This window comes from Lycorma delicatula, chromosome 3 (genome assembly GCF_047948215.1).
Source record: "Lycorma delicatula isolate Av1 chromosome 3, ASM4794821v1, whole genome shotgun sequence".
Lineage (NCBI taxonomy): Eukaryota > Metazoa > Arthropoda > Insecta > Hemiptera > Fulgoridae > Lycorma > Lycorma delicatula.
The window spans coordinates 222,666,416-223,243,131 of NC_134457.1; the positions used below are offsets into that span (position 1 = coordinate 222,666,416).

At 32.4% G+C, this 576,716-nt stretch overlaps 4 protein-coding genes across 9 annotated transcripts; 3 read left to right on the top strand and 1 right to left on the bottom strand.

The window, feature by feature from the left end:
- Positions 1-3,363: 3,363 nt before the first annotated feature.
- Positions 3,364-96,939, top strand: LOC142322467 (low-density lipoprotein receptor-related protein 2-like). 5 transcript variants are annotated; one of them, XM_075361579.1, is made up of 13 exons: positions 3,364-3,553; positions 25,040-25,147; positions 27,253-27,404; positions 75,400-75,584; positions 78,030-78,289; positions 78,751-78,925; positions 79,048-79,294; positions 79,525-79,746; positions 81,391-81,710; positions 90,145-90,452; positions 92,397-92,657; positions 94,884-95,079; positions 96,757-96,939. In XM_075361579.1, exons 2-11 carry the CDS (start codon positions 25,092-25,094, stop codon positions 92,401-92,403), a joined length of 1,932 nt encoding a protein of 643 aa, XP_075217694.1. In that variant the 5' UTR covers positions 3,364-3,553; positions 25,040-25,091; the 3' UTR covers positions 92,404-92,657; positions 94,884-95,079; positions 96,757-96,939. The 5 variants fall into 5 exon arrangements, with proteins under 5 accessions (XP_075217694.1, XP_075217696.1, XP_075217695.1 ...); XM_075361581.1 differs by lacking the exons at positions 3,364-3,553; positions 25,040-25,147; positions 75,400-75,584 and adding an exon at positions 24,187-24,301; XM_075361580.1 differs by lacking the exons at positions 3,364-3,553; positions 75,400-75,584.
- Positions 96,940-116,974: 20,035 nt separating this feature from the next.
- On the top strand, positions 116,975-460,347 carry LOC142322469 (uncharacterized). Of its 2 annotated transcripts, XM_075361584.1 has the most exons (6): positions 116,975-117,303; positions 415,228-415,288; positions 438,474-438,545; positions 444,351-444,487; positions 450,329-450,449; positions 459,696-460,347. In XM_075361584.1, exons 1-6 carry the CDS (start codon positions 117,165-117,167, stop codon positions 459,793-459,795), a joined length of 630 nt encoding a protein of 209 aa, XP_075217699.1. In that variant the 5' UTR covers positions 116,975-117,164; the 3' UTR covers positions 459,796-460,347. The 2 variants fall into 2 exon arrangements, with proteins under 2 accessions (XP_075217699.1, XP_075217701.1); XM_075361586.1 differs by lacking the exon at positions 438,474-438,545.
- Positions 460,348-476,448: 16,101 nt separating this feature from the next.
- LOC142322470 (uncharacterized) lies at positions 476,449-533,421 on the top strand. The gene is made up of 13 exons (XM_075361587.1): positions 476,449-476,507; positions 484,902-487,306; positions 489,385-489,580; positions 492,828-493,040; positions 502,647-502,778; positions 503,845-504,079; positions 510,710-510,909; positions 511,438-511,550; positions 516,897-517,075; positions 520,620-520,757; positions 523,852-523,980; positions 527,289-527,400; positions 532,996-533,421. Exons 2-13 carry the CDS (start codon positions 484,927-484,929, stop codon positions 533,085-533,087), a joined length of 4,119 nt encoding a protein of 1,372 aa, XP_075217702.1. The 5' UTR covers positions 476,449-476,507; positions 484,902-484,926; the 3' UTR covers positions 533,088-533,421.
- Positions 533,422-544,298: 10,877 nt separating this feature from the next.
- LOC142322471 (neuronal acetylcholine receptor subunit alpha-7-like) lies at positions 544,299-570,900 on the bottom strand. The gene is made up of 9 exons (XM_075361588.1): positions 570,816-570,900; positions 567,763-567,926; positions 566,313-566,357; positions 564,481-564,590; positions 556,812-557,013; positions 554,370-554,550; positions 551,264-551,416; positions 547,119-547,288; positions 544,299-546,032 (listed from the first exon to the last, which is right to left on the bottom strand). Exons 1-9 carry the CDS (start codon positions 570,865-570,867, stop codon positions 545,868-545,870), a joined length of 1,242 nt encoding a protein of 413 aa, XP_075217703.1. The 5' UTR covers positions 570,868-570,900; the 3' UTR covers positions 544,299-545,867.
- Positions 570,901-576,716: the final 5,816 nt, after the last annotated feature.

The window sequence follows — 576,716 nt, forward strand, 5'->3', positions numbered from 1 at the left end:
AAAAATTACAGCATATATTTAGCATAACACCGATTATGTAAAATCAATGAGTGCGCCTAAGAAGTTCTGTTCCTATCCCGATGTAATTAAGTATAAAGTTGTTTTCGTCTAGACGGTAAAATTATTTCAGACGGTGACAGGACAACAGACCTGTATTAAATCTACAAATATTTTGCACTGATAATGCATTATACAATTAATATCAAGAAAGGTTAAGGATGGAAATACATCGATAAAAAAATAACTCTTATAATACCGGATAAATCAAAGAAAATAGAGGTAAAACTTTAATTAGAGCGACATATAAAATAAAATCGGTTGCGGTGAGTCTATATTAGTTCTTAGAAATATTAAATATCTGCATAGATGATCGGTAGATTAAATAAAATTCAAAAAAATAAACAGCTAAAAGGCATTGAGCGCATATTACACAGCGATGAAAAAAACGAATTAAAAAATCATTGAAAACGGAATATTATTTTTTTCTGTAAAAGAGAATATTTTAATTAAATTAACGGGGAAAAAGATTTAACTAGATCTTATTAAGAACAACAGCAGAAAAATAATTAACTCCTTTCTTGTACTCCAAAGAACAAGTAAACTGTTCTATAGCCCGATTCGATAAAATACAGGTAATTTTGTTTTTTTTTCTCTTTAGAATAAGTGACTACCGAATAGTGTGATGTTAAATAAAAATACAAGGATAAATTAGAATTGATCGTACAACGGTAAAGATGTTTGTTACTTACGAGCGCAAAATAAAGAGCACACGGGATACATGTGTTTCTTGAAAGCCTTTCATTTTGATGAAAAAGGAATGAAATAAATTTTAATCGATACATTTAGGTGATTTTTCTTACTCGTCACATTATTTTTTTTACAGAAAATTCTGCGAAGAGGGTTAAAATTAACGATAACATTTTGAGGCAGATTATCAATAGGCGGTTAAGAAAAGCAAAAGAACTAAGGGGGTTTCCTACGTTCTATAATTTGGAGTAGGGACTACATTTCTATGGATGTTATAACAGAGAAATAAAGAATATCTGATGTCAGTAATGTGTGACCGTAATCGGTTTTAAGTAATTCCTTTATTATCGTAATAGCTATGACGATTTAACAATAAGTCATAAATCTGCGGTAGAGGGACGGCCGAGAAGGTTAATCTTAACACAAATTTTGAGTTAGGAGATTACCTCCTTTATAACTAATTACCTAAAAGGAGGAGAAAATACACCTCGTATTGTTTGCTTTCATAAGACTATATTTACATTAAATATATTTCCTAGATAGGCTTGACGTTAAGATTAATTATAATTTTTACGTTCGAAGAACCAGACATGGACACTAACATCACAACGCAGTGATGTTTACTAACCCACCGAATCGGTCTAGTGGTGAACGCGTCTTCCTAAATCAGCCGATTTGGAAGTCGAGAGTTCCAGCGTTCAAGTCCTAGTAAAATCAGTTACTTTTATACGGATTTGAATACTAGATCGTGGATACCGGTGTTCTTTTGCGGTTGAATTTCAATTAACCACGCATCTCAGGAACGGTCGAATTGAGACTGTACAAATACCTCATTTACAGATACATATCTCTCTGAAGTAATACCTGGACGGTAATTCCCGGAGGCTAAACAGGAAAAAGAAAGAAAAAGATGGGTTACCCGAAAATGTTCGGTATTTATAACGAATCCTACGATTAGCCGGAGGATGTTGAAATTTTAGATTAGGGCTGTTGTAACATTAATTGTGGACCACACTTTTCGATTGCGATCGAAATTAAAATAATATTTTAATTTATGAAATGTTTGGATCTTAAAGGAAAGGCTCATCGATTCCAATCAAACTTCATACGTTTTTTTTATTTTAATTTTTTATTTATTTTTTTAACTTTCATTTTTTTTAGGTTAAATATATTGCTTTAATATATTAACCCATTATTTAAAAAAAAAAAAAAATTACAATAATAAATACAATAAATTACAATTCAATAATAATATATATATATATATGGAAAAAAAAATCAGAAGTTATTAGTGAAATAAAATTTTATGGAATTATAAAAACGTGTATATCTCATAGATTTGGTGAAGTATCTGATTATTTAATATTAATTGAAAATTATAATTTATAATCGTATTATTTTTGGATTTTCTACTTTAATTTCTGTTTAATTTTATTTACATTAATTAAAGTTAATTACAGACTGACTGAAAAATAGACCCTCATAAGAACAACAACATATACACTGAGACATGCATGCCCGATCTTTAATAAGGTGCAAAAAATTTGTATCTTTTAGTTCATTACTCTTCTGATATTGTCGCACAATATTCTTGCCAAGTCGGAGCTGATCGTCATTTCGTTTATTTGTTTTTTGTTGGCGATCGTTTAATCGCTCTTTGATTTCATATAATTCGTTATATTATACTTAAAAATTTACGGGCGATGTATTGTATATAGATATTTTGAAATAAAATTAATAGAAAAATGAAGAACGGCAAAGTTAAGATCGTCCAAGGTGAAACGATAATCGACAGAAAAATATCATTATCGGCCATAATGATGTACCGCAACGAAAACTAACAGAAAATTTTGAAGAAATGAAGCTTCAGTACATCGGTAACAAACACGCGGATGAAAAATCGCTCGATCAGGAGAGAGAGTTAATAGATACTAGGTCGATAAGGGGAAAAGCACAGATCAGGAATATTCTAACATCAGGGTATGGAGTAGGGAAAATTAGTAATCTCAGTTAATTTTTAAAATTTCAAAATACGATTTTGAGTTCTAAAAATTCAAAAAATAAACGATATATGGGATGTATCTTATTTAGAAAAAGGAGGGCTAAGAGAGTAGGATTATCGACTGTATGAATAATATGTAACTGATATTTTATGCGACTGGAATAGTATCAACAAAAATTAGAATAAGGAAAAACAAGTTTTTTTTGTCTTCAGTCATTTGACCGGTTTGATGCAGTTCTCCAAGATTCCCTATCTAGTCTAGTGCTAACAAAAAGTAATGGAAATATTTATGCTCATTTGAAATAATATCGATCGAGAAATAAATTGTGAAGATTTTATTATTTAATCTAGCGATACAAATAAGAATTGTAAATATGTTTCTTTAGATGTTAATGAAAATTTAATTAAACGGATATAACAGAGATGCAGTATTTTTTGTCAAGTGTGCCGCAAAAGGAAAAAATAAAAATTATTAGATTTTGTGGTCAAGGACACACGTCGCAGACAGCAGTTTTGTCGATTTCGCAATACCGGCTAGAATTTGTCAACAAATGTGAACTTACCAACGAATTACACACGCAAGATTATTGTTAATAATAATATGGGTGGGGAAGACGATGTTACCAATCTATCGAGCATTTGTGTTCGTGAGTACGTAAGCGTCGGTTGTGCAGTGTAAATGTTTTGTTATCGATAAATCATTGCGCTAAGCTCTTTACAAGATTTACGTTATATAAATATTTTATTTAATTCTTACTTACGGTTCGCGGCTGTTTCTGGATTGCCGGAATATAATAAAAAAAGGTAAAATTAGATTTTATTATTTTTGTATTTGCGAATGTAATTGTATTCGATGCAGAGTGTAATATTTTCTGTTTAGTCTTCTGTTCTTGTAGCGTAAATGTTATTTACCGTATTGTTTTCCTTTATTATAGTTGACGCGTAAACTCTTCTTGCGATTCTGGTATATAATTATAAATTTAACAAACTTTAAATAGCGTTTAAGCGGTTTATTATGTTTTCCTTTTATCTTACGTAACCGCTACCCGATCAGACCATCAGGAAACGATAACGAAAAGACTTTAAGGAATAGGAACCTATCTTATCGACCCCAATAATAGTAAAATTTTATATAGAAATAACCCACTACTTTACGCAAGAAAGAGTTGCAGGAATCCAGATTTTTAGACGTTAGCGAATTAAATTTTTATAAGGCTCGTATTTATGTATTGTATTGTAATCAGCAGCTCCCGGGTATTTTTGGGTGAAGGAGGAGTTAGTATTTAGCATATGCAAGCGTATTCCTGGAATAGTAGTAATTCTAACAGATATTACGTTAAAGTCTAGGTTTTTTATTTTTATATAATTCTTGCACTAACTACATAGCAGTGACTGAGATGCGCAGAGCAGCATGGCGCATCACGTGTCCCCTCTGCACCAATAGCAACAGAGTAGGGAAGCGCAGCTGGCCTGGCAGCACACACACACACACACACACACACTTAACGAGAAAGATGGCGTCATCGAAGTAGCTATACGTCATTTATTATAAACATTTAAATGGCTATTAAAAATTAATATTAAAATTAAAAACCGTAAAATTCTACAATAAATCACAGAATCGTCCTAAAATTGATCAAATCACTTGAAAATGTTCACAGAAATATACTCTATGTCCTAATACTAATCGAGTAAATATTTAATTAATAAATATTTAATAAAAACAGAAAACTGAGGGACGCGAAAACACGTGGTTTTAATACGGCCCTCTTACCTAAAATATATCCTTCTTTACACGTGAAAAAGATATTGTTTTAAACGGTTAATTACTTAAGAGTTAAAAACTACATGAAGTTAATAAACGAACCCGTAATTTAAATGTAAATCGGAAAAACAAATAAAATAAATTCGCGTGATGTACACATTATTAAATATATAATCAACTTTTTAATTTAACCCTTAACTGGGCCCGCAAAGGGTAATCTTACCCACGAGTGCGTGGGGTCGCTTTCTTTCATTAATTAAAATTTTATTGGGGGCTATAACTCTGGAACCGATGAAAACAAGTACCGCTTACGATATATCGTAGAAAACCTCTCGATCAGAGCTTATTACTGCAGTTAAGAAAAAGTCCAAAATCCAATTTTTTTAAATATTGGCTTTTTTTTCGACGCTTTTGGTTCATCCGATTGTAATCAAAAGGGGAGGTGCACAACTAGATGTTTTACAACAGTTTTAAATCCAAAATTCCAACATTCTACGGCCAATCGTTTTTGAGCTACGCGAGGTAATTACGTACGCACATACATATGTACAGACGTTACGCAAAAACAAGTGAAAATGGATATTTCCGTTGAAATCTGAAAACCGAAATTATTCGCGATTACAATACTTCCTTTTACGTAAAAATAAAAGTTGTAAATTATAAGTAAAAAATAACTAAAACACTTTAAGGAATATATCTTATCGATCCTAATAAAGGTAAAATTATATAAATAAATAACCCACAGTATGCGATAAAAATCGCGGGCATCCAAAATTATATAATGAACTAAGTTTTGATTAGTCTCGACGCACAGAATTTTATATAAGTTTAAAAACATTAGATTTAGATAAAATTAATTTGTCACCTGTTAAAAAGAAAAAAAAAATTATTACTACTGAAATATCTATTAGAATTTTGTTATCGCTTGTAATTTTAGTAATCGTTAATTGTGTAATGTAATGTAGAATATTTAAATAAAGATCACTCGCTACCAGAAGAACGTTTATATTATTTTTAAAAAAATGTATTTTCAACGGAAAATGTTAACACACTTAAAAAGCGCGTAACATTTTTTAATAATAAATAATAGAATCCGTATTTATAATTTTTCAGATTTTTCTTTCAGCGGTAAATCTATTGGTTCTCTGATGTGTGTAATTTTCACGCGAATAAATAACAACAAACAGACTTCGATTTTTCAAAAGGGGTGAAGAAAGGTAAAAAAAAAAAAAAAAATTGCCCCTGCCTCCGGTTAATTTACTAAAAAAACATAAATAAAAATAATAAATTTAATGAGATACGTTGTACTGGCATCTCCAAGATTAAAAGAACCGAGCCAGGTTGAAACATAAAGTTCGATTGTTTTATAAATATTTCCGTTTGATATGCAGATTTCTTTAATTTCTAAGGCGCTATAAACATTTTATAAAAACTCGGAATTCGCAAGCAAAGAAATCTACTTTTTTGCACCGCTCAAATTTATTCGTTATTACGGGCAATTTTTCTTGAAATAGATAAAAAAGAAATTACGCCTTCCAAAAATTTACTAAGCATTTTTCAAAAAATAACATTTCAACGGATATAACATTTATTTTATTACGCAAAAATAACAAAAAAACTTAAAATATGAATCCGATTTACCTATCTTAAAATAATAATCGCAATCTTGACGGGTAATTTACAAATAATATCTCATTTTTCATCAAAACTATTACTTACAACCAGCTCGAACAATATTTATCGTTAAAATTACGGCTTGTAAACATTACAATTACTTTCTATTTTAACTTTAACTTCATTGTAATTACGGCAGCTATCCTATTAATTTTGTTCGTAATTCTAACCTAATTTTATTTTCCGAATTTAGAAATAATTGCAAATAAAATTACTGTTTACTCGCAGACGATAATAAACCGATGAAAACTTTACTAATATGACACGATGGTTGATAAATTGAGAAAATGAAGACGGAAATGATCATAATTTTATAAGGAATACGTTACCGTTCGTAATTTCAAAGAAAAATCTGTTGTTTAATTGAAATCCATCCAAATCGTTTTCGGTAAACCGACCGGGTGTTGCGTGCTGAACGGATTTTGATGTCGGTTTTGCTTGCATTGTTTTATAAAGGTGTGATATTTGTTTGATACGTTTACGACCGTCGCCTATCAGTTTTACGTACCTGTAGTTTACAGAAATAAAAACGCCACTAACTCAAAGATGGAAATCTTCTTTTAATTTACGGTTATTATCAAAACGATATCCACCTTTCCTTTTCCTGATTGGAATGAGTTAATCGATCTGTGGATGTATTATGGATTTATTCTACCGAATGTTTTTTAAATCCCGTTAAAAAACGTAATAAATCTTTTAAAATGTTTAAAATTTCTACATCCGTTTATTGAATATAACGGAATAAGTAACGAAACGTTAATTATGTTTTAAGCACGATCTGAAGCAGAGTCCAAAAATTTTAAGAAACTACGTTAACTGAATAAATTATCGTAAAATACGGTAAAAAATAAGAAATTATGTATTACTCGTATTTTAAAAGTTATTATGCATATAATTTCTTAAAAATATTGTTGCCTTTCTAGTATTATTATGGGGATTAAAAATTCCACAGTAGGAATAAATGTACATTTTTAACGTGGATAACCTATATATATATATATGTCTGATACGAGATAGTAATAGCGTATATAAGTAATTTAAGTGTTTATTGTGGCGATTTTGAAACCGGGATAAAGTTGTACATATTTATTATGCAGCATTTGTATGCTTTTTATATTTACCAAATGTATAAAAAATATTTTGTTCTTGTGAAATAGTTTTCTCATTTTCGAGGTTTATTTATTAAATCGCTCGCTAATTTACGTAACTTATATTGGATTTTACTATAAGTTTCATTAATTTTTTATACTGTATTCACTTCTCTGTACAGCGTTTAAAAACAGCTGTCAAAAATGGGAAAATAGAATACGGGTAGAGTTGAAATTTAATAAAAATAAAATGTTGATACCAGTATTTTTAATAATATTCATTTTTTTTTCTATTTCCGCAGGGGGAGGAAAAAGCTCTGCCAGCCGCCGTCAGGCCAGCACTAATGGCAGTGCGGGGTTCTCCCCCGCTAAAAATCCTGCCCCCCTATCCTGCAGGGCCCGGATCTAAGCCATATGATATGTACAGTCCCTGCATGATCACACAGGCACTCTACTATCCGAATCCGTATGACCGGAAGGCGTCCCCAGGGGGCGATCGAGGAGCGACGACTCCCGAAAACATCTATGTCCAGACAGGAGCCGGGTAAATTCGTAGCCTGTGTTACCGTGCTTTCGCTCCGCCCAGTTCCTGACGTCGCTTAATAATATTCTCAGTATGTACTGTTTTGATACGGCGTAAACAGTTTAACAAATATGTAACGTTAGAATTATAAGTAAATATGAAAAATTAAGTAATTTCAGCGATTAACATTTCTAGACCGATAACGGAAAAGTCTATTTCGTCGAAATATAGTTCAAATATAATTTAGGCAGACCAACAGGTAGGTCCTTTCGCCAACCGCGCGAGAAACCGAAAAAAGGATATTTTTATCCCTTTATAGGGGATTGAATAATACCGGAAAATATGTTCGCTAGGAAACATTTCTGCCCTTTGAATAAAATTTTGAGATACAGGACCTTAAGGTCCACATCTCCTTGCCTCCTACACCTATCGTGACAAATTAATCGCCGTCACGTACAAAAAATCATCGTGCCGATTTCATCCAAATCGGTCCATCCGATCGAGAGATACCCGGTTTCTGGAATTCTTCATCGCTGAAATCGTGTCGTTTGGTTAGAAACAGACATGAACGGTAGCGGTTCGTAGCTAAATTTAACGAAGTCGATTTTCTTAGCCTTTTCAAGGCCGCGGTTAAAGTTTTCTGTAAAATAAAAGAACCGAAAACAAGAATGAATCGATAGCAGAAAGCAGGATAATAATCTAATTCTACACTTTATTACATTCAAGAATACGGCCCACCGTTTCTAAGCATATTACGCTTAAAAGGCCTATTCGGTTTAATCGAATAAATAATAAAATGTCAACAGATAATATTTTTTTAGTAATATTAGGCGATAAAATCTCCGCTTAAAAACACTTTACTCCAACGGCGGTTAATTTCAATTTCTATGTACGCAGAAACAAATTCGTTATTAGTTTTTACTAATTATCTTCTCTTTAGCCCTTCTGATTTGGCGATCAAAGTGCCCTTGCTTTCAGCAGTCTTCTGATCGCTACTGAAAAGACAAATAAACACTTTCGCATTCCTTCCGCAGATGATCGAATTAGAGAAGCGAACGAAAAAGGAAGTTTCCGTAAACACGTGGCGTAAAAGAAAACTATTTTCCGCCGGCACGCCAGGGTGGGCTCTGCGGGAGCGACTGTGTTTTCTCTTCCTGGCAGTTTCCTATGTGCGCATGCGCACAACAGCTAAACACAACGCCGCTGGAACTGTGAAGCGCACAATTCCGTACAAAGATTTTCGTATCTTTTTCATAAACTGGGGGATGGCTACTGACATTAAGCTTAAGGATTATTATATATTGTACAAGTATAAAGAAAGAATTTAAGAAAAAAGGACTCGTTATATTAAATGTTATCGATAATATTAAGCGAAAACAGGTAATGCTGCAGTCCACAGTGCCTATACGCGAGCCGCCGCTGGTCATAAAACACAAAGATTTTCAAAAATCCAGACACGCAAAATTTGAGCCGTATTATTAAGTTTTTATATTTAAAAAAAAAGCCATAAGGAAATTATATTCATTATTTATGAATATTTTCTTAAAAAATAATTCGCAATAGACGTAAGATTTAAATCATAATGCGTTTCTGAAATACGATAATCACAAGGACAAGAATTTTTTTGTCTTGAAATATCAATTCCCGGGCGTTTAACTTTAATATGACGAGATAGATTACTAGTCGTCGCACCGGCATAAGGTATTGATATACGGCAAAGATTACACAAAGCTTTTCCAGGGCTTGCTTCAGAAATTCAAGTCCAGATGCGACTTCTTTTTCTGCAGCTATAACGTTTATACCTTTAAAAACAAATTATTCTTTTATAAAAATACTTATAAAATATCTACTTATGTACGATTTAAAAAATAGAATACCGATAAATCATTTAGAAAAAATCGGTTTCTGAATATATAAACTGAAAAAAAAAAAAATAGTTAAGTTTCAGTACGTCGATGAAACATTTTGTTTCCATGTTAAACTATAAAGCCTTTTTTTCTTAATATTTGTACTTCATTAAAAATAATACTTCATTTTTCGGATCAAGTTACGAGAATATATCCGATAAATAGATATATAAACACATAAAAACAAGTTGTAATATTAAACGTATTTCCATCTGTCCTTAAATAAGAAAAATAAATTTGTTGAAATTTTTTCTCTCAGGATGAAAGCTTTTTAATACACAAACAAAAAAAAAATCTTAATCTTTTACTAAATATATTGTAATGTAAATCGAAACTAATAATTTTTATTTTCCATAGCTGTACGTAGAACAATCCAAAAATTCAGTTTAAATATCTCTTTTAACCGTTATCTTTTATTTATTTAACTTATAGCCCTTTTAAATCGAATAAATAGCAAGCTCGTTTTCATTTTCACAAGGGTTGTTATTTAATTGATACGACGTAAAGTAGCAGCAAACGAAAAATCTGTCATAATAGAATGAAGTTAACATTAAAACTATTCTAATGAGATATTTATGAAGGGGCTGATTGAGGTCGCTGAAGGAAAAATATTTAACGATTATAATCGACTACGTATAATATAATCTTTTCTTTTTCTTCTTTACAATCTTTTATAATCTTTGCTGATGATATAATTAACGGTAACTCCGGTAAAGATTCCTTGGTACTAATTATAATATCGTTACGTGTAACAAATTTCAAACTTAATTGACCCACCGGGTTGGTCTAGCGGTGAACGCGTCTTCCCAAATCAGCTGATTTGGAAGTCCAGAGTTCCAGCGTTCAAGTCCTAGTAAAGCCAGCTATTTTTACACGGATTTGAATACTAGATCGTGGATACCGGTGTTCTTTGGCGGTTGGATTTTCAATTAAACAACACATCTCAGAGTGGTCGAACTGAGACTGTACAATACACACTTCATTTACACTCATACATATCATCCTCTGAAGAATTATCTAAACGATAGTTACCGGAGGCAAATAGGAAAAAGAAAACTTTTATTCAAACTTAATTAAACGGTCAGTAAGCGAAGTGATATTCGGGGCGATAGAATGATAAAGATGTATACTCGTGGAAAAATTTGCTAAATTTGTATATCTTAACTGCAACAACATATGTGTTAATAAACCGGGAATCTTTGGCAGAAATTAAAATTTGAACCGAACAATCTCGAGCGATTTTCCTAAGGATGAAAACACTTATGCGGTCATTATCTCGAACCGTTACCGTCGAATGCGAACGGTTCGTCTTCTTGGTTTTCAGTGCTGTTATGTCACAGAGACATGGACGGTCAAAACGCTTAAATATTGAACAATTTTAAATGCAGGTCGGCAAACGATTATGATATGATAATGGCAAAATTTTACATCTCATATTACACGACAAAATCTTTGATAAATATGGTCTTGATGAAGAATTTTTATCACTTAAAAATTCGAGAAAATTTTCGTCTTGTTGAGAGGTTTTATTCTAGAGGCGGTATCGATGACAGCCATTGTATGATTTTTAATTATCATAAGAAAAAAGTAATTTAAAAGAAATAATGTGTATAAATGCACTCCATTTAGAATTACGTTTAAAACGATATGTTTAATGATGGATAAACGTAATAAAATATTTTTTTATAGTAAGAAATGTTTTAATAAATAAAAAAATTGTTCAATAGAACCCTAAAAAAGTAAATAAAATTTACGCGTCATAATGTTTCAAACAAATACATAAAATTAAACGAAGTAATAATAATACTTATAATAATAATAATAATATTTTAATTATTTATATAATTTAAAAATATATATTTACCCGTCGATTTCCGTGGTGGAGTGGTAGCATCTCGGTTTTTTATCCGGAGATCCCGGGTTCGAATTCCCGTCAGGCATGGCATTTTTTATACGCTACTAAATTCCATTTCCATATTCCTATACATAAGCTTCTCTATAAATCGTCGAAGTAAATTAATTCATGAAATAAAAAAATAAGTAATTTAAATAAATAAAAATAAAAAAAGAAAGAAATTTTATCTGTAATAGTAATGCATATATCTTAAAAAAATCCGTTTTATAATGTTATTTTATAAAAAGGTAGTCAGTCGGTAAATATATCTCGAGTAACCGACCCAGAGTTAAACACAAGATGTAAAAACAGATGTATGTAGACAGCTACGGGCTTGAACGAATGTACGCGGAAATTAACGAACGCCGGTTTGAAGAATTTAACCTTCCTAAACGCTTGTTGGTCTGTCAAAACATTACTGTACGTTTTATTAAATCTTGCTTTCGTTTGAAACATTATAAATTGGTATTATTATATTTATTATAATGTGAAATATTATTCAGGTATTCAGGAATATGTTTAAGAGTAGTATTACTATTAATAACCTTTATTTATCCACATGTTGATTACAATTAGTAATACTAGATGAAATGTTTCTTACAAATAAATATTAGTACATAAAATAACTTTTTCTATACTGTCATCCACATTTCATTTTAGTTATATTTGTAAATCTTGTAAAATATTTTAGTGTAACTGTTCATTTTAAAAAAATCTTGTACTAAGCTTTTAATATTTTCTTAACTTACACTTTAAGTATAAATATAGTCTATGTAACGTACATTTCCTATTATAATGCAATTCTTAAATATATTCTAATGTATAATTTACTCTTTTCTCTGTTCAACGAGTAAATAATAAGCAACCCTCCATGACCCAGTGATATGTATGACATGTAAATGAGGTGACTTAGGCTGACAATTCCCGAGACCTGTGGTTAATTGAATTTCAACCGTCAAGTATTCTGGTATTTACTATCTACATAGCACATTTCAGTCAGTCGGTATCAGATTTCAATAATACTTGTTATATATATATACACACACACACACATATAAAAACATGATGTAAGTCATCCATAATGAACGCCCATTAAAAACTACTGAAGATCGTGACGGGAAACACAAGTAAACCAAACAACACGAACGAAGATGCGATCTTCGTTCGTGTTGTTTGGTTATATATATATATATGTGTGTGTGTGTGTGTTTGTGTGTGCGCGCGTGTGTTATGCTACCATTTGTTCCTGATGCGTTCATACTGTTATATGTTTTATAAGTCCGATTCTTTGAGAGAATAAACACGTATAAAATTCACTGGAGCGAATATTTGTCAGATAAATGTATTTCTCTTATTTCATATATATATTACATACACACAAATACACACTCATACTCACAGTGCAAAAAAAATAATCCTTGTTCCATGAAATTAAAAGGAAATTTTAAATAATAATGCTCTTTAAACATTAATAACCAATTTTTTTATTTGGGCTGAACATAAACCACAAGATAAAATTAATCTTGTTTTAATGAATGAGTATAAAAATTGTAATAAATTTACAAATTAATACCATTAAATGATTAAAAAAAAAAAAAATTAAAAATTTATGATTAATGTAAAAATATTATTAATTTTTAACTACATAGAATCTGATGTTGACAACACATGATTTTTTGTACGCCTATTAAATTACACTTACACTTTTTTTAAATGTAAATACGTAAAATTTTATCTCATTAATAATTGTAGATATTTTATCTTTTTTTTTGCTATTGATTTATTATTCATCGTAATTTTTTTTTTATAATGAAAGGTTAATAATTATTAATAAATTTAAAAAAAAATAAAAAAATGTAGATGAAAAAGGAAATTTTAACCGATGTCCTTTCCTCTTTCAAATATTTCATTAATTAAAATTTTTTTTGGCTATAACTGGAACAAATGAAAATAAATACCATTTATGATATCTTGTTGAAATCCTTTCAATGTGGGCTTATTACTGCAGTTAGAAACTAGATTTTGGTCTTTTTTGGACACTTTTGGTACAGTGGATTGCAATCAAAAGGGGAGGTGCACAACGAGATGTTATAACAGTCCTAAACACAAAATTTTAACGTCCTACGGCTAATCTTTTTTGACTTATGCCAAATACTTAAGTACATACGTACGTACAGACGTCACGCCCAAAGTAGTCAAATTGGATTCAGGGATGGTCAAAATGGATATTTCAGTTGAAATCTGAATATCGTAATTTTTCGCGATCACAATACTTTCTTACTTCATACAAGGAAGTAAAAATGAACTAAAATTAAAACGTGAATTAAGAAACTATTTTTTTATGCATTTTGAATTATTTATTTATTAACAAAATGGATCACTTTTTACGTTTTTTTTATTTTTAAGATAAATTCTCTCTAATGATCATCTTATAAGTTTTTTCGGAAATTTTTATTAAATGACTTTTTATTATAATTTTTTTAATTTAAAAATACACAGAATATATGTATAAACCGATCGAATATATTTTTCATTCTATTTTCCTGGCATAGATCTAAAGGTATACTGCAAGAAGGAAAAGTATGATAATCAGTCAAAAAGGGGTATGGTCTTTTTTTTAATTTCTCGAAGTTTTACGTCTGAGGAATCCCAAAAAAGAAAAGATAAAGTGTTTTGATGGTGGGGGGGAAGTAAATTTCGTACTTATGAACGTATGAAAAAATCATACTATTCCATTGATAGTTGCTTTTCAAAAAAGAACCCGGATGCCGGTTCAAAATTTGGATGATTTGTTTGCGCTTTAATATGAGGTACATAGTAGCAGATCGTTTGGTTTCGCTATTACAAAGAGACGGTTCGCGATTGTTTACTAATTTAACTTACTGAATTTGAACCGCAGTTCTGCTATGTCAAACGTTAGACTATGCCAAACAACTTCCTGATAGCCGAGCATGATGACTCAATCCGCCACTGTTACCATCTATCTATAAAATGTTTATATTTCATTTATTTATTTATTTTTTTCGATCGATGAAATAATTCACCGCAAAATCTTACAAAGAAACTTCTAAAGCGGGAACGTGAAAATGGAAATTTGTAGCGTATGAAATATACCGTATCTGGCCGGGATTAGAACCCGGTACTCTGAATGAAAGGCCGAGACGCTACCGCTCAGCTACGGAAATCGAGTAATTAATTTTATTTTTCACTTTTAAGTCGGTTCAGCTATTAATTACGTTTTGATTGTTTTGTTATACGTTTACCATAACTAGGCGGGAATTCAACCCACGTCTTTCAGCGTAACAGGGGGAGAAGTTCTTTTCCCGTTGTTGCAATTTTCATTCGTTTTACTTATTTAATTTTAAATATTTAGTGATATGCGATATCAAATTTCTATTCGCGCGCGTGCGATTGTTTTAACGTGCACTTTTGTATTAATAAAAAGTCACCTGATTTGAGGTTTGTCCGAAATGGAACGTTAAATAAACGGTAACTATCAGTTCTATTTTATTTATCGTAAATACAGGGTGATTTAGGAAGAAAGGGAAATAATTTGGGAACCGATTCTAGATCTTGAAATAAAGGAAAAAGTTCACGTACAAACATATGTCCGAAAACGCTTCTTTGTAAAGTTACGGCTAGCGTAAATTTCGCTCGGATTTCAGTTCCCCTGTGAAATAAGTCATACTGAAATTTTTAAGGCGTTATATAAGGGCTAAAATTGATGGTTTCTTATGTTTGTTGACCTGTAAAATAGAATTTAAAAAAACAGTACTATCATCCCTTATTTTCACGATATCCAGCGTAGAACAGAAAAGTTCAGTGACGAAAAACACGTTTTTTTAGGTTTGAAGTAGAATAACTCTGTTAAACAAACTTGTAGAGTTTAACTTAAATTCTATTATACCGTATTTAAAAATCTAGTAGTTTCTGAGAGTCTGTTTTTCACGCAAAAAACTACTAAACCGACTTTTCTGAAATGTTACGTAACCTGGAAGGACCATATGATTACTGTCATCACGAATGTTTCACCGTTTCAAAATTGTGGGGGATTAACTAACTTACGGTAACAACCGGATTAGGTCCTTTTCGTTTCTTGCCCTTCCGTCCATAAGTTTGCAAGTTTCTTGCATGGAAATATCTCAAATAGTAGGAAATATGTTTTTACCCGTACGGAGGACAGGTAACCGACTATAACTACCATTTTTAAAATGGAAACCGACTTTTTTGAAACCCGTATACTTCAAATTTTTAAAAGTTTCGAATCCTGTACTGACCAAACTGTGGCTCTGCAGAGATTACAATAAGTGACATTTTTAAAAATTGAAGAGATTTTGATTGTTATTTGTCACAAGAATGATAATGAACGCAGTAGCGCTAGACGGGAAGTATTCGGTGTAGTGACCGGTTAGTATTGTAGATGAAAAAAGCCAGTAGCGTAATATTCGTTGAAATAATTACATAATGATTAAAAGAGATCATATAAAAAGAAAATAGAGAAAAAAAATGTTAGAGGTAATTATTATTTATTAAAATTTTTGGAGGTAGCTTTGAGATGAATCGCTGGAAAACATTGTCGTTGTGGATATACACTATATTTTTGTAATATATGTTTTATATTTGTAAAAAATGTTCCAAGCGATGATACTGACTGTCTCACCTGAATTTGCGTCAGGTGTCGCAAGAACTTTGACAGCAACGTTTTGCACATTGTTGTCAAGGGCATTGATTTCTGTCGAACGTTCGCCTTCAGTTCATCGATACTGAGGGTTGTAACATTTGATAAGAAGTTTATTAAGTAAGTAATTATATATATATATAATTGAATGTTTGTCTGTCTGTGTGTCTCTTAAGCCTTTCTAAACCGTTCATCCGATAGCATGAAAATTTAGGGAACGGTTGGACGCATGCCAGGGAAGGTTTCTGAATTAGTTTGGACCCGCTAGGTAGCGCTTTGGTCGAGATATTTTGAAAAATTGTATTTATGGTCCGATTTGCCTCGTATTCAGAATACGTGTTACTTAAATGGAAAGAATTATCTCCGCAAAAAATGGTCCCGCTAGTTGGCGCCGGGGTTGAGATATTTAGAAAAATTATATTTATGGACCGATTTGGTTCGTATTCAGAATATGAATATTAGTTACGTGAAAATAAATATTTTTGCAAAAACTGTACCCGCTAGGTGGGGCCGGTGTCGACATATTTACGAAACAAACAAATATTCAAATAGACTTTTTTATTCTACATATATATATATATATATATATAAAACGCATGTTCGTATGTGTGTCCGCTAAAGATAAAAAAACTAATGGACTGATTTACGCGCGGGAAAACGGGGAAAAGGTGGAAAGAGAAAAGGGGAAAACGGGAAAGGCTAAAAAGGAAACTGGGTGAGCGATGATGGAGAAGAGCGAAAGGGAGAAGTTGGAAAGGGAAAAGGGGAAGGAGAATAAGTGAAAGGTAAAATTTGTGAAGTTCAGATTTTTAATTTTTTTATCAAATTTTCAATTGTGTATCAAATCTATCAAATTCTCTCTCTCTCTCTCTCTCTCTCTCTCTCTCTCTCTATATATATATATATATATATATATATATATATATATATATAGCAATAGCGAAGCATTGCCGGGTCTACTGGTATTTTAATAAAAATTAAAAAGCAAAAATTGTAATTATGGAGTAACAGATTTCATTTGCTCGCGGTGTGTGTGTGCGTGCGAAATCTTGCATTACTGATAAAGACATTACACAAGATTGAACATTAGATTTGATTAAATAATATAAAGCTTCATGAACCCCATCTGTATCACCGTATCTAGTTTTGAAGGTATATTTATTTATTGTAATACTTCATTTGTGCTAGATTTAAAAAAAAAATAAATAAATGAAAAATAAATATTTCAAGAGTTAATGATAAAATAATACCATAACATAATTTATAAAATTGTATAGTTTATACGTTGACAGAGGACTTTTGCTAAGAGGAATTTTAGAGGTAAATCTTTTTTTATTTAATTTTTTTGGGATGAGGCATAAGTAAAAACTTCTGTCAGTCTAACTAATGCGACGAGGGGGAGAGAGGGACGGGGTTTTTAACACACGCAGGTGGCTTCCTTCTATCTGATTGGCTACCGTCAGACAGTACTGGTCAAGCGTTGTACAATTCAAATACAACCGTAAACATGTGTACATGTGTGTGTGCGTACGTATGAGTATTGCTGTGCGAGTAACACGTTAATATAGACGTTTTCTTATAAAGACATTTCTTATATAGACGTTCGATATAATTAAATTAAATCAAGATTTGTCGATTATTTTATATTTATTACATTTTATTTAAAATAATAATTAATCTCCCTTAATATTTATAATTTTTTTTTTTTTAAATATTACGATAAAGTTTATCTGTTTTGTAAAGTAATTTAAAAAAAAAAAAAGATTCTTATTTAACTTATTAAAAATAAATCCATTAAAATAAAAAAAAAATAGATTGTAATAAAATCTTTACGGGAAGGAAACGAAGCTATATAAATATATTACTAGGATGAAAAATTATGATGCAAGTGTTATCGCACATAAAAAAAATATAACAAGACGGTCAGGAACCGCTTTGCTGGCCGTTCCGGTGTTACTAGAGAGCCTCCTAAAATTTTTAAATTTACCATCTGTTAAAAACAATAATTACAATTACTGTTTTAAGATGCTTTTTTTCTAAACGGCAATTGCAATTATTATTTTTAAACATTGCATATCTTAGGTTAAGCTGAGAGCGGATGATACTCGGTCCGGTCACAGTCTTTCAATAGATTTCAATGCCTCGGCACAAAATGAAGAAAAGCCAAAAACTGTGACGCTACATTAAAGACTTCACAATTTATCATTAAAGCTAAACCGTCTAGATGAAAACCCTTTTTTTTATTTATTTTATCGCTACGTTGCTTAGATAGGGAGATATACAGCGTTAAAGACAAAAGTGGCCTTTTACCTTTAAAATGGAACATTTCCGTTTAGCAAAATCGAAAAAAAGAAATTAAATGTAAAATTTTAAGATTTAAACTATTTTATTGCAGTTCACTTCTTTCTTTTTCCTGTTTAGCCTCCGGTAACTACTTTTCAGATAATACTTCAGAGGATGAATGAGGATGATATGTATGAGTGTACATCAAGTGTATGTAGTCTTTTACAGTCTCAGTTCGACCGTTCCTGAGATGTGTTAATTGAAACCCGACCACCAAAGAACACCGGTATCTACGATCCGGTATCCAAATCCGTGTAAAAATAACTTACTTTAGTAGGATTTGAACGCTAGAACTCTCGATTTCCAAATCAGCTGATTTGGGAAGACGCGTTCACCGCTAGACCAACCCGGTGGGTTATTGCAGTCGCTGATAAACTTTATTTCCCCTATGGGCTCGATCAAACGCGGAGAAATACTTTAAAATTTTTTTTAATGTTTTTTCTCGCCGATCTTTTTTTTAATTTGATTATTTTTTTAAATCTGAAGTATACGGTCAAGAAGATTATTCAAGCTTTAATTTTTTATTTATTCGCCTTTTTAGACCCGTCGGTTGCAAAATTAAAGTAGTTTGATCAGAATCATTTTTTATCGTGACACATAGGTGTCCTTCTAATTTTTACTCCTTGTACGAAGTAAAGGAAGTATAACGATCAGAACAAATTTCGGTTTTCATATTTCAACGGAAATATTCATTTTGACTAGTTTCGGCGTGACGTCTGTACGCACGTATGTATCTCGAATAACTCAAAAACGATTAGCTGTAGGATGTTGAAGTTTTGGATTTAGGACTGTTGTAACGTCTAGTTATCTACCTCCTCTTTTGATTGCAATCGACTGGACCAAAAGCGTTCAAAAAACGCAAGATCAATAAAATTTGGATTTTGGACTTTTTCTTAACTGCAGTAAAAAGTCCTCATCGATAGCTTTTCGATGATATATGATAAGTGGTATACGATAAATAATCTGGCCGGGATTCAAACCCGGGACCTCCGAATAAATGGCTGAGACGCACTATTACTCCGACATGTGACCGAAGGAGTGGTATAATTTAAATTTTATATAGATCCGCACTTCTGTATTCCCTCTAATATCCCTCAATTTAATATATGAAACCGATTTTACTTTTAATATTTTATATTTTATACTTTATTTATTTATTATTTTATATTTTTACTTTTAATATCTTTTTTTTTGTCTTTAGTCATTTGACTGGTTCGATGCAGCTCTCCAAGATTCTCTATTTATAGCCAGTCGTTTCAATTTCTTTTACATATTCCAAACGTCGCCTGCCTGCACAATTTTTCCCATCTACCTTTCCCTCCAATTTTAAAACGACTATTCCAGCAAGCCTTAATGTGGCCTATAAGTCTATCTCTTCTTTTAACTATGTTTTCCAAGTATGTCGGTTTGTTTTTCTTTAATCTTCCTTCTACTATTAATCTGAGGCCTAAAATCGCTTCCCTTGTCCCTATAATTTTTCTGAAACCAAATTGGTCTTCTCCTAACACTTCTTCCATTCTCTTCTGAATTCTTCTGTACAGAATTCTAGTTAAGATTTTTGATGCGCGGCTAGTTAAGCTAATTGTTCTGTGTTCTTCACATTTATCTGCTCCTCCTTTCTTCGGTATCGTGACTACAACACTCTTTTTGAAGTCTGACGTAACTTACCCTTTTTCCTAAATATTACCCACCGGTTTAATATTAACCTATTAAAATGTGCTATTTGAGGAATGTTCAAATTGTACAATTTTAATATAGGTGTGGAACAGAAAAGTCTATTGAAAAAAAAATTGTTTAAAATTTTAATAACAAATCATTTTTATTTGTCTTTTTTTATCCGGTATTGATTTACATGTTATTTAAAACCCTCCAACTAGTAAAAAGATAGACATCGACGACAAAATGTTGTCAATTATATTTTTTCATCGTCAAATGAAAACGCGTAATGAAAATTAATAGATTTCATTTTATATTTAATTATTTTACGCCATTAACATTACATAATTACAATAGCAATGTTATATCTTTGCAGACGGTGATTAATTAAAAATAAAACCCCATATTAAAAAGCGAATTGAATTATCTTTTTCATCGTGGTACTTTCTTTTCGTTTTACTGGCCTACTGATTCTGAACTAAACTAGTACTTACGGTAATTAATTATGAATGTAATATTAATATTGTAATTTAAATGAACGAATTAAACGCTTTACTTTCTGAATATTTTCGTATTTTTTTATCATCTATTGCACTTTAAAATACCGGTATGTACTCGATTTTTTTTTTAGCTTTTCGGTCCGGAAAATCGTGGCGCGGGGTACTCGAATAAATACGGTATATATTTTTATATTATAATAAAATTAAAAGATAAATACTGTGAATAATAACAAATAAACAGGAAGAGGAAGGTCCGATAAGGTATGACATCAAATAATGGGAGGGGCATTGACTTAACGTTATACAAGGAAACTGGGAGAGGGGTGAGGGAAAACGGTGAAAGGAAAAAGTTGGAAAGGGAAAAGGGGAAGGAGAATAAGTGAAAGGTAAAATTTGTCAAGTTCAGTTTTTTAATTTGTTTTATCAAATTTTCAATTGCGTTCATTTAAACTCTCTCTCTATCAATATCTCTCTCTCTCTCTCTCTCTCTCTCTCTCTCTCTCTCTCTCTCTCTCTCTCTCTCTCTCTCTCTCTCTCTCTCTATAAAAGCATTGCCGCTTCTGCTAGTATCAAATAAGTATGAACAGTGGTCACGTACAAGTAATTTGTTATATAGTTTTTTTTATATGCTATTGACCTTGAAAACATTACATATAATAGCGTCTGTATTTTTGTTTTGACTACACTGCCAGTTTTAACTGAAATTTCTTTTTTGTTTAGCAAGCGGCAGTGTAATTATATAGAGTTTTACTTTACAGTACGTATTATCTTATATACATAACTCTTGTACGAACAAATACAAAAAAAATTCAATAAGAAATCCTTTTTTCAGGCTTACTAGGAATTATAGAATGAGAAATGAAATATTTTCCTGTCTTCACAAAAGACGAATATATATTTTATATATCGATATACCGATTCAAAATGTTTATTACGATCGCCAAATGGATTGTCTAATTATTAAACATCATTACATTCGTAAATATTACTCTTAATAAGTAATATTAGTTTATAAGATATTTTGCGTACAGTCATTAGAAGAAATAGAAATGATATGTAAAACAAATTAATAAACGAGTTTTGCGCAAAATCCTTTAAATAAAAGAATCACATTAAATCACTCTACAACCCTTCAAATCGTTTATTTAGACTAAATAATTTTCCGTTCACATAAGTTATAAAAAAAACTTTTCTCAGGATTACCAGAGGAATTTCCTCTACAAAATAGATGAATCTATCTATCTATGGATAGGAGGTAATATCTATGGACAGCAGTAGTCCCACTACTTCCTATCTTATCAAATCTATTTAGATTATAAGTAACTCAACTCGTTCGTTTAAGACAGAACAGTGGAAATATTGCTGAAATATGAGTACGATTTCCATTTGTCAACTCAAAAAATATAATCAAAATAACAAATTCATTTCTTTATGATAAATTAAACTATCCTTTTTAAATGAATACGATTCATCGTAGAATTGAAGAATTCTGCGATAAAAATTAATTTCAATTTGCTCCTTCGAACGAAGGAGACACTTTCTCCTTCGTTCTCGCTCCTGTCCACCGTTTTGTTATTCTTATATCAAAAATTTATCTCAGGTTCGGATAGGCGAATCGCATTAACATTTGTTAAGCATCTTTGTAATGGAGGTTTTACAATATTTCGAAGCGCTCCTATGAAGAGGCCGCAGCATACCGTTTGGGAATCGCTGGTCGATAAGGTTTCGGTTATTATCAGTAATACGAAATTGGGAAATTATCTTCGATTAGTTTTCCTTATCGAGAAACAATTATTTCCATTTAGAAAGATTTTCTAGCAGTTTTAGCATTAGTTGCCCTTACATTCGATGCGTATAAAAGAAACTTCTTCTACTAAAATAACAGTTTGTTCAAAATATTATCGTGCTTTATATTTTCAACCGTGTTTAAATTTCCGTCTGTATTTTGTCCGAACTTGATTCAAAACAGTTCGGTCAATTCTGTATTATTTTAAAAATAGTTTTAAAAAAAATATTTTTTAATAAATCGGACAAAAATTTCAAATCTTGGCCTCACGTAATTATTTCTATCTGTAGCGATATCATTTCTGCTTCTATTTTTATCTTATTTTTATTTTCTCTGAAACAAATAAATTAGACGATCGAATCAATTTTATTAGAATTCCTTTTTTTCATTATAAGAAGACCGTATCGCTGAATCGTAAAATTAGACTGCATGATATAAGATCGGTTACAGTTTATTTTAAATTTTATAGATTAATTTAAAAGTAGTTTTTTTTTTGTTTTAAATGGAAGAGTAGCCTCGGATAAAATATCAGAACGTTTTACTCTTAGAAAAAAAAAACATTAATATAACATTGAGGTATATTATTTAAACAGGAGGTATTTTCTTTACCGGTTTCCACATTGTGGAGGTAATGAAAAAAATGCTTAGTTAATTTTCAAGGGCAAAAAGTGTGTTATATAAGATATACGTGCAATGAAAGCAGAGGAGAAAAAGGATACATCGGTTAGACATGGAGAGGGAAGAGGGAAGAATTGCTGCGTGTTGGTTTAACTTTTAACCGTTTTACAGTTTCAATTCTGCTACGATATAGAATAGGACTTTTTATTACTCAGTTTTAAAAGTATAACACACACACACACACACACACACACACACACACACACACACACACACACACACACACACACACACACACACACACACACACACACACACACACACACACACACACACACACACACACACACACACACACACACACACACACACACACACACACTTTAGGAAAAATTAACTATAATAATTTGTATATTTTGTGAATGCATTTTTAAATATTAAGAATTCAAGATTAAGTTGTACGGAAGATAGTGATTAAAGTTTTTAACCTAGAAAAACAAAACCAAGTTTGTTTTTATTAAGATTTATTGAACGGCAGTTTAATGAGTGAAATTCAAAAATTTATTAAACCTCATGATTAATAAATCAAAAAATTTACAGATTCTTACTTTTACTGTGCTAGTAAATAATTGTTATAATTATGCCCAAGCTAAATTCAACGATATTTTTAATTAGCTGACAACTAATACATTATTACTTATCGATCTTGTTTTTGTTTGATATTAAACATTTTTAGCTGACTTAAAATAATCTTAATTCGAGGAATAATTTGTTGTAAACACATCATAATTAAAAATGTATATACATTTTTCAATCTCTTAATAAGATTTAGAAACAATTTTATTCTGTTTATTTATTAACTATCATAAATATTTTTTGAACAAACAGTGGCAAAACGTTTGTGTTTCACGCTATACAATTTTTTTTTATTATTATTAAATTTCTTATATGTAAAATTATTAATAATTTTTTTTAAAGTATTTATGATGCCATCTACCGACTCAATTTCACTTTCGTCGTTAACGTTTTGGTGTATGTACGTGGGTTTATAATGATGAACTTTTTTTATAGAATATTCTAGAAAAATAACTGTTGAACACAATTTAGGACGTTATTTAAAGTAAGTAATAACTTTATTACTCTTTATTTAGTAAAAAAATAATGCATTTTACATTAGCTTGATTAACCAATATGGCGGCGTTATTTTTATAAAATTAGATTTTATATAGGAACTGCAATGCATTTTAGATCCATGAGAATATAGTGGATGCATTACTTTCATATAACCCCCTTTAAATAATTTAAGTGAAGCTGTTAAAATTAAGTTATACAGTTTTTAATGTATTAAATATATTCATATCTGCCCTATTTTATTGTTGTGCAAAAAATATTGCTCCTATTTTATGTTTTGTATTCCAAAAATACGAAGATAAGATCACCATCGGTGTAGTTTTCTCAAAGTGTAATGTAATGAGATAAACAGATTAAAGGTATCACTTGTATGATTGAATGTCACACATATTTCAGTGGATTCCAGTATTTCGATGTTAAACAAAGCAAAGGTAAATCCTTCCTAAATTTCTATACTGTGTCTTGTACAGAAAACTCATTACTTCTTTGAGACTGGTTGTGTCAGTTACCTCATATCAGGTAATAGTTATGGTGCACATTTAGCTATTTCATGGTAACTTAAACTGAAAGAAACCTGATGTATAATTAAAATTCTCATTTTCACCAACATGTAAAATTTTACTCAGATTTTGTAACCGGTCTATAATTGTCATAAGTTAATAATCGAATACAAAAATATTTATTGTATCGCTTCCAATGTATTCATTAGTTTTATTTAAAATTACAGGTTTTGGACGCTAAGAGCACTAATGTTGATATGAAATTGAGAGACAACAGAGATGGTACATATACATGCAGTTACACACCAAAATCTGGAGGAAGACATGCTGTACAGGTAATACAGTTATGATCTTTTTTGTTTAGATATCGACTAAGACATTCCAAAAAAAATAGTATCATAGTATACAGTTACCTGATCAAAAAGAACTGCAATTTACATTACTACATTTTTTAAGATTATTGAAGTGGAACTTTGCTATATTCTTGCCTAGGACAGTCAGTGATGATAAGTTTTTAAAAAAAAATTGTTATAGAATTTGATTCGGTGTGTCGTTACAGCAGATTGAACAGGAACTGGTTTATTAAGCACGGCTTCATTCATTTTCGTTTAAATTAGTTCACATACTTTTATTTTGAAAATGTTGCTCCTTCAGATGTTATAGGTGTTGCAAAATGATTATAACAGGATTCAATTCCACGATTTGGTTTCAGGTTTGCATTAAAGAATTCATAGTATATTTTAATAAATAATTTCTGAGCACTTACCCTACTGCTATACTAGTATTTTTTTATGTTTTATTGGTGAATATGAAATTGTTTTCATATTATAAATTAAAGTGAATTAGTGCAATTCAATGAAATTAAAATATTTTAATTGATCGTGACAGAAATCATATTTGGTGTGTATAGTTTTTAACCGATAAATGTTAACTTTTATTATTTAAAAAATGTATTGCCATTATTTGAGTAAGTGGTGCCCACCAAAGTTCTTGCAATAATAATAATAATAATAATTTATTTATTTGTTTGTTCGTATTTTTTGTGTAATAGGACAGCTAACTATAGTCTTTGTGTGTTACACAATAGTACATAAAAAAATTTAAAAAATCAATATACATTAAATATAAATTAAAAATTTCAATATAAATTAAAAATACAAAATTTAATCATTAGTTCATAATAATTATTAGTCATTGGTTCATAATCATAGCTCATATAATTATTAGTTCATAAAAATAAGAGTAATACTGGTGTTTTAATTATGTTACACAATTATATTATTATCTTTGTCTTATTAGTGTCTTTGCATAAATACAAGATTACAGATAAACATGTACACATAATTAAAAATACACATAATTCAGGAAACAAAATTAAATAATATAGTTTAATAACAATAATAACATTAGTTATAAATTCAAAAGTTTACATCTTAACTCCTTCATCCAATTACATTTAATTAGAATTTCAGTTACTTATACAGCACTGTCAATATATACATATATATACATACACATATACATAGATACATATATACATATATATATATACACACACACACACACACACACACACACACACACACACACACACACACACACACAAAATTGAAGAGGATATTACAGCTTTATTGACCAGGGAAAGTAGATAGCTGCATCCCTTACTTATTAAGAATAGTAATAGTATAGTAGCTATTTTATGGCTCATACCAGGATCCAGGATGTCTTGTAAATTAGAATTGAAGTACTAACCAAGGCAGGTAATAGAAATAAGCAATTGATGGTGTTAAAATAGCTTGTACAGTTTAGCCTTGATCTTTCAAATATCACATGAAAAGGGAAGCAATCAATAACTCAGTTGTAACTCTTAACCCAGAAATAACTTACAGAAAATTACATTAAAAGATTTTAGATAAGGTAATAAATTACACCCCTTTACAACTAATGGTTGTATAAATCCTGGACTGTCTCAAGGAGTAGCATCCTCAAAATTGAAGGATGTGAAATAAGAATAAAATTTCAATAGCTGAAGCCTCATTTAATAATCTAGTTCCCATAGTTAAACAGACTTAAACAATGTTAAGTACAGTTTCACTGCGTGTTACTGGAATCTATAATTGACAAAAAACTGCTGAAATAATTAAACTGAGGATATATAAATGTAATAAAATTTAATTATTATAATCAGTGAGTTAAACTATGAGAAAGTCATAATTATTCCAATTTAATCTAAATTTTTTTTCAAGAAGTGAAAAACACCTGAAGGTAGTATGATCTCTGATAATTTTTATTATCAGAATTTGCAGTTACAGAAAAAATACTATTTTACTGTAGGAGGTACATTTAGGTTCTAGTCTAAAATAATATAATCAAATGAAATAAAATAAATAAAATAGTTAATTTTTTATGTATAATACATTATTAAGTTCTTCTGTTACAGGTGTCTGGTGGATTCTGGTGCAATTGGAAAAGTAGAAGATCGTAAAGTGACATGTACTATAACCAATCCATCTCGGTCTCTCACAGAAAACCATATTACTTCACTTGCTGATGGAACATACCGAATCGGTTGTTATACACCATTTGAAGAAGGTATTGGTTCTACTATATTAAGTGAATTTTTTAACAGTTATAAAAATTAGTTAATGTTCAAGGTTTTCTAAAAGGGTGAAGTTAACTGAATAATATAACCAGTCTATTGTTAGGTTTGTCTACATTTAAATAATAGAATGAAATAGATAAAAAAGAGTAAATTAATGAAATTAGGTATTTAAAAAAAAACTTGAGAACCGTTTCCATTAATTGGCAGTATTTTCTGTAAATGTAAGTGTTAGATTAACTTTTCGTTGGATTTCTTAGAATATATTAGTACAAGTTCAGGAATGCATTTGTTAGCATGAATTATTGTTTACTGTTTTTACTTTACTTTTGATTTCATTATCTCTTCTTTTTTTTTAAATCAAAATTTCAAATTTATTTCAATCGCCTTTCTCTTTTTGGTTTTAATTTTTATTGTTTTATTGTTTACATAATGCATTTAATTAGAGTAATATTCACAATATTATTTATTTAATTAACTGCATATTCTGATGTACATAATAAACATTTCTGATTGAAGCATAGGTGTGTAAAAAGGTATGCTTACATTATTTATATAATTTTAAAAATGCTGCCTGTTAATAGAAAAGATTCAAAGTTGTCATTACAACTTTTCAAAACCACCATTAAATGAGTAAAAAATTGTTTCTGAAATTTCTACTGTCATCATAAGGGTTCAAGAGAAACCATAAAAATATGTAACTTTGTATACATGACAATTTTTATTTGCAAAGATTTATTTGTGTGATTGTTAAATAAGTTCCTTTCTGAAGTGTTTTTATTGCTAATTTTTATAAAATCATATTTATTCTGTCATTCATTGTAGAGGAACATAATTGTGTTTTTAAAGAGAAAAAAAAACATCCATTAATTTTGTGTTTTAGTAACACTTTTCTTTACATGGAGAGAAAAGTCAAATTTTCTGTTGTTTTAAGTTTGTTATTTTTGAATATTTTACTTATGTTAGATAAGGCGTGCAAGGTGATTTTTATTTGCTGTGGCCATACAATTTACACATGCACAGGGACATGAGGAAGTGATCTGTGTATTTGTTACAATAATTTGATAAATTCATTTTGTTATGTGTGCTAAATCAATTTATTATATTTGTCAACTTCTTGATGTCCTTGGAAGGTCAGAAGAGTTTCTGAAAGTGTTATGATGAAAGTGTCCATTCAGTGTAAATTTGTCTTGGCTTGCCATTAAAATTGTTTTGTTTGGAACTACCATATTTAAAGTTATCAACTGTTTAAAATTTATCTCCTTCAAGAAAAACAATGAAAAATTTGTTGTTCTTTCCACGGATTATCTAATAAAAATAAATCTGTGGTGACTGAGCTCTTTTATAATCTAAATTCGTATGAAAAATTATGTTAGAATCTCTTTTTTTTTAGTTACTCTCACTTACCCTCCTTTGTTACTCTTTTTACTCAACTCATGTCAAAAATTTTAGATTTCCTAACTCTTCATATTTAAGTAATAACATTGGGGAATAAAAAGTAATTTTTTTTTGTCCCTAGGAAGAAAAATATGTATTTCTAATAGTATTTTTTCTATTGAATTTAAATCTGATATCGGTTTTTTCCCATTACACAAGGTTTCTGAGAGACAGGCATCTATAATTTCAAACATTTTAATACTTTTTGCATTCTTAATTACACAATATTCAAATATTTGACTCATCTAGAAAGTAAGAAATGATGATTTTCTGCTATATTTTGATTGTGCAGCATTCCTCTTGATGGTCCAACAATAATCGGCCAGCATATTAGGATTCCATTTTCCTTGATACATCTTTTCCATAGCTGAAATCTGATGAAAGTGTGCCTCATTCTCATTGCTCACTGTGCCAAGATTTTCTGGGAAGAAATCTAGGTGTAAGTGCAGGAAGTGTGCCTTTACGTACATAGTATAACCCAAATTTTTAAAAGATCATTGACAGTATCACAGTAATTTTCCTCCTTTCGATTTCCCAAAAAACTCTTGAGTAACATTTTTGAATGTTTGCCAATCTGTTTTCTCTGGTGGATTCAATATTTCCTCAAACTTTTCATCATGCATTAGTGGTCATATTTGTGGACCCACAAATATTCCTCCTTTAATTTTTACATCACTAATTTTAGAAAACTTCTGTTTTAAGTACATGAAAACACGAGTATTGTCCATGTCCTTGACAAAATTCTTCATTAATCTTAGTTTGATGTGTAACGTAGGTAGATGCACATTTTTAAGATTACACAATGGGTCATGTTTCACATCTTTCTGTTCAGGAATGAGTGATTCGCGTTTAGGCCACTTTTTTCTAAGGAAATGGTTTTGTCTGTCCCTACTATCCCATCTACACAAAAAAAAACAGCAGTACTTTGTGTAACCGAGCTGCAAACCAAGAATAAGTGCAATTACCTTCAAATCACCACAAATATTCCATTCATACTCTGAATATTGAAGCTTTTCAAATATAAATTTAAAGTTTTCATATGTTTCTTTCATACTAGCAGAGTTAGCCGCAGATACTATGGGAATTTGTTGCCATTATGCAGAAACAACTTTTAAACTAACTCTAGAGTATTCGGTGAACAAGTGCCATTCTGTTTGTTTATGTTCATTACAAAGTGTCTCCATAAGAAAAGAAATGTCATTATAAAACACTAAGCCATTTTCTTCAGAAAAATAGTCTTTAAATTCAGAATAACGATTACGATAAGTACATATCTTTGTATTCTTTTGAAGAAGATTCCGTCCTTTTAGCTGGGAAGCAAGCATTTCAGACTGTTTTTTTGGATAATTTTAAATCTCGTATGAGATCGTTAAGATTCTCTTGAGTCAGCAAATGAGGCTCGGATGAACTGCTTTGTTCAAAAATTGTATCACCAGAATCTGTTTTTTTTCTTCCTTACTTCCATCAGACTTTGAGCTCACTTCATCTAATGTCACATGCTCTGGAGGCTTTAGTACGGGCAATTCTTTCCAGTGTGGAACTGGTCTTATTGCAGATTGCAAGTTAGGGTACACCACTGTATGTTTTGATTTTGACGTAATCCCTTTAATATTTATTAAGCAGAAATAACAGTCCGAATAGTGATCTTTGGGTTCTCCAAGAAACAGGGGTAAAAATTTGGTTGTAATTAATTTATTGATGAAGTACAAAGAATAGCTATATCCAGGTCCTTTGCAAAATTTTGCCACTTAAACTCAACAAAATATGAATGGAATAGATAATAAGTCGGGATCTTTCCTTTTAACACAAAATGTTTAATTTTAGTAATTTAATGTTGATGCTAATATGTTTTTTATTTTAATGTAAATTACAGTCTTACATATACCTCTGCTTGCTTTGCTTGCTCCGAGTCTTATCTTTTTGTAATCTGTTTGGAAGTATTATATCGTGCCCGAATCGCTTTGTTTTCAGTCATTTGACTGGTTTGATGCAGCTCTCCAAGATTCCCTATCTAGTGCTAGTCTTTTCATATCTGTATACCCCCTACATCTTGCATCCCTAACAATTTGTTTTACATATTCCAAACGTGGCCTGCCTACACAATTTTTTCCTTCCAATATTAAAGCTGCTATTCTAGGATGCCTTAGTATGTGGCCCATAAGTCTGTCTCTTCTTTTAGCTATATTTTTCCAAATGCTTGTTTCTTCATCTATTTGCCGCAATAGGTCTTCATTTGTCACTTTATCCAACCATCTGATTTTTAACATTCTCCTATAGCACCGCATTTCAAAAGCTTCTAATCTTTTCTTCTCAGATATTCCGATTGTCCAAGTTTCACTTCCATATAAAGCGACACTCCAAACATAGACTTTCAAAAATCTTTTCCTCACATTTAAATTAATTCTTGATGTAAATGAATTATATTTCTTACTGAAGGTTCGTTTAGCTTGTGCTATTCGGCATTTTATATCGCTCCTGCTTCATCCATCTTTAGTAATTCTACTTCCCAAATAACAAAATTCTTCTACCTCCATAATCCTTTCTCCTCCTATTTTCACATTCAGGGGTCCATCTTTGTTATTTATACTAGATTTAATTACTTTCGTTTTGTTCTTGTTTATTTTCACGCGATAGTTCTTGCGTAGGACTTCATCTATGCCGTTCATTGTTTCTTCGAAATCCTTTTTACTCTCGGCTAGAATTTCTATATCATCAGCAAATCGTAGCATCTTTATCTTTTCACCTTGTACTGTTACTCCAAATCTAAATTGTTCTTTTACATCAATAACTGCTAGTTCCACGTAAAGATTAAAAAGTAACGGAGATAGGGAACATCCTTGTCGGACTCCCTTTCTTATTACAGCTTCTTATGTTCTTCAATTATTACTGTTGTTGTTTGGTTCCTGTAAATGTTAGCAACTGTTCTTCTATCTCTGTGTTTGAACCCTAATTTTTTTAAAATGCCGAACATTTTATTCCAGTCTACGTTATCGAATGCCTTTTCTAGGTCTATAAACGCCAAGTATGTCGGTTTGTTTTACTTTAATCTTCCTTCCACTATTAATCTGAGGCCTAAAATTGCTTCTCTTGTCCATATACTTTTACTTTTTCTGAAACCAAATTGGTCTTCTCCTAACACTTCCTCCACTCTCCTCTCAATTCTTCTGTATAGAATTCTAGTTAAGATTTTTGATGCGTGACTAGTTAAACTAATTGTTCTGTATTCTTCACATTTATCTGCCTCTGCTTTCTTTGGTATCATAACTTTGATACCAAAGTCTTTTTGAAGTCTTACGGAACTTTCCTTTTTTATAAATATTACACACCAGTTTGTACAATCTATCAATCGCTTCTTCACCTGCACTGCGCAGTAATTCTACAGGTATTCCGTATCAGTAATTATCTACTTATATCCTACATGAAGAAGCTAATGGATTACTAGTAAAATTGATACGCACTGTGTAGAAAAGATGTAGATACATTCTTTCGAGTGGAATCGTTTGCAGTCCTCTTTAGATGATCCTTTCTTCCTGCTAGTGATCTCTAGGTTTTGGCTGAATGCCTGCTAGGTCCGGCTTAAGATTATGGTAATCTTTAGAAATATTATGTCCTTGAATTTGAGTGATTTTCTCCCAAGTGTCTGCATAAAAAGCTAACCTACAGCTGAAGAATGGTAATGAGTACTATCAGACCTCGTATTTCATAATAAAAATATGAGTACAATATTTACGTTACGAATGTATTAATTGCTAGCATAACCAAAACATAGTAAGTTGAAAAAAGGATTTATTATCATCGTCACATATAGTACTGTTTTTTTCTTTTGTTGCAGGTAACACAACGTTCATTTAATTATTAAAAAAAAGAAGAACTACAATGGAAGTGTCCTTCCATATATTGTGGTAAAACCTTTATTTTTTTATTATTTTATAAAATTTTTCATCAAAGCAAGTTTTATATGTAATGGTGGAAGGTAGACGTTCTTTAGATTTACAAAATTCACAAATAATATTTTTCTGCTCAGCTCTTGGGCCGGTTTTTTAGTTTTAATGTAATAGTTTTTCTGTTTCTATTGTCCTGCTTGTGTAATAAACCAAAGTACTTTGTATAACTGATAGATGCAGCCTTAAGAAAAAATTGCTATCACCCTTAGGTCTCTACATATACGCCCATGAATAACTTTCATCTGTATCAACACAAGTAAAAATTTCATACTGTCATATGTCTTCTTCATTTGTGCTAAAGAGGAAAGGAGAATTGATGTTTTCTTATTTCCAATGTGAAGGAGGATGGTTTTCAAACATTTTCAGAGGGATCTATATGCAGTCTGAATTCTGAAGGATTGTGACGCTGCTATAGTAAATCCAGTGAGGAATTTAAATCATTGGAGAACACTTTTATCGTGTAAGGAGAACAGGTGCCGAAATTCTTGCTGCTTAGTAAAGGAAAACATATTTGAGTGCCACTGTATTAAAGGTTAAAGCTTTCTAATTTTGAAGTCAGGAACTCTGAGATTACATTTAAAACAAATTAACATGACGAAACAGATCATTAAGGTTCTGGTTCAGTAATTTGTGAGATTCAGTGCTCTCATCTTGGGAATTTGGATCCTGTTCTTTTTCGTTAATTTCTAAGTCACTATGTCTTCATCACCAACATTTTCTTCTAAACTGCACGTTTCTGGTAGAATTGGAAAAGTTAACGCCTCTTCATTTGGAATAGGCTCTCATAACTGAAGGAAGAGTATAATATGAAACAGATTTCTTAAATTTACTTGTAATGCCTTTGCATTATGCAAGAGTAAACAGTGTGCGAGTGGTCCTAAACGATCTTTTCATACCCACAACAAAAGGCGTATATTGTGGCTTCCCACTTATTCAGCTATTTAGTAAAGTTACACAAAAACTATAGCAAATAAGAGGTCCGAGAAGCCCCACGCCCCACCAAAATGCGTTAATGACTCCCGGCCCCTCCAGCGGCAAAATAAATATAACCGCACTCCCGAAGGAGAGTTCCGGTACGGATTTCTTGTCACAAGTGACAATTAAGGATGTCCTACTGGAAATTCTAGCAATATTCCCCGCCTGTGCCAAGCAAATTCTCTGAAGGACGTGGTATTCAGGCCATCATAGAGTGTGACATGCTATCTAGGTACGGTTAGGCAAACTCTCAGACTGCTACAGTCGAACGCCAATTCAGTAGTAGGCAAGACGGCAGAACGTTGCCGCCAGGCCGAGTGTCTACTAATAGACGTGATACTGTTGTCCGGGTCGTTACTGTACGCGAACAAACAACTGACTATTCTAAATTACTTTACGTATAGTACGGATAGGCCAGTACGACCCGGACCTTTTCACAGACAGCAGCGCATCTCCAAACAGAGCCGCACGGTTAGACAAATAGTCTCGCACTACGGCCTGCAGGGCACAGGACCGTTGCGGTCCTCCGACCAACAGAGGATAGAACTCCAATACAAAGAAAGAAATGACCCCAACATGCCAAAAAAAAAATTGCCAAACACATCCACAGTCGGCGCCTTCCACTTCGGCAAGTGCACTCAAGATGGAATCCTCAGTGAATCCCCCTTCATGAAGCCATACTGGCCTCAACTAAAAAGACATCTAACATCGATGCATTCCCGGAGCCGTTCCACGGATAGCCTCTCGGGGGGCTTGCCGATGGCCATCTCGAGACTGATGACTGTCGACCTAACTAGAGTCGTTTCCTGGTTTTGGGAGCACCGTCACCAAACCCATCTTCCTGCAAGTCGGATAGCCGCTCCGACTGGGGCGCCTTGAGAGCTGCCTGCCGGGCGGCTCTCTTGTGACGGGCGGCGGGTGGTGGAGGGTGTCCGGGGCTCGTTGGTCAGTGCCCGGTCCTTTCTCGGTGCCATTCGGGAGGGCACTCGGTCTGTGGTCACAAGATCTGCGGCTTGCTCGCTCGTGATGGGGTCTCGCCCGCCCTGGCCCCGACTACTGCTTCATCTTCCGGAGCGCCTGGAGGCAGATTGTCCGGGTTCTCCTGGTGAGTCGCCACGAATGTTGGCGTGTGGTCACGACCGCCTGGCCCGCGCCGAGGGCTGGACGGTGCGCGCAATTGCATGGGCTTGGCGGCTGCCTTACAGGGGTTGTAACGTCGCATGGAACACAGTGAGCAGGTGGAATTGATGGCTGAAAAATTCAGCTGGTCCATCAAGACTGGCTGCGATAGGGTCCTACGGCGGCCAAGGCTAATGGACGGTCCCATCATCGTAGTCAGTCCGCTGATTAGAGAGTGCCTGTAGCCGTCATGACCTTCGCTTTTGGGAGGCCGTCTGTTGATCGCAGACGGCGGCCCGGAAAAAGATGGTAGTCCTCTGACCTAAGCGTGCTGGGCGCAAGGGTAGATCGTAGGTAGGCCCAAGCGTAGCCCCCTAACGGGGATTATCGTTGATGACGTGCGCGCTGAGGTCCTACGTATCTATCGGCGCGTCCGCAGTGAAGACGTAGCGTGCTGGGTGCAAGGGTAGATCGTAGGTAGGCCCAAGCGTAGCCTCCTAACGGGGATTATCGTTGATGACGTGCGCGCTGAGGTCCTACGTATCTACCGGCGCGTCCGCAGTGAAGACCTACGAGCCATCAAGGAAATCACACTCGTGTTTCGGAGAGATTCCATGCGCGAGTTGCAGCGCAACCCCTGGCAGCTCGCGAAATCGTGTTATGGGCCCAAGCCATTGCACGTGCAATCCGGTTTTCGCTCGAGTTTGGTAGTCGAGACGATACGTTGACATCTGAGGCGACTTACCGGGCGTTCCTGGATGCTCTGTTTCCGGATGCTCGGAAAGATGGTGTGGTGGTCGGCGTCGGGGAGGGTGGGACGCCGTCCCTGGCGTGCGGGTTGTGGGTCCCGTGATTGTGGACCGTCTGTTTTCGCGAATGGCGCTGGGGGTGGCCGGGTGTTGGCTGGCTTGACCCGGTTGTCTTCTGTCGCCTTTTGCTTGTCATGGGGAGCTCTTGGCGGGCGGTTCTCTGGGTGCCTTGGTTTGGGCTTCTTTCCGCTTGTCGGGAAGTGGCTTTGGTGAGGGTGCTTTTGGAGCCGGGAAGGGGTTCTGGTTCGGTCGGCAGTTGTCGGCTTCTTGATGGTTTTTGGCGGGTTGCTTCGGGGGGCTGGTTGTGGGGCGGCTCTGGGGATGCATCGATGTGAGATGTCTTTTTAGTCGAAGCCAGTATGGCTTCATGAAGGTGGATTCACCGAGGATTGCATCTTGAATGCACATGCCGAAGTGGAAGGCGCCGACTGTGGATGTGTTTGGCAATTTTTTTTGACATTGAGGCGTCATTTCCTTCTTTGTATTGGAGTTGTATCCTCTATCGGTAGGAGGACCGCAATGGTACTGTGCCCTGCAGGCCGTAGTTTGAGACTATTTGTCTAACTATTTGTCAGGCTCTGTTTGGAGATGCGCTGCTCTCTGTGGAAGGTCCTCATCGTGGGAATCCCGCAAGGTTTCGTTCTCGGTTCTCTGCTCTGTAGTTTGGTATTTGACGGATTTCTTTGGCTGACATTCCCGAAAAGGTTCGCGGCTCGTGCTTTCGCCGATGACTGTCTCCTGTTGGTTCGTGGTGGTTTGCGGCCGCGGCTTGCGGAACGGGAGCGGGCTGCTTTGACGACCGGTTAGGGCTGGATGGGTGTGTAGAATTTTGGGATTTCTGTGCCCAAAACGAAGTTTTTGGCACAGAAATCTCAAAATCTTGTAGACTGTGGTGAACCATCACTTCGGGATAGACGAAACCAGCTTTTATTATCTTATTTTGCTCGTCTCAAAGGACAGCAAAATCACCCGGCTTTTGACTCGTTCTTTAGAAATCCTAATTTAAGAAAGTACGAGGACCATCCACATTGTACTGCATCAGTAGGCGTTCGTACCCGACGTCTACTGCAGCATATAAATGTTGACACACCGTCATTCTTTCCAACGTATCGTTGCTCATATCCACCGCGGGGAATAAACCTTATAAATTTTACTTTTCACCTTACGACATACAATAAACAATCAACACTACCTATTGTCTTCCAGCAAATATTTCAGTGTGTTCTCTCCAAGATGAACCCAGACGCGGTGGTATACATTGATGGATGGAAACAAAACGATACAGTTGATTGTGCATTTGTTGTCAATGAAAGAACTTATATGTGTTGGTTCTGTGTTCTGATTTTGTTATCCGAGTAGGGAGTCTTTTACACTCCCTATCGGAATTTCTCAAATTTTATTTGTTTTTTTTTTTTTAAGTTGTAAGATTTTAGTGATATTAGTTGTAAGTAATTCTGTAAATATAATAGTTTTAAGTTTTATTTCACCGTTTTAATTTTTGCTTTTAACTCGGTTTTAATTTTTTATTATATAATTTTATATTAGTTTTAAGTTTTATTTAATTTTACTATTTTAGTTTTTAACCTAGTTCTAAGTTTTATGTTAGCGGTTTTATATTTTTTTATTTTTGTCTTTTTGTTATTCGAGAATGGGCGTTTTGCACCCATCTCGGACCTTGTTAAATTATATTTACTTTTGTGTTTACCCGTGATATTAGTTTTAAGTTTTACTACCTCCGTTAGATTAGTTTTTAATTTATTTTATTTTTTTCATAAAAAAATGATAACACATAGACGTTTTTTGCCCTCAAAAAACAAAACAAAATTAATGCCTCTTTGAGAGGACGAAACAAGTGGTAATCAGAAGGGGCAAGATCAGGACTGTACGTAGGATGAGCCGGTACTTCAAAGTTGAGTTTCTGGAGCGTTTCATCAGTGCGGGCAGCAGTATGTGGACGGGCATTGTCGTGCAACAACACAAAAACTTTCGACAGCAGTCCTCGGCGTTTGCTTCGAATCGCAGGCTTCAGCTTGACAGTAAGCATCTCACTGTAACGCGCGCTGTTTATTATCGTGCCCCTTTCCTCATAATGTTCCAGTACTGGGGTCTTGTGAGTCTCAAAAAACCGTAAGCATCAGTTTTACTGCGGGCGGTTGGGTCTTGAACTTTTTTTTTGCGGGGCGAATTTGGATGTTTCCATTCCATACTCTGCCGTTTACTCTCCGCCTCGTAACGATGTTTCCGCGTTTCGTCACCGGTGACGATTCTGTCTAAGAAGATCGTTCGTTACCGAACGAAATGTTTTTGGCAGATGTACAAGCGCGTTTGTTTATGCGACTGTGCGAGTTATTTTGGGGCCCGTCTTGCACAGACTTCATGAAACCCAAGTCTGCTGTGGACGATTTCATAGGCAGAACCGTGACTGATTTGCAGACGAGGTGTCACTTCATCGATAGTTACTCGTCCGTCTAAGAAAACCGTGTCGCGTGCACGCTCAATGTTTTCCTCATTTGTGGCGGTAAACGGTCGTCCGCTCCTTTGTCGTGCGTACCACTTGTGCGACCGTTTCACAAATTGCCCTGATGTTTGCTATGTTAGAGAACAAGATGAGGATAAAGGTTAAAGGTAGGCAAAACAAAATTAATCTTTTCTAATAACTGTTATTTAATTTGAGAGCTAGAAAATTTTGCAAATACATCTACGTAGCGATATCCCGTGTCATACTTTATAAAAGATTTGCATTCGGTAGTGTAAACGTTAATCGTGGAAAGGTGAGTTAAAAAAAGAATAACTTAAAAAAATTGTTTATTACTTTCTTAAATTATCGTATTTTAAATTACAGGTACAAACTATTGAAGCATATCTCTAAGCGAGGATGTAGAAAGTAATTTAATACAATTAATTGATCGGAATCTCTTCCTCGTGTTATTTATTTTAAAAACCTGACAAAGTAAAGTACTTCAATGAGATTTCCTGATTCTGGAAGACAATGATAATTAAGTCGTATATAATATCCGATTTCAAAATTTGTTATTCTTTTGAAGATATTACGGAATATGAAATAAGAAGACTTTTGTTTACGATTAAATAATTTAAGTTGTAACAAAACCTTTTTTACTTAAAAAAATGTTGATATACAATGTAAAAAAATCATTATTACAAAATGATTTGTCTGTTGGCGGAGGCTGCATTAAATTTTCATATTGATTCTCTCTGCTCAGTAATTTTTTACCGGATAATTAAAGTTTTAATTTTATTGCAGATTTATTTAGAATAATCTTTTATTATTTATTTTACAATAACTGTGGTGTGTTTATCGCACAGAAATGATTTTAAATTATAGCTGTAGGATATACCCTCTTATGTAGAATACGTAACTTGCTTTCAGAGTCGTAAAGTTTAATTGTTGTATTCCAGATAAATCTATTACACTACGCTAGTTGTGTTGTTAGTTTATCGCCCCGAGTGTTTTACCAGAATAGTTCCTTTTGCTTTGTTCGCTTCGTTCAAGCTCTTCTAACTAAATCGCTGACTTCTGACGTTCTCTTCAGTCTGCACGAATAAGTCAGCCGCTTAGTCGGTTTAAGTCGTACTTGTATTAGGATTCCTCCACATACCGCACCGTACCGGGTCTGATTTTAGTACGTTCTAGTTGGAGTATTAATGTTTATGTGTATGCGTATAATTACTCTTACGTTATAAGAAAGTTCTTTATACACGAGTAAGTATATTCCAAAGGGAAAATATTACTACCGATCAAAAATTCACCTTCTCCTCGAGTTTCGTATCGGCTATCCTCAATTATCCACCTCCCAGTCTGTCCAACCTCATAAGCCCACGATTTGTATTACATTTATTGCCGCACGTATTAACAAAATTTGTAACTAAAGTTCACGTTGATTCTTGTCTCGAGTTTAGGATATTTCTAGCCAACAAGTCGGTGCAGTTATGATTATTACGTTAGACTTTAACAAGCGCGCTCGTACTTGTTCGATTACATCGTCGTTCTTCAGGTACTGTTATTTGGATCGTTTGGTATTTAATCTATAAATTACATCGGCACATCGTAGTTAATAGAGGAGTGTTGTGCTATAATTGTCACCGTTGTAGTAATTACAATTCGGCTTCGTTATTAATCTTCTTGCGAACGCGTTAGAATTATTTGTTTTATCAAAAGATAAAATGAATCGTGCTTCTATGTTTCAACCGTTTTAGTATTTTGTAATCGGCGGCAAGACGTGCGTTAAATATTTCTAATGACAGAAACGGTAGCAGTGTAAGAGCAGGCGGTGCCGAACCTATATACAAATGCGGCCCGATACACGGTTGTAGGACTCTAACTAAGCTTTCATCAAATTTTACTATTTGTTCGTGGATCTACGAAATTCTACGAGGCATTCTGGGAACACGAATTAAGTATTCATAACAACCCAGCTGTCAAATGGAGAAATTAGAAGAAGTGTGCGCCGAAAAATGAAAAAATCAATTCGTGTAATCGGTGGCCCGGGTCTGACAGTAGAAATCGACGAGTCTAAATTCGTAAGGAGGAAGAATAACGTCGGCAGAGTCCTTCAGAAGCAACGGGGTTTGAAGGGCTGTCCCGTGTGGCTGGGGTATATTACATTTCGCACTAGACAATCGTTCTGGAGATAGGTTATTGCAGAGTGTAGTGTACCAGATCGAATAATAATTTGTGATCGGTGGGTAGCATACAACGGGATATATATTTTGAACACGGTTAATGTGCAACCCATCGGGTCGGTCTAGCGGTTAACGCGTCTTCCCAAATCAGCTGATTTGGAAGTCGAGAGTTACAGCGTTCAAGTCCTAGTAAAGCCAGATATTTTTACACGGATTTGAATACTAGAACGTGGATACCGGGGTTCTTTGGCGGTTGGATTTTCAATTAAACACACATCTCAGAGTGGTCGAACTGAGACTGTACAATACACACTTCATTTACACTCATACATATCATCCTCTGAAGTATTATCTAAACGGTAGTTACCGGAGGCTAAACAGGAAAAGAAAGAAAGAAAGAAAGGTGAAAAATCCGCAGACCACCATCGATAAACCCGGTGTCACAGGTGTTGTATACATTCGTTCGTTGTGAATCGGCTTGTCGGTTTGCTTAGCATTTCTCCCGCCACCTCCTCATTCGGTCACCCTAAAGCATAAGACCGATTGTCTGTGCCACAAACTGCTACTGAGCCGCGAAACAGTTTAGCGACCGGTGTCATAACTAGCTCGCAGAACTAACCTAAAAGCGTGAGCGGAATAAGCGTGATACTATACACCACTCGCTTGCGTTTCCCACCGCCCACTTGTCATACATCGCTGTAGTGGGTAGGCGCACCCCGTCAACTACTAAAACATATATGACTAATCAGTAATTGATTTATCTTGTTAAAGGCAGCGATTCGCTGCCACGCCTAGGTCGTTGAATGTCAGCAAGTACCTGTCCACCGTTAAAGCGCATGGAGCCTTATTCTGGCTGGTAGCCAGCCGTATCTCTCGGTTAGCTTCCTACAGCAGCGCGATAGGAGTCTTTTCGCTTAGGTAAACTACTGATGTCGGTTGAATAAAGCTACCGCATCAAGGAACTCCCACACGGTCCGACAATGCGGCTCTCGCCACATTGACTTGCCGCTTGTGAGTGGCCGATTTTCCCCTTGACCTCTAAGTTCCGTGGTGGCCTGAGTTCTGGCCCTCCCCAAGAGCTGGGCGATCGAATATCACGTGTTCGTTCGATCGGACCTCCCCGCAGTTGCACAGTTCATCAGCTGCCAGGTGGAGCCGAAACAAATATCGGTTTAAATTTACATTGTTGGAAAGCACACGGGCTCCCGTCGCCCTTAAAAACGAAGGAGAGGCAAACCATCCCCCCAGATCCTGTATAAATCTATACAAGGACCTTCCTTTAGTCGTGGCGTGCCATTCTTGTTTCTATCGTGAAGCTGTAAAGCCTCCTCCGCAGGCGGGAGACGGGCAACTAATCGAAATTTAGAACCGGTGTATTGAGATCGATCCGCTCAGGTACAGGCCCGGCTCGAAACCGTATCTCGGATACCTTAGCCTCACTGCCTCTTCGCAATTTCCACGTGGCCGCCCGAACTTTCACCACTAATTCGGTTGGGAGAGCCTTTCCCGATGCAATGGTAGCCTCGTAGGAGGTTGTTTTAAAAACACCAGTGCGTACAATTAAGGTTCTGCGCTGGGCACTCCTTAAATTTTGAATTAGTGCTCGACTTCTTTCCACCTACGCGCCCAAACGGACGCGGCGTAAGAGGTCAAACCTTTGAAGACAGATCGGTACGCTATGTACAAATGACGGCCCGATAGTCCGTAATCCTTCCGAGCAATCCTCCTAAGCTTGTGCATCACAGAGACGGCGTCCGCTGCTACTTGCCTAATGTGATCGCTAAAACAGCAACTTCTCATCGAACAAAACACGTAGGTACTTATCGACTGGAACTCGACTGAGTACAAGCCTTTATACTTATACGGGGGTTACGATTGTATGATAATTTGTCTGCACCCTTGTAAGCATAAACTTCGTCTCAAGCACAGAAATCCTGAAATTTTGAATGTACATTCAGCCCTCTGCGAGTGACAAAGCCGCCTGCGCTCGGTTTTCTAGCTGCGGTCGTGAATTACCACGAACTAATAGGAGGCAGTCATCGGCGAGAGCCTGGGCCGTGACTCCTTCCGGGAATGTCAGTCCCAAAAATCGGTCGAATACCAGGTTCTACAGCAAGTGACCGAAAACGGAGCCCTGATGGCTTCCCCTGGTGACGGACTTTTCCACAACTAGGTGCGCATCTTTAAACAGAGCCGTACGGTTAGACAAATAGTCTGTTACCACGGCTTGCAGGGATTCGGATACATTGCGGCGTTCCAAAGCATAGAGGACAGAACGCCAACACAAGGAAGGAAATGCCGCCTCTATATAAATAAAAATAGCCAAAACATATTTGCAGTCGGCGCTTTCCACCTCGGCAAGAGCATTTAAGATGCAGTCCTCGGTGCCAACCCCTTTAATGAAACCGTATCGGCCTCGATTTAGAAAACAGCTTATATCGATGCTTTCCTCGAGCCGTTCCGCAACTCGCCGAGAACCGGCAAGAGGCTGATGGGTCGATAACTGCCGACCTCACTAGGATCCTTTCCAGGTTTCAGGAGTACCCTTACCAAGGCCACCTTTCAAGCAGCTTAGGCAACCCGTGAACAGTCTGCCAAGCGGTTCTCTTATGACAGGCAGTAGATGGTAAAAAATACCCGGGTCAAGTCGGTAAATAAGTACTGCATAGTACTTATTTAATTTTTTTTACGGTTACTGTTAAGCAACCAAAAAATGTAGTTTTAGATTTTAATTAATTTTTTCTTTCCCGTCTGTATAGCAGCTATAGCTATATAGAAGCGAAAGTATAATAATCGGTCAACACAGGGCATATCCGGTTCTCACCGAGTCTTGACGAACTGACCCCTAAGGATACCAGGAAACCGAAAGATGGCATCGAAACTTCCGCAAAACCGAAATTTCTGCGATAAAATGTGCGCATATATGTGTATGCATGTTGGTGTGTAAATCGCCTTATATCTCCAGAAATACTTGACCGATTTTCACCAAACTTGACTATAAAATTATTATAGAAGGGACATCGGCGCTATTAAATTTTCAATTAAGAAGGTCAGCGGATGGGGGATACAGGGGGAAAAACGAAATCGTCTCCCGATTTTGCATAATTAAAATTATATATATTTTTTTAATAATTTTGTGAATATCAATAAACAATTTTGTAAAAAAAGTTTTTGCTAAATTACCACCACCTCTAAAAATAGTTTTCGGTGCGGCCTATAAATCACCTTATACTCGTAACTCCAGAACGGATTTTTATTTTTTATTCTGAAGTTATTGAAAGCAGTACAAGGGGTGATTTTCGTTGCAGGTTTTTGTCGATAATTTTGTGAATATAAATAAACAAACAACTGTTGTAAAAAAAATTTCAAAATTTCACCCCCACCCGTAAAAATGATTTTAATTTTGAAGAGTTATAGACGGTAGTATAAGGGGTGATTTTCGTTGCATTCTTTTAAGTTAATTTGTGAACGATTATAAAAGAAACATCTTTCGTGTAAAACCGTTTTCTAAATTGCACACTTCACTCCAAAAAATATTATAATATATATTATATAAAAAAAAATAATATATATTATATTATAAAAAATATTATATAATAATATTTTGAAACGTTGTAGAAGGCAAAGCAGCGGGTCTTTTTCGTCGTAGTTATTTCCGTTTGAATCTCGTCGGATCCACAAATTTGTTCCCCATCAAAGTGCGGTTCTTGCCCTGCCGACTTCCACCCTTAGACACTCTACATCCCGCTTACGGCCGGACTACTGCTGTAGTCGTTAACGTGTTGTGACGTCACAGGCGAGCGGTGGAATTAAATAAACGAGTAACGTTTAAGGAGTAAAAATTTATTTAAAGTGGCCGCTAGTACGGTCACAACTGCGCGAATGAAATACGGTATGCGCGCGCGCTTTAATTGGAGTAATTGAATTAAATAAAGAAATAATACTGTATTTAAATAAAACGATAAATAGTTTCAATTAAGTTGCGTGTGTGTATGTGTGCGTAAACTGTGCGTCAGAAAAAATCGCGTAACGGAAAAATCCTACAACTGTGTCGTCAGCTTTTTTCTTTTTGTAAACTGTTCTTATTAATTTTCTTGTTTTAAAGTTTATTTAATAACGGTTTAACGTAAATATTTTTTGCAATAATTTTTTGCGCGGTTTAATTTTTCTCCAGATATTTTTTCTATCGTATAACATTTATTTTTTAAACCGAATTAAAAAGAATATTAGATGCAATCTTTTCAGAGGGAAGCCTCTTTTAATTTTTTTTTTCCTTAGGCGTAAATTAAGTTTAGAAAGGAACAGATATTTATGTTGTAAGTTTCGTTTAAGTAAGTTTTTTTCATCGATTTGACTTCAAGATTACCGGCTGTATTTTTAAAAAATCTAAATCGTAAATATTTAAGGTAAGAAGATTTGTTATTCTAAATAATTTAAACTTAGGATTTCTCTGGTGCAGAATATTATTATAGATAAATAATTTATCTGTTGTATTAATATACAAAAATACCGATTTTAATTTACCGGTTTCCGTTAGAGGATCGATTAAAGTCGTCAAGTAAAACCGGATACGATTAATTAAACGCTTAAACTTTGAAGATCATGGATATTGCCATTTTTAGGTCGATTAATATCGACCTTCTAATATAACCGTAAGGGGTGAGTACTGTAAAAGGCTTTTTAATTGTCTAAGCTAAGTAAACTTTCAAAAATTTGGAGCTAAAATGCTTTACGCAACCTAAGTACTTATTACGTAAAAAATTAATATTAATTTTTAAAGTAATTATTGGATAAGTAGGTTTCTTCTAGTATTAAAATAATAACGATAATGATAAAATATTTATTATTTTTGTTTTTATAGTTAATAATTCACCGAACTAAATTAATGATTTTAATTTAATCTTTCTCTCTCACTCTCTCTCTGTTTATATATATATAAGCTAGGAATTGACTTTTTCCGGGGGGGGGGGAGGGGGTTGATGATAATTTTAAAATACTAATTATAATGAAAATCATTTTATATCAAAACCGTTTTTTATACTTTATTCCTTTTGAAAAATACAAAACATACGCTTAGATTTAATACATCATTTTCTACGCGTATAAGAATCGTAACGTTGTATTTAATTTTTTTCATAATCCGCATTTATCCTTCGCACTCCCGCATTTACACTCCAACAAAAGTTATGAATTATTAGAAAGCTAGTCTTCGATTTTTCTTTCTCGTCGTAATATCTAAAACTTCATCAGGATTAACAGTAATATCTTGACGCACCGACAAAAAAACTAACGAAATTAATCTTCCATCCCCCTACTTGTTACTCGCAGGCGTTTTGACTTTCTTCAATGTGGAGAACGAACGTTCATTAGTACACGTTTTGACCGGAAGAGTCGCTAAAACTTGTAAGAGATAACGGATATTCAGCAAATATTCTTTATTGCACCGATCCTATACTTCAATCGCTTCTAGATCGCATTTTAAATCTAACGACTATCTCATCGCACCAAATAAGATACTCCGCTTGGAGGATAAATTCAGAACGTTTATTATTACAAACGTCGCTAAAAGTTTTAATTCATCCGCTTTTCCAGGACTAGCTGAACCCGACAAAATAAGTCGTAAACTTTTTCGAGATTCTTGGAACCCCGTCCAGCCGCCTACACAGTGTTGTTGCATTTTTATCTTGCCCGAAATCCCCGGTGAATTACTTTTATTAGTATTACGTCAGAGCCATCGCGGCGCTCACAGTCGAGTAACGGCGTTATTCTTCTAGAGTTGACTAACAGCGGGTTGAAGTACGTAGGGGGCCGGCCTCCGTGGCGCGAGTGGTAACGTCTCGGCCTTTCATCCGGAGGTCCCGGGTTTGAATCCCGGTCAGGCATGGCATTTTCACACGCTACAAAGATTTCATCTCGTTCTCTGAAGCAATACCTAACGTTGGTCCCGGCGGTTAAAAAAAATAAATAAATAAAAAACAGAAAGTACATAGGAGGGGATTAACGAGTAGGCAGATAATTACGTACCGGAGTCGAGTATGGATACTCAGCCTGAGTGGACGTGTATTTCTTGCTCTGCGTTTTATGCGTTTTTGGTTTGGTTTTTTTTTTTATTGCGTTTTTTATTGCGGCTTTTTTATTGGACAAGTAGTGAATCATTTCGAGGTAAGGATAACGGACAATTTTGGTGACCGGACTGTGCTGTAATTACGTTTTTTTTTTCTCTGTCGTAACGTTTTTCTCCATAAGAGCCGATGTTAAATTGGCTGTTGAGGCTAGTGAAAATAAGTTAAGACAATAGACAAGTAATCTTATCTATAATTACTTTATATTATTAATAACAATAGCTTACAGTGATAAGCTATTGTGGCTTGAACAGAGTTAAATTTATTTCTTTTGTTTGCGTTATCTCTTGATAAGAGACCTATAAATATAATATTAAGCTTTTTTATTATATTAAGACTGTGCGTATAAGACTATACACAAGTATACTTGTGTATAGTAGTGAGTAAACTATTTACATTTAACTGCATTTGTGTGTGTGTTATTAACATGCAGTGTGTTAGTATATAAATATTTAATTTATAAGTTACTGGAATAGAAGTCAAGTTTAATCTTGTTATATATAGACGTAGTTTTACTGAATTTGCTTCTAGTAAGTGACCCCCTGACCCCCGTATTGGACCCCCTCCGATTATAGTGAGTGGGGTATCAAGTTAATTGGGATTGAGTTGAGAGTTAGATTTTTAACATTTTATAATTTTATCTGCTTTTGCTGAATTGTAAGACGGCTGACAAATGTTTTAAACCTAAAAAAACACTGGCTCGTTCCCCTGTTAGGATGGAAGTATCGCAGCAGGAACAGTCTGTGAGCCGATTGGAGAGCGTGTCTCCGCAGACTACACCTAGTGTACGGACAGTCCCACTTCCACAAAGAGACAAGAGAAGGGAGGCCCCTGGCGATAAGCCTCAAAAACTTAAACTAGAGGAGATTGAAGCTAGCACAGATAGTGATTCTATCGAGGGCACAGACTTTGATCAGTCGATGAAAGAAGTTGGAAATTTAGTGAAATTAGTGCGTGGAAGCACTAATACTAAGAAAGAAATTAAAGAATGCGCTTTTAAGATTCTTGAATTAGCTAAAGACTTAGGAACCTCGGTGAGGGCTCTTTATGAGCTCTCACATCCGAAGCGATGTAATGAGATTCCGACTCAGACTGAATTGCCACACCAAAGTCAAGTAGTGGACATAATGGCGGATATAACATCGGACGATGATCTGATACGCCTCCTACATAGGAAATGGCCTATTGATTTATTGCAGCGTCTTGTACAACTAGAGGAATATCCACAGGAGGGTGACACGTGTCATTTTCATGACGTTGTGGAAAATAAAAGCGTTCAAGAATCTAGGAGGTACCAAGCGAAACCAGGTGAAATAAAGCAAGATATCTCTACTATAATGTGTAGTGATGGTTCTACGATTCAATTTACGCGATATACAATATTTTATGACTCATCGGAGCATGAGGAGCCATTACTCAAGACGATATTAGCTGCCTTGAAAAGAGTTGTAAGTAGTTCTGCAGTGCCGACTTTCGTTCTTCCTGGAGGCAAATTCGGGACAAGGTTACGCAATATTATATTGTACTTGCTTCGTCAACAGGAGGGAAACATTAAGATTTATGTCCGACCAGGAGAAGGACGTGAAGAAGTAAAACAGGTCTTAAGAACTACACCCGCGGTAACTGATAGCGGTACTGTTATTGTTAAAGCGCAGGGAAGATCCTACGCGGATTTATTACGGACTGTCAAGTCTTCGGTGTCACAAGAAGAAGTGGGTGATATTTTGTCACTAAAGAAATGTGTAAATGATGATTTATATATTCGGGTCCAAGGTTCAAAGAAAGCTGCCGAGCTGAAAACGTTATTGAAAACCAAGGCGGCTGATCTTAAAATTGATCTCAGGTCACGTGAAAGCAGGCGGACGGTGGTACATGTTAAGGGCATAGCCATGGATACAACAGAAGAAGAAATAACCGCTGCGTTATCGCGAGTACTCGGTGAGGACGAAGACTTTAAATTATCGTCAATAAGACAAGCTTACGGTGAAACTAAAAACGTCACCGTAATCACAAACTTCCGGGCCGCAAAAAAATTAACGGAAAGACGGGTTCGCATCGGCCGGGTTCATTGTGGAGCGTACATAAGAGAACCGGAAGAAAGATGTTTTAGATGTTGGTCTTTCGGCCACGTCTCTGCGACCTGCAAGGGTGTGGACCGTTCGAAACTGTGCTACGGGTGTGAAAAAGCGGGTCATCACAGAGCACAATGTAAAGACCTGACAACGTGCATGCTATGTGGTAAGGAGGGCTACAGGACCGGTCGGTGTACTGTTGCAAAATAAGATTTCTACAAATCAATTGCAATAGGAGCCGACAGTCATTGGCTTTATCGTGGGACACCGCTTTGACGGAGCGCTCAGACATCATTTTTGTGTCGGAACCTCCTTATGATCTTACTTCTGGAACAGGATGGCTAGTGGATGCGACGACAGCAGCTATTGGTTTTCCGGTGTCTGGGATCCCTATAATTAGCAGTGGCAGCAGTGACGGTTTTATATGGGCCGACCTCGGTGAAATCGTAGTATTTTCTTGCTACAATTCTCCAAATGCGGGAATAGATAATTTTGTAGTATTCCTAGAAAATCTTGCAGGAGAGGTTATGAGGCATAGAGGTCGTAAAGTCTTAATCGCTGGAGACTTGAACGCTGAAGTCTTAAACGCCAAAAGTCCCGAATTTGCGGGAACTGTAAACAGTCTAAGAGGGCGTCACCTGACTGAGTATGTTAATACACTAGGGCTGACTTGTATAAACGGTGAAGATAAGACGTTCCGTAGACGAATGTCGTGTTCGGCAATAGATTTAGCCTTTACGAGTACTGATATTAACGACTTCTTTGATTGGAGGATTATTAATAAAGAGAGTTTATCGGACCATCTATTTATAGCATTTGAGTCCCGATCCAGGGAAATTCGTGTAATGTCGGGAAGGCTGATCGTCTCCAAAAAAGGATGCTTACGGTTTAGGGAAAGAATAATCCTAAGACTTGCTGGCGATATGTCCCCCAAAGACTTTGTGGAACAAGTTCAAAAGGAATGCGGAAAAGCGGGGGTCTTAGTTTATCCCCGGAGGCAGCAACATGCTTACTGGTGGTCGCCTGATTTGGAACAACTACGGAAGGCGGCATGGAAAGCAAGAAGAGCCTACCAAAGATCGGGTAGGCAGAATGCTAGATTAAGGGATGCTGCGCGTGAGGTATACGTGGAAGCAAGGAATGCATATAATGCATCAATTAAAAGGGCTAAAGCCAGTTGCTGGAAGCGACTGTGTCAAGATATAGATGCTGATCCATGGGGCAGGGGTTTTAAAATTGTTACCAACAAGTTAGGGAAGAGATTACCTGCCTTAACAGACGATAAGATCCATCGTGTTGTTAAGGAATTATTTCCTCAGCAAGCGGATCCTGTTCGGGAAGAGATTGTGGATAATAGCTTTGAACTTCTTGACGCTAGTGAGCTATTAATGGCGGTGAAAAGACTGAAGCTACATAAGGGACTCGGGCCAGATGGCATTCCAGCCGAGATAATCAGAATATTAGCAGAGAGGATGCCTGCAGAGCTTCTTAATATCATGAATAAGATCCTGAGAGATGGTTGTACTCCAATGCAATGGAAAGAGTCCAGGTTGGCCCTTATCAAGAAACCGGGGACCGATGACTTACAAGCAGCATATAGACCTATATGCATGATCAATAACATCTGCAAACTCCTAGAGAGATTGTTGGAATTGCGGCTGAAAAATGCGATTGAAGAACACGGTGGCCTTTCTAACGCACAATTTGGTTTCCGTAAGGGGCGTTCTACGGTGGGTGCTGTTAAGACAGTTATGCGTCTGGTGGACGAAGCGGCATCGGGTACTTGGCGCACCAGGAAGATACCGATTGTGATATTGCTTGATGCGAGCAATGCTTTTAATTCGCTGAAATGGGATGCGATCCTACAAGCGTTGAGAGATAAGGATATTCCTGGATACCTAAGAAGAATTATCCAGAATTACCTGCAGGATAGGTTTGTTGTTTGTCACCAGGGTAGATCCTGCTTCCGCTTCAAAGTGACGTGTGGAGTGCCTCAAGGCTCTGTCTTGGGGCCACTCCTTTGGAATCTGGTCTATGACGGAATTCTCGGGCTGAGTTATCCTCTGGGTGTTTTCCCAGTGGCTTTTGCTGACGACCTGGCCTTGGTTGTTACTGGAAAAACTGAAGTAGAGGTATCGGAGAAGGCAAACGCAGCGATACGAATGGCAGAAGTCTGGATGTCTACTAAAGGCTTAAAACTTTCGCACGGTAAAACAAAATACGTAGTCACGACAGGTCGTAGGAGAATATCTGACATCCTAATTCGAGTAGGGAGTAATCTTGTCCAGCAACAGACTTCAGCCAAATATTTAGGGATCTGGCTTGACAAGAGGAGGAGTTTTACGGCACACGTGAATGAAATACGTAAACGAGCTGAATGCACGGTCAAAAATCTTAGCAGATTACTCGGTAATATGACAGGATCCAGAACTGCGAAGCGTAAGATTTACGCTCGCGTAGTTAATTCCATCTTACTTTACGGTATACAAGTCTGGGAAAGAGCTCTGCGTGCCGACAAGAACAGAAGAGCCCTTGAAGGAATTCAACGGCGCACGGGCTAAAGAGTGATATGCGCATATTCTTCAGTCTCCACCGAGGCAGTACTCGTAATCGCAGGAGTTCCTCCGCTTAAACAACTGGCGGAGATGCGAGTGAGTATAGCACGCGGACAACCTTGTAAAGAAGCATATGAAGAGATGCTGCGTAATCGGCAACATCGTTGGGATGTAGCCGACACGGGACGATGGACACATCGTTTGATACCTTTGATCCGACCGTGGATAGAAAGGAAGTTCGGGGACATAAATTACTGGATAACGCATTTTTTTACAGGGCATGGGTCGTTCAGGTCCTATTTATGTGCGAGACTAAGGGTAGATAACAACAACTGTCCTTACTGTGGGGCTTACGATTCCCCTGAACGTGTAGTATTTGAATGTAACCGTTGGACTGAAAGCAGGCAATCCTGTGTAAGACGTATAGGGCCATTATCTACGGAGAATGCGGTGGATAAAATGCTACTTAACGAGGATAACTTTAATGTGATCTCGTCGTTTATAACCGCAGTTATAAAGAAGAAAGATGAGGAAGCTCGTCAAGAAGAAACCGCTCGCTGATGACGGCTTGTCGTAGGTGGAATTTCCACCTACGAAATAAAAGAGCTAACCGGTGAACTGACCTGCCGTGCCGGACATACAGCCGGCGGACGGGGAGGCGAGCTAGAGTAAAGGACACTCGTCTGGCCCGAGTCAAACTTGATTGTAGATCTTGTAGATTTTGAGATGATATACATTACGAAAATGTAAAACGCTAAAAATAAATTTTTTGAACACGACTTACTAGATTTTAACTCCCGATCGATAAAGTCTAATAATTGTCGAGCGATGATAATTTCGGCGGGGTCTATATCCGCGTTAGCCCCCCGCTCGCTAAGCGGGTGATATATATATTGGACTACATCGTGGAAAATATCTTTATAATTCTTTTATGCGTTTATTAAAATATTCAGAATATTGAATTTTCCTACGGATGGTTTTTTTCTAAGAAAAACTGAATTTATATTTTGCACGTATAACCTAAGACGATTTGTGGATAAAAAGTAAATATTTTATATAAATTTATTACTCGTTGTCTCATTATTACTTATGTTTTGTCTCATTGACCTTTTTTATTATATAAAGAGAAATTCACGTGCCGGTCAAAGTGTGTTTTATTTGTTTTGTAAAATTTATTTACAGTTTTAGAATTTTAATTCCCAACTGTTGTAGTATATGAAAACGAAACTATTTCTCCTGGTAAAAAGTTACCCCTTTCGGTTTATGTAACCCTATACTTTTTGAGGTCGTGGAGATCAAAAATACTAAAATTATTGTTAAGAAAAACTTTGGGCGTGGATTTACGTATGTGTTTGGCCACTATTTGACTTAAGTATCAGGTGATGGTTTACCGCGCTCTCATTGAATTTTATGTGCTTGGGCATTAAAGGGGTTCATTCAAGTAAATTTTTGAAAAAAATTACGGTTAGGGAAATGGTGCAATTCAAAGAGGGTTGAACCTATTGAGAAAATTCTCCAATTTTTTTTCACGTAATTAAATGTTCTTTTTCTTACACTTACGTCCTATTTTAATAACAATTTTTTGATATGACCAACCCTTACGGCAAGGGATGTCCAAAATGTTGCTGAAATTGTAAGATGGGTCTTGTCGTTTACTAAACGCGTGAAACGTTTGTTCACTTGCAACTATTGTCGTATCGATTAAATTTGAAGTTTTTCTTAACTTTAAGGTGGAAATCTTTTTTATCTTCTACTTAGCACCGGTGGAATCTAGATTCCACCGGTGCTAAGTAGAAGATAAAAAAGATAGATAGAGATTTTTTTGCTACTTTTCTGTAAACCGATTTAAGCGATTTCAAGAAAAGCGACTAAAGTTAACAATAATAAAATTTTTTGTACTCCTCCTTTTGATGTTCGCGCCAAATCGGAAGAGTGAGATGTTAGTGTAGTAATTATATTAAATTTGAACGAGATCAACTAGTGGAATTTAACGAATAATTGAGGTAGGTATTATTTAATTTTTTTTTTTACTACGTGATTTCGAAGCCAGGATTTCTTATTTCAATTTCAAAATTTTTATTTATATTAACGGTTAAGGTTGTCGGATAACTACAAAATACGCTTCCTGCATAAAAGAAAACGATACCGTTCGCCGGTAAAGTAAAAGCTATGAAACCTATGTATGTTATTAGGAATGTGAAAAGTATTTCACAGAAACTACGTAAAATGGAGTTGTACAGAACTTGAGGTGAAGTTCCCGGCGATGCGTGAATATTTATTATTACTTGTCACGTACGTTTTTATAAAGGATAAGTCGATAGTTTTCTTTGTCGATTATTTTTAAAACATAGTTTATTCGTTTCGGGTACAGGTTATACTAAATATTTTTACAAATATTCTTAAAGTTTGGCTTGAAACTATTTTGAACGGGAAAATTACTTAGGAATACAATAATGCTGTGCAACAACGGTAATGAGCGACATTAAAAGATATTTTCAGATCATCTGTGTAGAATATGTTGTATATAATTTCAAAATTGTTTTCTTTCATTAAAAAAAAAATACTAACGACAACCAAATTATCAAAACGGGTGAATCAGGTGATGCGCAAAGGTCGACCGAAGGTTGTTTATTAAATTTATATTCCTAAAGTCAAGAAATACATACTTTTAGTAAAATTGAATAAAATAGCTTAAAAGAGATGAACCTCTGACGGCGCCCTCTACAGTTGCATTTAAATTTACAAACATACCAACACCTAAATTTACATTAAGGGAAATAATAATAATAGTAAATTAAATGTAACCGGTACAACGTCTTTGTTTTTGATATTTATTATTAATAAAATTTAATTTTATTTCCTGTCACACAAATCTGAAACCCGGTGACGCCATTCTGCCCGCTTCATCGCTATTGTCTAGTAGTTTTAATGCCTAATGATTTGTCAAATTTCCCTATGTAATGAACGTTGTAACCGCAGCAGCCTCCGCGAGTATTAGGATATTTCACCGTCTTTCAGACCGTTCAATGTTAGAGATGCGTTCCAGAACTTTGTTTTGATACCGTTATGACGTATTTAGTTTATCGTTGCTGGTAGTTGCCCAAAACCGAATGCTTATTGACTAAATATAAATATAAAATATTAGTTGTATAAAACGCGAACCTTATACCGAGCGATATGTAAGTACGGAAAGAGCTTTATACAGCGCATCTGAGAGGTATTTGGAAGCAGAAAGAATCGGTGTACTACATAGTTAAAAAAAAAATTCATTACATTGGGTTTTTAATCTTTGTCCGCCATCTTGGATCCGCTGTATTGAATCAAACTTAATTTATTTTTAAATAGGAAGGTGGACGGACATATGACACGTGATATCGATTTAAAATTTGACAAGAAAAACAACGGTGAAACCCATTTTTCTGTTAATGCCTTCCGTTATCGAGTTATAACTATTCAAAGTTGCAACGACGGAAAAATCATGCTAACAATGAAACGAGGTAAAACGCGCTGCACGAACAATTTTATTGTATATTTATAACGCATACAGTAACGATTTTAAACATCGCTATAATAATGAAAATAATAAACGACGATTAATAATTAACAACACGACAAATTAAACCGATTTACTTTAAATATTACAGTATTTATATTGAAATTTTAAATAAATGTTTCCGATCATTACTTGCTAATGAAATACATTTTGAAAGCGTACCGTTCTACAATAAATGTTCAATACTCCCTCTGCTGCTTGGCAGTGTGCTAACCTCAAGTAATATTTCCGTTTATAACTTCTATCGTGTCTAGCGGTTCGCGAGCAGATTTGTTAATTATTTTTCTTTTCGATTCGTGAATGTCTGCAGGTGTTGTTTTGTAAACGTTATGTTTCAGGTACCCCTTAAAAAAATAATCCGAGTAGACAGGTCTGGAGGGCCATTCTGCGGCTCGTCTAGTACCTATCCAGCAATTTGGAAATTGCTTATTTAAAATTTACTGTGCCCTTAGATAATAACGAGGTGGTGCCGCGTCTGAAACCGTACGTTATTATTTAATTCTTGTCTGACGTTTCCCGGATATTTGGCAAACTCCTATCGGCTAATAAATTGCAGTTAGCATCTCTTGTAAGATTGTCATCTAAAATAAAAGGTCCTACAATACAATGCCCGACGATTCCCGTCCAAACGTTCACTTTCTGAGGGCGGTATGTATGAAGTACCAACATCCATCTGGGATATTATCGCTCTAATATCGACAGTTTTCCTTATTCATATGGCCGTTTAACATAAAAGTCGCTTTATTAATAAATATTATTTAATTTTAGATTTTAGATTTGGAGTAACAGCACAAGGTGAAAAGATAAAGATGATATAGTAATTTTTTTTTTTTTTTTTTTTAGGGCGAAAAACACTTGCGCGTTATCATCGCCCGGAATCTTTTTTTTTATATAAAAAATAAAAGGATTTAAAACTATTCTAAAAGATGAATAAAACTTACGACTAATATCACAGGTAAAAACTAATATAAAATCAAGAGTAAATAGAATTTTACAAAGTCCAAGATGGGTGTAAAGGGCCCATTCTTGGATAACTAAAAACCATAAAGGGTCTAATATAAAACTTAAAACTAGGTTAAAAACTAAAATAACAAAATTAAGTAAAACTTAAAACTAGTTTAAAAATAAAAATTAAAAAGGAGAAATAAAGCGTAAAACTAACATTACTAAAATCTTACAACTAATATCACAGAGAGTCTTTAAAATATAAAAAAAATAACTATATAAAATTTAACAAATTCCGATATGGAGTGTAAAAGGCTCCTAATCGGATAAAAAAATCAAAAACTCAGAAAAAAAGAAACTTATTAAAAACTCTTACCGCATTAAAAAATATACGCAACGATATTAAATTTTTTGCATTAACCCAGCACTACCAAGAAATAAAAACAACCGGGTTAAAATTTCATTATCATTGCACAAGACACCACGGATGTTTCTGGGTAGATTAAATTTACGACGCAACGCCGCATAACATATGCAATCCACGAGTATATGGTGCACAGTCATGGGGCAGTTGCATCGTGCGCATAGGGGTGCTTGTCCTCTTATCATCAGGTAATCGTGTGTGATCCTCGTGTGTCCTATCCGCAATCGACAAAGGACTACTTCCTCACGCCGAGTTTTTCTGTATGAGGAGTCCCATGGTAACACAGAATCTTTAATCTGTCGGAGTTTATTATCAACGGTAGCCGTCCAGTCACCTTGCCACCGCGCTCTCAGTGATTGTTTTACACGATTAATAAAATCAGACGTAGCAATTCGGTTGGTGACAGGAGGCTGATTACATGCTTCTTTGGCAGCAGAATCTGCATGTTCATTACCTGGAATCCCTACGTGGCTAGGGACCCGGCAAAAACTAAATTCTGTGTTGCGATTATTCAACTCGGCGATTGCGTTATAAATTTCAATGACGATAGGATGTTTAGAATAAAAATTTTTTAAGGCATGGAGAGCGCTACACGAGTCACTGCAAATAAGAATTTTTCTATATTTAGGGTTAATGATGTTTAGAGCCTTATTTATAGCGTATAGTTCAGCGGTAAACACACTCGTAATACCGGGGAGACCAAACATATAAGTTCTTTCATTGACAACAAAAGCACACCCGACTGTATCGTTTTGTTTAGAACCATCAGTGTATACAACCGCGTCTGGTTTCATCTTGGAGAGAACACACTGAAACATCTGCTGAAAGACGATAGATGGTGTTGATTGTTTATTGTATTTAGTCAGGTCAAAATTAAAATTTATGAGGTTTATTCTCCATGGAGGATATGAGCAAGGGTACATAGGAAAGAATGATGGTGTGTCAACATTTATATGCTGCAGCAGACGCCAGGTACGGACACCTACAGGTGCAGTACGACGTGGATGATCCTCATACTTTCCTAGATTAGGATTTCTAAAGACCGACTCAAGAACCGGGTGATTTGGCTGTCCTCTGAGACGAGCAAAATAAGATAATAAGAGCTGGTCTCGTCTATCCCAAAGTGATGGTTCGCCACAGTCTACAAGTAAGCTTGCGACAGGACTTGATCTAAACGCGCCTGTGGCAAGCCGAAGGAAAGCATGATGTACACTATCCAGCATTTTAAGCACGGTTTGACGAGCTGATGAGTAGGCCACACAACCGTAATCTAAACGGGAGCGAACAAAGGAATAGTAAAAACGTATCGTACATGATCTATCGGCTCCCCGGTTGGTGTTAGTAAGGACTCGCATCATATCTAGAAGTTTGGAACATTTTGTTTTCAATTCTTTTAAATGTTTGACCCAAGTAAGACGGCTATCAAAAAATAAACCTAAAAACTTGACGTAAGTAGAGATAGTAATAGTCTCTCCGTTCAGAAAAATTTGCGGAATAGAAGGGTTTCGTAGCCGAGAAAAAACTACACATTTTGTTTTTTCGGATGAAAATGTGAAACCGGTAATCCTGGACCAAGCTTCAAGGTGATATATAGTGTTCTGCAGTAGTCTCTCTGCTGTAGGTGCCGAACGGCTTGCAATGTAGATAGCAAAGTCGTCAGCAAATAGAGAGCATGAGACAGGAGCCTGCACACATTTGTAATATCGTTTATGGCTACAGAAAATAAGGTGGCACTTAATACACTACCTTGGGGCACTCCATTCTCCAAGATGACACTATCTGAGAGCGAATCATCCACACGAACACGAGCCGTTCGGTGATTTAAGAATCCCCGGATAAAAGCAAGCATATTGCCCTTGATTCCCCATTCTTTGAGAGTGTTAAGAATACCACGTCGCCAGGCTGTGTCATACGCCTTTTTTATATCGAAGAAGATAGCGACGAGGTGCTGCCGATTTAGGAAAGCGTTTTGTATGGCTGTTTCTAGTGACAGTAAATGGTCAATAGAAGATCGTCCTTGTCGAAAACCACACTGTTCTGGAAATAGAAAGCCATGTTTCTCCAAGTACCATGTAAGTCTGCGGTTTACCATTCTTTCCATTATTTTACACAAAACGCTTGTTAATGAAATAAGGCGATAGCTTGAGGGGTTCGTCTGGTCTTTACCAGGTTTTAGTACTGGTATAATAAATGCTTCTGACCAGCCGGGTGGGAAGACTTGTTCGGAGAATAAACCGTTGAAAATATTCAAAAGTTGTTGTAGTACCGAATTAGGAAGGTGTGAAAGCATGAAAAGGCGAATTTGTTCCGGTCCAGGGGAAGTATCCCGTGAACTTTTAAGTGCATGTAACAATTCTTTAAATACGAATGGAGTGTTTAATTCACCAACCGAATCACCAATGTTTAACGATAATACTTCTACTTGTATCTTGTACCGTTGAAAATCGTTATTATATGATGAGGTGAGAGACACCGAGCGGAAAGATTTTGCTAGACTATTTGCCACTTCCGAGGATGATGAAAGGAGTTCTCCTTCATCAATAAGACCGAGAATAGAGTGTTTCGGTGATCCGAAAATTGCACGAATTTTCTTCCATACAGTAGACGTGGAAGTAGTGCGTGAGATAGTGCTCACGTATTTCGTCCATGAATTCCTCTTAGCGTCCAAGAATACTCGACGGCACACCGCTCTAGCCCTGCGGTATAAATTTAGATGTTCTGTTGTAGGCCTACGATTAAATTTACGTAGTGCCTGCCGTCGATTCCTAATAGCATTTTTGCAATCATCGTTCCACCATGGAACGAAAGGACGTCTAGGATTACCCGATGTTTGTGGGATATATCTGTTGGCATTCTCAAGTATCATGGACGTAAAAGAAGAATATTGGTCGAGGATGTTCGCTCCATCGTCATACTGAGATTGGAATGCTTTACGGTATCCGTTCCAATCTGCCTTTTCAACAATCCATCTCCGTGGCCTTCTTTTAATCTCGCAGTCTACACCGAAACTAATAATAATTGATCTATGATCACTGCCGTGAAAGTCATCACAAACAGACCAATTAAAATGAGGGAGTACATTCGGTGAGCATATGGAAAGATCAAGGTTAGATACAGTACCAGTTGATAAGGACATGGATGTATGTGATCCATTATTCAGTAGGCAAAGGTCAAAATCTTGTCTCAATCTGTTTATCATATTTCCTCGAGTGGAGCAGAAGGTTGAGCCCCAGGAAATATGATGGGCATTGAAGTCTCCTACTAACGATGGAGATGGTATTTGTGTGAGGAGATTTGAGACATCTAAAGCACTGAACTCAGTGTTCGGTGAGAGATACAGATTGCAGATATGCAATTTGAAGGGAATAGAGACCTTTACTGCAATAGCAGGAATGACAGTGGTTAGTTGAATTCTTGTAGCTGACACCCCATTCTTCATGAAAATCGCTACTCCACCACTCTCCCTACTGTCTACTAGGCAGTCGTATCTCTCGCAGAAGTATCCTCTAAGTGTAATTCGGTCATGTTGTAGAAGGTGAGTTTCTTGGAAACACATGATTAGTGGATCATGTGTGTGCGCTAGTACTCTAATATCTTCAATGCGGGACCGAATACCTCTAACATTCCACCGAATAATGTTCATAAGTGTAAAAAATAAATAAAAAAATAAATTTCGGGAATTATATAAAAATTAGTTGTACGTGATTCGGTTTTTCTTTTTTGTATTTTTTATTTTAAAGAACTCCGATGCCCTAGGGTCGGGTGGTTCTTCAACCATATCCTCCAGTATATGAGGTGATGGTGGAGGAGATTTATTTGAATGGGATGTTGTAGTTGACATCCCAGAAGAGATAGTTATATTGGTTCCCTTTATGGGGAGCTTATTAGGTGGCTTACTGCCAGCTGTGATAGTCGCTATTCGTGGCGGTACGACTTTGGGAATAGGAACTTTCGTGTGTATCATACTGTTTGATTCACTAGCTGCGACGGAGGACTTTTTATTCATTTTTGTCAGCTCTGAGATAGTGGCTGTAAGTGAAGCTACTTGATCAGATAGCATCTGAACAAGTTTTTTAAGGTCATTGCAGGATCCGCACTGCTGATTATTAGCATTTGTAGGAATTTGTTTAGATGTAGCGGTGGTAAAAGATACGTCTGGTTTAACCAGGTTCCGTAAATTGTTTATCTTTTTATATTCTCTACGTGCAGCCGGAAAAGATAGTTTTTGCTCCGTACAGATTTTGAGAATTGCCTTTTCTTCTTTAAAAGTTGGGCAATCTCGGGAGCGGGCTGTATGTGGACCACTGCAGTTTGCGCATTTTTCACTTTCTTCACAGTTAGTGTCATTGTGACCTTCTTTAGCACATCGAGCACAGATCTCAGTTTTTGTACAAGATGTTGTAGTATGACCAAATCCTTGGCATCTGAAACATCGCCGTGGGTTGGGTATGAATGGTCGTACCCGAACCGAGAGGTAATCTTCTCTGGTGGAACAGGGAGATTGAATATTAATATAAGAGACGGTGTCGGTTCTTCTGATCCGTTCTACCGTTTCATTATACGTTTCACTTCAACAACATCTTGGTGGCAAAGCTCATCAACTATTTCCGAGATATCTATATCTAGAAGGTCTCTACAAAAAATTATACCCCGGCTCGTATTTAACGTTTTGTGGCATTCTGCACTGATATTTATACCACCCATATTACGGAGACGTAAGATAGATCGACTCTGTTCATCGTTGAATGTTTCAACCAGAATCGATCCGTCTCGTAATTTCCTGATATTCTTCGGGGAGCCACTTGCACCTGTTATGGTTTTCTTAATTAAGAAAGGTGAAACCTTTTGAAGGGAGCCACCTTCCTGACTATTTCTGAGAACAACGAATCTAATATTTTTATATTTCGATTCTAAGAAATTCTCTTCAGTAGGACTTTTATCCTCGTCGACGAAGCTGATCGAGGTCTCTTCGCAAGACTTAATTTGGTGGTTTTTTCAGATGGACACCAACCATCATTGTTTGTTGTTGGATCAGAAATTTTGGTCCCACGAGTACCGGCGAAAAATGGACCACTCCAGCAGAGCGCACGCGTACTGGAGCTAGAGCTAAATACAACTGGGTTCGCCCTGGTGCCCAGAGGACATCGTTCGAGACTCACTACGTAGAGCCATTCACCCATCGGCACGATTTGTTCCCACCTTGGGTTACGGTTGCGTTTCGTAAGATGTCGCAACACCACCGAGTGTAAATGTAAGAAATATCAGTGTAGGTTGTTGTTGTGTAATTGTGTATGTGTGTATGTTGTAATTTATGTAGTGTTCTTGGTGTAGTATATGTGTATAATGTAAAGTGTTCCGCAGCTCATTGTATAGTGGGAAGAAAAGCTGCGGAGGCTAGGCCCGTGGGGACGCCAACCCCCAAAGTCTTAAAGAATAAGACTCCCCGTCGGGGCGGATTCGTTCTTGGTTTATTTAGGTATTGTTTTTATAATTAGTTTCAGCGGTGTAAATAAGTCCACTAAATGAAAGTGAAATGCTCCAACTCGTATTACCAAACCGTATTTGCAGAACCGATTAATGAATTTTATCTTTTATATATATTGGTTTTCTATATAGTTTTTATAGAGATCCCATTTCGGTTTCAATTTATCATTATTCCAAGATATTTTATTTCGTTTATCTTCTCTAACGTGGAAGTATTACATATGTTATTACCTAAGAAATTAATGTAATTAATACGCAATTTTAGAGGTTTATTTAAATTTGGTCGCCTTGTCTTAATAAAGACTAAGCGTGATAAATTTTGTTTTCTTCACGTTCAATCCCAAACTACTACCGTTCGACTAATCCGTTATCGTTAATCGACTATTCTTAGCCGAAGAGTAAACTTTCTTTTATAAATATCCTGAAAAAATTACCACCAAAACGAAATAATTATACCGTTTTATACATCAAGATTTAGAAGATCGTTTACATATATTTTGAAGAAAATAAGTGACAGTACAGTTCCCTGTGGTAAATCGTAATATAATTTAACTACATGTGAACGGAATCAGAATTTATTTTTAAGATATGCGACCTTAATATCCTTATACCATAATATCCTAGTTCGGTGATTGCCAAACTGTGCGCCGCGACGCTCCGAGGAGCCACAGCCTCTTAAAAGGGGCGCCGCGAAATATTGTAAAAGCTTCATAATTAATTGAATCGAGACATCTAAAATTATTAATTTAATGTTAATAAGGTAAAAAAAAAATAATGAAAATTCAGAAGTTTTATTTATTTTTATCCCTTACTTACGAGTAGTCGTACTTTTACTTAGGGGTAGGGCATCGTGGAAAAATGTTAATCGAAAAAGGGTGCCGCGACTCCGAAAAGTTTGGGAACCACTGTCCTAGTTTATTCAGTAATTTTGGGTGAAATATAGTATATTTATTAGATCCAGATTATAATCAAAATCATATATAAAAATTATGGAGAATAGAGTACCGGCTTACAGTAGATGTTATCGTTTATCATAAAGAACGCTTTATATCCTGGATTATAATATTTTCCTGTAGCATGCGTTTCAACCGGTCGACGCAAAATCAAACCATCTCGGAAGAAGTTCTTCAATATCCAAAGTAATAATTAACGAAACGGGTGTCTGAAACCTGAGCAAAACCTTGAACATTACTCCGAGTAGTTGGTTTTTTTATTGTGGTTTCTCTTAGGTTCGATTGTTTTTTCCTCGCTACGCATCACAGTTTTTTTTTTTTTACTCTTAATCCCTTCTTTCTCATTATCGATTCTACGTTTGTTTTGAACCGATTAGATTCTTTATAATGAAACGAGTACATCGAAATCTGAAAGTCTAACGGATTCTTGAAATCTGTTCGGGAGGTTTTACAAAGATTCCGTTTCTTGTCTGCTTACTCTACAGCAAATTTAAACGCTAAAGTCCCCGTCAAATAAATCCGGATCCCGTAACCACGTTGTTTTTTTTTGAATTTTCTTTCCATATCTACGAAACTCTATAATTAAAAAAGATTATTATTATATTGCTGCAATATTTGTAAATAATTTTTTATAGAATTCATAAAATTTAAATAAGGATATTTCGAACAAACATTTAATAAAAAATTTAACATTACTATTTCCTTATACGAAGTAAAGGAAGTATTGTGATCGCGAAAAATTTCGGTTTTCAGATTTCAACGATAATATCAGTTTTGACCATCTCTGAAACCATTTTGACTAGTTTCAGCGTGACGTCTGTACGTACATATATGTATCCCGCATAGCTCAAAAACGATTAGCCGTAGGATGTTGAAATTTCTGAAGTGAAAACTTCTTTAGGCGCGTTGGGTCAGACTTTTTTGTACATACGATTTACAGGGGAACGTGGAAAAAAAATCGGTGATTGGTAATCAAAATCTGTAACGTAATTAAAGACGCTAAGCGCATATATATGAAAGAGAAAAAGGCATAGAGTGAGAATATATATACGCATATATGAGTGTAGAGTACAGAGTGATTTTTTGGTCCTGTTACCCGATTTTAAATGTAATTTAAGAAAGGGAAATTTAGGTGGAATAAAAAATGTATTTGTAACTTACAAAAGAGATTTAATAAAAAGCTATTACTTACATAATTGTTAAAGAATATGCTCAAAATGCCCACCGCTTGCGGTTATACACGCACGGACTCTTTTCAGCATATTCGGAAATATTCGTGATTAAGTTCTTAATATTGACTTTAAGTTCATCGATAGTGTGAGGATTGTTTTTGAAGGCCTTGGACTTAATATAGCCCCACAAAAGTAGCCAGATGTGAAGTCTGGAGACCTTGGAGGCCATAAGTCCATGCTTATTATTCGATCATCAAAGAACTGTTGCAGAAAACCCACGGTTTCTCGGACGTGTGGCATGTAGCGCCGTCTTGCTGAAACCAGCAATACCGTTCTTGAGGTTCCAGGAGGGACAAAAATTGGCGCACAATATTCCTGTATACTTCACCGTTTACTGTCTGTTCGAAGAATACGGGCCCGACTATACGATGACGAGATATCGCACACCACACACCGATTTTTTCAGGATGCAAAGATTTGTCTTGTAAAGCGTTAGGATTTTCACCCGCCCAAATTTGACAGTTTTGACTGTTCGCATAACCGTCGAAGTGGATCCAAGCTTCATCGCTAAAGAACACTGCGTTTAAAAATTCGATTCCGTTATCGTTTACGAGAGACCTAAACCGACGGCAATATTGCAATCGCTTAAAATCTGGAGGCTGAAAATCTTGGACTAATCGTGCGCGATACGGATACAATTTCAATTTTTTAGCGGCTTTCTGAACACTCAAATATGACAAACCGACTTGCGTGGAAAGTTTTCGTAAACTTTTCCGTGGATAATTGAGCGATCTTGTTTTCACTTTCTCTAAAACGTCATCTGTCAAGCGAGTCGGTCGACCGCTACGTTTTCTGTCGCAAACACTACCTGTCTCTCGAAATCGGTTTGCTAGCTTAGAAATTGACATTTTTTCTGGCGGAGGAACACCGACAAATTTAATTTGAAATGATTCTTTTACACTCGCGTACGATTTCGTAACAAAATATCGTTCGAGAATGAAAACTCGTTGTTCTGTGGTAAAAGACATTCTGTTCGTAACACGACCGGAAACGGTACAAAAGTTTACACAGCTCAAGGAGAATCAACTCACACTGCCGTATCTATACCGGCTGCCGTATCTATATGGTACCAACTTCGTGTCGCAAAACAAAGTTTCCCTTTCTTAGAAAAAAATTTCCAGCCATTAACAATTGGGTAACAGGACTAAAAAATCACTCTGTATAATACAGTCTGTACTATCTTCTAACTAAACAGTCTAAACTCTCCCCCCAAACTGACTGTTGTAGAAATGTTTGGTAGTATAAACTATATTATAAATTAACAAATTGCGTTCAGCTTGAACTGATCACAGCTTACTGTATTATTTTCGTAGTTTTCGTTTTATTTTTTTTATTTTAAAAATACAAATTATCGTAATGTTTTTGTAAGGTTATTATTTTTTTTGTTTTGGAAATTTACATTTATTTTTGTCAGCTATAATAATTATTATTTGAAAATTGAAATGCATGTTCAGTTTTGTATATATATATTTTTTTAAATAACCCGTTTTTGGAGTTGTCTTTATTTATTATGAATGTGAAATACAGAATGTTCAGGGAAACGGGAAATTTTGAAATTTGTGTTTGTATGCCCGGGAAAGTGTCAGCACCGAATAACTTATGTATAAGCCGGCTTAAACTATCTTGCTATTTACGTATCATGGATACTTGTAGCGGTGTGCGACGTGATTATTCCATCAAAGCTTTTTGTAAAAATAATGGTTTGAAGGCACTCCTAGAGAATTTTGACGACAGTTTAATTTACGACACCGCTATCTTGTACCTTCAGTACGTGCAATTAACACATATGGATAAGCGATTTTGAGGAAATCGATTTAAAAACCCTCCACTCAGACAGTAATGAAACTGTGTGAGTTGCTGTCGTAAGAAGTTCACCGTCTTTAAAGTCGCACGGTTAAACCTTTTGAAGAATACTGACGTAGGACTTAATTTACCATCCGTACAGATCTCGGATCATTCTGGAACTGAAACCAGATGATCACGTAATGCCCCATCGTTTCTATAACCTAACGTCTTTGTTAATTAAAAAAGATCCCTTTCGGCACGCCGGAAGGCGGAGGTAGATTTCACAGGTGCTAAGTAAGGGATAAAAAAGATTTCAACCTAAGGTTAAGAAAAACTTCAGTTTAGTCAATACGACAACGGTTGCATGAGAAAAAAGTTTCACATGTTTAGCGTACGACAAGCGTCATCTTTTACAATACCGGTAACATTTTGGTCATTCCTTGCCGTAAGGGTTTATTTTTCCTGTTTTCAAAAAAGTTAAATATTTGTGTCGTTAATTTACTTTTTCCCATTCTATAAAGATGAATGTATAATTTTAATCTTTTTTTCCTCAAAAGATGATCAATTCTCTCCTAGTTTTTGCAAAGATTTTCCCCTTTTTCCTCTAGAATTTAAATTAGTAGAATTTGAAAATCGTGAAAGTAATACAGAGTTACTAATATCTTACGAAAAAAGAGTATCGATTTCCAAGTCAAATATATTCTGGATTTCTTTCTCTAGAATCGGACCTTGAATTTTTCGTAGTATCTTTGCTTTCCACTTTTCCAATTTTTTTGTTGGTTGTAAAGAAATTCAAGCATTCGTGTGCATATGAAGGGTATGCGGGTAAAATTACTGTCTTATATAGCCTAATTCTAATACTTGATATTTTTTTTTTATTATAAATTTGTGCCGTTACACGATTTGATTTTTACATTTTTTGTAATCTTGTTTACACGCTTTCTATTTCCAGAAAATTAAGAGCGATTACTTCACTACGATGTAAAACAAATTGTTAGGGATGTAGGATGTAGAGGGTATACTGAAATGAAACGACTGGCGCTAGATAGGGAATCTCGGAGAGCTGCATCAAACCGGTCAAATGACTGAACACAAAAAAAAACTTCACTACGGTATTTAAATTTAGACGTTTTAATATTTTTATTAGAAGATAATTTAATTATACCGATTGAGCTTTTGTTGTTGGAAATCCACTCCATTTTTTCATGTGATATTAGTTATCCTATTTTACTTTCACATTTTTATAATTCTAATAGTTTATTTTTTCATTCTTTTGAGTTGTTTTCAAAGATTACTAAATCATCCTCAAAAGCGAAATGATCGGTCGACAGAAATTTATTTTTAGTACCAAATTTTACAGAATCGTAGATGTTTAACTGTTTGAGCTTCTTAATTCTTAATCCATTCTCTTATAACCTTTTCCAAAGTACAATTAAACAATATCGGGGAGAGACCATTTCCCTAACGTACACCAGTTGTAATTTCAAAAGGATCAGAAACCGCTCCTAGAAATTTTATTTGAAAAAAGGTTCTTCTAAACGTTTCTTTAATAACGTTTACGGTTTTTTTGATCGAATTTAAATTCTTAGAGAATTTTGAAAAGCGATTCTCCGTGAATTAAATCGTAAACTTTTTTAAAGTCGACAAAAATTGCTCAAAATATATTTTACCTTTTTTGTAGTATTGATCATTTTAATATATTAGCAGTTACAAATAAATAAAACCACATACTGTACTATATATATATATATATATATATTTGTGTGTGTGTATTTAACAGATAAGAAATGGTGACGTTACGTTGAATGTAATTTGAAGTAATATCCCTCCAATCAAAGACAATCCGATGGAAAATTACGGTTGAGTCACCATATGGCTGGTAAAGTCACCTTATTTTTTACAACATAAATAAAAACAACCCCTTGTGTACATTTGGAAATGTAAGAAACTTTATTAAATTTTTAAAACAAACAAAAAAATACGTAAAACATTCTTGTATAAAATTATTTTCCCGTGAGTATATTACAATATACTCGTAATAAAAAATATTTCTTTACAATATTACAGCACTGAAGTAAAAAAAGGCTTTTTTAAGCATTCTATTTTTTTTGTTTTATATAAATGTATGAGAAATAGTTAAAAATATTACTATTAAGAGAAACCACAGTGTGGCTGATTTCGCATTAGGACTGGGATTATCAATCCAAGTTTTTTATTATTATTGTTCTCCGCTGTGTAAGAATGTCGTCATCAGCGGTCGCCAGTCTGCTGTCTGTGTGCGTTGGGTGTGGTATTCTCTGTCGTGTGTTGTGAACATTGCTTTTTGTTATACAATGAATTATTATTTATTGTAAACATCTTTTTCCTAATAATCTTTTGTTAATAATTATTAATAAAACAATATATCTGAATTAAAAAAGAAAAGTTAAAAAAGGAATGAAGTCAAATTCGAACCGATGTGTATTACCCTTGTAATTTCAAAATATTTCATTAACTAAAATGAAATATTTTGCTAAAAAATATCACTTATGACATATCCTTGAAAAGCTCCCGATGTGCACTTATTACTGCAGTTAAGAAAAAGTCCAAAATCCAAATTGCTTGCTTTTTGCGCTTTTTTGGGTCAAGTCGATTGCAATCAAAAGGATTGGAGCACAACTGCATGTTACAACAGTCCTAAATCCAAAATTTTAACACGCTAAGGCTAATCGTTTTTAGTTACACGAGGTATGTTTGTACTTACATACGTACATACATTCGTACGCAGAGACGTCACGTAGAAACTACTCAAAATGGTTTCACGGTTGACCAAAATGGATATTTCCGTTGAAATCTGAAAACCGCATTTTTCACGATTACAATACGTCCTTTACTTCATACAAGGAAGTAATAAAAAAGCCGGCGAATAGTCGGCATCGCTAGAAAATTTTGCAGTGCAATCATTTTAAGCTCTATTTGTACCTCAGGGAATGGTAAACGTAATCAAATAATATTTATAGTCGGAGGGATTATCGATTTTTAACAGATTATTAAACTATTATCATCAGTAGATATAATGAAATTAATACAAAATAAATATATACAAATTCGAAAACATAATAAAATAAAAATTACAAACAAATGAGCTGACGATTTCCATTCACAAATTAAACAAATATTGAAAAACAGAAATCACGTACACGCATAATAATAATTATTATTATATAATAAATATTATTACTGCGTTTTTTCTTTGCAACTTATATTCTGGTTTTGAACAAATAGAATACAGATAGACAGTCTGAAGTCGAAGGAAAAGCTTTACTTGCACATACGTTAGAAGTCGTAACTGTAATAATCGTAAGCATACTACAAACATGAAATGACCGTTCTTAAATAATAAGCATCCCGTGCCAGGCTTAATAAAGATAACGAATGAAGCGATTTCCCTATGTCTTCTTCATTTAACCAAATACACTGTTATATATTAGCATGTCGTCTTTGAATCGACCCACCGGATCGGTGTAGCGGTGAACTCGTCACGCCAAATCAGCTCTTGATATCTAAGTCGAAAATTCTAAGTTTCAAATCATAGTAAAGGTTACTTTTATATAGTTTTAAATACTATATAGATCGTGGATTCTACTTTCCTTTGGCGGTTGGGTTTCAATTAATCACATATCTCAGGAACGGTCGACCTCTCTCTCTTTTACTGTTTAGCCTTCGGAACCACCGTAAGGTAATGAGGATGACATGTATGAACGTGTAAATGAAGTGTAGTCTCGAACAGTCTCAGTTCGACCGTTCCCGAGATGTGCGGTTAATTTAAATCCGACCACCAAAGATATAAAAAAACGTTTAACGGCATATTCCTTGGACCTTCCTAATGATTTCGTGGGATCATCCGAAAAAGGTAATTTTACAACGAATTTGCCGTCTGACTGGCGTTTTACGTTTGATATATAGTGTTGCTCGCATGCTTGTTCGGCAAGGGATTTGTCATCGTTATTTGAAATCTCTTCGGTTTTCCAGAATGAATAAATAAGATCGTGCAAATTCTCATCTGAAGCATTACAAGTCGTGGTAAGAGCCAGAGACGTTTTCTGTAATGCGTGGTTGGACGCGATCTTGCCACTCGCGATCAAGCCAAAAACTGAATTTTGTAAAGTAGGTTAATCCTTTCCTAGTTTAAATCGGCCGTCTCTCAGAATATCGAAAAACATGCTTGCACCCAGAAGTACGTCGATTCGTTTAGATTGAAAGAACCCGTCATCGGCTAACTGAATGTCATTAGTTACGTTTAAGTTTAAGTTGAAGGAGGAAGTCGGCAAATCGTTAACAATTTTCCTTAAAACCGACAGAGATATATCTTCCTCGTAAATCGTTTAATCTTGATTTAATTGTAGCGTTTACAAAGGCATTTGTTGACGTTCCCGTATTTCCGATTCCGGCGACTGATGCCAGGGTTTTACATTGTTTGAGACCTAAAGCTGATACTAGTGACCGACTAATAAAATTTGATTGACTACCGCTATCTAAAAGTGCGCGACAAGGGTAAGCAACGCCCTGAGAGTCCTTAATAAGGATAATGGCGGTAGCTAGAATAACTTCATCACCGCTATTGGAAAAGGCGGATACAGACTGTTGCGGAGTGGAAGACTCTTTAACATCAGTCTTAGGTAACTCATTTGTTGAAGCTTGAGAACGTGAAGAATACTGTGATGACGCTTATCGCAAAGTTTGCAACAACGGGGACTCTTACATCGCAGAGTCTTGTGTCCTGACCTTAGACAATTTATACGTAGCTTGAGTTCGCGAACCTTTAAGTATCTTTGAGACGAGTTAAGATTAGTGAGCCGTTTACAGGTAAAAGTTGTATGATTGTCATTACAGATTGCACATTTAGATTTGGAAATTTTGATATTGCTAACATGACGTGAAATATTATTTACATTTCGATTAATATGCGGTTTAGACTGGAAATTTTTATAGGACGGGCCTTTGGTGTTTATCGTTCGATTTTCTTCCCGGACTTCTTGGATCGTTGTTTGTTTGTATAAGAATCGCATTAAATTTTCAAAAGAATACGGTTTGGATTCGCAGTCAGAAGACTTATCTTCGTCATCATTATAGCTTAGTATATTCTTAGCGTGATACGCCTCCCAGCGATCTCTAGTTTCGGGGTCTAATTTATTTGTAATTAAAAATACTAAAAGCATACTCCATTGATGGATAGTTGGTTCAACTAAGTTTTTTAAGGCAGTCAAATGGTTATTAATAGTATTGTATAAGTTTTTTAGCGCGGTAGATTGAGGTTTGTCAAGTCGTTTGAAAGTTAATATCCCTTGTATATGAGCTTTTATTATTAATCTAGTATTTTTAAATCGCTGCTTAAGAAGTGTCCACGCTGATTCATAATTACCGGCAGAAACCTTTATTTCCTTAATAGTGTTTAAAGCTTCGGCTTTTAAGCAAGAGCGTAGATAATAACATTTTTGAATATCTGTTAAATTGGAGGAATTATGAATCGTAGACTCGAAAACGTCGTGAAAGTCAATCCGGTCTTCATATTTTCCAGAAAATGAAGGCAAGGAAATTTCAGGGAATTTAATGTTAGTCGTGTTCGATTGTTCAGTAGTAGAAGGAGATGGGTTGGGGAAGAGAGGGTGAGGATTGATTTGCAAGGATGTTGTTAATCTTAGATTCGATTTCATAGTAATTATCTTATAAAGATGCCAAATCGTTTTCTTCAATTTCGTATTCAGCGTCCGTGCAGATCGTCCTAATTTAAAGTAGTCAAATAATTAATCAATAATTTGATAAAATTCAGACACAAGCAAATTAACTTTAAATAGTGGAATATAAAATAATAAATAATATTCGTTATCATTATAAAGAAAAAAATACAAGAACTCAAATTTCATAGATTAAACAACAATAATTAACGCGTGATAGAAATACGCTGACACTATTAAAAATGACGGAACAGTCAGACAAGCTGGCGCCGAGAGAAAATGTTATCGAAAACAAACCCAAACAACTTATTTTAAAAAACACATACGATAAGCTCTACGATAGTGCAAAATAAATTTACTATAGCCTGTAATAACTACAAGATTCGATCATAACCTTGAATTTAAATACTAACAAAATCAAAACATAAGAATGAAATCGAACTGAACATTTACTGAAAATATGTTTAACTAGTTGTAAATATTGTTACATAAAAAGTTTATTTTTATTAATGCTCGATCCACAAGGTAAACAGGTGTAACTGTTTATTAACAATACTAAAAGCTAAAGTATAAAGGATACGTTGTGGAAAGATGATAGCTGAATGAATGAACGCTAAAAGACACAGACGAATCAGGAAGACACTCGTGTAAAATGTTGAAACGACCATATCATGCGTGCGTATTAAAAGTCGATACAGATGGTTTCAGCTGATCTCATATGCATAATTGCTAGTTTAAATTGGTAGATCGTTAAAGTTTACGGTGTTAAAATGTTTAATAAAATAATGTACAATACTCACAGTCATAAGTTTGTCACAAAATATTTGTAAATCGCTCCATAATATAAGGTTTCGCTGCATACGATGAAGCTTTCGTTTAGTAATCGCTATTTCACTCGATTTGTTTAACGCTTAAAATATTGTTTAATAAATTCACTTATCAGGATTAATTAAGTTTAAAAGACCTTTTTTTACAATAGTCACGTTTAATTGTCACTGATAATCAAACTGAACGTTTGAAAGTATCACGTCGGGGTCACCAAAAAATGTTAGTAAATTGGCAATATGGAATAAGATCCGCAGTTTACGTTCGTTATTAATATAACAAAAAGCTTGAGATAACGTAAAACGTTTCGTTAAACCGATTATTGTTTTACATTTATTTGTCATAAAAATGAAATCGTGCGACAATAATGAATTTATGGAAAGTGTTACAGTATCTTCAAATATTGCTTGCCTGTATTTTGAATCGTTCCGATATACATAAATACTGATAATACTACAAAATAATGCATTTTTTTTTGTCTTCAGTCATTTGACTGGTTTGATGCAGCTCTCCGACATTCCGTATCTAGAACTAGTTGTTTCATTTCGGTATACCCCCTACATCCGAAATCCCTAACAATTTGTTTTACATACTCCAAACGTTGCCTGCCTGTACAATTTTTTCCTTCTACTTGTCCCTCCAATTTAAGGCGACTATTCCAGGACGCCTTAATATGTGGCCTATAAGTCTGTCTCTTATTTTAGCTATATTTTTCCAAATGCTTCTTTCTTCTTCGATTTGCCGCAACACCTCTTCATTTGTCACTTTATCCACTCACCTGATTTTTAACATTCTCCTATAGTACCGCATTTCATAAGCTTCTAATATTTTCTTCTCAGATACTCCGATCGTCCAAGTTTCACTTCCATATAAAGCGACACTCCAAACAGTTACTTTCAAAAGTCCTTTCCTGACGTTTAAATTAATTTTTAATGTAAACAAATTATATTTCTGACTGAAGGCTCGTTTCGCCTGTGCTACTCGGCATTTTATGTCGCTCCTGCTTCGTCCATCTTTAGTAATTCTACTTCCCAAATAACAAAATTCTTCTACCTCCGTAATCTTTTCTCCTCCTATTTTCACATTCAGTTGTCCATCTTCGTTATTTCTGCTACATTTCATTACTTTTGTTTTGTTCTTGTTTATTTTCACGCGATAGTTCATGCGTAGGACTTCATCCGTGCCGTTCATTGTTTATTCTAAATCCTTTTTCTCTCGGTTAGAATTACTATATCATCGGCAAATAGTAGCATCTTTATCTTTTCACCTTGTACTGTTACTGTAAATTGTTCTTTAACATCATTAACTGTTAGTTCTATGTAAAGATTAAAAAGTGACGGAGATAGGGAACATCCTTGTCGAACTCCCTTTCTTATTACGACTTCTTTCTTATGTTCTTCGATTATTACTGTTGCTGTTTGGTTCCTGTAAATGTTAGCAATTGTTCTTCTATCTCTGTATTTGAACCGTAATTTTTTTAAAACGCTGAACATTTTACTCCAGTCTACGTTATCGAATGCCTTTTCTAGGTCTATAAATGCCAAGTATGTCTGTTTTTTTTCTTTAATCTTCCTTCTACTATTAATCTGAGGCCTAAAATATCTTCCTTTGTCCCTATACTTTTCGTGGAACCAAATCGGTCTTATGCTAACACTTCTTCCACTCTCCTCTCAATTCTTCTGTACAGAATTATAGTTAAGAATTTTGATGCACGACTAGTTAAACTAATTGTTCGGTATTCTTCACATTTATCTGCTCCTGCTTTCTTTGGTATCATGACTATAACCCTTTTTTTGAAGGTTGACGGAACTTCCGTCAAAATAATGAAATAATTGCCGATATTAACAGAATTTTTCCCCTTAATGGAGTTTTCTCATTTATCAATAATCTGTTACCCATTGCTAATACTGTAGTAAAAATGTCAGCCGCTGTATTACATTTACTCATATTTGAATATTAAAAAAACTTACTTTGCCTGAAAACGATAAAAAAAAAAGACAACGATTTATATATTAAATTTATATCAGTAAACGTTTTAATAATATTCTAAATGTATAATAAAATCGGATAATATTAATGAGGTTTCATATAAAATTCTTTATACGAATATAAAAAACAATATTCGGGGAATTTAATTTTTAAATAAATTATATCGGGTATTCCATTTTTGTTTAAATTAGAGATATTTAGTTTTTAAATAAAAACTGTTTATTTAAAGAGTTACTTAAAAGTTACTTTACAAATATTTGTGAGTAGATGTGATAGATATGATGATATACGCCATCGTTCTTATTCCCTTTAATTGTAACTAAACTATACAATTGCATTCTCAATGTATTAAGATTCTCAAAACGTAGTCACCTACGACACTTACAAATCTTTCTTTGTTTGAGAACGGAGAGATTTACAAAACAGATAATTATAAAAAAGAAGAAAAATGATTTTTGACCGTATAATTTCAAGTTTCAGAAAATTGTTGGCTGATTAATACATAATTCATAAAGGTTATGACTGAAAGAGCCATTAGGTCTTACATATATTTCAGAGATATATTTATTTATTTTATATATGTATATATATCTGAGCGTCGTTACTTAACGGTAATAATTTTGGAAACGTAAATAGGAAAATGTACGTTTAAAGTTGAAAATTAAATTTGTGGGTTACGTACTCGCAGGATGATGAACGAAAGAAGTTTTAAAGATTTGAAAGCGATTAATAACGTGACAAATAGAATTTTATTTGCGGGTGGTGTAACAAATTGTATTAGATTTTGAAGTAAAATATTAGATATTTAATTTTTAAGTAAAAATTATCGTATTTAATTTGGGATATTGAATTTTTAAATAAAATATGAAAACGCTTGATTTTATCGTAAAAATTATAATAAGTATTAGTAGGTGCGAATCTATTATCTTTGTTATTTAATCGATAGAATTATTTATATATTACGATTAAGCCGCGGAATCCTAACGATTTTTAAAGAAAAATAATGTTTGCGTTCTGCCTCCCTTCATTTATTCCAAAGTAGCGTAAAAAGATTTCGGCACAACGATTTGAACTCTCTTTTTTTTTGTCTTCAGTCATTTGACTGGTTTGATGCAGCTCTCCAAGATTCCCTATCTAGTGCTAGTCGTTTCATTTCAGTATACCCTCTACATCCTACATCCCTAACAATTTGTTTTACATACTCCAAACGTGGCCTGCCTACACAATTTTTCCCTTCTACCTGTCCTTCCAATATTAAAGCGACTATTCCAGGATGCCTTAGTATGTGGCCTATAAGTCTGTCTCTTCTTTTAACTATATTTTTCCAAACGCTTCTTTCTTCATCTATTTGCCGCAATACCTCTTCATTTGTCACTTTATCCACCCGTATTTATATTTTTGTTTTTACAGAGGAGGTTTCTTTCTTAGTGTTAGTAAAGGAAACACAGATTAGTGATGTTAGCCTATTACCTGGTGATAAAACTTGTGGCTACATGGTGGCTATTGTTGGTATTGAAAATGGTATTCAGATTGATTTTGATCGTAAAACTGAAACATTGTTTTGGGTTGAAGGCAAAGAAGAAGATAGTGAAAATGTATGTCAAGATTAAATATTTTATTAATTGTACTTATCATTTAATCATATATTTTTCTTCTTTATTTTATTATATTTTTATTTTAAAAAGTCGTTAAAAAATGTTAAGTATTTCGTCGAAAATAAATTTTTATGTCTAATTTTAAATTAACATGTATTTTGTAATTGGCTGAATAAGTTAATCATTAATCTTGAAAGAAATCAGTACTTCTTGATTATGTAATTTATCATTGATTATGATTTATTTATTATTTTTATTTATAAAAATTGACCTACAGTTGAAGTTTGGAGGCTGGTTCTGAGTTCAAGTCTCAATTGAAATGGCCTTTTTTTACATGCTGTGCACACTATAATATACATTCTGTAAATTATATAAGCCATCAAGGAATATATGTTTTGGCTTTTAAAATTATCACCAAATTATTCCCACCTAATCTCATAAATGCACATAAATAATAAAAAAATGCATTTCATAAATGCATATAATAATAAGCGTAAAATGAGCATAAAAGACAACAAAAAGTACTTAATGCTAGTATTATGTCTTGTTTAGTATTTTAACTCATGTAATATAAGTGCTTGTTTAATTCTAAGAATCAAAAATAGATTTCTGTATAATAAGTTTTATTGAAGGGTGACTACCATTTATTTACTGTTGTACATTTTTTTACAACCTAACAGTAATACTGATATATCAGTATATTTTTACACAGAAGTCATGTATTTATATTTCTGTGCTAAATAATTACTCCTGTCTGGAAACCTACTAATCATCAAATGAGGAAGGATTAATTTTTTTAAATGTAATTATTTTGATGTATAGAATTACATTTCTGTAATATAATTTACATTACGCATGATGCACTACTTGTAAAGAGCCCATATCTTTTTGACTGTTCACAAGATATAATTTTTTTTTCTTATGACTTTGGGCATCCTTTTTTTGTTTGTATTCTAATTGAGGAAATTGTGAAATGAAATATGAGAAAATTTTAGATTCATAGTGGGTATCAATGAAAGACCATGCGAAGTGTGATTAGAAAGTTGTAAGACAGCTTATAATTTCAAAATGGCAGTAGTTACAGACTATTATGATAGATCACTTCAAAGTAGTCCCTCTCCGACTGAACATACTGATTGCAATATTTTGCCATTTTTTGGAAGGATTCTTATAAATTTCTTTTTTAAGGGTGTTATGAACCCTCTCCATATTTGTCTAGATGTCTTCATTTGAGTCAAATTGGTTCCTTTTCAGAAAAAATTTCAATTTAGGAAACAAGTAGAAGTCTGCAGGAGCTAAATCAGGGGAATAGGGGGGTTGCGGAAGCACAGGAATTTGAAATTTGGCCAAAAATTCTCCGATTGAGAAGGCATGATGGGCCCATGTATTATTGTGGAGGAGACCTAATTCTTATCTTGCCAGAGTGCAGGCCTTTTCTTCCACATATTTTTGGGCAAATGCTAAAGGGCACTTTATTGTATTCCTGGTTAACTGTCTGTTCCCTAGAACAGACAATTCATAATGCATGATACCAGTAGAATCGAAGAAAATAACCAACATTATCTTCACATTCGGCTGACTTTGTTGCGCTTTTTTCAGTTGTGGTGAACTTGGACCCTTTCACTACAATGATTGTGCCTTTGTTTCTGGGTGATACCCATAAACCTATGATTTGTTGCCTGTAATTACCCTATTTAAAAAATCTGGATTAATTTCGGTCAATTAATTAGTAGTTCTTGGGACCCTTCAAGTTAGTGTTGTTTCTGCTAGTCTGACAATAACTTCAGAATGAATTTCGCATACAATCAATGTATGTTCAAATCGTAAGTTAAATTTGTCTGTACCACATAGCAACTTAAATTCAAATTATCAGGCAACTCCCTAATTTTAAGTCTACAATTAGAGCACATTAAATTGGGAACTTTCATAATCTTTACGTTGATTTTAAAGTGGAAGGTTGGCTGGACTGGAGGTGGACTTCAACTGATTTGTGGCCATCTTTGAATCTGTTGAACCAGATAAACAATATTAACCAGCGCAGAAATTTATCACTAAAAGCTGTTTTTAATAGTTCATAACTCTCTGAAGCTGATTTCCTGGTTTTCAAACAAAATTTGACACAAAGTCGTTCCATTTTTCATCCATTTTGTGAAACTAATAATCTGCTGAGAACCAAAAACACCTTCACTCACCAAGATGCCACTCTATATTGAATAAAGATGTTCTTTTCAGTACATTTCAAGGACAAAACAACCTCCTTTCACACCCGTAGGCAAACCTATAAACCTCCTGTTGAGCAGTGGGCAGCACCTTTCTTAAAACTTTGCATTTCCATATAATCCAGTTATAAGCATCCTTACCACTACACCTAATGATTGGTCATTAGTTTAATTGCTTGTTTTATAAGTTTATTATTAAATTAATTAATTTTTGTTTTTATTTTAGTGTACAATATACTCTAGTCCATATAGAGGTGGTAATAAAACAGAATTTCTCAGCCAAGATTCTGGTATTGTTGGGGCACCATACGCTATTGCATTTGACTGGTATGGTCGTAATCTATACATTGGTAATCGTTTGGCTTCCAACATCGAAGCAGTAAAAGTTGATGGAAAAATTAAACATCGAACTGTAATTTTAGCTAATAATGGTAGCGCAACATCTGTTGCTAAACCAAAATCTATTTGTTTACAACCACAAGAAGGGTAAGTTAAACTTCTTTCACTTATTTTTATTTTGCAACATATTTAAATTATGTATTAAAATAACTATTTTGATATGTTTTTCAGTTTAAAGTACTATGGTTTTTGTGATGGCTATATTTTATTTTATTATACAGTAATGCACATTTTTTAAATATTTCATATTTAAAAAAATGTGCTATTTTATATCTTTTCATGAATTGTTTCTTTATTCATATTGTAAAACACTACAAAAAAATTATTTTATAAATAATTTATTTGTTTTATGTTCAGATATATTAAATTATGCTCTCTTTCTCTCTCTCTCTCTCTCTCTCTCTCTCTCTGAGTGTGTGTGTGGGTGTGGATGTGGGTGTGGGTGAATGTGTTTGTGTGTGTAATTTATGCAAGCAAGTATATAAACATATTTCTTTTTCCCTATGTGATGGTATGTTGTTAAATTTATGATTATTTTTATTTTATAGAAAGCTGTACTGGGTTGATGACGGTGGTTATGGAGTGCCTTCAAAAATTGGAAAAGTTAATATGGATGGATCAAATCCAGTTGTTTTACTAAAGAGTGATGATCAGTTAGAAGCTGTTACTATTGATTTGGAAACGAAAAAACTTTATTTTTCAGTTCAATATCCAAAACCACAGGTCTGTGAATTTTGTATACTATACTTAAATAAATAATTTAATTAACATTTTGGTGGCTGTTTATGCTTAAAACATCTGATTATAGATAAAATCTATAAATAATATATATTTTTTATTTACAGATAAAAGTAATGAACACTGATGGTTCTCAAGTTTATGTGTTAATGACGGAAGCAAATAGTATTTCATTACCAAAGGCATTAGCAGTTCATGAAAAACGATTGTATTATTTAGATCCAAGATATGATAAAGTAGAAACATTAGATATTGTTACAAAAGATGATGGAATTCCAGAAGTAAAGAATGCTAGGCTGCTCCTTGATAATGAACCTGATCTAAAAACATTCACAATATTTAGAAAACTAACAGGTAATTCTGTTATATTAAATGTTAATGTGGTTTATATCATTTTTTCAAAGTAGATGAATAAGTAAATGAACTCCAATAAATCTATTGTCATAACCCAAAAATTTCTCTTTAGGTTAGTTGCAACAGAATATTACATCTAGATTTTATTTTACAACTGATTATTCTTCTATTCAATTTTGTTAAAATAATATAATATGTACTTCTTATAATATATTCTGTGTCTTTTCCAGTTTCAATTCATCCATGCATTATCAATAATGGAGGTTGTGAACATCTTTGTATACCAAGCAGCAGTAATAATAGAGTATGTCGGTGTTCTGTTGGTTATAAAGAGGATGAGAATGGTGGATGTATGCATTATAAGTCATTTGCTGTTGTGTCACAGCTGGATATTATACGTGGATACAGTTTGAATGATTCTTCTGAAGCAATTGTACCTATATCTGGTTCTGGTACGTATAAATATGTTTGTACTTGTTTTCTAATTTATAAGTATTATCTTATTCAATGTACGTAAATGATAATTTTTCCTAATGATTCCTACAGAGAATTCTCTGTAATTTTTATTATTATTCTGTTAATTATTTTTAAAATAAAAAAAATTATACTGATAACATTTCTTTGGGTATCTTATTGCAACAAGATAACATGAGAAATATGAATAACTTACTTACGTAGCATTACATGCAGATAATATTATTCTCACTGACTTACTCATTCACAAATTAAATTTAAATTAAGTCAAATATAAACAAAATTAAAAAACTTTCTCTCAGAATAAGTGCTCTCAGATTTAAAAAATCAGAGTAAAATATGACCTTCAGAATTTTAAAAAGAAAAGAACTGTGTTTCTTTGACTACACTAGGTTTTGATTGGTCCACCAAGACAAAGCTTCAAACAAACATCGGTGAACACTTGAAAGCCCTTCTCAGTTTTATAGAATCAAAATGTTTCAAACATCTCATAGGTGCAAGTCACAAATTCATCAGTATTGACAACAATCTTAATATCAAGGTTGTTACAGCAAAAAAATATTTTCTCTTACTGCACTTTAATACATAAAATTCCCTTTCAGTACTCTGGAAGGTGAGGTAGATTTCACTGGTGCTAAGTAGGGGATAAAAAAAATTTCCACCTTAAAGTTAAGAAATATTTCAAATTTACTCAATACGACAGTGGTTGCATGTGAAAAAAAAATTTCACATATTTAGCATACGACAAGCCCCTTCTTTTTACAATTCCAGCAACATTTTGGTCATCCCTTCTGTAAAAGTTGGTCATATCAAAAATTGTTTCAGGCAGAAGTTTTAGGTAATATTTAGAGAACTAACGACCACTGTAAATCAATTTGATACTGTTCCTATTAAGGAAGGTATGATTTCAATTTTTTTTATCCCCTGGGCTAATGGTTGGTGATGTCAAAAAACTTTACTTAGATAAGTTCTATGCTCTTATCCAAAGAATAGTAGGAACTTTAAACAAACTCGATATTTTACTTAATAGGAAAGTTAGTGAAAGTAGTGATATTTTGTTTTTTCAAAAAAGCCCTCCCACTTCCACCCCCGTGGTCTGATTTTGCCCATTAACAAATTTGACTGAGATTTTGGATCGTTATATTTTAGGTATAAGTTTGAAAGCGATTGGCACAAAATTACAACAGTTATTGTGTTCACAAGAAAGTGAAATATATATATATATATATATATGACGGTGATTTTGGGGTCTGAAGGTTGTGAAACATGAAGATATGTCGAAATTTTTTGGAAGTTGAATCATGGTACCCATTACAATAGGTAGCTTTCATATGAAATCTACCTAAAAACAATCATACGTAAACATACCTCAATGGTTATATTCTAAATGCTTGACTACCTAACTTAAGAAATTTGTAAGTAATAATGTCAACTGATGTGAGAGTGAGAATATCAGAATCAGTGACAAAAAATAGTTGCAAGAATGAATGGAAAAATTTTGTTGTGAATATTATTTATTAAATTTGGTTCAAACTGTTGTTTAGGAAGTTTACATTTTTAAATAACTTTTCTTTCCTTTTTAATTAATAATGCAGTAATATTATATTTTATTAATTTTTCAGGACATCATATTCTGCATGTTGATGTTCATTATGCAGAAAAATGGATATACTGGGTAGATTTTAACAGAGGACCATGGAATGGAATTTTCCGTATAAAACCAAATGGTACAGAAATGCAACATATTATCAAAGATGGAATTGGCTCCAGTGGTATACGTGGATTAGCAATAGATTGGATTGCTGGAAATCTTTATTTTACAAATGTTTTCCCTCATGAAAATTATCTTGAAGTTTGTTGGATTGATGGTTCAAATAGAAAAATTCTTATTAAAACAACTGCTGATGCTCCAAAAGAATTAGCTGTTAATCCTATTAAAAAGGTAAACTACTTATTTTAGGTTGACACTTCATTATATAATGTCACATCTATTATAAATTATTAAACAGGTTTTTTTTTTATTAGATTTATTTTTTCTAATAATTATATTTATTTCATTTTTAGCAAATTTTACATGAAATTGATGTTTCTAAATTGATTTAGTATGTTGTATATAAGTATAAAATATCTATGATGATAATTGGAATAGTTATTCAGTGTAATAAAAAAATAGGAATGACCTTTTCCTAAGCTCATGATGTTAAGAAAACTATATCTGTCAACTTTGATATAGTTTTCTTAAAATAAATAATTCTTGACTAAATATTATCATGTCACTTTCAAAGGGACTGAACAAATGACAGTGTAATGGTAAGTCTCTGAATATTTATCTTTTTTTTTCGGACCATTTTTAACCACTGAGGGGCAATCGGTAATCACCTAGAAGATCCTGCCTCGGTTGGTTCTGAGTGATGTCACTGTAGATTAATCCACCCTGCGCATGCAGCTAACATCACTGTCCTACCTGTCAGGGTTCCTCCTGGTTCATTGAGACATCACAACCACTGCTTCTGGTTGCCACGATGCCCTCTCCAGAAAGCCTACCCTTCCTGTCCATATACTGTAATCATAGTCTGGGTATGCACCCCATGCACACCCACCTCACATACGTAGAGGGCCCTCAATACTTCATCAGACCGCCCCAATCCAACCACTCTTGCATGTGGATGGACTAGAAATGTCCTCAGCATCGAGGCTACCTCCCTTGTCACAACACGTGTCCATGATTTGACCCCTGGCGACCTTATTTTTCTTGCCCCAGTCCTTTTTTTTTTTATATAATATACTCATTCATATATACATTTGTTTTCCAGGCAGTACCTCCCTGGGTGTACTGCTAGTGTTTCTAGGCATCATATTTTTGGAATTCTAACCAGTCATGATGGACCTAAAATCCTACAAGATAGCAACAAATATAAAAAATGGCAAAAAGAATAAAAAACCTACAACTAGACATAATTAAATGACAAAGACTTCACAAGTCCCTTATAAACAATTGATACAGCAGAAGTCCATACTTAATGTCGAGGCAATTAAAAAACAGCCCGTGAAAAACACTTCAATAGACATCCCTTAACTTAACATATGGAAACAGAGTAAAATACACATATACAAAATCATTATTTACATTATGTGCAAGAAAAAACAAAAGACCTAACACTACGTAAATGTGAGCCCAAAAGAGGACTCCTGGGTAACCCATTGCTCACAGAAAGCCCGCCCTTGAGTAGATCCAGGTCAAAAAGAGGAAACATCAGATAATGCACTTCACCAAAATATATTAAAAAGAAACGCATCATGAAAAATAAAGAAGACATAGATTACAGCAAAAATCATAATAAGACAGTAAAAAGAAGAATAAAAAGAATGGATAAAAATCTCTTGTACATGTATCTTACCGTAGATGGTCTTATTGCATTTGAGTACAATAATTGAAATTCTTCTATTGAATGGTTGATTTATTTGCCTGATATTCTGGAATTTTCTAAATATCTAATATTGCATTGTTGATACAAAGCTCACAGGCAGCTGGATCCCTTGGTTGTGTCATAAATATTATTTTACTTGTTATATTTATGGATCACCAAGCAAAGGTGTGTTAATTAACATCTGGCAACAGATGTACACTAAAAGACAGTATTGACAAGTCATTAGTGTTAAAATATAACTGGTCCAGCCAAGTCTTAAACATTCTACCTCCTGGAAGGAAGACAAGTTAATAAATTTCACCACCTCAGTACACTGTGTTATTAACCTAAGGTAATAAAAATTATACTATTAATAATATTGAAAAAGAAAAATCTAGAAGGAACTAAAAGGGATTCTTTTCTTAGAATAGCAGGTCCATTTAACAATTTGTTCCTTGTAATACAGACAATGGCATCACCAAAAGCTTTTGTTCGACCAGAAGAATTACCAGATCGGGAAAAGAATTTATAGAAAAATGTAAGGGCACGGACAATGAAAATTATTACACTACAACAATTAAAGGAAAAAAAAATTAGATACAAATTAGATAACAAGCTAATGTTGTCATTAAAATAGAAGAGAAGAAAATAGAGGTACGTGACTATCCTTCTCTAGTAGGAGTTTGAGGCTTGGTTGAATCAGGTGTATCTAAACACTAGTGATTCATTGTTTTTGTATCCAACCAACATTATTTTCTTGGGTTCTAATTAATAATAAATTCTTAAATTCTTATCTGGTGACTCATAGATGTAAAAAGCTACATGAACAAGGGATGATGCTTCTTATAGGCCCAATCAAGAAAAATGTACAAGGTATCTGGATGCTAACAATATAGCATACAAATCAATCAGTCTTGATCGGATGGAGTCTTGTACAGTAGAAATCATTCTGATTTCTATGTTGAATTTTAAATCCAATTCGCCAATATTAATTTTAATTGAATCTGGATGCCATTGTTAGCACTCTTTAATATTTTAGTTGTTGTAGTTCGGTAAATGGAACAGTTGTAATCAGCCAGCACATGTGACTCCCTCCAGAAGGGAGAGTGCATTGCTTCCTCCAAACATTAGGGTTCCTGGAAGATGTATTCCTGTTAGGCTAAAAGACGATAGCACCAAAAGGACTTCAAGGGATGAACTAAAGGGGAATCATTCCGGGAGTATGAAGCTATATGCGCTTAGTCTCCCATGATCAGCCCCAGTCAGTGGAATACACAAGGGGGAGTTACCAGGTTTGAACCCGCCCCCTTGAAGGTTCAAGTACTTTTCAATATTATGCCTATATAAAATAAAAATACTATAAACTTACACATATATATCGGAACATCTTTTTAAAAATCCATCGCATTCTCTCCTCTAATTTCTCACTGTCAGAGTAACAAAATCTATTAACATAAGATCCCATTCCTTCTTCAATAATGTAATCCCTGTACTTGGAGCTGCGTCACATACAGTACATCACTTAACGTATGACACAGTAGCCGTCATTCAGCATTCTGAAAAGGCGGCAGTGCTGTCACTGGCATGGTTGGTGTCAAAGCGTATACCCCTCCTGGTCTACTGAAAGAGAGGGAAGATCATCAAAGAGAGGGAAGATTAATAAGAAGGTATGATTATAATACCAACCTTGTATTAAAATAAGGCTGACACCATATAAACTTACTTTTAAAACATATTGTTAGGACAGCTCTGCAGTGGCAGCAGTGCATATATGAAATATTGTGCATCGTCAAATGGTATTCACTCATTAGTTTGAGTTCAAATTTTGTTGTGGAATGTTTGTTTAACATTTTGTGCATTTCACACTTCATATTTTTAAATAGAAACTTCACATTATCGTTCCGTGTTCTTTAATATATTTAAGCGACCTCAAAGTTCAATTTTACAATTTTTTAGGAAAAGTGGCATGCCAGTAGTGATTCTTGTAATGTTAGTGAAAATTTCACATTGCCAAATATATCTTCGCTGACGCAACATGTCGATGCTGTCGCAAACATTCTTCTCAAAACTAGTTTCACACCCTCTTGTGTAAACTTGGCTGGCATTGAATGTACATTGACATCACTCAATAATGTTAACATGCTCGCTGAATCATTTAGAAGTGATAAGTGTATTTTTCTGGTTCTGGAAGCTTCAACATCTTCAAGTTCCAGTGGACTACACACTTATGATATTAGTGTTTACGTGTTTCTTGTCTAATGAACAAGAAACTGGATGTTTGAACAATATCTGGGAACCAAATCCAGGGTTTGTTTTTCCAACAAAAGGAAAGAGAAATCTGCGATTTTTGTTTAAATGGCTTTACTGCTGGAAGTGTCTTACATATTCTGAATTTAAGGGAGGGAGTTTTTGTAAATTTTGTGCACTTTTTGCTCCAAGAAATGGTGTTGCATCTAGCATGCAACCCTTAGGTAAACTTTGTAGTGAGAAATTTAACAACTGGAAGGATGCCATCATCGATTTTCAGAACATGAGAAGTGTCTGTCTTTGACAAAGAAAGTTTGGAGGTAGCTGGTACTTTGACTGAAATTTCATGTGAGACGAAAAAGTCTATAGAAGTGTTAATAGATACTGCAATAACTCAAAAGAAACTGGAGAACAGGAAAAAACTTATTTCTATTATTGAGAGGATTTTGTTTTGCGGAAAACAATGTATCACTCTGCTAGGCCACAGGGATTTGGAATGAATAAAGGTCAAGGTCGACCAAGAACCAAAAGAAAATGATGGCAATTTCAGGGCACTTCTTTGCTTTTGAAGACTGATACTGTATTAAAAAATATGTTGACATACAGTGTTGGAAATGCGCAGTACAGCAGTCCTAGAATACAAAATGAAATAATTGAACTGTGCAATGACCTGATTGAAATCTCGTGAAAGAACTTAATGCCTCCAGTTGCTTCTCTATTCTCGCCGATGAGACGTCAGACATATCAGGCTTAGAACAGTTATCACTGTATGTTCATTATGTTGATAGAGAAAATTTAACTGTGAAGGAAAACTTCCTCTAATGCATACCACTATATGATGTGACTAGAAAAGGAATTGCAACAGCGACATTGGACAAGTTACGTTCATTAAATGTAAACATAAATAAGATTCGTGGTCAAGGGTATGACGGAGCTATGTCTATGTCAGGAAAAGTAAACGGAGACCAGACAAATGTAAAGGAAATAATTCCGTCAGCTTTATATGTCCACTGCTCAGCATACAGCCAGCTTAGCCTTATCCAGTGCTTTTGAAGTATCTGCCATTAGAAACTGTATAGATTATTTGTATAAATTTCTTAATACCCCTTAAAAGGCAACTTGTTTTAAAATCGACAATAAGTGAAATGGAAACTACAACTTCATGCAGTGAAAAACTCGTTCAACTTTGCGCAACACATTGGTTGGAAAGGTATAATTCTGTGGCTGCAGTGGTGGAATTGTATGACCCTGTTATTGCAACCCTTCAAAGCATATCAGAAGGGAATGACAAAGACTTATCCTTACTAGCAAATTCACTTTTATGTGCTTTAACTGACTGTCAATTTGTGATATCGCAATTTTGTATTCAGTGACTGTTTTCTTTAAGTCTCCCATCGTGTAAATTCTTGCAGAATTCAACTACTGATTGATCTCATGGAAGCTGTCAACCTAGCTGAAGATATTAGCAGTGAAATGTAATGTATACGCAAAAATGTTGGTGAAGAATTTTCTCAAATTTTCATTTGTGCTTCTAACGTCTTGAATAGGTTGGGGTCCTCCATTCAAATCTCTCGCATGGTAGCACAAGCAAAAAATCATGTAAACTGGGACTTATCATCAGTGACGCCAGAACTTCCGTATCTTGTCTTGTCTTTTTATTTCGTTTCTGGATACCTTCTTGCCCCAATGAGATTCACATTCCTTGAAACACAGGAAAATACTGAAAGGCTTTCAGTTCCTTTTACCTACAAACCCAGACCTGCCGTCTCAAGTTTCTGCTTTCACTTCAGTCACAGAATTCTATGCCAGTGACATAAGAAGCGATTGTTAGGAAGACCTGAATAATGAATTAAAATTATGGTACAGAAAAATTGTACATCTTAAGAAGGGAGACCAACCGAAAATAGCTGTAGATGGGTTAACTATGTGCAATCCCAACATAATGCCAAATATATTCACTTTATTAGAAATACTAGCCGCACTCCCCACTGAGAGCGTCCACATATACAAATGAACGATGTTTCTCAACATTATGCTGTCTAAAAACATATTTGTGTAATTCTACTGGAAATACACGTTTGAATGGATTAACACTCAATATATATATATAGAAACTACATTCCAATTGGAAAGCATGTGTTAAATGAACTAATGAAAAAGAAACATTGTTTGGACATTGTATTGCGAATGCTGAAATTTCCGAATGTAGTAACAGTATATCGTAGGCTACATACATTTATAATATAAATGGGCCTATATTACATTTATAATATAAATAGGCTTCTAAGCCTATTTGGCTTAGTAGCCCAAATAAATATTAGTATTTTATAATTAAATATAATCATATTAAATATCAGATGATTGATTTAATTTGATACAGATTAAATCAGATTCTTAGATTTCATTACCATATATTAGCATACTTTAAAACATTTTACCCCGATTAATCAGTTTTTTAAAGTACAAATTATTTCTTTCTTTTTTTTTATAATTAAATAATTCAATATTTATATTAGAAGAGTAGTATTACTAATCTCAATAATAAAAGTTTTTTTTTTTAAATTAGAGGATTTGTATAATATGTTTGCTATTGTGATTTAATGTTTAAATATTATTTATTTGTCTGTTATTGCTGCATTCCATACTGATTGTATTTCAAGTGTAGAATCATCCTAAAATATAATAATTCAATTGTAGGTGAGATTTAATTTATTTTAAATAATTTAGAAAGTAAATTCTGTACTTCTTTTTTTTATTTTTGGTTGAATTTCTGCAATTGTTTATTTGTACCAATAAATTATATAATACAATAATTTTTAATAATCTCATAAAACACTTTTTTGACCAACAATTATACTGGTATGATTACGTTCATCATTCTTTTCTGATTTGTAGAATTGTCCAGATTAGATTAATATGGTTTATGTTTGGTTTTATTAAGTAATATATTTTTAGATCATTCCTGGCTTTACCTTTGAATAAATTAATATACTAATTTTAAAAACGGTACTTGCGTATTAACGCCACCGCAGCTACAGCTTTATTTAAAAACAAAATAGTCAATCGGATTTCGGTGGAAAATGGGCTGACATAGAGTTTAACATAGATTCAAAACAGTCTCTTTATTAATTTTAATAAATGGTTATTTATATTTATTTATTTTATAAATATAATTTAACCAAACTTAACCTACGCTTGCTTCACTCGATAACCTTGACTAATTAACAGGAGTGTTTTGATTATTTAAATAATAAATAATTGCAATAATTACTGAATTTATTAAATAAATACTCAAAAAATTACAGTGTTAATTAGTCAAATCCGATTGACTACTTTGTTTTTAAATAAACCTGTAGCTGCAGTGGTGTTAATATGTAAGTACCTATAAAAATTGTTAAATGTATTTTTTTTTCTTTGTAATTATATTTATAAAATTATATTTCGATATAAACACAGATAATAATCATATCTATTATACAACTAACAGATAGTAATCATATCTATTATACAACTAGTTTGTTGGTGAAGAACAAGGTAAAGATGCCATTTTTAGACCTAAATATCACTTATATTTCAGTAAAGCTGACATGCTTATATTCAACAGTGTATTTGGTTGAGTGAAAAAAGTATTAGGTAACAATTTTATTCTTTATGGGCCTTAGGAAGCCTGACATGAATGTTTATTATTTTTGAGAATGAGTGTGTCATTTCCGAGTGACTTTTTCTCATGTCAGATTGCCAACAACTGTCAGCCTCCGTGGTGTGAGTGGTAATGTCACGGCCTTTCATCTGGAGGTCGTGGGTTCAAATCCTGGTAAAAAAATTGTCATTGATATTATCCTCTGAAGTAATATCTAATGGTGGTGCCAGAGGTTGTCAACAACTATGGTTATGACACATAATACCATATGGAGACATTTTCAGTATACCATAAATTATAACTAATTAAATTATATTACTTATACTAATTATATATAATTATAATTAAATTATAAGTAATTTTGATCATAATTAATATTATGTACAAGAATATTATTTTCTGCTGAAGTTAAATATTTTTAAAAACTTTTTTGGTATAAGTTTTTATTCTGTAAAATTGTATATTTTTAGTATTATATGAAATTTATCTAACTACATAATTAATAGAATGGAGATTATTTATTTTCAAATAATAGAAGCCAAGTTTATCTAAAAATAAGTATAAACATATGAATGAATATAAAAATGTATTTGAGTTGCTAATAAACTATTAAGAATATTAATGAAATGTTGGGCAAGTGAGAAAAACATTATTGTACATCAATATTTTGCAAATTATTAATATAAATATTACAAAATAAAACAAATTCTAAAGGTATTTAAAATTGACAGCAGTATTCTTGAACAAGTGTAACTACATGAAAAGTGTATAGCAGTCAATTGTAAAAAGTTTTTAATTTTTTAAACGGAGAACATCTAAGAAATAAAAATTCAAGTAAGTATAATGTGATACACTCTACATAAACAAATTACAGATATGACTGTTTGGATCAGAAGTTTACGTGAGATTTTGAGTTACCATACAATAACGACTGTTTTTACATTTGTGCTGGTTCAGTATGTAAGAATTGTGTATATATATATATATATATAATATACTCATATATGATGATATATAATAGTATTTGTTATGAATAATAACAGAAATCTATTGGTATATTTGTTATTATTTTTTTATTTCAGGTTAACTTGACAAATGTGGTTGGTGTTGAATTTGATTATAATGATAAGAAAATCTTCTTTACACAAATTCGACCGTGGGCAAAAATTGCATGGCTTCCAAGCACAGATCCAACCAGCGTGCAGGTGAAAGCAATTACTTCACGTGGCATCAATCCTGAGGGTATCTCTTACGACTGGACACATAAAAAAATTTATTGGACTGATTCATCCAACAACAGTATCTATGCTATGAACTTTGATGGTTCAGATCTTGTTATGATTGCTAGAGTTGAACGCCCTCGTTCTATTGTTGTTGATCCTTGTAATGGGTAAAAATAACTTTGTTTTTTCATTTTTATTATCATTCATACTATTACTAATAATATACCATCATAAATAACAAATAAATTTTTTTTTGTTATTTTAAATCTTTATTTAATATGGTTACTTAAAAATGAAAAGCATGAATTCATTAACATTAACTAACATGAAATATTATTAAAAATTATTCTTAGATTAATTACGACATTAAAGGATGAACCACATTTTTTTTGTAGTTATTATAAATATTAATGTATGTATTTTTATCATCTAATCCATAAAATATAGCATAAATGTTGCACATTTTTACTTCTTTAATTTTAGTTCTTTTAAGAAAAAATTAATAAAATAATGTTTTAATAAAAATAAATATTTGTTGTTTAATTGTGCATGTAGCTTTATAGTAGTAAATTTATTTGTCATTTTTATTTTTTATGTAAATTTAAGGTATAACTAACTGATCACAATTTATAACTTTAAGCTTGTCTTAATATGACATTTATTTATAAAAATCCTCTTTTATGTCCTTAGTCATGTAAATGTACTACCATAACTTTTATCTGTTAATTTCTTGAGTATTTCATTCATCTATGAAAAATAAAATACACAGTGTGATTTCTTTTTAGTACTTAAAACAATTACTTTTTTATTAAACCATGTTGACACATGATATGTCAGGTTTATTAAAAATGTAATTTGTTTGTGGTCAATATACAATAAACATTTCTATTGGGAAATAAAAGAAATAAACATATGTGAGAAAAATATGTAAGAAAATATGAAATGCCTTTTGCTTTTAATACCATGTTGCTCACTATATCACAGATCAAACCTTTTGGCTTGATAACAAAGATAGAATAAAAAAATAATAATTCGTTATTCAGGATTATGGTAATGAACCTGTTTAATTAACTTTTACAGTTGCATTCATTATACACAAATGTAATAAACTTGCAGTCAAATTAAAAGGAAAATTATATTTTTTAAATTCACTTTCTGTAATTTAAAAAGGAAGTTTTTAAAATATTTAGATATAATGCAGTAAAAATCCAACTATTACAATTTAGTTCAATGGGAAATTGAACTAAATCAATTAAATATAGAGAAAATTTGGTTAGTTTTCCTCCTGAAGATCCAACAAGTTCATACTACAATTTATTGATTTATTATTATTTTTTAATAATAATTTGCAATACGTATTGGGTTCTAGATTGTTTTATTTTAAGTAAAATTATTTACAGGAATGAATTTTTTTGTATTCAAAATGAAATTTTAAAAAGAACTTAACATAAGGGAAAAAGTCTAAATAAATGGCAGCCCATATTTCTTCAATTCAACTTAAATGAAAATATTACCATCCTGATAAAATACTCTTCTATTGATAGTGGTTTTAAATAACCTTGATATTACTTCTCCAGTTTTTTCATCTTTTTTTAATGCCATTCCCTGAAGATTTAAGAGCTGAGTGTAGGAAAGATCGTAAACCTACAACTACCTATTATCTTATTTTTTCCGTGTGTGTTGTATTGCTGTTGATGGTAGCATTAACAAGTCATTTTCTTTTAGGCTGTTGACTTATTTTAAATGGTACCACTATTTGTTCTTAACAAGTTGTAACAGTGATAATCAGAAGTTGCACTTTTAATTAGAATGTTTTATTTATTTTATTTTATGTTTTAAACATTTTTGTATAATTTGTTTTTAAAAATAAAACATCTAAAATTGAAAGATTTTAAAATAAGTTTTTAAACTTATAATAATAACTTGTAATAAGTTTTTAAAATTGAAAGATCTAGATTGGATGGAACTGCAAGGGAGGTGAGTTTGCTGAAATCTATTTTTAATTTATAACTCTTTAGTTTTTGGAATTTTTTGTGCTGCATTATAACTAATTCATTGATTCATAATAATTAATATTTATATATATATATTCTGTTTGTTTTTGTTTTCAGGTATTAATATCTGCCACAATTTATCCATTTGCAATTACAGTTCATCGGAATTATATTTACTGGACTGATTTACAGTTAAGAGGTGTATACAGAGCTGAAAAACATACTGGTGCTAATATGATTGAAATGGTAAAACGGCTTGATGATTCTCCAAGAGATATACATGTATTTTCTAGTGCAAGACAGAAATGTAATGTTAACCCATGTAACATTAATAATGGTGGATGTGCACATTCTTGTCATCCAGCACCAAATGGAACAGTAGTTATTTTCACTTTTTATGGTTATTAAATTATTTTTGTACGATTCAAATCATGAAAGGAAGTGGATGATTGTGATGTATTGAAATTGTTGAATAACATATTTCATCTTTCTTAATGTACATTTTACGGATTATGTTTGATTAAATTTAAAGTTCTGGTATAAACTGATACTTTGTAAAACAGTAAAGTTTTATTTATATGTCATGTCCTTGTATTTCCTTTATTTTTATTTGATAAGCTTTTATTTCTGAACAGAATGTTTCTTTATATGACAAAATAACATCATTAATACCATTTTTTAATTTATATAATGCAATATATGTTTCCCTATAAGTGTACCAGTATAGTAGTTTAATTGACACTGCACCAGCTGCATTCCATCCCATTCATTTCATGGCATTGAAGTTATTAATTACTTCAGAGCATAGTGTGACTATTTTTATGTAGTATGAGTCTCTAGTCTCTAGTTTGCGTACATTTTTTTTTAATAATATTGTAATTTAAAAAATAAAAAAAATATACATCATGTTCTAATCTTTTTGTCAGTTATTTATTATGAATGCCATAATATAAAAGAATTATGATAAATGTACATTTTCAAATAGACATATTTCTATGTTTCTTGCAGTATCATTAACATTAAAATTATGTTTTAAATCATTTAATTTCTTACCCAGTTAGGATAATATGTGCGAATAATAAATTAGTGTTAAAATAATAAAATATGAAATTGATAAAAAAAAAACAATCAATGAAAATAAAAGAATAGTGTAAAATAACACACTATCAAAACTGCTACAATGATGACTCACAGCAAAAGCAATAATGTTATGTATTGCCGTTGGATATGCCATGATGGAGCCATTTTACAAATTAGTTTAGGTTATTTCTGGCACAAAGAGTCTATTCAATAGTAGGATGTAAAAGAAACAAAAAGCAAAAAAATAAATAAGTGGCAACAGGATAAATATTTTTTCCTAACAGAAGGCATGAAAATGTTTAGGAATTTTTCACCAAATCTAGGTGTTAAAATAATTGAAAAATATGAGAACTTTTATTATTATTTATTGTTTAAAATTAAACAAGGTAGCTTTAAAAATTTATGGAATTTGTATTTATAATCTGTAAGTAAAAAATTTAATATTTCCTTAAAAGTAGATTGCTTTGGATACACTTTTCATTATTTATGTAGTTTAAACAAACATTCCTTGAATCCTTCTTTCAATCCTCCTTCAGGACATTATTGCATCAACAGTGATAAAATTGGCATTCATGTATTACTTCTTTAAGAGTCAGTTTCTGGTAAGGTAATAAGAAAAATCAGCTGGTAAAAATTCAAGAAGCAAATATATGCTTCAGAGATGTTACACCGTGTTAGGCAAAATTTTTGAAAATTATGTTGACAAAAAGATCATGGAGGAAAATACTGTAGCAACTTCCCAGTGATATTTAACTTCTTTGATTCTGTTTTTACTGCATATTTGAAGCAATAATAATTTCTTGTGCTAATTTTTGTGTAAAACAAAATTTGACATTTGTTCATTGTTCAGAAAAAGGCATTTGTAATGTAATACTTATCACATATAGATTCCACAAACAACTATTGCTATTTTTAGGTGAGGAAGCAAATCAGATGCTGGCTACATTGTGAACATCATGATTGCGACCAAATTACAAAACAAAGATATGTCTCATGATTTCTATTTAATAGTAATAGTAAAAATGCAAATTTATAAACTTTCTGAAGCTACTTCATACATTGTACTTCTGTTTTATGACACGATGTAATTTAAAATAAAAATTTGTGTAAAAATTATCTAAACTCCTTTTTATCCATATTTTATTTGAAGTACCTTAAAAGTAATGCAGTGTAATAAAAGGTAATACAGTATAAAAATATTGTTGCCAAATGATAATAAAAAAAATTGCAAAAGAACATATCTGTAAAAAAAATATTTTCTTTCTAAATTATACCTCTTGCTTCCTGAAATTCCTGAATACCGTGGAGTCAAAATTTGCGCAGCATGACTTCTAAGTGTTAAAGTTTAAAAAAAAGGTTCAAAATATAAAAAACTAAACTGCACTTGTATTATGTAGTATGAAAAATACTTTTAAAGATTTAAACTCTAAATTAATTTTCCATTTGTAATAATAGTTTAAGATTATGCCAATAGTTACTAAATTGATTTGAACATGATAATTATTTATTGATAATTTTTAACAGGTGGAATGTAAATGTAATGATACTATGAAGCTTGTCAATGATGGTAGAATGTGTGTAGCAAAGAATTATAGTTGTTGAAGGTTAGTTGAAAGTTCAAAATTTTATTGTGCCAATGGTAAATGTATATCAAGAATGTGGGCTTGTGATGGTGATGATGATTGTGGTGATAATAGTGATGAAGAGAGCAACTACTGCAGTAAGTTTTCTAATATATATATATATATATATATATACACACACATATTTTATATACTTTAATTCTGCCATAAAGTTTTACTGTCATTTTTTGCCTAAAAAAATGTAATTATATATATATATCTATAAAGTAATGCAACACATATATTGTTCATTCTTAAAATGTTCATTTAATTACTAGCATCTTACTTATGGATTTTTTGTTAATAATTAATTTATCTTTTAAATTGGAAATAAAGTTAGTAACTTAGGTGAAAATTAATTTTTAACTTTAAGAGTCTGATACACATAAATGCTAGGATAGAAATGTATTGTTATTGATAAAAAAAATTAAATAGTGGATGTTCCTATTCAGAATTAAAATAATGAAATTAATAGAATTTGTTTCAAATCCCTTCCCCAAGAAACTACTGAAGCATTGAACCAACCGAGCTTTGTTGTTTGCAGCTTATGTCCTGTTATAATTTTACAATGTATGTAGTTAAAAAAATGTTTATCTCTATTGATGATCAAGAATAGTTTTACTACTAACCATCATTGTCATGCTAGCTAAACATTACTAGACATGCAAATTGTATATATAATTAACCTGTAGTTCCAAACCCTACCTTCTTTTTTAAAGTAAAGATATTATTTATTTACTTCCCTTACTTTACATTTATAATTATCACTCTGTTTTGTTATTTGAATAATATTCATCTTTACTGTCTATTTTCATTTGGTAATATACACATAATACTAGGTGTAAGCAGTTTTATTATTTGGATATAACTTCTTTTAGAATCTCTAGATTTAAAAGTTCTGGCTTTATATCACCCTTAAAAATTTATTAAACCAATTTTTCCATTCAACTAATTCAAGGTTTAATTTTTATCAATTAATGCCAATTTCTTTCTAAATAAAATTCATCATAAAAAATTATTCCAATAACATTATAGATGAAGCTAATAAAAAAAATCACCTATGCTTTAGGGTGTTTAAAAAATTCAAGAATTGACATTAATTTGTCATTTAGTTTAGCCCTTATTTCCAACTTTAAGGGATTGATAGTTTTTAATTAATAAACAAATGTGCAAGATCTTAGAGGAACCATAAAATCTCTTTACTTCCAGAAGTTCATTGATAAATTAATTATTGAATAATGGTAGTAGTATTCTGTGTTGAAATAGTATTAATTTATATACCAAGCCTTTTGTCAGAGGATTAGCACAAGACATAAATTTCAGTTTGTATTACACAAACAGTTATGATTATTTGAAATAAAATTCAAACTACTGTTAACAACAATAATCTGCTGTGAAATAAGTTGAACCATATTAAAAGAGTGCTGCAGATATTAGGTTAAATGAAATGTAACTGTTTTTCTTTTTCATAAAAAATACAGTAACATTTTCATTTTGGCACAAAACCCCTTTTTATGTAGCATAAAAATTACCTCAAGACACTATTACCTATCAATTTTTTTAAAAAGATTAAGATGTTTCTAACCAAAGATTATTTTTATTCCATAGAATCCTCCCTTATCCTCTTTTTATTATAAAAAGGAAGAAATAAATCTTGAAAGAAAAATGGTAAAAAATTACATTAATAATAATCAACAATTCAAGCAAAATTAAACAATGTAACTAATTTTATAATTTACTGTGTATTTGATTTTTTTATTATAACATATTTTCAGCCTATCACTCATGTAATGTTAATGAATTCCGTTGCAACAATGGTAGATGTATATTTAAAACATGGAAGTGTGATCATGAAAATGATTTTAGAGATGGTTCTGATGAGGAAAATTGTAATTATCCTGCACGTGCTAATGGAGAATTCACTTGTAATAATTATAGGTGCATTCCTATGTCACAGGTCGGTAGTAACTTATGTATTTTGTTTATGATAATGTTAGATTTAATGTGTAATTTTTTTAAAACATTATTATTAAAACACTAAATTAATTTAAATATAAATTTAAACTAAGTTATAATAAATAAGTTATTTTAAGTTAAGTTCATCGTCACCTGCAAATCGCTTACCGCTGAAATATTCGTTTAATTTTCCCTAAAAAATGGAAATCAGAAGGAGCTATATGGTGAGGGATCGTAAATTTCCCGCCAAAATATTCTCAGTAAATCACGTATCGGACCTAATAAATGATCTGTTATATTTGTGAGTACTTGCACTAAGAAAGACTTACTGAATTTTGCTTCTTGTTATGATTTAATGGTTTAATAATATCATTTCTATTTTATTTATTTATTTTTTTAATTAATATTTAACTTCGTAAGCTAAGATTAGTTACATTTTACTTTTCTTTTTCACTTTACAAATTACGCTTGGTTTTTATGATGTCTATCAAATCCAATTTTAAGGTTGTAATGTAGTAAAAGTGTGAGTGCGGGTGAATTGCATATGTTTCACTTGCGTATTGTAACCTCTAAAGATGGCTAACGATCTGGGCAGAAATTTTTAACATCTAGTGCCACATAATTCCAGAATGTTGAATTGCATAAGAAGGCACCAAATTATCAAAAGATAAGATCAAGATCACCCTTAAAGAAAAGAAAATTTCACTAATCTTAAAACACTATAAAAAATATTAATAAATAATTAAAATTGGATACAAAACACAGTGCAACCTGTTATAATATTTTACCGGTCATCATTAAATCATTAACATTAAAAATTCATACGCTTGAAAAATAATTACCAACTAAAACAATGTTTTCTTTTTTATACGTTACTGATAATAAATCGCATAAGATTAATCATTACATAATGTGTAATCCTACGACAATAAAAGAAAATACGTGTACCCAAATTTAAATGATTTTATATTAAGCGATACAAAATATCTATTAGTTATTCTATTATTACACGTTGTTAAAAAATTTACCTTTAATTTAAAATGAAAAGCCAATGAGAAAACTGCATTCAAATTATTCAAAACATATTAATATACATTGATAACAAATGTAAAGCTATTCAGTATGCTACCTGTAATATCACAGATATCCTTAGAGAGTACGAAAGAAAAAAATTTAAGTATTAATATATCGACTAAATAAATAATTATATAGTATAGATACAACAGTATATATACAATTATATAGATATAGTAATTCCAGCCGAGAGTAAAAAGGATATAGAAGAAACAATGAATGGCATAGATGAAGTCCTACATAAGAACTATCGCATGAAAATAAACAAGTACAAAACAAAAGTAATGAAATGTGTATTAGAAATAACAAAGATGGACCGCTGAATGTGAAAATAGGAGACAACAAGATTATGGAGGTAGAAGAATTTTGTTATTTGGGAAGTAGAATTACTGAAGATGGACGACGCAGAAGCGATATAAAATGCCGAATGGCACAGGTAAAATGTGCCTTCAGTCAGAAATATAATTTGTTTACATCAAAAATTAATTAAACGCCAGGAAAAGATTTTTGAAAATATATGTTTGGAGTGTCGCTTTATATGGAAGTGAAACTTGGACGATCGGAGTATATGAGAAGAAAAGATTAGAAGCTTTTGAATTGCGGTGTTATAGGAGAATGTTAAAAATCAGACGGGTGGATAAAGTGACAAATGAAGAGGTATTGCGGCAAATAGATGAAGAAAGAAGCATTTGGAAAAATATAGTTAAAAGAAGAGACAGACTTATAGGCCAATAATTATGACATCTTGGAATAGTCGCTTTAATATTGGAAGGACAGGTAGAAGGAAAAAGTTGTGTAGGCAGGCCACGTTTGGAATATCTAAAACAAATTGTTAGGGATGTAGGATGTAGGGGATATACCGAAATGAAACGACTAGCACTAAATAGGGAATCTTGGAGAACTGCATCATACCAGTAAAATGACTGAGACCAAAAAAAAAAAAATAATAATTTTATAATAGAGATAAATATTAATATAAGTCTGTTTATAAAAAAAGATTATAATGATGAATCTTTATTTCCAATTATATATGTATAAAAACATATATATATGACATTGTAATTAGCTAAAGTTTCGTGAAATTTGGAAAAATTTTCGATCCGGTGGTTTTCTGGTAACTTTAGTGTTATTTTTGTGGATTTCTGTGAGTGTATGAAGTAGGTTTGATTGGTTTTTATTTGTTTTATAATTTTAATAATGTATAAAAAACTTTATGTAAAAATTAATCAGGTCTAGATTTGCTTGCTTTAATATTTATTGTTGATGCAGGTGGTAATATAAATTGTAAGCTGATACGATTACATTATATTAGTAAATAACAATAGCTTAGAGTAATAAGCTACTGTTGCTTTAACTGAATTAAATTTAATTCTTTTGTTCGTGTTATCTTTTGATAAGAGACCCGTAAAATAAAATATTTTTCTTTGTCTTCAGTCATTTGACTGGTTTGATGCAGCTCTCCAAGATTCCCTATCTAGTGCTAGTCGTTTCATTTCAGTATACCCTCTACATCTTACATCCCGAACAATTTGTTTTACATATTCCAAACGTGGCCTGCCTATACAATTTTTCCCTTCTACCTGTCCTTCCAATATTAAAGCGACTATTCCAGGATGCCTTAGTATGTGGCCTATAAGTCTGTCTCTTCTTTTAACTATATTTATCCAAATCCTTCTTTCTTCATCTATTTGCCGCAATACCTCTTCATTTGTCACTTTATCCACCCATCTAATTTTTAACATTCCTATAACACCGCATTTCAAAAGCTTCTAATCTTTTCTTCTCAGATACTCCGATTGATAAGATAAGATAATATAATATAAGATAACTTATAAGTTACCTTATATTATATTTAATACTGTGTGTGTTATATACTTTCTGTGTAGTAGTGAGTGTACTATTCACATTTATTTGCATTTGTACATGATACTAACATGCATTGTGTTAGATTTAATATTTTAATTTATAAGTTATTAGAATAGACGTCAAGATTAATTTTCTTGTATACAAGCTTAGTTTTACTAGCCTTGCTGTCAGTAATTGACCCCCCGACCCCCGATTTGGACCCCCTCTGAATATATAATAATAATAATTCTTTATTCCATAATACATATACAAAAAATAATGTTTTTACAATAAAAATATAAAATTAACATTAATAAACTAATTTACAAAATTTCTCTGAAGTTAATTAAAATCACAATATCCTTAATTTTGTTTTTAATTACGACTACATTTAAACTTCAATTAATTAAACATAGCGTTAAATGAATTTTCATTAAAAAATTTTAATTCTTAAAAATTAACATTAAATTCTTAGATTTGATCTAAAAAAAAACCTAAAAACAAAAAAAACACAGTTTAAGAGACTAACAAAAAAACTTTAATTAATGCTTTATTATTTATTACCGTTAATTACTTAAAAAATAAAAGTATGTACTAAAGATAGGTACCTCCTTAGCGCATAGCTGTGTTGAGGTCACCATCAGTTCTTAAAATAATCAGTTGAGACAGATGCTAACAAGTTTCTCTAATAAAAACACAAAGATTTATTTAATAATTATTTATAACCTAAGAAAATTACACGTAATAGAAATTTACCTTCAATGTTTACAAGATTACTTAACGACTTATTTAACACTTACTTACTCATAACTTAATTACGATTATTCAACGACTAATAAATTAGTGTCACTCGATGAAAAATGAGAAATTTAGCTTGTTAATCAAAAAGAAATTGAATGTCCTGCAACGTCAAAAGCCATAGTCTCAGCCTTTTGGAGAAGATCGGTAGAGAATTTGCGGATGTTATAGAAACTGGAAGTTTATTAAACAACTTTGGGGCATAATAAATGAAGAAGCGTTTATAAGCCTTGTTTTTCAGAAATGGAATAGCTACACGGTTCTGTGCTTGTAGCCTGCCTGAATAAATACCTATTATTACCCCTCATATAATCTCCTCTAATAAAGAATATCCGCAAAACCCTATAAACATAAATATACCTTAACGGTAAGATTTGCAATCTTTGAAACAGCGGGAAGGACGGTTCAAATCTATTTACTTTCGTCATAATTCTTACAATCAAATTATTGTTATTATTGCTCAAAATTGCTTTTGAGCAATAATAACAGGATTGAGAGTAGAAATATACGTACCTCCCCAACAGCAAATGCAGTATTGCAATTTTGAATTAATAATCGAATAATATATTGTTTTAAGGACAGAAATTGGACAAATATATTTAAGATAATAGAATTTCCTAAGCGCTGAATTCACGTAACCCTTCATACTAGTTATATGAGCCTTCCGGTTGATACTCTCATCGATTATAACACTCAAATATTTTAGTCGGTCAACCCGCTCTATTCGGATACAGTTACCACAAAAATTATTATCCAAAAGACAAGGTTTACATTTAAAATAAATATCATCAACTTTAACACGCTTAGACCTGGTACTCGATGTAAAATGAACAAATTTAGTTTTAATACTCACGGCCATTCTGTTTATTGTAACCCACAGTTTCAACATATTCAAGTCATTTTGCATTTCATTTTTAACAGTAAATGCGTTTTCTGAGGAGTAAGAGAGCGCAGTATCATCTGCAAAACAAGTCAGAGAACCTGTGAATTTACCGGTACATAAATTATTGATGTAAACCAAAAATAGGATTTTTGGGGAGGCAAGCTAGAGTTAAAGATACTCTTCTGGTTCGAGTCAAACTTTGAATGTAGATCCGTTCCAGAGGAGTAGGTGGGAAAAAAAATGTTTTTTAAGAAAATTAGTTAAAAGAAAAATCGTATTTGTTAATATGAAATAATATGGCACTAACATCAACTATCAACTAAAAAAAAAATAATTCATAGTATGTCTATATTAATAGAGAGCTTTAAATAAAGAAAATTAAAAAGAAATAACTGAATAAATTAAAAATCACAAAAGACATGCATTATTTATATACGCTTTATGAAAGTGAAATTAACAAGAACCTTAAGTGAAAAACAAAAAGTAAATATAACCTTAGTCTAACAACTTCAAGGTTGTTTTTTAAAAATTAGCAGAGATTATATATGTTTCAGTATTTATTGAGACTATAGTAGTCAAATAATACTAGGTACATCTTCTCAACAGTAAATAAACTTAATTTTATGTTAATAATCAAATGTTTAGATGTATCTGTGAATAGCTTGGTATCTATCAAAAATTTACTTATTTCCTTGTTAGCCGATTCATCCATCAATAGTTTGGAAGGGTTCAATTCAGAAAATACGGTTATATTTTTAACATCATATAAATACTTAGTATGAAATAAGAAAAAGAGAAAGAATATGCAGTATGCAATACAAATAATAATCATAATTATATAAACATTGTACAATGTCGATAAAACGAAAAAGAAAAATGTTTAATTAATTACGATATAATGATAGTTAAACCATTAATTAAACACTAGCATATGAAAGTTGTACAACAGGATAACGGCTGCTGGTAGAAGAGAAATAATTCATTATATATTTTGGCATAAATCCAATGTATTGTACCAAAAATTTATTCAGTAAAGAAACTAATAGGCAATAAGGTTCACTACTTTATAATTTACTACAGTTTTTCTATTTATAATTTTATCCAATAAAGTCTCCATTAAAGTGGGGTTAATAGACTACATTTTTAATAGACTTTTAATAGACTACATTTTTATAATTATAAATTTGCATTCCTTGTTCCGGCTTTGCCTGTGCTCTTGGTTACATATGTTTCATTAAAAAATAAAAATTCAATAAACTTTGAAAACGGTTTTTAAATATATATCTGAAGAATATTTCCAAACCCCCAAAAAATGTAGCATCTCCATCACGGCTTCACTACACTACATGGTTACTCGAGTTTTCTGTCGCAATTAGGAGATATTAGGCTAGTCTTGGCTCGTTTTGCTTGTCCTTTCCGTCTAGCCAGAAAGCTCTGCCCTTTGGACCCTGCTGTGATCATTTAACTCATGCTTGTGAGAATAATAATGATAAATAAAATGCACATACAGTAACAGCGGCAGTGTAGATTGAGCTGCTGTGCTGAATAGTCACAATCCTTAAAAAATCAAAATTAAAAAACCTGAAAATGATTTTTTTTATATATATTTAATTGAAGAGTATTTGAAATCTCCAATACAGTGAATATCTCGTTTGATATAGTTGGAAATAGGGAAACTTTTTAATGATTGTTAACTTTTTTTACCTATATTCATCCCTCTCAAGGTCGAATTTAAAAAAAAATTACAAATGGTTTTTAGATATTTACAGGAAAATTACACACATCAAAATTCAAGTTGATATCTTCATTTGTTAAAATGAAATTAAAAAAGATAGTAAATTTTATTGTCGCTCCATCTTAACCTGTTAAACTCGGAATTTAGAAAAATCATTTCTTAATGAACACTGAGAAGAACATGTATATAAATTTCACTAATAAACAGAAAAGAAAACAGAGAACAGGAAACGGAACGCGTTTCCTGTTCTCTGTTTTCTGTCTCTCCAAAGAGAAAAGAAAATGCGGAAGGAAAAAGAAAATGCGGAAGGAGAAAGAAAACCATCTCTACACAGAATCGATTACTAATAAGAAAAAGCAAAATTAATCCACAACTGTCAGTTGTTGACCTTAATAGGGGACTTGAGAGCCAGTGGGACTAATATTTCTGATATGACAGTTTGTAAAGGATTATTGGCAGCGAGAAGGAATGCTCAGAAACCTAAAAAAAAAGCGGTTATTGACACAGATTATGAAGACAAAAAGACTTCAATGGGCAATGGAATATAAACAATGCGCTATTGAGAAGTGGGAAAAAGTTATTTTTTCAGACGAGATTCATTTGTTTGTCCAAGGGGAGAGAGTTGCCTACATTCGTATGTTAGCAGATGAGAAGACTACTACGCCAGGACACCTGTAAGAAATACCCAACCGCCCAGCCAAAAAGATGTTTTGGGGAATTTTTTACATGTGAAGGGTCAGAAGTACTTATGCCAGTGGAGAGATGATGAAATCAGACCGATACATTAACATATGTAAGGAAAATTTGTTGAAAATTAGGTTGAAAAAATGGGTTGATGTTAGCGTTTTAGAAATTAAAAAAATTATTTCAGTAATGATAAATATGGGGCTTACTTGCAGAAAAAAATGTTGTTAGTTAATGGTACACTGACACCACACAGTTTATTCAATTTTATTCCAAGACAATGTCGAAGAATAGATTTCGAAGTCTTACTCCAATGCTCCACATTAGCCCAAAAGAAAGGGTAAACCAGGGCCAAGCAGGGTATGATTCTTGGTACAAAGTGAGATTTTTTTGTTGATTATCTGAATAAAAACTTTTGTGCTCATTTTATTCTATATCAAAATTTATCCCTTGATCAAATCACGATAGGCATGAAGAATTGTTGTGTCTTCATTCAATACATTCCAAATAAGAGACATGCTAGATATGGAATAAAGAGGTTTGACATATGTGTCTTGCTATCACATATGTGATAGCAAGACAAGTTATGTACTGCAGGTCTCTTTATATAGCGGTAAAGACTTTTTACAACAAGAAGAACGAACGACCTTTTGAGCAAAAATTTGTTATGAATTTGATGACGAAAGCCAATCTATTGGACAAAAATTACCATTTTTTTATGGACTTCTATACTAAGTTACCTGTAACAGAGGAGTTGTACAGCTGCAAAACCTTTGTTACTGGAACTGTAAATAAGAACACCAAATATTTGTCAAAGAAAGTGGTAAATGACAAATTTGGTATAGAAAAAAACACTTATTTTAGAAAGGTACCAGTATTGCTTGTAGGCGACAAGCAGTCAAAACACAGAAACCTGTTTACCTGATTATAACAGGATGTAATGCTGAGGACAAGAAGATCCGCAGTCATAGTGGACGAGGCAGTCAAGCCTGAAGTTATTAATAGAAATAAACTATCAGCGGGTGGTGTTGATGATAGTGATAAGTCTATTTATCATGTCTTGCAGCAGACCTACCAAAAGATATTGGAAAACATTTTCACCAATTTTTTGGAGTTGAATCTGCTGAATGCTTACCCGCTGTATGAAAGAAACACTGACAAGCCATTGAATTGCAGGGATTTTATAGTTATTATGGTTGGTGCATTAGTAGATGACTGTACAATCCAGCTATTCCAGTTGGATGGAGATAATTAACACAACATGATGTCCAACAAACGCTTGTCCACCTTCCTGGTCATCAAGAGCGATTATGTGCAGTGTGTGGCCATATAAAAAAACAAGGACACAGCTCATGTTGGTGTCCAGGATGTAATTGTGGGGTTCATACTGCATGCTATCATCAACTTGAACACTTCTGGCGACCGATAAAACAAGGGAGGAAAAGGAAAGTCTCTGGAAAGTGACTGAAATTAAATTGTTTTGACATTTCCCCATTGTGATATATTAAAAAAACAGTCATTATTTAGAATTAGTGAAAATCTAAAAAAAAGTGAATTTTTTTACTTTCTTAGTGGAGCATTCTCAGAATAAAGGTAAGTAATTTTCACAATTACATAAACTTGTTATTTAGAATTTCCTGTGTAAATTGGTGTACAATAAGTTATAGTTATTTTTGTTCATCATATTGTAATTTTTTTTAAAAAGGTGTGTAGAGAGCTCGAAGAATGATAATCACTTAGTGATTATCACGTAAGGGTTAAAACTATCTCATTCACTGATATTAAATTAAATTTTCTCAAATAGTATTTTCTCTAAATAAATATTGTCTTTATCATTTTAATATTTTACTTTTATTTTTAATTTAAGTCTATATAAATGTTATGATAAAGCAGAGATCTCTGCAAAAGTATTTAATAATGAGGGGAAAAGTTAAGCAGCCAGTGAAAAAATTAATTTTTTTAAACCAATACGATAATGATAATTGACAACCACAGCAGTTTACTTGTATGGGAAATTTTTTGTATTCTGATAGGTATTAAGTTATGTATCTTTTATGCAATTTTTTTTTCTTTTTAAAAAGTATATTAATTAAAAATTTTTCTTTGTTAGGAATTTTGTGTATGGATTCACCAATGGTTTATAAAAAGTTAGTCATAGTCTTTTTTCATTTTTTTATATACTCTTTTGCTAATGACAAAAATATTTTACTAGCAATAAAATTAAACCTATACTTGTTTGATTACACTACTTTTTTTTATTGGTTCTGAACTTGTATATCTTAATACATATTTGTACTTACGAACTTTATTTAACTCTTCATTTAATAATCGTACTAATTTTAAATTATTAGTATAACTTATTTCATAAACATTTTATTTTAAAACAGGAACAAGATAATTTTTTTTAATATCCTTAAAGATTTTTTATTGAAGGTGCATAATAACAAGTAATTATTATTTCACAACATGCTTAATATTATTTTATCATGGAAGGTAATGTTGAAATTTATTTGTTCTCATTGTTTTTACTTACAGCTCACAAAGCTATTCTATAAAACAACTACTGCTTTCTGTGAATGAATTTGGAGAGATTGTAGTTCTCAAAAAACATACATCATCCATTACTAAATAACTAAAATGTTAATTCACAATATTGTTAACAATTTTGGATTGCTGGTTCAGTAAAATAATAATAAAAAAAAATGTAAACAAAGACGTACATGTTAGCCTTAACAGGAAGATTTTATTTTTTTGCTTAATATTACAGTGTGAAAAATTTGACCACTTTAATTTATGATTTTATTTTGGAGATGAATATACAAAGGAAATAACAGGAATTATTTGTCACCAATAGTATTTACATGTAAAGGACTGATTAAAAAATCAGAATATAGGTTGTTGCATATTCATTAAAAATTGATTCTAAATACCTCATCCCTTGAAAAAAAAAAACTATAGCAAAAACAATAGAATCAGTGTTAATTATTGTAAGTGGTAATTGTGTAAGTTTATGGAATGGAGTTTTTATAATCTCATATAGAAACATTTAGCCTTTTTAATGTTGCAAGTTAAATGCTATTTAATTTGATTTCCATTCCCTCAGTTATCAGTTGTACAATCATCACCAACTTTATCATTGCAGCTTCTACTATATCTTTCAATAGATTGATTCGAAGATAATATGCCTTACATAAATGGATTGATTGATGGTTATATTAATAATTTTTGGTTTCCTCAACATATTGATTCTTAACTACCAGATCTATTATCATTATCAACTTTTATTTTCATCTAAGAAGCTCCTCTACATGGAGTCATGGTAATTTCCAGGCTTTTGAACCATTTTGAAGCTGACACACATCATTTTAACAAAACCATTCTTATTACTGCTAGGAACAAAAAATTCAATTATTATATGTTATATTTAGAGCTCAGAATTTATTATTAAAATGCAAATTTTATCTATGTAAACATTGATAAAATTTTCATTTTTACATTTTAATTCCCAAAGATGAGAAGTTATCTTTGCAGGTATTAGGCTTTTCAATTTTTTGGTAAACGCTAGATTTTCCTGCTAAATTCCAATTTAATAATGCTATATAGAGTATTCTATGGTTATGAAATTTAATACAGGAAGAAAAGTTGTAATTTTTATCTTTGGTAAGGAGAGAGAAACTTGGTATGATACTCTATATGCTTAACAAAATCGTTCATGCCTATGTTTCTATTTTTTGTGGTTGCTTTTTGTGTGGTTTCAGGAAGTAATGTTCTTAATTGCCTTAAGCAATGCTTCTTTTAAAATTCTTTGCTCCTTTTTTCTAAAGACTCCCAGGGGAAAATTTTTGCTACTCTTTTGTACACTTTTTTCATAAACTAAAAATATTTTTAATTATCTCCTTTGTCAGACCATATAGTTCTTTACTTTCACCACGTTCCTTAATAATTTGTTATTAAAATATATATATATATATATAGTGTGTGTGTGTGTATTAGTTGTGAACATATAAAGTGCTTACTAGGTAATGGGAAAACAACAGATTTTGAATCAGGTATACTAATTATAAAAATCTGATTTACAATTATATCACTAAAAGTTCTTCTAAAACTCACTTTATCAGTCTCAATATTGCTGAAGTAATCATAAAAATAATGTATTTGTTTCTAATATCAGAAAATGCTTCTTGAGTTTCATAATACAATGAAAACGAGAAGCGCCAAGCACTACTCACTTTTACATAGTGTGTTATCCATTAATCATTAGAATATGTCCAGTATAAAATGATAACCTTTATTAATTATCCTTTACAATTATCCTAATTTGGCTTTGCAAAGGTCAATTTGAATAACTGGTGTTCCATTATAAGCAATATCTAACACCCTTACCTCTTCATTTTCAACTTTAAAATTTTCAGATTTAACCCAGTTGGACCCTTCAATTGTTAAAGGATCTTTTTTAATGTCACCATTAATAATTTTTTTTTTTTTAAATTACAGCATCATTATTTCACAACTATTTATTACAAACATTGTAGCATAATCAACAACTGTTCTGTTGTCAGTTTGCAATTCATACTTGTTATTCACAAGATGTATTAAAACAATCAAGAACAAAATCAGCTGATTGGAACTTGTTTTTTAAATTGGGAAGTAACCCTGCAAAATGAAAACATCTAACAGGTGGAGACTTTAGCAGATAATATATTTATAATTTTTCAGTTAAGTGATTTTGGAACGGACACCTCTATAAATCACATATCCAAATATAGTGTTGATTATTAATAAATATAAATCAAGTAATACCAAAAATAGATGTTTTTGTAAATTTCATATAACACATGAGATGTATCAATGTGTCCAATAAAAACAACAAACTAAGAATGACCCCTAATAATTCATTTCCATTCATAACTAAGAATGTTACAAAATAATTATAATATACTTACGTATATTATATACATTTTTTTTTTTTTTTTTTTTTTAATAACAAGGACCACCATTAGGTATTGCTTCAGAAGAAAAGATGAAATGGCAATTCTGTAGTGTGCGAAAATGCCACTGCCTTACCAAAATGAGGTTGGAATTATAGAAAACTGAATAATCATCTTAGAGAAACAACAAATCAACTTACAGCAGCACTAGCCATATGGTAAAAACATTAATTTCTTTCTCCTAATCATTATGCAATAGCAATGTTATCATGATTAAAAATCAATCATTTTTTTTTTTTTTTGGAGGATGACAAAAACGCATACACGTTATCATTGCCCGGAATTTTTCTTTTTTTTTATTATAAAAAAATAATGGAAAAGACTAGTCTAAAAAAATAAAACCTTACAACTAATATCACAGCCAAAATCTAAAAGAAAACTAAAAGAAATAGAATTTAACAAAGTCCAAGTTGTAAGGGGCCCATTCTCAGATAACAGAAAATCTAAAAAAATTAACACTAAACTAGGTAAAAAATTATATAATAAAAATGAAATGAAACTTAAAACTAATAAAAAGTATATAACAAAAACTAAAACTAAGTTAAAAATTAAAAAAATAAAATAAAACTAAAATCACTAAACACTTACAACTAATATCACAGTTGGAGTTTTAAAAATACAATAAATTTATTTAAAAGAAAACTAAAAATAAAAATAACAAAAACTATATAAAATTTAACAAAGTCTGACAGGGAGTGTAAAAGGCTCTCTAGTTGGATAACTGAATCAAAAACACAGAACAACAAAGATTAAAACAAAAAATAAACTTATTAAAAACTCTTCCAGTACAAAACATATACGCAACAATATTAAATATTTTTTATAAACCCAGTACTATGCAAAAATAGAAATATCCGGTTTAAAACTTTGTTATCATTGCTCAAGACACCACGGATGTTTCTGGGCAGTTTAAATTTATGACACAACGCTGCATAACATATGCAATCTATAAGTATGTGGCGCACACAGTCATGCGGCAGTTACATTGTGAGCATAGGGGTGCGTTTCCTGCTTACATCAGGTACTCATGTGTGACTCTGGTATGCCCTATCTGTAATCGACAGAGGACCACTTCCTCATGATGAGTTTTTCTGCATGAGGAGTTCCATGGCAACACAGAATCTTTAATGTGCCGGAGTTTATTATCAACAATAGCCGTCTAGTCACCTTGCCACTTTGCTCATAGAGATTGTTTTACGTAATTAATAAAATCAGAAGTAGCAGCACGAGAGGTGAAAGGAGGTTGATTATATGCTTCTTTGGCAGCGGAATTTGCATGTTCATTACCCAGAATTCCTACATGGCTAGGGACCCAGCAGAAACTTACTTGTGTGTTGCGATTGTTCAACTCAATGATTGCGTTGTAGATTTCAATGACGATAGGATGTCTGGAATAAAAGTTTTCTAAGGCTTGGAGAGCACTTCACGAGTCACTGCAAATAAGGATATCTCCGTACTTAGGGTTAATGAATTTTAAAAACCTGAAGAAAAGGTGTCAGATGAATCGGTGGAATTTAGAGAAGCTTGAGGAAGAGGAGTTCAAATACAGAGATAGAAGAACAATTGCTAACATGTACAGGAACCAAACAGCAACAATAACAATTGAAGAACATAAGAAAGAAGCCCTAATAAGAAAGGGAGTCCGACAAGGATGTTCCCTATCTCCGTTACTTTTTAATCTTTACATGGAACTAGCAGTTAATGATGTTAAAGAACAATTTAGATTCGGAGTAACAGTACAAGGTGAAAAGATAAAGATGCTACGATTTGCTGATGATATAGTAATTCTAGCCGAGAGTAAAAAGGATTTAGAAGAAACGATGAACGGCATAGATGAAGTCCTACGCAAGAACTATCGCATGAAAATAAACAAGAACAAAGCAAAAGTAATGAAATGTAGTAGAAATAACAAAGATGGACCGCTGAATGTGAAAATAGGAGGAGAAAAGATTATGGAGGTAGAAGAATTTTGTTATTTGGGAAGTAAAATTACTAAAGATGGACGAACCAGGAGTGATATAAAATGCCGAATAGCACAAGCTAAACGAGCCTTCAGTAAGAAATATAATTTGTTTACATCAAAAATTAATTTAAATGTCAGGAAAAGATTTTTGAAAGTGTATGTTTGGAGTGTCGCTTTATATGGAAGTGAAACTTGGACGATCGGAGTATCTGAGAAGAAAAGATTAGAAGCTTTTGAAATGTGGTGCTATAGGAGAATGTTAAAAATCAGATGGGTGGATGAAGTGACAAATGAAGAGGTATTGCGGCAAATAGATGAAGAAAGAAGCATTTGGAAAAATATAGTTAAAAGAAGAGACAGACTTATAGGCCACATACTAAGGCATCCTGGAATAGTCGCTTTAATATTGGAAGGACAGGTAGAAGGGAAAAATTGTGTAGGCAGGCCACGTTTGGAGTATGTAAAACAAATTGTTGGGGATGTAGGATGTAGAGGGTATACTGAAATGAAACGACTAGCACTAGATAGGGAATCTTGGAGAGCTGCATCAAACCAGTCAAATGACTGAAGACAAAGACAAAAAAAAAGGGTTAATGATATTTAGAGCTTTATTTATAGCGTATAGTTCAGCGGTAAACACACTTGTAATACCAGGGAGACCAAACATATAAGTTCTACCATTGACAACAACCGCACAACCAACGGTATTGTTCTGTTTCAATCCATCAGTGTATACCAGTGTGTCTGGGTTCATCTTGGAGAGAACACACTGAAACATTTGCTAGAACACAGTAGGTAGTGTAGATTGTTTATTGTATATCATAAGTTCAAACATAAAATTTATAAGGTTTATTCCCCAAGGAGGATGTGAGCACGGATACATTGGAAAGAATGAAGGTGTGTCAATATTTATATGGTGCAGTAGACGTTGGGTACAGACACCTACAGGTGCAGTACAATGTGGATGGTCCTCATACCTTTCTAAATTAGGATTTCTAAGGACTGAGTCAAAAGCCGTGTGATTTGGCTGTCCTCTGAGACAAGCAAAATAAGATGCGAAAAGCTGATCCCATCTACCCAAAGTGATTTGGTTAACTGGCATTTCTCCCACCAACACCCCATTCGGTCGCCCTAGAGCATAGACCAAATGTTCTGTGCCAAAAACGGCTACTATGCCTCTAAAAATCAGTTTAGCGACCTAAATCCTAAATGCTCTTAATGATCTACCTAACATGTGTGAGTGAATTATGCAAGGTGCCGTACAACACCTGCTTAAGTGTCCCAATCGCTCACTTGTCAACCATAAAACTAAATCGGGGAGGCGTTTGTGAGCGTCTTAGTTTCCCCCTGACCTCTAAGTTCCAGGTTGGCTCGGTCTCTGGCCCCCCCCAAGAGTAGGGCAGTCGCACATCATATGCACATTTTTGAGGTCCAGTCGGGACCTCCCCGCAGACACACAACTCATCAGCCACCAGGCGAAACCGAAACAGATATTGGTTCAAATTTACATGGTTGGTGAGCACCTGGGCACCCGACGCCCTTAAAAACGAACTCGAGGCATACCATCCCTCCATAGGCATCCGAGGCTCCATAGCCTCTTCCGCAGACGGGAGATGGGCAACTGGACGAAATTTTGTTCCGGTGCATTGTGATCACCGTTCCGCTCCGGTTCTGGCCCGGCTCGAAACCGCATCCCAAATGCCTCGGCCTCCCGACCTCTTTGCAACTTCCACATGACGGCCCGAATTTTCACCACTAAATCGATTGGGAGAGCCTTTCCCAATACGGTAGTAGCCTCGTAGGAGGTTGTTTTAAATACACCAGTGCATACTATCATGGCTCTGCGCTGGGCATTCCTTAAATTTTGAAGCAGTGCTCTATTTCTTTCCAACCTATGCGCCCAAACTGGCGCCGCGTATGCGATCATAGTTTCGAAGACGCCTCGGTACACCAAGTACATTTGGCGGCCCGACAGCCCGTAATCCTTCCGAGCAATCCTTCTAAGTTTGTGCATCACATAGACAGCATCCGCCGCAACTTACTTAATATGGTTACTAAAAAGCAACTTATCATCAAACAAAACACCTAGGTACTTATGAACCCTTACTCGGCTGATTACACAGCCTTTATACTTAATGCGGGGGTTACGACTGCATGATAATTTGTCTGCGCCCTTCAGAAGCATAAACTTCGTCTTGGGCACAGAAATCCTTAAATGTTGCATGTCCATCCAGCCTTCGGTGGTTGACAAAGCCGCCTGCGCTCTACTTTCTAGCTGCGGTTGTGAATCTCCACGAACTAAAAGGAGACAGTCGTCGGCGAAAGCCTGGGCCGTGACTCCTTCTGGGAATGCCAACCCCAGAAATCCGTCAAACACCAGGCTCCACAGCAGGGGACCGAGAACGGAACCCTGCGGGCTTCCCCTGGTGACGGATTTTTCCACAACTAGGTGCGCATCCTTAAACAGAGCCGTACGGTTAGACAAATAGTCTCGTACCACGGCCTGTATGGCTTCGGGAACATTGCGGCGTTCCAAAGCATAGAGGACAGAATTCCAACACAAGGAAGGAAATGCTGCCTGTATATCAATAAAAATAGCAAAAACATATTTGCAGTCGGCGCTTTCCACCTCGGTAAGAGCATTTAAGATGCAATCCTCGGTGCCAACCCCTTTCATGAAGCCATACTGGCCTCGATTTAGAATACTGCTCATATCAATGCTTTCTTCGAGCCGTTCCACAACCAGCCTTTCAAGCAACTCGCCGAGAACCGGCAAGAGGCTGATGGGTCGATAACTGCCGACCTCACCACGATCCTTTCCAGGTTTCAGGAGTACCCTCACAAAAGCCACCTTCCAGCAACCCGGAAAGCAGCCCCAGCTTAGGCATTCCGTGAACAGTCTGCCGAGCGTCTCTCTTATGACAGGCAATAAATGGTGGAAACTATCCGGGTCAAGTTGGTCAATCCCCGGTGCCTTCTTTAATGCCATTCGAGAAACCACTCGGTCTATATCTTCGGGTTCCACGGTCCGAACGCCAGGGAATGGTGTTTCACCCGCCCTAACGCCGATTTCCGCTTCACCCTCCGGAGCATCTGGAAACAGAGTATCCAGGAACGCCCGGTAAGTCGCCACAGATGTTACAGTGTGGTCACGACCACCTAACCCGCACCGAACACTGGACAACACGTGCAATGGCTTCGGTCGGTAACAGGTCTTAGCGAGCTGCCGGGGATCGCGCTGCAACTCGCGCATGGAGTCTTTCCAAAGCTTGAGTTTGGCTTCCTTGATGGCGTGAACATATGTGTTACGGGCACGCCGGTAGATCCGAAGACGCTCAGCGCGCACGTGGTTAACGATATTCCCCGTTAGGGGGCAGCGCTGGTACCTTATCCGCGCGGACCTCACTCTTGCGCGCAGCACGCTAAGGTCAGAGGACCAACATTTCTTGCCGGGCCTCCGTCTGCCTTCCACAGACGACCCCCCGGAAAATGGGGTCATGACGGCTCCAGGCACGCTCAGATCAGCGGACTGGCTGCTTATGACGGGTCCGTCCATCGGCCTAGGCCGCCGTAGGACCTCGTCACAGCCACTCTTGATGGCCCGGCCGATTAGCTCCGCCATCAATTCCACCTCCTCCCTACACTCCATGCGCCACTGCAATCCCTCCAGGGCAGCATCGCACACACGCCTCAGCCTGCGTTGATCCAGGCCCCTTAGGTTGCAGAGACCTGGATTTGGTGCCCTAGGACCGCCTCCGTAAGCAATATCGTAGGTTATAAGCCTATGATCACTCACACTGGCCTCGGGCCAGACAGTCCATCTACCTGTATCCCGAAGCAAGTCACCCGTCACCAAAGTGACGTCTATATAACTCTCTCCCAGTTCGCTGGAGAAAGTTGGTGGCTGCTCCGCATCATTAATCAGGTAGAGGTTCCTGGCTTCTGCGAACTGTTCGAGAGCAGCGCCTCTGGAGTTTGTGAGTGGTGAACCCCAGGCGATAGACTTGGCGTTTGCGTCCAGCGCAATCAACACTCTGGTGCCCGGGAGACCGTCCAGAATCCTCCCCAACTTCGCCAGCAAGTCATCGATACTCTATCCAAGCTGGAAGTGTCCCGACACAAGTACGACATCGAGCGTACCCCTCGTGATCCGCACGACGGTGAATTGCTCATCAGACCACTGAGGCATCCAGAAGACACCCGAAGAGTCAGAGCTCACCACGACCGCAGAGAGCGGCCGTCCCCCACGAGTATTAATAACTTTCACCCCGTGGAAGCCAACCACCCTATCCGCGACCGCGTACGGCTCCTGGACCAAGAGGACCTCGAGGTTGTACTCCTCAAGGAGCCTCATGGCCTCACTCGTGGCCGCCCGGGAATGGTGCAGATTAATCTGCCCCAGGCGCAGGCGTTCGAACTGGTGAATCCCCAAGGGCTTCTGACCGTTCAGGCGTCAGCTGTGTTGTGAACAGCTCTCGCTCGGGCTATATCGTACGCCTTACATTGCCTACCCCCTACCCTGTGACCAGTATTGCTACCCTTCACCTGGCAGCAGGCGGCACACTTTGGTGGCGACGACTTGGCAGGGCAGTTGGTTGCCCTGTGCCCCGGAGTGGCACAGTGATCACACATCTCCTTCTGCGCTCTGCATGGGAGAGCGGTGTGCCCAAAGCCCTGACATTTAAAGCACCGGGCTACCTGGATATGGTCGACAACCCTACAGGCCGTCCACCCAAAGAACAATCTTCCCCCGGCCACTAAGACCTGCCGGATCTTTGGCGAGGTCTCGAGAACCCAGTGACTCTTTAGGGATTCCTTCCTCCCCAACTGTGGAATCACCTTAGTTTCCCTAAGGAAGTCCTCGACGGCCATATCCAACACAGGATTTTAGCCGTGGATCGCTTTGAGGATTTCGGGCTCCTCTACCCGCGTTGCCCTCGGCATATCATAAACCAATATCTGAGGCTTACGCTCGGCTAGCAGCTGAGCCTTCAGCCCGTTCTTTGCCAGAACATCGGCCTCCAGCAGTTGTTGGGACAGATCCTGCGCCGTCTGGTAGAATACGCAGGAGGAGATCTGGAAGTACACTCCTTATTCATCTCGAGAAGCCGTTGGTGGTCGGAGCTACGGGAGGTCGTTCCCCGACGAGCAGGCCAGCGGGACCGCCCACGGTCACGGTTGTGGTACGGGCGGAGGGAAAGACTTACGCAGATCTCAAGGATCCCCAGGATTACTGCCCAAGTGGTTTGTGGCAGGCACCTCCCGGAGCTTTGTTGATATTTATGTGCGGGTCCGGCTCTGTGGGGGGCGGGGTAAAAAAAGGAGGAAAAAACATTTCAAATAATGTATGAACGTTTCCGTGGAAAGCTAGTGATTCGTTAAGAAAGGACCTTTTGTATTCCTACATTAATGAACTTTATTATATTGAAATATATTTTTAAGAGATATTTGGATTATTGTAAATATTTTTTTCTAATGATACGCGCAGCAGTTTTTCTTCAAAACCGCTGATCGATACGTAATTTAAACTTAAGATCTACGATTTTAAGGATGACCGTTTCCCCAGTTCTTGAACATTCACAAAACATACACTCCTGTTTTCTAAGAAGAAATTTTAGCCTTTACTCTAATTTAATAGTATCGAATGAAATAAGGAAGTAAGATCCATAGATTAAGTCTCGATACGTTTACCAAGCTCTATGTTTGTTAATTGCGTGTTCAGTTGTTTCTGCGATTATTCTAAGCGGATGCAAATAATTTATTTACATCCAAGTTGAGAATTAATTCTTCACTCTATTAATAGCTAATATTATTTTCATTAATAATAACAAAAAAATTAATAATGAAAGTATCTATTGTTGTAATTAGTATATGTTATAACGAATGAGATTGATATTTCAAATTTAACAAGTTGTTTTGTAAACAAATACTTTATCTTTGAAGAAAAAAAAATGATAATCACGTAAACAAAAAGGAAGGGAAAGCGGTTGGACGAAAGAGAAATTTTTATTTGTATTTGACGGGAAAATTATCTAGCCGTTGTTGGCAAGCCTGTCTTGGCGCCTGTTCCTCCCAGTTCAACCCCGACTCCTGCCTTGCCAAGTTCTAGAGTGATCTCGCATTGTAATCGCAGTTGAATTTTTTCGTTAAAAACTTATTCTTACGCTTCTTTATTTCTACTTATTTTTAATTTTTTATTCGCAATTATTCAAAAAAATTATTTATTAATATAAATATATTTTATTTTAGTTTTGTGAATGAGTAATATATATAAATATCAGACAAATGTCTACGGTGTTTGTGAAGAAGAAATGAGCTATAGGGAGACGAAATGTGCTTGTTTTTGGGATTATCTTGTGCCCTTCATTCGTTTTTGGGGGCTTCTCACATCAGTAGGTGAGTTTTAAACTGATAATATGGATTTCTCATTTATTAATAATCGAAAGTGTTTTAAAAAATTTACAAAATCTTAACACGTTAATCAGTTTGATCTTTTAAAATCGATCCGCGTTTTGAATTTGAATCGGACGGATCGGTTTTGCGTTATAATTGTAGATTATAAGCACACCTATTGCCAAATGTTTGTGACGGAAACTTTAAACTTAATTATTGAAATTAAAATTTTAACACGGTAAAATAAACAACACCGTTTTTTTTTCTGAAGAGACGTACTTTATTCTGCACAAAAATATCTAACACAGCTAACGGTTAAATTCATACAAAATTTTAATTTAAAGATAAATTACCTTTGTAGGTTATTGAACTTCTTTGCCAATTTTTTGCTGATTTGGTATCTTTTTCTTTTGTATCGATACAAGTTATAGTATTTTTTAGAAAGGTTATTTTTCTCCTTCTACTATCTGCATACAGACTAGCTTTTATCTCTGATCGCTTATTCAACTGAACCTTTTTGTTCTGCATATATTGCAATAAAAATTTGACATTCAAACTGTTGAGTCTTAATACGGTTGGAGAGCTCGAAGAATTTTTATTTAAAAATTAGTAATACAATTTGGGAAAAATTTAATTTACGATACGTAAAAAGTTATATTTAAAAAAAAAGAAAATTTAATCTTTTTATACCGGCAAGATCGTTCGGAAAACTGGACTCAAAAAAAGAAAACTTAGAAGGAATGTTCTTAAAATTTCATGTATTTTGATTTCGTTTGTTTTCAAAGTATCGTGAACTATATTTCTCATAAAAATATATTCGCATACTTGAAGATAATTTTTTTGTAACTGTTGAAATTTATTTATTCAAAATCGCATAAATCGTTCCGACATTTTCTATATTAAACTTTTAAAAACTTGTCGACTTTTTTCCGTAATAGGAAATTCTGAAAGTTTAACCGATAATAGTTTTAAACATTCGGTTATTTCCGTTTGTCGTAGAGGGATTGGTGAAGGGGGAAAATTTATTGGACACCTGGTTGTTAAAAATTATATAAAAGTCACGCGTTTTGTATCGCGTAAAATGTAATAAAGTTACTTCGTTAATGTTAGGCGAATATTTTTTTATTCTTTACAAATTTTCCTTTAACGCTTTTTTGCTTTCTTCTTTCTACTTCTGCTAGTTTAACGCTCGTTCAAAAAAGAGTCTTTCCCTATTCCTCAGAAAATTTATTCTTCTCGCTTTACCGCATTAATATTTGAACGATGTAATAAATAAGGGTAGACTACCTTTAATAATGCAAAAATAAAGTTTTGCATATACGTTCAATAAAGGCGTAAGAGAACTATAACTTATATAGTGTATTTTAATAATTTATTTTCAACAATTAATGTATAAAAAGTGTTTTTTTATTTAACTATACGTAATAAAACATTAAAATCACACCTTGATCCAAAGCACTTAAAGAGATAAAAGGGTGGCAGTAGGCGGAGCTGCCTCATTTTACAGTCAACGATATATATGATGGGGGTAGTGTGATCCGCATCATTCTGGGCCTTCCGTAAATACCGTTTCTGTTAAACATGTTGTATTAGTTGCAAACGGATTGGGTGGGGAGTTATCCAGCTTGACATAGCAGCGTGAATTAGAATGCCGATGATACCTTTTTCCCTGAATTATTATGAAAATTTCTTGTATTTATTAAAAAAAAAAATAAAATAAAATAATAAATCTAGTTTACTTGAAGAAGAAGTAGGGGTAAAACCTTCTTTAATCCTACATAAAATTAGCCATTACTTAGAAGAGCTGTCTTATTATTTTTTCATGTAAGGACTTTAGTTTGACATCATTTAATACTTCAAGCTTTTCTGCCTTTTCCCGATAGTGTATGTTTCTGAGAGGGAAAAGAACTAGATGATATCTATATATTTTTCACTGTGTCCCTAACTTTTGTAGAGCATTCGATATTATTTGCGAGTAATCAATTAGAGTTTAAAAGAGATTTAGGCATTCATACTGATGACAAGAAGTAGAACGTGTAGGTTTTTGGAATTCCATAGAAATTCGGTATTTGAACGTAATCTATGGGTATTTAAGGGCAAATGTTTAAGGAGAAAATACCGTATAAAATTTGTAAATGCAATTTATTATAGACAGCATTAAAAAAAAAACAAAAAAAACTAAAGAAACTTTTAATTAAATAAATGTTTTTATACTTTTGAAGAATTCCACTTTCCTTGCAATAATAAGAAAATTTAGCAGCGTTGTAGATTTAGGATTACTTTTTTTAAAGTTAATTTCTGACTCGCCTTTATTCAATTCATCTGGGGTGTTGTATTAAGTAAACATCCGAAAGTTTAACGTTTAACTCGAGTTGTTCTTTGTTAATGAATCGCATTTTATTGAATATTTTTTATTATTTTCAGTGATTTTAATTTACGATGAAAACTTAAGGATACGGAATAAATTTCAAAAATCTTATCTACATCGGATTTGACTGTTATGTTCTAAAGAAAAAATAAACTAGCAAAAGCGTATCCTAAAATTTTAATAACAAAATAAAATCTTTCCGATATGAAAATATAATCTGAAAAATATTTGTCAAATCAAAGGACTAATTATTATTCGAAGGCCTGATTAAGAAATCTGAATCGGGTTATTTCTTCCCGAACGAGAAGCCCTTTCAAATCGCGACCGTGGAGTTATGGCTTTCGTTAACCCTCTTTTTAATTCGGTGCCATAGCCTTCTTTTCAACTTCGCTGGCACGAGTCCAGTTTATACTAATTCCTACCTTCGATCAAAAAATACCTTCCCTCCGAGGGAAGCTGCACCGGTACAAAACAGCAATGTAAAAACAAAATCAAACAGATAAAAGTGACTAAAAAAAGAGAATTCGTTAATAGAATAATCTGCGATTTAAACTTCAGTATTTTACCGATATCAAATTTTAATTAAATTTTGATAATTGCTATAGAGAAAAAAAATTCATGAAGGTTGAAACGGTAATTATATTTGGAATAATAATCGGTATTCGATGAATCAATAAAATAGCGTAGCGAATAACTTTTCATTTTTCAATCAAAAGGTGTCGGCGTTCTCTCGATATCAATTTTTTCTTAAAATTATCGTTGTTAAATTACGCACATAAATGCAAGTCTGTTTGTAGGTAATCATAAAATACAAAAAAAGAACCTTAAAAATTTAGTAAAATAGTTACTTAAAACGTAAGTTTTATTATTTATTTTGTTAAATATGAATTAAATACCGTGTACTTAAAAAAATTATAACTTTTTTTATACGCATGCGAATCTTTCTTTCCTTGATTTTAAAATTGTAATTACGTTACGTTTTGTGTGTAAGGAGATATTTCATAGCTAAGAAAGGAGGAGGTCTCTAGTTTAAATTAATTGTTTTAAATCGTACGAATGAAAGCCGTTAAAAATTTATCGACTTTTTCTTTGATATAACTTTTTTATTTGTTAAAAACTATCGAAAGGAAAAATAAATAATCAACTTTTATACAAAAACGATGAAATGAAAGTTTTTTTTTTTTTTAAAAACATAGTAAACCAATTCACTGATTTTGAGCTTAATATTACTCGTACTTATTTTACCTTTTATTTTATTATTATACATTTAACCTTTTTTTTTTAATTAGATCGATTAGGATTAAAAAAAAAAAAAAAAAACGATAAGAAAGGCAGAGCCTTCGATGTAAATTTCACAGAATATTTTTCAAAACTTTTGCTTCATTATGAAAAATAAATATTATACCTTTGATTAATTTTAATTCCTCGATAACGCTGTTTTTCCGTTGTGAGATTTAATTATTAATCGTTACTTTAGAATTATCGGTTTGAAACTGAACAAGGCAGATGGTGTGCTTTTATTAGGTTAAAAGCAGTTAGTAATCAAGATAAAACTTTTTGTAAGTTTCATTTTGGTCGGTTTTGTTATTTAAGAGTAAAGTTGAAACAAATAGTCTTACTGACAGGGACGAAAAGTTTGTAAGAAACGATATAAATTACACTAGCATTAAAAAAACAAAACAAAAACCAACTATTCTCTTATTTTTGATTCGCACTCGATAAATATAAATTACTGTACCTTTTATCAATATGATGCTTTATATACGACCGTTATTATTCTATTACAGAATATCTTTATATCCGAAAAACACATTAACATACCCTTACACAATTATGTTTAGTCTTATGTTCCTCTGTTCTCCTGGAAATCGAAAACTTTAGCAACCTTTACGAGATCACGAATCGTTTACGTAGACTAAAAGTCCAACTGAATTCATTTAGATTTTAGTTACGAACTGAAGCTTCACTCGTTTGAAATTGTTAGACGGTTAATATTACGAGTGATTAAGACGTTAGTAAATATATTAAAAAATCACAAACGAAGAATTAAAAAACGATCTGTGTTTATAACGCGAAACAAAAATCAAAACCTTCAAAATCATATTACGCAATGAGCAGGCCCAAGTAAAATCAAAGGTAATTTTACTATTTAAGTTATATTGCTTAAACAAAACACTCTCTCGATGACACGATCGTGCGTAAAATTAATAAACTTATACGACAAAAATCGGTTGGTGTTTAAAAAATATAGCCTCGGAAGTAAATAGAAGTACTAAATTATAAACCGTTAAAGAAAATTATAAACTGAGCTAAAGAAAAAACATAATAATAAATCTTTTATTTTTATTTTCTCAGAATTTATTATTTAAAACGGCTAACATTCTTAAAAACGGTGATTGTTTTGCCGGTCGATTTTTAGGAATACAAAATTCTTTTCAAAAAAAGAATACTAAACAAAAATTAAATTCCTTTTTTTATCGTTTGTTTAATATTTAATAAAAACTTATTTCCATAAAAGAAAATTTTTTTTTTTTTTTTACAGTTTTATCCGCTTAACCCAGCAGCCATTAAGGTTTTACTTTTAACAAAATTTCTAGTCGTAATATTGTCTACATCACCGGTTTTGTGTTACGGGGGAGAAAAGCTAATATTTTTCATTTCACAACTTTAGAATAAACTTGTTTTTAACTTTTCATAAATTCGTAAACAAATTTAAGGGGAGCTGGAAAGTGAGGTAGAGGTAAGCCAGAACAAATAATGCATCCGTCGTTGTTTTTCGATCGGTGAAGTTTGTCGGTTATGAATTAAATCGTATTACAATGACGACTTTTACATCGGAATAAAAGATAAAATGATAAACTGTTGTTTGCCTTCTAATAAAACAGTCACAACTAGCTTTATTTGTATCTTATAAATAAGAAGTAATCGATTATACGATGTTAACCTTCATCAACTGAACGTATAAAGTCGACCTATATTTTACGGTACGTAAAGTCTAATGTTCTAAAGAATACTCTTATGAACTTACTTTTTAAGCTATACTGTAACTTTTAATAAAACTAACAAAAGTATAAAAATTACGGAAATAATATGCAGTCTCTGTCTATTTTAAAGGTCACTGTCGTTCTTTTCTTGTCTATTAAAAAGGTAATGTGCGTCTTGTTTGGTTATTAACTACGTTCTGGTTTTAAAAAAGATTATACCAAGTACTAAAGTTATGCGATTTTTTTTTGTTATTGTAATTAAACGTTTGTTTTTTTAATCTTGTGTTTTTTAAATTTTTTATTAGTACTCGCAGAAAAAAGAATTCCTCTGAAACCTCCACAAAACTTATGTTTTCTATAGATTATTATCGTAATTTTACGATATTATAATTTGTATGTTTATTTCTGTAATAAACACCGGTAACTTTCATAAAACTTTTAACCTATGTCGGAACGTTTAAAATCATCTGGTTTATAAAATTTTGTTTATGTGACTTTTTGGAAGTCGATTTCTCCAAATTCTTATTCTGTAATAAATTGCATCTATCTATACTTAAAAATAAACACCTCTTTCGTAATATATAATACAGTAGTCTATTTAAATCGGTAAAATATGTATGCCTAGAAAAATACGACAGTTAACAATATTTATTTAGCGTTTTCGAAGTGTAACTTTAATTTAAGTATTGATTTATTAAAGATTACACAATTAGCCGCATGTAAATCGTTACCTGTTTTAACACAGTATCTCCAAAATTATGCAAAATTATAGGGTAAATGCACTATTATTAACGTTCACATTTGAACCTAAAGTAGCACTTCGGAAGATCCAAGTATTACAACTGTACTTACATATTTTTTTGTAATTGTATTTACCAGTCTTACGTCTGTATTTTTTTTATTTTTTGGGGGTAAAATGTATTTATACATATTTATTTTCTACTCTTCTGTATATTTAATACATTAAAGATATAGATTTCTGGTAATATACAGTTATATTTTTAATCGTCTTTATTGATGATTATCGATAAAGATTATTCAAAATGTCAAAACGCTAAATAAAGTTTATTCCTTCGCTATATATTAATTTGGTTCGTTCGGTTATTGTAATAGATAAAATGTTAATAAGTACGGGAACCCTTAATTGAGATTTCAGCGGTTAAATATAGAAAAACTAAATTTAGTATATTTTAAATATAATTGAATTTATTATTAATTATTAATCTATTTTAATTTATTACGCTCCTAATTCGAAACGGTCTATTTTTCGGTACGAGACTACCGCATCTCAAGTTCCCAGACGGTGGCGACTCACAAACTTTAATTGTAAAAAATAGAGGTCGTTGAAAGAAAAAAATTATTTAAAAACTTCTTTCTACAACAACTTTAGGCAAAACGGCCGTTTAATGTTTTTCACTGCTAATTTCAAAAGTAGTCTGCAGTAGCTTTTAAATAACGGCTCGATAATGAAACACTAAAAAATAAAATTTAGTTACTGATTCCATCTTAAAACGATCTATTTTTGATCCGCTGTTTTTGAAAACGACCGTTGATGTTACCGCTAACGTATTTACAAAGCGCTGAAGAAATGGTAGACCAAGAAGCATTATTAATAAAAGGACTAGTTTAATTTACGGTTTCATTTTTGTTACTTAATGTTTCTAATTTTGTTGTCGTATAGACTTAGGGGCATCATTTCCGTACCTCACCCTGTACTTTAGTTCACGTGTAGGTTTGTCGTTTCTGAAGACAAACTTACACGTAAATATTCGTCCCATTTTATTCCGTATTTATTTCCGTTTGTTACAACAGATATTCGTTGTCGTTGGCTTAACCTATTATAAAGATTTCAGCTCCTGTATTCGATATTCAGGAGTCCGCACAGAGAACATTAGGTTATATATAAAATTTATTTTAAAGTGTAAAGTAATTTTGTTTGGAAATAATTTTACTGGCCTCCGTAATAGAGGAATAGATTTTGTATCTTTTATTCAGAAGTTTTAAGATTCTACGTATTTAGAAGTTTCTAAGTATTAATCCTCGGTTAGACACCTTTTTTCGTATTCTATGAATCCATTTACCGTAAAGGTAAGATAGGATGATTTAAGACCGTAATTAGGCGATAGACTGACGTTACCGGTAAAAATAGATAAATGGAAACTACATTTATTCTTTCTGAAATTTATAAGTTTTGACTTGAGTTTGTTTTAAAGATTGGATTTCTAGTATTAGTGCAGAAATCTGACTTTGTCAAATGATATTAGTAAGTTGGGGTAAGCTTTTTTCTTGACTGTATATATATATATATATATATATATATATATATATTAGAGATGAAATATATCCAGAAAACTTCTCATTTATGCCAAGAAACAAGGATAAATTTTTGTTGTGAAAGATCCGGTAGTTGTTTTGTTTATTCCGAACAAACAGAAACCCTCTTCCTCATTATATAATAGTATAAATATAGATTACTTAATTTAATTCGATTATTATGTAATATTATTCATTCGATTCTTTATAATTATTCACTTCAAACCCTGTTCACAGTTCATTAATTCAATTCATTAAAGTTTTACCTTCAACCGGCAAACCTCCATACTACATATACATATATTTTTTTTTTCGAGGTGAAATATATACAAAAACCTTCTCAGTTATGCCAAGAAACATACGTAAAAATTAAGTAGCAATAGATCGGGTAGTTTTTTTGTTTATCCCGAACAAACAAAAACCCTCTTCCTTTTTATATAATAGTATAAATACAGGTTGTTCCATATAAAACGCAACCCATCAATCGCTCATCCATGAAATTTCAAAAGTCAAGCTTACTCCCCTTCTTTCTTTTTCCTGTTTAGCCTCCGGTAACTACCGTTTAGATAATTCTTCAGAGGATGAATGAGGAGGATATGTATGAGTGTGAATGAAGTGTAGTATTGTACATTCTCAGTTCGACCGTTCCTGAGATGTGTAGTTAATTGAAATCCAACCCACCAAAGAACACCGGTATCCACGATCTAGTATTCAAATCCGTGTAAAAATAACTGGCTTTACTAGGACTTGAACGCTGTAACTTTCGACTTCCAAATCAGCTGATTTGGGAAGACGCGTTAACCACTAGACCACCCCGGTGGGTTTAGGGCTTACTCCTCTACTCGTTACTGAAATGGACTCGTCCAACATCTGAACATCGCGGCGATGCAGTAGAACACTACCGATAGTAACAACAATGCAATCATAACGTTCAGTGTATTGCTAGAGACAAGATGGTGTTTTCGCTAGATGAACGTGTTTTCATTGTCGAGTCGTAATTCAGGACGAAATCAGCGGTTGCAGTGCAAGATTTTTTCGCCATAAGTACCCAGATAAACCGGCTTCTAACAAAACATCAGTATTAAGGTTAGTCGCAAAATTTAGAGACCGGTTCTGTTAATAACAAGGAACACAAAAGATCTGCGTCAGTGTTGAATACAGATACAGTCACTGAAATCAAAGACCGATTACTCGCCTCGCCAAATAAATCGATCAGTTGTTTTTCTGCTGAAATAATTTGTCTAAATCGACTGTTCATCGGGCGACCAAACGAATCCAATTACAACCTTATCGCATTCAAACGGTTCATCGACTTCTTGAGCCAAAGAAAAACGGCTACAATATTGTCAACGGTTCCGTCGATTTCTGCGTGAGGGAATTAACGTTATGGATTCGTTATTTTTCAAAGATGAAGCACGGTTTCATTTGGATGGCTACGTAAACAGCCAAAACAGTAGAATTTGGAGCGCTGAAAATCCCCACGTTTATCGCGAAAAACAATTACACCCGCAGAAGTCGGGCGTGTGGTGCGCGATATCGCGGAAGAAAATAATCGGTCCTATTTTTTTCGAGTACACCATTAATGCAGAACGATATCAGGATATTTTATTTCAGTTTATCGCACTCTTAGAAGAGAAAGACAGACACTGCCGGCTACAACATGACGGTGCGACATCGCACTACGCAGGTTCAACTTCTGATTTCGTCGAGGAATTCTTCGGTAATCGTGTTATCGGTCGAAGCTTGTGGCCATCAAGATATCCAGATTTGACTGCGGCGGATTTTTTCTACGGGGTTACCTCAAAGAAAAAGCCTACAGCAACAAACCACGAACACTTGAACGATTGAAAGTCAATATTGAACAAGCCGTATTAAATATCCAGCCACAAACTTTGAAAAAAATTGCAAGAAACGCTATAAAAAAAATCGAAGCTTGTATTCAAGAAGATGGCGGCCACTTCCAACATTTACTCTAAATGTAAGGTAATGGATGGTAATAATAAAAATTACATTTACATTTACACATGCCTTTTTATTATTTCAATACCTACCAATATAAGGTTGGGTTGCGTTTTATATGGGACACTCTGTATATAGCTTCCAAAATTACTATTTTGGAAGTGATTTATTATGTGATGATTTTTTCGAGCAAGATTAAGCTTTTTAATAAGTTATTGAGGAATTTTGGGTAAACTTATATTTTGGAAAGAGTTGAAGGCTTTAGGGCTTTTTAAGGAAATTATTCTGTTTGTCTGATGGGTTATGTTGAGTTGTTCTCGATGATTTGATTAGTTGTGTTTTGTTATCTGTTTGCTAGTATGTAAAGGGATATGCTAAATTTTCTTTATGTTTTCAAAATAAATAATATTGTTGTATAACATCATTTGAATAAATAAATGCTATTTATTCGTATTCTAATGTTTTTCTCGTGTGTGATATGTGTTGAACAAATGTGATGAAGTCTGAGACAAAGATACGATGAACTCATGAGAATGTAGAGTTAGTAAAAGCGAATCGCAATTTCGCTCTACCTTAACGACACCCTTGATACGTACGTAGAAAAGAACTTAATCTTAATACATTTAAATATTATGCTACGTAAAAATACAGATGTTGCAAATTAGCAGAAAACACCAAAATCAGTTAATAACCAAATACAATTATAATCGGTTACCAAATCGAATACAATTTTATTCTTCTCACAGTAAATATATTTCTCTGGGCAATAACATCAGATTATTTTGAGATCGCCGAACGTAATCCACTTATGATTGTTGTATTTAATTTTATCGCGAACGAATTCTTAATTATCGTAAGCTTTTTTTAAATGGATAGAATGTCCGACGGATATTGACGGATACGTATTCTCGTTGTGAAGAAGGACAACTTTGAGGTTTCTTTTGGACGAATGTATGAACAGTCTTCAATAAGTCCACGTATATCAGTGCAGAAGAATAATTCTCCTTCTTCCGAAAAATATGGAAGATCCTTTTCTCTGTACCTGAACTAGGAAATTGAGGTTTCAGCCGCTAGTAGGTTCTTATCTTTAGGCCTCGAACCTAGCAATTCTGAATTGCCTTTGATCAAATGGAAGTCTCAAACTAAATTGTTTAGTTCAGACAGTTAATAAAGCTCTGGTGCACAGCTGTTTCCGGGTTCGTACTCCTGGATGTTTTTTTAATTTAAATCGCTTGTGGAATGTTCTATATCAAGTAACTTTTCTGGTGGATTTGGCACCGGTACGTCTGAACTATGAGGAACCGGGCGTAAAGCGAATGGCATATTTAGATAGATGATACTTTTTTATTCTTAAAATTAAAACCGTGAACACCAGTGAAACAAAAGTAACAATCTTTGGTGTGATTTCACGGCTGTCGCCACTATATTTGAACTCCAAACCTGAACGCTTCTTATTCACCGTTTGACCACCGTCTAAGTCCTTCAACACATGTGTAGGAAATGTAGCGGGGTGCCCCAGTTTTGTCTTGATCTCGTATTTTCGCTCCGACATAAGTGAGGTTTACTTGTCGAAGGAAATTGTTAGGTAGAACGTGGTGATCTACCGTTAACTCACCGCAAATATAATAAAAAGAATCTACGGAATTTTTGCAGCCTGATGAAGACATTTTAAAAACGGAAAGTTTGCCTTATGGCCTGAAAATATATTCTCCACCTACAAACACGCGTTTGATCACGGAGGGGGGAAAAACTCGATTTACGCACGCTGATGATCAAAACAGCACTGTTAGTAGTTGCACGGTGCACGAGTAGTACGGATAGCTGCAAATAAACATAGTACGTGTTGCCAAGTCTTGTCAACCAACTGTCGACCCAGCTCTCTCACCGTCTCGTCGTCTTCAATCCCCCCCCCCCCCGTAACTCTCGTATAAGAATGCGTAGTATAAGCCGCTGGTTCCCAACCGTTTCCTAGTGGTGGCGCCCTATCCTAAGTAAACGTATGACTACTCGTAAGTAAAAGATAAAAATAAATATAACTCGTGTATCTTCATTATTTTTTTACTTTATTAATATTAAATTAACAATTATAAACCTTTTGATTCGATTAATTATGAAGCTTTTACAATATTTCGAAGCGCCCCTGTTCAGAAGCCGTGCCTCCCCTCTCTGCTCTCCGTTAAGAGGCCGTGCGCCGCTGCGCAAAGTTTGGGAATCACTGGTATAAGCAAAAAAGTGAATATATTATATTAATCTATTATAAAATAATAAAAGATTTTATAGTATTACATTTCGCAATTTTTCAACGTTTTACAAATTTTGAAATTTGCAATTTACAAAAACTCCTGACGTGGAAAAAATGAAGGTTATTTTCGGATTGAGCGCTAAAAAATAAATAGGAATCGATTATCAAAAGAGAGCTTATTTATTTAATATCACTACATGAGCCTGACGCTAAGCTTGTGCGTGGGGTATGGAAGTGGAATTTTATTAATGTAGCGTATGAAAAAATCATGCCATGTCTAATCGGGATACGAACCTGGGACCTCCAGATGAAAGGCGATACGATACCACTCCGTCTCTCTTCGTATATCGATTCAATAATATGGAATTTTGATTACATTTTAGATGTGAATACTTAGAGGATATCTAAAAAATCTGATGTGGACATTACATGGGTTCCTTGTACGCCTATTAAATTACATGCGCATATTTTTTGCTGTACTTCATTTAAACTTAATTCATTTGAAAGTAAGATACGATCCTCCAATTCTTTAATTAAGTGAACAGTTACAGAATTTCTGAAATATTAGTTTTTATTAACATCAAATATTTATACGATTATTAATTCAACAATCTTGCATGAAATATTAGGTTAGAGTAAAAGTCCATTTATTACTCGTATTACTAGATCAGTATTATTCGTATCTTCGTGAGTCGCTGATTAACAAAAGTTTCAATTTCTGGTGTGTCGTATAAATAAAAGTTAATAATAATTAAACTATTCCGTTTAGTGAACTCTTGTACACTGGTTACAAATGTTAATTTCGACCTTACGGTGTAAAATATTCATTTTTTGTTATCGGATTATTTGGTGAATAATCAAAAATGAAAAAGAAATAATCATACAGGAAAAAGAACGATAACATGAAGAAATATGTCTCACATAAACGATAAGAAAATGAATTTGAAGAGGAAGAAAATGTTAAGAACAAGGGAAGAATAAAAAAATTAAGGGAAATTATAAATATAAAGAGGAAGAAAATGTTAAAACCAAAGAAAGAATAAAAATATTAAGAGAAGATGAATATAAAGAGTGAAGATTTGAAAACTAGAGAACTTGATTACAAATTAAGATAAGAAGAATTATATCAAACCAAATAGCGATTAAACGATCGGCAGTAACAAACAAATAAACGAAATGATGATCAACTCCGACTTAGGGAGAATATTGTCTGACAATATCAAGAGGAGTAATGAACTAAACATAAGAATTTTTTGCAGTTTATTAAATATTCGGCATGTATGTCTCAGTGTATATGTTGTTCTTGTGAGGGTCTTTAATGTAGATAAAATTAAATAGAGATTCTAGAAAAATAAAATTGAACAGAAATTAAACTAGAAAATCCAAAAACAATACGATTTTAAATTATAATTTTTAATTAACGTTAAATAATCAGATATTTCACAATCACTATTACATATACACATATGTAATACGCCTATTAAATTACATAAAATTTTATTTCATTAATAACTTCTGTTTTTTTAATTTATTTTTTTCTTATTGAATTTATTGTAAAAATATTTTTACAGTCGCAGGCTAATAATTATAAAATTAATATATTTAAATAAAAAAAATAACAAAAAAAGAAGGAGTGAAGTCTGTTTCGAACCGATGTGCCTTCCCTTGTAAGATTCACATATTTCATTAATTAAAATTTTATTTGGCTATAACTCTGGAAAAAATGAAATTAAGTACCACATATGATATATTGTTGAAAAGCTTTCAATGTGGACTTTCAACGAGGACAGCAATACAAATTGTTTATTGTTAAACTGAATTCTGCACATCTGCTTGAAAAATTTTGATATATATACGTTTAATGATTCGGTTGACATGGAGGGGGATGTATAGTTTTCACAACAACTCCAAGGTTATTTGTTAATAAACTACTTATAATATTTAAGAACAAGTGACGTTAGATTGTTAATTTAACTGATTCGGTCAATAAAATTGTTTACGGATCTATCTTATAATTAGTTGTGGTATAATATTCATGTTATCTACATCAAAACACATGAAAATATTTATCTTTATTAATTTTTAACCGTAGTTCTTATTACAACATTTCTATTTAAATTCAAGAATATCATAAAAGCAGGTTTGTCTTTATATTTACACTTAATTATATAAATAACAATAATATAAATTTTTTTGGCTTCAACAGTTTTACGTAAAATGTAATTTTTCATAATTTTATGAATCCCTTGTTGCACTATGATCTTCTTGTTTTTTAATAGATGAATATGAAAATTCTCAATTAAAATTTAACTCAAGAATTTTTATCATATCAGATGCATTATCCTACCAGGAACAAAGTAATTCACTGCTATCTGCATTTTGTTATGTATAACCATCCCAACCCTGTAGGAGCAAGACACGCACCGTGTGACGTTACCGGTCGCCATACCACCCCGTCCGTTCCGAGCTCTGAGAGCTTTAGCGGAGATCGTCTTTAGACCCTTGTAACTGATTACATCTCACTGTCATCAGCTAGGCCTCGGTCGGGATGCCACCGAGATAAATGCCTCGGCAGACATTTGCATCGGTAAAATACAAATCAAATATTGTCTTCACGTAGGCCTCAAACGGACATCTTCATATCCAACCCAACATGATCCCCTCAAAGTAACTGACCGAAACCGCGGAAGCGTGGACCCCGCGCTTCGTCCAAATTTGACAGCACCGTTCGTGACTGTGAATGCCTCAATAAACGAACGAGTTGAAAGTTAAATCGGTGCTACACTCATACCGATCAAAATTATGTTTTACGCAACGTAGAAATTCAGACCTACCCCCAAATAAGTCGATCAAATTAAGTCACCTAACAAGTGGAACGTAACCTCATTCCGGTTCGCGCAGGAGCCGGGGACAAATACCGCCCCCCCCCCAACTTGGTTCCATCGTGGAGTCTTGGGCTACCATACCCCGGCAGCGGGAGCCCCAAATCGAATCACAAACAATACCAATATAACCGTGGCACGATGCCAATACCCCTACCTTCAATCGATCCGATGCTTAGGCCGGAACCCAAGCCACCCGGGATCCTGCTACGATCAAATACCTCGACTAAACTCCCTCTGCAGACCTACACACCTCACGAGCACGAAGAAAACCAGTCGCTATAAACCACTCCTTGCGAATCATCCGGTTAATACGGAGATCCAGAAAGGAATGTATTCCCTCAAGTTCCCTAACACCTCGTGAACGTTCAACCTCATATCGGGGACAGACATAGAAAACGCGGTTCACTGTATCATTAGTCCCGCAATCCGGGCATTGACTCGAATCCACGAAACGAAACCTAGCCAAACTCGTCCGATAGGCACCGTGCCTGTAGAGAAAATGTGTGATGTACCGATCGGGAGAAACCGATCTAATCGCACCTACATCAGACACTGTAGGAAATATACCATGCGTGTTGTGACCCGTGGGGAATTCGTCCCATCTGACCTGCCAAGACGCAAGGCCCCGGTCTTCAATCTCCTGCTTACGTTCCGACGTCAATAGGATATTTACCTTGAAAATGTAGAGTTCCTTACGCTCTTTAGCCAAGATAGCTATTGGTTTGACTCCGGCTATAACACAGACTGTTTCCCGCGAGACTGTTCCATAACCGCCTATAACAGCCAGCAAGAGGAGTCGCTGGGCTCGCAGCAAAATGTCCGCGTAACACCTAAAAGCCAAGCGGTGAGCTCAGACATGAGCAGGATATAGCATAATAGCCTCACTGACATCTTTGTAAAGGATGCGTGGTTCGGTAATTCTATCCCCGATCGGAATGGATGGCCCTACCGATTCCATAAAAAGCATCAGCGGTCTTTTCTGCTACATACTGTAGATGTTCCTTGAAATGAAACTTCTCATCAAGGATAACACCCAGGTGCGTTTGAGCTGTAACGTACCGAATAGGGAGACCGACTATCCGAATACGGATTCGTCGGGAAGCAGCCAATTAGCCCTTAAGCAACATCATTGTGGTTTTCTCTGGACTGAAAATAATCTTATATTGGAAACTCCGATGGTTGAAATAGCCTGAAAACAGGGAAACTGTCCGACGGCTGAAATAACTTGAGAGTACTTCTAGTTCATTTCGTGTACACTTACGCTTCTGCATATGAAACAGGGCAGAGGGCCACCGTAAGTTATTAAATGCCCCGGATATGTCCAGAAAAATCCCTGATACGTATTTACATGAACTAGAGAAAGCTTTAGAATGACATCCTCAGTGCTCTTGCCCGGTCGGAAACCATACCGGTTGTCTATTAGCAAATGATCAGCGGCCAATCTAACATTAATACGCAAATAGGACCTTCTCAAAAACATCGTCAATTGCAGGCAAGAGCGTTAACGTATGGTAAGAAGAACTAACAGTAGGATCTTTGTCGCCACCTTTGAACAACAATTCCAAGTCACCACGCTTCCAACACGCCGGAAAGTGGCTGGCGAAGAGCAACCACATATATTCTAGTTAGAGGACCAAGAACTACTGGAAGCGCTCGGATGAGGAGCTCTGCTGTGATGCAATCATATCCGGAGGCCTTGTGTCCTGCCACACTGCAGATCACGCGACGCACCTCCGCCTCAGTGATTTCAGAAGATTGTAAGTCAGTTTCGAAAACCGCAACATACCGTCTGACACGCCGGTGGTATCAAACCACACTCACTATGGTGTCATCCGGAAGCAAATCGTTCAGCAAAATATTAAGATCACGGCTCTTATCAAGTACCACATTCTCGCGGGTTGACAAAAAAGACAACAGGACTTCTTTCCTGCGCTTATTTCCAAGGGCTCTGTACACAACGCCCCAAGGATCTCTATTCCATTGCTCCTGAATGAAGGAATGCCAGGAATTACGGTTGGAGGACCTAATGCTATGAATCTACCTAGCCCTTATTCTACGGTAATCCGCAATAGGGCCGTACGCCGATCGGGATCACCCTCTTGCGCAGCCCTTCTGAGTCGATTCACAGATTGCTTCATCGCTGTCAGATTCCGAAACAATCAACGATATATAAGTTCCCGGCCAGTGCCTCAAGGAATAGCAGCATCAGCCGCCGCAGAAGTGAAATTTTCTGCCAGGACATCTAATGGTACGCCATCAAGGTCTCGAGAAATAATCTCCAATATGGACTCCAACAAAGAGGAGAAGTTCGGCCAGTCCGCCTTCCTATGCAAAAAAGCGCCCTCGGTAAGCTGGAAAGTGCCCCTCATGGCCATCGCGCAGCTCATCCGCCATTTCAAAACATATCAACCGATGATCGCTAGAACAATGGTCGACCACAGACCATGGATATCCCTAACAATGGAGATGACAGTATTTGTACCTTCGTCCGACCGTACCAACATAAGTGGCCAACCGATCTGAAGGATTAAAGACCTCAAAATTATGCTGCGCGATGAAACTATCAATTAAGTCACCACCACGGTCAGTGATCCCACTGTGCCAGAGAAGCGACTTCGCATTAAATGCACCAATAAGGATTGTACCATTACTTACAATACGAAGGATCCTATCCCATCTCGCTAGATGTTCCTCAGTGGGATCCCTGTATTGGTAATATGAACTAACAACTGTAAGGTTCTGTCCGCGAATGGAAAGTCTGACCACAACATGATGCGCGTCAGAAACCTGCCGTATAAAGATTCTATCGAGCGACTTCCTGCACAGAATAGCAGACATACTGATATGCCTTACCCAAAACTTTTTCCAGCTCAGAAAGCCCGGCAGATCACCCCTAATTGCATATGGGTGCTGCAGAAGGACAACATCCAGGCTCCGTCTCTCTACAAGCTCCCCTAACTAAACCTGGACTACATATCCAACACGGGCAATAAGTTTACCGAACCTATCCGTCTACGGAATTAAAGTACAGCTCAACGGCCCTTACGTAATAGTCACACTCCTTACTAACAACTGGATGCTCATGATTCTTGGGCAATCTCTTACAGTTAGTCCAGGTCGGAGTCTCGGACCTATGCGAACAATCATCACGCTTGTGGCCCCCCTCACCACAATGGGCACACACCAAGGCCAACTTACAAAATTTAGCCCTGTGACCATATCTACAGGACTTGAAACATCTTTGTACATCCACGTACTCTTTTACTCGGCAGGACCTTAAATCGATAAACAGTCTGTCTGCGGACTTATATTTTTTAAAGAGGCCAGAACCCACTTCAAAGACTTCGTGATATTTCTGAGTATCACGCCTATCCGTTTTAAAGACCAGCCTGCAGTCCCGCCGGAAGGCAGCTTCGTCCAAATCAGTATTCTGCTCCCTAATGAGGGACAAGACTCTCATCTGTCAATACGGTCAATATTATAGACTATAATGCGGAGCCTACTCATTCTTTTCGGGTCTATTTTTACATTCAATCGCTTAACCGGAGTGGAATCTAATTGCCGGAATGGTCTTTATATCATCCGCTACTACAACTAATTCCTTGTCGGTCTCTTTGATGCTTCTGATTTTAAGACCCTTCCGGTCACTCCGAAAGGCAACCTGAAGGTCTTTCTTCAGCCGACTGTTGGACACAGTCGACCCCTCCACTCTGCTAACAAATGCAACCTCAAGTTTCTTGGACCGGCTGATTTCACGTCTGCTCGTAACCACCTCAGCATACCTACGCGGCTGCACTTACTTCCTTAGGCTTCGAGGCCAGATTTTCAAAACCCTCCACAAGAGTTGTGAAAGCCACTCGGAAGAATTCTAGACGAGGCAATAATTTCGCCTCGATAGCCGCATCGGTACTCTTGGGATTTGCTAGATAGGAAAACAAGCCATCTAGTACCGCCAAAACATCTTGGGCCAACGGGTCAGAACTGCCAGCGCTGCTCGCGGGTTGTGAAAACTCTTCAGTGTGCGTTCATACCCTCCCTGGTGGTCATCCCTATATCTACTTCAGAACCATTATTGTCAGAATTAGCGTTTGAGAAGGTCGAAGGAAGAAGATCCAGTCCCTTCCTCCGGCCGAGCTTCTTACCTACGTCTCTAAAATCGGTCGGAGATTCCCTCACTTAACAGTATAAGATCAAAACGGTCACTGTATTCCTTCTATCCAGAGATATTGGACACAAGCTTACAAGAGTGACGACTACCCGTAGCGAGCCGCGGGCAGCTGGAAATAAATTTCTTATCGTTAAATGCATCTAGTTTCTAAAAACAACTTGCCCCATTTTCTATTATGTTTCACGAGGAATCTCTAATACGACTCGTATTCTTATCGTTGAAAAAATTAGACGCTACTGGGAGCCTGTCACCCTATCAGTACGGGTTTGTCAGGGGCAGGTCCACGATTGACGCCATTAAACGTGTCACGGACCGGGCTGAACCACGGTATTACAGTATTACGTAATTGCCGGACTGGCCCCAGAAGTGGAGGATCGGTAAGATAGGAGCTTTAGTCGGTAGGGCGCCCTTTTAATAACCTCTGGCGGAACCTGTTAGCGGGCCCGACACTCAGTACTTAAAAAATAAATAAAATTACTAAAATAAAAAATATATACATGCGCGAATGTGTATGTGCGCATGCATATCGGTGTAAAATACGATCGCGTAAAATAATGAAAAAGTTCATTCACGACGTTTTTAAACTTAATTTAATTACATAAATATAAAAATTAAGTAAAAGCGATTCGGCTAATGATTTTTTACATAATAATATTGCAAACTGCATAATACGGGCAAAGGACTTAAGCCGATCCTAGTTAAGATCTGACGCATTTTCGTATGTTTTGTATAAACTTCGAAATTCTTACGTTTGTATTAGTTTCGGTGAACTTTATTCGTACCGCTTTAATTAAAATCAAATTCTCTACGAGCGTTGTTTAAAACGTTTTGTCTTTATTAGCCGTTTAACAAAGTTATTTTACACCAAACATAAAGCAGTCTGTTTTTCGACCCCGATACCTCAGACTTCTCGAAACTACTAAAAATGTAATTCTGGAATATTTTTTTCTTCGCTTTTTCAGGTCGGCTTTTATAAATTTTTCCCCTTAAGTTGGGGTTGGCGCCCAAGAATTCTAAATCTGGCTTAATTTTATCAAAGGCGCAAGAGTCACGGCGAAATCTTTTGCCAGTCGACACTCGCTAACGAAGCGTTTACGAACTTACGTTTATATAAACTTTCTTCTTTATTTTCACCGACAAAAAGTGTCCTGAATTTATTACATTTTTCGTGAATAACTTTATATAACTTTTGTTATTATTTTTATTAATAATACTAATAATAGCTGCTGATAATATCTTTTGTTATTATTAAATTTGTAGATAATTCCAAAATTTTAAATAATAATTATTTTTATACGTGTTTTACTAAAATAGTTTTGTACTTTGTCGCAACGTAAACATTCTGAAAGTCGGGAATCAAACGTACAACAGCATATTATTCTATCGATTACCTAACAATTCGACGGTAAAATTTTAGATCTAATCATTACTGAACCTAATTATTTCGACATTCCCGCGAAACAAGAATACAAATTACTGATTCGTGGATACCGACGAAACATACAATTGTTATGTATCTTCCATTTCGTAGAACAATAAAGTAAAAGGAAAATAATCTATTCCGTAAAAATAATGTTATAAGATTTTATAACCGATTAAAATCGTTTTATTTTTATAACGTACTTTTGAGGCAAAACGTTACTATTAATATCAGGTTGCATCTGCGCTATGCTTATCGCCTATCACATTTATTTTTAGTATTCTGTTCCGTGTTGTTACAGAATCGCAATTAAAAGCCTAAGTGGCTCGGTTATCTTTAATCATCATTATTTTACTGACAACTGAAGGATCGAATTCATTTTCTCGCCGAAAGTCTGTATTCTCACGGTAAAATAGAACAACTTTTTGATTGTTCCTTCAATAAATGCACGTTTTTTAAAAATATATTTCATGTTACGGTAAAATTCACCGGTAGTCAAATTAATCGGTGATAAAAGCTCAATTTTCCTGTTAGTTCAATTAATATATTTTTTTTATTAAATTAATTTAATTTTTCGATCGGTAGAAATTTCCATAGCTTTATTTTAGATTAAAACACGAGTAATGAACATCGGTGATTTATTTTTAGTTTACAGTTTTATAAGTCGTTGATTAATATTTACATCTAAAATAATACAACACCCAAAAACCGTAGGGATTTTCATAGAAATTGTATGCGGTTATTATGATTTTAGCTGCAGCTGCTGTTTGAATATTCTAATAATTATTATCGAGAGGGCGCTCCAGCAATAGAGTGCAGTGCTTGCTGAATTAAACAGATTATATAAAATTTGAGTTAGTTAAGTAATTTAAGAAGAAGCATAAATTATTCGTCACAGATAAAACATATATTAAACAGATATCGTGCTTGTTTATTTTTTCTATCCGTCAATTTCAGAAGGTGTACGATCGCGACAAATTTCGGTTTTCATATTTTAACGGAGATATTCATTTATTTGACTATCCCTGAATCCATTTTTACTCGTTCGGCGTGACGTCTGTACGCACGTATGTATGTTTTTGAGTTATCTCTCATCACTCAAAACCGATTAGCCGTAGGACGTTGAAATTAAGGGTTCAGCACTGTTTTAACATCTAGTTATGCACCTTCCTTTTTGATTGCGATCGAAATTAAAATAGAAATTTTTATTATTGAAATATTTGAATCTTAAAGGGAAGGCACATCGGTTCGAATCAGACTTCATCTCCAGTTGTTTTTTTAACTTTTTTTTTTTAAATTGAAATATATTGTTTTAATAATTATTAAACCGTGTTTACAAAAAAATACAATAAATAATAACTCAACGATAATAAAAGAAATTAAAAAAAAAAATATTAGTGGAATAAAATTTCATGTACAGGATTATCATAAAATAATGGTGCGGTTTCAGTAATTATAGGAAGATTGTAGGGAAATTTCTAGATGTTATATCGGTATTCCTGAAAGCCTCCAACCCAAAAGTTTGTTTATCAGCAGTTGTAACTACAACGTCAGTTCTTGTATTGTTATTGCGGTGAGTTTAGCGAGTTACTGTGTTCTCGGATAAAGACAAAGCAAAGTGTGTTTTATTGATGGCCGAATTAAAATCCGTAATTTTAGTTCAACGTGCGTTTCGACGTGAATTCGGAAGAGATCCGCCACAAAAAAATAACATAACGCGTCGGTTCAAACGATTCGGAGAAACCGGATCGATTAAGAAACAGAAATCAACCGGCAGACCGAGTGTACCGGATGAAACGGTTCAACTAATTAGACGATCGGCGATTAGAAGTACTGGGAAGTCCATCCCCCGTCGAAGCGTCGAATTAGGTATTCCAAAATCACCAGTATCAACAGTTCACAAAGTTTTACATAAAAAACTGAAATTACACGCTTATAAAATCCAGATACTGCAGGAATTGAAACCCGATGATGGTGTAAAACGTTACAATTTCGCTGTTGAAATGTCGGACAGAATAAGTGAAAACGAATCATTTTTAGACGAAGCTACATTCCATGTGAATGGATGCGTTAACAGACACAATTCACGAATACGGGGCTCTGAAAACCCACACGCAATTATCGAGAAACAACGCGATTCGCCTAATGTTAATGTTTGGTGTGGTGCGATGAAAAATCGTGTAATAGGGCCTTTCTTCTTTGCTGAAAAAACAATTAATGGTGTCGCGTATCTTGATATTTTAACCGATTATTACTTTCCTGAGCCGGATGAACTCGAAAACATTCATCGACTTCATTTCCAACAAGATGGTGCTACCCCGTACTTCAATGCACGGGTCACGGACGATTTGGACGAAAAAATTTGGAGATCGATGGATAGGCCGGCAAGGACCCGTACTTTGGCCTCCAAGGAGTCCAGACCTGACACCTTGCGATTTTTTCTTGTGGGGGTGCATCAAAAGCGTTGTTTATACGCAAAAAATTCGCGACCTAAACCGCTTAAAAAACAGGATTAATGAAGCGATGACAACCGTTAACGAAGAAATGTTAACTAATGTTTGAAGAGAAGTTGAGTATCGTTTGGACATTTGTCGAGCGACTAAGGGCGCACATATTGAAATTTATTAATTATGTAATAAAACGTTTGAGACGACAAATTTGAAAAATAATAAACGTAAACTGTAAATAATTCTGTTTTAATTTAAACCATGTTCAAAACCGCACGGTTCTTTTATGATAACCCTGTACTTTAAAAATGTGTAATTTAATAGGCATACGTATGTGTATACGTAAAATACACATATGTATTTGGGGAAACATTTGATTATTTAATATTAATTGAAAATTATAATTTAGAATCGTATTATATTTGGATTTTCTTATCGAATTCTAATGAAAATTATATATTATTTTTATAAAAATCATTTTTTATTATTATTTGACACAAAAATAAAATACATTTCTGAATTGTATTCAATTTAAAGTGATTTTTGAAAGTTTTTCACTTGTATATAATACGCACAAGATTTATGGTGCGTCGTAAAAATAAAAGTTAATAATAATTAAACTATTCCGTTTAGTGAACTCCTGTATACCGGTTTAAATTATTAATTTTGACCTTACGGTATAGAATAATCAGTTTTTGTTATTGGATCATTTGGTAAACAATTTATTTAAAGAGTAATCAAGAGACTTTTACTGTTAACGGTCTAATCTAATATTTCGGGTAAGATTGTTGAATTAATAATCGTATAACTATATGATGTCAATAAAAATTAATATTTTACCAATTTGTAACTGTCTACCTTTATTAAAGAATTGGAGGATCGTATTTCACTTTCAAATGAAATAAGTTTAAATGAAGTGCAGCAAAAATGTATATATATATAATTTAATAGACGTACAAGGAAGTCATGTGATGTCCACATAAGATTCTTTTTAAATCGTCATAAATCAGAATTTTTCGTGCAATTGATAAGGAAATTCGTATTTCATGGAAATAAGTGGCGGTATTTTAGAATGTTGGAGCTCAAATAAACATTTAAATCTTCCCATGAGATAGTTGAGTAAAATAAATAAACTAATATACACAATCTTAATTTCTTTTAATCCCTTTGTGGTACTTATTGTACAGATTAATTTTATCTGTAGGCTAAGTGTGAATTTTTACTTTGAGTGATTTCTTGCATAATTACAAAGATCGGTATTGCGGGAACATTTTTCAAAGACAAAAAACGTTTGGTGAGTAAAACCTTTATCCACTCCGTTTGTGAGAAATTGCATTGGAATATTATATTTTATTATTAAACTAGCAGACCCGGCAATGCTTCGCTATTGCTATATATATATATATATATATATATATATATATATGTAGAGAGAGAGAGAGAGTGTGGGAGAGAGAGAGTTTAATGAACACAATTGAAAATTTGATAAAAGAATTAAAAAACTGAACTTCACAAATTTTACCTTTAACTTATTCTCCTTCCCCTTTTCGTTTCACGCTTCTCCTTCATCACCCCTCTACCAGTTTCCTTTTTATCCTTTCCCGTTTTCCCCTTTTCTCTTTACACGTTTTCCCCGTTTTCCATTTCCCCCTTTTTCCCTTTTGCCCGCGCGTAAATCTGTCCATTAGTTTTTTGGTCTTTAGCGGAAACACATACGAACATGCCTTTTATATATATACATATATATATATATATATATATATGGAATAAAAAAGTCTGTTTGTACGTTTGCTTGTTTGTTTGTTTCGTAAATATCTTAACCCCAGCACCAATTAAGCGGGTTCATTTTTTGCAGAGATAATTCTTTCCATGTAGGTAACATGTATTCTGAATACGAGGCAAATCGGGCCATAAATACAATTTTTCGAAATATCTCGACGCCAGCGCCACCTAGCGGGTCCAAACTAATTCAGAAACCTTCCCTGGCATGCGTCCAACCATTCCTCAAAGTTTCATCGCTATCGGATGAACGGTTTAGGAAGGCATAAGAGACATACAGACAGACAAACATTCATTTATATATCTATATATATATATATAGATATATAAAATATATTTATATATATATATTGTTTAAAATTTTATATAAATATATAATGCGGTATATAACCACCTCATTTATTAAATTTATCATAAAAAGGAGTAAGGAGTATACCATAGTTTAAAATAAATAAAAAATCTTCATTTATGTTAAACTTATTACGTCATAAATTTATGTTCAACTATGAGACACTTTTGATTATATCCCTTTATAAGGTATGAAATGTTCATCGGTTTAATTCATTACTCTTGATTAAATTAATAACCAGAGGGTAAATTACTTTAACGAAATGAGTATATTGCATTAAATTAATGTAATTAATTTATACTCATACTGATACGTGTGATCGTATCTTTTTGTATAATTTAACTGAAGATGTAACTATTATTAATATAGTTGTATATTTTATAAATTTATCTAACATTTGTAATTTTAATTTTTTTTTTAATGAGTAAAATTTTTTTAACGAGTATCTAGAAAAGGCATTCGATAACGTAGACTGGAATAAAATGTTCAGCATTTTAAAAAATTAGGGTTCAAATACAGAGATAGAAGAACAATTGCTAACATGTACAGGAACCAAACAGCAACAATAACAATTGAAGAATATAAGAAAGAAGCCCTAATAAGAAAGGGAGTCCGACAAGGATGTTCCCTATCTCCGTTACTTTTTAATCTTTACATAGGGCTACCACTTAACGATGTTAAAGAACAATTTAGTTCCGAAGTAACAGTACAAGGTGAAAAGATAAAGATGCTACGATTTGCTGATGATATAGTAATTCCAGCCGAGAGTAAAAAGGATTTAGAAGAAACAATGAACGGTATAGATGAAGTCCTACGCAAGAACTATCGCATGAAAATAAACAAAAACAAAACAAAAGTAATGAAATGTAGTAGAAATAACAAAGATGGACCACTGAGTGTGAAAATAGGAGGAGAAAAGATTACGGAGGTAGAAGAAATTTGTTATTTGGGAAGTAGAATTACTAAAGATGGACGAAGCAGGAGCGATATAAAATGCCGAATAGCACAAGCGAAACGAGCCTTCAGTCAGAAATATAATTTGTTTACTTCAAAAATTAATTTAAAGGTCAGAAAAAGATTTTTGGAAGTATATGTTTGGAGCGTCGCTTTATACGGAAGTGAAACTTGGACGATCTGAGTATCTGAGAAGAAAAGATTAGAAGCTTTTGAAATGCGATGCTATAGGAGAATGTTAAAAATCAGACGGGTGGATAAAGTGACAAATGAAGAGGTGTTGTGGCAAACAGATGAAGAAAGAAGCGTTTAGAAAAATATAGTTAAAAGAAGAGACAGACTAATTGGCCACATACTAAGGCACCCTGGAATAGTCGCTTTAATATTGGAAGGACAGGTAGAAGGAAAAAACTATGCAGGCAGACATTTGGAATATGTAAAACAAGTTGTTAAGGATGTAGGATATAAGAGGTATACTGAAATGAAACGACTGGCACTAGATAGGGAATCTCGGAGATCTGCATTAAACCAGTCAAATCACTGAAGACAAAAAAAAAATGAGTATTATTCGTACATTCATTAAAAAAAGTCACAAAGTAAACTTAAATTTTAATTTTAAATTTACTTTCATACTTCGAACAAACTTCAAACTCAATGTACCTTAAAAATATTTGAAATATTAAATTATGATAGTATATTAAACTTCTGAAAAGTAAAGTATTTCAATTTATTGTGATATTAGAATGTTCATTCTTCCCATTTAATAATGCCATTTTATTTTTTTAGAGCAAAATTTATGGATATAAATGGAGTAATTTTTCAATTTTAATTTCAATAAAAATGATGTTTTTCATTAAACATCTTCGCCATTATGTATAAATACTATTTATTATGACGTTGAATAAGTTGATGTATATATATATTTATTTATTTATTATACAGCTGTTTCAATCTTTTACAAGATGTAGCCTCTTCAAGCCTAGTTCGGCAGGTAAGCCTTCAACAGTTCTCGCCATGCTTGTCTGTCCTGCGCCGTCCTCTGCCAGTTGGTTCCAGCTACCCTTCAAATGCCTCTGTCCTATCGGTCTGGTGGCCTGCCTCTTGACCTTTGTTGATGGACCCCCATCTTGGACTCTATTCAAGGACCGCCTTTGTTCACCTTCCATCACATCTTCTCGCGATGCGCCCTGCCCGTTGCCGTTTCAGAGCTTTCACCGTTTCCATTATGTCATGCGCTCTCGTTATGGCTCTTATGTCTTCCGCTCTTTTCCGGTCCCTCCTTGTATAGCCTAGCATTGACCTTTCCGTGCCTCGTTTTGCTGTCCGAAGCTTTCCTTTCACGAATTCATTTAAAGTCCGGGTCTCGCATCCGTAGGTGAGTACTGGAAGAACACGCTGATCAAATAAGTGTATAATACATATATGTGGATATATATATAGCGATCGAATGTTTGGAGTTATCAAATAAATAATAGAAGCAATAATATGATTTACGAGAGAAAAATGGAACACTAAAATAAAATAATTATTTTAAAAAATAACTGAACCGTCATCAAAATGTTATTCGGCGGAGTTAATGTGCTCCTTTTTGGTGATATAACGCAGCTACCTCCAATCAAAGACCATAGATATAGATGGTTCCTTCTAGCAAAGCAGCCAATCAGAGAGCAGCATTCTGATCACGTGACTTAAGCTTTGCACACTCTATTTTAGAAAAAGTTACATATCATGCAGCAATTACAGGCAAAAATCACATATTTCGCACTCTTTTGCAAACACCATTTTCTCATTAATGATTCTTTAACGGGATTCCCTAATCTTTTACAATCGTCTGATTCTTGGAATCCCCTTATCTTGCGTTTGCAATGTATTTATTATAGCCTGTCGAAGACGTCGGGGAATTCTTCTCATAATTGTCTTTTTTTATTCAGTAAAAGTTAGATATTAACAATAGTTGACCTTAATGTAAATTAGTTTTGTTCACGCATTCGCAGTAGCATATTTAATAATATAAATACAATATTATCCAGTACTTTATTAATTTATATAATAAGCGATGCAGTTAAACGTGCGTGTTTAGAAAATGATTGCGCAACCGCTAAAAAGGGATCTAGATTAGCTATCTGTGAAGCGAATTCTTTCACAATTTTAGAAAAGCCGTTTAAAAAAAATGTAATCGCATATTATTATAAAAATGGAGGCGCAACAAATAAAGATATATATTTATTTTTAAACGGTAAAAGAAATTGCGTTCTCAATATCTTAAAATCACACATAACAACGGATGCTGTAAAATTTAATATATTGTTGGAATGTTCATACGAAAAAGGTCGAGGCGACCAAATTGATTGTCAAGACATCGCTTTTAAAATTAAAAATACAGCCGTATATAATTGTAATGATTTACATCGAGTTATAGATGAAGCGTTATTATAATATTTTTGTATACATTTAAACTGCACTTGACGTTTATTAAAAGATGTATTCGCTTATCGTCAGCGAGATATCCTAAAATGTTACTGACAGAATAGTTTAATAGAAAAACTTATTTGCATAACGAGTGGAAATTTTGAGTAAAAGTTATGATGTTCCTGGTACTTTTTTACGATTGAAAATTCAGAAGTCGACGACATTTTGAGCGCAGTTAAAAGTTAAGATTGAATATAGGTATTCGGAAATGTTATCCGGCAGTCAAAAATTTATGCTATACAAGGACCTTGAGCTTCAATAACGATTACATATTTAGCGGTCTAAAGCCGAGTTTAATCGACTGGTTTTTCAAAGCGAGATCTGAATTAATTTATCCGAATAAATATTCGTTCATCAGCGATTTTAAATTGTTTTTATTACGTAATAAGGGTGAAAGGAAGATGTCTTCAATTTTATTACAGCGTGTTCGATATTAAAAGAATGTAGATTGAAGTATATTTCAAGAGAAGTACTTAAAGTACCGTTTGTTTTTCTGAATTAAGGAATTTTTTTAAACGGTAATAACCGCACTGTGAGTAAATTTTGTAAAGATGCTTGGGCTTATCGTTTTCGTTCGATTCAGGAATTTAATTTCTAATATTTCTTTTCCTTTTTATTGTTTTTCTTCTTAAATTTCATCGGTAACTTTTATTTACGTATATGTATGTATCTACATATTTACTTTTAAATTCTGGTTTGTATTTATTTTTATTTTTTTATTATCATAATATTCGTGTACCGATATTTTTATTACTGTCAACCCGTCAGACGATCCATGGATCATGAGTATTGTCTAATTGTAAACGTAATGCTATTTTTCTTACTTTAATGTATTTTCTTGTGAGATCTATAAAGACTATAATTATTATAAAAGCTACAGTATAAACTTCTTTGCCAAAAGTGTTGGCTCATCTGTGACTATTGATTTACGTTTTTTTTTTTTTTTTTTTTTTAAATATCTTTTTCTGTATTTTAGCATGCATGTCTTTTGTTCGTAAGCGTGGATAGCCATTAACAAGAGTATCACCGGTGAATCCACTCGGATGAAGAGCTGCACAATTGTCTTCGAAAGATCAATGTAATCTAAAATAATTTTTAATATTTGAAAAATTTTATCGTGTGTTGCAACGGTGTTTAACAAGAAAAGAATTATTAAGGTCATCTTTTAAAGTTTTGTTTACCTAAAAATGTTATGTTTAAAAGATAAATATAATTATTTGAAAAACGTAAGAAAGTATATAAGTTATATTGTAAGTAAGTTTAGGAGAAAACAGAGTATAATCTGAGTAAATCCGATTTAATGAAAACTCTTTATCTTAAAATTTACGTACTTCTTTAAATTTTAACACAAGCGCGAGGGTTCAGTACCATTAGAAAAACTATAACGCTGCTTATGTTAATCGTTAAATTTTGCTGTATCGTATGTTAAACGCATATTCCGATTCCGTTCGTTGTTAGATTCGTACACACGAAAAGGTTTAGATTAATTTATGAATGCGCACAAATTAAGAACGAGTATTAGGAAAAAGTAAATAAGATCATCTTTTAAGAGTAAGCTAAGATAAAGCGATACAAAACTATAATAAAACGGTTTTCGATCGGTTTGTAATTTTCAATAATCGATTTTATCGCAACCGATAAAACAAATCCACAAAATAAACGTCTCCAAGCAACTTGACTGTTGTGCGGAATCTAGTTCAAGGTTGTAACTAGCCCGTTATAACTAAACAAACTGACAATATAAACGAGAACAGAAAGGTAAGTGTTGTTTGTAAGGCTTTCCTTTTTTTGATATGTGGTGTTTGTTTGAGTAAATGATTTTTTTTAATACGAAAAAATTTCTTTATTCTATATCGTTTAAAAGATCATCGATAAGTTTTAAAACAATGAAGGCAATGTTCTTATAAAATGATCATTAATTAAATAAGTTAAGAGTATACCATATATATATGTAAAAATAACTCAGGAGAAAAATACTCTAGGATTTCCTAAATAAAAATTTTTAAAAAATCTGTAAAATAATTTTGTAATTATGTATTGAGAATTGAGTGCTTTACCAAAAATGAAAGCAAAATTTATGTCGACCCACAAACTTGTGTTTACGTAAATTTTGCTTTGTATATCAGGAACGCTTTAAATTATAACTCTTGTATCTTGAGTTCTTATTAAACTTTTCAAAATGGATGCGATATTGGAAAGATTAAGAAAGTTAGGGATGTTGAAGGCAATATGTCTTTATAAAGAATTGAAGCTTTTACGGCTCTGGATGCTTTAGATTATTGAAAAGATTTATGTAATGTGAATAAACAGAAAATTTCTTATAAAAATATAATATACCCCTTCCCAGCTTAATTATACGCACATAATTCTTTAAATTATTTTACACTAAAATGATAATTTGAGTTGTAAACAGTTTGGTACTCTTATCGGTAGGGTCGTTTTTAATAAAACCCTGCACTAAAAATCTGCTGTCAAATTGAATTCTGAAAAGTAATATATATATATAATATATTATAATATATAATATATAATATATAATATATAATATATATATAATATATATATATATATATATATATATATAAATATATAATATATATATATATATTTATATATATATATATATATAAACTATTTATTTTTATACATTTAATGATACTTAACACAGAATCTCTTAAGGTTGGATTGCATTTGAAGAAACACATATATATGTGAGAAAGCTCTCAGTTATTGATTACGTACTTTGTTAAAAGGCTGAAAATTAGTATAGAGATTACCATGAGATTTTCAAGCAAAGTAAAAATGGCCCTTATTAAAAAATTTTAACGGGTTAAATTAAATAAAAGTTGAAAGATAGACGGCAACACTAGAGAAGATGGAAACTTGGAACCTAAAATGGATCCATCCATCAGGTCATAAGTTATTGTTATGAAATATTTTTCTCTTCTATCACCTGGAATGGAATGGAATGCAAAGTTGGCAGGAGTCTATTACTCCCTACTTTATCGCAGAGCCTGGACAGAGTCCCTTGCTGCTGGATCTTTCTAATCGGGCTTGTTTTTTTTTTAATCGGTTAATTTTATATAGCGGGTCTAATTTTTACAAGTTTTGTTTATTAATTTAGTGTTTTAAGGACGGATTTAATTGCATTCCAATTCCGTTGTTAAACCAGCGTTATCGAACCCATTTCATGGGCCGACCGCGGAAGGCTAGGCTTATAAAGCCTGTCCTCCCGACGTAATTCCCCTTCAGACCGTCCACTGAAGTCCTTTCGGTGCTAACTCTTTAATAGGCTAGCAGGAATACGCCACAACGGGGCACTATCTGTAAGGAGGGAGCAATGCGTCCCCTTTTCCGGAGGAGTCGCAATTGCTGGGTTATTTTGTCTGATTGTAAGTTTGAATTAGGAGAGGTTGTAAAGAAGCTCTTCATCCGCTTCTGGTATGGCTGCTCTATCACCTAAGGAGCGAATGTAATCGAGCCAATTTTTCAATAAAAAGTTTAAAAATATTTTTGAAGTATGAAAATTGTTACTTAGGAAATTTGTAAGTTTGTGTCTAAAAGTATCGTGTATACAGTGAGTCACAGGACAGATATCAACTCGGTAATCCAGTTCATCTCGATTGAGTGAGTGGAAAGCAAATCCTGCATAAGACTACCGACAGCGATGGTAATACGTTTTACTAAGCCTATATCGGCAGGAACTGAAGAATAAAAACTACGATTTAAAAAAACCCAAAAAAGTAATCGTAAGAAGTTACGTTTAACTTCTTGGTAGACAATTTATCAAAGTTTTGTCAGTTACACGACAATACACCTCTTCGAAGGTATTCGTCTAGAAAAAATTGAGTTTCTGACTTTTGAGCGAGGCGGAGCTTTATATTATAAGAGAATAAAGTTCTCAGTATCTCTCCTCGAGTTCAGGCGTAAGCCATTCTCTTAAAATGTGAGAAAATTCCTCCGGTTTATTGTGTGTTTGCGAAAAAGTAACGGTCCGTAAACTTTTTCGCAGGGTGTAGAATAAAACATTTTCTCTTTATGCGAATCGCCTATCTTTTGTTCAGTCTCTTTAGAGTTTTCTATTCTCCATATTGGGACGTTATATCTATTGACCTTTCCGTCGATGTGAATTTTACAATCGTCACCGAACATTAGGTAATGAAAGAATTCATCTTCTTTGTCGATACGTTCATCCATCTTTATGTCCACACTGAACGTGTGGACATAAAGATAAAAGTCTTAAAGATAAAGTCTTTACGTAAGACTTTATGTCATCGCTTAAAGTTTATGGCTAAATTTAAGACTGGAATTCTAATACTGTTACCGTTATTTATATCTGAAAGTTTCATAAATCCAGTTAGAGAATAACAGAAAATAGTACGTTTTCGGATTTGTTAATAGCAACCGTTTAGCCAGATCGGTTATGCGATACAATAATCAGTATCGGTAGTTGTTCCTAGAAACAAAATCTGAATTTCAAATTATCATCCGATGATAATTCGAGTATTATGAGGAAACATGTGGGAGATTCCATTTACCAGATCGCTTTTGAAAGGATAAATCGAATTAGAACCGATTTCATAGTTGAATAATTTTCAATTCGGTGGTGATAAATCTACATATAGGTCTGATTAAATTTTCTAACCTTAGGACGGTTCTGAAACAGGTTAAGCATACGTTCTCTGATTCGAGTGATATTTCTAACGCTAAGTAGAAAAATGAAATTTGGAATAGATTTTTAACATGACGAAAACGTACTTTAACGTTCCCCTATTACCTAACAAGCAGCGAAAACGCCGAGCAGAGGCTGCCTAAATGTGCATGCCCGACAAAAAAAAGTTAAAGAAACGAACATGCCCAACATCCTGGTAGGCAACCTGCAGCACACACACCGCCGCCTGGCTTCCGTTTACAGCGGTAAAGCAGGCTAGAGGCCGTGTAAGTGGTTGTGACAGAAAAAAAAAGTTAAACAACTGTGCATGCCCAACATAGAAGCTGCTGGCAACCCACCGCACAAAAACCGGCAAAAGTTTCCCTTAAAATGCGCAACAGAAAACAAAATAAAAAAAAGAAAGAAACTTGTACGCCCGACGACGCCGAAGCAGTCGAATCTTGTTATATTCTCGATCCGAGCGAACGATGAAACGCCGCCGTGAAAACATTTTTGGGAAATAAAATCGAAAATAGATGCGTGTGCCCGACAACGTGCAACGCGACGAGTCGTGCACGACGCTCGAAGCATCTCGTGCCGGCCTCTAAGCGACTTTATAATAAACTTTTCATTTAAAAAAATGAAACGAGACCGACCGCCACAACTGCCAGCCGACCGCAGTCCCGACTAGGCAAAAATATCTTTCGTCTCGGCGTACGTACGACCGAAGACCGTACAACAACGCGTTCGGCCGCGCGGGGGAGCTCGTCCAGCTAACAGGACGAGTCCCCCAAGCTACGGACCGAGTCTCAACAGATCGCAGAGTGGCAACTGCTCTACCGGACACAACACCCCGCTCGGTGCCTAAGTCGTCTGCAGACGATCCCGAGTCCCGACATCGAACTTCCCGTGGGATACCAATGTTACGCCGTTCGGCCGGGCAGTGACCGGCGGGGGCGCGATCCGCCGCCCTGCTTTGCGCCATGGCCATTGGGTTTGCGAGGCGTTATGCCTAATAAAGTAGCATATTAATCGAGCCTTTCGACTCCTGAAAACGGAAAAAGGAGGATGTTTGATTTTCCTCTTATATATTGTATCGGCTTATACATTTCTACCTCAGAAGTAGAAATTAAATTCTACACGGCTGTACAAATCGTATATCGACAAATATATTTTCTGGACATCGAAAGGGCAAAAATAGTGCAGAAGCGATAGTATTTGCCTACGTAAAGTACTTCAACTTTGACTGTTTGTATAGATTAACATATAATATAGTCATACTAATGAAAATGTAATATTTTTTTAATGATTCGTAACAAACGACTGGTAAAAACCAAAATTATTTTTGTAATAAAAAATCTAAATTTTCAAGGACGAAAGACTATCACGATTGGTGTTTAGTGTTAACCGTAGCGTAAAGTGTTCGGTAGAAATTCTTAAAACGATTTTTTTTAAATGTCTAACAAAAATTGAAAAGTCGGAAACTTTCTCTTCTCCTAAAAGACATTTGGAAAATATCTCCTTAAAGTTCGAAAAAGAAATCATGATCTTGTTGTTGCGTTCGTTATAAAAGGTCAATAAAGATTTATCTCAAGAAACATAGTTAACGCGAACATTCGATAAAGCAAAAGAGATTTTTTTTAAATCGTGATATTTCTACGTCGTGTTACTTTTCTTTCTTAAGAAAAAATTTATTAATTTATTTTACTTTTTATAACAGAAATAGAAAAGGGTGTGTAGGCCCGTTTAGAGAGTTTAAGGATCAAGCTATATTATAAACTTTACAGTTCACATTTAAATTAGACTTTTCGTAGCAGTTACTATTAGTTATATAGATACAAGGAAACATTGAGTTTTTAAAAGTTCTTTTTGGTTTTATTTGTTTTTATAACATTTAAAAAAAAATATATTTTTATTCTTTATTTGTTGTTACTAATTTATATATATTAATGGATTTTTTTGTTGTTGTAAAAATATGAGTATTTATCAAGTACATTTACTTGAGTATTCTTTTTTATTTTATGTCACTATCAGTTTATCATAATTTCATTTTTTAAATAGAACATTATTATTGATTATTAACCTTGAACACAATTTTTAGACGCTAATCGATTCTTAGTGACGCTTATTTCATGTTTTGCTATCAAACTGTTTTAACAATTTTCGAGAAAATAAAAACATTTCCACATCTAGAAACTACATTTCAAAATACCAAATTTTACGCTGAATTTCGATTATTTATTTTTATTATACAGAATTTTTTCCTCCTTAATATATATTAGCTGTACTAGATGTTTGTGCAATAAACATGAACTTCTGCGTTCGTTCTTTGTTCTTAGAACAAGCGTTTTTTAATTAAAGTGTTAAATTTGGGTTGTAAAAGAGTAAAAACCTTGAGGGTATTGTTAAGTCTTTCATTAAAAATAAGAACCTTATTAAAAAGAGATTAGGGAGAGAGAACTTGGTGAGGTTTTCAAAACCTTTACTTTGATAACATAATTTTTGTTTCCTAACGTGCGATACTTGATTTTAGTCTGGTTTTCTGACGCTGAAAATGAATATGAACACACAATCTTTCTATCACCCACCGTTTCTGAAATATTTTTGAATTTTAATTAAAGGATTTTTTTCATTTTTGAACGTACATTTTAAGTTCCTATGTTGTATTTTGTTAGTTAATTTTTTATCGTTTTACTATGTTAACGTAATTTTAAGCTATAAATAAACAGTACTAGACAAAGAATTAAATCACATCATAGTCGCATATTATGATTATATATTTAAAAAAATTTTTGTCTTCAGTCATTTGACTGGTTTGATGCAGCTCTCCAAGATTCCCTATCTAGTGCTAGTCGTTTCATTTCAGTATACCTTCTACATCCTACATCCCTAACAATTTGTTTTACATATTCCAAACTTGGCCTGCCTACACAATTTTTCCCTTCTACCTGTCCTTCCAATATTAAAGCGACTATTCCAGGATGCCTTAGTATGTGGCCTATAAGTCTGTCTCTTCTTTTAACTATATTTTTCAAAATGCTTCTTTCTTCATCTATTTGCCGCAATACCTCTTCATTTGTCACTTTATCCACCCATCTGATTTTTAACATTCTCCTATAGCATTTCAAAAGCTTCTAACCTTTTCTTCTCAGATACTCCGATCGCCCAAGTTTCACTTCCATATAAAGCGACACTCCAAACATACACTTTCAAAAATCTTTTCGTGACATTTAAATTAATTTTTGATGTAAACAAATTATATTTCTTACTGAAGGCTCGTTTAGCTTGTGCTATTCGGCGTTTTATATCGCTCCTGCTTCGTCCATCTTTAGTAATTCTACTTCCCAAATAACAAAATTCTTCTACCTCCGTAATCTTTTCTCCTCCTATTTTCACATTCAGCGGTCCATCTTTGTTATTTCTACTACATTTCATTACTTTTGTTTTGTTCTTGTTTATTTTCATGCGATAGTTCTTGCGTAGGACTTCATCTATGCCGTTATTATTTCTTCAAAATCCTTTTTACTCTCGGCTAGAATTACTATATCATCGGCAAATCGTAGCATCTTTATCTTTTCACCTTGTACTGTTACTCCGAATCAAAAATGTTCTTTAACATCATTAACTGCTAGTTCCATGTAAAGATTAAAAAGTAACGGAGACAGGGAACACCCTTGTCGGACTCCCTTTCTCATTACGGCTTCTTTCTTATGTTCTTCAATTGTTACTGTTGCTGTTTGGTTCCTGAACATGTTAGCAATTGTTCTTTTATCTCTGTATTTGAACCCTAATTTTATAAATGCTGAACATTTTATTCCAGTCTACGTTATGGAATGCCTTTTCTAGGTCTATAAACGCCAAATATGTTGGTTTGTTTTTCTTTAATCTCCATTCTACTATTAATCTGAGGCCTAAAATTGCTTCCCTTGTCCCTATACTTTTCCTGAAACCAAATTGGTCTTCTCCTAACACTTCCTCCACTCTCCTCCATATTATAATATCATATCTAATACTGAAGAGTGAGCCTTCGTGGACAAGATTAATCATGTCTGTGCAGGTGAAAACAAAGCTGTGTTCTTTGTATTAAGCGCTGGATTTAGAAACGTATTAATTTTGTTCAGTCTTATTGCCGTCTTAAGTTTGTTAACAGTGCAGTGTCATAATACCCCGAAATTGTGTAAATGATGCGGATGCCTTTTGTTATGAATGCGGTGAGTTTACCGTAAATCAAGTAGAAAAAAACATTACATCTTTAATTAAAAAATCATATCGTTTGTACTTTCAGTGTAAAATAGGTGATCAGGATAAGACGTGGGCTTCTCGTATAGTATGCACTAATCGTTCTGTATATTTAAGAGGATGGCTGAAAGGTATACGGAAGGCTTTGCCGTTTGGTGTACTTACGGTTTGGCGTGAACCAAAGGATCATGTAACCGATTGTTACGTTTTTTTAACAAGCGTGTCTAGAATTTCTAAAAAATCTAAACGTACTGTAAAATATCTTTCGTTGCAATCTGCAATCAGGTTTGTACCTCGCAGTGAAATTATTTCAGTTTTTGAGCAACCTGTGTGGGTATGATTCGAAAGCAGCGATGAAGAATCAGGCAGTACTGAAGAAAACAACAATGATTTTGAATTATTTTCCGACAATCTACATCTTACATCACATGGTGAATTAAATGATTTGGCTAGGGATTTAAATTTATCACAAAATCAAGCTGAACTGTTAGGATCAAGACGGCAAGGTTGGAATTTACTTTAAAAAAATACAAAAATTTCGTGCTTTCGAAGTGGACAAAAAGAACTTTCTCAGTACTTTATTGAAGAAAATAATTTGGTTTATTCCACAAATATTGATAAGCTTATGTTCCACTTAGGACAAGTTCATAAACCTGAGGACTGGCGCCTTTTCATCCATTCGTCCAAGTATAGTTTAAAAGTCCTCGATACCGATCGTTCATGGTATTAATTTGAAAGAGACATACGATATGATGAAAGAAGTTCTTAAAAAAATAAATTATAAAAAACATAGCTGGAACATATGTAGTGATTTGAAATTTATAGCTGTTTTGTTAGACATGCAGTTAGGCTATACTAAGTATAAGTGTTTTCTTTGCAAATGGGACAGCCGAGCTAGGGATAAACATTATTGTACTAAAGAGTGGCAGAGGATCTGGCGAGACGGAATGCCTCGAGCTAGATTTTAAGGCAACGGGTGCCCGGGTGCTCACTAACCATGGTAATTTAAACCAATATCTGTTTCGGTTTCGCCTAGCAGCTGATGAGCGGCGTGTCTGCGGAGAGATCCAGACAAATCAATACCTGATATTTGACTGCCCTCCTGGGGGGGGGGGGGCAGAGACCGGGCAACCATGGACCTTATATGTCAAGGCGAAAATTAGCCACTCACAAGCGGCGAGTCAATGTGGCGAGAGCCGCATTCTCAGACCGTGGTTGCTTTGTTCAACCACTATCAGTAGTTTACCTAAGGGAGAAGACTCCTACCGCACTGCTGTGTGGAGCTAACCTCGAGATATGTATGGCAGACCACCAGCCAGTTAACGCTTCAAGCGCTTTAATATGGCGGACAGGTTAACTTGCTGGCATTCAGCGACTTAGACGTGGCAGCGAATTGCTGTCCAGACGAAATAAATTTTAATTTATGGATTTCATATGTATTTTTAGTAGTTGACGGAGTGCGCCTACCCGTTTTAGCAAATATATTACAAGCGGGTGGTTGGGACACGTAAGCCGGTGGTGTTACCTAACGCTGTTAGGTAAGATCTGGGAGCTATTTAGGATAATGGTCGCTAAACCGTTTGAGGCTCAGTAGCCGTTTGCGGCACAGACATTCGTTCTTAGGCTTTAGGGCGACCGAATAGGGTGGTGGCTGGAGAAATACCAAGCAAACCAATATGTTACCAAATAGTGGAAGAAACGAGACAACATAACTCCAAATGGGAATAATATTATTCACGAGCCCTTAGTTGAACCCAAAAAATGTGTTTACCCACTCTCCATATCAAGCTAGGACTAATAAATAATGTTGTAAAAACAATGAAAAAGGATAGTCCCGGATTTTTGCACATCAGGCAGAAATTTCCGAAGGAAAGCGAATGAAAAATTTTAAGCGAAAGAAAAATTAAAGAAGGAATATTTGTTGTTCCTCAAATAAGAGAGTCGGTCAAAGATGATGTATTTAACTCGATATTAAATAAAGTAGAAAGTGCAGGTTGGGTTTCATTTAAAGACGTTTATAAAACCTTTTTCGGCAAATAAAAATCCGACAGTTACCACGATATTGTTAATCGACTTCTTATTTTATTCAAGGCTATGGGATCTAATATGTCTTTGAAAATACATTTCCTCCATTCACATCTGGATTTTTTCCCGGACAATCTCGGAGACGTAAGTGACGAACACGGTGAACGTTTCCACCAAGACATTTCGGTGATGAAAAGCAGCGGCTTTCCATCCCCGAAATGTCTTGGGAAATAATAAAGGGAAATGGAATATTAACATGCCAGCCGATTACTGTTGGACATTAATTCGGGATGCGTCTGAAGCTATTTATAAAAGAAAAGCAACAGCGAAATCATTCTAACCGTGCAAAATTATAAATTTTACGTATTTTAACTGTATATTTTCCCTTGATTTTTTTAAAGCGTAATTTATTTAAAACTAAGGGTGATAGAAAAATCGTATTTACAAATTTGTAATGAACGAAAGAAAGCGATTCAAGAAATGGTATCGCTTACAGAAATCATAAAAAAAATTTTTTTATCTATCAGTGTAATTTGGATCTTTATTGATTCTTCAACGGTAATAAATTGTAAAATGTTGTAGTATACCGATTAATTATGAACTTGTCGTTTATTTAACGAACGTAAACCTATGCTAGGCTATAAATAGTATTATTTAATCTGATACCGTATCGTTAATTAAATCATCTAATTTTGGTGTTCTATGTAGTTGTACAACATATAAAGGCGAAAATAGTTGTAGCATGAATTATATGTTTAAGGCTATAGATTTGTAATTCTCACATCGATGCGAAAGTGTCGGCCAATTACTTTCGTTAATAAGGATTTATGTGTGTATTTTATTAAACCTTTCGCTTCCAAAAATAATTTTCGAAATTGCTGTTAATACGTACTACTATTTTATTTTTACACCACTACTGTAACAAAATACAACTTTTATACACTGCTGCGCTTAATTTTATTTATTCAGTTAAACTTCTTAAAGAATATAACAGTAAATAATTTATCTTAATACCTTAGACTGATGTGAGGGTTATAAGTCGGGTTATTTATAGTACACTTCGCAGCCAACGTTGCGTATTTTGTTTATAATATTTTTCCAAGATTTTAGTTATACCTAAGCTTTTTCCCTTACGTATACGTAATGCATAGTTTCTCATAGCATTTATTACACTAATTTGATATAACATCTTACACATCTTAGTCTTTCTTACGGCAAGACAAATGTTTCTTTCGCTGATAGTATGATGTCAATATACGATCAGCTCCTGCGGTAAACAGAATAAAGATGTTACCTATTAACTAGTGCAACTTATAAGTTAAATTTAACCTATATTTTGATGGGATTTGATATCGACGTATAATATTACAATCGGCTAAGGGAAGCCTCAGGCAACGAGAAATTACTTTGCGTCTCCTATTTTAGCATGGAATACTTGTCGTTTATTGTGTATCTTTTTTTTGAGACCGATTTATTTTTCGTTTTAGGTCACCAAAAGCAATCGGGTTATAGCATCCGGCATAAATGGTGTGTTAAGAACATTTTCTGACTAAAAAAATGTGATGTAATTCAAACCTGTAAAGATTAAATAAATATAAGATATTTTAACGATATATTCGTATTCTTATTATCGATTTTAAAATAACCAACATTTTAAAAGTTCCGTAAAAATAACGGTGACTGATTTATTTACCGAACCGGTGATTTTATTTCGCTCCTTCGTGTAATTTACGATACGCAGTTACTTTTTAATTTAAACTGAAATATAAAAGAAGTGGAAACGAGAAAGTAAGCGAGTTAAACAGAAAATTAATCTAGAAATCGTTATAATAATTTACCGACTGATTTCAACGTAGATGAAATGTTTGCAAACACATATCTTAGGTGGTATATGTAAGTAATAAAACTAGAGATTATCTTTTTTAATTGTAATTGTATTTCTCTCAAAATTTTGTAAAAACCAGAGAAAATACTGAAAATTAACCGGAAATTTTTTCACACTAAACTACGTCGAAGTTGCATTTATTTAGAACCGTAACGCATTTAGTCGTCCTTTATATTACTTTATAATTATTTTTTCTTGTCTTCAGTCAATTGATTGGTTTGATGCAGCTCTCCAAGATTCCCTATCTAGTGCTAGTCGTTTCATTTCAGTATACCCTCTACATCCTAAATCCCCAACAATTTGTTTTACATACTCCAAACGTGGCCTGCCTACACAATTTTTCCCTACTACCTGTCCATCCAATATTAAAGCGACTATTCCAGGATGCCTTAGTATGTGGCTTATAAGTTTGTCTCTTCTTTTAACTATATTTTTCCAAACGCTTCTTTCTTCATCTATTTGCCGCAATACCTCTTCATTTGTCACTTATTCCACCCATCTGATTTTTAACATTCTCCTATAGCACCACACTTCAAAAGCTTCTAATCTTTTCTTCTCAGATACTCCGATCGTCCAAGTTTCACTTCCATATATAAAGCGACTCCAAACATACACTTTCAAAAATCTTTTCCTGACATTTAAATTAATTTTTGATGTAAACAAATTATATTTCTTACTGAAGGCTCTTTTAGCTTGTGCTATTCGGCATTTTATATCGCTCCTGCTTCGTCCATCTTTAGTAATTTTACTTCCCAAATAACAAAATTCTTCCACCTCCGTAATCTTTTCTCCTCCTATTTTCACATTCAGTGGTCCATCTTTGTTATTTCTACTACATTTCATTACTTTTGTTTTGTTCTTGTTTATTTTCACGCGATAGTTCTTGCGTAGGACTTCATCTATGCCGTTCATTGTTTCTTCTAAATCCTTTTTACTCTCGGCTAGAATTACTATATCATCGGCAAATCGTAGCGTCTTTATCTTTTCACCTTGTACTGTTACTCCGAATCTAAATTGTTCTTTAACATCATTAACTGCTAGTTCCATGTAAGGATTAAAAAGTAACGGAGATAGGGAACATCCTTGTCGGACTCCCTTTTTTATTAGGGCTTCTTTCTTATGTTCTTCAATTGTTATTGTTGCTGTTTGGTTACTGTACATGTTAGCAATTGTTCTTCTATCTCTGTATTTGAACCCTAATTTTTTTAAAATGCTGAACATTTTATTTCAGTCTACGTTATCGAAAGCCTTTTCTAGGTCTATAAACGCCAAGTATGTTGGTTTGTTTTTCTTTAATCTTCCTTCTACTATTAATCTGAGGCCTAAAATTGCTTCCCTTGTCCCTATACTTTTCCTGAAACGAAATCGGTCTTCTCCTAACACTTCTTCCACTCTCCTCTCAATTCTTCTGTATAAAATTCTAGTTAAGATTTTTGATGCATGACTAGTTAAACTAATTGTTCTATATTCTTGACATTTATCTGCCCCTGCTTTCTTTGGTATCATAACTATAACACTTTTTTTGAAGTCTGACGGAAATTCCCCTTTTTCATAAATATTACACACCAGTTTGTATAATCTATCAATCGCTTCCTCACCTGCACTGCGCAGTAATTCTACAGGTATTTCGTCTATTCAGGAGCCTTTCTGCCATTTAAATCTTTTAATGCTCTCTTAAATTCAGATCTCAGTATTGTTTCTCCCATTTCATCCTCCTCAACTTCCTCTTCTTCCTCTATAAAACCATTTTCTAATTCATTTCCTCCGTATAACTCTTCAATATATTCCACCCATCTATCGACTTTACCTTTCGTATTATATATAGGTGTACCATCTTTGTTTAACACATTAGATTTTAATTTATGTACCCCAAAATTTTCCTTAACTTTCCTGTATGCTCCGTCTATTTTACCAATGTTCATTTCTCTTTCCACTTCTGAATACTTTTCTTTAATCCACTCTTCTTTCGCCAGTTTGCACTTCCTATTTATAGCATTTCTTAATTGCCGATAGTTCCTTTTACTTTCTTCATCATTAGCATTCTTATATTTTCTACGTTCATCCATCAGCTGCAATATATCGTCTGAAACCCAACGTTTTCTACCGGTTCTCTTTATTCCGCCTAAGTTCGCTTCTGCTGATTTAAGAATTTCCTTTTTAACATTCTCCCATTCTTCTTCTACATTTTCTACCTTATCTTTTTTACTCAGACCTCTTGCGATGTCCTCCTCAAAAATCTTCTTTATAATTATACGTTAAAATATTAACGATATTTGCATATAATATATGTATATTTTCTAGGCTGAGAATGATTAATTCACGCGTTACACAAAAGGCTTCTCCAGAAACGAAGTACGTAATTTAATACTCACCATTCAAGTAGACTGCTAGTCTCATATCAACAGGTATGTCAATCGTACTTTATATCTTTTTACTTCCTTGTGCGAAGTAAAGGAAGTATTGTAACTGGGAAACATTTCGGTTTTCATATTTCAACGGAAATAACCATTTTGAGTACTCCTGAAACCATTTTGACTAGTTTCGGCATGACGTCACTACGTACGTATGTCTCTCGCATAACTCGATAACGATCAGCCGTAAGATGTTGAAATTTTGGATTTATCAAGTTGTAACGTCTAGTTGGGCACCTCTCTTTTTATTGCAATCGAAATTAAAATTAAAATTTTAATTAGTGAAATATTTGGATTTTAAAGGGAAGGCACATCGGTTCGATTCAGACTTCATCTCCTATTTTTTTTTTAACTTTTCTTTTTTTTAATTTAAATATATTGATTTACTAATTTTTTTTTAATTTTTGCATTACATATGTGTTTATGTAATATATTTGGTGAAACATCTGATAACTTAATTTTAATTGAAAATTATAATTTAGAATCGTATTATATTTGAATTTTCTTAGCAAGTTTTTATAAAAATTGTATATTTATTTAAAAAAAAAATCATTTAATTATTTCACAGCAAAATAGAATACATTTTTGAATTTTATTCAATTTAAAGTGATTGTTGAAATCTTTTTTTACTTGTGCGTAATGTGCACAAGATTTTTGGCGTGTCGTATAAATAAAAGTTAATAATTAAACTATTCCGTTTAGTGATCTCCTTTATACCGGTCACAAATATTAATTTTGACATTACGGTGTAGAATAATCGGTTTTTATTATTGGATTATTTGGTAAATAATTTATTTAAAGAGTAATCCTGGGACTTTTACTCTGTCATAATATTCCAGGTAAGATTGATGAATTAATAATTGTATAAATATTAGACGTTAATAAAAATTAATATTTTAGTGATTATGTAACTGTCCACTTTTATTAAAAAACTAGCCGCGGCCCGCGACTTCGTCCGCGTGGGATTTATTCACTCGTTACAAATAGTACTTCGTTGTGAAAATTGATTCGCAAAAATTAACGACTATATGATACATAGCTGAAACCCGCGACTTCGTCCGCGTCGGAATCGCTTAATTTATTGAATATAGCTGCCCGGCCCGGCTTCGCACGGTTGGTGTACCCGTTTAAAAAAATAAGATATTTGTTGCAGTCGTTCAGGGTTTTGGGCCACTTGTTCACCCGTTTCTGCGGTAAAATACACCCTTTGGCCGTTTTCTAAGTGGACGGCTAACTGCAAGACTGTAGGATGTCGCTCGTGAGTGGGAAATTCTAAAATTCGCCAAACAGTTTCGGATGTACTTATGTACCGGCCATTTACATAGTTTTCCCCTTCATCGTTTGGGTTTTTGACGCTAAAAGTAGCTTGGTCAGATCCTTTATTGATATATTTACAAATGTATTTGATGGCTTGAACCGAGTGCCAGTACTCGATATTTATGTGCGCGTTAAACATCCTACACAATAATGGAGAATAAGGGACAATCCACCTATTATCTATATAGAAAGTACTTCCTCTGATATTTAGCGTAGCGCTCTGGCCTCCATTTTCGGCGTCACGACGACGATAAACCGGATATCCGTCCTCTCCGATTTGAGTATCGTTGACGAAACGTCGAGGGTATTTTTTTGTGCAGATACCGTTTTTCATACACGGTGCTGTTAAGTTATGCTCTCCGCATGGACCGTGCACCATATTTTTAGTCACGATATCGTACATTATCGGATCGTTTTGTTGGTTGGGCAGTTCCGCAACTATGACGCTATCAATTTCGTCTGGCTGGATTTTTCTTTCTAGCCAAAACAGCAAATGACAGCGAGGTAAACCCCGCTTCTGCCACTCCACACTTGCCATGTAACATTTCACATTGCCGAATATTTCATCTTTTGTGAATAATTTTATGAATTTTTTCATCTTTAAATGAAATATCCTTGAAATTATTTTTATCGCCCTAGCCTGTAAACTATTTCTAGAAAGTTGACGTCTTAATCTTTTGGGCATTTTGAAACTATAAAAAAACTAAATACTACATCAACTAATACTAAATTATTTGCTTACATGTTGAACAGGAATTAGCCTGTATATGAAGTGGTGATTATAAAATTATAAAAAATTCAAAATATTTTCAAGGAAAAATATTCGATATCGCACACAACCTTTATTTTGTGACATTGACTCCCCTCCCGCACCGCAGTAACGCTTAGGTCACATGCTGCTGCCTAGCTAGCCGAGCGGGATATGGGCGGGGCGAGCGAGCATGGGCAGGCGGTGGTGGGGACGCGAGCGTCAAGAGAGACACGACGACGACGGACAGTTGCTAGTTACTGAATTACAAAGATAGAAAAATTAAAACATGTTGCTTAAATAACGCGGTAAAAAGTAGCCTATGTTCATCAGGGATAATGTCGGCTTCTAATGGAAAAAGAGTTTTTCAAATCGGTCCAGTAGTTTCGGAGCCTATTCAATACAAACAAACAAACAAATCTTTCCTCTTTATAATATTAGTGTAGATTGGAGGATCGTATCTCACTTTCAAATGAAATAAGTTTAAATGAAGTGCTGCAAAAATGTGTATGTATAATTTAATAGACGTACTAGGAAGTGATGTGGTGTCCACATCAGATTTTTTAACCTAATCCCAGTATTTTGCATTAATACTAAAGCTTACAGCTATGATGTATTATGCTATATTATAACACTTATTAAGTTCTGTTTTAGTAATGCAAATCTACGACAGTATTTCCTATCTTTCATAAAAACTTGTATTTTTTTAACCGATTAAAACTTTCAAATAATAACAAATTTGGTGAAATTTATTAATTATTAAATATTTTTAAGCAATAATAATTAAATAATTATTATCGTTAATTAAAAATATTTTATAATTCCTTTTTTTTCTACGATGCATGAGAGATGAAATTTTTACGATATGGAGTAGACTAAAACTGACTATTGTTTTGTAGATATTAAAGAAAATAAAACTGTTAAAAATAGTAAGAAATTACTTAATTCTTACAACAATAAATAGAATGAACACATAAGTGTATTTCATTTGTGAACATGTTAAATAAGAATAAGAAAAAATAATAACTTATTTTTTTGGTAAGGAAAAATAAATTCTTAGATATTTTTTATGACAGGATTTAATAAAAATAGAAGAATAGTAAATAAGCAAAGGGGGATATTAAAGTAAAAAAAAATCACGTTCTGTTTTACACATAATAAAATATTTATAATTAACGATAATAAACTACTTCATTATTAATGTTTTAAGGTATTTAATAATTTATAAATTTCATTAAATTTATTAGTATTTGAAAGTTTGTAATCGGTTAAAACTTTTGATTAGTTTAAAAGCGATAAATTCAGGGAAGTTAATTGGAAATGACTGGTAAAGTAATCAATTAATTGTGAAATAAGATTAAAACTGCTAGTGTATAAGAAATGAGGTCTGCGACAACCGTGTCACGTAAAATTAGGTAGTGTAGAGACACGACGTTTTCCCGTTCCCCACATCTCACATCTTGCACCCCTCTTTACCACGCATCTACGAAGAAACATTTCATTTTATAGCCTTGTATTATGTAACACCTTATTCAGAACTTATAATATTCTGGGAATATTTCTGTCCTACAACGCGCTTAAAAATATTTTATACGCATATGTTTTTATATTTTCTCGAAATTTCTTACCGTAACTTTGTAAAAAAAGGAAGAATTTCGCATGTACCGGTAGTTCATTCTACCTAGATGAATTGAACAGCTCATTCGATAAGAACTTTCCGAAGATTTCAATCTGACCTCGTAGATTTTTTCCTCTTGATTAAGTGTTGCAGAATAATTGTGCTCAAAACGTAAACTAAACAAACAAATTAATTTTCGTTAATGTCTTGACATAACAGGAGCGGGATATTCGATATTGATAAAACAATATCCACTCTAAAAGTCGTAAATTCTGTGCTGTATATGTATTATTAATCTTTTTCTAATAAAATGTTATTTCAACAAAGTCAGTGGCAGAAACAAGTGTCACATATGATTTAAAATTTGAAAGAGTTTAAAGTTAAAGATTCTATATTTTTCTAAATCATTAAATATGCAAGAAATAAAGATAAAAAAGATTAATCCATTTTAGTGATACAGTAACTGCTGTAAAACCAGATATTGCATTTCGAGGAGTATTAAAATCCTAAGGAATATCCAGTATAATAATTAGTAGTCTTACTTTCTTTAAACTTTTCACACGGTTCTACGAGCAACTTTACTTAATGGTACTCAGGCTGCATCTATCTTATTAATACGCTCTCTGTCAATAAAAATATTTCAGAAATCAAACAAACTGCTTAAAAGATTTATTGTCTGAAATATACATGTGAGGAGATGGGTATACAAATGCGCGCTCATATATGTATACTCTTACCCTTACACAAACCACCCTTCCAAACCCTCACACACACACATACACACATACACACACACACACACACACACACACACACAGAGAGAGAGAGATCAGTTAAATCTTGTGTACTTTTAAAAAATGTGGAAATATTTTTTTATCTATTTAGAAGACTCAAAATGTTGTAATTAAAAACAAATCTTGATTAACAAACAAAAAATGATCTTTTGCGTTGCAGAATAGGGATTAAAGTTACAAATTTTGACATTACCTTTTCTCGATTTAAATAAAATTTCGATACATTCTTTCGTAGAACGCACATTTTGACTTTGAATAAAAACAACGTATGGAAATAATCTTTATCAAAATAATTCTGAAATATCAAGATTTTCCTCAGATGTATCACCAACTCGTACAATAAGGACGATCGTTTTATAAAGTATTCCAAAACAGTTGGTTTTTTGAATATAAAGATACTTCAGGGGATTGATTTTTTCGAAAACTGAAAGCTATTATTAAACTCATTTTTCGGAAGAATTATAAATTGTTATAGTGAAGGAAGAGGATCTCTTCACAAAGAAGAAATGTTAACCGAATCGATTCAGTGACTTCGTAAGATATTCCAATCCTGTGAACAGAAATAAAGAACATTAACCATTGTTCTGTTTATTGCTGTGAAAAAAAATTAAAATACAACAAATAGAATGCAGATTCAATTTTCAATTTCTTTTAGTTATTTTTTGCTCGAGAGAAACATTATTCTATTAAAAATATATATATTTTTCAATCCTCGTAGAAGTACTGACTGATAAAGAAACATTGAATCTAATTTTCACAAAGGAATAAAAAAAATAGGTTATAAAAGACAGATGATAATCTATCAGAATGGACAAGAATGCGTAATACATTACAGTTAAAAAAAAAAAAGGTTTAAACGATTCGAAGTTCACAGAACGGAGGTACTGCAATTGTGTCTTTTGAGAAGGATATATGTTCATTCATGTATATTTGTAATTTAATACAATTTAATCCATCCAAATATATAATCTACACAGAAAACATGTTACGAGTATACTATACATAATGAAAATTCCATAATAAATTTTATTCTAAATTTCCTCCTTTCTTCTTTCATTTAATAGAACGTAATATGTGAATTCAATAGAGTATATTAGGAAATTTGAAACAAGCTAAATTAATTGTTCAACGATCATATTTATTAATGTTGATTCGTAAATATTTACGAGTAAGTATAATATAAATGCAGCGGGGTGGGAAAAAAGAAAACATTTTTCGATTTTTTAACGTTTTCCCCACGACAGGCTATTTTGGGAAACTGAAGAGTGAACTCCAATTCTATATCGTGCAAAAAATAATGATGAACATTACCATTATCAAACTGGCCGAAATACAGGTGATAATTAGCTCTACAAGTGATACTTTCACTCTGTTTATTGCAGGGAGTGGCTGTGTAATGAGCATCATTATTAAAGAAAAAAAAAAGAAGATTTTAATTAGTGATTTTAGTGCCTCAAACACGTTACGTGTTTCATAGTAACAACATGCACTTAGAGAGTAATAATATACTCCTTCCTGCCCTGAAACAATGCATTATCTTTGAAGAAAAAATGTGACACGGTATGAACAAAAATTACTTTTAAAACTAAAAGGATTTTTTCTACTTCGACGGGACGTGGCATTTAATAACCTTATAGTGGCCCTGAAAAGAGCCGTTTTTTGCGTTAGCTCTGAGAAGAGCTGTTGTGTTCGGAGAAGTCGGGGAGTTGCAGCTCATCCATTGAAGTCAGACCGAGCTTCCGGCGGCCAGGACGATTGAAGCCCGGCGAGCTGGAGCTGGAGCGGGAAGGTAGCGTCCGCGTACAGCCTTTCACTCGGCGAGCCGGCCAGGCCTCCTACTCCGGCGGAGATGTTGGCATCCGCCGGGAGCTCCCACGTTAAGCCGGCCAGGGAACTTCTGTCTTCTTCCATCTTTTTCTTCTTCTTCTTGATATTCTCCAGGTGGTGGTCGACGGTGAATTGTCTTCACTCTCGTCGTGCACGCTTTTTTATTGGAGCTTGAGAGTGGTGAGGCTGAAGCGCCGCTATGGTGGGAGAACTGCGCGGTTATCTGCGCGGCGGGAGTGATGCTTGTATCAGCGCTTACGTATACTGTGCGCTAGCTCACATCTGAGTTGCTACCGTGTTCGTCCGCCGATATTAAATTAGGCATATATGTTGTGTAACAATATATATATATATATACTTTTTTCTGGCGTAAACATCAGAACATAGCATATACAGCTCTTATAAAAAAAATACAAAATATTAACGTGTTAACGGTTCAGTTACATTTTTAAAAAAATAAAAGAAGTCTTTATTTACGTAATTGTATTATTTAATTTTATATTATTTTTCTTCATTTCCCTAGTGGGAAATGAACTCAGAATAAAACAAAATTCTACATATTTCAAGTAAAACCAACATTACTGCCGTATGGAAAGGCGCTTAGCATTATAAGAGCGGAAAACATCCTTAAATATATGATGTCAGTGTGTACTGTACGTAAAATGCAGTACGTATTTTGCTCTCTTACTAATGGAGTGGATTATTTGTTAGTCAAGTATCGTCCCAAAGGGAAAAGGGATGGACTTTTACTTCGTGACTTTCAACTTCGTCCATCCATCAGTGCTTCTTAGAGTATTAACCTTAGAGTAATATATTCTTAGAAAATTTATGTTGTCATTAACTCTTGATAAATTTTAAAACACAATCGCATAATTTATTCAAACTTTTACGTCAAAATCTATTTATTTTGTTTCGAATGATCGAAAGAACCTAAGACATCATTAGTGTCATCGCTTGATATATTAATAATATTTTTAAAATTTTCAATTAAATTCATGATTTTGTTGATCGTTGATAATACAGTTATTTTTCTTATAAGAAACAAGTTTTTTCCTATTCAAATTTTGGATTGATCATCTTAGGAAAAATCTTTCAATTGTCGGTATGTAATATCTAACCGATTTATGTTAGGTTTTACATTATAAATATATAGCTATTATTAAAGGGAAAGGTGTTTCAATGAAAATTTATTCTGAAAATTTGTTAATAAAAATAAACTGGAAAATTAAAAGGAAAGCTAAAATGTATTAGATATATTACATAAATTGCTTTTTTTTCTTTTTTTTTATAAAAAGTAAAATAAATAGATTTTGTTTCTAATTTTTCCTTTTTTTAGTTTTTTTCTAGTATTTTTCTAGTAAAAGCATAGCAGTAAAAATAGAATATTCAAGAAAAATGTATTTTATTTAGAATTATAAGTTTTAAAAGCGCTTATATAAATATAATTCAATACATTATACAAACTAACGGGCCACGTCAAACAAAATTAATCTAAAATGTATTTTACATATAAACTATATCGCGGCAGTCTGTTTAAACGGAATGTTGAAGTATAGTTAAACTGAAAACGCGTAAATTTTATTTGTTCCTTTTATTAATACTAAGTATATTAATAGAATGACTTTAAGTATGTTAATAAGTAGACTGTTAAGTATCGAATGAAATAGACATAATTATTGAAGCGGATCGGTGTTTTATTTATGTATAACCGGCTTGGACTCACAATCAAGATAACGAAGTTATTTTACACCAAGCGTAAAGTAGTATATTTTTCGATTACAGTATTTGACTTTTTTGTCCAGATTTCTCAAAAACTACCAAAAATACAGTTACGGGACTTATATTTTAATTTTTTAGGTTAGATTTAATATAAAACCGCTAAATTTACACCTTAATTTTGGTTCCAAGAATTATAATCTGGCCTAATTTTACCAAAGCCGTAGAAACCAGGGTGAAATATTTCACCGGCCGAATCTTGCTAACGAAGCGTTCCCGAACCTACATCTATATGAACTTTTTTCTTTATTTTCACTCGTAGAAAATGTCTTGAAAGTTTGTTTTATTCCTTCTGTATCAGTCTGTATGTAAAACTGTTATGTCATCTAAAAAGTAATAAACATCAGTATTCTTTGAAGAATATGCGAATAAATCAAATCTTTCAATAAATACATTTTACGTACTAATTAAATCGGTATGAATTTTTAAAAACCACGATTATTAATATCGTTAAAATATTGATAATTTTAAACTAAAATCGGGGCGGTTAGACATAAGGACCGGATAAAAATACAACATTTCATTTATAAATAAAAAAAGAAAAGCGTATCGCACTTTATCGGTAATTTTATGGCGAAATAGAAATTATTGTTTAATTTAACTAAATTAAAATAAAAAAAATACTTAATCGATTTTAGGGAAAGTTTAACGAAAGTTAGAAAGAATAAGATAAATTGTTAAACAGAAAATTTAGTAAATTTAAAAGTAGTTAAATTTCAAGTCGACCTCATTAATATGAGGTTGATTAATATCAACTTTAAAGGATTCTAAAAAGGTAAAAACTCACAAAAATAAATTACCGTCTACCGTAACGATTCTGAACTCCTTTAAAAATATTCTGCTCGTCGTAATTTAAGTTCATTTTGACTTATATTACTTATCCGTAACTGGTTTAGGCCGCAATACGTTAACGTGTACTTCGTGCCTATATAGAAGAGAATTAGGTTGTAGTTTTGTGTTTTATTCTGAATATATATTCGGAAGGAAAATACAGGCCTGTTTATATTTATTTACGCTGTATTTTTTCTACTACATAAAGGAAATAGTCGCACGATATTCATAATAACAGACCTGACTAACGGATCCCTGCCGATTAAGAAAAACGTAGTAGAAAATTATAACGGACGAAATTCAGAAGGAATCCTTTTTCTAAGACTAACAGGTCTATTTAACAATCGATTTTTGTAATACTGCTCGCTGATACGCCTCAAAAGATGTTGTTCTATGAGAAGAATTACCGGACCGGGGTAGGAATTTAAGGACTCGGATGAACATCTCAAGCTTCAACTCGGATCTGGTTCGAGTATTGCTGGTTGTGTTCGACGCGATTGTGAAATACGTGTACTGTACTTTGTTCGACGTGACGTCACGAGCATTCTAGTGCGGACAGTGGATGAATGCAGGAAGTTGATAGAAATTGATAGACGATTATCGAAAAGGATAAAGAATTCAATTTATTCGTAAACCGTAGAGTAATTTTATTTGCGAACGGAATGGAATTTTCAGTGAAAGAACTTTAGGCTAACCTTATCTTCGTAGTAATACAATACCGGTTGTTAAAAGTGTAAATATTAGCGGTCATGATAATGTCTTTTGTTAACGGGACTGAATTCTGGTTACCTTAATTTAAATTTTGTTTTGTGTAATCATTGTTTATCATTATTATTAGCGTTTATTGTTATATTGACGTTTATCATTATCCTGTCATTATTCATTATTCATCCTTATTATTATTAGCCGTGGTTGTCATTACTATTATTGTTGTTATCGTCATAATTATTATTATTGATTTGTCTTATTTTGCTTATGTTATTAAAAACTAATAAATTGTAATTATATAAACATTTTCAATTGTTAATCTCTCAGAATTCTGATCGAGCCGCGAACACGCGACAGTATTTACAGTGAGAACTTAAATTCTAATGAAACATATAGATTTTAAGCAAAAGGTTAGCGCCGTTCAATCAAAAAGTTTTGTTAAGTTACTATAATTTGTTCGCCGGTCAAGCGAGTGGGAAATCGAAAATTACAATGCGACTAAGTCAATTTATAAAATCTTCAAAAGCATTTATCACGGCGTCTATGCTCTTATAAAAAAAAAATTTTTTTAAAAGTTACTGCAATTACTCAGAATTCATACTAACTAAACGAGTGCATTCCAGTACTCGGTATAGAACCGATACTAGACGGATAATTTAATATTTAATCAAAGGATCTGAAAAAAAATTTATTCTAATTTTTTTTAGACTTTTTTATAAAGTAATATATAGATTATTTGTAGTTTTATGATAAAACAAGAAAATTGCAAAGCGACAAAAGATATTAAAAAAATATTTTTCTTTAGATAAAAGTTTTAAGATGTTATTTTTTCTCCGGTTTACTTAAGTTATTTCCCTTGTGATAAAAAATTCTAAAATTCAAAATTATAGCGTGATATTTTGATGTCGTTTCTTCACTTTTTTTATCTTTAAATTCAGCACTCAACAGAATTGAATACAAATTACGATACCTGTTGGTATTACAAAGTAGCTTAAATTACATTTTTACATGAAATATGCAACAAAATATAAATTTCTGCGGAAATTTAAAAATATACACACAAACACACAGGGTTATATATATATATATGTGTGTGTATGCGCGCGCGTGCGCGTGTGTAGATTAATTATTTTTCTTCTTTTTTTTTGTAAATGTGCTGATCAAAATTTCATGCAATATTATGAAAACTAATGTAACAGCTGGTTTAAAATAATTTTAAATAACATTAAAATGGAAAATTTACCAGACTACAGGAGAATTAAAACTTCGAAATGTTTAATCTTATAAATATTTATAATTCGTGAAACTTCTATAGATAACTTCTATAATTCCTTTTTTCAAAAAATAGTTTTTTCAAAAATATGGGAATTTTTACATTTTCAATAAAATGTAGGATGTGATTATTATGTCACTACACAAAAGGGTGTTGTATTACAAAACTCCTTTTTGTATATTTAATTTGCCCATTTTTAATCTAATTTTGGAGTTAACCTAAGCCTGTAGTGGAGATACTAATAATGGATCGGCTACCAGCCGTTCAAATACTGGAAACAAGACGAACGGTTCTTCTTTCCTATCTTCTAGAAAACATGGAACTTTGGAACTGTCAAACAGGGATCCCAGGAAAAATCTCGTCGTAAATTAATTAGAGATAAGATTGTATTCGATCTAGATGACGCTTCTGGAATCAAGACAGACACTGACGTTACAAATTTCCAGAACGCTTCTGTACCACGGCATACTATGCGTCTTGAGTACCTCTAAATAGTCACGAACTCCCGTCGCTGTCACTACTGAATTACCTCTATCAAATCGTTACCGGGACTTCCCCATGATGGATGTTAACGTACAGTCTTCGCGAAATAATGCCGTTAGGCCGTCGTCAAAAGTTCTATGTGGCATAACCGATTTTATGCGACTCTACTGGGTATGAGTTGCTAGAAACGGTGGTTAAGAATACGACTACAGTATAAAGATAATTACCCAAAGCAACTGCGTCTGATATCTCAAAGGATAGCGTGTATAAGAGGATAATTAATTTGGTCCGGAAACAATTTTTTATTAGTCACACGTTCAAGGAAAGACGAGCGGGCATTTCGCGTTGTTCTAGGAACTTACAGTTCTCGTTCCGATAAATATCATCAAGCGAGTAATCAAGGCGCTTGGACAGGTAGTCCGAAGCATAATCAATGCTCGTCATCGGGTCATAAAGAAACTGCTATAGAAGTTTTTCACCTTATGGAGCCCAAATAAAACAACAAGATGGTGTTTAATTTGAAATACATAGCAAACTGCGGGGTTACTTTTAAGACATCCAGAAAAAAATCTGGTTGGTGTAGTCCATGCGATGCCAACAGTACGGTCACAGTAAGAACAACTCCATGTGGCCTTACCGTTGCGTTAAATATGCAGTGGACCATAGAACTGCAGACTGTTCTAAAAGACAAAAATACTTCTACCTGTGTGTTCTGCCGATCGGATCATCGCGCTAATTATAGATGGAGAGTTTATAAGAAAATCCTGGACAGGAAACAGAGGCAAAGAGTACAATCCTCTATTAAGAATGCTATTCCGCTTCAGATTCGGAACAAATGAAACGCTTCCTTTGACTTATGTAATGTAAGTTTCCCTTCACTAGGTAAAGAAACGACTAGGGATCCAACCGCACATCACAACGCTTGTCCTCGGTCTTATGCCGCACGGCTGTTGAACACAACATCTGTGGTAATAACAAACTACAAAAACTAACGACATAGTAATTCTAGTAGCAAATAGATAATCTAATAGTCATGCGTACTAAGATGATAGTAAAATCTGTTGATGTGTAGATTTCCAAGGGTTTTACCTAGAATATCGATGATCTTGCTGGTCCAGGGCAATGATGAACAGGGGCTTCCGTCTTATAATTACTGAAGGCAGGCGTTTAAAGAATTGCGTAGGTAACATGCATCTCGGTGTGATCTCTGGGTTGCAGCCGATTTATTGGCCGTCGGATTCGACAAAGATTTCAGACGTAATGGACTTGTACGTCGCTTCAAAAATTTCATCGTTGTAGACTTAAGTTAAAAACAGTTACGATTCGACGTTTGACGACCTTTATCAGCCGCCTTACTTGTCGTTAATACGATTATGATAAAGAAAAGGAAATAGCCTGTCCTCATAAGAACAGGACCGATTGGGACTGGCATCGAAGCTGGATGGAGGACGATCTGGTTGTTCCTGTGCCGATGAAGTGATTGCGGTGATATCGATAATGCAACGCAATATTTGATGTCGGTCTTACAGGAAGCTGGAAACCTGAAATTGATTATGTGGAACGGACTATAGAAAGGAGAAGCTGGACCTTATTACTACTAAAAGAGTGGCTTAGAAGGAGATGGTATTGTTTCAGCAGACCAGCAGATAAGACGTCTTTCAACAGAGCTGCTCGTGGGTTGAAGCGACTACTGAGGTCTACTAAAAATGAGAAAATCAAAATTACCTCGAGAACCTTTCTCTCTTGCGTAGAGGCAGCTACTGCCGATGGAGAGTTATCAAGAATCTCAAGCCACCTCTCATTTCCTCCTTTGAAGAAGTTGGATGTGTCATGAGCTCAGAGCGACGGAAAGAAGGCTGACCAATTTGCTACTAACTTGAGTAAGATCTTTGAGTCCCTCGACATACAAGGGGCTGATGAGGAGGAAATTATTGAATTCTTCAGCTGCCCGATTTCTTTCAGTCTACCTGTTAAACCGTTTTCATCATCAAAGGGTCTCAAAAGTTAATCTGGAAGGAGAAGAATTCGTAGAAGGCCCAGCCTTTGACTTAATTACTAATAAAATACAATTCATTGTTATTAAGTATATGAAGTCTTATTATTTATTTAAGTCTATTTAAAACTAAGAAAAAGTTAAATTTTACAAATAAATAAAATATAATATGAAAAAATGTTTTAATAATATGTGTAATAATTTATATTACGGAAATTAACTTTTTCACTGTTATATTTCTACTAGAGCGCTCTATCTTTTTCGATGAGTTTGATACTTCAAAACTGGGGGAAAAGATTGAAAGATGTCTTATTTTACTCACCGATCATTAGGCTCCTAACCAAGAAACATACCTTTTCTGGACTAAACTTCAAATTAACTCGACTCAAAACCTTATTGCCAATTAACTGCGTAGTAGCTAAACGTTTATTATTGTACTTCCCCAGTTTGAGTAAGTTTTTACACTAAACGTTTAACTATTTCAGTAAAAAAAAAACCCGTTTATTTTAAACGACTACCGGAAAATAGTCCAGATCGAGTGAAGAAAATGAGAAAATTATTAGACAGATCATATGTTTGTAGGTTGTTTCTAAAAAAAGGTTTTTTTCCACAGTTGCAGTTTTTGTAGAGTGAGCAAGGAAAAGGTGTTGAAATCAGTACAGGTAAGAAGCTATTTCAATTACGAAAATTCTAGAAATTTTTATGTATTTTTGTAACGTTCAATGCTAGTTGTATGTACGATTAAAATGTTTAGGCGAAGAGGTCTGAGAAAGCCCCCCCCCCCCAACTAAAAAAAGTCTGAAATTGCCTAATAATTGGTATCTATAAAACCCCCCAAAAAAGCCTGAAAATTATATTGTATCAATTGATAATTAATCTAAAGTAGAAGTAGTAAAAAAACAGTTCAATAGTACGATTCTTTGTTTTTTCTTTAATTTAATTTGAAGATAACTTCATTACGATATGAAATAGTACAGCCTAAACTAAAAGTTTTTGGGGAAGAAATAATATCATCAATTTTTACTTTTATTATTAAGCTAGAAAATAAACCTCAAATTAGTCGGAAAAGATGCAGAACCAACCTGGAATAAATAATTTCAAAATTCTGATTCATTTCTGGGTAGACTTCCAGCCAACAGTATTCATTTTTAATTTTTTTTAATATAAATTCGCCCGACCATTTCAATAAGGGCATTCCCTTTATCGTGTTGATAAAAATTTTCAACACAAAGATATTCAAAGGAAGATCCTGTTATACGACTACCGCTCCGTACATTGGATACACATCACATTTTATTATTTTAGTAAAACTAAAATAAATAAATTTTAATTTTTGAGTACATCACAACGTGCGCAACCCATCTCTCACTTCGATAAACAAGGAAAATGAATTTTACTTTTATCGGATTCAAAACTTTTACGATACACTTTCTGCAGATCTGTCTGTATTCAGTGAAACCTGATATATTCAAATTTCTAACTCTATCGTATAGTATAACTCTATATATAGTTTAAAAATCGCAAAAACAATAAAAATTAAAAATTTTAGTCTTATACTTTTCTACACTTGTATTTTAATCGTCTTATAATGTTTAATTAACTTTTAAAGTTAATTATTAACTTTTTTTATTCTAGAAAGAATGAAAATTTCTAAAATACTCGTTTTGTTTTTTTTTAAGAATCGATTTTTTAATACGTTATTCAATTTTATTTTGTTCTTCAAACTACTGGTCTTTACTGCATTTTTAATCTTAAGAAAAGGTTCAAGGAGAATATTTATGGGAAATTCCATGAAATATTATATATGACAATATTTATCATTTCTTCACGGTGTTCTTATATGCTAATTCATTGAGCTGACCGTTTTTCGGAATGCTGTTGGATTTTGACAAAATATGAGTATACGTAAAAATCCCCAGGAAATGTTTTTGTCTTGTATAAAAGATAAAAACAGAAATGTTACAGAACGATGGAGTATCGATTTAAAAGTTTTGAGATGTTACGATTATGTTTACAAGGAAACCGGATAAAAAAGTTCACGGGCAAATAAAAACGTTCGCCAGATTGCGTTTTACAGAAATGATAAAAGTTGTTGAAATTTATCTAAGTTGTTCAAAGAAGAGGTTTGTACCGACCGTTAATAGTCGCTACATTTAAGATGATAAAATGGCTTTACTCATATGGAATTTTCCCGTATCCTGGATCTAATCCAGATTTTCGTTATTAGAATATTTGAAGTTTTTTTTGACTGAGTATCAGATGTGTGATCCGTTTGCATTATTTGCAATAAAGGTATTCATAAAATCGCTTTCGTAAAATAAAATGAGTTTTTAATTATATATTAAAATACGTTTGTTACATGTAAATTAATTGATAAATAATTACTCCACTAACTTCGTTTTAACGTTCAGAGTCGTTATTAGCAATCGGGAACATAATTAATATTTGCCAACTATTACAAAACCGTGTTATCTATTATTTTATTTTTGATAGTGGATGGCAGTTTAGTTAAGAAAATATAATTTTAAATAAGTTTGATTTATTGTCAGTAGTTGACGGAAAGTACAAGGTAGCGTTAAAGCAAGTGAATCGTTAAGAAAAATGTCTTGTTAAAAAAATGTATTAAGGAAATCATTAAAAACGTCTTACTTTTTGTATCGATATAATTTGGTGAAAACCGAGTTAAATATTGTAATATTTAACCTCTTTAAGACGAGAATGTTTTACTACGAGTAACGAACGGCGTTTCCCTCATTTTATTCACCTTCAGCTCCAAATCTGTGGAAACTAGGAAAATGAAATTTGCCATACCGTACTTACATAAAATTACTTGTAGATTTGCAGAATGGTGTTATTAAAATAAACAAATAAAAGTTACGATGTGTCTCGAAGAAAAATATATAACATTGTTCAAAGTAAGGGTGATAAAACCGGCAGCTATTCTACGGTGAAAACCGATCTTACTACTGCTTACGTGGATCTCGTAGTCGGTATTACGAATTAGAAAATAACTTTGCGATAAAATATTTATCTTATTAAAAACTAATTCTTAACTACTTTTTAGTACGATTTAGCTTTTCATTACGTTAAAATTTTTTTAACGCATCACAAAAAAGTATTAATTATTTTGTCGCTAAAATAATAAATAATAACATTTTTAATTTACACAAATAAGTGGAAGTTGATACATTTTCATGACATCGTCGTTAAAAGTAAATGAAATAATATTTGTGTTGATTTTTCTAATTTTTTTTTACTACAAAAAAATGTTTAACAAAATTTCAGCGTGATAATTATCTTTATATACGATATAAAAATTAAATAAATCAAAAACGATTTTTCCTCGCCGTATAATAACGAGATAAATTAAATTTATAAGAAAATACAGAATTTTAAATAAAAACTTGAGTCGCTTACATATTACTTTATAAAGAATTCAGGTTTTTTGTAGATAAAAAGAAAAGGAAAACTAATCAATATTATTTAAAAATTACTGGTATCATGTCGAGTCGCAGTATCTAAAAATTACTCATAACCCCAAAAAAAATGTTCGAAGACGCCCCTAATTCTTTATTTGCCTTTAATTTAAATTTGGTACTATACATAATTTTGTACAAGGGCAAAAAAAAAATGTTAATATTTGAAAAATGTTTTTTTGAAATGTTTGACTAATCGAAGAGTCCAATAATAGCTTTACTTTTGGAGGGTATGGAAAGTTTAAATTATTTACGGAAAAATATGTTGATTAGATTAAAAATATAAAATGATTACTGTTGAGTTTAGAAAATAAAAGATTGAAATTAAGTAGAGAAAAATTTTACGCAAGTTTTTCGCTCCAGTTACATCGTAATGTTGAGCGTTTTATTATGTAAATCTGACTTACTAAATAATAAAGAGATCTTCTAAACCGATTGCGGAATCTGCTGTAATGTATTTTTGTTATTTATTTTATTAAGATATGAGTGTAACGTCAAACTGTTTCTGCTTCAAAAAAAAAAAAAGAACAAAAAAACAAATCGTTAGAGGGTATTGAATTTTTCGATACGCTCGAAATTTACCAAGTACAAGTATATCATTCTGAGAAGTGTTATTCTGTTTTTTGACAGATAATATAATCCATTCCATGAAATAACTGTTATCATATAACAGTTATATAACTGAAATAACAGTTATCATATAATTCCAATTATATGAATTCGTAAATTTGTACGGTCAATAATAATAAATGAAAGGAATTAAAACGAATAAGAGATTAAATAAAATGAGATTCAAATATCCAAAAGTGTCAGTTTGTTTCTGGTAAGCCGGTATACATTTCAAACATTATGAAATAATTTCGTTTATATATTCTATTTTTTCATACAATGTTTTGGATTTATTCTAAAATAAAATTTTTAATTCTTATTAACCTTTTTTATTATTCATATATTTTTTTTTGTGCGGAACGGCTGAAGATTAAATACTCGTGGTAATAAACTACTCGTAAAATTAAAATATATATTGATTGCATACCTAGTAAATGAAATTTGATGCGCAGTGTGAATATCTAATTTTATATGATTCTATTAATAATAATTTAACGAGCAAATTAAATATGCTGACTAGTTGTAATTCAGCATAATTTATAATATTCTGATTAAATATATCGCATCCTTTATTTTGAATGTTGATTGCAGTAATTAATTTTTACGTTCAAATGATATTCTCCATCCCGAAGTTATGATGTAATAAAACTATTCCTTTTCATCGGTAAAACTGGTTTTTCCAAGGAAAACGTTGCTAGTAATTAACGAAAGTATTACTTGTTGTTAGAAACACTTACCGGTAATTACAACAGTTTATCGACTGATAATTTATATGGCTATAGAACACATTCATTAATTTGATTTAAGGCTATAACAATAAAGTAAATAGAAAATTTTTGGCTTCTTGGAACAAGAAATAAGGTTTGTTTATTTTAATGAATTAGAAAATTATTAATTTTCTATTGACAAATAAATTAAAACTACGCATTTATATTTATAAAACTTTTATTTGATTGTTATTATTTTTTTTTGTCATGTACGGGCATCGACTTCAAAGTCCTATTATTTTTATTATTATTATCCCGCACTTTCACAGGTTTTACTTTTGCCGGTTACATTCCTTAAACTCGGAGTAATTTATACCGACGACATTAGGCTATTGTTGACTAAGAGCCTTCCGGGCAACATGGCAGGTGTCAATTATCACGCTCCTTTGCATTAGCGTGTGGCCCTTCCACTGGATCTTCAGTTTTTCAAGACTGTTGTGCAAAGTAGATGGTATTATTTCCTCCGTAGATATATTATTATTATTATCGTATTTGGAAAGAAGATATTTTTCAATAAAATTTAAGGGTACAGCTTCACAACTGTTGCAAATGAAGTCGGGTGTACCGCAAGACTCATATGTCAGCCCGTTTCTATTTTTAATGTTTATTAATGATATTTGCAACGACTTAAATTGTAATTACCGACTGTATACAGGCGATTTGAAAATTCATATGAAAATTTTCACCCCTGAAATTGTGATGCTCTACAGTGTAATATTAGCAAGGTGTGTTTACGGGCACAATCAAATTTAATCCCGCTAAACTTAGATAAGACAAAAATTGTGCGGTTCACGAGGAAAACCGATCCATCTTTTTACGAGTAAAAAGTATCGGAAACTGTAACAAAAGAAAGGAAGTTCCTTTGTATTCTATTGGATTCTAAGCTTCTGTTAGTTAAGAGTACGGAAGATATTATTAGTAACGTTAAAAGAAACTTGGACCTTTTGCAGTAGATAGCCGGTGAGTTTAGGAATGAAAGAATTTGCGTTAACATTATACATTCCTAGTTAGGAGCTAACTAGAATATTTGACAGTTGTTTGGAACAGGAAACGAGCTCGTACATTGGACGCTATGGAAATCGTGCAAAATAAATATCTCTGCCGACTTAATTATAGATTTAATCTTAATTGTACGCAAAGGCGACTTGGAAAGCGATTTGATTTTCCATTCTTATCATGTGGGGTTTTTCTACTGAATATGAACAAATGTAAAAGAGTCGAACTGAGAGTTTTTGGATCTGGTCAAACATTACGAAGTTTTACATCTTCTTTGAAGATGGATCTTACGCTCGTAGAGCAACGCAAAGAGACTGCGAATAATATCGGCATCGGATTGATTTTTGAAAATACGGTGGAGATTTTTATGAGGAGAAGATATTAACTGTCAAGTATTAGTGTTGTTTAAATGATAACAGCCGCCGTCACTTATTTCATGCAATATTAGGGTAGAAGAAAAAAGTTAGGGTATATATGTTTTTCTCTCCTAACATTTCACCTTGGAACACCTTCGATCATTTATGCATCTGTGATTGTTTTTTTTTTCTATCTGCCCAGTACCTCTTCATTCTTTCTGATATTTCTTTCCTTTGTTCAATTTTTTAGCGTTTTAGAGCTTCTTGGAAACATTGGTTTTCATTTTTTAATATTCTCTTTAAAATTCTCTTTTGACTTACAATCTCTTTAGTAATCTTCAGTTTTTTAGGTCTTCTTAGACTTGTGTGAACCACTTGTCATTAAAGTTTTTTATTTGGAATTAATTTTACCCGACCGAAAATTTTCTTATAATTTCCCTTTCTTTTTTTTATAGATTTTTAGTAGATCTTTGTTTTACACTGGTAAGGTTTTCTGCCGCATAGGCAGAAAGTGCTTCCGGCTTTATCGTAGTTTTATAATGACGAAATTTTGAATTCCGTGGTAAAGAGTTTGTTATAACTGTTTTTCGTTATCTGGAAAGCTATCCATCCTAGATATTTGAAATTATCCACTTTTTTTTTTTTTAATTATTTATACAGGGAAATTCGGGCAGTTTTTATCATTAGTTAAAATTTCGTTTTCTCAAACGCGATTTTTAGTTCCATTTTAACACTTGTTTTTCTGATTCTTTAATTTTTGTTCAGATTTTTTCCATTTTTTAGCTAATAATATCATATCATCGGCGAAAGCTAAACAGTTAATCTTCAATCCTTTAGTTACTAGTCTTATTTCACTATTTTTATCTAAATTTTTGTTACATTATCTGACTACCTTTTCAAGACCGCAGTTAAAAAGTAGGGGAGAAAGTCCCTCTTTCTCCCGTACTCACTTTGTCTTACGTCTGTTCGGATGGGAAAAGAATCAAATAGATTTTCCAGAAATTTTATTTTAGATTATGTTTAGTTAGTGTTGCTTTGATTAAGTTTACGGTTTTGTTATCTAAACCTAACTCTTTTAGTGTTGAAAAAAGTGACTTTCCATCTACCGAATCTCGTGCTTTTTGAAAGTCAGTAAAACTTATAACATACGAGGGTAAGTCGATTATTATTCGCAATGTAGTTATAAATTTTACTGCGATACTAATACGAAACTTACATGTACATCATTTTTCAACATAGTCCCCTTGCATTTTAACGCACTTGGTACATCGTTGCACAAGCTTCCTGATGCCCTCATAAAAGAAGGTTGTCGGTCGAGCTGCCAGCCAGGAATGCATCGCTTCTTTCACTGTTTCGTCCGAGGTAAATCGACGGCCCCTTAATGCCTCTTTGAATGGACCAAACAAGTTGTAGTCAGAAGGGGCAAGATCAGGAATAAAAGAGGACGAGCCGGTACTTCAAAGTTGTGTTTCTGGAGCATTTCAGCAGTGTGAACGGTAGTATGTGGACGGGCATTGTCGTGCAACAACACAATACCTTTGACAGCAGTCCTCGGCGTTTGCTTCGAATTGCAGGTTTCAGCTTGGCAGTAAGCACTTCACTGTACCGCGCACTGTTTATTGTCGTAATGTTCCAGTACTGGGCCTTGTGAGTCCAAAAAAACCGTAAGCATCAGTTTTACTGCGGACGGTTGGGTCTTGAACCTTTTTTTTTTTGCAGGCCGAATTTGGATGTTTCCATTCCGTACTCTGCCGACATTTGAATGCCGACCGTTTTTGAATTTTTCAATCCGTTTGTAGACAGTCCGTTGCGGCAACACACTGTTCACGTAACGTACCGAAAATCTTCGATGAATTTCGGCTCTTGATACACCTTCCGACCACGAAAAACAGATCGCTGAGTGTTGTTCTTTGGTGCAAACAGAAAGCGGAGCAGCTACGGTTAACGGCAGGGCAGCGATAATGGAACTAACCTAGCAGCATCGAACGTGCACAGACATAACGACAATTATACCACGCATGCGTCATCTACGCAACGAAGGGGTACTACGAACAAAAACAAAATATAACTAAATTTCGGATAATAATCGACTTATCCTCGTATGTTCTATGTTTATATTTACAATACTCCTTAATATTTTTGAGATTAAGAGTTTATTCAGCGCAAGATCTATTTTTTGCTAATTTTTTTTTTTTTTGTCTTCAGTCATTTGACTGGTTTGATGCAGCTCTCCAAGATTCCCTATCTAGTGCTAGTCGTTTCATTTCAGTATACCCTCTACATCCTACATCCCCAACAATTTGTTTTACATACTCCAAACGTGGCCTGCCTACACAATTTTTCCCTTCTACCTGTCCTTCCAATATTAAAGCGATTATTCCAGGATGCCTTAGTATGTGGCCTATAAGTCTGTCTCTTCTTTTAACTATATTTTTCAAAATGCTTCTTTCTTCATCTATTTGCCGCAATACCTCTTCATTTGTCACTTTATCCACCCGTCTGATTTTTAACATTCTCCTATAGCACCGCATTTGAAAAGCTTCTAATCTTTTCTTCTCAGATACTCCGATTGTCCAAGTTTCACTTCCATATAAAGCGACACTCCAAACATACACTTTCAAAAATCTTTTCCTGACATTTAAATTAATTTTTGTTGTAAACAAATTATATTTCTTACTGAAGGCTCGTTTAGCTTGTGCTATTCGGCATTTTATATCGCTCCTGCTTCGTCCATCTTTAGTAGTTTTACTTCCCAAATAACAAAATTCTTCTACCTCCATAATCTTTTCTCCTCCGATTTTCACATTCAGCGGTCCATCTTTGTTATTTCTACTACATTTCATTACTTTTGTTTTGTTCTTGTTTATTTTCATGCGATAGTTCTTGCGTAGGACTTCATCTATGCCGTTCATTGTTTCTTCTAAATCCTTTTTACTCTCGGCTAGAATTACTATATCATCAGCAAATCGTAGCATCTTTATCTTTTCACCTTGTACTGTTACTCCGAATCTAAATTGTTCTTTAACATCATTAACTGCTAGTTCCATATAAAGATTAAAAAGTAACGGAGATAGAGAACATCCTTGTCGGACTCCCTTTCTTATTAGGGCTTCTTTCTTATGTTATTCAATTGTTATTGTTGCTGTTTGGTTCCTGTACATGTTAGCAATTGTTCTTCTATCTCTGTAATTGAACCCTAATTTTTTTAAAATGCTGAACATTTTATTCCAGTCTACGTTATCGAAAGCCTTTTCTAGGTCTATAAACGCCAAGTATGTCGGTTTGTTTTTCTTTAATCTTCCTTCTACTATTAATCTGAGGCCTAAAATTGCTTCCCTATACTTTTGTCCCTATACTTTTCCTGAAACCAAATTGGTCTTCTCCTAACACTTCTTCCACTCTCCTCTCAATTCTTCTGTATAAAATTCTAGTTAAGATTTTTGATGCATGACTAGTTAAACTAATTGTTCTGTATTCTTCACATTTATCTGCCTCTGCTTTCTTTGGTATCATAACTATAACACCTTTTTTGAAGTCTGATGGAAATTCCCCATTTTCATAAATATTACCCACCAGTTTGTATAATCTATCAATCGCTTCCTCACCTGCACTGCGCAGTAATTCTACAGGTATTCCGTCTATTCCAGGAGCCTTTCTGCCATTTAAATCTTTTAATGCTCTCTTAAATTCAGATCTCAGTATTGTTTCTTCCATTTCATCCTCCTCAACTTCCTCTTCTTCCTCTATAACACCATTTTCTAATTCATTTCCTCCGTATAACTCTTCAATATATTCCACCCATCTATCGACTTTACCTTTCGTATTATATATTGGTGTACCATCTTTGTTTAACACATTATTAGATTTTAATTTATGTACCCCAAAATTTTCCTTAACTTTCCTGTATGCTCCGTCTATTTTACCAATGTTCATTTCTCTTTCCACTTCTGAACACTTTTCTTTAATCCACTCTTCTTTCACCAGTTTGCACTTCCTGTTTATAGCATTTCTTAATTTCCGATAGTTCCTTTTACTTTCTTCATCACTAGCATTCTTATATTTTCTACGTTCATCCATCAGCTGCAATATATCGTCTGAAACCCAAGGTTTTCTACCGGTTCTCTTTATTCCGCCTAAGTTTGCTTCTGCTGATTTAAGAATTTCCTTTTTAACATTCTCCCATTCTTCTTCTACATTTTCTACCTTATCTTTTTTACTCAGACCTCTTGCGATGTCCTCCTCAAAAATCTTCTTTACCTCCTCTTCCTCAAGCTTCTCTAAATTCCACCGATTCATCTGACACCTTTTCTTCAGGTTTTTAAACCCCAATCTACATTTCATTATCACCAAATTATGGTCGCTATCAATGTCTGCTTCAGGGTAAGTTTTGCAGTCAACGAGTTGATTTCTAAATCTTTGCTTAACCAAATAACTAAATTTTTGCTAATATACTCGTATATTAGGGTATATTATATATCTTTCGATAAATATTTTTCTTATTTTTTAATTTTGAGTCTAGACTTTCGGCTCTTACGTAGCATACTAAGGTTCTTGTTTCTGTTCTACTGTGCTTACATCGTCCCCTATTTTGGCTGCCTGGCTCCTTCGTCATGTTTACGGTGGTAAGAATTCCCTATAAAGGGTGGTGGAGGTAAATCGAAAAAAATATTATTATTTTGGTTTTATATCGTTAATTTATTACAAAATTTATTTATTAATTTATTACATTAACCGTTACAAGATGAATAATGAATAACAATAAACAAAAAGAAAACAAAAGCTGATTAATAATAAAAATGTGAAACAATGAAAACGAGAGAGTATATAATTTTTGTGGTTTCTTTTTTATTTTAAGTAGAGGGAAAGCTACATACATCCTTTTACACGTAAACTATGCCTCCTCTGGGATTCATAGTCTGATTTTTTTCTACTGTTTTGACCTCCACTGAATTATAGCGCATATAAGGGTAGTGTGAGGAACATTATGAATTACGAGACAACGGGCACTTGTACTCTTGTCTCGTAAAGTACCTCTTCTATTTCAAATTCAAGTAGTAATGGTGGCGACGAGATGGAAATATGGATTATATTTCAATGTAATGAGCGCGATAATCCTTTGTTAATTATTAAGGTTATGGTATTTTCTTGTTTATAGCCTTTATCGTTTAAAATTTGCCATAAAAGTTAACGGTTTATTTTTTAAAACAAAAGAGAGCATAGTTTTTGTTACGAACGGTATTAATTACTTTTATTTGTTTTCAAATAATACTTAAATTTCATCGCGCATAATTTAATATTTTTATTTCTATATTGAAATTCAAACAGGTTTTTAAAGTTATTCTTTTTCTCGTTTTATTGATTATTCGTAAACTTTTTAATTTGAAAATATTTAGTACATACAATACTTCAAAATATTGTTAGGTTGTACTATTTTAGGTAGATTTCATAAGAAAGCTACCTATTGTAAAAAGTACCGTGATTCGACTTCCGGAAAATTTCGAAATATCTTCGCGTTTCACATTCCTCAGATCCCAAAACCACTGTCAGTTCAAAATATATATATATATATATATTTTTTTTTTTACTTGTTTGTGGATACGATAACTGCCGTAATTTCGCGCCACTCACTTTCAAATTGATACATAAAATACAATCACCCAAAATCTCGGTCGAGTTCATTAATGGGCAAAATCGGACCATCGGGGTAGAAATAGTGTAGTGTAGGGGGGGGCTTTTTCGAAAAAAACAAAATATCGCTATAACTTTCTTATTCAGTAAAACATCGAATTCGTTTGAATTCAAAAACATTTGAATAAGAGCCTAAAACTTATATTAGTAAAGTTTTTTGATATCGCAAACCATTTGCCCAAGGGGAGGAAAAATGGAGTTTCGAAGACAAAGAAAATCGTACCTCCCTTAATAGGCACAGTGTCGAATCGGTTTAAAGTGGTCGTTAGTTTTCTAAACATTACCTAAAACATTTGTTTGAAACAATTGTTGATATGAGCAACACTTACGGCAAGGGATGCCCACAATATTGCTGGAATTGTAAGAAAATGGGGCTTGTCGTGTGCTAAACGTGTGAAATATTTTTCACATGCGACCGATATTGTATCGAATAAATTTAAAGTTTTTCTTAACATTAAGGTGGAAATATTTTTTATCCCCTACTTAGCACCGGTGAAGTCTACCTCCGTCTTCCGGCGCGCCGAAAGGGATTTGTTTATATTCTACTTTTTTATTCACTTTTGCAGATTTATCCTAAATATTAATTCAAATACAAAGTGTACTAATTCTGTACGTCCTATCATTTACCGTTTCTTTTTCTGAGTTTTTGTTGTAAGCTTACTTTTCTAGTTACAATATATACGATTAAATTCACTCAAAGATTTTACGGTGTTGATCTGTAAATGAAAAAAACTTCTGTTAATTTATTTCTGTTGATAAATAGAAAACTTTTAGAATTAGACATTTTATATGCTTAGTTCTAATGTTTGGCATAAAAAAGGATATGCGTAATACCGATGTATACGCAGAAAAAGTATAAATTGTTTGACTTAATTTCCTTGATTTTTGTTTGTACTTTTTGAAAAATCGATTTCATAGTTACCGTATAACCAAATTAAAAACATTTTACGAATTCTGAAAATAGAAGATCATTTTTTAAGAGTTTTGGTAAAGATTAGTTTTCTAATTTGATGAAAAAATTTCGGCAAAAGTATATTAATATTGTTTTTGGTGAGATTCCCGTTTTTTTTTTTTTGTTTTAAATTGTACATAAAGATAACGCTTAACAGATGAGATTTGTTAATATTGTTTCTCAACATAATACAGCATTAAGTTCTTTTAATGCTAAATATTTTCTTAATAATAAACAACTTAACATCGGAAATGTTTTTTAACTCTGCATAAAGGTAAATTTTTTCTCAATAGAAGTTTTAGTTTTATTTTTTAATAAATTTTAATTTAATTAGGATTACCGTGATTTATATTTTAAACGACATCGTTCCACTGTACAAACTCGTACATTATAGAATGGTATAATAATCTTAACAAAATTCGATTAATAAAAATATACATTAATAAAAAACACATAGAAATTTGAAATATCTGATTTAAGTAGATTTTTTACCGTTTACAAAAACACAACTAAACCTTACAGCTTTACAAAACAAATATATATATATTTTTTTGAAAATAAAGTCGTCATTTGTAGGTTTATTAATTACGTGAAAAATGCTAAATGAAAATTAAGCAAATTTCTATACTTTACAATAAGTTGTTAAGTTATAAATACATAACAAATTGTATATTTACGTACAATTTTCAGCCACTAAAATCGAGAAATTAATTTTCGTTCGTCCCTTTTTTATTACTTATGCCACTTTTAATATCTATGCCGATAACGATTGAAAAATTTCTGATTGTTGATTAACATTTTTTTTTTTGTAAAAACTTTCTAATTCTGATAAAAATATTATAAGAATTTTCATAATTTTAAAATTATTTTCTTCCGGTTAAGGTAATTTAGATAAAATTTATTCCCCGTGTGTTTGAGTGCAACGTCGTGTCTTCCTGAACCGGATGGCAACAAATAATTCATTTCTTTTCTATAAAACTATTATATATTGGTATTTTAATTCTCGTTAGCCCAACGAGCTGGTCTACTGGATTTCTCGTCGTCGCAAATCAGTTAACAGCTGATTTTCCAAGTCGAAGGTTCTGACTTCTAATCCTAGTAAAAGCTAGTTGCTTTTATACGGATTTGAATACTTGACAGCGAATACCGGTGAACTTTGGTGATCGGGATTCAATTAAATACTCGTCTCAGGATTAGTCGGTCTAAGTCTGTACAAGGCAAGTCAGAGGCGTGTAAATGAATTGCAACAGATTGCGATATACGCATTAGGAAAATGAAATAGGTCAGGTTTATTTAATAATTTTATTTTATGTTAAAATTATACTTCCGTAGCTTTTTAACGTGTAACGTGTAGCTTTTTAAATAAAATAATTTGATTTATTTGGTTGTGTAATTCGTCTGGAATATTGGTTAACAGGCATTTCTCCCGCCCCCACCGCATTCGGTCGCCCTAGAGCATATGACCAAAATGTCCGTGCCAAAAACGGCTACTGTGCCTCAAAAACAGTTTAACGACCGATAATCTAATAGGTCCTAGTGAGCTTACCTAACAGGGTGAGCGGACTAAGCGAGATGCCATAAAACACCTGCTTACGTGTCCCAACCGCTCACTTGTCATACAATAAAACTAAACCGGGAAGGCACACCCCTTGTTATTATATTAAAAGACAGTAATTTCCTGTCACGCCTCGGTCGCTGAATACCAGCTAGTAACTGTCCACCACTTAAAGCGCTTGGAATTTTATCTGGCAGGTGGCCAGCCGTTATCTCTGGATTAGCTTCCCGCAGCGGCACGGTAGGAATCATTATACTTTACCCTTAACTAATCTACCGATTCCGGTTGAACAACGCAACCTCATCGAGGAACTCCCACGACAAAGCGGCCCTCTCCACGCTGACTCGTCGTTTATGAGCGGCCAATTTTCCCCTTGACCTCTAAGTTCCAGGGTGGCCCGGTCTCTGACCCCCCCTCCCATAAGAGCAAGGCAGTCAAACATCATATGGTCATTTGATTGGACCTCCCCGCAGACGCACAGTTCATCAGCCGCCAGGTGGAACCGAAACAAATATCGGTTTAAATTTACACGGTTGGAGAGCACTCGGGCTCCCATTACCCTTAAAAACGAAGGAGAGACATACCATCCCCGCAGATCCTGTATAAATCTATACAAGGATCTTTCCTTAGTCGTAGCGTGCCATTCTTGCTGCCACGCTTCCATCATGAGGCTGTAAAGCATCCTTCGAAGGCGGGAGATGGGCAACTGTTTGAAATTTAGAACCGGTGCATTGAGATCACGCTCCGGTACTGGCCCGGCTCGAAACCGCATATACTTCGGCCTCCCTGCCTCTTCGGAATTTCCACATGGCCGCCCGAACTTTCACCACTAAATCGATTGGGAGAGCCTTTCCCAGTAAGGTGGTAGCCTCGTAGGAGGTTGTTTTAAAAGCACCAGCACATACAATTAAGGCTCTGCTCTGGGCACTCCTTAAATTTTTAATAAGTGCTCGATTTCTATCCAACCTATGCGCTCAAACGGACGCTGCATAAGAGGCCATATTTTCGAAGACACCTACGTATACCATGTACAAATGACGGCCCGACAGTCCGTAATCCTTTCGAGCAATTCTCCTAAGCTTGTGCATCACGGAGACGGCGTCCGTTGCTACTTGCCTAATGTGGTTCCTAAACAGCTAATTCACATCAAACAAAACACCTAGGTACTTATGAACTCAAACTCGACTGATTACACAGCCTTTATACTTAATACGGGGGTTACGACTGTATGATAATTTGTCTGCACCCTTGAGAAGCATAAACTTCGTCTTGGGCGCAGAAATCCTTAAATTTTGAATGTCCATCCAGCCCTCTGCGGTTGACAAAGCCGCCTGCGCTCTGTCTTGTAGTTGCTGTCGTGAATTACCACGAACTAACAGGAGACAGTCATCAGCGAAAGCTTGGGCCGTGACCCCTTCAGGGAATGTCAGTCCAAATATCCGTCGAATAACAGGTTCCACAGCAAGGGACCGAGAACGGAGCCCTGCGGGCTTCCCTTTCGTATTTGTCTGGAATACGATGTTGAGTCTTGTATGTTGACTTTTTCTTTACAGTGTGTTAGGTGTGTACAACTTATTTATGTAACCGTAATCATCTGAAACTGGCCCCCTAAACTTTTCATAAATTTAAGTAGCTACCTTATATAGAAAATCGTACACACACACACACACACACACATATATATATATATATATATATATATATATATATATATATAAACCTGGTAAAGTAATATTATGATTCTTCCAGCTAACAGAAAACACCAACTTTTTTACTTACTGAACTGACTGGAGAATGGAGAATATGATGTATATAATTCTTCTTCATGTAAAATAAATTCTTCATTTTTCATATGAGTACCTTCCTTCAGATTTCTTATTCACAGTATTTTTCTAATTTTCTTTTTACATATTTCATACGTAATCTCCTCTAGTAATATGACGCATGATGACTTCATGGTCACCTTCAATAACGAAGTTTTTGTTTTAATTGATTTAAAATATCGAAAATATCAGGATACTAAGCCAAGAAGTAAGAAGGTTATAAAGAAAAGAAGACAAAAGTAAACATAATAGATAGAAATTCAGAAGAAATATTCGAAAAAACCCGAATGAATTTGAAAAGATGAAAAAAAAAAAGAGAATAAATTTCAGTTCGCGTCTTGAGCAGATTAAGAAAGGTGTAAATAAACTTTACCCAGCGCGGAAATATATCTTAATGTATCCAACTATCTGACATAATGCACAGTTTTATTTCTTGCTTTATTTCGTTTCTGCTTAAAACATCACTACAAATATTAGTTTGGCTTCTTATCAAAACCGGTAATCTGAGGCTAGTTGTTTTAAATGTAATGTTTATCGTGATTAAAAAGATCAAAGAATCTAAACTACAAAATCCTTCTCAAGAAGCTAATTTTAATACTTTCCAGCGGAAGAAACATTTATTAAACTTTACATTCGTACTTCCCTTGAAATTTATCTATTGTTAATATTTTATAGAATGAAATATTCCAATGACATTACCGTATTAACTTAAAAAAATATTATGTTTTCAAATGTTTCGTGACACTGTTTCTGCGGATTCATACAATATAAATTGTTACAATTAGAAACGCATTATATCCTTGCCGATAAATTTTAAGATAAATAAGTTGCTTTATAATAAATGGAAAAATCAGGGGAGGGTATATCATATACTGATCGCTTTAATGCTAAATTATGTAATTAGATTTCATTACTGGAACTTTTCTTCCTAAAAATGAAGAAAAAACTACAGAAAGTAGTGTTTGACAACTTTTCAAAACAGTCAAACTTTAAAAAAAAATCTTTAATTGTGTCTTATTGACTTTCTAATAAACAATCTCTTCTCATTATTTTAATGTTTATGATAAAAATATCATATTCTCGAATATTTGGTTAATATTAAATAAATGTAAACTTACATTTTTTCGAGAATGATTAGCTAATCCTTTTCTTATAACAGCCCATAAGAGCAGCTGTACCGTTTACATTGTTACATGTTCAGTAAGGGACATATTTTCTGTTCTCCGCACCAGTAAATAGTCATTTACCTTAAAAGAATTTGTTTCATTTCAAACCATTTCATTCCGATCATAATAAAGTATGCTTTTAAATATTATTGTAATTAATTATTTTAATTACATTTTCTTATTCGGATTATCAAAACGAACAAAGATGATATTTTTAATTTAAAAAAATTAGTATTTCTAATAAAAATAATTAATTCTTGAAAAAAGTCCGTGATGAAAAATTACTGCTCCAAAACCCCCTAGACTGGATGAGGATTATAAACTTGTTTATTAATAGCACAGCTCAAAGAAAAAAAAAATTTGGCACTGAGATAAAAATAGGTGAATTAGAATTCTTCTTTATCACCCTCAGCTTTTTAGTTATAAACCTTTAAAATATCGAGAAACTTCTTAAACAATAGAATACAAAAAATATATTAATAATTACAATTAAAATTCTTACCTTTATTTTGCAGACGTTTACGTTTATTTTAATTTCTTTTTTCTTATTTTCCTTTTGTATTCAGTGTAATCTTACTCTTTTTATCCTCCAGCAGTAGTCACTCATCATAGATTCATCCCATCTGCCTTGATAAGATTGTTCCATCTGCAATATATCTTGATGGTAACTTTCTCCTTGTTCGTCGCTGATTTTACCCGAGTTTAAAGGGATAAAGCCCAAATAAGAATGTAACAAATGAATTTTAAGTGACATTTTGCAGCCTAGATTTTTGTAGTTCACTAAGATTTCATTTTTAAGTCGATCGTGGTTTTCAGCTTTTTTGTTTCTGAGAAAAATAGTAACGACATCTTTGAATGACTTCCATGCTGCTGATTCTTTAGGATTCAGTTTGCCGTCAAATATATTTTCACGAATTAATTTTCTTATTTGTGGCTCGATGAATATTCCCTCTTTTGATCTGGTTTCAGTTAATCGTGAAAAAACCTCGGCTAGATATTTAAAGCCGTCTATATCTTTATCTGATAAAATAATACGATCTGCTTCGACAACGTTTTCCTTTCTTGGGGTCAACCGATTTATTTTTGGCCAGTTTTTAACCGCGTAGTATTATTCTGTAACACAAGTCACTGTGGAGACCGAGAAGAAGCCCTATCGCTTTCAGGTCAGCGACGATTCGCCATGAGTGTTCATCATATTTAACGGCTTTTAAAATGTTTGATACTTTATATTTTCTTTCGTTCCTAGAGCATGCGCTACCGGTAAAGAAGAAAACTTATTCGAGTTATGCGACAATGCCTTTAAGCTTCTTTTTGATGAGCCTATAAATAAATGTCGATCACGAGTAACAAATTAAACCGTCTCTTCTAAAGAAATTTTAGTAAACTTGTTTAATAAATTCCATTTTTTAAGAAGCGAACCCAGGAGTTGTGCACGTTGTTTCGGCAAATACAAGTCACGAATTAGGTCGCTCGGTTCTGCTTGCGCGATGAGGTGAGGTTTCAGTATTTGATTCTTCTGGAATGTAATTAATATTTATTGAAACTGAGAAGTCATCGGCAATTTGAGCCTTCTGAATCTGAGAAATTACGTTCCAAGAAGGTGGAGCGATGGGAATCGGTAGATCGACACCACGAAGTACCGGTCTCATAGCTCAACGAACATTCGGGTATGCCATACTGCTTTTGTTGTTTGAATTCAAATCGGCAAAATTTGGTTATTATTCTTTCGCCAAATCAAAGGTACACCAAAAGGCAAATGCTTTTTTCCTTTTAATCAACGGGTTAGTTTAATGTAGCACTTGATGCTTGCTACATGTCGAGCTCAGGATTTATCTCGGTCGAAAATAATGCTTTTAAGCGGTTTTCAGCAGATTCTATACTGGTTTTCGTTGATTATTTGTGATGAATTCTCCACAAATGTAACAAAAAATATTTGGAAAATTTTTACAAGCCCGATTTTTATTCGTTGTAAAATTCAAATTGTTTTATTGAACGAAAGTAAACTGAAATGTTATAGAAAGACTTAAATTAACTTTTAATTTATAACCACAATACTTACACGCGTGCGCACAACACTTAAACACAACTTAAGAAATCTTGATGTTCAATAAAATAATATAAAACTTATTCTGTCGTAAAAAATCTTTCACTAAATCTAGACTTCACTTAAGAATCAATATTTATAACACGCGTATGATAAAACCACTACCGCAACTAAAGAACACAAGTTATACTTAAGAAAATTTCATCGCGTCGAAATACTCGTTACTTTACTCACTGATATGTCTATATATGTCTGGCTTAACATGAAACGACATCATTCAACAGTTACGTATCAAATATAGGTCTACAGAATTCATCACAATATAAATCAGAAGTGAATAAGCAAACCTACAGACGTACTAAGTTATTTGTTTTGTTTGTTCCACGAACGATGGAACAAATAGATTTAAGGGGTTGCAACTTAAAAACAATACGTCACGGGTTGTTTCGGAATACATATTCAAATTCAGCATATAAGTACTATGTAGAACATCTACTTTTCAATTCCAAATTTTATGTTGATCAGTGTAGTCGATAAGTCTATTTTTTTTAGAATATTTTTAAATTGAAAATTTCGGTTGAAAATTTTAAATAGAGTAAAAACGGATAGTTATGATTAATTTTTTTCACGTCTTTCGAATAAAAATTTCAATAATAAAATTAAATGTTATAAATTAACAAAAATAAATTAGAGAATAAAATAAAATGCTCTCGAATTTTTAACGTTTTTCACCAACAAGTTTATCGTTAAAAATATAAAGCGACTAAAATACCATATTAACATAAGAAAACAAGATTTAATGTCGGTTCAATTTTCAAAGTTGTAAATATTCTGTTGTTGCAGAATAATTTATCTACTGATTTATTTAAAAAAATCAAGCTTTTAGAAAAGATATTTCACTAATGTTTTTCTACCGAATCGTTTTTACCGGTAATTGAGATTATGAGATGCGGCAAGTACGTTAAGATTATCAAGATTAAAGTAAAACAAAAGTAAATAAGAAGGCATATACTGGTAAAATAAACGCCAAAAACAATTTTTTTTAAAAGTTCAAACACTCTTTCTTGATTTTCCATACTGATATTTAATTAAGTGAAAAAACACTATCAGGATATTGAAGTGAAGATTTCATATGAAAATGTAGTCGATTTATGATATCCCTTTTACCGTCGCTAATGTCGCTTAAACTCTTAAGCTATGCGTTGACATTTGAATTATACAAAATGAATTATTTTACTACAGCATTATTCAGAGCATATATCTCATTTTGCTGTTAGTAAGTGATGATGGTTGGTTATCGTTTTTCCATTCTATCGTATAGAGTAATTTTAAGTTAAATAATAGAAATTGCAGACCGAATTGTTCAATACGAAATAAAATTTTAATCTCATTAAAATAGTTTTTCATAGCTTACGTTATTTTTCTTTTTTATTCCGTTTTATTTAAAATTTAAATTATATAAATGAAAATAGTATCATTTTTCTGAATTATTCCCAAATATTCACAGTTTAAGATAGTTTAAAAAAATCGTAATTTTCCTTTTTAATTTTAATTAAGGTAATTGTCGCTCCTCTATTTTTTTAATTTTTATCGCAAATATAATTTAACCGTCTACGAGTTCATAATATTATAAAATATTCTCATCGATTAAGTATTTGTTGTTAATACAATATTCCGTTATAAAGCGTCATATTTTGAAAAGTCAGAAGCCAGAATTTGAATCGCTTCAGTGACCGTTTGTTAATTTTATAAATTTGTTATTTTGATTTTTAATTTCTTTTGTTGATTTTATAATATTATACAAAGTACATTTTTCTCTGATAGTTACACCGCTTTCAGTTTATTCTGTTTAATTTGAAATTGAATATTTAATAAAAAAGAATACGCGATTCGGTAAGATCAATTATTAATAATATATAAGTCGTCCGACTTAGTAGCTCAATTGCTGCATTAGAGGAAACGATTGACTTGTCGAAAATTCTGTACCCCGGTTTAGTATCTATTTCTATATCGTTGTTGACTTACGGATTAAGGTTCATCTTCAGATCATCCATATCATAAAAAGATTAAATAAGCGCATTTCTTAATAATAGATGGATACTAAAACATCAAACATTCATCAGAAGCGCTATGGAAATAAAAAAATAACTCTACCGTGATAAATATAGGTTTTATTTTACGAAATATTTTCCATATTAATATATTTATTTCTTTTTTAATTAGTTATTCTCTAAATAGATTCGAAACGTTTTCGCATCAATTCGGTGAGCAAATGCAGAAAAAGTGAAAATTTTTAATTTGTTTCTGACAAAGTTTTTCTCCGTAAGTCACCCGCGAATAAATAAAGAAAAAAATATTACGCTTTTACGAGTTTTTTTTTTTTAATTTTGTAATATTTTGTTTGACGATTAATTTCCATTTCCTTTATTCTTATATTGATTTCGCATATGATATCCGTAAAATGACACGAGAAATTACATCCGAGTAGTTATTGCACATTTTTTACTTTCCGGCCGAAAAACATCAACTTAAATTTTCTGAAACGGAAAAGGATGAAAATTAGTGTTTTATGTTATTGCTACTAAAAAATAAGTCGTTTTAATGATAACAAACCTTTGTATACAAACGGGAAAATCCTCACGGGTAACTCGTTAATAATTTTCCCATCCTATCTAGACCGCTGTAATCGCCACAGTTGTATCTAAAATGATGTTTAAAAAAGTAAATAATAAAATTTTACTTCAATTCTATGTACTGCTTCAACGCAGTAAGGAAGTACTTTGGTATATTTTCACATCGTTGAGAAAAGTGTATAAATACAAACAATTCCCTAATGTCAAACAAGACTGTAGGACACACAACAGGAATCCGAAACGACTCTCAAAAGGTAAACTAGTAGATTTCAACGTTGAAAACAGAATATTTCTTCTCGTCTTACTTGAATATTAATTTAAAATTCTGAAGACGTTCCGTCTAAAAATGTAATTTTCATTCTCGTCCTTTAAATTTAGCCTCTTTATTTTCAATAACGTGTTTCTGAAGTCTTAGAATAAGTTTAATAAATATAATATATGTAAGCTACGCTGATATAAGATAATATATAAGTTTCTTTGCTGAATTATTAAAATTTTAACTCATAATGTCCTTCGTAAAAGTAAAAGAAAACGATATTAATATTTGAAATTACTGTTTTTCTTAGAGACGAAAAATATGAGTAAATAACTAATCTGTACAAAATCTTATCGTAAATTGCTGATTTCATAGAAGAAATAAAGTTCCAAACGGATAGAAAATTTTAATAAAACATTTTAAGGCTGAATACAATATCCTAATTTGTTTTGTATATAAACAATCGTTCGGAAGTTTCAGATTAATTAAATATGATATACCTTCAATCTAAGATATAATCGCTGTACTGCTAATATTACAGTATATATGTAACTGTAATCCAGAGAGGTAAAAACCTTGCCGAATTTTCTTTGATTTGTCTTTAAAAGAATAATAATTTTTCAAACATTATGTTGTAATAAGAAAACCCTCTAATAAATAGCCTTTGCTGCTGCTACTGCTACTTCTACTCTACCACCACCACCTACCACTACTACCTCCTACTACTACTATTATTACCATCTACCACTACTACTGCGATAACGATAACGATAATGGTAGTGCTATGTAGTAGGTAATTCCCACGTCTAGGGTGACAACAGCTGTGCATAACTATAATAGACATAGCTGATTATTCGCGTGTCGTCTCCGGAAATATTAACTTTTTTTTGACCTGATTTCAATTTTCAGATCACTATAAGGACTGGACTTTTCGGCCATTTGCAGATCATCCACAAATCAGAACGATTTTGAATATGTGCTTGCACTACCTTCAGAGATGGCGGTGTGGCGGCCAGGGTCGACGTTATACCAGGCTTAACGGAGACTCTTCCGTTTCCCACACGTTCCCTGCGATGGAAACTTGTAGGAAGATGCTCATGTATTTCGGTGCATGGGAGGCTGCAAGCTTCGGTGAGTAGGGCGGGACCTGGAATCGGTGCAGAGAGTGCGGATCCGCTCTCTACCAGGACATATGCCGCTTTCACCGCAGTACCGGACCGAACCTCCAGGGTCGGTAGCTTTTGAGCGGGAGGTGTACCTCGGCAGCTAGCCTTGCTACAATGTGAGTGACTCGACATGCAAGTTGAACGATCTATCGTGGCAGAGGGTTTACGTAAACATCCTCGTTTAGAACCAGCCGTTTCACCGAAATCAAAACGGTAGAAGAGTCCTGATTCAGGAAGAATTTGACGTGAAATGAAGTTTGAGTTTGTGTGAACTGCAAAGGTCAGAATTTATGTTAAAAAGAAAACGGTCTTGTTTACAGAGATGCAGTTGCTGTTCAGGATGTCAAAACCTTAGAGAAGGTCAGTTATTTTGAAGCTAAAAAAATTGTAAACAGCCGTAAACCTAAAGGAACAACAACATATGCTCAGGCGCATCAACGTTATTTATAACAACACTTGCGGTAGAAACATATGTTTCTACCGCAAGTGTTGATAGATCAGTTTTCAGTAACCTCGCTTCAACGTTAGTTACAATGATATTAAAATGAATCTCCGTATGAGTCGATATTAAAATCTCCCTCTCTCAAAAGGAAGCTACGAGACCGATTAAGTTGCAGCCACCAGAGAATGTTTCGAGTTAAAATAAAACTGGGGGAGAAAGTTAGAAAAGTTCCTTTAAATTCTGTTTTTTTATTTTAAATAACGGCTCGGGAATAATGCCAGAGATGGGTCGACGTCCTATATAAATTTAACTTTTAAAAGCCCATTGATTGCATCAAAATACTCTTTCAAAGATTTACAAGATCTTCACGCAAGTGACCGTTTTCCGGTGCAAACTACAAGTTCAATAAAATTATCCCATCTCCAAAAGCTGTTTTTGGATAAGGCAGATTGAACGAGCATCACTGCTGATACGAAACACCCTAAAACATCTGGAGTTATTGAAAACGGTATTGAGGCTATAACTAACGCTCTATTAGACATGGCATCAAGATATATTCCCAGAACATGCAGGAAATCAAGAAACCACCCGCTCTGTGGCGGAATGACAAATTAATTGAAGGGATTAAAAGAAGGAAAAAAGTGTATAACGCTTTTAAGACAGCTTCAACATCAGAAAACTTAATTGACTTTATAAACTTAAAACGTATGCAAAAAACTTACTACAAATAATAAAAAACGATCCTGGCAACTATACGTGCTATCCATCAGCAGAAATACGACTTAGACAGCTGTTTGGAAGAAAGTGAAGGCCATCTGCGGGTGTATAAACTTTACTCGAACAATTTGCCTTCAATCTGAGTATGACTTAATAAATTCTCCGTACGAAATTGCTGAATTATTAACCGATCAATATGAAGGAGCCGTAAAACGGTTAATTATGACGAATATTTCCAAAATCAAAAAACAGAACTAGAATTTCACCTAAATTTTTGAACCAAAATGAACCTTTCCTACAACGTATCTTTCATAACAGACGAACTTTGAAAGCTTCGGAGAAAACGGGAAATATAACATCTGGTTCTGACGAAATGCATTACGTCATGATCAAACAGCTAAGCACCGTTGCAAAACTTAGAGTGCTAGAATTACATATTCATATATAGTGGGACTGAATGTTCCCGCGGCAGTGGAAGAAGGCATATATTATTCCAATTTAAAAAAAAAAGAAAAAATCCCAGTAGTTACCGTCCTATTTCCCTGCTGTGTCCTATTAGAAATATCTTCTAAAAATTAAAGATAAACGACTCGTTTGGATTTTAGAAAGTAAGGATTTTTATCCTCGCATCAAGAACGATTTTGACAGTACTATTTAGTTACTGACAAAATTATAAATTTAGAAAATACTATATACAACAGTTTCATCGCTACGAAACACAGTGTTGGAGTCTTGTTTGATCTGCAGAATACGTTTGGTACGATATGGAATTAATGCATCGACTACACGAATGGCGAACGACCAGTATTACTTGGCAGCTACATGAGCGACCGTACTTTTCAAGTAATAAGTACTCGTCAGAAAAAGGATCGCGTTGTGTGGTACCTTGTTCTCGATTGCCATTAATAAACTTATATTAACCGGTCCAGGAGATATCAGCAAAAGCGTCTAGGTCGACAATTTGGCAGTCGGATATGCCAGTAACAATATAATTACGGTGAAACCATAATTTAAATATAAATTGCAACGAGCGATAAAATCAGTCAGTGAAGTTGCAAAGATTAACCGATTCAAATTTTCACCAGAGAAAACATGCTGCGTACAGTTCTATGGGAAGAGAATCCCTCATTTTAGTCCTGTTTTGACTTTGGATGACCATCCGATTTAATATACATGCGCTGTTTTTAGATATTATTAGATAAATCCCTTACTTGGGGACTACAGTGTTAAATTACTTACTCGGGGACTACACAGGCCTTGAGTGTTAAATGCAAGAGTTATAAAAATTATTAACTGTTTATCAAACATAAACCGGAGCATAGAAAAAGAGACATTACTGCGATTATATAAAACATTGGTTCAATCGAAGCTCGATTACGGGTGTATCGTATATTCATCAGCTAGAAAGTACCATTAAGAAAGTTAGACGTCGAACATAATAACGGAATCAGCTATGCCACAGGCGCTTTCCGTTTAGCCAGATGACTATTTTAACGTCTGAAGTCGCATATGCCATTACATTACAGAAGAGAGATCTTTCTATTAAGATAGGGAGTAAATATGGGCTCTCCCTACTCTTATAAATTATAAAACCTTTAATAATAATCAATTACAATTTTACGAACATTGCGCTACGTATTCCAGAGCAGCCGGAATACGATATAGAGAATTAGCAACGAAACACGGAATTGTTTTACCAAATTCATTAGCGATTTCTACGAGAGAAATACCTCCATGGCCTTTACAGACTGTAAGCACAAGATTGGATCTTTCTTACGGAAAAATAAAAGAGAAACCAGGAGTGATCATCCAGTAGGAATTTTCGTCAATCATCAGTAGTCGGTCAAATTTATACTGATAGTTCAAAATTTAAAATTATGTTGGATGCTCTGCACACGTAAATTTAGAATTTCATTTGTGGAAATCGCCAGAAATGATCAGTCTTTATATGACAGAACTCATTGCTACACAGAACCCTCTTCGCAAGACAAAACATTTCTGCGAATGGAGAGAGGGCTAATGTTCCAACTCAAGAAGAACACTAACTTTTTTTCGGAACAAGAACATTGAGGATGTCATCGCAAATATCCTACCTGTATATGTTAAACCGAATCAGACAGCGATGTGTATGAATTCCAGGGCACGCTGGTGTTTCAGCAAATGAAAGCGCAGACGAAGCAGCTATTTGTGGGAATATGGATATAATCCCTATTCGCGTGGAAGATGTTAAAAACGGTCTAACTAATATCATCAGAAACACGTGGAGTAATGAATGGAGAAAATTAAATACGAAACTAAATGAAATTAAAATTACGTCATATAAATGAAAGAGATACGCGAAAAATTGACTAGCCGGGAACAAGTGGCGGTGACCAGACTCTGAATCGGTCACACACGAATAACAAATTCATATTTGTTAACCGTAAAAAAAAAACCAATGCACCTACAGTGATGTGTAAATCACTTACTGTTTAGCATCTTGTGGAAGAGTGTACAATATATGAAAACCTCAGAAAGAGGTACGGATTAAGAAATAATATTAATGCTGATTTAGAAAATGACAAAGAAGTAAAAATAATTGCTTAGAAGCCAGCAACGCGTTTGCAGTAACTCTACGATGATACGCGGCATGTGTTATATTTTACCGAGAATTCCTTACGTGAAGGCCTTTTCACCTCAACAAAGGGATCTCAAAATTACATGGTATTGATTGTCAAGACTTTTTAATGAATTTTCTTTTAATATGTGTTTTACGTTTAATTTTTCACTTTTTGTTTTATGTTAATGTTAGGGCCCTTTACACCCTATACGTGATATATCCAGCTAAGCCATTTCGCGTTTTGTTGCTAATTTAGAATACAGTATTCCGGCTGGTTTGGAATAGGTTGCGCGGTATTCATACTCGTATAAAGCAGTCAAAGGATAAGCATAAATTTCCTGCATATCTTAATATTAAGATCTTTTTTTCTGTAATGTAGCGGCATTATACCGGTTTCAGACATTAAATTAGTTACCGGGCTTATACGGAAAGCCCCTTGGAATATCTGATTCGGTTGTTATGTATTACGTCTTGAAATATGTGAAGTACGTGTTATTTTTTTTTTATTTTTGTTTTTAAAACGATGTGACCATGGCTAATGCCCACATAACCCCCAAAAAACGTAGAATTTGTGTTAACTTATATCATTGATTTATTAATAACAACAAAGGGAATTCACACTAAGTAGTTTTTATCAATCGGTATAGATTTACCTGTAAATTTTGTAAAGCTTGGTTTAAAAAAAAAAATGAACTGTGAAATGAGCCGAAATAATTTCTATTCTTTATAAAAAAATAAATAGATTAGAACAGGAATTAAATTTTATTTAAATTTAGCTGAAAATCATATTTTCAGCTAAATATGTAACGTTTTAGAAAGATGCTATTCTAACTGTTATAAACGATTACAGAAATTAATATCGCAGCACAATCGAATAGTTTGTAATCAGCTCTCACGCGGTATTCGTGGTTTATCATAGATTAGTTTATATCTCCTCCAATTAGGTTACTTGTAACTACATGACCGCTTTTGATTGGTTCGTAGCGGTTGTAAACGAACAATTACTGATAGTTTGTAACTAAATCCTGTTCTAATGAAATCGGAATGTAGTTTCAAACTGTATAATTTATTTTACTTTGTTATAATGGCAAATTGAAATGAAATAACATATCCGAATTCGGGTTATCACATATATAATTCCACGATGTTTCATTCTTACAGAATTAGCCACAAGCGTTTTAGAACATAAATTTTTTCCAAATCGATTAGAAAGACTTTTTCAAAGCTTGTGTGTGATCTTCTATATATATATTTTGATTACTTATGTTGAAATTATAAACGTACAAAAAAATTTACTTTGAAAGTAAAAATTACATAAGTAGCTATTTTTTAATTTTTATTTAATAATAAATGTTTTATTTTGTTTGTTTCCTTTTTTTTAACTTCTGCTTGAAATCATTTCTATCATTAACTCTGAACATCGACGTAATCGTATGAAAACTTCTGATGGTTGATAATGAATTACATTTTTGCATAGTAATAACAATAATTAAAACAAAAACTGAAATTTTTCGTTAAAAAAATCACATTATGAAAACTCATTAAAATTATAACAAAAACCTGTTGCGTATTATATAGTAATAAATTGAATTTTAGTTAAATTATTATAATTAAACGTTGAAAAGTTAAAGGTATTAAAAGTGAAACGTTCTGTTATAAATTTATTAATTTTTAATTGTTCATTGAATTCTTCATCAGCTGAAATTGAAGAATTTTTTACTTTCTTATTTTCACTTTCTTGACACAAAAGGATTTCCATTTCGAAACTTTAAATTAGAAATTACTCTCTTTTCGAGTTATTTTTAAGGTGATTTTTATTATTTACATAGTTATTAATAAAATAGCCGCAACTTTATAAGAGATACGACTTTAATTATACATTGTAACAAGACCTATATAACAGACCTGAGTAACGGATTCCTGCCAATTAAGAAGGAAGTGGGTAGAAAATATATTAATGGGAGAAATCCAGAAAGGTGCTAAAAGGAAACCTTTTAGTAAAGGTAATAGGTCCGTTTAACCATCGTCCTTTGTAATACTGCCCGTGGACACACCTAAACAGATGTTGTTCCGTGAGAAGGGTTACCTGCAGCTAAAGAGGATAGGAGTAAAAATAATCTGGGGAAGACCGGCTGAAAATCAGTGCGAGATGATTCTGAGAAAGAGTTTGAAGCGTGAGTATTCTGCGACGAGGTCAGTGAAGGAGCGAAATTCTAGTTCGTATACGCTCGACGCGATTAAGGTGAAGTAACAAGTAATTTTAGTGTGGACAGTACATGTAAACAACTGATGGTTCGGTGAGTTACTGCTAGACTATCAGTGTAAGAGATAATGTACTAAATTTCATTCGTAAATTGTTAGGGTAGTTTTATTTGCGAACGGCAAAGGAATTTGCAGAGTAAGAACTGTATACTTGTCTTATAAGTTAGTACAACAACAATAGTACATTGTTGTTAATACAAGACTAGTGTGGTTAAAAGTGTTAAGATTAGCGGTCGTGCTAATGTCTTTTGTCAACGGGACTGAATTCTGGTTTTCAATTTTTAACTACCTGTAAATAAATCCTGACGATTATTTAAAGTTCTTTTTGTATGTAATTAATGTTTATTATTATCATTTATTATTCTTATTGTCATTGTTATTATTGACTTATCCTATTTTACGTATATTTTTAAACTAATAGATTATAATTATATAAATATTTTCAACTGTTAATCTCTCAGTATCCTGATCGAGCCGCAACAATATGAATTACTTACTCTTAGGGTAGGAATTACTTACTCTTCTGTCCGTTTTGAGTAATTTCAGACTATATTACGACGAGTTAAAATTATGTTGAATTAACGTTTTTCATACATTTTAACAGACTTATTAACTTAGTTTGGCAGCGCCAGTTTTTAGTAAATATTGTCGGTTTGTTTTTGTTAATTTTAATGAACGATTCATAAAATCTCAGAAAGATTTAAAATTAGTTAAATTCTGCATGAAATGTAGACGACGATTTATTAACTAGTATTATGACATGAATATACGGGTCTGATGATCTCGGTTGAAAAAAATAACCGTACATTAACACTCTTGAACTGTATGTTACTCTCATAATCGTTATTTGAAAAGGATATAACTACCGTGTTTTTTTTTTTTTTGTCTTCAGTCATTTGACTGGTTTGATGCAGCTCTCCAAGATTCCCTATCTAGTGCTAGTCGTTTCATTTCAGTATACCCTCTACATCCTACATCCCCAACAATTTGTTTTAAATACTCCAAACGTGGCCTGCCTACACAATTTTTCCCTTCTACCTGTCCTTCCAATATTAAAGCGACTATTCCAGGATGCCTTAGTATGTGGCCTATAAGTCTGTTTCTTCTTTTAACTATATTTTTTCAAACGCTACTTTCTTCATCTATTTGCCGCAATACCTCTTCATTTGTCACTTTATCCACCCATCTGATTTTTAACATTCTCCTATAGCACCGCATTTCAAAAGCTTCTAATCTTTTCTTCTCAGATACTCCGATTGTCCAAGTTTCACTTCCATATAAAGCGACACTCCAAACATACACTTTCAAAAATCTTTTCCTGACATTTAAATTTTTGATGTAAACAAATTATATTTCTTACTGAAGGCTCGTTTAGCTTGTGCTATTCGGCATTTTATATCGCTCCTGCTTCGTCCATCTTTAGTAATTTTACTTCCCAAATAACAAAATTCTTCTACCTCCATAATATTTTCTCCTCCTATTTTCACATTCAGTGGTCCATCTTTGTTATTTCTACTACATTTCATTACTTTTGTTTTGTTCTTGTTTATTTTCACGCGAAGGTTTTTGCGTAGGACTTCATCTATGCCGTTCATTGTTTCTTCTAAATCCTTTTTACTCTCGGCTAGAATTACTATATCATCAGCAAATCGTAGCATCTTTATCTTTTCACCTTGTACTGTTACTCCGAATCTAAATTGTTCTTTAACATCATTAACCGCTAGTTCCATGTAAAGATTAAAAAGTAACGGCGATAGGGAACATCCTTGTCGGACTCCCTTTCTTATTTGGGCTTCTTTCTTATGTTCTTCAATTGTTATTGTTGCTGTTTGGTTCCTGTACATGTTAGCAATTGTTCTTCTATCTTTGTATTTGAACCCTAATTTTTTTTAAATGCTGAACATTTTATTCCAGTCTACGTTATCGAAAGCCTTTTCTAGGTCTATAAACGCCAAGTATGTCGGTTTGTTTTTCTTTAATCTTCCTTCTACTATTAATCTGAGGCCTAAAATTGCTTCCCTTGTCCCTATACTTTTCCTGAAACCAAATCGGTCTTCTCCTAACACTTCTTCCACTCTCCTCTCAATTCTTCTGTATAAAATTCTAGTTAAGATTTTTGATGCATGACTAGTTAAACTAATTGTTCTGTATTCTTCACATTTATCTGCCCCTGCTTTCTTTGGTATCATAACTATATCCGTGTTTTATCGCAGGCATAAAAACCACATATTACCGAGTTCAAAGAAAATTATAGTAGACAATAATCTTTTCTGAAAGTTCAATCACAAGATCTCTTTACATTCTACTGCTGTGCCCGAAAGGCACTTCCATACATTTAAGAAATGAAAAAAGAGAAACATACGAATTACCTTGTTGTTACATATTTCTAAAAAAATGGATTCTGACTAAGGGAAGTGTATGTATTGAATTATTTTTTAACAGAACGGGTACGCTAATTTTTTGCTTTACACGATTTTCCTTAGTTTTCCTATGTTTTTGATGAATATAAAGCACTCGAGGCAGAATAGACACTAATTTAAGTTGATTTTTCTTAGGTAATAGCAACGGCTCACTATGCAGCCAGTCCCTGTACACAGAGTCGAACATTTTTAGCATTTTAATGAGCTCGCCATATCGATAGTTTGTTTGATTAGATCAATAAGACGATTGGAAACCAATAATAATTCTAAAAAATTGAAATTTAACCTAAAAACCTTAAACTTACCTTGAGAACGGCTATAAACATTTTAGAGACGACATTTATTTGATTCCAGGATACCTGTTTAGCTGAGAACCTATTGAATACACAATAAATATAATTACGCCCAAACGATTTGTAAGTACATATAGATGAACACGAATTAATATTAATTTTATTTTCTTAATATCCATTTATTTTATTTTCATTGATTATGGCGATTATTTATGCGTTTAATGAATCTTTACATTATTTTTTTAATAATTCTTCATAAATCCCTGATAAATACTAAAAAATCTCTAAATAAGAAAAATTTTAATTTTGAACGAACCCTTTAAAAAACTGACGAGTTTTTTGGTGCTTTTGTTTGTATGGAAAATGTTTACCGTTATTTGCTTTTTCTGATAACATATTCTGATTAACAAAGGTTAAACTCAAACGAACGGCTACCTGTCTTATCGTACTATCTGGTTTTTGGGAGTGTGCTGCGTAATATACAATTTATTGTGAGTGCTTGGAAATACGTTTTTGGTAGAGTTTTAACAGAATTATTTGTTTGAATAATAGCTTCACCGGCTTTTCCGTTCAATTTTTCAAAGAGATTGATATATCGAGCGGTGAATGAAATGATTTTAAAGATATTGATTTATCATTTAACTACTACGTTGTTGTTGAATAAGAACAGGGGGTACGTTTTATCTAAAATATTATTTTTTTTAACGGTACTTCTTTAGTTGATTAAAATAAAATAAACTCATTTAAATTAGAATTTTATACGCGACATTCTAACGAGTAAATTAATATTTTAGTGTAATAACCAATTTATATAGTCGATAATAGTAATTATTATCGTTTGAAAAACTAGAATTTTTATTCATTTATGCGTTATAAATGGTTTTTCACTATCACAGTGTATGTTCATTTAACTTTTTATGACTTAACTGAGCTGTTCTTTTCTTAAATCAGTAAAACGTAGTCGCAACACAATATTTAAAAATGCGATTATTTTTATGCTTCTCTTGGAACATATCCAAATTTAAATTTATCTGTCTTAATACGTATACTAGTCGTTAAATTTATTTTGATTTGTCTTTACATAACAGTCGTTTAATATTTGTTAGAAAGCGAAGTACTGGAATAGCTTATTAAGTAATACTATACCGGTATTAATTAATGGCCGATCTGACTTCATAATTCAGTATTGTTGAGATAGATAAATATTCCACAACTTTCTCGGTGATGTTATTACTTGCTTGTCCTAATTCCCTAGTGTTCAGACTATAATTAAAATATCCTGTCTAATTTGATTTTGCTATTTTTAACCGTGCAAGTTAAAAGGTGTTTATTAAAATTAAAAGAGCTACTATCATTAATTAGCTGTTTTTTTATTGTCTTCTACTAACTATTAATAGAACCCTATTTCTAGCAGTAGTTATGAACGCAGTTTTTCGCAAAATCTTATAAATTTTATCAACTATAGTTAAACTATGGCTATTTCTAAAGATTCGCGCGACTAAGAAAATCTATTAACAAATATTTTACCGTTATAATGAAGAAACACGATAAATGAGACAGGTACGTTTTGATAAAATCAAATATCGGGTTACGATAAAACCGATGTGCAAAAACTGTTTTTACTAACAGTTTATTCATTTTTAATCGAGTTAAAGAAATAAGATTTTGTGATTTATTTCAAAATCTACAGATGTATTTTGATTTAAAAAACTGTATTTCTTTTAATTTAAACATCAAACATTCTAAATAGAATATAGAATGACGAATTAAACCAGATTTTTAATCTAATCTTGGTAATCTGGTTGTAAATTTAATTTAAAACAAAATACTGTGGAAATTTATAAATTTTACGTCTCTCTTGAGTGAATCTCCTCATTTTGAAATACATACACAGCAAAAGAGTATTCTTGTCTGAAATTTTTAAAATTCTCGAATTAAAATCAATTCCGAAGATGAAATTCTATTACCAAATTAGCTTCTTTAAAAATGTTAAAACAATTAGGGGGTGCACTCGTAGATTTTCCAGTACCGGAACCTTAGTTTTGTATATAGCACACCACAAGAATACGATTCACAGCCGCAGATGTCTGGCTACATGGCAATGTTACGAAAAATGCACATTCATTTCGCCGTTTATATTATTAGGATGCAAAACGTTTTTTCACGTCAACTGTGTAACTTTTTGCGTTAGATTTTTAGCGATTTATTTTGTCGCCGTTTGCCCCTGCTGATTTATGAAAGCACGAGTAATTTCCACGCGGTGTTATTTTTATAATTTAAGTTATATTTTTAACCGACCTATAATCTATTAATAACATATCGATAAAAATAAAGTAAAGTAAAGTGAGGATTAGGAATCAAACCGAAAAATTTTAATAACCACAAAAACATTTGATAAATGGACATTTGAACAACTTAACGTTTAATAGTTAAAACATAGATTACAAAACGTTGTATTAATTGAAATAGTTAAATATTGATACGCCCACGTGTACATAAGTTACAAAAAATTAGCAACCACCAAAGTGGTTTTACTTGTCTCGTTCAGACCTCATCTGTAGTCAGTTGTTTCCAAGTCACGGTTTTATATACGGTTCTGGGTTCGAGTCTTTCGAATTCGGGTCGTACGTGGGTCCGCTAGAAGTAGACAAAGGGGTCACCGACTAACAGCGCTTGCTCAGTATCGTAGGATATGTTTAGTCGACAGATGTGTCCTTTGTCACACACCGATTAAGGAAGCGATAAATATATTTTATTAAGAAATATGATAAGAGTGAATAATAATTAATGTTAAAATAAAAGTCTTCAAAAAATCAGTACCGGAATGGCGTTCCGGTACCATTGCACGCTCGGTTAAAACTGAAAATATTAATGGTGAATGCTAGATATTTGCTATGCAAATTACAGTTTTAACCTTCAGGAACCGAATACTAGGGATGAATTAGGGAAGCTCAAAGCGGTTGCAATTTTATTATTTATTATAAAGTGTAATTTGTATTAGAAGAACACAAAAATACGACTATTTGTAGATGAAAATGTATTCTATTATCGTTTCATGTTATAATGTAAATGTATTATATAAATTACGTGATATTTAAAATACGTTTTGCATTTGAATAAGATTATTTTCATATGCTCGTCCTTTCGCGTTTTGTGGTTCTACGTATCTCGTATTTAATTTCGTTTTCAATTACTTTTACGTATTCTGTAATTATTACAGTTAATGCATTAGTAAAAAAGTAATAACAGAGTTCTTTCATCTTAATTAAACAGTGTGGGAATTTACGCTTCGTTAATTTTGAATTACTCATGTTCATTGTTTATATTATATGTGAATGCAATAAAGTAAATACATACAGAGAACATGTAATCATAGGTAAGGGACTTATGTAATCGGTTTGTATAACTCATTTGACTTTTTTCACTTCTAGTTACGTAGTTAATTTATTTATTTTATAACATAATATGGAATTATTATTTTCCTTTATGTACTTATATGCAGCGGGCAATACGTCTATTATTTATATGTAATGAAACGCATATAATTACATAGAGGAATAAAAGATACGTTTAAAATAATAGTAAAGGAATTTAAAAAAAATTAGGCACAAATATTTTCGTTCAAAACCCAGAAAACAGGGTACACATTATAAAAAAAATCAATTAAAAAAAGGTTGAATCGACATCAAGACCGTGCATTGTGATGCGCATACATAGAATTGTATACTTTGATTCCCATCGTTGCTACCGATGCTGTTTATTATATACGATGTAAATCGGGTCTGAAAGGTTTAAAACGAGATATCTCGATTTTTGAAGATATTTTTAACGGTACTACATATCTTCCGCAGTAATTCATGTTACCTGTCCTACAGAAGACCATATAACATCATCTAACGTGACGCATACGTATAGAATATCAAGATTTTCATTGTCCCTACCTACCCGACGGATAACGAAAAAGTTATTTTATCAATTTTCAGACCGATTTTTTTGGTCTAAAAATGTTTTCAATAATGCGGCACCCCCGCGAAAAGCAGCTGCGTTGATCGCAACAAGATTAATTTCAATCGGATTAATAGGAAAAAAGTTATGCGTGAACAAACGTAAAAAACATTTACGGGTCAAATACCTAACCGCCCTTTTAGGAGTCGGTTAAAAAGAATTTCTCTTAAATATAAAAAACGATGAGAAACATATTTATTTACTGCTCCACACAGTTAAAAAAATCTAATTTTGATGACGGCAGAATTAATATTATGCTATTTAAAATCTATCGTACCACAACGTCTGAAGTTTTGAAGTATACGGTTTTCAGTACGTTTTATCCATTATCCTTTAGGCTTATAACAAAATGAGTCGAAAAAAGATTATTAAATTTACAAAGTTAACTAACACAGGATGCGAGTGGATTTTTTTTCTTAGGGTAACAACCAGACATAGAAAGTCAAAAATAAAACATAAGATATGTAGAAGTTCTATCTGAATAAAATGTTATTTTTGCCGTAAAATATAAATTAGTAGAAGCGAAACAAAAAAAATCACACATAGGTGATTTTAAAGACATTTCTTTAATATAAACTCAACAAGTAAAATCAAAAAACATACAAAGGGTAATAAAATAACTTTAAATTAGGGTGTAAGCAGAAATTATTAATTCCCTAGATTATATTTATTCGTTTATCATTTAAGAAATAATAATAATAATAAAAATTGATTTGTACAACAACAACATATACAGATAATTCAATGTACACAGTTAACAATTTACAAATAACCCAAATATAATATCAAAACAACGAGATTAATAATAATAATAATAATTATTATTACTATTGTTTCATACGAAGAGAAACCATAAAGCCATCGATAATAACAAAGCCAACTGATAGCACGGGAGACCCACGAGGGTGGACTGAGGGCGCGGGCAAAGGGTATTGGCAAGGCATGCCTGCAGCCAGGTAGGTTAGGACCGGAAAGGGCAGCCTCCCAGTCGAGGGGTTCTTTGGCCGTCCTGAACAGGTGGTCAAATTGCTCCTATGACGCAGGGAGGACCCCGATGGGTTACGTCTTATGCAACGTTTTATAGGGGGGCAATCGATTGCCACCTCATCCTGGGTCGGCTGATGTGCTGCTTAACGCGGTTTCAGTTGCTCCGGGGATGCTTAAAAAGAAGGGAAAGAAATGAATTCTATGAATATGGACTCTCCGGATATGGATTCTGCGGGTATGAATAGTATCGGTATCGTTAAGACAATTTCTTTTAATTATTGTAGGGCCCTTTACACCATATATGTGTTCTCAGCGTTTGCGTTTAAATGTGTCTGTGTCGATAATTTTGATGTTTTTAAATAAAATGTAAGGTTCCTTTATACCCTTACATATGACGAAGCTTATGGTGATTCGATAGTTTTTTTAAGAATGTGACGAAGGCTAATGACCGCAGAAGTCGATGGCCATAAATTACAAAAAAAAAAATAAATAATCGTAATAATAACAAAAATGTGAAAATATTCATCTGTATAATATTACTTTACTGTCGAATTCGACAGTGTTGGACTTTAATGGTTCTACGCGTTCCGTCGCATCGCCTTAATTCACTCACAAGTACGGTAGGTTAAATATTATATTAACGAAAAAAATTATAATAGGTGAATTCGTATCCATGTTTGATTTTAATATTTTTAAAAAAATAAAATGAACAAACAGAAAGACTCGTCGTAATCAAAAAGTTGCTATATGATGTACAGTTTTTATCAGGGTGTAGAATGACAAAAAAAAATTTCAAAATTTTTTGTTCGGTGACAAAAGAAAAGTTTATTAAATTTATTTTACGAATTTAAAGAAATTCCTTTAATTTATTCTCTAAAAGAATAAGTTCAGTTAAATGACAATAATAGGAGTGAGCCATAAATACAAATATTTGCAAAAAATTAAGCGGTAGGAAAGGAGTAAGTTAGACGTCCGTTAGATCAATTCGTTCGTTTGTTGTATGATCTTTACCCTTCAGCTAGTTCAATAGAAAGGTATAGATCCGTTTGTCGCTTGAGATTATGTAATCCAGTCTTTCTTATACTGTAGTTAAAGGGGGTTACAGTAAAATAATCGAAGTCGGATTACCTTTTCTAATAAAAATGATATTTAAATACGGACAGTCAATGAGGTAGACCGAGGTTGTTTATAGATTACCTTGATTTTGAGCTTGATAAGGTAATACGGAACAATACGTTCGACTCTGTAAAATGGAAAGCACGGGATTTGGATTGTACTTTGAAATAAGTGCAATCCAAATGAAAAAATTTCATTTTGGAATTTTCGGAAACGATCTGTGATTCCTGTCAGGATCCGTGAAACTTTACATATCATTTTATTAATTCTATAATCGATGACAAACTTGGGCCGGTCTGCGTTACGTTACTATTAACGACAGGATACTCTTCCCGCGTTAGCAAAATAGAACTGAAAATAAAACGACGAAAACTTTGAGAAAAAAAAAATCACGAAGCAATTTTCATTGTACAGGTGGACGGCTAAATATTCATTATAATCGTTTTGATTACACAGTACTGCACGAGTTTTGATGATTATATAATTTACATATTTTTAACTAATTTTTTGTGCTGATTTCGGATTTAGTATTCGTTTTTTGTATAAAGTACGGGTTTTTTGCCGATCAAATAAGTATTTTGTTTACTAAAACATAATTTTTGGGGGGAGGAGATGTTTTCTTTCTAAGAGGGGGCAGTTGGCAGCACTTGTTATATCTAACTGGCTTTCAGGCGTCAAACCGTAATTATTGTTTTGTTATTGTAGTGCTTTGAGATTATGTTTGCGGTGTCATCTTTTGATCGGGTAGTTTGTATAGAAATGAGTTCACGGAAGTGGATAATCCAAACGTCTTCTGTTATATTTGCGGTAATTATATCATTCTAAAGCAAGGCAATCGCTTTAATGTAAAAACTATTATTACAAACTGTGCGCCGCATAATGTATGCCGTACGTGTGTAGAGGGACTGAGACTGGGGAAAATGGTAAGAAAAAATCAATGCTGTTTGCAATTCCAATGGTTTGAAAGGAGCCACAAAATTATGCGTACAATTATTATTTTTGTACGGTTAATGGTGAATAAAGTAAAACAAAAGTTAGTAGTTCAAAATACTCCTTCTGCCATAACACCGGTTGCACATAACAAATCTCTCCGTATTCCAATTTCACCTACAAATCTTGAAGACACGTTACAGATTATCGAGTGCAGCTTAACAAATGAAACCGTTGATGATGAATACAAGCCGGAAGAAGATAATATACAATTCTTCAGCCAAAATGAACTTAGCTAATTTATAAAGCGTACAAACGCTCGTAATTTATCAGGGAAAAGTACAAAGTTACATACTATATCTTGTACGTATAGTTTATAACGCGAGTCTTTTAATTAAACGCTATCAGACCCTTAACCGCTAAAATTTTGAGTTTCAACCGAGTGTCGGGCCATCAAATTCTGAAATCAGTTAAAATACGAGTATATAAATTAATTTTTTTTTTTACGTACATTAAATATTACAGCTATGTAGAATTTAAAAGAATAGATTTTTAAGGATTTGAAAGTTTGTTTACTATATTTTCATTGTGAATGTTAAGAAAAACAAACAAACAGAATTACAATTTTCATCTTTCATTATAAATTTTTAAAGTTATAATACATATCTTCATTGTAAATGAATATAATTAAAATTATAAAACACATCTCAGAAACATATTGCATCCAACGATGCATTCAAAAATTTAAAAAATAAAAATTAAAATAAGAACTATAAAATAAGCGGGTGGTGGGAAGTAATTATAGAGGGGCATCTGAAAATTAGATAGATAGATAGATAGATAAATAGACAGCGAGAGAGAGTGAGAGAGAGATTTTGAGAGATAGAGTATGAGGGAGAGTGAGTGAGTGAGTGAGTGAGTGTGTGTGTGTGTGTGTGTGTGTGTGTGTGTGTGTGTGTGTGTGTGTGTGTGTGTGTGTGTGTGTGTGTGTGTGTGTGCCGTAGCGGATCCTAAGGCTTAGTAGCTGGCACATCTACTTTGAAAATTGTCACAGTGCGTACTATTTAACGATGTTAAGAGGTACTATAATTTTTACACTAGTGATTCTTACATATGTGGTGTATGTAAAACATTTGAGGAAATACAAATACCACTAGTCAGTACTTATGCTCGTTATACAGTCGAAATGATGTTTGAACTATCATCTGCATTTCGAAGGGTTAAGATGCTGCTGTACATTCAACTCCAAGAAGGTAACGGGAAAACGGAGATTTTTCCTAATTTTTTTCAAGAAACGTATAAATTTCTCTTTTTGGGAATGACTATGCGATTTTTGTAAGCGCAGATTACCAACAACAATTAACTTATCGCACCCAAAACCAAAATATCGTCGGTAATTCTGAGCAATTGTTTGATCAAATTCAATTTTGTTCATATTTAATATACCTTGGTAGATATGTTTAGGATCAGGAAAACATAATATTAAACTTTGGAAAATAGGGTTCGATAGCGGGTGACCCGGTACAAGGTGAAAGTCGGCGCCGCGTTTTCAATACTCTAGGCCAGTGATTTTCAAACTTTTCCGAGTGCGGTGCTGATAGTCCGGTATTCTTCACACTTTCTAGCGTTAAATTTCTTTGATAATGGCACCATTACCGTGTACAGAAAGTTTTTAGGCCATCTACCCTCATCATACATTTTATTGCACAGATTCAACTGTAGAATTTCTCCATTCTCTGCAACAGCTTTAAACAACTCAATTGGCAATTCATCACATCCACCTTTTCCATCAGCTATAGCTTTCATGGCCGTGCTTACTTTACATTTTAATGTATTATAACCCTTGTGATCTTCGTTCTTTTCTTCTATTCCTAGATCTACTCCCTTTGACCTATCATTCATCGCGTATAAATCCATGATGTACTCTTCCCATATATTTTCCACTTCATTCCATTCAGTTACTATGTCCTTGCTCTTTGACTTGATCTGATGCACTGCACGACTTTTTCCATTTTTCTTGTTTACCATTTCTGCAGCTTCTTTGTACATTAGATTGTATCTCTCTTTTTTCCTTGTTTTTCTATTGCAGTACACTCTTCCTGTAACCACTTTTCTCGTGCTATCCCAGTTTTTCTTCTTAATTCATTATTAAGCTTTCTAGTAGTTGTTTTTATCTCCGTCTGTCCGAACATATTTTTCATTTTCTTCTTTCTCTCTTCTCTTTTGTTTCTATTACCTAAACCGTACTTTTCTATTATCTTGCCTTCTTGTCCTTCACAGTCTCCCATCAACACACATGCCCTTTTCCTTTGATGTTAGCATATACACTTGGATTATTACATTATTATTACATTATTTATCTTTGCCTTCTAGCCTTATCATCATCAGGAGATCATCAACATACTCCACCTTAATTACTTTTCCTACTAGTTTCTCTTCTATTAATACAACTCCGTTACTACCACTTCTACGAGTAGAATGTTCACTCGACATTACTCCATTTCCTCCCCGTTTCACTTCTCTCATTCGTAGTACGACTAACTTATTTCTAATCGTTTCTGTTTTGCGTTTTCAAGTTTACCCTTTTGCCTTAGTGTCAGTACATTCCATGTTCCTATTCTTATCGTATTTCCTGTTTTCTTTTTCATTTTTCCAGCCCTACCTGTACAATTAGCCTTTCCGTTTGCATACCTCATTCTTACATTTCCGTTAGCATGAAACCTTCTTCTATTCCCCTCCCGGAGATCTGAAAAAGGAGAAGCTATACCCCTAAAATCTTTTACATAAAGGTCCATCCCGTACCGTGATCTACTATGGATATCCTTAAGGATTTTTAATGCTGTGGTTTCCCATTGCCTTCTGCATTTCAATGCCGTTGATCTGGTAAATCATCCGCCTTCAGCGGCAATTTCTCATCCCCAGGGCAATAGAGTGCCCTTCCTTCTACCCGCTCATCCACCCTTATTGGAGGCTGTTGGCACATGGTAGAAGGGGCGGCCATTTACACCGATGTCACTCGGTCACTAGAGCCACGTCTATGAGAACAGGATGCATCGTGTAGCAAGCCACAGCTACAATTTGTGAAGATGTGGTTGACATTTATATGGGAGAGGCTTTTGAGACGCATCCTACATTTTACATCCCGGAATTATTGGTACCTTAAAAAACATTTTTTAAATAACTGCTACGTTAAATTTAGCGGTGAGTAAGGCATACTCTAATGAACACGTAAAAATATATATATTATTTTGTAAAGGTGTATGTTAGATTGCGTGAGATTAATTTTGTTTTAGTGAACATCGCTACCGCTGGCACAAATTACTTGCATTACATTTTTGTTAATTTATATCAATTTATACGTGGCATCATAATAGCTGTATTAAATTGTTATTTGGCTTTGTTTATTCGGCTTATCAAATCGAAAATATAAGTCATTTTACATTTTTTATAACCGTTCTTAAAGCAAAAAGATATTACTTGAAAAATATTAAATAACTGGAATATGTTTGGCTAAAAAAATGCAAAATCAATCAAAGACAATGATAAGGGTTTATTTATAGTAGTACTGTAAATGGGAAAATTTTTTAAAGTTGATTATACGTTTCACGTGAATATTATTTTATTTTGCGCAAGGAACTGTGTTGAAAAGTAATGCACTGTTGTATACTTTTTGAAAACAAATTTAGCAGTTAAATGAAATTGCACAGATTAAATGAAAACTAAAAGGGAAATGAATTCAGATATCCTCAATTTTTACTGTTGTTATAAAACGAGTCATTAGGCTTCAATTCATGAAAGAGCGCATTTAGATTAATTTCAATTAAAAACAATTACAAAAGTACCCTGTACTGTTCGTTTTAATTTAATTACAGATGAGATTTTATCGTATAACTTTAGACACAAGTCATCCCTATAACTTAAAATTGAACCGTTAATCAAGGAATAATTAAAGCTTCCGAACTCCACAAATTTAAACAAAATATAAAAACCAGAATTTATAAAACATTTAAAACATAAAAAAGTGGTATTTTGGTTACACAATTCTAAATTCTGTTGCACATAATTACAACAAAACATATTGTTATGTAGTGAGCTTTTTTTTTTTTAAATCAACAGTTTTCTTATACTTTTAAATCAAAATCAGAAAAAAATTTTCCGTATGACAATAAATTATATTTAAAATATTGGCTTGAACAAGGTTATTTACCCAGTTCCAAATAGGAATTTCATCTTATGAAGTGCGTCTCAAGGCCTGTGTCTCAGGACACAGACCTTGTTGCTCAGGACCGTAAAACCCTCAGGGAAGAGTAATGAAGGATTTTATTTAAAAACATTTTTCTTCAGTAAAAATGATGGTGCGTTTGTTTGTTTATATATATACTCACAGTTTTATTTTGAATGAAGATCTACCATCTAGCGGAAAAATTGACTAACAACTGTATAATAATTTATTTTATGTTCTATAAACAGTAAGTTGTTTACATTAACATTTATTATACTTATTTTTTTTTTTACATTTTGTTAAAAAACAATTATTGCAGACATAATTTTTTTTGAAATTTTATAAAAATAAATAAGTATAGAAGCACCATCCTTCTCATATATAGGAACGATGTATGTATATATAATATAAATAAAAAATCTAAATATATATATAATATATTATAAATAATGTATATTATAATTTATGGTATAAATAATGTATTATTATGATATATCTTATAAATAACATAATGTAATATATTGTCACGTGTTTGCGGCTGGATAAGGATATTGAGAGATTGACAATTAAGATTGTTTGTATAATTATAGTTTATCGGCTTAAAAAAATAAGTAAAACAAGACAAATCAATACTAATTACAACGGTTATAATAATAATGTCCTGAGGTAGATAATCCCCACGTCCGGAACATAACATCTAAGTTCCACGATCCGGGCGGAAATAGCTATACGTATGTACTATTTGTAATAGTGGCTTATGGGGCTCCGAGTCTTTTTCCCTCGGAGATGGAATTTTCTTCGGCCTAATTTCACCTATAGGCCGTTATACAAGGAATGCATTTTCAGCCGCCTGCAGGTATGATAAAGGAAATGGATTCACACAACCTTTAAAGGTGGCGATGTGCCGGCCAGGGTCGAAGTGATTGCAGGTGTATCGTAGTCCCTTCCGCTGTCCACATGCTCCTTGCGATGGCAAGCATGTAGTTAAGATGGCCATATATGTCATAGCCCTAAAACTTGAATGGGAGCTCTAAACTTTCGGTGTGTAGGAGCCTGGAGTCAATATAGAGACTGCGCATCCGCTCTCTGCCAAGACATATGCCGGTTCCACAGGAGTACCGGACCGGACCTCCAGGGTTGGTAGCCTTGGAGTGGGGGGTGTACCCAGGCGGCTAACCTTGCTACAGAAGGGATTAATTATCATGCAACCTGAATAATCATCAAACGTTGGAGAAGGTTCACGGAAACACCCTCGTCTAGAACCAGCCGTTTCGCCCGATGTGGAAAGGAGAAAGAGCTTTGAGACAAGAATGAAAAAGGAGGTTAAGAGTTTGCAGAGAGTTCAATTCAATCAGCGTCTAAACCAAGCGCCGATCCTTGTCCATCGTAGTCCGCGGCTTCGATGGTCTCCGATTCGGAGACCGGGAGCCATACGGGCGACGACATTTTGAACGAACGCCAAGCTGTTCGTAAAACGGAAAAGAAGATGAGAAATGAGCGGTCGAAGGGCAAACCCAGGCGATAAACTAATTAAATATTAGCAAGTCGATTCTTCAGTGGAATAAATCTGCCGTCCTCGGACAGGTCTCGAGCAGATGACTGTGCAACAAGGACTTGATCTGCCGTCGATTTACCCGAACGAGCCAGGTCCCCGATCTACGGTGCGTTACGAAATACCGGAGTGTAATTTGGACGGTCTATCCCATCCGCCAGATCAATTATCCGTGCAAATCCAATGCCTTCTTTTACCCCAGCGGTATCCTCCACCAGTACTGAAGATCGGAAAACATCCTCAGGCCGGTCCCGAAGGACCAGTCTCTCAAGGTCTTTGTCAGCAACACTATCATCGATCATTCGAAATATAAAATGCTCCGCATTTGACCAGGATACAGTTCGGTCAAGACCAGCGGCTGGGGTCTGCAAAGCCATGTCCGTGACAATGAAATTTGTCTGGGTAGCCTCTTTCACCGTACCCGGCCGCGTTGATTATCCCTCCTGAAGCTCTATGATTATTTCATTAAGAACATATTCATCATAAGTTCGGAACACTTATAAATTTCTACTTTTGCGTTTGTGTTTGTGTTGCCGCACAAGCGAGTTTAACTACCTAACATGTTTAAAAAAAACGTCAAGTTATTAATAAAACATCCCTTTCGGAGTGTAAGGCTCTTTGCACCACCTGCACTCCTCTTTGCCGCCTTATCCCCCTCCTCAATACGGGAGACGTCCTGGAATGACCCGTACTTTCGAAAACACACACACTGAACTGACGTCGTAACATCTCGGTAGATCGGTTCTCAGAACTGATGTTCAACTTGTCTTCCCAGGAGTATTTATGCTCCTATCTTCTTTACCTGCACGACCGAATCCAACTCGGAGCGCGAGAACGATCGACCGAGCCCTTTCGTTCCCGTGCATTCCTTGCCTTGATCCGGTAACTCTTCTCACGCTACAAACATTTGCTTATTGTGTTTCAGTGAGGTATTACAAAAGACGATTAAGCGGACCTGTTACATTTACTAAAAGGGGTTTCTTGTGGCCCCTTTCTGGATTCCTCCCATTATTATGTTTTGTAGTACTTTTTTCTTATTTGGTAGGAATCCGTTACTCAGATCCGTTATACCGGTCTTGTATATATTAAATAAAATTACTAATTTTTTTGCTTTAATGAATATTTAAAAAATACTTAGTATTCTGATAAACATTAGGATACGAATGCGTCGAGGGTCCAGGGGACTCCGCCCGCTGGCTAGACGCTCGGGCAAGCGAAGCGAGCCCTGACCGGCTAGTATAAAACAGTTTAGGTTTTATTTACAAATGAAAATCCGAGTTACTACATACATCTTAACATGTATGTACACTTAAATCTCAGGATTCTTAATTTTAAATTTTAAATACCTGCTTACTTAAATTTCTGATTCGACACGAACTACTTTTCACTACTTTGAATTATGAGGTAGTTTTTCGTCATTCGTTCTCATAAACCGTAACTATTTAAGCGATCAAGCAACGTTAATTCAATATAATGAGCATATTATATTTTAGAATACTTTTTTGTGTAGTGAGATATAGACTAGCACGTTCGGTAAAAAATTAGTAATTACATTTTTCCTATGCGTGAAATCTAGATCGTCAAATATTATTAGATTTTTTATAATTTTATAATAATCGTAAAGTGTACCAGTCCATTATAAAAATATTGGTAATTTAATATAAAACTTAATCATTTCTTTTACGTATCTGGTCCTTTTTTTCGAAATGTTAAATTCGTCAATCGTTTAAAAGTATCTATTTTCAAGAGAAAGGTTAAAAAAATTTGGTAAACGCTTTTTAAAAAACCGTGTAATTTTTTTTAGTTGAGTAATTTAATAATTTGTAAAAACTTTGTAGCACATCAAAATAGGAAGCCAGACCAGTAGTTAAACGTAATTCCTTCCGGATGAAAGCCGGGTTGCTTCCTCCTCGATTGTCACCGAAATTCTCATTTTCTACAGAAAAACACATTCATTGTAAATACATAATGCTGTATGAGTAGCAAACTTACACTAACCTACCGGTGATTCGAGGAAGTGTATGTATCGCCCGGAAGAACCGGAGGTAGTTATCTCGCTAAAAAATATTATTTATTAAAAAAATAATAATTATTGCTAGTAAGTTTTGATAAATTTGACATCAGAATATACGTATTTCAGTGTAAATGTAGGGTATTTTTTAGTAATTTTATGTTAACACGCATGAGCAGAGTTGCAGAGTGATTTAACACGTCGGTGTTAAAAAATTCAACTCATTGACACTTAAATCATTAAACAGGTCTTATTATTAGATAAAAACTAATAAGTAGTAATTAGTTATTGATTTAGTTAAAAAAAAATTTGTTTTTAAAGAAACAGTAGTATTAATTCTAAACTAAGCAAACTGAAAATCGATAAACAAAATTTTGTTGTAAATATTAATGATAGATGATTATCGACGACATACGAGTAATAAAAATATTGAAAATTAAAGTGGAATTTTATCGATCGATAATACTCTTATATAATAAACGCATAATATTAATCGGTTTCAAAATTTCTCACAAGCTTTCTTCGTGTTGAATGACTATTCTAAAACTAGACCCTTTAATTATTTTTGTTCAGCGTTTTGTATTCGACCGATAAAATGAATTGTACACTGGTTTTGTTAATAACATAGTAAGCCCGAAGCTAGAAAGCTACATCAAAGTTTTATAAAATTTCATCGTAAAAATTATTATTGTTACTTCATAGAGTAAATTGTTAGTAATTTTGTTTATCATTAATGTAATTTGAAAAAAAAAAATAATAATATTTTGAGCACGTTGAAACGAATCATTTATGTTTTACAAATTATTTCGCTTTGTCGAAAAAGTAATAAAATAATTTTTTCTTCATCGTTACTAATTAAACCATTCAAACATGCTTGTCCAGTTATAAATACATAATCGATGTATAATTGCATTAGATATATATGTAACATACATAAATACGGTACAGTCTCTGTAATCCATCGCTTCGCGAGTCCGAAACATTCAATAATTCGACACTGGAGCAGAGGTTTGCTTACAGTCTTCGTTGTGGTATCTATAGCAACGCTCACGCGGTAATTTATGTAGGCGGAATTCCCAGTCAGTCGTAATTATGTTTGCGACCTACAATAGATCAGTCGTTTCTTGTTTGTTAACTGTACGAATAGTCGGCCAAACTAAACCCGTATCGGTTACTGTCATGATTTATGCGTTATAGTACATTCATTTTCTTTGATTTGTTTCTTTTGTAAAAATAGCCGGTTCGGAAAAAAGAAAACGTAAAACTTTAACTTACGTTTTTTTGAATAACATAAGAAGCCGTCGTAAAAGATCGAATCGCATTCAAACCACGATCGAGTGCCAGCAGTGCACAGAAGTTTCAATCGATAGTTAAAGCAAAATCGTAAACTCCAAGGACATTCAGAAATTTATAAAATCTGTCGCATATAAAAATCAAAGTACAGGTTGAATGATGAAAGAATCGCTTACTTAGCGTCAGTTAAAACAGTAATTTGTCCAGTTTGTAAAAAAATTTCTTATATAAAAAGCTTGTCACAGAAAGCGTTGTTATTATTAAATAATTGCAGTAGTTATCCCTATTAAGAGGAGCTGAATTTCACAGACGGTTTCATAAAAGTGGTGTTCTTACCGCCAAACGTCACTCCATTTCAGCCGATGGATCAAAATGTTATTCAAACTGTTAAGATCCAGTACAAAAATAGGATTACAATGTTATTAGTAACACGAGAGCTTCCTTGTTTCTCTAAATACTTAAGATATTTACAATCTCTCTCGTACATGAGAAAACATGTCCAATTAAGTTATGGCGTAGTACTCTTTTATCTCGGTGTAAAAAAGATTAAATTGATGTAGAAGTTCTTGGAAATTGTTATACATTAACCGATGAGGAACTTTCGTATCTACATGAAGCTGTCGACGAATTATGCACTAACAACGAAATCATAATTGTAGGTGACATCGGTACAGTGAGGACTGGATCGTTGGAAAAAAATGAAAATTTTCAGCTGGTGAATGATGAGGACGTAATTCAAGATGTTTTAGAAAATAATGATGAGAAACAGTAGGAGCCAACTGGATAAGTTACATACACTATCAAACAATAAATCATACCAGTGCAGTAAGTGCATTCAACACTTGTCTCACGTAAGCCACAGAAAACGATGTATCAGCTGTTTATGTATTTGTTTAAAAAAAAAGCAACAAGAAAGTGTTTATGAGATATCTTTTAAATTAAAAAAGAAACAAAAATTGATAATTTTTTCGTGCAGCCATAGTGATAATAAACAAGAACAATAGCTAAATCCTATACAAAATTTTTATCTTTTCCGTTAAATTTTTCTTTATAGTTATTATTTTTTTTTTTTACTATTGTATATCACATTATTTGTGAATTTAAACTGTTGAATTAATAATTATGGTGAGGAGTTTTTCTAATATTTTGATTTGTTATTCAAAATCCATTAATTTGACACTATTCTATAATTCGACACAAGCCGATCCCGTAAATGTCGAACTATGTTTGCTGTGTAAATAAATAAATATATATATATATATATGGAAAGTCCGAAATTACGGTGTATCAAATGTACAAATTAGTACAGTTTCATTTAATACTCGTCGATAAGGTAGTACGTACATACATGTGATAAGTTTAACCGATTTAAAATGCGCTGTAAAACTTAATAGATATACATACCAGATGGACTAAAATTCATCTGGTAAAAAGAGAAAAGGTAGCAAATATTTATATAAAAAGGTTTTTGTCATTACTTGGTTATACGCATCAGAGGAAGAGTTCGAAGTGTCGATTGCGCCTTATGCATTCGTGCATTCGACTTCTAATCGGTAAATTTTAATTTTTCCCCAGATTTGTCCCAAGCGATAAAATCAATCGAGTCAACGGTTAACAGCTTGAGTCGGTTCAGATCATTTGGATTTGAATAAAATTCCATACCTCTGACTATTCTCCAGAACGAAACATCAGTTAAGGTATCAAATCAACATGGACATGAACATGGAGTCCATAAATTGCTCTTCGGCTCCCTGCTCATTCAAACAAAGTTTGGTTGAAGCTGTTTCTAACTTTCGACAGCGAGATGACCCATCTTGCTACCGATTGCAGGGACGATGTCAAAGACAGGATTGTTTATTAGTTCAGGAGTAACATTCCTAGTTATGAGTCGAATCATCTTTTCACTCTCGTCGAATAAGTGAAGTGCAATATTCTTTTTTTTATGACGCTACACATCGCATGAAGTTCATGTACATTAAGCTCCTTGAAAATAAGTAAGGATTTTCATCAGAATAATAAACAAAATTAAGACGACATGAGGGATAACGAATAAATGTCAATTCCTGTACAGATTTTTATTAACTTATCCTGAATAATTCCAGTTTAACGATCTTTCTGATTGAAGTTTTAGGGTTCTTTGCCGATGTCTCTGCAACAGGTTGTTTATTTTTAAAACCGCAGAATCAGGTAAGAAACATCTGATTGTGGAACATTTCCGGTTTTCTCCAATAATTTCAAATTTTATGTTCGGTTATGCAAATTTTACGAGTTCGTAGCAGAAACTTATAAAGTCTCCTGTGGCAGGCGCATTCTTCTTCACAGATGACATTATTATTTTCCTGCCATCCAGTTTAGAAAACCGATAATTATTTGTTAGTTTTCACTACTAGTTTTAGGCGTACGTGATCGCGGATCATCTCCAATCCCTCTAGTATTTTTTGATTTTAAGTTCGTGCATTTGAATTCTTCATGGATGGCAATAGTATTCTTATCTTCCACCGACTCTGACACATGAAAACCGGTTCTTATTTTGTATGATGTGAACATCAGTAATCTCTATACTAATACAAAAAATGAGTCGGAAAACAATTCAAAATTAATCATATTACCTACTATAAAATTACAATTTTCCACCTGCTATTTTTAAGAATTTAAGCCTACATGCTCGGAAAACGTACATTTTGCCTACCGAGTGTATAATTACATTCATATACTGCGAAATATTGCACTTCAAACAGTCTCTTGTAAAAATAGTTAAATTTTTAAATGAACTGGTTTAGGGGGTTATAACCGCCTAAACTATTTTACACATCCAAAGAAAATTTTAGAAAATTAAAAAATTCGAAGGCCACGATTTTCAAAGTTTTTACATCGGAAAAGCGGTAATACAATTTATAGGGTATTCAGAGTATTTATGTTTTTAATGTTTTGAGGAGCTCTCGATTTGACTTCGCCGAACACCTCGCATCAACAAATCTTACATCCAGAAATGTAGAACGATCGTAAAAATACTAAACAAAAATAGGGATAAGTAAACTTTCCCAATTTTCTGACTGAATAACCCGGTCGGGAAATCTCATGAATACATTTTTTTTTTTTGTCTTCAGTCATTTGACTGGTTTGATGCAGCTCTCCAAGATTCCCTATCTAGTGCTAGTCGTTCCATTTCAGTATACCCTCTACATCCTACATCCCCAACAATTTGTTTTACATACTCCAAACGTGGCCTGCCTACACAATTTTTCCCTTCTACCTGTCCTTCCAATATTAAAGCGACTATTCCAGGATGCCTTAGTATGTGGCCTATAAGTCTGTCTCTTCTTTTAACTATATTTTTCCAAATGCTTCTTTCTTCATCTATTTGCCGCAATACCTCTTCATTTGTCACTTTATCCACCCGTCTGATTTTTAACATTCTCCTATAGCACCGCATTTCAAAAGCTTCTAATCTTTTCTTCTCAGATAATCCGATCGTCCAAGTTTCACTTCCATATAAAGCGACACTCCAAACATACACTTTCAAAAATCTTTTCATGACATTTAAATTAATTTTTGATGTAAACAAATTATATTTCTTACTGAAGGCTCGTTTAGCTTGTGCTATTCGGCATTTTATATCGCTCCTGCTTCGTCCATCTTTAGTAATTTTACTTCCCAAATAACAAAATTCTTCTACCTCCATAATCTTTTCTCCTCCTATTTTCACATTCAGCGTTCCATCTTTGTTATTTCTACTACATTTCATTACTTTTGTTTTGTTCTTGTTTATTTTCATGCGATAGTTCTTGCGTAGGACTTCATCTATGCCGTTCATTGTTTCTTCTAAATCCTTTTTACTCTCGGCTAGAATTACTATATCATCAGCAAATCGTAGCATCTTTATCTTTTCACCTTGTACTGTTACTCCGAATCTAAATTGTTCTTTAATATCATTAACTGCTAGTTCCATGTAAAGATTAAAAAGTAACGGAGATAGGGTACATCCTTGTCGGACTCCCTTTCTTATTAGGGCTTCTTTCTTATGTTCTTCAATTGTTATTGTTGCTGTTTGGTTCCTGTACATGTTAGCAATTGTTCTTCTATCTCTGTATTTGAACCCTAATTTTTTTAAAATGCTGAACATTTTATTCCAGTCTACGTTATCGAAAGCCTTTTCTAGGTCTATAAACGCCAAGTATGTTGGTTTGTTTTTCTTTAATCTTCCTTCTACTATTAATCTGAGGCCTAAAATTGCTTCCCTTGTCACTATACTTTTCCTGAAACAAAATTGGTCTTCTCCTAACACTTCTTCCACTCTCCTCTCAATTCTTCTGAATAAAATTCTAGTTAAGATTTTTGATGCATGACTAGTTAAACTAGTTGTTCTGTATTCTTCACATTTATCTGCCCCTGCTTTCTTTGGTATCATAACTATAACACTTTTTTTGAAGTCTGATGGAAATTCCCCATTTTCATAAATATTACACACCAGTTTGTATAATCTATCAATCGCTTCCTCACCTGCACTGCGCAGTAATTCTACAGGTATTCCGTCTATTCCAGGAGCCTTTCTGCCATTTAAATCTTTTAATGCTCTCTTAAATTCAGATCTCAGTATTGTTTCTCCCATTTCATCCTCCTCAACTTCCTCTTCTTCCTCTATAACACCATTTTCTAATTCATTTCCTCCGTATAACTCTTCAATATATTCCACCCATCTATCGACTTTACCTTTCGTATTATATATTGGTGTACCATCTTTGTTTAACACATTATTAGATTTTAATTTATGTACCCCAAAATTTTCCTTAACTTTCCTGTATGCTCCGTCTATTTTACCAATGTTCATTTCTCTTTCCACTTGTGAACACTTTTCTTTAATCCACTCTTCTTTCACCAGTTTGCACTTCCTGTTTATAGCATTTCATAATTTCCGATAGTTCCTTTTACTTTCTTCATCACTAGCATTCTTATATTTTCTACGTTCATCCATCAGCTGCAATATATCGCCTGAAACCCAAGGTTTTCTACCGGTTCTCTTTATTCCGCCTAAGTTTGCTTCTGCTGATTTAAGAATTTCCTTTTTAACATTCTCCCATTCTTCTTCTTCATTTTCTACCTTATCTTTTTTACTCAGACCTCTTGCGATGTCCTCCTCAAAATTCTTCTTTACCTTCTCTTCCTCAAGCTTCTCTAAATTCCACCGATTCATCTGACACCTTTTCTTCAGGTTTTTAAACCCCAATCTACATTTCATTATCACCAAATTATGATCGCTATCAATGTCTGCTCCAGGGTAAGTTTTGCTGTCAACGAGTTGATTTCTAAATCTTTGCTTAACCATGATATAATCTATCTGATACCTTGCAGTATCGCCTGGCTTTTTCCAAGTGTATATTCTATTATGATTTTTAAGTTGGGTGTTGGCAATTACTAAATTATACTTCGTGCAAAACTCTATAAGTCGGTCCCCGCTTTCATTCCTTTTGCCAAGCCCGTATTCACCCACTATATTTCCTTCCTTGCCTTTTCCAATGCTTGCATTCCAATCTCCAACTATTATTAAATTTTCATCTCCTTTTACGTGTTTAATTGCTTCATCAATCTCTTCGTATACACACTCTACCTCATCATCATCATGGGCGCTTGTAGGCATATGAATACATGAAGTAATCCATGAATACATGGTGGAATCATATTGTTAAAGGTGTTCTCTTTTTTATAAAGGGACAACTTAAACTTTACATTTTCTTTACATCTTAGATTGCTAGAACTAAACAAAAAATAACGGACGGAAAACTGACCTGGGAAACGGCTTTATTAGTTCGAGCAAGCGTTGATCTTTAGACTCACCGCACCGTAAATCAAGAATGTAACCGCTGTGCTATCCTAATAAAAAAGTAAAAATAAATATAATACGGCTAGGTGAAATTTATATTTTTGATTTCTCTAATAGTAGTAAATATGTCTTTAAAGACTAAATTGTCAGATCTCCTACACAACCTTACAATTTAGGGGCTATATGTATATATTTATACGTTTTTATAAAAGGCTGGCGTAATAAAGTACACCGAGAATAAATAGGGAACTGCACCCAGTATTATTAAATCGGTAACGTACGGGAATCGATTCTTCGAAAATTACTTTGCTGTTACTAATTCGCTTTTCACACCTTGAAAAGCGTGCACCTTTGCTGTTCCCTGAAATGTTAATTATTCTAGGGATGATCGTAACAAGTACTAAAATTTACTTACAACCTGATCTCGTTGGTAGGAGATGTAGTTTGTCCAGGATCCAGCATTTACCTTATAAAAATAACCGACTGGAAGTTTTGCTCGCTGTACGTGTTTTAAGTAACCGGAAGCTAACTTCAATTTATAATCTCAATTTCCTTGGCAAAGCGATAGCGTCTTAAGCGGAAGGTTTTAGATTACAAGTCGGGTAATGCTTGACATTTTTCACACGAAACAACATTCATTTTATCAACGCAAAAACGATCCGTAACTGTAGTTTGGTGTAAGGTTGTTATTTCTTTAGTAAATAAATAAACAAAATATGTTTTTTTTTTTGTCTTCAGTCATTTGACTGGTTTGATGCAGCTCTCCAAGATTCCCTATCTAGTGCTAGTCGTTTCATTTCAGTATACCCTCTACATCCTACATCCCTAACAACTTGTTTTACATATTCCAAACGTGGCCTGCCTACACAATTTTTCCCTTCTACCTGTCCTTACAAAATTAAAGCGACTATTCCAGGATGCCTTAGTATGTGGCCTATAAGTCTGTCTCTTCTTTTAACTATATTTTTCCAAATGCTTCTTTCTTCATCTATTTGCCGCAATACCTCCTCATTTGTCACTTTATCCCCCCATCTGATTTTTAACATTCTCCTATAGCACCGCATTTCAAAAGCTTCTAATCTTTTCTTCTCAGATACTCCGATCGTCCAAGTTTCACTTCCATATAAAGCGACACTCCAAACATACACTTTCAAAAATCTTTTCCTGACATTTAAATTAATTTTTGATGTAAACAAATTATATTTCTTACTGAAGGCTCGTTTAGCTTGTGCTATTCGGCGTTTTATATCGCTCCTGCTTCGTCCATCTTTAGTAATTTTACATCCCAAATAACAAAATTCTTCTACCTCTGTAATCTTTTCTCCTCCTATTTTAACATTCAGTGGTCCATCTTTGTTATTTCTACTACATATCATTACCTTTGTTTTGTTCTTGTTTATTTTGACGCGATAGTTCTTGCGTAGGACTTCATCTATGCCGTTCATTGTTTCTTCTAATTCCTTTTTACTGAATTACTATATCATCAGCAAATCGTAGCATCTTTATTTTTTCACTTTGTACTGTTACTCCGAATCTAAATTGTTCTTTAACATCATCAAGTGCTAGGGAACATCCTTGTCGGACTCCCTTTCCTATTACGGCTTCTTTCTTATGTTCTTCAATTGCTACTGTTGCTGTTTGGTTCCTGTAAATGTTAACAATTGTTCTTCTATCTCTGTATTTGAACCCTAATTTTTTTTAAATGCTGAACATTTTATTCCAGTCTACGTTATCGAATGCCTTTTCTAGGTCTATAAACGCCAAGTATGTTGGTTTTTTTTTCTTTAATCTTCCTTCTACTATTAATCTGAAGCCTAAAATTGCTTCCCTTGTCCCTATACTTTTCCTGAAACCAAATTGGTCTTCTCCTAACACTTCTTCCACTCTCCTCTCAATTCTTCTGTATAGAATTCTAGTTAAGATTTTTGATGCATGACTAGTTAAACTAATTGTTGTGTATTCTTCACATTTATCTGCCCCTGCTTTCTTTGGTATCATGACTATAACACTTTTTTTGAAGTCTGACGGAAATTCCCCTTTTTCATAAATATTACACACCAGTTTGTATAATCTAGCATTTCTTAATTGCCGAAAGTTCCTATTACTTTCTTCATCACTAGCATTCTTATATTTTCTACGTTCATCCATCAGTTGCAATATATCGTCTGAAACCCAAGGTTTTCTACCACTTCTCTTTATTCCGCCTAAGTTTGCTTCTGCTGATTTAAGAATTTCTTTTTTAACATTCTCCCATTCTTCTTCTTCATTTTCTACCTTATCTTTTTTACTCAGACCTCTTGCTATGTCCTCCTCAAAAATCTTCTTTACCTCCTCTTCCTCAAGCTTCTCTAAATTCCACCGTTTCATCTGACACCTTTTCTTCAGGTTTTTAAACCCCAATCTACATTTCATTTTCACCAAATTATGGTCGCTATCAATGTCTGCTCCAGGGTAAGTTTTGCTGTCAACGAGTTGATTTCTAAACCTTTGCTTAACCATGATATAATCTATCTGATACCTTGCAGTATCGCCTGGCTTTTTCCATGTGTATATTCTATTATGATTTTTAAATCGGGTGTTGGCAATTACTAAATTATACTTCGTGCAAAACTCTATAAGTCGGTCCCCGCTTTCATTCCTTTTGCCCAGCCCGTATTCACCCACTATATTTCCTTCCTTGCCTTTTCCAATGCTTGCATTCCAATCTCCAACTATTATTAAATTTTCATCTCCTTTTACGTGTTTAATTGCTTCATCAATCTCTTCGTATACACACTCTACCTCATCATCATCAATGGCGCTTGTAGGCATATAAACGTTAACAATCGTTGTCGGTTTAGGTTTTGATTTTATCCTTATTACAATGATTCTATCGCTATGCATTTTGAAATACTCCACTCTCCTCCCTATCTTCTTGTTCATCACGAAACCTACTCCTGCCTGCCCATTATTTGACGCTGAGTTAATTACTCTAAAATCACCTGACCAAAAGTCGCCTTCCTCTTCCCACCGAACCTCACTAATTCCTACTATAAGGCTATAACTAACGCTCTATTAGACATGGCATCAAGATATATTCCCATTTAATTGCTGTTTAATTGCTTCAATCTCTTCGTATACACACTCTACCTCATCATCATCATGGGCGCTTGTAGGCATATAGACGTTAACAATCGTTTAAAATATATTAAACGGTTGTAATTTCTGTGTAAATAAATTTTGTGTCCTTCACTAAATTTTAACGTAAAATATAAGTAATTTGCCAAGAGTAATTTGCCAAGTAATGATAGTAAATCGATGCAAAATATATTTTACACGTTAACGTAAAACTTTAATTAAATTTATGTAAATCGATTAATATGTTTTACGCATTATGTAAAATCATTAATTAATGGTTTTACATTAATAAAAGTATATTCATCAATAATTTGTTAAAATTTATAGTTCTAAACTTCGATGGAAATTTTATTTTTTCCCAATTTTCTGGTAGTTGGCGAAACCTACTTCTTCGTTATTTCTGTACGCCATAGAAGTGAAGATTTGTTTACATATTGCGTAAAATATATTTTTTTATTATCTTTACATTTCATAAAAGTCTGAAGCAGTCTGATCGGTTTTTTTCATTAGCTATTCCTTGCCTATTATCACATTTAATTAGACATTCATTGTACGTTAGATTTTTTTTTTATTCTAAAATACTTTATCGAAAACTTCAGGTTAACCTTTTCTTAAATTTCTAGGAAATATTTATTTATTTACTCAAATTATAATAATAAAAAACTGATGCCCGTTAAGATGAACGATGAGGAATTATCATAATGCTATAACAACAGCTCTTTAGGAACAGAATAATTAGAAAAAGGTATATTACGAATTTCAAACGGAATTATTTAGAAAAAAAATTCTTTTAATTATCTGTTATCTGAGATGAAACCTTAAATAAAATTTAAAAAAAAAGATTTAAGAATATTGTTTAAAATTTCGTCCTCTGAAATCTCCTTTCTCAGTAGATATATTCTTTCTGTTGTTGGAGAAAATATTATTAACGGTTATTTGTTGAGGGGGTTGATTTTAACGAAGAAATTTGACAGATAAGGTTTTAAGAAACTATAAATTTTAAATAAAATTCAAAGAAAAATCTCTCGGGAACTTTTCTTAAATTGTTTTTGGTAAACATTTGAAGGGAAACATTTGAAAATCTTGAGGAAGCATTTTCTAAAAGATTTTAGGGGATAAGAAATTTAAACAACGTTCGTACAATTTTTTTTTTGAATTTTATTTAAGGGTTTCATTTCGGGTAAGAGATAAGCACCGGTACCAGAAGGAATACAAGATAATGAATCTCGTAAACGTACGAATATTAAAATAATTATTAATTCCTTATTAAAGAGTAGAGATAGAATTGCGGAAAAAATAAAACAAAGAAAATAAAGAAAACGTAAACATAATTAGTCTTTGACAGCAAGGGAAGAATAATCTGGTCGGACTACATTTATTGTAATATAATAATAATAGCCGATCTCCGTAGCGCAGTAGTAGCGTCTCGGCTTTTCACCCGGAGGTCCCGCTCAGATATGAAATTTTTCATACGCGAAATAATTTCCATTTCATATACCGTGCACAAGCTTCCGACTTATATGGTGAATTAATCAGCAAAAATAAAAATAACGTAGAAAGTTGAAAACGATTATTATAAATTTTTCAAAAATGTCACCTACGGAAAGAAAATACAAAGATTGTAATTACGTTGAAGTAGAGAAGTAAATATTTTAAGAGAAATTGCGGATTAGGCTAAAATTGTTCAACAGTTAGACCGTTATAATAAGTAAAGTTTAGGATAATTCGTTTAACTGAAATGCTATTTTGCACTTTTCACTGTTAACGGATGTTATTTAAATAATCATTCGATCGGCTAATATTATTTCGGTAAAATTATTCCCGGTTCAGAGTATTTACTTAATACGCTTCAAATATTCGTGTATCAAAAATGAGGTACTATCGATTTCCCTGTAGAGCGCCTTGTGTTGACAGTAGAATAGTAATTATTCTATACATTAACACTTTAGTTTCGGTTAAGTTTACCGCTCGAGTAGGTTTAACTCGGTAAATGGAATTAACCATATGCAGCGTACTAAAACGTAACGAATTAAATCTAAAGGAAACCGACGAGCAATTTCAGAAGACTTTTGAATTATGCTTTTTGATCTTGCCTTTTTTTACGCGTTTCTTAATTATAGAGTTTTTATTCAGAAATATTTCTACGGTTTGACCTCGGCCTTAACTTGGAATTAAAGGTTATTTTTTTCTGTTTTAGATAACGACTTAAGAAATTACTTTAAGCGATATGTATAATTCGTTATAAAGAAATTATGAAATTACCGGACTTTCATTTATAATTTCATTTTACGTGAAAAGCTTACGATCAAATCGATAATAAAAAGATTATCTAGGGTTTTCTTTTGTACTTAAAAGTTAATGTCATTTATTTTTATTAAAACTCTTTTCTGTTTAATTTTGAGACGTGTCATTTAAAGATTGCACTATGATAAAATTAGAGATAGTTATACGTTTTGCTTTTAAATGAGTTAGAGATTAATTTTTTGTAGTATTTTATGTATATAATTATATTTATAAGATAACGAAAATTTTGGAGTATCAAGCAGGTTTGATGTACATAATAATCGTAGGAATAAATTACATACACCAAAAAAAGGGTAAAAATTAAATCCAATTTTTAGTACGGGTACAGCACTCGGTAATAAATTGGTTCACGGTGCTAGGATACAGTCGCTTAAGCAAGAACTGTAATCTACTGTCTACAGTTGAGTTGTAAAAATCCAATTTTATTCACCCTGTAGGATAATTTTACTTAAATATTTTAAATAAGAAGAAAAAAACTCTGTAGTTGGTATCTTAATACCGCTTATACGTTTTATAATTTTTATGAATATTCCTTACTGCTACTTTTAAGTTTATATAAATCAATTTTATTTATTGTAAATGAGATGTTATGAAATTAGATGTGACGGTAACTTAAAGAATTACAGCGCTAATAAGAGGTATTACTTGAGATAGACTTTTTTTTTACATCTGTATTTTCCCCGCTCCCCGGAGCCGGATTCGCCACCAAGCATAAACTCAGCTCCAGAGGGTGCCATCGCCTGAAGCTACCTCGGTAAAAAAAAAACCAAGGTCCTACCCGGGTAGTCGGGACTCGGCCTTTATTTGCGTGCCACGCCTAAAATGAGGGGACCCCGATGGGAGGCTCTCCACCGGGACTCCAATCTTAACTCCCTGCCTCTAACGACCAACCCCCAAAGAAATCTCCCACCGGGACTACGGTCTTACATTCCCTCCCTAAAGGTGTTGTGAAGTATCCCCGGCCAATCATTGACGGTGAGACGCCGGAGTCACCGGCGTCCGATTGGTAAAATCGAATTTAACGATAAAAATCGAGGGTTACACTTACAAAGTTATAAGTGCAATATTATATCACCGATTTTCGATTCGTAAAGGTCATTGTACTAATTTTATTAAAGAAGAAAAAATATGGTAATACGACTATAAACAAAAAAAATTGGCCGGGAAATTCAGTTTGTTTGTTCTAAGGCGATAAATTTTAATAATAAATCCATAAGATAACAATCGGTAATTCATAAAAAAAATAAAAATATAATCTAACAAAACGCAGCGATATCCTAAAATAATTACAATGAAATTGTAAACCGTACGGTAAGAGTCTCGCAGATATTTCTTAAGCGCTCAAAATACAAAACTTTCTGTAATATAAATAAAAGTGTTTTTAACAAAACGATACTGATATCAAAAAAGGTAAGACGCTACATTTCTGTTATCAAAATCTGTTATTAATTTAGAATTTTATTTTTAAAAATACGTGTTAAATATATGTAATAGACAATAGATATACAATAATAGATAATAAGAAATGTTTAAGCGTTCCATATAATAAACAAAGTAAAAAAATATTTGTTACAAAACTTTTACCGGCCCGATTTCATTTATATGTAATACACATCACATTTACAGAAGTAATATAATTCTTAAGATTATTCGTTGTTTAATAAATGAAATCGAGTCGGTAAGAGTTTTGTAACAAATTTTTGTTTTTTTTTGCTTATCACTTAAACATTAAACAACAAATTAATAACAGATTTTGATAATAGAAATGTAGTGCCTTACCTTTTTAAATATCAGTATCGTTTTCTTAAAAACAGTTTTATTTATATTACAGAAATTTTTGTATTTTCAACGGAAGAAATGATATCTGCCAGACTCCTACCGTACGGTTTACAATTTCTTTGTAATTTTTTTGTGGATATCACTGTGTTTTATTAATTATTCTTTTATTTTTTTTAATTCTTTTTCTTTTATTTTTTTTTGTTATCTTATGGATTTAGTACTAAAATTTATTTCCTTAGAACAAACAAATTGAATTTCACGGCCAATTTTTTTTTTTTTTTTTTGACGGTCATATTCACTTCATTCCACATTTTTCCTTTTTTAATAAAACTAGTATGTCTTTTTGAGTCTCGTACCGTACGGTTTACAATTCCACTGCAATTTTTTTGGATTAAAAATAATTGAATTTTTTGTTTTTTTTTGGGTTTTTATACGACTACAAATATTAAATCTGTTTAATAATATTGAACGATAAGTAACAGTGAGATTTACATTACAAACAAAACGAGAGATCCGATGATTGTCGTTTACGATAAATTACAAAAATAATAATTATTTTTTAAACTATTTCACAATAACAACAATCGATATAACTTATTAATTAAAATGCTTTTTTCAAATTTTCATTGATTTCGGAATTCACTGAATTTTAAAAACACTTTTCACTTCACACCCCCATTACAGATCGTAAAAACGTTACGGCATAAGTATGCGTGTGTTATTGATTAATTCAGAAGAATCATTTAATTATATTAATTTTTAACGAATCAATTCTAATCAACTCGAAGTTCTTTTTACCTTAATTTAAAATTAAAATTAAACGTTCTTCGTCAGTACACGTATTTTGAAGTGGTTATAACAAAAATATCTTAAGAAAATATTTGATTTTGCGTTTCAAAATTTCGTTATGAAATCAAAGTGTAAAAAAAAGATTTTTGAACCGATTCATTATTTATTTAAAAGTTGTTATACTTTTGTAAAAATAAAGTTACCATTTTTTTTATTTTTGAATACTACAAAAATAGTTATTGATTTCCTATTGAAAATTAAGAAAACAAAATCAACAAATGAAAAAGCGTAAGTTTTTTAGTAGAATAAAAATGAAATAAAGTTGTAACACCAAAACCGATTGTAAACAACGATTCAAGAAAAATGTAACCGCTGAAAACAAAAAGAAAAAAAATTATCAAAACATAGGTTCAGAAATGCTTCGTTAGCGACAGTCGGCTAGCGAAAGGTTTCGCCCTGATTTCTGTACTTTCGTTAAATTAAGCTAGACTGTATAATTCTTCAAACCCAAATGAAGGGATAAATTTAGCGATTTTAAGATGAAATCGAACCTAAAAAAATTGAAAAAAAAAATTAGGTCCCAGTATTGTAGTTTTAATAGTTTTCGAGAAATCTGGGGTAAGAGATAAAAAATTGGGATTGTAAAACACTATTTCATGTTTGGCGTAAAATTTTCATTAAACGTGTAATAAACACAACAGTTAAAAAAAAAAAAAAACTTATAGAAATAATGAGTAAAATGGTATAAATTAAATTCACAGAAACTAAATACAAACATAAAAAAAAAAATATTAAAAATATTTTCAAGAAAATATTTTTAATAACAAATAATAATTTTTCAACTATCAACTTTAAAATATAATTATCGTATAACATGCCAAATCCTTAAGAAATACTAATTTATTTTAAAACAAAAACTTTTTTCTTTCATAAACAGGTACCCGATTTTAGAGTTTTTAAAATTATTCGAAACGTTATCAGTAATTTAGCTTCTATACTTTATGATTTGTTTGGGACAATTTTCAATCTTTTTCCTTGTAAATGTTGCCTTTATTATTTTTTTAATAATAATTATGAACTCCTTAATTTCATTTTTACGTATGATTTTTTTTTCATTGGTTTGAAGAAACCAAAAGTATCAAAATACGAAAAAAACTTTATTTATTTTCACTTTGGTATTTTTCCATCTTCTGCCTTCTTCATCCTAGAAAAAAGTAGGTAAATTGAAATTACACTTCATTTATTTTTCACTAAAAGAATAAATAGATAACTTCAGCGTAAATTATGTAGTAATGAATTACTTAATATATTTAGTTTTAATTCATAAATATACCCGATTACGAATAATAATAAAAACATTACTGTAATACGTTTGAATGAAATTATGAATTTGCGCTGGGAGTGCCCAGCGCAGAGCCTTAATTGTATGCACTGGAGTTTTTTAAAAACCATCTCCAAGGCTACCACCGTATTGGAAAAGGCTCTCCCAAACGATTTAGTGGTGAAAGTTCAGGCGGTCAAGTGGAAATTGCGAAGAGGCAGGGAGGTCGAGGTATTTGGGTATTAGCCGGTCCTGTTCCGGAGCGGAACGGCGATCTCAATGCACCTGTTATAAATTTCGAACAGTCGCCTATATTCCGCCTGCGGACCAGGCTTTACAGCCTCGCGATGGAAGCGTGGCAGCAAGAATGGCACGCCACGACAAAGAGAAGGTCTTTGTATAGATTTATACAGGATCTCGGTGGATAGTATGCCTCTCCTTCGTTTTTAAGGGCAACGGGTGCCCGAATGCGCTCCAACCGTGTGAATTTAAATGACTATTTGTTTCGGTTTCGCCTGGCAGTTGATGAGCTGTGCGTCTGCGGGGAGGTCCAGTCGAACGAACACATGATGTTCGACTGGCCAGCTCTTGGGGTGGGGGGGGGGAGCAGAACTTTACAGGTGGAGACCACCTGTAACTTAGAGGTCAAGGGGAAAATTGACCGCTCACAAGCGGCGAGTCAATGTGGCGAGACCCGCATTATCGGACCGCGTGGGAGTTCCTTGATGCGGTTGCTATGTTCGATCGACATCACTAGCTTACCTGAGGGAAATGACTCCTACCGCGCTGCAGATTAATGCTCCAAGCGCTTTAACGGTGGACAGGTACTAGCTGACATTCAGCGGCCTAGGCGTGGCAGCGAATTGCTGTCTTTGACGATATAAATAAATTATTCATAGTCATATATGTTTTAGTAATTGACGGGGTGCGCCTACCCATTTTAGTGATATATGACTAACGGTCGGTGGTACACGCAAGCGAGTGGTGTGTGGTATCACGCTTATTCCGCTCACCCAAAAGCGTGAGCGGAACACCAGTTAGGAATGGGGTGATGGCGGGATAAATTCCCTGCAAACCAATAAGATTAAAAAAACCTGATCGGTTCACCCCATTCAGCCGATCTTGTAATGAATAATTTGTTATCTCCAAGTAAGCATTTAGTTTGCATCTATTTGAAAAATAAAATAAAATCTCCAAAATATATTCAATAGCTCGTCTCTCTCGCAAAGAAAACTAAGTTTTAATACGAATAAAAATTTCACTGGCTTTCTAAATAAGGAGAATAAATATTAATCTTCTTGTTTTGGAACTGTTAATTTACATGTAAAACCCTTCATGTCTGAGAGAAAAAAAATCAATTTTAAAAGTTACTTTATTATTCCTTTAAAATAATTGTTTTATGATAAATACATATTCTATAATTATATGAACTAAATTTACATTGTATCATATGTAAAATACTATTTTAAGTACGCATTAATATACCGGTGTAAAAGTACAGTATTATATTAAAAGGAGAGAATTATGTGGGAGACTGTACTGCAATCCTGTTATTATTGACGAATGAGCGATTATTTTGAAGACAAGTAGGTCAGATATAAGAAGTATTTTTATCCAGACTTATTTTCTGTCGGGAAAAATCTGTTTCAAGATTACAACTAGTATCATTTTATATTCTTGAATCGAGTCTAATTAATTAACGATAAGTAGGTCTATATATACCACACACAAAGTTACGTATGTGCTGATATTTTCTCACGCATTTTATTCGCAGTAATATATATCTGCAATCTTTACATCGGTTTTATTATGAATATCTTGTTATACAAAACACAATTGAGATTAAATTTTGTTAATCTAAATGTTTACATAATGTTGTTAAAAATGAGCGGTAAATCTCTTCGTTTTTGTTGAATTCTAAAGAAATTATTAAGAAAAGGGTAAAGATAACTGAATGAAACAATCTGCCAGTTATTTTTAAAACGCTGTTGAATTTTTAAAAAAAGGGTTTTATTTTATATTTCAAGGAAGATTTTATATTTCTATTTTTCCATCATATCATATTATACTGCGAAAATGAAAATTTCTGTAATTTTATAACTTTGTTATTATTTCCTTAGTATTGTGTACGTGTAATTATATGAGATAAATTAATGAATATTTTTATTTACAGGTGAGTGGAGAAATCGATTAAATATTTAAATTCACGTGAGTTTTACTTTTAATTTTCTTATTCATAAAAATTTAAGATACACGATAGACTTACTTTACTTTTTATTTGTTTTTAAAAAATTAGAAAAATACGATATGTTAAACTTACTGTTTAAGAAGAGCAGGTAGAATTATATATTGAAAACGATGTTTGAAGTCAAAGTCGGAAACCAACTGTTTGTTACGTTATATAGTAACGATCAATAAATATGAAAAAATTTCCACGCTACTCCTGTGTCGTATTTAAAAAAAATACACACCTTCTAAAAGTAATAGTTTAGAAAAACATTTTAATTAATTATTTATCGAAACTTGATTCTCTTTCTATAATACCATATACACTATCGACCAAAATCTTAACCGAAAAAAAAATTCGTAAAGTGACGACGCACCTTCACGCTTTCAATAGATTATATGTTTCAAATGTATTATATATATATTTTCGGAGCATATTTTGATCTTTTTCATAATTACTTAAAAATTATCTTCCTATAAATTAGCACATATCTCCATATTACTGATTTAACTAGAGGAATGGTACTAACTTTAGTGATTCTCAGCTAGAAATAGTAGTAGTAATACGATTAACGATTCTCAGAACTCTTTTTAAAATTGTAAAATTATAGGTTACAAATTATTAAAAAGAATTAAGAAATGTATTAAAACTTTTTTCTTTATTTCGTTTATACTACGTTTTTAATTTATGTTAGTACATAAATATTTTCACGCACAAGCCTTCCGCGTATGTGGTGAATTAATCATCCAAAAAATAAAAAAAAAAACAAAGAAAAAAGACAGTTGACTACAAGAGTTTTTCCTGATCTACTTAAAACGTACATCATCATTTTATATATATATATATATATATATATATATATATATATATATATATATATATATATATAATGTTCTTTTGTAGTAGATACAGAAATATTCTATAGGAACCTATTGAACATTTCTCGTCTTAATGAAATAATATAAGAATAACCACTAATAGATTTTTTCAATTCTTAAATTTTGAGTTATAAAAGTAGAATAAAACCGAAGATTTAACAGAAGATAAATATTAAAAATTAAAAAACACCACTGCCAAAAAAACATTGCTGACAAACATCGCTCTTTAATGCGATTTTGTATTATATTAGCAAATACCCCGTTTGAATTCTGAAAATCGGAAGATTGGCGAAGATAAAACAACTTTTCGATTAACCGTGATCTGTTAGGAAAGTGTGCGTGATGCGTGCAAAAGTTGTCCTTCAACCTACTTCAAATACCTGTTTAAATTTTAAAAATCGGACGATTGTTTGCAGAGATATTATAAGAGCATCCCATTGTACTTCTCAAAACAGCGCCCCAGGAGCACCCCGTTAATGATCGGTCTAGCCTCACACGAAGTACGCATCACGTTACCACTCTAGCCTCACACGCAGTCCCGACTGCAAACCCGTTATTGTTAAACAGAATTTTTTTAAATTTATTTAATATTCTTTTTTAACGTAAATTTAATTCTATTGTTTTTGTAATACTATTCGTCGGATCGATCCTAATTCATTCGGTTCAAATCCAACTCGTACTGATAGAGGCTCACAGTTCATTAATTCGGCTCGATAAATTTTGTTCAACCGGCAAATTTCTACTACTAGGTATACACCTTAAAAACATTACACTCCTTTTTCGTCAGTCGTGTAAAAACAAGTAACCGTCAACAAATTATTTAACCTTAATTTGGCATCGGTTTAAACAGGTCAAAATTCAGGGTAGAATAACTGAAAAAACGAATCGTTATTTTGTTAAGTTTTAATGCAGATTTTTCAATTTGATTCTTAAGACTTGTATGTTACTTTTCGCTTTACTCAAAATATTTATGTCCCTACCGACATTTTATTCGCAATATAACGAAGACAAAACAAAAACAAAAACAAAAACAAAAGGTTCTCTTGTTAAAAACAATACAAGGAAAAATGAAAAACAACCCTTAGAGACTACAACCGACCGTAAGCTTAGAATGAATTTGAATGAATTTTACGTAAATTAACATTTTTAATTCATTTTCTTGAATTAAAGATTAGCCCTGAATTACTATCAGTATTATATAATATGTAGTTCCACAATAACATTACTAAGAAACGATGTAGTTTTACAAAATATCTTAAAATAATCATTGTAGATAGTGTAATTATTAATTTAAAAAAAAAAAAATCTTCCATATAGATTACGGTGATAAAGCTGTTACCAGAGGTAAAATAAAAGGATTTTTCTAAAAAACCGGATTTGATGAAGAAAAAGGCTGGGATGTAAAAAAAAATAAAACACATAAAGATCGAATTGAAACCTTGTTAGTTAAAGTTTGGTAAAAAGAAGATTTAATGCGGTTTTCGAACAGATCCAGTAAGGTCTGAAGTAGTTCATAATTAAAGTATCGGGAAAATTGAGATTTTTGTACACGGAGGTTAAATAAACAGAAGAGTCGATAAATTTTAATCGTAGTTCATATTTTTAAATCGGTCGTTTTATAATAGATTAAGGCGTTTAACGATAATACCTTTGATACTACGTGATCTTGACTATTTGAAGAACGTAGAATCTGTAACTGTTAATATTTAAGATAAGTTTAAGGATGTGAATTCCGAGTAGTTAATCGGGAACAAAAGAAATCGTTCTTGAAAAAATAACAACGAGTACAAGTTATCGAGAGAATTGCGATTAGCACTCTTCGTAATAGATCAAAAGGTAGCAAAGATTTGGGAAAGCTAAGAAAGTGTTGTTTCGTGAAACCGGAGCAAACGTAATTTGTAATCGAAAGAAAAAATAATGTTTAATTAGAAAAGTACCGGTAGCGGATAAAGTTTTTTCCCTCTCTCAAAGATATTTTCAAGTACAAATAGGAAATTTAACGTCGATCGTTTAAAATTATTGTTTTTTGTATATTTAGTAATTTTAATTTTAAAATCTTTTTAATAAAAAACCTTCCCGTTTTAGCAATTTAAGAAAAAAAACAACCGCAATGTTTACGTTTTATTAATTTTTTTAAAAGAAAAAATAAATTAAATTTGCGAATATTTTACGGTTAGGTAATATACTGCAGATGTTTGCTTCAGCAAACATAGAGCATTATAATATTCTCTTATTTTTCCTGTAAATTAACTTAATAAGTCGGTTAGATTTTAAATAATTAATATTCAGGTGACCGCTTTGATGTTTGAATATAATTTGTGTAAGCCGTTGCGTTCACTGTACATTGTACGAGCGACGCTAGCAAATTTAAAGGGATTTATCTTGAGCCGCAATGCAGGGTTTCACTGTGTTCTACTGTATAATAAACGTACGCTAAGGTTCAAATCGGACAAACTTCCACAGTCGTCCAGTAATAGCAGGTGCAACCTGATTGTATTTAGGTTTAATCTTTTTTCGTTATATATGTCAGTCTTTAGCTTAAAGAACCGCAGCTGTGTTTATTCTCGTTTTGAATTTTAATCGCCGGTGAACTGTACATTACAATATTATTTAATCCTGAGGTTTGAGAAATTCGCAGATTTATTTTTGAAAATTTTCATTATATCTTAACAAATAAATATCGATTTACTTATCGTCTAAATTTTTATATCTATTATATCTATTTTTCATTATCATCTTCGTTTATATCTACATAATATCTTTACGTCGTCGTTTTTATTTATTTTTCCCAAAACTTAAAAATGTACTTCGATGCTATCTGTTTTTTAGAAAGCATTGCGCTTATTAATCGTCGTTTTGAATCGCGATTTCAATTAATATCCTGACGGTTTAAAAATACTACCCTGTAAATAATGTATTATTTTTGCAGCGCAGATTAATTTTTATGCCGTATTTTTTTTCTTGTTTCTCTTCAATCTTAAACCGGTCGTCCTAAGAAAGACACTGCTCCATTTCGAATTCTTATCTATTCTTGTAACAAAAATCCATTACTTTGATAGTACCGCTAGAGTTATCGGATTATTTTTATATAAAAAAACCCGTTGATTTTGAAAGTTATACATCAGAACATACGAATTTATATATTTAAATAGAAACTTGAGCCGTTTCTAACGAAGTCTAATATTATTAGGTGTTTTACTGTTTTCTTTTTGAATTTAAACCGGTCAAAAAATTAAAATACGTTTATATTTATCAAATTTATACGATTGTTTCTCGATCTATAAAATAGTGATAAACGTTTAGATTATTATTTCCGACGGTTACAATGTTACTTCATTACGGAACCGTTGTAATACCATCGAAGAGGTTATTTCGTTGTTTTAAGTGATTTAGAATTTGGAGAGGAGTATATTTATAATTATTAAAAAGTATATTAATTTCTTTAATACTTGTCCTGAGAAATATCATATGAGTTATGAAATGGGATTATTAGGGTTTCGTTATTTTTTACTCAAACCTTTTAAAAAAACAGACGACTGATGGGTAATGCTTTTGGTGTGTAATTATATCTCGTTTATCTATGTATATAACTATTTGTACTGTTTATGTATAATTGAAATTTATAATAAAATCTTTACATAACTATCACGCGATAAGATATAACCGATTTTTCTGTCTGTCTAGTCGATAAATTATAAAATAAACTTCACCTATTTTAACATAAACACTAAAAAAAAAAAAAAAAAAATAAAATATAAAACGATACATACCAATATAAATAAAATAAAACCTAGCAAGGCGACTTGAAGTGACAAATTTAACAAAATCCCAAATGAAATGCCCTTCGATAGAAACGAAACCAGTAGTACAATGTAATACTACTGTACGCTATAATTATTATAATATCAAACCGATAAAGTTATTATTCTGCGATCTACACAGATTTTTTTACTGTTGTAGTAAGTTATTAGAGAAAATAAATATAATTTATAAATAAACATATTCACGTTTGAAGTCTAAGTCGAATTTGAAGTTGAGGCTACATTTTTAGGGGTTTCGCGATTAATTTAATATTTCATCGAATAAAAACAAAAGCATATTTTCTTAATTTTAAACGACTTCTTTAAAACCGATGAATATTTTCTTTTGTTTTCGATTAATTTTTAACGAAGAGATCGTGAAGTTGATTTTATAGTTATTAAAGTAAATGAAAGGACTGTAATATTTTTTACACTTCAGGGTTATTTTGTATATTTTTCAATAATTAATTAATCATTAGATTATCGCTTTTTTTTAATTTCATACCACGTAATATCTGCTTAGTTTAGTCTTATAGACTTCTAATAAAATTACAGATATTAATTTAGTAAAAAGAAGAATATAGAAAACGTAAAAGTAAGTACATAAGTAAAAAAATTTAACAGAAATAATTCAACGAAGTCTACGATTTGTTTAGTGAAAAATAGCAGCAAGATTAACGTCTTGATTTAATCTTTGTACAAAACTTTAGAAATTTATTTACGTAGGTTAATTTTAAAATTTAAATATATATTATGTTTTTTTTTTAAAGAATTATATAATTTTGGATTTTCTCTTAAAATCAAGCATTTATAAGATCATAATTTATCCGTTAAAGATTTCCAGCACGTATTCGTAAATAATGAAAATTCTATGTGTGAGGAGTCCCGTTCGTTATTCCTTTATTTGTAATTAAAAAAATTGATATAAAAAAATCGTATAAAATTATACAGAAAATATCAACGATTAAATAAATGAATGCAGTAAAATTAAAATAAGTAAGATTAAAACTAAAAAGGAATTCGTAAGAATTATTAAAAAAAAGAATTTGATTTTAAAATTCTGTAAAATTCAATTAGCGAATACCGTAAAATATGAAGAGAGAAGCGAAATGCGTAAAAACTGTATCGATTAGCGACAGTGTCATGAAGATGCCAAACTGACAAAGTTAATTTTACTACAACCGATTTATTGGTTTACAAATTGAAAAAGAAAGATATATCTTCTATCGCGCTAAAAATAAATAAAAAGTATATTTTCCTGAAAATGAAAAAACTAACAACTTAGATAATAAATATATTTTTTAAATTTATAACCTCAGATATCTATAGATGCAGAAGTATTTTAACGATAAAAATAGGTCGGTGAAATAATAAACAAAAAAATGTATTATTGAATTATTTATTTTATAACTCTGAAACCCGTTTAATGCATTCTCACTTTTACTTTTCTAGTTTTTGCGGCGGCTTATGTAGCGAAGTGACTATTGTTATCGGTTAAAAATAATACCTTTCCAAAAGTTTAAAAGTTTTAGTCCCTTTGAGACCACTCGTTTAAAAAATACAAAAATCTGTCACAAATTTTTTAAGAATGTTTTTTTTTAATCTTGATGGCATTATTTTATTTTATTTGCGTGAATAATTTGTTCTAAAATTTTTTAAAAAGTCACAATTTTAACGAGTAAAATGTAGTCAAGCTTCCACGAAATATTCCTTTTAGAAAATACGATGTCTGCATAAAGTTAGGTTAGGTTAGGTTAGGTCTATTTTTAAAAGCTGTAAAGATAACAAGTGAGTTTTGTAGAGCAGTGGAGAGATAAAAAGTTCTATTTTGTATACGTATCTTGAGGAAAAGGGTCGATTGATTTCCTTATTAACCGGTAAAGTTAGAATCCAAAAATCCCTTCTCCCAGTCGCTCAATAATAATTTATTCGTTACCAGTTATCGAATAATAAAATAAGAGCAAAAATTTATATCGCTTCCGCTTTTATACTTTTACGCTAAAAATCTATATCGGCTCAAATTTATAAAACGATTTAAATGTTATTTAATGTAATTAGGAACTCAATATTACATCGGTAGGAATTTTAAACCGCAAAAATAAATCAAAAAAACTTTATTAAAGAAAAAATTATCGTTACAAAACTCCAGCAGTTTTAATTTTTTCATCCTGGAATTGGAGTTACCTTTCTCTATGGTGGAATAATAACATTTCTTCCTTCATCAGTTAATTGCTGAATTCCAATCTTTATCAGGCTTGATAGTTTTTACACGGCACAAAATGTAGCTCTTCAAATTAAAAAAAAACAGTAGGATTAGTTGTAAAATTTGGCATATAGCCGTAGTTACCGGAGGTGAGATTTAAAATTATGGAAACCAAAAGAAATTGGGTTGCCGATTTCATCGTATTATTATTATTATTAACTTATTTGTGAAGTTCTTTTTTTTATTATGTACTTTGAAATCATTTGATATTTTTAAACATCCTTTGCTATTGCAATGATTAACCTCGTACGATAATTATAAATAAAGACGCTTATAAAAAAAAAGATTTGGCAGTGTTTAAGAATTATCGGGTAGTGATAATTATCTTTCTCAATATTTAAATAATTTTATATACCGGTTTATCATCTTTAAAAATACAATATTTGTAATTAAGTACTAAAATATTCGTACGCGTAAAAACATTATAACAGCTGTTTCGGGCGTACATATTTAATATTATATAATTAATTACAAATATCGTGAAATCACTCTTTATATTTTGGTGAATATACACGAAATGACTGGCTGTAATGGAAATTTATCGGCGTTACCGCTTTGTTATTCATTCATAACTACAAAGGACAGACAGTCTATAACTTAAAAATCAAATAAAACCCGTTTTATTCGCCCATCGGGTTGTAGTGAGGTGCTATCTCATGTTAATTAGACGGTGATAAATCTAAATCATTCGCAGCTTCCAACCGATTGAAGGTTGAAACGTTCAAACCAGGATCACGAGAAATAAAATATCTGTCTATTTTTACAAACTGTTTTTAATTATTCATCGTGGATAAAAGCGGGGATTATAATTTCTGCATACGAATATGTACTTTCGACGCTGATATCTGAGCCCGCTACAAAAATTTCTTTAATAGAATAAAAACCTCAAAAGAACAAGTTTCCCCACGTTAAGCGATATATGTTATATTTTATTTAATTTTCTATATACATATAAAGAAGTAACGGAGTAACGCTCGGCTTAGGCTACATCGGCCGATTAGCGAAACGTCACGGTATAATTTTTGAGACTTGCTTCTCGGTAGCAAAGGCGAAATAAAAGAAAAATAATTAATTTCTTTAAAGTCTTACTATTTTAGTATATCGCAATCGTTTAACAATTTTACGATAATAATGCTCAATATGTTAGAAGTCTAAGACTGTAAAGAAAATAGTCGCTACTCGATAACTCTCTGTGTAGTACACCTTACTACTTTTATCTACGCTTTGTGCAACAGCAAATAGTGATATTTTGGTCATGTAATTCTACATGTACAGTGTGTACGGTTGTTAAACAGATCTAATACGATGAAACAGAGGCTTTTCCTCAATTATCATAATAAAGTAATCAAATTAGACTAAAAATAATTCTGAGATTAAAATAAGTTATTTGAACAAGTTAAAAGATGTACAAGTATCCGTTTAACTTAATTTTATTATATAGCGTATATATGATGTAAGTCATTCTCTTGTTTATTAAGCAACAGAATTATTTATTTTGGCCCGCTATTTGACTGTAATTTATTGCTTAGCAAAGTGTAGCGTCGAAGGTGCAAACTACTTAACCTCATTAAAATCTTTGCTTTGTTTATTTTTTCTCTGTGTCTTGAATACTGCTGCTTTGTTAGTTTGTCTGTAAAGAACAAAATAGAATACAGTAATTTTAACCGGTTAAATTATTTATTTATTTTTTAAAATAAAATGTCACAAAGATACTATTTACCGAATACATTTTATAATTAAGTATTTTTATTATTCGTACACGAATTACACAAAATGAACTATTTTAAAAGGAATGAAGCGACTAACAGAACGCTGAGGAATCATTTACATACAAGGAAAAAATATAGAGCTAAGCATTTCGATTTTTAAAAAGTTATCTTCAGTTTAGGTTAGGTTTATGAAAGAATCGGTAAACATAAATTCAGTTTTATATATTTTTATGTATAAAGCATATATTACATTACGTAAAAATAAATAAACAAAATCCACCCTTAGAAAGGAAAAGATGTGTATGAATAATTTTTTGAGGAAGGTTTCCTCATTCGCTTGATTGGATTGATCAGATCACGTTTTTCTTTTTTAATCTTATAACTCTAAAATTTCCCTACAAGTTATATCCTTAGTTAACCGTTTTATATTTTTTTAATCTACATTTTTTACGGTTTCTTTACATATTTTACTAACCGATTGTGCTACTCAAATTGGGATTATATTATTTTTTGAGACGTATTTTTATTATGTTCCACGACAGTTTGGATTAAAATTTACATAAAATTTTATCGACCTTTAAAACGACCGTTGAACCAAATTTATTAACATTTAGGTTTTAAAAAACGACTCGATTACTAAAGAAATTATAATATTAATATAAGTTACCCGATACATTTAATAAACCGATTTGTTACGAGTAGTATTTAATAAATATATTTTGAAATTAGAGATAACATATTACGATTATTTTCGCTACCGAATAGAGAAAATGGAAGCGGTTACGTAATGAATTGTTTCTCGATAGAAAGCGATGCACAATCGGGCTCGATTTTTCTTACGGTAGTGTAATACATTGAAAGCACCTGAGCTACGTTAGGCGCTAACCATATCTGTTTGAAATTAATAATAATCGCAAGGTGTTACTAGTAAATTGTAATGCAACCAGAATTTCGATATGCTTGGGGTGCCGACATGTAGTAGTGCGTTTGTATCAGTGAAGATCGTCGTGGGAGACCGCTTCGCTCGTCATTTTCCTCGGTAATCGTGGCACGGGATGCATACCTGAACTTACGTGCTAAACTTACTATAACACGAGAGAATATGCCAGTTGTGGAAGCGACTTACATCTTTTGTTAGGTCTCGTATAATGTTTTTTGGGATACATTAATATTATATGCTCTCTATATTCCTGATTGTGAAATTACATATTACGATAATCGAATAAATTTTAACTTTATAAATCTCGTTTAATAAAACGTACCGCAATTATGAATCTTCTACAGTATACACGTACAGCATGGATGATATTTTAGGAGATACTGTATCGTGTCGTTATTTCGCTGAGTTTCTTCCCGTGCAGCAAAGCTAATATTTTTCTAAAACATTTTCTCTTCATATATAATCTCGCCGCCATAAAAATAATAGTTGGTTTTAATTACGCATTTTCTTAAACGAATATGTTAGTTTTTCCTCATTAAAGTAATTATTCTTGACTGAAAGTAACATAAAAAATGGGTGTAACCGGAAAAACCATTGGTCTAAAAAGACAAAATTTGATAAGAATAATGACGGAATATTTATTGTTAAGCCATTTCTTATTAGGCCGGTAATGAGGTGTATGTATATATATATATATATATATATATATATATATATATATATATATGTAAATATTGATTTTATATACGCGTTTCATGTAAGGTAAAATTTATAGGTAGATAAAAAGTGCAATTTTCGTTACTTTTTTAACTTTAAAAAAAATGTTTGTAATGAAATAAAATTACATTTGTTAACAGGAAAGGATTAGAGAATATAAAAAGTGTACTTTTAATTCTTTACTGTCATTATGAAGGGAATTAGAGAACTTAAAGAAACTCATAGTGAAAAATATAATGCGTTAAGTGACATTAGGTTTATTGATATTGTATTATTCATATTTTGCTTTAATCTTTTAGTGTGCTGTTAAAAATGTACAATATTTAATATTAGTTTAACATAAGGAAAAAGGAAATTTTCAGTTACGTCCAGTTTTTACATACCTTAATAAATCTCAATGTAACTACATTAAGGTTTTAAATTATAATTTATTTTTTTTTAATAATTCCAGTTAAACTCGTGTAATCTCCTTTAAAGAACATAATACGAGAAATAAATTGCTCAGCAATTATTAATGATTCCTTACCGTAATTAAATTGTATTCTTTTTCAAATCGTTCCAGCTGACATTTAAATTATTAATCTTCTTTAGCCGTTACAAATTAAATTTGTTAATTTATCGTTTTCGGTAAACACAATATAAATAAACGAATAAATATCGTGAACAATTACAAAGTTTGTTAAAAGGATGAGTCCATAAAATATCAATTATTCGTCTATTTACGGATAGTAAAGGAGAAGAAAGTTAGGCTAAGTTATTAACTGTACGGAAGTTCACTTCTTATAAGATTCATTCCAATAATTTATTATAAAATTAATCCGTTCTTTATTATAAATGCTTAAGAGAGGAATCTCATACAAAGAAAATGTTTCGAAACCTTATTCACAGTTTCAAACATTATTTACAAAATAGTACTTTTACAAAAGATTTCTTTAACAAAACATCCTGAGTTGTGTAAACGTGATAAAAACATTTCTTAACTAAGGGAAAAGCGGAACCCCAAAGAAAATGCTGAGGTAGTGAAATCTGGTGTTTTAGATTAAAAATATTTTGAAATTTTTGATAAAATTGATTCGGTTTATTTGAGATGAAAAAATATTTCGTTAAATAAAAGCGTGGCGCAGTTTTTATAACAATCTTTTCGAATACGTATTTATAGACGTTTGCTGTATTTTGAAATATACTTTTTGTTTAACGAGGTTGTTTAGTATATGTATATAAATATTTATTATTTATTATAAAAACTGCGCCACGCTTTTATTTAACTAAATATTTTCATTACTTTTAATTTTAAAATTTAATAATTATTACATTTATTTATTTTTTATTTATCAATTATTTATTAGATTTTTTATATAATTTATTTTTTACTTTTCAGTGCGTTTTTATATTTGTTAATATATTATATATATTTTTTTTTAATTTTGATTTTGATTTAATTCTTATTTTTTACTTTTTAGAGGGTTTTTCTAATTTGTTCCCTATTTTTATTAATGTTAATGTTAATATTACTTAAATAAAAGCTTTTTTAAAAAATAATTTTTTATATGTAATCAAATAAATTTTTGTAATATTTTTTGTATTTTTTTAAACCTAAAAAAAAATTAAAAATATTTATTTTTAATTTTACACATCGAAGTTGAACCAAATTTCAATCATTTTTATACCATAGTTCATGAGAAATGAAAATTTTCAACTCAATGCATGAATTTAGCGTAGGGGTAGCGCTTGGGAGCGTGGAGGTGGGTCATATCAAATTCCGACACCGTAGTGCTGTATTGTCATCGAAGTTACATACGTGAACCAAATTTCATTGATTTTCATACGATAGATCAAAAGGTATAGCGGTTGCGAATAATCGTTTGATTATTCCTAAAGCGAGTTAAATAAAAGATTTTAAAAACCATTGTTATTATTATTATATCCTTACACTTAGTTTCACAATTAACAATTAAATTCACATTTTATATTACAACAGGAATGTTACGAACTTTTCAACGTATTCGACACATTATGTATAAGTTGCCTTACATCTGGAATCGGAATTAACGATCACACGTACGATTCCAGATATAAGGGATCTGATAATAATCCTAATTATAATGCACGCTTTTACTTACTAGTATTGTCATGTTCGTTTAAAAGTAATTCGCTCATTTTTTAGTAGTATTATAACAAGGATGACTGCTTTTAAAGTTTTCCGGTGATAAGATATATGCAATATTTTAGTTTCCAAGAGAGATCTTTTTTTTAAGAAAATAAATATCAAAGCTCATCGAAACGTAAATAAAAATGTAATAAATATATTATAATTTTTTGTTACGTTTGTCTACAAGCGATGTATGTTTCTTTGTTGTTATGAATGATGTGAAGTGGAAAAAATAAATATTTCAAGGCTTTGTATTGAAATTTCGTTTTTTACAAGAAAAATCAATCCGAATAAGAATGTATAAAATCCATTCTCTCTATCCTTTTTCGTTTAAATCTTTTTTTTTTTTTTAAGAAAAAGTTTTATGTTTATTTACTAAACTTTTCCAGTACTTTTTTAAGGTTTACTGATTCAATAACTTTTACGATAGCTTGTGACTTACTGCATTTACTAATATTTTGTATTTCATTTTAAAAATATATATAACATACTTTAAACTTTTAAAAAGGTTTTAACGGTAAAACTGAAAGTTTAAGCGAGGGAAAAAGTTTTTTAAACTTTTAATCTGTAGGTACCTATAAATGTATAAGTTGTTTTACGTGTTAAACAACGCTAAATTTCGTACATTGTGATGAAAAAATAATTACAAATTAGTAATTTATTTTTTCAGATTGTATACTAAAATTTAACATGGAACAAAAAGAAAACAGGAGAAATAGGGCATCAAAGAAATTAATTTAAAAAAATCGCTACGATTATTGTAAATGCTGCGGTTAGTGTCATTTACCTGTATTTTTTAACGGCAAAGAGTTTTTTGAGTAGTTAGAATCCTATAATTACTAAGAAATCTAATGCCGGTGTGAGAAGATAAAAATTTTCAATCTCGCGTACGAAACGAATCCGAGACCTTACTCGTATGTTCAGTAGATAACGTCATTCTCGTATCTAGCTGTGCAACATAAAACTAATGTATCTGCAGTCTATTAATAGTACATTAAATGTGACTGCACTTAACTAGGTCAGTTTATCTCAGTGAGATACAACAATTATAGATACCTTTTGGAATTGTTAATCAATGTGAACGAAGGAGAAAAATAAACTTATGGATTTTTTATATTGTGGATAATTATTATTATCGATAGGAAAAACTATCTGTCCTGATAAAAATAATTCAGTTCAATTGACTATAACTTAAGTTTATCAGAATCGATAAAAAGATACTTAATAGTTCTATTAGAAGAAAACTTCTGAAAAAACCGATGTAAAATCATATTTTATACAAAATTGTAGTCTGATGGATTACTTCATTAAGAACGTATTTAAACATAAAAAGTGTCATTCTTATTTTTCTGGAAAATAAAGAAAAACGTGATTTTTATGTTCCATTTTTTTATATTAAATTCCAAGTTCTGAAATTACTAACACAATTTTTAATACAGACTAAAACATGGACGTCTAACTGTAATCAAATTTCTTGTTAATCAAATTTCTTGTCTTGTTCTTGTTGTTGTTCATTATTACTTTCGTAATAATGATTTAACATTTAAAAAAATTGATGTAATCCCTAGAATGTTACAGAATTGGGAATTTTACGATATCAAAGTTTCACACCACGAATATCAAAATTATGTCTTAAGTAGGATCATCATATTTTCAAGACAATAGCGAATGAAATATAACAATTATTTTCTTTACTAAAACTCAGATTAGTTTATTGCCAGATAAACCTGTGTAGTGACACTTTAATTTTTGAAGTAATCTATTGGCAGTATAAAATGGGAAGTAAAAAACCTCATAAACGGGGTTATGATTCCTCTATAAAAACTCTTTTTTTTATAGTTCATGTTTAAAAGTAATCTTAGACATTTTTCTTACTGGAGAGTGTCTGCAATCTGCTACTTGTGCTATACGTTATTGAAATTTATCGGTTGGCTTGGCATTTCTTCCGTCACCACCCCACATTCGGTCGCCCTAGACCATAAGACTGAATGTCTGTGCCGCAAACGGCAACTGAACCTCGAACAGTTAAGCGATCAGTATCCCAACATAGCTCCTAGAACTTGCCTAACAGCGTGAGCGGACTGAGCGTGGTGCCATACACCATCGGCTTACGTGTCCCAACCGCTCACTTGTCATGTATTTGCTAAAACGGGTAGACGCACCCAGTCAACTACTAAAAATAAATATGACATCCACAATAAAATTTATTTCGTCTAGTCAGCAATTCGATGCCACGCCTAGGTCGCTGAATGCCAGCAAGTACCTGTCAACTATTTTATAGCGCTTGGAGCCCTAACAATTGGCTGGTGGTCAGCCGTACTCAGGGTTAGCTTCCCACGGCAATGCGGTAAGAGTCTTTCCCTTAAGCAAACTACGGATGCCGGTTGAACAAAGCAACCGCATCTAGGAACCTCCACACGGTCCGACAATGCGGCTTTCGCCATATTGACTCGCCGCTTGTGAGTGGCCAATTTTCCCCTTGGCCACAAAGTTCCAGGGTGGCCTGGTCTCTGGTCCCCCACAAGAGCAGGGCAGTCAAACATCAGCTGTTCATTTGACTGGACATTCCCGTAAACGCCCAGCTCATCAGTTGCCAGGCGGAACTGAAACAGATATTGGTTAAAATTAGCGTGGTTTGTGAGCACCCCTTGCCCTTAAAAACGAGGAGGCACACCATCCCCCAAATCCTGTATAATCGGTTACAAGGATCTTCCCTTAGTCGTGGTGTCTCATTCCAGCTGCCATGCTTCCATCGCGAAGCTCTGCAGTCTCCTCCGCAGGTGGGGTATGGGAAACTGAACGAAATTTAGATCCGATGCATTGAGATTGCCGTTCCGTTCCGATACTGGCCAGACTCGAAATCGTATACCAAATATATCGTCCTCCCGGCCATTTCGCAATCTCCACGTGTCTGCCCGAACTTTCACCACTAAATCGACTGGGAGAGCTTTTCCCAGTACGATGGTAGCCTCGTAGGAGGTTGCTTTAAATACACCAGTGCATACAATTAAGGCTTTGCGCTGGGCACTCCTTAAATTTAGAAGCAGTGCTCTATTTCTTTCCAACCTATGCGCCCAAACTGGCGCCGCGTATGCGATCATACTTTCGAAGACGCCTCGGTACACCATATACAAATGACGGCCCGACAACCCATATTCTTTCCGAGCAATCCTCCTAAGTTTGTGCATCACTGAGACGGCGTCCGTACTACTTGCCTAATGTGGCTGCTAAACAGCAACTATTTATCAAACAAAACACCTATGTACTTATGAACTCTTAACTCGGCTGATTACGCAGCCTTTATGTTTAGTATGGGGGTTACGACTGTACGATAATTTTTCTGCGCCCTTGAGAAGCATAAACTTCGTCTTGGGCACAGAAATCTTTAAATTTTGAATGTCCATCCAGCCTTCTGCGGTTGACAAGGCCACCTGCGCTCGGTCTTCTAGCTGTGGTCGTGAATTACCAGGAACTAAAAGGAGGCAGTCATCGGCGAAAGCCTGGGCTGTGACCCCTTCTGGAAATATCAATCCCGTCGAATACCAGGTTCCACAGCAGAGGACCGAGAACGGAACCCTGCGGGCTTCCACTGGTAACTGATTTTTCTTCAGCTAGATCTGCATCCTTAAACAGAGCCGCTGTTAGACAAATTGTCACGTACGACGGCCTGCAGGGCTACGGGAAAATTGCGGCTTTCCAACTCATAGAGAACAGAACTCCAGCACAAGTAAGGATATGCTGCCTCTATGCCTATAAAAATTGCCAAAAAATATTTACAGTCGGCGCTTTCCACCTCGGCAAGAGCATTTAAGATCAATACTCGGTTTCAACCCCTTTCGTGAAGCCATACTGGCCTCGATTTAGGAAACAGTTCACCTCAATGTTTTCGCAGAGCCGTTCCACAACCAGCCTTTCAAGCAACTTGCCGATTACCGGCAAGAGGCTGATGGGTCGATAACTGCCAACCTCACTAGAACCCTTTCCTGGTTTTAGAGCACCCTTGCCTAAGCCTTTCTGACAAGTCGGGAAGCAGCCCCAGCTTAGGCACCCAGAGAACAGCCTGCCAAGCGGCTCTGTTATGACAGGCAGCAGATGGAATAATATATCCAGGTCAAGTTGGTCAATCACCGGTGTGTTTTTCAGTGTCATTCGAGAAACCTGAATTATATCGATAGTTTTTTAATTACCGTATTTATTCGAGTATCCCCCGCACTTTTTTTCTTGAAGTTAGAGAGAAAAAATAAGGGTGTGGGGCTTACTTGAAACATAGCCTTTAGCCAGGATAATTTATGTAAAGTAAACGTTTTCTTAATTCAATCACATAAATGTAGTTACGTTAGCCTTTCATTTATCAATACCGGATGCCGCTTATACAGAATACATCTTTAATTATTAACATCCTGTTCACATTATCGATAGGAACGATGTTACGATATTTTTATAAAACCGATTCATTCTGTATAGGCTGCATCCGGTTCTAATGACACTACAGTTACAGTATCAGTTACTCATCGTCGTCTTGTCTATTCGCTATAGTCATTGTACTGTTTGTATATGTGGACGGTTACGTGCATTTTATCAGTTTAGTTTATCTTGTAAAGTTTAATACGGTGATTTATTTTAAACACGGCTTTAAAATGAGTACAAAAGGACAGCGTCTACGATCTTTTACAGTAAATGAAAAACTGCGCGTTATAGAATAGGATGAAAAAATTGGAAATGGGGCGGCAGGAAGAAAATTTGTCTTAGATGAAAGCTGCATTCGAGACTGGCGTAAGAAGAAACAACTTCTGGTAATAAAAGGCCTTTTCGTGGCTTAAAACCAAAATACACAGACAGAAAATAAATTGTTACTTGGTTATGGAAAAAAGGAAATGCGGTTATGCTGTCACGACAGAAATGTGTCAATCATATGCTCGTGAAATCGCTAAATTAGTGAATAAAGTTGATTTTAAAGCAAGCCGTGGATGGATAACACGTTTTTTTGCACGAAATGATTTGTCAATAAGACGAAAGACGACCATTTCTCAACGACTTTCAGACGCTTAAGAACAAAAAATATTACATTTTCACAAATACATAATAAATCTTAGAATAGATAAAGGCTATTTGCCTTCTCAAAAAGGAAACGGTGATCAAACCTCCGTATATTTTGAAATGCCATTTGATAAAACCGTATAAAACAAAAAAGGTGAAAAAAGTGTTACGATTCGCATTGGTGGTAATGAAAAACAAAGTGTAGTGTTATGCTTTGCATTACTTCTGATGGATCATAATTACCTCCGTACATTGTTTTTAAAAGAAAAACTCTTCCTACCGTACAGGTAAATGGAGTTATTATCAGAGCACAGGAATCAGGTTGGATGGACGAAACCTTAATTTTAGATCGGTTCAGGTGTGTATGGCGAAAGCGATCAGGAGATTTACTTAATAAAAAAATACCGGCATGCTAGTAATGGATAGTTATCGGGGGCATACGACTGATAAAGCGAAAGACATTTTAAAAAAGGGTATGACAGATCAAGTACTAATTCCAGGCGGATTGACATCTCTATTGCAACCGCTAGATGTCTGCATCAATAAACCGTTCAAATCTGCATTAAAACAACTGTACAATAAATGGATGGCTGATGAAAATTTCTTTCTCTCGCCTGCAGGAAGAATCGAACTCCCAGATTTTAACTAGATTTGTGTTTGGATAAAAGGCGCTTGGGAAGGTATTTCCACGGAATTAGTAAGGAAAAGTTTTAAAAGATGCGGAATATCTAATGAACTTGATGGTAGTGAAGACGATCACCTTTGGCAGAGCGACGTGGAGACTACCGGTAACTCTTATACAGACATTGACAGTGACAGTGATTAATTAAAAATAAAATCCCATATTAAAAAAGCGTATTGAAGTCATCCTTTTCAACACGATACTTTCTTTTCGTTTTACTGGCCTACTGATTCTGAACTAAACTAGTACTTACGGTAATTAATTATTATTGTAATTTAAATGAACGAATTAAATGCTTTACTTTCTGAAATATTTCGTATTTATGCATTTTTTTATCATATCTGTTGCACTTTAAAATACCGGTATATACTCGATTTTTTTTTTTAGATTTTCGGTCCGGAAAATCGAGGTGCGGGCTTATTCGTGGGCGGAGGGTACTCGAATAAATACGGTATTTTCTTTTTTGTTTCATTAACCATTTTTGTTTAAAAACCTCTGCATATTTAGAAGTATTTCGTTTTTCGCTCTGTTTCAAACATATGAGTTACTATGGAAAAATAATTTCAATATGATTACCTGGTTGACAGGGCTAGTAATTCGTCCCATTATTGAAGAAGCGGGCACAATAACCTGAAATTTAATGAAGTTAAAGTTTTAATATTATTTTAACAAGTGAAACTTCTCTTTTGAAATATTTTATTAAAATTTTGATATCCCACTTATAAAAAATAAGCATAAAAGTATACTTTTTTAAACCACTCAACAGTGATTTTCTTAATAAAAAGAAGTCTATAATATCGTACTAAATTAATATTCAAAAATTATTTTCAGAAGATGTTTAGGAATTAGTTCTTATATTTTATAGAAAACAAAAGTTTTGTGAAATCGATTCAGTTTTCTGATTTATTCTTAATAAAGGTTTGGGCATCATCTTTAAAAAAACGGTTGTTCTGTATTAAAGGTGAATTGAACAAATACGTAGGTAAAATTATTCAGTTTTTTTTTTTGGAATGGGGGAATGTGTAGTCTTTTCTCAATTTAGTAAATTATTTGTGTTGCACAAGTCTGCGCATTGTCAACTCGTCTCATAGCGTTTAAATGACCATTATTTACTTGTTCATTTAGTAAACTAGTTTTACTGTTGAGAAACAGCAGAAGCAAAAGAAGATATGAAACAAATCAAATATATATACGTTCATTGTTAAAAGCTATCCTCTTTAAGTCGTATATATATCTTTTAAATGTTGGGGATATCAATTAAACGCATATTATCGGGAGAGATTTGAAATATAGCCCAGCGTATGATCTTCAACGGTCTATCAGTAATTTCTACGTCACCTTTATCTTTTCTGGCAAAGATATTTGCCGAGGTTCAAAAGCATTTTCGAAGTAAGTATCACGGTATACTCGGCATCGAATTCTGTGTTTAAGTACCACCGTTCCCCCGTTCCCATAAACAGCAAAGATTTTGTGGTAGGATACGTTTTACAAAACTTTATTCTTTTAAAGAATTAAAAATAATTTTTTAAACTACTTATTAAAAATATTCAAGTAGGCTTAATATGTTCTTTGCACGCACCTTCATTTATTTAATGCTAACAGTGTACCGATACTTATTAAGCTTAATATTTTTCCGAATCGGGTTCACTTTACCAAGTTAGCAAGTTATTTCTAAATGGTTCAATAATTTTTCCATAAAATTGAAATTAAAACACCCAAGACGACTAATAATTACAGTATGATGTTATAATTATCTCGAACATCTACATTAGACGTTAAACGTAAACCGATAAATGCGTAGAGTAAAATTTATATTAGAGATTATTGTTGTAACATATTATTTATTAATAGTGTACACCTGTAATTCTATCTTCTTTAATTTTGAAACGAGTTTTCACTACGCGTTAAAAAGATAACTTTTTCAAATTAGCTTATACGAGTCCTTGAGAAGTTTATCGTTCCTGTATGAATGGAATATCAAAAAACCTAATTCTTAAACACGTGTGCGACCAGATAATCGAATGAGACTTTGAAACTATTAATTTTTACTTAACTATTAATTTAGATGAACTGTGAACTTATGCAGAAGAAACTTCATTGAAAGCGTAGTTCTCTTAATAATTGGGATCGAACGCCTAACTTATCGATAGAGATTAGGGTCTTTGAAAAGAAGACTAGCACAAATCTCATAACTAGCCGGTTTTAGGTTGGACTTGACCAAATGCCGAAAATAACTGGATTTGAAGCCTGCAAAACGGTGTATAAGGTTAAATCGGTACGATCTTAAACATTCATAGTTGAAATACCGAAGAACCCAACAGATGAAACAGCGGTGACTGCATTTCGTTTTTGAATGTACACGTGTTACAGATGTCGTGCGATAAACTGTGTTTCCAATTCATCTACTTTATTAATTAATACGGGCTTTGGATGCATTATTAAAGTAATGCTACGTATAGTTTTTCTTCATCAAAAAAATTCGGGACTGAGAGAATTATCTGTAATACCGGCTAATTACAAACGTGTTCAAAATACGTATACTTTGACTGATGCAGTAAAACCTTTAAAAATATTTCCGGTTTAAAATAAAGTTAGGGGTTTTATCTAAGAATAGTTAAACTAAAATTAAGAATATAAGATTAATTTAAAAGACGTTTGTTCTTTTCTATTCTAACATTTTTTCTTCTTCCATCATAAAAACGGTCAACGGAGGTAAAGTTTACTTCCTGAAGACTTCATGATAAACGTTCTTGCCTGTACAGTAAAATTAAAGTTAAAATTAAAATAAACTACTGCTGTTGTTAATAAATTGGCAAAAGAATTTAATCTTTTACGTCTTGGCAACCGAAATAGGATTTCATTATAGTGGATAATTATACAAGAATATCGCCGCATCTCGCCAGAACAGTATAAATAACATTTGATATCGCTTCGTAACTGTACTAGCCTAAAACTAAAAAAACATTTCTTTTATTATGTTCAACCGTGTTATGTTATGTTGTGGAGATGATGTAGGACAGAACAATGAAAGCCCGCAGTGCAGTAAATGTGTTTATATTATCCTTTGTATGACTTCCTTCCCCCTCGCTTAATATAATTTGTGCACGTGTTGTTTTGTAAACTTGATCGTTTACAAAGCATTATTACTATTACCATATCGCACTCATAAATGACAACCGAAGTAATGTACATTTCATTTAAAACAAAACGGTCTAAAATTTTCAATAAAATGCTCACGTTTGACTGATTATTCTAGCCGGCAATTTATATTTCTATTGAAAATTTTATTCATTTTATTTTTGTGTACAAAAAGCGATAATTTTCCTTATTTTAAATTTTAAATATGAAATTTACGAATTATATTCATCATATTAAATGAAAGCCAGTTAAATATTTCTCATCCTTTGTGTAATTTCATATGTTGTAAACTAAAAATAATGAAAAAAAAGAGAATTGTTTTCTATCATCGGTAAAATATTTTGAGAGAATCCCTCAAGTAAGTATGTCATTATTTCGATCGTTTTAAATGGAAAATAACACTTATAATAGTTTTTCGATTTGATGGAAATTAAAAGAAAAAATATTTAACGAAACAAAATTATCACTTGTATAGTAACGTGCAGTTAAATCGATACAAATTACTATCGTTAAACCCACCGGGTTGGTCTAGCGGTGAACGCGTCATCCCAAATCACCCGATTTGGAAGTCGAGAGTTCCAGCGTTCAAATCCTGGTAAAGTCAGCTATTTTTTACACGAATTTGAAAACTAGATCGTGGATACCGGTGTTCTTTGGCGGTTGGGTTTCGATTAACCACACATCTCAGGAACGGTCGAACTGAGAATGTACAAGACTACACTTCATTTACACTCATACATATCATCATCTGAAGTAATTACCTCTGAAAGGTAATTACCGGAGGCTAAACAGAAAAAAAAAAGAACTACGCCTTCACTGCATCGACAGTGGACCAACAGAAAACAGTGAATCTAATTGTTTCCGGGTTAGTATTAGAGTACAAAAATATCAAATTTTCGGTTGTAGTTGGAAATGTAAAAATATGAAAAAGAAAGAAAGGCTGAAAATAAAACTGAATAGAAACATCGTTATTGCCTGGGAGTTACTTTAAAAAGAATGTACTCTAAGATGGGTCGATCTTTTTTGTGTATTATCTCTTACTTCTATAATCTTTACCTTTCTTTCTTTTTCCTGTTTAGCCTCCGTTAACTACCGTTTAGATAAAACTTCAGAGGATGAATGAGGATGATATGTATGAGTTTAAATGAAGCGTAGTCTTGTACATTCTCGGTTCGACCATACCTGAGATGTGTGGTTAATTGAAACCCAACCACCAAAGAACACCGGTATCCACGATCTAGTATTCAAGTCCATGTAAAAGTAGCTGGCTTTATTAGGACTTGAACGCTGGAACTCTCGACTTCCAAATCAGCTGATTCAGGAAGACGCGTTCACCACTAGACCAACCCGGTGGGTCATAATCTTTACCTGTCACTTTATTATCTTAGAGGTTGATTAAACGGAGTGAATCATTCCGATGAAACGAATGGGTATTTTTTTTTTTGTCTTCAGTCATTTGACTGGTTTGATGCAGCTCTCCAAGATTCCCTATCTAGTGCTAGTCGTTTCATTTCAGTATACCCTCTACATCCTACATCCCTAACAATTTGTTTTACATATTCAAAACGTGGCCTGCCTACACAATTTTTTCCTTCTACTTGTCCCTCCAATATTAAAGCGACTATTCCAGGATGCCTTAGTATATGGCCTATAAGTCTGTCTCTTCTTTTAACTATATTTTTCCAAACGCTTCTTTCTTCATCTATTTGCCGCAATACCTCTTCATTTGTCACTTTATCCACCCGTCTGATTTTTAACATTCTCCTATAGCACCGCATTTCAAAAGCTTCTAACCTTTTCTTCTCAGATACTCCGATCGTCCAAGTTTCACTTCCATATAAAGCGACACTCCAAACATACACTTTCAAAAATCTTTTCCTGACATTTAAATTAATTTTTGATGTAAACAAATTATATTTCTTACTGAAGGCTCGTTTAGCTTGTGCTATTCGGCATTTTATATCGCTCCTGCTTCGTCCATCTTTAGTAATTCTACTTCCCAAATAACAAAATTCTTCTACCTCCATAATCTTTTCTCCTCCTATTTTCACATCCAGTGGTCCATCTTTGTTATTTCTATTACATTTCATTACTTTTGTTTTGTTCTTGGTTATTTTCATGCGATAGAATGGGTATAATGCCCTTTATTATATACGGTAAAAAGGATAATCGATATAACGGGAAAGGTATAATAGTATAATTACTTTGATGTTATCCCTTTATATAAATAATGTTTATATTATATCCCTTAATATCTCTCTGATTCTGTTATCAGAACGTGGAATTATAGTCAACACATACCTCGTCTGGATGTACTTTCAATATTATTTGCATCTTCTGTATACGTGATTACATGCACTGACTGCCTCATCACGCTCTATTACTAAGTTTTCACGCACTTCTATTGTACACTTTATTTACGTGAATTCGTTTTTCATTTTGTACTTCCTAAAGTAAACAATCCGAATAGGTAAATGAAGTTTACTAAAAGAATCACGATAAAACTAATCGAGAGCAATGAAACCGTTCCCAAGAGTAAAACGTAATGAAATTATAACGTGTACGTACGCGTATATTTTTTAATTTATTAATTAATAAACAAATGGCATGACAGAATTTTATCGCTTAAAATAATATCTTTAGTAATGAAAGATAAAAAGAAAAAAATTCTACATTAATTTTGTAAAAATTATAGTTTACCTTTTGACCAGAATTAAATAAAAAACGTTTAAAATAGTACAGTCAATTTGTATTTTTATTTGAAAACCCTTACCTACCGATTGATGTTTTTTCCATATGTTAAGGGTAATGAGGGAAGCTTAACTCCAGATTTTTAACATCCCCCTCCCATAGATTTTTGAAAAACTCAAAACGTTTTTGAAATGCGTTTTTCTCTGAATCTATGCATTTTAGAGAAATGTTTTTCAAACAAAAAATGTAGAGGAAATTCTCCTCTACAATTAATGTCTTTAAAGTTATGCCGTATAATTTGAAATTGAAATACTAGGTGGCGCTGAAGTTGTAAAAAACGTGTTTTTTCTGTTTTTTCACCGGAAAAAATTGTTTTTCGTCTGTATTGCATTTGGAAAATATGTTAATCTCAAAAAAACAGACGACTTTTATTAAACAAATTTCTTGTGACCTACCGTTTTGGAGCTGTAGCTTATGAAAGTGTGAAAATGTTGTGAATTGGGCACGTGTTCGAAACCGGTCTACACGTTTACAACTTCATTTATAACGTTCAAAAACTTTTAGAGTTTTTCAAAAATCTATGGGAGGGGGAATGTTAAAAATCTGGAGTTAAGCTTCCCTCATCACCCCTAACATATGGAAAAAACATCAATCGGTAGGTAAGGATTTTCAAATACTGCCTATTTTGATGACAAATTGCCTGTACTAAAAGGTTTAGTAACGACAGAAAATAGCTTCTTAATTAAAAATGAATGTGATGAAATGTAGTAGAAATAACAAAGATGGACCGCTGAATGTGAAAATAGGAGAAAAGATTACGGAGGTAGAAGAATTTTGTTATTTGGGAAGTAGAATTACTAAAGATGGACGAAGCAGGAGCGATATAAAATGCCGAATAGCACAAGCGAAACGAGCCTACAGTAAGAAATATAATTTGTTTACATCAAAAATTAATTTAAATGTCAGGAAAAGATTTTTGAAAGTATATGTTTGGAGTGTCGCTTTATATTGAAGTGAAACTTGGACGATCGGAGTATCTGAGAAGAAAAGATTAGAAGCTTTTGAAATGCGGTGCTATAGGAGAATGTTAAAAATCAGACGGGTGGATAAAGTGACAAATGAAGAGGTATTACGGCAAATAGATGAAGAAAGAAGCGTTTGGAAAGAGAAGAAAAGATTAGAAGCTTTTGAAATGCGGTGCTATAGGAGAATGTTAAAAATCAGATGGGTGGATAAAGTGACAAATGAAGAGGTATTGCGGCAAATAGATGAAGAAAGAAGCGTTTGGAAAGAGAAGAAAAGATTAGAAGCTTTTGAAATGCGGTGCTATAGGAGAATGTTAAAAATCAGACGGGTGGATAAAGTGACAAATGAAGAGGTATTGCGGCAAATAGATGAAGAAAGAAGCGTTTGGAAAAATATAGTTAAAAGAAGAGACAGACTTATAGGCCACATACGAAGGCATCCTGGAATAGTCGCTTTAATATTGGAAGGACAGGTAGAAGGGAAAAATTGTGTAGGCAGGCCGCGTTTGGAATATGTAAAACAAATTGTTAGGGATGTAGGATGTAGAGGGTATACTGAAATGAAACGACTAGCACTAGATAGGGAATCTTGGAGAGCTGCATCAAACCAATCAAATGACTGAAGACAAAAAAAAAAAATAATAAAATGTCTGAAGACAAAAAAAAAAAAATTAATTAAAAAAGTCTAAGCCGCTTCACTAAAACTATCCGATCGGATGTAAAAACTCATCGTCCGCAATCAATTAACGATGAAAATAAGAAATAAAATTAATTAAATAAATTATTATTTTTAAAAAAATCGGTAAAAATGCAAGTAGGGCTTGTTTTTGTATGTAAAACGGAATAAAGTAGAAATAAATTTATAAATTAGAAAGTGGCCTAAAAGTAATCGACTGTTCCGATAATAAAATTCTTCTTATAATAGGTTCAGAATTCGTTAATTTTCTAACCGTTTAAAAAAATTAACAACAAAATGTAATTATAAATCAAGAGGCTTCCGGTAATTACGTGAATAAATAAAATAAAATTACACGAAACGTTCTTCGATAATACTATAGATTAAATATTTATTAAAAGTAACTTAAACAAAAAAAATAAATACATCCTTTCGTTAATGGAAGGTATCACAAGCAGCGAAGAAACAACAAAGAAAATTTCGACAACCGTTAAACAGGTACGGTTTGATAAATCTTTAAAAGGTAACAAAAGATTCCGTTTACTAAAAATGTTTTTAATAAAATATTAACGTAGATGGATATAGAAAGATAAAAAAACAGGATTAAATTTTGAATAGGTAGACCGAGGTAATGTTTTTCAACTGTACTACCGTACTAAGTAACTCAATTTTCTAACTCAAGGAAAGGGTAAGTTGCAAGTTACGGATGTTAATCTGTAAGCTGCACTGTGAGAAGCTTACTGTCGGTTAATACGTTAACCTTTCTGCGGTCTGAAATTATTTATGTGAAGAACACGGTAACTATTTTTATTTACATATTTCAAGAGTTTTGCAGATAAATCTACTGCGGTGTATTTTTTAACGTAGAATTAGGATTTCATTATTAAATGTTTTTATTATTTATTTCCCTAAAAACAACGAGCAAGCAGCGTTTTTATAACCTGCATTTAATATACGGTCTATTTAACAACCGTTAAGTAAGGTAAAGTTTCTTAGGCGTATCTAGGCTTACACTGTTGACGTTTTTACTATTATCAAATTTAGGAATTGAAATTATCCGTTAAATTGAACTTACAAATACTAAATAAAAATGCGGAAGATGATATCATACAACCGATTTTTCATTCGTATCTATATTATTACGTACTAGCAAAGTTCTAACAAAAACATCAATTCGGCTCGTACTTTAACCAAAACGAATTCTATTCTTCGGTGATAATAGAAAAGATAATAAGAAATTATTTGGTGAGAATAAGAAAAATAAAGGTATTTAGTAAGGTTAATTGTAGTACAACCAAACCGAAGCGGTTTTTGAAGATTGTTGACGGCTTGGCACTACTCGGAGGTCGTCCAACGTTTTTGGATTCTATTCGGAATTAACAATCGATTCAGGAACAACAACAAATTACAAGAATCTCGCTCTGTTATCGGTAACAGATGATTATGCTGTATAATAAGGCCGAGAAATTATACGAAGACCTCCATTATATTCTAATCGATTAATCAAGATAGCGGGCGATAGCTTTTTGGCATTTTTTTTTTCTAATTTCAACACCGGTCTCTTAGTTATCAAAGCGTTAATTTATACTTGAAACAGAGATCTGTTTTTATCACTAACTCTATTTAATATCGCTCCTCTGAAATGGAACCGCCTATTATTTGTCTGTAGTGTTATTATATTTACAGGAAAGAAAATTATCAAATTGAATACTTGGCTAAAAATAGGATGAGCCTGACCTACTGTAGCGAAGAAATAACCGTGTGCACTTTTAGCGAGCCGGCTCATCAGAATCCTTAATAAACTATAATAGTATATTAATGAAGTTAATAACAGCATATTAACAAAATATATACGTTTTTTCGGTTAGTGCTGTCTTAAACAACCAGAAAAGAAGGACTGAAGAAAGGAAGCGTATGTTTAAGTTTGGAAATATTAAGCGTAAAAAATAAATTACATAATAAACTGAAATATGCAGTTTAAACGGATACATATTTTAATATGCGATATTAGGTAAATTTTAAAAAATACAAAAACGTATAAATTTTTAAACGAGGTAGAATTAAAACGATTATTAGTAAAAGATTCTTAAAAAAAAATTATCTAAAAATTTTTCAGTCGAAACTACGGTTATTGTTCTTCAAGTGACTTCCCTATGTCTGTCGTTTATACGGTTAAAATGCAGAGTTCTCAAATAAGTTGGAATGTGCGAGTACTATCTTAAACACGCTAAAGGTCTATCGGGTGAATTGTAGGTATATTTCCTGTAAAACTTCTACGCGTAAAAATTTATCCCCGATAGTTTTTAAAATTTCAAATAATATTACATAATTTAGCGACGTATTATGCAAACGGTTATTGGATTTAGCCGGTTTCTTTTCGTCGAGAAATGTCGATTAGCATGTAAAGATTTGTCTTATTATTTTTGGATGCGACTACGAACGGTACAGTTATTTTCCTGTAGAAAAAACGTAACGTACCGACACATATTTGTTTGGAATACCGCAGTAGAAAATCATTTACTGTTTGTTGAACGTTTTGCCGGCGACAAAGGTAATTAATTATCCTCGACGTAATCATAATAATGACGACTATAATTATTATTTTGTATGCAAAGCTTATTAATTTTTTATTTTTGTTAACGTAAATTGTTACTTACGTTGTATTCAACGTAAGGGGGGAAATATTTTATTATATTTCTAAATACGGTTTTAAAAATAAGATACTAAATCTGAAAAAAACGTATTTTTTGACGGTAAAGTCTCATATTTTATAAATAAATAATATAAATTATCGCATTATAAAATATATATTTTCACGCGAAAATATAAATAACATTGAAATACAATAAAGTCGCAGTTCACCGGAAACGAATACAAACATAGTACTGCTACGGTAATTTTTCACTGAGATTTTCCCTTTGGGATGATATCACGGGAAAATATTTTCTACGGTTGAAATTATTGCTGCACTGTCGGGGTTATAAATTGCGATAATAGTTTAAAGGTGTCCGGTACAGTCTTACATACTTATTTTATACAGAGCTTAACATCTTTACCGTATTGCCGATGCAATAATATTTTATCATCGTTAAATTATTATTTAAGCCTAATCCAGAAAACTTATATTTAGAATTTTTAAAAATACATCAGAGTTTTCTAAAGTTTTACGAATCGCTTATCGCAATTCCGTTGTATTATTTGAAATTATAACCGATATCAGTTTCTACCTTACAAAGATAAATAATTTAAAAAAAAAACGCTTTTCTCAAATTTAATTACACCAGGAGAAAAGCAACGTAATTTAGCGGTATATTTGCATATATTCTTGTAATTTTAGAACGATTATACCATTATTTATGAAATTAATTCACCTCAGTCGCTTTAGTGAAACCGGTTGTATATGTTTTAAAGTAAATTAAATGACGATTGTAGATGGTTTTTTCTCTAGTTGGAAATTAAATTTTATTTAATTTTATTAATTTTTTTTTTAATTTAATTTATTTTTGATGGATTAATTCACCGCAAAAGTTTACAGAGAACCTTGAACGTGGGAATACATACGGATATGAAATTTTGTATCGAATGAAAAATGCCATGTCTGACCTGGATTCGAGCCCGGTATCCCGAACGAAAGGCCGAGACGATATCACACTGATACGGAAATCGGTTTTATTTTATTCATCTTAATTTTAATTTAGATACTTCGATAAATACTTATCGGAAAAAATGAATTTTTAGATCGGTACTAAATCGTTTTACTTTGCTGCCATCATAGCTGTGCTGCGAGAAGTATAGTAATCGATAAAAAATGGGGTATAGGTACTCGACGTTTCCTGGCCCGGGGAAAACGCAAAGGAAAGTGGAGGGTAATATTCGTACGTACGTAAGTACGTGTGATTGCGTGCTTGATGCTTAATAACTTTTGACGGGATAAACAGATTTTGATGAAATTTGGCACAAGACTCATCTACACCGGGTGATTTTTAAAATGAAAGTGTGGGATTAACATCTCCAGGAGGTGGGATATATAGTTTTTTAGGGTTAATTTTCTAAAAATTTTACAATCATAACCCCGCTTTATATTAAACTCGATATGTGCGTACATGCTTCTTACCGTTAAAAAAACCAAACCCCAAATTCTTCTCTTCCCCAAAAACCGAAAAAATCTACCTTTATTTCATTTTTTTCTTCTTAAACGTAGTAATTGTGCGACCGGGTTCAAAAAAATATTTTGGTAGTAATAATGGTGACGGGGAAGTCGATCAGAGTTTAAAAACAACGACTCTTTGAATTTTTTAAAACTAATATCGATTTATTCAAACTTTTAGTAATAATTTACAATAGAACTTCATAATAATTCACCTTCATCTTCAAAAAGTAAATCTTAGGTAACTTTTTTCAAGTATAGAAAAATTCCCGAACGCCTGTATCCCAGCGAAGAGTCCTTTCGTTAACCTCCGGTTGTCACTCCACAGCCCGTTGCCGATACTGGAAGGAGATTTACTGCCGGTCGAAAAAAATCACTACCCAAGTTATCCCAACAATCTGGTGTTAAATACAAATCTCGTAAAATTCTTAACGAATTAAAATCGAAACCGTATCGCGTTTCATCCGTGCAACAACTGAAGGAGACAGACAACGAGCTGTTAGCAGAGGACGGTGGCCTCCGTTCCCCAGAGTCGTCTATTTGCGATTTTTTCCTTTGGGGCTACTTAATGGAGAGAGTTTACGAATATAATTCCCACAATATTGATGAATTGAAGTGAACATTCGACGAGAAATCAACGCGATTGACAACAACGTTTTGCGTCAAACGATTCTCAATATGATCAGTCGAGCAGAAAAGTCAATCGATGCCCAGGATGTCGTTGCGAACATATTTTGTTGCAATAAGGTAAATAAATGCAATATTTAAATTACGTTTTATGTTTTTCTTATTTAATTTATCCGTATCATTCATAACCCTACCGATTCTGCAGCTGTTACGTTATGGGTTTGGTTTTATGTCTCTCACCCTTCTATTTACTTTATTATTCGAGTATATATTAAATATTTTATTAAAAGTATTACAATCTTAAGATAGAAGAAATAAAAGCCTAAAAAGAAAAAAAAATGTTAAAAATTGTAAAAAACATTCAGCAAATTTAAATGTTCAGAATAGTGTAACCTTTTTTATAATTTCTAATTCTCAATTTAAAATTTAATTTCTTGTTTAAAGGTTCTTATCAAGTTTTAGTTTATATGAACATATAATTTTCGGTTGAGATTTGTTAATAAAGTATAAAAGATTACATAAAACATAATGGGCTTTTTTTTCTTTTTTTTTGTCTTCAGTCATTTGACTCGTTTGATGCAGCTCTCCAAGATTCCGTATCTAGTGCTAGTCGTTTCATTTCACATGAAAGGACATTACATCCTACATCCCTAACAATTTGTTTTACATATTCCAAACGTGGCCTGCCTACACAATTTTTCGTTCTACTTGTCCTTCCAATATTAAAACGACTATTCCAGGATGCCTTAGTATGTGGCCTATAAGTCTGTCTCTTCTTTTAACTATATTTTTTCAAATGCTTCTTTCTTCATCTATTTGCCGCAATACCTCTTCATTTGTCACTTTATCCACCCGTCTGATTTTTAACATTCTCCTATAGCACCGCATTTCAAAAGCTTCTAATCTTTTCTTCTCGGATACTCCGATCGTCCAAGTTTCACTTCCATATAAAGCGACACTCCAAACATATACTTTCAAAAATCTTTTTTTTAATTTAAATTAATTTTTGATGTAAACAAATTATATTTCTGACTGAAGGCTCGTTTCGCTTGTGCTATTCGGCGTTTTATATCGCTCCTGCTTCGTCCATCTTTAGTAATTTTACATCCCAAATAACAAAATTCTTCTACCTCCGTAATCTTTTCTCCTCCTATTTTCACATTCAGTGGTCCATCTTTGTTATTTCTACTACATTTCATTACTTTCGTTTTATTCATGTTTATTTTCATGCGATAGTTCTAGCGTAGGACTTCATCTATGCCGTTCATTGTTTCTTCTAAATCCTTTTTACTCTCGGCTAGAATTACTATATCGTCGGCAAATCGTAGCATCTTTATCTTTTCACCTTGTACTGTTACTCCGAATCTAAATTGTTCTTTAACATCATTAGCTGCTAGTTCTATATAAAGATTAAAAATTAACGGGGATAGGGAACATCCTTGCGGACTCCCTTTCTTATTACGGCTAATTTCTATGTTCTGCAATTATTACTGTTCCTGTATGTATTAGCAATCGTTCTTCTATCTCTGTATTTGAACCCTAATTTTTTTTAAATGCTGTATATTTTATTCCAGTCTACGTTATCGAATGCCTTTTCTAGGTCTATAAACGCCAAGTATGTTGGTTTGTTTTTCTTTTCTTGGAAAAAAAGCAGCTGTAGTTTTCGATTGCTTTCAGCTGCGCAGTACTCAGAGGACTGAGTGATGTTGATATGGCCGTTTAAGTGATTCTGACTCACGCCCCTAATAACTACTGAATGAGCTGCTGCCTTCTTTCAGGAATCATTCTTTAGTGTGGCTCTCAACAGATACCTCTCCAATATGGTTGCATCTTCGGTCCAGCTACTCTGTATCCCTGAGCACTCAAGCCCCCTCATCAACGGCAAGGTCTCATGATTCATAGAGGAGGGCTTCATAATGGGCTTACAAAGATTAAAAAACCCATATAAATCCATCTGTTATTAACGATCAGGAACTCGTTTCCTTAGAAATATTACGTTTTATTTATCTGCGGACAAGCGTAGGTTCATTTAGTTATCGCTTTGTTATAATAATTATTTATAGATTTATAGATTGATATTCATTAGTTCTAGGTATGTATGTGTATTCAACTGAAATGACGATAAATAGTAATGTCTTAATACTAACTATTATTCTATACATTGTAAATCCGACAAGTTTAATGGTTTTAACTCACAAATTTCTAAGCACTCGTTCTTTGAAGGTCATCTAGACGTCTAGATTGTATATTACTATTTTAACTCCTACTTGCTTATTATGTCGTGCTCTAACTAGGACGTCTGACTATACGCATGTAATCGATTCTTAAGGCTTGTAACATCAGTCGACCTCGGTTAACAATTTTGCTTTCAATATCGTTTTAGATAATTCTTGCAAATCAGATAATTTTTTGCCTTACTAGAAACTGCATCTTGAGTAAAAAAAAGTACGGGATCGAATGTATTTTAAAATATACTTTACTGTAACCTTAATTTGCTTATATCCCTTATAATGTGCATATGTGTGTATGTACCTATATATATATATATATATATATATATATATATATATATAAATTTCCATGAAATTTGCACTTTTAATAATTAATTATAAAAAGAATTGTTTTAAATCGAGTTATAACTAGATATTATACTAGCAGTATTATTATTAATTTCTTTAACGACAACTAAATAGCCTTCACCCGTTTGCAATTATTCTTAATCTATATTTTTTACGGCAATGAATAGATTTTGTACCGCGTGAAAAAACTTAAGCCTGACTAGAACTCAAACTCAGAACCTTCGTAGTATAATCATAGACCCTACAAAGGTTGGCATATTATTACCGTGTTACTAATGTATAAACAAATTAGTGTAATTCAATAATAAAAGTAAAACTAATTTATATACGAGAAAGGATATAAAAACAACTATGAATCTATACGGCAATATTTTTTCCATCAATTTGGCAACGCTGTCAAAGGTTTTTGGGCTCTTAGTAACCCGTTGCGTTGATTCAGGGTGTAAACAATTATAATAAAATTCTTTATTCGTTAAAAAAAAAAATTATATACAACGTAATTTTCGGCTATTACCTACGATATTTGGAACGATTTGTTTTGATAAGAGTAAAATTATGAATGTTTATTAATTAAGTTATTAATAGAAGACAGTAGTTGCAACGAGTTTGCGTACTTATGATAGTGATTGTGAAAACGAGTGAACTCGTGAAGGAGTAACATAGCAAAATTAATAAATTATAAGTATATAATTTTTACTTCCTTGTATGAAGTAAAGGAAGTATTTTGATCGCAAAATATTTCGGTTTCCTTATTTCAACGGAAATATCTATTTTGACCATCCCTGAATCCATTTTGACTAATTTCGGCGTGACGTCTCTACTTATGCACGTATGTATGTATCTCTCATAAATGAAAAACGATTAGCCGTAGGATGCTGAAATTGTGGATGTAAGCTATTGTAACATCTAGTTGTGCACCTCCCCTTTTGATTGAAATCGACTGAACCGAAAGTGTCCAAAAAAGCCCAAAATCCAAAACAATTTGGATTTTGGACTTTCTCTTAACTGCAGTAATAAGCCCTGATTCAGAACTTTTCAACGGTATATCATAAGTGGTACTTATTTTCATCGGTTCCAGAGTTATAACCTAATGAAATTTTAATTAATGAAATATTTGGATCTTACAGGGGGAATACACATCGGTTCGAATCAGACTTCATCTCCTTTTTTATTTTTTATTTTTTTCTTCAATATATATATATATATATATATATATATATATGTTGATTTATTAATAATCATTAACCTCTCATTGTAAAAATATTTTTAAGATGAATAATAATTCAATAATAAATAAAAAAATCAGAAGTTATTAATGAAATAAAATTTTATGTACTTTTCATTTTAAAAAGAATGTGTAAATGCAGTTTAATAAGCGTACTAGGAAGTAATGTGTTGTCCATCCCAAATTTTTTAATTTAGTTATATATAACATTAGTTTAGTCATTTATAATTTATTTTACATACATTTATACTTTTTTTTTAGTCGTTATAATTCTTAAATTTATATTTTATTTTAATAATATACGGTGGTACATAATTTTAAGCATCTTTTGAGCGAATAAAATAAATAAAAACAAAGATAAAATAAAATAATTGACTGAAAATCAGTCAGTCTTGATATTAACTGAACGAGAGTTTTAACTGTAGCTTAGTAAGTCCATTTTGTTAAGCGTTAAATCTTATAGAAATAACAACGACCATTATTCTCTTTAATATATGTTGTGGTGCAGCTAGTTTAAACTTATTCCTAATAGTTTTTTTTTATACATACTTTTGTTAATTGTTCTCAAAATTTAACTCGATAAAAAAGTAGACTAAATACCTTGAATGTGAATTGAAAAACATTTATCTCCTTAAAATTTATGATTGTTATTTATGATCCAAAAATCGTTTATTCCTATACCGTTACAAAGTAGTAACTCGCATTCAGAAGCTAGCCGGTTTGGTACCATCTGGCTTTTACGTCAGCTGGTCTGGGGTCAATTCCCCGGAACGATATGGGATTTTTTTTTGTTGCATTTCATAATTTTCATCTATCCTGTCTCGTTAAATATGTGTGTAAATGGATCGAGGTTGTAAATAAATAAAATAAAAATAATTAATAATAGTAAGCTGTATTATTCTGAAAGAGAAGGACTTAAACAAATCAATGTTTAATTTAATGAAAGGAAGATTTTCATTCACAAATAATACTAAAAAAATCTCACTATAATTTCATACGTTTTTAAAATAAATATTTATTCGGTTAATGGACGGAGGAAACCTTGGTACTTTACTTTTGTGTCTTGTATAAAAAATATTGACATTGTGATTCTTGTTTTACTTTCCTATAGAATACAATAGAGGGAAAAAATTCCTACTGTATGAAAATAGCTCTAGATGCACACATTTTAACCTATCGGGTTGGTCTAGTGGTGAACACGTCTTCCCAAATCAGCTAATTTGGAAGTCGAGAGTTCCAGCGTTTAAGTCCTGGTAAAGTCAGTTATTTTTACACGGATTTGAATACTAGATCGTGGATACCAATGTTCTTTGGCGGTCGGGTTTCAATTAACCACACATCTCAGGAACGGTCGACCTGAGGCTGTGCAAGACTACACTTCATTTACACTCATACATATCATCCTCATTCATCCTGTGAAGTATTATCTGAACGGTAATACCCCGAGGCTAAACAGGAAGAAAAAAAGAAAGATATACGTATTTTGTTTCGTTCGTGGAAAACGAATCGCTGACGTCCGGAAAAAGCCCGTTTAAAAAAAATACACGTGTGCGGGTAAATAAAAATTCATATTTTCGATGTATTACAAAATAATTATAAATAAATAAAAAGTTACCGATTCTATAATTATTTCTTTCAAAATCTTTCACGTTTGATCTAAATTTGCATCATTTGCATGACGATAAACGATTCTAATTCTAGCTGAAAGTGATAAACAACCGATCACAATGCGCTAGCGTATCTGATGCTAAATCGTTCAGCGTAATTATAATAAACCGACTTCCAACCGATCAGAATATCGTATTTCGTTAACGGATCGTGGCAAAGATACTTTTGATCTTTCGAAAAACGCTAGATTTTCATCAACCACAGCACTGAATGGTTCTGATTGATTACAATACCCCATTTTTTAACCAATCACAAGGATAAATTTACATAAAGACACGAAAAAATTAAATATAGTTAATATGATATATATAAATAAATGCACCTGTCAGACAGGAATGCAGAAAATTTAAACCAATGGCGGTTTTGAGCTGTGTTATCTATACCCCACGAAGTTTTTTAATAGTAATATTAGTCATATAACCCTTCACGAAACAGTAACATTTGTTCGATCACAATACAGAATTACATGACTCTTTATAAAACTATATTTTATTAGCTTAAATAGAATCCTCGGCGATTTACTAAAATTATAATTCTACAATTTTGATTATTTTTACAATTACGCTTAACTAATAAGCCTTTAATTTAATAAGCCTTTAAACCTAAACAGAATATAAATGTACAGATTTTGTCCTTTTTTGTAAGATACAAATTATATACAAAATAGATTACGATAATGAAGAATCAAGTACAAGAAAATATAATTTACCAAAGATCTTAAATTAAAATTTTAGCCGTTTGTTTCTTGTTTATGATGATTTACTAGTTATACAAAGGAAAGAAGTTTCCTTTAATTATATCGAAGTTTTAATCGCCATTTTCATTTTTCCTACGTAGCCCTCAGTAATACTTGTACATTTAAACTGGTTTTTAAATGTTGAAGGATATAATTTACTCTTTTAATTTCTAAAACGATAGCTTAAATTGAGATCATCTTTTGCTAGAATACGTCTACTTTTTTACGCACATTGGAAGATAACTAATATCTAAATCTGTTCTTGAAAAATAGCTTTCAGATTAAAAAAAAAATAAGCATCTTTCTATAAAGTATATTTATGCTTTTATGGGATGTGTACGTCTAAAATACGATTTAAATATTGTAGGTTGCAACAGTAATCGACCAAGAGGTTTAGCCAGTTCCATATTTATACAAAAAAAAAACCTATTAATTGATATATCACAAGAGAAATTGGATGATTTCCAAGCCTTGAAATTATAGAAATTATTTTATATATATATAAGCCAGCCTGATGAATGCTAGCTTTATTGTGATGTGTTTTTTTTTAAAACGAGTGAAAAGTCTGATGAATTTTAATTATTGCTAATTCCGGAAAAGTTACGGAACTAGTTGACACTTTTTAAAAATATATTTCTATTATTTACTTTTTCACTTCACCTTACAATTGGGTTGTTGGTACTGGATAAGGTCACGAACCTTCGGTTATTGTTCTTGGATTTTATTCCACTTGTGAATAGTTTCATTAAGCCGTTCAAACAATTCGTCCATTGTTGTGGGTTTTGTGTTTTAAGAAATATAGTGTGAATTATACTTTACAAATTTAAATATAATTTGATAAGTTTATGTATTGAGATAAGTAATTTAGTTTAATTATAAAATAAAATGCGACTAATTTATAGAAATTAATTTCTCAAAATTTGAAAATATTTGTTTGATTTTTGTATTATAATCCTAAAAAAAATTAAATTATACCAAAAACATTGTAATTATATAGTAGGTAACATTTTTATTAAATTTGCTTTAGTAATAAACTACTGTTGTTTCATAAAAATTTCATTTAATGTGACTAAAAAGAATAAAATTAAAAACTGAAAATTAAAAAAAAATAAATATTTAAACATCGTACTAAATAGTCAAAGAAAATACTTTCAAAAGTATAGGACAACTGAAAAATTATTTTTACCACACGAAATAATTCAATTCAAGGTAAAAATGATTCAGACAATGCATTATCCAGTAAATATAAATAGAAGATAATTTTGTTTTCAACAAAATAATAAAATATAAAGCCGCCTATTTTTGCAAGACCTCAATGAAAAGCAAGGGGCTTGCTTTCATATTCAATATCTACATAAATTCTTTAAAGATGACAAAGGTTTTGATGCAAGATGGAAGCGATAGCTACACTGTACAATATCTGGTAAATCTCTTTGAACGATTTAAAGTTGAGGTGGAAAATAGAACTGAGGTCGCGCCCCCTGCTTTTCGTTGTGGTCTTGTAAAAATAGGCGGCTTTATATTTTATTATTTTGTTGAAAACAAAATTATCTTCTGTTTATGTTGTTACCACATATATACCTAATTTAATATCGGCGGCTGAACACGGTATATCAACTCAGATGCGAACTGGCGCACAGTATACGGACGCGCCGATAAAAGCACACCACCGCTGCGCAGTTCTCCCACCATAGCGGCGCTGCAGCCCCACCACTCTCAGGCTCTAATAAAAGGCAATTCATCGTCGACCACCACCTAGAGAAGATCAAGAAGAAGAAGAAGAAGATGGAAGAAGGCAGAAGAAGTTCCCTGGCCGGCTTAACGTGGGACTCCCGGCGGATGCCAACATCCCCGCCGGAGCAGCAGGCCTGGCCGGCTCGCCGAGGGAGTCGCTGGACGCGGACGCTACCTTCCCGCTCCAGCTCCAGCTCGCCGGGCTTCAATCGTCCTGGCCGGCGGACTCGGCAGCAGTAACCGGACTAGCGTGGGATCGGTCGGGGAGAACCACCTTGGCCGACCCGGCGAAAGACAACCGACGCCGACCCGACACTGCGGGGCTCTGGGGGATCCCCAGAGCTTCGCAGAGTCGCCATCACTGCCACGCTGTAGTGGGAACCCGACTGCCGCTGAGGGAATGCTCGGCCGGACCTCAAATGACGAGCCGAAACTCCCCGACTTCGCCGGAGACCAGCTTCCGGACCCGACGTCTCTTCTCAGAGCTAACGCAAAAAACGGGCCTTTTCAGGGCCACCACAAGGTTATGAACTACGAACCGTCGAATCCATTCGTCGACAACAGCCCTTCTCAGGGCTACCATAAGGTTAGCAGTTACAATGAGCTGTCGAAGCCAATCGACGACAAAAACAGTTCTTTTCAGGACCACCATAAGTTTTGTAAGCGCCACCTCCCGTCGAAGCGATTCGGCGACAATGTATACCTTGTAATCCATTGTTTTGATCATTTTTTCCTAGAATTGAATCGAATTATTTCGCATGTTATACTTAATTTTTCACTAGTCCTTAACTTTTGAAAATATTACTTTTTACTTCTTAGTACCATATGTTAAAATATTTTTTTTTGGATTTTCAGTTTTTATAGAAAAGTATGTTTTTAACAATTATTTTTTTTAAAATATACATTTATATCTATGTCAATAGGTTTATTAACATTAATTTTTTTATTTTCGTTTGTTCAATGGATATCTCAGATTTTATGTCATTAAGCCTCTTTGTTTAGATATAATTTTTTATTTATTTAAAGGGTTAATTACCGATTAAACTTTAGTAATCAAACAAAGAAATAATTCATCGGCAGAATTAGATTGTTAAATATCTCAAATCAATTGCTATCGTACTAAGAAAATTTTACGTAATATTTATTTCTATTCATAGCCTTGATTTAATCGTAAAATAAATTAAATTTACCTTCAAGATTCATTAAAATCAATCCGGTCTTTCTGGAATTACGCACAAACATAAAGCACTGAAAATAGTAGGTCAATTAGCTGTACCTTTAAATGAATTTAAATACAGATATTATGAGGAAAGTACAAAGTATTTGGCTTGCCTAAACGTATTTCCACAATTAATTTCTTTTTAATATAACGGCTATCCGAGTCAATTTTTCCTGTCTATTACAAGTATTTGTAAGTAGTTTACGTACTGGACTTCGCTTTCAATAGCATTTAAGTAGATTGTTTTATTTAAAGCACCATTTTATCCCTAATTCTTAAAGCCTATTTACTTCATGAATTATAATTTTAATGTTTATTTTACCTTTTTACTAGCGATTTAATTTAAGCTTATTTTATTTATCAAAGGATTCATTTAAAATTAATTAATTTTTAAATTCATTATTTAACAACAATCGTACGTAGTCGCATATTTTCTTAATGATCGTTTTGTACATATCAATTGCTGTGTAATATCCCTCTTTCATAAAATTAATATTATAACAAGCATCATTAATATTGTCATAACATAATCTATAACCGCATTTTCTCGTACTGAATATACATCTGCTCTACTGTTCCGTAACAGAAATAGGTGTAGTACTATAACTTCTTTGCTATACATCCCTAATCTCTCACTCGCTTATGGCTCATATAAAGCATTTTACGGAAAAGAGACATCAACTACAAATAATTTCCTTGAAAGTAATGATGATTATCATTCTTTTTTTTTCTTACTGAATGGAAACGGCAAAAATTATATCTTGTTTCCCGTAAAAATAAAATTTTCTTTACGCTTTTTGGCCGCAGTCTTTTTACGTTTGTTACTTATTTAATGAATCCGACTAATATGTGACAATAATCAAAGTTACATTGAAATTTAAAGAATCGTGATGTTTATTATACATGATTTTCAAAATCATATAAAAAATAAAGTTATAACACTTTTGGAGGAGAATATTATCTACAGTTCGGTGATATTAACAAGCTGAAATATAATATTGGTTCGAGAAACCGGTTCTTTCCTCGTAGTTTTTAATAAACTTTGTACGGGATATTTATTGTTTTTGAGAAGTGTTAAACAATTTTTTTTAGAACGACTGATATCTTATGTTAATTAGTCTACAACATGTGGTTTATGGTACCTAACGTACATCGATACAGCCAATCTCTTTTACCAACAGAGTGGTAGTGTTACTCATAAAAATGGATTTTACCTGAATTTTTATTGATTTTCATTCTGATATGCGGAAATATAGTCCTCTCGTTAAAGAATGCAACAAAAAGTCATTTATCTTCTCATCTTCCCCAGTATATATGTCTTGTAATGTTTTTTGTTTCCGACTAGAAATATCCATTTTCACATTATTGTTGTATTTCAAGTCGGGTTGGTTTCAACTTAGCGGTTATGACACTTCAATGTTTGCGATAGCTCACGTCTACCAGTAAAACGATCTGTTTGATAATTAAATATGTTTTTGGTTATTCGCTCCAAGTTTTGGACAACTAGATGGCATAAAATAAAACGATGAGTAAATTGAGATATTCTATGTACCTTTTTGACGCCTAAACTCTAAAATTTAACGGCAACAATTATTATATATACCAGATTTGAAGGTAAACATCAAAGCTGATGGATATATACAATTTCGATTAAAGTTGTTGTTTTTTTAAACCGATATTTAATTTGGGATAAGTTTTTATAAGATAGAATCGAATCCTTTTTAAAAAAAGCACAAAACTCGTACAAGTAAAATGTTTAATAATTCCGCCCTGAACCGAGATATGACATTCAACCCCTCTATTTTTCCCACCCCTTTAAGATTCCTACTCCAAACCTTACTAGAGCCAATGTTTCATATTTTACAAGTCGCCGAGCTAAAATTGAAGATTTGAATATTGCCGATCAAGAGTTATTAATCTTATTAGATGCGTACATACGAAGGCACGAACAGTTTACTTTCTTTATTTTTCCTGTTTAGCCTCCGGTAACTACCGTTTTAGATAATTCTTCAGAGGATGAATGAGGATGATATGTATGAGTGTGAATGAAGTGTAGTCTTGTACATTCTCAGTTCGACCGTACCTGAGATGTGTGGTTAATTGAAACCCGACCGCCAAAGAACACCGGTATCCACGATCTAGTATTCAAATCCGTGTAAAAATAGCTGGCTTTACTAGGACTTGAACGCTGGAACTCTCGACTTCCAAATCTGCTGATTTGGGAAGACGCCTTCACCACTAGACCAACCCGGTGGGTTACGAACAGTTTACTTATTCTTTTTTATTTGCCTTTTTTACATTTCATGACCTCAAAAAAAAGAAGAAAGTTGGTTGCCGTAATTTCTCCCTTTAAATAATATACACCGTGTTTCGAATCCCGCGTAAAAAAATTAATATTAGCGTACATATTTTATATTTAAACGTGTGTAGTTGTATATCTCAGATTGAATTTAAAAAAATAAATTGATAAAGATTTTAATAAGATCTCTTTAAAAACTTAAGAAAGCTCAAAGCTTAATAACTTCTTGAAAAACCTTTTTTGGAATTTATCCCTCAAGAAAATAAGTTTTAGAAAAAAATAAATGTCTAATAATGTAATTAAGTTTTAAATTAAAAAAGTAGATAATTAAAATAAAACGTTAAAAAAATTCTTTAAGAGCCTAATAGAACTTTCATAAGAACTCGGAAAATTTTGATTAGGGAGTTCCCCTCCATATAAAATTCTTTTATGTGAGTTTAATACGTTTATGTATTTTATTTTTATATGTATAAAATTTTATAAGCTATTTTACGTTATAAGAATGATGGAGGAAGCAGCACAAACGCGTGTGTGATCTGAGCGAGCAAGAGATGGCCACTCAGACCCCGGATGGGGGTCCGACTCAGATGCCTGATGGAGAAGGTGATCAGGACGAGTTGCTTCAGCCCCTTGGGGAAGGGGTCTCTGATGATGCTCTTTGTTGACCGGTTCAACGGAGTTAGCCGAAAAAGGCACTTTGTTCTTCTACACTGGTGACAGATTCTGGGGAAATTGACGAGGCCTGTCAGGCGTGGCTGCTGGACTTAGCGATGGGTTTTGGCCACCTTCAGCATTCTCCAGCCCTTCTTCGGGCAGCTTGGGTTGGGAAACCGGTTGGGTGGACCGCTTATGTGATTGTCGTTGGCTTTCCAAGGGGGAAGAGAGAGGATGGTTCGCTGCCTTATGAAGGCCATGCCTGATGTGATGGCGGATAGTGGGGTCGGTAGTCCTGCGGGCCTGCTGGACGGGTCGGTCGCTGGATGGTCGGTGGAATATTTTAGTAGAAGGAGTGGCTGTAAATTCCAGGTGATCCAAGGCTTCGAATGAGCAGGTGCTGAATAGTCGTCTTTCACCGAAGAGGCTTGTGGGGCCGCCTACAGCGACCGCCGCCTTCAATGTTCGTAAGAGATCCTATGCGGACCTCCTGCGAACCGTGAAGGAAAACGTTATCGCCGGGTGAGCCTGGTGTCCTCTCAGCCTGTCAGATTCAGGGGGAAGACTTTCTCCTTCGAGTTCAGGCGGAGGGGGACGAGCTGGGCGGCTCCGTAGGGAGATTGCGGAGAAGGTAGATGGTGTACAACGTTTTTGGGAGATAGGGGAGGTAAGCGGGTCTATGTCCTTATTAAGGATGTGGATGCCTTAACCACAAAAGAAGAATTCACGAGAGATCTTCGTCGTTTTGCCGGTTACTCTGTTAAGATCGATGCGCTTTCGATAAGACCTTCCTACGGGACCGCTCGGGTAGTGACGATAGCTTTACAACCCGTCCTGGCTAATAGACTGCTAAACCACGGCCGAATTTATATCGGATGGGTGGCCTGCAGAGTAATACGCCGGTCGCTGGAAGAGCGGTGCTTCCGTTGTTGGGATACGGGGCACCGGGCGAAGCTTTGTAGTGGTTCTGACAGGACCGGCTAATGTTTTAACTGCGGGTAGATGGCCATGTCAAGGTGAATTGGCAGAAGGAAGCCCACTGCACTTCCTGCAAAACCTCTGGCCACGCTTTGGGGAGCCGAGGTTACAGAAATGTACACCGGAAGTGAGGAGTACTCGCTGTGGAGCGTAGAATTATGGTGGCTCCGGCGCGTCATAGCCTCGTCCAGGAGTGGTGGGACGCTCCGGCGTCTGATCACGGATGAATGAAGGGTGACTCCTGGCAGAGCCACAGGGGGGTAAATAAGACCGTAGTTCCGGCGGGAGTCCTTCTGGGGGTTCGTTACTATAGGCGAGGCGTAAAGACCGAAGCCTCGGAGTGGGATCCCTTCGGAGTCCCCTCATTTGAGGCACGGCGACCAATCGAAATACCGAGTCCCTGCTACCTGGGTAGGACCTTCAGTTCTGCCGAGGTAATTTGAGGCGATGGCATCTCCCGGAGCTGTATTATGTTTAATTTCGGGTTCGGCTCTGCGGCGGGGTAAGAGAAAAAAAAGTTATAGAAAACGACAGGACCATTATCTTTGTTTACGTATTATTTGTAAGTTTACCGCATCAAATTGTAAACAAGAAAATAGAACTGTTTTTCAAAAGTTTTGTCAAGAGTTAGTCAAAGACTAAAAAAAGGATATTTTAAGTTTCACTGAATATTATAATTAGTATTACGGCGCATGTAAACGTCGGGATTAAAATAAAAATACATTAAGATCTTATAGAAAACTGAAGTTATCATTGATGTTTAGTAATTAATTTTTTAAGGTAAAGAAATAGTTGGAAATTTAATTTAGAAGTATTTTTTGACTTAATAATTGGTTATTTAATGGTATTTTTATTAGGTAATAATGGTTTAAATAATCGTTTACGGCTCTTTTTAAAGAAGTGCGCAAATTTTACACTTAATTTCGGTCTTTTAGTCGTGGAAATCAAATTAAGGATTTTTTTATTAAAACAAAAATTTATATTAAATTTTACAACTTTCACTATGAATTTACGGATTTGTTGCTAACATCTTGCGATAATTTTCTCAAGATTATGTTCACAGGTGAATAAAAATTTAACATTATCGATTGGAATTAAAAATTTTGTAGAAAAGATTTATATAATACATAAAATTTTATCAAATTAAATATATATATATATATATATTATTTAAATTTATATATATATATATATATAATATGTATAAGATTATTTAAATTCTAATCACAATAATTTCTTTTTTTTCTATAATTGTTTGTTTATTCTAACATTGTTCTTTACAATCCAACATGATGTAGATAAGAGTATTAGCTTCTTAACGTATTGACAGTAAATATTTGCATTATATAATGCAATAAGATGTAGGTTGAATTAAACTATTAATTTAAAGTTAAAAACAACGGTTGAAATTAAAGTAAACATTTACGCAATATGTAATAAAGTTTTACTTTAATTAAGTCGGAAAGAACGAATAGGTAAATAGTTGTTTAATTTAGCTGTTCTGTAATAATGAAGAACGTTAATTAAAATCTAACATTTTAAAGTTAGCCTTAGGTTTTATGTTTTCGTTACTTTTTCTGAAATTAAATATTCATAATATCGGTGTAATTTTAAACGGTTTACAGTATTATCAATAAAAAGAAAAATAAGCTAAAAAAAGATGAAAGCTTAAAACAGACTAGGGAAATAACAATAAAGCGTAAAGTTAAAAAGAATAACTTAATATTCCTGTTGGTAAATCCTAATGATAATGATCATAATGACGTTGGCTGTAAAAAGAAAATTTATTTAAAAATAAAGGAATAAAAATATTTTTTCTGAATTAAAGAGGAAAGAAGATACGATTGTCATAAATTAAAATGTTTTATTATAATGAACGAACAAACAAGTTTTCATAACATTATAACAGGAAGTCAACACGTTGTTTAAAAAGTTCATCTTTAACGAAACAGTCGTATTTTAAGATTTTTAAAATGAAGTATTGCTTGTACAAGCGATTAAAAAATGTTAAACAAGAAATATTTTCCTTTCAGAGATGAACCGATTAAAGTAACTTATTTTTATAAGACTTTAAAAGTTTTTTCTTAATTTCATTAATTGCTTTTCGAGATTAATTACTGTAAAACGAATTTGTTGCAGTAGTTTACCTGAATTTATTCTTCAGAAGTGTACTGTAATATAAGAATATTGTAAGTGTACTATAATATAATATAATTATAATAAGAAGTGTATTATAATATTTTCTTAAATGTAGGCGACTTAACCTGTGGTAATCTTTAACAATACAGATATATATTTAACGTATGCTAAAACCTAGTGCATGTTGTTCTCTGAACGGTTTATTAAATTTAAGTAAACTTGGATTTATGTTTAGCGATAAAAAATATTGTAAATATACTACTCGTATTATTAATTAAATGTAAATCAAAAAGTAAATTCTTATTTTAAAAAATTACGAAACTCACCGCGTTCAAGGTACTGTTGAGTATTATTTATAATTCCTTAAACGTTTAACAAAATTTAGCTAACTTTAACTGCGTCAACCGGCATTAATTCCGTTCATTTGTTTTTTTTTTCCATTTTTTTTGCAATAACGTGAATAAACACGAATGATTTTAATGAAATTCCCACTTGTTACAGCCCTTTGGTTCTTTTTGATAAAGAAAATAAACAAAAATTTTCACGCAGTATTGAATTCAGTAAGATAGCCATAGTGAGCTCAGGAGAAAAACGCTTTATAGAAAATTGAAATAAATAATTTTATATTCTACGAAACAATATGTTCATTTATTAACTTGAAGAATTTTAATTACCGACCAGTTTGCAAAACACTTATACATAACCTATACGGTAGTTACAGGGTCCCAAAATTGTTTGAACAGCACCAGTGTTTTATCCGTTATGATATACGGAAGTCTTATGATATACATACTTTTATTGCATGTACGTAATTAGTTTTTCTTCACCAAAAACCCTTAAATTGTTACAATAAATAAAAATCTTGATTCGTCATGTAAAAAATATATAGCAAATACATTGTTATTAAAGATCTCATTCTAATGGAATATTATTATTATTACGAGTGTTAAAAATGAGAGTTATTTAAACTTTCTGTTGTATTAATATTGTAATACTAAATAATCAATAACAGTAAACCGATTTATCAAATCTTGTAAACATCAACGACGATAATAATATGTCTATTATAAGCCACCATCTAAAAGATCTATCCTCGAAGAATCAGTGATCAATATTCATCTAAAAAAATCTTATTATGGAAATTTACAATCTTAAAGTTCAGTATCGGAAATATAATCATTTATAAGAGCAAAAAAATTTCAAAGTTTATTCGTGGCGTAGAATTATAAAATTCATTTGATAGTTACCTGAGAGTCGCCTCCCTTTAAGAAAAATAAAATTTTGATACGTAAAAAAACATTTTATAGGACAAGGAATCAATTTATGAAATTAATTTGATAAATATCAGACCAAGTAACCCAAAATTAAACGATCTGTAACACAAACAAAAACTCATTAAAACAATTCAAGGAAAATTTCCTATAGTCTGTAATATCAAAAATATTATCTAAATTGTCACCTTTACCGGAAAAAACAGTCCATACACGATTGCATAATTACAGGAATAAGTTATAAAAAGTTAAAAATTTCATCTTTTAGTGTTGGAATTTATTAAAATATATATATATATATATATATATATTTATTTTTGAATTGAATGATGAAAAATATAGAATTGTAAAATTTAATGTTATTTACTTTTTACCTGAAAAAGCTATCTTACAAAATCATTAGTGTCCGTCATCACGGATCTAAAATCCAATTTTTTTTGTTTTGTATTGTCAGTTATAGTAGGACAATAATTTTAAAAACACAGCTAAACTTTACTTGATTTCTATTCTTAAGTAGAATTTTTACCGCTCCAAATATTTAACACGATTTTGTAGTGTACATTAAGGCTGCTAGGTAATTCGAAGAAATAAGGTAATACGAAGGCAGCTACGTAATACATAACATTCGATGGAGTATTACTACAGGAGTATCCGGAGGGGGTCACACCAGTGGCGTTTGCAGATGATCTGGCGTTGGTGTTAGTCAGTAAAACGGAAGACGAGCTGATGGCTGTGGGGGAGGAGGCGGTGCATTTGGTGCGAGGATGGCTGACCGCTAATGAGCTGAGGATGGCAGATGATAAAGTGAAGGTGGTTGTCGTGACTGGACGTCGGAGATTGAGTCCTCTTCGATTTCGGGTGGGTGAAACGTTTGTATACCCCGGCCAAATCCCCAGAAGTATCTGGGGATTTGGATGGATAGGCGCAGGTCTTTTTTCATACATGTCGAGGAAACTGTCAGAAAGGGTGAGCGGATCGTCGAAGCCCTGACAAGGTTGATGAGCAATACGGGTGGCCCCAGGACAGCGAAGAGGAGGCTGTCGCCCCCGTAGAGCACTACTCTTCAGTGGTGCTCTGTGGGGGCGTGTATTTGTGTCGGTGCTCTTGATAGGGCGCGCAACAGGAGGAGGTTGTTGAGCCTACAACGACGGCTCAATCTGCGGGTTATCGCAGGGAACCGCACGATAGGTACAGAAGCGGCGTCAGTCATATCTGGTGTGCCACCGATCGATCTGCAGGCCAGGATGAAACATTCTGTTGCTTCGGGGAGTGAGAGGAAAGCGGCTGTGGATGAGATGTTCAGAGCCTGGAACGACAGGTGGAATGCGGCGGAGACCGGACGGTTGACATACCGGCTCATCAGTGACGTCAGGAGCTGAGTAGAGCGGAAGCACGGTGATACCGATTACGAGCTCGCCCGGTTTCTATCAGGGCACGGGTGCTTTAAAGATTACCTGTACCGTACGAGTAGGAGTACCAGGAGACGCTGCTATGATTGTGGGGAGCGGGTACGGCAGAACACGTAGTGGCTTCGTGAACGAGGTGGAGAGACTTGAGGGCTGCCATGATGAGCCGCGTCGCAGTAAACGTGGATAATGTAGTAAGTGTGATGTTGGATGACAGAGATGCTTGGACGAAATACGGCTGACTGCGGTGTCAGCCATAATTAGAAACAACGCAGCAGAGGAGAGGGGCAGGCAGTCTGGAAGGCTGCAGTTAACCTAAGGCGGAGAGACCGATGGCTATTCTAATTCGGTGACAAGAGCGCCCGGGGGGTTGCGCAGGAGCTGTGTACATACCGTGTGGATTAGGTCTGTCCTCTGCGTGACTAGAATGGGAGGTTTATTAGCGGATGAGAGCCCCGCACTTGCCGTCAGAGCGGGCCTGGCGGCGGCTGGCACAGCTTTTTCCTCTTCCTACGGGCGGAAAAAAAAGGTAATTCGAAGAATAACCGAATTAAAAACGTTACGCGTTTATAAAGAACATTTATAGTAAAAACAGAAATCTTAAAAAGGCATGAAATATCCTAAAAATTTCCTAAAGATTCATAACAAAGACTGAAATCTAAAAACGGCATGAAATATCTGAAACATTAGTACTTCAATACGAGTATAACAGCTACATAATTTGATACGTAACTCGTGTATTTTTACTATCGAAATTTATTTATACGGATCGCTATAAACTTTATACTGTACATATATTGTCAACCAGAATGTTATTTTTATTTGAATAATTCGAGGCAATTTGTTTTTCATGATATTCATTATCACGGTCAGCCTGTTGCCTTTTTATAAATAAATATTATTTTATATATTTGGAACGGTAATAATAAATTATTATTTTAAGGCTTATATTATCAATTCGTATGTTGATGGAATTAAAGCTGCTAATGACAATTTGTTAGCAGTGAATGTTACTTGTGAATTAAAATATTTATTTCTATAAACGCCAGTAAATTAAAAATGAAAACAAATTACACAATGTGCAAAGATGAGCGTAAAAAATTAAACAAAAAAAAAGTATTTCGTTTAGCTAGTACTACATTAATAGTCAGACATAATAATGGTATAATAAAATCGTACGGTATAACTAACAGAAAAAACGAAACAAACCAAAATATCTCCTTAAGAATATAATTAAATATACATAAGAACGCTCGTGTGCATTTTCTGTTGTTGTTCGCTTAAAGAACTCCTGGGCCGACCAAATAACTTCTTTTACTAGTTTGTTTACTGAAGATTGAAGGTGCTTTATGCGTAATTTATACGTATACAGAAAAAAAATAATCTTGAAAGTGAATGCATATTATTCTGTAGTTTATTTCGATCGGTATCAAAATTTAAAATTCCGCGAGAACCACGGATAATTATTTTTAGTAATGCAAATTTTACTACCTCCCTAAGTGTTTGATTATGTATTTCCTCAAATTTTCTCCATTTACAAAAACCAGCTTCCTTCCTGTTTCTTTCTTCGCAAGAAAAAAGCAAATAATAATAAAAAAATAAAAACACAACAAATAGGTTATATATTATGAAAATATAAAACAAATGCCTGCCTCCGTGGGGCGAGTGGTAGCGACTCGGCCTTTCATCCGGGTCCTGGATTCGAACCTCGGTCAGGCACGGCATTTTTCATACGCTACATTTCCATATCCAACACACAAGCTTCAGAGTTATGTAAGGATATCATCAAGCAAAGAAAAAAAAAATATCTGGAAATTTTGTATGTAACTGCTAAAAAACATATTTAAATATACAAGTACAAAAGAGTGTTTTTTTTTTTTATTTAAAATTAAATACATATATCGAATTTTACGATTGTTAAATAGCAGCATATAAAGGTGTTACACACGGATAAATGAAACAAAATGAAGGCGATATTTTCTGTTGGTTTATATAACGATTTTTATTAATATTGTATCGATTATTTAAAATGCTAGAAAAGTATGTATCAGTAATATACATGCATTTCTTTTTATTTATTTGTTTGTTTTAATGTCAAATGCATTATTAGCCTACGTAAAGAAAAAATACTTCGTTATTTTAATTAGTTATCTGTCGCTTTTAAAGTATTTATTACATTTATTGTTGGCAGTAACCGTTTAAATTTATTCGTTTGGCACGAAATCAGTTTTCAGTCCGGTTGTTTATTTTTGTCTTATTGAATATTCATAAAGTTATTGACATTTTAAGAAACAAAAATATATAGTGGAAAGGAATACGGTGAAATATTTAATTTACTCGAAAAATATGAAAAGTTTTCTTTTTTACAATTTTTTAATCAACCGATATTTTTTTATATTGTAAAAACTAAAACACCTATTTTTATAAGAAATAGAAGAAATTTAATTATGATGGTAATAAAAATGTTAATTTTTTGTTGTAATCTCTAAAGAACATTTTTAACTCATGTGCGTTAATATTGTCGTAGGAAGAAAAAAAGCCATTCGTCAAAATTATCTATAATAATTTTTGGTGTTAATATTATCCAATTTAGAATAAAACAACATTGACCTTTAATTGTTGATAATAGTCCAAAGAAGTTTAAACAGTACGTTTAACACACACACACACACACACACACACACTAACACACACACACACACACACACACACACAAACACACACGCGCAAATCATAATACTGCATTAACTGCATTATTTTCACCAATCACCTGAATGCATCGTTGCCGAAGGCTTCAACGGCACGTTGCACCTTAGAACTTTACAGCAGCCTAAAAAAAATTGTTTGACGTTTTTGGAGTGATGACTCTGAAAAGGACCGTTTGTGTGTTTTGCGAGGTATCCCTGAGAAGGGCTGTCGGGTTGGGAAGCTGGTCTCCAGCGATGTTGGCTCGGCGTAGTCGGGGAGTTGCGCTCGTCCGTTGGAATCGGACCGAGCATCCTTCTGCGGCAGTTGAGTCCCCACTACAGCGTGGCAGTGGTGGCTCCCAGAGCCCCGTAGTACCGGGTCGGCTTCTCCCACAGCTATCCCACGCTGGGCCGGTACCTGCTGATGCGGCTCGGCATGTATGTGGCAACGGCATACATATGTCCAGTAGGATAACATCATTTATGGACCGCTAACAAAACAGACATATTTTGACGAATCGCAGTACTGTAAGATTCTATCAAGTTAGAATACGCAGTATCCCAACCGATCCCAGTACTAATTTTTTTTATCAACCGTTTATAAACATCTAACTAATCAGAAAATTGCAAATCTTAACCAACAACAATATGGAAACGTTTGTTTTTATCAACGTTAAATATTTTTTCAATAATTTTATTCAATTTATCAGATTTTCGTATAATTTAATCTGAACTTACACAATACAGGACAATTCTCTGTTTGTTACAAACCAGGAGTTGAACTTTATCGAAAGACATAAGTTATCATTTTAGCAATTTTATTTAACTTTGTAAAAGTATTGAATGTAAAAAAAAAAAATATTATTCTACTTTAAATATATATATAAGATTGCTGTTTGTAATTTTAACTATTTTTTTTTCCTTTTTATTTGATGACGCAATGTGAAATGAATACATTATATAATTATTTACATTTTTTATTTTTACTTAATATCTTTTTTGTGTTTAGCCTCCGGTAATTACTTTTCAGAAAATACTTCAGAGGATGAATGAGGATGATATGTATGAGTGTAAATGAAGTGTAGTCTTGTACATTCTCAGTTCGAACGTTCCTGAGATGTGTGGTTAATTGAAACCCAACCACCAAAAAACACCGTATTCACGATCTAGTTTCAAATCCGAGTAAAAGTAACCCGCTTTACTAGGACTTGAACCCTGGAACTCTCGACGACTTCCAAATATCAGCTGATTTAGGAAGACGCGTTTATCACTTGACCAACCCGGTGGGTCCAGTAAAAGTATCTGGAAGTAAATATTATTTTTATTACAATTAAAAAAGGAAGTGGAGTTGTAGAATTTATTCTTTTTCGTATTCTTTTTTAATTTTTTAGTTCATTTTTTACTTTCTCACATCGCTTTAACCCGAAACCTTTTCCAACGACACAAAAGTTACGTTTGAGTTCAAAAAGGAACTAAAACAAATATTCGTACATAGCAAAAACTATTATTCTTACTTGTGTAACACCGTCTGTTGAAAATTCATCGAGGAGAAATATTTAAAACCTAAAATAAATTAAAATTAGTTGAAATTATTTATAATTTATAAAAAAAATTGATTCTAAGGTCCTTCTTCTCATTTAAGTTACGTATATGTACTTATTTTATTATTACACTTTTTAATTCATTTTTCCAGGTACAAACCGTTGAATTCAGAACGATTTTAATGCAGAACTTTATTACTCGTACAGATAAAATCAAAATTAAAATTAGTATATTCCTTAAAATTAATCGGAGAATTTAAAAAATTTAACTAAAAAGTAGTTACTGGTTACTGCCGTTGAGATGAAAATTAATTAGCAATTTTTTGCTAATATTTTCCTGTTAAATAAATTGTAAAGGTTTTAATATTTTATATGAATTTAATTTAATATTTATTTTATATGAATGTAAATTAATTTCAGCTTTTCAAAATGAAAGAATGTTTTATTTCCTAACCGTTCGTCTCGATACGTATCTGTTCAGTAATAATGTGACTATAATACAAATTACAATATAAATATAATATTTTTTTATAAATTGATGGCTTACTTATTCAAACGATTGATTTACGAAAGAAATGGCCAGCGTGTTGGTGAATAAATTACAAAGTAGAAGAAGTCGGTCCGAATTTTGGGAAAAATTTTCTTTCCTCTATTTAGAAAAGCTCGCAAAGTATTGTATGACTTTTACACAAAACTTGGTCAAATAAAAATTGATAAAAGTATAACTTTCATGAAAGTAAAGAAAAAAATTGTTTCTCATGTTAGATCCGGAATTAATTATAAGCGCCAAAGTTACTTTAATTTTAGAGTCCTTTAGGTGATGAAGAAAGCACAAAAAAATTGTAATAATAAATATTAAAAGAGTTAGAGCCAAAAAAAATAATAATAATAATAAAACAAAAAAACAATATATATGTTTTTTAGAGGTAGGGATACATTTAAGAAAAAAATTTCTAAAAATAGCTTAACAAATTTGTTTAAATAAAATTTTGTATAAATTTAAAACCCAGTTTAATAAAAGGTAAAATAAGAAAAAGAAAATTAATAAAAAACATTCTGCATTTTTACCATTTTTTTTTTTTTAGCGTCTATAATTTAAAAGAATCGTAGACTATTATTTATTGATAATTTTGTATATGAAGTATAAACTTTAAAACAAATTTTTGAAAAATATTTAAACCGAAGGAAGATAAAGCAAAAAAAAAAAGAACTTTTATTTCCATTTTAATAGGTGGAGGTTGTTTTAAAAAAAAAATTTTATTTATATATAGGTAACAAATATGCTTTAATCAAATTTTCTTTAAAATGCCTTTGAAGTAAATCGAAATGTTTTTTGTTATATTCACGATATTTATCTTTATGAAAATTGGAATAAAATTAATATGATCAGTGACCCATATATTTTCATTAGGTATTATCGGTTTGTTCAATTCTGAGATATAAGGCCAAAAGTAGTGAGACAGATACACATACGTATATACGAGGTGTGTGAGAAAAGTAATGAGATTGGTAACACTGCGAGCGATCTGGTAACGCTGTCTACCGGTCAGTGCTAGACCGGTTTGTTCATTCCTTCCACACGCTCAGTACGAGTTTCAACTCCGTTCAGCCAACACGTTATTTTTGACAGCGCCATCAGTGATGTGTTTTTGTTGTGCGTTACGAAAATGGAGCATCGGAATTTAGAGCGACGTTGTGCGATAAAGTTTTGCGTTAAACTTGGGGAATCCGCGAGTGTGACCTTTGAAAAGAAGAAACAGGCCTACGGGGAACATTGCTTATCATGAGCGCAAGTTTTCCGCCGGCACAAATCAGTTTTGGAAGGCCGAGAACATGTTAAAGATCAACCTCGCTCAGGGAGACCTTTGACTTCAAAATCTGAAGAAAACGTCGAGCGTGTGAGGGTTCTTGTGAGATCAAACAATAAGGATGATGAGTGAACAGTTAAATTTAAACACTTTCACCGTAAATCAAATTTTGACAGACGATTTGAACACGCGAAAGATTTGTGCAAAATTGGTGCCGAAAAACCTCACAACGGAACAGAAGGACAGTCGAAGAAACGTGTGCGTTGATCTTATTGAGAGGATTGACATCGACCAAGGATTCTTCAATCGTGTGATCACAGATGACGAATCCTGGATATTTTAGTACGATCCTGAAACAAAGCTGACACACTCCGTCATCTCCTCGACCGAAAAAAAATGTCGAATGAGCAAATCAAAGATCAAAACCGTGCCGATTTGATTTTTTGACAGTAAGGGTATCGTGCATAAAGAATTTGTTTAACCAGGACAAACAGTCGACCAAGTGTTTTACAAAGGTGTCCTTGATAGGCTCAGGAAAAGAGTGATTCACGTGAGACCAGACATTGCAGACAATTGTATGCTTCATCATCACAAGGTCCCGTGTCACACGGCCATTTCCATCACGGAATTTTTTACCTCAAAACGCATTCCTACGGTTCCTCAACCCCCCTACTCACCTGATTTGAGTCCTGTGACTTTTTCCTTTTCCCGAAATTGAAACGTGTCTTAAAAGGACGTCATTTTGGAACTCTGGAGAACATTCAAAAGACTTGACCGATCGGTTAAAAGCCCTACCGGTTGAAGCCTTCCAGCGCTGCTACCAGGAGTGGGAAAAACGACTCCGCCGGTGTATAGCTGCCCAAGGGAACTACTTTGAAGGGGATAATATTGTTGTATGAAAAAAATAAAAACTTTGAAAAGTTAAAAATCAGTCTCATTAATTTTCTCACACACCGTACGTTCGTACACACATACATAACTATAAATGTTTTTTTTGTCTAAATAAACTAGTTGTACCCTAAAACGTAATGATTTGCAAAAAAACTCGGTATCCTATTTTTAACATGATCACCATACTTTTCCTTCTAATATATAAATACAGCTACTCTAGCTATATTCGGCGGGAAAGTAAAAACGGTTCTTCTTTTTCTGAATTCGCCTCTGTAGTACAATGGCAGTAATATTTCATGTTCATACAAAAAAAACTCATTTTAAAATGCAGATAAAAAGGTTTTCAGAAACGAGAATTGTAAATAATAGATCTGAAAGATTAATTCGATATTCTTGTTTAACAAGAATCTATGCCATCGACATATTTATTTTCGGGACTAAAATTAAATAAATAAAATGTAGTTGCAGTCAAGTTCAATAGGCAACGTTGTTTTTCCGACAATATAAAATACGTGGTTTGTAAATAATAGGTTATAATAAAGATAACGGCAAACACTGCGTTAGGTATTTGTCGTTCAATAAAGACGAGGAGGAAAACTTTGCATCCTACCATAGGATAATATTCAGATATTTTTACAAATCCATCATTTTAAACCGTACACTAATTAAAGGAAAAACCAATGCGTACTAGAAAACCAGTAGTTAGATTAACCAAATGCGCCAATAAGAGAGAGAGAGAGAGCGAGAGAGAAGAAAATCTAAATCGTCAATCAATAAAACACATTATTTGAGATTCATAGCTGTGATGTTTTAACCTAGGTTCCTAGAATACTAATTTTAATATGTATGATACTAGTACAAAGTGTGTGTGTGTGCGCGCGCGCGCCCGCGTACGCGTGTTTCTTTATGATTTACAATTTTTTTCTATCTATTTACTGAGAAAACGTTCATTTATAACCAGTTACAGGAAAATTATATTCAGTTTTAAAGTTTTCCATTCCTAAATCTAAATATGAAATGATTTCAATTAATGTAAACGAACAAAATATTTTACATATTTTCTTTTTTTGGTTATCGTTATTAATGCAGAATAAATGACGTAAATTTATTCAAATATAAATACATATAAAATTGTTATTTACATATACAAATAAAAGAACGCTTGATAGATTTTGTCGCCATCAACAATTTCCTCGTTGTTCCGCTTATTGTCTAAATCATATGCATGTTTTATGTTTGTGGTTCAATCGTATATATACAATATACAATATCGTAGATGTGAATGCTCCCTAGAAAGTTTTGGGTATAGATAAATATATTAATAAAATATTTCCATTTCGGCAAATAATATTATAAAAATGCAATTTTACGTTTAACTGGTTTTTCTTAATAGCTTTTTCTAAATTGATAATTATTTTACCGAAATAATATTGTACATTTTTTTATTGTGCTTTCGACTATATTTAACGTTTAAAATGTTTTTCTAGATTAAACTAAACATTTTATTTGTAATAATAAAAACAGCTGAATTTTTAATTTTATATAAAATAGAATATGTTCTATATATTTCACAGAATGTCTATCGTTTGGGTTTTATTCAACAGTGAAATAAATGAGCCAATTATCTTGATATGCGTTAGTTTGTCTTTTTATTGGAGTACCACCCAAGAACAGCCGCTGATCTGCTAGGATCATTTAATAAATAAAAAGAAAAATATATCTATTAAAAAAAATATTAAATAAGCGTTATAATATTTTTAAAATCATAGGTATAATGCAGACGATTTAAAACTGTTTTGTGACGCAGATTTTGCATTTGCGTGGAACTCAAATTCGATATTTTCTAAAGAAGACCTATTAAAGGAAAGACTAGTAACATGTAATAAGATCTAGATCCATTATTACAATCAGATATCATGTCAGGAGAAATTAAGCTACAAGCTCAGTTAAGTCCAATTTTCTGTCAAGTATTTTTTTTGCTTGTTTGAAAGACAGTACATTAACTATTAATAGTCAGTACTACATGGACGCTGTTAACAGAGAAAAGAATTTATTCTTTAAAATAACGCTTCTTCTGCATAATCGGCGCTTAAACCGCTGAAAAAATAGTCTAGCAAGTTCCCTCATGAACAGATTTCCACTCCGTCGGACATATTTAAGTTTGTATTTTCAAACAATCGAGACAAGTACCTGTGCAACGAAATAACAAATCTAGCTTAGATTACAAGAACGATATTTTTTTACACCGGACTGAAAAAACTAGCAGTGAAATGAGAAAAATATATAACTATAACTTTAATAGTAAAATACCTACGAAAAATAAATAATTCGTTAATTTTATTGTATAAATATGCAGAGACAACAGACTTTCGTCTTTTTATTTGCTCATCACTCCCGATTTCAAGTAAGTGTGAATAACTTCCCGTATCTAGGCTACTTCTTAAATTAAAAGAATTCACACTACCCCTAACTTCCTTTTCATGAGGGATAGTTTTTGAAACTTTTTCAATTCAGAATGTATTTCCTCCCAAAAAAAATAAATAAGATAGTGCGTAAATTCGTAGAATTTGCTTACATTTTTCTGGGAATGTTTTTTGTGAATTTAAATAGGAGTCCATCGGGACTTCTGTTTAAACTCACAGAAAGAGGTTTACAGGCTTTAGATGAATTTTATCAAATAATTTAATCTGAAAATTTAAAGTAATTCAAATTTATAAAAAAGTATTTTATTTTGGAAAGGCACACCTTTAGAAGAATCACTAATCAACAATAATCGTCTTAGGAAGTACTTCAGTGGATAATAAAGTGGAGAAAAAAAAAGTAAAACAAGATTTGAAATTCAAGGAAGATTACTTTTCCGATATTATTTATAACTGAAATAATAAGCTTTATTCAGGTAAATCATTTTAATATTATAATTTTTACTTCCTTGTACGAAGTAAAGGAAGTATTGTGATTGCGAAAAATTTCGGTTTTCAAATTTCAACGGAAATATCCATTTTCACCATACCATTTTGACTAGTTTTGGCGTGACGTCTGTACGTTCGTACGTATGTATCTGGCAAAAATAAAAAATTATTAACTGTAGGATGTTGAAATATTGGATTTAGGATTGTTGTAACATCTAGTAGTGTACCTTCCCTTTTGATTACAATCGACTGAAACAAAAGTGTCCAAAAAATGCCCAAATTCCGAAACAATTTGAATTTTGGACTTTTTCTTAACAGAAGTAATAAGCCCTGACTGAGAGTTTCTCAACGACGTATCGTAAGAGGTACTTATTTTCATCGATTCCAGCGTTATAGCCAAATAAAATTTTAATTAATGAAATATTTGGATCTTAGGGGAAGGCACATCGGCTCGATTCAGACTTCATCTCCTTTTTTTAATTTAAATATATTGATTTATTAATAATTATTAAACTGTGATTGTAAAAAGGTTTTACGATAAATAATAATTCAATAATGACAATAAAAATTTTAAAAAAAGAATGAAAATATAGCAGAAGTTATTGATGAAATAAAATTTTATGTACTTTTAGAAATGTACATATGTAATTTAATAGGCGTACAAGGAAGTCAGGTGGTATCCGTATTAGATTTTTATTCTTTAACATATATTGATTAAATCTACTAAATCCTTTCTTTATTAATATTTTCTAGTCGATTACAGCATGCGTAGTTGCTGAGCTTAATTTAAATATTCAAAAGCAAATCACACTTATTGTCTTATCGCCGGATAAGTTGTTTTATCACTGTAAATGCGGATATAAAAATTATTTCGAAATTTTAAATCTAGTACCTGTGAATGTGATGCTCTTCATTACACATTTATCTAATACTTAAAGTACGGCTTAATAGTTTATATTTTTAAACAATTCTCCCTTATATAGATTACTTCCACAGTTAGTCTTACCGCGCTTTGGAAGTATCAGCCCAAATTCAGCGCCGTTATTTGGAGCATAAGGACCAAATTACCAGGTAAAATTTAACAGATTTTTTAATTTTATATTTGTGCCTTAAACTGGCGAATTATCTATATCCTTTGTTTGAAATATTTAAAATTATTTCATTTTTATCGTTTAGTTTACGTAACTTTTTTTTATTTAAATATGACGTGTAAAAATAAATTATTAACAAAATACAGGAGTCCATATTATCATTATCATTCCCACCTCGGCGTCACAGTAATGACAAAATTATTAAAGCTCAAATGTAAATCAAAATTATTTTACTGCCGTAAAAATAAAACGCTTGTGTAACTTATCAGTTATGTTGTTAACAGAGTTAGGATAACTGAAAATATTATTTTTTTTTTTTTAAACGATCAGTTTATTTTTTCTTCTTACGTTGATAAGATAGCATAATCTAATCCTTTTGATCAAATTAGGTTTGGCTTTCAGGCGGTTGATCACTTTTAATTAAATCGAACAGGTTGACTGCAACAAAGAAAGAAAGTTTAATAAATAATATTAAATAATTCAAAATTTTAACGACTAGTGACGGTAAAAATTTTCTTTTAACTGCTTTACGATTTCTTTGAATGAAAGTTAATCCATTTTATATCTTTAGTACGCGAACATGTTTTTATTATTTTTTTAAATTAATTATAATCTAAACTATGCCGAATAGAACTTAAAGGGTTACAATGGGATTGTATCTTTTGTTCTTAGCTATTGAAATTGTTTATAAAACTGTTCTTTTGGCATAATTATTATTTGCGTATTGAGAGTTGCATTATTTTTGTTATATGTCAACTAAAACGAACCGAAAACTATTATGCTGTTTTATTATAAACATTTATAACATTATTTATAAACTTGAAAAATTTACATTTTAACCAAATTTACCTGTTTCGCTTTATTATAATGTAATATTCCATTATCGGTAAAAATTTTATTTTTTTTATACCGCAATATTTGCAAGAATTCATCTGAATCGGGAAATTTTTTATATCAAGCAGAAAAATTCTAAATTGTTTGTCAGACGCCTACAATTAGGTTGACGAACAGGCATTACAATTCTGAAAATGGTATTTTTTTTTTTTTTTGTCTTCAGTCATTTGACTGGTTTGATGCAGCTCTCCAAGATTCCCTATCTAGTGCTAGTCGTTTCATTTCAGTATACCCTCTACATCCTACATCACTAACAATTTGTTTTACATATTCCAAACGTGGCCTGCCTACACAATTTTTCCCTTCTACCTGTCCTTCCAAAATTAAAGCGACTATTCCAGGACGCCTTAGTATGTGGCCTATAAGTCTGTCTCTTCTTTTAACTATATTTTTCCAAACGCTTCTTTCTTCATCTATTTGCCGCAATACCTCCTCATTTGTCACTTTATCCACCCATCTGATTTTTAACATTCTCCTATAGCACCGCATTTCAAAAGCTTCTAACCTTTTCTTCTCAGATACTCCGATTGTCCAAGTTTCACTTCCATATAAAGCGACACTCCAAACATACACTTTCAAAAATCTTTTCCTGACATTTAAATTAATTTTTGATGTAAAAAAATTATATTTCTTACTGAAGGCTCGTTTAGCTTGTGCTATTCGGCATTTTATATCGCTCCTGCTTCGTCCATCTTTAGTAATTTTACTTCCCAAATAACAAATTCTTCTACCTCCATAATCTTTTCTCCTCCTATTTTCACATTCAGCGGTCCATCTTTGTTATTTCTACTACATTTCATTACTTTTGTTTTGTTCTTGTTTATTTTCATGCGATAGTTCTTGCGTAGGACTTCATCTATGCCGTTATTGTTTCTTCAAAATCCTTTTTATTCTCGGCTAGAATTACTATATCATCAGCAAATCGTAGCATCTTTATCTTTTCACCTTGTACTGTTACTCCGAATCTAAATTGTTCTTTAACATCATTAACTGCTACTTCCATGTAAAGATTAAAAAGTAACGGAGATAGGGTACATCCTTGTCGGACTCCCTTTCTTATTAGGGCTTCTTTCTTATGTTCTTCAATTGTTATTGTTGCTGTTTGGTTCCTGTACATGTTAGCAATTGTTCTTCTATCTCTGTATTTGAACCCTAATTTTTTTAAAATGCTGAACATTTTATTCCAGTCTACGTTATCGAATGCCTTTTCTAGGTCTATAAACGCCAAGTATGTCGGTTTGTTTTTCTTTAATCTTCCTTCTACTATTTATCTGAGGCCTAAAATTGCTTCCCTTGTCCCTATACTTTTCCTGAAACCAAATTGGTCTTCTCCTAACACTTCTTCCACTCTCCTCTCAATTCTTCTGTATAGAATGAAAATGGTATAAACATTTTTAACAATAACTATCATTCTATGTAAGGCTTATTCGGAAAATGAAAAGTGGATTTTCGCTCGTTTGCTTCATCAACGTGTCAGACATACAGTCGTACACCTACTTTAACGCCGATATTATTCAGGCGTACAAATAATATTTTCCCTCTTATTAATCAGCCAGTCGTTGTTACGTCTCCGTTTTTAGAGAAAAGGTTCTGAGTAATTTTTGTTAAAAAACAAACATGTAAACGTGCGTTGCAGTCGTAAGAAAAAAACGGACGATTGATTTGCAGATGAATTTAAACTGTTTTATTTGATTCATAATGATTTAAAGATCGAGGATAGAGTTATTTTATTGTTCAGCCGTAGATTTCCTGTGAATATGTGATTTCACTTCATCGCTAACATTTATGTTTCGGAACTGGAGGAAAAGCGCTCGACTACTTTTTGCCCTAATTGATTTATGAATATATTAAATACTAAAAAACATTTGAAAATACGCCTACTAACCTAATATTCTTTTATAGTGCGCTCTAATTTAATTTTGTCGATTTTCATCGTACGGTATTCCAATTATCGGTTATTTTTTAAGTAATTACTATTTCAGTTAGAAATAATATTTTTTAAAAGTGAAAAAAAAATCTAGCTAGCTGTTTTCCATAAATTGATTAAAAATTGATATATAATAAGTAATAATAAACATTACGATGGAGTTAAATACTACGATATGATATTTAAAACAATTTTTTAAATAAATTTATTTAAATCGTAATTTATTTTTTAAAATGTTTTGTAAATTGTACAGCGTTTAATTTTAGTTCGTTTCTGTTTACGCAGTGAAGCACAAGCGAGAAAATTTAGAAATTACGATAAATCAATAAAGGTGGGCTACACTTCTAGACAAAACATCGGATAAAGATAAAATAATTCTGAAGTTTCAATTAAATCGGTTTGGTTGTCTTAAGGTAACCGACTTGTTTCGAACAGAAGTAAAAAATATAATATATATATATATATATATAAACTTAGCGACATACATAGAATCGAAACTTTCTTAACGTTTTGAAAATTTAGCTAGGTAGGTTTTTATTATGTTAATATTATTTTTAAGATCGACCTCTTATGAATAAAGTTAAATAAGAGAAAGCGATTAATTTTTGATAAAATGTACCTTAATTATTAGTAACTCTCCTTACTAGTTTTGTTATTAGGTCGATCGATAAACCGAATTTCTTGGATTCGTTTTCATCTAGGCCTGGAGCTTTTAACAGTAATCGTTTATTAAATTTGTCATCGCAGATTTAAACTTATGTAGCCTAAAAATAATTTTCAAAAATAAAAAAAAATTAAACCGTATGTGAAGGCAGACACTTTCATAGTTCTCCGGCTAATTTCATTTGATCCTGTATTCATTAATTTAATTCTGCTCTGAAGACTACCCTTCTTCCTTCGTATCGTTAGTACAAATTTGTCCTATCTTTTATTTTTATCACCTTGTTTTATAACTTCAGATAGATAGAATTACTAATGATTTCAGCTATCCTCCTACCTTTGTGATACCAGCTCTATTAAATTGTTATACTTTTATCACCACCCTGTGTGGTGAAGACGATAAATAATTTTTCGCCTTCCTTTTTTTTATCAAGATTATCCGTGCTCTCAATTGAAATAACAAAAATATCCGCTTTCATCTGACATAACAAACATTTTGTAACGCGATCATAATTTCTACAATATCGATTTACACAAAGAAAAGTAGTCCCTTTAACACCAGTTCATCCTTTCTAATTTAAATAGTCAGGACTCCGTGTACACGAACACTTGATTTTACTTTTTTTATGCCGTAAAAATTTGTTCGAAGAAGAATAATTGTATTAATCAAATATGAATACTGTTTTGTCTCCTTTGAGAACTCTTTTATATTTTGAGGAATATTAAATACATTTTTACTTTCTATAAAAAAAAAATAAAATAGAAGCTTGATTGATAACTTGGAACAACTCCATTTCCATCTTTAATACGATTTGTTCTTCTAAAAAGGGAAATTTAAATTAATCAAGATTATTTTCATCAAAAAACTTAATATTTCCGATTATATTCTTTTTTTTATTCAAAATTCGTTTCGTAGATGTAATATATCAACATTGTGAGGGAGTTCGTTTATATTTGATTAAAAAATATTTACGTTAATGGAAGTTAGTCACGTTTTATTGTTATGTTCTTGTTTATTTAATATTTTTGAGTCGGTAAATATGAACGAGAAGAATTATGTATTAATAATTTAATACTTAAAGAATATCCTTATAAATTTTTGAACTCCCAAAAAACACTAAAAATATAAAGTAATAAAAAAGAGAATATTACTATTCTCAGATAAAAAAAAAAAACACAAAAAAAGAACATGTCCTATATTTATCGTTTCTTCTTTTTTCTTTTAATAAAAGAGAGATAGTAATAAGAAACTATCTTTAGTTTTATTTGAGAGTATTCTCATTTTTATAAAATCGTTAAGTATAGATCTAATAAGGTTGTGATTATATGAGCGATTTATTTGAAAATGAAAATTTATTTGATAGGATTCGGTATAAATCAAAATTTATATTGCCCTGCAGAATTTCGTTCATTAAGAACCTCTTCAGGAGACAAGCAATACATTGCGTAACCACCGGATTGTTTTAGGTATGAAGCCCTATTTACTAACTGTGACCGCTGTATTTCTCTAAGTGTTTCTCTGATTAGCAGTATGAGTTACGCTACGAAGCCATAATTTGGCATATCATGAATATGCTTTTTTAATGTTAGATTTAGGTATAGATTTTAGGTATAGAGTGTTACCGGTTTTTAGCCATCGGCTGATTTGTTGTCGGTTCACTTTGTTTACGTGTACAGATATTTTTGTTCTAGTGGCTGTTGATCATCAGGTATGTTGTTAGTCGTTTTGTTAAATAAAATATTTTTATTAATCTGTTCTTCCGTTATAAAATCCTATTAATGGAATAATTAAATGTATTTATGAAATTTAAGATAACCATTTACGGTCTTGAGACATGTAAACGGTGCCAAACGATATAATGAAAAAGAAATTCTTAGGTTTTTTTTTTTCTGAAAGACCTGCTACTTAAGGATGAAGAAATGTATCTAAACAGTTTAACTGGAATCTGGCTACAGTAAAGATGAACTTGAAAACTTGGCTACAGACAATTCTTCCGGTAACTTTGAAATTCAGAACGATAAAAAACTGTCTTAGTCTTCTCTATGTTTTTTAATAAAATAAGACGCCGTATGAAAAAATATTTGCCGGAATCTAAAAGTCATCGTTTAAGAATACCGATTTACGACGGAGCACCCAAAGTTAGAGAATGTAGTTCTAGAAAAGTGAAAAAGCAATGATTAGAAGTTTTATCTTGTTTTAATGTAGGTAAGATACGTATTAATCATTTTTTATGATTAATAAAGTTTGAGTTTGGGTTAAAATAAAAGACCAAGTCCCGGTCGGCGGGGTCGTCCCTGCGGGAGCCTAGGCTCTTTGTGGGGTCGGCGTTGTCGATTAGAGGCCAAAGGCGTAAAGACCGAGTCCCGGTTCCCTGCTGAGGCGCTGGGGGACGGCATAGCCGGACCTTGGCTCTAAAGCGGGGGGATTAGAGGCAGGCAATGTAAAACAAAAGATCCGAGACCGGAGAGGCCAACCTGCCGTGCCGGACGTATAGCCGGCGGGTGGGGAACGCCTCCTTTGAGAGTAAAAGGACACTCTCCCCGACTAAGTATACTTAATTGGATATCCGGTCGGGGAGAGTAGGGAAGAAAAAAAAATCATTTTTTATAAAGAAGGTGTTTTTTATGAGCAAAACCGCGTTAAAAATTTATATTTCTACATTATTTTTAAGAATAAAAAATACAGAAAGTAACATTTAATTATTATTAGATAATATTTTATGACTCGTACAGTGCTCTCAAGGCATTGGAAAACCTTTATTCTAAACATCCTGTCGTCATTGACATTTATGATAAGATCGCTGAGTTACATAAACGCAACAGGGAGGTAGGATTTTGCTGGATCCCTAGCCGCGTTGGAAGCGTGTATTCAGCCTCCTTTCACCACCCGAGTTAGTACCTTTGATTTTATTAATCGTATAAAACAATCACTGCGAGCAAGGTGGTAAAGTGACTGGACGGCTACCGTCGATAGTAAACTCCGCCGGATTAAGGATTCAGTGTTGCCATGGGGCTCCTCTTGCAGGAACTCTCGTCGTGAGGAAGCGGTCCTCTGCCGGTTACGGTTGGGACATACGAGGATGACACACGAATACCTAATGTCAGGAGAAGACCCACCCCTGTGCACACGATGCAACTGCCGCACGACTGTGCACCACATTCTCGTGGACTGCATATGTTATGCAGCGTTGCGTCTTCAGTTTAATATACCCGGAAACATTCGTGATGTCTTGTGCGACGATAGCGGGATTTTGGAACGGGTGTTTCTCTTTTTACATAGTAGCGGGTTACTACAACGGATTTAATATGCTCATATATGTTTTTCTGTAAGGACAGTTTTTTTTAATAATTTTAACCTTTTATTTTCAATTTGATTTTTGGTTCTATGCGTTTAATTTTACTGTCCGGGGAGGGGATTTTTGCACAACCCATCGGAGTTAGGTAATTTTTATATACTTTTTTTAATCTATTATTTTAACTTTTATATTTTATCAACTTTGTCTGTGGTATAAGTTTTGAGTTTTATTTTGCCTTCTTAGCTTGTTTTAGTAAATTTTCATATAATATGATCATATAATAGCAATCATATAATATGATTGGTGTTACGTTTACGCCTTGTATAGTTTATTATTTCGGAGTTATTTTACCCTTTTACTAATAGCTACCGGGCGATGATAACGCCCAGGCGTTTTTCGCCCACAAACACAAAAAAAAGAAAAAAAAAGATATTATTTTGTTCTTCTAATGGTTTAAACTTATTTTAAATTTATTAAAAAAAAATTGACGTAGTTTATAGTACTTTGTTTAACCGATTAAATTTATTCATAGTTATTCTATCTTTTTTAATGACTGTGTATATAATGATGACGGTTGTTTTAGATAAGGAATAGTAATAAAAAAAAATAAGTTCAAATCTCAAATAGATAATGAAAGCTGGGGTCTTCATTGAATTAATCAAATCGTTATCATATTTTATCTATAGAAGTCTTTATTAGAAACTAGTAAATTCAGTAGAAAAACTAAAAAGTATAGGTTTATTCATTTTAATCGATCGGGATACGCTGTTGATCTCCAAGGTTATAGCCTTAATTGGCTATTCATTCGCATAAATAGAAATATTTGTTTTTAATCCAACTCATCAGCTGCTTTATTGCCTATTTTCCTACTTGCACACATTATATACGATCGATCGAGTAAGATTGAACAAAAATTACTAAATGAAGTTGTAAGAGTTTAAGGGTTATGAAACTTTTAGTCAACATTAATTAATTAAATAAAAACACAGCCTAGTTTTGAGGAACGAAACATAAATCGGTTATGACCGGGGATACGAAGTAAAATGTTATTAAAATTAACTATATCACGTGGTATTATTTTCTAGCGGTCAACATATAAATCTAGTAAGTATTGAATATTTGATAATGTAATTAAATAAAATAATTATTCGAGCGTAAATTATTCTTATTTGAATATCATTCGTAAAAGTATATTGTTTTGAATTTTTGTTAAAATAAATTCCTATTACTGAAAATAATTTAGTTTTATAACGATTGTTAATAAGTATTGTATATTTGGTGCCGGCTAACCGTAAAAATATTTACAAATTTATTCGTCCATACTTGCATATTGATGTGGAAAACGAATTCAAGTTAATAAATTCATGGCAGTATTTGAATTTGCTTGGTCAGCGTAACTTGCAGAAATAACGCACAAACAAATTCTTTATTTAAATTAATGTTACTAATTATAAGGTATACTCGTATACAACCTTGAAAACTTCAATTATAAAACTACAAAAAAGCGCATAATTTTATATTCATTAGCAAATTAATTTTACGATGAAATCTTGATTCATAAGTGATTATATAATTTTTACATTTATTTAATCAATTTTTTTAATAAGCCACGATTTAGCCTGTTGTATTTGTTACACAAAATTAGAAATGATTAATTACATATATATATGTAATGGATTCGCTATTAACGACATTACTTTGGATGCTTTGGAGTTATTAATAAATTTCTAACTCATGCTCCCTTTATTGGTTATTTTCTTTGTAATAATAATAATAATTTTTTTTTTTTTTTTTTTTTTTTTTTTTGAGGAGGGAGGTGGAAATGCATTTACGCACGGAGTGTCGGGCTCCCGCTGATGGTATTATCCAATCACCATCAGCGGACTACCGACTAAAACCACCCCCCTTTCTTCCAGGGCTCGACCCGGAACCGTTTATCACATTACTTCCGGTCGAGTCCTCCTATACTAGCCTGTTAGGTGCTACCTAATTTTCAGGACTGTCCAGGTCAACCTTTTTGGCCCTGAGTATGTTGCCGACGAATCGGGCTACGCTTTCCCAGCTGCCCAGGTCACGGAGCATCATCGCAACCACGTTGTGGGGACTCAGTGCTCCGTGATCCGCCTCCAATGTCCCTCGATCTGCCGCCCACCGAGCACATTTGAAAAAGGTGTGCTCAGCGTCGTCCCGTACACCGGGACAATACAGGCAGTCGGGGGACGGCGCTTTCCCTATGACATGGAGGTAAGCGCGGAAGTACCCGTGACCCGTTAAAAATTGGGTCATGTAGTACTCCACTTCTCCATGCCGTCGCTCCGTCCACGGTCTGACCAGAGGAATAAGCCTTGCGGTCCATCGTCCTCTGGTCTCGTGGTCCCAGGTCTCTTGCCATGCGAGGAATGTGCGAGTGCGTTCCTCGTTGGCAATGGTCACCCGGTCTCCGCCTGCCCGCCGCCTCCCGTAGATCGCCTGGCCCTCCCTTGCTAAACTGGTAATGGGTATGACGCCGGCGACCACAAGTACTGCAGGTTCGGAGACCGTCCGATACGCGGAAGCGACTCGCAAGGCTGCGGTGCGTTGCACCTGCGCGAGCCGCTTCCGGTTTCGCGCAACTCTTAATACCTGGGCCCACACTTCCGACCCGTATAGCAGGATGGAATGTACCGTGGACATCAGCAATCGCCGTCTGCTGGCCTTCGGTCCGCCGACATTCGCCATAAGCCGGCTGAGAGCAGTTACGGCTCTCGCAGCTTTGTCGGCGGCTGTACGAAGCTGCTCAGCAAAGCTGAGTTTCCGGTCGATCATCATACCGAGGTACTTTGCGGCCGGCTTGGTCTCGACAATCTCTACCCCGACCCGCAGGGAAAGAAGGGTGTCGATACGTTTCTTCGTGAGAACTACGATCTCCGTTTTGCTGAGAGCTAGAGACAATCCATGATCGTCCAGCCAGGCACCGACTCTGTGCATGGCCCGACTCTGGGTTTTCTTTTCCTTTGGGAATTAGCACAAGACGCGCGGTCTTCCACCTGGCGCTAAAAAAGACCCAGCCTTCAGACATGCATTATACATGTCTAGTAGAAGACGGGGCCTGCAGCGCCCCACTAGTTTGAGTACCTCGGCCGGTATACCGTCGGGACCAGGGGCTTTTTTACATTTCAGCGACCGTAGGACTCCTTCCAATTCCTCCATCGAGAAGAGCGGGAAGTCGCCCACGTCGCTGAAGTCCCGCTCGGCACGGACCGAGTGCGCCGGGAACAACGTCTTAACGACGTGTTCCGCTTTAGCTTCGTCTAGTGGAGCTGGTGACCGCGAGACCCCCAATCGCCGAGTTACTATCTTGTAACCTAGCCCCCAAGGGTCTGCATCCACGGTCTCCGTCAGTTCTCTCCAGCAGCGTGCCTTGCTCACGTTGATGGCTCGACGGAGCCGCTTCTTTGCCGTCTTGTACTCGGCTGACCTGGCGTTCGCGTCTATGCGATTCCTCGCACGTTGCGCCACTCGTCTTAGTCGAAGACACTCCCGGCGAAACCCCGCAATCTCCGGTGTCCACCAGTACACGGGTCGCTTCTGGTGCCTCGGCCCCCCGTGGGGCATGGAGGCGTCGCATGCAGAAGCGATCAGCCGCATAGTCGCAGCAACTACGGCTTCAGCGCCAGCGTCCCCCCCGTTGGCGAAGTTTTCAGGGGCTACCACCCCTGAGGAGATCTTTGAGGAGAATTTATTCTCGTCAATTTTGTTGATGTTATATCTTTTCGCCTGCTGTGGGGGCCCCGGGCGCTCTCGTGTACCATCTAGGACTCTAAATGAGATGTATTGGTGGTCGCTACCGGTATAATCCTCGAGGACTCTCCAGTCCTGGACGAGCGTGACCAACTCTTCGGAGGCGAGGGAAATATCAGGAATGGTTTCCAAATATTCTGGGCGGCGGAACGTCATCGTGTTCCCTGTATTGAGAATCACGAGTCCAGTACGTGCCGCCATGTCCAGAATGTATTTCCGTCTGGAGTTGGTATGCGCCATACCCCAGTCTACCGCCCTGGAGTTGAAGTCCCCAGCTACCACCATCTCACCAGCGGCAGCGAGGATGACATCCTCCAGCGCGTCAATTTTCCGGCGAAAGTCCGCTATCGAAACATTTGGGGTGAGGTAACAGCTAAAAATCGTCACCTCACCGCAGCAGATCCAAACGAAACCCTCGCCTGCGCCGTGCCTCCGAACTTGGGCTCTGCTGCGATACGGAATCCATATCGCGGCAGTCCCGAGCGAGTCTCGGAACCATTGGGAGTCGTCACGGTCCCGGTACTGCTCGCTGATCAGCACCAAATCGGCCTCCCTGTCTCTGGCTAGCTGCAGCAGCAAGTCATCAGCTAGCCGGCTCCTGTTAAGGTTGGCCTGTATTATGTTCAGAATTTTAACGGAGCCTTCTCTTCGCCTGCTCCAGGGCTGCCCGGAAGACCTGACACTCCCTTGTTCCAGGTACGTCAGCCAGCTGCGAAGCGTTCACCCCTTTTTCTTGGCAGAGCATGCACCGAAGGGGGGCCGAACACTCCTTAGCCTTGTGCTCCCCTAACCCGCACTTATGGCAGAGCCGGCTTCTGTCAGGCCCCTTGCATCCACGAGCCAGATGTCCATACCCATGGCACCTGAAACACCGTGGGACCTGTGCCCTGGGTCTGATTTGACAGTACAACCAGGCAATCCTTATCTTGGATTGGCTGAGTAGTCTGGAAGCAGCCTTCTCTCCAATTTGTATTAATGCTGCTTTCTGTCCCCTGGAATTAGCACTGGTAACACTAACTCGGCAGTCTCCTATATCTCCGAGCTCTCTTCTCAGTGCTGCTTCCACGTCCTCCTTCTCTGTGACACAGTCTAGATCTCGGATTTCGAGGGTCTCCCTCGGTTCCAGACTGTGGACTACGGCTCCTTCTCCGAGGACAGACTTTAGGACAGCGCTAAAGGTCTTTTTGTCTTTGGTAGCGCTGCCGAGTTCAATCAGGACATCTCCCGCCCTAGTTTTCCTTATTGCCGCTACCTCTGTTTCAGTCTCCTCCAGATTCACCCCCTTCCGAATTTGACTGAGCGTTTCGGCATACGATTTCCCCTCGGTCTTTTTAATGAGAATCGCTTCTCTAAGATTCTTCCTCTTTTTCAGATTTTTCTTTTGTCTGCTGCCTCTGGGAGATTTTTGTGGCTCCTTAGCAACCTCTTTATCTTCAGAGCTCTGGCCCTTCTTTTTTCCGTTCTTATTTCCTACTAGTGTCCACGGATGAAATTCACTAGTGTCCTCGGATGTAAGGGGACTCGGTTGGGTCCCGCTCGTGGATGGTATTGGTGCCTTCTTTCCACCAGAGTCTCTTTTCTTATTCTTCTTCTTCTTCTTCTCTGCCTTGGACTGCTTCTGGCTAGTCGATATTACACTATCCTTCGACTCTGCGTAATAATAATAATAATAATAATAATAATGATTGATAATGATAATGATAATTTAAATGATGATGATGGGGAAGGCGTCCGACTACGACGACGACAACGACGGCGATTTAGAGGTGGCGATGGGACAGCCAAGGTCGAAGTGATTGCAGGTGTAACGGAGGCCTTTTCGTTGTCCACATGCCCCCCCCCCCCCCCGTGATGGCTTGCGTGTAGTTAAGGTGCATGGGGGCTCTGAAAACTACGGTGTGTAAGGGCCTAAAGTCAGTACAGAGATTACTCATCTACTCTCTGTCAGGACAGATGCCGGTTCTACCGGAGTACCGGACTGGACCTCCAGGGTTGGTAGCCCTGGAGTGGAGGTGTACCCAGCGGTTAGCCTTGCTACAGAAGGAATTAAATTATCGTGCAGCATGAACAAACTAACGTAAAAGAGGGTTCACAAAAACATGCTCGTTTGGAACCAGCCGTTTCACCTGAGGCGAAACAGAGAAAGAGTGGTGAGTCAAGACGGCTAGAAAATGAGGCTAAGAGCTTTTTTCAAGAGCGCTATACAAAAACCAAAATATTTGGTTATTACGAAAGACGATGGAAATTTCTCGAGGGTAAGCCCTTTTCTCATGGCTTGAGAAATAACTAAATGTGCTGGAGGCCCGGTTAAAGAAATAAGAAAACTTATAACGACTGCATGTGGAGACTACTAATGATGCACAGTCACAGATGATCCTAGGGCTCAAGACTATTGGTGATTTTGCTGTGCATGTCGATCCGCACGGCAGACTCAATACCTCAAAGGGTGTTCTGGTTTGTCGGGATCTTCTGAACTGCACAGAGCAGGAAATAGTCGAGTAACTGACAATACACGAAGCGATAGAGTGCCGCAGGTTGAACATGAGAAGAAACGGTGAAGTTCTACCTTCTGCTTCTCATGTCCTCATCATTAACAGACCAGAGAAAGTTCGTGCAGGAATCCATAGACTGGATGTGCGGGCATTTATACCGCAACCAACGAAGTGCTTCAAGCGCCAAAATTTTGTCCACGCCGTTGCCAGATGCGAGAGACCGGAAATATGCGTGTGTGGTGAAAAGGTCGATGAGGTGGAGCCATCTAATAATCCTCTTTCATGTGTAAATTGCAAAGTACAGCATTCGTGCAGATCCCAAAACTATCCTGTTTAAAAAGATGAAGTAGCTGTGTAGAAAGCAAAAGCCTGAGAAAATCAGCTACCTTGAAGGAAAGAAAACTGTAAACGCCCGCAAGGCTAGAGCAACAACAACTTATGCTCAGGCTGTGGCTACTGTTCCTGCATTTAAGAAAGTTAGATGTAATACATAACGGCGGAATAAGATACAGGCGCATTCCGTACAAGTCCGGCGACTAGTTTAATGCCGGAAGCCGGAATAGTGCCACTACATTATAAATCCTATTGCTAAGGTTTGCGGCAAATATATGGGCCTTTCCTACCCATATTAACAAACTATTAACAATCATCCTTTCTCTGCATTATATGAACGTGTGGCTACCTGTTCCAGACCAGCCGGAACAAGGTATCACAAATTGACAAGAGAATGTGAAATTGCTTTACCGGAGACATTAGCAATTTCTACAAGAGAAATATCGCCATGACTTTTACACCGACCCTGAACATGGTGTCGGATATCATTTATATGTAAACGGAGAAGCCTATTTTTGGAAATTGCCGGATATGGCCACTTACTGCGATTCGAACTAAGAACATTAAGGACGTCCTAATTACAAACATCCTGTCCATTTTGTACGTTTTAAATCAACGAGGACAGCGATGCGTATTTTTATTGGACTCCAGGCATGCTGGTATTGCAGGAAATGAAAGTGCAGGTGGATGTCGTGTGTGGGGGGGGGGGGAAGACAGCTCTCTGTTTAACTGTCGTTCGTCCATGTTTGCTCGGGTGGGCGGCAATGAGATGGTACGGGGGTCCCCGACCCCCGGGTCAAAAAAAGTCCCGGGGGATGGGGTGGAATCTGGAATCCCGGGAACGGCATAGCCGAGCCCGGTTACCCCCGCCTCTGAAGTTAGAGGCAGGCAAATTAAAATAAGAAGATCCAGAACCGGCGGGTGGACCTGCCATACTGGACCTACTGCCGGTTGGCAGGGAGGCCCGTTAGAGCCGCAAGGACAGGCCCCTGGACTGAGTCATGCTTTACTACAGATCCGGTCCAGGGATATAGGGGGGAAAGAAAGATTGAAGGTGTAGTCCCAAGTAATTTTTTAGACAACTAATCGGTTATTTAACAATAAAAACAATAAAAAACGTTATGTTGAAAGTTTTTTTTTCTAATAACCAAAGGTACTGTTGTTGTCTTCCATAAAAAAATAAATAAAAATAAAAATGGAAGATAAATTATATTCATATTCATTACTCCTTCCTGTGTAAAAAAATCGCTGATGAATGAAAAATGTATACCGTTTGGTTATATTACTAGCATGTCAGGACTCGATTCGCTCGCCCGACCGTCTAGCCAGGATGGAACCCCACGCGTTCGTTATCCTCATGGTGTGAGAATATTAAATATTTTAAAAGTAGTCAGTCGTTAAAGAAAAAAGAATTAGTTATTTTAGTTCATTATATTTCTGTCGCAACAGAAATACAATGAATTAAAGGATAATTTTTGTTTATTTAATGAATATCTTTAATTCACAATTTCACCTCCAAGAAGGCTAGGAGCTCGATCTATGACTTAAAACTTTCTCTGGGACAACAAAATTTTATTATGAAAATTTTAAAGCAATCGGTTCGTTGATTTTTTCGTGATGCCGTTGCAAACAAAAAATCTCGTATTTATAGAAAGAGGGTGTCACGAAGAAGCAGAGAAACTTACAGGACACATTTTACTGGTAAAAACAATGATAAAAGTTCCTTTGAACGTACGTCTTGAAACGGTTTGTTTACGAGTTACGGCTAGCGAAATATTTTGAAATATTTAGAGAAATATTTCAGAACTTCTAATAAAAGGAAGTTGTAATTTTGGGACCCAAATTAAGTAGTAAGTTTGACGGTTTCTTATATAATTTAAGCTGGGAAATAGGGTAAAACAGGACCCAGAACTGTAACTCCAGTAGTTTTTAAGATAGCGACATAAAACACGAAATTCGGTGTCGAAAAAACAGGTTTTTTAGATTAAGTACAATATCTTTGTTAAACGACTAATAAATGCGGAAGATTTAGTAACAAGACGCGTAGAGAATTTAATCACGAGAAAATTAATATATATACAGGCGGTAAAAAGTCAACGAAAACTTTTAAAAATCGGTTTTTTATTGAAGCAAAACAGATGAAAAATAGACAGAAAATCGTATTATTTTTTCTGTACCTAATAAACATTCTTCTAAAGCATTTTTAAAGATTTTTCGGTGTATCAACATATACGAACGAAAGGGTCATCTCCATCGAGTTTGTTGGAAAAAATATTATCAATATTTTAATTTAATTGAGGCTGAGCAACTGATTTTTAGGTCAACTGTTGTTATCGACGGTTATTCCTTCTATACCAACGGGTGTATCAATGCATTTAAATAATGATTTTTTTTTGGCTTAATTATTTTGCCAAAAACGTAGGTATGTAAATTGAATTAACCCGGAAATTAATTTTATAGGTAATCGCATCCACACAGAATCCAACATAAATCTATTCGTTACAAGCAATTTTTAAATCGCTATCAAAAAATCATTATGTTATAAAATTAAATTAACTGATGTTTTGATTTTCAATTACTAAAATTTTAACGTTAGAAGATACCCCGGTTTAAGTATGAATTATCTCAAAAGTTAGTTATTTCCTTAATATTTGATTTCTTTTGGGAATGTAGAATTTGAAAAATCAGAGATATATTGTGTTAATGTTTGCTTAAAAGTTTTTCTTTTTAAAAAAATTATCTCCAAATTTTTTTGCTAAAATATCTCCTACACGATCGCATTTCTACTTCAAATAAAATAATAAAAACTTACTTAAGAAACACTAAAAACCATAAAAAAACACTTTCTTTTTTAATCGCGTTATAAATGCCATTCTTTTGTAGTTCAAACCTAATTACAGGTAAGTAAAACGGAAGCTGTTTGTTTTTCATTAACTTCGACAACAAAAAATCGAATTTAAAGATAATTTGTAATCGAAAAAATATTGTTTTTCTATGCGGTTTCTTAAATCGGTGATAAAATTTTTGTAATTTATGGTATTTTATATTTAAAAATTGCATTTTTATTAAAAATCTGTTGTCAACTAATTTCCTGTTACCGAGGTAAATAACCGATCGCCAAAAAATCCAAAAGCTACATAAAAAACTTGAGCTATGGATATCTGGAAACAGAATGCGTGGATTTTATTAATTTTTAACGTTAAGTTTCTTAACTGATTTTCTGGAATTTTTGGATGAAAATGCTTTGAACGCTAGAATTATATTTATATATTATTCGTCTATAGCGATTTAATAATAGGTCGTAATAAAGTCAAGAAATTTAAAGATATCGTCTAATTATCATATAAAAATTTTTCTTTAAAAAAGAAAAAATAACTCGTTCACTACGATTTTATAAAAATTGTATCTGGATTACCGTAAATGACAGTTTGTACAAAATTAAAATAGAGTCGTAGAACAGGTTCATTTTGGCGAAGAGTGAGGCTTGACTATATTAACAAACAAAACATTTTATATATATACGCGGGCCCGTTTTTGTAATAATTACGCCGAATTAAGCATCTCCTTCTTTTTTCTTTGTAGTCGGTTAATAATAAATTCTACAGGAAAATAAAAAGCCACAATTTTCAACAAAATTCATATATATCGCTAGAATTTTGGAACTGAGCATCGACTTAAATATATCCTTCCTGTAGCTGAGTTACTGCGTTTTGATTTCATTTACTACGTTACTTTTATTTGAGCCTAAAGCGACTTGTTATGCGGAAAAATTAAGTAAATAATTTATTCATCACCAAATACTGAACAAACGATTGAAATCGATATGAGGTATTACTACAAACGTAATGGAAAAAATAAACCGATAAAAAAAACAAAAAACAAAGTTTTATGACGTTTATAAAACAAGAATTTCTGAGGAGAAAAAGGTAATTAATTGCATCAAAAATAAATTAAAATACACTTAGGCTGACCTAAGACAATTGTGTATGATCTCGTGAAAATGAGTCGTTCGTTCAACGAACTTTTTTAATAACATTATAAATGAACAGATGACCTTTTGGGTCAATATTAATCTAAATCTTTCAGGAGCTAAGGAGCTAAGTAAACAAATCCCCAGTAAGTTTAAAAGTTAACAAGATGGCCCATACTCTCTGTCTCTTACGCGCGCGCGCGCACACACACACACACACACACACACACACACACACACACACACACACACACACACACACACACACACACACATATATATATATATATATATTATATATATAATATATACATATACAGAGCCGATACATATATGTATGATCAAAGGTAATATGTATCATAATATGTATTACTATTATCATAATTATTTTAATAAATAATATACTAGTTCATTATTGTAATGAACATTTATTATTATTATTATTCTTCACCTTTATGGTAGAGTATGCGGCTTTTATCCGGAAAGTACTCTGTTTGAAATCCTGATCAAGCTTGACATTTCTCTGCAGTTCTGACAATAAAATTTATGCATTTCTTAGTCATTTACCTTACTGGTGTACAAATATAAAAAATGCGTTCGTAATCACCGAATATTTCTGTTTTAAGTCGGATATTATGAAAATTACGGGAGATTACAGTTGTGGGACCTTATTTTATATGATTTTTCAGATCAAAACCGATTAGAAACCATCAAATTTACTCCTTTAATAATTCCTTAAAATGTTTAGCATAATCCCACTTCATCGAGGAGGAAAATGAAATCCGGGCGAAATCTTTCGCTAACCGGAACTCAATAACAGCGTTTTTGGACATATGTTTGAACGAACAGTTTTCCTTTTTTCAATCTCTACTGTCGGTTCAAGTACAAGGTAAATAATTTTGGATTACCAAACGTACAGGCATATTTGGCAATAGAAAAAATTAGCTCTTAATTTTTTTTTTTTTTTTTTTTCTTCAGTCATTTGACTGGTTTGATGCAGCTCTCCAAGATCCCCTATCTAGTGCTAGTCGTTTCATTTCAGTATACCCTCTACATCCTACATCCCCAACAATTTGTTTTACATACTCCAAACGTGGCCTGCCTACACAATTTTTCCCTTCTACCTGTCCTTCCAATATTAAAGCGACTATTCCAGGATGCCTTAGTATGTGGCATATAAGTCTGTCTCTTCTTTTAACTATATTTTTCCAAATGCTTCTTTCTTCATCTATTTGCCGCAATACCTCTTCATTTGTCACTTTATCCACCCATCTGATTTTTAACATTCTCCTACAGCACCGCATTTCAAAAGCTTCTAATTATAAAAGCTCTTAATTTAGTTAAATAAATAAGAAAATAAGTAAATAATAAGCAGGATGTCACGTCAAGCTTATTACATAAGTAGGCGCGTAGTAATTTCCTTCTTTACTGTTTGCACATTCTCATTCCAAGCCGTATGAATTGCAGGTAAGCTCTACAAGTTATATTTTTACTTGTGAAATTAACTGTGCAGAATCATTATTCTCAGCGGTAGCTACTCTGACCGGTACCTCTTTACTTCAGATACTGTGCGATATGTTTTACAACGGTAACAGCGATAGAAGCAGATAGCGAAGTGACCGATCCTGTGGTGAAAATAATTATTATTAATATTGTTTTTACTTAGTTCAGATATTTATTCGACTGCACAATCCTTTTCCACCCGTAAATTATTTATATGCAAACAGCTGAATAAGCTACCGGTAAAATTGTTTATATTCTTTCTCTCTAAAATGATTTTATAATTTTTACGACTTAAAAAACTAGTTCGGTATACTTTTAGTAAAATTTAACGTTAAAACGTTCTACAAGAACAATTGCGCACACCTACGCATATATCGTGTAGGTTATACGCTGTTAGAAAAAATACTAACTTAAAAAAAATATAAAAATTTTAATCGCTTTTTTATTAAATACGAATAAACAAAAATATATACTTGTCATCAGTTCAAAAATGCGATAAGAGGAACTGTTTGTCTCGATAAGGCGCTGCCGTTCTTTATACTGAGTGCTTGAGAAATAATCTTTTAAATAACAGTACGATCGATTTTACTACATGTTCATGATTATTTACGATTTGAACATTAATTTTACACCGCACACAACCAGATTTTTTTATTTTTCATGTAAAATCGATTATGAAGCTATATATACTGACGTGTTTAGTTTTATTGATATTATTAAAATTTTTATTAGATTATTATTAAATTACTAAACTTTTTATATTGACATTATTAAACTTTGATTTGCGGTTATATCAAAACTAATTATTGTTTGAATAAGCCAGACTCGGCTCATTTTGTATAACATTTAAAAAAAAAATTGTTTCTTTACCCCAAAATTAAAATAATAAAGAGAAAATTTAACAAATTACAAAACGGAAGTTTCGGTCGTAAATGATTACTAAAGATTTAACAGTATGCTAACGCCCATAGTACGTTAAATAAAGGTACAAACAACGCTATCTAATCGGTGGCGGTGCAAATATTTACTACTACCCAAAGAATAATTTTTTTTTTTCACTCTACTCCCCTGGGCCGGTCCGACTGGTTGGTATTGCGCCACCCAGGGGAGTGTCTGGTAAACTCTAACGAGCCTCTCCGCCTACCGGCTGAACGTCCGGCATGGCAGGTCGGCTCGCCGGTGTCAGCTCTTTTGAGTGATTTTCTGTTTGCCAATTTGGAAACCTCGAATAGCCGTAACGTGGCACCGGGTCTTTTCTTACTCTTCTTCTTCATCAAAACCTATCTAAACCCTTGGAGTCCTCAGTGGATCATTGAGAACGACACACCTCAGCGTGCCGTCTCTCATCACTGAGGCTGTCCACCCTACCCTATTCTACACTAGTAACCTAGTCGCCTTTCATCTATATCCTTCTCTGTTAATACTGCTACTATAAATTCCGTAACCTTCTTCCAGTTTATTTCGCTCCTCAACATGTGCTCTAGGACCTCTGCTGGGCTCATACCTATTACGCCACGGTTCCTCCTTTTAATTGCCCACCTCTCGCAGCAGAAAAATGTGTGTTCTGCATTGTCAATTCTCTCACAGTACAAACATTCTGGACCTGACCTTCTTCCAACACGATGGAGGTACTCATTGAAATTGCCATGACCTGTAAAAAACTGCGTGATATGATAATTTAACTCACCGTGTTCCCTGTCTAACCGTAGTGCAAGATCTGGAATCAGCTCCTTCGTGCGTCTGGCTGGTCCATCTTCCTGCCATCTATTTTGCCATCTACGTCTAAGTCTATCTTTTGCTTCATTTGCTTCGAGGCCTTGCGCCCTCTCGACTCTATTTAGGGCCATTAAGTCTATTGGTGGTACCCCAGACAACACGCACAACGCCTCGTAAAAGAATAATGCGCGGTAGCCAAAGTCGCGTCATGAGTGGAGGGGTGATGTGTTCAGTTTCTGAGCGCAGTGGGTTTACGGTGGAAACATTCTCTCTACTGCTCCTCCCTATCAAAAAACAGAAAGTTTCCCCCGGTTTGAATTCAAAAATTTTATGAAACACCAATACGTACATGTTGTTTAGGCCAATAAAAAAGGCTAAATAATTTCATAAAAATTTGAAAACACGTTTACCTAATACGTACGTTTGTACATAACTACGTATTTATGATTAACTATGAACACCCAAATAAATAAATGAAAGCTAGAATGTCGTGTTAAAACAAAACTTCCTTTTTTCCCGTCAATAACATTAGACAAAAAAAAAAGATGTTTTCGTCTTTCTGGAGTCGTACATGGTGATTTTATGTAATTTTGGGATGCTGAATTCAAAACTGTTATCAAAATTTGTTTAATACGTCACGATTTTTTAAATGCATACGATTTATTTACCGATAAATGCATAATCACTGTAAAACCAATATTTAAAAAAAAAAAATTATTTGTGTGTATTTATTTGAAATATGTTTTAACCGACCAAATTTTTACTTATTTAAACAAAGATAAATTAAAATACGTTAATGGAATTTTAAAATAACAATTTCTAAAAGTCTAAATTATTGGGAATGTCTTTAAAATAACAGTTTTTAAAATCATTCGAATTGTTTTACCTTTAATTTTTAATATATGTTGACAAACTGTTTTGCTTGTACGATGTTTGATCAGTTTCCCTATAAAAAATCAACAGTAATTATTCATTATTCCAGGATCCCTTCTTCCTCGGTACCGACGCTTCATGGTCAGAATATCTTCATGGAAATACTCTCCTTGCTCTTCGCTGACACAGCCCAAATTTTCGGGGAAAATGTCTAGGTGGGAGTGTAGGAAATGAATTTTCAATGACAACCTACATCCTAAATTTTTGTTCTGACTGCTTATTAATCAAAAAAAAACAAAGTTTTTATTTTTTTTTCTCGCCTAAAAAACCAAACAACAACGTCTTTGAAAAGACTTCCTTGCTGCTAAGTTACATTCGCTAAGTTTATCGTCAGACGTTTAGTCCTTTCTTGATATTCAAAAGTCGAGCAGTTTCCTGATTTGCGGACCGATAAATATACCATCCTTGAACTTATCATCGCTCAATCTAGGAAGCTTTACTTTTAAATGATTTCTTTGTCTAGTGCCTTTACAAAATTTTTCACGAGTCTGATTTTTATGTGAAATGACGGCAGTACGATTTTATCTCAATTAATCATAAATGCTTTACATTTGTTTCACTTGCCAAAAAATTCTGTCGCGATGGCCAGTTCTTTACTTGGAATCACGACTGTCCCAAAGACGAAGAAACAACATTTCGTATACCCACTTCTAAACCGAGAAGTAACGCAACAACTTTCAGATCGCTGCAGACTTGCACAATGCTCTTTGTATGCTCTTTGTATTTTATCGCTTTTAATATTGATGCCGTAGTTTCATATGTTTCTTTCATGTCAACCGCAAAAATAGAATTGACGGCCGTTTGTTATCATTATGCAATAAAACTTCTTTCAGGCTTACTTTGGAAGAATCGATAAAAAGACTCCATTTTTCAGCATTATGCTGGATTCCAAGCTCCTTCATCAGGTCATTGACATCAACATAAACGCACAATGAATTTTTCATTATGCGTTTTGTTTTTTCAAAAAAAACTTTTCAAAATTTTTCACAGAAAAATAAATAAGTTTAAAGAGAATATTTCGCGATCTAAAGTAATAACTTTTATATTTTCTTCCAAAGGATTACACTGTTGCAATCTAGACCCCAGAATTTCAGCTTGTTGCCTTGATAACCTCAAATCGAGAACTAAATCGTTAAGTTCATGTTGTTGAATTAAATGAAAATATTATTTCTCATCAGATACAGAAAGAAATTCTTTAAGAAGCTCTACATCATTCGCTTCATTTCAGGCTGTTCTTATAGCAATGTCAAATTAAATGGTGATACAGGTTCACGTAATTCCGCTCCGTGTTGTACCGTATAGCTTTAAAGCTGAGCGTATGTCTGCATATTTTATGAATTTTCTATTTTTGAATGAAAATCTAAATATATTTGTCATACAAAAGTAGCAGTCGTTGAGATGGTCCTTAGGTTCACGGCAAACCATCGGTACAGAAAACGGCATGGGTCGTCGTTTCCCCTTCAACCATTCGATTGGAGTTACTGGGCACGATATGCAATAACATGAGACTTCCAGATTTTATCTTGATCCCCGAGTGCACAATCAAAATAAAATTTACAAGCTGTTTTTATCGAATCAGAAATAATATTTGTTTGAGATTTAGGCGTAAATTTACCGCAGATATAATAAAAATTGTCTGGATGATTTGAACATCCTCGAAATTTTACAGAAGTCATGTTGTAGCGAATAAAAACGAGAAAAATCACTCTTGTATTCTAAAGAGTTGGTGAAAATATAGCAGAACATTAATATCTGTATGATACACAACACACAGTATAGACAAGTGAAGTTAGACCGAATACGATTTAAGTTCCGTATTGGTCAACAACAGATATCTGCATGATGTCATCATACAGATATGTTTGCACGTGTGTACTTCTCATGTTATTTTTTTTTGGGGGGGGGGGGGGCGAATAACGCTTGTGCGTTATCATCGCCCGGAATTTTTTTAATAAAAAAATAAAATAACACTAAAATAATAAAACTAAATAAGGCTTAAAACTAATACAAATTATATAATAAAAAAATTACAACCAAGCTAAAACAAAAGTTAAAAGTTAAAAGTTTTTTCATGTTATAGTATATACTGTAAAAAAAGATATATGTACATATATACATACATTTTTTTCTTTATTAAGCGTGTATGCATATTGTTTAAAAGTAAAAATATAGAAAATATCCTTAACTGTAACCAGTACTTGATCAAACTGGGTTTATTATTAAAAGATTTTTATTAAAATTTATGATTTACGTAAAACCTTTACGCGGTAACACAATTTCATTACCGTATTTGAAATCAGCATCCAAAGTACAGCGAGAAAGTTGTGTAACATGTTAGATTCAATTTTGTGTTGAGAAGTGCAGTTAGAGTATACGTTGTACGTATTAGAATGATTTTAAAACAATACATTAATAAAGCGTAAAATTAAAAAAAAAAAAAATTATATAAAATATATTTATTCTGGAAATAATAAAGAAAGTACTACGTAATAATTAAATTAGAAATAATGGAATATTATTAAAAGACATCACACAAAAACCTTTTTAGTGTTTCTTTCATCTCGAGAAAACATTTTGTATTGACATAAGATTCATATATATTAGTACAGTTCACCAAATCTTACACCTGGTATTAAACAGCTAACACAGTGTAACCGTTGAGTACATTTTCAGTGTCTAAAATAGTCATATATTTTTTATTAGTTCATAAATCGGCTTTTACGTTTAAAAATATTTGCCGAAGGGTAATTTATTTCCAATTTCAACGTTTACAATTTATAATGTTCCAAAGCTATTAAGTTTTTATTAAATAATCTTACTAAATCATAGGAATATTTAATAATATATGTTGTTTTTTTTTTTTGTTTTCTATTACTAATTGTACATATGGAACGGCAGATAATACAGTTGATGAAGCTAAATGTACAAATTATATTTAGTATTTACGAAAATACATGATAAATTTGCATATATTATTTATACCAAAGATATTCGTGCGGCAAATAAAACATGTTAATTTATGTCCGTTTAAAAAAAAAACTACAAATAAATAGGTAAAATTTTAATTGTTTTTTTTTTCTAATGAACCGATGCGTTTAAAGTATAACAGTTATTAAATACTTATATTTTATATATCATTGCGCATGCATTATAGAACAGAAACAAATCCAAAAACATGAGTGTTGATAACTGTACACTGTACGAGTATTATATTATGTTCATCTGTCATAATGAAATATTTTTTTTATTGAAAATCCGAAAAATGTAATAAATCCTAGTAAAGTAGCTAATAAAATATTTTTTTTTGAAATCTCAGTAAGAAATAATAAATATCGGGGTTGGTTTTCTTAATAAAAATATTTTACGAAGTTATATCTAGTCAGCAGAAGCAGTGATTAATGCGATCAGACTTTGCTAACTTTAAAAGTAACAATTAATAATCTTAATTTTTTTATAAATACGGGTAGGTTCTTAAAAAAAACCTTTTTTTTTATAAATTAGTCTGTTTCTTTTAAAATATACCATTATATTGAATATAGTCCGATGTGATTTATTTATATGTTTATTAATAATTCATAATACTCGGTTGAAATTCTTACAAATCAAACAAAAGACTATTAATTTAGTTAAAACAGTTATTAAACTAATAATAAAAAAAATATATATATAAAAATACAAGTTCTAAATGCGGATAAAGATGGTTATCCAAAATAGTTAAGTATAAAATTTTATTTGAATATACACTCGCGTAGAAACAATTTCCTCGTTCCATCCTGCTTGATAATAATACAATAAATTAAACATAACCGACTTAAATGTAGTCGGTATGCATTAAAAAGTAGGTTAATTATTTTTATATTCTTTTTGAACTTAGTATCAAATAAAAAACTATATTAACAATTTCGATGAAATGTTTTATTTGGAGCCGATCCAAAGTAAAATTTAAAAAAGAATTGAAAAGTATTATTTTTTGTTTGTTTACAACCAAGTTTTTTAATTGTTTATTTAGTTTAAATATTTTAGGTTTATCTTTATTTATTTAAAATATTACTCGCGTAAAATGTATTCCTTTATTAAAGGGCGTTTGCAAGAATGGCAAAGAAGAGAAAGCTTTTCCGTCTTGATGAAAAATTAAGAAAAGAAATACAGCAGAACTACGTAAAGACACCGCTTTAATGACCGTTTTAAGGGTTAAAAGAATACGTAATATTTTTTTAATACCGTAATAGAAAGTACGAAGAGAAATTACAGATATAGAATACAACCGAGCCTGAATTAATCGTCTCTAGAATGTGCATTTCTTCCCCCGTATTTTTCCAGTTAATTTTTGCGCAAAAATATTTTACGTAAATAGCAGAACGGTATAAGTCTACATATTACTAACCTATAATTCAATTCTAACCATCCGTGAACAAAGAGAAGTAAATTATCTACAAATTATTTACGTTAACGATACAAATTTTAGTTTTAAATATCTTCCCCATAGCTTTGCAAAGGGATGTACGGATTAATTTTCTTAAGAAAATTAAAAGTTTATTTGAAAATGAGGAATGCTGGAATGTATATTCAGAAAAAAATCATATCTTAGATTGATCCTTCTTTTCTGAAGTCGGTTAAAAGTACGTGTGGGTGTAGTGGAAAACGTTCTGGTTTCTTTGTAAGTCTTGAAAAAAATAACCTACAACTTGATAATTTGATCTTTAATCAAAGTGCTCGTGGATAATAGTAAATTTAATAATTTTCCTGCACGCTAAGTGTAAATTTATGACATTTAATCGCGTTACAACATTTCAGATCACAGCATTACGTTGATATCTGCGATACCGTTATCGGACGATTGGTAACCAGTGTGTACGACATATATATCGTTGACTTGACCTTACATCTGATATGGCGCTGAATATTTTCTATGTACGAGTATATCGTGTGTTTTGAATGTATCATATGTATCGTTGACTTATTGAAATACTTATTTTAGATAATAGAAAAATAGAAGTGAGAATTTTTTATTACATTTTCATTTTAACAGTAGAAGATTAAACGAAAAAAGTTTTAATTATTCACGTAAATGTGAATAGTGAATGGCTAAAAATCAATTAATCTTTGTCTCGTGTGTTTTCCTATAACCGTGATCATAGTTTATTGATCCTTACTCATCGCATACGACTATTACGATATATCTTGAATAATTTATCAGTCATTTGATGCAAGTATATAGATTTGGTAGTAAAAAGAGAGGATTTTTCTTTGCTCAATATGCCATCTTAATATTTTCTGGCTTGTTCAGCAGCTAAACTGAAGGGCCCCCCTTCAGTTTATCAGTTTAGCTGCTGAACAAATACTGCTGCCAAATACTAATCGCTATCGGATGACCTCTCACCCGATAGAATAATAAACGTCATAACGACAAAATGAGTAATATAACCGATAAAATATTATATCGAGTGATCGCTTTCATTTACCACGGCAAAGTGTGTTATTAAGTGTATAAGACCAATATAAATCTATCTCATACAAGCGTATGAGATAGTCGGACTGAACTGGTCCGTGGATCGATTCACTGTCTTTTCCGTATATCAACCCAAAATCACCCCGACAGATATTACTATAAGTCAGCTGTTAAAACTAACGAATAAATAGATAAACAATGTTTCAAATAATGATTTTGCATTTTATTAATAAACCAGTTTGCTGTGGCGTGTTAAGGTCGTTAGAGTGGTGAGATTTCGAAACTGTCACGAAACAGTCACTCAACCAATTTTTTTTGTACACAAAATCGAGGCTCCTTAATATATATATATATATATACGAGGGTAAGTCAATTATTATCCGCAATTTAGTTATATTTTTGTTTATGTTGGTAGTACCATCGTGTTGCGTAGATGACGCATGCGTGATTTAATGGTTATGTCTGTGCAGGTTTGATGCTGCTAGGTTAGTTCCATTAATCCACCGGGTTGGTCTAGTGGTTAACGCGTCTTCCGAAATCAGTTGATTTGGAAGTCGAGAGTTCCAGCGTTCAAGTCCTAGTAAAGCCGGTTATTTTTACACGGATTTGAATACTAGATCGTGGATACCGGTGTTCTTTGGTGGTTGGGTTTCAATTAACCACACATCTCAGGAATGGTCGAACTGAGAACGTACAAGACTACACTTCATTTACACTCATACATATCATCCTCATTCATCCTCTGAAGAATTATCTAAACGGTAGTTACCGGAGGCTAAACAGGGAAAAGAAAAAGGTTAGTTCCATTATCGCTGCCCTGCCGTTAACCGTGGATGCTCCGCTTTCTATTTGCACCAAAGAAGAGCAACGTTCAGCGATCTTTTTTTGTGGTCGGAAGGTGTATCAGGGGCAGAAATTCATCGAATACTTTCGGTACAGTGTTGTCGCAACGGAGTGTCTACGAATGGATTAAAAAATTAAAAAACGGTCGCACAAGTATTACGCACGACGAAGGAGCCTGACGACCGTTTACCGCCACAAATGAGGAAAACATTGAGCGTGTACGCGACATGGTTTTCTTAGACAGACGAGTAACTATCGATGAAGCGGCACATCGTCTGCAAATTAGTCACGGTTCTGCCTACGAAATCATCCGCAACAGACAAGATGGGTCCCAAAACAACTGTCACAGTCGCATAAACAAACTCGCTTCAACATCTTCCAAAAACATTTCGATCGCTATGGTAACGAACGGGATCTTCTTAGACAGAATCATCACCGGTGACGAAAGACGGATCCATCGTTACGAGCCGGAAAGTAAACGGCAGAGTATAGAATGGAAACATCCAAATTCGTCTTGCAAAAAAAAAGGTCAAGACCCAACCGTCCGCAGGAAAACTGATGCTTACGGTTTTTTGGGACTCACAAGGCCCAGTACTGGAACATTATGAGGAAAGGGGCACGACAATAAACAGTGCGCGTTATAGTGCGATGCTTACTGCCAAGCTGAGACCTGCAATTCGAAGCAAATGCCGAGGACTGCTGTCGAAAGGTGTTGTGTTGTTGCACGACAATGCCCGTCCACATACTGCTGTTCACACTGCTGAAATGCTTCAGAAACTCAACTTTGAAGTACCGGCTCGTCCTCCGTATAGTCCTGATCTTGCCCCTTCTAATTACCTTTTGTTTGGTCCACTCAAAGAGACATTAAGGGGCCGTGATTTACCTCAGACGAAACGGTGAAAGAAGCGGTGCATTCCTGGCTCGCAGCTCAACCGAAAACCTTCTTTTATGAGGGCATCAGGAAGCTTGTGCGACGATGGACCAAGAGCGTTGAAATGCAACGGGACTTTGTTGAAAAATGATGTACATGTAAGTTTGCTATTTATATTGCAATAAAATTTATAACTACATTGCGGACAATAATTGAGTTACCCTCGTGTATATATACATATTTTTTTATTACATAACGTAATTATATTGTTTGTTTTTCGCTTATCATACCGTAAAAGACTGGCATTAAGATTTTTATTCAATGCAAATCAAGCCTTCTTATGATATTTGATGATTTATTTATCTTCATGAGACAAATAATATTAAACTCAAAAGACGGTGATAGAATCTAAATTTAAAAAACTAGTAATATTAAAGTAAGTTATAAATTAAATAAAAATTAATTTACGTCTCCTTGAATGTAGTACTAAAATTTCTTTTATGCAACTAATCATTCGATTAATGAACGCATGAATTTTTGAGCGGTTATAAAGAAAAAATTGACAAATATAACGAAACGTTTTGTTGAGAGGATCCTACAAATTTAAAGAAGAAACCATTTCATGAATTCATAAGCGGAAGAAGATTTATATTCAGTAGGCGTCGAACTTTGATAGTACGTTGTTGCAAGGCTACGAAATTCTGTGGAGATGCTGCTGTCTGCATAACTCTGTGTAGTTGGTAGTTTGTTCCGAATAAACAATAAGTAACAAGACGTTGGTCAGCCCACGATCAATAATAAAATAAAGGATGGATGCAATTCACGTAATAACTCTTGAATAAATAAATATTAATGTAAAGGTTATGCGTTTTTGACGTAAAATTGATACATTGCAACCAATAAAAAAATTAACACTGAATTTTAATGAGGTCGCACAGCTGGAGAAAAATCTAACAATAGTCTAATTAAACTTTTCAAAATTACGTTTTATATATAAAACAACAATTAACTCTTCTACAAGGAATAAAGTTGTAACTTATTATTAACTATATGACCTCAGTTATTATTTTATTTTTTTAATTTAATTGCTTTATCTTATAAAAAGCGGTAATAGAAGAAAGGTCTACATTGATTTATTAAACCAGTTGTAAAATTAGTACAAACGGAGTTTCATGCTGAATCTTAACGCTAGGAACACCAAGCGTTTATCTTTCTCACCATTACTTAAGGAATAAGTTGTTATATGTCCACTTAAAAAAAAATCAATTTTTTTTAAATATTTCATCTAATTAGCCAATATTAAAACTAAAACGCAGTACTGGTTGACAAAATTCTTTTCATTTTATATATATTTTTATATATATATATATATATATATATTTCGATGTTAATAAATGGCAGAAAAATATTACAATTTTTTTATTTTAAATAATGTTAATTTCATTATTACTTTTTTTTTAATCATATATCCAACTTCGAAAAAATTAGCGGATTACAATGAACTTTATTTTGATTTAGGTAATTCCTATTGAGGAATACTCCTGTTTATTAGCAAATAATTTTAGGCTGGACAAACAAAATTGAATAAAAATTAATACTTTTAAAAAAAATTATAAGTTATACCTAATTAATAATCAGAATCAGTTGTATCGCTCGTATTAAATAATTTAAATAATATATTAAATTCTATACTTTCCACTCGTACAACTTTACCGTTTAAGACATCGATATAGTTTCTACTAAACTCTACATTCAAAAAATAATTTTTCAACCTATACTGCACAATAAACACTATATTTAATATTTCCTAAGGAGCCGGACAACAATACGGTCGGTAGATTTATGTATTCCCGACTTCAGTTCGGTTTTAAAATAGTATTTAGAAAAAAGACAAGGAAAATCTGATAGACGCTGAAACTAGAGAAGTTAACGGCGGCTTTTATTGATGCCGCTGAGAATTTCATTCCCCGCAGATCTGGTCGAGAGCGACTAGCCCTGCGGTAGAATAAGGAACTATAGAACCTGAAGAAGACTGTCAGCCGTTTACGGAGGGCCTCTCAACGTGATGGTGATCCTGAGCGGCAGGCATTGCTTGTTTCGGAGTATAAGGAACGAAGGGCTTATTACTTTAACAAGGTTTGTTCAGCAAAAGGGATTCTTGGGGTTCCTTTGTGAATGAGCAGGGAAACAAAGACCCGTGGAAATAGTGTATATAATACTCATTTATATCTCAGTATTATAAAAAAGGACGTTCTTCTGTCCGCTATCTCGACCCAACATGGAGTGATTTCAGATAAAACTGAAATTTTATACAGACTTTTACATGACTTGCTGCCTGATGACAACAAAGCTGGGGAAATCGCATATAATCTTCGGGTTCGGCGTGAGGTTTCTCTGTTTTTGGGGATGCAGTGTCCTTGGAAGTTACTGAGGCTGAGGTGCGTCAGACCATTTGTAGCACGAGGAGGGGCAAGGCCCCTGGCTTTGACGAAATAGAGGTGGAGCTCCTTGTTCGTTCGCTTGGGGTGTGTGTGAAGATCATTACATACGTTTTTAATCGCTTATTGTTTGGAGGATACTTCCCGTGTGTCGGAAGAAGGGAATAAGATTATTGTACAAGGGTGGGGACAAGGACCCTACCGTTAGCTCGTTGTACAGGTTCTTGATGTTGCTGCCGATTCTTGGTAAGGTCTTCGCAAAGGTTTTGTATCTTTGTTTAAATGAGAGGTTGGTTTCACGCGGTCTATTGATGGGAAATCAGTACGGATTTCGATCCGGAAAAGGCACGGAGGATGCTGGGCTTAAAGTAATGAGTACTGTGTCTTCGACTGCGGTGGAATATGTCTGGGTGTTTTCCTGGACGTTTCTGGAGCCTTCAACAATCTACGGTGGCCCTCTGCCCTCTGCCATTTATCAACTTAAGAAACGAGAGTGTACTGTGAGTAAATTGCATGTAACGCAAAGTTACTTCAGTCACCGAAATCTACTGCTCCGCAAGGGTGCCATGAGGTTTGTAAGGCGCTGTCCAAGGACAGCATGTTGGCTTCCTTATTGCGGGTGGTGGAGTTTGATTCTCTTCTGCGGCTGAGGTTGCCCAGCGGGTGTTGCAATGTGGCTTATACTGACGACGGGTTACTGCTGGTCGAAGGACATTCACGGAGGGAGGTTAAGTTCTAAGCCACCCAAGCATGCAGGAAACTTGAGCTGTAGGTTCATCAACACAAGATGATGTTTAGCTCGGAGAAGACCACGATGATGCTCCTCAAAGGGCGTTTGGCGGTGAGGCGTCAAGCTTGTGTTTTGATGTCAGACCATCGTATTAAGTATGTTAAGTTTCATAAGTACTTCGGGTGTTCTCGATGAGAGATTATAAATTAAGTAGCACCTTCAATACGTCGCGGAGAAGGCATGCAGTGACTTCTTTGGTATTCGACGTGTGGACAATCCTGAATGTGGTCTTAATTTTAAGACTACGAGTATCCTGTACAGGGGACTCAGCGAGGCAATTAAGCTATATGCGGCGACCCTTTGAGCGGATAGACTAAAATTCAAAAGCTATCGGGATATATTACTAAGGGTTCAACGCCTTACACTTTTAACGGTAACGGGATGTTACTGCACTATTTCACGGGAGGCGATCTTGCTCATTGCAGGTATGAAATCGATGTTACTACGAGGTTAGGTGAGTTGACTTCAGATAAAGTTGGGGAAACTGAACAATATGGCAGTGCTTTCTGGCAGGCCAGATGGGATGACGATCTCTGTATAAATGTTGGTTTGAGCCTCTTGGGTAAACTCGAACAGGTATGTGACGCAATTTTTTTCTGGTCATGATGCCTTCAGGGACGACTAAAACGGTTGAGCCTGGTGGATTCCGGTATGTGTCTGCAATGTGGACAGCTGGACGACGCTTCCACGTGGTGTATCATCGCACTAAATATGAATTAATACACACGGAGACTATTTGTCGGCTCGATATCACCGGGTCGACGTTGGATCTTCGTGTGAATTGGAGAAACTAGGCTGAATGGACGATCGTGAAATATTTTCTTGTTTATTTGGCAAAGAAGAGGATTGCGGAGGGGATCTAGTGTTTTGCCTGAATTTTTACTGATGTTTTGTTTTAGTAATTCCCTGCTCCATATTTTGTTTTAGTATAGTTTATTGTTGCGCGTTAAATTCACCTTATGTACTCTCGGGTAGTAGATCAGTTCCTTCGAGAACTTTTCTTTTTTTGTTAAGTAATTATCTTCTTATATAGAAGCAGTTGTTCTTCTACGATGCGGTAAGAATGAGTGACGTCAAAAATTATAATTATTAAATATTAGTTTATCGTTTTGAAGAAACGCCTATAATAATTTTAGGTTCTACTATCGAAAGATGAAATGTCAACGGTCAGTATACAATTGGGAAGGCATGACTTTTTCAGTCGTAAACTGACGACATAGTTATGGATTTATTAATAAGAAATGAGTGATTAAATAGAAAACTGCTGAGATTGAAGCGGGACCGTTTCAAATTTTACATGATGTAATTTTTACAAGTTTTACATTTCTTTCTTCCCCCGCGATAAACAATTATGATTTCCAAGATTCCCTTCCTAAAACTGCACGATAATGTTGATGAATGTCTAGAAAGAATTTTGAATTTTATTTTACGAATTATGAATTCGTAATACTTATGAAAAATCATCATTTTTCTTTTAAAATAAAAAATAAATTACTTTGAAAAAAAAAATATTATGACCGTGTATAAAATTCATAAAACTTCTTTCAAATAATCTATCGTTGTTTTTCTTTAAGGCAAAAGGGGGGAAAAGTGGCTCAGTTTATTTATTTATTAGAAATAAATATATATTTTTCCTTTGTTTTCAAAGTTGTACTGATTTATTTGCAACAAAGAGAGAAGAAAAATTAAATATTTGTAATGTTATTTAACGCTAGTATTTATCAACTGTACCTAAAATATAAAGATGGCAGTTAATTATAAAGCGATTATTCTCTTGCGTGAAATAAAGTTGCTGTAAATATCTTGTTTTGAATATATATTTATTCCTCTATTTTTCTTACAAAAAAAATCTACAGAAAAAACACACACACACTGAGAGTGTGTGTACACGCAGAGAGAGACTGAGAAGGGGGAAGACACGTTTTTTTTACTGTTTTTTTTTTGCGAACAAAAGGTTCTTGTAAATTATTACATGCACAAATTGTGATACTCCCAGGAAAATGTTTTTAAAAACATCACGTGATATGCTTTCCACAGGCCGCTGAGTAATAATGTAATATTTTGACAGTACAGTAGCGTATCCCTCATAGGACATCGCGCAATTTATGACTGGTCGTCAAAAATAAAAAATAAAATTTTTTGTATTTAAAATATTTTAATACATTATTAATTTATTATAATTAATTCGTACAGTACTATTCTGATGGTTATTTATACGCCGGGTCAGCTAAAAGTCAGACTCCCCATGTACTAATCAAAAAATAAGTCGATAAAGTTTATTTTTGTTGTTAAATGTTTAAAAAATAGATTTGAGAAAGCGTTCAAAGCGTTAACCATCTGGCCTTATGAATTTATTGCGACATTTAAACATTGAATTACACATTTTTTTTATTCAAGTTTAGCCCCGATTTAAAAATTTAACTGCGTTTTCAAGTCACAGGAACGTTTCAAACGGTCTGGATTTGAAAAAAAATATGTGTTTGAGGACTCCCAGTTTGAGAAGCCCAAGGTTTCAAATCGCATTAACGTAGTGACCATTCGACTGTTCCTGGCACTTCTATCCTTTTAGGAAAAGTTTGATGACGTTGTGTGTAAATTGAAATATTGAGGAGTTTTATAATGCTTTCAAATGTAGGATCGGTCAGTGTGAAACACAGGGTTGTTCAAAGCAAAGTAACAACAGCAACTCATAACATTTTCAAATATCAATTGAATATTACACTTTTGTCAATAAAATCAAATCTCGACGTTCTTTAATTGTGATTCTATACCAAACCTGAATTCCCATTACATTCTGTACAGTAAACTTCAAGTTATACATAATAGGAAGATTTTCATCAAACCAGTAACCACATTTATTACGATTTACGGTAACTAGCGGTAAAAATCGCTAAATATATGTTAATTAATTTATTTGGAATTGTACAAAGAGTTTCCCGTAATGTAAGTTTAAAAATGAGATCTAACAATAACTACCAAAATCATTTCTAAACTAGGACATTTAACCGAGCAGCATTAAAAATTTATTTCATTAGAGTAACGTTATACTTTTCAATTAGAGAATATTTAGCAATAATTTAATACACATCGCTTCTAAAAAAAGCTTCAGAAATCTTAAAATTTTAGTCTTAAAATATTAAATTTAGATGAAATATAGAATTTAGCTAGATTTCTTAGATATTTTTAATTTCTGCAATTTTCTTTCTAAAACACTACTATTGAACGTCTTGTAAACAAGACTAAAGCGTGTTTTAGATGGGAAATTTAACTTCAGCTTTTTTCCATATCACTTCCTCACGGAAATGCGATCTCATTTGGAGATCTACCATTATTTTCACTACGGGCATCAACATTCTTGAAGAATACAGTTATTAAGATTCTTCAGAATTTTAATAACAAAAATTGCATTCTGCAACGGTCTAAATCTTTACCCTAAAGGAAATTTAATTAAAAAAATTTGTGAATAGGAGAATTTCGATAAATATTTATAAAAATAATTAATGCTCTTATTTTCAATAATGTTTGTTATTTTCCGATTAGCATACCGACACGTACGAGTAAGCTTTCGTGAAATCTAATGAGGTTTGAAATAGTGTTGCACATAAAACGTGTACACCCTTTGAATCGTTATAGCTAGAAAAAAAAAAAAACAGGGATAAAATGGACAAAACCGAATCGGATGGTAGCTCAAAATATCTGTTTTTCATTGTAATTAGTTACTAAATTGTATATATTTTATTCCGTAAAAAATCGGCTGAATTTCAGTCGCCTTTTACCAACGTAAGTTACTTCTGAAATATTACTGGAACTGAAAACGTTAATGAGGTTGAAAAACGTCGGGAAATGGAATTTCAAGCACCACCACCAATGACAGTTACAATTGTAAGAATGTGTAACAAGTTTGAAACTATTAGATAAGTGGAAAGTATAAGCGGTCTGGGCAAAGAAAAACCTCCACGGGTACTTAAAAAGCTACTTTAGCGATGCAAACCTTTACGCGATTCTGAAATTACCTCTGGGGTAATGTTTTCGTGAATCTGGTACTAAAAAAGACAATTTTCAATAGAATTTTAATAATAATTGGAGACCGTATATTCTTAGACTTTTACGTGCATTAAATGAGAGTGATCCTGACAGCCGAGTAGAGTTTTGTTTGATTGTTTGATTGGATGAAGCCACTTTTAAGCTTGATAGGGCAATTAATAGGCATAACAGTGTTTATTGGTATAACGCAAATCCATACGTAATTGAATAGAAACCAATCGTTAATTTACCAATCCTAACAGTAGGATGCGGTTTAACTTAATTTCTAGGCTGATTATATAGCCGTTCTTCAAAATGCTACAAAACAATATGATTTCTGCTTTTTGTAACCTTCTTGTTAATAAAAATGCGTACAACTTTCAATAGGAGAGGCTTCACCCCGCTAACGTCGTGACGTGATGAAATTTATTGGCAAAACCTTTCCTTGAAAGAGGAAGCGCTTTGGAATTCCTTGCTTGATCTTCACGCGTAACATTCATAGGTTTCTACCTTTAGGGTGTTTTAAATTAAAGGCCGCTTGACACGAAAAGCTAAATATTGTGCTTAGTTTTGTCAAAGGTTTTATACTCATTTTTCTAAGCTATTGTTAAGCTATCTTTTCAAACCCAAATTCAGTATTGAAGTTTTTCTTCTCCTGTGAAGTTTATTATTCTGTTTTGCGTTTTACAAATGTCCTGATTTTTAAAGGAAGCACTGTTAACCATCCCGAGGTTTAAGCAGCCTGTAATCAGTTCATTTTAAAATGTAGAAATAAGAATATATCTACAATATTTTTATATTTAAATTATATATATATATATATATATATATATATATATATATATATTATTTAAATCAATAAAACTAATTAATGTAAAATTTTAATACCTTAAACTGTAAATATTTCTTCAATATACCTTCAGAAATATTTTATTAAATTTTCAGGTCGCAAATACATCTACTATGATTTTTCTAGATTTATAATGCTCGTAAGGTTTCGTAAAACAAAGTAAAAAATACAAAAAAAAAAAAAACATAGATAAAAAAATAATAAAACAGCAAAATTTGAATAAACATTTAAAATCTTGCTTACTTATCTTATTTAAGCATAATTCTAACAAAAAATCCTTTTAAAATTATAAGAAATAACACAATATTAGAAATAATAATTATTATTAGATAAATAATAACAGATGAAGCTCTATAACGTCTTATTTTGTCCTCGTCATTACTTTATGTAACTGTAAAATAAAAATTTTGAAACTAAAATACATTTGAATTTTGTATTTTAAAGTAGTTTATATAAATAAGTAACATACTAGTTACAAACAATAATATATATCAACAATATTTTTTTTTATTAATGCACATGAAACTAACTGTAAACCGAAATTCTACTTGGCTGTATTAAACAATCTACGACTATTCAATTCTACGGCAATATTAAACAATCCAGCGTTACATCTATTCGAGCTCGTGGCATAAGTTGCATAATATGCATGTACTACTTAAAATAATGAAGAGGGAAGATGGGATATTATCTCGTTCTGCAATCTGAAAAAAAACATTGCGCAGCAAGTTGCAGGATAGCTTCCGTGTGAATCAGCACTTTTAATGTACGATTTTCCCTTTCATTAAAATGTTAGCTCAGAATATCTTGACTTAGCTTACTTTTTTGTATAAACTTTTCTTAAAATTCCTTCATAGTGTAAAATCTGTCATATTCAGTAGTTGCTGAAGATTTTCTAGATCGATCTGTGTAAACTGACACGAGACTTCGTACTTTGGAATTAATTCCTACTTGATCGTTGCTTCCAAACAAACTGATTTTATTATTACGATTCAGTTTTCTGTATATATATATATATATATATATATATATATATATATATGTCAATGGCACAAATTTTTCCGCATTGGTGCTACTAAAAATTTGGAATCCATAGAAATTAAAATTATCTATTTAATATTTCACATTAAAGATATAATATTACCATTCAATTAAAAAGTACGCTTAACGTAATAAGGTATTGCCCCTGAAAATGCAAATAAAATGGTATATTGAAGGAATAAAACAAGAATTTCCTGCTAAAAACTTCTTTTACATTTTTTGAAGGTCGAATCAAAAACTTTAAATCTGTTTTATATATGAAGGAAATTTGTTAATATTCTTTGCCTCAAAGTTTTAAGCACTTTCATTCTGAATTTCTAGGTATCATTAAAAAGGGTTAATAATATTTATGAATAAAGATGACAAAACAGAAATAAAATACGCAAATAAATAATAGTTTTTTTATATTTTAATTCTTCGACAGAAGAGTACAAATAATTCACAAAAATTACAAAAAATAGCTTTTCTAAAATTATCATTAATAAGAAGAAAATGAGAGTGTCATAACATAACAAAAATCGGATGATTTATTTTTCTTTACAGTTTTGAAAGTGCACATTAATAATAGTAACAAAGCTCGTAGTCATTTTAACTTGGTTTACCGAGCATATTTTATTATGTATATTTATAATTGAATTTAATAAATTGATCAAAATCAATGATTTGACTTGTAGCTACGAATAATTGTACCTACAATCATATAGATTTAGAATCTTTTCAAATGTATTGTACGACGGGTCTACCGGTAACATGTACCCGATGGCCGGTATATAATTAACTACATTGAAAATTTCATCGGCGAGTATATAACTCAGACCAACTACAAATTACTTGCATCTGAAAACATATAGATCTAGGATTTCTTATAAGGTGTTGTTTACGGGTCTATTGGTAAGATGTATCCAACGGCCGGTATATAACCCACGCCATTGACGATTTATCGCGTACATTAATCTTGCGTAATCTACACCTCAAATATATCAATCGATAAATAATCTTGGGTGTCTTATTTAAATTAATAAGTTATCTCAGGTGCAGAAAACTTGAGTAGGGATACCCTTACGCGATGTAATTTTTTTAAATGCAGCGGTGAACGACTGTGAATTCCCATCAGAAATTAATTATAAGTGAATAGTCTTGAAGCGATCGTGACGCATAATTTAGTCAAGGTTTTAGACCTCTGCCCATCATGACGAATTGTAATTGGACGCCGTAGTCTACTGCGCAAGCAGAGAACGGTCAGGATGGAATTACTCTGGTAGGTGGTAATCGGTCTTGATTGTTTGGGCACAATAATTAAAAGTAAATTTCTTCTTGCAGGAATTCAAAATGTAACGCTAATACTGATTATACCGCTACGACAATGAATTATAAGTAAAACGTTATAGGAAAACCTCTCCGAATTAGAATTCAAAACGAAATGAAAACTTCTCAACACGGAATATTATTAAATTTATAGTGAAATATCTAATAGCAAGGGAGTTTGATATATACATAAATCACAACTACCTAAAATTAAGCATACCTGTTTAAGAATACCGATTAAACAATTACAAAAGAGCAGTAACAAGAATTACACAATTCAGTTAAAATATAATAAATAAATTTCATCTTTGCATATTTAATACATTTCTTAATTATTATGTAAATTTCAGATTTTTTTGTGCATGCAAGTTTAAAGGACTCTAAGAAATCCATTGAGAATCATTTAATACTTTTGATATCCTTGCGTTATTGATACAGTAGAATTTTAACAAAGTAAACTTTTAGATGCTTATAAATTATTAAGTATTTCATATATTAACTATTTAAATTAATACAATTTTTTTTTATTTTATAGTAATGCGTTAAATATTACTGTGGTCTTGGTACAGTTAATTAATAAAGACTGTAGCAACAAATATCAAGCCATGATATGATATTCCTTTGAACATTTAAGTTGTTCAAACCAGCTTACGATGAATGACTTTCAACCAGAGACCCTTTGCCACAACAAGCATCCAAAGATGATATAATATTATAAAAATCTTTCTTTTATGGGGCTGACATGAATTAATAGTCAATGACCTGCAATTGCAACTTCGTTCCAAAAGGTTTCTCTTTCATACACCGATAATGAAAGGTTTTTACCAATTTATACTTAATATTTGAAGAAAATACATTTTTTTTTTTTTTTTTAAGAATCTTGACAACACTACTTTATTTTATTATGGCTCACGTTATGTTCCTTTGCAGCTTCTTTATTATAATTTTAAATGTGCTACAAAAAAGTTCGGAGTCCTGAACATTTTTCACTTTCATTAAAATGAAAACGCATATATTAATGATTGTTTTCCCATCAATTTATTTTAGAACAAATTAATTTACTTGACTTTAACAAAGATGCAAAATTAAAAACGTAATATTTTCACATTTGACCAATCTACGTATCCTTCCATACCGATTGGGTTTAAAACTTTTTTTTACACATTCTTTTACCATCTTCCAATTTAACAGATATTCTTCTGTCGACTCAAGTGAAACAGCTTTATCCTGTGACTTAGTGAGTGAAATACTAACATTATTTTTTGGTTCAGGGAAGTCAACTTAAAGTAGATCAGGAATTCTAGTTTTTACTTTTGAATATTTTGTAGACCTGTCACAATATGACAGTAATTACGATGGCATAATTACTACTGTGGAAAGAACGGTTTTTTAAAATATCCCATTGATGGTAGCATTGGTTGTACGTTGTCATAAACCAGTTTACTAATATCATTTCTACAATACCTGAAAAACTTGGATAAAAAAATTGAAATAATGTTAAGTTTTACAGTATCGATCTTCACTGATTTCACAATTAAATTAAAGTTAATTAAAAGTAATTCTCTGTATAAGAAATGCTCTTTAATCATAATAATACTGATAACCTGAATTAATAATGTAAATCATTAACCGTACAAATAAATTAAAACGATATTATAATAGTATGAATTTTTGCGAACCCATTTCTAAATTTTTATAATATCTGAATCTCCATTAATTCCTTTCTCATATTAATCGCAAATTAAGTATTGAATTTTTAAGAGTATGAACTATAGAACCTTCAATATCTGTGGTAAAGGGACCAAAAATATGTTTGAGTAACTAACCACTTTGGTGTAATATCTCGGTTAGGTGTAATTACTCTATATATTAACTTTGCCGGTTCATATTTTGTAATAAATAAAAGACATTGTGCAGTCGATGATTAAATATTAAATTTTAATTTGTTATAATGATTATTATATGTTTAATGTTTTAGTTTGAGTTATATTAAAAGAAGATTACATCGTTAATGAAAGTGTACGTGACATAATGAGATCTAAATTTAGACTGAGTAGTTCATTAATAATAATGAATTACTAATATAAAATATCAGCTGATAAAATAGCCTGGCTGAATGTACAAATTTATTTACTTTTACAAAAGAGTAAAAAGAACGAGACAGTTTATGTATTTGTAAATTAATAATTAAATTAATTAAATTATAATTAAAATTTACGCTGCAAAATGTTCACAAGTTATTAATAATTTCTGTACGGTTAATTATACTCTATTTAAATATATGGCTGTAATAGACAGCCACAACAGCAGGTTATACGCAAAGTTTCGGATTAAGGAGATGGAAAACGAAAGCAAATTAGCCCGCAAATTACGTAAACCGTAGGCTTATTGCTATTGTAAGTTGGTACCACCTGAATGCTAAATATATGCAAAATTACATTTTGCTTTGCGATGGCAACATTTCATTTCACAACTACTATATTTTAGCGAGAAAGGTTTATTTATTTTAAAAAAATTATTGTTTATCGCAAAAAAGTTGTTTTTTATATTTATTGTTATTTTGCACGCGTAATATCAATGCATACGTATATAAACGCAGTAAAATTTTGTTTTTAAATTTGAGAAAAACATATTGAATAAATATGTAAATTAATTCGTATCGATTTAGTCTTTTTCTAATAGTCTAATTCTATAAATTAATCGTTATAGGATTGAAATTGGAAGGACTACTCCTCAGTTAGATTTTTTTCTAAGATGGTCGACTGCAGTAGTGTCTAATATCAGTTCTCTCATTTCCTTCTTTCGTTAGTACGGTTAGATCAATGATATCTCATTAATGTTACTAGTTGCAATATTTTATTTCAAATAATGTAGATTTTTATACGCTTATGGTTTTAACTTGCGTATTTGTGACATTTCCAAAAATATTTAAAGGTTTATCTATCAAACGATCCTTTCACTCTGTACGGGAATTCAATTTTTTTTGTAGTTTAGATTTGTTTGTACGATTTTAAGTAGATTTGTATTTTCTATACTTGTTCTATAATATCTATGTTTTGGTTTTTTTAATTGTGTTTTAAATTACTTTGTTTTTTTTTTAGATTTATTGTAAGTCTTTTCTTGTGTTTTCTAGGACTAATAAAAGTAATTAACAATATTAGAATTGGTTATATATATATATATATTAGAAAAATCTGATGTGGACTCCACCTAACTTCCTTGTACGCCTATTAAATTACTTGTACAGATTTTTTTCTGCACTTCATTTAAACTTATTTCATTTGAAAGTGAGATACGATCCTCCAATTCTTTAACGAAGTAGACGGTCACACAGAAAAACGGCCGTAAACATTTCTTTAGCATTTTATATTAATTTTGTTTCACGTCGCTCAAGTAGATGACGTTTCGGATCCGTTGTTTTAATCAACCATTTAATCCTTAATGAGTTTGTGGCGTAACGACTAAACGTGTTTTCCGACTTTCATTTCGGTAAGGTTACTTATTATTAGGCAAAATGACTTATATGTAACAATTTTTCATAAAATTTCTCGCTTCAATATTTTAGATGCTATTTTTCTTAGATAGGTGATGGGAGAATTTCCGTCACCGTGAGACCCCTGTTAGCAAGTTCTACTTGGTTTCTCCTTCACTCATAAACCGAGTCTTATTCCTGACTTCATCTACAATTTTCTGTTTGTCTCAGTAACTACGTGTAAGATAGATCGCTCTTCCAAATTTTAAGCGATACATTTGTTTTTATCACAGTCCTACCGTCTTAATGCTATTTAGCGTTGTATCTTCCCCGGTATACCTTTAAACAATTAATCTAATCTTCCACTAAATTTCGACGCATTTCCCTAGCACCTTTATAAATAATGTCCGACGTTCCTGAAAACGATATTTAAGTTATTGTTAGAACGGTACAATTTGCGTTTGTTACTTGTTAACAACCAAAGTTAATTTCGATCGAAATTTCCATTTTGAACTTAATTTCTTTAACTCGATTTCGTATTTGAACTCGGTTGGTTTTATTAAATATAAATTTAATGAGGCTAATATTCATTTAAATACTAGTTTAAAATCGTCATTATCGCAAAAACAGAAATAACGATTATTTTATTTACAGGAACGGTTATTTCTGTATCAAAGCTCTAATTTCCAATAACTGGAGAATGAATAATCTAATTTTGATTAATCGGTAGTAATATAGTTTAATTTTCTTTCTAAATTTAGCGTCATGCAGACACTTATGTCCAGAAGAACAAGATTAAGAAAGAGCTTCAAAATATATTTTTTGTAGAAAATGTAATTTAATTTTCAACCCGATTTTGGCTTCGACTGTAAATAATTGTACTAAAAAGGATTACTTAAATAAATATTAAGGCCGATAAGAAAATAAAGAAATAAGGATTATAAATATATTAGAATTATAGTTAGATTGATTCGACTATAAATGACCGAGAAATTACCATTTATCTAAGGGATTAAAAAAAATATATCTGTAATATATTATTCAAGTTCAGTCGAACGTATTCTGTTTTCGTGTATTGTATTCTACGTCTGTTCATTCTAGTTCGTGTAGTGTCGACGTTGCTTTAGGAATATGGTGTCAAATGTTTGACAAAAATTACATTGTAAAACTTTGGAATTCGTTCGTGTGCGCTTAGGAAATTGTTTTAAGTCTTGGATTGTTTTATTGCGCTCTGTGCATTTCTGTAATTTGATTTTATGAAGCAAAAACAGCGATTCATTGTTAATAAATACTATTTGTTTAATTCTTGTATAATTGTTCTCAAACAGATTTTGATGCGAGTAGATTTTCCCAGAATATACTTCTTTCTTTTATTTACCTGTACAGTGTAACCTTTTCTACAATAGCTTTCGGTAAATTATGGGTTACGTAAGATAATTTTATGTATTTTTGAAGCTCAATCTCGAATTTAGTAGTTGATTGATGCATTTAGTGTACTAGTAACGTCCATTTGCTATCCCCTGTTTGTTTTTTAAGGATTTTTTTTTATTTTGTATAAGATTACATATCCTTATTACAATAAGGATAAAATCCTTGTAATAAGGATAAAATCAAAACCTAAACCGACAACGATTGTTAACGTCTATATGCCTACAAGCGCCCATGATGATGATGAGGTAGAGTGTGTACACGAAGAGATTGATGAAGCAATTAAACACGTAAAAGGAGATGAAAATTTAATAATAGTTGGAGATTGGAATGCAAGCGTTGGAAAAGGCAAGGAAGTAAATATAGTGGGTGAATACGGGCTGGGCAAAAGGAATGAAAGAGGGGACCGACTTATAGAATTTTGCACGAAGTATAATTTAGTAATTGCCAACACCCGATTTAAAAATCATAATAGAAGAATATACACTTGGAAAAAGCCAGGCGATACTGGAAGGTATCAGATAGATTATATCATGGTTAAGCAAAGATTTAGAAATCAACTCGTTGACTGCAAAACTTACCCTGGAGCAGACATTGATAGCGACCATAATTTGGTGATAATGAAATGTAGATTGGGGTTTAAAAACCTGAAGAAAAGGTGTCAGATGAATCGGTGGAATTTAGAGAAGCTTGAGAAAGAGGAGGTAAAGAAGATTTTTGAGGAGGACATCGCAAGAGGTCTGAGTAAAAAAGATAAGGTAGAAAATGTAGAAGAAGAATGGGAGAATGTTAAAAAGGAAATTCTTAAATCAGCAGAAGCAAACTTAGGCGGAATAAAGAGAACCGGTAGAAAACCTTGGGTTTCAGACGATATATTGCAGCTGATGGATGAACGTAGAAAATTTAAGAATGCTAGTGATGAAGAAAGTAAAAGGAACTATCGGAAATTAAGAAATGCTATAAACAGGAAGTGCAGACTGGTGAAAGAAGAGTGGATTAAAGAACAGTGTTCAGAAGTGGAAAGAGAAATGAACATTGGTAAAATAGACGGAGCATACAGGAAAGTTAAGGAAAATTTTGGGGTACATAAATTAAAATCTAATAATGTGTTAAACAAAGATGGTACACCAATATATAATACGAAAAGTAAAGTCGATAGATGGGTGGAATATATTGAAGAGTTATACGGAGGAAATGAATTAGAAAATGGTGTTATAGAGGAAGAAGAGGAAGTTGAGGAGGATGAAATGGGAGAAACAATACTGAGATCTGAATTTAAGAGAGCATTAAAAGATTTAAATGGCAGAAAGGCTCCTGGAATAGACGGAATACCTGTGGAATTACTGCGCAGTGCAGGTGAGGAAGCGATTGATAGATAATACAAACTGGTGTGTAATATTTATGAAAATGGGGAATTTCCATCAGACTTCAAAAAAAGTGTTATAGTTATGATACCAAAGAAAGCAGGGGCAGATAAATGTGAAGAATACAGAACAATTAGTTTAACTAGTCATGCATCAAAAATGTTAACTAGAATTCTATACAGAAGAATTGAGAGGAGAGTGGAAGAAGTGTTAGGAGAAGACCAATTTGGTTTCAGGAAAAGTATAGGGACAAGGGAAGCAATTTTAGGCCTCAGATTAATAGTAGAAGGAAGATTAAAGAAAAACAAACCAACATACTTGGCGTTTATAGACCTAGAAAAGGCTTTCGATAACGTAGACTGGAATAAAATGTTCAGCATTTTAAAAAAATTAGGGTTCAAATACAGAGATAGAAGAACAATTGCTAACATGTACAGGAACCAAACAGCAACAATAACAATTGAAGAACATAAGAAAGAAGCCCTAATAAGAAAGGGAGTCCGACAAGGATGTTCCCTATCTCCGTTACTTTTTAATCTTTACATGGAACTAGCAGTTAATGATATTAAAGAACAATTTAGATTCGGAGTAACAGTACAAGGTGAAAAGATAAAGATGCTACGATTTGCTGATGATATAGTAATTCTAGCCGAGAGTAAAAAGGATTTAGAAGAAACAATGAACGGCATAGATGAAGTCCTACGCAAGAACTATCGCATGAAAATAAACAAGAACAAAACAAAAGTAATGAAATGTAGTAGAAATAACAAAGATGGACCGCTGAATGTGAAAATAGGAGGAGAAAAGATTATGGAGGTAGAAGAATTTTGTTATTTGGGAAGTAAAATTACTAAAGATGGACGAAGCAGGAGCGATATAAAATGCCGAATAGCACAAGCTAAACGAGCCTTCAGTAAGAAATATAATTTGTTTACATCAAAAATTAATTTAAATGTCAGGAAAAGATTTTTGAAAGTGTATGTTTGGAGTGTCGCACCATTTATATGGAAGTGAAACTTGGACGATCGGAGTATCTGAGAAGAAAAGATTAGAAGCTTTTGAAATGCGGTGCTATAGGAGAATGTTAAAAATCAGACGGGTGGATAAAGTGACAAATGAAGAGGTATTGCGGCAAATAGATGAAGAAAGTAGCATTTGGAAAAATATAGTTAAAAGAAGAGACAGACTTATAGGCCACATACTAAGGCATCTTGGAATAGTCGGTTTAATATTGGAAGGACAGGTAGAAGGGAAAAATTGTGTAGGCAGGCCACGTTTGGAGTATGTAAAACAAATTGTTGGGGATGTAGGATGTAGAGGGTATACTGAAATGAATCGACTAACACTAGATAGGGAATCTTGGAGAGCTGCATCAAACCAGTCAAATGACTGAAGACAAAAAAAAAAAAAAAAATATAAGATTACAGTTGTATTCTGTCTCTTGACAAATAGATTATCTTGCTTCTGAATATTATGTTGAAAAATTCTGTAACTGGGTGGCAAAATTTGCAAGCGGTTGAAGTAAAGAAAAATCATTGGAAGAGTTCACCGAAACAGGCTTCAATTAAGCCCTATACTATTTCATTTCATATAATATGACAAATAAATAAAAAAAATTAATTTTAAATAATATTATTAAATAAATATTGTTTTTGTTTGGGTATTTTCTATCGTCATTTTTTTAAAGATTGTTTTGAAATAAACATTCAAAACGCTGTTTGATATTTCAATTAAAAATTGGATACAATTTAATTAAAATCAAAATAATGAGACGGAAAGCAATAAAGGAAAAGACAGATTTAATAACTTGATTGTAGGTCTATTCTGAAAACATAGAATTGTTTGGCTGCAGTAAAGATTTTGGTTTCAAAAACAAATTCAGTTTTTAAAAAGTTTTAAAACAGAAAACCGAGCTAAAATAATTCTTAACGCTACTTTTTATTTTATTATATCGTGCAAACAAGCACGCTTCTGTAAAAATAGTACGCATTCAAGTATTTTATATTTACATTACTTTACAAGTGTTTGAATACACTATTTTTTTAACAGTATAAAAAATTCATATGTACGGTTTACATTTTAATATTATATTACATTTTTAAACGAGATGTGAAAAAAGTTATTGTTTTTAACTAGTAGAGTATATTAAAAAAAGTACAATAAATAAAACCGTATATACTAATAAAAATATTACTGAAAGATACAGATTATTTTCATTATATGTTGTTAGTTTTCCTTTTTAATTTTCACTATTAAAAAAATCTATTTAAGATAAATTTCTTCAAAAATACTAAAAACAAGAAAGAATACTCAAAATAATTGACAAATCAATGAAGATATATGTTTCATACAATTAAGAATACATTTATATATTTTTAAACATTATACGTAATCCACTTTCTCTGCAGCGTAAAAGTAGTGCGTATTTCATAAGAAGGAGAGGTAAAATAATTCTTTACTTCAGACTGCTTGTCCTGATCTTTCTTGTGCTTAGAAATACACGGCCGCTATTCAGAGTTTATTTCTCTGAGAGTAGTGATGTTCATTTTATTGTTAGTCTATATGATGGACAGACTGAAGGTATTATTTAACAGGCTGAATATCATTTGAATTCAGTAATATGCTCCGGTTGACGATATTCAACGATATATCATAAGTGGTACTTGTTTTCATCGGTTCCAGAGTTATAGCAAAATGAAATTTTAATTAATGGAAATATTTGGATCTTAGGAGGGGAAGGCACGTCGGTTCGAATCAGACTTCATCTTTTTTTAACTTAAATGTATTGATTTAAATGACTTAAAATTTGATAAATAAATTAACCTCTGATTGTAAAAATATTTTACGATAAATAATAATTCAATAATAACAATTAAAAAAAAAAATTAAAAAACATCAGAAGTTATTAATGAAATAAAATTTTATGTACTTTTCATTTTAAAAAAATGTGTATATGTAATTTAATAGGCGTCAACGAAGTGATGTGGTGTCCACGTTAAATTTTTAAAGTCGGTTAAAATAAAAATTTACAAATTGCTGTTAAGAGTTAGTAAAAGATAAAAACAGGTCACGTAAAATAATAAATTTAGGTGAAAGGAGAGAATAATTTGTAGAAAACTTATTTGGATATTTTAATTGTCCATATCTTAAATTACATGAGTTTTGGATTAATTAAAATTTGGACATTTATTGTTTTTAATTCGTATTGAGTGGAACCGGTATCACGCTAAAATGATTATCAGATTTCTTAGCAGATTTAATGAATTGCAGTGATAGTCTGTGACATTTATTATTTTATATTTCTTTCATTAAATAATACTTACACGCATGCAATATGATTTATTCATTAAGTCAAATTATATTGTCTGCCAAAATTAAAATTATATACGTAGGTGTACATTAAATAAAACACGTATTCCTGAAATAGATACAAATTTAAAACTTTGGAAATAGATTTCTTACATAAAATTAGGTAAAAAACTTTAAATAAACAAATATCCGGTAACCGTTTTCTATATATATATATATATATATATATCTTTTTTTTTACTACAGAGATTTACACAATCAGGAAAGATATTTAAATAAAATTCGATTTAGGTATTTAAATCGACGCTGAATGAAAAAATAAATATCAATACTTCTCATATTCAATTTTCAAAACAGCGATCAAATTAACTAAGTTAATTAATTAATTAAGTTTTTAAATATCTCTGCAACTGTTTATTAATATATATATTTTTTAATTTGCTAAAATCTTAAACGTTTTTATTTTTTAGCAAAAAGTTTTAGAAATTGAAATTATTTTGAACAATGTTTCGAGATTTATTAGAAAAAAATTTTAAAATTCAATTCAAATAAAACATTACACAGGTTTTGTTTCTTCCATTAAGAAATTATTTTTTTTTAAATTAAAAGAGCTTGACATGTTAAATTGTTTTTTTCAGGGTAAAGATTTAAAATTATTAATTAACCAACATCGGTTTAATATAATTTTTATTAAGAAGTAACCGCATTAAAAAGTACTGAGATTGAATATTAAAAAAAATTATATTTATTTTTATAACTGTATCCTCGGCTGATTTCATATTACATCTTTTCCCAATCGCATATTAGATGGACCGAATTCCACCCCAAGATGCAATACATACAGGAAATACCGATAACCGGATCACATTTTCCAAATTGCCGCATTAATATGCGACACATTTATAAAAAGATAGTAACTACAACAAGCAAATTACACATATTTACTTAAAAGCAAACTCTTTTACGGTAAGATATCTACAAATACACAAGATTTCACAAAAGCAACACAAAATAAATTAAATCAGCGAACATATGAAACATTTCGATTATAAACTCAAGCAAGAGGTTTTATAAACTTTTCAAGATGAGCAAAATTAATAATAGCACTACCGGCTTCACGACAAAAGCTAATAATAATAATTCCAAGAGTCTTATGAATTGTAGTTCCATTAATTTCTTTCGTAGTGCGTCGTTAGAGAATTGACAACAACCTATTCTGTTTAGGTAATTACATTTTTTTTAATATTAACAAAGTTGAAAATGTAGATATTACAGTTGTTTTTATAGATTTAAAAAAAAAACATTATTCCTTTTTACATTATTCGAGTATTATAAATAACTTTACATTTTATTTTATTATAACGAGATGAAGAAGTATTTGTTTGCTTTATCCAACAGCACATGAACTCTCTGCATCAGACCAATTATGCGCTTGACCCGTGGGAACTTTGACCTAAAAGAAAACCGAGATTTAATGATAATAATATTAATGAAAAAGCGATTTCAATACGTGTAAAAATAAATAAAGAAAAATTTTATTAAACGCTTATGGAAATCCGGCACGAAAAATCGAATAAAATATTAACTGCGCTTTTACTAAATGTATCGCTTGAAAAACTGAGATAAATCATGAATTTACAATATGCAGATGCTGTTATTGTTTATGTATTTTATTAAGTATAGAATTTAAAAAAAATATTTTATTTATACTGAATCCCTCTCACTTTTTCAGTTAAAATATAATACCTTTTAAAATAATGTAAGTATTCGAATAAGTATAAGAGCCGTATTCACAAAATAACAAAAATAATTGTTTAACGTATAACGATGCCACCGTTTTCACGGTATTTTGAAGACAGTATGTCATACGAAATATAAAACCAATCAAACGAGGAAAACGACTAAAATAAATTATTATATACGTCCGTAAATAACTTCTTTTTTTTTGTTCTTTTACATCAAGCCGCCTGAAGGTAGTTAAAGAAAAAACTTGTTTATCTGAATTTAACAATCGTCATTATAAATTATACACGACAACAATAATTATTATTGACGTCATATCACGACGAAAACAAACGATATTTGAGAGCTGATGACATGCGGAAAGGGCAAATATTAGACCTTCATTTGCTCCAGCCTACATATTTTATAATGATATACCTGCTAGCTGAGAAGCATTAATTAAGGGAAAATAACGACCGGTATTAGTTTCGGTGTAATAATAATTATTTTTAATTTGTTTAATGTTGTTAAACAACTTTTCAATATTTTATCTGGAGTTCGTATTATATATTTTAAAATCTTTGGGAATTAATATTTCATATAATGCAAAAAAATATTTAAACGACCACTCATTGTATATTTATTAATTTTGAAACATATTTTCAAAGATTTTTTGTAATCAGTGATTAATTGCAAGATCTTTTATAATGGTAAGGTGTGTGTGTGCGCGCGCACACACACACACATTATGAGCAACAACAAATATCACTACAGTACTACTAACTTAGAAAAAAAAAGTATATTTTAGATTATCAGAAAACGTAAAAATATAAAAAGATTAATTTTTATAATACAGTAGTTTAAAGCGTGAAAATAACTCCCTTGAAGAATACGAATTAAACAAAAAAAATATTAAATTTAAATAAATTATGAAGTAAATTATGTCATATTTTTAACGAAATGAACACAGTCGTTTCATATAAAATGTTATTAATTTCGTGTTTTTTTATTGAAACTAGGAATTTTCCAATACTATAAAATTCCTTCCTTCATCCGAAAATAGACGAATCGAATTAGTAATTTTACATATTTAATAAATAAGGTCTATATCCGGATTACATCCGTGCCGTGTGAAATATTTTATCAGATTTTAGGAATAAAAAGATGAATATAGAAATGTAATAATCGTTTAGACTTTTAATTATCATAATTTTGTGGTTACAGTCAAATTATATCAATTTCATAAAATAATTGTATTTTTTTATAATAAAAAATATATACATATCTTAGATATGTATTTTGTCTTAAGAGTACGCGCGATCGTAAACGTTTGGAGATCGCTGCCCTAGAGCTATACTACAAGAAGGAATGTACGGTAATCAGGAAAGAAATGTGGTACGGGTTTTATTGCGTTTCTTGACGTATCATAACCCAGGGCCCGCAAAAAAAGGGAGGGGTAATATTCGTACATGTTTTGACGTGTTTGAAACTTAGTAAATTTTAAATGGATAAACCGATTTTAATGAAACTTTGCAGTGACGTAAATTTGATGGTAAAATTTTAGGGTCAATATCTCCTGGGAGTGACGTAGACAGTTTCTTTGGGGTCGATTTTCGCAAAATTTTGCAAACATAATCCCACTTTACATTAAGTACAGTATATACAGTACAGTTTATGCTTATCTTACCGTTTAAAAAAAAATTGCCCCCAAATTCTCAAAAATGAATTTTCCGTTTCCTCAAAAATTAAATTTTTAAATTACTATTATCGATTTTTTTAAATTTTTTAAACGTATGTCGTATTTTTTCCATTAAATAAGCGTAAATAACCAATGCCAGGATAGTATAACAACTTTTTACTTACACAATTTATCTTTTTAATTATTTTTTGTTAATTAATTTTTTTTTTTGATACCCTTGAGGTAACAAAAATGTAACAATAATACTAATTTTATTTTCCATTATTTTATATAGAATAAAATAAAATCATTTGATAAACATCAGAATTTCGTAGGTAGATTTCCTGTAAATTTGGGGATGTAAAGTTTTTCTCACCGAACTCAAAAATTCTGTTGTTTTTTATTGTGTTTACCATAACGTACACTTGTTAAACATTATAAAGAACGTGCATTTTTTCTTCACCGTACAGAAAACATCTTCATTTTGTCACAGAAATTGACCAGAGACTGCATACAAAAAAAAATAAAACTTACAAATTGTTATTTCTGGGATTTTTAATTTATAATTTTAAGTCACAGTAAACACGGTTACCGAATTCAAGGATATTCCAGTCAAACTGCAGGTTCCGCACAGAGCCACTTTACTGGCTTCCTGATTTGAAAAGGTTTTAAAATACACATAGTTTTAGACTCCATTACAATCAGTCTTCTAAGCATTCAGTGATATATGAGGATTGTGTGAAGTTTTTGATTTCTGATATTTTATAAGAAAATTATGTTATTTTATACTTCTATTTTTCTAATTAATTACTATAATAAATATTTTTCTTGTAATGTAAATTCCAAGCCGGTTTGGGTACGCTTATGAGCAGAAACAACAGATTGCATTATTCATTTCACTTACTTCAGGATAAATGTTGGCATCATTAAGGTTTTAATATTTGCATTTCAGACAAAAGCTAAAAAGAAACTTAACTGTGCGTGGAAACATTAATTTAACTTAATGCAGCAGAAGGGAGAAAATGTCTGATATACGTTTTGATTTAGCCTTATAAACATCTTAATTCTTCCATTTTTACGCGTTGTTACACAGTTTTAAATTTTTAATTTACCGTTTTTAATACTCCTGTACTTATAATTACACAGCTTACGTCTAAATTAATTGATGTTCGTAGAATATAAAATTTGTTATTTACAGTTATATAATAAAATTTTTTGTTAAGTACCGTTTTACTTAACGCTTGTTTAGTTCAGATTTATTTTATTAAGCTTAAAAAATCCTATTTGATGATTTTTTTAAAAACATTTTCACGAATATTTATAAATCTCTAACCGACGGAAAATTTACATTCTAACAAAAAATTTCATTCGGATTCTTGCTTTTCTTTCTATAAAAATAAAGTCAAGAAAAGTTTTTAATAAATTAATTATACTGAAAGAACTAAAGGTTTGTTAGAGAACCTTTTAATACGTTTAACGAACGGTTTTCGAAAGGATAATTTTGAACAAAAGATAAAAAAAATTCTTCCACCGTATTCTTTTAATATATATCAAGCAACTAACCTTACATTCCTTTCGTTTCCTTGTTTATACTTACCCTAATTAATTACTTCATAATTTGATGATTTTCATTTTTCCCTAAATTCTTTACTAATATAGTAAAGAACAGCAATATGCCGTTCTGTTTATAAATTTAAATTATTCTATTTTAAGGATTACTGAATATAATCATATTTATTTCTAAAATATATAATATATAGACAGAAGTAGTTACAGCTTTACCCTGCATCCCCCAAAACAGAAACATTTTTCTTCTGATGAAATTTAGCGGAATGTGAATCCGATATTTCAGAAAAAACGTTACATTTCCGTACGGAAAGTGCATGTGAGAAGGAATAGAAAAAACTTAAGAAGTAGATCGACGATCACAAGAAAAATCCATTCTATATTAAGGATTCCAATTCACGATACATAAATGCATAGGGATCCAAATTTATAATTTGGAAGCTTGTTTGACGAGCTAGTGTGCGTAAATGAACATGCGTGTAAGACAGATTTCATAACGGCTGACCAAATTTTAAGAAAATAAGTATAAGATAAGAAAAAACCGGCTGAAAGATGTATATTTCTATAATTTGTTCTGTAATCATATATGTGTGTAGTCTGTCATTTAACTCGTGTGTTTAAATTACTCCGCTTTCCTTCAGTACCAATTCTTGTTACATGTTACCAAGAAGGGGAAATCAGGTGAACATTAAAAAAAAATTAAAGGGTTCGTAAAACGATTTCAAATTGTCTTTACACTAATTATTCCTTAAACTGTTCCGTTCCATGTCGAGTGGGCTGGTGCTGCTCTCTAGCATCTACTAGCGCCGGCCGGCGAGTTAGTCTAATATGACCGTTCGAGAGTCGGATCCCGCTTGGAGCGGTCGTGATTTATTTAATGTAACTTTTGATTCTAGCGCAGAATAGTTATATTTTGTAGTATAAAGTCTCATGCGGCTTATAGTGTTAATTGATAATGTTCAATCGTATAATTTTGACTAACGTGTCATTTATTCGTCTGTCTAATGCGACTTGTATTATATTCAAAAAACGTCTAATGTGACAAATTAAAATTTAAAGATCGAAGAAGGATATGTTTTAGTTCATTTCATCATCTCAACCGTCATTTCAACCAAATACAGTCCGTACTCGTTCTACAACTTAACAAAGCTCTCTTTACGGTCCCCGGGCCGGATCTAACATCGTTTCACGCTTCTCAGGGCAGGTTTCTTTCCGGCGCAAGTATATCAAGTAAAAACCGGCTGCCAAATATTCGAACCAGCTCGTCATAATGTTCTCCTGTTCGGAATTAGGAAAAAATTGAGACGTAATCTTTTTTAATGCACTTTGAATAAGAAAATATTCATACAAAAAGGTGATCTCTGTTTATACGTGTCAAACATTACGATCCGGTTAAACACGAATTGATTTTATAGAATTTATTAAAAATCGGTTCTGTGTTCTTGCTTAATGCTAGCAAAGAAATAGACTAATTTCCTTAAATTTAGGATGAAACTTACGATAAAATTTATCGAACGATACATATAAATACATTTATATGTACTCAGTATTAACAGTCTACACTAAATTTTAGTATCGTGTTTCTTAAAGTAATGAGGAATTGCGTGGTTTAAAAGTAAACTGATGCCATCGGTAGGAAATTTAATAAAGATCGTAAAATTTTACTTCCCTACATGTAATCAGATATCCTCAGAAATAATGAAGCTCTTTCGACAATGTATTTTACGATAATAATATTACTGAAATTAGATTTTTGAATTTCTCATTATATATCTGTATAAAAAGAAAATATAAAATTTCACTAGAAATGCACGTAATTTATAAATATTGAACTTGTGTTTTCCGTAATGCATTATAATAATATTGAAACATTACAACATTAATAATAAAAGGCGAATATATAATTAACCGATTAATAGAGCTTTGAAAATGTAAAATATCTTTGAATAAAGCGTACACTTTTATGTCGATTTACTTTTTTTGGAATATTTAAACTTTAAATAAATTATTCTTTCTAGTACTTAACATGTCTTTTTTTTTTTGTTACGTGCAAGATAAAATCCTCACTCATCTTCATTGACTAAACATGTAACCGAACTTTTCCGCATCAAAGATGAGTAGCGATAATCTAAAAATTAATGCTGGCACTGTTTTCCATTTTTTCGATGATGTATACCGGTACTGTTACAATGCCATCACGATGATTTTGTACTCCTACAAAATACTTCCATAATATGTACACATATAAACCACGCGGTACTACTTTTGGTTCCAGGCTGGATCACAACCTCGTGATTGTTTACTCTGCTGAGAGTGGTATTATCTCTTTCAGGTGTAATATGGATACCCGGCCCCAGCCGGGTGATTTCATTTAGTTTCGTATTCTGTACCCAAAACTAACGATAGGCCTTGAATTAACTCCGTATCTGACAAAAATCTTCTGCTATCTGCAAAATTTCAACGAATGAAATCCCATCCGTTCTTCGCACCGCAGAGTACAGTGCGTGCTGAATTTTAATTTGCTACTTGGAATGATGGTGTGTACTAACTCTTGTTTCCGGCTCAAGGCTGTTGACTGGAAGAGGTTGGCCTGCTAGAGTGAGTCAATGCTAGGATCATCAGGTTTGGTATTGTCAGTAAGCGTGAATGATTACACAATGGCCATTCCCTTAATGCCTCTTTGAGAGGACCAAACAAGTGGTAGTAAGAAGGGGCAAGATCAGGACTGTACATAGGATGAGCCGGTACTTCAATTTCTGAAGCGTTTCAGAAGTGTGGGCAGCAGTATGTGGACGGGCATTGTCGTGCAACAACACAACAGCTTTCGACAGCAGTCCTCGACGTTTGCTTCGAATTGCAGACTTCAGCTTGGCAGTAAGCATCTCACTGTAACGCGAACTGTTTATTGTCGTGCCCCTTTCCTCGTAATGTTCCAGTACTGGGTCTTGTGAGTCCCAAAACCGTAACATCGGACGGGTCTTGAACTTTTTTTTTGCAGGACGAATTTGGATGTTTTCATTCCATACTCTGCCGTTTACTCTCCGGCTCGTAACGATGGATCCGTGTTTTATCACCGGTGATGATTCTCTCTAAGAAGATGTCCCGTTCGTTACCGTAGCGATCCAAATGTTTTTGGAAGATGTCCAAGAGAGTTTGTTTATGCGACTGTTAGAGTCGTTTTGAGACCCGTCTTGCAAGACTTTATGAAACCCAAGTCTGTTGTGGATGATTTCGTAGGCAGAACCGTGACTAATTTGCAGACGATGTGCCACTTCATAAATAGTTACTCGTCTGTCTAAGAAAACCGTGTCGCGTGCACGCTCAGTGTTTTCCTCATTTGTGGCGGTAAACGGTCGTCCGGCTCCTTCGCCGTACGTAAAACTTGTGCGAACGTTTTTGAATTTTTCGATTCATTCGTAGACACTCCGTTGCGGCAACGCACTGTTCCCGTACTGTACCGAAAGTCTTCGATGAATTTCGGCCCCTGATACAACTTCCGACCACAAAAAACGGATCGCTGAACGTTGCTCTTCTTTGGTGCAAACAGAAAGCGAAATATAACAGAAATGAGTCTTAAAATATAGCTTAATCTAAATATAATTAACCTAAAGTTATACAAATAAGGTTTGACGTGACCCATTCAGGATCCAATTTCTGAGGAGAATCAAGCATTTTGAAATCTATTATTTCTATTCATCTCATTTGTTACTAAATGAGTGCGATTGTATCTGTATGGAGTAATATTGAAGAAGTTATAAACATATTTACTGTGTACTGTGTATTTTATTACCGATCAGATTTTAATTCATCTGCAATGTGTTATTTCATTTGCTTTGAAAAATAAAGCAAACCTTTATTTTTTTTTTCTATTAGAAAGTGTTAATAAAACTGTATTGTAACATATTTTATATAATGTCTGCTAATTCTAATTTTCTGAAACTTAAACTCCTATCGGTGGTAATGACTGGAAGATATCACGGTAATGAGTAATAGATTTCAATTCTGTAGGTTAAATTAGCTCAATATAAGAAAACAAAAAAATTCCTTACTGCCATAGGAATCGGTTATTCTATCCTTTTTTAATAGGGATTGGAACTGTTCCCATCCCGATAACGTGTGATTTAAAGAGAAATACTAAAAAAATTGAAATTGCTTGAAATAGTCACGTTTTGTTAATTTATTTTTTAATTCAATATTTAGTAGTGTGTGTTTAAAAGAAAAGAATTAACAGTTATACTATTTTCTATTTTTATATTTAAAAAAATTAAAATACATATACGAATAAACATTTGATTGATAAAGGTTAACTCTCTTCGAGATATGGCACCTACCCAGTATTTTTTCATCCTCTCGTTTATTTTTTAAATTTTATAGAATTGAATGCTACTATTATACAAGCTATTAACAGAAATTTCACGATTGTAAAGTTAAATAACTCCTGAGATCTAAAAGTAAATAAGAAAACATACCCACACACCCACTATCTCTCTCTCACACGCGCGCACGCATGTACAAACGTACACACGGTGGTTGAATTTAGATAAACAAATAATCTTACTGCTTCTCCCTAAAACGTCATAAGTAATTCAGAACATTCCGTTAGAAGTTTGTTTCTTTTCCTCAAATAGTTTCACATACTCATAATCTGCCAAGAAATTAATAATTTTATAAATATCGAGTGATGGGAGATATTTAGCGCAACTACGATGGAATTGTCATAAAGTAGCTGAATTATATTTTCAAGCACATCTCACCACTTTTAAAAGTAAAAAATTCGCTTAATTTTAAACACCGCTTCTTATAAAAAGGGAGTTTGTAAATTCTTGTTTAATCCTTGTTAGGTCTTAATACTTTTTACATCAATCATTTATGTCAATATCTGTCAAGATTTTTCTCCGAGTTTTAAAGAGCTTTTAAAATGTGTGCAATATAGATTTTTATTGCGGTTTATTCCACGTAAACGTATTAAAATTGTTTTATTTATTTATTTATAGTTTCTTTAATCAAATTTACGGTTCTTTGTTTTGTTTGTATAAATACGCGAATACCTCTTTGTTGAACTTGCTCAAACAAAAAAGTCAAACGTAGAGCTTATAAAGCAGTAAAAATATTTTATTTACGTCCAAAATAAATCTTTGAATTAAATCTTTTGCTACAAATATTAATAATCCTTTGAAAGCAGTTTTAGGTACGAGTTTGTCAGCAAATTTAGTTTAATTATTTTATCGTTGAAGGAAATGAGTTGAATTAGCGTACTTAACATCGGTAAAAATACTTGTAATGGCGATATTGTGATCCAGGAATTATCGATAGATTATACTATAATATATAATATATATATATATATATATATATATATATATATATATAGAGAGAGAGAGAGAGAGAGAGACAGACAGACAGATAGTTTTTTTGTACTTCTTTGAACACAGGTAAAGAGAAAAATATTATATCTTTAAATTTTATTTTAATTACAACTTTTATTTAATTAAATTTTTAAATTAGAAAGAATTGCACCTTTTTGCAATTTGATTTTAGCATTCGGTCTTTTATTCATGCCTTTACTTTACAATTTTACAGAAAGTTATAACGTATTGAGCTGATTTGAGAGAAATAGTTTTAAGTTTTCAAAGTTAAATTTTTAGTTACGATAACTTAAACGATGTTAATTAAATACGCAACAAATAATGTTTTATTAAGAATTAATGTCTAAAACTTCAGTACACGATAGCATAAGAAGACAACAAGCAATAAGAAGAGCTTCTCGGTTAAATTACTAAATTAAAATAGTTTCTGTTATAGTTTGTTTGTTACATGCGGTTTAACTTTGATAACCGGGAATTCAAGGAAAACTTAGGATACTTACCGGCATATGTATTCTGAATCTATCTCATTACTTTTAGTTTTAATAACATTTTAAAAAGATTAATAGAAATAAATAATTCTTAAATAGAAAGTAAAAAAATCATATTTTTAATTATAAAGAAAAAAAACAAATTATTTTACAACAAATAAACAAAATTTATACATCAGGTAGAAAAAATTAACATCCATTTTTTTCAGTAAGTACACAGTATGACCAAGTTAACATCAGATTTATAATATACGTAAATTATTCATTCTGTTTTGCTGTTATTAAACCAGTGTAAATTTTTTTTATCGATGCAATTAATAAGTGTGATGAGCAGCGCACTTTCTTTTTACATTTTAGCTGTATTATTCATTTAGTTGCATATTATTTTTATTTTTTATTTATTTATTTTTTGTTAAGAACAAAACATTTTTTTATAATATAAAAAAATTATCTATCTCTATATCAGCGGTTCCCAAACTTACTATGCTCAGGACCCCTTTTTATAACGAAACCCTGACCGTGAACCCCAAGAATGTCCCAAAACTTCCCCGAGGATGACTTCTATATAACTATAACGGTAAAATTACAAATTTAACTTTGATATCTTGAATGCTAAACAGCGATATAAAAATAAAATATAAATATAACATTGTGATATTTAAATTAGCGCGATATTTATTAAAATTACAAATTTTGTATTAAAATAAAAAAGCACGCGTATTTTTTTCAGTGAGATGGGTGAACCATTTATTTTCGGCTCTATGTTTGTAACGGTTGTAAGTCTCCACGAACACTAATTTCAAGTCGATTTATTTTAACGTAATGAGGCTCATACTGCACTGAATCCGGATTCTACTTAATAGGAAGACGGTAAAGCAATCAGCAGCTTCTGTACGGTGAACCTTAATGCAGGATATATAAAATTTGTATCTGTTTTTGTAACCGGAATTTGCGGTATCCTTGTTCAAACATCGGTTTAGCTCCTCGTTTGTGGATAATTCAATAAATTGTTCCTGTGTTAGTATAGACTCATCTGCGTTTGCGGGACTACGTGCAAAAGGGTCACTCGGGATAATCGAAGATTGCCTTCAAATCTTTGGCCGAGGTCAGAATGAAGAGTCGTTAGGTGATGACAATGCGTAAGCAAATTTTCATCTGTTTGCAATTTTGAAAGATTTGGAAACTAAGAATATTTTCCTTTCCGCGAGTTTTATTTGTATAGAGAAAGTTTTGCGACAAACACAAATATTATACTTTTAGTTTTGATTAAATTTAATCGATCACCTTGTAGCTTCAAATCGGTTTCGTTACATTTGTTAAATAATTCACTCGTATAAGTTATTTCATTTTTTGAATTAATTAAGACGAGCCGCAAATCATCGTCTGTACTTTTCAGGAATTCCAACACCGAATCAAAAAGTGCACAAAATCGATCCAAACATGGACTTTTAGATAACCGTCAAAATGTCCGTGTTAACTAGTAAACGATTATAATTTTCATCATTTTCCAAACTGAGTAAAATAATCTCTCATTTAAGGCATTTCTTTTGATTTTATTAATTACTCTAATGAATAATCTTGTGAGCCGTGCAAGCGTTCGCTAAGATTTTTGGTGACTAAATTTTGTCGTTTGCAGGCAAAGTTAATGTCAAGCTAAATTGAGAATTGGAATGTTTTTAAGTACTCGCGTAAAGAATTTTGTATACGCTGAGCTATTTCATCGATTCTTTGTATTGTATTATTACTCGGTGGAATTCTTCTTGTAATACCGAAAGCTGGTTTCTGCAGGACGGTGCGTATTACCTCACATACAGCTAGAATTAGATCTTCATTAATAGTGTGCGGGTTTCCGGACTTTATAATCAGTAAAGAAATGTTATAAGAAGCACACAGTCTGCATCTTCTCGGTCAGATGTTGCAATGACTGTATTTTCAAATAATATTCTTTGATTGTTCCAAAGAAAGTTAAATCTTTATCTTTTTTGTCACTATGGAATTTTTTTAAATGTTCCTGTTAAATTTTTTAATCATAAAATATCATTACAACTTAATGCGGCGTAGAACTCAGGTTGTTGATAGCTATTTTTATAAAATTTGTTTACTAAAACTTTTTTTTTGTCTTCAGTCATTTGACTGGTTTGATGCAGCTCTCCAACTTTCCCTATCTAGTGCTAGTCGTTTCATTTCAGTATACCTCCTACATCCTACATCCCTAATTGTTTTATATATTCCAAACGTGGCCTGCCTACAAAACTTTTCCCTTCTACCTGTCCTTCCAATATTAAAGCGACTATTCCAGGATGCCTTAGTATGTGGCCTATAAGTCTGTCTCTTCTTTTAACTATATTTTTCCAAACGCTTCTTTCTTCTATTTGCCGCACGCAATACCTCTTCATTTGTCACTTCATCCACCCGTCTGATTTTTAACATTCTCCTATAGTACCGCATTTCAAAAGCTTCTAATCTTTTCTTCTCAGATACTCCGATAGTCCAAGCTTCACTTCCATATAAAGCGACACTCCAAACATATACTTTCAAAAATATTTTCCTGACATTTAAATTAATTTTTGATGTTAACAAATTATATTTCTGACTGAAGGCTCGTTTCGCTTGTGCTATTCGGCATTTTATATCGCTCCTGCTTCGTCCATCTTTAGTAATTCTACCTCCCAAATAACAAAATTCTTCTACCTCCATAATCTTTTCTCCTCCTACTTTCACATTCATTGGTCCATCTTTGTTATTTTTAATACATTTCATTACTTTTGTTTTGTATTTGTTTATTTTCACGCGATAGTTCTTGCGTAGGACTTCATCTATGCCGTTCATTGTTTCTTCTAAATCCTTTTTACTCTCGGCTAGAATTACTATATCATCAGCAAATCGTAGCATCTTTATCTTTTCATCTTGTACTGTTACTCCGAATCTAAATTGTTCTTTAACATCATTAACTGCTAGTTCCATGTAAAGATTAAAAATTAACGGAGATAGGGAACATCCTTGTCGGACTCCCTTTCTTATTACGACTTCTTTCTTATGTTCTTCGATTATTACTGTTGCTGTTTGGTTCCTGTACATGTTAGCAATTGTTCTTCTATCTCTGTATTTGAACCCTAATTTTTTTTTAAATGCTGAACATTTTATTCCAGTTTACGTTATCGAATGCCTTTTCTAGGTCTATAAACGCCAAGTATGTCGGTTTGTTTTTCTTTAATCTTCCTTTTACTATTAATCTGAGGCCTAAAATTGCTTCCCTTGTCCCTATACTTTTCCTGAAACCAAATCGGTCTTCTCCTAATACTTCTTCCACTCTTCTCTCAATTCTTCTGTATAGAATTCTAGTTAAGATTTTTGATGCACGACTAGTTAAACTAATTGTTCTGTATTCTTCCCTTTTTCATAAATATTACACACCAGTTTGTATAATCTATAAATCGCTTCCTCACCTGCACTGCGCAGTAATTCTACAGGTATTCCGTCTATTCCAGGAGCCTTTCTGCCATTTAAATACTAAAACTAGATAAATAAATTAATCAGATAAATCAGTTTATAGGATTTTTTAACTTTTCTATTTTTAAACTGATTAATCTGAAATTTTCAAAGTTAAAATTTAACGGAAGTGCATTTAAAAGTCTCAAAAATGGTGGTCTATTATCGTTAATAAGGGGAATTGAAATAAAAGTAGGCCTGAAATAGAATGTAGGCGCATATCCAGATAGTCTAGATTAGCTTCTAAGTTACTTTAATGCAATCACAAAAAGAGTGCTGAACTATTAGTACGTCACGTAAGAAATAAGATAATCCAAGATGATTAACTTGTAAAGCGGTTAAAAAATAATCAATGAAATACAGACAAACTTATTGCTCGAGATTTTACAGGTGTTACAGAAGAGACCTTAATAATATTGGAGATCGCCTTACATTTGGGTAAAATATTTCCACTTTACCGTGTTCGGTAATATTAATCAAATGAGAGCAGATTCTAGAAACGGTGAAGAAAAGTTAGATGCCCGAGTAGGTTACTTGAGCTGCTTTTTGATGAATGAAAAAGTGGAAGATAAACTAGGTTCACTTACACTCAAAAAATAAACTGTATTGAATCGTTCAAAATTTATCTTGAATACTAAAAATACAAATAAAATGAATTAAAATGTAATAAAAATGACAACACGTTTAAATTGGAATTTTTATTTTTTAATTAATGCGTATTGCATATAACATTAATTATGATATTACCAAGATAGAAGAATCATTAACAAACACTACTGACTCGATGCAAACACGTAAATTAATAATAAATGAACTTTGTCCTTGACCACGTCCTTTCGATTACTAATGTAGAAATTTTGACTGGCACGTAAGTAAACAGCCATCCAGTCGATTACTACTGAAACTTGTTATTGACCTTGTTCACTTTTTTCTATCTCTTACGTATTTATATATTTAATCATCTATTTTTAGCATTTCCTATTTCACTTTATAAAATTGTAAACGGTAAATGTATTTCACGTCTTAAGTATTTTTATTATTTTTACTTTAATATTCGGTTTAATTGTTTATGTTTTTCTGTAAACATGTAAAAATAAAATTTACATGCATTATATTATTTGCAGTAGTCCTGGAAAATGACTTTAAAACCTCACATAGTAAAATAAAATCCATTTAACTCAACGGGAGCAGAAAAATTTACTAAATAGAAATAGTTTTCACTCCTTACATCGACCAGTCTTCTATTAAATAATTTCAAAGGTTTTTTTTTCAATTGATTCGTAAACAATATCACACAGAAAGATTATTAATAAAGTAAATGATATGCAAAATAAAATATTGAAATTCTTGTTCAACAAAATCATTACATCTATTTTTTTATCTTTTGCAGTTAAAAAAATGATTAGCAGATAGTTGCTAATCAGTATTTACTGGTTGTTGATGCGACCGACAGGCAGTATAACGTTTTTAGATAGACGTCGAATGTCGAGTGCAAAGATTTTGTTTAGAATTTAACATGTATTCTGTAAATAAAACACGTTCAACATAAGAAAAATTCCCTAGAATTAATGTTTCCTAATAAAAATAGTCGTTAATTATTATACTTTTTATATGTTTAAAGAAAAAATAATGTCTTTCACAAAACATTTCGCTAAAAAGGAAGTACTTGAGCTGATAACTGAATTTTCGAGGGTTTGGATGGTGGATAATTATAATAATTATTAAAAAAAAAAGGTCTTACGCTTTAACTAATAGAAAATTCTGTCTCAAATGGGAAAAATATAAATTGTAAATAAAAATAAACAATTCGGAAAGCGACGTTTAAAATCTGACAGTCTCCACTCACCTTGTTATGTATCATATTATTCAGTATTTTTTTAAAATAAAGTAATATTTTACTTTAGATGTTATATTAATAATAGCATACAGAAATTATTAACGCGAACTTGTCAAACCAGCATTTTTCCAGTAAAAATTGTGAGAAACACGAACAACACACGCTACTTTTTTTTTACATTGGCGTGACACTTAAATATTAATTATACGTCTCCTCATCTATATACCTCTATCATCAGGGAGGTTTTGTATCATTTTACGCATATTTTCTTTCAAAATAGATTTTTTGTTTGGAATACTATTGAAAATCTTCATTTTTTTTCTGTGATGAATAATTATTATTATATAATGGTAAACCCATTTAATTGCGTTGAATAAATAAAAGTAAGGGAGTCCGGGGTAAGTTGTTACAATTCATGATTTTTAAATTTTGAAGAGGCAGTGCTTACAGTTTCCTTTCTATCGTTTGTTTATCTCGTAATATGTATCCTTGGCTATATTTTCCCACAAATTTGAGACCGTAGCAGCATTTGGCTTTTCAGAAAAAAACGTTCTGTCGGAGTAAATTTTTGTGACAACCTACCCCGACTCCGGGTTGTTCGAGGTTCACCTATATGTTCGAGGTTCTTTGGTGATTGTAGTTCGGTTAGTTTAGTTTTATAACTAAGAAGCAATCGAAATCATAGTATATGAAAGACAGTAATTCTCAGCGACTAGTTTCCCAGTCACCGTCTTCAAAATAAAGGGCAACACCATTACACAGCAAATTTTTCTTATGTCTGTAAGTCTTCCTTCTGATAGTGAAACGTAAAACTTCAACTGAGGTTTAAGCGGGAAATGACTTTCTCTGATAATAATGATGCTATTTGCATAGCTTATTCCTATTGTGAATGAGTGAAGGTGATTTTATATTACGTACATTTCTCAGGGTTTGTCATTCTAATATTTAACAGCGTATTTGAATCAGTAAAGAAGGCAACGGAGCATCATTCCACCTTTAAAGTACAGCAAACTTGGCATGAATTGATTGTTATTCTAGGAAATGTCAATTTCGCGAGGGATTTAATTTTCATGTTATTTCACCGCAGTTATTAGCCGGTACAAGTTTACAAAAAATGAAACGGGTACACAAAATTCTTTGATTTTTAGTCTAATTAATTTTGTATTTTACTGATTATTTATAATAAAAAATAAAAAAAGATATAAGTATGTAAGTCGGTGATTCTTTGTGGAATAAAAGCAAGCATAAAATGACGTACATGTACGTTACCGATTATTACTAACGATTACAGGTAACTTACAAGAGTCACAACCGCTATCAAAATATATAAGCCACACTTTAGAACAGCAAACATTCTGGCGAGCTTTACTGTGGAAAAGGAGTGAAGTGTTTTCCCGTTACCTTCTTTACTAAGGCGATCGGTTGCATATCAGCATGCCAAACCTACCAAAATGCAGTTGATATTTAGCCCTTCAAGTAATACCTTCACTTTGTTCCGCCGTAGAAACCGGTTGAACAGCAAACATCATTACTTTTACAGAAAGCAGTTCCGGCTGGTGTATCTTCTATTTTAGATGTTTTCACACGATTCATAGATTTAGAAAGACCGGAAGAATACCTCTTCCGGTAGGTCATTAGATTAATGTACCCTTTTCCGGAAGTAATTCGTCAACTTAACACGGAAAAAGTGAATACACGATAAAAGTAAAGCCCGACTGAAATAATTATAACATAACGATATAGTCGACCGTGCTATGTTATCGATAAGGAAATCGAAAGTAAGTAAAGTATTGGGAATAGGCCAAGTACAACTTCCTGGATAATAACGATGATAAAATGTTTTTCTGCCTCCAATCGTCCTATTTTAAAAAGAAAAATGAACAAAAAAGTTTTGCGGTTGCTAACGGAAGAGTATAAGAAAGAAGAAAAGAAGATTAATAATAGGAATAATTTTTATTCCGTAAACCTAAACGGTATAACTCTGCCACACCCACCGTAGGAAATGTTAAAAGATCTGATTCCAGTCGCCGTTTCTGCGGGTAAAAGGATAGACCTGGAAGCGGTTTATCGACACTTTTATAGCCTATTATTTGCTTCCGACTTCCAAAAGAATGTCATTTTCTTTTTTTTATAATTTCTTACTTCTTCCGTAAATGGCATCACCTGCAAAATTTTTTGTAGTATGTTCTAGAAAACTTTATTATTACAGTCTGTATTAATCTGTATAAATTTCTCTATGAAATGCGCTTTTTTAATTTAAATAGTAAAATAAGAGTAATTTAAATGAAATTTGGAAAATAAATACTTTAATATAATTATAAAGTTAATCGCAACAGCTGACTTTTTTATCAAGTTTTCAGTGGAATATTTTCTCTTTTTAAGAATTTTTAAACTCGCGTTTAAAAAGTTTACGGCTTACTTCATTACCTTCTTTACATATTCTTATCTTCGTCTATCCGACAGTTTTTACCTTCTACATACCTTTGCGGTATAAAATTAACTGATATTTTACTACACGGTCAGCAAAATAAAAAATATTATTGTTTATCCGCTTCTAACGTCTTTCTTCAATTTCTCTTAAACCTGTAATTTCGTATTTTACCTACGCATATTACTTCTGTGCACTGCTTTTCATAAGTTTCTAAAATATATTTTTAATATATATTATAATACAATTTAAGAAATGAAATAATATGTTAAAATATATTTTTATGATCAAGATGAGATCGATGAAATGGATGAAAAAAATTCTACCGCCGGTTGGAATGATACGAACCAGCTGAACCAGGAGCCAGTATTTATAATTCCTTAATTCTTAGCGTTAGATACTTGATAAACGGATACTCCATGCAGTCTGTTCAATAGTTCAGAGTATATAAAATCTAATCGGTTCATAATTAACTCTTACCGATCACAATGCTACACTATTCTGATCAAACAAAATGTTATATGCATCTATCGGTATATGTAACGTAAATCGAATTTGGATTCAGATTTTTGCAAAATATGAGAATTTTTTAACGTGTATATAAACATGATCTTTTTGATTCAAATTAAAATATTTCCATTAAACTAACAGGAAACTTATTTAATTACTTTACGCAGAAATCTAAAATAGTAGAACATCCCTGCACTTACATTTTTGTATTTATTGCCGACAAAAAAATACATTAAAATATAAAATACAAAATACATACGACGTCAAACATTATTTATCAAAATATAGCCTTGTTAAATCGCTTAAGTTAACAAATTAAAATTATTTTATAATTTTTATTTAACAAATAATAAGTTATTTTGGCTTCACCAGCAAAAGGTTCAAGACCTTGTCCATCAATGAATGCATTCATTTAACTACCGGTAGAGTAACAGATCAGACGTATCATTTGATGCAATAAAATGAGAGTCCCAGTTATTATAACTGAGATTAGATGTTTTGACAAAAAAAATCTAAGAGGTAAAAATTAGTTAATAATATTTTGAATAGAAAATAAATTACGTTAAAGAAAAAATTATTTTTAATCCGTTTCGGTAATTCATTGAATTTTAAACCATCAAATATAAAGATATTTGATGCTTTGAAATTTTAAAAAATTCTTTGGGCAAGGCTAATTAGTCTTATAAATATAAATAAACAAATTTGAACTATACTCCTTGTATCCCTTAATTGTGCGATTTCTTCTTAGTAATAAATATCATAATTCGCTCTTAATTCAAGTTGTTCTATCTACGTTGATCGTATCTCATTAAGTCAATGTTTCTCAAACTATAGAGTGCGCCCCCTAGGGGACGTAATAACACTAAATGGGGGGCACAAGCATATCGAAAAGAAAATATTATTAAAAACATTTACTAATTTTCTGAAAGGAAAGCAAAACAAAATACATTCTGACATAATAAATAATAAAATACACATTTACACTGATATAATACACTTATAAATAGGTCTGCATTAGTACTGCTGCACAATGTTTAATAAATAACTTATCACTGCTAAATTAAAAACAAGTTTAATAATTATTAGTGACTCCATCGGGCCTGTCTTGCAGAGCAAACCTTTACGAAGGAAAGTTTAATATTAGAAATACTCTGAGTTCTTTTTCTATACGAAATATATACTTTGTTTTCAAAACAGCTACCGCAGAAAATCCGGTTTCACAAAGGTAGGCTTTTGAAAACGATAATAGTATATAAAAAATGCTCTTGTTTCCATCGCAGAAAACTCAATATCCACCCCTGCCCAAAATTGAAAGAGCGAATTATTACTAAATTGTTTTTTTATTTTGTCACTTGTTGTGACGTCTATGAAGATTTCTTCTTCAGCAGTCGAGAACCCAGCAGAAGTACTTTGAAATGGATCCTTAACCCGCTCATAACCTACAACCAAGTTGTCGTCAGCAAGAAAATACTTTTTAAAATTTTTTGCCGGCACGGCTAAATGATTTTCAACGGTTACAAAAACAACTTTCAAACGTCGTTCTTCAGCCTTGTAAGTTTTAACACGTTCACCCGCATTTGCTTACACTTGTAGGTTTTTTATTTAAATTTCTTCTGTACAATTCCAGTTTTGTATAATAAAGCGTTAATTTTTTCACTCGCATCCAACATATGTGTATTTGTCCGTGGATTTGAAGATTCGAAGTATTTAATTTCTCGAATATGTCGACCGACTAGCTCAATCCCATCGCAAATAAACCATCTCGAAACTTCTCGGATTCTGACGGGTTTTCTCTTCTAGAAAAATGGCGATTTCATCTGTTAATTCATAAACCCGTTGCAAAATTTTCTCACGTGTTAACCATCTCGCCTCGCAATAAAATAATAACGCATTTAACGTTCATACATATCATCCCTACTCATCCTCTGAAGTAATATCTTACCGCGGTTCCTTAGGCTAAACAGACAAAAAAGAGAGAGTGTATTCCACCCGTGTCTTTACAAAGTGCAGAAAAGATTCTTGATTTTAGGTATCCCATTTTTATACAATTTACTACGGTTACGATCGTCGTTAGCACAATATTCAGACCAGGACTCATTTCTTTGGAAGCTGGAGTTTCTCTGTAGGTCGTGCAATGTGTCCAGACATACTGGACATTTTTGTTTCATAAGTGCTTCTATATTTTGGAATCTTCCAGACATTGAACGGGCACCATCCGTGCATATTCCGACGCAATTTTTCCACTCGATCGCTTGCCTTGTTCATAAAATCATTTAAGATAGCAAATAATGCGAGTTCTGTCGTTTTGAATTCTATCGGTTTGCAGAAAAGAAGTTCCTCTATTGCCGATATGTCATCACAAAATCGAATATAAGCAATGAAATGAGCATCTTCATCGCTATCTGTTGCCTCATAAAGCCGAGTTGAAAACAATTTGACGTGCAACTTCCCGAAAAGCTGATGCTGTATCTTCAGCTATATCTATCGCCGATTCGACGGACAACAGCATCATTTGATAGAGGTATGGACTGCAACTGTTGGCAAAATTATCTTCGGCATAATTTATACAATCTCGGTTGCAAAATAAGCTCTTCACCGATGGCGTGAGGTTTTTCGCATCTGGCTATTTGGCTATTTCATATGAAACTTTGTAACAGGCAAGTAAAGTTTTTTCATTCACAGACAAAGGTGTTTTTAAAAATGTTGTTTGCTTTTCATATGATTTTAGTTTTAAGTCGAAGAATTCTCGGGATTTTTTAACGTACTCATTATGCAGCATTTCAAAAGGTCGTTTAAGTTTATTAGGTTTCATGCTGTCTGCTGCATAAATTTTTGAATAGATGACACACAGGAGCCTTTATTCTTCATTTACTTCAGTACTGGTGAACCCAAAATTTATGTATTTTTGAGAATATTTTCTCAATTTTATTTTCGGTATTTCTCTGTGCACTTGTTGATGCTTCACTGTCGGCTATTGCTTGCTTACACCCGCTTAAAAATTTATCCGTGATTCTGTAAAAATATACTGCCGTGAATATTTAATATCGCAAATTACAACACACACATTCACGATAAACTCGATACGGATAGAATGATCGACTCGACTGAAACTGGCTGGAAACGAACGAGGTGCAACATTTATACACGTTTATGAAGACGGTCGCGCAGATGTTTCACAATGTTTGAGACGAATCGGAACTTCTCGCGAAACCGTGAGAATGTCCGATATGGTGGACGAAAGAGAGCAAAGTGAACCATCGATTCTGCTTTGTCAACGCAATGGATCGCTGTTGACAAATATCAATAAATTCATTTATTCTTGGTTATTTATAAGGCTTGTAATTAAGCTCGTAGTTTAGCTTTAGCGTAAAAATACTCAAAATAAATTATTATTGTATACATTGTTATTGTATGAGAGGGCGGACACTATGAAAGTTATGATTGAAGATCGGGTTGCAAATACTGAAAGGTTGAGAAACTCTGTATCAGGCTATTAATGTCTAACTGTATTACAGATATAACATAAAATTCCATAAATTTTTTTTTTGCTTGAATAAAATCTATGTTTATTCAGTATGATTTTAATTATCGCTTTTTGCGTTATAAATAAAGTATAAGTGAGAATAAAAAGTTCCACCTCAAACTGATTAACAGTTTTGTAATATTGAATGTACAAACGCACAATATTTATTGTGCATTTTTATTTAATATTTCATTTATTTTAAGTATTGATTTTAGTTTATTGAATAAGTAAGCGCTTAGCATTATTTGTGATTTTAGTATATATTATGAATGTAGGTATAACAATACCTTTAATAATAAGGAGTAAAAATTATTTTTAGTTTTACCTGAACTTACAGATGAGTATTCTGCTACTTTTTGAGTTAATTATTTTCTCATCTTAAACGTCATTAATAAAAGATTGAATAGATTGATTAGTTAAACCGGTAAAAAATTTACAAAAAATCAACCTTGCGTAATTATCTCAAATTTCAATATCGTATAATGTAGTTAGAACACCTCGAATAACAATAACTGTACTTTAAGCGATGTGAAAATTACTTCTGTAAAAATGTTAAAATTTATTTACTACCTCCACGTTAAATGTTCTATGCTAATCCCGCGTTGAGAAAGTTCTTAAAAGAGCATTTTTAATTTTGTAAATGGAATAAAAAAAAATATAAAATCTCTTTCTAGAGGTAAAATTGAATAATTATTATTCCTATAACCGGAAAGTATTTCTATCGTTACAATGATCGAGTCGATTTTAGAAAAAAAAATTTTTTTAAATTCAAGTCGATAGAAAAGTGATTTCAAAGACTTTTGATCAAACGATCAAAAGTCAGAAAAGTATTTAAAATTCTAATTTTTACGAATAGATGAGCTTGTATAAAATTTAATTTAATCAAAAGTTAACAGAGTATTATTATTACCAGATGTATTTTTGTTTCTTTTATATAAGGTATAAAATAAATAGGAGTAAATTTTACATAAAGCAATATTATTCAATCCCCTGCCTTTTTCGAGATATATCTCCCCTCAATATTCCTTTAACTCCTAATACGATTTTTTTTAACGTTTTCAAATAAATCTCGCCCCGATTCACATACAACGCTCCAAATTTAATATAAAGTTCAATCCGTTCTTAAGATACAGAAGTAGACGCCAACGCACATGTACAAAGAAATTTGTAACCGAAAGTTTAGTACTTTAGGACTTGTAGGATACCAGTACGTCAAGAAATAAATAATATATGAAGGGTATTTTTTACTGATGTTACTATTATTCTCAATTACAGATAGTTATGGGAATATATAATTAATATTTTAACATTTCATCTTGTAGCTTAAAATATATTGAGGTATCACTATAATGTAATCTAAAAGTGTTGTAATAACGTTAATGTGTTTCTTCACTTAAAATAATGGTGTAGGTCTATTACAAATTTAAGTAGTAATAGCCCGCCTTGAGACTTTGATAAAAGGTTGAACCACACTAAAGAATAAAATTTTAAAAAAGTTACTAAATTCCTGGGAAACTGTTACGCATGTTATGTATGAATGTGTTTTGTTGTTTTTGTGGTTAAACGTATACGTGTACGGACCTTTTTAAACTGCACAAATTGCAATTCTCTCCGGTTTTATTAGCCAGTAGCACACGCAAGAACGGTGTGACATAAATAAAAGTTTTATTTTCTTTTTTTTTACAACCGACATTTCTTTCTTTATCGGATAGAAAATTTGGTACAAGAACTTGTAAAACTCGTACTTAAGTGACCTCTCCTTTTCTTTTACTAAATTTAATTTATGAATTCCGTTTTTATTTTATTTTTTCTAGCCTCTTACACGATAGGAAAACTAAAAGTTTCTATCTTTTCGAATAAATATGAAATTAAAAATATATTTTTAATGATTATTCTCATCGTATTCCGAATTTACTTTTGTGTACAAAGTGTTATTATTTATTTTATTTGGGTATTATATTATATATTTTCGGTACTATATTTTATTTTGTTAAGAATATTCTGTTATAATAGTTTTTGCGGTTCAGAAAAAGTCAGTAATTTGTAATGTAGTGGAACTTTGAGAAGATATGCTTGATAATTTATTTTCTAAACAATATTTCTAAACTTTCAAGTGAATACAATGGAAGTTAATCTATCAAACTGGGGAATGTTTGGTAGATTAATAATACAATGTGGCTCATTCACGGAAAAAGATTATTCCTGTTTTAGTGCATGATTAGTTTTTCTTTTTTGAAAGAGGACTGCTACAATTTCTTTTGAATCAAATGTTTTTCTTTACAATATCCTTGAACGAAGGTGATCCTAAAAAAATCAGTTTCTTAAAAAGTAGAAATGGTATCCTAATATTGCGTTACAATTGTTTATAACGGTGCATAATTTAATTTATAAACGGATATGTTCTATATATTTATTGTTATTATATAAATATATATATATATATATTCTAGCTCTACCCGCCACGCTTCGCTGTGACACATTGTGGTTGCATAGATGAGAAATGAGAAACAAATCAAAGCATACGTTTCATAGAAGTTTAATTTTGCAATACTTGTGGATATACAATATTTTTTGTTTTTCCATTGTCTGCGTAGATATAAAGGCTATCTGGTTTGCCGACTCGGGAATATGCAACATACAGTTGTCCATGTGAAAAGCAATCCGCATCTAAATCTAAACCGCACAATTCTAAAGATTGACCTTGAGAAATGCCAATCGAATTGGGAATTGCAATCTTTTAAATTAAAGTGGTGTATCGGTCGGGATTATGGGTATTCGAGGAATGAGGACATCTTCACCTTTGAAAGGCCCCGTTAAAATCGTTGCTTCCACTACGTTATTCATCAATTTCTTAACTGCAAGTCGCGTGCCGTTGCAGAGTTTTGGCCGATTAATATTCCGCAACAGGGTAATTTTAACAGGGTTGTCATTTTTTGATCGAACCGTTGCTAGAATCAATCTAATGAGGAATGTTTTCCCAGTTCCTCCTGGCGCATCCAAGAAGAAGGTCCCCCCAACTCCGTCATTTATCATTTGCATTATGCGATCGTAAATGCCTTTCTGTTTACGCGTTAATTTGGGAATGTTTGATCGGACATATGACTGAAGATCACCGATGTTGTAACTCTGTTCACGGCGTAAATCCACATCAAATAAATCAATCGCAGCTCGGGTGGGTGCTGGCATTCCCAATTGACTAAGAACTTTATTTGCGTTAGCTAAGCACTATTTATCAATGCTTCGTTGTAAATGCCTTCTGTAAATTCCACGGTCATATTGGTATTTTCTAGGCGTACTCTATGCATAATATCCTCAGCCATATGCGATCGATATCTTTCCCATAACTCTGTGGGTGATGAAGGGAAGCAAGCGGTCAATATAATTGCGAATAACGTGCGAATTTGGTTTGGATGTGCAATGTTGCAAGCGTCATTAATACATATATCTCACAGTTGGTTGTTTTCTAATAAATTCAGAGCTTGGTGAAAGGCGCAGCTCAATCACGACACAATCACACAAAAGTACCTCGATTAAAGTGAATATTTAATTCAGATTGTATAATAATCTGAATCAGATGCAAGTGGATACTTTTTTTTTTTTGTTAATAAACAATGTAATTGGGAACAGGTATTGTTTCATATGTGACTGCGGTTGTCGTTAGCTAGTATGGCGAGTGTTCCCCTCGCTTCCGGCAGATGGCGCGGTCACTGGTACACAACTGACCGTTAAAAAAACAGTTTTCTCGCGGTCGCGGGTATGTGACTGATGCGAAAAATAAATCAAAACAATCTTTGATGCGGGTTATATATCGTGCTAAAATTTGAGCTCAATCGGTGCAGAACATTTTGAGTTTTTGAAGCGTACACAAACGAACTTAACATTTTTATATAAAAAGATTTAAAATATGAAGAATTAATAGATGAATAAAAACACTGCGAGAAAGTGAAACGAAAAACCAAAACATCAATAAATGACAACAGAATGTGTTCGGAAAGATGAAAAGAATGCATAAGAAAATAATGAAATGAAAACAGCATGATGGGAAGAAAACTTGCAGGAATTTATCAGCACAACAAAAGAGTAATAAAATCATAAGAATTTGCAGTATTCCATTCAATGTCATCAGGAACTACAAAGACAGCAAAAAGGAGTTAAAAAAATTTGAGAAGTATTTTTACGATTCGAATGTTACATTTTAGATGTTTACGAGATATGACAATGGAAATCCTTGAAAAGCACACCGATAGTAGTTCAGAAAGATAAGAAAACGGATAAGATCATAAAAATATGAAGAATGAATTTAAATATATTAAAAAGCTGTCGAGAAACAAAGCCGCGATGTTTGCAGTTTATTTTTAATGACAATATGTAGTGTTACGTTGAAAAAATAACTAAAAAATTCGTTGTAAAATGACGGGTAATACAATATCAGGAAACGGAAATATTACAATATTATGAAAATGAAAAATCGAACGTACGATACCAAGGATGTTGCGTCTTGTCACAGTTAAATTATTACATTCATATAAAATGTTGGCTGTTATCTGTTAATGAAAGACTATACAACAGATATAGGAAACCTATTATGGGAATATCAGGTTAGCTCTAATCCTAACGTACAAAAAACATCCGAAAATCTAACTTACAAAAACGTCTTAGTGAACAAGCAAAAAAATACTAATGTCTTGAAATTCAAAAAAAGTCTTAAAGCAGGAAAGATCAGACTAGATGTGAATAATTAAAAAAGTAGACTCGTTCAGATTTTTACGAACATTTATGTTCAAATAATAATGACATAATAGAGCTTTCTTTAAGAATATTAAGACTGGCTACATTATGAAGCAGAGACATAACAAGTTATGATGGAATATTAGCAAAAATCCTAAAGTTACATTAAAGTTTTTATCAGCAGTGGACAACGCGATGAAAATTAGAAAGAAAAAATAAAACGCGTGCATTTGCATCACTTCCCTAAGAAGAATATGGAAAATCGACGGTCAGCTAAGTTTACTAGTAAAGAAGTTTGGAGAACAGAGTAAAAGAAGGTTGGCAAATAGGAGAACAAAGTACATAGAAGAACATGGTTTTTAGATATCAAATGAACGGATATAACGAAACTGTCTAAGAGATGACAGACAGAGTAACATGATCCTCTTAGAAATCGTGGTTGCAAATATTAAAGGAGGATTTCCTTTAATATTAAAGGAGGATGTGCTAAACATCATTCTAACAAGATTGATTGATTAACATAATCAAGATTCAACCCGTGGATTAAAACAGTCGGTACCAGTAAAGTTGTGTACAAGTTAGAGTAGAATGTCTTAGGTTCGAAATCATAACGTTATAGATAATCTAATCTGAGTAAGAAGAACCATTTTATAAAATGGCATTGGCATTTTCAATAATAATCCTACGCTTAGGAATTTGAGAATTCAATTTTTTCATTGTTTTTGCATCGAGTCAGATATATCATTAAAGTCAATATTTTAACCTTTCAGAAATAGACGTCATATTCAGCCTCACAACCAACACCTTCACTCTGTTTGTATAGGAACTGACAATAATAAACAATTATTAGTCAAAAGTTCAGTACACATAAATACCGTTTGCGCTCAGTCGGAAATATTTGTCATTTATATTTGTATCTACGTGTTAATAATAACTTATTACACTTCTCGTATCTTATAAATACTCAATAATAATGCAAACATTTATTCATTTTAATTTATACTCTTTTTTTTAAAGAAATATAAAAGTTTTATTTACAAATTTCAATATTTTACTACTGACTGACTGCAGTTTAGATATTTTATTAGAGTAGGCTCTTGGTTAAAATTTAATACCGCCCTAATCTGCCTCTGAAATTAAAACCGAGGATGTCGTTTGAAACGTGAAAGATAAAATTGATAACAAGTTTCGCGTACGTTTCTAGAAGGTAATTAAATTATTTTACATTAATAATTTTTATGAAAAACACTTCATATTCAATATTTGTTTTCCTAGAGCTTATTTAAAATTACCTATTTAATAATAGGCAGTAGCACTAATGTTTATTATATGCGACTCTTGGTAATATATAAAAAAGCAAGGTAAATTGACTTCCTAATTCGAATAAAATGTTTATAAAACCGTTGCATATGATGAAATCTTTCAACTTACGGTCTGATTTGATGACTACTTATGACGTATGACTGATTTGTAAACGGTTAAGTAATATAAATAGTACGTGCTAAGAAATATTTTTAAAATTGTATAAAATCCGTAACGATAACAAAATTTAGAAATGGAAATCAAAGATTGAATAATTAAAAAAAGTGAAGAAACACGCGAGAGGAAGTTCACATACCATCGGAAGATAATAATAAAGCAAACGAACCTGCATTTTGAATTTTAATGAAAGAAATTACCAACACCAATTTTGTAAACCAGATTGTATTTTTTCGTACAACAGGTTTTATTGCTTGACTTTTAATAAATGTGCTATTTCTAATTTATCAATGTTCGTTACCGCGTTTTATTTTGTATATAAATTTAATTTAAAATTTAGTATTTGTATTGTAACTGCGTTTTAATTCGATATTCGTAGTTTTGTGTTATTGATGATTTGATTCCTGTTCGTATGATATTCCAAAAGTTTCCTGATGTATATTGCAGAAGTTTACGATTCGGTATTCATACAAATCCATACATTCAGTAATGTTTTCAAGTAATGAGAATAATTTAACAGAGTCATTAGGTTGGCACTAAACATAATTTTAAATTTAATTTTATCTATAATATTGATACCTTTACTTGAAATATTTAATTTATTATTTCAATTTTTAGTAAATTCCCGTCATTATGTAAGTTAACGGTTCTGTTAGTATATTAAAAAGTACTGACATAATGCGTTGACATTGGTGGGGTGGTTTATGTTGAAATGATAGATTGAACAATTACACGATAGGTTAAACGATTACAATAATCTTTTAGTGTTTATTATTATTACTATTATAATTTTTTTTTTAAGTTTTATGGGCATGGACTGTTTTGGTCATTAGCCCCATCCGTATCAAAAAATAAAGTGAAATCTTAGCTTTCTCTCCTGGTTTTTTTTTATGTCTTCAGTCATTTTACTGGTTTGATGCAGCTCTCCAAGATTCCCTATCTAGTGCTAGTCGTTTCATTTCAGTATACCCTCTACATCCTACATCCCCAACAATTTGTTTTACATACTCCAAACGTGGCCTGCCTACACAATTTTTTCCCTTCTACCTGTCCTTCCAATATTAAAGCGACTATTCCAGGATGCCTTAGTATGTGGCCTATAAGTCTGTCTCTTCTTTTAACTATATTTTTCCAAATGCTTCTTTCTTCATCTGTTTGCCGCAATACCTCTTCATTTGTCACTTTATCCACCCATCTGATTTTTAACATTCTCCTATAAGCTTCTACTTAACATTCTCCTTTCAAAAGCTTCTAATCTTTTCTTCTCAGATACTCCGATTGTCCAAGCTTCACTTCCATATAAAGCGACACTCCAAACATACACTTTCAAAAATCTTTTCCTGACATTTAAATTAATTTTTGATGTAAACAAATTATATTTCTTACTGAAGGCTCGTTTAGCTTGTGCTATTCGGCATTTTATATCGCTCCTGCTTCGTCCATCTTTAGTAATTTTACTTCCCAAATAACAAAATTCTTCTACCTCCATAATCTTTTCTCCTCCTATTTTCACATTCAGCGGTCCATCTTTGTTATTTCTACTACATTTCATTACTTTTGTTTTGTTCTTTCACTTAAAATAATGTTCTTTCACGCGATAGTTCTTGCGTAGGACTTCATCTATGCCGTTCATTGTTTCTTCTAAATCCTTTTTACTCTCGGCTAGAATTACTATATCATCAGCAAATCGTAGCATCTTTATCTTTTCACTTTGTACTGTTACTCCGAATCTAAATTGTTCTTTAACATCATTAACTGCTAGTTCCATGTAAAGATTAAAAAGTAACGGAGATAGGGAACATCCTTGTCGGACTCCCTTTCTTATTAGGGCTTCTTTCTTATGTTCTTCAATTGTTATTGTTGTTGTTTGGTTCCTGTACATGTTAGCAATTGTTCTTCTATCTCTGTATTTGAACCCTAATTTTTTTAAAATGCTGAACATTTTATTCCAATCTACGTTATCGAAAGCCTTTTCTAGGTCTATAAACGCCAAGTATGTTGGTTTGTTTTTCTTTAATCTTCCTTCTACTATTAATCTGAGGCCTAAAATTGCTTCCCTTGTCCCTATACTTTTCCTGAAACCAAATCGGTCTTCTCCTAACACTTCTTCCACTCTCCTCTCAATTCTTCTGTATAAAATTCTAGTTAAGATTTTTGATGCATGACTAGTTAAACTAATTGTTCTGTATTCTTCACATTTATCTGCCCCTGCTTTCTTTGGTATCATAACTATAACACTTTTTTTGAAGTCTGACGGAAATTCCCCTTTTTCATAAATATTACACACCAGTTTGTATAATCTATCAATCGCTTCCTCACCTGCACTGCGCAGTAATTCTAAAGGTATTCCGTCTATTCCAGGAGCCTTTCTGTCATTTAAATCGTTTAATGCTCTCTTAAATTCAGATCTCAGTATTGTTTCTCCCATTTCATCCTCCTCAACTTCCTCTTCTTCCTCTATAAAACCATTTTCTAATTCATTTCCTCCGTATAACTCTTCAATATATTCCACCCATCTATCGACTTTACCTTTCGTATTATATATCGGTGTACCATCTTTGTTTAACACATTATTAGATTTTAATTTATGTACCCCAAAATTTTCCTTAACTTTCCTGTATGCTCCGTCTATTTTACCAATGTTCATTTCTCTTTCCACTTCTGAACACTTTTCTTTAATCCACTCCTGGTGGAATTTCTCTCCTGGTAAGAAACACAAACTAAATAGTCAGTGGACTAGTCTTATCAATACAGATCACCTAAAAAACAGACTTATCGTGGGATCATCCCAGAAGAAACATAAAATGACAAGGGTGTAAATGGTCCTTGCAACTAAAAAACAAAATCCCATTTCTTACGAAACGTTGTCAAACACTCAAATTTATATCAAGTAAACACCGTCAGAAACGTCATACAAAATATTAAAACCACTAATGTAAAATAAAATAGTGTTAAGCACATTATGACAAGTGTGGAAAGGGCCATTGCCGCTTATTATCACACATCACTTGTAACAGAAGATGTTCAAAAAACATCAAAAACCCCTATATGTTTTTCGGACATATAGGTTTATTGAACGTTAACACATGTGACGGGGAGGGTAAAACTTCTCTGCTTCTTTGAGTGTTCATCTTAAAACATTCATGTTAAAAAAAAATAAAAAAATCACAAACTATATAAAAAAATTCCCCAGAAAGCATAAAATCAATCTCTTCTATAATTCTATCGCCTCGATTTCCCTTACGGCCATCCTTTTTTGCTTCTCTTTTTCAACTTCTCGATATCCATGGTATCTGAGGCCTCGGAGTTTTCAGATCCTCCACCGTCAGTTTCGGAGGACCTGCTGACGCCGGCTCTGATGGCGCAGTCAGAAGTACACCGCAGTCCAGACTGGATGTACTCACCGCAAGAACATGTGGGGCGGCCGTGTGTCTCGCCCGCTCAGTTAAAGGCCTCCGTGATTTTGGAGGTCTCATTGTAGTTTTTCCTAAATCTTGCTTTTCCAAAATGAAGAATTCCGGTTTCGCAAGTCCCGAAGTTGGGATTTTTTCAGTCTGAACTTTAGCTGCAAGTCCCTTCTGCATTTTTGTCTCAAAATCCTTTGCCTTTGAGCCGGTCGAATGGTTCATTCTTCGGTGGTGTAGGACGCTTTTGTTTTGTTATGTCTGGTTTCCTCGACGACTTTGGGCTACTGTCCCTAATTGTACGATTCATCAGTTTCTTATCGATGATTTGCTCCACTAAGCTTGCTAGAGCCGGCGCCATTCCGTTACCGTGTCCTTTGATTTGAAGGAGGCGGCAGGAACAGCAGCAACCTATAGATATGTGCATAAGACGTAGTCTTTGGCGTTCTACTACGCATGATAGTTTTCTTGCTCCAAAATAACTGACCTTCTGAACGGTCTTTACCTCTAGCATCGCGATTTTTTCCTTATATTTTCGACAATTCCTCGATCTAGCGTTATGTTGTCCATTACAGTTAACACATATCGGCGGGTCCCTGCACGCATCATCCGGGTGCAACGGGTTGCTCATGTGCAAATCTGTTTCCTCCTGCATCTCACTGCCGTGTGTCCGAATTTTTGACATGCGAAACAGCGTAACGGTTTTGGGATGAACGGACCCACGTTTAGCCTTTATGTTTTTCGGACATATAGGTTTATTGAACGTTAACACATGTGACACGGAGGGTAAAACTTCTCTGCTTCTTTGAGTGTTCAGCCGTCGATAAGCAATAACTCCCTGTTCGTAAAGCTCGTCTAAAATTTCATCTTCAGTGCAGTTAAGCAAATCTCTGCACACAATTACTCCTTCAGATCTATTTAATGTACTGTGTGGCACAAACTCGACGTCGATAAGTCCAATCTTCTTGGCCTTCAGTAATCGTGAAGACTGTATGTCATTGACGACGGTCTCAACAAATAATCCCGTCGCAGTCTTTCTTGTATCTTTAACCGGTCCTCCAGCATCTTCAGTGATGCCACGAGCTTTCACGAAGGAGCTGATCTTAGAAAAATCACCTTCCTTATTCTTGATAACCAGAAATTTTGGAATAGGCCCTCCACTCTTAGGTCGAAGCTTCATTCGATCTCTCTTTTCTAGAATTATCAACTCTTCTTTGTTACTGTTATTATAACTATTGTTATTATAGAAATAGCAATATTAGAAACTTTTGTCCTCTTGCATACGCTACACAAGTTGTCTCACCCACAGAGAGATGCGCTTTAACTGCTGTAAACAAATATGATAAAATAGACTTTTTCCAACCGAGGAAGAATTTTGTTTTTGAACCGAGTAGGTTTTACTCCGGTATGATATAGATATTAAAAGTAATATAATCCTATATAATACTGGATTACTACAGAACTTTACTAACCCTCTTCTGCTTGACCGTAGTTAAGTTATATAAACTAAAACAATTTTCTATTAATAAATAAATAAATATTTTAATAATTAAAATCAGTTAATAATCCATGACAATGATGTAAATTTGTTTTGTGTCTATTTTTACCTGCACACACACACACACACACACACATATATATATATATATGTATATTGGCAGTGTTGTATAAGTACCTGAATTCTAATTAATAGTAATTGGATGAAGGAGATAAGATGTAAATATTTGAATTTATAACTAATGTTATTATACTATATTATTTAAATTTGTTTGCTGAATTATGTGTATTTTTAATTATGTGTACATGTTTATCTGTAATCTTGTACTTATGCCTTATTCACATGCCCCAGATGGTTACCCTTGAGATGGCGCTACGGGATACAGGTTTTGACTGCTTTAGATATGCTATCGTTCCTGACTGCCAATAAGAACAACTGGCACAAATTTGAGTCTTTCGTGACCCAAGTAATAAGGATAAAGGATGATGAGGGAAGAAGGAGTGGATTTTAACATTAATAATGGGGTAATAAAATTCAAGACCGAGTCCCGGCCCTGCTGGCCGCGGTTGGGAACGACATAGTCGGGCCATGCCGGTGTTCAGCGGGGTTAGAGGCAGGCAAAGTACAAGACCGAGACCCGGTTCCTGGGGCTGGGGCTGGGGACGGCATTGCCGGACTCGGTCCTGGTCCTGGGAATTTGAGGCAGGCAATAATAAAAGAAAAGATCCGACCGGGGGGGCCAAACTGCCGTGCCGGACATACAGCCGGTGGGTGGGGCCCCCTTAGAGTAAAAGGACACTCCCTCGGGCTGCGTATACTTAATTGGATAACCGGCCCGGGGGAGTAGGGAAAAAAAAAAAAAAAAAAAAAAAAAAAAAAAAAAAAAAATCTTGTACTTATGCAAAGACATATAATAATATAATTGTGAAAACATAATTAAAACACCAGTATTACTCTTATTTTTATGAACTAATGATTAAATTTTGTACTTTTAATTTATATTTAATGTACATATATTTTTTATGTACAATTGTGTAATATACAAAGGCTATAGGTAACTGTCTTATTGCGCAAAAAATATAAACAAATAAATAAATAAATTATTATTATTATATATTTATTAATTTAGCGTATGGCACCAGAACACAACACCGATTACAGTCAAAATTACAAACAAAGATTTAACAAACTAACATATGCTACTGATTCTTGAGTCGCCATCAGGAAATCTTCAGGATTCTCTTCATAATCTTTCCTATGGCAAACTTCTGTGATGTGTCTAACATTTTGATTTTCACCACACTCAGAAAGGGGCGTCGGTGTTTTACCCCATTTATACAGGAAATAGGCGCACCTACCGTGCTGAGTTCGTATTCTGTTTAGCGTTGACCATGTCTTAAGTGGCAAGTCAAAGCGCGGCGGCCTTTGAGTAATGCATGAGATTTGGTTATTCTGCTTTGCGGTCCATTCTTGACGCCAAGCGTCAGTTAGGTTAAATCCGTCCTCTGTGGCAGCAATTGCTGATTTGATAGATGGCTTTCTAGATCGAAGGCGACTACGATTGGCATCCCCAATGTCCTCATATATCGGTAGGTTTCGATTGTTCATAACCTTCTTGTACTCTCTTACAAGAGTTCGTACGGCGCAGGTTTGGGGTTGGTACGTGGCTCAATACCGGGAGCCGTTCCACGGGAGTAGACCTGATAACCCCGGCAATAATTCTCATAGTGTTATTAAGTTGAGCATCAATTCAATGAACATAAGGGATGTTAAGACACTCTGGCGCACAATATTCAGCAGTCGAGAACAGGTTCAGAGCCGATGTGCGCAAAGTGGAAGGCGATGCTCCCCACATTGTTCCACAGAGCTTACGTATAATGTTGTTTCTCGCTTTCAATTTCTCTGCAGTTTTCATTAGGTGCTCCTTAAATGAAAGCGTTCTATCAAGTGTCACGACTACGTATTTTGGCGTCTTATTGTGAAAGACCATGTATTCTCGAATAGAATTTTAAGCTCCCTATTAGCGAACTTGTTACTCAGATGGAAGCATGACACCTCTGTTTTACTAGCATTTCGTTGGAGGTGCCATCTCCGGAAGTTCCTTCCCAGTTTTTCCAGGTCAGCCATCAGGACCTCCTCCGACTCTTCAAATGATCTACATTTTATTGTTAGCACCCTGTCATCGGCGTAGTCGTGCTTTTTAGATCTTATCTCTGGCATGTCCGCAACATAGAGGCTGAAAAGGAGAGGCGCAAGTACCCACTCTTGTGGTAGGCCATTCTTGAGTTTCCTCGGGGAGCTTGTATAGGATCCCATGATAACTTGGAACATTCTGTCGTTCAACATGTTATTAAGGAGGCGAGCTGTTAATTTGCATGGGATTACACGGAGGATCTTAAAAATCATGCCTTCTCTCCAGACAGTGTCGTAAGCGGCCGATAAATCAACGAATGCAGCAGAGTTTTTAAGATTTCTTTGGAACCCCGCTTCAATGTACGTTGTGAGCGAAAGAACTTGGTCGGTGCAACTTCGTTTTGGCCTAAAGCCTGCTTGTTCAATCGGTATAACATCATATATCCTACGACAGATTCTGTTGTAGATAAGCCTCTCTGGTAATTTATATGTCACTGATAGCAATTCTATAAGCCTGTAGCTCTTAGGTAAGTTTGCTGGTTTCCCTGGTTTTAAAACGGCTACTACCTTCGATCGCTTGAACTCTCTAGGCACGCTACCGGTCTGCATTATGTCAGTGAAGAATCTGGCCGGCCATAGTTTTGCGTATTTTCCGCAGTTTAATAAAAATTCTGGATTGATACCATCGAACCCTGGTCCTTTCCCTGGAGCAACATGTTTGAGCGCCGACTCAATTTCTTCGAGTGTAAAAGGGTGAGTGTACTCAGTCTCTCCTGCCTTCCTCAAGTTTTTAGTTCGCGTTTTATCCCAATCGTGTGCGTCCTATCTCTTGGAGCTCTGATGTGGGATGCTACGGTGTTTGGGGAGACACTTGCTTTTGGTTTCTGAATAGGAGATCCGCTTCCCAATTTTCTTAGCAGAGTCCATGCATGACGACTCGAGGTCTGAAAGATCAGGCTTCCCACCGTTTCTGACCATTTCTGTTGTCTTGCAGCCTCGAGGCTATAGAGAAGCTCGTCTACCACCTCTTGATCGCCCGTCTCGAGGAAGCTTCGGTAGAGAATTTCGCAATTTGGGACCACCCTGGGATATATTCTCTGCGAAACCCTCTAGAGATGCACTTCTTAGCGGTACTTGTTACTGCTCCAATAAATCTGCTATAGTTTTTGCTGATTGACAGTATCCAGCCTAGGCATTTATCAGATCTCTAGAAAAATTTTCCCAATTAGCCTTTACAGAGGTACAGAGGTCACGAGAGAAATTCGGCTACCTGCCTCTATAAACTGGACGGTGCTGGCTGTGGGGAAAGTCGCAGAGAACTTTTCGGGTGACTATGAGCGGCCGACATTTGCTATCGGTTGAGGCGAAACATAGATACGGGTTATACTCCCGCCTGATTTTAAAGTAAATCGGTCATTAGCATCAAAGACCGATTATATGTATAATATAAATCTTATATTATATATATATTTTCTGCCATATAAAAAGCTCTGCCAGCCGCTGTCAGGCCCGCACTGACGGCAGTGCGGGGCTCTCACCCGCTAAAAAACATTCCCCTTTTATCATGCAGGCCGGATTATTATTTTTATCAAGCTAAAATTATACTCAATCAAAATTTTCTACTTCTGCTGTGCTTCGCTTTTCTATTCACTAAAATAATTTGATTTATAATATTTTTCCACGGTTGTTTTCCAGTAAAATTTTTATTAACGTATTTTTAAGTTCTGACGCGACACAAATGATGTAGTAGGACTTATTAACGATCATTCGTTTCTATTCACAGGATCTATTAAATTGATTATGCAGTAAAGAAAAAACACTCTCTTGAGAAACGTCAATTGATTTATGTATTTTTTATCAGTTATAGAAAAAGAAAATGGTAGAAAATATTACATAAAATTTACGTTACAAAGAGATGACAAGGACAAAATATATGTTCATTAATAATTAATGACAGTGTAAAGATTCATAGTCGTCTAAAAAAAATAAATCGTTTACTTTAACGTAAACAACAGCGACTATAAGCAGTTGTAGAACAATTAGCATTCTAATTGTTAAGCACTTCCTACTGCTTTAAAGAACTACATTATTTTACTGCAGACACTTAAGCACAGCCACCAGAATTTAATGGATACATCCGCAGCAATGTATTATGACGACTAAACACAATGTAGAGTAAACGTGTATATTTGCTCCCAAGAGTTAATGAACAACACATTAAAAATGATTTAATGTTTCACTTATTTTGCTATATTATATTACAATAATGACTTTAAAAACAACAAATTTGAGTGTATGCACGGGCGAACGTATGAGCTTTTATTAAACTTGCTATCCTATTTTTAAAAATAAATAAGTTAGCAGAAAGCAGTTATTTAGAGAAATAATTGAATTATTCAGGCTAATCGATTATAAAAATAGAATAAAATCAAAACAAAATATTTTTATTTGTACTATTTTCTTTCTCTAAGTGGCTTCAACACATTACTGCAATGAGGACAAAATCCTTCAACTTTAGAATGTATCTGTTTGTAGGCATGCGCACGTTTTTGCATGTGTAGATATGGATTCTTTTAATATATAATTAAACATTTTATCGATTAATTAGAAAGTTTATAGTAATTACTTTAAACAGGAACATAAAATTTAGAACACTTTTTTGAAACAATTTTTTTTTTATTTGAAGGGAGAAATTAACTAAAAGTAAGTTTTGATTTAACAGTTGGAAGTTATACCCGAATAAATCACCGAGAGCGTTGCAGGATTGTTCATACGACTTTAGCCTAGAAAAATACTACCAGACTAAGTATCTTTTATTATTGTACGAAAATACATAAATCTTCTGTCTTTCTTTTCTCTTTACCCTGTTTTATTTCTTTCTTTTCCCCCTTTTTTTCTAGTTCATTCTCATTTTCCTTCTTCCTCTTTGACATCAAATACAATAAGGAGAACGCAGTGTTTTATATCTAAATTACTTTTTTTTATTATTTTTATTCCTTCTTTTTTTTTATAATGTAACCGCTACTTACGTTTCACATTCTTTATTTTTTTTCCTGTGTTGTTGTAAATTGGATGCGTCCTTTTTTATTATTATAACAATTGAACAAATAAAAAACGTATAATTTCATGCGGTTTTATATCAGTGACATTGTATTACTAATGCATTACGAGACAAGTTTTAACAATTCTAAATTTCTTTTCTTCATCGCTTATTTTTCGCTTTATAAAAGACAAAGTGTAACTTTACTGCAAATATAATCGGTAAATATATTTTTTGACGTACTTTTATTGCGTATCTATTTATGTACTATACCTAAATAATTTTATTAGTGTTCAGTAGAATAACAAAAAAAAAAGTTTTATTAAACCGTATAAAATTGTACGAACAAACAAATTATTTTAAAATAGCTCAAAATGTTTAAATATATAAATACAATATAAATTCTTATTGAAAATTTTAGCGCTTTAGAAATATTATGTTATTCTAACATTTAATTCTCGTCAGATCAATATATTTCTTTAGTCCGCAATTTATTTCAATTAATATTTACTTGCAGTACCCTAGTAAAAAATATTTCCTAAAAAGATATAACAATTTTTTTTTTAAATTTATCCCTAATGAAAATTTTTATGAAGAGCGCTTCCTTAGTGAGGAAAAGAAAACCAGTTACGAAATTTGGGTTATATGAAACGGAGTCTCTTCAAAATTTCAATCCTTTTTAATATAAAATTTATTCAAGAATTTTTAATTTCTTTTTTTGAAATTTATTCTGCAAAAATTCATCCGAGGAGTATAAATCTCTCAAAAATGTCTGTCGGTAATGTTAGCAGTGATAGGTATGAAATCATCGATAAAATAGTTTAAAAAATATGTTTCCTACAAAAACTATGACAATAGATGTGACAAAATCGTGTGTTTGTATGTGTGTGCACGTGCACGATATGTACGTATTTGTGTGCGGATGTGATTTGTTCATCTTCATTTGACTTACTCCCAATCGTTTCAGATATTATTGGGGGTCTTACTTCAAAAGCGTACACATTTCATAAAGCGCTTTTATAATAGTAAAAAATAAATCTTACTTCTATTCATTGTTTGGAAGGTCAGAACAAGGTGATAGCCTGCAACATTTTACCAAACGATTCCTTGTCGATGTTAACTGGGCGTCACATGAATCGGATAAATAGCTTATATCTCGACGAATCATACTATTTGCGATTCCGTATTATTCTCCACTGTGTTTATATGCGCCCCGGTATTTGGATCTCAAAATTTAACCGAGTGATTAACAGTTTGAGATAAAAATTTTAACTTTGTATATTAGGTATATAATCGTAATTCCGCCAACAACCTGAAATTATGTTCGTCGCATGTCTAATATACTGTTTTATAACACATAGTAACGTGGCTTCCGTTCAATCAGGAACATTATATATATATATGAAGCATTATTTTGTTTCTTTGAAAGTTCTCATAAACACCATTGCTGACGGTTAACCGTCCCCACACTGTATTATCGTCTTGAAAAATGTGATTCATTTATTTCCACGTTCCCGCTTATTATTACTTGGTTATGGAGTAACATGTTCTCACACTTTTCATTTTGTTACAGCGGCACTAATCGTACCAAATTCTTCGTTAAAACAACTTAAAATAAGCATATCTCTTCTCCAAGCGTACACGAAATTAAAATCTTTTGATTTAAATTTGCTGGATTACAGCCACGTACCGCTCCTTAAATGAGCAGAATTGCCACAACTCGCTTTTGAACACCATTCCTTCCCTGATGCTTAACGAAAGAGAATTTCACGAGCCCGTACGCAAAACCTAGAATCATATAAAATCCCTTTGGTTCGAAAAAAATTAACAGCATATTGTTTATCTGGCACATCACGGATTAAGTCAATCGAACTGATATCGGATGAAAAATAACGAGTAGTAACAAATACAGCAAACATACGCAGTACCTGATTGATATAATTGAATGCACCGACTATAACCACAGCTGCACTATATAGCAGAGAGCTAGCGATGTAAATATTTATAAGATAAAACATTTTGAAATATAATTACCACAACGACAGATATGATAAATATTAGCGATTTAATATTACTTAATCCTCTCTTTTTGTTCCTATTTAGCCTCCGGTAACTACCGTTTAGATAATACTTCAGAGGATGAATGAGGATGATATGTATGAGTGTGAATGAAGTGTAGTCTTGTACATTCTCAGTTCGACCGTTCCTGAGATGTGTGGTTAATTGAAACCCGACCACCAAAGAACACCGGTATCCACGATCTAGTATTCAAATCCGTGTAAAAATATCTGGCTTTACTAGGACTTGAACGCTGGAACTCTCGGTTTTCCAAATCAGCTGATTTGGGAAGACGCGTTCACCGCTAGACCAACCCGGTGAGTTAATATTATTTAATCCACAAATAATTTACTTAACGGTATTACTAATTCAGAAAATGGAAATAAAGGAATTTGTTCTCTTTCGAAATAAAACAATAGTATTGTGTAATTTTTGGTCCTTTCTTGTAGCCAACTACTGGTTATTTCACGTATGTAGTAATCCTATATATAGTATGTAGTCTTCCTATGATCGCAAGCCAAGGTAAGTAATATGGACATTCGCCGTTTCATCAACTTGTATCGTTTCAATTACAGTTATCGATGATGATAACAGGAATATGACATGGATACGTAATTTAGACGCAAGTTTAGATTCGGCTTAACCGCATCGTATTTATCAGTTGAAATCATATTTGCATAATAGTGTAATAGCGTTTTAATGGAACGGTTATCCTAAAAGTAATTAGTTACCGTACTCCACATACGAAAATGTACGAGTAGTATTGAATTCTCAATAAACATAATCGATAAATTTCATATTAATTAAATTTAAACCTAAACCGTTCATTTAATACAAGTTACTACAACAGATAGTTAATTATAATTGCATTATATAAATTTTCTGTAATTCCAATTTATCTTTACTTATATTTATTTTAGAAAATTATTTATCTAAGAGACAATTTTACTTATATTATTTTAATAGATTTACTTGTATTATTTATTTTCTCTCGTAATTTTATTTGTCTTGCACATCCCATCAAAAACAATTCTCATCTATACAAACCTATTATATTATATTTGAAGATACATAAATAGTTCTATAAACAGAATGTATTCAGTTTAATAAATAAAATTCAAGATAAAGAACATTATATTAATGATAATATTGTATTTTTAACCCTACATGAAAGTAAATCAACCAATAAAAACAGATATAAGGTTACATCCATTCTAATATGATTATTTAAATCCACAATCCACCTTTCTAACCACCTTTTCCACTGTAACCTTTCATAAAATTCAAAATATTATACTTAAGTCTGTAGAAAAAAAACTTAAACTATGGTATATTGTATATATTTCTTAAAATAAGAAAATATAGAATATGAAGATTCTAAGCGGGATGAAATCAGATCAGATGGGAAGAAACATGAAGAAGACTGATTTATACGTGAAGTAGATTGAAGATTAGTTGCACGTGAATTTAAAAAAGTAAACCGTAATGATTTATATTCACCAGTGACATGAATAACATCTTTCAGAATTCCTTCTACTGCTTTAGAGAAAGAATATAGTCTTCATCAAACGTATGTTACATCTTCCTTCTGAAATGTAGAACTGAAAGTTCCCGTATATATGAAAATACCAGGTGGTATTAAGAAAAAGCCACATCATTGATCTTGTCTACAAATGGCCATTATATGGATAGAAACAGAAACCATGATGTTTGTGTGAACATTTAAGTTAGTATTTTAAGAGGTTTATCTCGTTAAAAAATAAGAACCTCTAATATTTATGAAAAAGGATAAGTATGTTTTGGTTTGGGTAGGCTATTAAATATTTGTTTCTAATAATTCATATGATGTAAATACTTTTAAGGACTTTCTATGCTCACAGTTTGAAATGAAATATCTGACTATTATGTTCAGAATTCAAGTTACTAGGAAAAGAGTTTGACAAAAAAGGAGATTTTTCACTTAATTTTCAAAAGGAATTCATTAAAAAAAAATTAATTATTTTTGTAGAATATTGCAAGGAGATATTATTATTTGGTTTATCTTCTTTCTTTTTCCTGTTTAGCCTCCGGTAACTACCGTTCAGATAATACTTCAGAGATGAATGAGGATGATATGTACGAGTGTAAATGAAGTGTAGTCTTGTACATTCTCAGTTCGACCGTTCCTGAGATGTGTGGTTAATTGAAACCCGACCACCAAAGAACACCGGTATCCACGATCTAGTATTCAAATCCTTGTAAAAATTACTGGCTTTATTAGGACTTGAACGCTGGAACTCTCGACTTCCAAATCAGCTGATTTGGGAAGACGCGTTCATCACTAGAGCAATCCGGTGGGTTTTATATTTGGTTTATCTATGCAACCAAAGCATACGTTAAAAAAAATGATGATAATAGGTGTGATGTACCATTTCGCAAATTAAAATAGGATCCCATGTGTACATTATCAAAGGTAGTATGTAACTTTATTTTTAAGTAACTTATCTTAGTTAATTTCAAAACTGTTACAAATTCACACATTGGAAACAATTAAAATATACACTTAGATATCTGAAATATAACAAATTATAAAAAAATGTACGAAAAATGATAAACCTGTAATTTAACTGCTAATGTTGATACTGATTCAGCGTGTACGGTATGTATTTTTCTATTTCATCTGTCCAATTTGGCGAATAACCCTTTTCAAATGACTGTTTATATTTGCTTAGGCGAACAGCATCGCCGACTTTACATTTAACTTTATTTGGTGACCTACCTTATTTTTGGTTTATATTTTTCAATAGTTGCGATTCGTTGTTGCTATTAACATCTTTCGGTTTAAATTTTGTAGTCGAATGCATGGTATTGTTGTATTCATCTACTAAATCTTGCAGCATATCGATCCATTTACAACTTCCCTTTTCTATAAATTTTGTCCACAATTTTTCTTTCGACTGAATGTTGAAAAAAAAATTAATTAATTTTTTTCAAAAGGCTGCGTCCTAGGTATGATTTTACTTTTAATCACGTGATCATCAACTGCTCAAAGTTAAGTAGACTTACTTCATCGGGTACAATATTCATAAATAATTTATTTTTTTTACTTTATAGACACGATGAATTGTAAACATGTATTTTTAGAAAACGATTATGAAACCACTAATAAACGAACCAGATTAGCAATCTTTTTTTCTTTCGTTTTCCTGTTTAGCCTCCGGTAACTACCGTTTAAATAAATAATTCTTCAGAGGATGAATGAGGATGATATGTATGAGTGTAAATGAAGTGTAGTCTTGTACATTCTCAGTTCGACCGTTCCTTAGATGTGTGGTTAATTGAAGCCCAAACACCGGTATCCACGATCTAGTATTCAAATCCGTGTAAAAATAACTGGCTTTACTAGGACTTGAACGCTGGAACTCTCGGTTTTCCAAATCAGCTGATTTGGGAAGACGCGTTAACCACTAGACCGGTGGGTAAGATTAGCAATCTGTGACTCGGATTCATTCACAATTTTAGAAAACGCCGTTTTAACGATTTGTTTACTTATTAATATAAAAATATTAATGAAACAAATAAAGATATTTATTTATTCTTAAACATTATAATAAATTGCGTTTTCAACATTATAAAATCACACATAACAACAGATGCTGTAAAATTTAATCTAGTATTAGAATGTACATATGAAAAAAGTCAAAATGACTTTAAATATGATCCTTTAGATGAAGTTCTGCAAAGTTTCAGACGCGTAAGTTTAGTTATTTGTCTGTGGCTATCGAGTAGAGCAAATAAATTTCGATATTTTCTAAAAAAAAGCAGTGGATAAAATTAAAGTTGGAGCTGATAATAGGATAATTTGTAACACCGACGGGCATAGAAAAAGATTGATTCCACATTAAAACAGCACTCAACTGAACACTTCTTATCGGTGTTTACACTTATAATTTTTTCGGCGTTTTAATAACGGTAAATAAAATGGATTCGCCATTACACGACGCAGACCAAACAGAGAATGGGTTCAGATGAAGTACGTTAAAGAAAAAAAAATTCAATCTACAGAAAATGTCATGGCTACGATTTTTTGGGACTCTAGTAATGTCAAGCTCATAAGCTACTTGAAAAAAGCAGTAATAAATATTGCACCTATTGAAGGAAGCTATTCAAGCCAAAAATCTACATCTGGCCAAAAATAAAGTGGTTTTTTTACCACGATAACGCAACTATATATCACGTTAACTGCATACATCTGTTATTACAAAATTCCATTACCTATGTGATTTGAACTGTTTTCACATGCTAGCAAGATTCGGTTCCCAGCGAATACTTCCTCTTTCAGAACCAGAAAAACTACATCTGCTGGACGAAAATTCAGTTCGAATGATGAGATCAAACCTGAGACAACTGCTTTTTCGTAGAATTGGACCATCCGTATTATTATGAGGGTATTGAAAACTGCAAGGTGGCTACGTTGAAAAATTAAAAAGAAAATTATGAAAAATGTTTTATTTTTCAAGCGGAAAGGAACTTTTTGGACAGCCTTCGTATGATAATCTGTACATTACGGGACTTCAATTTTTGAAATCTCTCCCTAAGATTAAACTCTATTCTGTATGCTTACGATAACGTTTACTGGGGTTAGTTTAATCGATTTTTTATTTAATTCAAATAATTGTAATTAAAATATGAATGGAAGATTAGAAAGCTTGTTGGAGCGTATGCGTTTATATGTGTATGTTAGTGTGGAGTGGAAGAAAGAGTACTGGAGTGGGGAGATTCTCTCTCTCTCACTCTCTCTCTCTCTCTCTCTCTGTGTGTGTATGTGTATGTGTGTGTGTAGTACATTTTCAGTAATTACAATCAAATTCATTGTGTTCAGTAAATTAATTTTTTTAATCATTAAATGTTACTCAGTTGACATCCGGTAGGAACCAGCCTATTAAATTCAAATTAAAAATCAAAATAGTGTTACAGTCCGCTATTAGTGCCGAACAAAGGCTATTTAACAAAATATAGTTCGCTCGTGATTTCATAGCTGCTTGAGAGCATTTTCATAAGTTATGTGTATTATTAGGTCGAGTTAAATTACGTTTATCGAAACATTTCGTAGATTATATTGAAGCAAAGCAGAATGTTATAAATTCTTGCCAAGAATCATCCCGTTATTTTTTATCGTTACCTTTTCCTTCTCGTACCTTTAAGAATTTTCATTTTATTTTTATACTTTTTCAATTATTTTATGTACTTTATAAACTGTTTTATATCGGAGTTTCTAAAATGTCGATATAGTAATAATAATCGATTTTTCCAAGTTTAATTTCCAATAAAAGAAAAACTATTATAATTTATAATTAATAATATAACTACTAATTATATAATTGTAGAAACTACAATATGTAAAAAATATATAACGTGTTTTAATTTAAATTTAAAAAAATTTTGTTCGGGTTTAGTTCTCGCACAGCTTTCAAGAACTAAATATTCATTAAACTAACTTCAAAGTTTTTAAACATTATAAATGACTTTTTTCTATTTACTTTCTTAGAAATCGTCCTTAGGATTTTTCGGCTGTTCCAGTAACTTCACTTAAAGAATTACAAATTATTCATCGTATTGTTAAACCGTATCAAATCTATAACGAAGATCAAGGACAATGGAAAATTTCCTTCGTGTAACAAAATTCTCGGGTTAAACTAAGCAACAACTTAAACTAAATTAACTTCTAAATTACAGTTTTTACTTTACAGAAACGAGAAAATTATATTTATATAAACAAACGAAAAAATAAAATAAAAGCAGGTTCGCTGAATTCGTAACGTCAGATTAAAATGTTTGTTTTACATTATAAAGAATTAATTACATTTTCCTGTTAGGTAAAAAATATTTGATAACTACATTTTACAAGTAAGTACTAACAAAGTCGTGTACTTAAAAGAAACGTTTTTTAAAAAATATCCTCATAATAAAATTCTTTTTTGTAATTAGCGTAAAGTTCACTTTTTTCACAAAATAACTGAAAAATTATAATGACGTCATAAAAATTACTCGAGGAAGTCGTTACAAGAGTCGGTAGCAAAGAGCGAAGCGATTATTTTTCTTTGTCTTTTAGCCGTAATGAAAAGAGCGAGAGAATGGAAAAGAGCGAGAGGTTGAACGGAAAGGTTGTATCAGAGGGGATGAGAAAGAGTGAATGAGTGAGAAAGCAGCCTCTTTCGTGTGCGACTGCAGTTACCAAAAGCAACTAGTGAACGGCGCTTATCCTGCGGCGTTTGTTCACATTAATTCCTCGAATGTCAAAGCAAACAAACTGCGCTGACCTGAGGCTACCTGATCGACCTCTAATTAATGTACCGTGAAAATAAAGGAATACGCAATAGCCGGGAATACTCGCTTTACAGTAGCCCGTATTCTCTGCGATAGGAAAATTACTCGTTCGCTAAGCGCATTAAATTATCGAATAAAATTTCTTTGCGGCTTAACATTACAGTTTTACTTTAATTTGTTTTAATATAACAATCAAGGAATTATTATTCAGTAACAGTAGTCGCTTGATAGCGTAAACATATTTTCAAGATGCAAACTTGTCGCTAGATAAACTGATGTGAATCAAAAACGTTGCACTTGGTAATCGACCTACATTTTGTAGAACGTAATTTGCATTACTTTTTTTACTTCCGTCATCGCATGATTTTAGTATTCGTATTTGAATATAAGATCGCGAATGCACGAAAAACAGTAATAACGACAAAAACACAACGCAAAAGTTTTGTAGGAAAAATGCTGGTTTAAAATCAAATCACAAAGAACTATAAAAAAAAAAACAACAAAATTATTGGAAAACATTCGTATAAAAAATGTATTCCTAAAATTTTTAATATAAAATGTAAACAGGCCAATTTCCAAATACATTTCTTACCTTTATGTATTTAAGGATGTGTTGTTTAAAAATTTCTTAACGTTTAACCGGAAAATTTTTAGAGGATTCAATGATTTTTAGGTTTTCTTGTTTAAGATTAAAACCGGCTATTATGTTTAATCGACGTCAGCATGAAGAACCCCTTCACAGTCCGTACTGAAATTCAACAGAATCGAAAAAATAGTTTACGTTTAGAAAGCTAAGAAGAGAAAAGTTTATAAAAAATACATTTTAAAGAAAACCTGTTTCCGCTTTTAGAAACCTCAAAAACAACAAGTTTACCGTTATCCAGAAACTGGAGTTTTTTATAATAACAGTTGAAGATCTTCTATTTCAACGGTTTATAATTCGGCTGAGGCTCCGACATATGTTATTCTGCGATCGATACGTGCACTCGTTTCTCATTTTTTATTTTCTTTAGCTCGATCATTTCTTTCGAATTTCAGTTCTTCGAACGACGGTTGGACTTGGCTTGATCCGTTTCAAGTATATCGAGACTTATAGAGCGAGTGCATTCTTAATGTAATCTGGTGTGAGACCTACACGTGATCCGATTTAGGTAGTTTCCTGTCTTGCAGTGATTACGCAATAAGTCAAAAGGAGTCGAAGTGATTTTCGTTTGAATCCAATCCTTCTAACTCCTCTAACGATGTAAAAGAATTTTTGTACGTTTTACTTTCTCATTCGTTTTGTATAAGAAAAGACTACTTTTTGTATGAGAAACCTTAAAACAGGGAAAACATTTCTTTATTACTCGGGTAATGCTTTGGAAAAAAATTTAGTAAACAGAAATTAATTGTCGTTAGTACGACCGACTATTTTGTGTTTTTCTTTTCAGAAATATCAGTTGACTAATTATTTTGAGACACGGATACGAATGTATTTTGTAAACAAACCCAGAGAAAAATCTTTTTTTATTAGCGGGTATAGAACTCTAAATACAAGTAATAAAATAACCACAACTTAAATTCAATAACAGATTTTTGAAAATTAAAAAATGCGACTGTTATTGTCAATTTTTTTAAAAAGTAACTTAAAATATTTGCCGATACCGTACTTGTGTACCCGATAAAATTGCCAGCAGTTAAACTTTCTTAACGTCTTTTCTAGTCATATATAAGAAACGATTTGTAAGATAATAAAAATAGATTTATAAAAAATAACATCACCGGTTTTCGTATTACGAGTACTTCAGAATTTTTGTTTCTTATTTTACAAAATTATTAATTTACATCTTGCCATATTAGAAACTTTTGTATATGCGTAATAGAAATATTCCAGAGTAATAAATCTGAATCGACCTAAAACCGGTTAAATTCGTCGTGCAAAACCTTTTTGTAAGGTAAAATGCCCTTAAATATTCACTCGAGATCACTAATCTTTGATAGGTATTTCGTCACTCAAGTGGTGGAATTTTTCTAACGTTTTGCAACCTCTTCTCTTTTATCAAAGGATCACCTTATTTAAAAAATTATTTCGTGGACGATAAATTCAATTCATTAATATTCCAACTTGAGATGATATGCATTCCCTCCTTGAAGTTTCTTTTCTCTTAGACAAACATTATATCGAATCTATCAGAAATGAATGCTTAAATAAATGCACACCTATTAGGTTCCAAGAGATGAACTAAATTATTAATTAAAATAAACGATGTACTACTGTTAAATAAGATGGATTTTTTTTTAAAAGAATTCTCAGTCTATAAATTATGCCGGTCGGTGGTATTAGGATAAGCACTGAATCTAAATTTTCTGTTAAAAATAAATGTCAATCATTACATCAGTTTTAACGGACAAATAAATAAGTACGTATAAGCATAACGGATTGTTTAAAAGCTGAAAAGTAAAGTCATTTTCGTTAATAATCTATATTAATTATGCGGTTCTGAAAGTATAATAGAGGATTTATTGAGCGCAAAATTACTTGTTTAAATTTTTTACAAATTGAAAAAAAAAAACAGCAATTCTCTCTAATTAAATTAATCGGAATAAAAATTTCATTCATGTTTTAATGTAATCTCAAAACAGATAGATAGTTTTATTACAGGAAAAAAAAGTAAAATAATGAATTAACCGACAAAGTAAAATAAAAGCACAACAAACTGAAATTCATTATTGAAAAATAAAATCGGTAAAGAGACAACGAATAGAAATAAATGAATGATATTTTTGAATTAATTGTTATAGCAATAAAATGTATGACAGTCTTAACTAATGTGTAACGTTATTGTAGCTGTACCATTGAAGATGTTAATACGTTTATTGTTTCATAAATGTATTACGATTAAATCAATTGTTGCAAAGTTATAAATTATCTTGGTACAGCTATCCTCTAACGTGGAATTGTATTTCCGTGATAATAGTTTGCTGATTCATGAAAATCAATTGCCTAGCGTCGGTGTCGGATAAACAACAGTTAAGAAGATCGTGTTTGTGTCAGTTCATTGAATCGTTACTAAATGCAATATATACAGGTCTCTCTCTCTTTAATTTTATATATATATATATACTATCCTTAATATATTATTTAAGCAAATAAACGCATCAAATAGAAGCATAAATACTCATATTTGGAAATATGGATTATCAGTAAAATCATTTTACTTGTATGCTTTAATAATGCAGTATTTAATACCATTTCAGATGTTTTGCCTGGTTTTCATTTTTCTTCGTTTGGTCTGAAAAAACATATTTTTCATTTCCTTAAAAATTGTTTAATAAAATATTTGTTAGTATCCGTACTACAATTAAATTTTTTATAAATACAGTATTTTTTATGCTCTTTTTTTGAGAAAATAAAGAAATTTTGTCTGTAAAATCTTATTATTTACAAAAATATTTAATTCTGGATTACAAATTCAGGAAACAAAAATAATTTGGATTTTTTTCGTCATACAAAAAGACAAATGGTTCCTAAATTATTATAAATCATACATTTAATTTCTTCTGATGAACGTGAAATTAAAATAGAAACCGTAAATAATATTTATATATTTTTTTAAATCAAATCAAAGAGGCATGTATTCTACTTCGCTTTGTTTTCCCCTTTTTCGGTGAACATACTCGTAACTGAATAACAAAAAGAGATACGAGAAACATTCATGAATATAGTAAAGTAGATCGTTCAATCTCTTTTATCATACGATGAAAAAATCGATTATAATGATCGAATCCTATAAGGAATTTTCAAACTTCAATTAAAAATGTTATACTGAACTTACATGCGGAATGCGGGATAGATACGCTTTAAGGACACTATATCTCCCAGTGGAAGTGAAAAATGTATGGAGTATGAGAAGTGATGAAGAATTGGAGCAGCTATTTCGTGAACCTGGTATTGTTACAAGGAAGAAGTATGCGGTTTGGTTATGTCGAAAGAGGTCTGAAGGATAGAGCAATTACAAATGTGTTTGCTGAAAAAAACCGATGGTAGAAGAAGGATAGAAATATCTAAAGGGTGGTGGTCGGGTGATATGGAGGATGATTGGAAGTAAAGATACGGAGGAACGTGGGTGAGACTCGGGATGTGTGGAGAAGTGCAGTGTTGCAGTCCACGGAGTTTAATGCGGTCTATGGAGAACAAGTGTCCTCCACGGACTGTAACGCCGATCAGTAAGTAAGTACAGCAATAGAATAACTAATTTATTTTTGAAAGAAATTCCAGATGGAAAGCTTACATTACCTACTCTTTACAGGACTCAATATTTTCCAAGAACAAAAACTACGTGTTTAAAAAACTCCTTTAGACTGACATAAAAATAACAGAATTATTTTTACTTTCATTATACCTTAAAATAGCTCTACTCCAGATTTTTTGCGGCTACTTTGTACAGGGTTTTTTAACAATTTGGTGAGCCTCTGTAGACAAATAGTAGGTTATACTTACGTATTTTTTATCTTAATACAGGATATTTACGGAAAATTCGTTGTTGATATCTGGGATATGTAAATCCCAGTAACGATGTATTTATTATATAAATTAGTATTTTAGTTAAGATAGTTGATTTTAACCTCGATAAACTGAAAGAACGTGAACTGAACTGGAGAACGTGAATTAACATTTCGCATCACAGGCGGGGTGCTCCAGGGGTCTGTGCAGGGCCCCCCGTTGTGGAACTTGGTATATGACGGGGTGCTTCGGCTGGACTGCCGGAATGGGGTCACCCAAATAGCATTTGCTGATAACCTGCCTTTGTTGGTCACAGCACGAACTGAGGATCAGGTGAAGGAATCGGCCAGCGATTCCGTTAGACAGATCTCCAACTGAGAGAGTTAATTTAAGAGAGAATTTTTTTTATCTCTACAAAAGACTAAAATTGTGCTGTTAACGGAAAGGAAGAGGATAAACGACGTCGCGATGACTATATGCGATCTTCAGGTGATATCCCAGACTAGTATGAAGTACCTGGGTATTTGGATAAATCATAGGAGGTCCTTCTCGGCGCATGCCAGGGAAACGACGACTAAGGTTGAGAGAACTTAAGATCTTTTAGGCGATCTTTTGGTGGCGACAGTAGGTCCCCTACATCCAAAAGGCGCATTTACGGACACGTTATCGATTCGGTGTTGCTCTATGGAGTTCCAGCTTGCCACAGTGCGCTTGCAATCGAGCAAAACAGACTCCTTCTAGAAAGCGTAAATCGGCTTTGAAAATAGCTGCCTCGTACGGCTCAGTATCGACCGAGGCCGTTTTCGTAATAGCGGGATTGTCATCTCTACGACAACTGGCGCGCCACAAATGTAGAGTATATGAAGGCCCAGATAAAAGAGACTTTCATGAGGGAATGCTTGATGAACGGCAGGTCCGCTGGGACACGGCAGTTACAGGTAGGTGAACACATAGGTTGATCGCCGACATCAGAACTCGGATCGGGCGTAGCTTCGGGGAATCGGGATACCGGTTTATACAGTTTCTGTCTCGTCACGGGGCATTCTGTGTATATCTAGCTGGACGTTAAAAAGCGGCGAACGATATATGTCCCTACTGCCTAGAGAGTGAGATGGAAACACGAACATTTGACCTCTAACGGTTGATAATGTTATCCAAAAATGAGAGGCAGAACCTAGTGATAGGGGCCATGGACCACGAGGCGGGGAGGTGAAGGACAGCTCTCAGTAGAGCTGTCGTCTGTCCACGCTCGCATGGGTGGGCGGCAGTGATGAAGCTGTGGGACTCCCAACCCCCCCCCCCACCACGGCTTTGTTTTTACGTCGGACTTCGCATCGGAGATGGCTGGTATCCCCCATTTGCGAGATGGTTTGCGGTGCATGTTTATGAATGCAGACAACACCGGATGAGTACAGTTAAGGTTATTTTAAGATAGAACAAGATCAGTATCGCGCAAGAAGAAGCTGACAGCGGTGCTAGTTTTGAGTGCAGATAATGTAAGGTGAGTGTGGTCACGGTTATTTTTAGAATACAAAGCAGCTAGAGTAAGTGACACAGTTAATTAGTGATGTGTTAACAGTCAGAAAGTTGGAGAACGAGGGACAGCCTGTAATGGAGTCGTCGTCTGTTCGTGCTTGCGCGGATGGGCTGCGGTGATGAAACTGTAGGACTCTTAAATCTCCCGGCTTTGACCATATATGCTTAATTGCATGTCTGGCCCTGGGGGAAGAGGATCAGTGAGAGAGCAGTTTTAGTCGGTAGGGTGCAGGGATACATACGCTCATTAGTAACATCTTAGCGAAACATGTGAAAGTCCGAGACTACCCCCGCTTGTGAGGTATGCATAAATGGTATTTCTCCGACTCATCGATTAAAAAAAATAAATTAATTAAAAAATTAAAAAAAAAAATCTTATTCCAACCGTTTTTTGGAATATAACATTTGACAATGCAATTTTTTAACTTGAATTTTAGATGAATAAAGGAAATTTTTGAGAATCTGGAAATCAGTTTTGAGGGTTATGAGTTATGATAATGCTTACGTATATTTTAAAAAAAAATTTAGGTATTGTGATAACATGTTGTTTCTAAGTCAGAAGTTTATCTATAGTATTTTCAAAACTTCTACGAAACAAACTACTTTTCGTTTAAGAAACTTTTTCGGTTAATTTATAATATAAGAAATTTGGAATAAGATAACCGGTGTACTTCGCCCATAAAATAAAAAAAAAACATACTTAATTTAGTGAAGAGTAAAGGTTTAGTATAAACCCATACATACAGAATTTCAAATCTCTTTTTTTTAATTCTACAAAGAAGTAACTATTTTTTTAAAACTTTGACGTGTTAAAAATTAAATTTACATTAAAAAAAATTGAATTTTATTTACCTACCGGTAATTAAATAAAAATTTATGGGAATTTCGTTAAATTTACCGATGTTCTTTTACGGTTAAATATGAAGAAACAAAAATAAAAACAGACAAGATTACTGAAAGATAATAATTTTAAGTTGAATAATTTTGAATAAAAAAATTTCAAAAACGAATTCTACTTTAAACTAAACAATACGTATTGGCCGTATAGGCTGCAGGATTTATAAAATAAATTTTAAGATTATAATAGGTATCGGTAAAAATGTTTTTACTCCTCATTTCTCAGTGGTTTTAAATTACTTTTTGTTGCGATGGAATTAGTACAGTTGTTAAGGGAATAGCCATCCTGAATAAAATATAAAAAAAAAAACTAATGTTTAATATATATATATATATATATATATATATATATATACACACACACACAAGTTCAGCCTGTTCATTGTTGTCCAAAAATAATTTAATACATGAGGGAGATAAGATTTAAGAATTTTCCATAAAAATAGAAGGTATTTAAAGATAAGTGTGTAAATGTGTACATAAATATATCTATGAATACATAACTCTCTCTCTCACTCAATCTCTCTCTCTCACACACACGCACACGCACACGCGCGCCCACACACTCGTATGTGACATAACAGAACACAATTTGTGCTGTAGGTTTATAAGGAATAACAATCTTTTGCGATTGATCTTCTGTTGAAATCTAAATAACTGTAACAAAGTGTAACGTCTCTGATAGCCATCATGAACGGTTAGTTAATTTAGAATAATAGATTTTATTATTCCAGCCTAAAAATATTTAATCCTACGCAGTCGGTTGTGAAATCATCGATTATCACCGACTGCTAAAGACGGTCCCGAATTCGATTCCGTACTGCGATCTAGATTTTTATACAGAGATAGAACATCCAAGGCTTCTCAGTCGATAAAAGACATCATGCTTAAAAAATTAAAGCCTTTAATGTATAACACCCAACCGTATATTAAATATATATAAAAAAGAATGTTTGTTTGTTTGTCCCGTATGCGTTCCTATGCCATTCATCCGATCGCAACGAAACATTCGTGAGTTGTTGTGAGCACGCTTGTGAAGGTTTCTGAGTTAGTTTGGACCCGCTAGGTAGCGCGAAAGTCGAAATACTTCAAAAAACCGTATTTATGGTCCGATTTAGCTCATATTCAGATTATATATTAGTTACCTGAAAAGAAAATATTAGCAAAAACTATATACGCTAGGTGGCGCCGGTGTCGAGATATTTACGAAACAAACAAATATACAGACTTTGTTCTTCTATATATGTGTGTATATATATATATATATATAGAATAACAGTCCGATGGGACAGAGGCATTAGAAGGGTGGCTGGAACCAAGCGGCAGAGAGGACGGCGCAGGACAGTCAAGCATGGCGAGAACTGTTGTAGGCTTACCTGTCGAACTAGACTTGAAGAGGCTACATCTTGGAAAAGATTGAAATAGCTGTATAATAATAACAATAATAATAATATATAAATATAAATGTTCGTATGTGTGTCCGCTAATGTTCAGTTTTTAATGTTTTATCAAACTTTCAATTCTGTTCATTTTATCTATAAATATATTGAAATATAGCAATAGCGAAGCGTGGCCGAGTCTGCTAATTTATAAATAAACTTCACTTAATAGGCTATAATGGGTATTATATGTAATCCGACAAGTAATATTTTACCGACCGGCTGACAAGGAACAATATTAGTCGTGGCTTAATTATAAGCCATTTTAAGGCTCATGGCTTATTATATTCAAACTATACATGTAATAATTATTCCCTACGCAGAAGGTTTTTTTATGTAAAAAATCAATACGTGTTATGCATTCAAAATAGTAAAATGAGAGAAAATAATTGTCAATTATAGAGTGAAAACGATCTTCCTAAAATATTTTATGTATGTACTTATAAGCTTTACAATAATTTATAGAAGCTTTTCAATTTTGTCATCAAATCATTGCCGTTTGATAGTTACGCGTGATAATAATTTACAAATTTATTATAATAAACATGACAAAATACAATTGTGATTACGATTAAAGCGCTTGGATGTATTGCATAGTATTCTTCAGGTTTTCTATCGTACGATGTTATGAAAGTAATTTTATTGTTATATACGATTTTGAACCGGTTTAGTTCAGTACTTTTGATTAAATTTAACAGCATTATTTAGGTACTTTCGTTCCATACCGTCTAGACTGACTTTTTTTTTTTTTTTGTCTTCAGTCATTTGACTGGTTTGATGCAGCTCTCCAAGATTCCCTATCTAGTGCTAGTCGTTTCATTTCAGTATACCCTCTACATCCTACATCACTAACAATTTGTTTTACATATTCCAAACGTGGCCTGCCTACACAATTTTTCCCCTTCTACTTGTCCTTCCAATATTAAAGCGACTATTCCAGGATGCCTTAATATGTGGCCTATAAGTCTGTCTCTTCTTTTAACTATATTTTTCCAAATGCTTCTTTCTTCATCTATTTGCCGCAATACCTCTTCATCTGTCACTTTATCCACCCGTCTGATTTTTAATATTCTCCTATAGCACCGCATTTCAAAAGCTTCTAATCTTTTATTCTCAGATACTCCGATCGTCCAAGTTTCACTTCCATATAAAGCGACACTCCAAACATACACTTTCAAAAATCTTTTCCTGTCATTTAAATTAATTTTTGATGTAAACAAATTATATTTCTTACTGAAGGCTCGTTTAGCTTGTGCTATTCGGCATTTTATATCGCTCCTGCTTCGTCCATCTTTAGTAATTTTACTTCCCAAATAACAAAATTCTTCTACCTCCATAATCTTTTCTCCTCCTATTTTCACATTCAGCGGTCCATCTTTGTTATTTCTACTACATTTCATTACTTTTGTTTTGTTCTTGTTTATTTTCACGCGATAGTTCTTGCGTAGGACTTCATCTATGCCGTTCATTGTTTCTTCTAAATCCTTTTTACTCTCGGCTAGAATTACTATATCATCGGCAAATCGTAGCATCTTTATCTTTTCACCTTGTACTGTTACTCCGAATCTAAATTGTTCTTTAACATCATTAACTGCTAGTTCCATGTAAAGATTAAAAAGTAACGGCGATAAGGAACATCCTTGTCGGACTCCCTTTCTTATTAGGGCTTCTTTCTTATGTTCTTCAATTGTTATTGTTGCTGTTTGGTTCCTGTACATGTTAGCAATTGTTCTTCTATCTCTGTATTTGAACCCTAATTTTTTTTAAATGCTGAACATTTTATTCCAGTCTACGTTATCGAAAGCCTTTTCTAGGTCTATAAACGCCAAGTATGTTGGTTTGTTTTTCTTTAGACTGCTTTTCTTTGTTTTTCTAGACTGACTACCTGATGTCAATTTTTTTATGTACCTTTTTTTTATGTAATCTCGAATAGAGGCAAATAGATTAAAATTATACAGCCTATAATTTCTTTCGTGGTATGTATTTGTTCTCCCTCTCCAATTCTATTAAGAAATTTAATATAGTTAATAGAAAATAGAGACTAATTACCTCTGGTTTGACTATATGAAGAAAACAGTTGAGTTTGATATTTCCACGGTAAATCGCTAAAGGTGGAAATCTAATGAATGTTGCAGTTCTTTTCTGTTCCGAATCGATTAATGAGGAACGTCATTACAAAATCATGACATCATTGATACAATCTTTTTTTCTTACAATGTGATTTTAAGCTTATAATAGACATTTAATGAAGGAAATTATTTTTATTTCTACACGATCATTAACGAAATATTATTATCATTATACGATGTATAAATAAATATACCAAATTAAAACACCTATATTTTTCATTGTTTTATAAGTACTAATTAAGAAAAAAAAAACCGAATAATAGTTTGTGACTTCAGAAAAAAGCTCGAAACAAAAAGCTCTTTCACGGGAGATGAGTTTCATGTTTGATAATATCGATAAAACGATTGTAAAAAAAAATGGTCTAATTAACATATTCCTTTGGATAAGAAATCTACAGGCAATAATCTTTTTCTTTACAGATAGAATTAGTAACGATGAAGCGTTGAAGAGAGCGGGAGAGGATAGATCACTACTGCAGACTTTGAGAGATAGAAAAAGAAACTGGATTAGACATGTGTACGGAAGGATTGTTTGTTAAAGGTTGTCTTAGAGGGTGCGGTGGATGGTAAGAGAGGAAGAGGAAGAGAAAGACAAGACGGAAACAGGATGATATTAAGGTAGAAAAAATTTACTTTCATTCAGAAGGATAATCTGAAAATAGAAAAACCGGAGACCCAATGCTGTGTAAGGACCTGGTAAATAGCTGAAAACTGATGATGACACATATCAAATCTCATGATGATTTGTCAGCTATTCTGAGTCGGTAGACCTTTAACAATTTCGCCGTTCCCATTTTAACACGTCCTCCGTTATCCGTGTAGAGTTTCTCTCCGTACAGTGTAAATGTTCTTTTATAAAATGTTTATCTGTTTATTGAAAAAAACAAGAGTTAATGAAAAAAATTGTTTAACTTCCACTCGACTACCTACGGTGCTCTCAAAGGATACCATGTTGCCGTATCGTTGTTCGTGGACGCAAATATTACGGACCGTTTTTAAATATAAAATTTCTTCGAATTCATGCAAAAAAATGTTTAATTAAATTTCAGTTTTTACTTTTATTCAAATCTTTTCAGACGATTGCTTCTTTAATTTCTATTATTATTGTAACAGTAGAAACATTAAAGTAAAAATTTTATTCTTTACAGTAAGAAAAAATTTAGATACGATACCTAAAAAAGGAGATTTTTTTAAGCTTTAATATAGAGGAATTCATACAGAAAAAGAATGTAAAATTAGGCGAAGATAAAAATAAAAGGTATTATTTTTATTTATTATATTATAACGTACGTATATTAAGTAAATATTTTTTTTATCGATCTATCAAAGTTTTGAAGCTTGGAGATTGTATCGTACAAACAACAGCATAAAGAAATTCTGATTTTTTGCATTTTTATTAAAATATAATCGAACATTTTTTTGCGTTTGATTTTTTAATAAATAATTCAGAAAACATCAGATTTTGTTTGGCGATAATTTAATCTTTTAAAACGGGTTTTAAAAAATATATTGCAATCTAAATCCGGTTTTTATTTTCATTCGTTTGCCAGACAATACCGAATAGTCTTTTCTTTACATATTTCTCTAAGCTTTCTCGTTTTACGTTTCGCTTTCTCTTTCTCTCTCTTTACCGTTTTCGATTAGGCTAATGTAGAGATAGACAGAATATAAAATATATGAAAGGGATAGATTACAGAAAGCGAGTCACTCTCAACGAAAAAGTACTTTAGTCACCATCAGTATTTCAGAGAGTGAAATGTTTAAGTAGGTTTTACTACTCGCGTTAAATCAAACGTTTAAAGCCGTCCAAAAGTCGTAGGAAAATCCAATAAAAATAGTCGGAAGGGCGAGTATCTACCGCTATTCCTATTTTATTTAAATAAATACAAAAAAAATATTTAAAATTTAAATATATTTTTTTAATTAAACGTTTAAAATCTAATCAAAATAAAATAATCGCGATCGGAGTTATTCGAGAAAGTTTTTAAAAATATTTCTTTTTATCGTTTGTATTTTGTAATATTTAACAGTTTTTAATAAACGGAAAGAAAGTTGCAGTAGTTGGAACTTTATTTTATTCACAAATTACGGGTTGTGTAACATACACAAAATTATTATTGCCGAAGAACTTTTAATATCTAGTTTATAATGAGGCTTCAATTTAATTCGCCGGTTGACAAAGGTTTATTACGTACAGTTTTATCTCTAATTAATAAACCCTTACAAAATGAAAAAAAAATTATTTTTCCTAAAAAATAAATAAACTTTTATTCCAAAAAAAATATACATTTTATTTTTGTAACCTGTTGGGTAGTAAAAATTAAAATTAAAATTTCCAATAATTATCAATGTTAATTTCTTTTACATTGATAATTTTATTTTATATATATATATATATATATATATATATATATATAAAGAAAAACATCGCTTGTTATGTTGTTATGTTGTGAAAAAATATGATCTTGTTAATTTTTTCTTTACGTCTTTGTTTTAGCCGTAGCAATCCATATAAAACTTGTTTAAGAAAAATTATAAGTTCTCACTATTGTTAACCGTCATAAACGATTAACGTCTATTAAAATCTTTAGAAATAAACAAAATTTATTTTTTTACCGATAAATTAATTTTTATGAGATTAACCGTAAAATATGAGTTTGAAACAAAAAATTAATTTTGTCATATAATAGTGGATTATTAAAGTTATTTTATATTCCCGAAGTTATTTATATTGTGTTACTGATTATTCGTTATTTAGAAAAAAAGTATTTTAAAAAAAATATCCATTTCATAGTTCCACTAACAGCCTCTGAACTTGCGTGGTAAATTAATCATCAAAATACAGTTGAAAAATATAGATCCTAAAATACACCTCGTATTTTCAAATATACCGCATAATTTGGGGTATAACTCGGCAGAAGGTTAAAACAAAACCCTTTTTGAAGAGAGAATTGAGAAGAAAACGGTATTTTGGGAATTTAATAAGTTAGTTGTTTTGGGAAATTATAATTGCGATTTGGAGGTGAAAACAAACATTTCAGATAAATATAATAATGCTCGATCCATTTATACTATTTTTAGATTTTAGGACGGTCAGCTTAGCCTCAGTTATAGCAGTCATCTAAGAAAAGATACTGCAAGAGTGTAATTTGAGAAAGAAATAGAACATTTTTCATTTATTACGGTATCGTTCGGCTTTGTTAGAATGTAAAAAGTTATGGCTCGATGCATTAATTTTGGCAGAGGAGCAGATAATAAAATATTTAAACGTGGAAGAACAGTTTCTTTTGATTAATTACATGTGACATGCATTCAGATACGGAAAGACATTGATCCTAAAATTTAATTTTTAAAACATTTAGTTTAATTGATTTTTTTGCCATCCAACAGATGTCCTCGGGTTATGTCATGTTAATGAACAAGTTACAAGAAATAGATTAAAAAAATTGTTAAAATAAGGTTTTATTTTTTATTTTTTGTTGTGTTTGACCAAATCCTCTTTAATTATTTTGGTATCTGTATTACTTAATTCGATAAATAAAATTACGTTTTTTATTATTATTATTAACTATCGACTAAAAATAAAATAAAACAAAACCCAGGAAAGATGGACCCAACAATCAGATGTTAACTGAGGGCGCACTGATAATTGAAATGGCCAGCTCCGCACAGCTATCAGAAATATTATTTCTTTTATAAATAAAAAATTTTATTTTATAGAAATTATTATAATATACAACACTAAATAACTTATTCTTTGATTCGATTTCAAAACTTATTTTTTTGTTGAAAATACTGTAAATGAATTACCAGTTAATTATGAGATGGCCGACAAGTCAGCTCGTGGGAAAATTTAAATACATGATATATGTTGTGCGGTATAAATTACGTGCCGTATTTTTGGACCGAAATATCAGCCGACGGGAGCGAAAGGGTTAAATTTACTTTTGTATAGCTAATAACGACTATTAATAATTATTATTTATTTGTATTATTTTACGAACAAATATTATGTAATTTATTTACACGGTTCGCACAGAGTTGTCGATGAAGAATTTAACGATTTTAAAGTTATTAAACGTTTTTACAAACATACTTGATGATATTATCATTTACGTATTACTAAATCAGATTCTTTGTCAGCCAAGTACAGTACATAAACTTCTGGTGCGTTCTTCAATTATACCAATACGTAGCATCAACTTAATGAATGCCCGTTGTTCATAAAGTATTCATTTTATTTTAAGGCTGATAATGATCAACTCAGTGACACAGACGGTGTATCTGTTGCAATACTGAAGTTCCCGAGATTAATTTACGGCTTGAATCTGGAAAATTTATAACGAGTCAATTCCGATGTTGTAGCAAATAATAGTATTAGAAGTTATTGCGGTTTAAAAAAACTCTTAATAGTATTTCTGTGACTAAATAAGAAAAACAATGAAACGCCGTGATCTGTGAATACACACAGAATGCGTTAGTGTACAACCGTTTAATTTTCCGTGATCGCATACAGTTAGTTAAAACGCATTGAAAGATTAATTGCTAAATTTTACACAAATTAAAATCATTATTAACTTCTCTTTTTCTTTGCATATGAATGAAATATAATTGATAGTACACAATAGTCTCAAAAAAAGTTGTATATATTTATACATGCGCGCGCACACACACACACACACACACACGCACTACAGATGGCTTTAATATCTTTAAGTAGTTTTTTATGAGCTAATTATACTTTAAAGATCAATAATAATATTGTTCGTAACACAGAAACAATACAGCCGGAATATACGTTAATATTATGGTAGTTATAATGTTTATTGAGTCGCTAATAATTATATTAGGTTTACTAATGATTCTCTCATATGTCTACCATAAACAATTTTAGTGTTGTTTGCATCAGAAAGGAGTCATAATCGTCTTATCGTCCTAATTAACAGTCCTAAACTGTTTAATATAATCTTACTTTTTCAGATACATTTAACAGAACCCTTAATCCTGTTATAGATTTTTATTATCGTTGTTTTGTATCGCTTCAAAATTATTATTCCTTAAGTCACAATAGAAAGAATGGTTAGGATATTTTTAATTAATAAATGCTATGTTATTTATATTATTGTATTATTTCCTATAATTAATTTATTATTATATTTGCTTTTTGGTCCTGTTGTAGACTTACATACAAACCTATGTTATCTATAGAAATTTCATTTCTTCATTACATTCTTCTTAAGTAAAATGAAGATAATGGCTTTAAATTTAACCAACCGTAAAGCCCAAAAAATACATGTATTAATTTTAATTCATAGAATTCGGTGAAAGGATAAGAAAAATCAAAAGTAAAAATAAGTTGTGATAATTATGAACGAGTCCTAATTATCAAAACTTTACATCAACCAAGAAAAAAGTTAATAGATTGTACAAAAAGAAATATTTTTATTAATAGTTCGATTAATTGCAATCGTAAAATGTCGGTGAATAAGATAATTCTGATACGTACTGTAACACGTACAGAAGCTTTCAGAAGAAGAAATAGACAACTCAGAAATCGACAATGAAATAAAAAAAAAAAATTAGAAGAAACAACAAAGGAATTTTTTTAAAAAATAATCCGTATAAAAACGTAGAAGGTACGGAGAATTAAAATCCTTACGCTTGGCCAGACAAAACGGTAGATCGGTTAGCGTTGCTGCAGGTTAAGCCATAAACAACTGCCGAGGAATAAAAACTGCCGAAGGAATGAATACTGCCGAGAACCGGTAAACTCAGGTTAGTATTGGAATCCTTTCTTTCTTTTTCCTGTTTAGCCTCCGGTAACTACCGTTTAGATAATACTTCAGAGGATGATAGGTATGAGTGTAAATGAAGTGTAGTCTGGTACAGTCTCAGTTCGACCATACCTGAGATGTGTAGTTAATTGAAATCCAACCACCAAAGAACACCGGTATCCACGATCTAGTATTCAAATCCGTGTAAAAATAGCTGGCTTTACTAGGACTTGAACGCTGGAACTCTCGACTTCCAAATCAGCTGATTTCGGAAGACGCGTTCACCATTAGACCAACCTGGTGGCTCAGGATTGGAATCCTAACTTAAGTTCACCCCCATTGAATTTTGGAAATGCATTCCATTTCAAAGGAGTTCCTGCCAGCAAAAACTCCTTCGGATTGGAATGCGTTCCCAAAATTCACATAAACCGTGAATATTAGTTTTCTATTTATTACCCGCCAGGCCATTAGGAAGAACCAGCAGCAAAGGACGTAAGTCCATATACTGTAAAAGGCAGCCCTATACTGTAGAGTATTGCACCCTCCTACATCCCTGCGTTCCGTTCCGTGAACTTCAGTTACACTATCGGTTCGTGCGAGATAAATACAAGGATACTGTGGGGAAGCATTCGTAGTGAGTGTGCAGAAACAAACGAAAGAAGAGTGCGTCATGAATTCCGTTTTGGGGTAGTGTTGTTTGCGGTTAATTACGAAAAGCTGTTCGGTGAATTCGTTGTGAACAGTGGACAAAGTGACATTATTCCTTTATAAAAATATAAGCTAGTTTTCTTTTGTAAACATTAAAGGTACATATTCTTATACAAAGAGAAGCGTTGATTTTGCGATCGGTATCTTGCTCGTTGAATCTCTTATTAATCTGTGTTAGCTATCGTAAGGTTTATAGTAAAGAAGGAATTGTATTTTGATACTTATAATGGACTTGTTATTTGTTTATTTTGGATGATTAAATTACGAATTAAGATAGTATGGGAAAATGAAGTGAAATTTTTTAGCGAATGAAAAAGGCCATGCGTGATTAGGATTCAAACGCAGGACGTCCGGATGAAAAGCCGAGACTGTATCACTTCACCAAGGAGATCGGTGATAAAGTCACCGATTTCCTTGGCGAAGTGGTAGATGGGGTTGGATCTCCTTGGCGAAGTGGTTGGATAAGTGATTTTTTAGAGTAAAAAAATTGTAACAATTTTTACATGTGCTATTCCTCAATATCCTTGTCAAACCGCGAACACGCAACAGTATTATAGCCGTACTAAAAAAAAAGGATACTGTAACGGAACCAGTTTAACGGTTCTCTTCCAGTTAAGAAGAAAGAAACAGAAAATAAGACAAAAAGAATCTAGAAGGAACTAAAATGCATTCCTTATTGAGAATAACGGGTCCGTTTAACAATTTTTTCTTTGTAATACAGAAAATGGCACCTCCAAAAGCTTCTGTTCGACAAAAAGGATTACCGGACATGAAAAAGAACTTATAGAAAAAACGTAAGGGCGCGGACAATGAAAATTATTACGCTTTAACAATTAAAAGGACGAGTCGGGTAATGGTTCTGCAAGGAGTTATAAAATACTGCCGGGGACCAGTAAACAGAGGCAGTCGTTTTGCGAGCCCAATTTCGGTACAATTGCGATAACAATAAACGTTTGATAACGAGTGAATAATACGTCTCGAATATTCCATTGTTACAGTGGTTGAATACAAGTTGTTCGGTAGTTAAAGTGAAACAGTAGTGAAAGTGACAGTATTATTTTCATTCATAAAGTGTAGGGTAATTCTCTTATAAACAGTAAAAGTAAATAATGCTCGTAAAAATTGATTTCTATGAACTTTAGACTTTTCAGTTGTTATCTTATTGTTAACGCTATATTAGTTTCGAGCGGTCATTAAAACGTTTTTAGTAAATTGGATTGTATTGTGGTTTTTATCATTTAATTGCATTAAATCGATTTTTGTCTTTTTATATGAATTCTCCCTCTATGAATCATGAGACCTTACCGATGTTGAGGAGGCTTGAGTGCTCAGTGACAGAGTAGCTGGACCGAAGGTGCGACCATATCGAAGAGGTATCTGTTGAGAGCCAGACTAAGGAATGATTCCTGAAAGAGGGCAGCAGCTCTTTCAGTAGTTCTTAAGGGCGTAGGTCAGGAGGACTTAAACGGCCATATCAGCATCACTCAATCTTCTGAGTACTGTGCAGCTAAAAGCAATGGAAAATTACAGCTGCTTTTTTCCCCAAAAAATATACGGCTCTGCATTTTTATGTAACAAAGATGGAGGCCCCATCCTTGGTAAAATATTTTGGAAGTAAACTAGTCCTCCGTTTTGATCTTCGGGTGGGGACTACTAAGGAAGGGGTAACCAGAAAATTAAAAAATAAAATTTTACGAGTCGGAACGTAGAATGTTAGAAATTTAAAAGAGGTCGGTAGGTTAGAAAACTTAAAGAGGGAAATGGATAGGTTAAATGTAGATATAGTAGGATTTAGCGAGGTTCGGTGGGAAAGAAGAAAACTACTTTTGGTCAGGTGATTTTAGAATAATTAACTCAGCTTCAAATAAACTGCAGGCAGGAGCAGGGTTCGTAATGAACAAGAAGAAAGGGAAGAGAGTAGAATATTTCAAAATACGTAGCTATATAATCATTGTAATAAGGAAAAAATCAAAACCTAAGCCGACAACGATTGTTAACTTCTACATGCCTACAAGTGCCCGTGAAGAAGATGAGATAGAGCGTGTATACGAAGAAATTAATGAAGCAATTAAATACATAAAAGGGGATGAAAATTTAATTACAGTTGGAGATTGGAATGCAAGCATTGGAAAAGGCAAGGAAGGAAATATTTTGGGTGAGTATGGGCTGGGCAGAATGAATGAAAGAGGGGACCGACTTATAGAATTTTGGACGAAGTATTATTTAGTAATTGCCAACACTCGTTGAAAAATCATAATAGAAGAATATACACATGAAAAAAGTCAGGTGATACTGCAAGGTATCAGATAGATTATATCATGGTTAAGCAAAGATTTAGAAATCAACTCGTTGACTGCAAAACTTACCCTGGAGCAGACATTGATAGCGGCCATAATTTGTTGATAATGAAATTGTTTACGCTCGTAAAATTCAAGTTATAATACTTAATATTATGTTCAATTTTTTTCCAAATTCGCATATTTTAAAATAATAATATGTTCCTTTTTTTACACGCTAAAACGTTCTTCGGTATTTGCACACTGGTTTTCAAATGTAAAATTTAACGGTTAGGTGCAGCGTCAAAAAAAACAGAATAAAATTTCATTAAACTTAATTTTAATTAAATAAAACAAATTTTAAGGGCCTTTTTTTTATAGAAAATAAAAACCATACTATTTGAGAATAGCGAAGAGATTTCATGTAATAAAGGATATGGAGAACCGAGTAGGTAAATTTCAGTAATCGCTAAAGTTTAACGGTCTGTTGCATTAAACGGTAAACATACTCCTGAAATGCTTAAGGAATCGCGATAAAATCGAAGTAAAAGTAAAACGTTTTATTGGAATTTGAATGTCTGTCTTAATAGTGTTTTTTGTTTGTTAGCGATTAGTGAATCAATTCACTAATCGGTAATAATTAATGATAATGTTACTTAGAAGTATCGTCCTGAGTAGTTTGGGTCAGGTAAACCACAGCGCCTTACTTTTAACCGTCTATCGAATACCCGTAAGTTAAAAATATGAGACGATTAAAGTCGCTTCTAAGATTAAAATTATTTCGTTCACAATATATCGTTAATTTTTTTTTTTTTTTGTTTCAGTTTTATGCGGTGTTGGAGTAGACGTGGCAGCTCATCAACACACAATCGGTATTTATTTTATGTAAGTGAAAACCAAAATGTATATCTCCAGAAAGATTTATGTAAGTATTGTCATATTATAAAAATCAGAACTACCGTTCACCCGGTTTCGTCCGTGTTCTCCAAAAGAGAGGGTGTTATTACATCGGATTTTTAGTTAAATCAAGCAAGCAACAGGTTTCCTAATTATCGGATCTGTAGAAGGAATAAATGAGACAAACCGACTGACAGATAGCTAGGCAACAAAAATTAATTTGTACAGTAAATTCAGTAAGGCATTCCTAAGAACTTACTTTTAAGTATTTATTTTCCCCAGTTACGACCCGATCGGCAAATGGAAAAGAATAGTATGTGCTTTTTTATCCGAAAAACGAAAAGATGTTAGCGTATGTTACACACCTAATTCTCGTGAATATTAGCGATAAGGCATCTATTAAACTACTCGGATAATACTTCAATTTAAACAAAGTATATATCTAAAAACGTATTTCACATCGTATGAGAAAGTGATATTAAGTATACGTAGAATTAAAACAGAAATGAACTACGGAAGACGCTATTTTTTCAAAATGAAAAATCGAAATATACATGAATATAATAAAAACATAGAAAGAAGATGAATCGCTTGTTTTTTTTTCTTAGAAATTGATTCTAAGAAAAAGAAAAATCATGTTTTTATAAGCAAAAATTAAATAATTCATAAAATCCTGCTTAGTATACGTAAAATACTTGTAGGTATTACGGATCTGGGAATCCATGTACAGAAATCATAATTATTACAGATTTCTCTCTTATTTTATTTCATATTAAATAATTTATTTTTATCGACAGTATTCTCTTCTAAATCGATATGTCTATAAATTTTATTAATATAATTAATACGGCAACCGATGTTACAGTTACGAAATATTCTAGACAAAACTTTTTCAAAAGTTACTTGCGTCGAAAAAAATTATAGTATTTTTTTCAAAATTACATTCAACCAAAAACCTGTCCTTGACTAAGAAGTCGGCTCTACCCTCCGCTTATTTTTCAAATTACCTACAATATTTTAATTTATTCGACCGGTATATTTCATTAAATACGTATAAACCGTTCAGGTGGGATGTCTAGACGGAAAGATAGATTTTCATTTATTTATATATGTATATATATACATTTTTTTCGTTTCTCCAATTTGAAACCAAATATGTTTTGATATGAACAAAGTCCCAAGGAAGAATCAGGGAGAGTTTTCCCTCTTGCTCCTCCATCTTCGTACGGATAACCTTCACCAATATCATGGACACCCCGCGTGTCCCTCCCGTTCGGCTGTAGGCCGAACGGGAGGTTAGTGCCCTCCCGTTCGGCCTACAGCCGAACGGGAGGGCACTAACTCAACTCTTACCCGGTTCCCAGTGTTTGCGGTCCAGTAATCTCTGGAGGTCCGGGATCAGTCTGCAGGCCCATCTTCATTCATCGATTGATCTCATTATATATAGGTATATATATACCGGTAAAAAAATGAAACAGAAAACACGTTAAAACGACGGATTATTACGAGAAATAAATCAATTTTAGCTAATTCTACGATAATGTCCTGGTTGTATTTATTTTAATTTTTGTTTTGTATTTGGTACCGGGCTTCTAAAACAATTTCATTAATACCGATCTGTTAGCGTTTGGGAGAACTTGTTATTCTTTATTCGTAAAGAAAATCGTAAAAATAAAAACAATTATAGCTTTTTATATAGATTGTTATTTAAAAAATCATTACTTACTCGTATTAATAAATTATTTTAAAACCGAGTATCGGATTAAAGTTACAATAACGGTAAATCTGGTCGGTTGATATGACAAGAAATTATGCACTACGATATGGCTAGAAACAGCAAATAACTTGTTCGGAATGTTTTCCTTTAGATAGGTGTATTTTGATCGACGGGTCAATAAATACCGATATATTTTAATTAAGGATTTTTTTTTCATACGTCAGGATTACGGATTTTAGTCGTTACTTTTTTTTTTACTTTAATCACAAGTATGAAATTATATTGTTTCGATCAGAAACAAAATGGGAAAAGTTTGGAAAATTAAACGGTAGATCTAACCGTGAAATAACTGACGTTAAAGTTTGATATCTATGTCTCTATTGTACATTAAAATGTAATCAGATGATTAATATCGGTTACGAGTTTCATATTAGATTATTAAAAAACTTTAATTCGAAATTATTTCGTCTACTTTCAACTACATCTCAATGAATCGATATGCCGTTGACCGAGTGCGCTGCCGAACTGCATCGGATTATTCTGAACATTTTTGTTTCGTTCGTATCTTTCCAAAAAAATAAAACTAACGTTTATTATCTAATAGTAATAACAATAATTTAAAACCGTTAACGAACGGCGACTAAGATTGATAATAACATCTAAAGAATACGTTAAAAAAATTGCAAACTTAAAATAGGAACAAAGAAAATTAACGAACTAAGCACATTAATACAAGTAAAGCCTTTATTTCGGACTTGCTGATCGGTTTCATACAAGTTACTATCGGCCAGTATTTGTGGTCTGTTTGCTCGCGTCAAAGATCTAAGAGTCGGTACCTACTTTACTTTCTTATTGTCAGTTCGCTGAACGAGTTTGGTCCGCCTGTAGCACACATATAAGTAACCTCAACTTCTGCTCGACTTGGTTCACAGCTTAGCATCTAAGGCCAGTAGTTGTGACAAAACTAAACAGCAACCTATTCGAGGTATCTTATTATGTAGTGAAACAGAATTTACTTAAGAAAATGTTGTTTATTGTATTAGAATTACATTATTAGAAAAAAATTATCTTAAAAACATAAATAATAACGTCTTCAAAAAAACACACTAAAAATTAATATTTTTTCAATGTTTCTTTAAGTTATAAGTTTTTGAAGTAGATATCGAATTAAATGTCCTTAAATTGTTGGTAGTTTAATTTAATTTAGCGTTAACTTCAAAGAGAGATTTAAAAAAAAAATCATCGACAAATTATTATTTTTTCAATTTAGTGTAATTGAAGAAGCCCTTCGCAAGAAACTCAAGGTAAGAATTACATTTTAATAAAAATTGAAAAAAGTAATGTAGATTAATGACAAGAAGAGACTGTTATACTGTCAGCTATGATTATTGTGAATGAATAAGGGAACATGCATTTTTTATTTTACTGTCTCGATAAAATTAAGGAAATTATAAAGCCATTAAGTGACTACTAACGAGCGCGCACTAAGGTTCTTTGTAATAAGGGTATATATGTAGGGTAATTATTCTTGTACGCTACTGGTTTTCTACTAATTCTAACTAATTTTCTTCAGTCTTTTAAGTGGAAATACAATACTTATCGGAAAATTAATATTGCATTATAGAGTATAATAATGTAATAAAAGTCATGACGACGAAAACTTTAAAAAAACCTTCAAACCGCTTGTATACATAACGAATCTTTAAATAAAAAAGATTTTCCGCTCGTTTCAGTTTTTTGAAAATCTTACAAGGAATCACCCGAGAACTTTCTTTCTAAAATTAAAAAAAAAAAGTCATCGATATCGGTCCATTTGGTGAAGCGTAAGACCGGGAGAAACATAAAACAGCTTTTTTTAAATACATATAAATTTATTTTTTAAGTTTTTTCAAATTTAAAATCGTACAAAAAATTGATTTCAATGAATTTTTATATGAGTCTAAGCTAGGACTCATAGAAAAATTCACGATCGCATTTCATTTTCATCTTAATTTTAATTTTTTTAACTTTTAGTAATTATGAATATTTGTCCCGGCAACTGATGAGTAATGTAAAGTTTTCTGAACTAAAAATCTTTCTCTTCTGTTTTTAACCGTATGGCTGATAATCATAATTAAGATTTCTGAAGTTAAATGAAAATATTTGTGAATACAGCGGTCATTTTTTTCTTAAAAAAATGTTGCCTTACTAATCTATGGAATATTTCACTATTATGCAAAGAGAAAAAACGTATTTTTCGTTTGGTCCCGATAACTGCGAAAACTGATTCGACTACAGAATTTTAACTGTAGCTATTTAATTACCCCCCGGATGTTTACCTCCTTTCAAACCTCATCGATCTCACTACTATACAAATCGTAAATAAATAAAAAAGTTTATAGAGTGAAACATAAAACCGGGAACTATTGAACTGCTTCTTTGCACCTTCCAAACTGTCGTTGGTTTTGTAAAACATTTTTATGGCACGCTGTTTTCAGTTCCACCGCTTCATGATGACTGAGCGGCAAGGTAGCTTTTCCATAAAACAGAGCTGCCAACTGTGCATGGCTGCCAACATGCATTTCAAAAGTTTTTTTTTGTGTCACTTGTATAAATAAGTAATCTAGAACTTTTTTACCAAATTTATTGTCTTTTCTCTACATCAACTGCTTCAGAAAGTTATTAAGCGATCTACTAAATTTAATATCATTGTCTATAAAAGATCAATTTGATTATCGTAATTTTTTTTTCTTTTGCTTCAGTCATTTGACTGGTTTGATGCAGCTCTCCAAGATTCCCTATCTAGTGCTAGTCGTTTCATTTCAGTATACTCTCTACATCCTACATCCCTAACAATTTGTTTTACATATTCCAAACGTGGCCTGCCTACACAATTTTTTCCTTCTACCTGTCCTTCCAATATTAAAGCGACTATTCCAGGATGCCTTAGTATGTGGCCTATAAGTCTGTCTCTTCTTTTAACTATATTTTTCCAAATGCTTCTTTCTTCATCTATTTGTCGCAATACCTCTTCATTTGTCACTTTATCCACCCGTCTGATTTTTAACATTCTCCTATAGCACCGCATTTCAAAAGCTTCTTATCTTTTCTTCTCAGATACTCCGATCGTCCAAGTTTCACTTCCATATAAAGCGACACTCAAACATATACTTTCAAAAATATTTTCCTGACATTTAAATTAATTTTTGATGTAAACAAATTATATTTCTGACTGAAGGCACGTTTCGCTTGTGCTATTCGGCATTTTATATCGCTCCTGCTTCGTCCATCTTTAGTAATTCTTCTTCCCAAATAACAAAATTCTTCTACCTCCGTAATCTTTTCTCTTCCTATTTTCACATTCAGTGGTCCATCTTCGTTATTTCTACTACATTTCATTACTTTCGTTTTGTTCTTGTATATTTTCATGGGGTAGTTCTTGCGTAGGACTTCATCCATGCCGTTCATTGTTCCTTCTAAATCCTTTTTACTCAGCTAGAATTACTATATCATCAGCAAATTGCAGCATCTTGATCTTTTCATCTTGTACCGTTACTCCGGATCTAAATTGTTTAACATCATTAACTGATAGTTCTATATAAAGATTAAAAAGTAACGGGGATAGGGCACATCCTTGTCGGACTCTCTTTCTTATTACGGTTTCTTTCTTATGTTCTTCAATTATTACTGTTCCTGTAAGTATTAGCAATCGTTTTTCTATCTCTGTATTTGAACCCTATTTTTTAAAATGCTGAATATTTTATTCCAGTCTACGTTATCGAATGCCTTTTAAAGGTCTATAAATGCCAAGTATGTCGGTTTGTTTTTCTTTAATCCTCCTTCTACTATTAATCTGACGCCTGAAATTGGTTTCCTTGTCGCTATACTTTTTCTGAAACCTAATCGGTCGTCTCCTAACACTTCCTCCACTCTCCTCTCGGTTGTTCTGTACAGAATTCTAGTTAAAATTTTTGATGGATGGCTAGTTAAGCTAATTGTTCTGTATTCTTCACATTTCTCTGCTCCTGCTTTCTTTGGTATCATGACTATAACATCCTCTTTGAAGTCTGACGGAACTTCCCCTTTTTCATAAATATTACACATCAGTTTGTATAATCTATCAATCGCTTCCTCACCAGCATTGCGCAGTAATTCTACAGGCATTCCGTTTATTCCAGGAGCCTTTCTGCCATTCAGATCGTTTAATGCTCTCTTAAATTCAGATCCCAGTATTGTTCTCCCCTTTCATCCCCTTCGACTTCCTCTTCTTCCGCTATAATACCATTTTATAATTCATCGTGATATACGCAAAAACAAATTCGTTTGATAATAAAATTAAAGGGATTGACGACTTACATATTTAAAGAAGTTTTGATGGTTTTAGGAATATTGAGTTTAGATTTCAATATTGACTTTTTCAAAACGTTATTACGTGTTTTACTACATCTAATGTCATTGTTTAATATAGCGGATATCTACGAGAACATATCCTTACGCGAGCAAAGTAGCACTCCGGAAATTTGTTATGTACTGAACTATCAGGGAAAGCGACATACATATAATTGATATAGATTCGGCTTTCAGTTTGGTATTAATATTTTCATAACAGAATTTTCATATCAGAAGTAAATCAAACCGGTGTAATCAAATAAAGAAAAATTATATTCGGTTAGATTAAACTTGGTTTAAACTTCTGTGCTACCTGTATCTGTTAAACGTAGGTTAATCTATATATATATATATATATATATATATATATATATAGTAGTTCATGAGTTAGTTTTAATTCTTGTTTTCCTTCTCGAAATCATTTATTACCAGATTATAATAATAAACATGATATCCGGCCTTCAGTGTACATAATGGTAGAACGCACTCGATTATCGCATTACACCTTTCCACTGGCGCTGAAAAAAAAACAGCTTTATCCGCGTTTCTGCACTACTCAATCATACTGACGGATTCATCAGACTTGTCAAAATAATTTTCTATAGATATTTTTACAGTAAACGTACATTATTTTATTTTGTAACTTTCAAAGCTTTTTTGGAGAAATAAATAAAAACTTATCAGAATAATTTCATAATTTCCTTTTTGCGTTTAAAAGCAGTGTTTTCTGAAGAAAAAAAATTATTATCTTTAAGTTTTGACTTTTATTTTATAGTTTATGATATTCCGGAAAAGCGATTGCATTAATAAAATAACAGAATAAAAGACCAGATAAGAAGTATGAACATGCTGAGTGAGAATAATGGATATAATAAATAATAACCAGGATTTCGTTACAATAAAATGGAATAACACTTCGTACGTATAGTTTTCTTGTTCTCTTTTTTAATGGAGGGAGTTACTACCCCTACTACTTATACAAATAAATTCTCATTCACGGAAAATTGAGCAAAGTAGTAAGATTAATAGCCGTATACAAGTTTTAATAAATAATTGGCGGGTAATTTATTTAAAGTGAACGTTATTTGTGAAAAAACTGCAAAAAAATTAGATGTTTGATTTGACCTGAATAGGCTATTTGTTAATTTTCTGTTTATTATTTTATACTGTCAGAAGATGAAAAACTGTAAATTTATTTCAATAAAACCTTTAGTAAATTATTTAAGTAGTCTCGTTTTAACTTTATATCCTACGTTCTATTCAGTTTCAATCGATGAGATTATAAGAAAAAATGTAATTATTTTTTCTATATATTCGTATCCGAATTTTTACTAAAAGCAATCAAATACAAAATCGAAAAAAATGCGTAAAAAATGTATTTTCTAATTTTTTATTTCTTTGAAATCTGCGCAAAACGAAAATTACGGACCGTTAGTTTATTTTTGATTTGGCACTGATTTTAAATTGTTGAAATTTAATTAATAATTGTCAAATGTCGTATATTACTTTTCACAATTTCATTAGATTTGTAAGTTAATTTTATTAAAATATTTTCAGATATGACCAAACCTAAAAAAAAAATACTATCGGTACGAAAACGATTAGTTGCAATAAATTAAAAAAAATCAAGAAATATACTTCTTAAAATTTCAGAAAACAAATTTATAGAAACGGTAAAACGAGACAATTGTTGAACACGAATCATGAATCTTCTTAGTAGAGTTATTACTACTACTTTTCCGATCGCTTGCGACACTTCTGGACATGTAAAACTCCGTATAGGGTAGACATAGAGGAATCGGGCTCTCCGAGAAGTCATAAATATCTCCATCAACTACTTCCTACATCTTCTTCGGCCGAAAGATCTCGGTTAGATGTTCAGCAAATAGTTCTGCCTTCTGACCGTCACTATGAACCCATCCGGTCGGCGTCAGGGAAAAGGTGGAAATAAGAGTAGAGGCTGAAGAAGTCTCCTCCTGACATCGCACAACAAATGGTCATTTCTACTTGAAGGCGAAATACTTACTAAGTAACATTCGAACGTCTCGTTCTTGATAATTATTATCATCTATTTTAGGTTACGAGAACAAATATTCTTAGGTGTCCTATCTTTAGACCTCCTATAATATTCATCTTTTCCGAAATTTTCTTTTAGTGACAATAAGATTCATTACTTCTCTTGGATAGTTTCGGTTTACTTGGCATTTCTCCCGCCACCACCCGATTCGGTCGCCCTAAAGCATAAGACTGAATGTCCGTGCCACAAACGGCTACTGATCGTCGAACAGTTTAGCGACCGGTATCCTAACATAGCTCCTAGAGCTCACCTAACAGCGTGAGCGGACTAAGCGTGGTGCCATACGACATCGGCTTACGTATCCCAACCGCTCACTTGTCTTATTTTGCTAAATCGGGTAGACGCACCCCGTCAACTACTAAAAATATATATGACATATAATAACATTTATTTCGTTTAGGCAGCAATTCGCTGCTACGCCTAGGTCTCTGAATGCCAGCAAGGCATTCCTAATTCTCTTGGATAGTGGCCTTTCCGACCCTCATGCTTCCCCTCGGGAGTCGAACGCCAAGCTGCCTCCTGCATAATCAAGGTCAGTCGCCGGGTCCCATTATCATGTCATTTGGGCATTTCAAAGTAACTACTGTAGGCAGCCTGATTTCCACGCATCTTCGATACGATTCCCAGCCTGTGTAGTTATAACGGTGTACTGGGGATTCCTTCTATTTTATAATCATGATGCTAACGGGTCAAAAGAACCGGCGAATGATCCGATGAGGAATCAAATTATTCTCAACATCGGTGTAAGAAAGAGAAACTCCCGAGACGATCTAAAAATCAGATAAGTCAAGATGCGACTTCATTACATCTATAGGTCAGTCTATAGGTCAGGTTGCAGTCTAGAAATTATATTCAGCCGCAGGTTGTCGATACTATACTTCAAGGCTCTCCTTCGAGTCGTTATGAGCTGAGATCCCTAGAGTACATGCTTTGCGTTCTAGTAATCCTCCGCGATAAAACGGCGACCCAGGATGTTGAAGAATTCCGAAAACAGTCATCTATATCCCATGACCTGGAGGACAATAAACTGCAGATAAAACGATCGGTCCAAGCCAGTCCAATATTTGAACTAAGGTCGCTTGAATACGGTCCGTGCTAAAACGTAGAAGCAGGTGATGCCTTAAAGTATTCTTAATCAAAACCGCAGTAGCTTGCATGTTCTCTATCATCCTGGTGGTTAGTAGTACGGAATGTGATGCAAAGTTGGCGGGAGTTTATTACTCCCTACTTATCGCAGAACCTGGACAGAGTCCCTTGCTGCTGGATGATTCTAATCGGGCTTGTTTATTAAAAGGGTTATTTTTAAATGGCGGGTCTAGTTTTTAAGTTTTGTTTATTTTTAGTGATTTTAAGACGGATTTAGTTGCATTCCAATCCGTTGTTGAACCGGCGTTATCGAACCCATTTTACGGGCCGACCGCGGAAGGCTAGGCTTATGAAGCCTGTCCTCCCGACGCAATTCCCGTTCAGACCGTCTACTGAAGTCCTTTCGGTGCTAACGCTTAATAGGCTAGCAGGAATACGCCACAACGGGGCACTAATTATAAGGAGGGAGCAATGCGACCCCTACTCCGGAGGAGTCGCAATTGCTGGTTTATTTTTATCTAACTAGTAAGTTTTAGAAAGAAAAGGTTGTGTAGAAGTTCTTCATCCACTTCTGTTATGGCTGCCTTCCAGGACGCATCTCTGCTGGGCTGTGTTCCGGACTCCAGTCCGTGATGTTGGGGCGAGTAGAGGGTCTTCCTTCTTCTTCATCTTCTTCTTCTCCCTGTTCTTCTTCCGATGACCTCTTCGTTCTTCTTTGGCCTGCACTTTCCGAGAATTGGTAGTAACCGAAGTTACATACCACTAACCTTAAAATTCCCGAGGCCCCGAGGGGCTGAACGGGGGAAAGTGCAGGTTTCTTCGTTCTTCCGTGCTGTCAGTGGCTGCTGGGCTGATGGCTGCTGGGCTCGTTCCCTCTTTCTTCTTTCTTGAAAGGAAAGGAAATAGGGAACATACAAAATGGTGATACCTATTCGCGATCGCGGTTTTGGGGCGGCGGTTTTCTCAGAAGAAGTAAACAGAAATTATTCACTCTACGTAATTATTAACCTTCAGACACACGTGTGTCCGGGAAGGGGTTGGGGGACCGCGTGGCCGCAGTGAAGAAACCATTTCTATGTTTTTGTGGTGGCTCTTGGTATCTGCAACAAAAGAAACAGAACACATACGCACACAAAAAAAATTTAACTTTTATTTTATTTATGGTGACAGGATGAAAGGAAGGAAGGCCGTTTCCCAAGACGGCACGACAAGTCGTTCCACATCCACGTTTCTCCCGTTTCTGAAACAAGAGAAACAAAACTCACGCGGGAAAAAAAAAAAGGTGACGACCGCGTTTTTGTTTTGACTACGACTTACCGTTTTGATGTCTTGAGACCGTGTCACTCGCGAAAAATTAAACACTCGCGACCCCGGAAACGCCTCTGACGCGCTATTCCGTTTATGGCTCATGCGATATGGAGGCCCCTAAGCCTGGTTTGTCGATTCTCGGCTCCCGCACCGCACCCTCACGGTGGTTCGTCCAGTACGGCGTGAGGCCGCTTCCTTACAACTGTCGGGATTGGGTCCTCTCGGCAGATGTCCCGAAGATGACTGTGTTCGGATACAGCCGCTCTCCGGAACAATCTGCGCGCCTGCGCCACCCCCACCTCGGACATGGATTGAAATCTCGCATCAGATCGGAGAGTGGCGTTCCTGACGAACCACGGACCTCCAAAGATCGTCCGCAACGCGATGTTTTGGACGGCCTCGATCTTCTTTTGAAGCGAGGAGCTCAACACTGCCCCCCATGCCGGGTAAGCGTATGTCAGAATCGGCAGTACGTACAGCCGAAAAATGAGTAGCTTAGTTGCCAGCGGGTACGGGCTGGCACTGTTCAGCACTGGGTATAGCGAGGCTCTGGCGGCCTTAGCCCTCCGGGTCGCATAATTTACATGTTCGCCGAAGGTACACCATGTTCGCCTGTCCAACACCACCCCCAGGTAGGTTAGTAGTATAGATCATGTAACCTCTAACACAAAAATAGTTCGGAAGTACGTTTCGGAAAAAAGTATGATGACTAAAATTTCCGAAACTGTCATCGCCTCCGATTCCTCCCTTCGACTCACTAGGCCGTTGACGTTCGAGATGATAATTCTTAAAGACCTCGCCATTAACAAATCTTGGTAGAAACTTTCGTCAGTAGGCTATTAGATTACTAATTTATTGTACCAAGAATTCATTCTTAGTGTTCGTTGTCTATTTTATCTGTAAGATTAACATTTGGTTGTTTTGTTTGTTATTATTCGCACACTGTAATCAGGTTTATCTACAACCGTCCCAAATATATCATACAGCTTTAATACGTCGGTTATTTCGTAAAGGATTATTGACGGATAATCGTCAGGTCGGTTTGTCCGCTATCTTCCAGTGGAAGGTGAACTGATTCGATAGAGGAATTTATTCATAGTGGGAGCATACGACACTTTCGTTTCGCGTAGGATCGGGATAGTCTGCCGTGGAACTAAAATTTCCTTTCAAAAGGAAATTAAAAAAAAAATATTTTTGTAATTCTTTAAAAAACGGAAATAAAATAATAATTAAATATTTATATTTTTCTAATATTATTCGTATTTATTTTCTTTTTTAAATATGATTTTACGTTTACCATTTTTTTTATTGCTATATTTGATTAAGTTTATAATATTCTATTTGTAAAGAGAATTTTAAAGCGTTCCACTTGTACCGAGGTTATTGTATTTTGTTTTCTTATATAACTCTTCATTGACCTTTTTTATCTTATTCGCGCAAAGAAAAGAAATTGTTTCCGTTTTATACATTCTACATATACGGTTGCCAAACCAGCTGTCAGTGTTCTTCTATAGCTATGAGATGTATTGAAACTAGAAACTTAATGCATAAAAGATTCTTCTTTCTTCGTTTTCGCGTGAATTTCCACTCGCTGCATTTCAACTCTACCGTATAATAATATCTGAGAAAATATATATATATTTCTTATTTTGTTATGATATTGTAATCGCCGTAAGTAATAATACTGACATCAATAATTATGATATACGTATTTTCTATTCACAATCACGTTATAAATTTATGTGAATTTTTTCTGATTTTTAAGTAATTAATTATTAATGATAATTGAATTCTAGTTTTATACGTATTTTCTAAGTAAAGGAAGGTAATGTTTTGGCGATTGTTTTTCTTGTTTTTATGTATTAGTCAGAGTTGAAAAGAAGGAAGGAGATGTTATTTCTATAGAAAAGCTCGAATTAGAACTGAAGTAGACTATTTCTGTTCACTGAGAACTGATCTACATACTAATGAAATTAAAGAAAAAAAATATTTTTAACTGGATCTAAATGCTTATTTTACCGGTATACGTGTAATTCCGAAGCATTTCTTCTAAAGTATATATATTATTCTTAAATACATACTAATCAGTTTTTTGTAACTGGTTCACATATAAAAATCGCTCGATCAACGAATTTAAATAACTTAATGCTTTATTTTCTGGAAACAGAAATAAAATTATGACATGTAAAATGTTTTTCCTACTTTAACATTTTTTTATAAAAGATTACATAATTAAAATCTTTTTTTAATGAATATTTTCTTTTTTTTCGAATTAATTTAATATTTCTATCAATATTTATTGAGCTATGCGATAAATTTTATACGCCTAGAATAACTCGAAGATGAGTAAAATTCCATTAAAAAATAAATAAAATCTTTCTTTCTCTCCGCAAAAAAACCTCCCCTCCAAACATACATTTATGAAACTGCTAGCAGTTTTGAGACAATTCCAAGTATTTAAAATAAACGTGCTAATTTGTTTCTCATATAAACTGAATAAAAATAATTTTGTAATAAAATAATCTATTCGGAATCTTTCCGTGTATTATTCTGGTTTTATAATTAACCTTCTGTTTATATATTTTATTTAATACCCTATCTAACAAAAAATCAAAAAATGGTATTGACTTTTAAAAAATACTTTGAAAATTACTATTTTTAACAGACTTCAAAAAAAAGTAGGAGGTTCTCAATTTGACTAATCTATTTTTATTTTATTTTTTTGGCGATGTTCACATCTAATTTTGTAACGGTTAAACAAATATTTGAGCTTTTTTGGATTCCTGGTAGTCCTATATATATTTTTCAACAAAATCAGTTCAGATTTTTTTTTAGAAATTTAGGAAGAACAGAAAAAATTTGTTGAAAGTTCTGATCACCGAGTTCGAAGCTTGTGCTTATGCGTAGGTTAATATCCTGTTACCACATATATACCTAATTTAATATCGGCGTGCGATAACGGTAACAACGATGTGAGCTGGCGCACAATATACGGACGCGCTGATACAAGCATCACTCCCACCGCGAAGTTCTCCCACCATAGCGGCGCTGCAGCCCCACCACTCTCAACCTCCAATCAAAGAGCGTACACGAGAGTGAATTTTCAATTCATCGTCGACCGCCACCGGGAGAAGACAAAGAAGAAGAAGAAGAAGATGGAAGAAAACGGAAGAAGTTCCTTGGTCGGCTCAACGTGGGACCTCCCGGCGGATGCCGACATCCCCGCCGGAGCAGCAGGCCTGGCCGGTCCGCCGAGGAAGCCGCTGGATGCAGACGCTGCCTTTCTGCTCCAACTCCCTAGGCTTCAATCGCCGTGGCCGGCGGACTCAGCAGCAGTAGCCGGCCCAGCTTGGGATCGCTCGGGGAGAAACGCCTCGGCCGCGCCGTCGAAGGACGACCGACGCCGACCCGACACTGCGGGGCTCTGGGGGCCACCATTGCCATGCTGTAGCGGGGACCCAACTGCCTCTGAGGGAAAGCCCGGTCTGACTTCAATGGACGAGCCGCAACTCCCCGACTTCGCCGGAGACCAGCTTCCGGACCCGACAGCTCTTCTAAGAGTTAACGCAAAAAACGGCCCTTTTCAGGGCCAACACAAGGTTATGAATTACTAGCCGTCGAAGCCATTCGATGACAACAGTCCTTCTCGGGGCTCCCATAAGGTTAGTAAGTGCCACGTGCCGTCGAAGCCATTCGGCAATAATCCATATAAATAAAAAAAAACATTTGCAACTTTAATTCAAAAAATATTAATTAGACAGTGCTCGTAATCTTTTCAACTTTGTCAGCGAATTATCATGTGGTTTATTTAGTACGTTTTTAGTTTCAAATCATAACAAAACTAATTTTTCTCAGCTGTTTGCTCGACTTACAGCATCATATGCTTGGTCTTTCGCAAAAGCTTTTTTTGCCAAGATCGATTAGAGGTTTGTTGATTATAGTGCCTTGTATTTTGTGTACCTTGAAGGCCCAGCTTACCGTTAAAGAAACCATTCGACATTCAACTTCCTCATATCCTTCTAATCCTAGTAGTTAAAACCCCATTGACAGGCGCAATCGAAAAGTAGCATTTTTCACACGATTACCAATGGTGTCGATATAAAATATAATTAAATCAGCATCTGACTGTTCTCATCTTCTAAATGGTCTATCTTAAGAACTCGCCATTTGAATTTTTCGACTATACCCCTAGCAACGTTTACGAGACCGTCACTGATACCTATCAGCCGCTGAAATATACCTAAGTTACGGCGCAAAACTATTTGTGATCTCTCAGCTAATTTTCACATTTTTATCAATTTTTATTTTTGTTATCGTTATTTTTCTTTCAATTTTTTATATAGGATTAATTTCATTTTTAATTTTATCACTGTATTCTTGAATTGTATTTATGATTCTGATTTATTTAATCTGTATGTATGTATATATAATCTTGTGACTAGCTGAAATTTTAGTACTGCAAGACTTGTATCGTGTAATTATTTTTATATCCACTTAAAAAACCACACTTGACCATTATTCAATAAATGGTTAGTTTATTATTTTTCTCACTGAAAAATAATGGATGGTAACCTCCAATTCAGTTATTACTATAGGGAGTACCTAGTTCCACAAGATTATATAATAATTGTTTATTTTTATTATTATTTTATATTGTTTGGTTTTATGTCTACTAAGATTATATATAAAGAATTTATAAATGTAAATAATTTTATTTTCATTTGTAATCTGATTATTGTTTGGAGTAAAGATTATTATTATTAATTCTATTGCAAGTAAAAGACCACCACAAGATTTGTCAATTGCAGCAAATATATACGGTATACATTCAACATTTAATACACAAAATTTCACTCATTTTTAACAGATTTCAAATAGAAAGTAGTTATCAATTCCATCTGTGTGTATATATGATATATATATATATATATATATATTATACATGTTTTATATATGATATATATATATATATATATATATATATATATATATATATATATATACACTATTGTATAAAAAGGAAGAGTTTTTTTTTGGTTAGGATAAACAAAAAACTACTCAAACAATCGCAACCATATTTTTACCCATATTTCTTGGCATAACTGAGAATAGTTTTAGACATATTTCATCTCGAATAAAAAAAAAACATATAATATGTAGTAGTGGAGATTTGCCGGTTGAATCACAAAACTTTAATGGATTATGAACTGTGAGTCTCTATCGCACTGTGAGCTGTGTTTGGATTGAATGATTCGAATCAATCGAATGAATAATATTTCAAAAATAACAGAATTAAATTTACGTTAAACAAAATAATATTATGGACTTACCGTGGGGTAAGGCTAGATTGGTGAGATATGCGAGCATCTCCTGGGAGGCTAGACCAATCATCACCATCAACTGGTAACAATCGGGGTGTCCCTGTCACGTAATTTTGGGAGGTTCAATGAGCTGCTCTTATAATATCTCTGTATACATTCGTCCGATTTTAAGAATTCAAACGGGGTATTTGGTAGTAGGTTGAAGGCTAACTTTGCATGCGTGAAGTACATAATTAATAAAATAAAATAAAATAGGATGACACCTACCTTATTCCATAATCCAAGCAAGAGCCCTTTTGCGACTACCTCGCATCATCAGTTGCTCTATATAATTATCTCATGTATAGTATAGTATTTGTAATTTTTAATTTCAATGTGTAATTTGCAATAAACGATTTGAAAAATTATATAGAGCAACTGATGATGTGATGTACCGGCGAAAGCACTCTTGCTTTGGTTATGGAATAAGGTAGGTGTCATCCTATTTTATTTTATTTTATTAATTATGTACTTGCGTTGATCGGGTTAATATAATTTGTATAGTGCAGAGAAATATGAATCCCAAAAAGATCGATTTAAAAAAAATATATATATATATAATAATATAATTAGTATATAATATAATCAGTATAAAGTTTGTCATCGCATCACGCGAGAACCAACCGATCGATTACTTTCAAAATTGCAGGATACATTCGTGTTATCCCAGGGAAGGGTTAAGCCATCGACCGAGGCCCTAGCTTCCTTGAAGGTTAACACATTAGAAATATTCATTATTTCTTCGCCTCCAAGGAGGGTGAAGTTGTGAATTAAAGATATTCATTAAGGAAAAAATAGATTAATCCTTTTACTTCATTATTTTACCGTGGCAAAAAATAACTTATGAATTTTTCATCATCAAAGGTGTGTGTACTTCAGTTACCGTAGTTACTATTACTATTATTTTGTCCGGCAGAGAGGGTCTCGTGAAGGCTGCCCAACAGTATAGGGAGTCCAGGAAGCTCTCAATTTCGAAAGCAAGAACATTAAACCACATAAATGGCGAGAGTTTTGCAAGCATCTCGACAACAATCCCTGAGGGCGAGCTCACCAAATCGTTATGAAGAGGTTTGGTAGGCGTCTGCCAGTACAGTCGGAGGATCAGGCTAGGAAAGAGGTGGTGTGAAACTTTTCCCCTGTGCTGAGCAGGAGGTTGTGAGACCCACAGTCTATGAGAAGCGACGTTTCACATTCGAAGAAGTTATATCAGCGATTAATATAGGTTTGGGAATAAAAAGAGTCCGGGATCCGATGGGATTCCGGCCAAAGTGCTCAAGGGCTTAGTTAGTCAGGTCCCGTGGCACCTCATTGATACGGTTAACCTGGAACTGGAAGGGGGGTCGATTCCCACATGCTGGAAGGAAGCATGCCTGGTCTTCCTCCCTAAGAACAGGAAGGAGGACACGGTTGAAGCGTCCCCCCCCCCGCTTTGTTTGCTGAGCAATATGGCTAAGGCGGTTGAGAGGATGCTGGCGGTCCGTATTGTGGAGGAGTTAAACATTGGAGCTAGCATTCACGCGAATCAATACGGATTTGTTAAAGGTAGCTCAACCATACAGGCCATCTCTAGGGTTGTGAGTTGTGCAGCTCAGGCCAGAAGTGGAACATGGAGGACAAGGGGCATCCCATCGCTTGTGCTACTGGACATCCGAAATGAATTTGGCTCAGTACCGTGGAATACTGTTTTGGCAGCCCTGAGGGATAACAACATAAGGCACCTCTTGCAACAGCTCAGCGATTATCTCAGTAACCCGTGGGTTTTTACTGAGACGCTGGAGAGTGAGATGTTTGGGGGGTTCGGCAGGGGTTGATGTTGGGCCCCCTTCCTTGGAAAATTTTTTCGATGGAGTTTTGGATGTGTGGTTGCCATCGCCTACGCGGATTATCTGGTGGTACTGGTCAATGAAAGGACTGAACGGGAAATCCAGGACCGGGGCAATTCGGCCCTCGCTTCGATAGAGAAGCGGTTGAGAGGGCATGACTTGGAGCTATCACCTGGAAAATGCCAGTATATCATCCTGTTGCGAGTCTAACACTATGCCCGTAAATGGGGTTCCTCCGATTCACCGAAAAAAAAAGAAAGAAAAAAGTTAATATTATTTTGTCTTCTGTAATTTAGTTTCTTTTGCAGGTTTCTATAAAGCCTGAATTTTGTAATTATTATTTATCAGTATTATTCTTATAATACTGAGAATATCATGAGAATAACGTCCAGGGGTTGGAGCTCTCTGAGTAGATGGGAATGGCGACCGAAGAAAGATCTGCAGTAGTCCTGGGCGTCGGCGCCCTTAGAAAATAGGAAATGGCTAGCGAAACGAGCTCTGCGGCCATGGGGTATGCTCCTTGGCTTTGAGAGGTCCCTAGGAGTCCCTGAATTGGCTCCGGGATTCGTCTTGGCTGACCTGATCCCGAGGGTCCAGGTTCTGGCTAGACGGGCCGGCTAGTAAATACACATATTTTTTATATTAGTCCGGGAATAACTTTTGATCAGAAGATCCGATTTTGATGATTCTTTTCTTAATCGATAGACAGTTGCTAGTGGTTGTTACCATCCATTGTTTAACCCTTAACATATCAAACATAAGTCGTCAGCGTTGTTTACCAAGTTGGGGTCTTCTGAGACTCCATGGTGTTTTTTTTTTTAATTTCTCAACTCTTTATTGTTTGAGGTTACTCAAATTTAGTTCTTTGGATGTCTAAAAATATATTTAAGCTAAGTAAGCATTGTTGGCATCAAAAATTTTGTTTATTTCATCAGTAATATCTTCATACTATTTTATGCTTTTGTGTTTGTAAATCTGAATAAATAATTTTAACAATAGAGTTTGTACATTTTCAGATCCAATGATATGGAGCAGTGTATATTTTTCTATTTGATTATATACAGTATAATACTTCTACTGTACAATATTCATGTAAAACGATATAGTGAACGTATACTGTAAAACAGCATAATTCAATATACAGTATACGTAAAAACCAGTTATCTAATTTCACAAAGACAAATGGTACAAATTCATTTATTACCGATACTACAATGTTTAGCACATGTCACGGTTGTCCTGGCATTCCTCTGTGTCTCGCGGACAAAACGTTTACATTTACAGCAGACCGTGTTGACTTTCCTGTCTGTGCGTTTGGGACAGTATGACCATCATTCCGTTTTGTGGATCTGCTATGGCCTTGATGTTGATGGTGTGCTCTGAGCTGCAGTGTTGCGCGTGACAAAAACTCCCGCAGATTCAATAGCACTGGCAATTGAAAGATAGAGACCGTTTGGATCGGTTGCCGTTTGCAGAATGTTGAGTTTGGTCAGTTCCTTGCACAACTCCAACAGGAATCGATATCTGCGATTTTTCTGGCGGTGGTCCAGTCTTTGTTTTTGGATATCCAAATTATGTTCAGCACGTTCATGAAAATTCTCAGAGGACACCTTGAGGTACGTCTGGCACAAGAATATTCTCTTACTAACTTGTCTGCATGTTCATCTCACCTTTGATACTGGTGCATTCGAGTATCGTGTTGGGCTTCTTGTGGCTTTCACTGGTTACTTGAATAATCAAGAAATTGAGCGGAAAGTACACGAACGTTTTTATGTTTCTTTGGGACGCAGCTGACCACTGTTACCCCGACTGAGATGAATTTTGATGAAAGAAGGTCCAAACGTAGTATACCAAGCGGGGTCCTGTCGGGACCCCAAGAGTGTTTTTATTGATTTATTTCTTTTTTTTTGAACGAACGCATTATAATATTTATCTTATGGATCCGGGACACATAAAAAAATCAAGAATAAATTGGTTGTTATAGTTAACGGCAGAATCACCAAAAATCACTCTCCGAGGTCCTTCGAGGATCCCGCTTGGTATGTTAAGGGTTAATCGTATTAGACCGATAAAAAAAGTAATGGAAAAACAAACGATCCTGTTTTGTTTCAAGAGAACTTTTTTTCTCTTACGTACTTCAGCTTTCTATTTTTACAAAGCCAAAAAAAGTAAAAAGAAGACTTTTTTTAAAAATTGAATCGACTCTAAAAAATAAAATAAATATTAAAAAAGGTTGCATTAAAAAGGAAAAACTATTTTTTTCCTCTGTACCCTCTATACAATCCTTAAAACTAATTTTTTTAAATCAGCGCCCAATTCGAATGACTTTTATAATTTTTAAGTTGTGCTTTCGTTATTTCGTAATCCGTATCTCTAGCACTTATAATTTATTTAAAATTTGGCGCCGACTTCTAAGATAAGTTTCAGAGCTTTATTGAGAAAATTTTTCAATGTTGGAAAAAATTGTATTTGAATAGTGGAAAAATTGTTTTTCCTTTTCAGTGTAATTTTTTTTTGTAATTAAATTTGTTTTGGGATCGGTGTAATTTAAAAAAAGAACTGATGTGGACACCACATGACTTCCTTGTACGCCTATTAAATTACATATATACTTTATTTTTTTAATGAAAAGCACTTAAAATTTTACTTCATTAATGACTTCTGATATTTTTTTTTCTTATTGTTGTTATTAGACTATTATTTATCGTAAAGATATTTTTACAATCAGAGGTTAATAACACCGGGCAAGGTTTTTTTCTTGTCTCAGGAAGAAAAATATGTGATTCTGATAATATTTTTTCTCCTGAATTCAAATATGATTTTTTTTTTCCCCATCACGCAAGGTTTCCGAAAGACAGGCATTTATCAAGCATTTTAATACTTTCTGCATTCTTAACTTTACGATATTTAAATATCTGACTCACGTAAAACGATTTTCTCACGTAATGACGATTTTCTGCCATATTTCGCCTGTGGAGCATCCCTCTTGATGGTCCAACAATAATCTTCCAGCAACGTAATCCTTTTTTTGTTTGACAAGCAGAAATAACAGTCAGAAGACCGATCTTTGGGTTCCCTTTAAATCATAAGAATAGCAAATGGGATGTGCCATTTTTCGATGCAGTGAGAAGCCTAGAACACGATAAACCACAGATATATGGGGCCCAGGCCCTTGGTCGGTCCCCGACTATACACCCAAAATAAAGTTCATAACATCTTTTACTAATGAAGTAAGGTTTCGTCGTTGGGACTTGAGCGTCACTTCATCACATACATAACAAACATTGTTAGGATGATTTAAACATACTCTAGGCATTTTACAACTAATGACTAATTAAAAGAAATAAATTTTTAATTATATAGTACACAATAATTCAGACATACAAAGCACTCACAATGACTTGCTTACTACTATCTCACAACTAGCATCGTTCTGATGAATGTGTGCTACACTAGTATCATACATGTCTGAACCTGCGTAACAGTAGCTCATTTTGTTCCATCATATTTACAGTTCTGTAGGAGCTTTTACTTGACAATCGACAAATGAACGAAAAACGTTTTAAAATATTTAAAAAAATGAAAATAATAAAAAACTGTGGGTGATGGAGAAATTCTGAATACATATTTGAAAACAGTTCAAAAAAACTGCATTAAGTACATCTATTGGTACGCGTGAGACAAAAATCATGTTGACCAGTGTAATTATTAATAAATCAGTATATTAAAATTAAAAAAAAAAGTTAAAAAAAAAATATGAAGTCTGATTCGAAGCTATGTGCCTTACCCTTGAAAGATCCAAATATTTCATTAATTAAGATTTGATTTGGGTATAACTCTGAAACCGATGAAAATAAGTACCACTTATGACATATTATTGAAAATATCTGAATGAGGGCTTGTTACTAAAATTAAGGAAAAATACAAAATCCAGATTTTTTTTTTATTTTGGACCTTTTTGGACACTTTTGGTTCAGTCGATTGCAATCAAAAAGGGAGGTCCACAACTAGATGTTACGACAGTCCTAAATCCAAAATTTCAAAATCCTACAGCTAATCGTGTTTGAGTTATGCGAGATATTTACATACGTAAGTACGTACAGTCGTCACGCCGAAACTATTCAAAATGGATTCAGTGACGGTCGAAATGGATATTTCTGTTGAATCTAAACACCGAAATTTTTCGCGATTATAATACTTACTTTACTTCGTAAAAGTTTTTACAGTTTTTAAAAGTTTACAGGTTTTAATAATAAATAAAAATTCCCTATATAGACCCAAATGATATTTGGTGAAAGTACTTCAAAATGTATCGAATGTATACGAAATGTAGACATTTTAAAGAAAAATTTGTATTTCTTTCTTGTCGAGCTTCATTGCATTGAATTTTAACACAGGAAGTCCTCATACGCATTACTTTTTACATATTAAAATGCCTCCGTATGAAAATTTATGTTCATCAGATTACAAGAGGATTCGTTCAAATTACTTCACATTGGGATCTTAACGCTGATGAAATTAACAAAATTCCATTATTTTGATGTTCCTTTAAAAATTGTATCTACGACCATTTAATCGGGGAACTTACATATAAATGACTACATATAAATTTCTAATATCAACAGAAAAAATAAATAACACATTCAAATAGAAAAGTCTTATTGAAAACATGTTTCAGTATGTCTCTAATAAGTTGGAGTTTTTTTCTAATAATTGCAAAATTACTCTTATAGTATTATAGTGTTTTTTTTTGTTTTTTTTTTTTTGTAAGTTGTGTAAATGCTTATTTCAATCTAAGTTTTTAATTTTCATTAAGTTTCTTTGTCTTTTAAAGTCAGCGTAACTGCAGAAGTCTTTTTAAACCTCAGATTTTTCTTGGTTTAAACGCTGCTTTTAGCAGAAATAAGAAGGGTCTCAAAGTCCCTTCAAAATTAATTTTAAAATTACTCCGGAAAATAGAAAAAAAAAATCGTTTCACTAATTTTCATAATGAAAATGTCTTTTTATTTGTCTGTGAATGTTCCTTTAACAGTCTAACTTCACCAAACGATAAGTTGCCTACGTAAGTGAAAATGCAATCGCCACTAATTTCCGTAGCAAGGTGATCGAGTTATATTTTTTAACGTTTTAACAAAACTGTACTGACCATAAACTTTTTTTTTTGTTTTCCGTAGGAAATGGGAAAATTTGGCTGAACCAAACGCCCAACAGCCCGTACATACTGGGTGTGTGGGGTTTACCGCCTATGAGGGGAACCCGCTAAAATCCCATTCCCTCACGCAGGGTTACCGTAAACTAGTACACGCTTACTGGATCTGCAGCCTAATCAGCCTCCACCTTCAGATCTGTAATCGCTTTCCGTAGCCCTAATCTTATTTTCAGTGTATAACAACGATTTTATTCGATAACAGCATGTATTGTTTTTATGTTGCAGAATTGGAGCGGCCATTGTATTTTTCCTTGAAATCACGTGGGCAATCACATTATTTCTACACGTATGTAATAGGTAGGTGCGTATAAATATCGCCTTTATTGATTAAATATGCCGAATATTTAATAAAAAAAAAGCATTTTCTTATATTTATACAGTCAAATTATAAATGCGTGCTTTCGAGTACGTTTTATCGCCATAATAAAGAGCGGATTAATAAACACATTCGCGATGTAAAAGGAAAAAGGCTTACGCATTTTCCTACGTTAATGATGTAATGAATTATTTTATAGTAGAAAAATTTATACAATAATTTATTTTAAACAAAAGACAACATGATTTTTTAGATTAATAAGCATGCTTTTTCAGTGCTGATTTTTTTTTGTAAAAAATGATAGTATACATCTCTATAACCGCTTGTGTAGCTATACTAAAATTAATTTAATCTGCAATCTATCCCGTAGCGTAAGTTTTTAATGTATTTTATGCATATTTTCTTCCAAGCGACTTACTTTTTCTACAATAGTGTTTACAGCAGTATTGTTTCGCGGAAACCAACTTGAAGTCGAGTGTATTTAGAATGTCTAACTGTGACAAACGTATCATCGGTTTACAGAAACGGAGTTTTGATAACTTGTGGGAGGATAAATGAGAAACTCCTACGCGCAACATTGCTTATACGCAAATCAACTTTTCTTAAGTCAAAGTAAAAATAATGGCAAAAATGTCACGAAATCTTTTTTCCACCGTTTACTAGACTAGTTTCAGTCCTGTTATAAAACCGTATCTGTAAACAGTTTAAAAATAATTATTAAATTTAAAATCTTAAAACTGTTGCTTTTCTGAGAGGGAATTACTGGCCTCGAGTTTACCCGAATGATACTTCAACGAACGGGTTGAAGTGATTTCAATCCGCTAAGTTTTTTGTACGGCTTTTAATGTTGTGCGGGTTTTAGGCTTGTAGTACAGCGAACAGAGGAAAGAGAAACCCCGGATAGGACTGCAGATAACCTTTCCTACCAGATACCCACGGTTGCAGGAGCCCTTCAGGTAATACTACTTTCAGAATCCTAGCATCTTTATAGAGAAACTAGTCGGATCAGATCTGCACCCGCAGAATCGATAGTGGGGAATAAAAACTGTAAAAAGTAGTGGATGGTGTAAAAGAAATATCTAACCTTGTTGGTAGTTTGCCGTCTTCCGCAAGATCAAATCTAAAACTAGATAGCGATTTTGATTCTTAAACGATCATCATCCAAAGATACAAACGGACTAATGTAAAAAAAAAACTGACGAGTTTAAACAAAACAAAAAAATTAAAAATCAGTATGATAAAATAATAATAAACGACTAAATAAAGAATATTTACATTTCAGTGCATCACAAAAATTGTTAACTACAAACGATGAACTATTTTTGTAGACGATCCTAGTCGAAAAAAAAAACAATCTAAACCGCTGAAACTTCCAACTCAGGTGGCTTATCACATCCCTAAGTATGGTTGAATGAGATAAAAATGTATCCCACAAAAGGTAGAAATATCACGATTCCAAAAACCTAACAAAGAAATATCCTTTCTCTTAAATAAAACTTATATGACTGGATGATGGTTATTTAACAGTCGAAATGACCGAGCAGTTTTAAATTAAAAAAAACAAAAATTAATTATTTTTGAGCGTTTTTAGTTTCGATAACCAAATTTTCCAATTTATTCCAACAATATTTTACCGCTTTTTTGACACTTTCAATACTTGCTTCCTGTCTACTGCATTATACGGGACTTTAGATTAAATTTTAATTCAATCTTTACACGCATATGAAAATGCGATTAGAAAAAACTATAAAGCGAATGATAAACAAACAATTTAATTCTTAATTAATTCTTATGGTATCTGGGAAGACACCGAATGTCTTGTGCAGCTTTATCGAATTTTAGGTTCGTGTAAACAATCGTGAACCTTATTCGTTTATTGAATGCAGCGCATTACATCCCTGAATTACTCAGCTGGATGTAATATTAATTAGAACTACACAACGGGATGGTAGCCAAAATATATTATCTAAGGGTTTCAAACACTAAAATGTAATTTGTTCAGCTTAGCCTTGAACTGTTGACCTCCCTTAACGTAAAGCAAATAAAACTTTTCTCCTCTACCCTGACAACCAATCTATCGTTGGTAAATATCAATTATAATTGAAATCAGGCTATTTTTGCGGGATGAAGTTACAATTTATATACTTTAATGTTCGTAAAAGTATGTATTTAAATAAATAAAAAATTAAATTATACTACGTATATTTATGTAATTGAAAAGAAATTATGTAGCTATAGTTGGTATTCTGATTACTTATTAACTAAAGAAGTTTAGTTAGCTGAAGTGCCTTTGAATATCAGCTTTATGAAAATTATCAGAAAGAAATCGCACTCAAAATAGCATCTCGCACAAAATGATTCTAAAAGGAGGTTGTTTCGTACTTTATTTTTTTTCATTATTTTGTTGAAAAAGAAAAAAAATTACAAAATAAAAGCCGGTTTGATCTTTTTTTTTTGTCTTCAGTCATTTGACTGGTTTGATGCAGCTCTCCAAGATTCCCTATCTAGTGCTAGTCGTTTCATTTCAGTATACCCTCTACATCCTACATCCCCAACAATTTGTTTTACATACTCCAAACGTGGCCTGCCTACACAATTTTTTCCTTCTACCTGTCCTTCCAATATTAAAGCGACTATATAAGTCTGTCTCTTCTTTTAACTATATTTTCCCAAATGCTTCTTTCTTCATCTATTTGCCGCAATACTTCTTCATTTGTCACTTTATCCACCCTTCTGATTTTTAACATTCTCCTATAGCACCACATTTTAAAAGCTTCTAATCTTTTCTTCTCAGATACTCCGATCGTCCAAGTTTCACTTCCATATAAAGCGACACTCCAAACATACACTTTCAAAAATCGTTTCCTGACATTTAAATTAATTTTTGATGTAAACAAATTATATTTCTTACTGAAGGCTCGTTTAGCTTGTGCTATTCGGCATTTTATATCGCTCCTGCTTCGTCCATCTTTAGTAATTTTACTTCCCAAATAACAAAATTCTTCTACCTCCATAATTTTTTCTCCTCCTATTTTCACATTCAGCGGTCCATCTTTGTTATTTCTATTACATTTCATTACTTTTGTTTTGTTCTTGTTTATTTTCACGCGATAGTTCTTGCGTAGGACTTCATCTATGCCGTTCATTGTTTCTTCTAAATCCTTTTTACTCTCGGCTAGAATTACTATATCATCAGCAAATCGTAGCATCTTTATCTTTCCCCTTGTACTGTTACTCCGAATCTAAATTGTTCTTTAACATCATTAACTGCTAGTTCCATGTAAAGATTAAAAATTAACGGAGATTGGGAACATCCTTGTCGGACTCCCTTTCTTATTAGGGCTTCTTTCTTATGTTCTTCAATTGTTATTGTTGCTGTTTGGTTCCTGTACATGTTAGCAATTGTTCTTCTATCTCTGTATTTGAACCCTAATTTTTTTAAAATGCTGAACATTTTATTCCAGTCTACGTTATCGAAAGCCTTTTCTAGGTCTATAAACGCCAAGTATGTTGGTTTGTTTTTCTTTAATCTTCCTTCTACTATTAATCTGAGGCCTAAAATTGCTTCCCTTGTCCCTATACTTTTCCTGAAACCAAATTGGTCTTCTCCTAACACTTCTTCCACTCTCCTCTCAATTCTTCTGTATAAAATTCTAGTTAAGATTTTTGATGCATGACTAGTTAAACTAATTGTTCTGTATTCTTCACATTTATCTGCCCCTGCTTTCTTTGGTATCATAACTATAACACTTTTTTTGAAGTCTGATGGAAATTCCCCATTTTCATAAATATTACACACCAGTTTGTATAATCTATCAATCGCTTCCTCACCTGCACTGCGCAGTAATTCTACAGGTATTCCGTCTATTCCAGGAGCCTTTCTGCCATTTAAATCTTTTAATGCTCTCTTAAATTCAGATCTCAGTATTGTTTCTCCCATTTCATCCTCCTCAACTTTCAAGGTTTGATCTTAAAGGTGTTTATATTTAAAAAAACTTACTGCTAATATTTCATAAATATTTGTATAAAATACTTCAAAATTTCGTTCATTTTAATTTAATTTTTTGTCGTATGTTACTCCTAACTAGTATTAAAAAAGTAATTTTGCTACAAATCGTACGGAATATTCTCCAAAATATCTAGAATTTCCTCCACAATAGTGCTTTTTAAAGTGTAACTCTTCTGGATAACAGATAAAAAAAAGTTAAATTTATAAGTTAGCTTTTCTTTCAATATTATACGAAATATATACACATTCGATTATCTTCAATCGTTTTCAGATGTGGAAAACTTTAATTATAGTCTTAACTGAGATCCATAGTCCTTGCTAGCTGCATTTACCTAAATTCCAGGTAGATGGAGTTCGGTCTCATTTTATATAAAGGAAATTCAAATGTATAAAATACATTTGGCTTAATTATTAAGTAAATAACTAAATTTTCTATACGATACGGTTACATTAACGTCTGCCTTTTGCCGACTACATAAATCGATTATTTAATTTTGCACTGGCAACTACAACAGTATAAGTTTTAAATTTAGATACCGAATTAAAATTTTTACTTTTTTCGTTTAATTTATTTCAGTAATTACTCGAAAAGTTACAATTTGTTATACTTTGTAACAAGCCGTTGCTTTTGTACAAAATGTGTTAGTTTAGTTACTAGTTACTTTCATTTAGAACTTTAACTTTCTTCAGTAATAAATATTGTTGTGTAAAGTTATAAGTACTTTTTAAACCCCGACCCTAATAGGCCTATTAAAGCTTCTGTAATTACAACAGACAGGTTCTTACTATCTTTACATAAAATGTATATTTTTCAGTTTAACTCGGCTCTATTGTAATTAAATATTTTCTTCGATTTCAACAAACTTTATTACGCTTAAAATTTTATTCATATGGTATTTGATTCTTTATTCTTTAACTCGTATAAAACTAAAGTTTTGTCTCAGAGACCGTTCTCCTACTGCTGTTTAGCATCATATCTTTCTTAACGTTAAGGTTAAATGTTAATTTTGAGAAAAATCTTTCATAATCAGTTACGATCGATAGTTTCATTTTTTTACATTATTTTAATATTTACTATTCCTTTTATTAGAAAGATGAATTTTTAAAATTAAGTTTAAAACAGGCGATTTCCGTTTTTCAGATAAAACTTCTACTTTAAATAAAAGTACGGGGGAAAATATTCATCTTCAAGAGAAAATTAAACTGCAGTTATAAAAACTTAAAAACCATTAAAAAATGTACCGACTATCTTACATTTACAATATATTGAATTGCTAAAAAAAGACGATAAAACTCTATTTGTTATCTGAAACTAACACGTGTAAATAATTTCACCTTTTTTATACGTAAATGTTTTAAAGATAATAAATTATCGTCGCAGTATTTCTCAAAACCAGTCGGCAATGTCTTTAAGTGTTATGACAGTGTAGGCGACATTGTTTTATTACTACCACGATTTTTCCGTTTTTGCAAATTTGATTGCTTATAACTCAAAAACGATGGCATTTATCGAGAAAGGATTTTCGTTTTACGTAGATTCGTTTTAGTTTATATAGATCTGCACTTGATTCTACTTCCTAGTATTTCTCAGTTTAGAAATACGAAGCGTTTCCATATTTTAATATCATCCTGTATTTTTACTCTACTCCTTCAGAATTTAACAAGATTGAAGAAAGTGTAATGGAATCAAGAAAAATATTCTAGTAATAGTTATTCTCACTTACTATATCTCGATCCAATTTTTGTGAATTATAATAATTTTTTTTGTTTTTTACAGAAACGAATACAATCCTGTATTTAAATGTTGGGATGTTGTGTTGTGGTTTAATTTATGGAAACGGTCGATACTTTACACAGGACTGGCTTTCCTGTTGTTCCTTAGGCCGCATAGGTTATGGCTTTCTATAGTTGCAGGTACAGTTCTTGTTTCAAGTATAAAAATATTTTATTAGAATATTATGAAATAATATATATGTATTTAAATATTGCGATGATGTGTTGCGGTTTAATCTATTTTAACGGTCGATACTTTAAACAGGATTGGCTTTTCTGCTGTTCCTTAGGCTACATAGGTTTTGGTTAAAATTAATTTTACTAGTGGCCCCTTGCCGCTCTACAGTGTTATTAATAAGAGGTAATGTTATACGTTTAAAAAATTCAGCTAAAAACCCATTCCATTTACACGTCTTAGCCCTAACCCCCTTGTTTTATTCTTTCCTTTTTCCTACCGCAGGTAAAATTCGTGCTCAAAACCTATTTCCAGTCAGTCCAGACGTTCTACTCGGCACATCGGATTGATTTTTTCTTTATTTTGCTCGGAATGGCCGGCAGGTATGTCATCAAGCATCGGCGGGCCTTCAAAGTGATTTTCCTGTGACTATAACTCGGAGATTTTCTCGAGTAATAAATGAGGACTTTTTTGAGAATTTCTCAGAGGAGATTCAAGTTTGGCGCTTGATGATATATATGCGGGTCATTTCAAACAAAATAAACAAAAACAGCACGATCTGTCCAGTAGAACAACCACACGGACTAGAAATATGTTTTCAAGTCAAATGTTTTAATGTGTAAGATTAATCGAAGGCGTATTTCTAAATAGATCCTAAGAAATTTTAAGTCTACTTTGTTTTACAATATTGTCACTTAATATATCCTAACTGATGACGTTTTCTTTGGAATTATATTCATAGCGTAAATGAATATATATATAAAATTATTCTACTCCCTCAGAAAAAGTATATACAAGCACGTTAAATAGATTTCTTAGCAAAAATCAAAGTAATTTTAGCAGGTATACAACGGATGAAGAATAGTCTTTTTGTAATTTTAACCGGGCTTATTATCTTCTTTTCACACCTGTTCTCCCGGTTTTCTTTGAACGTCAATAGGATTTTATACGGCTGGGTTCCTTTCTATCTTCACCCTAATAGATGAAATCAGTAGCACATGATGTAAATAAACGGTTACATTCACTTCATAATTTTGCTGGGGTTACTTTAATATACAATGATGTTTGATATTTTAATATTCATATGGCACTAATGTATTAATACAGTTAATACGTGTACAAGAATTATTTTTAACATAATTTTTTGTGTTATATTTTAAATTTCATTTTAAAGACGATAGGTTTATCAAAAAGGACTTAACAAGTTGACACCCAAGAGCGTTTTTCCCTTTTTTTTCATTATACTGAAGATAATTGAATAATTTTAAATTTTCTTAGGCCCTAACCGGTTACTGCAACACGTTTATTCGTGAAAACATTCATTTGGACTGTTTTAAATTGTGAGGCCGGTAATCCTACAAGAGTCAGTAAATAAAATTCATGTGTTCAGTGTCAGCGCTCTTGTGGAACCGATTAGTCCCACGGTTTCTTAGAAAATAATAGATTCTAATAATTTATATTTTATAAGTAGATTAACAATTACAGTACCTGTAGTCATATATATAAGAAATATTTAAAAAAAAAAACTGTATCTGATAATCATTTTATTATACGTAAAATTAATTAAAAAACCAAGTCAATAATTCAAAAAATTATTTTTGCAACCGTCATAACAGTATTCAGTTTAAAAGATATATATTTACTTACAAAATCGTGCCTCTGTATTTAAAGAATATTCTTATAAAAACAAAGCCTAAAACATAATGATATAATTACAAATCCGATATTTTAAAACTCGAAAATGAAAACTAATGAGAAAAATACTAAAAAGTAATCTGAATGAAAACTACGCAAGCAATTTTGAAATTGTTTTTCAAAAAAACAAGGCAATATTGTTTATCACACGCTGAACATTTTAGGGCAGTCTTTGGGCATTTAGGTACTGTTACTTTGCGTCCGATTTCAACTACTAATTTTTAGTAGCGTATAATTTAATTTAGCAGCAAATTGCTTGAATAAGAACAGATTGTTCTCGATCGTGACAGGAATAATAGCCGGCTTATACATCAAAAACTTCATTACGCTTTCCTTGAAATCAGTAATAGAGATTTTATCGCCGGTAACCGTTTGAAATACTAAAAAAGCATTCGTAATAGCGACTGATAAAATGAGATCAAAGGCGATCTTGCGATATCTTATTAGGGTTTGCCTAACGGGTGGTAAAGAAGAAGATATTTGATCGCTTCGGTCGATGAAAGACTTCCGTTGTAATCGATGACCGTGTTCGGTTTGATAACTGCATCTCTTCACCGTTCAATAACCGATGAACTAATGTCATGTTTCGCGGTGATCATGAGAAGATCGCACTTATCTTTCCGTTTGAAGACTACTACTTGATTGTTTTGTTTATTAAATAATTCCCCATTTTTTCAATTTTTTTGATACGACCTCTTTTGGGGCCCTTTTACATAGAATGAAGGGTATCAACTGCGTGTGTATCACGTTCCAGAATTTTTGTGCTAATTCTACACTAGAATACCAATTTTCTACATATAGACGACGGCCAAAATCTAAATACGGTACCATCAGTCGGAAAACTACCTATGTCGATACATTATTTTCTTGTTTTTTCTTTACTTGCATATATTTTATACCGAACAATTTAAAAGTCCTTTGCACAAAACTTGAACATTTTTATACCGTATCGCATTTTATTTTTTTTAAATTGTTTTTATGTAAGGCGACCAAGAGATAGTACCACAGATCCACTGATACACACATCTTTCTCAGGAATGTACCGTTTCTGAAACTTTTCAACAAGTAAGTCTACAAGGCCTTGTATTTTGTGAAACCCGCCTCCTTCCTGAATATTTTCATTATTGCAACAATTAAACAAGGATAATATTTTTCAAATCTGTTTCGAGTCATTGTCGATACAATTTTGATTCTAAAATATTTGTCTTTGTGCCAATAATGTCTTATTGATGGCACCTGAACAATTCCCGTGTATAATAAAAAAGATTTAATTTCATTACGATCACCATCGTCTCAATTTTTAATCGAAATTTACGCAACCCTTTTGAATGTTGTTGACCTGCATATAAATCGGTTTGTTCTACTAAAAAACTTAAAATTTAATTTTCAACCGTCAAATTGTAAAGATCATGCGATTCACTATCGGCTAAAGAATCAAATAAATCTGGATTAACGCCTGATAACTTGTAAGTTACCAGGATTATACTGAATAGTTTTCGACTCAAAAACATTTACTTCACTCCATATATTGGATACATCAACAACCATGTCGTCATAGTTATTCGCAGATTGATCGTCTTGGGTTACAGATTGATGACCGTCAGGAACATTTACTTCATCCTGTGCATCACTTAGGTCGACAACCTTCGACGAGGTTATCTATTAGATTATAATGAGGTTATCTGTTATGAATTACGATTAGGCCTATCCTTCGGTAATTCAACCTCATGGGAAAAAGAGGTACTATCTGAAGACTAAGAACATACATCCTGGTCAAATGCGGATCCGATCTGATTCATAAACGCTTTTTATTTCATACCTGAATTCACCGGACAAGCCGGAAACATTGTCAGTGTAAACGACCCATTTCAGAGCTACCGTTTTATTTTTACGGGATTTAATTTTACGGGACCGAGGATCATTAGAATTCTTGTTTATAATTTTTTCATTTAAGGTAGGTTTTTTATATACTGTGCTTATTATTTGATTGTTTTTATTTATTTTAATGTTTTACGATACGAATTTAATTTATTTAAAATTACTTCACGTTCGTTATTTATAACCGGTTCATATGTAATTAAAATATCATCCGCGTATCTGACCCGCAATAATATTTTATGTATGTGATTTATGCCGTAGACTATTCTACTCTCAAATTCCTGCAGATAAATTTCCGACATTACAGCAGATAAGGGAAATCCCATGGGTATATATTATTGTTATAATTAGAATTATATGTAAGCAGAATTATTTTGAATTTAATGAAATCTGTTATACACAAGAAAATGTTTTATCCATGGGATTTCCCTTATCTGCTCTGCTGTAATGTCGGTGGTCTGCGGTAATACTGCAATTTTTCTTAAACAATTTGTTCAGAATTAATTCCTCTACAAGTTTGTTATAATTTTTTTACGTATTTATTAACCATTTAACAAAGTTATTATACGTCAAACATAAAAAAACAAGGTATTTTACACCAATTTATTGGTTTACACCCCAAATTTCATAATAACTACTACAGATACGGTTCTGAGACTTAATTTACATTATTTTCCAAGTCAAAAACCATAAGGTATCACTAATCCTGCCTCCTTAATTAACATTTTAAAAATTTCAGTGTGACCTCATTTCACCACAGTAGCTAATATCTGAGAGAAATATTTCACTAACCGTAACTTGAAAACAAAGCATTTTAGTACGTATGTTTGTAGAGCTTTTTCCATTATTTTCACCAGTAGAATAGGTTATGAATGTCCTGGGAGAACTTTGTGATACACTCTGTGTATAGCAATACTTTCAACTCTATTCCAACTATTCTTTTACTTCATATTTACAGTTTAAATATAATTTCATATTTGGTAGATTGTCTATATCATTATGTCATTACTTGTCAGTAAAATTTCCTGTTTATATTTTTGATCTTTCATTAGCTAACAACTACTCATAGTTAGACCGTACAGATGAATAGGTATGTTTGAGAGAAAATTACAGTTTGAAAGCGTACATTACAGTCTGTGTTACAGATTGATTTTATGGTGTTCTCTTTCATTTTCTTTACCGTTTTATGAACATTCAGAAAACACTGAAAAAATTTGCAGTAGAAGATAAAGAGACAGATGTGATTATTTATTCACATCGGTCGACGAAATTTATTTTGACTGGACATTTTGCTAGTATTATATGTAACTCGGGTTAAAAAACCGTATAAAGGGAAATTTATATTACAAATTGTTAGTCAATTTTACCTAGGTACCAATTGTAGTGTCAAAATGTGTAAATACAGATTTTCTGTTTAGTGATGCCAAGATCTGTCATTATAATTTTGTATCTAGATGATTAAAAGAATGTCATTTATCTTGTAATTTACTATAACCGAGACAGAATTAAATTCTGCAAAATGACTACTATATATATTTCTAGTAAAATACTACATGCTGGAAGTAAATTTATGTTATTACCCACACTTATGCGCAGTTGATATATTAATGAATAATCATCTGATTGCGCATAGGTTCAAAAGGATAAGGAATTAGCCTTAGTACACCTCACCAGTGCTTCTACATCCTTACATATTTATGAAAGTAAGTGTACATATTCAGTCGAAACATAATTAAGTCTTAAACCAGCTCTTGGTTTGAAAACCTATAAGTTTAGAATGTAATACGTAATATTAAGATAACTTTTAATATTAAAAGATGTTAATTAATGATGTAATATTATTTCTTAAACTTTGTTGTTGATCGCTGAAAGATTTCTGGATGATGTATTATTGATAATGGTAACTCTAGATAATGTAGTGTAAAAATAATGTACATTACAGTAGGATAATATATTAATTTCTAAGCCGATCAGAGTGATATATTTGTTCACATATTACAGAATTTTCATAAAAAAAAAGAAATAAATGTGATAAATAAAGAAATAAAAAAAGTTGAGTATTTTTATCGATCTACATTATATAAAAAACAAACAACCTGAAAATCAATACAAGAGTAATACTGTGAACAGTTATTTGTGAGTTTGTAAACATCAGAATTAATAGAACTTGAACAAATAAACTACATTAAATCGGTACTAATAATATACAATTTTAATATTATCTTATGTTACAGGTATGCAGCTTGTTATTTTGGCTTTAAGTTACCTTGCATTAACTGTGAGAACTCATATGCAACCGAAACACGCCCCAACATTGTTACACAGCCAAAGTCCTAGCCAAGAAGATATAGATAGGTTTGTAATTATAAATTATCATTAATTAAATTAAACACACTTATATAAATTACATTGTGATAATTTAACATAAATAATAGTAATAATAATAAAATAAATTCTCTCCTTTACAAATTACAATATCCGTGTTTAACTCCAATTCTTGTATCTAAATAACAGATAGAACCTTTTTCCACACCGAACTGCTAATGCAGTCCCTAAATCTAACCGTAAAATAATGTTAAAAATTTATATGATGATTTATTTACAATTTTTTTGTTCGTACAATTGTGTAGCTGTGCTTACCTTTCAACTTTGTTGAAAGCTACTTTGAAATTCCTTTCCTTCCTTTTTGTTTTTTTTTAACTTTAATTTCAATCTCTTAAACAAATTAAAATCATCATCGATAAATATTGATACGGGGCTCCATTATAAAGTTTGAGCAATACTGCATCCTGACCTGGCCTTCTATTATTCTTGCCTTCTTTAATATCCTCAAATTCATATTTCTAGTCGATTAATTAAGCCCTCGTCCACTGTTATAAAATGCCACCGCATAAGCAGTTGGCAATTTTTCCCCCCTCAGGGAGTAAATCTCTGAAATAATTCCCCTTGACTCTGACTGAATATTCCTTAAAAATTCACTAACATCCAAAAGTCCTTTGAGTCCCTCAACTTACTCTTACATTTTATATCTAATATATTCTATACTAGTTTTAGTTTATTTGTTAACGTAAATTTTCATATATTTTGTTAGCACTTAAAAATGTTTCAGAAAATTTAATAGAATTATTTTTTCTAAACTTTTAAAATATTTGAACCTTGTTATCTTTTGGCATTTACATTCCCAACCCAATTTCCTTTGCTTTTACCCCAACCTAGTGGTTAGCTCTATTGCATTCTTTTTTCCTTCTAGTAATTCACTAAATTTAAGAGCAAGCTCATCACTTCATCCACACATGCGCGTGCATGCATACACACACACACACACACACACACACACAGAGAGAGAGAGAGAGAGAGAGAGAGAGAGAGAGAGAGAGAGAGAGAGAGAGAGAGAGAGAGAGAGAGAGAGAGAGAGAGAGAGAAATTCCTCCAACTACAGCACACTCTTACAGTACTAACCTTTACACTTATCCTAAACATTCATGACCACTTCAATTTTGGTAAGGGAGCCCTTGGAAAGGGAGTAAATTGTACATGTTATCTTCACCTATCTTTTAGTTTCAATTGGATACAAACTACATTTAAGAGACACCCTAAAATCATCTAATAACTTAATTAACTCCATTACATGCAGAAAAAATAGTTTAAGATAATCCCATACCCCTGACAAATATAAAATTTCTCTAACTTCTTTTGTCCTCCAACTCAAAACTGTCGGGTAAAACCTGTCACACCATTCCAACATTTTATACCCCCCCCATCATTTACTCTATCCATTGATTTACATGCTTTATTCACTCACTCCATATTTGGTCTTCTGACAAAAGCTGAGAATATTCTAAAATTTTAATCTTCTGTTAACATAAGATTCGTATCCTTCCCTTGGACTTATAAAATTTCTCACAAGTCCAGCCAATCATTTTCCTCTTCTTTACTATGGCTTATTTAAATTAGAATAACATAAATGAATATATTATTATATAAATTAAAGTTTCCACTTATCAACAATTTTCAATATATTTATATCCTAGAACTTTCAAGAATCACTACTCCATCATCAGGGATTTGTTTGAAGGTGATAATTCAAAATTAATATGTCTATGTGTAATTATAATTTAAATTAAAATTGTTATGTTCATAATTGTCGATTGTAAAAAAATAAAAAAAGTAATAATTTATACATCAATAACAATGAAACACCATATCTGTAAGATGTTTACAACTGTTATGAGATATAAACGAAATAGTACCAACCTATTAATAACTATTTTATAATTTATGTAAGATATCATTAACGAATTTGACTTGTTCAATCATTAATTTACTATTATTCAAATATATATGAAATTTTTCTAATATGCTGGTTTTATAAGTAGCACTGGTAAACGCAATTCTTATTTTCTAATATGTGATACATGATTTAAATCTGTTTTCTGATGCTGAAAACGAATATGAACTCAGAATCTATCACCCACCATTTTTGAAAAATTTTTATATTTTAATTAAATGATTTTTTTTCATTTTTCAATGTATAGTTAACATTTTAAGCTCCTATATTGTATTTTGTTAGCTCATTTTTTATTGTTTAATATTGTCAACATAATTTGAAAGCTATAAGTTAATACTAGACAAAGAATTAAATCATATCATAGTCACATATTACATCACATCTAATACTGAAGAGTGAGCCTTCAAGGACAAGATTAATCATTTCTGTGCAGGTCAAAACATGTATCTGAAAACACAACTGTGTTATTTATATTAACACTGGATTTAGGAATGTATTAATTTTGTTCAGTCTTATTGCTCTCTTAAGTTTGTTAACAGTGCAGTGTCACAATACCTCAAAATTGTGTAAATGATGGAGATGCCTTTTGTTATGTATGTGGTGAGTTTACCGTAAAATCAGATAGATAAAACATTACACCATTAATTAAAAAAGCATATCATTTGTACTTTCAGTATAAAATTGGCGATCAGGATAAGACGTGGGCTCCTCATATAGTATGCACTAATCTTTCTGTATATTTAAGAGGATAAGCTGAAAGGTACATGGAAGGCTTTGCCATTTGGTGTACCTATGATTTGGTGTGAACCAAAGGATCATGTAACCGATTGTTACTTGTGATTAACAACTGTGTCTCTAATTTCTAAAAAATTTAAACATACTGTAAAATACCTTCACTGCAATCTGCATTCAGGCCTTTATCTCACAGTGAAATTATTCCAGTTCCTGAGCCAACTGTCAATGTTTGTTTTGAAAGCAGAGATGAAGAATCAGGGAGTACTGAAGAAGACACAATGATTTTGATTTTGAATTATTTTCTGATAAGCCACATCTTATATCACAAGGTGAATTAAATTACTTGGTTAGGGATTTAAATTTATCAAAACATCAAGTTGAACTATTAGGATCAAGACTGCAAGGTAGGAATTTACTTCAGAAAAATACAAAAAACTTCAAGTGTAATTTATTTAAAACTAAGGGTAATAGAAAAATTGTATTTACAGATCTGTAATTTACGCAGAAAAGCAATTCAAGAAATGGTATCACACTTGGAAAAATATTAAAAAAATATTTTTTGTCTAGTGTAATTATTAGAACATTAATATAAGAATATAATAATTAATTTATTAATTTATAATAATATAAGAGTATAATTTTTTAATATAAGAGTTATAATTATGTCCAATTTCTAAAATGTGTTTAGCAAAATTAGTTGTTTCTTTATTATTTTTAATTATAAAATTAATATGTACCTTAATTCTTATGGTGAATGAACGATTTGTCATTCCAATATATTTTAAGTGTTTTGTAAATTATAATTATTATCACGATTTACTGTTGTAGAAGGATATTATTGTTTATGTACTTTATTATTTTATTATTTATTGTACAGGTTGTTTTTAATTTATAAGTTTTAAATACTTTATTAAATTTATTATAATTTGTATTGTATTCAATTTTAGCATATTCATTTTTATGTTATTATTGGTTAGCTTTATTTTGTCCTTTATGTGTATTTTATTTTTTATTATATGTATAATTTATTTATTAATTTAGTATTATCCATTATTTAAAGTTATATGTTTAATATTATTTATTTCATTATTTAATTTTATATTATTATATTTTAAGAAATTTAACGCTGTAAATAAATGAATTAAAGGTTCCCATTTTTTGACTTCAAGGATGAAAAAATTTGAAATGTATTATAGTATTCTGTTTGGTTGGCTTTCTATAAATGTTTATATTGATTTTATTAGTGATAAAAGCTGTAAATGTATTTACAGCTTAAAACTGAAAAATTAAAAGCACTTTGTGATACTACTATTCAATTTTATATTGACAATTTTTGATATAAGATTATAAAATTTAGAAAGTTTGGGAATATTATACTGTATTTTAAGAGGAAACAAAATTCTTAAGGTAAAGCCGAATCAAATTTACGTATTGTTTTGTTATAATTCAACACGGATTTTCATAATTAAAATTCATATAAATAAGTAATCTGAGACACGATTACACAAATTATTAAGAGTAAGTTATAGATTATATGTCAGTTATTATAAATGACATTCCAGATGCGTTTACTTTATATTGGTGAACTCATTTACTTGGACTTAAGTCAACGTGAGTATTTTGATAATTTATAGATCATACTTCCAAAAGAAGATAGTTTGTTTATGTGAGGTTGGTCGGTTAAATGTCCCTTGAGTATGTAAACTGAACAACTTGAACTGCTTAATGATTTACACTGATCAAATAAGATGCAACTTTCAAAAAGGTATAACGAAAACTTAAAATCTCTATACCAGAGCAGAATCAGAATTTGCCAGTCATCTCATGTTATAAATCTATTGAACAACTATGATATTTTAGACATATACAAAAAACTTAATATTTTTAATTACAAAATACAAATACATTATAAACAACGAACAAGTACCATTCAAATCCAACAGAACTTTTTTGACCAGATTATACTAAATGCCCATCTGCATAACAATCATTCACATTAGCTGATGCCAGAGCAAAAACAGCAGCATTAATCACTGAAGATAAACCATTTTTTGGTTTATCTTCTTCAGTATTTTCATTCACATAAGAGTATTTACTATTAAAACAAGCTGAAATATATTTTCTTTTAAATTTTATTATTTCAAGTATACATTATCAAGTTTTTGTAAGCTACCTGGAACTATCAAGTACTGGTATCTAGCGGCGCAATTCTTAAACGGGTTAGGAGGAAAAAATCAGGGTCAGAAGAACAAAGATTTCACATTTTCAAATTAAAAAACGTGAAATTACGAAGATTATCACATATTTATTGAAAAAAACCTATATTCATTAAGAACATTAATTTATGCGATGATATGTAGCTTTATTTCATCAAAATTATTTTTTTTAATATTTTTAAAATTTTGAAATGTCGGTTTGCGAGTTGGTAAGAGTAAACAAGTCTTTGGTGTTTACACCATCGGACAAACTCTCGCCAGCGTCATTCTACCGAACGACTTGATATTTCATTAATTAAAATTTCAGGAGGTGCACAACTACCTAGATGTTAAAACAGTCCTAAATCCAAAATTTCAACATTCTACGGCTAATCTTTTTTTAATTATGCGAGTACATACGTACATACATATATACATATGTATGTACAGACGTCACGCCAAAATTCAGGGATGATGAAAATGGATATTTCCGTTGAATTCTGTAAACCGAAATTTTTTTTCATCCAGATCTGCAAATATTTCTAAGTTTTTTGCTCTTATATTTCTTCTCCAAAATTCCAATTTTCTATAGAAAGCATTAACTTTATCACTTGTATCCAACATATTTGTATTTGCTCCTTGAATTTGAAGATTCAAGGTATTTAATTTCTCAAATATGACGACCAAATAGCTGAATTTCATCACAAATAAACCATCTCGAAACTGCCCCTGTTGTTTTTTCTCATCTAGAAAAATGGCAATTTCATCTCTTAATTCATAAACATGTTATAAAAATTCCCCATGTGATAACTATCTTGCCTCACATAAAATTTTAACACTGAATGTACTGCACCCTTGTTTTTACAAAGTGCAGAAAAAAATTCTTGACTTTAGGGAGTCTAATTTTTATATAATTTACTACAGTTACAACAATCTTTAGCGCAATATTCAGACCAGGACTCATTTCTTTGGAAGCCAGAGCTTCTCTGTGAATCATGCAATGTGTCCAAATACACTGTGGAAATTTTTATTTCACAAGTGCTTGTACACTTCGGAATCTTCCAGACATGGAATGAGCACCATCAATACATATTCCACTGCAATTTTTTCACTCTATGTTTGCCTTGCTTATAAAATCATTTCAGATAGCAAATAATATGAGTGCTGTTGCTTTGAGTTCTATTGGTTTGTAGAAAAGTAGTTCATCTACTGCTGACTTACTATCACAAAATTGAACATAGGCAATGAAATGAGAATCTTTATTCCTATCTCTTACCTCATCAAGCTGAATTGAAAAGAATTTTTTGTGCAACTTCCCGAAAAGCTGATGCTGTACATCTTCAGCTTTATCGCTAATTCAATGAGCAAAAGCATCATTTGATAGAGGTATGGACTGCAATTGTTTGGCAAAATTATCTCCAAACATAGTTTCCACAAACTCAATTACAGCTGGCAAAATAAGCTTTTCACCGATGGCATCAGGCTTTTTACATCTGGCTATTTTGTATAAAACTTTATAAGAGACATGAAAATCATTTTCATTCACAGACAAAAGTTTTTTTAAAAATGATGTTTGCTTTTCATATGATTTTAATCTTAATTCAAAGAATGCTCTGGGTTTGTTAACATACTTGCTATGAAGCGTTTCCAAATGTCATTTAAATTTATTAAGTTTCATGCTGGCTGCTGCCAAAATTTTTGAGCAAATGACACACTAGGGTCTTTCTTCTTCATTTACTTCAGCACTGATAAACCAAAAATTTAAGTATTCTTGAGAATATTTTCTTGATTTTATTTTTGTGACCGTGCTCATCTGTGCACTTCTTGATGCTTCATTATCGTCTAATCCTTGCTTACGCCCACTTAAAAATTTATCCATGATTCAGTATAAATCTATTGCCATGAATATTTAATACTGTGAATTCCAAGTAACATGCAGGTTACAACATACACATTCACGACAGATTTGATAGCGATAGAAGGATCGACTTGACTAAGACTGACTGGAATTGAACGAGGTACATGCAGCATTTATACATGTTTGTGCAGGCATTTGCAGACATTCCAGAATATTTGAAACGAATCAGATCTTCTTACGAAACTGTGAGAAGTTCTAATGTCTAATACTTTTTCCGATCTAATGTCCAATATGGTGGACGTAACACAGAAAGCAATAGAGAGACATAGATTCTGGTTTTGTCAATGCAGTGGATCGGTGTTTTAGCAGGTGTAGCTTTAGCATTAAAATATTCAAAATACATTAGTGTATACATTGTTATTGTTTAAGAGGGGAGGTGCGATGAAAATTATGATTGAAAATTGGATCACTGAAGGCACACATATATTAAAAGTAATAGAAATGCAAGAGAAATTTTAAGCAGCAGTCCTAGTTTAAGGTGTTTAACTCTAGCAAAGTGTTTAATGTTAAACACCAGGAGTTATATAATGATTGATTATCTTGTCTCTTCATTCAAAAAAGTAAAAAACAAAAATAAATTATTATTTTTAGTTATACTGTCCTCAAAAGCACATTAACAACCAGGAATTGGCACATTCTACTGTGAAATTGTCGAATTTAGAATTAACATATTTCCAACATATAGTGATAAACCATCATTTACCGTGTTACCAGAAGTTTGGAGTGGTAGATATAACAAAACTACACTATTCTTAATAATTTTTGTTAACATAAGAATCCTATTGAAGTAGTTAAATTATACTCATAACAGTGAAAAATCATTTGATTTCTTAAACAGGATAGAAAATAATATAAAAAAAGCAATACAACAGAACTACCTATTTATACCCTACCAAAATGAAATGCCCACACTAGGAGAAAGCTGTATCCCAATCAATTTTACCACATCTGGCTTTATCTCCACGAAAATAATTATTTTTCTTCAAGGAACCTTTTAACTTCAACCTATCACACAGCAGTACAATCTGGTTATAGATACACTTTCAGTGCTTGTTCAAATATATACCAGAAATTCATTGGCTTAAGGCCGAAAGAACAGGAATGGTTTCAATAAGATCATCCAGATCTCCTATCAGTACCGGAAATAATAGAAACAAAAAAGGAATTCCATTTTTCCCTGAAAATTATAATTCATCCTGTTCAACATAATTTTCAGGAATTAGTGAATTGTTGTTTAGTTTCTATTGCTGTAGATACCAGCAGGAAATTTCATATAGATCCTAATTTTATCCATTCATCTGCTTTGTACCTTGTGGCAATTAATTTTAGATATGAATCTCATTATGAGCATCATAAAATAAAAGCTGTGTATTAAAAATTGAATATATAAATATGTTTGTATATATTTTCTTTCAGAAATTAATATTTTTAAAATTCATATTATCCCTCTGAACTGTTAAATTATATTTAAATTCTATTAAAATAAATATGCAGAATATTGAAGAATATTGAGGAAAGTAATTCAGTTAACTGATTTATTTTAATCATGACTGAGGATGTGGGATCCCACAAAATTACTTTCATGGTAAAATTAAGTTTAGATACGTCTTACCTCAATATTCTATACTAGGTGATTAATGTCTTTATGTTTACAAAGAAATGATTATACAGATTTATACCAGATAACGACTAATTTATTTGCGAAAATAAACTAACTGAATAAAATCAAAATGTTTTATTTTAAAGATAAATTCAATACAAGAGTCATATACAAATAATATGTTTGTAATTTTAATCAATATCACATAAAACAGTTTTATGAACCATATTCAAATCACATGTTTGTAATTTTATTCAGCATCACTTAAAACAGTTTTATTACTCACCCTTACAATATGATGTTTCTCAACAATTAGCATCCTGGAAAAAAGGATGTGTAATAAGAACACAAAACATATAAGGAAATACAAAACATTAATTTTCTTTTAAATAAACCAATAATTACTACAAATCACAATGTAACACTTGATGCATTTTCATATAGACTGGTGACACTATACTACTAGCACAAACAGAAATTAAACAATAAAAATTTGGTTTAATTTGCCATCACTGAATGAAAGTAGTAATAGAAAACTTCTAGTAATTTCATTTACTGTTATTACTATCATCATAAAATATTATTTAATAATTTTTGTTAGATTTTTTTCAGTTATTTTTTATCATTCTTAAGGCTGCATTAAAGCAATATAATGTTCCTCTTCCTGTGTTTACAAATTAAATTTGGTATGGTTTTTTCATCATAAAATTTATAAATTGTGATAAGATTAATTTAAAAAAAGCAACTCATATTTTCATCAGTATCTGAATAAGTGTACATGCATCATATTGAGTAGTCCAAAACACCATTTTTAAAATTAAGTGATTAATGTACTATCTTTTTTTAATTTTATTGTTATTTACAGGTATGATGACATAACTGGAGTTTTGGATGACTCATTACCAGGGCCGCTGAACACTGATAACCTCTCAGAATTAGATCAAGATACAGTTTTAGAGATTTGACATTAAGATTTTTACAGCTAATTTGCTGGATCTATTCACATTTTGCCTTTACTTTATATAAAATATAAATTTACAATATTTTCAACAAAAAAAAAAGAACTGAAAATTATGTTAGGCATATTAAAAAACATAATACTTTCATTCAATTCAATTCAGTAAATAAATCCATCTCAAGATAAAAAATTAAATACTAATGCTGAATATTCTTCATAAAATAATAACTTTAACATAATTCATCAGACCCAAAATATTTCAGCTACTTTTATTTCAAATTATATACTTTTTTTAATATCGCAATTATTTTAAATAATTAGGTTAGAAAATGATTACTATGCAAGGAAAATATCAATAATTTTATTTATAATTTTAAGGTACTCCATAATGTTAATAATAGGTTTTTTATGATTAACTGAATGGTACGATTTGTATTTCATTATTTGAGAATCATAATTTATTAATTTTCTGTAAATAATGTAGATAATCAATATATTGTATAATTAATTCTTACGTATATCTTTTGACATTAATAAACTTATATTTAATACTAATAAACAGCATAATCAATTTTCCAATATTTTGACTGAAAATATAGTATTTACCAATAATATGCATACAGTTATATCAAGATTATCCAAACAAGACATATCTGCTCAAAAATGTTTTAAGTTAACAATTGGAAGGAACATTTTTACCCTCTCAAATCTTACCTCAGTTGTTATAGACCAAGAAAATAAAATATTCTCAATAAATTTTATAAAAAAGACGTTAAAATTTCACAGAAAATTTCATCTACCATTTGACGGAAGATTTTAGTCATTTATTCACGCAGGACACAAATTTACCATCCTTAAGAGAAAAACTGTCCTAAGTGCAAAATAAAAGTTTTATTACATTCCAAACTACATCCTTTCTGATTACAATTTTTTTCTTTTCAACTACTTCACTAAACATTTAGGCAACAAAAAGAAATTAAAACCATAAAATTTTACTGCAGAAAATATTTGTCAAGATTTTATTTAGGGAACCTTTACTCTATTGGCAAAATAAATATCTGATTTAATAGTTCAGAAAGCATTTTACTAAAAAGTTTAAGGATCAAAGGTAAGTTTGAAATTATATTTATATAAAATTTTTTGAGAATGCAAATAATTCATCAACATGTTGACCACTGTGCTAATTAAATTCAAAAAAACTTAATCAATAAACACAGTAACAGAAAAAACCTAAAAGAATTAATACAAATAGTCAACTTTTGCAGGTCCCTGCATCATCAGTTGGTACACAATTCTATAATTACATACATAAATAACAAAAAAGAAATAACTTTAAAATTTAAAAAACATAAACTGGAATGATTCCAGTAATGGCTGTGGAGTTCTTTAGTATTACAAATTTTGTGGTTGTTAAAGTGTTTATGTTTTATACATTTTTAAGTTTTCTTTTAATTATTTATATGAAATGAAGCAAATCACAAAAAGAGCTTATTATTTGAGAAAAATACTCTCTTTTGGCACCTCTCTGCATTTTATTTACTCATATGTAAGAGTGGTTTATTTTATAAGCACTTGTTATAATTATATGGTTACTTACAAAATCACTTATACTCTTATATGGTTACAAAATCACTTCATACTCTAAAATAGTGTGAAAAAAAAGAGACTGTTGCATCCATTTGATGGACCTTACAGTATTCAGCATTCATTTCTTAAATTAAACCACGAGGATTCCATATCTATCAACTATTGGAAGACTGCCATAAATTTTTCTACTATTTCAAATTTTACTGTTTTATTTTCATACACCAGGCTATTTCTATAAGTTTACACAACCAATCTATCAAATAAACAGTTTGCAAGATCCAAATTCAGTACCATAGTGAGGAATTCACTTGGTGGGATTTACCAGTGATATCAAGTTTTCTTTTGTTCATACTATGTAGTATTTTCATCTTAAATATCTATTCTCAAAGTTCAACAAGTTCAGGGATCAAACAAATCCATTTGTAACTGATGTGTGAATCACACATAAATGACATAACCATATAAATATTTTACTAAATTTTACAATTTTACCTGTTTCAATATTTGAATATTTTCCTCGTGGTCTGTAGTCTTCTTGAAGGAAATTACTTTTTTTTATGTATTTATTCGTCCAAGGTGTTCTTTATGGGATTAAATTAACAGCAGTTAAATCAAACCTTTTACAATTTCTTTTGTAACTATTATTAATAATTTGTAGGAAACTCATTTATTTATTTTTTATTATGAACAATCTATTCAGTCTATTAAAAAAAAATGTATAAAATTTTTAACGGGAGTCTGATTGAAATTTGTAATAAAATTAATTATAGTAAATTAAGTTAAGCAGAACTTTTAGGGACTTTTTCTGGGAATTCAAGCTCTGTTGGGAGATCAGAACCAATAAAGGAGTTTAATTAACATACTTAATTAAAATGTTTGACAATGTACCCAAATATTGCAATTGTTGGGTTGTTATTGATCTAATCTAATATATAAATGTGAAAGTTGCAACAGCATCACACGAGAACCAGCTGATCGATTGCTTTCAAATTTTCAGAATATGCTCGTTATCAAAGGGAAGGCCCTAGCCCCTTTCGGGAGTTAAGCTATTAAAAATACTCATTAAAGAAAAAAAATTAATCCTTTTATTTCATTAGTCTGGTACCATGTTGACAGGAATATAATGTAGTAAAATGACTACTTTTTTTATTTAATGAATATTTATAAAATATCTAATTAATTTTCACAACCATAAGAATAACAAACACATTGAGGGTCCTGGGGGGCAGAGCTCCCTGGTTAGTAACAAATAAAACAAACATATATGCTTGGCTAAATCTCAAGTTCAATTTTCAGGAACTATGTTAAGTCTCAAATCAGCTTTTTATTATCATTCCGAAATTGACTATTGGGATTTGAAAAATATTCAAACAGGTAACACGATTAAAGTTTGAAACCAATGCAGTGCCAAAAATGGAATAATGAAACTCTTTCATTATTCCATTAATTCTCTGCTGTGCAGGGGATGGGGGGCAAAGATGTTTTCATTAAAAATTTGATTTTGAGAACACAAAAAATGTTTCTCAAAAGAAAATGATGGTAATGTCACATGGTAATATCACATCATAAATTTATAAAATGCCTTATGTACATTATGGTGGGTAGTAGGCCCATTCTTTTTTCAGTAACTTTTAGCCATTTTAAAAATTGTTACTCATTCATACATTGAAAATACTTAAAATATAATAAATATTATATCTGAACACCTAATAAATTACAAACAAAAATTACATTACAGAAATATTATAGACCATTAATTTGCAATTAAATTAACATAAATTCATTTATGTTGATTCTGATTTTGCAAATGAAAAAAAGGATAGAAAAAGCATAAGTGAATTTATTATAAAAATGAATTACATATTTTGGAAGCCAAAGAAACAATCAGTTGTAACAATACAAAGTACAGAAGCAGAGTATGTAGCTCTTAAGAATTTGTAACAGAATGTTTTTTTTTTATTGAACAGTTAACAGAATAAGTACTTAAAACATCAGTAAGTATCGGTACAGTAAACATTTTTAAAGATAATCAACCATGAATAAAGATCACTTCAACTCTTACAAACAAAAGATTTAAAACACATTGTTATGAGATTTAGTTTTGTGAGGCAACATCTTGAAGAGAAAACAATATTATTTTGTTATAAATCAACTGATAAGCAAACTGCAAATACAATGCAGTTTAACAGACAAATCTCTTCAGACAGTCGTATTGTTTTTTGTACTGCCCAATCCCATTTCCACTTCTACTCTAATCATTTTCACTTTAAAACTAACATTGAAACATTATTCTCTTTTCTTCATAAGAAGGCCCTGCTAATATTTATTTCATTCACAAGTCCAATATCTAAAAAGCTTCTACTTTTATTCCTATTTTACATTAATCTATTTACTACTTCCATGGCTCACTTGACTTTGAACTCCTTAATTAGCAAAATTGCAACACTTTTCCTCCCAGATAGTGTTCTTAATGTATTTTACTTCTTTTTTCACATGGTACCTCTGCCTAATGAACCTTTCACATCATCAGGGAGATTCAGTAAAGAACCAGGGAGATTCAGTAAATAACAAAACTTTCTTTTCCACTATTAGGTTGTAACTCCTCCTAATTCATCCATCACTGCTATCTTTTCACTTTCCCTTAAAGTTGCATCACCATAGTCCTCACTCTCTTTTTTTCTGTTTAGCCTCTGAAACCACCATAAAATATTACTTCAGAGGATAAATGAGGATGATATGTATGAATATAAATGAAGTGTAGTCTTGTACAGTCTCAGGTCGACCGTTCTTGAGATGTGTGGTTATTTAAAACCCAACCACCAAAGAACACTAGTATCCACATTCTAGTATTCAAATCCATATAAAAGTAACTGCCTTTACTAGGATTTGAACCTTAGACCCCCATACACTTTGAAACCAGTTGATTTGGGATGACAAGTTCATCACCAGACCAACCTGGTGGGTAAACTCTGTCTATATAAAAACAATTTAATTACAGTACATAACACCAGTAAAACAAATATCCACCAGCTAAATAAAAAGACTAACAGTAAGACAAATGTTCAGCCTCTGCAGCAAGTAGGGGGATAAAACATCCCCTGACACACTTATGTTTTCTTCCAAGTAAGACAGTAAGTTATAAATTCAAAGATATTATATGTGATAAAATTTGAATGAGTTGCGGTAACAATCAACTATACCAGCGAACAGTGCTGCACCAACATACTCTAATTTGTGATAAAAACATGAAAGTGTTCCATTCTGTAGTTAAACCCTAAAATCTATTCTGTACTAGAAACTATTCAGCGAATTCACTGTAAACATGACACAAAAGGAGTGTTCAAGCTAAATATTCCTTTGTAAATATTAGAATTAAATCTTTGTATAAATAATTATAATTATTTATTATAATCTTTTTATATATTATAATATTTATTACATTATAATTATATATACATCTTATAATACATATATTATATCTTTGTATCAGCTTTATAATTGTAATCTCACTGCAACATTAACCACTTAGGTTTGAATAAATCTTTATAAGACAGTGTGAACTTCATAGAAGAATTAGAATTATTGCTGTTTCATATAATTTACTCATTTTGTGAATAATAAGATCATCATGCACTAAAGGCTATGCCTTGTCGATTTAGCCATGTCACTTTCACCTCCGCTTCTCTCTTCAAGTCATTATATGAACCAAGGCCCATCTCTTCTTTAACATTATTGATGATGGTTGTTCTCAGTCTACCTCTATGTTTTTTTACCCAAAACCTTGCCCTCAAATATATTTGTTGAGAACTGGTCATGTCGTATTACATGTCCTATCAGTTTCGCTCTTCTTCTTCATATAACATTTAGCAAGGACCTCCTCTCACTTATTTCTGCTAACACTTGATAATTTATTTTCCTATCCTCCAAGCTTGTTCTTGTTATTCTCCTCCAAATCCACATTTCCATTGCTTCCAGTCTTTTTCTTTCTGCCTTCCCAAGTATCCATAAGTTAGAACACTCTAGACATAAGTTTCAGCAAACTGTTTCCTTATTTGTATACTCATATGATTATCAGTCAATATATTCTTTTTATCTTGGAAAGCTCATTTGGCAGTGCTGTTCTTCTTTTTACTTCTGTGGCTCATTTATTATCGCTTGTGATGGTGCTTCCCAAATAACAAAAACTGTCAACCTTCTTTACAACAGTACCATCTAATTTAATATCAACCTTTGTACCTTCCTTTCATTTTTCTACAATCATAATCTTTGTCTTCCCCTTATTAATTTTTAGTTAAGTTTTGTTAGTACTTTAGAAAGTGTTTATAACATAATCTCCATTCTTCTTGCTGAATCTGCCAGTAATTCAATATCATCTGCAAAGCGGGGATACATTGTACGGATTTTACATTAATTCTAATTCATTTTGTTTCTTCTTTCTTCTATAATAATTGTTATATAATAATGACTATAATCATATAGCTATAATAATAATTCTAATAATTGTTTCTTCTATAATAATAAGATACTAAACAGTAAATAATCTGTATTATTAGAATTTTATACTATGCAATCTTTCAATATCCTTTATCAAAAAAATATGAGGTAACATATGAAAATTATAAACTAGATATGAAATAAAAGTGTAAAGAATTGTTTTTGGCTAAAATAAAGGAGGCATATATTTGTTAATAAAAATTTAAGTAATTCAAAATAACATAACTGTAGGTGCTGATATTTTAATTTACACATACACCTTATGAAGAAGAGTGAGCAATTTTATATAGTGGCATACATTTAATTCACATTTGTAATTTGATGATTTCTTGTAACAGATTTTATTTTTGGTAAAAAAAAAAATATATATATATATATATATATATATATATAAATTGCATATTGTTTCAAATTGATTTGGATTCCAGAACCACTTTTGGACTTTTGCCAAATCATACAAAAGGAAAGTTTCGGAAATGCGCCTCCATGTGGTGAGTCTGGCTAGCCAGGAGTGTGGCGAAACGCAGCTGGTGAACTAAATCGAATCCCTCCCTGGATAACATCCAGGGTTGTAATCCGGAGTCTTCAGACTCCACATGAGTTGACAACTCTGACAGTCACTATGGAAGATTTTTTGAGGAAGAATCCACCGTCTGGCGATGACCAGAGAAGGCTACACTCGGATTTGGTGGGCAGCCGCTCAGAAAATAATAATGATGAATCAGAGCGTCGGGAAAAACTGACCCGTAAAATCAAATATAAACACACACAATTTTTGGCAACACACAACATCAACTCTTTACTGCAAACATGCAATCTCAAGGTTTTAACAGATATATTGGAACAACATAAAATTATAATAGCAGGGATACAGGAGATGCGAAATACGGACACAGAACATCTAGAATCCCAAGGATACAAGATTTATAAAGGTATACCTGGCAGAGCGGTAATGCATGGCAGATGCCCACAGTTTGGAACAGGTTTTATGGTAATGGTCATGGACTCCATCGTACAATTTAAACCAATCTCTTCAAGAATAGCCACACTAACTATTAAGTCAGCAAACAAGATCTACACAATAATAAATGGACATGCCCCTACAAACGATAAGTATAAAAATATGGCAAATAGAGAAATAGCAGATGAATTCTAGGAAATTCTGGACTGAATTCTGGCAGAGATCAACCCAAAACACACTAAGATCTTAATAGGGGATTATAATGACCAACTGGGCAAGGAAAAAAAATACCGAGATATTATTGGGAAATGGCCAGCACACAACAAAACCAACAAAAACGGAATTCAATTAGTTGAACTATGCAAAATACACGGAATGATATCCAAATCCACATCTTTCAAAGGGAGGCCCAATAAGCTTAAAACCTGGGCAAGCCCCAATCAGAGGATCGGGGGTTTCAAATAGATCATGTTTGCATGGACAAAAATTTCCATAGAGAAATCCAGAACGTTAAGGTACTTAGAGGGATAGATTCTGGTTCAGACCATAAAATAGTCAAAAGTAAAATAAATTTCAAACTGCTCAAAAGACAGAAAATGACACAAAATAAAAGCAGATTTGACCCGAGAAAATTAATAGCCAACAAAGATTATATGCAAGAAACAGCAAACATAGACGACAACACATTAGAGCTTAAACAAACCATTGAGAAATTACAAAAAAATAGCGGAAAAAATAGCTCCAACAAACCACAAATTAAAACATCGGTGGTGGACCGAAGAATGTAACTGTGCAGTCATTGCTAGATACAAAACTTGGGTGAGACATCAAGGAGTGAGGTCTGAAAAATCCTCTCAAGAACTAATCGAGCAAAGAAAACTTACACAGAAAATTCTTAGGTAGGCCAAACGACAATTCCACAATAACATCACTAGAAAGATCGAGGAAAATTTCCATGGAACTAATTCCAGGGAATACTACAAAACCTTCAAAAGACGATTGCAGCGTTACTAGGCACCAACGTTAATGCTTAAGAACAAAGAAGGAAAGGTAGCACACAGCAATGAGGAAAATTCCCAAACCCTTGCCAAAGCATTCGAAGAACTTTTAAATGCAGAAGAGCCTGAAGAACTCCTGACAATTGACACGGACACACAGGTGAAAACAGAGAAATCAAAATTAACTCCGCCTGCTCTACAAGAGATCGAACAAGCCCTTAAGGAAATGAAAAACTATAAGGCAAGCGGAGAAGACCAAACAGTTGCCGAGCACTGGAAATACGCTGCACCTAACATCTTAGAGATATTGCAAAGGGAACTTACTAAAATTTGGAACAGCAAGAGACTTCCAGACCACTGGTCAACAGCAATCATCCACCCATTATTCAAGAAAAGCGATAAGATGGATCCAAACAACTATAGAGGGATCTCCCTATTAGATTGTACGGACAAGATCTAAACCGTATAAAGGATCAACTGGAGAAAGAATTAGGAGAATATCAGGGGGGATTCAGACCACCGAGAAGTTGTGCAGAACAAATTATCACCTTAAAACTAATTATGGATATGTACAAGTTGCGATGCAAGGGCTTAATCATTACATTTGTGGATTTCAAGAAGGCATATGACTTCACTCAAGAAGGCAAAAATTTGCATATTTGCACATGAATGGTAAAGTTTTAAGACAAAAAGTTATTATTTATTACACAAAAATTTACACTATATTATAAAAAGTTAACAGGTACCAAAACATATATTATAACTTACATATTTTGAATATTTATTTGTAATGCCAATGGCTTGTGGAAAATTATCAAAATTATAATAATGTTTTTTTTTTAGTTCGTTGTATGAAATAAAGGAAGAACTGTGATGATGAAAAATTTCAGTTTTCAGATTTCAATGGAAATATCTATTTTGACCATCCCTGAATCCATTTTGAATGGTTTGGCGTGACATCAGTATGCACATATATAGCTTGCATAAATAAAAAACAATTAGCTGTAGAATGTTGAAATTTTGGATTTAGAACTGTTGTAACACCTAGTTGTGCACCTCCCCTTTTAAATGCAATCAACTGGACCAAAAGTGTGCAAAAAAGCCAAAAATCAAAAAAATTTGGATTTTGGACTTTTTCTGAACTGCAGTAATAAGCACTCATTGAGAGCTTTTCAACGATGTATCATAAGTGGTATTTGTTTTAATTAGTTCCAGAATTACAGCCAAACAAAATTTTAATTAATGAAATATTTAATCTTACAAGGGGAAGGGACATTGGTTCGAATCCGACTTCATACACGTATATTTTTGTAACTTTTTTAAAAATTTAAATATATTGATTTATTAATAATTATCAACCTCTGATTGTACAAATTTCTTTACAATAAATAATAACAAAAACTATAAAAAAGAAAATATGAAAAAAATCAGAAATTATTAATGAAATTAAAATTTTTGTACTTTTCATTTTAATTCAAAAATTTTTACAGAGGTTAATAATTATTAATAAATCAGTATATTTAAATGAAAAAAAAAGGCTAAAAAATATATATGTATATGAAGTCAGATTCAAATTGATATGTCCATGGTTATGGATCTGACATATTCTTGTAAAACAAAATTAATGTATGAACTAATATAAAATGCTGATACGGACACCACAAAAAAATGTGATACAATGTGGTGTCCACTACACTGCAATTCAAATAAGTTTAAATGAGGTCCAGCAAAAAATCTATATATGTAATTTAATAGGCATACAAGGAAATCATGTGGTGCCACATCAGATTTTTTAAAATTTTATTTTACTTGAATATCTTTCTTTTTCTGGAGAATGAATGTGGATATGTATGAGTGTAAATGAAGTGTATTCTTGTACAGTCTCAGGTCAACTGTTCCTCAGACATGTGGTTAATTGAAACCTAACCACCAAAGAACACCAGTATCCACGATCTAGTATTCAAATCCATATAAAAGTAACTGCCTTTACTAGAATTTGAACCTTAGAACTCTCGACTTCAAAATAGCTGATTTGCAATGACGAGACCAACCTGATAGGTTTTCTTGAATAACTTGCATAAGAAAAACATATTCATAATATTACAATTTCATATGAAATAAAATCTTACAAATCAACAATATTCATAAGAAACACTGCGTAATAAAATATGTCAAAACAAATAAATGTAAAGAAACCTCACTGAAAGTAGGCATAAAATTTAAACAAACATGAAAAAATATGACAGCTTCATATTTTTTGTATAATATATAGTAAATATAAATACAAAATCCGATCCTAGAAGAATGAGTAGAAATTAAATGAATGCAATTTTAAAGGATAGTGTAAAAACATGAAAAATAATAATGCAATTATTCCATATTTTTCAGATAGTTTGGTAAATGTGTATAAAATACATTCCCTTCAGTAAATTATGACAATTAACCATCCTCTTTAACAGTACTTCCAGTAACTAAGAAATCATTTTTCATATTGCTAAAGATATGTTTACTTTTTATTGAAGTTAATAATGACACTATTGTTGTGATATTCATGTATCCCATTTAAAATGTATACAAAGTAAATTCTCGTTTGTAGTGCTATCCTCAGTAAGTCTTACCCTGTCATAATTTGTCAATAGATACCACCAAATATACTGCAAAAATATATTTAATATATAAGTTATATTTTTTTTTTTTTTTTTTGTCTTCAGTTATTTGACTGGTTTGATGCAGCTCTCCAAGATTCCCTATCTAGTGCTAGTCGTTTCATTTCAGTATACCCTCTACATCCTACATCCCTAACAATTTGTTTTATATATTCCAAACGTGGCCTGCCTACACAATTTTTCCCTTCTACCTGTCCTTCCAAAATTAAAGCGACTATTCCAGGATGCCTTAGTATGTGGCCTATAAGTCTGTCTCTTCTTTTAAGTATATTTTTCCAAATGCTTCTTTCTTCATCTATTTGCCGCAATACCTCCTCATTTGTCACTTTATCCACCCATCTGATTTTTAACATTCTCCTATAGCACCACATTTCAAAAGCTTCTAACCTTTTCTTCTCAGATACTCCGATTGTCCAAGTTTCACTTCCATATAAAGCGACACTCCAAACATACACTTTCAAAAATCTTTTCCTGACATTTAAATTCATTTTTGATGTAAACAACTTATATTTCTTACTGAAGGCTCGTTTAGCTTGTGCTATTCGGCATTTTATATCGCTCCTGCTTCGTCCATCTTTAGTAATTCTACTTCCCAAATAACAAAATTCTTCTACCTCCATAATCTTTTCTCCTCCTATTTTCACATTCAGTGGTCCATCTTTGTTATTTCTACTACATTTCATTACTTTTGTTTTGTTCTTGTTTATTTTCATGCGATAGTTCTTGCGTAGGACTTCATCTATGCCGTTCATTGTTTCTTCTAAATCCTTTTTATTCTCGGCTAGAATTACTATATCATCAGCAAATCGTAGCATCTTTATCTTTTCACCTTGTACTGTTACTCCGAATCTAAATTGTTCTTTAACATTATTAACTGCTAGTTCCATGTAAAGATTAAAAAGTAACGGAGATAGGGAACATCCTTGTCGGACTCCCTTTCTTATTATGGCTTCTTTCTTATGTTCTTCAATTGCTACTGTTGCTGTTTGGTTCCTGTACATGTTAGCAATTGTTCTTCTATCTCTGTATTTGAACCCTAATTTTTTTAAAATGCTGAACATTTTATTCCAGTCTACGTTATCGAATGCCTTTTCTAGGTCTATAAACGCCAAGTATGTTGGTTTGTTTTTCTTTAATCTTCCTTCTACTATTAATCTGAGGCCTAAAATTGCTTCCCTTGTCCCTATACTTTTCCTGAAACCAAATTGGTCTTCTAACACTTCCTCAACTCTCCTCTCAATTCTTCTGTATAGAATTCTAGTTAAGATTTTTGATGCATGACTAGTTAAACTAATTGTTCTGTATTCTTCACATTTATCTGCCCCTGATTTCTTTGGTATCATTACTATAACACTTTTTTTGAAGTCTTACGGAAATTCCCCTTTTTCATAAATATTACACACCAGTTTGTATAATCTATCAATCGCCTCCTCCCCTGCACTGCGCAGTAATTCTACAGGTATTCCGTCTATTCCAGGAGCCTTTCTGCCATTTAAATCTTTTAATGCTCTCTTAAATTCAGATCTCAGTATTGTTTCTCCCATTTCATCCTCCTCAACTTCCTCTTCTTCCTCTATAAAACCATTTTCTAATTCATTTCCTCCGTATAACTCTTCAATATATTCCACCCATCTATCGACTTTACCTTTCGTATTATATATAGGTGTACCATCTTTGTTTAACACATTATTAGATTTTAATTTATGTACCCCAAAATTTTCCTTAACTTTCCTGTATGCTCCGTCTATTTTACCAATGTTCATTTCTCTTTCCACTTCTGAACACTTTTCTTTAATCCACTCTTCTTTCGCCAGTTTGCACTTCCTGTTTATAGCATTTCTTAATTGCCGATAGTTCCTTTTACTTTCTTCATCACTAGCATTCTTATATTTTCTACGTTCATCCATCAGCTGCAATATATCGTCTGAAACCCAAGGTTTTCTACCAGTTCTCTTTATTCCGCCTAAGTTTGCTTCTGCTGATTTAAGAATTTCCTTTTTAACATTCTCCCATTCTTCTTCTACATTTTCTACCTTATCTTTTTTACTCAGGCCTCTTGCGATGTCCTCCTCAAAAATCTTCTTTACCTCCTCTTCCTCAAGCTTCTCTAAATTCCACCGATTCATCTGACACCTTTTCTTCAGGTTTTTAAACCCCAATCTACATTTCATTATCACCAAATTATGGTCGCTATCAATGTCTGCTCCAGGGTAAGTTTTGGAGTCCACGAGTTGATTTCTAAATCTTTGCTTAACCATGATATAATCTATCTGATACCTTGCAGTATCGCCTGGCTTTTTCCAAGTGTATATTCTTCTATTATGATTTTTAAATTGGGTGTTGGCAATTACTAAATTATACTTCGTGCAAAACTCTATAAGTCGGTCCCCTCTTTCATTCCTTTTGCCCAGCCCGTATTCACCCACTATATTTCCTTCCTTGCCTTTTCCAATGCTTGCATTCCAATCTCCAACTATTATTAAATTTTCATCTCCTTTTACGTGTTTAATTGCTTCATCAATCTCTTCGTATACACATTCTATCTCATCATCATCATGGGCGCTTGTAGGCATATAGACGTTAACAATCGTTGTCGGTTTAGGTTTTGAATTTATCCTTATTACAATGACTCTATCGCTATGCGTCTTGAAATACTCCACTCTCCTCCCTATTTTCTTGTTCATCACGAAACCTACTCCTGCCTGCCCATTATTTGACGCTGAGTTAATTACTCTAAAGTCACCCGACCAAAAGTCGCCTTCCTCTTCCCACCGAACCTCACTAATTCCTACTATATCCACGTTTACCCTATCCATTTCCCTTTTTAAATTCTCTAGCCTACCAACCTTTTTTAAGCTTCTAACATTCCACGCTCCGACTCGTAGAATGTTATTTTTTACTTTTCTGGTGACCCCTTCCTTAGTAGTCCCCACCCGGAGATCCGAACGGGGGACTATTTTACCTCCGGAATATTTTACCAAGGAAGGCGCCTCCATTATTGCTTTTGAAAATGCAGAGAGCCACATTTTTTTGGAAAAAAAAACAGCTGTAGTTTTCCATTGCTTTCAGCTGCGCAGTACTCAGAGGACTGAGTGATGTTGATATGGCCGTTTAAGTCATTGTGACTCACGCCCCTAACAACTACTGAAAGAGCTGCTGCCCTCTTTCAGGAATCATTCCTTAGTCTGGCTCTCAACAGATACCTCTCCGATATGGTTGCACCTTCGGTCCAGCTACTCTGTATCCCTGAGCACTCAAGCCCCCTCACCAACGGCAAGGTCTCATGATTCATAGAGGAGGATAAGTTATATATCTCTTCCTTATGGATTATGGAAAACTGCTTGAAGATAGGAGTAAAAAGGTTATCTAAAGGAAAACAACCTGACAATCATCACCTGAGAAACATAAATTGTTTTACGCATGTTGTAATTTTCAAATTATTCTTTAGACTTTATTAATATTTAACGGAAAAGATGTAAATAACTTAATTAAGAAAACTTTTCAAAAGTATTACACAAAATATCAAAATTTTATGTAGGCAATAATGATCCAAATTCAAGTACTTTTGTATAGTGTAAATCATGCATTACAAGCATATAGATATCCTAGGAATGTGAAAGGACCTTCATTAATGAGGAAATTTTGAAAATTAAAGACAAATCTTATCTCTTAGAAAAATTAATTACATAGGATGTAGTTATAAAATATAATAAATCTTTAAAAAAGTAATTAAATATATGACTCTGCTTATGAGCTAGTGTAAACTATTTTTTCTCAGGAAAAGTGTAAAGTAATAGAAAATAAATTTAAATTCTGATAAAGAATTTAATAAGCTTTCAATTTCACACCTATCAACAATTAAAACTCTGCCAATTCTGAATTCTAGTTTAAACTTGTGATTCAGTAACATAACATACAGCATCTTAGTGTATCACTAGATAACATGAGGAATCGATGCCTCAACCTGATGCATTTCATACACTTTTGACAATGAACAACCACTTCATGGTAACTGTCTCACAATGACAACTTTCTTGGCAATATTCTGAATTTAATATAATGCAAATTATATCGAGGAGATGGCCTTCGGAGCCATTGTGATTTGTCGGAACCACTGAAATTAAAGAGTCTGTATGTTCTGTCAATGAAATAGACGTTCTGATCTAGGATCTGGCGATTCGTGACACCGGATACACCAACCAAATCAAGGAGAGGTCCCAATACCTTAAGAAACGCCTCGATAGAGGGAAGGATAAATCGGGATACCTCATTAGGGACAGCAACGACAGGTTGCTCCTGATAGGCGATGACCTCAGTTTAGATCGTTGTTCTATTCATATTGTAGTCTTAAATTGAGCAGACCGAAGGGCTGGTCATAGTCATTGTCCAGGAGGCTATGAAAAAGATTTAAGAAGGCTCACATCTTTGGTCTACCGGTTAGCAACTAGGCTTGTCATTAAGCGATTTCTTGAGTTCATGGGTAAAAGGCAAAGTCAGCTGTTTGACGGTTCCTTTCACAGAGAAAGAAGAAGCTGACATTAAAAAGAAACAGGAGAGCGATGTCCAGTCCAATACACTCGAGAAAATTGGTGAAAGGTCTTACACAGACCTTTTTAAGAAAGTTAGAGGAAGGGTCCCGGAGAAGAAGGTGGGTAAGATACTCTTCCTTAGGAGAGGGACGAATAATGAGATCCACATTCGTGTAAGAAATGAGGCTAAGGCGACGGAATTTCTTAGCCAATTTTTCATGAACGTGTAACAGGCGTTTATGTTCCTTTCCGTGCAGGGTGGATAGAGGGGTTATTGTCCATATAAAGGACATCGACTCCAGTACTGATGAGAGGATAAGGATTGATCGCTAGGACGGTTGGACCAGATGAGAGTTTTCTGCTACCGTCGGTTTTCCCTTTTACGATATTAAGAAAGCATCGGTAATTCTTTTCCAGTGCAGTCAAAACCACTACTAATAGGTTTAGAACTCGCATTGGGTGGATCTTCTACCGGATTTCCATAAGAGGAGGAGGAGGAGGAGCGTATTTTCCAGGTGATGGGGGCCAGCCCACGTTGCGATTAAGTGTCACGCCGTGAGCGCTCCGGACTGTTTCAATTGTGTTTAAAGCAGGCCACAGGAGACAGTTCTGTTACAATATTGATAATTTATAAAAATGAATGATCAACAAAATGAAACAAAGAATGAAAAGAGTGGTTAAAATACAATGCAAAATTGTGCGGCTAAATAGCCCTCTCAACTGAAGATGAAAAATAGTGGAAATTAATAAATTATTCATAAAAAAATATGATTAAATTAAAACCAAGCCTATACCATTCCTGCACGTGTCATTAAAAAATTGTAGGAAGAAACTTTTTCTGTAAGCAGCCTCTGTGAAAATGGATGTTAAGGTGTAATGGAAAAACTAACAAACATCCATTTTCAAACACGATGCTTACCGGAGATATTTCTTTCTACAAATTTTAATTTTAACAGGAAAAGTGAAAATTCGATTAATTTTTTATTTATTTTCTAAAATAATGTATATTGGAACATTAGCATTTTAATGAAAAAACATATAAATTTATTGGCTACTACTGAACAGAGGAGCTGTGGTACTACCAATGAAATGTGGGTACTACATGAACTTGGAGACGGAATAAGTATCTTCAAGGGAAATCAAGTTGTTACTACTAATACCTATTTTAAAATCGCACAAAAAAATGTTATACCTAGATATCACTCATATCTACTCACTGTAATCAGGTAAATTATTTTCTGATTAATAAGAATGCTGGTTTTGGAAAGACTTACTAGACTTTTCATTGATATCTGGATTTTAATCAAATTATTTTAAGAAATTTTAATTACATTATCCAATACTTATATTAATTAGTTTGTGTGTTGATATTACTTTGTGGAATACTGAAGTAAGTGTGTTTTTGATGCTGTTTTGTTGGATAAACTGTCGAACAAGTTTATTCCGTGATAGTAAAGGCGTTATCCTGTTGTACTGTTATTGAAGTAAGTTTAAATTTGAGTAAATTCTGTTGTAGCACTCGTTTGAGTTTCGAATTTTTCATTTGACTAGGAAGTTCTCTGTGATTATTTCGTAAATTTTATTCAGCGTTAATTTCGTAAATTTCGCGATTTCTGATCTGTAAAGATTTTTAATATTTACACCCTTTTTTATGAGACGCTTGTAGGCGTATAATAATCGTGGTGCTATGTGTTACTTAAAAATATTTTTAAAACCGTTTTATTTTTTATCCGCGAATTATTATTGTAATGTTGTGCAAGAGTGAGGTTATGAGTAACATAAACAGTTGAAAGTTGAATTATGAAGATTGTAAAAACAAAACCGGCGCTTTGGAGTATACTATCACTTGTTTCCATTGGAAGTCTTGCCTCATTAAGAATGTTGATATTTTAGTTCTTTACTAGTCACTTGGGTTCAATTGCTTACTTAGCTTAATACGTATTTTATCAAACCTTATTAAGACGAATACAAAGTAATTGATTTGGCACGATAGGTACAACCACTTTTAAAAAATTTGCAAAGCAGACTTTTCAAATTAGTTACCAGGATTTTAATTAAATCATAATAAACTTGCCCGTATGACGTCGTTCTTGTCGATCAGAGATAAACTATTCATTTAAAAAGATATTTCATATATACAAGATACCAAACAGGTTTCAGTCAGGTGTTAAAAAGAAAATTTAAAATAATGATGTAGTAGAAATTATTAAATGTAGTGAAATAGAAACAGTAGTTCATTACCGCTTAACAGGTGACCTAACATGTAGGTCTAACAGCCTATAATGCTAAGCAGATATTTTAATCCTTGTTTGTAATTAAAGAAAAAAGTTGCTATGTTTATCTTAGCAACTTATGTTTATCTTATCTTGTGTCTGAAAAACTTTATGTTCAATTGATTATACTCATTTCTCAAATGTCACTAGAATTTGTGAAAGTTCAATTATCACTGCAATTTATAATCTGTTCATTAACTATGACGAGTGATTTAATTCCCACTTAGAATTATTTTTTTCTATAACAACCACTCTTACTTCAGTTTTAAGTTACTGTAAAACACAAATTATTTTGTATGTATTATTTATGCCGTAATATGTGCACTTGATTTTATACTAAGTCGGTAAGGTTAAGGTTACTCTGGTAAGGGGGAAGTCTTATTTACTCGATGTTCTTTAGTTTTAATCTTATTGTCAATGTCACTTAATTTTTTTTTTATAATTGTTTTGACAATTTTTTTTTAATGCATGCATAAAGCAATATATCTTTTTCATGAATTATTAGGAATTTGTTACTGTTTACCCCATATGTCAGGTTGTTGAAAAGTATACTAGGCTATTTATGGATAATGACAGAACATCTAACTTTTTAAAAATATATTTTCATGTTGGCATGATAATTTTTATAGATCTGGAAAAAATCTATCTTAAAATATTCATTACTGATCTATATTGCAATTAAAACAATTGTTCCTTTTATTTTTTGAAGAAGGCCTGTACTTATTTCCGATAGAAATGCCAAATTTATTTATTGTAACTATTACATCACAGTAGTTTTTTAAAGTTGTGAGACTGTTTAATCACTTGTCAGCTAAGTATAAGGGTTTAATGTTTTGGTTCTTGCAGATTCTTAAATAATTTCTTCACCAGATGATCAAAAGAAATCTTCTTGATAAAAATATACATTTTTTATTTCTTTGAATGAATTTAAAGCTAATTAACAAGTGTAGTGAACATAAAAAGGCATGTACTTTGAATGTAATGTAAAAAAGTAAGTTTCAGAACTTGAGAAGCTTCAAGTTTGTGTGCAATACAGTAAATATCATGTTATCTAAAAGTAGTGCATTGTTTCTTGTTAATTACATTAGCATTCTTTATTATTATTTCGATAATAAACCTAATGGTTTTATTTCACTTTACCCAGGAAACGTGGCGAAATATTTTACTAGTCATAACTTGCCAATGGAATATTTCTAGACTCATGATTATATGAATTTCTTTTCAATATTTTTGCTAGTAGATTGAGCTCGGAAAGCGCTGATAACACTATGTGAATCACCCTGTGTTAAGATCATAAGAAACAAAGTAAATGAACTGGAATTCATTATTCTGTCTCCTGATGTTTGGATGTTTGTGTAGAAGGTTGCTTGTGAACATTGAGCAATTATAGATATTGTTGATATTTTTATTCTTGGCTTATGTCTATTTTGCCTTTAGCATGTGTGTAAGGAAAATTCTAAACACCAAGGCCTTCAACAGTTTTAAATTTTATCTTCCTGCTTGTAGCACAATATTTCTAGATCACAGTCAGCCTTAACACATCACTAGCAGTCCAGTTCTTTGCCATATTTCTTTCACCTTCCTTTTCAGCGACAAAGCACAGGTAAATAAATTTGTCCTCTTTCCTGTACTTAAAACAGTAAGTTTATTTGTGGAAATGATTTAACTCGATCAGTAACCATGATTCTTGTTTTATTTATATTCATCGTCAGACTACATTTTGTCTTTGTCTCAAGGTATTTTTTAATTGCCCATAGAGGTGATGTTTGCACTTCCTAGAATTTCAGTTTATCATCTACCATTGTTACGCCTGAACAAACCATTCAGATTTATACTGATGATGTGTTGTATTCACGTATTGACTAGCTATACCAGGTATTGAATAGAAATAGCAATAGAATACATTCTGTTTAAATCCTTTGGTAGGTTCAAAGGGATTGGAGGATGCATTGGGATTGTTTTAAGTTTTAATTACTGCTTTGCTATCAATATACAGGTTTCTGGTGAGTCGGATAAGTTTGTGAGTTCACTCATTTGTTCCCAACTCATTCCAAAGTTCCTTAAATTTGACACAGTCAAATATCTTCTTGTAGTCTAGTAAATACAGAAAAAGAGGGGCACTAAATTCCCTGGTTTCTCAATCACATATGTAACATTCAAAATACAGTCATCTGTTCATTTGTTCTTCACAAAGCAGGTCGCTCAGTGATATTTCTGTATCTAGGTAATTTTTAAATCTTTCATCAATGATATTTAAGGGGATTGTACACAATGTGATCGTCACTGATATCTTACTCTGTAGTTGGCACATCATTGTGTTTTGGCCTTCTTGTGGAACGGGATATTTGTTAAAGTATTCTGATTCTCTATCAATATTCCATTGTTCTGTATGCTGCTCGTCTGAGGCATCTTAACAGTAATAATATCAGGTTCAGATGCTTTATTGTGTTTAGAATAGACTTTTTTCTTCCTTTAAGATGCTTACTTATATTGTTTCTGAACAGAATTTCAAATTTCTACACGAGTAGATTTGTCATTATCAAGATACAAACTGTTGCAGATCTCTTCCAGTGATTGACAGCATATTCTACATTAGACAATTGTTTCCCAGCCACATCTTTAAGACTTACTTGATTTCTGTACAAAGGTATCTCTCGATACTATGTGTCTTGCAAATGTCACATCTTCACCATCCTTCTTTCTTCAATGACCTTTTATGCTTTCTTTTTTAAACCTGTGTTTTATTTCTTCTTTACAGGATTACCTTCTTGAAATATTTATTCAGCAGTTTCATTAAGATCCTTTTAAACAGCTCCTACTTTTGAATCCTATTCTTCCTATTTCGTTAGTGTTTTTATTTCTTGTTTCACAGTACTGGAATTTTGCATGAATTTGATTATCAAAATCTTTGATTTCTGCCTTTCTTTCCAGCTTCCTTCTTTGACTAACTACCTTCTTGAATTTAGCTAGTTTCATTCTAGGTTCAAGGCACAGAAGTTGATGGTCACTAGCACAATTGGCTTCAAGAAAGGTCCTGGTAATTTTCACTAGACTTCCATCTTCAACCCACCGGGTTGGTCTAGTGGTGAACGCGTCTTCCCAAATCAGCTGATTTGGAAGTTCCAGCGTTCAAGTCCTAGTAAAGCCAGCTATTTTTACACGGACTTGAATACTAGATTGTGGATACCGGTGTTCTTTGGGGGTTGGGTTTTCAATTAACCACACATCTCAGGTACGGTCGAACTGAGAATGTACAAGACTACACTTCATTCACACTCATACATATCATCCTCATTCATCCTCTGAAGTATTATCTAAAACGGTAGTTACCGGAGGCTAAACAGGAAAAGAAAGACTTCCATCTTCAGTTAATCAGAAAATAATTTACCTGATTACAGTGAATAGGTGTAAGTGATATCAAGGTATAAAATTTTCATGGGTGGTTTTAAAATAGCTATTAGTAGTAACAGCTTTACTTCCCTCGCAGATACTTATTCCATCTCCAAGTTCATTTTGTATCACAGCTCCTCTGTTTAGTAGTAGCCAAGAAATTTATATGCTTTTTCATTAAATTGCTAATGTTCCAAAAAACATTTTAAAGAATTAAAAAAAAAAAAAAATTAATTTAGATTTGCCTGTTAAAATTCAAATTTGTATATAGAAGTATTTTTGGTAAGCAGTGTGTGTGTGAAAATGGATGTTTGTTAGTTTTTCCATTACATCTTAACATCCATTTTCACAGAGGCTACTTACAGAAAATGTTTCTACAAATTTTCAATGACACGTGCAGGGTTGGTATAAGCTTTGTTTTAATTTAATCATATAAAAGTTTAATCATATTTTTTTATGAATAATTTATTAATTTCCACTTTTTTCCATGTTCAGTTATGAGGGCTATTTAGTCGCATAATTTTGCATTGTATTTTAACCACCCTTTTCATTCTTTGTTGTATTTTGTTATCATTCATTTTTATAAATTGTCGATATTGTTGCAGCACAATTTTTTTTAAATAAGTTTGGAGACTTTCATTACTCCAAATTAAATCTTGAACACTTAAAGAAGTGTCTAAGAGACACACATTCATTGGACACTCATTCATTTCAAAGCTTGGATACTTCATTAAATAATCTTGGACACTAGTGTGTCTGTTTTATTTTAGTTTGTTTTATTTAATATATTTGTTAATTCCTTTGTATTCATCCAATGTAATTTTGATTACAAGCTGTTTAAAATTAATTTATATTAGCTTAAAAAATAAATGATTGTAATTTAATTATATATTTTATCTGTCAGATCAGGAAAAGTAGATTTGCATTTCCATAGTAAAGGGAACAGCACTTTCATATATATTTACCTAGTGCAAAATTAAACAGAAAAAAGTAGTGATTATTGTTCTTCTGAATACATAAAAAAGACTATTTCATAAAAAATAATGATGTGATCATGCAAGACAGTAAAAAATGCAATCAGTACATAGTAAAATAATAATAGTTTTAGTGGTGTTAGTGGCAAAATATTCTAGTGTGTATTTATTTAAATACAGATTAAACAACATATGAGAAAATTCATATTTATTTAAAAATTATTTATTTTTCAAAAACTCATTGTCATATTTTTTTTCTGAAAAAAATCGTTTGATTTAATTTCAAATAAATTAATTTATATGTAATTAATTGAAAATGGAAAAGATGCATAATATTCATCATCAACTGGTGCGGCTGGTCTGGTGCAAGACAGGTCTCTTACACCTCCACTACCCCACCATTTCTGTTCCATACCTTCTTCTTCATCGTCTTAGTTTCGAATCTTTATCTCATCTCTTAACTTAATCCTTTTTCTTGCTTCCTTTCTCTTTCCAGTGACTTCCATTGCAGTTGTCAAGATTCCACTTCCTCTAACTTCATTTTCTAACCAGTTTCCATTTCTTTTGTGTACTTTTCGTATAAATGCTCTTTAAACTTCTTAATTACTTCCTCTTTCATGTTATCTGTCCATATTATTTTCTTCATTCTTTTTCATATCTACGTCGTAAAACCTCAGTTCAATATTTCTGCTCTTCATCATCGTTTATGTTTCATTCTCATACTATAGGACACTCCACACATAGTATTTTATTAACTTCTTCCTTAACTGTAAGTTCAAATTTTTAGTACAAAATAATTCTCTTCTTACAGAACACTTCCTTTGCCATCAGTATCCTTCCTTTTATTTTCATTGAACTCTTCCAGTCCTCTGTCACTGTATTACCCAAATATGTGTAAATTTTTACTTTTTTAATTTTTTTTTCTTTCCTTTCCGTATTAGATACCCTATTACACAGTTCAGCTATTTCTTCCACTCCTTCCTCTTTTAATCATTTATAAAATTCTATGGGAACTTCACCTACTCAAGTCAATTTTTATGCTTCAATTGCTTTCTGTACTTCACATATAATATAGATGTTCTTTTATCCTCTTATTAGCTACCTCCCTTTCCTTTTCTGTGTTTAGTTCCCTCAGGTTTGTCTCTACAGTTTCTTCATGTATTCTTTCCAATATTCTCTTTTTTCTGCTCTTGCGCCACTTTGCCAACTTTATCTTCAATGTTTCTCATTTTACCATTCCTTTCCCATCTGTCCCATGTAATGCTTTTCACTCACTTTGCTAGTTCATATGGTTTTGCCTTTTCTTTTATAAATCCTCTGTGTCATTGCATTCTTCCTTCAGCCACCTTTACCTAGCTTTTTGTATTTCCCTCCCTAACTGATTGTTTAATTTGGAATACATTGATCTTTTATTTTTTCTGCCTTTCTTATTCTGCCTTCCTTCTTTCATTTTCTATAGTATTTCTGTTGTTAGCTATGATTTCTTGACTTTATTTTCCGCATAAGTACCTACTTCTTTCTCTGCTCTTTTTACTATAGCATTTTTTATTCTCATTGAGGTCTTCTCAGCATTCTCATTTTTTTCTTTCCATAATTTCCTTTTAGTTTTTTCCTGTTGCTTCCTCATCAGATTTTTTCAATTTTTCTAAATTCCATTCCTTAACTACCTTCAGTTTCTCTACTTTCTTGAAAGCTATTCTCAATTCCATCATAAGTAGCATATGATCACTGCTGATGTCTACATATGTTAATCCATTGGAGTCAATCCATTTGAACTGTCCCAAAAAAAAATAAGCTGGTTGCTTGAACAATTAAAAAAAAAAAAAACTGAAACTTACCCACTTCTTTCCTACATCTTTCAAGACCTTAAAACTATTTTTTTTAAATTTTTATTTAACCAATTTACCTGTGGTGGCCATTTTTGTTATGGTGCGCACACCTATTTTTGTGATTGTAAGGGTTTATAGAAAAAATCATAACTAAAAACTATTGGTCCTGGAAGGATGAAACAAAAAGCATTTTAATCATATTTTCTCAAGGTAAAAGATTGGTCCAGTGGTGTATTTACCTACCTCTCTTCTTTCTATGAGAAAATTACCAATAAAGTTGAACATGAAAAATGGTGAAATTTCACTTTGGTAATTTTTTTACAAGAGGCAGGGATAGCATAAACATTTGGAATTATTTTTTTATGTCTAGGTATATGTTACTAGTTTACTATAAATAATACTAATGGTGATATACTTACCCCTAAAGATTTATGATTTTTTGAAAACATTTGTTTTTAAAAATTCAAGTTTTGGCTTCAAATAACTCTGATTGGGCTGGTGATAAAAATCTCAAATTTGCACAACTTGCAGTGTTTTTGTAGAAGTTTATGGCACATAAAAATGTTTCTTGTGTATTATACTAATAAAAAAGTTATAACCTCTCAAAAATCATGAAAAACCTCTTAAAAGTGATACCATTTAATTTTTTTCTTTGTAATATGGGCTGCAGGGGGGCAAGTAGGTATTTGTTGCAGTTAGTTTGAAATCTTAGATTTGAAATAAGTTGGACATTTGTACTCTTGTATTTCATTGTGTGATGTATACAGCTGGCAATATTTATGACGAATTGAGTTATGGATAAGCGTAGCCACTCCATCGCCTTGTTTGTCCTCTCTTTCAATATTGAACAATGCAAATTCATGATACTTTGAAAGGCAGTTTTCTTCAGGGACGATTCCTGGATGCAAGCTATCCTTATACCAGCCTTTTTTCCTGCTTAAGAATCATTGTTTTCTGTATGAGACCTCATAGCATTCCACTGGGATGTTAATAGTTTGCCTGTTACTGCTGTCCTTATCTCTGTGGATTTCTCGCTTTGTTAAACAAGATTTAACAGAAAGGAAATTTGTTTAAATATTTCAAGAAGACTAAAATTTAAAAAAAACAAAATTGATTTTTTTGTACTGTTGATTGTGGCTGTGTACAGTCTTTATTTTAGAAAAACCTTATGCATTCTTTCCATAAAAAAGAGGTTTGTTAAAAATTGGTTCATTTCTTTTAATCCCATGGGATAATGATTACAATTGAACATTTAATACTAATTCATTTATTAATCCTGAATTATTGTAGGAACACTTTTGCCATATTAGTATTTAGAGGTATTTGGGTAGGTAATTTTATGTTTTATAACATTATTATGAATCTTAAGTGAATTATTATAAATATTAAGTGTAACCATTTTTTTTTTACAGGTTCTACTGAAAATTAGTATTGGGAATGGATTCAGATAGTGATGTTGAAGTCATAGATGAAAAAATAGATCATCGTTTTCGTATAAATCCATTTATGTCACTGAAAAATAATCATCAGTCTTCCTCCTTAATACCTCAGAATAAAAATTTTAATTCTGCATTTAAAGCTGGGCATTTATCTGCTGTGTTGCAAGAAAGTTCTCAGATTAATTTTTCTGAAACTAATTATTGTAGTGGTACTTCAAAGTTAAATTATAAGAAAATAACAGATTATAAATCTAATGAAGCTGTAAAAGAGAACAGTGGTGATGTGATAGTTATACAAGACAACTCAGATGATGAAAATGTTGATTTAACTATTGGTAAACAGAATAGAATTTATAAAGATAATTTATCTTCCCCTGTTCAGTTGAGTAATAAAAGAAATCTCAAGACTAAGGCTGGATCAATTACTTATCCAGTTTCTGATAATAACAGATTGGATAATCCGGTTTTAGATATTCTTCATCAATCATCTCTTCTTACTTTTAATCGAACTACTGATAACCCAACTACATACCCGCTTCATCAGTCCTCTAAAAATTTCAGAAATTCAGTTGCTCCTGGAAAAGAAATAAGTGGAAAGCAATCGTCTAACTGTTCATCTCTTAAAGGTATACAATTTCGTGATAATATGGAACCAAATCAGATTCAAAGTTCTTCAAAAACTGTTAGGGGACATTTGGCGCTTGCATCTAATAGCTCGGTTGGTGTTTCGAAAGCTGATGATCTTAGTGGTTATTTAAAAAATCATATAAAACCAACTTGCTTTCAAATATCACCAGAGGTCACTTGTTCTCTTATTGAAGTTTCAGAGCAAAGTAATTCCATAAAAACTACAATTGACCCTATAACTGTTGAAGATGATTCAGCTGCAGTTATATCAAATCAGAAGACAATTTCTTTGAAAACTTCACATATTCAACAGTCAGCCCCTTTAAGGAATGATAAACCCAGTACTGCTTTAGAATCAGATTATTCATTTTATACAAATTTAAAGAGTAAAATTCCTAATAAACCTGCGGAGTTAGATCAATCTATTGATACTGAATCTTCAATTTGTTTGCAAAAGAATACACTTGGAAAACAATCTGCTACATCTAATAGTACAGATGTCTTATCTACTAGTTGTACAAATTCAGATCATGTTTTAAGTACTTCAAAAACTATTCACAGTAATGACTCGGTTTCTGTAGGCACTGATAGTTTTAATATTGTTCTAAAATGTCATGATAATTCAGATTGTTCAAAGTCTATTTGCCACCATCTCTCATCAGATGGGAATTATTCAATTACGGGCAGTGCTCCATCAACCCCAAAGAATAAAACGTCTACATGTGATGATAAACATTCAGGTACACCAAAGTTAACTGAAAAAGTAGTAACTCCATCTACACCAACAGAACTTATTGTGATTGAATCGAGTCAAATAAAATATTCAAAAGCCATTAATTCAGTTCCAGGGAAGTATTTTGGTTCACCTAAAAAATCATCACCTACAAAAAAACTTGGAAAATTTTCTCCATTTAGAAAATCTAACAGAAATAAACCTTACAAACTTTCTCCTTCAAATCATATTGACCGTTATTTTAAATCATGCCCAAAGAAACTGAATTTCTCCAATGTAGAAAAAGTAAACAACAAAGTTAATAAAATAATTCCACAAAATGATACATTAAGTGTTCAAGAACCATCTTCTGTGGTAAATAATGAAAATAGACAGTCATCTGATTTTAATGTTGTTAAAGTTGAAAAAGAATTTAAGAAGGAAAAACATGTGCAAGATATAATATCACTGGAGTTATCAGAAGAATTGGCAGAGCCTCTTGAAAAAGAGAATGACGATTTAAATTTATCAGAGTCGATGAAAACAAATGAAGCTTCTGAACAACAGAATGAAACAAGTGAAGATCCTTTTATTGGTACACAGGAAATGAATGATATTTTAGAAATTTTGAAGCAAAAAGAAGATCCGTTTATAAATGAAATTCTTCTCATACAGCAGAACTCAAATGCGATTGGTTCTCCTATAAAACAAGATGAAACTGTCAATAAAAGTCAGGAAAATAAGGAAGAAGAAGAAAGAAAAGTGAAAAATTCTGATTTTAATTATTCTGTTATGGATAATGTTGTCAGATTTGTTTTAAATGGTAGTGAAGATTATTTATTAAGTACTTTTGACCACAGTGTTTATAAACAAATGTTTATTAATACACCCAAAAGTGCCCAGTTACTTTATTTCAGATTATTTTCAAGAAAGCATGCTTGGATTCGAAAAAAATCCATGAAATGTAAATATTCATACTTATCTAAAGATATTAGTAAGGAATTGAATGATCTGACTCGGCTAGAATTTATTACAACTGGTAAGTTTTTATTTTCGATACAAAATCAATTTAAATTAATTTTGTTACCACCTGCATGAAAAAATGCGGTACTTACGTATTAACGCCACCGCAGCTACAGCTTTATTTAAAAACAAAGTAGTCAATCGGATTTCGGTGGAAAATGAACAGTCTCTTTATTAATTTTAATAAATGGTTATTTATATTTATTTATTTTATAAATATAATTTAACCAAACTTTAACCTACGCTCGCTTTGCTCGCTAACCTTGACTAATTAACACCGTAATTTTTTGAGTATTTATTTAATAAATTCAGTAATTATTACAATTATTTATTATTTAAATAATCAAAACACTCCTGTTAATTAGTCAAGGTTAGCGAGCATAGGTTAAGTTTGGTTAAATTATATTTATAAAATAAATATAAATAACCATTTATTAAAATTAATAAAGAGACTGTTCATTTTCCACCATAATCCGATTGACTACTTTGTTTTTAAATAAAGCTGTAGCTGCGGTGGCGTTAATACGTAAGTACCAAAAATGCTTTTGATGTAGTTATTTAGAGGCATAAACACATTTTTTGTATAATCATGGAATGAACATTAAACAATTAAATAGCATTTATTGCATTACTAAATAATGTAATTCATAATATAATAAATTAATTCTATTAAAGTATTTAATATCAGATAATTACTAAAAACCATAAATGTAGGTTGAGGTTATTAATTAATCAATTTAATTTTCTTTTTCATACTTTTAAACTTTTATTAATGATTTATTTAATTTAATTGTTAACTTAAGTAAAAATATATTTATTTATAGTTATTTATAATACATTACTTTAATATTACTGCTATTTAAGCAAGTTAGATAATTATATTAGTTTTTGAATAACTGTAGAGCGTATAAAAACAGTAACTAGTTTATAAAACATGTTCAGATTGTTGCCATAAAAAGAAGTTGAATTATGCAAATAAAACTGTTGTTAGGAAAGTCTGAGTTCTCGCTGTTTTCTATTTCTGTTGAGTGTAATTACATACAATGAAATATGTAGCAATGCAGTGTTGTCAGAAAGGTGCATGTGAGACAGACATGCCTATTTTTTTTCAACGGCTATGAGACTTCATGAATTTTTTGTCATAATTGCTTTTTCATTATTTGTATTTTAAATTTATGGTCTGTTATGACAATATCTTTATTATATTTTTATTGTTTTCAGTTTTTTATCCTTTTATAATATTCTATATTATTTTGATATGTATTTAATATATTCGTTTCTTATTATATTTACAATTATTTAAAGTATAATATTTTTCAACATATTTTTCTGGACCAAAAATTCATGTTTAACTACGAATATTTTAAAATAGATTGTAATGTACAATATTTTGCACTAAATAATAAGGCAAGCATGTGTTAATAAAGGGACACATATTAGAAGTTCTGATTTTTATGAAATATAAAAATTTAAAAAGGTTTGATTGATAGTTTTAACTTCCTCAAAGAATGCATCACTTACCTGGGAATAAATTTTAGCCAGTTGAACTGGCAATAGTGTACTTGAAAACTAGTGGGCTTCCTGATCTTGAATATTTTAAATGCTCAGATTTAGAGAAATACAGTTTATTTTCTTACAGTGGTAATTTCATGAAAATGTACTCTTTGATATATCATGAAGGATGTAAGTAAAAAGTGCATATATGTGAAATAATTATTATAGCACCACCCTTAGTCATTCAGATGATGATATACTTTGCATGTAACAGAAATGGAAGATTAAAAATTTTTGTCATTTTAAATGTATTTCTAAAAATCATATTAAAAAATATTTAAAACCAAATAAATATTAGAGAAAGGAGTGAGTTTATTGGTTTGCTTTATTAACGTCTTAAAGATTAGCCTGAAAAATTCCTTTAGTATTTTGTATAAATTTTTAAAGCTTTTTAGACATCCTGTTAATATGTAATTTGTTGTATAATTGTACAGTTTTTTTTTGGTTTAAATTTTTCAAAATTGTACACAAGGATCCATATATTTTTATTAATGTTTTTTTATTTAATAAACATAAAATGTTTACATTGTTTTTTAATAGATCAGAGTTCTGAAAGTTTGGATGCAGTACTTAGTTTACTGGATGTAAAGGAGCTGAAAAATTTGTGTAAAATGTATCATTTACCAGTTATTGGAAAGAAGGTGAGCTTAATATCATCGCTGATCAAAATGCAATCTTCACAACAGATTATTGTAGCTGGAATGTCAAATGATGCATCTTCACTTCTTAGAGCACGGTATATTATTCTATGTTGACTTATCTTTGTGTTTTTATTTCCTTATAGAATGTTATAAAGTTAATTCTTTACCTTATAAAATATTATAATATTCACTTTCATTTAATCATACCACGTAAATGTTTTTATTTAAAATTCAATTAATCAAACTTCATCAAGAAATCCATTCATCGGAAATATTGTTAAGTATCTTATTTAAATTATTTATTTTGTTAAGTTAACTTATTTCAAATTTGATTACATATTGTTTATGTATTAATATACCTTTGTTTTAGTATGAGGATCAAAAAGTAACGAGAATTTTTTAATTGTGCGCACTGTATTTTGTCATTCGATTTGATCTTTTTTCTGTATATTGGTATTATTGTCAGTTATGTATATATTAATTTTCAACCATATGCAACACTTAGTTTATGTTTGGCAATCAAAAAAGCAGGATGTACTTTACTGCTTTCAGCGATGATTTTTTTGTGTAGTGAAATGTTGAATCAGAATTTGTCTGAAAGTTTGTGTTAAAGATGGAATTGAATGCAGTGAAGCATTTAAAACGTTGAAGAAGGCCTTTGGCAATGATGTTTTTGAGTGGTACAAATAATTTCAGGAAAGGTGAGAAGAAGATGATGATGTGAGGTCTGGGTGTCCTAGCACATCAATTTGATGAAAATGTCAAAAAAGTTAAAGAGATTATACTTGCTAATTCCAGAATCACCATTAGAGAGGTAGCCAAAGAAATAGGAATTTCATATAGGTTATGAAAAGTGATTTTTACTAATGTCTTCAACATGAAACAGGTGGCAGCCAAATATTTGTTCTCAATTGTTAAATTTTCAACAAAAACGGCATGACGTAATCATCACCAAACAAATGTTACTGATGACCAGACTTGCTAAAGCGCATCATAACTGGTAACGAAAAATGTGGGTGCGACTACAATGTTCAAACAATGGCTCAGTCATCCCGTTGAAATTTTTCTGAGGAGGCTGATCCAAAAAAAGCACGTTAAGATCGGTCAAATATGAAAGTCTTTCTAACCCCTGTCTTCGACTACAGTGGAATTGTTCGCACGAATTCCTGTTACAAAAGGTTGTACGATCAACAAGGAGTACTACCTTGACGTTTCATATAGTTTGTGTTAGGTAATCCAGAGGAGATAACCCAAACTTTGGAGAGACAACTGTTGATTGCACCATGACAATGCATTTGTGCATACTGCTTTAATTATCAAACAATTCTTTGAAACATTATACTATTGTTATGCTGCAACCACCCTACTCTGCAGACATAGTCCCCTATGACTTTTTTTATTTCCCAAACTTAGAACAACACTCGGGGGGACAGCGTTCTTTCACAGATGAGATAAAGGCAAAATTGCAAGCCGAGCTCAACGTGATCCAAGAGGATTTTCACAAGTGTTTTTTAAACAGGAAGATATGTTGGCATAAGTGTATAATATCATAGGGGGCCACTTTGAAGAGGATAGGATAAACATTGGAAGATTGATTGAATTACTTTGGGAGAAAATTACAAATTCTCGTTACTTTTTGATCGTACCTCACTCATGTATGCGTGTTTTTACATCGGTTTAACATACCCGAGAGTTATTGGTTTAAATGATGTGTTACGGCGAATGAAGTGTACAGCATTGAATGTATGGTTAATAAACATATATATATATATATATGGTTAATAACCATATATATATATATATATACATATATATATATACATTATATATATATATATATATATATATATATATATAATGAAAAAACATTAACAAAATTGGAATAAAATATTACCTATTCTATTCTGTGGAGTGAATGACAGTGTCTTGTATTCTTTGTATGGTTGCCTGCAACTGTTTATCTTGACAATTTTTTTACTGTTGTGAGTATTGTGTGAAACTTGCTGATCTTCTTTATTTTTTGATTAAAACATACAGTTGAAGATGTAATAATAATACTGTCTTTCAGTAATATTAATGTAATTATTATGATGAATAATTCACATGATTTTTCTATTACCTAGCCGCTAACATGTTTTTACTAATTTATTATTATCTCACTCCATGTATCTCCTAACCCAATAATTATCACTACTGTTGTGAACTTACCTGCAAGCAACAAGCTACTTAAAGAAACATCATCGTATGACTCTTAATCAGACTGTACTTGTACTAATGTTGTTTTTATGTATGAAATGGCCTTAAGTTCATAAAACACAGTCATCCTGTCCATATATTTTATTTGTGATTTTTTACTAATAAACTTGGATTTCATGGTTATTTAATTCTTCCATATCTAAATCCAGAGATATTTTTGTTAAAATCTTGAAATCTTTTGATGTGTTTAAAACTAATAATATTTTTTAAATTATATCAACAGAATATCATTTTTGTTAACCTAATCCTTTCAAAATATCTTTAAGATATAATACGTTTACAATTATGGGACATTGTCAACTTTTAAACACTTATTTCAAGTTGCTTTTAACACAGGCTATTGTTAAATTAACAGTACTTTTAGAGTTCTGAATAATTTCGAATGTATTTTCATAAGATTGCATAATTGTCTGAATTAATACATTTAAAAGTGTAAATTATCTCTCATCATTATCAATTAGTATGTTCTGATAAAATTTAAAAAAAATTAATAGAAAGTATTTATTGTGAGTTTTGGAATGGAAGAAATAACAATTTTTTTTTAAATTCTTTAATGTTTGGAAATTTTACCCTAGAAGTTTGAAAATATTGTGACATTCAAAATAAGTACAAAATGTTTTTTCCAAATTGGACCTTTTTTTGTTGGATATTGCATTGGCTGATGGTTTTAAAAATGAATTGCTTTATTAAAAAATAAAAAAAAATTGGTGCTTTTTCTCTTTATCAGTAGCTCTAAAGTGTCCAACAATTTGTAGACTTATATTTTATAAGAATAAATTTTGAAAAGTACAAGCTTCAAAACAAGTCATTAAAACTAATGAGATAAGGTGATTTTGAAAAATCTAAAGCCAGAATTCGTCTTTGTCCTGTATACTATGACACGCTATAGTGGTTTAAATATTGTATTAGAATTATGGTGTAGACTAAATTTATTTTTATTTTTTAGCTATTATATTGGCTTAATTTATTATTAACCAGTTGAGCTTGAATAATTTTTTATGAATGTTAAGTTAGTCTTAATTTACAAACTATTGTGTTTATTTGTCTGCTTTCGTGTTATTTTTCTTTTGAATAATTTGATTTCAGGGCAGAAGATTTGTTAGGGGAGTGTGCAAAATTGACTGAAGGACCTAGAAATACATTTTTTAAATTTCTAAGACTTTTTGCATTTTCATATGCAACGGATGTAAAAGACAATTTATTTACTGCTGTATCAGATAGATTTAGTAGCAGACATCAGTTTCCTGATTATGATATAAAGCATGTTCCAGTCTTTTATTCATCTGACTGTTTTGAAGAGTAAGTAAAATTAATTATTTCCTTAATCGGCTCTGGTTGCTGATCTTCTGTTATTTTCTTGAAATTCAAGAAAATTCATTTATGATACTCGTAAAAAACGTTTTTAGGATGAGCTAAGTTGTTAGTGTGAGTGTAAAATTAGCAAAATTATAATATTTATTGTTATGTAGAATGAATAATAGTATAATGTTTCAGTGAATATTCCATAATTTATATTTTAAGTATGCATATTTATAGATAATTTCAGGATTATGTAATACATATATTGTGGTTATGTGCTTATGTGTACGTTAGATTGTTTTAGAATTCCTTTGCTTTGGAAAATTATGGTTTCATGATCATTAGTTCACTGTGCTGCACTAAAGCGTAGTTGTTACTAATGTACTCAAGCTCTTAAAAAGGGAAAATATTTCATGTGTGATGGGAAAAGTGGTCTAAAAAGTTAAACAAAATTTTTAAATAAATACATTTATTAAAATAAATGAGAATTGTTTCTTGAGGATATTTAAAATATTTTGTGGTAATTTTTAAGAAAATCAGTGAGTTTATTTAAATGCAATAAAACCTCTCGTTACAAAAGTTTAAGAAATAAATTCACGTCAGTGCAGTTTAGTTTTAGATGCTGTAATGTGTTGTTTGTAACCATGTTAAAAACACTAAGTACGGGTTTTTGTATTCTATTTGAAATCTATTGGCTTATGTTGTAACATAAAATATTTTCTTTTTTTATTACTCTTATTTATTACTGCATTACTTCAGTTTAATAGAACTAATGCTACTATTAAAACCAAGGGAATTGATTAAATCACATTAAAAGATTAGATTTTTAACTTGTACATTTTTTTCTTCATTGATCAGTCAAAAATCATCTCTTTAGTAAAATATAAACTAGTTCTCTTAGACTTACTTTCCTTTGTAAAGACTGCTGCTTTATTCTATATAGTATAATTATTGCACATCAGAGTACATCCTTTTTTTATTGTTTATCTTTTACAATGTGGATTTTGGTTAAAACTCTTAAAACAAAACAAAAGCAGTTGCACTGGAGGAAAAGCTGGTTATTGTTGATTGGCATAAGAAAAGTAATAGAAAACTTAAGGACATTACACTAGCAACCTGACTTAATGATTGATTAAGTTAGGCGCTTCTCAAAACATGAAAAGATTAGTTATAAATGTGCTACTTAAAAAACTAAAGATTAAGATAATTTTAAAGCTGATGACTGAACATCATAATCAACATAATATCTGTTTTTCAGTGCAGATAATAAAGATATTAAAGATAAAGAGAAATAAAGATCTTAATATTTTGAGATTGATGAAACAGAAGAAAAATCATAAGTAAATTGCTATTAATAGAGTGTTCCAAAAGTGTTAAATATTAAAATTTCTATAATTTTAAAGTAGGGAAAGTTGCAGTTGCTGACAGTTTTTTAAAAACTTGAGGAAAGCTAGTACTGAAAGTAATTAAGACCTCAATGCATAGTTAAGCGAAACTACTGTCTACTGAAAATTTGTACTCGGTTGTACATTGGTTCAGTCAAAGAAAATTCTTTGGTAGGTTTCAAAACCTAAAGAACTAAATTAGAATTAAAATTAAATTAGAAAGAAAGATTTTTAAAAAAGAAAGAATTAATATTGTAAACTAGGAAGCATTAGAGTTAGAAAGAAAACTAGAATTAATTATTTTTTTAATATTTAATGGTGTAAGCAGTTTACTGTGTTGAAAGAAATGACCCAAAATTTAAATTTATTGGGTCTTTAAATTAAAAAAAAAAATGTTTTAATGCTCAAAGTGTAGAATGTTAGTTTTGAGAATAATGTTTATTAAATATTCTGAAGGGAAGACCCATATGTTAATGTATGACAGCAGACTTAATTGGAACTCTATTTCTGATATCATAACTATGGGACTTTTACAATATAACACCTTGTAGTATCCTAAGCACTTTCTTATCTCACACAAGCGTTAAAAAAGTGTATAATGAGGATGCTGCCAAAATTTTCAATTTCCTAGAATGTTATTTACAATATGATCTTTTCTCTTTATTAATTTTATTAACTAATAGTGTGGTGAATACAATAGAAGTAATTAATTAGTATATCAAGTTTATTAGTTGCAAAGTAAAGAAAATTTCAATGATAAAATCTTCAGATTATTTGTTGAATAAGTAATTTTTAATTTCCTCTAATATAAAACTGCAAATTTTTTTCTTTTTTATGTCTTCTTAATGAGTTTAGGCAGTTGTCTCCTACTGTGTTATCCAAAAGTAATCAGTCTGCTGCTTGCATCTGTTCTTGGGTCATTCCAAACTTTGTTGTTTGCTTGGCCTGCAATCAAAGACTCTTCGGGAACCGTGATGCTTCCATTCATCCCAAATGATCTGCCCATTGTTTCCAATATTATTTAACCTTTTTGTTCAAATTATAAAATTTGAATTTCTTCTGTCTGCTTTTGTATATCCTACTACTGACCTTAAAAATCTCATTTCAGTAGATTGTAGCCTAGACATCTGTGCTGTTGTCATCATCCATGTTTCACTACCAGACAGATAACCAGGAACTTCTATTACTTTTTAAAATTTCATTATCATACTTTTTTGAACCTTATCCGTCAATGTCCTTTTAATCCATTTGTGTAATTGAATATTTCAATCTTCTTATTTATATCCATCTCTTCCAGGTAGGATATGTTGCAGCCAAGAAAATTAAAACAGTTTACTTGTTCCAGTGTTCTCCAAGACAATCTTTGATCTTACTGGCCACAATCCTGTAAAAGCCATAACTTTAGTTTTATCTTGTGAAATATGCAAATTATATATTGTAGCCACTTTTGCCAATTTATAGAGAAACTTTTGAGCTCCATCCGATCTTGCTACGTTATTGGGTATAATGCCTTTGTTTTCAGCAAATAAAACTACTTTTTGTTATTTCATATTCAGACTATACATATTTAGATTTGAAATATACCTTAACTTTGTCAATATATAAGTTAAATAGCATAGGAGAAACACTGCAGCCTTGATGAAAATGCTGTTTTATTTCTACAGTTTTCCTTTTATTTTCAACTATACATATCCTGGAATTCTTGTACAGACTTTTTACTATGTTAACAAAGTGTAGTGAAATACCTTGGCATTGTTGTTTATTGAAGATCGATTCTCTGTTTACCATATTGAATGCTTTAATATTGTCTGCAAGAATCATATTGTGTTAAATTCTCTATTATCTGGTTTAGGATGAAGCTCCTGAAACAGGATCTTCCTATTTTAATGATGTGAGTATTCTTGACTGTTCATGTCCTATCATTGCTTCTGTTAAAGGTCTTATTCTGGCTGTAATTATTTTTGAATAAAGTTTGTGTGCTACCGTAAGCAGACTTACTCCTATACGATTGTTACACTGTAATCTGTCTATCTTCTTAAATATTGGAGATATAATGCTATTTTCCATGCTGTTGATTAGGTACATTTCTCCCAACATAAATTCATAAAATGCAGTAAATGCCTTTTCACTCCTGAGACATAATTCAACATTTCAGCTTTTATACTGTCACTTCCTGCTGGTTTCCTATTTCTCAGTTTATCCAGTGCATCTTACAGCTCTTCAGGCTCTATCCTATCAACTGGAATTATTTCAAAACACTCGTCTTTCCTTTCCTGACTATTTTCCTCTTTACTCCTTAATTTCTTAAAGAATTTCAAAAAAGCTTCATTATCTATCATATTTATTCTTGATAAATCTTTTTCACTCTTATGTAAATGCCTCATAACCTTACATGCCATATTTTTTCTATGATTGATATCGTTCTCTATATCTGTGATGTAACGATCCCATTTGTCCATCATGGTTTCCTAATTTTGGCTTTGATGACATTGGATAAATGCTCATAATTTTGCTCTGCTTACTCTGAGCCATCAGTAAGCAGTTTTCTGTAGGCTTTCTTCTTCTCTACTACTACTACCTTTATCTCATCATTCCATATCTTCATTCTCTTATTGACATAATTCTTTTTACTATTTCTATCATTAGCGGCTCTCTCAACTACAGCTTTTATATGCTGTCATTCTACATCTACATCTATATTATTACTCCACTGATAGGACTTATTCCAGATATAGAGATGCCTTCTATATAAGTATTAATTGATTACAGTTGTAGCAAAAGTATGCACCATGAGTATTCCATATTAACATTTTGTCCCACAGTTTTTTCGCTTTCACCCATCGTTTCATTAAATTAACTCTTGCAAATAACATATAATGGTACTACCCAAATCACAGCCTTGAAAAACCTGCACATCCCTTGAATAGTTTCCTTGTTTTCTCATTTGTTACAAATTAGTCTATTGTGCTTCTATTGCCTCTTTCTGTTGAGATGAATTTGTTTATGCTTGTATGCTTGAAATTTATGTACATAACTGTTGTACTATTGTAGGAAGCAAAGTTACGCAGTGTTTGACATTCTGTATGCTCTCATTATGTGTAGACACAATTTGACAATATCCTGTTTCCAACTCTGGCATTCCAATCAATTTTCCTTTCCCAGCAAGAGATCGTACATTCCATGTGTAGATTTGAAGTTTTTCCAGTAGTCCAAAATCCTTTATTTTAGTTTCCGTTTTAATTCTTTTGTCTTGGTCTTTGTGGATGATTGTCTTGGTCATCTTTTCTTTGTGGATGATTTTTAGTAAGTTCTATGTCCCTGAACAGTGCAGCTAAGGCTAGCAGTAGGAGCTGCTACCTTAGAGCTTCTAGCCTTCATCTGGGTTTTGTTCGAAGTCCCACCTCCTGGAAGAGGTTCTTATGCCTTCTCCACCATTGGGAACATTCCTCTTCTACCTTTGAGGTTGTTGACTGGATTCACTGGTTTTTTGCTCACCTTTTTTTTAAGAATATTAAACTTAAATCTTATTGTAAAGGTAATTAATTCATTTTTCCCCCAAGAAAACGTTATGATTTGTGCTTATTAGTAATGAATTATCTGCTGTTGATATTTTATCACTCTTTGTTCAAATAAAATTAGAAATTGCAGGGTGAGCAAAAAGATGTGCAATTCTGAATTAAAAATAGAGTAATTTTAGTACTAAAAGTATAGTAACAGTCATATGTAAAAGTAAAAACATGTCCATCAGTAAACAAATCTCAATTGAGATAACAATGTCTAGATAACAATTCTGAATTCGTTAATCCACTGAAGTGGACAATTAGGTTGCTTCTAATGGGTAAAATGGCAGTGACCTGGGTAATGGGTAAAATGGCAATGGCAGCAACAACATATACATAACAATCAAATAACCTCTATATTATGTCTATCATTTGCAGGTGTGCTATAATAAGACTATAATGCGTTTTTGCATAGCTTTACATGAATTTATTGTTAAGTTATTTTAAATTACAATCCTTTTTAAAAAGCCAGGATGACTTTGCTGTATCTTTTCCTTGATCATTTTTCTTTTGTCTTCAGTCATTTGACTGGTTTGATGCAGCTCTCCAAGATTCTCTATCTAATGCTAGTAGTTTCATTTTGGTATACCCCCTACATCCTACATCCCTAACAATTTATTTTACATATTCCAAACGATGTCTGCCTGCACAATTTTTTCCTTCTACCTAACCCTCTAATATTAAAGCGACTATTCCAGGATGCCTTAATATGTGGCCTATAAGTCTATCTCTTCTTTTAACTATATTTTTCCAAATTCTTCTTTCGTCATCTATTTGCCGCAATACCTCTTCATTTGTCACTTTATCCACCGGTCTGATTTTTAACATTGCCCTTTAGCACCGCATTTCAAAAGCTTCTAATCTTCTCTTCTCAGATACTCCGATCGTCCCAAGTTTCACTTCCATATAAAGCGACACTCCAAACATACACTTTCAAAAAACTTTTCATGACATTTAAATTAATTTTTGATGTAAACAAATTATATTTCTGACTGAAGGCTCGTTTAGCTTGTGCTATTCGGCATTTTATATCGCTCCTGCTTCGTCCATCTTTAGTAATTCTACTTCCCAAATAACAAAATTCTTCTACCTCCGTAATCTTTTCTCCTCCTATTTTCAAATTCAGCGGTCCATCTTTGTTATTTCTACTACATTTCTATACTTTTGTTTTGTTCTTGTTTATTTTCACGCGATAGTTCTTGTGTAGGACTTCATCCATGCCGTTCATTGTTTCTTCTAAATCATTTTTATTCTCAGCTAGAATTACTATATCATCAGCAAATCGTAACATCTTTATCTTTTCACCTTGTACTGTTACTCCGGATCTGAATTGTTTAACATCATTAACTGCTAGTTCCATGTAAAGATTAAAAAGTAACGGAGATAGGGAACATCCTTGTCAGAATCCCTTTCTTATTAGGGCTTCTTTCTTATGTTCTTCAATTATTACTGTTGCTGTTTGGTTCCTGTAAATCTTAGCAATTGTTCTTCTATCTCTGTACTTGAACCCTAATTTTTTTAAAATGCTGAACTTTTTATTCCAGTCTACGTTATGGAATGCATTTTCTAGGTCTATAAATGCCAAGTATGTTGGTTTGATTTTTATAATCTTCCTTCTACTATTAATTTGAGGCCTAAAATTGCTTTCCTTGTCCCTATACTTTTCTTGAAACCAAATTGGTCTTCCCCTAACACTTCCTCCACTCTCCTCTCAATTCTTCTGTACAGAATTCTAGTTAATATTTTTGTTGCATGGCTAGTTAAGCTAATTGTTCTGTATTCTTCACATTTCTCTGCTCCTGCTTTCTTTGGTATCATGACTATAACATCCTCTTTTGCTGTGTATCAATTATCACAATTATCTGCTGTGTAATATTTATGAAAAAGGGAACTACCCCTTTTTCATAAATATTACACAGCAGTTTGTATAATCTATCAATCACTTCTTTATCTGCACTGCACAGTAATTCTTCAGGTTTTCCATCTATTCCAGGACTCTTTCTGTCTTTTAAATCGTTTAATGCTCTCTTAAATTCAGATCTCAATATTGTTTCTCCCCTTTCATCCTCTTCTTCCTCTATAACAACATTTTCTAATTCATTCTTCCTTATAACTCTTCAATATATTCCACCCACCTATTGACTTTTCCTTTCGTATTATAAATCGGTGTACCATCTTTGTTTAACATATTATTAGATTTTAATGTATATACCCCAAAATTTTCCTTAACTTTTCTGTTTGCTTCATCTATTTTACCAATGTTCATTTCTCTTTCCACTTCTGAACACTTTTCTTTAATCCACTCTTCTTTCGCTAGTTTGCACTTCCTGTTTATAGTATTTCTTAATTGTCTATTGTTCCTCTTACTTTCTTCATCACTAGCATTCTTATATTTATTGTACGTTCATCCGTAGCTGCAATATATCGTCTGAAATCAAAGGCTTTCTACCAGTTTTCTTTGTTCCGCCTGAGTTCGCTTCTGCTGATTTAAGAATTTCCTTTTTAACATTCTCCCATTCTTCTTCTACATTTTTTACTTTATCTTTTTTACTCAGACCTCTTGCGATGTCCTCAAAAATCTTCTTTGCTGCCTCCTCTTCATCAAGCTTCTCTAAATTCCACCGATTCATCTTACACCTGCCTATCTCTTCCCTATCTTCTTGTTCATTACGAAACCTACTCCTGCTTGCCCATTATTTGAAGCTGAGTTAATTATTCTAAAATCACCTGACCAAAAGTCGTTTTCCTCTTCCCACCGAACCTCGCTAATTCCTATACATTTATCCTAGCCATTTCCCTCTTTAAATTTTCTAACCTACCAACCTTTTTTAGACTTTTAACATTCCACGCTCCAACTCGTAGAATGTTATTTTTTAATTTTCTGGTGACCCCTTCCTTAGTAGTCCCCACCCGGAGATCCGAACGGGGAACTAGTTTACCTCCGGAATATTTTACCAAGGAAGGCACCTCCATCATTGCTATATGAAATTGCAGAGAGCTACATTTTCTTGGAAAAAAGCAACTGTAGTTTTCCATTGCTTTCAGCTGCGCAGTACTCAGAGGACTGAGTGATGTTGATGTGGCATTTAAGTTGTCCTGACCTACACCCTTAACAACTACTGAAAGAGCTGCTGCCCTCTTTCAGGAATCATTCCTTAGTCTGGCTCTCAACAGATACCTTTCCGACATGGTTGCACCTTCGGTCCAGCTACTCTGTATCACTGAGCACTCAAGCTCCCTCACCAATGGCAAGGTCTCATGATTCATAGAGGGAGTCCTTGATCATACATACCCAATAAATCAACAATTTCATACATAATTACTCATTTAAAGAGTCTGGTACTGTAGAACAAAAAAGGTCTGGCCAACATTTTTAAACGATGAATTTTAAGAATGCTTCCGTATTTCATTTGAATGATCATCTCGAGAGTTAATTAGAAGACTATCTGATAATTTTGAATGTCATGTGATAATACCCGTAAACCCACAAAGAAATTAACTCAACTGAAAATAACTTAATTGTAAACCAACAAAGAAATTGAAATTATGACTACCTTCTGCAGTTTTAATGTCATGTAGGAATTACGAGAACCTGATCATATAAAAAGATTAACATTGCTGATAGTTGTGACTATGTGAACTTGCTTGTGTTTTGCTCATGGGAATATTTGGACCTTAGATAACATTTTCTTTAGCGATAAGAATACATTCGTCTAACTGACGACTATGTAAACAGCCAGAACAACCAATAATGAAATGCAAGAACCCTCATGTTTTCCACAAAATTGCATTAAATTTTGAAAAGATCAAAGTTTGGCATAAAATTTCTCAAAAGTGAATAGTGGGACCAATATTTTTCATGAAAACTGTAAGAACTGAATGTTACCATCAAATTATAACTGAGTTTATAGTGCTGTAGAAGATTAATGCGATTGCTAGTTTAATGATTGCTAGTTTCAGCAAGAGTGCAACAGCCCGCACAGTGGATAACACAATGTTGATGCTACATGAGTTCTTTGGGGAGAAATTATTTACTGTGACCTATAGACATCTAGGTTGTCAGATTTATCTCCCGTGGATCTGTTTTTGATGTTATTTAAAAGAAAAAGATGTTCAGAAATAATCCTCACACAATTTATTGACTGAAACAGAACATTGAAGTCAAAATATCCCATATCAGTGCTGCAACCATTAAAAAAGTGGTTGTTAACATGAAGAAACAATTTCATTGTTTTAGCTTGTTTCATTGCTGCAAAGAGAGAATATTTTGAACATTTATTAATTTATTGTATCAAAATTACTCTAGGTTATGAAATTATTTATACAGAGGGGTCTGAAAAAATGTATTCACTCTGCCTACCACAGCAAATTTAATACCTTATACTACACTACTCATTAGATTAGTGAGTGTAAGTCTTTTTGTTTAGATATTGTTTATTTACTAACAGCGAGACATTTTTTTGGACCCGTCTATTTATTTATTTTTTAGTTTAATAAAGTTTTTCATACATTGGTTACAGTGTGTGTGTTTTCCATATGGTATGCATAACATTTTGCTCACTTGTGTTATAACTAATATATAAAGGAAATTAATTAAAATTTATTGCATTATCCTTACAGATATATATTTATATTTATTTTTTTATTGTATATTATTCCAGATATGAAAAGGCTTTACAGTTACGTGGTGAAATAGAAGCTGCTTCTACTGCAAAAAAAAATGATGTAGTTATTAAATTAGTAAAAGAAGCCGAAAAAAATTTTATTAACATATTGCATAATGAAGAGATTATGTAAGCGACATTATTTTTATTTAGATGTAGTGTATATACTAATTAATTTAAAACAAAGAATACAGATGTTAGTTTTGAAAAAAATGCTTGAGGTTAGCCTGTTATAATATATAGAAATATATAAAATATAGCCTGTTATAATGTACTGCTTGGTTAGCATCACTAATCTATACAGTGATGTGGCATTTTTTATATTTGAGTTTAACATTTACTGTGTTTGTGTATTAATAAATATTTCATGCAATATGTTAACAATATTTAATATATTTAACAATAATTTTGTTCATATGAATGAGTTCATTCATCTCTGAACTATTGTGAATGTATATAACTTTGATACGGTTTAGTTTTGAAGTTAATCTTTTTTGTTAAAATACATTTTACTTTTGTAGGATAAAAATAAAATGTGCCCGGTAACTTTTTCATTGGCATCTACTCAATAAAAATTTGGTATATATTTATACATTGTAGTATTTTATTTGATTAACTTATTAAAAAAAAAAAAGCAATTAATGTGTCAGGGTATAGTCTTAAAAATAATCAAAAGGTATAAGGTGAAATAAGCTAAACAGAATAAAAATATGTAGCTAAAATATTAGCCAAATGAAATAAGAATGTATTCACTTGAATTTTTTTATACGGTGTCTATTCGTTTTCTTTTTATACGTTGCTGAAGCACTTGATAGCAATGATTTACATTAGGTAAAAACATATGGAGATTACAAAAGTTAAAACCTAGAAAAGCAAAAATGTACTCTCTCAGTCAGGGTTATTTAAAAACTCTAAGAATCCCTTCAGTTAACTATCAGCTTATATCCCACCTCTAAATAATGTATTATATTACATTTCTTGATCAAAATAACATTCTTACTTTTAGAGATTGTGGTGAATAAGTTTAAATCATCTAACATATTTGCTAAGAAATTTTCTCAGAGATTTAAACAACAAATTCAAGAAAATAATAGAAATTAAAAGTCCTTTTTTTAAAAAAAAAAGTACAGACATTAATCTGATGGTAAGTTTTACTACTTAGTCTTCATAGTTTTATATAAACTTTTTTCTACAGGAAGATTGTTAGGGAGATGCCAGATTTTTTGAGAAAATATACTGCCGGTTATTGTTATGGGAGCTGTATTAGTTTAAATATTCCAGCATTTAAAAAAAATAAAACCATGATGCTGAAAGCTGTGAATTTATTGGAACTTCTCCTGAGTCAGGATGTGTATCTAATATCTAAGCGAGGTGTATGGTATCTAGATTTAATAATCATTCTGAATCATCATCTGAAAGATTATAATAAGGTAAGTGTTACTCTTTATATCTTCATTTTTTAAAAGATTAAAAACTTGTTTTTAAGGGTTTTATAATAGTTTACAAGTCTATAATTAAAAAACAAATGCTTGTGTTTAGAATGTTCAGTTTACGGATGAGAAGTAATGCATTAGTTGGACAAAAGAACAAAGGTAAGGTAGTAAACTTCTACCACCCAGAAACATATTTCTGGGAGAAGAAAATATACTTGTAACACATAATCAAAGTCCATAAAATTTTGGTCGATTGTTAGAAAACTTTGTTAAATTCTGCACACGTGTTTTGTTTTGTGAAAAATTTTTATTTCACCTAAGTTTCTCACAAAAGTTACATAGATAGTTCCACTTTTTAGTTTCTCGCTTAAGTTTCAAAATATATTATTTAATAAAAAAATTGTATGATAAGTTAAATTTCATGTTTCAAAAATTTTTTTGACATATTTTGCAGGGTGGCTCATAGTCTTTTAATTCATTAGCTTTCTTTTTTTTTAGAAGCATATTAGTAAAATATTTTGTATGCTGAGCTAGATTGTAAACTACCTTCTTATGAACAGAAACGTCTCAGAAGGAAGTAAAATCTTAAAACATGGTTGCCACAGGCAAGAAATATAAACTTCATCAAAAAAGTCAGGAATTTTTAGAAAAGAATTAAGGAAAATTGCAAAAATTCAGGAAATTGCATTTTTGTTACCGAATTAAGATTAAATGTTATTTATAAAGCATTTTTTAAGTAATTCTGAAACACTTGTATATTTGTTATACTTTCTTGTTGTCAGGAAGTGGTGACCCCATCACCCAGCACATTGCAACTATGTGCATCAAGCAGTCATTAACATGTCCTGTTCTTACTTACATTCCCTAATTATTTTTTTTATATTAAAGGAGGAATATTCCAAATTGCAGTTAATTTTTTCACTGATAAAATTTAAAAAAAAGTTACCGTTGAAAAATTTAAAGGTTGTTAACTGTTTTCTTGGAATTTCTCTCAAACCACCGTGAATTTTTTTGTATTTTAGGTAATTAATTGCTTTTAAATTGAATCTAAAAGACTTTTAATGATCAGGGGTTAGATATAAACTTATACCCAGAATTCAGTCAGTTGAGAAGAGGTAGAGATGTGTTTCGTACTTTTTGTGATGTGTGTAAAAAAACATTTTGGACGGGGCAATGCGGGCCAAAAGACAGTAACTTTGTGCAGTAAAAGGAAAGCAGCATAATGAAATAATTAAGATAAGGAATTCTAGGGCTTCACTTGAAAATGTTTTATCTTCCAGTGGTACTTCAACTCAGCATACTAAAACTTGGATCAACAGTTGTGATAACGGTGGTTGATGTGTTCTTTGCCTGGACCTTCTGGTCAGAGTAATAGCATTTCAGCAGCAAATCATACATTTGAATCCTCGAATTCATTTATGCAAAATGACAATACAATTACTTCTTCTTGTTATACAGATGATGTTTTTAAGGCGGCGGAGATTTTGTGGGTTCTCAATGCTGTACAAAATAAGTTATCCTTAAGTTCATGTGAAGGTATTGGTGCAACTATTAAAATCATTTTTTCTGATAGTTATATAGTATCAAAATTCCAGATTGGAGCTACTAAATGCTCTTATGTCATTAATCATGGCCTTGCACCATACTTGATGGGATTGTATAAGTACGTTACAGTAATAATGACAAAATATTTTTCAACTAAATGTTGGTAATGTTTTTTTCTGCATAAAATAAGGTGTTCTGTTCTAGTTTTCTTGTCTGTATTAATTTTAGTCACAGTGATTTTAGTTTTCCTTTAAGTTGTGATCATACGTATATTTTTTGTTAAACTGAAATCTGTGTTTTTAGCATTTTTATGCAAACCAAGTTATTAAGTATTATTTTTTGTAGACTTTGCAAAATAATGTAGTCTTGTGAAAAATGTTTAACAATCTTAGGTACAATTAGTTTTAAAAATTGCTTTAGTTAGTTTATTTTAGCTAGTTTTTATTTCTTATCCGTGTTACTTTTAGTTACTGTGATGTACATTTTTATGCAAAAAACTTATTAAATAGACTTTAAATGTGTATTGGTAAGTAAAATAAACACTAAAAAATAAACTTTAAAAATGAATGTAATAATAAATATTAAAAAATGTGATCCAATGATCCAGACAGTACATGACTTCCTCATACGTTTATTAAATTACATATACACATTTTTACTGCACTTCATTTAAACTTATTTCATTTGAAAGTGAGATACGATCCTCCAATTCTTTAATAAAAGTGGACAATTACACGATTGTAAAATATTAGTTTTTATTAACATCGAATATTAATACAATTATTAATTCAACAATCTTACCTGAAATATTAGATTAGGGTAAAAGTCCCTTGATTACTCTTTAAATAAATTGTTTATCATGTAATCCGATAATAAAAACTGATTATTCTACACCATGAGGTCAAAATTAATATTTGTAACTGGTATACATGAGTTCACTAAGCGAAATAGTTTAATTATTATTAACTTTATATGTACGACACGCAAGAAATCTTTTGCATTTTACGCATAAGTGAAAAAAAATTTCAACAAGTCACTTTAAATTGAATACAATTCAAAAACCTTTATTCTAGGCATCCTATCATCACCAAAATTTACAATGCAATCACCGAGTTAAACCATCGCAACACACAAGTGAGTTTCTGCTGGATCCCTGACCATGTGGGGATTCTGGGTAACCAGTGTGCAGATTCTGTTGCTAAAGACACATGTAGTCAACCATCCTTCACAACCCGTGTTACTGCATCCAACTTTATTAACTGTGTAAAATCACTCTTCGCACAAAGTGGCAAGATGACTGACTGGACAGCTTCAGTAGATAACAAACTCTGGCACATTAAAGGTTGTATGTATCCGTGGGACTCCTCTTACAGAAAAAATTTGTTGTGAGGAAGTGGTCCTTTGCTGATTGCGGATAGGTCATACAAGAGCTATTTACGGGTATCTGTCAGCAGTAAATGCACAGGTATGCATGTGATGCAACTGCTGCTTGACTGTGGGCCACATTCTTGTATAATGTATATGTTATGTGGTCTTGTGTCGTAAATTTAAATTGCCCAGGAATTTTTGTCAAATCCTGGGTAATAATAAAGAATTTTTGGACCACGTGTTTTTGTTTCTCCGGGGTGCTAATGTTTTACATACTTTTTAATGGTATTTTTAGATTTTTTTTACAGTAGTTGTATGTTTTGTGTCTTAATTTTAGTTTATTTTGATTTTGTTTTTAATTTTCTTCTTTAAGTTTTGATTTTTGTTATTCTATTAGTTTTTGTATTTATATTTCCTGTTCTGTTTTCTGGGCGTTTTATATAATTTTTAATTGTGAATTTTTTAACTTAAGTTTTGTAAAACACATACATCATGTTCGGGCGATGATAATGCCGAAGCGTTTTTCATCCAGAAAAATAATTATGTGTCAAATAATTAAATAAAATGATTTTTTTAAAAATAATTATACAATTTTTTAAAGAATTTGCTAAGATAATCCAAATGTAACACAATTCGGAATTATAATGTTCAATTAATATTAAAATAATCAGATGTTTCACCAATTCTATTTCATTTTACTTCTAATTTTATTTCAGTAATAATTTAATTAATTTTTTTTTATTATCAACGATTTATTGTAAAAAATTTTTTACAGTCACGGGTTAGTAATTACTAAATCAATATATTTAAATTAAAAAAAAAGAAAATTTAAAAAAATCAAAAGGAGATAAAGTCTGATTTAAACCGATGTGCCTTCCCTTTAAGATCCAAATATTTCATTAATTAAAATTGTAATTTTAATTTCGATTACAATCAAAAATGGGGGTGCCCAACTAGTTGTTATGCCCAACTAGGATGTTAAAACCAAAATTTTAACATACTACGACTAATTGTTTTTGAGTTATGTGAGATACATACATACATTATGATACATATATGTACAGATGTCATGCTGAAACTAGTCAAAATGGATTCAGGGATGGTCAAAATGGTTATTTCCATTAAAATATAAAAACTGAAATGTTCCGCTATCACAATACTTCCTATAATTCATACAAGGAAGTAAAAAAAAAGTTAAAAGAAAGAAAAAAGGAGCTGAAATCACAATACTTCCTTTACTTTGTACAAGGAAGTTAAAAAGGCATGATTTGTGCAGCTTTGGGGATGGTGGAGGCTGCAAAAAAATAAAATTATTTATTCTTTGGAGTAAACTGCAATAGCATAATATTATGAGAGTCAGGAAATTTTTTACTAAATTGTTCAGGAAAAGTCAGGAAAAATGAATCTTAAAATTCGGTAGAAACCCAGTAAAGATAAAAATAGAATTTTATAAAATGTTCAAAACTTTTTTTTTAAGGAAAGAGTTTTAACAATTAAAACCACTGTATGGTTTCATTTGACTCATTTATTCTTATAATTTCTTGTACATTTATAAATTCTAGAAGATATAAGTTGTTGACATCTAATGTAGAATTTATTTATGTGTATCAAGTTACAAAGTAACAGCACAGTGACATGACGACATCAACAATACTTTGCAGAGATGCCAAGGCATCTGCGCACAGTCTGGTGTGTAATTGTAAATGTACCGGTAAATGTATAGTTTTGAACAGACTCATACTGACCACTCCTGAGACATGTGGTTAATTGAAACCCAACCACCAAAGAACACCAGTATTCACAGTCTAGCATTCAAATCCATATAAAAGCAATTGCCTTTACAAGGAATTGAGCCTTAGAACTTCTGACTTCAAAAATCAGCTGATTTTGTGATGAGTTTAACCACTAAACTAACTAAACGGATTAAATTGATTGCTCTTATACAATGAAATTTTTATGGAAAATGTAATGACATACAATCCTGAAGAAGTTACAGTTTGATATGTGTTGACTCAGTTAAAATCTCTGTGATTGTAACTGTTAGCTGAGCTATGCTTGGTAAGTTTCATAGTTTTTTCCAGTTTACAATAATTCCCGATATCTACAACTTGTGTATTCAGGATATATTAAAAATAATGAAAATTACACGCATAAAATGTTGGCATTTTTTGTTTGTGACCTAAATTTTTAATTATACTTAATGTCCGATAATACTTAAGTATAGAATAAAGATAAAACATATTTCTGCTGATAATTTATGTGATTTTCTAAAAAAATCACATTTTTTGAGAATTTTCCGAGTTGTATGTATATTTAATACATTAAGATTTTTTTTTGGAGGTTTACAGCCAACAAATTATTTTGTTTTTAAGAACTTTATAATTCTGAAATGTCAAAGTTAATTTCTTTTATGAATTTAGTAATAATAATGTTAGTGAACAAAAGTTTTCTACAGCGTGTAGTGTTTTACAGAAGTATGTTTTGTGACAATGTCAGCGTGACTGTGTAACTTTATAACTGTATTTTTGTCATCATTTGATGAAGTTGTCTTACATTTTACAAACCGGCATCACTTATTTTTGGATAACCTTGCTTCTAAATCTTTTCTCCCCTGAGCTTAAAAATTCTCTTTAAACAAGGGAAATATATATATAAAATAAATAAAAAATAATAAATTCATAAAAAGAACATATAAAACAAACTTTTTTGCTTAGTGAATATTTGACTCCGAACACCCATTATTAAAGTACTTGAAACTCGTAGAACTCTTATTATTTATCTACTTGAACTTTGATATTTGCATATCAGAATTTCACAAATCATCTTGTTAATACATATACTTATATTGAATTGACCAATCTGAAATTAATTCTGGTTATAATTTTGAACATAACTTATCGTTATAACAAGTAACATATTTAATAGTTCTTTATTAAATAGTCGACGCATTAGTAATATTGTGATGGATTCATTGAAGAATTTTTGCAGAGAGGCTTTTAATAGTTTTTCATACCTGTATCCAGAATAAAACATAAATTGCAAAACTCCTGAACAGTTTTCTGAACAAAGTCACTGCACTCAAGCTCATACTGACGAATCCGAACACAAACTGCATCTTTTGATGTTCTCCCAGTCTAACCCCCACCACCATTCCTGAGAATTACTCGGTCTATGTGAGTGCGTGTACGCACACTAACGTAACACTTTCTGTGGGAAAAGTTTGTTCCCACTGCGAGCATAATGTCATACTATGATAAAATTTTATTTTTTGCAAGAATGTGCGATAAGAATTGAATTATGCCGTGATTATCCACAATCAGTCTTCTCTGAATAAATCTATTTAATAACCTAGCATTTTAAAATCGTTCATAGATGTAATACAAAATTTATGTAATTAAAAGTATATAATAGAAATAAAGTAACCAACTTTTACCCTATGAGCCTATTTTAGTCAAATTTTATAATGGTTACACAATATAGCCCAGCAAAATTTGTGAAAAATGATAAAAGAACCATGGAAATTCAGAACTAGGAAATGGTTAGCTACTGTCTGACACTGAATTAATCATGTATGTTCAAATTTAAAATGGTTGATATTAAATCTGGTAAACAGTGGAATATATTTTTCAAGCTTGTCTGATTTTGTTTGTTGGTATTAGTTTTTGTTCCAATTTTTTTATTATAAAGAGGTAATTTGATTTGCTCATGTTTTAGGTTGGACAGTGTTTTCTTCAGCTTCAAAAAGATAATATCAACGTGGTTTCTCAAAATGCATTATATGATCAAGCTAATTTGATTGTAAGCCGTAAACATGTTCCTGAAGAAATAAAATCACAAATTCGAACATTTAATCCAGCTCATGTTTCTTTAAATAACATAAAAGGAAAAACAATCTTAGCAAAAGCTATGCCCAGGTACTTATTATTTTGCATTCTTAACTGTTAAAGTTTTACTATTTTTTTTTTTTACATAAGAATTTTAAATCTGATTTAATTAAAGAAACAAAGAAACCTTTTTTTTATTTTGAAAAATTCTTAGTGTTTGTTTTAATTATGAACATGAACTGGATCATTCTATGTTGCCTAAAAATTTTAGAGATTGGCATGATTGTATTTTACATTTTATAGGAAAAGACTACTTTTTAAGAAGTATCTTTTTATTAGGATATAAAGTGGGGGGCACAAGTGTTTTGCATAAAGGAATAAAATAATATTTAAATTGTTTGGACATTGTTGAGAAATATAGAAATAACGCATCAAATTAACGTTTTGTGTGAAAGGGATGTGAATGCTTTTTGATGCAAAAGTGATCTAAAAGTGTGTTTTATTTTGATAACTACAGTTCATTTGAAATTTTTATTATAGCAATCTAAATTTAACATCTGCATAAAGAGAAGTTATGTACAGGACTGTTTCATGTATTATAAATGATTTTATTTTCAGCTTAAAACCAGGGATAAAACGAGTTTATAAGACTGAGTATGAAAGCTATGTAGAGTATAGTTCTGTTGAAGAAGTAGCTTTATGTCACTTTAAAAACAATGGCTACCAAAGAGGTAATATTTTTAGCCCTTGACAAGCTTTCTTTGTGATTGTAATGTTTCGTGACGTTTCTCCATACCCAGTTTCTTTTTCTTTATTCCTTTTTTATTCCCAGCTTAATTAATTTTTTCCATTGTTCTCTAACCTCTGTGCTTTAACCATGTATTTATATAATACAACTAGAAATTTGGGATAACTTTGTTATTTATTTTAGTGTACGTACATTTATCAATAGGCAAGCATGCACCACCTGTAATGATAATATTAAGTTAAGCTTGTTTTCACTGTTGCTTTTACAATTCTTAATTTCTTTGCATTTTTTCTCTGTCTATTGTCTTGCCATAACTTTGAGGAAATCTGAACCTCAAAGAAACAATGATGTTTTTTTAGAACATTTTTTGATCTTAAAAAGAAAACATATATGATGTATTTTAAAACCTTAGTTATGATTATTATATAATTATTGATTATGAAACATTTTATCATTGTTTTCTATGTGTTGTTCCAATTTCTATGTAATATTCCAATTTTAAATAGAAAATTTTGTGTCATTTTTTTAAACTGTTTGTATTACATTATTTTAGAAATTATAAGATTGCCTAAAACTATTACAGTAGATACCTTTTGTTATCTGTACCTACAAAACAATATGTCCTTATAATCTACATCCAGTAAAGATTTGTAAAGATAAATTGAAGAAAATTTGTGTACACGTTCTTACGGTGTAACTGCACATGAAGAAAGTATGTTTTGAAATTCTGAGTTTAAAGAGTTAAAACTAAGTAGCATTTAATTTTATTATTTTAAAAATTTCTTTATAACAAATGAAGTTATCAACTTGATTTTTGTAGTTTATTTAATCTTGATGTAAATATTTAAAAAAAAGTATGTTTTAAAATTTTTCAAAATTTGACCTTGAAAGCGGTGTAGAAAGGCAAAAAAATTTTTAACAATGATTGCAAATTTTTCCCATTTCTGATTGTGTTAAATGAGATATTCACTCAATTTGAACTGGCAAATACTCTTCAGATAAATATCTAAAAACCATAATCGGGTTCTTTTAATTTTGATTTTTTTTTTCTGGTATGATGTACAGCACAGTGGCTCAACCAACATAGCCTCTGGCTCTGTTACTTTATGTGTGATGCGACTGGCTGCTACTGCCTCCAGATACTTGATTAAAAAATATCAAATAAATTTAAAACAAAAAGCAAAGTACACTAGTGGTGTTTGTTAGGTACCTCTTAGTGTAACTCCCAGTTTGTAGGTACCTCCTAGTGGAGTTTGTTAGGTAAAAGTAAGAAATGGGCAAAAGACAATTTTACATGTATAAAGGACATGTAACTAATATTTATAAGATGGAGGCTGACTTGAACCTTGCGTTCTTCAGATCACTCAAGAGTTTTGGGTCCTGCACTGACCAAATCGTTGCTCTAAAGAAATTACAATACACTGATAGTTTTTATAAATTGATCAAGCTTTAATTTTTATTTATCATTATTATTCTCACAAGCATGAATTTAGTTTCAGGGGGTCCAGGGGGCAGAACTCCCTTGCTAGAAGGGAAGTTTCTGGAAGACAGGAACTTACTCGTGCGTGGATAACTCATGAATTATGTGCCATAATAACCGCTCTTTCAGCGCACTTACAGGAAATGTCTAATCTAGCCTTTCCCTTATCTCAAGGAGCCAGTGCGAGGAGCCCCCTCTTGCTGGAAGAGGGTATTAGGTTGCCTAATCTCAATTTGTGGGCGTGCAATCTTCTCCAACATGTCAAGATTCCTGGTAGGTGGATTGAAAAAGGTGGCTCAATTTCCTGGCCACCCAGATCACCAGACATAATCCCTTTGAACTTCTTCTGGGGTTATGTCAAAGACAGGGTGTGTACAACAAAAGTAGCAAACATCTAGAAGCTGCGTGAGGGTGTTCAGAATGCGATTTCATCCATCACACCAGAAATGCTTCAATGAACATGGCAAGAAATCACCTATCGGTTGGATATTGTTCATGTAACTGGTGGAGTACATGTGAAAGTGATGTGATGCAATGTGATTTTTTGTTATCACTTGATAAGACAGGCTTTAATTTAATTTTTGTTTCATGCTGATTTGTGTAATATTTTGAGAAATGTAGGCAAATAAAAACAGGGCTTTTCAAATAGGACACTGTATTATACATTTTCACAATATGAATGATATAAAATAAAATAATTTATTAAAAAAGGTGATAAAATTTATTTTATTGTCAATCATATAAAACACTGGGGTACAAAAAAAAAAAAATTTTTGTCTAGAAGAAAAATATGTGATTCTGATAGTATTTTTTCTCCTGAATTCAAATATGATATCAGTTTTCCCCATTACACAAGGTTTCTGAGAGACAAGCATTTATAATTTCAAACATTTTAATAATCTTGCATTCTTAACTACACAATATTCAAACACTTGACTCACATAAAAAGTAAGAAATGACAATTTTCTACTGTATTTCGCCTGTGGAGTATCCCTCGTGATTGTCCAATAATAATTGGCCAGCATATTAGGGTTCCATTTGCCTTGATACCTCTTTTCCATAGCTAAAAATTTCCTGATGAAAGTGTTCACCGTGTTCATTGCTCACTATGCCCAGATTTTTCAGGAAGAAATCTAGGTTTGAGTGCAGGAAGTGTACTTTAAAGAACATATTACAATCCAAATTTTTATGATGTTATAAGATCATTGATAATATTACAGTAATTTTCTGTCTTTCGATTTCCTAAAATATCTGAGTAACATTTTTGAATGCTTACCAAGCTATTTTCTCCAACTTTTAATCACGCAGTAGTGATCATATTTGTGGACTCACAGATATTACTTCTTTTTTGCGTCCCTAATTTTAGGAAAATTCTGTTTTAAGTGCATGAAACCAGGAATATTGTCCATGCCCTTGACAAAAATTCCTCATTAATCCTAGTTTGATATGTAACAGAGGTAGATACACATTTTTAGAAGTATACAATGGGTCATGTTTTAAATTTTTCTGTTCAGGAATGAGTGATTTACGTTTAGGTCATTCTTTTTTAATGAAATGGTTTTTTCTGTCCCTGTCATCCCATTCACACAAAAAACAACAGTACTTTGTGTAACCAAGCTGCAGACCAAGAATAATTGCAATTACCTTCAAATCACCACAAATATTTCATTCATACACTGCATATTGAAGCTTTTCCAATATTAAGTCTTCATATGTTTCTTTCATACTGCAGAGTGAGCCACAGGTAGTGATGGAAATTTATTGCCATTATGCAGAAGCAAAGCTTTTAAACTAACTTTAGAGGAATGAATGGACAAGCGCCATTCTGTTGGATTATGTTCATTATATGGGGTTTCGAAGCCAAAAAATCATACCTCCCTTAATAGGCATCGTATCAAATTGGTTTAAACTGGTCGTTAGTCTTCTAAACGTTACCTAAAACTTTTTTTGACATGACCAACCCTTACAGCAAGGGATGACCAAAATTTGCTGGAATTTAAGAAGATGGTACTTGTCGTATGCTAAACACATGGTACTTTTTTTTCACGTGCATCCATTGTCATATTGAGTAAATTTTATTACTAACTTTAAGGCAGAAATCTTTTTTATCCCCTACTTAGCACCGGTGAAATCTACCTCTGCCTTCCTGTGTGCCAAAAGGGATTTTTTTACTAATGGAATAAGGTTTTGCATTTGGAACTTTAGTATCATTTCACCACATACATAACAAAAATTATTAGGATGATTTTTTACAAACTCTAGGCATTTTGTAACTAACAACTAATTAAAAGAAATAAAGTTGTAAATATTATGTAATTTTTACTGGTTCACTACTATCTCACAACTGGCATCATTCTGATGAATGTATGCTACACTAGATCACATTTGTACATGTACAAACACGTCTATACTCATCTGAACCTGCACAACAGTAGCAACGCTACCCTTTCAGTTAGCTCATTTGGTTTCATTGTATTTACAGTGCTGTCGGATGTTACTTGACAATGGACAAAGAGATGAAAAAAGTTAACTGTGGGTGATGGAGAAATTCTGAATATATATTTGAAAACAGGATAAAAAACTGCATTAAGTACATTTATTGGTACATGTAAGAAAAATCAAGTTGACCTGTATAATCAGCTTTCCTTAGTTGGTCACAATTGTCACTGTCATTCATATGTAATGATAAATCAGTAGCAGGTTTGTCAAGAGTTGGAGTAAAGTGTAGAAAGTATTTGTTGATCATATAAAACCATTTTAATTGAAAAATGAATAAAAAGTTGTCAGTAAAATAAAAAGATAGCCTCAATGCTCACTATGAAAATTATTTAACCTAAATACGTTAATTGAAAGCATGTCATGTATAGTTTTGTATTAAGTAAAGTTATTTATGCGGTAAGGATAAGTGAAAACCTATTTTTATCATAATCCAAACTACATTTGGTTAAATATAATTGTTTTTTCATGAAATAGAATTGATTATTTTTTCAGCTAATATCTAGTTAGAAAATTATTTTTCTTTTTACCAGATAGATATATGTTTCAAAGAACATACCTTTTAAGTAACAAAAAAATTTTATGACAAAAATAAAGGAAAGGACTAAACAGTGAAACTCCAACTTTCTTGTAATGTAACCATTAATGCCAACTTCATTGAATGAATTGGTCCATCTGCTTCACATGATAACATTTTGTTTAATGTAAATTTTTTTTATGTAGATTTAAAAGACTTGTTTTTCACAGCTGTATGAAAATAGAGATGTAGAATGTTAAACAGATACACACGTCTTTTGATGTATATGTATAGTCAGCCACGTGTTAGGTATAGCAGATCAGTTATCATGTTAGTTCACACAAGAGTTTTAAAGTGATTTGTATATATACTCAGTTTGTTAAAAGTATTACATAAACTTCATGTTTAACAATCTGCAAGTCAATATATCAGTATTTTCAATAGCCAGTTAATAGTTCAGTTCATATTTATATTAAAAGTATATGAATTTCCTATTTATGTAGTAATTACATTAATGTTGTTCTATATAAGAGTCAAAAACGACCATTCTTTCTATTAATTAAGTGCCTGTTGAGTATTTTCTTTTTGCAGTTTCGTGTTGGGTCTGGATATTTGGCCTGAGGAGTGTCTATTTATACATTTTACTTTTCACATATTTAAAAAACAAATCGCACATCTAAGACGTGAGTTTTTTCTTGATCTAAATGTACATTCAGCTTTGAGGTCTGCTGAAAAGCAGAAAAAGAAAAGAGCTCAAGAGAAATTTTATTGATAAAAGTGAAATAGGTTGGCAGTAATTTTCAGGTGTATTATGTATTTTTTTGTTTTTGGTTTAGGTTATTGTGATGAAGGAAAATTTTTAAGATCTGTGTTGTTAGCTTGTTTTTGGGACGTTATTTACTGTGTACCTGAATATGAGTCAGAAAATGTTAGTGTATTCGTGAATTGCTTTCAAAGTGAACCTCTTGACTGGAGCACTACTTCTTTTTATAAAAGAAGACAACAAAAGATACAGGTAATATTTTAATTTTGGTAAAAGACAGTTGATGTCATATATATGTAGTTCTTGCCTGTCATTTGTAATTTTTATAACTGTATATTTTAATCATCGATTTAACTAATTTATTATTTTTTTTATGTATTATCAGCAATAGAAACATATGCTTGCGTGTGTTTATAATCAAAAGAAAAGACAGTTTAACTTCAAAAATCATGAATATAATTTATTACTCTACTGTATTTTTTTAAATACACTTTTCCTTAACTCATTCAGTGCTAGTGGAATATCGAAAAACCGACCAATGTGGCTGATTTTTTTTTTTATTCATATCCTTAACTTATCAATGCCAATTTTTTTTTTTTAAATGCTTTTTTGACCTTAAACCAACAAAATATTTAAGACGCCACAGTGACGTCACCCGCCACAGAATACAGACCTACTGCATCGTCTGACTAAATATCATTCATTCTTCTGCCATACAGTCTGTTATTATTTGTAAAAATTTATAACATAAGAAATAAGTTATATTCTTTATCAAAATATGGGCTTGTTTATATTTAGATGTAAATTTTCATGTTTTGGGTTATTACATAGAACATGACAAATAGCAAACAAATAATTATTGTGTTATCTTTTATCATTACTTTTATTCATACCATACAATCTACAGTAATAGAAGCATATTAGATATTATGAATTTTATACACAAAACAGTGTAAATTGTTATCCGGGATGTAAAATAAAAACACGTTATCAGAATTGATAATTATTAATTTTATTATAACAAACAAATTTATTAAATAATACAAACAAAACATTAATTAGTATTACTTTTTAATAACAGTCTTTAATTAAAATAATTTGCTTTTCATTCGCTGTAACAAATTTTTTTCATTTCAATATGTAATATATTAAAAAATATATATATTTTTGTATGAAGTACAAATAAATTTAATAATCAGTTAACTCATTTTCAATGAGGTACTTTTGTTAAGAAGTTACTTTGAAAAATTTGTATCATAGTGTGTAATTTCCTAATAAAGATTGGGAGAATGTATACTTATATTCTTAAGCAGCTTTCAGTATTAAGGTGTTATAATTTTTTTTTAAATTTTTTATTAATCTGCAAGTATTAAGTACTAATTTATTTTAAAAATGATGCATTATTACAATTTGATACAAAAGTTTGTTTCGGCTTTATAATTTTCCCCTACCACAAAAATTTGTGAGCTTCTTTTTATTCATGTATTAAAACATGCAAATTTGAATAAGTCTTTAAACAAATTTTGCTTGCTTGATGAATTAATTCAACAGAAAAGCTTGCATGTGGGAATATGGAAATGGAAAAATGCCATGACTAACTGGGATTCACAAATATTTTTTTATTTTTTTTAATTACAGTTTGTATAATTTTTTAGAAGTTAGAAAAATTATGTAAATTTTATATACAGTATGTCCGTAAAATAATAGTGGGGTTTGAAATGGTTATAACTTCAGAACAAAGCATTGTAGAGAGAGATAAACTGTGAAATAAATGAAACAGGAAGGTTCAGTGTGTGTTGTGGCGTGCTGTGTTTGAGTCAGTTACCGGTGTTAGGCATGAATACTGACATGTAAAATGAAGAGCCCTGCATGAAAATAACATTCGGCAATAGGGCAAACAGCTCAAAGAAATAAGCAGCTTACTAAAGCAAACACATCCAGGATGACCGTCAGTGTCTAATGAAACAATTGAAGCAGTGCAAACAAGTTTTATGCTTAGCCCAAAGAAATCCACGTGAAAGTGTTCTAGACAGTTGGGCATTCCTAAAACAACTGTTCACTCTGTGTTAAAAAAAAGATTATGTTTCACCGCATACAAAATCCAGGTGCTAACAACAACTTTATTCACAGGACAAAGTGAAACGATTTGATTTTGCTGTAGACATTCTGGATAGGTTAGAGCAAGATGATGATATTTTAAACATGCTCATTTTCAGTGATGAAGCAACATTTCAAGCTTCTGGACGAGTACATCAGCATAATGTTCGTATATGTAGTACTGAACTTCCACGTGCCATTATTGAACATCAGCATGACAGTGAAAAAGTGAATGTGTGGTGTAGTATTGGATGAGATAGAGTTATTGACCTCTTCTTTTTATCAGAAAAAACAGTAACAGGAAACATCTTCCTGGATATGTTAGAAGGGAATGCAGCACCCCAAATACCAATGAATTCCATTTTTCAATTAGACGGAGGTTCTCTACATTTTGCCACAATTGTGCAAGATGTTCTTAGTAAATCATTTTCTCAGTGATTGGATCGGATGAGAGAGCGGATTGCCTGGCTCCCATGGTCTCCAGATCTTACCCCCACGTATTTATATTCTGGGGCATTTTGTAAAAACACAAGTGCATTCTGTTCAACTTCGAAATCTGGATCATTTAAAATGATCACTGAAACTGTCTCCTCTATCATGCCGAATGTTCACCTGCCATATATAGCAAGAGACTATAGAATAGTCTTGAAGAAGAATATCTTCTTGATGTTTGCAGTGCAACTAAGGGAGCACACATCGTAATCTACTGAATAAGTAAGAAATTTTGAGTATTTTTCTTTCAATTAACAAATAGTTCATTTCTCTAGTGCTTTGTTCTGAAGCTGTAACCATTTAAAACTCCACTATTATTTTACAGACACACTTTATATATATATATATATATATTTGTATCCAACATACGTAGTTGCAATTTTCATTATGTTATTGAAGTACACATCATCAGTTATTAAAAGATATCAGTTATTAAAAGTTATTTTTTTAATTATATACAAAAAGGAGATTTTCATGTTGAAAAGCGCTTAATTTATATGTTGCACTCAAAGAAATTACAAATTGTGATTGAGAACACCAAAGAAGAATTTTATTCATTCGTAATTATCCTTGTTTTGTTGACCCACTCAGAATCACTTATTTTATATATAATAAATAAAAAAAGAAAAAAAAGTGTGGTACAGAGAATTTGTAAGAAGTACATAACAAACCTTATAAAAATACATGTTTATTGTTAAATCAGAATGTAAAGCAATTATAAGGTCTTTGTAGTCAACCATATCAAATGGAGCCAGCAAGATTTTGTCATCAGAATAATTAATATTTTGGAAAACTTAAATGTTTATTTAAAATATGTTGTTTACAGTTTCTTTTTAAAAAATTGTAATATCAGTTTAATCAAAATTATAACCAAAAATATTAAAGAATGTTTTTGGATGGAGGTTTTCAACACAGACAATTGAGATGCCCCAGATCTAGGATTAATCTAATAAAACCTCAGAAAAAAATGTTCTATATAATCACAATTTAAACATAATCTTTGTATTATCTTAAATAAAGATTATTATTCTTAAATTGTTGTTTTGCAGAAGAAACCTATCAGAATAGATGTACTCGCATAATGAGATGATGTTACTAGGAATATATGACATGTTAAAAATAGAAAAGAAATCTAAAATAGTGTAGACAATAATAATTTCTCAATTGCTTATTTTATTTTGGTTATGTTCATCATTCTGTTCTTTAGGAAAAACTTGAGGCATTGTCTTCTGGAGGTCATAATGAAATAATAAATACAATAAAACAATGTATTGATCTCCATGAAAACATTGATAGTGTTATTGATTGGAAATTAGTTAATAAAGGAACTCTTCTTCTAGTTGAGGTGATTGAATTTGTTCTTTTCTAATATAATAGTTGTAATGCCAATTTATGTCACTTGTAATTTTTTTTTTGCAGGAGTATTACTACATTATAACTGCAAAGTTGTTTTGCTACTATTTTAATATTAGTCGCTTAAAATTTCCATTTACTTAATAATTTTTAATGTGGATTTCCAGTATTTTTATTCATTAAATTATTTTAACTTTCAGTAGCGTGGTAATATTTTCATTTGAGTAATATCTATCTATTATGTTTTGAGTGATGCGATACAAAAATAGAAGAATAATGAATGTTAAAAATACTAGATTTTTCTGTTGTAAAAAATAATTTTAATGGACCTTTGTAAAAAAAATAATAAAGTAATAGTAATGTATATAAACATTACTATTACACTTTATTATATATATCTATATATATTTTAAGTTTTGTAGATATAATAAAATAATTTAATAGAATACCAGTTATCCATTGGGTCTGTTTTGTTAGGGCTTATGTTAGTGAGACACTAAGTGTACCGTCTCGAATAATTCATTCTGTTTTTTTTTCTAATTGCTCCAGAGACAACTCCACCCTTGCATTAGCAGGTCCCCTGTCTTTACTTTCCTAATTATTTTTAGTAGTTCTTACATATCGGTTCTGTTTCTGTATAAAATAAATTATATGAATTGTTTACAATGAAAAATCCCAAGAACAACTGGGAATTAAACTAAAAATTCTTTATGTGTCACTCATTTGCTATAACATCTTGATGTTAGAAAACAAGATTTATCTGTAAAATTTTATGTCAGATTTGTAATCTTGTTTCTTTTTTTCCTAAAATTTCATTTGCAGTGTTGTATAATATTTTTGGTTGTTTATCATTTTGTGAATTGTTATCTGTCTATTTGCTAATAGACAGAAACCATAACAAAATAGTGTCGAAGGTAACCCGATGCTAGACAAAATTCGCTTTTTAAGATAAGTTTTATAATTTTCAAGAATATATAATATTCTCTGCCATACTGGCTAGGGATTGTGAAGAATTAATTGGATTCCTGTTATCTTGAGATCTCCCTGTTCATTGAGAATGGAAATCCTTCGCATCTTAGATTCATGGCCTGGACTCAACGATTAGTTTCTTTTTGTTAATCGATTCAAATATACTTTTGTACTTAAAAATCCAACTCATCAAAATATTAGAGCCACAAAAAAAGTAAGATATAAAATTTAGGGTGGTATGTAGTAGCAACATATTTCTCTGTTCACCACAAAGACTTGCTGATAGAGAGCATTGTTACTTTCAGAGTAAATAACTTTTGACTGGTACCTTTTTTATCTCTGCTTCCCAAATGCATCATACTCATAACAATAACTAAGATAGGTATTGTAAAGCAACAAATTATTATTATTCTTTCTCTAATAATGACCGTGTTCTGTAATATAATTACAATGCAGGCCACAAAGCTTGCTTAAGTTATATCAAGTTTGATGGTAGTAGTATGATCAAATAACTCCTGTGTAAATTACTGGCTAACTTTTCTAATTTAAACTTTAATAATCAGTCTCTTTTCTTCACATTAACTAACTTTCTTCAAAGATTTTAAGTACTTGCAGTACCTTGTCTGTAAATTGGAAAATTTCTGAACTTTAATAAGTGTTGGCCAAATTAACAGATTTGATTTGTTAAATTATGGATTGTTACATGAACGTGATTCTACAATTTTAGATATTAATTGCACTAGAAGGAAAAGACCATATTATAAAAACTAAAAACACTATCTTTGCTGCCACAGTTGAGTAGCTTTTTATTATTGTTGCAGAAAAATACCATTTACGTACACCAACAAGCGGGGGAGTGTCAGACTCACATAGGTTCGACTAGGTGTTATTATTTAGAGCGTATGTATGCCCGCACTTTACCAATTAAAACTCCTAATTCACCGTTTCTCCCCATCTGAGGACAGATCAGCAATTAAGCAGAGCACGACCGCAAGGGTGTGAGCTCAGGGGGGTGTCAATAGTCCCCGTGCCTCATCACTATCGCCCATCTGCACGAGCACAGACAAATGACAGCTCTGCAGAAGGCTCTCTCATCACCCTTTCACTCTCCGGTCCAGTTCTTCACCGGTCTCAGGACTTTTTCTGTCGTGTCAGTTTATGACCCGGTCTCAGTTTTTCTTCTTGCATGCCCCTAACCCCCGGGAGGGGGAACCAAACCCAACTATGTCGTTTCCAGAACCCCACCCCGCCAGCGGCCGGGAATGTCTTATATTACTCCACTAGCTCCTTAAGCTTCTTGACGTATCCCTTTCTTTCCGCTGCAGCACCTTGTACACAAAACTGGACACACCTCAAATTTATTCACTCCAGTACAGTCATGTATCCAGCGGATACATGAGAAAAATACGTATTCCGCCGTACCTCTATCACCACAGTATTGACATTCTGGGCTCTTATTAAATATTAATTAATATAATTTAATATATTATTAAATATTAATTTATCGATTAAATTTTTGAAATTTTTTAGCGTATAGTTATATTTTATAATTCTTTAATAAAGCGTGCCTCTTTATTCTACTAAAGAACAAGCTATAAAAAGAGAGCCTTCTGAAGCATATTAAGAATTAGAAAATAGGTAAATTTTTCATCAGACTAAATATTAATGATATTACTCCCTGATGACAATAAAGTACTCGTATTTTTAATTTATTGATTCGTCTTTTGAGTAATAAATTAAAAAAAAAGTAATTTAACAATTAAGGAGTTCAATATAGTTTACAATTATTCAATTTTCCTTCTAAGTGTTAGCAAGATTTAGCCTGCCTCCGAAAACTGTTTTCTTCATGATAGACGCTATAGTTTAACTCGATGTATTCATTCAACCGAGAAAACAATTGTAATAACAAACTACCCTTTTTTCTTTCTTGTCGTCTAGCTAAGCTGTTCTGTTTTTATAAAAATTGTTTATGACATAATTATACTGTTAATTTATTTTTACATTTGCTTGATAAAATTACAGTAAATAATTGTGTTATTTATTTCTTTAGATGTAGGTTATTATATATACAAATTTTTATGATTGCTATGTTAAGATTTTTTCTTTCTTTTATGTAGGGATTTGTTAAATGCCTACCGTTAAATTTTTTTATATCAGCTGCCGACCACTTACTGAAAGATTACAGGTCATTCGCTAGTGGATTCCCTGATCTTACTTTGTGGAATCCTGTTCCTAATGATTATAAGGTAAGCAGCTTTTTCTTTAAATTATAATGATAATCATTTTATATATATATATACACACAAGTTTTGTTTTAGTTAATATTGTTAATTCGTTAATAACTTTATGTGATTCATTATAAAAATAAGTTTTATGATCCCAAGGTAAGTCCCTGATTGTAGTTACTATCCATTCCATTCCGTTTTTGGTAGTCTTTTCACTATTTTAATTTTCCATTTGTCATTCATTGGTGTTACTTTATAGAACTGTTTCTTTTTCATGTAAAACATAATGACAGAAAAAAATTATATTTACCTAATTAGTTAAAACTATGTTTTTAATTGAATATTAATTTTTTAGAAGTTGTATGAAGAGAGATCACTGCAGAAATAGTAAATCAATTTAAAATAAAAACAACACAAAAATAATTAATGGAAGAAATTAATATTAATAAATATTTCAAGTTTTATCTGCGTATTAAGCTCTATTTTCTTATTTTAAAGTTTATCAGTTTGTTTAACGTTAATAAATAAATTAAGCAGATCTAGATTCTTACTTTTCAATACGCATGAATAATTTTATACTATGAAAATATATTAATTATATCACTAATGTTGCAAAGATTATTTTTTAAATGTGCAATTTACATCCATTATAATTTTATTAATCTTCTTATGACATCAACCTCTGAGATCATTAATCATATTGCCAGTAAACTACATCAAGCAATTGCATGTTGTACAATCGACTTACCTTAGCGTTAATATTTACCTATTATATGTTCTAGAAACTATATGTAAAACATTACTACCGAATCAAAATAGGATTTTTGACTTTTAAGTTTTGAGATGTGTACTCCCTTCTTTTAAGGTAATTTTTGGCCAGTGGCTGGGTTCATTTTCAATTCGAATGAGCTCTTCTGATTATCATTGTCTTCGATAACCCTCCAGAAGATTTTGGCTGACAGTTGGAATTGTTTGCAATGCAGATTTTCTAATTCTAATTAGAATAAACAAAACTGCCCGGAATAGAAAATCGGCTGGTTTAATTTGATGTCCCTCAAGTTTTCTTATCAGGTGTTTTTGTTGTAACAATTTTCTGTGCTTCAAAATAACAGAATTTTTTTTCCTGGATTATATATATTTTAAAAGTGGAGCGATTCTGTGATCTTGAAAAATGTTGCTCATTTCATTTCATGATCGTTACACGGTTGGTTATCATAAGTTTTGTGTCTGCATAAAGATATATAATTTCTGTTATATAACATGCAGCAAAATAAAAATGATTGAATCATTGGCATTAGAATTTTCTCATCGGTGTTAGTAAATAAGCACTTGCATCATCATGATGAATCTCCAGCATGAATCATGTTTAGTAATGTAGCCTTATATTAAAAAGTCAGAAGTCATGAGAAGGTAAGAAAGAGTGAAACTTTTCCATTTCTTCTCGTGTTCAAAGTATTGAAATGCAATAATCTTCTTAATTAAATAATTTTATATCGGCTGCCGACTACTTACTGAAAGATTGCAGGTCATTCTCTAGTTGATTCCTTGATCTTACTTTGTGGAATCCAGTTCAAAGATTAAAAAGAACTAGAGGCTTTTGCAAACTTTCCATTCCATCTATTTACCTTGACAAAAGGCAGGAAATTCATTCATAAGTGAGCCGATTGACTGGCAGTAGTGATCAACCAGCCTACTGTTTAGTTGAAGCTTGAAGCGGGGGTCAAAATGCTGCACTGGTATACTCAACTCATTTTCACCCCGTTGTGCCAGGCTTCCTCAAATGCTAGGATCTCCCTTAAACCTCTCCCGGTCATTATTTCAACTATCTGTGCAGTGGTAAATCATGATTAAGGTTATAGTTGTGCACCAATAAGTTAGGATCTGTAAAATTATATGGATGTACCAGTCAACAGCTTGACATAACCTATTTTTCACCTATGCCTCCATCATCTAAATTTTCGCCATTATGCTAGAATCAATGTAGTCAGCAACATTACAAAAACTAAAAGAAGAGTCACTATCGCTTAAAAGCACTAAATCTTCAATATCACTGTCGAAAACAGGATTGGCACTTGTAGAAGCCATTTTGACATACAATATTAATCAACAATATTAATCAAAAAGTTTCAAAGCAAAATACAGCTTTTCATGTTCAAATCAGACAGTTAAAAATACTGTACTCTGTTGAAAATTAAAAACAATATTGGTTTGAATAGTATTATAAAGATTAAGTTCATAAAAATAAAAATAGATAGCAGCAATCGGCTCGTGTAGCTGATGTTTGACTTCATGTGCTTTGACTAGGAGGCCAGCATAAAGCGCTCTGCAGTCTTGTGTGTCATGACTGGGAGACGGTTAACAATAACACAAGTTCCACACATGACAAACACAGTGGAGTTGAATGTGTAAATGTTTTGACTCTACTTAACTTCTATTGACCATGTAACATCCACAATGGACTATTTACCAGACCTCTGTTAGCTTGAGGGTTATATACAAGACACAAAGCTATTGTCTTCTCCCTTAACATGTAGATTGTGGAGACGGAGTTAATCTGGATGTAGACATGGATTGACAAATGGAACTGATGCAACATATATTGACATGGGAGGTTAGAATTAAAAAGAAAAGTGTATTTAGTTTTTTTTAAGCTGTTTATGTAATATGTTTAAAGCTCTATGTAAGAACTTCTTTCATCGTAGGTAGTTTTCAGAACATTTTATGTATTTGTATTACTAAATTTATTTTAATTAATTAAAATCTTTTTATTATTCCGATTAAAAATAACTTTTCTTATTATTAAGAGACAAATATGCCAGTTAAATTAAAAAAAAAAATCCATTAGATGTCTCAGTTTTATTACATTGTGACTTTAAACAGTAAACTGGTATCTTGTAATCAGTGAAAACTGTTTGCTAAAGCTCTAATTAAGTACAATATGCAATTCCATAATGTGAATGCTACTCATGATATTTTTTGGACATTTTTTCCTAAGTCTGGTTTTTTACTTTGTTTTCTTTTCCTGCTCAGCAATTTGTTGAATATGTGTAAAATAAACTTTTTTATTGTTATTTATAACAATTTATTAAATTTATTTTATATATAAGATTAATGGTGAAATTTTACCTATCATATCTGATGTATATCTTAATTTACATGCACAACTAATGTGTGTACTTTAGTTTATGTATTTTGTGTATAATATTTAAATTAAGGATCTGGAGATTTGAATTTGATATTTTAATGTTTGTTATAATTTTTTTTTAGCGACTATTTTTCTTTTTGCATGCAAGTACATTATTTTACGTATATTTTTTTGCTTTTTCTAGTTAATTTTTGTTGAAGTTAAAGGGCCAAATGACACATTGTCAAATAAACAGAAGTTATGGCTGCAGAACATAAACAAATTTGGGGCTGATGCTTCTATTTGTTATGTACAAGGTAAATTTATATTTGTAGACTATTATTTTAGTATAATAATTGCTTCAGTGAAACGAATGAAATGTCATATCCTAATGAAATAAATGGTTTTTCATGCAACTGTAAAATAATTAAGCGCCTCAAATATTTCTGTTTTCATTTGTGATTTTTTTTGTTTTTTCAACTTAATTTTTTTTTTGGAGGTTTTCAAATGATGACTATATTACAAGGGCAAGTCAAAAAGTAAAGTGAAATTAAAAAAATCAATATATTTAATTGAGCTTACATAAATGATACATGCATTATTTTTCAACATTAATCCCCTCCTACTTCTATGCAGTTAGTCCATATTTTAACGAGCTTTTGAATTCTTTCATTGAAGAACGTTTTCGGCCTGGTGTGCACAAAAATTTTTCACCACTTCTGTGGCCTCTTCATCAGATTGATAATGTTTCCCTAGAGATGAAAATCGCTTAGAGCCAGGTCTGGACTGTATGGTCCGAGCCAGGTGGTCCAGCAGCTCAAAACTGAGATCTTGAAGGTAAAGGACTGTTTTATTGGCTGATGAGGTCGAGCGTTATCTTTAAGCAAAATCACGTCTATAGAAAGTTTACCGCGTCTTTTGGATTTGATTTTTTGCTTCAGTAAACGCAGTAGCTCACATTAGTTGTGACTGTTTACTGATTGACCTTCAGTTGTGAAGAAAACCACAAGTGAAACTTCCTTATCCCAGAGTATCGTCATCGTCACCTTTTCCTGCAGACATCTGAGTTTTGAACTTTTCTGTTGTGAGAGATGAGGGATGTTTCCACACTAAACTTTTTCACTTATTCTCAGGTAAAAAGCGATAGACCTGTCTCATCTACGGTTATTATTCGCTTAAAAAATGAGTCTCCTTCATCTTTGTAACATTTCAAAAGCTTCTTTTCAAATGATTTTCTTTGTTGATGCTGGTCAATTTATGTGGAACTCAGTGAGCACAGAGTTTTTGAAAGTTTAAAGAATCATGGATGATTGAAAATGATGAGCCGTGGCTTACATTCAACTCATTTGTTTAACCTCTTCAATATTGTCGTCTATCTTTGAAGTGGAAGGCCTACCTTGCCGCTGTTCCATCACAGAGAGAAATCCTACCATTTTTAAAGCGGTCAATTCATTTGTAGTTCATATCTTGCTTCTACTTTCTCCATATTGCTACTGCATTCGACGAATAATATCTGCTGATTTCACCCCTTCTGAACAGAGGAAACGTAACACTGCTCGCATTTCTTTGTTGGTGCAATCAGACAAAGCAGCAATCATTTTAAACAGACTTTTAAATACAATCTGTAATAGCTAACGATGAAACAATACAATAATGAGAATAGTAATTCTCATAACTAAGTCGTGACCATTTTTAGCCCGTGATTTATACAAGATACAAGTCAGCCCCAAAAACTTAGCCATTGTCAAGACTACAACAATTTCATGGCAGTCGTATAGAGAAAGTTAAGAATAATGTGATTTTCTATTGCCTTCTTCACTGAGACAAACATTCAGTCGCATGTTAGTATGGCAAGCCCAAAAAATGCAGGGAGTGCTCAGCTAAGCAAGTGCACCTTTACTCTGTGTACCACACTGACTGGTTATGTAGTGAACGCTATTTTTCTTGGAGAAACCATCTGTAATTTCTTTTACTTAAGCTGCTTTATATCTATCACAGCCACAAGAAAGTCTGTACAGACAATGTAAAGCAACAAATTAATTTATCCCTGTTTTTATGAAATAATGCATTATTTTCATTATCTATTTTTACCGTAGGATAAATTATGCCGATCCTAAATTTATCTTTATTATAGATAAATCTGTTGCGGTATGTGAAAGCAATAAAAAGAAAATTTACTGAATCGATGATATATTTTTAATTATTATCTTTTTTCATTTTCTGAACATCGAGGGTGAGCTGAAAAGATTTGCTTCCAAATAAAAATTAATAGGAAAAGATATTTTAATGGAATAAAAAGGAAATATATATCAATCCTTTATTGTTTAAAGCCTCGTAATTTTGTTTCTACTAAATCACCACATACTGCAACATATTTTTACCGATGTCAAACTAGTTTTTGAAATTGTGTTTTGGTTTTGAAACAGTTTCCTCATTGCTGGACTTTACTTTTTCATCACGACTGAAGCGCTGTCCATTTAAATATAATTTTAGTTTTGAAAATTGATGAAATCTGACTAGGCGACAGATCTGGGCCACACAGTGGATATGAGATTACTGAAAAATCCAGGTGTTGACATTCATCTCTTATCTTCGCGCTTGTGTAAGCCTGAACTTTTCAATTTCTATTCCAGTGCATTTGATTCTTTCTTCTCTTTAATGCAAAAGATTTCAATGAAATGTTCAGAATTTATTGGTTTTTTTAGTTTTTTTTTCAAGAAAATAAGCAAGAACAAAATGCTAAGAATTCCACAAGAGTCAAAATTGTCTTTCCAACAGAAATTTGAGTGAATACTTTTGACTGAAGTGATACTTTGTGAAGACATTCCATTCTTTTTGTTCTTGGGATCATAATGATGGACCCAAATTTCATCACTTGTAATGATCATTAAGAACTCCTCATCTTCTTCAAAACATTTCCGGAGTTTCTCAAAAATGCATTGTTTGATGCACTGATTTTCATGGATTAGTTGTTTGAAATTAACTTGATAAAACTGATCACTAGCAATCACAGGCCTTCCACTTTTTATTTGTCACTCATACAATCTGCTTGATCTACTTTCCATTTTTGAAGCGCCTTACTCAGCACTTCAAACTGGTATACTGTACTCACATCATCAGACTGATCACTAAACACTTTGTATTCATCTGTGAATTTCAGTTGGATAAACTTGTTCTGCAATTAGAAATTTAGTAATTAATTCATCCTCTGAAATAATACCGTACGATGGTTCCATAGGCTAAACAGAAAAAGAAAGTAAATCTGGGTGGTATGGGGGTAGTCGTAACACTTATGTTCGTTTTCCTTGGCAGGTTCATCAAACATAGGCACTTCGTATATTTCTTTGTTCCTTTTAATTATTTCATGTAGTTAAGATTTCATCATAGTAGATAAAAATGGAATACAATTATGTAACCGGTCCTCCATTTCTTGTTTTCTGTATTAGATGTGGGTAATTTTTCTTACACTGTTCTGTGATAAGATGTGTTGTCTAGAATTATTATGAAATAGTCGGGAAGATTTTTCATTAATTTTTCTTCAACCCATTTTTAAGTAATTATTTGCACGCATAGTTGTAGTTGCCAATTGTTGCACTTTCTGTTCAGGTTAATATCAAGGTATACAATTGGCCTGTTTTCAGTTCTGGATTTTTTGATTGTGTTTATTTACTGTATTCATATAATCCTAATGTCGTGATGTTCAATAACAAATCTATTGTTTTCAGTTTTTCCAACAAGAAGCCCTGAGAAGCCTAAGAAGAGGCTTCTTTTACTTCCTGAACATCTTATTGAATCTTTCAGACATACCAGCAGTTTTGATATGGTGGGCAACTGTTTTTTCTTTGAGATGAAATTCGTTTTTGCTCCTTCTCACTATGCACATGATGAAATCATCTAAACCTGTTACTGGTTTGTTGCGGATTTTATATTTTCTTTACGTACTGAAAAAAATAAAAGCCTCTGATGGGTTTTCTTATAACTTTTTTAGTAACTTCTTTTTCTGTTTTTTTACTCCTTGAACTTGTGATGATATTTTACAAGTAGCTGCGGTTTTTTCTTTTCACTTTTGAAATGGAGTAATATGCTTGACATCATTTCCCAAATTTCCAAATTTAATTGCTTCTTCTTTCATGAATTTGTACATATTATTGCTTAACAATCGAGCTTCCAACTTAAATTTTTCACAAGTCACACCATATCAAAGTTCATTCATCCAGCTTGCCGCTACAGATCAAATAGAAATTTAACCTATACTATATACTAAATTTAACCTACACTATTATGAATCAAGATATGTAAAACACGGCACTAGCGAAACCCTCTCAAGATGAACAAAAATGACAACATTATTATTATGCAAAGCTTTCTACATTAACCTTTTCAGATCATTTAGTCTTGGAACTGGTTATGTATGGTGTCCGTTTTAAAATGCTATTACAAAATCATTTTTTATTGCATCTAAGTCAGTTATTTTGTTTTATATTCACAAAGGAATCAATTTTATTACACAGTTTTAACAATGTTAATACGATGTAAAATGTTTTATTTAGACTAGAAAGAATATGACCATTTTTTTCTCAGAAATGTGCGTGTGTGTGTGTGTGTGACTTGTGTATTATAATTGCTATGACGATTATGAATTTATTTATTATTTACAAAAATAGCTTATCTTAGTAGCAACAGGTTGATGTATTGAAACACATAATAAATTATGATATATGGCACATATAGAAAAAAAGGAATTTGTCATCATAAATATGTCACTTTTCTAGAGGTCTATAAATATCTTTTCTGACAAATGATATCGGTAAACATGTAACACATAACGATTCGTAATGAATAACACTATACAGTAAAAATTGTTTTTTGTCAATCTGAATACCTTTTTCAGTGGTGGGGATTTTATAAAACGTACTTTTCTGAATCTACTTTCGCTTATACTAACATATGTTACTAATCTGTGATTTATGACACCGGTTTTTCATCATATTTTGCCCAATTTTCAACCGATTTGCTTGAAATTATCATTTTTAAAATCGGCAAACAATGTTTCATAAACACAAAGGAAAAAAATTCGCTAATAAAAAACGCGGTAGAAATGTGCAAAAAAAAATTTTTCCATTGAATTATCATAATTTTTGTATCGTTTCAATTTTTTTTTGTTACAGGCATAAAAAGTATCCATTCGTAACGTTTTTTTTTTGTCAGAATCTGTTAAATCTCTGTAATATACTGTAATTTTTTGAAATTTTTTTCACAAGAAGGTAGCATAAGACTATAAGGGGAGGCAATCAGATACCAATATATTTTCGCGGAGCGCTAATCAAGCACGGATCATTGTGATGGGAGAAGGTTAATGTATTTCATAAATAGAATAAATATAATACTTGTTTTTATTTTGTATATGATACTTGCTATCGATGTGTCTTTACCATTAGTCAGCTAATTAGAATGATTCATTTATTACAATAACTCATACTTACAAAATGTTTTTATTAAAAGGAAGTGTTGACGTCACATTTATCAATTTTGTCAACATGTGCATCATTTGTAATGTTTAATTGCTGGGCTGTAGATTATCATAATTTAGATTAGAAATACCTGTAACATTTTCAAATAGGTAATTACAAATGAAAAAGTTGAGAATAATTTTATTTTAATTGCAATTAATATTATTAAATTATACTTAACCTTGAATTGGGGTATCAGTTTCTTTGTTGAATAAGATTTACTTTTAATGTAAGTTGTAAAATGATTCAGATTGAATCATAAATAGATTGAGTTTTCTGTTTTGTAAATACCGATACAAGAAATGTTTGTAGAATTGTTGATATACAGCACATTAGTTGCTTGACTACATGCTTCCGATTTCATGCCTCCTATTATACTGTATATTCTTGATTTTTTCACAGATACTGCTACAGGATATCCAGTTAAACCAACCAGAAGTTCTGGAAGTTCTAAGAAGAGAAAGATGGCTGTGGATGATTCACAAAACTTTTGAAAAGTAATTAAATAAGCAAGTTTTTATTTCTGCTTGCTAATTAATTCCGTAGTGGTATTTCATATGTAGTAGGCATAATTTCCCTTTTTTTCTTTTTAACTTAAAAACATATTTTTTCATGAAATGAAAAAAAATAGTATACTCTTATATGCGTTTTATATGTATATATGCTTCTTTTTTTTTAATTTTAAAAATATTACAGATTTTCTTCTTATTTTTCTACTTATGGAAACAGTTTTCTAAAAAAAAGTAATGCGATTTAAATAAACGGTTTTCTTTCTTTTAATTTGATTTAAGCTATTAAGATCAAGTAAGTACTATTGAATACTTTTACCAGTCACATCATTAAAAGGTACTAATATTATTTTGTTGATTTTTTAAAATTAATGTTTACTATTAAGTTTATATTTGTAAAACTGTGATGTTGAATTTATAAATTTTTATAGAATAGTGACGGATTTAGTCATTTTATTGTCTAATAAAATTTTATTTAAAAAAATATATAACTTTATAGATATTTAAATATTTATGTGTTTGTAATCTCTAATAACATAAATAAATAGATGATGTAATAAAAAATTATATAGGTATCCCAGGAGGAAGTGTTCAAACTTTATCATTGATTCAACATGCAAAAACAAAAAAGAGATGTACTTTAACAAATGTCTTATCTATTCTTTATCTGTTTTGTCTTGTACATCTGTGTAGATTTTTTCTGCTTAAAAATTATAACTCAAGAATCGGGTTAGTTAATAATACTTGCTTTATATATTATTTACTTAATTAGTGGCAACTTTATACCTCCAAATTTTAAATCTTAAATCATTATTATTGTTGCAGTTTAAGTTCTATAAAATTTTGATTTATGAAGTAAAATTTTAACTGTTTTATTGCACGTGAAGTAGCATGCCATTAGTTTGAGTGCAAGTTACGGCGGAAAGCATTAGTATAGGTATAAATTCAGAAAAAAATTATTTTTGAGCATATTTTCACTTTCTTCAGTTAAAATTAACCTTATACTTAGAACAAATTTATTGTAATAGGTCATAATTAGTCTTAATAGAACTTTTTCATTATTACATAGTAATTATTATTAATAAAATAAACAAGAATATTTTTTATGTTTACATAAAATATAATCTTGTATTAAGTGTAAATTTTGCATGCATTTCATCTCTAGAAGTGATTCCTTATCAGTGTCAAACAAAAACAGTTTTATTTATCTCTTATCCTAAATTTACAGGAAACTAATTTCCACTTGTTTAATAATATCAGGTCACTTATACAGGTCTAATAAAATTAGGATTAATGTAATTATCATAGTTTCTAATCTACTTTAAATAAAATAATAGTGTTCAGTTTAGTTTCATTCAATAGTTTTACTATTTTTTTTTTCCGCAATCTAGTACAAAATTACGTTATTAGAAAGATATTGGGGAATTAAAATTATAGATGTTTACTTGTAACAATACAAGCTATCATGTTGCAATATTGAATAAATTTGCATTTTCATACTCACAGTTCTGTTGATATTCTTTTCACACTAGCACTATGCTCTTGTGGTTCCCAACTGGACTTCATGCAGCCTAATCTCTCAAACGGTCTGTGTACAATTGCAGCGAGAACATCATGTTTCAATGATGAATTTCTTCTCAAGCTTTCAGGAAAAGATACCATTTCTTTCAAAATATAAAAAATACTTTATAGGGTTGGTCCCAGTGTGGGGGACCAACCATCTTGTGATAGGTGGAGAAGCACTGGAATTCTTTTTGTGGTAATTATTTACAAGTATTAAGCCTGGATATTCTTATTTAACAAGTTGAGACCCAAGAGTGTTATTCATAATTTTGTTTACTATGCTTAAAACAGCAAATTTTAAGTAGTTGAATTACTTTAAATCTTCTTAGGCCTAGACCAATTACTTAGCACATTTATTCCTGAAAACACTCATTGGACTCTTAAATCATGAGAGATTACTTCCACAAGAGTCAGTAAATCAAATTCACATGTTCAGTGCTCTTGTGGGACTGATTAATCCCATGCTTTCTTGGCAAACAATAGATTCCAAACATGTGTATATTATATGTAGATTAAGAATTATACATGTAAAAATATTAAAACAAACAAACATTTTGATAATCATTTTACTGTACTTAAAATTAGTTAAAAAATCAAGTCAGTATATCTAAACATTATTTTTGCAAACAACATAACAGTATTCATTTACATACTTATAAAACCACGCCTATATATTAAAAAAATATTCTTACGAAAAATGAAAGTTAAACCAGTGCTTGATATAATTACAAATCCGATATTTTAAAACTCCAAAATGAGAATACTACTAAAATATAATCTCAATGAAAACTATGTTTGTTATTTTGAAATGTGCTTCAAGAAAACACGACAGGCAATAATTTTTTATCAGACACTGAACATTTTAGGACAGGCTTTAGGCATTTAGCTACAGTTGCTGCTTAGATTTCAATTTCAACTACTAATTTTCGATAGCATGTAAGACATCTACCCCATTTTGCTTGAATAAGAACATGATTGTTCTCAACCGTGGCAGGAACAATAGCTAGCTTATATATCAAAAACTTCATTACACTTCCTTGAAATCAATAATGGGGATTTTATTACCGGTAACCATTTGAAATAATGAAAAAGCATTTGTAGCAACATATGATAAAATAAGATGAAAGGCAATCTTGCAATACCATTTTAGGCTTCGTTTAACAGGAGATGAATGTAAAGACATGTGATTGCTTCAGTTAATGAAAGAAGAATTGCTGTTGTAATCGGTGACTGTGTTTGGTTTTATAACTGTACCTCTGCACTGTTCAACAACTGATGTACTAGTGTCATATTTTCTGGTGATCATGAGAAGATCATGCTTACCTTTGCATTTGAGTCTTGATTGTTTGTTTAGCATAAATTTCTCCTTTCATCAATTTTATATGAAATCTTCTTGGTGTCCCTTTACTGTTAGCATGAAGGTTACCGACTACATGTATATCGTGTAGTATTGTATCATCAGTTGTAAAGCTACCTTTACTGTTACATTATTTTCTTGTGTCTTTTCTGTAACCGCATATATTTTATACCGAACAGTATAAAAGTCTTTTACACACAACTTGAAAATTTTTATACCTCATCGGTGTCTTTTATTTCTTATTTTTTAAATTGTCTGAGTATTAGGCAACCAAGAAATGGTACCATAGATTCATCGATATACAGATCTTTCTCAGGAATGTAGCATTGCTGGAAGTTTTCAACAAGTAGTCTACAAGACATTGTATTTTATGTAACTTTCCTCCTTTCTGAATCTTTTCATTATAACCACGATCAAATGTGGACAATATTGTTTCTAACCTATTTTGAGTCATTGTTGATGCAGTTTTGGTTATAAAATATTTGTCTTTACATCAGTAATGTCATATTGATGGCATCTGAACAATTCCTATAAAAATAAAAAAATGCCAAAAAAAAAAAATTTCATTTCATTTATGATTACTGTCATTGCACGTAATGTTGTTACAGTTCATAAATGTACGGATATACTGTGGTTTTTATACCCCATTTCAGTATCATACATTACTACGGAAATGGAAAATATAATATATACCCTAACTAATGCTTAACAAATGATTAAACATTTAGTTGTGTTCTATGTTATTCAAATTAAATGTAAAAAAAATAAAATAAATGCTTGAACCAATATTAATTTAATCTACTCCATTATAATATCCTAGAATAGTGAAGATGTAGATAAAATCTAATGTCCTAATGAATGATTAATAATAATTGAATGCATTGTTTTGTTGTACTATGCTCTGCAGGAGTCCTCAACAGGAAATAGATAAAATGCTGTTATCTGGCCGGACTCTTTTCATCGTCTATTGTCAAATTAGTGGAAAAAATAAAAATATCAGTTAAATAAACAATAAAATAAAAATATCTTTTAAACTTTTATTCAAAATCCATTGACTTGGTATTATGTTGATCCCATCCTAATTTAATATTCACTATTACTAAAGGAAATATATCTTTCATGACCGGTGTTAACTACTAGTAGACCACTTAATTATTCAAAATGATAAATTAAATAAATTATTAACTTTCAGCTTGTATTGAAAACATCTGAAACTAAGCCCATGCTATCCTAATTAATATTTTTCAACTATCCTAATTAATATTTTTCAACATTATTAGGTTTTTTTTTTGCGCACGCAAGCAGGAACATTAAGTGCAATTTTGCCACGCTTCATAAAAAATGAATTTTTATAAAAATTTAATATTTAGGTAGGTTGAAACATGAGGTTTATCATATTGTCCTTAACGAGATCTGTTATATCTCTCTTGCAATGTAGAACATGCCTCATTTTTATGTCTGTTTGAGGTGAACCAGCACAATGATGGTGGCCATGCGATTCCCCCAAACCCTTCCCAGACACACATGTGTCTGGAAGCTTCCTCCAAACACTAGGGCCCCCACAGCAGGCAAATTCCTGTTAGACCAAAGGCTGTAGCACCGAAAGGACTTCAGAGGACGAACTGGGAATATTGCCGGAAGTACAAAGCACATACATGCTTAGTCTGTCCATATCAGCCCCGGTCAATTATTTCTCATGGTCTAAAGGACCAGAACACAAATACGAAATTCGTCCATAAATAAAATAAAATCTATAACCACCACTAAACAAATAATAACCCGCCAAAAAGAATAGAAAGACACAGCAGCAAGGGACATTTGTCTAGGTTCTGCAGTTAGTAGAAAGAAAACAAACTCCCGCTATCCTTGCTTTCCGTTTTGTTCCGATCAGTATCAACCCAATTCTTTAATAGAAATTTACACAACCCTTTTGAATGCTGTTGAGCTGTATATAAATTGGTTTGTTCTATTAAAAAACTTGAAATTTCATTATTAATCATAAAATTATAAAAATCATATGGTTTACCGTTGGCTAAAGAATCAAATAAATCTGGATTAATTTCTACTTAAATTACCAGAATTATGCGGAATAGTTTTTAATGCATACATCAACAACCATGTCATCATTGTCATCTGCAGCTTGATGACCATTAGGGATATTAACGTCATCCTGTGCATCACCAGATTAGAGGTTCCCAAACATTTTTGTCCCGTAGACTACTTGCTGATTTTTTCTGTTTTTTTTGGACCCTTTCCTAGCGATCATTTCTAAACCAGTCAGGTAATGTAAGATTTATACTCGAGTGTTCCAAAACAGAGTGAAACCAAGGGTAAAGTTTCATTCAAGTCGTTCCAAAACATTCAGGTGAAAGCAAAATATATGGAAATGTCACGTGACAATTGCAAAATTTACCTGACAGTGTGAAAATTTACCTAACAGTCACATGACATGTGTGAAATTTACTTGACAGGGTGAAACTTTACACTGGCTGAGTGGTTTTAGAATGCTACTCTAATATTGTGTTTTACAGCTGACGGAGCTACTCACTGTGGTAGGGTTTACTGTAGAGTGGAAAATTTAAAAATATAAAAGCATGTTAAGTTTTTATTCATATACCTTTATTAATTAAAACTGCACAAAATGCAAATCTAGTAACATTCTTACATAAAATAAGTACACAAAAATTCAATGCTTTTAATGGGAGAGATGAACCTGATGCTTTAATAGCAATTTTTTAATATTTGGCTTCAATTTTCCTTGGTCATTGATTTTTAATCTGTTTCTTTTTTGCTAAAATGCCTTTCCACAAGTTATGAAGATGGAAATGCTATCAAAAACTTTCTTGCGATAGTCCATAACGCAGGATAAGTAACAGGTATATCTATCTGAAGCCAGATTTACTGATAACCTTTTCTAAACTGTACCTAAGTTCTTCATTAGTTCTTATTCGAATCAGTTCTTGTAATGTGACATCTGATTCTTCAACGTTCCACTATGGCATTTCCACAGTCAAAACATCATCAAACCTGGCTTTAAAGTCTATGTGAAGGGCATTTAAATGTTGAACTTAGGCTGAAATGTAATCATTCTGGCGGTTTTTGACAAATTTGGAAACGGAAAATTCCTGCTGTTCAATGTTTTGCTTCATTAGGTTAATTCTGATAAGAAAAGCTGCAATAACGGACTTGGTTTTTATTAAATTTATTTGTCACCTTGTAAATAAATGAAGATTAACCTCATTAAATTTGGTAAAAAAAAATCTGTTAAATAAGCAATGTCTGGTTTCCAAACCTGCAATGATGGACATTGTTTTTATTAAATTTACTTGTCACCTTGTAAAGCAAGTTAACCTCATTAAATTTAGTAAACAAATCTGTTAAGTAAGCATTGTCTGGTTTCCATTTGATTAAATTTTCTTTTAAAATGGGATCTTTTGCAACCAAAAAATCTGAAACATTCTCAAAAAGTCTTGTGAAACATAACCTTTTTAACAGCCAGCATAGTTCAGTGTGAAGGAGTAATCAATGAATGTTCTCATTATTTTCTTCACACAACTGTGCAAATAACCTAGAATTCAATGCATTGTTCTGAATTTTGTTTACTGCATTTAGGATGAATTGAGGAGATTGATGCAATCTCCCATTCACATTTTTAGCAACTAAATGTTGATGGATGATGCAGTGAATTGTAAACACCCCAGATATATTTTGTTTTGGGGCATTATTTTACCGGGTTAGTATTTGCTAAATAAAGTTACTCTGCAAAATTTACCTTATACAAAAGTGTTAAAAAAAAAAAATTGAAATCCCACATTGCGTTTACAATAAAATCTTAATCCGTTCAAAAGCAAAATGTTACTTCTTGTTGTATCTGAAATTGGGTTATACTCATATACTCATTATAATGCAAAATATTATATTGGTTTTTAAAGAGAGATGCTTCATTCGCCACTTTATTGTTATTTTTGGATGCGTTGCTTTAAACTTTAGAAATTACATGGGATTGTAAACAACATTGGCGTCTATGCAATCAGAGTACTACAAAAAGAAAATAAAAAAAAAAATTTTACTTTTCTCAAAGTTCAAAGAAGATGACTTTAATCCACTTTAATTTGTGTGTACCTGTTTATATTATTGAAAATATTTGCTTATCGCCTTTCTTCTCAAAATTCAGAAAACAAATGCAGTGTTTGTTTCTGACTCTTTTATTTTTAATTGACAAATAAACAAGTCCATGCAAAAGCACAAGTGGTACAAGTCTGCGCTATCCTTGCAAAGCTCTGGTACATGTCTGGACAAGCATTGCTACTGCGCATATGCACACAATTCATATTGCTACCAGTATGAAATATGCAAGTTTTTATAAGTTACAAGTACTGTGACCACAAAGCATATTGATATATAATATAACCTAATTGATATATAATTATGTAAAATCTGTGTTAGGTGCATTACGGCATTTACAGAATGCCTAAATTTTGGTAATAATTTGCTTAAATGGGATCCAATCTCATGGACTTCTATTTACATCTCGTGCATCCCCAATTTTTTTTTATTTCATTGACATAGACCCCTTGCAGGTCGAAATCGATCCTGGTAGTCCATATAAACCACTTTGGGAATCTGTGACCTAGATCAACAACCATGTCATTACCTTCAATGAGGTCATCTGTAGATGATTGTGATTAGGCCTGTCACTCTGTAATTTATCCATGTGAGAAAAAAGGTAGTATCTGAAGACTGAGAACATGCATCTTGGTCAAATCCTGAATCCCTATCTGAATCGTTTACACTTTATTTCATACCTGAATTTATTGAACAAGCTGGAAACATATTCACCACTGTCATTATTATTATATTATTTAACACATTGTTAGAGATGCTAGATGTATTGTCACTACCATCAAGATTGTTGAGCTGCATTTCATCTAATCTGTTTTGTCATTTTTCAGTCACATTAGTTGGAATTTCTTCACAAAAAATACCATCTTCACTACCACAACTGTCATTTAGCCAATGAAGGATTTATTACCCCCACTTATTTTTTTAAAAAAAACTGTTACAGTATATTAGTAAAAATTAAAAAAAAAAACAGTATATTATGAAAAAAAAGCAAAAAAATTGTATCAGACTATAACCTTGGCAGAACTAGCTTCAAGTATAGGTTATGACACCCGCCTTGTTACGAGGTCTGTAATAGATCTATACTAAATGATCTGAGCAGGTATTTTAAGAATTATGGATAGAGAAATGTTCTGTAGACTCTTCTCTGGTGACTTATATATGTTTAATATAGAAGCAGGGTATCAATGAATGTGACAGTAGTTTTTAAGTCAAATGTGTGCTTGGTACTAAACAGTCCCACATTGTCCACCTGACCTGATCGTGTAACACTTATAAGTCCCTCATAGTCATCAAACTGTTAATAAATGTACTAAGCATTCTGATGGACTTAAATAGGTACAAAAGCTTAAGAACAACATTTGTGTCAAAAAAAAACTATTTCAAGCAAATTATAAATAGTTTTAGTTCTTAATTAAAAACAACATTCACTTCACAAAATGATTGGGACAGTTAAGGAGTGGTTATTAAAAAAATACCAATTGATAAAAATCAATTTATTATACGCATCTTTTAGCTACTTTTCGACATAATTTACATCCAAATTAAGGCATTTATTATATCAGTAAATAAGTTTTTAAATACCCTCATCATAAAACTCTGCCTTAAACCAGATAGTAATACCGTTTTTCAGATGAATATTGTCATGAAAAAAGCGATGCCTGAACTCAGCATGCCCCGTCGTTTTTTTTATGTGGTTCTTCTCAATCTTTTCAACATCTTGCAGTAAGTTTCAGCATTAATGGTGCCTCTTTCTCATAAAATCAACCAAGATCACACATTTATGGTCACCAAAACGGTGTTACTAGGCTTAATTAACAGGCGGCATAATTTTATGATGAGGGTATTCAAAAACTTAAGATATGACAAGTACCTTATTGACCACTGTGTTAATAAAACGTAATATTATAAAATATAAACCATCATAACAGAAATTAGAATAAGTTAAACTTACCTTATTAATGTCCAATAACTGGTTTTCATGACATCCTGCATCTTCAGTTGGTATTAAACTCTGTATCTATTACATTAAAATGTATTCTTTTAACGATTAGTCACTTTACTCGAAATTATGTTTTCTATTGTGAAATTTTGAATGATGTTATATGAGTGTACGTGTAATTTTGCCGTCCAGTACTGTAGTCTAGTACTGAATACGCTCATAATATCATTCAAAATTTGACAGTAGAATGCGTAATTTCAAATTAAATGAATATGTTTTATTGTAATAGATGTAGAATTTAATTGAATTGAAGATGCAGGATACCGCAAACCGCAAACCAGTAATTGGAAATTAATATGGTTAGTTTAACTTATCTAATCACTGCGTTTTGGTGGTTTATATTTCATATAATACGTAATATATATAAATATTTTTTTCTCTCATAAGTATTAATGGTAATTGTATTCACATAAATTAGGTGTCATTTCGTTACAAAAAAAAAAGATTGTTAAACATTTTATCTTATAAAACTGTTTTATATAAATGAAAATTACTATTACTGAGGTATTTATTAATAGTTTAGTAATTCAAATAACTGCTATATTGAAATTTTAGAATGTAATATCATCTTTGGTTTTTTTTTAGTTTTTATGAATGGTTTGAGCAAAAAAAAACAAAATTTGTAAAATATGTTTAGATATTCTCATATGTCCAAGTTACCCCTTTAAACGTAACCTTTCTGCATTTTCCATTTTGAAAACTCGTATCATATATACAGTAAATGATATCATACATATATGATATTGTGAATATCATTTGTTTTTAATATATCCAAAACATTCTTGAGTTATGAATTTGTTTTTAAAAAAATAAAACAACAGACAGAGAGAAGAATAACAATGCAAAGTAGGACATTAACTCGTATGAATATTTTTATTTACTTTCATTATGCCTTGGATTTCTGAAGTTTGAGAACTTTCTTCTGGGACGCTATGAATGCATATTTTTATTAAGCAGTTTTGAATTTTTTAAATCAAAATGTTTGTTACCTAATTTTGTTAAATAATTTTATGAATTTCATCTTAGCATTTAACAGTAAGAGTGCCCTTACCTTTTTCTGTTTTACTGGAAGATACATTTAACCTTCCTTTGTTATTCATATTTTATTATTGTTAATTTTACATGAAAAAAGTAAAGAATTACATTTGGATAAAGAAAAAGAACAGAAAATGTAATAAACTTCCAGAACCATATTTTCCCTAAAAAAATATTGATAAAAGAAAAAGGAATTTGCTTACTGTTCATTGGTTAGATGAAACTCATATTTAATGAATAAATATCTTTAAAAATATATATATATTTTTATTTGTGTGTGCATGTGAATTTATTTGCTATTTACATTATATATATTTGTGTGTGTGTATTATTTTACTGAAATTAATTATTTTTTAAGATTTATGTATGTATTTGTGTAAAGAGAGAGAGACAGTGTGAAATCTTACTGTTGCACCACTATTTGTACCAGCAATATTTATTGGTCCTTTAATTATAATTATATATCATTAAATTGATTTTATACATCAAATTTGTTATTTCATGTTTTTTATTACAGCTGTGGATGTTGTAGAATGATTGATGGTTAGTAACATATTTATTAGAAATAAGTGAATGTTGTCTATTAGCCAAATAGCATTGTTTATTTTGTAAACATTCCCAAAATAATATAATAGTATTTTATTTTAATTTGAGTATATCCCTGCTGTTGATGTTGAATCAGCACACATGTTACTCTATTTGCAGTATCATGGTGGAACCTTCTTATTATTGCTAATAAAAAAATAAAACAATTTTAACAATTAGTTAGATTCTAAGGTTATATTTACAAGTGATTTATTACTGAAATTTTAATGAATTTCATAAATAAGATGTGATATTTTCTTAAGGTTAACCAAGAAGGTCTGTGATGATTTGTAAAATAATACATTTTTTAACTGTATGTACATAACTCAAATGCTGTGTTATAATTGTGAATAAGATTTTTATTTTGTGGATGCATCATCTGCTGTCTATTCTAGGATGTAAACTCCCAACTAAATTTTCAAACATCAAAATTCATTCTGTTATATTTTCAGTTATGTAAATCTGTTGTTTTCTAGTTTATAAACAATTATATATTTATGTTGTAAGTGTTTGTAATTGTATTTGGGTAATTATGTGAAAAAGTTATTTTTTAATCCATATCTCTAGGTTTACTTTACACATATACATTAGTTATAAAGAAATTTTGTTATAGTGAGATCCATAAAATTGTTACATTAATTTTATCTTGTTTTTTATTTTATTAATTTTAATCATATTTCATTCTATCATTAGTACAAATATATCCTTTGTTAACCAATCAATGTGTTTTTTTTTTTTTTTAGTGGATTTAACTTAAAAATATTGCTCACAAAAACAACCCGTATCAATTTGTTAAAAATTGTACATATTTCCTGATATTTTTTCCTCTGCTGGCATAAATTTTCTATTTAAATCCTTCATTCTCTTTGCACGATTATTTTTGTAGCAACATGTAGAAAAATTTACTACAAAAATTGACTGACCAAGGCCGACTTTTAATCGATCTTGGAAATGGAAAAGTTTTCATTCTGCTTCCAGTATGATATATAGAAAAGATTATGTTAGTTGTAGAAATTCTACCGATCTAGCTATAAGAAAAGTCAAAAAATTATTCACTTTTGCAATAATAATATGAAATATATCTGGGGTGATGTTAATTATATCATTATATCAGATGTTAATTATATTATATAATTATATCTGAGCAAACAATTTTTAGATAATGTAATTGTAATGCCTTTTTGGCATATTATTTCACTGAGCCAAATTAGCAATATTATGAATCAGTTACCATATTGAAATGACCCATTAAACAACATTAAACAAAACTGTTGTAACACAAAAGTAAATGATTATTTTTTTTAAAATTTATATCAATGAAGTTATAGAATCTTGAAACTGTATGCCACAAAAACGGTATTTTTTGGCCTAAATTGCAATATATTGAATTTGTTTTCTTTAAATAAATTTTTACTGATACAGCTTACAATTTCAGAATTTACTGAAATTTTGTGGTTGTAATGTTTATCAATATCAGAAAACTTGAGTGTTCAGATAAAATCTAAACAATCTGCAATATTGTTTGACCATAATTTTATGTTACTAAAATGTTTAAGAATTTTTTTTAAATTTAGAAACAGCAGTTTCAGGTATAAGTATGTAACACCATGTTTTTTAATAAAATGTTTTTTTTTTTGTTGTTTTGAATGTAATTTTAATTAACACCCTACTTTGGTTTACATAAACTAAACAAATGTTAATATACATCTGCAGATTTTTTTTTAATGTGACATGAAAAAATAAACAAACGGTGATCAAGTAAACAGAAATAAATGTTTCTAAATTAAAGAGTTAATTTAAAAAAATATAAATTCTCTTTTCAGTGATTGATCAAATCTGTGAATGATATACATACTATGTAGATAAACACAAATTTGTCAAATTTGCTTTTTTTGACTTGTGTTTCACTACTGTTGAATTATCATATATTTTAAATCAGAGAATAACAAAATTTTCATTGTAACAATTCATTGAAATTAAATTAAAATACAAAACTTTATCGATAAACTATTTACCATTAAAATTAAACTGAAAGTCATTAATCCATTAAAAGTTATTCTTAAAATGTTCTGTATTTTAATCTTACTTTACTTTGCGTGTTTTAAATAGCAGGATAAAATTTTAAGAACAGGTATAAATATACTAATGTAAATAAAATAAACAGTAATCTATCGAAAAACGTAACAAAAAATCTCCATTCTTTTTGTATTTGAGTCACCAGTGAAAGTGGAGCTGGAGTTTCTTCTGCATCTTTAGCTTCAGCATTCTGAAAAAAGTAATAATTATGCATATTAATTTATTTTATCCTTCATCTTAAAGGTTTTTGTTTTTAGAATTCTATTCTAATATAAATAAAATTATCAGCCTAATGTTAGATCGGCTTCAGAAACTTTAGAAGTTTACCATTAAAAAACGTAATATTTTTTTGGTTATAGTCAACTGTATGTTTTTAAATTGAAATTTTCCCCTTGTATTGTTGGGTTATTTCTTAACTATTCCTAGAAAAATTTTTGGTACGTATGAAATAAAGTACATAAATTTTGTAGTCGACATGAAAAAAATATTTGTGGGATCATTTTCAAAGGACACTAGAAGGATCTGGGAATTCACGGGCAAAGCCAAACCACAACAAACTACTACTGTAAAATATACTTATAAGAATTATGTTTATATATTATTTTTATTTTCTTTTTAGTCGCTAAAATTGATTGCATATAATAAGGTGCAGTTCTATGATGAATGTGATTATTAGAAAGAAAATCTTTTTATTAATGTTTTAATGTGCTTGTAAATGGTAATTCCTTTGAATTAAGAAGAATTTTACTATGATGTATTTAATTATTTACACGGTAAGCTGTATTTGGAAAAAAAATCATAAGGCAATAGCTGCAGGTGAAAATATGAGCTGCCATATAGAAATTGTAAATAAAGGGTGAAGGTAATAAATTAATGTATTTCTCTGTATGACTTGTGGTGTATTTACTTAGGAATTAATGGCGTGTTGTGTTAATGTCAAAGCCAATCTAATTTCTTCCTTCAATTGCCCAAAACTGTTTTGATAAAAAGGAGTTGTACACAAGCTCGCATTTTGAAATTTTAGCAGTACCTGATCCTGTAAGGCCATAGCCAATCTGTTACACACATTTAGAACAAACAGGAGTAAAATTTGTTAAACATTTCGATTCTTAACTTAACAATATTATTAATTTATCAATAATAATAATCTCTGCATTGAATGCCAAATAACTTCATTACCTTATACACAAACAAATGTCTAAGTGGTAAAATGTTGTGCTTAAATAAACAATTAGAAGTTTTATGGTATGGAAATAATTTTTAAATCGCTATTTACCTCTGAAATATCAATTAACAGGTATGTTTTAATGTAGGTTTTCTCATTGAGCAGTCTAATTAATGCTGTTAACCAGTCTGGTTTACTTTTTGAATTAAGTAAAATTCTGCTTATAATTGTCGTAACAATACATATGCCACTGATCGCCACCGAATCTCTAAAAAATTTGACTGGAACAGAAAAATAAAGTTTCCTTGTTAACTGAATTAAAGACGTTGTACTAAAAAATTTCAAAGTTTACATTATTTATATATCATATCAAATCATATATCATAAATCATAAGTTTTACCATCTTAAAAATGAATACGTATGATCAAGTGTGAGTGTACATTTCTTTCTTAGGTACTTCTGTGTTAACAAGGGCACTCAGTTTTAAACTTTTTCCTATTTATTACATTAATTAATCTGGTGGCCAGAAAAGAGAAATATTGTACAAAATTCATACGAAAGGATCATTGCAGCCAACACAACACCACATGAACTCATATGAATCAAGATTCTGGCGGCCTTTTATACTGTGAAACTTATTTTCCCACTTCTCTACATTCTCTGTGATCTAAATATGTGTACCGCTGTCAGGATTGATGAAATTATATAGTTGTGCTGTCAGGATTGATGAAATTATATAGTTGTTTTGGCTTGAAATATTTGGACTCTACTTTTTTGAGTGTTAGTACCCTTTCCAAGAATCTCATCACCTGTGATGGCTGTAATTTTTCAAGCCGGCTCCCCACCTGTAAATTATCTTTGCTATGATAACTATGCAAATTACAGCACGGCTGTATATGTTCACCGAAATATAGCTTCGTGTTGTGCCCATTATTACAGCATGTTAGAATTTTCAGAACAGCACCATACTCTTGCAAGAAATACATAGGCTTCTTATTCCATCAATGAAAGGGTCCATATATACTAATATTATTGCCTGCTATTATTATTCACACTGAAAAACACAACCTATACGGTTCAAACAAATAACAGCACTGATGTACAATATAATCTCCACCAGAAAGAGATAAGAATGTTAGTTATGCTAATCAGTAAAAGGATAGTTAATAACAATAGAACAATTAAGAACAATCTGTAACACAACTTAATAAGAAAAGTGGTATTTAAACTAAATTCAATAATAGACATACAAAATAAAACGGAAAACAGTGAAAATCAAGTTGTCCCCAAGAAACACAGAAGTGCCCATCTTTAATAGTAGTAAAAAAGTATTTCATTTATTGTCTTATTTCTATGCGAGTTTTTCTTGTTTAATTGTACTCTCAAGAAATTATATTCCAAAAGTAAATAATTATTGGTAATCAGATTTTAATTTTATGCTATTGCATTTTTTTAATAATTTAATAGCTAAATTAATACTATTTGAATATAAGTTATATTGAATCAATAATATTTAACTTTTTCCTTCAGTATTTACGTGCAAGGACATAATCATAAATGAAATACTTAAGCCTCTTAAAAATAAATCAACACTGAAATATTCTATTTTGATGTCATCGTAAGTTTTAACTGGATTATTAAATTGCCTTATTTTATTTATTTGATGCATTTTAATAAAAACTTCAGTTCTCAATTGTTTTAAAACAAAATTTACCATCGCATCAGAATGAAAACAAAATTAGAAATGTCCGAGTAGAAAGTAAATATTTCTTACAACTTTTACCTTCATAATTATAAATGGAAATTATAATATTTACATCAGAGAAAAGTTTTTTAAGTGAACTAAAACTTAAGGCTAAAAATATTAATAATCTATATAAGTTAATAAGTCATAAATTACGTATTAAGGTACTAAAGTATTAAGTTAATAATTCTATATCAAAAAATGTTCTTCTCTTGTGTGGAAAAATAAGTAAAGGCAATTTTTTAAATAAATTACCTTTGGTGTTAACAGTTGAACTTATGTTTAGTTAACCAATTCCAGTACATCAGTGAAGTTAAACAAACTGGCTGTAGTTTTCCTGTGTACATTATGATTTGTTAATGGTTTGTAGTTAGTGCTGCCTAATAATAAATAAAAGACTTTCATAATATCTACTTACTAGATCTACATATTAATATTTAGATATTATTATTATTATTTTATGTTTAAAATGTATTGTGTAAGTAAATTTAGGCACATAAAGCCTACTCCAGCTAAAAATTGAAAAAGTGAAGGATTAATGTTATTAATATTATAATATTATTATTATAACTGTTATTGCCAACCAGCGATATTTGACTGATTTATTACACAACTGCCCAAAAAGGAGTGTAATATATTTAGGATGTATGAATGTATGTTTTTTTCTCTGTAGCAGCCCAACGACAACTGATTTAGATGTACAACCAACCTCCTGAATGGAATATTTGTGGTGATTTGAAGGAAATTGCACTTTGCTTGGTTACACAAAGTAATGTTGTTTTTTGTGCGAATGGGATGAATTGGGACAGAAAAACCACTTCATTAGAAAACAATGGTCTAACGCAAATCATTCATTCCTGAACAGAAAAATGTGAAACATGACCCATTTTGTACTCTTAAAAATGTGTATCTACCTCCGTTACATATCAAACTAGGATTAATGAAGAATTTGGTCAGGGCCATTGACAATACTCCTGGTTTCATGTACTTGAAACTGAAGTTTCCTAAAATTAGTGATGCAAAATTTAAAGAAGGAATATTTGTGAGTCCACAAATGCGATCACTAATCCACGATAAAAAGTTTGAGAAATTATTGAATCCACTGGAGAAAGCAGCTTGGCAAGCATTCACAAATGTTACTAAGAGTTTTTTGGGAAATCGAAAGGCGGAAAATTACTGTGTTATCGTCAACGATCTTGTAACATCTTATAAAAATTTGGGTGGTAATATGTCCTTAAAATACACTTCCTGCACTCGCACCTAAATTTCTTCTTGGAAAATCTTGGCGCAGTTAGCGATGAGTACAGGGAACACTTTCATCAGGAGATTTCAGCTATGGAAAAGAGGCAAATGGAATCCTAATATTCTGGCTGATTATTGTTTGACAACCAAGAGGGATGCTCCACAGGTGAAATGTAGTGAAAAATCATCATTTCACTTTCTAGGTGAGTCAGGTGTTTGAATATTGTGTAGTTAAGAATACAGAAAGTATTAAAATATTTAAATGTTTGAAATTATAAATGCTTGTCTCTCTGAAACCTTGTGTGGTAAGGAAAAACTTATATCATATTTGAGTTCAGTTGAAAAATACTATCAGAATCACATATTTTTCTTCCTGAGGCAAAAAAAAATTTGTTTTTGTTCCCCGAAGTTATTGAATGACCCTCATAGATTTACAGTCACCATAAAAATAATTATTTTGATCATATATCCTGTTCTTTTTAAATGTCACCAAACAATGCTAACTGTAGGTGTTGGTTCCATCCTTCTTCTGATCTTAACTACCAGTGACTGAATTTTGTAGATTGAATTGTAATTCCAACGTATTAGATTTTGATTCAATCTATCAATATTCAGAATTTGAACAATAGCTAAAATAAAATTTGAAGTGTGTTACAGCAAAACTGAATGGCTATTAAATGATTATGAAAATGTCAATTTATCAAAAACTGATAAATACAATTTGTAGAAAATTTTTTATTGTTAAATCTTTCATAAAATTCATTCCAAGCAGGAGTGGAAAGACAATTAAAATCTATCTCCCAAAAAGGGGAAAACCCTTTTGAACAAACCATGTACTTTGTTCTTCCCTGGCATAAGATAAATGCGAGTCAAACTTTTTTTGGAATAACTATTTATGTAATACAGAAACTATGAACAGCTTAAATTGTAATTGCAATTAAAAAAAAATTATACAATTAAAACTGTTAAATGTAAAAGCAAACAGAATGATTTTATTTTTATAATAAAAAATTAAAAATTCATTACCTATTAATTATTATTATATATATATATATTATTAATATATATATTAATATTATTAATTTATTATATATATATATATATAATAAAAAGTGATACATTTATTATGATATTGAAAGGTGATAAAAATGGTAACTTTAACAGCATACCAAAAAATTACCTAGTCTGTAGCTAAAAATATTTACTTGAGAAGAAATAAGTCTAAAAAAAAAAAATGAACTATTTTTTAACAAAAGCAACGCTTGTTACCAAGTAGTGGAGGACGAGAGCCACCTGAAGGAAATAAAAAGCTGAAGTACTCCAAAAACATTATGTCATTAAAGATAACTAGTGATAGCATATATATGCGTTCTGGTGATAACACATCAAGCCATAAAACTGCCAATATAATGATAGCTATTCCTGTAACAAACAAAACAAGTAAAAGTTGAAAACTTTTCTAGAGGATCAGTTTTAATTCTACATTACTAAGATTATGTATGTAATACATTGCTATATATTTGTCTGTCTACTCAAACAAATGTGGAAAAGGAAATTATTTTAAATGTTTTTTTAGTCATTTTTCCACATAACTTATAAGTATATTAAGTTTACAGGAGATTTTTACAAAATCTTACACTTCTCAAACTGAATAGTTCATAGAGCCCTTATTAAAGTACTGAAATAAATTCTGAAGAAATTTCAAACCTTTCACAACTCATGACTGCTTTATGCAAGTTCCAGTGAGAGTCAAATCAAAATTTCTTCCTGGAAATTGTCTATCCTTCATTGCCGTAAGTTGTACTTAAATTTCTTGTAAGGTTTTTGAGAAATTCACTTTGTTGAATTTTAATAATTTCCTTATAATTTTTGTGTCATCTAATTTTAGTTTTAGGTTGTTTACCATCAACAGAAAATACCATACTTAAATGATGAAGTGGTACAAAATTTGAAATCTGATCTAAATATTGGAAGTATGAATTTGTATATTTCCATCCTGTTTGCTTGAATTTTTTTGACCATGAATTGAAGGGTTTTTTCTTTACTTTCTCATTCAAAAAATAAATTTGTGATGATCCTTATAAATATCATCTTTTAAGTTATTGTCCATTTTTTAGAAATAAGTACAGTTTTTAAATGATTTTTCATATCAAACTTTTTATAAAAATTATTGAAAACAATAAAATAGACTAAGATACATTAAATTAAATTTGTATATGAATAAAAAATTAGACATAAAAACAGTATTGAAAGAAACAGTTATTTGAGGAAATTGTACAAATCATTGACATATGAATTGAATTACAAAACTTTCATTTCCGAGGCTACGCAAGCTGAATAAATTAAATATAAGCAAAGAAAAGGAGAAAATGCTATATAAAAAAGCAATTCATATGTGTTTAATGAAAGGTAGAATAAAAAATGTGAAACTAGATTATACTGATGGATAGATAGGTGTTATAGAGAGTGATAAGAGTAGTTTTTTAGGTAAAGAGTAGTTTTTTAAGTAAATGCTTGTGAACTAAGTTGTTTGCAGTTGCATTAATCAACTGGATGAAGTTACTGTTTTGTATAATTTACTCAGATTCAGAAATATATTATTCTGATTCCAATTTTATTATGATAACTAAGCAATGATTTTTTTAGTTCAGTGAACAAAATTTGGTCAAGGTCCTGAGCTTAGCTGAAATTTTCTTATAACTATGTTAATGAGTTATAGAATTCTGGAATGTCTCTAATTCTCACACTCTCTATTCCCTATGAATACTTTAAAAATGAAAAAGTAATAGAAACAATTTTTAACTAGATCATTAAGTCATATGACCAGAAATATAAGTAATTAAAATGTAATATTCATATTATAATTAAAATTCTTCACTATACTGATCATACTTAAAAAGTTGAGTGCGATATGAATCTCTAAAGATTCATTTAGACCATAGCCCGTTTTACTCTTTTGAAATTAATCTTATCTATTCCTGAAATTGTGAATCTTATAAAAAGGCCTGAGATTGTGCCATTAATTTAACCTGATGGAAAAAGAACACAGATAATAAAAGTTTCCAAATCCAGTTGAAAGTACAACTGAATTTCAACTTGTGTACTGGTACATTACATAAACCTGATCAATTCTGATGCTAGATGGGTATGATTAATACATTTTGTATACCAGATATTGTGTGCAGTAGTTTTTTAAGGATTCAATTTATATTAGTAAAAATACTTTGATACATGAGGAATTTATCAGTATTATATGCAAAACCTTCAAATAAAGTTTCATGTTTATACATTTTTCTAGAGAAATTAGCAACTATAATAACAAGCAGTCAAACATATGCAAATCAGACACAATTAAAGTTTTGCAGAAGAAAAAAAAGTTGAATAATTCTCATAGAGGTAATCAGGAAAATTATTTCTTAATAGTCTTAGAACTAGTTGCGGTAAAAAAGATAGATTTAGTATTAAGGTATCAAAAAAAAATTTAATTGTAACGGTAGAAGAAGTATAATGTGTTTGTTAAAAAATTTTATAATCAATAAGTTGATTGGCTTGCTTGAAATAGAAGTACTGACTGATGATTAAAAGTAGATGAAATTAAACTTTTATATTCAAGTAATACTATGAAAAATATTCTGGAAATGATTCAACGGGTTAAAATCTCACCAGAAAGTAGTAAATTATTAGCTGAACAACTTGAATTCAGAGAAAGAAAATCAACAAAACTTATTACTAACTTAGGCAAAATAGATGAGAAATCTAATGGATTCAGCAGAAAAAACTGTGTTAACTGTTCATCTTTGGTGAGCTTCACAGTTATTGAATTATGGGGTAAAAGATGTAAAAAAACACCCATAATCATATCCAACAATGGGTTTAAATTATAATTTTTAGGTAGAAAAAAGGATTCGGAGTTCCGAAAACTATGAAAAAAAAAAAGGTAGGAAAAAGGGTGAATATCTTGTAAATAAGGCTAGTACTATGGGGAGTAGAATAAGAAATTATTGAATTCGATTTGTAAAATTATAAATTAGAATACTGTATTCTTTAATTAGTTGCTTTTCAAATGTTACTAGGTTAGTGAAATGAAATGAAATCGAATGCATTACTATTTGTTAATTTTTTCAGTATTTTCCTTCAGTGAGGAGAGAGAAAGGAATTCCTATTTACCAGAAATTTAAAAGAGTTCTGGTTTATTATGACTGGGTTTAGGTTTTGGTACAAATTCAGATTCTATTTTGCACTATACTTAATAGAGAGTCACCAAGGTTTTGTATTATACAAAAATAACTATTTACAATTAAATTAAGAAACTAATTAAAATTTTTTAATTTACACTTAGTAAAGATTTATTTATTTTTTTAAATTAATAAATTACCAATTCCAGGAAACACAAAAGTAGTTTGGTAAACTGATGAATGACGTTTTAAAACTATTTGTAATTTCCACCTTGTATAAGTTTCATTTTCATGACCACCTGTTTTCATTACAAGAGCATAAGGATCAAAATCTTTTACCTGCCACTCCTTACCATTTTTAACTACATCAGTCATTACATCCTGAAATTTAAAAAAAAATTAAATTATATTATACTATATAATAGAAAACATATTATATATGATTAATTAATGAAGTTAATTCATTAAAGTTCATTATACTATTAAGATGAATTGGCTTCTAATACACATGGGAAAAAGACTGCACATTACTTAGCAATCATTTAATCATTTCTAAATAGTTTCTTTAATACATTATCACTAAATATATCCAAGCTTGATAAGTAATACCACAATAAAACCCTTTTTATTTCAAATAGAACTCGTAACAGAAATATCGCAGTGGAAAATCTATTTTTTTTCTAGTAGGGTCTTTTGTGGGTATTTGTAAGGTTGCATATTCTTACATAACTACTTGGTCAATAATAAATAATAAAAAAATTATAAAACTTAGAGAACAGGATTGCCAAAAAGTAAAACAAAAATAAATTGAACCAAAAAAAAAGAAAACAAGGGGTGAAAATAAAGAACTAAACATCCTTATGCAGTATTTAATTAAATAAAATAATGGGTGCCCAATCAACTTTCAGACAGTTTTAATTTGTTTAAATATATTATTCAGGTTGTAGAAAAAGCAGGCATTTAAGGTTGTCTAATACACCTTAAAAATATTACTCTCCTTTTTTGGGGAGTCATGTAAAAATAAAATAATTAAAGTTATCCGCCACCCTAAAATGTGAGTGAAAGTTTTCTGGGTTTACTGAATAATGACAAATGTACTGAATTAGTTTTACCAATTGACTTGTTACATCTTACTCATGATAACTGAGGAACATTGATTAGCATTAACATTAACATTGATTAAGTAAAGTAGAGTCTCTTTACACCTTAAGGGCTTGTTTATATTTATAAACAAGTTTATAAATAAACTTGTGTATTTAATGTTTTTCATTAAAAATTATAAAAAAGGATTTCATTCTTTAGTTTGGTAAAAATGTAACATATTTTTAAAAGAAAAAAATAACTCTTATGTAAATCATCACTTTTTTAAGCAAAAAATAGACAGATGTATTAAATATCTCGTAATACTTTGAATCTTCAGGGGCTGTTGTTCTCATTCTTCTCATCTGGCATCATTAACTGATGGTTTTCTTGAGTTACAAGATACAGTTTTAAAATCTGGTCAAAAAGTTTGTCCGATTTGAATTTTTTGTCTGTTCATTTACTATTTCATTGTGTGTTCATATAATCCATAATGATTGGTTGTATTAAGGTGTGGTCTTTTTTATGTAATACAGAATATCAATATTATTGAAAATGCTGGTATTTGTGATGTGCATGAATGAGAATGTTTGCTAACAGTGACTGTTTATATGGAAGGTTTTTAAACGCTCATTAAATCTTGGTTTAAAGTAGCGTTACATTTGCACAATGCAGAATGTTGTGCATTCAGAGCTGAGGTCAATTTATGTATTCCATGAATGTTGTGAATGGTTTGTTAATTCTTTCTGTGCGATTGTTTTTTGTATCTTGTTCGGAAGACTACATTTTATAATTTCTTTTTTTAATTTGTAAGCTTTTTTCTGTAAGATTTTTTAAGTATGTTGCTGTTATAATTTAACTTTTTATTGAATTGTATATTTTTATTCGATAATACATTATCCAAGGATAATTTTATATATTAAAGTTTATATTTTATTTACCAGGATAATACTACCTGAGATTTTGAAGATTTTATAGAATCGTCAAATTGTGAGAGAGTTATCACATTTATCAAGACTAAATTTTGTTTTAGTTTGTTATGAACGTCACCTTCCGATAAATGACACTGGACGTTTATTTACCAGATTTCAGTTATTATTTTTTTTAACTGGATAAGAAGTTTCAACTTTACATCAAATAATAATATATAACTAATATATTTAATTATTCTTATTACTAAATTTTTATGATTTTCATGTCTTAATAAAAACTTATATACTTTAATAGTAATAAAAGTTATTCTGCTAGAAATAAATTTTTATGTGAGTAATTACAACACTGTACTTAAAATTAAAGTCCACTTTATTAAAAAAAAAAAAAATTAGATTTAATTGAATTCAACCAAGTTGTCCTCTATTCATAATTACCCCGTATGAATTAGCACCACTTCTACATCCATGAAAACATTTTGGTTTAAGTAAAAAACCTCCATTATGTTAAAAACTTTTGTTTGGTTCTTAAATTATAATTTTATGTAGTTTTTAGTATCTTACATATCCAATAATATAAATAAATGAACTTAGAGAAAAAATATTTTTTCTAGATTTAAATACGTATCTTACCTCTAAACTAATATCCAAAGATGGTCCTAAAAACTGTCTGCTTCCAAGGTGTAAGTTACAGGTATGTTCATCGAAAGGCCAATAAGTTCTGTCTGCTGAACAATAAGAGCTAAATGATGTGGTATACTGTAAAGACACATTACCGCTGCTTTCCACTTTACACAACATATGTGCTGCAGACTCATAAGGATCTTCTGCCAAGCTGAAAAAAAATCAACATAGTATTATTTTAATATAAAGTAACGGTCAAACTTAATTTTAAAATGTAGAAAATCGATATAATTCATGTCTTATCTGTTTATTTGTTGTTTCTTATTATCTTTATTTTAAATTTATCTCCTTCAAATGAGGAGTACTTTTAAATTAATAATTTTTAAACATGGAAGTGAAGGATTTATGGCCTCAGATGGGAAACCAAGAAGAAAATATTGGTTACTTTTGTACCCAGTTTAAAATGTACACCTTAAAGCCCATAATAGGGAAAAAATTGGTTGAACCGTGCGGAAATTGTAATTAAAAGAAGTGTGCTGAGGTATTCATAGATTTCTATAGAGAGTGACGCAAATTATCGGTCCTCACTACTAGTGTGTTTTGAGTGCTCCTCAGTAAAGTGCATTTATAAGTGGTATTTTTTGCGTGTTTGGTGTTAAATTTATGTTTAAACGATGTACTTAGTGTTGTTTTAGAGATGTACAAGTTCAGAGTGTACGATCATTAATAATAAAATAGTTATAGTGATTTACCGGTTTCGGAGTAAGAAATACGTAGCGAGCCATATTACTAGTTTAATATACAGCTAATTAGTGAATAGTTTTGTTATTAAAATATTATATACGTGCTAAATTAACGTTTTTATAACATTAGATTTAGATTATAAGGTAGTTGTAATTAGTTATAAACTCAGAAGGTGGTAACCCATAAGGGCACGAAGCCGGAGTAGAATAGGTTATTAAATTTCTTTTAACGTTTAAAACGTGCCAAAATTATTATATAGTATTAGAAAAATTTTGTTTAAGTCTTGTGGTACGGTTATTTTAACCAAAATTCTGCGTTTTACTGATTAATATTAATTTTAAGAAACTTTGCTAGCATGTAGTCGGCTAGCGGAAGCTGGCAAGACAAGTTAGCGAGGTACAGTTTTACCAAACTATGATTTATTAATTTAATATTTTTAATTAATAATCCAAGATATATTCTTTATTCTCGCAGCTGTTCAGCGCGAGATTCAAAGTTCAAGAATTTGACTTAAAAAAATTGTAAGTCCAGAGACGAGTTATACGTATAGGGAAATACCATTTTCACTATAACTCTCGATCAGGACCCCTTAGCCCTAAACATTTTTGGATCTAGGCCAGACCCCCAGACCCTCCTCAACTTTCGCGTGGAGCATTTTTGTACCCCCTCCGGGTATTTTTTACCACCCTACCACTCCCCCTCAAAAATGTCCGCCAGGTCGAGAAGGACCTGCACTGTGAATACGGGCGAGATCGGTGAAAAAATGACAAAGATGAAAAAATGATGAAGTTCAACAAGACAGGCTAAAACCATGGAAAAAGAGTCTCAGGTGGGAAAGAAGGAGAGGGGTGCTAAGCGGCGCAGAAAGCTGAGCAAAGAATCGCTGAATAGTGAAGAAACTCTCCCTGAATCACTGCTCGCGGCGGTACGGGCGGTGAAAGATGCGTGCAAGGTATCCCAGCCAAGAAGGCTGTTATGGATATAATAGTCCTAGTTCCGAATTAAGCAGAGAGACGCAGGATGCAAAACGTGTCGCCAGTTCGGCCAAGACGTCAGACACAGCCGAGACAGGCACGCAGACGGATGACCTCAGAAAACTAGATGTAGGGCATATCCTAGAGTCAGATTCACTGAAAGAACTAAGAAAGGAGAGAAAGTAGAAAGGAAATGGCCGGCCCAGATGTATATCATGGTGATAGTCGTGGAAATTTCAGGAGAAGAGATGTCGTTCGGATTGATATTCGTGATTGACACCCGCGGAGGCGGAAAGAATAAGGTATCGGATTGTGCAGGGCCCCAGGCATGAAAAAATGGTTGGAATGGAGACCTCTTATCGCAGGCAGGGTGATGCAAGATATCTCAAAAGCCACGGTGCTCGGTGATGATGAAATTGAGGAAGATAATGAACTGGGTCACAACTTCCTGGTTTTCTTACAAGGAGATAGCCAACTTGCGGTAAATAAAACATTGGCAGCGATCGGGAAGATAGATGACGTCTACACAGGAAGACTTACACTGGTTACATCAGGTAACGAAATGGTAGACTTAGTACCGAAAATTGTAGAACACTGGAGATGGAAGCTGGATCGAGACATAAACGTGTGTATGCTAGAAGAGAAAACACCAGTGCGAGAACAAGCACAACTGAACGCAAAAACAGTATGCTAAAACAGGAAAGAAAGTCCTACGCCGACCTACATCGGACGGTCAAGTTTAAAGTGGGAGACGGCATGGCGCAAAATATACTCTCGGTCCGGAAAGGACGGGGTGACGTTGTGTAGAAGTAAGACTGAAAGACGGGAAAAAACAATACCGGATTTGAAACGAAGAATCGCTGCTAGAGCTCCGGCGGTGCAAATCGTGGGTAGAGGGCAGCAAGAAACAGAATTGTCCACATCAAGGTCCTTGATATTGAAGTCACAGAAACGGTCAGGCAGTTACGAAGGTTAATTGCGAAGCGCAATGGGTAAATGACGCTGCGATGGACTAGGTAGGTGATGCCCAACCCCCGACATCAGAACCCTTCATGGCGGCAGTTGCAGAAAAGCCGCGCAACATGGAGGTCAACGAAAAGCCAAGCCAAGATGATCAGCTGACATCGCATCCCTCCGTAGAGACGCTCAGAAGAAACGAAGGACCCTACTAAGAGCCAATAAACGGAATATCCCACAGGGAGTACTGATTGAGCTGCAAGCAACCTACAAACCGACAAAACACAACTTAAGGGAAACAATTCGGCTCGCCAAGGTGGATGCTTGGCAACGATTGGTGGCTGAACTAGACGGGGACCCCTGGGGGATGGCATACCAGATAGTGATGAATAAATTTGGTAAACGCCTCCCCAGACTGTCCCGCGAGCAGACCTTAACAACAATAACATCGCTGTTCACCACGGAAGGGGATTGGGCGCCGATGGAAGGAAGCCAGGCACTTCGCTTCTCATTGAAAGAATTGGAGCGGGCTGCATCTAGAATAAACGTGAAGAAGAGCCCAGGAAAAACCGGGTACCCGCGGTCATAACAAAATGCTTGACGACATGACATCTGTGGGCGGTGCTGGATACTCTGAACGTCGTCCTTGAAAGGGGCGACTTCCTCCGTAGCTGTTAGGGAACTTGAGAGAATACATTCCTTTCTGGTTCTCCGTATTAACTGGATGATCCGCGAGAAGTGGTCTATAGCAGCTGGTTTTCTTCACGTCCTTGCGGTGTGTAAGTCTGTATAGGGAGTTTATCGAAGTATTTGATCGTGATAGGATCCCGGGTGGCTAGGGTTCCAGCCAAGGCATTGGATTGGTTGGAGGTAGGCGCATTGGCATCGTGCCACGGTTATGCTGGTATTGTTTGTTATTCGATTTGGGGCTCCCGCCGGCGGGGGTGGCCGCGCTGCTAGCCCATGCGACCGGGGCGGGGCTTCGACCGGTGGCGATCATGATTGTGACCTGGTAATGCCGCGCGAGACTCCATGATAGTACGGGTGGGGGTGCGAGGTTTGTCCCCCGGCTCCTGCGCGGACCGGAATGATGTTACGTTCCCCTTGTTAGGTGACCTAATTTGGTCGACTTATTTGGGTGTAGGTCTGAATTTCTATACATGAAACATAATTTTGATTGGTATGAGTGTATCACTGATTTAACTTACAACTCGTTCGTTTTCTTAGGCATTCACAGTCACGAACGGTGTCAATTTTGAACTAGGCGCGGGGTCTTGCTTCCGCGGTGTCGGTTAGTTAGTTCGAAAGAATCATGTTAGTTTGGATGTGAAGATGTCCGTTTGAGGCCTTCGTGAAAGCAAAATTTGATTTGAATTTTACTGATGCAAATATCCCCCGAGGCATTTACATCGGTGGCATCCCGACCGAGGCCTGGCTGATGACTGAGATGTAATCAGTTAGATGGTCTAAAGACGACTTCCGGTAAAGCCCCGTCGGGGCTCGAAACGGAGGGGGTGGTGTGGCGACCGGTAACGTTAAAAGGTGGATGTCTTCCCCCTATGGGGTTGGGATGCTGGAAGGAGGCGAGGCTAGTGTTCTTCCCTAAGTGGGGCTCCCACCTGGGGAGGGGACCAGATACAGGCCAATTTGCTTTCTTAACACGATAGGCAAATTGTACAAGGCCATGATCGTGGACCGAATAAAAATCAAACTGGCATCGGCAGGGGAGGAGCTTATTGTACAAGGCCATGATCGTGGACCGAATAAAAATCAAACTGGCATCGGCAGGGGAGGAGCTTAACATTGCTATATTGCTATTTATTTGAATATCACAACTCAAGAAGACTCGGTGTTAAAAGTAGTTCAAAAATGAAGGTACTGCAAAACGCACCAACTATGAATGTTGAAGTAACTATGCTATGAAAGGCAGAAAATAACGCTCAAGTCAATTATGATAATTGTAGCGGAAATATAAAATATTGTGAAAAACTATATCAGTGTGTTCATTAGCTGGAATTAATTAATAAAATTAGCTTAATTGAATTACATTTATTCTACTGTTCACCCTCTCTTAATTGTACAGTTACACTTTGTGTAATAGTTCATTATCTTTCCCATAATGTAAAACTTAATCACTCCTTTTTGTTTTATTTAAGTCACTGCTATAATTTTTGGCTCACTTGTATCAATCTACTTTATCTTAATCTTTTCTATCACGAGCCGTAGTTTTAGTCCTGTCAGACTATTCTTAAGCTCTTATCCCACTTGTGTAACAAATTTTTCCTCACTACTTAGCCATAAAATAAAAATTAATTCTGCAAGTAGTTGTCACAATTAGTGTCAGTGTTATTGTATTAAATATATTTTTATTATGTTTGCTGATCAAATTTTTACAAGTTGTTATAAGATTGTTGACAATATCACAGTAATTTTCCATCTTTTGATTTCCTAAAAAGTCTGAGTAACATTTTTGAATACTTTCCAAGCTGCTTTCTCCAGTGGATTCAATAGTTCCTCAAACTTTTCATCATGCACTGGTGATTGTATTTATGGAGCCACAAATATGCTTTCTTTAATTTTTGCATCATAAATTTTAGGAAACTTCAGTTTCAAGAACATGAAACCAGGAATATTGTCAGGCCTTGACCAAATTCTTCATTAATCCTAGTTTGATATGTAACGGAGGTAGATACACATTTTTAAGAGTACAAAATGGATCATGTTTCACATTTTTCTGTTCAGGAATGAGTGATTTGCGTTTAGGCCATTCTTTCCTAATGAAATGGTTTTTTCTGTCCCTACTATCCCATTCACACAAAAAACAACAGCACTTTGTGTAACTAAGCTGCAGACCAAGAATAAGTGCAATTACCTTCAAATCATAAAAAATATTCCATTCATCAGTGCATGTTGAAGCTTTTCCAATATAAATTTAAAGTTTTCATATGTTTCTTTCTTACTAGCAAAGTGAATCGCACGTACTGATGGGAATTTATTGCCATTTTGCAGAAGCATAGCTTTTAAACAAACTTTAGAGGAATGAATGAACAAGAGCCATTCTGTTGGGTTATGTTTATTACAAAGTGTCTCCATTAGAGAAGAAGTGTCATTATAAAATACTAAGCCGTTTTATTCAGAAAAATAGTCTTTAAATTCAGAATGACGATTACGATAAGTATGTATTTTTTAAAGAATATTCAATCCTTTTAGCTGGGAAGCAAGCATTTCAGACTGTTTTTTGGATAGCTTTAAATCTCGCATGAGGTTGTTAAGATTTTCTAAAGTCAGTAAATGAGTCTCACATGAACTGCTTTTTTCAAAAGTTGTATCACCAGAATCTGTTTCTTTTTTTTCTTACTTCCATCAGACTCTGAGCTCTCTTCATCCAATGTCACATGTTCTGTATGTTTGGTACGGGCAATTCTTCATAGTGTGGAACTGGTCTCATTGCAGATTGCAAGTTAGGGTACATCACTGTATATTTTGATTTTGATGTAATCCCTTTAATATTTATCAAGCAGATACAGCAGTCAGAAGAGTGGATCTTTGGGTTCCTTCCAAATCATAGGGTAAGCAAATGGTATGTAGCATGTGCCATTTATCGATGCAGTGGGAAGCCTAGAACTCTAAAAATAACAGATATGTGGAGCCCAGGCTCTTGTTTAGTCCCTGACTTTACACCTAAAATAAAATTCATAACACTTTTTTGCTAATGGAATAAGGTTTCGTCCTTGGAACTTCAGAATCACTTCAACACAAAAAAAAATAGTTAGGATGATTTAAACATACTCTTAAGTATTTTGTAACTAATGATAAATTTAAAAAAAATAAGTTGTAAATAGATAATACACAATAATTTACACACAAAGCACTCACAATAACGTGTTGACTGGTTCACTACTATATCACAACTGTTATCATTCTGATGAATGTGTGCTTCACTTGATCATGTTTGTACATGTCTATACACATTCAAACCTGCAGAACAGTAGCAATGCTACCCTTTGAGTTAGCTCATTTGGTTCCATCATATTTACAATGCTCTAGGAGCTTTTACTTGACGATGGACAAATGGATAAAAAAACATTTTAAAATATTTAAAAAAATTAAAATAACTAAAAAACTGTGGGTGATGGAGAAATTCCGAATACATATTTGAAAACAGTACAAAAAACTGCATTAAGTACACCTATTGATACTCATGAGACTAAAATCATGTTAACCAGTGTAATTACTTTAGCTTTCTGAGTGAACTGTTCTGGTTTTTGTTTGAGCATTATTAATGTTTTGGTCTTTATCAGTGTTCCAGCCTTTTAGATCTGTTGGCATATATCTTATTTTATTTTAGTTGTTTTACCCTTTTTTTGGGAAATTTATCATTTTCCAAAAATGAATGATTAAATATACTTTAAAGTATATATACTTTTTTGATTAAATATATACTTTTTCTTGTTGGAGTGTCTTGCTCTGTATAGAGTGCAATCACAAGATTAAAATAGCTAATAGTAAGTAACAAATTAATGTACCCTTTCTTGTATATATTAATCTTCTTCCTAAGAATTTTAGATTTTTATGTAGTATATAATTATGATTATTTCAAATTCTAAGTTTGTTTGTAAATTGATTTTATAAAAATATTAATTATATAGAATTAAACATTTATTTTTTTTAAAATTCTTCTGTTACTACACAAGCAAGAGCTTAGTGATTTTATTTTATTTTCTGATTTATTTTTTTATAATTTTCAGCTTAATACTATTTTTATAGTGCATCAGATTTTTCATTATTGTCATTTAACATAGTGTTTATTGTATTATAACTAGTGTAATACATTATAATATAATATAGTGGCCCTCAAGACACTTTTAGTTATGAGGATTTATGAACTGACACACCTTGTTTTTTATAGATTTAGGTCTCTGAAGATGAATCAGATATGACTCCTACTGTGATTATATTGTTTAAAATAATTATATTTATAATTTTACTCATATTTCACTTACATGCTTAGAGATATAATATCTGGAATCCAAATACTGCTGCAATCAAGCATCACTGCATCCAAACCATTATATCTCTTCGGCTCCCATTTTAGAAATATATCAGTCCAGTTCTAACAAAAAAGCATTTATGTTAATTTTAGAAATATTACTAATCTCAAGCGTTCCTGATAGAAATTTTTTAGAAGATCAACTAGAGTCTCAAGGATTACTGCAAACCTGTTCCTTAATCTACTACTAAGATCACCATTGTTTATATTCCAAACCTTATGTTATTTCATTTCATCACTAATTACTTATTGATACATCAAATAAAAAGAAAAACGTAACCGACTGACCATTAATAATATTTACAAACAAGCCGGGTTCATTTTTAAAAATACCTTTTAAACGTTAGGACTTAAACAAGTATTGGGACTTTTTAACCTACTTCAACATTTTTTATGTTAAATATAGAGAACAAGCATGATAGGATGTAAAAATGCTGTTATAGAGAGAACATGCTAGCTCTCAATGAAAATAAAAATAATTTTTTTTAAAAATAAATGTTGTTTTCCAAGTTTACATCATCTCACAAGATATTTTTTATACACCGCATGTAACATGTATATACGTTTTTCACCCTTTCTAAGTTAAAATGTTTGTTTATATCGTACTTAGGTTTATAATAAATCATACATTAATTTTTATTAGTACTGACATTTATTAATCTTTTAATTACAAAATTTTTTAAGTTACTATATAACTTAAAAATATTTTACTTTTATTATTGGGTGATCACTGATGATTCAAATTTTTTTGGTTTAAATCAATTATTTAAACTCTGAATTAGAAGGTTCTGAGATGCAAGTCCTAGTAAATGTAAGTTATTTTTATACAGATACTAGACAGTTTTAGGAGGTGTAATATATGAGTACTGTAGTAATATGAGATGTAGTACAATACTACATTTCATTTACATGTTATACATATCATCTTCATCTTCATATCATATTATCTCCATGGAGTTACTTATTATTCACAAAGTGTACAGACTGCAACATACGCGTTAGAAATAGAAAAAACAAATTAAAAAAATATATTGTTTGAAGGCTTTCTATGAACATTTGTCTCAGTATTATTTAAATGCGTATAAAGAAAAATTCTTAACTTCTAAAAAGTTAATCTTTTTGTCATTTTTAGTTTCAGTAGTGAATTTTAATTTTGTATTTTAAGAATGTAATTTTTTTTTACACCTTATTAAAGATATTATGTAAATATTTTATCGGTAGAGAATTTTTTATTCTAAAAATTATTTTTTCTTTGACCTTACGTCTGAGATAAAAGGTAAAATAAGCGAATTCATTGTTAAACTGTGGCTGGTTAGAATCTTATTAATTGCGCCATAATTTATGAGTGTTTGACAGAGCAGTTACAAAATTATTTATAAAATTGGTGTTTCAAATATTTCTTTATTTTTAATTATTAGATGTTTTTAATTACTGTTGTTATTTTTAAACAATTGTAAACATTTTTATTTTCACAATATTATATTTTCTTTCCCATTCGTGCTTCTATGAATAGTGAAAATAAAAAAGTTAATTGTGTTTATTTAAAAACGTTTTAGGATAATAATTATAAATTTTTAAATTTCTCTAAATGACTCATTTGCAATACATATAATCATAGAATATATTATGCTGCAGGTCAAAAAACAAACAAAACATGGTATTTAGTCCTTGGACTATTTCACTAATATTTTATGAGTTTTGAATTAAAACCGTTAATGTAATGTTATTTAATTTTGTGAAAATTATAATTATTCTAATATTGTAAAATAGTGTTTATTTACTCACCATGAACATCCAAGCAGTGATAGTAAGTTGATCATTCTGATCTGCCTGGAATATTATAAATACTATGAAAAACAACAGTTGATAAATTAATAGTTATAAATTTATGAAATTTAACTACATTAATTATCATGGATACAGACTTCTAAAATATAATCTATTTATACAAAATTTTTCCTAAAAGTGTTTTATCATGACGTTAATTGTAAATTGTAAAATGTTTCTTTATTTATAAACATATCTTTTAGTCTGAATTACAGAATTTATTATATTAATAGATAATAATACAAAGAAATTTTTCTATTATAGAAGATAGAAAAGCAGAACATAAGGTTAATTTATCCAAGTAGCTTTTAAATTTATATAATAGATGTATTAGTCAAATCTATTTAGGGTTAAACATTTTTATGATTTTAAAAATGTTTATGAAATGTAGAATTATAATGATTATTCTAAATTCCATTAATATTTCTAACAATGTCATTTTCAGTTTATATTTTACAGAATCTTCATAAGCTATAATTAAGCTTTTTTAGCCAATAAGGCATTAGAATCACTTTTTAAAATGGCAAAGCCCGTCTATAAGAAAGACAACCATCTTGCTTCAGATAGTTATAGCGAGAAGTGAAGTGATGCCTACCTCTTCACTTTTTAAACTTCTCATTTCACTTCCCTTTTAAACACATCACTTCAAATTTCTCACTTTCCTTGTGTAGGATGATTGTTATTTTTGAAAATTGCTGTCATAGTTACAAGTGATTTTTAACTCTTACCGGGTAACCTAAAACCATTCCATTACAGCTATGGCACTTACCTTATATATATATATATATATATATATATATATATATATATATTGGCTAGCCAATATTATATTACTGTGTCTGTATTGGCTAGCCAAGCCACACATACATATTCATTTTTTTTAAACATATTTATCATTTTAACTTTTAATTAATATTTTTATTATTTGACGATATATTTTTATATATCAAATTTTTAATTTAAAGTTTATACAAAGTCTTAACAAATTTTGTTTTATTGTATGTATCAAGATTTTATTTTGTTAATGTTGTGTCTATAATATATAATTTTATGTGAACAATTAAAAGATTGGATCAACTGAAGATGCAAGAAAATCACGAAGTACTCTTTGTATATATGTAATGATATAAGATAAGTGTCATCCTGTCTAATTTAATTTTGTTCTATACTTGGTGGATCAAGTTATTTATTTATATTTGTATAACAGTACAGAGGAACATGAGTCATAAAATTGACTTAAAAAAAAAATATATATATATATATATTATATATGTAAAATAAAAATAAATGTAATAACAAAATATATTAACTTTATTATCTCAATATTTGATCTAAATAGAACTGATCTAAAAGAATTTAAGTAACTCTTACAAACCACATTTAGAAAAAAATTAATTGAATTACTTACCAAATTTATTTCAACAGGAATCATCCGCATATTAACATGAACAACGTCTTTATAGTTTTTAACTGGTCGTTCAAGTGGGTCATAATCCTTTAGTAATGAACATTTTAAACCATTTGCATTAAGTTCATTTTCATTACAACTAGATTCTTCTTTACATAAAACACCTGCATATAGATTAATGCTGTTAATATTTGAGTTTTCATATTATGTAACAGCCAATAGACAGAACTTAATAACAATTATTTTGGCTCTTGTTTATTAAGTAAGTATTGTACCAAACATGTTTTATGTATGATTATGACATACTAATGTTATTTCTATATTTATAAAATGCAGTATTATATTTGTAGGTTTTTCAGCTTAATTACTTTAGAATGTGCTACAAAAAATATTAGTGATTTTTTATTAGAATGCAAATGCAATAACAAAGCAATCTATGATACTAATTAAAAAATATATTATTATTATGACTAATTAAAAAATGGATATTGTTCAATTTTTAAGAACTTTAATTATTTTTTCCTTTAAGTGTGATAAAATTAAAGTTAGAACTGAAATTTTTTATTAGGGCTTTATTAGGACGGAAAACCTTCAGTGGGTCACTATCTTTATTTACACATTATTATATCTTATCTTATTTATTATGTGTTGTAGGACTCACGGATCAATTGATTATAGTCTTACGCAATTTCTGGCCGGGCATGGTGGTTACAGGTCATATCTTTTTTGGTTCACTCTTGACCATTCAGACCGCTGTCTGGCCTGTGATGTAAAGGAAACTCCATACCATGTCTTCTTCTGTTGTATGAGGTCCAAGATGCAACGGAGGTGCGTGCTAGATGCCCTGGGTTGGGTGGACATGTCAGACGTGAAGATTTTCAGCAGATAATGCTTCAGGGTGTGAAGCACTGGACTGTTGTTACAAATTATAATAGAAAAGTTTTAGAAGAACTTAGTAACACAGAAAAAACTTGTAGGAGATGGCAAGCACTGGCACAGCCTGCAAGGGAATGAGGCGTCGGAGGGTCCTGGGTTGGACAGGTTTGCGGCTGAGTGACTTGGGGCCCTCTAGAGCACGAGGGGGGTCGCTTTGGTGCGGTGAGGCTGTGAACACTCTGCTCCCAGTGCCTGAGGGTATCACTCACGTTTTTAGTGATTATAGCTGACGGTCGTGTGGGTAAGTAATAAGTTGGTAAGTAGTTGAGTTATGTGTGTGTGTGTGTGTGTGTGTGTGTGTGTGTTAGATGATGGGTGTGTGTGTACTTTGGGTGAGAGTGTGGAAATTTAATTAACTGTTCAGTGTGCTTTGGTTGATAAATTGTGTTTTGTGGCCATGTCTTCATGATTGTTGTGTGCTTGTCTTGTGTTGACTTGATTGAATGTATAAATGTGTGTGGTACAGTTTGTACCTGATAGGTGTGCTATTTTTCTGGATGTTTTCCTCCTTTATTTATTTATGGTGTGCAGTGTGTGCGTGCAGTGAATGATGTTTGCTAGTGGAGTCTGAATGTGTGTGTGGGCACTTATCCCGCCACCTGAAATAATGCTTTATTAGCGGTTTCCCAGGAGGTGGAGTCACCGTGGGTGAAGGTTTAGTCAGTAGTGCGCAGGAATACATATGCATTTTCTGTAACAGCTTGCAGAACCTATTAGCGAGTTTGACACTGCTTTGGCACCCGTAAATGGGGTTCCTCCACCTCAAAAAAAAAGGGTTTAGTTGTACCAATTTCCTGAAAATGATAAGAAGTACACTAAGAAGCAATGATTTCATAAGAACTTATTACAATTTACAGAACATTGTTTAACCTGATTACTTTACATATGCTCAATAAGATAAGAAACTTATTTCCTGTTACACAAATTTTTTTTTCTCTATAAAATATATTTTACCACTCTATTTTGTTAAAGTTGTGTAACCCGAATATCAGTGAACGCAATTCATTTAGTTCCTGTAAAACAGAAGTATGCTGATAAAAGTTACATAAACTGTAATATGTCTCATATGATTAAAATAAAAATTAACACCGTATAAAAATTGACTATAATATGGTAATTGGTAATGGTCTGTTACATCAAGACTGTTATTTTTAATGATATAATTAAAAATGTTATTTAATAAAATATAATTTTTTGCTGAAAGACGCTTTACATGCTACAGTCAAAGGATCTCAGAGGAAAAAATGAAGTGAAAACTAGGATGAGAAGAAAAAGATTTTATAATGCTAACAAACAAATAGATGGAGATTCTAACAAAAAGAGGATGATGTTCAAGATAAAGAGAAATGAATGTTCACTTGATGCTTGTCACAGGACACATTTACAGAAGAAAATATTATGATAAAAGTAATGCACATTGTACATGTGGCTGCTAACTTCAGAATTCAGCTTAATTCAGAATTGTAGATTATTATTGTAAGCCTAGCTCATTATAATGCAATAAAAATAAATAAATATTGTTTCCATAAATAAATTTATCACTGTAAAATCTTTTGATGTGTTTAATGTAAAAAGATTTACAAAATTTATTTTTATATTGTTTGTGCTCTACATCCTATGTTGCTTTATGCCTATGTTTCTTAGTATCTTGTTATCTTAAAACCTGCAATGTTTAAATTATAAATTGTTACAAATTATTTTTTTAATTGATAAGGAAATTTCTATTTATATGTAAGGACTTCCAACACTATTAGTTGAATAACTGTAAATTATTCTGTTCTTAAAACTTTTTGATAATTTTTGCTGCATGTAACAAAAATATTGCTATAATTATTTATCTATTTCATTTATTATGTGTTAGGTATTAATTGGCAAATTAAAGAATGCCACAATTTTGGTAAAGAAACTACTGCACAATAGTTTTTCAAAATATCTTATTGAAATATATGTCCATACAGTTACAAATAAATAAATTAATTTAACTTCATCTTAGTGAAAGATTAAAGTTAATTAGAATTAACTTATTATATTTTTATATAAATATTGTATGAAATATTATAAATGATACATACTATAAAATGTTTTTGCTGAAACACATTACATAAGAAAACACTTACCTGAAATTGTAATACAAATTAAAAAAATGTAAAAATAATTTAGGAGTATCATATTAAAAAATTTAGTTTAAACATAAAAATGTAGAAGTGAGTAAAATTAATATAAGATACTATATAAAGACTGTTATCATTTCATAATAATGTATCCACCCCTTCTTTCACAATCAAACATACATGAAACAGTAATATATACTTTGATAGAATCAAATTTCTAAGCCTGATATGATAAAAAATAAATGATTTATGACATAGTACAAACCTCTTTTTAACCTATTTTCAGTATGATAATCTTACAATTTACACACTTTTGAAAATAAATTAGATTAAGATTGTCCATACACATAAAACATTTTTTACTGCTGGAAGTATAACTATTAATTTATAAAAAAGTTTTTTTAACTTTTGTTCACAAATGATGGGTTAATCAAAATTTTTAATTATTATTATTACCTGGACAAGGTTTAAAATGAATTTTAATGAAGGAGATAAGATGGATGAAATAATATATAAAAAGAAAACCAGATACTTGCTGAGAATCAAAACAAGATCAGCTTATGTAGAAGCCTAAAATCTTGCGATATAAAATCTTTACAATATATTATATGATTGCGTATGTGCACGCATGGGAATATATATTCTTCTCTACATATCTTTAACAAAGTTTTATTTACTATCATGAAACTAGGTGTGGTAACTAGTGTATTAAGGGAAATGATTTTATAAATTTTTTGAATATGTGTGACTGAGGGTATATAAAGATGTTGAGGAGTAGTTGTATTTTGAAGGTAACAAATTCTACTTGTACATATTTCTTACAAATAAAAAATATGCATTTTTTCTTTGCAAGCTAAATGCATATTTAGCTTGCAAAGAAAACATTTCAGCAAAATAACATCTTCAATGTTATTTTGCTGAAATACAAAGTCTATAATTAAGTCTGCTAATAATGTAAAAACCTGACTTCTGAAAAACATATGAATGTCATTATTGAATCCATACTGAAATGGAGAAGCTATTACTAGAACAACTATTCACATACATAACAGACCAATGATCGGTGTCATTCATGTTTCAATCTAAACATGTACCTAAAATCAAGAATGATAAAATACAACAGTAATATTTTGATCTATTAGAGTATAAGTTTAACAATTTGCAAATTTGTATGAAATTGTCAGCTCTGTAGCTGTAAAGATACAGCTACTCTCCTCAGCGCAGCCACTCATCTCAAGAGTGGCTGCGCTGAGGAGAGCAGCTTTCTTCTGAGGGGGCCTTAGATGGGCTAGTATTGGAGTCTCTGTGGGAGTAGCTATATAAAAAAAATTCCTCTTCATAATTATGTTTCATGGATAGGATGTAATTTGCTTCATTATACTGGTCTATAAAAAAACAATATTTCTTGAATACATAGAAAAAACATAAAGAGACTGCTACAGAATGTGAGTTAAGGGTTTTTGGAGAGTAATTATTTTTTAGTTAAGTTTCCTAACTACTCTATATTTACTTTTTGCACAAAAAAAAAAATTAATACCAGAATGAAATCAAGACACTTATTATTATGCTATAAACTATATGGTTGAGCGATAAACAGAAAAATTGAAAATTTTACAATTTATCAACCTAGATAATTTTCTGTTACAAAAATATCATTCACTTATATGGGAAAGACTCATATCAACTTCAGCGGAGTGAGTCACTTCCTTTGCAAAATACACAAAGAGTAATATCAAAACCTGTCCATTTGAGGACGAGTGATGCTCAAACATTAAAAATATTTGTGGATCTAATTAAAACTCTTTTCGGTTATTGAAGATGGTTAAAAAAGAGAATCAAACTAAATTTTTTATAATGCATTAACAAGCCATTATCTGTTGGGAAGTCAACTAATAAAAAATACCAATTTAACAAAATATGTCAACATGATAACATAATTTAAAATGTTTTAAACATAACGTTATTAAAATTAAATTTTATTTTTATAAGCGTATTTTCTTGCCAAATGAGTCTCCATTCTTTAAAAATAGATACAAATATTTTTATCAAAGGAGATTATATTCAATTCATTATATTTTTTCCAAACATAAGTTGGCAACGTTGAGAAAAAATCAAATTTTTTTCCGTTATCAACTTAATTCAGAAATAATAAAATGTAATTCTGAGGTAATTATGAACAGTGTCCAATTAAGTATACCATAAAATTATGTAAAAAATTTACATTAATTCTAAGATTTTCATTCTATTTATTGTTACTGATCTGTCAATAATGGAAATCGATTCAATCTAATTTGGTATCTTATAATTTGATTAACTAAAGATCTCTAGGTTTGAAATTTATAATTTTAATTAAAAAAATATTATAGAAAAATATTTTATATATTTTTATTTATACAGCTGGTTGGAGTTCACTTCGCCCGTGCAACTCCTGAAGGGTTATGAATCCGACTTATGGCCACAGAGCTTGTTCCCCATTACTGTCTGGGCCTCACATTGTTTGTTATCCTTATCATAGTGAGAATAATACTGATAAATAATAATTAAAGTATTCAGGCCTTATTGAACCCTGAAAAAGAAACTAAAGTATGCAGATTTTTGACAAAGGAAACTCGCAACCAATTTCTGTTGCTATGGTGGCAGAGATATAATAATGAAATAAAAGAATTAATTTTTTTTTCTTTAATGAATATATTTAATTATGTTTTCACTCCCATGTGGGCTAGGGCCATCTTCCCTGGAATAACATGAATGTTCCTGCAAATTTGATAGGAAACGGTCAGTTGGTTCTCGAGTGATGTTATAAACAAACAAAGACTTTCAGAAAATATGTATAAAATTCGACACACACTTCATTTTAAATGTATATAATTTAACTTTTCCTATTACTGCATAATAAAGTTTAAATAAGTTCTGTAATTTTAAAAAAATATGGCACATAACTTACTTAATTTACATTTTTAATTTTAAATGGTCATTTATAACGAATAAAAATAATTTATTATTTAAAAAGAAACAGTTATAGTGTAATGCCATTAATTTGACGTATTTATTAATAATAATATTTTTTTTGAGGAAATGGAGGTGGAAAACTTTTACTTATGGAGAGTCATGCTTCCAATGGTGGTCCAGCTATGCCTAGTCTTCTCAGGCTAGGATAGGAGAACCTGGCCCTGAGAATGCCTTCGACGGATCGAGCCACACTCACTCAGCTGCTCAGTTCCTGGAGCATCATTGCAATCACATTTTCCTAAAATCCTAAAATTATTTCTGTTTTTTTTTTGTATATATTCTGCATACAATTATTTCAACAATTACTAAAATTCAGTTTCTTAAAAGCATAGGTATTACTTTGCACTTACAGCTTGTAGCATCATTTATGCATATCTTCTGAATTTTTGAACTTTTAGATATTCTGTATAATTATTTTGAGTACAGCTTGAGTAATAAATACTTCTGGATACTGAACTTTAATTTTTTTACTTTAGTAATAATAATCTTGTGCAATTAAATGATCTCATTAAATCACATATCTAGTGATCTTCAAAGACATCAGTAATTAATTCAATCCAGCGGGTGGAAATTCAAACGTATGAAAATACTAGTGATATTAAATTAAATTTTGTTGAAATTGAAGTTTTAACTAGTTAAAATTAACTAACTTAAAAATTATAATAAATAAAAATTATCCTGTTACTTACTCTATTTTTTTAATATCGTGCATCCCATCAATCTCTTCAACTCATTGTAAATTTCTTCTACCTTCTAATTGTTTTATCTTACTGAAGTTTTCCACTTATGCTAAAACTGAAAAATATGGAAACTAAGCCCAGTTAATGCCATTAAGAAAAAAAAATATTTTGTTTGGAAAAAACGATTAATTTTTTCAGGTAATGTTTATTTGACTTAAAAAATGAGTAAGATTAAACTCCTAAACAGACACATAATTTTACAATTTTAAAGCAGACTACTTTAAGGTTAGTAGGACAACTTTAATTATCCATGATTTTGTATCATCTAGTTTGTCAAATTATAGAACTACGATGCCAACTTCACATAAATATATACAGTAACATGTATTAAATTTAACAGTAATAACTCCAAAACTATTGGAATATTTCTGAATATATTTCTATTTTAGTAATTATTGTTCCAGGTATATATAAACAAACTTCAACATTCAAAGTAGAAGGACATGCAGTTAGAATAAATTGGTTGGGGGGTAAAAAATGGCATAAAATACTGGACTGTTGCCAATTCATGGGGCGTGAGGAACTGAGGAGAAAATGGCACCTTTAGAATTTGACGGGGTACTAATGAGTGTGGATTTGAAGAATATGTTACAGCTGGTTTAATTAAAAAATAAAAATTTAGTCTTTAAATAAGGAATGATATTGTAATACATTATAAAAATGAATAAATATCTGTAATTAAGTGAATATTCTTTTTTTAAATCTTCAAGTCTGAAATATACCTTCTACTTTCAAACAGAGATGTTGTAATGTTACCAGGTAATAAATACACATAAGATACAAATAATTAAACAAAAACCAAGGAGAGAAAAAATGAATTTTTTCCTATAAAGAAAGAAGCAGAAACAAAAAGACTAAATATGAATTCAGAACAGTACATCGTGAAGTATGAGATGTGGGGAAATGAGATACATATATATGAGCCAAAAATATTAAAATACTATATTTAACTACAGAGTTGAGCAAAAATATAGAATTAATACATTTGATGTACTGGAGTTAATTTTTATTTATGTTTTCTCTGGGTGTAACGAACTATCTTTGCAAAAGAATAATCTTACAATAGAACTTTAATTTTCAAGTTCCAATTCAAACAATTCTAATTTTCCTTTAATAACAAAAACATAATTTACTATATAGAAGTAGCAGTTTGTTGTTTTAATCTCATTTCAAAGCAATAACGTTGATTTTTTTTTGTAACAAAATTGCATTAAATGTATAGGTAAAAATTTTGCTAAAATAATTCATATTTCAAAAATGATACCGATTCAGTAATTATGTGTTCAGTTAACTGAAAGTAATTTTGTTTCTTCTGACCTCAAACATTTTTTGCATAGGAAAATTGTTGATTACTTACATATAAAATCTTTTCTTAAGAATCGATTTAATTCTTATTTATGTAAGACACAAATGTGTAACATTTCTATGAATTGGTATTTAAACCATTTTTAACGACCATATTCCTCTTGACCCTCTTGCAAACTGCTTTCTCTTGAAAATAAACTAATAATTATTATTATGTATAAATTGATTTATAAAATCAGTTTATAAATTAACACAGATTATTAAATTTTTCTAACACTGAAATTTTATTTATGATGTTATGAAATATTCACGGGCTTTCTATAAAAGAATCACGCTATATGTCTATTCCAAAAAAAGAAAAAAGTAGATTAGAAGAGCAACATTGCATTATGTACTCATAATAATTCAAAAACTTTGCATTAAAAATAATCTTTAATGGAGTGGTAAAAGCTTTGTCTTTTACTCTAAAGTATTTTGTTGAATCCTGTTCAGGCTTTCCATTTTCATTTGCTACTAAAGCATTTACCATTATAGGAAACTGTAACTGGATTTAAATACCAAATAAAGACAAACACGTACCTAACTTCAAAAATTATTACATACACTAAAAAAAATAATGAAGTAGAAAGAATTAAAAACTGTGTAATTACAGAGGAGAATCTGACACAGTTGCAGCAGTAAATAGTAAATATTGTATGTACATTCAAACTTTATTCTTCATCAAACAAAAATTATAAAACAATGCAGTTTTATAGATTGTGCAAGTTTTTATTATGAAAGTAAACAATATTAGTTTGGATGTTCAGATATTAATTTGTCCATCGGCTTTGAAAGTTGAACCAAAGAGTTTAAA

Coding starts and splice junctions, on each gene's coding strand:
- LOC142322467 (XM_075361579.1), top strand. CDS start 25,092: ATGGTACATATACATGCAGTTACACACCAAAATCTGGAGGAAGACATG. Junction 78,290..78,750: donor TGTTTACAACCACAAGAAGG/GTAAGTTAAACT, acceptor TTTATTTTATAG/AAAGCTGTACTGGGTTGATG. Junction 79,747..81,390: donor TGTACCTATATCTGGTTCTG/GTACGTATAAAT, acceptor TTAATTTTTCAG/GACATCATATTCTGCATGTT.
- LOC142322469 (XM_075361584.1), top strand. CDS start 117,165: ATGAGTAATATATATAAATATCAGACAAATGTCTACGGTGTTTGTGAA. Junction 444,488..450,328: donor ATGGCTTTCTATAGTTGCAG/GTACAGTTCTTG, acceptor CTTATGTTACAG/GTATGCAGCTTGTTATTTTG. Junction 450,450..459,695: donor AGCCAAGAAGATATAGATAG/GTTTGTAATTAT, acceptor TGTTATTTACAG/GTATGATGACATAACTGGAG.
- LOC142322470 (XM_075361587.1), top strand. CDS start 484,927: ATGGATTCAGATAGTGATGTTGAAGTCATAGATGAAAAAATAGATCAT. Junction 523,981..527,288: donor CTGTTCCTAATGATTATAAG/GTAAGCAGCTTT, acceptor TGCTTTTTCTAG/TTAATTTTTGTTGAAGTTAA. Junction 527,401..532,995: donor TTCTATTTGTTATGTACAAG/GTAAATTTATAT, acceptor ATTTTTTCACAG/ATACTGCTACAGGATATCCA.
- LOC142322471 (XM_075361588.1), bottom strand. CDS start 570,867: ATGATACTCCTAAATTATTTTTACATTTTTTTAATTTGTATTACAATT. Junction 564,591..566,312: donor TCACTGCTTGGATGTTCATG/GTGAGTAAATAA, acceptor CTTTTTTGTTAG/AACTGGACTGATATATTTCT. Junction 547,289..551,263: donor CTCTCGTCCTCCACTACTTG/GTAACAAGCGTT, acceptor TTTCTGTTCCAG/TCAAATTTTTTAGAGATTCG.